Source organism: Saccopteryx bilineata, chromosome 6, assembly GCF_036850765.1.
Source record: "Saccopteryx bilineata isolate mSacBil1 chromosome 6, mSacBil1_pri_phased_curated, whole genome shotgun sequence".
NCBI lineage: Eukaryota > Metazoa > Chordata > Mammalia > Chiroptera > Emballonuridae > Saccopteryx > Saccopteryx bilineata.
Window position 1 is genome coordinate 47,794,301 of NC_089495.1, and position 420,924 is coordinate 48,215,224.

The following is a 420,924-nucleotide window of genomic DNA, read 5'->3' on the forward strand; positions in this document are numbered from 1 at the left end:
GAGAAGGGAAAGAGATTAGTGAAATTATATATACATAACACAGTGTTATAGAGAGCAGGACAGCAAATCCTGGAGGGAAGGGGGAAGGCATTGTGGGTAAGGGGCGAGGGGGATGTCGAGGGGATCTCAGGGGTGGGGGAGATATATTCAGTGGGACACTTGAATCTATGTAAACACAATAAATTAAAATCAATAAAAATTATAAAAAGAAAGAGGACCCAAATAGATAAAATTAGAAATGAAAGTGAAGAAGTAACAACTGACATCACAGAAATACAAAGGAGGGTAAGACCTATGAAGACCTATATGCCAAAAAGTTGGATAACCTGGTGAAATAAATAAATTTGTAGAAACATACAATCTTCTAAAACCGAATCTGGAAGAACCAGAAAACCTAAGCAGACTGATTACAACAAATGAAATTGAAAGTTATCAAAAACTCTCAGCAAACAAAAGTCCTGGACCATATGACACCACATGCAAATTTTACTGACCATTGAAAGAAGAACTAACATGTATCTTTCTCAAGCTATTCCAACAAATTCAAAAGGAAGGAAGACTTCCAAGCTTATTTTATGAGACAAGCATTGTCCTCATTCCAAAACCAGGTAAAGACACCACAAAGAAAAAAAAAACTATAGGCCACTATCCCTGATGAACTTAGATGCTAAAATTCTCAACAAAATATTAGCAAACTGGTTACAGGAATACATTAAAAAGATCATACATCATGAACAAGTAAGATTTATTCCAGGAGGCAAGGCTGGTATAACATTTACAAATCAACAATTATTTATCACATAAACAAAATGAAAAAAAAATCACATGATCATAATAATAGATGCAGAAAAAGCATTTGTTAAAATCCAGCACCCATTTATGATCAAAACACTGAGCAAAGTGGGAACACAGGGAACATTCCTCAACATAGTAAAGGCTATACATGACAAATTAACAGCCAACATTATACTGAACTGGCAAAAATTCAAAGCAATCCTTTTAAGATCAGGAACAAGACAGAGGTGCCCCCCTTTCACCACTCTTATTCAACATAGTTCTGGAAGTCCTAGCCACAACAATCAGACAAGAAGAAGAAACAAAAGGCATCCAGATTGGAAAAGAAGACGTAAAACTGTCATTGTTTGCAGATGACATAATATTGTACATAGAAAACCCTAGAGTCTCAGCCAAAAACCTACTAATTTGATAAATGAATTCGGCAAGGTGGTAGGAAATAAAAGAACTAGTCAGAAATTGGTGGCATTTTTATACACCAACAATAAACTGTCAGAAAGAGAAATTAAGGAAACAATCCCCTTCACTATTGCAACAAAAAACAAAGTACCTAAGAACAAATTTAACCACAGATGTAAAAAACTTGTACTCAGAAAACTATGAGACATTTAAAAAAGAAATTGAGGAAGATATGAACAAGTGGAAGCATATACCATGTTCATGGATAGGACAAATTAAATCATTAAAATGTTTGCACTACTCAAAGCAATCTATAGATTCAATGCAATTCCTATTAAAATACCAACGGCATACTTCACAGATCTAGAACAAATATTCCAAAAATTTATACGGAATGAAGAAAGAAGCTGGATAGCCTCAGCAATCTTGAAAATGAAGAACAAAGTGTGAGGTATCACATTTCCTGATATCAAGTTATATCACAATGTTATTGTTATCAAAACAGCTTGATACTGGCATAAGAACAGGCACACAGGTCAATGAAACAGAATAGAGAACCCAGAAATAAACTCATGCATTTAAGGTCAATTAATATTTGACAAAGGAGGCAAGAGTATATAATGAAGTAAAGTATATACAATGGTGTATACAGTGGTGTTGGGAAAACTGGACAGGTACATGCAAAGAAATGAAATTGGACTACCAAATTACATCATTCACAGAAACAAACTCAAAATTAATAAAAGGCTTAGATGTAAATCATAAAACCATAAAAATCTTGGAAGAAAACATAGGCAGTAAACTCTCCAATATCTTTTGTAGCAATATTTTTGCTGCTATATCTTCACAGGCAAGTGAAATAAAGGAAAAAATATACAAATGGACTATATCAAACTAAAAAGCTTTTTGCACAGCAAAAGACACTATTAACAAAATAAAAAGATAACCCACACAATGGGAGAACATGTTCACCAATATGTCTGATAAGGGGTTAATAACCAAAATTTGTAAAGAACTTATAAAACTCAACATCAGGAAGGTAAACAATCTAATTTAAAAATGGAGGCTTGACCTGTGGTGGCGCAGTGGATAAAGCGTCGACCTGGAAATGCTGAGGTCGCCAGTTCGAAACCCTGGGCTTGCCTGGTCAAGGCACATATGGGAGTTGATGCTTCCAGCTCCTCCCCCCCTTCTCTCTCTCTGTCTCTCCTTCTGTCTCTCCCTCTCCTCCCTAAAATGAATTTAAAAAATCAGGACTATGGTTTAAATGGGCAAAAGAACTGAATAGACACTTCTCCAAAGAGAACATACAGGTGGCCAATAAGCATATGAAAAAATGTTCAGCCTGACCAGGCAGTGGTGCAATGGATAGAGTGTTGAGCTGTGATGTAGAGGACCCAGGTTTGAAACCCTGAGGTCATGGGCTTATCTGGTTTGAGCAAAGCTCACCAGCTTGAAACCAAGGTCACTGGCTTGAGCAAGAGGTTACTTGGTCTGCTGTAGCCCCCTGGTCAAGGCACATATAAGAAAGCAATCAATGAACAACTAAAGTGCCACAACAAAGAACTGATGCTTTCATCTTTACCCTTTCCTGTGTGTCTGTCCCTATCTGTCCCTCTCTCTGTCTCAATCTATGTCTCTGTCACTTACACACACACACACACACACACACACACACACACAAATATTCAACATCACTAATCATCAGAGAAATGCAAATTAAAACCACTAGGAGATATCACCTCACATCTGTCATAATGGGGGTCATTAACAAATCAACACACAAGTGCTGGTGAGGGTGTGGAGAAAAAGGAACCCTCCTACACTGATGCTAGGAATGCAGACTTATCAGCCTTTGTAAAATCAGTATGGCATTTCCTCAAAAAGTTAAAAATGGAACTGTCTTTTGACCCAGCTATCCCACTTTTAGGAATATATCCTAAGAATCCCAAAACACTAATTCAAAAGAAGATATGCACCTGCATATTTACTGCAGCATTGTTTACAATAGCCAAGATCTGGACATAGCCCAAATGTTCAATGGTGGACGAGTTGATAAAAACAGTGTAGTACATATACACAATGGAATACTACTCAGCCGTGAAAAAGAAGGAAATCTTATTTTTTGCAATTGCTTGGATGGACCTGGAGAATATTATGGTCAGTGAAATAATCCAGGCAGAAAAAGACAAATATCGTATGATCTCACTTATATGTGGAATGTAATGAACACGGTAAACTGAGGAACAGAATAAAGGCAGAGGCAGGGTAAGAGGGAGCAGAGGAACAGTTGTAAGAGGGAAGGGAGATGAGGGAATGGGACCAGAGAAGGTGAAGGAATTATCCAAATTATATATATATATATAACACATAGATATAGATAACAGGACAGCAGGTCCCAGAGCAAAGGAGGGGGAGCAGTGAGGAAATGGGAAGACAAAGGGGGTATAATGGGGGGCACGTTGTGTGAAGTTGAGGGTGTTATATTTAGTGGGACGTTTGAATCCATATTAATACAATAAATTTAAAAAATTAATAAAAATATTTAAAAAAATTTAAATTATAAAAACTCTTAATCGGGTGATAAAATAGCTCTAATACAGGCCTGAAGTGGATAGATTGCCAAAAGGATTTGTTAAAATGGTAACTTAATTGAATATACATAAACAGAAATCATATCTTAAACTTGTGTGTGGGACTTGACTTCCATATCTGGGGCTATGTCATTTTGTGATAGCGAACTATTCTTTCTTCAGGAGTTCAGTTTTTTCTTTCGAAAGGAACTTCATTCACTTTTATCTCTCTCACTCTATTAATGTGCCTGTGTGTGTATGCTGTCTAAATCACTGTCAATGGTTTCTTGATTGGTTTAATCTGTCTACAAGGGAAGACGTCAACCCCAGAGTAAACTTTCCAGGTGGTGCAAATAAGAGGAAAATGTCCCCTGGGCCTGGGCATGGTGGGTGCTCAAGATTCCAAGATTTCCCTAAATCTGTCCTGCTAGGAGCCAGGAAACATCCAATACAGCTTCCTGTTTGGCTACATTTACAGTGAATGCATGGAGGTTAACATCAAGTTTTGAATGGAAATGCACATAACAAAATATTTTAATATTAAGGGAAAATGTTAACATGGTGTGTCACTAATGCACTCCTTATGTACCAATTTCATATCAAGGGTGAAACAGTCGGCATCCTCTGATACTGTGCCCAGTAAGACAAGACTCCACACACGCGCAAAACGCACGCACCCAGGCCTTGCTCCATCTCTATGCATTTGCCTTGCGTGTGCCCCGAATGTGTCCGTCTGAGTGCACACGGCCGTGCTCCGTGAGCACGACAGAGCCCACGAGAGGAGCTGGCACCGGAGAGCCCAGCTGTTGCTGTGAGACTGCCAGCGGCAGCCAGAGAGGAGAAACCTGCTAGCACAGACCCTCCTCCCCACCAACTGCTGCGCAGCCTCCTCCGCGGGTTTCTCCTTTCATCCCAAGGCAGCCCCTGCGGCAAAGTCAACTCTGATTTAAAAAAAAAAAAGAAAAAAAAAGAGAGAGAGAGAGAGAGAGAACAGAAAAAGAAAAAAGAAAAATAAATAAATAAAAGGAAAAGCCCTAGCCTCCGACCTCGGTCGCTCGCAGGCCCCACCGCCACCCGGGCGGCAGCAGCGCGCGGCAGCACGCCCAGCGCCGAGCCCGGCACCGGCGGGGTGGCGCGCGCCGACGGAGCCGCGGGAGGTGAGGGGCCGTGTCTCCGAGCGGTGGGCGCCGCGCCCTGCCTGCTGCCGCGCCGCCACTGCCGCACCCGCGGCACCATGACCGCTCTGAGCACTAGGGTTACAGGTTGGTCACGGCCTCCCAAAGCCCGGGCGCGCGTCGGTCACCCTCTCCCGGCTGGGCCCAGGCGGGCGGGGGACGGGGATGGGGAGGGCCCGGCACCGGGGGCGGTATGGGCATCCCTACCCTCGGCGGGGAAGGGGCGCGGGCGGCCGAGATGCGCCTCCCTGCCCCCGCAACAGGATGCGCCTTCCTCGGCCTCGGCGGCGCGCGGGTGGGCGCTGGAAGCCCAGGGCCGCCAGACCTCGGCCTGCCCCTCGGGGTGTTAGTGGGCAGGTGGCTGGGGTTGAGGAGGATTGGTGGGTTCCTCCGCACCTGAAGCCTAACGCGCCGTGTGGGGGTCGACCTGCTCTAGCAGGTTTCAGAAAGGGTCGGGGGTCTGCCCCACCCCACCTCCAAGCTTCTGCGTATTGCTCTAGGCTTCATATCAGTCTTTTTTCTTAATTGTCCTGGCTGAGCAGCTATATCTAGGGTGGCCGCACAGCAAGCAAAGCCGTCACTTATCATTGGGCCCTTACGACACTCTAGATCTCCAGGCTCAAATCTCAAGGCGGGCCCAGAACCTTGAGCAACTGGGGGGTTATCCCTCTGACTCGAATTTTCCTCTTTCAGAATGGTTGAAAACTCTGAACTGAGATCCTGATAAATTCTTGATATAGCATAGGATAACTTCCAGTTTTAGGTATAATTTTTCAGGGAATATATATTATTAAGGATCTGCATTTATATACACACAGGTTTGGACCTCTGGGTCATAGTCTTAATCTTGTGTTTGTGTGATCACCAGTAGGCCCGGATTTCCTTGGTGGTGAAATGGGAGGTAGGTACCAGTGACTGTTGTGTATAACAAGGCCAAGATTGGAGGAGACATTTAATAGGGATCGAAAATTAACAGGTGGCTATTTTTTTTTAATTTGCGATTCATATTTTCATAGCTACAATTGTGATTTGATTTGAAATTAAGTAGAAGGGGAGGAGAGAGTAGATTATGGCCATTACCCTTGAGGCAGACATACAACAGGAGTGGCTTTTTACATTCAGAGGTTAAATTTCATCCATTTTAAATAAAAATATGGCTTCTCAAATTTCTTTTTTTTTTTTTAAATTTTGTAGTGTATTTAATTTATTCCAACATACAGAAAGCATTATTTCAAAAGATCACCAATATAATCTTATTACTGATATATTTTACCTTCATATTTTGTACCAAGTCTTTGAAATTTAGAGGGCATTTTACCCTTTCAACACATTTCAGTTTGGACTAATACCTTTCTTTTTTTTTTTTTTTTTTTTTAAATAATTTTATTTTTTTAATGGGGTGACATCAATAAATCAGGATACATATATTCAAAGATAACAAGACCAGGGTATCTTGTTGTTCAATTATGATGCATACCCGTCACCCAAAGTCAGATTGTCCTCTGTCACCTTCTATCTTGTTTTCTTTGTGCCCCTCCCCCTCCCCCTTTCCCTCTCCCATTCCCCCCTCCCCCCGTAACCACCACACTCTTATCAATGTCTCTTAGTTACACTTTTATGTCCCACCTACGTATGGAATAATGCAGTTCCTAGTTTTTTCTGATTTACTTATTTCGCTTCGTATCATGTTATCTAGATCCCACCATGTTGCTGTAAATGTTCCGATGTCATCATTTCTTATGGCTGAGTAGTATTCCATAGTGTATATGTGCCACATCTTCTTTATCCAGTCATCTATTGACGGTCTTTTTGGTTGTTTCCATGTCCTGGCCACTGTGAACAATGCTGCAATAAACATGGGGCTGCATGTGTCTTTACGTATCAATGTTTCTGAGTTTTGGGGGTATATACCCAGTAGAGGGATTGCTGGGTCATAAGGTAGTTCTATTTTCAGTTTTTTGAGGAACCACCATACTTTCTTCCATAATGGTTGTACTACTTTACATTCCCACCAACAGTGTATGAGGGTTCCTTTTTCTCCACAGCCTCTCCAACATTTGCTATTACCTGTCTTGCTAATAATAGCTAATCGAACAGGTGTGAGGTGGTATCTCATTGCTGTTTTGATTTGCATTTCTCTAATAGCTAAAGAAGATGAGCATCTTTTCATATATCTGTTGGCCATTTGTATTTCTTCCTGGGAGAAGTGTCTGTTCATATCCTCTTCCCATTTTTTTATGGGATTGTTTGTTTGTTTGTTGTTGAGTTTTATGAGTTCTTTGTATATTTTGGATATTAGGCCCTTATCTGAGCTGTTGTTTGAAAATATCATTTCCCATTTAGTTGGCTTTCTGTTTATTTTGTTATCAGTTTCTCTTGCTGAGCAAAAACTTCTTAGTCTGATGTAGTCCCATTCATTAATTTTTGCCTTCACTTCTCTTGCCATTGGAGTCAAATTCATAAAATGCTCTTTAAAACCCAGGTCCATGAGTTGAGTACCTATGTCTTCTTCTATGTACTTAATTGTTTCAGGTCTTATGTTTAGATCTTTGATCCATTTTGAGTTAATTTTAGTACAGGGGGACAAACTGTAGTCCAGTTTCATTCTTTTGCATGTGGCTTTCCAGTTTTCCCAGCACCATTTATTGAAGAGGCTTTCTTTTCTCCATTGTGTGTTGTTGGCCCCTTTATCAAAAATTATTTGACTATATATATGTGGGTTTATTTCTGGAATTTCTATTCTGTTCCATTGGTCTGAGTGTCTATTTTTCTGCCAATACCATGCTGTTTTGATTGTCGTGGCCCTATAATAGAGTTTGAAGTCAGGTATTGTAATGCCCCCAGCTTCATTCTTTTTCTTTAGGATTGCTTTGGCTATTCGGGGTTTTTTATAGTTCCATATAAATCTGATGATTTTTTGCTCTATTTCTTTAAAAAACGTCATTGGAAGTTTGATGGGAATTGCATTGAATTTGTATATTGCTTTGGGTAATATAGCCATCTTGATTATATTTATTCTTCCTAGCCAAGAACAAGGTATATTCTTCCATCTCATTATATCTTTTTCAATTTCCCTTAACAATGGTTTATAGTTTTCATTATATAAGTCCTTTACATTCTTTGTTATGTTTATTCCTAAGTATTTTATTTTTTTTGTTGCAATCGTGAAGGGGATTATTCTTTTGAGTTCCTTCTCAGTTGTTTCATTGTTGGCATATAGAAAGGCTATTGACTTCTGAATGTTAATTTTGTATCCTGCGACCTTACTGTATTGGCTTATTGTTTCTAGTAGTCTTTTTGTGGATTCTTTGGGGTTTTCGATGTATAGGATCATATCATCTGCAAAAAGTGATACCTTTACTTCTTCTTTTCCGATATGGATGCCTTTTATTTCTTTGTCTTGTCTGATTGCTGTGGCGAGAACCTCTAGTACCACATTAAATAAGAGTGGAGAGAGTGGACAACCCTGTCTTGTTCCTGATTTAAGGGGGAAAGCCTTCAGTTTAGTGCCATTTAATATGATGTTAGCTGATGGTTTATCATATATGGCCTTTATCATGTTGAGATATTTTCCTTCTATACCCATTTTGTTGAGAGTCTTAAACATAAAATTGTGTTGTATTTTATCGAAAGCCTTTTCTGCATCTATTGATAAGATCATGTGGTTTTTGTTCTTTGCTTTGTTGATATGGTGTATTACGTTAACCGTTTTACGTATGTTGAACCATCCTTGAGATTCTGGGATGAATCCCACTTGATCATGATGTATTATTTTTTTAATATGTTGTTGTATTCGATTTGCTAGTATTTTGTTTAGTATTTTAGCATCTGAATTCATTAGAGATATTGGTCTGTAGTTTTCTTTTTTTTGTGCCATCCTTGCCTGGTTTTGGTATGAGGGTTATGTTGGCCTCATAAAATGTGTTTGGAAGTATTGCTTCTTCTTCAATTTTTTGGAAGACTTTGAGTAGAATAGGAACCAAGTCTTCCTTGAATGTTTGATAAAATTCGCTGGTATAGCCGTCAGGGCCTGGACTTTTATTTTTGGGGAGGTTTTTAATGGTTTTTTCTATTTCTTCTCTACTGATAGGTCTGTTTAGGCTTTCTGCTTCTTCTTGACTCAGTCTAGGAAGGTTGTATTGTTCTAGGAATTTATCCATTTCTTCTAGGTTGTTGAATTTAGTGGCATAAAGTTTTTCATAGTATTCTACAATAATTCTTTGTATATCTACGGTGTCCGTGGTGATTTCTCCTCTTTCATTTTGGATTTTGTTTATATGAGTTATTTCTCTTTTTTCCTTGGTAAGTCTTGCCAAGGGTTTGTCAATTTTATTGATCTTTTCAAAGAACCAGCTCCGTGTTCTATTAATTTTTTCTATAGTTTTTCTGTTCTCTAATTCATTTATTTCTGCTCTGATTTTTATTATCTCCTTTCTTCGGCTGCTTTTGGGTTGTCTTTGTTCTTCTTTTTCTAGTTCCTTAAGGTGGGAAGTTAAGTGGTTCACTTGGGCTCTCTCTTGTTTGTTCATATATGCCTGAAGTGATATGAACTTCCCTCTTATCACTGCTTTTGCTGCATCCCATAGATTCTGATATGTCGTATTGTCATTTTCATTAGTCTGTATAAATCTTTTGATCTCTGCACTTATTTCTTCTTTGACCCATTCATTTTTTAAAAGTATGTTGTTTAGTTTCCACATTTTTGTGGGATTTTTTTTCCTCTTTTTTGCAGTTGAATTCTAGTTACAAGGCTTTATGATCAGAAAATATGCTTGGTACAACTTCAATTTTTCTGAATTTGCTGATGTTGTTTTTGTGGCCCAACATATGGTCAATTCTTGAGAATGATCCATGTACACTGGAGAAAAATGTATACTCAGTCACTTTGGGATGAAATGTCCTGTAGATGTCTATCATATCCAGGTGCTCTAGTGTTTTGTTTAAGGTCACTATGTCTTTGTTGATTCTCTGTTTGGATGACCGATCTAGAGCCGTCAGCGGTGTATTGAGGTCTCCAAGTATGATTGTATTTTTGTCAGTTTTTGTTTTAAGGTCAATAAGTAGCTGTCTTATATATTTTGGTGCTCCTTGGTTTGGTGCATATATATTAAGAATTGTTATGTCTTCTTGATTCAGTGTCCCCTTAGCCATTATGAAATGGCCATTTTTATCTCTGAGTACTTTTCCTGTCTTGTAGTCAGCATTATCCGATATGAGTATTGCTACACCTGCTTTTTTTTGGATGTTATTTGCTTGGAGTATTGTTTTCCAGCCTTTCACTTTGAATTTGTTTTTATCCTTGTTACTTAGATGAGTTTCCTGTAGGCAGCATATAGTTGGATTTTCTTTTTTAATCCATTCTGCTACTCTGTGCCTTTTTATTGGTGAGTTTAATCAGTTTACATTTAGTGTAATTATTGATACTTGTGAGTTCCCTATTGCCATTTTATATCTTGCTTTATGTTAGTTTTGTGTCTTGTTTGATCCTTCTCTTTCATTTTTCTATCTTTTGTTTTTATTTGGTTGTATTCCATACATCTTTCCTCTGTTGCTATCTTTTTTATCTCATGTGCTTCTCTGGTGGTTTTTTCAATGGTGGTTACCTTTGAGTAATGAAAAGGGTCCCTACCCTGTTCATTGTAGCAAACTATTTTGTGAGTACTTTTCCACTCCATCGTCCTTTGCTACTGTTAATCTCCATCTTCTCCCCCTCTTTCTTTTTGTTGTTGTCACAGTTTAAATTTGGTTGTATTGTGTTCTTCTTGGAGCTTTTACTTGTGGCTCTGTTTTTTTTTTTTGTTCTTTGTATCTGATTGGAGAACCCCCTTTAGTAATTCCTGGAGTGGGGGTTTTCTGATGATAAATTCCCTCATCTTTTCTGTATCTGTGAATGTTTTTATTTCTCCTTCATATTTGAAGGATAGCTTTGATGGGTATAGTATTCGTGGCTGAAAGTTTCTTTCAGGACTTTAAATATTGGGGTCCACTCTCTTCTAGCTTGTAGAGTTTCTGCTGAGAAATCTGATGATAATCTAATGGGCCTTCCTTTATATGTTGTATTCTTCTTTTCCCTGGCTGCCTTGAGAATTTTTTCTGTGCTGTTGGTTTGTGTCAATTTCATTATGATATGCCTTGGAGTAGGTTTGTTGGGGTTAAGAAAACTCGGAGTTCTGTTTGCTTCTTGAACTTGAGGCTTTAGTTCTTTCCACAGGCTTGGGAAGTTCTCATCTATTATTTGTTTGAGTATGTTCTCCATTCCATTTTCTCTCTCTTCTCCCTCTGATATACCTATTATTCTTATGTTATTCTTTTTGATGGAGTCAGATAATTCTTGTAGGGCTATCTCATTTTTTTAAATTTTTGAGTCTCTTTCTTCTTCTCTCTGTTGTGCCTCAAGTTGCTTGTCTTCTATTTCACTAATCCTCTCTTCTATCTGACCTGTTCTATTAGCTAAGCTTGTTACTTCCTTTTTCAGCTCGTGAATTGAGTTTTTCATCTCTGTTTGATTTGTTTTTATAGTTTCAATTTCTTTGGACATATATTCTTTGTGTTCATTGAGTTGTTTTCTGAGCTCCCTAAATTGCCTTTCTGTGTTTTCTTGTATATCTCGGAGGATTTTTAGGATTTCTATCTTGAATTCTCTGTCATTTAGCTCCAAGGTTTCCAATATATTAAATTTTTTCTCCATAGATTTTTCCTCATCTAGCTGTGTTACCTCTCTTTCTTTTGTATCCATGATATTCGATTTTCTCTTCCTTAATGGCATCTGAGGGTGGTTTTGTTGATAGTATTAATGAGATTTAATAAAGAATAAAAAGTTAAAAAAAATAAAAAATCAAAAAGAGTTGTTTTTTTAAAAAAAAATTAATAATGAAATAAAGAAAAATAAAATAATATATTTTTAAAAAAGGAAATTATTCCCCCCTCCTTTTTTCCTCTCCTCTCCCCTTTTTCTTGAGAAAATCTTGTGGTGAACTGTGAATTATAACAAACAATGCCTGTGATGGAGGTCCTGAATTGGGGAAAAGTAATAAAGGGGCAAAAAGAAAAAAAGAAAAAAAAAGGAAAAAAAAAAAAGGGGGGCGGTATGGACCCACAAAAAGCAAATAAGGAAAAAATTTGGGTCAAGAATAAAATGATTTGCTTTTAGGTGTTGGTGTTGTCTAAGAGTTATGATGAGAGAAATAAGAGAACAGAAAAATGGGGGGACAAATTAAAAAAATACTATTGTATTTAGTGGAACAAGAACTAGATAAAATGGAGAGCCAGGGATGGGAGCACTGCTAGTGAGTTAAAAAGGTGAAGTAAAAACCCCCCAAAATGCCACAAACATAAGTTTGAGTCCCAGATAAGATAATTTGTTTGTTATTGAGGTTTGAATGAGAGGAGATGTAAAGGAGAAAGGAAGAAACTAATATAGAGGGAGAAAAGAAAGAGAGAGAGAGAAAAAAAGAGGGAACCAGTAAAAGAAGAAAAACGAAAGGAGAGAGAGAGAGTTAAGGGTTTTGGAGTGCAACCCTCATAGAGAGAAAGGAAGAGGAGAAAAAAGATAATGGGAGATGTAACACTTATGGGTAGTGTAGTTCAAGGAGAGGAGAGAGTAAGACCGGCAGAGAGTTAATCGGCCAAATTGGAGGAGGAAAAAAAGTATCAAGAATGAAGATAAGAGAAACAAACGAACAAATATAATAAAATGGGATAGGTTATAAAGTCTGCAGATTATTCTTGATTTTGAGAGGTTATCTTCTTGCTTTTTCTTTTCTCTCCCTCTTCCTGGTCGGTGACTCTTTACCCCAGGTTCTGCCCCTTTGGCACGCTCAGGTAGAGGTTTGCAGTTGATAAGTCTCTATGGCAATGTCATGTATTGTGCTTTAGTCTCGTTGGGAGTCAAGGCTCATTAGCTTTCATAGGCTCCTACAGTGAGAGAGTCCGTGTTCCTGGAGCCTTTCTCCTAGTCTTTCCTTCCTCAATTAGTAGCCTGATAATCCAGCTATGGGATTGTTGCTGCCTCTGCCTGGATAGTAAGATGTTCAAAGAGCTGGCAACTCCCCACTCTATTTCCACTCAGCACAGGGCTCTGGGTAAGGCTCAGTCAGTCAGAGCTGCTAGCATAATCAGGCGGGCTTTCCGCCCACTCAAAGACCTCTGGCTCTGCCACTCTGTCCGGTAACACAGGCGGGCACCCACTTCCGGGTTGCTTGGAGGAAACTCTCATTCACTATCTGCGCGCGCAGACCAGGATATGCGGCCAGTAGTCTCACGCTCTGAGTGAAACCCCCAACCGCATGGAAATTTGCAGCGCTGGAATTCGCTCTCGCTCAGTCCCCGTGCGCGGCTTTTGCAAGGCGCTGGGGTGGCCCGAGATTCCGCTTTTGCCCACACAAAGGCCCCTGACTCTGCCCCTCTGTGCAATAACACGGGCGCGCCCTGCCGAGGCACTCGGAGGAATCGCTCACTACCTATCTGCGCGCGCACACCAGGATATGAGGCCGGCCGCGTTTCCCTGAGTGAAACCCTCACCAGCACGGAAAATTTCCACCGTTGGAATTAGTTCTCGCTCCCTCCCGTGCGTGGCTTTCCCAGGGCGCTGGGGCTGCCCAGAGATTCTGCTTTCGGCCCACAGAAAGGCCTCTGACCCTGCCTCTCTGTGGGGCAACACGGACACCCACCTCCGGGGCTTAGGAAGAGATCTCTCGCCCACTAACTGCGCACCAACCAGGAGAACGGGTAAAATGGCTGCCCCGCTTGTCTTTCTTTGTTTGGGTTTGGCGCGAGTGTTAGCTTGTATTGCCCGGCTTGCCACAGGAACAGTTTTTCCTCCGCTAGGATCTCCATGCCACAGCCTGGTTCGGCCTTTTGTGCGGGCCTGGATGTATTCACCCCCTTTGCCCACCTCAGTTTCTATATTCACAGTTACCAGAGAAAGCCGCCCTGTTTAGGTTAGTGAGGAAGGCAGAGCATTTCTTACTCCCTATTTCCTTCAGGATTTGGTTATATATTTAGCCAATTTTTCACTCGACTATACCTTCGGGTGTATTGTGAAGCATCTGGAGGCTCCAAGTATAGGTTTTTCTGTTTCTGGTTGAAGATCTTGTTGAGTTTTGGGGGAGATTTATCGGTATCGCTTCCTACTCCGCCATTACTCTGACGTCATCCCGGCTTCTCAAATTTCTACAACAGCAAAGTCATTTCCTCACTGGTTGGCTTTCATTCTATGGACCTTTCTGTGTTGGATTTTTTTGTTTTTCTGTTGTGTATTTTGAGCCCAACACTGCTAAAACCAAGCAGAGTGAAGGAAAAATCAGGCCTGGGAGAAAAATTTTTGAATGAATGTACTCATAGGACCCTCTTCTATGGTAGTGGAAGACTTGACATCTTGCAGAATAGATGTGCTGACACTGATAGGGACTAGTCTAGAAGCTCTATAGAAGCTGAAGGTAAGTTATGCCTTGGGGGATGGTGGTAATATACTTATGATATTGGATATGATTCGAAAAAGGAAAATGTTTTTAAAGAAAAAGACTTAATCAAAATAATATCATTTGCTTGCAGTTTAGAGCACTGAAGGGTTGAGGAGTATTTTCTTCTTTGGGTGTGGAATTTCTTTGAAATGGTTTCCATTTGCTTCTCGTTTCTTCATATATTATGAGTGTGTATGTGTATACGTGGGCATACGTGTAGGTATTTGTTTTATCGTTTACCCTTGATGCTGAGATAATTTCAGCGTCTTAATGGCTGTGTAAATTTATCCCAAGAGAAGAGTCACATGTAGATTTAGAGTTTGTGAAGAAAAAAAATCACATCTACCCACAGCACTGTATCCTAATTGCAAGCAAGCTAGGCATCAGGAGCTGGGGATTCAATGGGGAAAGAGATAAACCCCCACCCTAAGAATCTGTCAGGAAAGACAAATCTGTAATTAAGTAGATAGACAATGAGATATCCTATTTTTTAGTTTTGGTTAGGAAATTATGACATTCAATCTAAAGAAATTATGAATTGCCCCTCAAAAATGGAATCAACATTTTAGAGTTTGACTGTCATGTTATATGAGTCTTACCTGTCTTAAGGACTTATACACAAAGCTTTTCACCTCAAAACTCTTATGTGCACACATTTAATATTTAATTTATCTTTTGAATTTTAAAGTAACTGGACATGATAAAAATGACAAGAGATGGTAGCAAGAAGAGAATAAACATCCGTCCTCCTAACAACCTAATCAAATGGTTGTAATATTTGTGCATTTACTGTAATTTTTGTAATACTATGTATTTTGTGTAGTTGTAGTGATGGTATTGTATGTTTCTTAATATTTGTTATAAGCATTTTTTCATTTTTTATACAGTGTTATTACTTAGAAAGTTGTAAGTGGCTCTGTAAGAAGACTCTAATAGCCTCACTTAAGTAGCCATACTTCTATCATTGGATAGTTGTTTCTGTTTTTCATCATTATAAATAATGTCTTAATAGCTATAGTATAGGGTTTTTAATTCTAGTGAATATTTTTTCATGATAAATTAAAAAAAATGATATTTCTGGAAAATTGATTATTTAAATTAGTATGGATATATGTTATGTATATACCATATGCATTATGTATTATGGATCTATACATATCTGCAAGTTGCTTTCCTAAGGATTATCATTATGAATAAGATGCTATATATGCTTTCTGAGATAGATTGGCTTTCTTTTGAGTATTTGTGGATCACTTTTCTTCTTTTTCAGGAATAAAAAAAAGATAAAATAATAGCTTAGACGTATGACCTTTGCACTATATAAAGACTTGACCTTTAACAAATTCATCTGAAAACCAGATGATAAAATACACCTCTTAGAGTAAAACCTAAGTAGGAGTGCTATAAAAGTGGTAAGCTGAAAAAAAAAAAAGGAAATGCAAGTTCTTTCAGTAAAAAGGGTTTTTGAGCCCCAGGGTATAATTATGCTTTTTGCTTTTCTACTCACACTTCAAATAGATGATCAAAGCAATTTATACAGTGAGAAACTTGCACCCCACAGGTACAGGGAAAAGAATTCTGTTACCTCTTAGGCCATAGACTCCAAGGTATTTCTCATAGATACTGTTCAGGTGGAACTGGACTAATGGAACTAAAGGGCAAAATTAAGGTTCAGGTCACAAGTCTCTAAGAGAGTGTGCAAAAAATAAGGAACATAGTTCCTGGCAGACCCACTTACTTTAAAGTGGCGAAGGCTTAAATTGGGAGCATTCTGCAGCTAAGACAGAATTGCTTGACTTCTGAAGCAATTTCTCTGTAAGAACCCAAGGCAGGCGGAGCCACACCAAATGGAATATGATCAGATGACAGGGACTGACTCCACAAGTCCAGAGATAGGGCAGGAACAGAGTTCTGTAGAGGGAGCCCAGGAAAATTGGAAAATGAAAGATCAGAACACTGCAGCCAAGGGAATCTCTTATGTGGAGATCAAGAGTAAGACTTATCTCCAATTATGCAAAGGAAAGAGATGAAAAGAGGGCTTTGTTTGGAGCAAGGATAATGTGTGTGGGAGATAGCCAACAGAGACACATGAATAAATGGTCCTACTGACAGGGAGATCAGAGCAGATGAAATACAAGCCATGTCCTAAGTGAAATACAGTAATTTATTTTAGATGAAAAAAAAAATCCAAATATGCAGGTGAAGCCTGACCAGGCGGTGGCGCAGTGGATAGAGCGTCAGACTGGGATGCGGAGGACCCAGGTTCAAGACCCCAAGGTCACCAGCTTGAGCGCAGGCTCATCTGGTTGAAGCAGAGCTCACCAGCTTGATCCCAAGGTTGCTGGCTTGAGCAAGGGGTCACTCACTCTGCCCCCTGGTCAAGGCACATATGAGAAAGCAATCAATGAACAACTAAGGTGTCGTAATGAAAAACTGATGATTGATGCTTCTCATCTCTCTCCATTCCTGTCTGTCTGTCCCTTCCTCTCCCTCTCTCTCTCTCTGATTCTCTCTCTCTGTCCCTGCAAAAACAAACAAACAAATAAACAAAAAACAAATATGCAGGTGAAGATGAGTTATTAAAGAGCAGGAAAAATTAATAAAAAGTAGCCAACATCTAGGTATAACCTGGTGAATGCTTTGGATTTGAAAGAAAAGATTTAAAGGAAAATATCCCAGCAGTATTTTGAGCAAATAAAAAAAAGAATTGTCTATTTTCTAAAGGGAAAATTTAAACTGGCTTGATATACCCTCTCTAAAATAAAGTATCAGCAAGCAGTAAAATAATATTCTGAAGATATACAATTCTAAAATATACAGAAGACAATTCTTTGATGATACTAATATTGATCAAAATAGGAAAATAAAAAAGATGAAAAAATACATAGTAAGCAAATGCTACCAAAAAAAGGTGAGTTAGAAGTATGCAAGTATCAGAACAATAGTTCAAAAGTAATTAAATGAGAAAAATTAAAATAATAAAAGTTACTATCTTTAAGAAAATTGTTATAAGCCTCCAATGTATACTAATTATCATAGCATTATAATATGTATAGCTGAGAGTATTCTTATGTGTATTTATTGAAAGACATGGCTCATAGGTGTAGCATTTCCTCAGAGGGTTCTATGACCTAAGAAGGAATTAATAAAAAAGCAGCATTTCAATTTAGGAAGTAAACAACAAAATAGAACTAAAGAGGTAAAGAAAGAAAATAATGTGTAAAAACATGAATAGATTCATTAAATTTAGGAAAGCTTAAGATCTGGTAGAAGAAACTATGAGCCACAGTGTTATAAACTTTAGGCATGTTAATCTATAGTTATCTATAGGATGTATTAACGTGCCAAGAAATAGAATAAGCCTGACCAGGTGGTGGTGCAGTGGATAGAGCATTGGACTGGGATGTGGAGGACCCAGGTTCAAAACCCAGAGGTTGCTTTAGCATGGGGTCACTGGCTTGAGTGTGGGATTATAGACATGATGCAATGGTCGCTGGCTTGAGCCCAAGGTCGCTGGTTTGAGCAAGGGGTCACTTGCTTTGCTGTAGTCCCCCTCCCTCCTATCAAGGCACATATGAGAAAACAATCAATGAACAACTAAGATGCCGCAACAAAGAATTGATGCTTCTCATCTCTTTCCCTTCCTGTCTGTCTGTCCCTATCTGTCCCTCTCTCTGTCTCTGTCAAAAAAAAAATAGAATGAAGTCAAGAATAGGACAAAAATAAGAATGGGAGTCAGCAAAGGGAGGTGTTGGAGAAATTGGGGATAAAATTCTTAGGTAGAGTGACTGGAATCACGACTACAGTAATGGAAGTAGAGAGGTGGACAACAGAGATTTACCAATAGAACAAGTGCTGTCAGACCTTAGTCACCATATCAAGGATTGAGCTGGAAGGATGGGTAAAGAATAAATCCAAGTCTTCAAGCTTGGGTGATTGTGGGTATTTTAGTTCTTACTTTGTTATGCCTAGATAAAACAATTAGTTACTACTTTATCATTTAGTTAGCTGTAGATCTTTTGCTTCATTATTTAAAATAATCTATTCCCCTTTATTATTTTAATGAAATTCATAAGAAATTTTATATATTACTCCTGGAACAGAGGAAAGTTTTAAAAAAGTACTTCTTATTGCTGAAAACTATAAATTATGGGAGCCTGTATTAGACAAGATACACATTTGTATCAGATGAGATACAACAAGTCAGTGATGATTGAAAATACTATTGAATATATTACAAAATTTGCCTGAGGTTAAAATAAATGATAAATAATTTAAAACAAATAAGAATTTTTTTAAGCCTGGACACTTGCTTAACTATTACTCCCAAGAGCTAAAGCACAGAGATTATGATAAATATTGTAAAAAAGGGATTTAATATTTCAGATTTAGAGCTTGCTGGATTTGGAAACACCTCTCCTTAAATTATTCTTTTCTTACCCCTCAATTGAATATATGTCAATATTTTATGGAATAAAAAGACTTAAACCCTGGAGAGCCTAAAAACAACTTTTAACTTCTTATTAAATAAAAAATTAAAGTGTTTTAAAACCAACTCGGTTGAACTAGGTAATTTATTTTTGCTTTCCTTCTTTCAAGAAATGAATAGTTATTTCAAATGTATATTCTAGACCAGAAAATTATAGTAGAAAACCCAGGAAAAAAATATAATAAATATATAAAATGTATTCCATATAATTTGTTTTAGAAAATTCTGAAGTTCTCTGAGGAAAAGTAAAAACAATATATTTATTTTATAAATAAAAATTTTTGTCTCTGATTTCTATTTTTTGTGTGTGTTGCTTATAATTAGTCTAGTTTTTTCCCCCAACCAGTCTTATTATGAACAGGAAATTCTAGAGGTGTTAAAATACTCTTCTAAGCATCTGACCAGTGATCTCATCACTGGTTGGAACCACTGCTGAGTGAGTGTGTAAGAATCACCTGGGGATATATATATATAATTTTGTGTATGTGTGTGTGTGTGAGTAGAGAGAGAGAGGGGAGGAGAATGGGGTAGAGGAGCAGCAATCATCAACTCCCATATGTGCCTTGACTGGACAAGCCTGATGTTTCAAACAGGTGACCTCAGCATTCTAGGTTGATGCTTTATCTACTGTTCCACCACAGGTCAGGCTAAAGATACCTTTTCTCACACTCCACCCTGGAAGGTTCTGACTTAGTATGTTTGAGTTCAAGAATGAGTAGTGCTGAGAATGTTTAAAAACACTTGGATGATTCAAATGTTAAGCAGCCGTTGGAAACTACTATTTCTTTTTATATTGTAAACTCTGTTCTACACATTCTTTATTTTTCAATTACAGTTGATAGTCAATATTATTTTAGTTTCCAGTGTAAAGTGTAGTGGTTAGACATTTATGTGACTTATAAAGTGATTTCCCACTATAATTATAGTACGCATTTGGTAGCGTATACAATTATTACAATATTACTGATTAGATTTCGAACTCTACTGAACTTGACATCTCAGTTACCATTTGTAACTGCCAGTTTGTACTTCTTATTCCCTTCGTCACCCAGTTCCCTAACTCCCCTTCCACCTACCAACCATTGGCTTGTTCTCTGTGAATCTGTTTTGTATTTTGTTTATCTTATTTTTAGATTCCACATAAGTGAAATCTTATAGTATTAAAGTCTTTCTCTCTCTAAATTATTTCACTTAGCATAATAACATCTAGGTCCATGGAAACTACTATTTTAAACAATTTACCTTTTTGTCCAAACTTTGTGAATTTATATTACAAAATTAAACAACGCGTACATACTAATACTAAATAAATCTGTTCAATTTTCCATATGATTTAAGTCCAGTATGGAAGTTTTGAAAACCATTATTTTCCATACACCTGCTACAACCTTTGTAGATCTATTACAAGACTAAGCAACCACAATAAAAATAGGTAATCTCCTTTTCTGATTTTTTATAATCCTGAAACAATAGTGATCATTTAGCAAAATAAAATGCCTTTCACTTAACTATTGGATGATGGAAATCATCAAAGGCTCTGCCACTACCTGGAGGCTGAAAGAGTCTTTTAGGAACTACTCTGAGATTAGAAAAGTTGACCATCTTACAGTCACATGATTAACCTATGGTCGTTTTTAACACTGACATTTTTCTTTTAAAATTTTCTTATACCTACACTGTACCCAGAATAACTCACAAAGTTATGAATTCATAATATCCTTTTTTTTTTTTGTATTTTTCTTAAGTGAGAAGTGAGAAGGCAGAGAGACAGACTCGTGCATGCACCTGATCAGGATCCACCCGGCATGCCCACTAGGGGGCAATGCTCTGCCCATCTGGGGCCATTGCTCCAGAGCCATTCTAGCATCTGAGACGAGGCCATGGTACCATCCTCAGTGCCTGGGCCAACTTGCTCCAGTGGAGCCTTGGCTATGGGAGGGGAAGAGAGAGAGAGAGACAAGAGTGAGGGGGAAGTGTGGAGAAGCAGATGGTAGCTTCTCCTGTGTGCCCTGACCGAGAGTTGAACCTGGGACATCCACACACCAAGCTGATGCTCTGCCACTAAGCCAAGCAGCTCAAGGCCATGATATCCTTTTTAAACATGTAGTGACTGAATTTTCCGAGTAAAGGCTAAGATGAGGATACTCAGCCTCCATGTGCAACTAATTGCCTCAATTTGTAATCAATAGGGCAGTGACTGAGGTGACACAAATACAACTTCCTTTCCTGTCCTGCTTGGCTACTTTTGCTTGGCACACAGGGTGCAACAACAAACAGGTGTTGGGCCATGATGGTCTATCCTGAAATCCTTTACCAAATCCAGTGATTTTTAAAAGTAAATAAAATTCAGTATCACAGTTTAAAAAAATGAAACAACAGAATCCTTGGTGAAATAATGACACTGTTTTGAGGTATTTGTAGGAAGAACCAGAAAATAATATGATCCTTTTTTTGAAATTTAGTAAGTAAACTTAGTATAAAAAATAGAGAACTGTTTTATGTTTTAAGCGGTGTGTCGAGAAAAGGAAAAGGAAAAAGAAAAGCCTGTGGAGATGGGTTTTGAAATGTTTGACATTTTTTGTTCAGTAGCTCATCTTGGGTGGTCCTTAAAGATCTGAGACTGGACCATGTGTGTAGCACTGCTTCTGCGGGGCTGCCCCCTGCTTTAGTAAGGGCCATGGACCATGCGTGTAGCACCGCTTCTGCGGGGCTGCCCCCTGCTTTAGTAAGGGCCATGGACCGTGCGTGTAGCACTGCTTCTGTGAGACTGCCTCCTGCTTTTTAGTAAGGGCCATGGACCGTGCGTGTAGCACCGCTTCTGCGGGGCTGCCCCCTGCTTTAGTAAGGGCCATGGACCGTGCGTGTAGCACCGCTTCTGCGGGGCTGCCCCCTGCTTTAGTAAGGGCCATGGACCGTGCGTGTAGCACCGCTTCTGCGGGGCTGCCCCCTGCTTTAGTAAGGGCCATGGATCGTGCGTGTAGCACTGTTCTGCAGGACTGCCTCCTGTTTTAGTAAGGGCCAAGACATAGAAGAAACACCCAGGTGAAAGTGCATGTGAAGAGAGAGAGGGGCAGAGTGAGGCCAGGCAGATGGTTGCTGGTACCCCAGGAGTCAAAATTTCAGTGCTGTCTTAGTTCTGCTGCTAAAGTGATCCGCTCTGCTGCCACTGGCGGCACCTATGGAACTTGGGCTGTGTTAAGACAGAAAGCAACTCATATGCCTGTCTTTCCTCCAAGCTGAAGGCTGATTAGAAGAAAAGATGTGTCTTAGCTCCTGAAAGCTCATGAGCTAAAGGGACTGAAGAGAGGCTTGCTTGAGAGTGGCTTGGAAGGACTGCCGTTGTGGTTCTAGGGGCAGCTATGCTCTAATTTAATTTCACTGGTTAGAGGTGGAAGAGGCAAGAATTAGGAAATTTTCTGCGTCTGATCACTGGGAAATGTCATGGAAAGATCAGATCAAAAGATGTGGACAGCTGAATATCATGGGGGTAAAGGTCAGAAAGTGACCTCAGGCAGGGCACCTACCTTCTCTAAACATCAGTTTTTATCTGAGAAATAGAACACTTGTCTCCCTGGGGCATGGCAACAAGGTAGATCAGATGACCCAATCAAGCTCTTAGTCTCATGCATCATGTGAATCATATAGATATGACTTGTTTAAGCTTAAATGTTACATATGATTTGTTTAAGCTTAAATTTATTTTTATATTTTATTTGTTTTAAAGAATTGCAATGCAATTTATCATTGTTGCAAAACATAATTTTACTAAACTTCTCCAGGCTCAAAAGTAAGAATCAAATTCTCTGCCTGCTCTCTCCCTCCCTCCCCCATCTCTGTTCTCACAACCAAACAGACTCCCTGGGTTCTCCACTCCACTTGCTGCCAGCTCATGTGACGCTGGGCAAGTTTGCCTCAGATTTATAATCTATACAAGGGGGATAATACTAAAAACTTCAAGGGGTATTAAGGCCTTGCATATAGCTTTTAGTAAATGTTATCATCTTTCAAGTGGGAAAATATATATATATATTCTCCCCCCCCTCTATATATACAGTAGTTGATGGACCATTGCCCTCCCTATTGCCCTCCCTAAGAATTGATAAATTGTATAAAATTAGGAGCAGCTTTAAGAGTATGATAAATTTATCATCACAAGTCATCTGGGATGTAATCTATTGCCAGTTACCAGACAGTCCAGAAGTCCTATATGCAAACTGCACAGTATGTAGTCATTCTTTCTCAGGATGTCCAGAAAGGAGCCCACCATCTCTCTGGATAGCCCAACACGTTATTGGAAACATTTAGATAAAATAGTTCTTTTTGTTGCATAAATACCTACCGCTTGCTAATGTTCATTGCTAACTTCCATTTAGTCTGGATTTTCCTTGGTGGGAGAACAAACACTACAAAACAAAATCACCCCCTTGACTCTGTTCTGAACTTTAGATTTTGAAGACTTCTCTCAATAAATCCCTTCTTTCTGTTCTAGTACATTCTCTGCAGAAAACATACAATCTTTTACCCATGTATGATAAGTAAGATCTATTATCACATTTTCAGCATGTTCAGTCAAGAATTTGTGAGACTGGGCCTGGCTGGTTGGCTCAGCAGTAGAATGTTCACCCAGTGTGTGGAAGTCTTGGGTTCGATTCCTAGGCAGGGCACACAGAAGAAGCGACCATCTGCTTGGCCTGGGTGCTGAGGATGGCTCCATAGAGTTCATCTCAGGCCTCAGGTGCTGAAGTAGCTTGGTTGCTGAGCAACAGAGCAGTAGCCCCAGATGGGCAGAGCATCACCTGTAGGAGGCTTGCTGAGTGGGTCCTGGTCAGGGTGCATGTGGGAGTCTGTCTTTGCCTACCTGCCTCCCACCTCTCACCTAATTAAAAAAAAAAAAGAATTTATGAGACTAAAGCTAACTCTAGGGAAGTAAGATATTAAGATACCATTCTTTTTACTACATAATATGAGATTATCAGATTGGAAATGAATGCTCTTTTTCTCATGTTTTTCAAAATTCAGAGAAAAGATAAAAGCATAATGGAATATTTATAAGATTCACCCTCAAGAAAAAAAGCTGGTTTAATGAATAATGACTTAAAAAGCCTGAAACATTTAATAGATTTTATGAGAAGTTTGATAGTTTCTTGCCAGAAAAATATAATTTTATAAATTTGTGGCTGAAAAAAACTACAGAAGGAATCATATAGTAAAAATGGATTCAGTTTTAAGAGATGAGGAATGTGTGTACTATTTTCACAAACAATAATTGGTGCCAAGAGAGTTTATAGTCACCAGGTTGAATTATAAGAATACAGTGAAAAAGTTTTCTTTTCATCATCTATCTACTTTATAATATAATGAAATTTGAATTTAGTAGTTCTGTAAACCACTTTTCTTGGTTTATATCCTGTCTCATCTCTGTGCCTGTTTCCTCATCTATGAAATAGTTTGAGTAAGAATTGAATGACATGATATACAACATGCTAAGAACAGGCCTGGCACACAACAAACCCTCAGTAAATATTTTTGTTGGACCAATTGTTTTTTTTTAAAATTTATTTATTAAATTTAATGCAGTGACATTGATAAATCAGGGTACATATGTTGAGAGAAAACATCTCTAGATTATTTTGACATTTGATTGTGCTGTATATCCCTCCCCCAAAGTTAAATTGTCTTCTGTCACCTTCTATCTGGTTTTCTTTGTGCCCCTCCCCTCCCCCAACCCCTCTCTCCTTCTTCACCCCATCCTCCCTCCCCCCACCCCTGTTGCCATCACATTCTTGTTCATGTCTCTGAGTTTCATTTTCATGTCCCTTCTATGTATGGATTCATGTAGTTCATAGTTTTTTTTTCTGATTTACTTATTTCACTCCGTATAATATGACCAATTGGTTTTTACATGGCAATCAACAGAATGTGGGGAGAATATCAATTGATGAGCTGTTTTTCCATGGGAACCTCCTAATCTTCCAAAGCATTTCATCACCTTTTTGTGGGATTTTGGTTTTCTCTCCCCTCCCTCTGTGTTTGAGGATTGTTTTCCTTCTTATAAGGTAGTTGGATTAGTGAATGTTCAGTTTCACATCATATTCTATCTTTAACACTTGCCATTGAATGGAAGCCATGCTTTTTGAATTCAGTATGGTGCTTTATAAAAGACACTTCTGTAAGCGGAAAAAAATAATTGGGTTATAAAATACATAATGGTGATAAGGCTAAGGTACACAGAAGCAATTTCCTATCAAAATAATAAGCTTACCTAGGATACTTAAATATTCCTGCTGTTCTTTATCAGGGGAATAACAGGTTTTGATTGTTAAGATGAAAGGTAATTATAGAGCACCAACTGAACGGGGGTCGCTGGGGTCCATCCTGGGCTGTACATGCTGTAAAAGGTGAGCTCATGGAGGGGCACAGAGAACAGGGGACATGGTCCTCAGCGCCTTTCGCAGGGAACAAAGGTGACCGGGGCTTGAATATGAGGGAGTTCCAGCCTTTGAAATACAGTAAGAGTTTTTATTTTCTTCAGATAAAGGCCTGAAAGTGGAGTAACTGGGCCATATGATAGTTCTTTGTTTAATTTTTTGCGGTGCTCCAATACTGCTTTTCATATTGGCCATGCCCTTTTACTCATAAAGGCCCCAGACTCGGTGCACATAAGTGACCAGAAGGACAGTGGTTGAGTTCGTTATGCTCCCAATTGTAGTGACTCCTAAGGATTAAAATTAAATCAGTGATTTATGTTTTCTTTGGGGGCTTTTTAGAATCAAGTAGATATTGTGAGTCTACTACAGATACTGGGAGTCTACTGGAGCAGTGTGTTTCTCTTGTTTATGCTTTTACTCCAAACACAGAGACAAAAAACTCTTCATGAGTTAAGCTAAGGGCCAAGAAGGGCTGATGTGGGTTGGCAGCAAACAATGAGGACACAGCAGGACACAACTGGAATGATGGGGTTGGAGTAGTTGAGAAAGGGTGGAAGATGGTGTTAATGGTCTGTTTAGGCAATTCAAGTGGAGTGTGCGGTATTACCTATGAAAGGAAGTGCAGGTAAACTCAGTGGGACTGTGTTCTTAAAACAAAAGGTTAAATAAAGCAGGCAGTTTGTAAGCTCCATGATGTTCCATGCTGTATACCCAGCACGTATCACAGTGCCTGATACCATAGTGGATGCAAATGTTTTCTGTGCAAATGAATGAATGAATGAGGAATAAGAGGATAAACTGAGGTTTTCTGGAAAGACCGTATCACTGTGTTGGAAAGTTGATTGCTGATCTAAAGGACAGGATGTTTATAAGGTTGATATTTATGGCAGTCCAGATCTGAGGTCCCATGGCTTAGCTTGGGCTCTAGCAGTGAGAATAAAGTGAAAGGAGCCTTGTACATCGATGGACTAAGTTATGGCCGAAGAAATCACCAGTGATGATCTGTGAAAAGAGAATGTGTGCAGTCCTTCTGCCTATGTGGGGCCAGACATGTGGGTCCTGAAAAGATCCAGGCAGTAGGATCTGGGAATTGAGCCTGATATCAAGTTGTCTTGTTGATTTTTAAGGGATGATGGTACTGGTATGGCCTATATCTAAGAAGCAGCATAGATACATGCTTCAGTAATAGTATCTGGACACCAGCAGATGATGATGGAAACTGTAGGAACAGATGCTCACTTAAGAGGTTGAATATAGAGAACAGACACGTGGGACATAAAGAAAAGGATATGCTGTAAACCATAATTTAGAAGACAGAAGTTTCAAAACAGTTTCATGCAACCCAAGAGAATTACAAGGAGAAGAAATGACCTATAGTGTTGCAACACCTCACAGCTAAACAACACTGAGTTTATTAACTTAATTTGGTCAGGAGAGAGCTGGAATGACCTTAGGGAAACATGTATCAATAGAAATAAATTATAACTATCAAAGAATATAAAACTAGATTTTAACTACTTAGAAGAGAGCAAATAAACCAAAGTACCCTTTCTGCCTGAGTTGCCATTAGCTGTTTCTGAGTAAAAGATTTATCAATGAACATATTGTGACTGTGCAGCGTCCTCCTACTATTGAACTACTAAAATACCAACTACTTTTAATAAGTGTGAGAAAGCTACTGGAAGCCATGCTTTTTGAATTCAGTATGGTCCTTTATAAAAGACACTTCTGTAAGCAGAAAAAAACATTGGGTTATAAAATACATAATGGTGATAAGGCTAAGGTACACAGAAGCAATTTCCTATCAAAATAATAAGCTTACCTAGGATACTTAAATATTCCTGCTGTTCTTTATCAGGGGAATAACAGGTTTGCTGCACTCAGTTATATTGATTCAACACAAATGAATGTGTTAAAACTGTATTTCTGTATGTAAAAGAAAACTATTACAATCACTTGCTTCAAATTAATTTTGGACTCTATATGTTTGTAACTTGAATTTATTTTGCTACTTACATGCTTTACATAATATATAATATAATTAAATTAGTCAAAATTTCAATGATTCAGGAGCTACTTGTTGAATTTTAATACATGTATGGATTAAACAGGTTCCAGCAGAGTTTGGACAGATCGTTTTCTTGGGCAGTTTGATTTCATGGCACTTTGGCAGTAGGTAAAATTGAGGGTGAAAGTGATGACAACTAATGTCATTCACTATAGTGGCACTTTTTGGTGGGCCAGCTGATAGTCAACATCGAGGTGTTTAAAAAAATTCTGGAGGTCTACTTCTAGATAAACAAATCCATAATCACTGGTTTTGCTTCAGGTGGGACATTTATAATAAAATGTGCATGATATTCATACGCAAAGGTGTCACATTTATGCATCAAACATTTTTCAGATCGTAATTTAGGACCAGGTCATAAGAACAATAAATGGCCACTCATAGGTCTCCACTGGCTCAGTGGAACAGGTATTAAGGCTAGTGGCTAGGTCTATAACATTTTCTTGTATCATTTTTGAACAACATTGTGGAGCCACTTTTTATTTCCTCCTTTCAGTTGTATAATCTTGAAAGATTTCTAAAAGATTCTGTATTCAGTTTAGGGTATAAAAGAGACTGTCATTCAAGAACCATCCCAAATTGAGGCCACCAGATGTTTCCCTCCCCACAGTAAATCAGAGAACAAGCATAATTTGAATATTATAGATACATTTACATATCGATGTCAAGAGTCCCTAACTCCAATTATGTAAAATAAAATTAATTAGTGCCGCCTGCTGCAAAGCTCATATTCAAATCTAATAAGGCAAGACAACCTGGAAACACCTAGCACATCTTAAGGCAAATTAGTTTGATTTCTTCTGGGAATGGGAGGGTTAGGCAGACATACCTACCTAGGTGCATCAAGGAGAACGTACATGTAGAGGTAGGGCCTCAAACACAGGGAGTCACGTTCAAAGCCCATTTGCCCTGAGCTTCTGAGATCTCATATGAACTCAGTGAAAATTGCAGTTGCACATCATTTTCATCATCTGCCCCCTCCAGGATGGAGTGGTGCTCATTGTCCTTAGTTAGAGCTCTTTCTCTGGCTCCAAGGAGCCGCAGATAAGAGAGCCAGTGCATCTTCCTGGTGGGAAATCTATTGCGTTTTCTTGACTTGTGATCTCCACGGCTGTGTGCTTCCTGGAGGACCTAACCCTTCCTCGCTTGCCTTTTTCTCCTAATCAGTCCTCAACATCAGCATAGTCAATTAAAAACACATTAGGTTTTGTAATGAAACAGAGCTGCTTTTAAATTTCAAGTTTGCTGAGGTGACCTTGGTCAAATTATTAGCTGCTCCAAGGCTGGAGTTTCTGGTGCTTTCATGAAAAGACAAGATGTTTCCTTTCTTCTGCTGGTTGTAGAGAATAAATAAAGTATCATTGCAGAGTGCCCAAAACATTGTATATATCAAAAAAACATTCACTCCTCTTTTTCCTCTAAGACTCAATCCAGGTGTTAATCAGATAGGAAATCTCTCTGTAGATACGCAGGGCCATCAGGTGCCACCTGGCTTTACAACATCTCTTGTACTTACTTGCTTTTCATGTCCTGAAAGCCAGATGGACCTACAGTAGGCCTCCCTTCAATGGCTGCTGGATTGTGGAGGGTGGTAGCAATGGCAAAAGGAAGGTGACATATAGCAAGACGTAGATGACTCAGACTTCCAGGAATATAAACACAAACAGGCCTCTCATCTCCGTCTTCAATGGAATTTGGGTTTACTTCAGAGTAGCTGGAAAAATCGATGTGATCACAGAATTTATGAAAGAAAACACAACTCCATTGACAGTAGGTTCTCCCCTTGCCCTCTGGCCCACATCCTTTCTGGAGAAGGACAAAATTAGGAAATCGACTTGGGACTATCATGGGAAATAGATGTCTGTGTGTATCACGTTAAGTTAACTGGGGGGAAAATCTGGGAAACCTCTGAGTATCTCATCTGGAATGTGCTCTGGAGTGAAGGCAGCTCTAGGTGTATGAACACAGACCTCAGAAAATGTCTTGCTGCTGTGTGTCCCCTTAGACACGAAGCCACTTGACCCAGCTAGTATCCACCAGTGGGCTTTAAACTGGCATGCAGATTGTTTATGAAGTGCACAAGATGACCTATTGGGTTGAGAGAAAAATAATTTCAAGCTTTTATTGCTATTATTTTTTTTATCTCATTCTTTAAAAATTTCTATTTGCATATGTTGATTATATACAGTATAATGGAATGTGTACAATTAACATGAATAGGCCTACATTGGCACTTGAATCTTTTGGTGGTCAGGGTAAAGATGGTTTAGGTCACTAGCACAACTCTCTCTTCCTGTTCCCAGACTGCCATTTTGTACTTACTCACCGCAGTTAACTTCAGCATGCTCAAAAGGAAACAGAGCTCCAGGGTGGAGGCCCAGCCAGTTACTGACTTCGGTCCTGACGAGTCTCTGTCAGACAACGCCGACATACTCTGGATTAACAAGCCAGTAAGTTTCTTCTTTGAAGAATGGAGAAGCACATACTGATATAAAGAAAATTTGATTCATATATTCAAAACTGATGGACCTTTGGCTTTGAAATGTGTGTTTGAGCTGTAGTAGAATATGGATGAGTCCAGTAGTCTGGAAGTTAAGAACAATGGAGATGAAATAATGAGGTTCCGCTCTGAGTTACTCATATAAGAAGGTATGAGTCCACTAGGCAGTCTCTCCTCCCCTCCTCTGTGCATGCTATCCTCACAGTCACCCTGAGCAATAGCAGAAGTCCCACACAAGCGACGTCTTCTTTTTTTTTTTTTTTTTTAGCGAGAGAGAGGGGGAGAGAGAGAGAGAGAGAGAGAGAGAGAGAGAGGGACAGACAGGAAGGGAGAGAGATGAGAAGCATCAACTTGTTGTTTTGACAATTTATTTATTCATTGATTGCTTTCTCATATGTACCTTGGCTGGGGTACTTCAGCTGAGTCAGTGACCCCTTGCTCAAGCCAGCGACCTTGGGCTCAAGCCAGAGACCATGGGTTTTAAGCCAGTGACCATGGGGTCATGTCTAATATCCCACCCTCCAGCCACTGATCCCATGCCCAAACCAAATTAGCCCATGCTCAAGCTGGTGACCTTGGGGTTTTGAACCTGGGTCCTCACCATCTCAGGCCAATGCTCTACTCACTGCACCATTGCCTGGTCAAGCACCAGCAACCTCTTCTTTACTTACAGTTCTTTACATGCATGAATTGGTGAGGAGATCATCAACTGTGTTGGAATTCAAGGTTTCCTTCGGAGTTGCAAGTTTTGAGTAAAAGTAAAAGTTAATGAGATAGTAGATAGTGTCTAATTAAGCTGATGGGATCTTGAGGGGAAGATCCCTTATATCAAGTATCACTGTATATTAGACAAGCTAGCAGCCAGAGCTAAGGCAATATGGCATATTCATGGGTCTTAGAAACTCAGCTCTACGAGCCAGAATAGGATCAACTTCATTTTGTGTCAGAAATTATGCTGGGCTCAGAGGACACAAAAATGGAAACAACACGGTTCTGACTCATCACTACTTTGCAGCCTGATATATAGAACATATATTTTATTTATATACAATACACATTTATAGTTATATACAAATATAAAATAGGCTAAGTGAAAGCTGAAGTGAGGAAGTGAACTGTTACCCTCACAGTGCTTGTTTTTCCCTTGACCATGATCTAGATCATCTGCCCTGGTTTCCCTGACCTCTCCAGTATTCCATCATGACACCTACCCTCCAGACTACTTCTCCAGCCTGCTCACATTTCTTTCCATGTTTTTATTTATGTTCACATTAGCCTTCTGCTTTATAATCATTGAAACAGTCCTGTTACCCACATTACAAACTGAAATGCTTTAGTGTTATATTCTGGCTCCAACTTGTCCAGCAACTTCTCCTTCCTGTGTCTGTCCACTGTCCACTGGAGCCACATGGGTAACTTCCTGCTCCTCCAGGAGCAGGCCAGTCCATATTGTTTCTCTTGCCCAGAGGCTCTTCCCTTGCAGCTCTACGTCAGGATCCCCTCATTCACGAAAGCTGTCTTAGATGTCACCCCTGGCCCCATCCACTCTGAAAGGTTCCTCATTTGACCCTCTCTATCACAGACAGAATGGACCTCTTACTTTTCCACATGTTTTATATTTGTATACAAGTATAAATGTACATTGTATATAAATAAGATATATGTTGTGCATCCATTTTTGTGTCCTCTGTATGATTTCTGACACATAGTAGGTCCTCTATTCATGTTTAAAGAACTGAGCAGAATAGAGGATAAAATACTCACTACTTTTTCTTAGTGTCCACTGCATACAGAGCTTTCTGGGAACTTCTAACCAAGGGAGTATCATAGACGTAGCCTCAGAAGCATAAACTAAAATAATTAATGTTTAACAGGAATTTGTACTTTAAATATTTTATTTATTGACTTAGAGAAAGAGAAAGAGAAAGAAAGAGAAACAACGATTTGTTGTTCCACTGATTCATGCCATTACTGGTTGATTCTTGTGTGTGCCCTGACCAAAGATCAAACCCACAACCTTGGTGTGTTGGGACGATGCTCTAACCAGCTGAGCCACCCAACCAGAGCTAGAATTCATGTTTAAAATTTGAAACAGATTTTTGTAATTAGATTTTTTGTGTTGGAGGTCTAGATGGGGCTGAATTCACACACCGATGTTTATTGAAGACTTCCAAATTGCATGCAAAATATATCAAGCCTTAAAATAAATTTAATCATCAGTGATTTCTATTGTATGAAATTAGTGGCATTATTACATCTTCATGCAAATATTATAACTGTCAGATTAATATTAAACCCACTCACCAGCCTACAAGTATCTGTACTTCCTCAAAGTTCTGACAGCCTTTTCTGTTTTTAATCTTGGGTGCTTGCTGGCTTGTAGTTGCAGAATCCATCTACTACAAAATTAAAACAGATTTTTTTTTCAGGGGGAGTATAATATTAAAGGATCAATATGACTGTATATTTATCCAGGATTGTCAATAAATAATGTTTAAATTATATTTAAGAGTTGTCTACTGATTATTTTAACTAGTAATATTAAGTGTGCAGGTTTAACATGAACGTGTAAACTATATTCTTTTATCCTAGTTATTAGTTTTCATAATAAAATAGTGTATGTGAATAATTGTATGTACTACACTTATACACATGTATGTACAAACACATGCCTCTTTATTTAAGTGAGAGAGAGACAGAGAGACAGAGACAGACAGGAAGGGAGAGATATGAGAAGCATCAACTCGTAGTTGTAGCACTTTAGTTGTTCATTGATTGCTTTCTCATACATGCCCAGACTGGGGTCTCCAGCTGAGTCAGTGACCCCTTGCTCAAGCCAATGAGCAAGAAATTGAACTTCCAGCCAGTGACCTTTGGGCTCAAGCCAGCAACCTCAGGGTTTCAAATCTGGGTCCTCAGCATCCCAGGTCAAAGCTCTATCCTGGTCAGGCTATGTTTATCTTTTTAATTTTTACCTCTTTATGTTGGGGTTAAGGAAAATTTTTATACAGCACATGCACTGTTTGAATGAATGATATAGAAACTTATTTTGGGGCTAAAAGATATTTGGGCTAAATTTCTATAAAACATGTTCTTCAAAGTAAAGAGGAAAATCCATTTATATCTTTTGAAAAAGTAAGATGAGATCAGACTTTTAAAAATATTTTTATGCAAGGATGTTACATCTAAGATACATATGGGAAGAAAACCCTGCACCTGGGAGTGTTACATATCAATTCATTTTTAAAAGCATTTGTGATTTGCAAGGATAGACCATTGCGCTAGATACTGGTGCATATAATGTGTTCTCTATTCTAGGTGTTCATAGTACATTAAAAAGTGCACAAGTAAGTGTACATCAAGTTTCGATATGAAAAAGTTACAAATGTATTTTAATTGAATCAGAAGTGCCGGTATTGTAGTCTGATGCCCTGAACAGTATCAAAACAGTTGGGGTAGCCTAAGCAGGTTCTAATCTAGGCTTTGTCTCTTATTAATGCATGGCCACAGAAACATTTCATAACCTTTCTCAGTTTCAGTGTGGTCATGTGGAAATTAGGCTGATTTGAGAATTAAATGATGTAAAATACGTGAAATAATTTCTATGTACGTAACAGATATTCATCTCCTTCTTCATATTGGTGAAATATTTTATTCTCAGTGTTATGTTTTTCCAATGTGTGGTTCATAATACAAGCTTGAGATATCATTGTATGGTGTCAAAGGATGACTGCGGACTGTCTTTGCAGTGGGTGCACTCCTTGCTGCGCATCTGTGCCATCATCAGCGTCATTTCTGTCTGTATGAACACGCCCATGACGTTCGAGCACTACCCTCCTCTTCAGTATGTGACCTTCACTCTGGATACTTTATTGATGTTTCTCTACACAGCAGAGATGATAGCAAAAATGCACATCCGGGGCATTGTCAAGGTGAGCCTTTCCATGTTATTGAAGCTAAAAACCAAAACTCATTGAAAATCTAAATCAGTATAATATGAATTTCTGTAAAGCAAAACATCTACTTTATTTACATTGAAGTCTTTTTTAAGTAGGTTTTTACTCCAAATATTGGTAAAAAATATGATGCATAAGAATATTTTATTTATTTGTTTGTTTGTTTAATTTTATTTTTAATGAGAGAAGCAGGGAGAGAAACAGGAACATCAAGCTGTTTCTGTATGTGCCCTGTATGATCCCTATCCAACCTGGAAACTTCTGAACTTTGAGACGATGCTCCAACCAACCGAGCTATCCAGCCGGGGCTCTGCATAAATTATTGAAAAAGTGAAATAACTCGTGCAAGGCATAAAGTCTTAAAATATCTGGGAAGTAGCTATGTGGCCAGACCATCAGCTTCGTGAAGGAAGAGCAGGGTCTATAATGCCACCTATGAGTGTGCTGGCCCCAAATGAGGCACCTGTTGATTTCTGGAATGCTGACTGATGTTATGTGGTAAATGTTATAGACTGATAATATTCAGCATGTTGCCATTAACCTTAAGCATTTTGAAGATAAAAAGGGGTAAAAAGAAAGGACTTGATATAAAAAGGAATGCCAGGCCTTATAGAAAAAAATATGTGTAGCATGAAATTGCCACCAATGGGAAATCAAAAATAAGTAAATAAAAAAGAAAGAAAAGGAAGGAAATTTCTTTTGTGGAATGTCTCTTCCTCCTGCAATGCTAACCTTCACAGAAGTTAAGTAAGTATATGACACTGTCTCATAAGGATTTTACATTGTACAACTGGATGCACGTGATAGAAGAGATGAAGGACAGGAGTGAGGTTGGAAGCTCATCTATAGATACGTTTATTAATCACCCCAGTGGAGCTCTCAAAGAGTTTGATACTTTCTGACTTTCCTCCTTTGCCTTTATGGTCATAGTGGGCTTTAAAGAAATAAATGCAAAAGAGCCCTAAGTACTTCTGACTTTGTATCAGTTTCCTAGTTTTGCAAAAACAAATGACCACAACCCTAGTGACTTAAAGCAATAGAAATAAATGTATTGTCTCACAGTTCTGGAGGCCACAAGTTCAAAACAAGGTGTCAGTAGTTCATGATCTTACTGAAGGTTTTAGGAAAACGCCCTTCCTTGCCTCTTTCTAACTTTTGGTGGCTCCTGGAAGTTCTTGGGACTCCTTAGCTTATCAATGCATCACTCCAGTTCCTGCTCCTGTGCTCACATGGCCTCTTCTCTTTGTGAATCCCTACGTGTTTTCTCCTCTTCTTTTAAGGACAACAGTCATTGGATTTAGGGCCCACCCTAATCTTTGTGACTTTCTCTCCACTAATTACATCTTCCAAAGACCTTATTTCCAAATAAGGATATATATTGAGTTTCTGAATGGACAGAGGGTTTGAGAGGACACTATTCACCTCACTACACAATCAGTTTTAGTTAGCCATTTGATTAGCCAGCTGCTTGTAATTTTAAGTTGCTTTGAAAATGGTTTTCTGAAGTTTATTGGGTGATTCCAGAAAGTTAGTGTAATAATACAAAAGAAGAAATTAAATTCAGTATAGGAATTTAACTTGAAAGGAACCATCAAAGTCACCACGATCCTGGTACAATTACCAAGAAACCAATAAACTCAGAGATTTCCCAAGAGGCAGTCATGAGTGCAGTAAGCGTGGGCCCCAGGTGGTGCAGTGTGGCCATGAGATGTGATACCTAACCCGCTGCGAAAAGTGTTGATTCCTGGGAACAGTGGACACCCACACGCCTCAACCAATGGGTTGCAGCATGATTCTAAAATTGTCCGTGTCTTCCACAAGTGGTAGGCCAGTTTTTCTAAGCCTTAGGTTTAGTTACATCTAGGTTTCAAAAATTGGTAGCTAAACCAGGTCACCTGCGGGAGGGGGGCAGGTTGGTCTTGTGAGAGTGTTAGAGGTCTTTCTTAAGCAATGATAACTTTATTCTCCAGCATAACCTACCTTCATGTTGAATTCTTTGATTCCCCAGAGGACCTCGGATGGCCCTGGCACTTGTGTATGTTGGTCATTCAGTCAGTGGCAATCTCCGAAAGCTCTGAGTGGAGCTCTTTGGGATGGAAAATACCATGTGTTGACTTTTATGAGATTCCAACTTGAATGAACAAAAGCATGATATTTTCCTGGAATAAAAGTTTTGTTTCTTAAGTTATTTAATAAATTAAGGCTTGGATTTCATATTATGAAAATGACAGTAGGCACAGATCTAATTGTCATAGTGATAAAAAGAGCAGAGGCGGACTTGATACATAAATTATATATTCATTCTAAATGAACAGAACACTGAATGAGCAGTGGTTTTAATTGTTCAAATATCAGAAGTCAAAGCAATCACTAAAAAAGAAAAAAACTTGATTTATGACCAGTTATTTTCAAAATGCTGTGGATGAGCCATGTTCAGGATTTTCTGACTTTCGTCAACATTTGGATGAGTTATTTACTAAAGTTAAATTTTGTTTTATTTTTAATCTGTAAGAATTGAAAATTGAAAATTAGCGTTAGATATGATTTTTCTGTTTTTTATTCTAGCATGATTGGATTAAATGTAAACAGTGCCGACTTTAACAGGATGGCATTGCTATCATCTGCATAGTAATCAGATACAGCTTTATATCTCATTAAAACTGGTATTCAATGGTTAAATGAGATTTTGGTTTAATAGGGTTAAGTATGAGGTCCTGAACCAGCTTATAATGTATCATGTCACCGAATTTTCATCATGGTGGCCTTCCAAAATATGTCACTACTTTATTGATATCATTGTTATACCATGAACTTCTGTTAACATGCCTGTTAGCGCAGATGAAAGAGTACATTTGACTTGAGATTACATGCTTACATTTAAAAGTTAAATCAGTGTTTTCAATTGCCAGTCTGTGCAGTGGCGTAGCGAACATAAGTGGCACTCAGGGCACAGCACTTTATTGGCGCCTTCCTCCCCTTCTACTACACTTTTCTTGTTTGTCTTGAAGACCATTTGGTGCCCCTCTACGAGGGGCGCCCAGAGCATGATAGATCCCCTTCCCCCCACCCCTCGCTACGGCACTGAGTCTGTGGACCGGTGCCAATCCAGCAGAAATTTCGTGCAGACCGTCAATGGTCCACCAGCGGTTGAAAACCATTTCCCAGAAATGCGACTGCTGGATCATAGTTCTATTTTTAATTTTTAGGAAGCTCCATACTGTTTTCCACAGTGGCTGTACCAAATTACATTCCCACCAGCAATGCCCAAGGGTTCCCTTTTCTCCACATCCTTACCATCCTTTATTATCTTTTGTTTAACAGGTGTGAGGTGCCACCTCATTTTGTTTTTTATTTTACTTGCCTGATGATTAGTGAAGTTGAGCATATACTTTTCATATACTTGTTGGCCATTTGTGTGTCTTTTTTTTTTTTGAGAAATATATTCAAGTCTTTTAAAAATTGAGAAATTGATTGATTATTTTAATATTGAGTTATATATGTATATCAAATTATCAAGTTGTGTACCTTAAGTATATATAATTTTAGTTGTCAATTATACAATGAAACTGAGGAAAAAACTTAAACTTTTAGTCAGACTTAGTTTTAGCAAAAGCAAACTATCTATCATAGCCAATTTAAATGTTATTGGCTTTGTATCTTTGTATTTGTAAGTTGATTTTGCTTTTACAATTGTATTAGAAATATGTACATGTGTAGCTATTTCAGTTACAATGGAATAAAATACATATCCCACATAAAGGCTGTTTGATCATTTTTTAGTGCACTTCATGTTACTCAGATTGAGTTTCTATGCTTTTTCAATTAACCTTAGTCTAAAATGTTTTAAACCTTTACTTAACACCTGCCTGCTAAAAAACATTTTTGAGACATTTCGGTGCTTTTCTACCTTCATACATTTGCCAGCAGCACTGAAGTTTTCACCTCTCACTCAATTTTTTAAACTCTTTATTCAAAATAATTTTCAAATAAGTGCTGTGTATTTTTACTTAGACAACTTATGATTTTTTCACACATAAAGAAGAATTATGCATATATAGGTGTACCTTATTCTATTTTAAGCATCGGGTTTTTCTTAATGTGATTCACATTGTTTGAAACAGAACTGTGTATTTTATCTGTTCAGTTAGTAAATGTTTAATATACAGAGGTAGGCAAAAACAAGTTTACAGTTGTTCATATGGAAAAAAATAATAAATAATACAGAATAAACTTTGGTTTATGTATTCACAACTGTAAACCTACTTTTGCCCACACCTGTACACTGATTTACAATTTTTTTAAAAAACTTCTGTGAGAGGAGGGAAGGCAGAGAGACAGACTCCCACATGTGCCCCTACCGAGATCCACTTGGCAAGCCCACTAGGGGCCAGTGCTCTGCCCATCTGGCACGTTGCTCTGTTGCTCCACAACCGAGCCATTTTTTTTTTAGTGCCTGAGGTGGAGGCTATGGAGCCATCCTCAGCACCCGAGGCCAACTCGCTCCAATCAAGCCATAGCTCCAGAGGGCGGGGGGTGTGGAGAAGCAGATGGTTGCTTCTCCTGTGTGCCCAGTATATCCACACGCCAGGCTGACACTCTACCACTGAACCAACATCCAGGGCCACAATTAAGTATTTCTAAGGAACAGTCAGATTTAGTTCTTAATAACTAACTTGGGTTATGGCATTTGTCTTCTGTGTGGAAAAGTATGTGTGAGTCGATGTACACATATGTCAGAGATTTTTTTTTGGAAGAATGTTTTTTCCCATGCATAAAGTTGTAATAAATATTTATAGAAGCAAACCAGTGTATTGTTGCCCAACCAGCATGCACAATTCTTCAAAATTATAACTAGCTCGGTTTAGCAATGTTATGCATGTAAAATTTATACTCAATGTTTAAGGTAATGTGCCCTAATAATATCTAGTTTATAAAATTATCTGCAACAGACCAAACCCACAAACTTTATTTTTCAAAACAAAAGTACTGAAGTTATAATTTTCTAGTATTGCCCACTAATTTTATTGACCTAGTTGTTTGCCATATATATTAAACTATAAATTTGAATTTTAGACAGTAAAAATGTAATATATTTAGGATATAAATATAATAATATAAGAGAGAGTTATATTCTAAAACCCAACTACAATTTCCAATCATTCAATAAACACTGCTCGAGCACTTAGATGATCTCGTAACTGCCTGCCCCAGGGGAAGAGACAAAACAAAGCCGAGCCCCTGTCCTCAGAGAGTGCGTGGTCCACTCTGTGGAACTGGCTTGCCAAGCGCATATGGGCACTTCTATTTTCTACATCCAACCTATTCCTGAAAGTATGTTGGATAGTATATTTTCAGAAAACAGGAACCTGTATTCCATTATTTTAAATGGGAAAATGAATGTATTACAGAAACCCAACCAGTATCTCCAAATATCACTAAATCCCTCACTAACATAGATAGATGCCTCTCCACCTGCATAGCGCTGTATAATAAGCAGCACTTAAACACTCATGGCTCAGTTATTTGTATTTATTGAATTCAGTGATAGATATTTTGTATACACTCTCCCCAAACAGCTACATATGCTCTTATATAAATAAGAGAAGTAAGTACTGTCTACCATATTTTATTGAATCTACGAGGTTGTTAATTGTAAGATGAGGCATCACTTTACAGGTCCTCAAGAAAGAAAAAAATGCTGTTAATTACACTTTGATTGTAGGATGTAAGATTGTAACTGATGCATCTATTATAATATTCATTTTAAAATTTAGAAATGTTACATTGTGTTTGGGAGAGGGGAGAGTATGTCTTAAAATTGATGAAATATGAGCAAACTGACTGGGATGGATAGATTTAAATCTTGGGTCTCATGAAAGGTTATATATCAAGGGGAAAGTAGGGAAGAGGAGAGTAATGATGCACTTAACACCTGTGCACTGTTAAGTAGACAAACAATGCCAGCCCAGAATAGCAGCAGAGCTTTACCTACATTTTGCACACTATACCTTCTTCCAGAATTTGTGAACAACTTCGTTGTTTCCACTGGCGCATGTGCAGATTCATTATAGTGGGTCTAGCCATGTAGTGGTTTGAGGGAAAATATTTTTGCAAATAGAAATAGTGATTATCTGTATAATGAGAAGTCAGATAATGAGAGATAAACCTTTATTGTTTTGTGAAAATGCTATAATGGTGGGGAAAAGGGATGTGGGGAGGAAGCATAAAAAATGAAAAACCCTGTTTGGGGATGTTATACAAGTCTTGAAAGAGGAATATGAATGTCTCGAAGGAGTAGTAGCTGGTCTATGACACAGGCAATGTGGCATGAAAGTAAAGGATCTCACAGTGAGAGAAAAGGCGCGGAACAGCAGACCTCTAAGTAATCAGGGATGGCAGATGGGAGGTACACGTGGAGGAGGAGAGGGTTCTGTGAAGGCAGGCCCGGCTGCACCACGGACAGACTTGCATGCCCTGCAAAGAGCCTAGATTCTGTGGTTGGTAAACATGCATGGGGGATTCAAATCCAAGAGTGAGAAGATCTGATTTGTATTTGAAAAGTTCACTGTAAAGGCAACATGTTGGATGCACTACAGCAGTGGTTCTCAACCTGTGGGTCGCGACCCCCGGTCGTTCGACCTCCACCGGGGTTGCGACCCACAGGTTGAGAACCGCTGCACTACAGGGAAGAAAAGTTGAAACAGAGAGCTCTTCTGTCAAAAGAATATCTTTAAAAATTTTTGTTAGAGGCCCTGGCCGGTTGGCTCAGCGGTAGAGCATCGGCCTGGTGTGCGGGGGACCCGGGTTCGATTCCCGGCCAGGGCACACAGGAGAAGCGCCCATTTGCTTCTCCACCCCACCCCCCTCCTTCCTCTCTGTCTCTCTCTTCCCCTCCCACAGTGAGGCTCCATTGGAGCAAAGATGGCCCCGGCGCTGGGGATGGCTCCTTGGCCTCTGCCCCAGGCGCTAGAGTGGCTCTGGTCGCGGCAGAGAGACGCCCCGGAGGGGCAGAGCATCGCCCCCTGGTGGGCAGAGCGTCGCCCCTGGTGGGAGTGCCGGGTGGATCCCGGTCGGGCGCATGCGAGAGTCTGTCTGACTGTCTCTCCCCGTTTCCAGCTTCGGAAAAATAAAAAATAAAAAATAAATAAATAAATAAATTTTTGTTAGAGGAATGTATTTATTTTAAAGATTTCACATGTTTTATAATGTTTTCCAAGTTTGAAGCTCCCTTCCAGTTAATTCTCACTCTCAAATAATTTGTTTCTAATTGACTCCCCCACTAATTCCTGCTCTGAGAACCATTCTAGCTCCCCAGATCTCTTAGAAAGGCAAAGATAAACCAATAAGGAGATATATGTTTGTGATGTTGCAGAGCATCCAGTGTATTTCAGACTTTGAATTCTTCAGACAATTCTCAGTTGTTTATTTTCCATCTGGCAAGAGACCTTGGTAAAAGCAACATACATCTTCATAGCACTGCTGAAGTAATAAATAATAATGCTTAGACACAGTGGCAGATGGGCCCTGGGAACTCAGAACCATAAATCATGTGCTCATGAAACTATAGCAGTGTATATTATTTTGTAGATTGTAAACTATATCCCTATAAATGTCGTCAGGTAAACGTCTTTGTTTCTCTGCTTGTTAAATACTTGCATGGCAATATAAGTTGCTTTCTGACATGTATAATTGGCAGCTTCTCAGTGTTTGCCTTTATAAAAATTAACAGGCAGCTCTTGAATAACTCAATTCCCCAGCCACGAACATGGTAATTTTTTCCCCATAGCTCAAGCACTCTCTGCCCTCTACTTCCTGTTGATACAATAAACAAATTAAAACCTTTCTTTCATATTTGAAGTGTTAAAATTTTTTGAATATCACTGGGCATTCATATGTGTTACTCTGCGTATTTTGTAAGCAGGTCAAAGAGACAGTTTATTATTTGAAAATCTTATAACTCAAGTATTAACACCGTAGGATTTAAAAGGATCTGGACATAATTATAAATTGAAGAATAGCAACCTTTAACCAGTTACGTTTAAGAGTGCTTAACCATGCAAGTTGAAAAAGAGGCAATTCTATGCATTCTAACGGCAGAGTAGATTCACTATTAAAAAACGAAAATATTATGTCTTACCTTTTTTTTTTTACATGCATAGTCCCCATTAAAGACAAAGTAAATATATGTTTCTTTGAAAATGAGGACAAATTGCTTCTTCCTCATTTTTCATTTAGCTTCAAGTAAACTTCTGGTTAATTTCCCACTAATGATAGTTGATCCCGCAGGTCTCAAGGCCTCCGCAAAGACCATTGTGTACTAGTGGTTCTTTAGAGAGATGGTGGAGGACCAAGCTTCCTATTGAGTAGAATGGCCTTTGTTTCCTTAAGTCGTAGCATTTGTATGGCTAGGAGAAGAAGTAGTGATGTTTTCCCTATGCATACATTTAAAATTTTATATGCAAACTTCTATAGTTACTGGTATTTTATAAATTATTTTCCTCATCTATACAGCCGTTTAAAATACCAAAGGTATTCTTTTTGAAAATCTGTTTAATTATAACATAAAAATTGTGGGTAGCTTTTATTAAATTAACACATGACTATTCCCTCCACAGATTTTAAAAAAAACTTATTCCTTTGCCTGATAACACCATGTGAAATTTATTTTTAGGGTGATAGTTCCTACGTGAAAGATCGCTGGTGTGTTTTTGATGGATTTATGGTCTTTTGCCTTTGGGTTTCATTGGTGTTGCAGGTAATTAAAAAATTTTAAATTATAAGTGGTTATTTCCCAAAATTATTAGATCTAACTATTGAAGATATAACTAGATATATTAAAGAATATATGTCAAATGTCATTGTGAACTTCTCTACAACATTGTTATTTTAGATGTTTATTAGTAAAAAAGCCTAACATTTTAATCATGGTCAACCACATTTGTGAATAATTTCTTGATCAGAAATGAAACTTAGTACTATGGAAAATTGTTTTTTATTGAACAAATATAACAAATCAAGTCTTTGAAACAAAGGAAAGAATATGGGGTGAGATACCAGTATTTGTGAAATAAAAACATTGAATTTAAAAATTAAAATTTTAGTCTTTAATGTGACTGAATCTTCACAAAAACAGTTAAAAATAGAGATACTTTGGGGTGCATATTGATCTACATAAAATACTATATTGCACATGGGAAATGCCTTACTGTGAGAAATGGGGATCATATATTAAAAAGGTCTAAAGGAGGAATTTTGTTGGAAAGTGATAGAATTCAAAGTTAAGGGGGAATGCTGTCTATATATGCCAAAACTAAACTTGTTTATTCGTCTTTAAATCCACAGGTATTTGAAATTGCTGATATTGTTGATCAGATGTCACCTTGGGGCATGTTGCGGATCCCAAGGCCTCTGATTATGATCAGGGCATTTCGAATTTATTTCCGATTTGAACTACCCAGGACCAGAATTACAAATATTTTAAAGTAAGCACTGCTTTTACATAAGTTGAAGGGGGAAAGTTTATGCCTTTTTTTTTTCAGTTTTACCTATTTTACTTATTTTTTTTTCTCCCTAGGCGATCAGGAGAACAAATATGGAGTGTTTCAATTTTCCTACTTTTCTTTCTGCTTCTTTATGGAATTTTAGGAGTTCAGATGTTTGGAACATTTACCTATCACTGTGTAGTGAATGACACAAAGCCAGGGTAAGTTTAATGACTAACTGCATTTTAAAAATATGTTTAATTGAATTGGAGTGACACTGGTTAAGTAAGTGATTAACAAGGACGTTTTTGCAATTCTTGTGTGAAAAAATCTCTGTATCTAATTTTTTTTAAAGTTTTTGTGTACTCTCTGTTCTATATTCTCTGCTTCCTCAGAATTGTTTTGTCCAGTTTCTTAAGATAAGTATTTAAGACAATCCAGACTGAAAAATATCACCCCTTGGGAAAGTAGATTCAGCGAATTAAAGTGTACGTTTAGAAATTTTCCTCAGTGTGGCGTAAGGAAGAGTGCGTTAACATAATCCCGTCAGAGTAAAATAAGATGGGAATGGAAAATGGTGTAACTGTTTTTGAAAGACAATTGGACAGTTTCTTGAAAGCTCAACAGACACCTACCATATATCCCATACATTCCATTCCAGGCATTAAATAAAGAGAAATTAAAACATATACCTATACAAAGATTTACACATAGCAACTTTATGTGTAGTAGCCCCAAACTGATGACAACCCAAAGTTTCATCATCCGGTATAGGAATAAACAAGTTTTGGTACATCCATATAATGAGTACTGTTTAGCACTAAGTAGTATGAAATATTGTTACAAACATCTTGGATGAACCTCTACATAATTATGCTGAGTGAATGAAGCCAGATGGAAAAGATGACATATTCTGTGATTCATTTATATAAAATTTTAGAAAATTCAAGATTGTCTATAATTATAGGAAGGAAATTAGTGGTTGCCTGGGGATAAGGGTTGGGATAGGAAAATGGATTACCAAGGAGCACAAGAACACCTTTGGCATTGATCAGTATGTTCATTATCTTGATGGTTCTGTACATATGTCAAAATTTATCAAACTATACATTTTAATACAGGGTGGGAGAAAAGTAGGTTTAAGTTGTTCCTATGAAAAATGATCCAATAATTAATAAATAATAATATAAGAATAACTCATGTATTCACAACTGTAAACCTACTTTTGTATATGCTGTATGTACAGTTCATTGTATGTTAAGTATACCTTAGGATAGCTCACTAAAACTGTCTGAAAATGTTTTAGTGTGAAGTAGAAATGGGATTTTCTCCATATGGTTAAGTCAGTTGTCCTAGCTCTGTTTATTGTGCGCTATTACCTGCTGAATTTGATGCTGCCTTTCTCATTTATGAATTCCCTGTTCATATTTGGGTCTGTACCTATAGTTGCTATTTTGCTTGACTGATCTATCTCTTCACTAATATCACTCTCTGAATTCATCTAAATTACAACCTGGCTTAATGCATGGTGTCACATTTCCAGTTCCCAGCCTTACATAGGCTCAGAGTCCTGTCTTCTGCCTCATGTGCCATTAAAACCCGAGCTCCCGGACACTGGGTAATTAGCTCTCATTCATGATTATACCATTTAGCCAACTAATGTACTTCCCTCCCTCCAGTTTTTAGTTCCCTCTCATGTTTTGACATTTTGCAATGTGTTTTTATTTCCTGTGAGCCTAGAAAAATTTAAATGTTAGCATTTATTCAGCAACTCTAGTTCTCTGTAGTGGAAAGAGTAGAATTTAATGTAGCCCATCTTGCCAGACTAGCATGCTGACACCCATAGCAATTCTTCCCCCTATTTTCCTCACTACACTGTAGGTCCTGAGGACACATAACGGCAGAATGGAGAATATTCATTTTCTTATTGCCAGTACTTAGTATCCTAACACAGAGTAAGTACTTGGTAGCTATTTACTGAAGGCATGGTTGATGATATATTACATTTAGACAAATGATACTATGACACATTGATAAAGAAAAGGAAAATTTATAGAATAGAGAAAGAAAAGCAACTCACTAAAGGGACAAAGGAGAAATAGTTAAAATTAGAGAAAAGCAATAGATTGGTACAAACACAGGGTAGGAAAGTTGAAGGAGGTGGTAAGGGAGTTGACTGTGTGGCTGACAGAAGAGACAAATGCATGAACAAAACCTGTAGGCAGGTTTTGTTTTGTTTTTTAAGTATATGTAGGCTGTAGAATATGTCTAGATTGTTCCACGAATGACTATGAGGATGGAAGAAGATGTTGTGTGGGCAGGAGACAATAGCCATAGAGGTGAAGAACAGAAAGAACCTCTGGATGAGGAAGCAACTGTTCTATAGCAGCAGTGAGTGCAGGAGGCCGATTTAAAGTTTCCGTTTCATTGAAAACCATGTCAGAATGGGAGAATTTTAAAACATACTGACACAGAAGATCTGGTATCCTGCTGGCAGGCTCCACTTTGACACATAAAATATAACACAAACTGGGAAGACACACATGAGTACCTTCTGAACTCACAGAACTCAAACCACTTCAGTTAAGCACTCTTCACCAGCTCCAGGCTATACTATACTCAGTATGTACAGAGAAATAAATGTCTTTGAAAAAAAATATTAAAAGACCTTCTGTATTCTGAATATTAGTTCCAGTTCATTACTTTATCCTAAAAATGGAGTTCACTTTGAAAAATTTCATAAGTGTGGCAGAATTTTCAGTTACTGGAAACATAGCAGTTATGAGGAAATATCTGAATTTTCTTTCTTCCTCTTATTTGTAAAATAAGCCCAATAGCATATTTTACATGCTGTATAATATATATATATATATATATATATATATATATATATATCCTTCTCCTTATGTGATTCTTAATTTACTGTTTAAGGAGAATAGGCTTAATTATCCACGTTAACAATGTTGCTCATAAAAAAATTTTTCATAAATTTGATGATTTATTTCAAGGATCAATCATTTATACCATTTTTCTTTTAATTTTCAGTTCAGTAGTAACCGAGTTTTGAAGCCCCACTCATAACCAGAAGCACTGTTGATATACTTCTACCATTATTTCCAGTTCAGACATTCATTTACCTTTTTTAAAAAGACTCAAAAAACATATAAAGTCAAGATGAAACGCATAAAACTCCAAATTAAAATTGCTTTCAACTTTTTTGTTTCCTTTTGTTGCTTCTTAACTAGAAATTTCTCATAAACGTGTCTGAGTCAAATGTTAAGCTACAGTATGATGGCTCTGCGTCCAGCAATCAGTGGTGCCTGTGGTGAAATGACCTCGTTTCTTTTAATTGTTGTCCTTCAACAAGTTTTCCAATTTCTGCTTAATTGAGTTGCATGCACTATACTCAAATATTGGGAGAGTTTTCAGACAGAGAGGTGTCTGTTCAGAAACCTGTATATCCTGGAATTGATTATGTGTAATCTGTGAGGCAAACAGGATGACTAAAGATACAACTGAATACACGCAGTTGTGCTTTTTATCTGGAACTGATTTCTTTTAAAATGGATAAAAGGCAACCTTAGCTATGTCCTCAGCAGCATTACTAGGACAGCTTTAAATTCCTCTCCAATATGAATGGTGACCTAAGGCAATTATGAAACAAGTAACGATATTTGACTAAGCAAAGCAGTTCATAAGCTAAAGAAAGTAGGGAAGAGCAATGACCTGTGGCAGAAACAGGTGTGCAAAAGGCCAAATGTGATGGCAGAAATCTCCCTCAAGCTCCAAGAGGAAAGTATAAAAGTGAGCTGGTAGGTGAAACAGAAAAGATGAAGACTTACCTGACACCTTGTTATTACCCCTTAGAAAGAAGAGTAATTTATTTGTAGCGGTTTAACAAATAATGAAATCTTATTCCCTAGAATGAGACAATGAGGAAAACTTTAAGGTAAATAAACGTTCCCTATATAAAAATATATATAGTATACTTTAATACTTCCCTTGTAGAATAGTATATATAAAATTTTACTATACAGAGAGCAGGATTCAACCCGAAGTTCAGGTACATATTTGTGATGAATGGATCATTAGCTTTAAGACCCAGAGGTATGGGACCATACATCACAGATGTCCAGACAATCCTGGTGTATCTCTGTTGTCTCAGAGTAATTACTGATAGTTTTCTTTTTCATCTCCGGGCAGTCTCAGTGCAGACTAAACATCCTATATGATCAACTTGCTCAGGGGTGGCTTAAATGGCTTATTGTTATTTTATAAAATCATTAAGACTAAGACTAGAGACAATGTAAAGTTGGATTTGGGGCAGATTTTTGTTGTTGTTGTTGTTTTTTATTTATTTCTGGTCCAAATAAAATTTTTTTATTATTTAGGATAATTAGAAAAAATAATGAGGTTCATTTTTAATAGAAAGGTCAGAAGAATTAAAAATAGAAGCAGTGGAACTTAGAATATTAAATTTTAATTAATGGACATTATTAAGAAAGCATTTTTTAGACTATGTAAAGTCGCAAGGGACTCAAATCCACACAGAGGTATGTGAAATCTTGATTTATATTTAAACTTCTTTTGAAAGGATGAAGAGCAGCTGCTGCATTTAACGTCCAGGATTCATGCAGATATGTCTGCCAAGTTGGAGACAGGAGAACAAGTTTGGATAAATGCATAATGAAAACATTTTCTTTAAAATATTTAAGTAAGAAATGAAAATAATAGTACCTGTAGAGTTCTAACTAAATTAGTAGCAACATTTGTGGAGAACCTATTAAATATCAGATATTTTGCTTACATAACTGATTTTTAGAACCATCTGAAAGGAATTATTTCCCCTATTTTTCATATGAGGACACAATCCCAAAGAAGTTAAATAATACTGCATGTCCATGTGATAAGTGAGAGAGCCAGGATTTGAACTCCAGTCTAATTTCTGAATCCATGTTTGTTCCTCCATCTTAACAATTTCTGCCATATTTTAATTCCAAATTTATAAACCTATAGACATATAAAGATCAACATACATATATATAATTTTTTATAATATGTGTCATAGAGAAAATTAATGTCCACATTACATCCGATTTCTACCCTGTGTAGATGTGATATTCAAATCTCATCTGAATCTATAAAATAGTGAAATGTAATAATATTTATATTATTCCGATATCTTTTTTAAAGTTATTGTGCACATCCATTTCAAAAATGTGGATTACCTGAGTCACCGGTTAAATCACACTTTTAATATGATAATTTTAAAAAATTAAACATAAGAAAATATTTCAGAATAATCTAAATTCTCATATGAAAATTAACACCAGCATGATTTCCATCAAAATGACGAAATCATTTTCTAATCTTCAGTATGATAAAAGTAAACCCTACAGTTTGAAAGAGTCTGATCATGATTTTTTGATTAATTACAAATAGCATTTCTTTTGATCTTATGTTTACATCTGCCAAAGAAAGATAACATAATAAAATAGATTTTAAGTCATTTATTTATTATTATAAGTGGTAAATACCTTTATTGAACAATTGATATAGGTTATTTTATTATTTAATATTCATAAAAACCTAATAAGTTATGTTCTTTTTTTACACTCTGGTCTTACAGCCAAGATAATTGAAGCTCATCAGATTAAACTAGATGTCCGAGATTAAACAGTTTATAGGTGACAGAAGCAGACTCTAAGCTCAGTTCTTTATGATACCAGTTTCTAGGCTTTTAAATATTAATTGTAATTTGGTCAAAATATATAAAATTATCTTCAACACAGGTAACCAAAATATTTGAATAAAATCTTTGGTTACAAGGAGTACATGCTTAGGAGACAAGCTCTAATTGGGGAGTATGAGTAAGTGGTTAAGGTTGCTTATTTTAGGACTGAATTCTGAAATGATGTATTGGAACTTCTGAACATACTATGTGAATGTGAGGCGGGGCCAATTCAGCCCCGCTCAGTAGTGTTCACTGCAGTTGTCCCTGTAGAAATATGAAGTAGCATTTTGATATTTCAGGTTCAATCAGACCAGCCTGCTCCCCCATTGCCCTGGCCCCTTCGTAGAAGCCACAGTGACATTCAGTGACTATAGTAGCGCTAGAGGCACATTTTGGAAATTCACTCCTAGGATCAGATTTCTCTGATAGAGAAACTCACCTGGGTAACTTGGTAAATATGTGGCCACTAAGCCCCATCTGTGGATTCCTATTTCTAGGGCTGAGTTTGTCAGAGTCTGAACTGGTTAGTAATCAGTGATTTAAAACCTTAGTTTACATTAAAATTCCCAAATATAGGCCATATAGTAGGACACAAAATTTGCATGGCTTTTAAAAAGATAAGTATTGGAGTTTCAAAAAATATGTATTAACCTTTTAGTTAGCTGTGGCAGCTCTACCTGGGGGTGACTTGAGTTTCCTCTTCCCTTCAGGCTATTTCCCTGGAAATGTCTAAGAAGCATCAGAGGTAATTAGAGACTCTTGTCTTTCTCTCAAAAAAGCAGGTTGTCCCTATGTTCTGGGAACTGCAGGGCAATCATTCCAGTTTTATTCATTCAGTGACTCATGTTTTTTTAGGTCTAGTGATTGACAAGTGCACTTTGTGGTTGAGGACATCTGGAGACATGGGACTTCGGTGCTTTCTAAATTCTTCCTGGCCTTCATTTTTTTTAATTCTATTTTTCAATTCCAGTTTACATTCAGTATCATTTTGTATTAGTTTCTGGAATACAGCATAAATAAACAAACAAAATTGAAACAGACTCATAGACACAGAGAACAGACTGATGGTCGCCAGAGGGGACGAGGGCTTGGGGGACTGGGTGAAAGGTGAGGGGATTAAGAAGTACAGATTGGTAGCTACAAAATAGTCACAGGGATGTAAAATACAGCATAGGGATTATAGTTAATAATATTTGTAATTATTATGTATGATGCCAGAGGTACTGGAAATATCGGGGGCCTTCACTTTTAATGCGAATACACGGTCTTAGTATTGGGGAGCCTGTGGCTTCATTTGACTGTCCAAAAAAAATGGAAGCCTTTGAGGTGGAAAAAGTGCTGCCCTTCAGCCATACACTCAGCCAGAACATATCCAAAAAGCACAAATATATTTTGAGCTCTTAATATGTATGAAGCACTTTATATTCATCATTGCTGATTTATAAAGTGATCTCATACATGGGGTATTCTGACCCTCATGAGACAGGAGAGGTAATAGCTCCTTGCCCCACACCAATTAATTGGAAAAATCACCAACTAAATGTCCTGTATGCTTGGCCTCATATTCTGGTGGCTATTTTCCATTAGGCCAACTCCCTCCTTATAGATAACGCCCCACCCTGGATCTTCTAGTTCCTGAAGCAAAAAGGGAAGATTTATTGCTTGAGAGGCTCTTGGCCTAGATTTGAAATGTCAAGGGTAGTAGATTTGTATTAAAACCCCAAAACAGTTTTTACATTTTTAATTTGAAGCTGATCAGTGTTTCTTCTGTGTCCTGATAGTTTACTTTTCTAGTATTCTTTTTGAGTACATTCTTTGTCTCATCCTGCCTCAGATGCCAGTCTTATGGCCCCTGTCATGTGGGTTGTCCCTTATCCATGTTGGCAAAGTAGTGAATGATATAGTTAAGGATGTAAACTTGGGGTAAATATATAATTTCATATATATGTGTGTATATATATAATACAAATATATATAAATTATACAGATATAAAGAAGTAAATGACTACTTAAAATACTTTTAAAAAGTAAATAGCTTATTCTCATTCAAATATTCATTCATGATGAATTCAGTTCTTTATGGCTTTGCTTATCTAGCCATTCAAGGAAGAATGAGAAAAAGGAAGAGTCATAATAAAATATTCTTTAACAGTAAAGGAAAATTTATTTTCTAATTTCTTAGAAAATGTGCCAGATTTACTTGTTTATGAAAAAGAGGTGTGATGTCAATATTATTTTCTGCTTTGGACTGTTTATCTTGTCCGTAGTCCTTCTAAAGGTCCGGGCAGAGTAATTAAAAGTTTTCAAAAATCAATAAATGGTTTCATCTCTGCGAATTCAAGGGTGGGATTAGTTTTCCAAAGCACCCAGCTTTAGAATTAGCCAGGCCGAGTCATAGGAGTTTTTAATTAATCCTGAAAGAGGAGGCCAAATAGGAATGGAAATGGAGCCAGGTGATTCTCTAAGTAAACCTGAAGGTGGGTGACAGCCAGAGCAAGTTCACTGCCGGCATGTGCAAGGAGGGGCGCATTCATGCCCACTAGCAGTAAGGCAGTCCACGACCGAGGCTATGTTCATTATTTTCCCAGGTGTGAAGATTGTGTGTGTGTCCTTGTCTTTTCCCCCAATATACACATCTCTGTGTAGTTTAAAAATTGTTTGGGAGGGTAACAACTGCTTGTTTGCAGCCCCTGAGAAAAACCTGTGAATAGCTTACACCCACCAATGAAAGAGTAAAAATGGTGCTCTCTTTCGCTTCCTGCCTCACCTCTTTCTCTCTCTCCTGTGCACACACAGACTTTGACATTTCCACTTTTCCAAATGCGTTGTATATCCTGCCCTAGAACTAGTGTCTGCTGATCCTTTAATAGCCACTCCAAGCGTCACCCATACTGGAAGGTTTTCCCAGAACTACTCACCATTCACCACCAGCAGGCATATGCAATGTTCTACTTTGTGCTTTTGTAATTCCATGATCATGAGATAGATTCCAAAGCATTCATCATGCTCTTCTGTGAGCATTGTTTTTTTGTTCTCTCTCACACTAAGCAGTAAAGTCTCTGAGTGTGAAAATACTTCTTAGTCATCTACCTTCCTAGCATGCTGGGTGACATAGAATAGACCTGTGAAAAATAATTAGTTTGAGTGAATGACCAGGCAAATGAAATAAAGTTAGCCCATTAAGAATATGGGAAAAATAATTTTTGTAAAGGTCTGAATAATAAGTGTAGTGATATTCATAAAGACGGTAATTACAAAAGGCCAACACAAAATGCACTGCAATAGCAGTGACAGCAGTTTGATATTGGTAGAGAAAGATGATGTGGATAATGAAAAGAAGAATCTGAACACAACATCTTGAGCTATTGCATTTGGCATTGGTGAGTCTTATGGATAGATGCAAACAGAACACAGTGGGGCATGTGGTTTCACTTTAATCATTTACCTTTTATTTTTCTTTCTTTTTTGAGAGAGAGACAAAGATAGACAAACAGGAAGGGACACGAGAAGCATCAATTCTTTGTTGTAGCACCTTAGTTGTTCATTAATTGCTTTCTCATAAATGCCTTGGCCAGGGGGCTTTAGCTAAGCCAGTGACCTTTAGCTCAAGCCAGTGACCTTGGGCTTCAAGCCAGTGACGTCTGTGCTCAGGCCAGCAACCATGAGGTCATGTCTGTGATCCCACACTCACACCAGAAACCCTGCGCTCAAGATGGTGAGCCCAGGCTCAAGCTGGCAATATTGGGGTTTCAAATTGGGGTCCTCAGCATCCCAGGCCAATGCTGTATCCACTGTGCCGCTGCCTGGTTAGGCCTTTTCTTTTATATGAATCTGTTGTGAGGTCATTCTAGGAATTGTTTTTCAAATGGCTATTTTACAGATGAGGAAACAGAGGCTCAACTGGTTAAATGAATGCCCAAGGTAATTAAGCTGGTTAATCACTAAAGTGAGATGATACTCCTTATGTTCCAATATACTGGTCAATGCTCTGTACCATCAGGAATAATAATTAACTTAAAACCATACAACTCTAAAGTACTGAGAAATTATTTGGAACTGTTATTAAATAATTTTAGCAATTAGCTAAAAATATATTTTTCTTAGATTTCAAACTTTTTATAAAAGTTATTTGTAACTAGATGTTTGGTTAAGAAATACCAAAAAAAAAATATGCCAGACAGATAATTAAAACCTTTTGAAAAACAATTAACTGCTTTGAGGGATTCCAGTACTTGTTTTGAAACACAGCAGCTACTAAAGCCAGAAATTAGAAAAATGAAAAAGCATGTCAATTTTTAGATATCACACATACATAAAAAAAAATGTGTAAAAAACACCAGGATCCAGTTGTTAAAGAGTTTCTCCTATAGTTACTTTATAAGCAAACAAACAAACAAATAAATTCACCATAAATTTAAATAATGGTGAAAAGAAAGATACATTCATTTACTTGGAAAATAATTATTAAGCATTTTATTAACCATTTCGTATGCATTAGTCAGGGTTCTTCAGAGAAACAGAATCAATAAGGAGTATATATAGAACAAAAGGGAATTCAGGAATTGGCTGATGAGATGGTGGGGCTGGAAAGAGCAAACAGCAGGCCAGCAAGCTGAGAATTCCAGCAGGAGTTAATATTGCAGCCTTGAGTCCAGAGCTGTCTGGAGGTAGAATTCCTTCCTCTTTGGAGGACTTCAATCTTTTTTCTCATTAGGATTTTGACTAATAGGATGAGGCTTCCCCACATTATGAAAGATAATCAGCTTTACTCAAAGTCTACTGATTTAAATGTTAATCACATCTTAAAAAAAACCTAGCTTCACAGCAGCCTCTAGACTGGTGTTTGACCAGAGACTTGGGCATCACAGTCTAGGTAAGTTCATATGTAAATTTAACCATCACAGACTATCTGTCAGAGACTTTAGGGAATTTGAGTCTGGGGAACAGTCAAGTTTGGGAGACATCCAATGTATAAGTGATCACACAACCTTGAGTTACACATATCCCAGGTGCCAGAAATAAAACATGAGCATAGCTTAAGAAGTTATAGTAGGAGAATATAACCTAGTCTGAGGGACTTAGGGTGACATTCTACTGAGAAAGTGACATTCAGGCAGGGTCTAAAGACTAGAACATGGTAACCAAGAGAAGATGGGAGGAGAGAATTTCAAACAGAGGAAAAGGCCCTGAAGTAGAAGGAGCACACCAAAAGCTGGGAGAAGTCCAACACGTTTGGACACTAAGACACTTAGGGGAAGGAAAAGAACTAAATCCTTCAGTGTCTTGTAGTTTGTATTAAAGATTTGCTACCAACAGACATAATGTAAGACAGTGATGATGAAAAGTCTCCCTGTTGTGCTCTGTGGTGAAGGGATCAGAAAAGTTGAGTGGATACCAGATGACCAGATAGGAGGCTAGATAGTGTACATGTGAGAGATGAAGAGAGGTGAATCAACTCAAAAGATGTTCTGGAGGATATTTAGGGGAACATAATGATTAATATGAAAGTTGATGGAGAAGTAAGTATCAGGGTGATTCTGGTATTTCAGACTTTCTCCACACTGGACGATGGTGCTGTGGTGCAGATTGGTGTGTAAGGAAGTGGTGGCAAAAGTAAAAGTCAGCTTGACCAGGGGTTGGCACAGGGGATAGAGCGTCGGACTGGGATGCGGAGGACCCAGGTACAAGACCTCAAGGTTGCCAGCTTGAGTGTGGGCTCATCTGGTTTGAGCAAAGCTCACCAGCTTGGACCCAAGGTCGCTGGCTTAAGCAAGGGGTTACTCAGTCTGCTGAAGCCCCACAGTCAAGGCACATATGAGAAAGCAATCAATGAATAACAAAGGTGTCACAACGAAAAACTAACTAATGATTGATGCTCATCATCTCTCTCCGTTCCTGTCTGTCTGTCCCTATCTATCCCTCTCCCTGACACTCTCTCTGTCTCTGTAAAAAAAAAAAAGTAAGAGTCAGAGTTCAGGTAGGGTAGAGTTATTGGTGCTGGAACCAAATGGAAAGATCTAGTAGGCAGTTGGACATGTAGCTCTGAGAATCTATAATGACGTCTAGGACAAAAGAGAATTGAAACAATGGACATGGATCTGACTGTATAGTGAGAAAACATCATGAAAAAGAGAGGAAAGCCAAGGACCAATGTTAGAGCAACTCAGTATTTAAAGGTCCATTATAGGACGAGGAGACAGAAAAGGAGAATGATCTGAGAAGTATGGACAAAACTAGTATCTCCAAAGCCGGCATCTCAATGCATCTCTCCAAGTCTTCCTCCCATAGCCACATCTCTCTCTATCCACAACTAGAAAAGGTTTTCTAGTTTTAAGGGCTCATGTGATCAGGTTGGACCCACCTAGACAATCCAGGATAATTATCCAACCTTAAGATTTTTAGCCCTGTTCACATTTGTAACCTTAATCCCCTTTTGTCATGTAACATAAAATACTCACAGGAGATTCGACTGCAGATACCTTTAGGAGTCATTATTTGGCCTACTACCAGAACAACTATGTGGACTACTATTGAGAAGTCACAGAAGATAACAACTAAAAATTGTCTAATTGGATGTAACATGTGGAAATAAACGAGCAGTTCTGTGGATTTGAGATCACTGAAAAATTAAATTAGGGAGATTCAAGTAGGTAGTTTTTTTCAAGAATGCTGACTGTGAGCAAGAAATGCAGGTTTTGAAACCACTTAAGGATGACTGAGTATTTGTTATGACTGAGAAAATCATTGTCTATATTAAGATTTGGCTTATTGGAACAATAATTCTACACACACACACACCCCCCCCCCCGATTTCAGAGAACTTATTGTTCTATCGTGAATATCTGAGAGAAAATGAACAACAGAATAATTAACATCAAATAAAAATAAAATCTGGAAGATTTCTTGTTAACTGAGCAAATAAAACTAAGATAAATAATACATATTCTGAAACTCTTGACATTTATTTTCATTTTTAAAAAGAGTTATTATCATGTGGTTTTAAATACATGTATTCCAGAGCAATTAATCATCCAATAAATGTGCCTCTAAGAAGCATTTGCTAATAGCTTGATGTTGGCAAAAATAATGTGTTGCCAACATCTGCTGCCTCTGGAGCCCAAAGATTTCAAAATAATATCTGTGCTGGAGACACTTGTGCTTAAAATGAGAATTGGTGTTAATATGAAGGAAAAAAATGGAGTCAAAAGGAAAATATACTGTCATATTTATAAGTTAGTGAAATCATAATCACGATAGCTGACAATTATCAAGTGACTAACTTATTCCCAGCAATATTCTGAGAATTGTGCATAAGCTCATTTTACATCAGCTCATTTGATCATTAAAACTCCTACAAAGGAGGTGCGATTGTGGAAAATGAGGCAGTACACACAAAAGATGACATTTTAATCTATGCAGTTAACCAGTATCAACTATCATTTTAAGTACTTTACAGATGTAAATCATTACATTTTCATCACAGTCTTATGAGGTAGGCATTTTCCTGCCATCTTACAGATGAGGAAACTGAGACACACTTAAGTGAAGTCAGACATGTAACAAAATTACTTAACTAGAAGTCACATCCAGCAGACTGACTCTCGAGTCCAATTTCCTATCCAAATGGCTGAGAGATTTTTTTCTTAATTTTTCATGTAGACAGTGCTTTCTGACGTTGTTATCGTCTTTTTAAAGTGTTGGCAATGTAAAAAAATTACTAATTTTGATTAATAATCAAAGTTAAAATTTTCCCTCTCTGAACTTCACATTATCTTCTTCAAATTTAAATAAAGTATTGGACCTGACCAGGTGGTGGTGCAGTGGATAGATAGAGCATCAGACTGGAACGCAGAGGACCCAGGTTTGAAGCCCCGAGGTTGCTGGCTTGAGCACAGGCTCATCCAGCTTGAGCGTGAGGTTGCTGGCTTAAGCATGGGATCATAGACATGACTCCCATGGTCGCTGGCTTGAGCCCAAAGGTCACTGGATTAAGCAAAGGGTCACTTGCTCTGCTGTAGCCCTCTGTAAAGGCACATATGGGAAAGCAATCAATAAACAACTAAGGTGCCGCAATGAAGAATTGATTCTTCTCATCTCCTTTCCTGTCTGTTTGTCCCTATCTGTCCCTCTCTCTCTCTTTTTCTCCCTGTCTCTGTCACAAAAAATAAAAATAAATAAAGTACTGGGTGATCTATAAAGTTTCTTTCAGTTGTATAATTCTGTTAACAAAATGCTTTCAGTATCACATGCCAAAATTCCTTCTTTACCTTTGACAAGTATTTATTGTTGTATTTTTACCTACTAGTATTTATGCTACATTTTATTTTTGTAATGATTAATAGTTATGTATAATAAGCATTTATTGAGTACTAGCAACATATCCGGTGCTGTGCTGAGTGCATTACTTACTGTATTTTTTTTTTTAGTCCTCACACAATCTTCCCTTTTAATTATGATTGCGCTTCCTATTTTACTGGTAAGGAAACTGAGCTTCACACATAGGTTGGATATTAATAGACGTAGACAAAAGTGAAGTGGTTCCCAGAGGGAGGGGTTGGGGAAGGGGAGAGTAAGATGGGACAAATATACAGTGACGGAGAATGATTTGACGTTGGGTGACGGGCACACAATGCAAACAACAGTTCAGATGCTATAGAGATGTTTACCTGAAACTTATGTATTCTTATTAAACCTATTAAATTTAATTTCTAAATAAATTTTTAAAATTTTACAAGGAAATAGAAACCAAAAAAAATGTGCAGAATTTTAATTAAGTCACATAACCAGTAAATGGTAAAGCTTGGGATCAAACCCAGACAGCCTTACTCCAAAACTCTGAAGCTTTGTTCTCATGTGTGATGTGTGGGCACCACCTCGGAAACACAGAGTCAGGTTAGACTTCAGTGACCACGGGTCATTTGGCCTACGGTAAAAGTGTAAAATGAGAGAAATAAGTGATGTGTCTGCCCAAAGTTATGTCTTTCTGAGAAACCAAAGTGGTAATTTCCACAATTAAAGCCTTTCCCTTGGGGTTTGCATGTAGAGTCCAAAGGAGCAGCTTAAAATGTGAGTAGAGGGGACAGTTATTTAAATACCTATTTCTTGAAATAATAGCCATATTTTCTCTCTGGTAACTAACAGGATCCTGAAGGAATGAGCACTGGTGTCTGAGATGTGGGCAAGGCTTTTAGAGCTTGTTAATGACTGACACAGAACTGGACAAGGTCTCACCAGTCATCAAGGAGCGCGAGTGCGTGCGTGCGTGTGTGTGTGTGTGTGTGTGTGTGTAATACTGAATATGTGTATGTGTGGTGGCCTCAAGCAGCTAAGGAATTGCACAGAGTTATGTGTCAGACACTAGAGAAAGTCTATCCCAGCAGCCAATTGAACATAGTTATTAAAGAACAAAAATGTGATCCAACAAGTCTGCCTCAATTTGGCCATAAGTGAAGGGAACTGAGACTATTCTAAGGTTGGTCTCTTTTAGGAAATGCTGAGAAACACTGATGTAGTGGGAAATAATTTCTAATAAAATCATGGGTTTAGAGGGCTTATGAAATCATCTAGCCTAAACTTTGACTTCTACACAGTCCGTGAGAATTGCCTCAGATAGCAGCCATTTGGGGCTCATTGTTAAGGTCAGTTCAGAATGAGATTCCACAGTCACCATTCCAGTGATTATCTGTACTTACTACAAAGAAAGCCGTTACACACCTAAACTCTTCTACATCCACTTAATCTTCTGCTTGCCCTCCAGAAAGATAAAAGTTATTATCACCATCCATCTTAAAAAGCCTTAATATTCCTAGAGCTATCACTAAATCACCCCATAGTCTTTCTTTTTCCAAGGTGATACCTTTAGTTCCTTATTTGTGCAGTTTTCTTTCCAAACTGCACATTTGCCAACACAGCAGAAGGCCAAGTGTCATTTATGAGCCTCATAGTGTTTGTGCCAAATGGCAAATGACTGTCATCACATTTAAAATTGCTTAGAAGTAGAGAAGTAAAGCTTATGCTCACAGTAAGATAAGGATTTTGTAACTAACAAGGGATCCACAGATAAGTTAACATTTCTTGAATATATAAAAAAAAACTTTTGCTTATCTGGATCTTGAATTTAAAGACAAAAAAATGGTAATAATTTTATCAAGACCTATTGTGGGAATGAATCAAATACTTTTGAGAATGTGCCGATATGTTATTCATGTAGTGAATACTGTTCATGAATCACAAATCTTAAATCTGTGTCCAAATACAGCAGGTATTAATGAAGAGTGATTACTTATTCACTTTAATCATCATTTGCCATTGTTCAAGTTGTCTAACCCTTTCATGTGTTGTTCACAGAAATGTGACCTGGAATAGTTTAGCTATCCCAGATACACACTGCTCGCCAGAGCTAGAAGAAGGCTACCAGTGCCCACCAGGATTTAAATGCATGGACCTCGAAGATCTGGGACTTAGCAGGCAAGAGCTGGGCTACAGTGGCTTTAATGAGATAGGTCTGTCTTACTGGTAAAACACATTTTCAGTTTCTATTTTACAATGTTTATGAAATGGAGAGAATAGTTATATATAATTAATATTTCATGTTTAGACTGGCTGTATTTAAGGAGCACAACTGCAAGTGTTAATTATTTGCCTAAATTGTAATATATCCTACCTTACAATCTGTGTTTATGTATATTCAGCAATGGCTGTGGAGAGTTGAATAGCTCTCCTTTTAGACTATTTTTATTCTTAATTATAGCATTTAAAAGTATTTCTTTGTTGAGCCAGGTGTAGGGGTTATTGCTTCAAAGATAATGGTTTCTTTTCACATTTTAACTATACCCAAGTGATCAAGGTAAGTCTTAAGTAACTGAAATACTAGACACTGATGTATGCACAGGGGCTGCGAAGGAATCCTGGAACAGAAGACAGCTAATCAAATACTTAATGAATATGCATCAGCTACATAATGGATGTATGAGAAATGCTTGTATGTGACTGTAATGTGCTTAACTGTATAGATTTATTTGTGGCTTGTCTTATTAAGTCCTGAAATGCATCATTTATATACTAATGAAAGAACTTAGTGGCTACCATTTAATTGATATAATTGCTTTTATTACAATTTCATGCAAATTGCACATATTTCTTTAGTGAAAGAAAAAACCATGGAACCCTAAACAATTATTTTATACTTTGAGTATTTGTCTGCATCTGCTTAGGCGGCCATAACGAAATACCAATAGACTGGGTGGCATAAACAACAAATTTATTTCTGTCCAGTCTCCAAGCTGGAAATCTGAGATCAGGTTGCTAGCTCGGTTGTTCTGGGGAGGCATCTCCTCTCCCTAGCTTGTGGATGGCTGTTTTTTTGCTGTGTTTTTACATGGATGTGATAGGAGTGCGAATAGATTGAAAACTCTCGGGTCTCTTTTTATAAGGGCACTAATCCCGTCATGAGAACCACACCCTTATGTCCTCATCTAAACAAAATCACTTCCCAAAGACCCCATCTCCTGGTATGATTACATTGGAGATTAAGGCTTCAATATGTGACTTGGTAGGGAGGCACAAACATTTAATCCATAACAGAATCATTATCAGAACGATTTGAGAATAAAACAGTTTTTCCTTAACCTTTCAAGGCCCACATACATTTAAGGGAGTTCTAGACACTTTTTACCCAGGGCCTAAAAGAAAAACTTTTCAATGTATACTGCTCACAAAAATTAGGGGATATTTCAAAATAAATATGAAGTGATTTTAAAAAGAAGCATTTGATATTTTTTAATTAAACAAGAACATCAGAAAAGCAAATGACAAGTCAAAGAAAGTTGTTTAATTATCAAATGAGATACAAAACCAACTTTTATTTCATTGATGAAAATGCTCTATACAAACGGCTGCAAGTACTGGAGCATCTGCACGTTCCCTGATCCCCTAATTTTGGTGAGCAGTGTATATTAGGACCATGGTTGTGCTCCATGGGAAGACAAATGAATTTTCTAACTTTTGATATGGTTCCACATCTCAATGGGCCTGCTGGACGATGGGGGGTTTCATTTATATTCAAGGAAGAGAGCCTTAATCCTTGTCAACTCTGGATGGCAACTGCTACAAACCAGCTAATCCATCTTCACACATCAGAAAAAAAAAAAAAGTGGCTGATAAATCCTATTCCCACCCTGGCTTTTAGCCATAGTAGCTTCTGGATGGTGTTATACAGGATGGCTTGATGAACTCCGGGCTAAGTATTGGAATTTGGGAAAGAATATGTGAAGGTCTTGCATTGATTAAGGAGTGCTTTCTTCATATATTAATTAAACCACAAGACCAAAGCGTCTGGACAGAATATAATACTGAGCTTGAGCTGAAAAACGAAAATAGTTGGTATTTTTTAAAAGTGAATTTTGTAAATAACACCCCTATAAATGTTTATTCTTATATTTTAATATGCCCTCAGAGTAGAGTTCTATCATCATAGTTAGATCTCTTTTGGCCAATGATACAGTTTCCTATTTCATCAAAATTTAGAAACCAGAAGCATTTCAGTATGCTCTTAAAGTTATTGGCTTGAGAACCAATCTTATATCCTTCCCCCTCTCAAAAGTGCAGAGGCTTCTTATGGATTGTACTCATGCCTTTAGGTGATGAGAAGGAAACCACAGGAGTGGTATGGGATGTGAGATATATAGTAGATGTGGTAAACTGTGTGGAACAGGTGCCAGGAGTCCTAACAGCTGGGACACGACTCAAATAAATGGCTTGTCAGAGCCTGCAGCTCTCTCTTTTAGGGGCTAGCCAAATGTGTATCTCTCTCTCTCTCTCTCTCTCTCTCTCTCTCTCTCTCTCTCTCTCATTTTAAATGAGAGGAGGGGAGATAGTGAGACAGACTCCTACATGCTCCTTGACCAAGATCCAATTGGCAGCCCCGTCTGGAGCCGATGCTCGCACCAATTGAGCCACTGGCTGTGGAAGAGGAAAAGACAGAGAAGGGGGAGAGGGAGGCGAAGAGAAACAGATGGTTTCTTCTCATGTGTGCGCTGACCAGGGATCCAACCTGGGGCATCCGTATGCTGGGCCAGTGCTCTATCTACTGAGCCAATGGGCCAAGTGTGCCCACCTCTTGCATGAAGAGTAGCCAGCGTTTGGTTGTTAGGCAGCCCTTGTATAATAAACATCCAATCCTTAAAAATCACATCACATTTTTACCATTTAGAAGGCACCTAAACTCAAAATGCTGCATTATATTTAAGTTGATCTATCTTTCTTCACAGTGACTTATAATGGCTTCAATAAATGCAGGCTACAATCTCTCTTTAAGAAAGGAAGTCTCCTTCCAAAGTGCATGGGCTTGAGTATCCCAGTTCTGGGAGGGAATTGCCTGGGGGCTATAGGCCCCCACTAAGGCAGTAATCTTACTGTAGCTGTGCTGTTTACTTGCACATTTCTTTTTCAAGAATTTTAGCTCCTTGAACACAGGAAGCCTGTCTTTTCATCTTCATGTCTCCAGGGCCAAGCGCAATGTTTGGCTCATAGGGAAACCCCTATAAATATTATATTTACTGATGGACTGAATAATGTGTATATCCTTTTAAATTTGTTGATGACCAATCATGTTTTGTGTTAGGAAGCCATACAAGGGAATTAAATTGTTTTCTTGTTCTTCTCTCTGAATTTGTATATTTTTGTTGGCCGTATTCATTATTCCTCATAACTTCCTTTAGTGTGCAAGCTTAATTTGGTTTGTTTGCTTCTTTTTCTCAAATGATGGTTGAATTCAAGATCATTGTATGACTAATGGTTAAATAATGAAATGTTGACTTTGTAATGTCATCAAAAGATTTTTAAGTAGTCACTAAAGTTTAGACTGAAATTGATAATTACTTCCTGATATTCTGTATCTATGTAGATACGCAATGTAGTATTTTAAGAGATTTTGAAAGTTCTTATAGGAACAAAGGATGATGTTTTCCCCAAAATGAGGAAAAGAAAGTATTTTATTAGATACATGTGATCATCTCTTTCTGCATGCAGTTGAATTTAAACCATAATCAGTTGCCTAATTGTGCATAGAAATTTGGTCAGCATACTTTATGTGTAAGTAATCATGATTAAAGAGGAGCAGCCTGGCTGGTTGACTCAGTGGTAGAGTGTTGGCCCAGCAAGTGGATGTCCCAGGTTGATTCTCAGTCAGAGCACACAAGAGAAGCGATCATCTGCTTCTCCACCCCTCCCCCTGCCCCTTCTTTGTCACTTTTTCTCTTTCTCTCTCTCTCTCCTCTCCTCTCACAGCCATGGCTTGTTTGGTTCAAGCACATTGGGCACAGGCACTGAGAATGGCTCCGTGCAGCCTCCGCCTCAGGCACTAATAAAAGCTCGGTTGCAAGCGTGGCAGCAAATGGGCAGAGCAGCAGCCCCAAATGGAGTTGCCAGGTGGATCCCAGTCTGGGTTTATGCAGGAGTCTATCTCTGTCTCCCCACCTTTCACTTGGAAAAATAAGAAAGAAAAAAAAGAGGAGCACATTTCTTTATTAATCATTCAATACATTGAATATCAACTCATAAAACTTTGTAAGTAGCCTTATGTCTCACTGAAATTATATACTCACCCTGGCCAGGTAGCTCAGTTGGTTAGAGCATCACCCTGACATGTGCGTTTGATCCCTGGTCAAAGCACATACAAGAATCATCCAATGATGGCATGAATAAGTGGAACAACAAATTGATCTCTCTTTCTTCTTTCTCTCTCAGTCTCCTTCTCTCTCTAAAAACTAATAAATAAATATTTTTTAAAAAGAAAAGTAATTTAAACTCAGTTTTTAAAATATATTAAAAGCAGAATCATGAAGTGGAAAAAAATGAGAAAGAGCCTCTATTATAAGATTGCAGAGTAAAGATACCTTTGCATCTCTAAAATCATCCAAACATCAAGGAAACTGAGAAACAGAAATGCATTGTCTATATTTAAGGACTCTGAAAAACTTGTAACTGTACACCACTCGGAGGCCTTGGTGACTAACAAAAAACTTCCTGAAAGGACATTGGCTTCTGAGGATCTCAGACAGACCACGCAGAATGTTGATGTTCTAAAAATAACAGATATTCCCAGAGGAACAGGACAGTGCTCTCTCTGAGTCAGGGAAAGTCAGTGTGTAGCTGACTCTGGGAGATTTCTGGGACTCCATGTGCCTCACAAAGTAGAGGCCCTTCTTTCTGCAAGCAGTTGGCACAGAGATGAGTAGAGGACACTTGCTGGGAGGGACCAGTGCTGCTCTGTGTTGACTAGATCAAGGGAAAGAATCAAGGGAAGTTTGCAAATCTGGCTGTATTTTAGGATAAGCTGGGAGCCTTTTAATACTCCCCAATTCCCAACCACCATTCCCAGGACAACTAAATCAAAATTTTAGAGTGATCCAAAGAAGAGATGGCTTTATAAAGTTCCCCAGGAGATTCTTATGTGCATGCAGAGTTGTGAACCGCTGGATTGAAGCAACACTGATATGCACACATATTCATCTATCTTTATAAAAAAAACTTTTTCATTGATTTGATATAGAAAAAGAAAGAGGAAAGGGGAGAGAGAAAGAGAGAGAGAGAGAGAGAGAGAGAGAGAGGCATTAGCTCATTGTTCCACTCAGTTGTGCACTCATTGATGGCTTCTTGTATGTACCCAGACCAGGGATTGAACCCTGAGCTACCTGGCCAGGGTCCATACCTACCTCTCTTACAGAAAGCTTCATTTCTATCCTCTCACATTACCTCACCCCTCCTCTGCATGATACAGTGACAAATACCCAGTCCTATAAAAATTGATGTCAAGGTTATGAGTAATAATAATAATAATAATAATATCAGAATCATATCTATAAAAATGTACCTTTAGGAGCATTTAAAAGTGAAAAAATAATATTCAGGATATACAGCTGAAAAAAATGTAGAAAAAGAATACCTGAATGTACACATAAAAAGGGTACAACTTGTCTCGTAAATGAACATAATAATGCTGGGGTTTATATTAATTAGTAAAGATGCTGAATTCAAAGCTAAAGGAAGCATCCAGAAAAATACAAACAAACAAAAAAACCCAAGTCATTTCTCACAGGGGCCATCAGAAAGGCCTGAAACTTTATATTCTAGGATATAGTGACACAGTGCTCAGAAAGTCCTGAGGGAAAGAATGTGTTGAACTCTTTCTTATTATAAGAGTCAAAAACTCAGAGACTTTATATGAAATCTTGAAGTCATTCAGCTAATCAGGAATGGCTGGTTATGAGCTTAGTCTCTAGAATCTATTCACTGTTACAACTGCAAAATTTACAGAGTATCATGCAAATTTCACAAGTTATGATTGTGTTGACGAGAAGATAAATGGGGAGGTAGTTTAATGATGCCGATGCTCTCAGTATTTATATTTAGCAGCAAAAACAAACATTTTATACATTATGTGGATCATATAATGGAGATATATAATGGAGGAACATTTGCCATGAAAATGCATTACAGAGTCAAAAATTACTTTAGAAAAATTCAAAACTCAAAATAATGGCTCTGGGGGTTTTGATCACAGCTGTAGTCTATACTAGTGTGGTGACCTTAGGAAAGTCACGACCACATCTTGCCTCATTTTTGTCAGTGAAATAGGTAAGTTAAAGACCTACATTAAAGAGTTAATGTAAGAAGTGACTGAGAAACTACACTTATAATAGTGTCCATCCAGCACAGAGCGAACACATAGTGAGCTAGAAATCAGTAACACAGCAGCAAAATATAAAAGTATCTCTGTGTTATTTGAGGAATAATGACAACTTTAACATTAGAGAACAGGATCTAAATGCTTTCAGACTAACACCCTGGTGTCCGATATTAATGTTTTGATTGCAATAGTTTGCTACTGAGATTGTTCAGGATCTTCCAGAAAGGGGGAAGAATAGAAGGAATGGGGACATAGTGTTCTTAATCTTGCATTGTACCCCTATTAACTAATACCCCAAATTTTATTGCATTCTAATTAATGTATAGAATTCTAGAGGGCTAGTATTTGCTGGTATTTGGTTTTCATTAATCAAATACGTCTCCCTTGCCACTCAGAACTATCTTCCCGCTTGTGCTGTATCTGCCTCTTTAGAATCTTCAGAATAATATCTCTATTCCCATGCCCCTGAGTTTTCTATTGTTTCCTTAAGCCTCACACATATAATTTTACATACCCCTATACATTTGAATTTGTGCTCCATCTCCTAGATACAAGCCACTCCTGTCTTTAGCATCCTTCAACCAGCGCTCCTCCCAAAAAACTAAGGAAAGCACTCTTTGAAGCACTGAACTGAAGCCCCAGCTGTGCTGTCTCCTGCACGGTCTCTCACTCAGTGGTTTATTTCCTCTTCTCCCCTAAATCTCTGTGTCAAATCAGGACTGAATTTCTGGTTACTTCTCTGTCTCTCTTCCATTTGAATACCTTTCCATGTTTATTTTAGAGTGCCTTTTCTACAGCTCATTCTTAAGGACCCTCAACTAAGACATCCCCTTTGATATGTTAGCCTATGCAAAGGATTTCACACAATCCCCATGTTCCAGATCCACTGAGAATGTATATTATCAGAAGGACATAGTTGAAGATCGCAAAAATCGGTTTAGCAGACATTCACATTCCGTGATTGGAGTGAGCGTGTGGCGAGGAGGGTAGTAAATACAAAATGAAAAAGTTTGGGGACAGACAACACCCAAAAAATCTACACTCTAGAAGTGAAACCCAAAAAACTGTATCAACTTACCCTACTTTCCTTTTCTTAGCACTTGCCCCACTTTTAGCGCTTCTTCTTCTGTGTAACCACATGCTCATTAACCTGTACGGCATTCAATGTAATACATAAAATGGGAGACATTGCAAAACTCTGTAATAGCCCTGAGCCAGAAATTAGAAGTTTTGAGCTGGGAAAGATACTGAAGTCATGTGGTTTAACTAGACAGTTTTACAGATGAGCATCAGAGTGAAGGAGGTCAGGGTCCCAGAGAACCCCATGCAGAAGCAGGGCTAAACTCGTTTCTCATGATTCGCAGCCTCCGCCAGTCTCTCCCAAACCTTTTTAAATGTCAGATCAATGCTTAATTAAGACAATAATTCAAAAGGTAGTTCTCAAAGTTTAGTTGTATTCTTCATTTTGTAGTAGAAGGTTTGCATCGCTCACCCATGGTGAGATGCTGGTGGAAAAGCCATCCATCCAAACAGATGTGATATGCTAGGTAGGAAAATAACAAGAGTTTTATATCACGCATGGGAAGGAAATCACAGCAAACTCCATTAAACTGGCAATCTGCTTGTCATGGTATTTCTAAAGAAGGTAAAATAATTGGGTACAGGAGATGAGTACAAAACTATTCAGATGGTAGATTGAACTCTCCATTCATTGCAGAGTCAGGCAAAAAACAAAACATGTTCCATTTTGATGAGCAACCCAGTGAATGTCTTTTAATGAATAAATCTACCCTCAGCACTTAGGAACTAAAAAATATCAGGCATTTTATTGTTGTTGTTGTTGGTCTTCTGAATTATAAAAACAAAAAACAAAAGCCCAATTTTAAAAAACACATAATAAGCTAAACCTGATTGAGACAATTTATATCAGATAAATGAAGTAGCAAGACTAGCCAACAAATAGGACACTCTGAAAATAACTACTAGAAAAGACATTTAAATTATATGTGATTTTGCTGCAGCATAGACTATATAGATTGCACTATTTTTCCTATTCTTTTTATTCAATAATCAAAGATAAAGCCAGGAAATAACAAACACTATGTTCTGATGCTGACAAATTGTCCAACAGACAGTCTTTATTATTGTAATTACTATCATTACTTATGAGAACTACTCCTGCCATTTTTCAATTGCTTATTATGTATCTGGCACCAGGCAAAAGGTTTTTCATCCATTGTGTTTTTCATCCTCAAAATAAACCCATAAGGTGTCATTATTCCCAATTGATAAGTGAAGCGAGTGAGAGGAGAAAGAATTGACTTGCTCAGAGCTCCACACTGGCCACAGTTGGAACCAAGGCTCGTTGCCCATGTGCTGATATCAAAGCCTGTGTTCTCAGCCCTGTCTATGAAGTCAGTCAGCCACAGGTAACTGCCATTCCTTGTGACTTGTCAGAATAACGGGTGCATTATAGAGTCTCATTAGGATAGAGAAGGAGACTTGTCTTCCAGCATAGTAATCTACCAGATGTCTTGCCTTCTCCTTTCATCCCCAAGTCTCTAGGACGGAAGGATGAGTGCAAAGAAGAGTGATGTCTGCTGCAAACTGAGGGCCACTTAGGCCTTTGAGCTGAACCCTCCTCCTCCCAGGAGATTTGGTGCATGATGTATGTTAGTTGTGTGTAAGAATCTCAATTTAAAAAATTACCTGGGAGGCAATGCAGTTTTACATGATAATTTATCAAGCTGTGGACGTTTGGCCCAGGATTAGAGGCAATGGCAGAAAAATGATAAGTATGCTTAAATACTTATAAAATGAGGTCTGTAGGCAGGCACAGACTAGAGATATGGAAGAAAATGTTGAAAGCAAGAAAAAAATATGTTATTTGTTATATTGTAGTCAGGTTCACACTTATTTAAATTAAATGAAAAATCCCCTGATTATACATGTGTTCACTCTATATAATTTATAACTATATGCATTAATTTCTTCTTTGTATTATAATTTTCTTTCTCTGTTCCTTTGAGATTTGAATACTTAAGTTTGCTTTCCAAATACTACAAATTAACTAACAATTTTATATCAGGTGATTTTTAAAATGCATATTAACTTATTTTTATTAGAGGTAGCACATAAAGAGCATTTAATTTTATCAGTTCTCTTTATTAAAAAAATTGTACTTGAATCCATGTTAACACAATAAAACTTAATTTTTTTAAAAAAGAAAAAGACACAATATGGAGAAAAGAGATAAAAAATGCAAAGCTTTTTTTATATACCTGCCTTAAAATATTAGGTAGATAAACTACAGATCAGCAGCAGCACTGAGGTTAAAAATGTAGATTTTGGGTGCGAGTTTTTGTAAATTTTTCTGGCACCTATAAATTAATTGAGTTTTTCAATAAAGGTAAAAAATTAACCTATAGCCTGCCAGATTTCCATATATTCCTAAGTCACTTCTGAAGAAGGCTATTATGGGTATTGAAATTGGGGACTGACATTTCTCTCCAAGGGGACATATCTTTTAGCTATTTACTTTTGTGGTATTTTCCTTCTTTGATTTTGGGTAGTGTTGATTACAGGCTACAGACTGTGTGAGTCGTAAATCAGTTTTATTTAATATTGATGAGAAATAACATCGGTGGTTATTTTCATCACTGGTAGTGTTTGGTGCTTGCAGCTACCCCATATTTTGCTGAAATAGGATTGATAATCCATCTACACAGTCTGTTTCAGTTACACTACAGGCTTTGCTTTAATTTAAAATTTCTCCCTATTTTTTCCTATTGGCATTCTATTATTTTTGTAATTTGTCTCCTATTACATCTGATGTTAAATATGAACATAAAATGTGATCAAAGAAAATTGCTTTTATCCAGATCATAATAGAATGAAAATTGAACTTTGTTGATGGTACTACTAAAAATTGATTCATCAGGTCTAAGTGACATTAAACCGTATTTCATGCTGTTGTATATAATATCAGATGAAAACTTTACAAATGAATAGAAAATAGAAAATTATTATCTACCTATAGCTATGATTTATTGCAGAAGGTACATTTTTATTGCAGTTGCAAAAAAGCCACAGTAAAGACTAATTTGTAAAATTCGTAATTGAGATTTATAGTCCTTTGTGAAAAGCACTGAAGGGTTGTTTTCCCTGCATTAATCTTTATGTTTAGCCTTGCTACTGGAATTACTTATTGATTTTTAGGAAAACACATATAGAAGAGAAAAGTAGGGCAATAGATTTCAACCAAAAGTGCTTACTTTAATCTGTGATAATTCTATTCTTGCTTTCGGAGGGAATTCCTTTAGCATGGAACAAGGAAAACCTGACATATTTTTGTTAATAAAGGAGGAGATCATGAAACTTCAACAAGAGGAATAATTGTGAGAGTTAAATGTAGGAGTCTTATCTCTGGGACCAGGCATCAGTAAATGGCCTTAGGTTGTGTGCAAACATGTGTGCTTCAGAATTTCTAAAAGAACTAAGTCTTAGGGTTTCATTAGATTCTCAAACAAGGTCACAAACTTCTTTAAACTGAAATGAGATATGCAGATCTTCAGAATATTAAGAAGAAAGGGGGTTTAAAGATAGAAATTGCAGGTGTGGTTTTTAAAAAGGATCTCACTGCCTACTGTCTAGCGGGTGTTCAGAGTTCTTGTTGAATGGATTGGAAAAGGCAGCCGCCAGAGACGTTTCATCAGACAATGAAAAAGGGAATTTTAAAAACGGATTTCTGATGGCATAAAGTGATTAATTTTTCATGTTATACATAGAAGATAATACTCACTGGAACTATCCAGGATTTCCAAGGAATTAGCATGTTTTCTGTTGCATTTTAAATATTTTTTGATTATGAAAATAATACTTCAAATAACATGAGATTTAATGAAAGAAAGCAATGAATTCTGCCATATATATTTTCTTCCTTTTTCTCCCCTTCTTTCTTCCATCTTCATCAGTTTCATGACATTTAATAAAATGCTTTTGATTATTTCTCTACCAGTAGACATTTAAGTGATTTACAGTGTTTTACTACAATAAATAATACTGTGTATCCAATAAGTAATACTTACACACACATACACACAAAATATATATACACACACACATGCGTATATGTGTTTAAAATAGATTTCTAGAACAATTTCTGGGTCTAAGGGCATGCTAATTTTTAACTCAAAAAAGATAAGAATGTAACCCTGCCCTTAAAGAGTGTATATGCATAAATATTGAAGTAAAAAACTAATATAGGCCGTACTGTATTTACGATTCTTCTGAACAGCAGTCCATTCTCTTCTCCTCATATTCTTTCATCCTGTTCCTTCTGGAATGCAGTGCCTTCCCCTTACTCATCTTGTCAATAGGTGACTCGGATTCCTGAGCCTGCTTTCAAGTAGCTTTCCCCCACTACCCCTGCAGCACTTGTCTTCCTTCTGTCTGAGCTGAGATGCCGTGGTCTGTGCATGAAAGTTAACACTTCATTTTGTTTGCTTCCCACTCTCAGCTGTGTGTGCGTGCATATATGTGTGTGCGCGTATTTGTTTTACTCTTGTCTTCCCAACTCGCTCATTTGAGCTTAAAGCCTGAGTAGAAGCCAACCTTCCTGTGCCCCCTGTGATGTCCTCGCTGACTCAGTGAGCCCAGTGTATACTTGAGGATTGGTTGATCACGTTTAGGAATTTTATATTAGACCTGTTGCCTTTTGACATCATCATTCCGTGAAAATTTTGTGGTTTAAAATTCAAATAAAATGCAAATCCAACTCTGTCTAGCCTTTAAATATATTGTTCATTTGAAGCAAAGTGCATTCCACGTTACTTCAGATAAGTTCAACAAATGTGATCAAACTAGCCGAGAACTAAGTCCCGTATTGACAATAAGGAAACTTTTCCTGCTGGTAAAGGCAGTCCGTGGAACATAACTGCCTTGAGACCTTTTTTTTTTTCTTTTCTGAAGCTGGAAACGGGGAGAGACAGTCAGACAGACTTCCGCATGTGCCCGACCGGGATCCACCCGGCACGCCCACCAGGGGCGACTCTCTGCCCACCAGGGGGCGATGCTCTGCCCCTCCGGGGCGTCGCTCTGCCACAACCAGAGCCACTCTAGCGCCTGGGGCAGAGGCCAAGGAGCCATCCCCAGCGCCCGGGCCATCTTTGCTCCAATGGAGCCTTGGCTGCGGGAGGGGAAGAGAGAGACAGAGAGGAAGGAGGGGGGTGGGGAGTGGAGAAGCAAATGGGCGCTTCTCCTGTGTGCCCTGGCCGGGAATCGAACCCCGGTCCCCCGCACGCCAGGACGATGCTCTACCGCTGAGCCAACCGGCCAGGGCAACTGCCTTGAGACTTTATGAGATTAAATTAATTTCACCACTTAACCATTTGGAGCAAAAAAAGAATAATGTCCATTAGCAAAGCCCTGACACAGCTCTTCCCTCAAGGCCAAGGAGGCCAGAGGAAGGCCGACTCCAACTCCCTGGGCTGCGTGTTCTTTGACGTGAGCCCTGCTTAGACAAACTGTGCAGAGAAGGTGCAGGGCCTCCTCCTCTGGGGAGCAAGTTCTCTGGCCCATGACATCGGGTTATAACCAGAACCACACAGGGTTGTGAGAGAGAAGATGGCATCCACCTTGAATGGACGCTAGACTTTGGAAACAAGGAGGTTATTTTTTTTTCTCTCTCTCTCTCCCTTTATTCTCTTCTGTTCCTTAGCACCCACACCCTTAAGCTTGGGATTCAGGGATTAAAAGAGCAAAATATATTAAAGAAACTAAAACATACTAAATACGCTAAGATACATATACTAAGTAAAATTGAAATAAATGTATTAATGTACATCATAAATGCCTAATATTAACTGCCAGTATTAAAAATAAAAGCAAATACCACAATTTCTATTATAAAGATTATAATTGGTCAGATTTATTTCTAAATAATGAGGAAAAATGAGATTGCCATTTTTATGAGAATATGAGGATTTTTAGAATAAAAAAGATGCATTGTCATAAGTAGAAAATGAAATGTATTCATAAATAATGTATTCAACAAACGTTTATGTACTTACTTGCCTTGTGCAAGACATATAGCTACTGAAATATAATGATGCAAGTAAAGTAACCAAGTTTCTGCCCCAAACAGAAATGCTAAGAAAAACTAAGACAGTAAAGAAAAATAAAGTTAAAGAAAGGATTGATCTCTAACTTGTGGCAGATCTTGCCACTATGAACCAGGTGCAAGGGTGCACACCCTAGTCTGTGTGTGTGTGTGTGTGTGTGTGTGTGCATGCCTACACATTACTATAAAACTTTTAGTGTAGTGATGACGTTAAAGTGAAGCATGAATGCTCTAATTTGCTACAAGTCTCATTTCCTCCATTTGCCTTATATCCAGCATTTCTCGCATTTATGTAATCTACCTAACATCTGAGAGAAATTTTGTGAGTTCTGATAATGGACAATACCAGTTTGAGAATTTATTTTTACTTTAGCTTTTATTAATGACATAGATTTTTTAAAATTTTTTATTCATTTTAGAAAAGGGGGGAGAGAGAGAGAGAGAGAGAGAGAGAGAGAGAAGGGGAGAGGAGCAGGAAGCATCAACTCCCGTATGTGCCTTGACCAGGCAAGCCAGGGTTTTTTTTGTTTTTTTTTTTGTTGTTTTTGTTTTTTTCTGAAGCTGGAAACGGGGAGAGACAGACTCCCGCATGCGCGCGACCGGGATCCACCCAGCACGCCCACCAGGGGCGATGCCCTGCCCCTCCGGGGCATCGCTCTGCAGAGACCAGAGCCACTCTAGCGCCTGGGGCAAAGGCCAAGGAGCCATCCCCAGTGCCCGGGCCATCCCCGCTCCAATGGAGCCTTGGCTGTGGGAGGGGAAGAGAGAGACAGAGAGGAAGGAGGGGGGGTGGAGAAGCAAATGGGCGCTTCTCCTATGTGCCCTGGCCGGGAATCGAACCCGGGTCCCCCACACGCCAGGCTGACGCTCCACCGCTGAGCGAACCGGCCAGGGCCTAAACCAGGGTTTTTAACGGGCAACCTCAGCTTTCCAGGCTGATGCTTAATCCACTGCGCCACCATAGGTCAGGCATGACATAGATTATGTGTGCCACCTTTGTTTTGTTTTGTTCCTGGTCAAATATCTCTACTTCTTATGCACTTTTCTTAAAATGTCTTTATCTTATTTTTGATTAGTAGCTGGACTGAGTATAGAATTTTTAGTAGATATATATTTCCCCAAAAAATCTTTTTTTGAAATAATTCTGTTGTATTGCTGATGACAGCCCTCCCGTGAGTATTACTGTAGTGTTTTTATTTGTTTATTTATTTTTGTTGTCCAACATATCCAAGTTTCTTTTTTTCTGGTAGTTTTTAAGATTAACCCTTTGTCTTTGCTGTTTTATGATTTTACTATATTATGTCCTGACATGGATCTTTATTTTTTTTTCTTTAATCTTCTAGTGATTTATTTTTTTGCATATGAGGCTCCTTTTTTTTCCAGAAGACTTTTAGATATTATCTTTTTATACCATATTTCTTCTCCATTCTTTCTATTCTTGGTTTTCTGGAATATTTGTTGAACGTTTTTATTCTGCCCTCCATCTCCTGGATTTGTGTTGACTGCAATTCCAGAGGTATCATCAGTTCCAGTTAATCCTTGTGTTAACTTGTGGGGAGGAGAGGTCCTTGAACTCTACATACTGTAGGGAACAGTGTAAATTGGCCTGTACACTTTGGTTCACTCTGATTCTAGTTTCTCTTAAGAGTCTCTGATGCCCTTATGGGTTGGACAGCAGTCCAGCAACTTTCTGCTTTCCTGGGCTGAAGGACGGCTCTTCGGTTTCCATTTAAGACGCAGCAGCCTTTGAGAAGCTCTCCACTTTGCAGACACACCTAACTTCGGGTCTGCCTGTTGCCCTGGGTGAGGGAACACCCCAACTCTTTCCTCTTCCTGAGCAGCCGAGGCCCGGATTCCAGCCCTTAAGGTTTCTATTAACTCTGAGTATACTTGGCAGCCATCTTGACTTCTGCTTCTGCTCAGAGCTCTCAATCTGTGTTCTCTCATACTTTCTGATCACTGAATATTTCACCCAGTTTTGGACTAAATATTCCAAATTATTCTCTTTTATTTATCCATTTTCTTTTGTTGGCTGGACAAGGGGTGAAAAGGATAAAGAGAGGAAGTATCTAACTAAGCAAAGCCCAACAAATTGACCTAAAACCTTATATTTTTAAACATATTTTTAGAATTCATAAGTGCAGTTTCCCTTTCTTTGAGACACAATTATCATTTTATATTAAAAATATATACTTTTGCATTTTCAGAATTAATCTTAAAATTTAGTAACTAATACAGTGTGTCCGTAAAGTCATGGTGCACTTTTGACCGGTCACAGGAAAGCAACAAAAGAAGATAGAAATGTGAAATCGGCACCAAATAAAAGGAAAACTCTCCCAGTTTCATACCTATTCAGTGCAGTTTGATGTGGGCTCACGCACAGACTTTTTAGGGCTCCTTACATAGCTATCCCGTTTGGCCTCTACAGACTTGTCACTGACTGATGGCCTACCAGAACGGGGTTTCTCCACCAAACTGCCAGTTTCCTTCAACTGCTTATCCCACCGAGTAATGTTATTCCATTGTGGTGGCGCTTCGTTATAAACGCGCCGATATTCACGTTGCACTTTGGTCACGGATTTGAATTTAGTAAGCCACAGAACACACTGAACTTTCCTCTGTACCGTCAACATCTCGACTGGCATGGCCGTTGGCTGCTCTGCTGTATACACAGTGTTACATCATCATCTGCACATGCACACATGCTGCCACATCATCCTACAGAAACTGGGAGGGTTTTCCTTTTATTTGGTGCAGATTTCACATTTCTGTCATCTTTTGTTGCTTTCCTGTGACCTGTATTTACCGGGATTTTTATTTTTACAAAGATTTTATTCCAGGAATATTATTATTTTTATTACTTTTTTGCTGCTGCATTACACTAGCCTCTGTGTAGGCAGATGAGTGATTATATTGTGTAAAGACAGGTCGAGAGTAGACTGCAAATGAGCAATGACAGTTATTGAGCCTTGAGAATAATGCTGATGGATTAGGACTTTAGGAGCTCAATCTTCTTAATATTAATTCTAGCAAATATTCAAATGCTTTCATTCTCCGTTTAAGTGCTTTGGCAAATAAGTAAAAAAATAAAAATAAATTAAAAACCCTAATCAGGAATTGCCTAAACATAAAGCAAATTAATGTTCTTAGGCAAAACTTTCTTTCATGCATCCAATAAAAAATGTTCCATGTTTGCACATGGAAATATTTTATTTAAAAACTAGTGGTGACTGCAGACCTTAACACCAAGTTGAAATTGAACTGAAGGAGACTTTTGAGCAACAACTACTTGGGAGCCAGCCATTTTATGTAAGGAGTGTCACCTCATCATCACATCAAGCCCAGGGGTGCCATGTCATTAACTCCATCTCACTGTACAAATGCTGAGATGCAGGGAAGGGAAGCAGCTCCTGGGAGCAGGAACAGGTCCTAATGATTGTATCCTCCGTGTCTCCCATGTAGAACTGCAGCAGTGAGGATTCTGTGAGTGCTCAAGTTTGCCAAAGAGAAGGACTTAGTTGGAGAATGCAGCTTGTATCTCATTAGTGGGTGACAGATGACAAGTTTCTTAACCTCTCTGTGTCTATAAAACCAGGATAAGAATTGTACATATCTTACAGTGTAGTAAGAAGGTTAAATTAGATTATTTGCACTCCTATGCCTTGTGAGTCCTCAATAAAATTTAACTGTGATTATGATTTGTTAAATTTATTGATTGATTTTAGCAAGAGAGAGGAAGGCGCAGAGAGAGAGAGAGAGAGAGAGAGAGAGAGAGAGAGACAGGAACATTTGTCTCTTCCTGCATGTGCCCTGACTGGGGATCAAACTGGCAGCCTCTGAGCTTCAGGATGGTGCTCCCACCAACCAAGCAATGCAGCCAGGGTTGTCCTTATGATTTTTTATTAGATATATAATTACCAAGTAAATAAATGAAAAAAATTACATATAAAACTGTATACTCAAAGGTCATACACTTAGAAAGTTGGAGAAACAGGTGCCAGATTCATTCAAAATCTATATTCTTTCCATGGCATAAGCTTACCTCCTTGTACTCTTGGCAAGACACTTATAGTCATATAACATAAATGAACAATGGACTCACGTTTTCCTGTGTCAGTATATGCTACATTCACTGGTGCTTTCTTTCCTCTATGTACACTTTCAGTAGAAATAAAATGTTTAAAAATATTTTCCTATTTCCTGCTTTGAGATGTGGCCAGCAAAGGCATTTCTAAGCTGAGATGCTTTGCTCCTGAAAGGTTCCTAAAGAGTTAAAGCTACACTGAAGTCGCATGTTTATAATTGAGTAGAGCAGGGATCAGCAAACCATGGCTAGTGTGCCAAATCCTGCTTACTGCCTGTTTTAGTAAGTAAAGTTTTATTGCAAGTTCATGCCCATTTGTTTATTTATGGTCCATGGCTGCTTTCTGAGGCTACAGAAGCCCTATGGCCCATACAACCTCAAATATTTATCTAGTTCTTTACATAAAAATTTTGCCAACTCCTATGCTAGAGTAAAGGTAGGAAAAACTACTCAGCCCATGTTTCTTTTCGTTATATCTTCCCACAGCTGCCTGGAATCCTTGGCAGTCCTTTCATTCACCTCTAACGCCCTTGGATGGAGAAAGCTCGGAGGCCACAAAACATCTCTAATTTTGTCTATGTTTCTGATACTCCAACTCTGGCTCCCCTTCCCTGAGTCAAAGCTCCTTAAACTCTAAAAATGAAATTTGAAAAAAAAAAGTTATCCTGGATATACACACCTGTGAGAGTCACCTCCTTTCTATGTCTCTGAGAAATGCAGAGACTGTTTCTTGAATCTGTCAAATATCTTAAGTAAGGAATTTTTGAAGAATGGGTTGTAGGATAGAAATAGAATTCAATGAATCTTGATTAAATTTAATCAAATGGTTATTCTTTATTTTGGGGGATTATAGAAGTCTCAACAGTTAAAGAAACTGCTTTAAAAAATCAGAATCAAAATATTAAACATTATTCTCAGTACCTTGTTTTAGCCAGAAGACTTTATTGAAAGTAAATGAAAGAAGAGAGATTGTCATATTTATAAAAACTAATAAAAAAATAAAATATCATATAGACCCATTAAAACCTTATACTATTTAATATTCAATTGATCACTGATTTGTTTGACTAGTATATTATTTGCAAGGATGGAGCAAAAATTCTTCTTTCCCTGAACATAGACATCATTTTTCCTGTGACTTTGCCATATCTCCTGCCATTAGGTGGAGTCTTTCTTCTCCCATGAATCTGTTTTCTCTAAATTTCTTTGGCCAAGAGTGTGTGGAGACATGACATTGTATAAGTTTTGGAGACAAAGCCTGCAATCATCCTAAAGCTTCTTGCCTTGTCCTTTAGAGTGATGCCTTATGATGACAAGAATAAGTAGCCTAGAGAAGGACAAGAGGCCACACAGAGGAGCACTGAAGTCCCTACTTGACTGTCAGCCCCAACCCAACATGTAGGTGAAGCCCTCTTAGATTCTATGGCCCCAGGTGTTATGCTACACCATAGCCATGTGAGTGATATCAGAACCACCTACCTGACCCTAGTCCACTGCCTCCCACGGAATCATGAACCAATAAGTGGTGGTTTTTTCAATCCACTGCATTTTGTGGTGATTTATTATGCAGCAACATATAGCTGAAAAACCTTCACTTAACCAGAAGAGAATCTGAGAGTTGTAATATTAAGGATCATACCTCATAAGGCCATGTAGCGTATGTCACATCAGAGAATCCCATTCAAGTCAATCCAACTAAAAATTCATACTCTAAACCACTCTCTTCTACTACATTCAGTATTTTTCCAATGCTAAAAGATTATCTAATCAGCATTTCTCAAGACAGAGGTAGTCTGGGAGATGTAATTTGCTTACAGTTTTGTTGCACTTATTGGGTCTTTGAAACCATCAATGTTCCAAAAGATCTGAGATGACGGTCACCATTTCAGAGCAGTGATTCAAGTGAGAATTGTAGGTAATCTTCTAATCTTTATTCACTCAGTCGTTTATTCATTCAGCAAATATTTACTGAGAAACTTCTATATGTTAAGCAATATGTTCAGCACTGGACAGCACTAGGAAAGTGCTAATACAGAATCAAGATAAATGGTGTTGGAGATGACGTCAGAGTAATGGCGGGGTAGGAAGCGATACCAATAAATCTCCCCCAAAACTCAACAAGATCTTCAACCAGAAACAGAAAAACCTATACTTGGAGCTTCCAGATGCTTCGCAATACACCCAAAGGTATGATTGAGTGAAAAATTGGCTAAATATATAACCAAACCCCGAAGGAAATAGGGAGTAAGAAATGCTCCGCCTTCCTCACTAACCTAAACAGGGCGGCTTTCTCTGGTAACTGTGAATATAGAAACTGAGGCGGGCAAAGGGGGTGAATAGATCCAGGCCGCCGCGGCACAAACGGCCGAACCAGGCTGTGGCACGGTGATCCAAGCCGAGGAAAATCTGATCCTGTGGAAACCCGGGCAATACAAGCTAACACTCGCGCCAAACCCAAACAAAGAAAGACAAGCGGAGCGGCCATTTTACCTGGTCTCCTGGTCGGTGCGCAGTTAGTAGGCGAGAATTTCTTCCTAGGCCCCGAGAGTGGGTGCCCGTGTTGCCCTACGGAGAGGCAGGGTCAGAGGCCTTTCTGTGGGCCGAGGGCAGAGTCTCTGGGCAGCCCCAGTGCCCTGGGAAAGCCACGCAAGGGAGGGAGTGAGAACTAATTCCAACGGTGGAGATTTTCCGTGCTGGAGGGTGTTTCACTCAGAGGGAAACGCGGCCGGCCTCATATCCTGGTTTGCGCAGGCAGATAAAAAGTGAGCAATTCCTCCGAGTGCCTTGGCAGTGCGCGCCCGTGTTATCGCACAGAGGGGCAGAGTCAGGGGCCTTTGTGTGGGCCAAAGCGGAATCTCGAGCTACCCCAGCGCCTTGCAAAAGCCGCACACGGGGACAGAGCGAGACTCAATTTCAACGCTGCAACTTTTCCCTGCGGTTGGGGGTTTCACTCAGAGCGTGAGACTGCTGGCCGGATATCCTGGTCGCAGACAGTGAGTGAGAGTTTCCTCCAAGCACCCTGGAAGTGGGCGCCCGCTTGTGTTACCGGACAGAGTGGCAGAGCCAGAGGTCTTTGAGTGGGCGGAAAGCCCGCCTGATTATGCTAGCAGCTCTGACTGACTGAGCCTTACACAGAGCCCTGTGCTGAGTGGAAATAGAGTGGGGAGTAGCCAGCTCTTTGAGCCTCTTACTATCCAGGCAGAGGCAGCAGCAACCCCATAGCTGGATTATCAGGCTACTAATTGAGGAAGGAAAGACTAGGAGAAAGGCTCCAGGAACACGGACTCTCTCACTGTCGGAGCCTATAAATGCTAATGAGCTTCAACTGCCAACGAGACTAAAGCAAGATACATGACATTGCCATAGATTTATCAACTGCAAACCTCTACCTGAGCGTGCCAAAGGGGCAGAACCCGGGGTACAGAGTCACCGACCAGAAAGAGGGAGAGAAAAGAAAAAGCAAGAAGATAACCTCTCAAAATCAAGAATAATCTGCAGACTTTATAACCTATCCCATTTTATTATATTTGTTCATTTGTTTCTCTTATCTTCATTCTTGATACTTTTTTTTTCCTCCTCCAATTTGGCCGATTAACTCTCTGCCGGTCTTACTCTCTCCTCTCCTTGAACTACACTACCCATAAGTGTTACATCTCCCATTATCTTTTCTCTTCTCTTCCTTTCTCTCTATGAGGGTTGCACTCCAAAACCCTTAACTCTCTCTCTCTCTCTCCTTTCTTTTTTCTTCTTTTAGTGGTTCCCTCTTTTTTTCTCTCTCTCTCTTTCTTTTCTCCCTCTATATTAGTTTCTTCCTTTCTCCTTTACATCTCCTGTCATTCAAACCTCAATAACAAACAAATTATCTTATCTGGGACTCAAACCTATGTTTGTGGCATTTTGGGGGGTTTTTACTTCACCTTTTTAACTCGATAGCAGTGCTCCCATCCCTGGCTCTCCATATTATCTAGTTCTTGTTCCACTAAATACAATAGTAATTTTTTAATTTGTCCCCCATTTTTCCATTTTCCTCTTATTCCTATCATCATAACTTTTAGACAACCAACACTTAAAAGCAAATCATTTTATTCTTGACCCAAATTTTTTCCTTATTTGCTTTTTGTGGGTCCATACGCTCTTTTTTTTTCTTTTTTCCTTTTTTTTTTCTTTTTTCTTTTTTTGCCCCTTTATTACTTTTCCCCAATTCAGGCCCTCCATCACAGGCATTGTTTGTTATAATTCACAGTCCACCACAAGATTTTCTCAAGAAAGAGGGGAGAGGAGAGGAGAGGAAAAAAGGAGGGGGGAATAATTTCCTTTTTTTTATTTTAATTTTATTTTTCTTTATTTCATTATTAATTTTTTTAAAAAAACAACTCTTCGATTTTTTATTTTTTTTAACTTTTTATTCTTTATTAAATCTCATTAATACTATCAACAAAACCACCCTCAGATGCCATTAAGGAAGAGAAAATTGAATATCATGGATACAAAAGAAAGAGAGGTAACACAGCTAGATGAGGAAAAATCTATGGAGAAAAAATTTAATATATTGGAAACCTTGGAGCTAAATGACAGAGAATTCAAGATAGAAATCCTAAAAATCCTCCGAGATATACAAGAAAACACAGAAAGGCAATTTATGGAGCTCAGAAAACAACTCAATGAACACAAAGAAAATATGGCCAAGGAAATTGAAACTATAAAAACAAATCAAACAGAGATGAAAAACTCAATTCAGGAGTTGAAAAACGAAGTAACAAGCTTAGCTAATAGAATAGGTCAGATAGAAGAGAGGATTAGTGAAATAGAAGACAAGCAACTTGAGGCACAACAGAGAGAAGAAGAAAGAGACTCAAAAATTAAAAAAAATGAGATAGCCCTACAAGAATTATCTGACTCCATCAAAAAGAATAACATAAGAATAATAGGTATATCAGAGGGAGAAGAGAGAGAAAATGGAATGGAGAACATACTCAAACAAATAATAGATGAGAACTTCCCAAGCCTGTGGAAAGAACTAAATCCTCAAGTTCAAGAAGTAAACAGAACTCCAAGTTTTCTTAACTCCAACAAACCTACTCCAAGGCATATCATAATGAAATTGACACAAACCAACAGCAAAGAAAAAATTCTCAAGGCAGCCAGGGAAAAGAAGAATACAACATATAAAGGAAGGCCCATTAGATTATCATCAGATTTCTCAGCAGAAACTCTACAAGCTAGAAGAGAGTGGACCCCAATATTTAAAGTCCTGAAAGAGAGGAACTTTCAGCCACGAATACTATACCCATCAAAGCTATCCTTCAAATATGAAGGAGAAATAAAAACATTCACAGATACAGAAAAGATGAGGGAATTTATCATCAGAAAACCCCCACTCCAGGAATTACTAAAGGGGGTTCTCCAATCAGATACAAAGAACAAAAAAAAAACAGAGCCACAAGTAAAAGCTCCTAGAAGAACACAATAAAACCAAATTTAAACTGTGACAACAACAAAAAGAAAGAGGAGGAGAAGATGGAGATTAACAGTAGCAAAGGATGATGGAGTGCAAAAGTGCTCACAAAATAGTTCGCTACAATGAACAGGGTAGGGACCCTTTTCATTACTCAAAGGTAACCACCATTGAAAAAACAACCACAGAAGCACATGAGATAAAAAAGATAGCAACAGAGGAAAGATGTATGGAATACAACCAAATAAAAACAAAAGATAGAAAAACGAAAGAGAAGGATCAAACAAGACACAAAACTAACAGAAAGCAAGATATAAAATGGCAATAGGGAACTCACAAGTATCAATAATTACACTAAATGTAAACGGATTAAACTCACCAATAAAAAGGCACAGAGTAGCAGAATGGATTAAAAAAGAAAATCCAACTGTATGCTGCCTACAGGAAACTCATCTAAGTAACAAGGATAAAAACAAATTCAAAGTGAAAGGCTGGAAAACAATACTCCAAGCAAATAACATCCAAAAAAATGCAGGTGTAGCAATACTCATATCGGATAATGCTGACTACAAGACAGGAAAAGTACTCAGAGACAAAAATGACCATTTCATAATAGCTAAGGGGACACTGAATCAAGAAGACATAACAATTCTTAATATATATGCACCAAACCAAGGAGCACCAAAATATATAAGACAGCTACTTATTGATCTTAAAACAAAAACTGACAAAAATACAATCATACTTGGAGACCTCAATACACCGCTGACGGCTCTAGATCGGTCATCCAAACAGAGAATCAACAAAGACATAGTGGCCTTAAACAAAACACTAGAGCACCTGGATATGATAGACATCTACAGGACATTTCATCCCAAAGTAGTCACTTTTTCATCCCAAAGTAGTATACATTTTTCTCCAGTGTACATGGATCATTCTCAAGAATTGACCATATGTTGGGCCACAAAAACAACATCAGCATATTCAGAAAAATTGAAGTTGTACCAAGCATATTTTCTGATCATAAAGCCTTGAAACTAGAATTCAACTGCAAAAAAGAGGAAAAAAATCCCACAAAAATGTGGAAACTAAACAACATACTTTTAAAAAATGAATGGGTCAAAGAAGAAATAAGTGCAGAGATCAAAAGATATATACAGACTAATGAAAATGACAATACGACATATCAGAATCTATGGGATGCAGCAAAAGCAGTGATAAGAGGGAAGTTCATATCGCTTCAGGCATATATGAACAAACAAGAGAGAGCCCAAGTGAACCACTTAACTTCCCACCTTAAGGAACTAGAAAAAGAAGAACAAAGACAACCCAAAACAAGCCGAAGAAAGGAGATAATAAAAATCAGAGCAGAAATAAATGAATTAGAGAACAGAAATACTATAGAAAAAATTAATAGAACAAGGAGCTGGTTCTTTGAAAAGATCAACAAAATTGACAAACCCTTGGCAAGACTTACCAAGGAAAAAAGAGAAAGAACTCATATAAACAAAATCCAAAATAAAAGAGGAGAAATCACCACGGACACCGTAGATATACAAAGAATTATTGTAGAATACTATGAAAAACTTTATGCCACTAAATTCAACAACCTAGAAGAAATGGATAAATTCCTAGAAAAATACAACCTTCCTAGACTGAGTCAAGAAGAAGCAGAAAGCCTAAACAGACCTATCAGTAGAGAAGAAATAGAAAAAACCATTAAAAACCTCCCCAAAAATAAAAGTCCAGGCCCTGACGGCTATACCAGCAAATTTTATCAAACATTCAAAGAAGACTTGGTTCCTATTCTACTCAAAGTCTTCCAAAAAATTGAAGAAGAAGCAATACTTCCAAACACATTTTATGAGGCCAACATAACCCTCATACCAAAACCAGGCAAGGATGGCACAAAAAAAGAAAACTACAGACCAATATCTCTAATGAATACAGATGCTAAAATACTAAACAAAATACTAGCAAATCGAATACAACAACATATTAAAAAAATAATACATCATGATCAAGTGGGATTCATCCCAGAATCTCAAGGATGGTTCAACATACGTAAAACGGTTAACGTAATACACCATATCAACAAAACAAAGAACAAAAACCACATGATCTTATCAATAGACGCAGAAAAGGCTTTCGATAAAATACAACACAATTTTATGTTTAAGACTCTCAACAAAATGGGTATAGAAGGAAAATATCTCAACATGATAAAGGCCATATATGATAAACCATCAGCTAACATCATATTAAATGGCACTAAACTGAAGGCTTTCCCCCTTAAATCAGGAACAAGACAGGGTTGTCCACTCTCTCCACTCTTATTTAATGTGGTACTAGAGGTTCTCGCCACAGCAATCAGACAAGACAAAGAAATAAAAGGCATCCATATCGGAAAAGAAGAAGTAAAGGTATCACTTTTTGCAGATGATATGATCCTATACATCGAAAACCCCAAAGAATCCACAAAAAGACTACTAGAAACAATAAGCCAATACAGTAAGGTCGCAGGATACAAAATTAACATACAGAAGTCAGTAGCCTTTCTATATGCCAACAATGAAACAACTGAGAAGGAACTCAAAAGAATAATCCCCTTCACGATTGCAACAAAAAAAATAAAATACTTAGGAATAAACATAACAAAGAATGTAAAGGACTTATATAATGAAAACTATAAACCATTGTTAAGGGAAATTGAAAAAGATATAATGAGATGGAAGAATATTCCTTGTTCTTGGCTAGGAAGAATAAATATAATCAAGATGGCTATATTACCCAAAGCAATATACAAATTTAATGCAATTCCCATCAAAATTCCAATGACATTTTTTAAAGAAATAGAGCAAAAAATCATCAGATTTATATGGAACTATAAAAAACCCCGAATAGCCAAAGCAATCTTAAAGAAAAAGAATGAAGCTGGGGGCATAACAATACCTGACTTCAAACTCTATTATAGGGCCACGACAATCAAAACAGCATTGTATTGGCAGAAAAATAGACACTCAGACCAATGGAACAGAATAGAAAGTCCAGAAATAAAACCACATATATATAGTCAAATAATTTTTGATAAAGGGGCCAACAACACACAATGGAGAAAAGAAAGCCTCTTCAATAAATGGTGCTGGGAAAACTGGAAAGCCACATGCAAAAGAATGAAACTGGACTACAGTCTGTCCCCCTGTACAAAAATTAACTCAAAATGGATCAAAGATCTAAACATAAGACCTGAAACAATTAAGTACATAGAAGAAGACATAGGTACTCAACTCATGGACCTGGGTTTTAAAGAGCATTTTATGAATTTGACTCCAATGGCAAGAGAAGTGAAGGCAAAAATTAATGAATGGGACTACATCAGACTAAGAAGTTTTTGCTCAGCAAGAGAAACTGATAACAAAATAAACAGAAAGCCAACTAAATGGGAAATGATATTTTCAAACAACAGCTCAGATAAGGGCCTAATATCCAAAATATACAAAGAACTCATAAAACTCAACAACAAACAAACAAACAATCCAATAAAAAAAATGGGAAGAGGATATGAATAGACACTTCTCCCAGGAAGAAATACAAATGGCCAACAGATATATGAAAAGATGCTCATCTTCTTTAGCTATTAGAGAAATGCAAATCAAAACGGCAATGAGATACCACCTCACACCTGTTCGATTAGCTGTTATTAGCAAGTCAGGTAATAGCAAATGTTGGAGAGGCTGTGGAGAAAAAGGAACCCTCATACACTGTTGGTGGGAATGTAAAGTAGTACAACCATTATGGAAGAAAGTATGGTGCTTCCTCAAAAAACTGAAAATAGAACTACCTTATGACCCAGCAATCCCTCTACTGGGTATATATCCCCAAAACTCAGAAACATTGATACGTAAAGACACATGCAGCCCCATGTTTATTGCAGCATTGTTCACAGTGGCCAGGACATGGAAACAACCAAAAAGCCCATCAATAGATGACTGGATAAAGAAGATGTGGCACATATACACTATGGAATACTACTCAGCCATAAGAAATGATGACATCGGAACATTTACAGCAAAATGGTGGGATCTTGATAACATGATACGAAGCGAAATAAGTAAATCAGAAAAAAACAGCAACTGTATTATTCCATACGTAGGTGGGACATAATAGTGAAACTAAGAGACATTGATAAGAGTGTGGTGGTTACGGGGGGAGGGGGGAATGGCAGAGGGATAGGGGGTGGGGAGGGGCACAAAGAAAACAAGATAGAAGGTGACAGAGGACAATCTGACTTTGGGTGGTGGGTATGCAACATAATTGAACGACAAGATAACCTGGACTTGTTATCTTTGAATATATGTATCCTGATGTATTGATGTCACCCCATTAAAAAAATAAAATTAAAAAAAAAGAAAAAAAGATAAATGGTGTTATGTTTTTATTTTATTAAGAATTCACTTTTGCTTATAAGTTTATTTCCTTGTTAAAGGCTGACTTGTTTCAAGCTTTGGAACTTTAATTATGTACTGTACTTACTTTTTTTTTTTTTTTTGGCAAGCTGTAATGCTGGGGACCACAGCCAGGCAGGTGCACATTGGATTCAGGCAGACAGTAGAGAAACTGTGGAGTCAGAAAGCGTTGGGCCATTCCTGTTTAATAGATTCTCACAACAGCAGAGGAGCTAAAGGGCCAGGGAAAACCACTTCTCAGGCAAACAAACAGCAAAATGGCCCCTCGCAGTGGGGGTCAGGCAATCTGCAATCTGCCCTGAGGGCAAGCACCCATAGCTTAACATACACAATACACACATGGCACTGCCACATGCTCACACACTAACCAGGCAAAGTACAAGCGAGCAAGCCTAACTCAGCTGTCTTCCCAACACAAGCCTAAGCATAATGCTAACTTTCAAGAAGTAAATTTCCAGATAGGATTTTCCATTGATTTTTTTCAGAAAGGAAATATATACATAAAAATACAATCTACACTGAAAATTAATAAGAAAAGATCATTTAGGCATCAACAGAGACTGATCAAAGTCTCAAGTCTAAAGCAAGTTTCTAAAACAAAACGATTTTGTTCTCTTCCTCAATTTAAAAGAAATATGCTCATTTCTGCTGGTGATAGGGAACTGAATTTTATAAAGCTCTGTAAAATGAGATCAGAATGAACAGAAATTGAGTCAAAATAATGGATGGCACATCTTAAATATTCTTACCACCTTGTGTCCTGAACATGCCACAGTTTAACCTATGGGAAGACACCTGGAGAAGCTCATTAGCTTGCAGCTGTCCGAGATTAGTCTGCAAAGGCCAAAAAGGAGTATCAGCTGCAAGAAAACAGCTAGCAGTAGCCTGGAAGATGAACAAAGGGAAGGAGTGGCTGGTGGGGAAAAGCACATTTGGCTGAAGCCTTTGCAGAGGGGTCGAGAAGGCTGTGGGCTACCAGAAATGGAACCTGGAAGGAAAGTCTTGATGGCAGACAGCTTAGAGTCAAGGGACAGCAGCTGGCTCTTTTGTGTGGGGAGGCAAAATTCAAGAGGACTTATGAGTTGCTGGGTTGTACAGTGACCATGAACCACATTAGTGAGGAAAAGAAATTAGCATTTATTTAGTGCCTTCATTATGCCCTGCACCACAAGGGAGAGGCACTCTCACTGGTCACCTATCCTAACATGCAAAGCAACACCAGTGTCTTAACGCCTACTGGCCAAGTGCAGCGTGACAAGTATGAGCACCTTCGGTCATCTCTGTTTATACTTTTATTTGAGATATTTCCTAATATCTACCTGTTTGTTTATTTCTTATTTGTAGTCTGTATTGTTTTGTATGGAAGACGCATGCGTTTTGATGGTGTTTTAAATCATGAACCACATTCAGCCATCATAAAGCTGTAGGCAGACTGATGAGGTGTCAGTGTTGCCAGGGACCAGCTTGTACAGAAGTTCAGTCCTTTGAGGAAAAAGACAGCAAGCACAATGGCAATTGGCCAAAACAAACAAACAAAACTGCTGAAGAACAAATATATTTAAAATGTATTTAATACAAAACCTGATAAAATATTTAAAATTTGAAAATTTGGGGTGTAACTAAGTTTTACTTATTCTTTTTTTGTTTTTAAAGGGAGCCCATTAAAATGTTATTCATTATTTTATTTACTTTCATCAGAGTTCAATCTTTGTTACAGGGTACTATGAGTTCTCTATTATTTACTCTATAAGCCTATAAGCTGGTGGTGTGTTAGGCATACTCAAATTGAATTGATGTTGACCAGAATTTACAGAATTAGAAAGTATGAAGAAGCCATTTTATTTCCAATAGTAAAATTTTTACCTTCCGGGTTGCATAATTAAATACAATTATATTAACAGTGCATATTTCTGAAATGTTTCTACCATTGAAATTATTAATAAGATGAGTTTTACTTCCCTTGGTTTGCTGGGCGATGAAACATTTTTAATAACTCAACATCGCAATGTTTGTAGTGCAATCATGTTGCCTCTATACATAGAGGAGCCTATCTCCTCAACTTCTTTACCATCTACAGCAAAATGAAAGAACACAAAGTTAAGGGTATGGGAAAATACCACTTTACCAAGCACAATCTTCAGACAGTATGTAGAAACACCATCCACAAAGCGATCTTCTCAGGAAAAGGATCACATGAGGATAAATGGTTACATTATTTGCATAGAGTACACATGAGTATTCTCCTCTTTTATGCCCCCTGAAATGGAAAGCTAAGAGACCTGTTTTTCCTTCCCTGCTAGATGCTATTATAAAAATACTGCTTTTACTGGTTATGAATGCTAGCCAATAATTAAATTGACTCTGTTGAGTTGATAGGTAGAGAGAGTAAGATTTACATGTGAAACTTCATGTTCTACTCTTTCAACTAAGCTAATATTTTTAGGTGCTTCTTTTTATTTTTTAATTTTAAAGTTATTTTTCCAACTTTGGTGAGATAAAATTGACTGACTTATAACACTGTGTAAGTTTTAAGTGTACAAAGTGATGATATGATACACCTACCTATATGTTGCAAAGTGATTACCACATCAGGTTAGTTAGAGGCATTAAAAACACGTTCATTTTAAAACAATCATCATGAAATAAGGAAATATAATGTTAAAACTAAATTTTGAAAAAAGACAGACTGATAACCGAAGGGGCGCTCTTGGAATGGAATCCAAGAACACTGTACATTTGCTGAGTTAGTCAAGCTGATTCCCATTGTTCACATCGAGAATTGTGGGGTACATATTGATTAGTAATGTCAACAGATATTGCCAATAATGAAGCCATGAGTTCCAACCTTCAGCTAATGCACATTAAACTTGAAACAAAGACACATTGAACATTAAACAGATGATTTCCTTGGTAGTCTATTTAAAGATAATGAGTTAATCAACTGAAAACATTTTCAAAATTACCATTCCTTGGGCATCGGTATAAAACTATAAGGACTCTTACACTGACGCTGATTTTTAATATTATTTAGTCTAGCACCATACTTTAAAATTTATGTTAAACATTGTCAAGTAATTTTTATATTATCATTGGTACATTTTTATTATTTACATCATTTACTTCTTAGAAATCCATTTCTGGGCCCTGGCCGGTTGGCTCAGCGGTAGAGCGTCGGCCTGGCGTGCGGGGGGACCCGGGTTCGATTCCCGGCCAGGGCACATAGGAGAAGCGCCCATTTGCTTCTCCACCCCCCCTCCTTCCTCTCTGTCTCTCTCTTCCACTCCTGCAGCCGAGACTCCATTGGAGCAAAGATGGCCCAGGCGCTGGGGATGGTTCCTTGGCCTCTGCCCCAGGCGCTAGAGTGACTCTGGTCGCGGCAGAGCGACGCCCCAGAGGGGCAGAGCATCGCCCCCTGGTGGGCAGAGCGTCGCCCCCGGTGGGCGTGCCGGGTGGATCCCGGTCGGGCGCATGCGGGAGTCTGTCTGACTGTCTCTCCCCGTTTCCAGCTTCTAACAAATAAAGAAAAAAAAAACAAAAAAAACACTGAAATCCATTTCTGTAGCCCTGGCCGGTTGGCTCAGTGGTAGAGCGTCGGCCTGGCATGCAGAAGTCCCGAGTTTGATTCCCGGCCAGGGCACACAGGAGAAGCGCCCATCTGCTTCTCCACCCCTCCCCCTCTCCTTCCTCTCTGTCTCTCTCTTCCCCTCCCGCAGCAGAGGCTCCATTGGAGCAAAGATGGCCCGGGCGCTGGGGATGGCTCCTTGGCCTCTGCCCCAGGCGCTAGAGTGGCTCTGGTCACACCAGAGCGACGCCCCAGAGGGGCAGAGCATCGCCCCCTGGTGGGCGTGCCGGGTGGATCCCGGTCGGGCGCATGCGGGAGTCTGTCTGACTGTCTCTCCCCGTTTCCAGCTTTGGAAAAATACAAAAAAAAAAAAAATCCATTTCTGTGCTGGATCCCCTATATTACATATGCAAGCATGCACTCACATACATAAACAGACTTACTCCATAAAACTAGGTCCAGTTAATAGATACAAAGAAAATGTATTCTAAAAGATAAATTCATTGGGAAAAAAAATACTATATAAACACATAGTTTGCCCTGATAGTGAATTATAATCTATGAATAATTTTTTTATATGTGTTTGATTTATAAAGTGAAGAATTTCTATAAATCTTTAGTGATAAAGAATGTCTGCCTCCCGTGATCATGCGGTGGCACAGTGGCTAAAGCATCAGACTGGGATGCGGAGGACCAAGGTTCGAAACCCCGAGGTCGCCAGCTTGATACAGGCTCATTTAGTTTGAGCAAGGCTCACCAGCCTGAGCCAAAGGTCATGGGCTTGAGCAAGGGGTCACTCACTCTGCTGTAGCCCCTGATCAAGGCACATATAAGAAAGCAATTAATGAACAACTGAAGTGCCACAACAAAAAGAATTGCTGCTTCTCATTTTCCTCCCTTCCTATCTGTCTGTTCCTATCTGTCCCTCTCTCTGTCTCTGTCTCTGTCACAAACCAAAAACAAAAACAAAACAAAAAGAATGTCTGCCTTACAACCCATATGTTTCATGAATTAAAAAATATTCACAGCCAAGTGAGGGAAAAAAGAATATTCAATTACATAAGAAATAATTCTATTCTCCTTGTAAAAAAAATGTTAAAGCATCAGAGGTTTTTTTTTAAATAACTAAGTTCAGTTTAGTCCTTTCTTCAGTATTTCCAAGATAACATTATTTTGAATTTGATCTGTCTTCTCAGATATATGGGTATTCATATGTACTTTTATAGCATATATGTAGTGTTGTTTACATATTATGCACATGAATAAATATGCATCTGCTTCATTTAGTTTGTCATCTATATAATCTATTACTCTATAACATATTTTATTTGGTCACTTTCTAATCAATGGACATCATTTTGTTTTTATGTGTGATAACTAACATTAGAGTTTTAAATATTCTTGCATGAGTCTCCTTGTGTAGTGTGACTGGTCTCTATATTAGATATATGGAAATAGAAGGGCTTCATATGCACATTTTAATTTTTAATAGACTTTCAAATTGCTCTTGTATACTCCTGCTAGCATATTGAATGTGTCTGTTTTTGTTTCAGCATATCAATATTTGATATTATATTTTTAAATTTAAGCCAATCAAATAGGGGGGAAAGGCATTTCTATACCTTCTTAAAACCAGCATGGGTTTTAATCTATGCATCTTTCTCATCTGTTTACTTACCAATCAGAATTTTTTCTTCTGTAAATTGCCAGTTCATATCTGTTGGCCATTTTTCTCTTGGATTATTTGTTCTATTTATATATATGTTTGGAATATATAACTTTTGTCCTTATTTTTTCTCAAGCTATAGTATTTTAGAGTCAATGAAAGTTTAGAATGTTAGAAGCCTCAAACTCAGAAATGAATATCAGATTCTAAACAGAAGCCATGTTCTAAATAAGGAATTGACTTTGGGAAAGAAAAACCAAAAGAGAGTGGGAAATATCATGAACAAAGGACTGAGACCACATAGGCAATGCAGAATCAGGAATGACTCTCAGAGCATGGACACCATGGAATGATATTGTCAACTATATCAGGATCGAGAAATTAACAGTACTTTCTGTACACTGGGAAATCTCATTACCCTTTCTTCCAGCCCTGGGAAAGTATTATCAGAGTGGAAAAAACATATGTGACAACGGATGGTGTTAAGAGGGTGTTAGAGTCAAATAAAATGAGTGATAGACTTAACAAGAGAAGCAGATTTGATAGCTGTCTTCATTCCAAAATAAGAAACACAGATAATAACAGGAAAGTTCATCTTGGGCACCTGCAAGGAATCACGATGGAGCTCTGGAAGCTGACTGTAAAAGTCACAAAAAGCCTTTGAGACAGATTCCAAGAACCTGAGAGACTGGTAATGGGCCATGCGTTATAATCAGTGTCTTAAAAGGCAGCTAAACCATCTCATGGAATACAAAAATAGAACCATTTTTCTTCACCACCCTAATATTTCTCCTAAAATAAAACAAAAACAAAAAAACTATATATAGTAGTATAGTCCTGGAAATAGTAGCACACCGCAAGACTAGTCTTTGTGTCATTATTGAGCATCTCAAGTGTCTAAAAGGTACAAAGCTAAAACCCAAATTACTTCAGCATGGAAAAATGTCCCAGATTTTGTTATTTTACTTTTAAAACAGAAATGGGGGGGGACTAACCTTAATTTAAAATCAAACCTAAAATGACAACCTCAGGCTTTCTCCTGTCTATTTTATTTATGTTGAGAACTCGTAATTTCCTCAGCTTTCATTAATTTGAATGAGTTGTAATATGAGGAAACTGGAAAAGTCTTGTAAAATTCTTCAGAGCTGAGAAGTCACATACACACGTAAGAGTGGCTTTGTTGTTACTGCCATAAGTTGAATACCTGAAGGTAGGTATATTATACTGAATAACTTAGTGTACACACAGCACTAACAAGCAGAAAAATATGGAAAACATCTTATTGGTATGCCAAGAAATGTTCTCATCACACAGGAGTGAGAAATGAGATGGGCAGAAAGAAACAGGAGCCAGTGACCATCATGAAAAACAGAAAGAATTTGATTTTGGGGATTATGTGCTAGAGATCAATTTCAAAAGAAAAGTATCTGATACGAATCCACAAATGCGTAGGGAGTATAATAACATTTTATGAAATTTTATATTGATAAATTTTCAAAGCAGAGGACTATCCACTTAATATAAAAGTAAAATTATAAATAAATATATTTCCTGTTATTAGCAGAGTCAACATTTTAAAAGGCATCTAAATTCAGCTTTCTTTGCTATATACACAAGAAATTATTTTTCTACACAAAAAAATGGTATTTTCTAACTAAATGAGTGCTAGCGTATTGAAAGTATATATGGCTACATGACTTAAAATGTTTTGTCTCATTACAAAGGTAATACACATGCATTCTAGGAATGTTTGAAAGTAAAAATGTAACAAAAAAAATCACTTTGAAAGCATGGTTTATATACAGGGTGTAGGGCAAAAGTAGGTTTACAGTTGTGAGTATGCGAAACAGTTTATTTTATTATTATTTATTAATTGTGTTATTTTTTATAAGAACAGCTTTAAACTTATTTTTGCCCTACCCTATATTTTTCAAAAATGAAATATAATAAAATATATATATTTCAGGGCAATATTTTAAATATCATTACATCTCTTTGATTCATAGGCTAAAATATTTTCTGAGCATTGTCATTTGCTTAAAGCAGAATGCTTCAATTCCAGAAGAGTGACTGTATTTGGATGATGCTTGAGTTCAATCAGCCCTAATACCACTGTTGGTCTGGCACAGGATGAAGCAAGGGTCAGACTAGAGGGTCCAGGAATGACAGGTAGGAGAGGCTGGAGGAACTGAGAGATTTTCATGATAAGGTTCACTGAGCAGAGCAGGTAAGGACTGAAAAAGCCCAATTGCAAACAGGGAATAGAGGGAGCCTTTTTCAGGAGGAGAAAACTGAACGATAGATAATCGTTTTCTATTGTTGATGCCAACATAATCTCATATTGGTCTTTGTGTACTAAGTTATCTGGGGATACAATCTTTCATCTCTTACATTTATCAGACATAGACTGAGCAGTGTGTGCAAGGTTCTATTCTAGGGTGGGAAGAGGGGAAGAGAAGCAGGTTAAGGAGTTTACATCTAGTTTGGTGGATAGATCTGTAAATATCATACTTCTAAATACTACAGAAGCACCAAGAAAATTATACTTTTTTTTTTTGTATTTTTCTGAAGCTGGAAACGGGGAGAGACAGACAGACTCCCACATGCGCCCAACTGGGATCCACCCGGCACGCCCACCAGGGGGCGACGCTCTGTCCCTCCAGGGCGTCGCTCTGTTGCAACCAGAGCCACTCCAGCGCCTGGGGCAGAGGCCAAGGAGCCATCTCCAGCGCCCCGGCCATCTTTGCTCCAATAGAGCCTCGCTGCAGGAGGGAAAGAGAGAGACAGAGAGGAAGGAGAGGGGGAGGGGTGGAGAAGCAAATGGGCATTTCTCCTGTGTGCCCTGGCCTGGAATCGAACCCGGGACTTCTGCACGCCAGGCCGACGGTCTACCACTGAGCCAACCGGCCAGGGCCAAAATTATACTTTTTTCCTCCCAGCAATCATGGTATCATCCCAGAAGAATTGACATTTTAGTAAGTATCAGTAAAGGGAGTACAAACTTTCCCAGTTTTTTAAAAAAAGAATAAACATACAAAAAGAATAAACATATGCAACATTTATGTACATTGTGTAAACCTACCAGTGAAAAAAGCATTTATTAGCTAACCAACCAATTAAAATACAACTTTCCAAAGACCCTGAGGTTCCCAGGGTGGTCCCTGGCCCCTCTAAATGTAGCCTTTGCAGGAAAAGGCTAAAGAAAGAAATGGAAGAAGGCAAATTCCATGTTTCAGAGATTACATAACCGCAGAAGTTAAACTGCAGAACTTTTTTTTTTTTTTACAGAGACAGAGAGAGAGAGAGTCAGAGAGAGGGATAGACAGGGACAGACAGACAGGAAACGGAGAGATGAGAAGCATCAATCATTAGTTTTTCTTTGCAAGTTGCAACACCTTAATTGTTCATTGATTGCTTTCTCATACATGCCTTGACTGTGGGCCTTCAGCAGACTGAGTAAGCTCTTGCTCCAACCCCTTGCTTGGACCTTGGGTCCAAGCTGGTGAGCTTTTGCTCAAACCAGATGAGCCCTCACTCAAGCTGGCAACTTCGGGGTCTCGAACCTGGGTCTTTCGCATCCCAATCCAACGCTCTATCCACTGCGCCACTGCCCGGTCAGGCATACTGCAGAACTTTTTAAGTGATCAATTTGATCAATTGAATTATAGGGAATCTTGAGCGATACAGGAGTATGTATTGTACTACACAAGCTGAGGCAGGTCATGAAAAGTCAGGCTGAGGAGAAAATAGTAAGTGAATCTGGGGGCAGTTGTTCGTTATCATAGCCAACTAGATAACACATGGGCATGTCTGGATTTATCACATGGGTTTAAATCAATGGTGCTCATGTGGGAGAAGTCAGGTATTGGGGACAGTCGCACTGGTGCTGATGTGTCACAAGTAAATTGGTGAGCCAGTTCCTAACAAAGGTGAAGCAGGTAAAAATTCTTAATTTTATTTATTTTCTAGCATCTCCAGAGGGTATCTATTTCTGATTAAAATTTCTTGCCATGATCATCTCATAAAATTATTCTTAGTGCATCTTATAAGCAATTTCCATATCAAACATTATTATATCAATAATTACATTTTCTTTAAAAAAAAAAGACTTAAAATAAGTGGAAACAAATTTAAAACACCAGAACAGTCTTATAAAATAGTTGACTAAACAGTTTCAGGAGTTAATAGAAAGCTCTTTAAGTTCCTCCAACTATATATATTTGACCAGTTAATTTATAGAAAGCCCTAAAGTGAAGCTAAAATGAGGAAATGCATTGAATATTTTGCATTTCAATTAAGTGTTTAAGAATGACTGAAACATTTAGGTAAATTATGCTAGGTAGTTATAATAGTTTATTTCAAAAATGAAAAGGCATTAAACAATCTAAAATTATATCAATTATTTTTATATTTAGCCTCATAAAATAAAATATTTGTATCAGTGAAATAATTTTATGTATTTTATGTATTTATTTACATAATATATTCTTCTATAGCTATTCTATGGTAATCTACAGATTGACATAATTTTAAAATTAGTAATGACTATAGTCACCTAGTCCCAGACTTTGAGAACTTTAGAAAGGGAACATATAAACTGAATGTTGTTTCTTCTCTTGCAATATATGCAAAAAATTAAAACAAGAATTTTCCAGGGTACAGGTATAAAAGGGCATATTCTTTACAAAAAAGCATAGCGTTGGCAGATGGCTAAAATTGCCTTCCAAGGAAAATTGAGTGTTTGAACTTAAGAAAATGGAAACTTTCTTTGCTGGACCTCACATAATATTTTCAATTGCTTATTGAAAGTCAAGAAAGATGAATGTGGAAATAAGATGTTCTTGAAAACATGGCTATTTGTGGTACCTATTTATGGTAACTTTGAGAAATCACCAAGGTATACCTGTCCAATTAAATATGATAGGCAGTGCCAGTCTGTGTAGATGGAGAATAAACCTAGAATCCTTAGAAGTCACTCTAATCAAAATGTCTCTCTCACTGATTCACATGAAATGGCTGGGTGCTTCCTTAAGAGCTCATGAGTCAATCTATGCAGTTCAATTAGATTAAGGTTCATTTGAATTTAGAGGGAGAATATATGATGTTAATTGAGTATATTTGTTAATTGGTATGATGAATTATACCATTGTTAACTATTGCCGTGTAGGAGAGGAAAATGATGGGACATGTAAGTTCTGATAAGAAGAAAATGAAACTAAGTTTAATTCAGTAATTCATGTCAAAGCCATAGCTGTAACTTGAGTATTGGGTGCTTGGGTAATCTTCCAATTCAACACATTGCATGACATGGAAAGAAGACAAGGAAGAAGGTAGTAAAACCTGTTTCACCCATCATTTATTTCAAGAGAGATGCTAGGACTTAGGATAGACCAGTAGAATGTTAGATAAGAAGAAAAAACAGTATAGGCAGCTTTAAAAGGAGGGCTCAACTCTTACCAACTCTGAGTACTCAGCACTGCAGTTATTGTTAATTTTTTCCCTCTTAGAGTCTGTGTGTGGAATTTCTAAATACATGTTTTCTTAGTCTCTGTGTTTATTACACATAAGAAACATCATTAGATTAATTAATATTAATAACTGTAATATTAGTTTTATCATTAGACTAATTGATTAGTGATTACATGACATTAATCATTACTATTGGTTACCATCACAACTATCAGTTTAAAATAGTTAATTTTATTTTTTTAATATTTTTACTTATTCATTTTAGAGAGGAGAGAGAGGGAGGGAGAGAGAGAGAGAGAGAAGGGGGGAAGAGCAGGAAGCATCAACTCCCATATGTGCCTTGACCAGCCAGGTCCAGGGTTTCGAACTGGTGACCTCAGTGTTTCTAGGTCAACACTTTATCCACTGCACCACAACAGGTCAGGCTAAAATAGTTAATTTTCTTAATGGCTCTTTTGGAGAGATAATATTTACAGGATGATATGCAAATTCTTATTAAGACAGTTTTTCTCTGTTATATCTTAAGTATAAAACTTCTCCTTTAATATCTACCTAGAAACCTACTATGGCCCTGGCCAGTTGGCTCAGTGGTAGAGCATCAGCCTGGCATGTGGATGTCCCAGGTTTAATTACCAGTCAAGGCACACAGGAGAAGCACCCATCTTCTTCTCCATCCCTCTCCCTCTTATCTCTCTCTCTCTCTCTCTCTCTCTCTCTCTCTCTCTCTCATTTCCCCTCCTGCAGTCATGGCTCTATTGGAGCAAATTGGCTCTGGATGCTGAGGATGGCTCCATGACCATGATAGTAGATCTGTGACTTATGAAATTCACTTTGTTCAGTATAATTTCTAATTTGTATTAAATTGAAAAATCCTTCTGTGCATTTGTTCAAATAGAGAGAATAGAGAACTGAATGAAGCCTGGGCATATGTGGGTGATGAAGGAATAAGACATCTCTAGTGTATCTACTTTCTGGATATGGTTGTAGTTTACTAGAAGCTAGAGGGCTCATAGTAATGAAGCTATGGAGGCTGTAAAGTATAGACACATCTATACTTTATATTTGCCATAGAAAGAACACATTAGAAAAGTCAGAGTCCTACGTTACTCTGACCCATGCCTCAAAATTGCATATGTACTCCTGTTTTTGTTTGTTTGTTTGTTATGCTATTTCTGATTAATGCAGCAAGTTAATTACAATGAGATTTGTACACATTCCATACATGAGTATCCTATTATCTGATTCAGTTTTGATTTTAATTCTTTTCCAGTGTATGTGTTTGTGTTTCTTTGCTATTTTTAAATGAATTTCTTTTCTGGCCAGTCAATTGTTTGAGAAAAATATTTTTATTCATACAACATTCAACATTTATTTTTTAAGGATCCACTACAATATAGTGAACAAAACAACAAAACAATATTTGCTCTTGTGGAGCTTACAGATTCTGTAAGAGCAGACAGGACATCATCGAGATAGGTGAAAGAAACATTCTGTTCCATGGTAAAAAGAGTTAAAGAGAAAAGGCAAGCAGACAATGGGGAAAGGGATGCTGTGAGCAGGGATTGTGATTGTAGAGAGGGTAGCCATGAAGGCATCCTTTAAAAGAGAATGTGATAGGTGTGAGGGAGCGAGCCACGTGGCTCTCTCTGCAGGAAGAACATGCAAAGCCGAGGGAACATCCAGTGCAAAGACCCTGAAAAGGGGGTGTACTGGATACTTGCCCCTGAAACGACAAGGTGCGTGTTTGGAGAGTAAAAGGGGTTATGGTCAATAAGGCAACAAAGGGCAGATCACGAAAAGCATTAAAAGTCACTGTAATGACTTTGGCTTTTATTCTGAAGTGAGATGGGAAGCCACAGGGGCATTTTGAGCAGAGGAGCAACAAGACTGATCAGGAAAATCCTGCTTGCTGTGTTGAGAACAAACGGAAGGAAATCAACAACAAAGGAGGGGGACCAGTAAAGAGACTGATCTAATAATCTACATGAGAGATGGTCATGGCTTGTACTAAGGTGGTAGCAATGATGGTGGGAGGGACATTCTAGGTATATTGTGAATGCTAAGTTACTGGGATTTACTGATAGATTGTCTAAGTGTTAAAAGAGAAAGGTCACTCCAACTTTTGCCCTGAGTGATTAGATAGAGCTGCTATTAACTTCCTGTAAAGTGTATTTGGGGGGAATATGAGGATCTCAGCTTCATTACATGTTAAGTTTAAGGAATGTGGTTAGGTTGAAAATACTGCAGCTGGTGGATTTTCTTTTTCTTTTTTTTAATTTTTATTGAATTTATTGGGGTGACAGTGGTTAATAAAGTACACAGGTTTCAGGTGTACAATTCTACAGTACATCAGCTAGTAGAATTTCTTCACCTATCTTTTATTTTAAAACAGAAAACTTAGGCCCTGGCTACGTGGTAGAGTGTCGACGCAGAGTGTTGAAGTCCCAGGTTTGATTCCCGGCCAAGGCACACAGGAGAGGCACCCATGCTCTCCATGCCTTTCCACCCTTCGCCCTCTCTTTTATCTCTGTCTCTCTCTTCCCCTCCCACAGCCAAGGCTCCATTGGAGCAAGGTTGGCCTGGACACTGAGGATGGCTCCATGGCTTCCACCTCAGGTGCTAGAATGGTTCTGGTTGGAATGGAGCAATGGAGCAATGCCTCAGATGGGCAGAGCATCACCCCCTGGTGAGCATGCTGGGTGGATCCCCGATCAGGCACATGCAGGAATCTGTCTCTCTGCCTCCCTGCTTCTCACTTCAGAAAAATACAAATAATAATAATAATAATAAATAAATAAACTTGATTGAAAAGTATACAAGATTAAATTTAGAAAACTTAAATTCTTTGACTCAACAATGGGGCAGTGAGGCTTGTTTAATTTTGGTAAAAAATACAAAGTCAACAATGGTTGAGATAAGATTATTTCCTATAAAATAAAATAGATTTGGCAATGTGAATTTCACTTAAAGCATGCAATATTATTCTAGAGTCTTGCTAAAAATCATCAAACATACTGGACATATTTTCCAAGTGTGGCCAGAGCTCTAATTCTAGGTGAAAGGGAAAGGAAGAATGTGGCTAGGGGAGGGTTTTTGTGTATGGCTTGGAAGCCGCCCACATGAGGGAGAACTTTGTCACCATATGACTAGATTAAATGAACAGAAATGGTTGATGTGCTGAAGTAGCCAATGAGTGTGGTTTGATTGATAGTTAAGGAAGTGTACCCCTACATTTCATCAAACTATGTAGTGTCACATTTCTGTTGCATTAAAGATTTTTCAGGCCTGACCTGTGGTGGTGCAGTGGATAAAGCATCAACCTGGAATGCTGAGGTTGCCGGTTCAAAACCCTGGGCTTGCCTGGTCAAGGCACATATGGGAGTTGATGCTTCCTGCTCCTCCCTCCCCTCCCCCTCATTCTCTCTCCTCTCTAAAAATTAATAAAAGTAAAAATAAAAAAAAAGATTTTTCATATTTCTTTGCCTGGAATAACAAGGCTCAGACTGGTCGTCCTTTCAAGTATGTGAATCCCTATAAGTGTGTCTGACAGAAATGTTGGATTGTATTGGTGGGTGGTGGTGTGTGTGTGTGTGTGTTCATCTTTCTTAGGGTTTTGCTATATCTTGCCATTTTTCAGTAAGAAATTACAGAGATAAATTAAAGAGTAATTCTTATTTTTGAGAAATAATTTGCTTTACAATAGTGAATCATACCATTAGTCATGAAACCCAAACCCTATATTTAAAAACTAACAATCTTATGTTTCAAGTATATTCTTTGAACATTTCAAAGACTCTTAAGCAAGTCTTTGTGACATTAAGTTGTTAATTTTACCTTGTTATTTTAGATCTATGGTTGGAATTCATTCTTTGGGCTAAGAGTATGTATAGAGTATGAATTCCTACGGTTCAGCATGCCAGTAATTTAACGCAAGGTTAATAAGAGTGGTTTTTGTGAGAGAGAGAGAGAAAAAAAAGCTGTTTTATGGAAAGCCTTTTAAAACTTTGCCTTGCTTTATTTCCCTGAACTATCACATATGCTTCAGCTATTTTTAGGAGGTCCTAAATGTCTATATGTTAATTTTTAGATAGTATATTTTTCCAGACTGACACTGCCCTGGACACCATCCATTCCTGAGAGCAGTATTCATAAAGCATAAGCTACTTTGAACTTTAGTCTATATAGCAGCAGGGGCAAAGTAAACTTGTAAGATCGAACAAAAAAAGTTTTAGAAAGCAAGATACAAATTGATTTCTTTCTGAAGCCATGGTCCTGGGTGGCTGAGCAGGTGAGCAGGAGGACTGCTCCATGAAGTCCTCCTGAAGGACAGACGTGTGACAGCTCTGCCATCCTCAGTTCATATTTCCCAAGTGTGGCCAGAGCTCCTCTAATTCTAGGTGAAAGGGAAAGGCAGAATGTGGCTAGGGAAGGGTTTTTGTGTATGGCTTGGAAGCCGCCCACACAAGGGAGAACTTTGTCACAAGGCCTCACCCGCTTGCAGGAAATTCCAAGAAATGTATTCTCCAGCTGAGAAACCATATGCCCAGAAAGAACCAAGAATGAGCCTGGGGGGATGGCTAGCAGTGTCTGCCACGGGCTTACATAAGCACAGGACAGTGCCCACAGTCACTGCTATATTCTAAAAACCAGTCGTTTTACTGAAGTCGAAACAAATCTATCTTATATATTTTTTTCTATTTTATGTTTTATTTATCTAAAGTTTATACTTGTATCATGGAATAGTCAGTACTATTGAATGACCAGAAGTCACCCACAACTAAACAGAAAATGAGTCCCCTCACCTTTGAACCTTAGCTTGTTCTGATTTACCTATTTGCTTCTTCCCGTAAGAGTAAGTAATGAAAGTTCTGCTGTCTTTAAAATTTTTAACCTGGAGTTAAAACTGCCTTCATCTACTCTTGTTAGACAATCACCAGAGGACTTTAAAGGTCGTGAAGGGAAGGCAGATAAAAGTTTCTACCCAGCCCAAACAGAAATACAAAAGAACCATTGATAATCCAGAGACACAGGAATTTCACCTCCCCTCCCTTTCCTTGGGCTAGTCTGTTAAATTTTAAAAGCAGAATCTTGCTTTTACAAAATATACCAGACAGGAATTTGTTCAAATTCCTCAAAACCAAGCCAAGAAGAGTTTCAGAAAGTTCAGACATGCGTGGCAGAGTGGAAAGAACATGCTTTTTGGAGGCGAGCGCAGCGCCTGGTGACAGTGTTTGAGACACTCCGTTCTGAGGGACCCTGGGCAAGTTTCTCAGCCTCCTGGAGCCAGTCTTCTCATTTATAAAGTGGGAGTGATCATGACAAACTTGGCAGTGTGTTGATATAAAATTAAACCATGTAAAGGGCCTAGCATAAGTAGGATGGGCCACTCCATCTGTTTAATCTGAGGAAGTTCCAGGGAGTTCAAAGTTATTGTTCTCTGGCTTTGTCACCAGGAGTGGGCCAGTTTCGTGGATGGCAGCTGTTGAAAGCAGCCCAGGCTACCATCGCTCCGTCCGGAACCTAACTGTGCTGAGGCATGTTTTTTTCCCCACGAGACAAAGGGGAGCTAATAACCCAGGGGTCTCCGTAATAATGGCAAGAAAATAGAGCTGAGATTCTGCTCTGGCTGAGAAGTCATGGCAGTGATGGCCAAGACAAAGTGCTCGGTCTGCTGATTGCCACCCATGTTTACCAGGCAGCGTGGGCTCCAAACCTGCCCCATATTTGACTCGTCCAGCAACTGGAAATATCTCTTCAAAAGCCTACCTTTTACCTTAGAAATGCCTGTGTGTGTGTATAGGGGGGAGGTGCAGAGGAGCCTGGGTTCTCACAGGCCAAGAAAATGCACCTGAAAATGGCACCAGAAATTCTTCTTTCCAGGGAAGTCTGATAGGAACAGGGGGTAAAAGCATGAGTGGAAGGCAGAGCCCAACCCATGGTGACCTCCACTTCTATAGGAACAAAACTGTACCCTGTTGAGAAGTGCACATTCCATGGGGCCTTCCGTTTCTCTTTCCTGAGCTGAAATAACCCTCAGGGACAGGAGATGAGCTGTCTGTGTCCCCTCAGTGTGAGGGCAACATAGGCTCACAAGGAGACAGCAGCGGCCAGAGAGAAGGTATCTCTTCAGGCATTGGAATTGTGACCAGCACAGCCAGAAGCTCCCAGCACCATGGCAGCCAGGAGAAGCAATTTTTCCTGGGGGCCTGCTGGACAAGAAACTAGTGGCAGCAAGTTCACTTGGGTACATCGAGGTAGTAGCAAGACAGCACAGTGGTGAGAAGGATGTTCAAAGGAGTGGGTGTTCAAAGTTTGCCTCTGCTACTTTCTAGCCATGCAGCCTTGACCATATGACTTAACTTGCCTCTGCCTCAGTTTCTTCATCTATAAATGGAGTCAGTAGTACTTGGGCAGCTGTGAGGATTAAATGAGCTGAAGCCTGATCTGCACCAGCTCATTTCACGTCTCAAACACTTCAGTGAACAGAGTGATGGTGTGATGGGGGATGCTGGCATTCTGCCACCCAAGGACATCGTGCAGACACTGAAGCTGCACGAGCAATGGCTCCAGAGACAAAGGCAGCCTGAGGACCAGCCTGAGGAAGTCACCATGGTACAGCATAGGGGCTGGAGCCAAGCTGTGAGCACCAGCGCTACTGGAGCTTGAGGATTTAGTAACATGGGGAGTAAAACAACAGATCTGTCCACCTCATTGATAACTCATATGGAGTCACATAAAGCAACAGAATGAGGGCCTGTTGAGGAAAAGGAAATAGAGCCACCAAGCTAGAATGATGATCTGGGGACTGGGCAACACCTGTGGTGAAGACATGTCTGTGACTGCCAGTGTGAGGGCCATGGGCATCTTTAGGCAGATAAAGCAGGTCTGCTGTCCCAGCATCAGGAGCCCTGGCAGCTGGTATGGGTCACCAGTTGGCCCCAAGCACTATCTCTTCATAGGAGTGAATGTGAATTGTCCCCTCCCAGATGGCAGATGAGCAGGCTACCATCTTGCAATCTGCCGACCTCTGTAATTGCTGCTCTTCACATTGTGCAACAGGAGCCTGTTTCCTCTCTATTTCTATCAGCCCCTCTCCCTGACCTACTCTCCGCTTTGTTACTTTCAGTTGCTCATTTAACCTATATGTGTCTGTTTTGCCAGACTAGCCTATGTTTCTGTTATAAACTGAGTAGCGACCCCTAGGCATGTGATGGTGAGCAAGACAAGGTCACTGCTCTTAATGACGCATGCAGTATGCATGGGGAAAGAAAATAAACTGTTGTGGGTGAAGCACAGAGCACATTCTTAGCAGCTGTGGCTGATGCAATGCTGTGAGAATACTCCAGCTCCCAGAACCCTCCTGGGCATACCCAGGAAGGGAGCTCACCCGCTACAAGGAAGTGACTCAGCGCCAACCACACAGCTCCCTGATCTTTTCAGCCATTGTCTATGAAGGACACTCTGTAACACCCTATAGCCTAAACCCATGTATATAAGCTAGCTTATTTCCTGAATAAAGTGGATCTGTGTCACTGAACCTGGTCTCCAGAGTCAGGTCTTTGCGTCTCCGTCGTCCTCACCCCTGGCAGGACTTGTCCACAAACTGTAAACTTGTAAAATACTACATTCTACACATAAACTAAGATAAATAATGGTATGCCCTAACATTGCAGGGAATTGGTGCATCCTTTAGGTTCAAAGCTTTTGGAAAAAAAGAAGGCAGGAGGTATTTTTGGGTACAAATCTGTCATGCAAAGAAGATTAAACTTTGAAGATCAGTCTTTTGACTGTTGTCTCCTTTTAAACTAAGATATATTCAAATCCTTTTAAACTAAGAGATATTTAAAAATTCTAGATCAAAATATGGGGATTAAAAGGCTGGAAAAGGTAAATGGGGAAGTGAAAGGGTCTTCTCACTAAAACAACCCCATGGATGGTAAAAGTCCTTGTGACTCTTGAAATGTCAGTAATTTGTGCAGAAATTGTGATACAAGTCATAAAGGCAATAGCAAATTTATTCAAGTATAAAAGGATTACAGAACACAACTAACATAGTAGGTACTTATTTCTAAGCTCTTAGAAAGCATCATTAATGAGAAACTGAAGAGTGATGATGATAATCAGAGAAGACATTGGGGTAAAGTATTCAACTTCATTTCTCCCCTGCCCTGTCCTCTCATTTTGTAATTTGCAGGGTCACTGAATGAATCTATAATAGAGGTTCATGAAAACCTTCTGTTAACCAAATAATTCTGAGTTAATAAATAATAATTCTGTAAAAAATTAGATGTTTTAGATACTTCCTTATATATTTAAACTGAGGTTATTAAAGCACAAACAGCTACCTTAAAAGTGATTTGTAAGACATATGTGTACACACACACATACACATTACAAAAGTACTTATGAGTACCCTGTATTGATTGATAAAGAAAAACAATGAGTATGATCATATACCTTCTGAATAATTAATAAATTAAAGTTAATTAAAGATTTAAATAATTACTCCATATTTCAGACCTATTTCTCTGTGTGTATGGTAGTGTTAGGTGGTGTTTCCTGGGATGATTTTTCTGGTCTCCCTATTTATGTGAAATTTATGTGAAAGGCAAAAGTCCTAGAATAGTCACCATTATGTTGAAGAGGAACAAAGTTGGAAGACTGACATTATCCCTATAGACCAGGGATAAAAAGTTAATATCACACCATTAGGCACAGTGTATAGTAGAATAATCCATCGCATAACCCTGTATGGGAACACAGCTAACAAGAAAAGAATGTTTTGCCAAGAGAATTGTTTTGTGATTCAAAGGCGAGTCACTGGAACAAGTCTATGTGACCGAAGGCGGTTGCTAGACTCTCTTCTCAGTAAAACTCTCTCATAAGATTTTACTGCTCCCTTCAAGACTATTCCTTGAGATAAAAAAGGAATGTTGTGGGAACCATAGAAGCAATAGCAGTTAATGCCTTTTGATATTGTATTATTATTAAGCTATCATGCAGATATATTCCATGTATCTTTAAGTAAAGGTTATGTTTGATGCTATGCCAATTTCTAAGTAAACAAGCTTTTTGAAATCTTGTGAATAAAAATAGGACACAGCAGAAACTCGGCAACATTTGCCTGAGCAAGCTGTGGTCCTTTACTAGTTCAATGACATTTTATTTGCTGATCTCTCTCTGTACCCCTGACTCACAACAACAACAGTACAAATGTCTGATTTCTCTCGTAATGTCATGAGGCTAGTTCCTTGCTAGAAAGGGCTGATTGATGATCAAATGAGCTATGGTTTGGTGCAGCTGTCTTGCCCATGTATCTAATGAAAAGTGGGAGAGACATTTTGTTCCAAGCATAAGCAGGCCACATTACATCTGCCCAAAGGTTTCTGGTTTTGGTTAAATTTACTGTACTATCATATATATATATATATATATATATATATATATATATACACACACACACACACACACACACACACACACACACACACACACACACACTTGAATTGTGGTAGGCAGTTAGACAGTCATGAACAGACCAAGGATGATAGATCAGGTACAGAAGGTCACCAAAGCAAGGAAGATAGGCCAGGCCTCAGTTGTGTTTCAGCTTCCAGCACAGAAAAGCAGAAAAACCAGGCAAACCGCTAGGTTAACCTCAGGACCAACTGCATTGATAAAGAAACCTTGCCCTGGCACCATCCAATCATTGGAGACCACCACCCTGGAAGGACACACCTGGAAAGCAGATGAATATCTTATTGAGATCCTTTCCTGGGACCTCCCCTAAAGTCTCCATCCTTAAAAGCCCTTAGGATGCAGCCCCCAGCATGCTCTCCCACCAGGAGCATGCCACCATCTCCCCCCACCCCCTCCTCTCTTTCCCCTAATGTGTTTCTCTCTTTCCCTTTAGACCCCATTCTTTGCTTCTGTAACTTGTTTTCTAAAGCTGATTTCTTCTACCCCTGTGACTTTATCTAAATAAACTTTCTCTTATAGTTTGAGTCTTCGTTCTGAATTTTTTCCTAGTTAGAACTCAAGTACCAAGGTTACTGAACCAAGGTCAGGTTTGACCACACCCCACCGGTCTAACACCTGGTGCCATTTTCATTCTAACCACTGCCAATAGAACTATATCCTGTAAATGACTAGTCTTTTCTTTTTCTTTCTCCACTGTTTTATTATCAATATATTGTCTATGTCTAATGTTGCCTGAGAGTTTGTTGTAAAAATCAAAAAATCAAAAAGGCAGATATTAAGGTGTAAAGAGAAAAGTTATTAGTGGGTAGAAATGAAATAGGTGTATTAAGATTCTGACACAGTGGCTTAGAGCCAGCCACAAAGGCTTTACTATTGCAATTTAGTCTTACTCTGTGCTAATGATAGTCTTTTTATCACTGTGTTGTTATTAGTGCATAAGCCAAACTGTGACCAAGCAAACTAGACTACTGAGCAGAAATCATTTTGTGCACACAATAATTTAAAACCCTCACTTTAATTAAATGTGCTCATCTATCTGTGCCATTTCTAATCCATATGTTGAATTAGAAAGAAGTTATTTTGACTTCTTGTTTCTGCTCCAGCATGTAAAGAGCTTGAAACACATGCTTTCAAACAGTGAGAGCACAAATGAGTAGAAAAACAAATCAATGTTTCTCTCTCTGTCTCTCTCCCTTCCTCTCACTCCAAAAAGGAAAAAGAAGAAAGGAATTCTTCAGTTTTAGGGGCTTCCATGCTTTTATCAGTTTTACCTCCAGGAGCCCTACAAGGTCCTTCTGATGAATATCAGAAAAAAATTCCCTCATGCTTCCTATTATACTCTATTATAAGGTACTTACACTCTCTATTAGGTGGAACAGTGTTATTTGAAAGTGGCCCTAGATTAGTTGTCAATGTATATTGCAAACTAAGGCAACCGCAGTTTTGTTTTTTTTAAAGCTTATATGTTTTCATTTTTTTGATTACCAATTCATTTTTGTTATTACATTTATTGGGGTGACCTTGGTCAATAAAATTATAGAGCTTTCAAGTGTACAATTCTGTAATAAATTATCTGTAAGTATAACTAAGATGCTAAGTATGAGTAAAAATGAAATCTTATAAAATGCTCAATTAAAACTAAAGATAAAAAACCCACAAAGAACTAGTGCAATGAAAACAGTTCTAAATATAGAACATATTAATTCATATATAACAATAATAAGTTTAAATGTGAATAATATAACTCTACCAATGAAAAAATAGAAGTTAAAAGTGGATAAAACAAAAGAGGCGTTTGTGGGTAATTGAGGGTAAAGGAGTTCAAAATATATGGTGACAGGAAAAGATTTAACTTTGGGTGGTACAAATACAATGCAATATCTACAAAGACAGGATGCTTAAAAGTAACGACATACTATGATAACACTAATGAAAAGAAAACTAGAGTAGCTATATTAAGTTTAGAGATAAAGAAAAATTTATCTCTAAAGATATCTCTTATTCTGAAGAATAAGAAAAATTATCATGGAGAAAGATGAGCATTACATAATTATATAGGAGTTAATTCTCCTAGAAAACATAAACCTTAACAAGTGTGTACCTAACAACAGAGCATCAAAGATAGTAGTTCTTTCCCATTTGAGGTATAGATCCAACACAGTCCCAAACAAACTCTCATCAAGTTGTTTTGTAGATATCAACAAACTGAATTTAAAATGTATGTGAAAGACAAAAGTCCTAGAATAGTCACCATTATGTTGAAGAGGAACAAAGTTGGAAGACTGACACTACTCAAATTCAAGATGTAAAGTTACAGTATTAAGACAGTGTTATTGGTCAAAACAGAAAATAGATCAGTAGAACAGAATGGACAACCCAAAACAATCCCACAAATAAAGTCAACTGGTCTTTCACAAAGGAACAAGTACAATTCAATGGAAAAAAGATGGTTTTTCAGTAAATGATGCTGAAGTACTGGAATCCATATGCAAAATAATAATCGTAATAGTCTAGAAATATCTAATAAAACTTTCACAAACATCAACTCAAAATGGATTATAAACCTAAATGTAAAATATGAAATTATAGAACTCTAGAAGATAATTTAGGAGAAAAATCTAGGTGACCTTGGTTTTGGCAATGGTTTTGGTTTTGGCAACACCAAATCATGATACATGAAAAAGAAAATTGCTAAGCTGGACTTCATTAAAATTAATAACTTCTGCTGTGCAAAAGGCACTCTTAACAGGATACATATACAAGCCACATACTAAAGAAAATATTTGAATAACACATATCTGATCAAAGACTTGTATTCAAAATATATATATATAAAGAACTAAAACTCAACAATAAGGAAACACACAACCCAATTAAAACATGAGAAAAACATCTGGACAGATATCTCACCAAAGAAGGTATAAGAACTGCAAATAAGCATATGAAAATAAATGCAACATCTCATGTAATCAGAGAATTGCAAAGTCAAACAAAAAGATTACATACCTACCAGAATGGCCAAAATCCAAGACAATGACAACACTAAATGCTAACAAGAATGTGCAGCAACAGAAATTTTCATTCATTGCTGATGGGATTACAAGAATGGTACCCGGACTTTAAAAGACATTTTGTCAAGTTTTTTTTACAAAGCTAATAATTACTATATGATAAATTTTGCTTGATCTGTGAGAAAATAAAATTTATTTAGTGCTTTAGTGTTGACCAGCAAATATCATCATTACCCTGTCCATGAAAAGCTGAGGCCCAGGATAGTTACCCAGCTGACCCAATGCTGTGTGGCTAAGAAGTAGTGGAAAGATAACTGAAAGCTAGTTGTGGCTAATTGTAGTTTGTTTATTTATTTGTTTGTTTGTTTGTTTAAATCAACTAACAAAATAAATTTCCAAGAAACTCTTTTGATCTGAAATCAGGCTCCTCAAAGAAAGAAGGGTAACAGTTATTTGTATGACCTCTTCTTTGCTATTTTTATTCCCAGCCTACATGCAAATTGCCCAGCTGGGGTCAGGGAGTATTTTAAGTGGCATGTGAGCTCAGTGCCCTTGTAGCTGTTCTCCTTTAATCCATAAACTTTCCTGCCAACAGCAGCATCCAGCCTCGTCAACACTCTTTTTCCTATTTGTGAACACTATAGTTAAATCCTTCACCTCTCCTTTTCTAGAAGTATTTTATATTTAGATCTTTGAAGTTTAGAAATGTTTTACATCTGAAGAAGTAAATTTCAACTAAGAATCTTTATTCTTATAAAAAATTAATATGAAAATATAAACATATATATGCTTTTTTTATATAGTCTTTGATTTTACATTACAACTTTAGTGCTATGACAATGAGGTTTAAGGTAACAGATAAAGTGATTTCACTAGTGAGGTAAGGTTCAGCTCTAAAACAGAAGGTTTATAAATACATTTTAAAGTGCTCAGAAACAAAGAAGTCCTTTTTCTGCTTCATGTTCTAGAATAGCAAAATATATATATGTGTATATATATGGTCTACCGGAAAGTTCTGTCCGTTTTTGGAATAAAACAAAATACAAATTATTCTTACCTCAATAAACTTTATTAAATAATATAATTGCCATTATTATTAATGATTTCTTGCCAGCGTGAGGGCAATTTGTATATCCCATTTTTGAAAAATGTTTTATCTTTTGATGCGAAAAATTGAACCAGTGCTTGTTTGATATCTTCTTCATTTTTGAATTTTTTGCCCTTCAAAAAATTTTGTAAGGACAAAAACATGTGATAGTTGGAGGGTGCTAAGTCCAGGGAATATGATGGATGCGACAGACATGCTTCTGTAGCATTTCTTCCTTGTTGAAATTCGTAAAAATTACAGTGGCGTAAATGAACTTTATCAATAGCCATGGGTACACTATCACTTCACACATAAGACTAACATGAATCAACTTTGTCTTAGTTAATTTGCTATGTCAGTATGTATACAGTAAGTGATAAAAATAGGCACACATGCACCAAATAAACATGTGCTTACGTGTGGAAACTTGTTCTGATAGAAACGGACAGAACTTTCCGGTAGACCTTATATATATACACATAGTTTTATTTCAAAGGCCATAAAGCAATTCTTAGGCTGAATATATGTGGACCTTTTGTTGAGCGTGTGAATGAACTCTTGTGTAGATTATTATAATTATTAGGTTACCTTACAGCTATCAGGGGAAATATTTGAATTAATTATCTTGGAAATATATTTTATTTTATTGCATAGAAAACATTGTTCATAAAAGTTTTAGTCTTTAGCATTGGACATTATCCCAGGAAATTTAAATCTGGCTGGTTTATTGTTCAACAAACCTCTATAATTCAGGATGGGCCTATTTTGCTAATGCTGGTCTACCGGCCTTATTCACATTTCATGCATGTAGATCCATTCTGCCTTAGTGACAAAGGTTTATTATGTTGAATCCAGATGTCCACCTTAAAAATACATGTCTCTCATTGGCGTTTGTTTTTATTGTCTAATGACAAACAGATGAACTTTATAATACCTACTCTTTTGTAAAATTTATCACCACTGATCCAACTATCAGGATTTGAAAGTGCAGTACACATGAAGAGTTCATGATGAAGTGGTATGGGGCAGTTTGTGGGAGAAAAACATTATAGAAAGTCACAATGACTCTCACAACTGACCATTGGCTCAAATATTTTAAGTATGTGGTTAAAATTTGTATTAGAGATTTTATACCCGAGAATGGGCAAATTACCAGAAGGCAAAAGAAACTGAGAGTTCACCAGAACAAAAAGGGTTTCAATATAGATTTTGTCTTCAAAAGGTGACCTCACACTAAAAGTTATAGGTAAATTTGAGGAGCCGCTGTGCTGTTTGAAATGTGGGTCTTGCTGTGTAGATTTTATTGTTAAGACTACACCTAACAGGTATCATGAACCCTTGGACAGATTTCTGCTGAACGCTCTGCTTCATGGTCCCAACAGAACCAGTCACTAACGTGGAATACAGATGAATTCACTTTCTTTTGTGTTTGTTCATGAATATATTGGCTGTTTCTTCTAGATTCAGACACAAAATTTTAAAAACTTGCTAAATGTGTGTGTTTGTGGTTTGTTTTGGAATAATTTAGAAAGTACCACTATAATTTTTCATGAGAAAGGTTTTGTACCATTTATTCAAAATATGTGATTAAAAAAAAAACTTTGTTAATATACTTGTAATAACTCATTCTGCAAATTGAGATTTCCCCACTGGGACACATGTGTGTGCAGTCATCTTATAAGATTTCAAGAAGTGAAAATGAGGTTTTTCTTCCAATGTGTACTGGTTGAAACAAAAACTAATACATATTAATAGAATGGCACTATTGAGCAATGTGGCAAATACTTCTTGTTAACAAATGGGGTCTTAGAATCTAGGCTTTTAGACTTCAGGAATAGTTAAGCATGAACAAAATGTCAAATTCAAATGTAAATTATTGTAAATATAGTCCAAAAATGCATATTTGGCCCAAAATTGTTTAATCTCCCAATAGTTTATAATAAGCCAAAGGAGAAATTTTGTTAACTCTCACAACTGTTCCATTTTCCCCTGTGTTAAGTGAGGAAATTCAATTCAGTTTAAAATAGTTAATACGAATCATATGCAAAGCACTGAGCTAGCACTGTAGGGCAAAAGCTAAAAAATCAGAAAGACTATCAAGTTAGAGAAGTGGTTCTAACTAAGGGCACTTTTGCCCAGTGGGGATACTGGGCCATACCTACAAACAGTTTTGGTTGTCACTATTGCGTGATGCTGTTGGAATCTCATGGGTAGAGGTCAGGGAAGCTGCAATGCACAGGATAGGTTCCCACGAAAAGGCATTATCCAGCTCCAAATGGACACTGGTGTCTAACTTAAGGAACTCTTGGTTAAAATGTCAACTAAGTCAGTGGTGTCTCTTTGATGGGTAAATTTATTTCCATTGATACTTCAGGATTTAAATAAAGTGAATTCTGTCTAAAATCAGACTGACAGTACAATTTACCTTTGAGTGACTTCAACAAACTTCCCTTCAAACTATATGCCACCCTCTTTATTTCTATTCATTCTGTGGTTTAACAAGAATATTGCTCTATGACGCAGTTCTAGAATTAAAAAATAAAATTTAAATGGAGAACAGGTATATGTGTGCAAACATAGCCTAATCATGAAAAACAAGGAAGCATGCCCACCCCATATTGAGCAGATTGTATTTCTAATAGTAGAAATGTGCAAAGACCAAGTTCTTTATGTGTTCTCTTAAATGGTTGTCTTTCAGGATTGATTATTCAGTCACTGCAACTGTTTCAGAGAAAATAACCATCTATTTGGAGTTTAGGATGGGGATTATATCTTTCCACAGTTAAATCTATTGGTTAATCTCATTGTGGCACCAGTAGATCACTGACATTCATGTGTAGTGGTTTAGAAACATATAAGTTTCTTTTCTTACTAACTAAGGGGGATACTCCAACTGGAATGTCATAGGGATAAAGTCAATCAGCTGATCTTTGAAAAAAGTGAGGTTGAATCAGAGTCAGCTGGAGGAACAGAAAGAACAATTTAGAAGTTTGAGGGAAACTGTTGTTCTTAAATCACAAGAATGTTGTCATTGTGCACTCCACAAATGAGATTCTATTCCCAGTTAAGAAATAAAGCCAGACAATCAATTCAATTTCATAAAAAGTACATCAGATTGGAAACGTTAAAGGAGCAGATAAGAAGACAAGTATCTGTAGCAGGAAGACCTAGGTAGACTGAAGGGTGACTCACTCAAAGGTGCAGTAGGGACTTCTGCACTCCTGTAGCTTATAGTGCTTTGCAAAACCAAGGGTATATTCCAAAGAAACTGAGTGATGGCCAGCATCCAATATAGGCTCTTGCTTGACCTGAGATTGGGCTGCCTTAGAAGGTGGTGTGTTCTATATCACAAATGGTTAAAATTCAGGAATGTAGCCCTGAGGATCCAAACATTGAGAGAGAGGAATGAATGGATGGTCCTAAAAGGAACCCTCTTGGTTCTACTAGGAATTCTGAGTGTGGGATGAAGCTTATTGTCCAGGCTGGGGCCTGGTGTACTTACTCATTCTTATTCAACTATCTCAGAGCTACACCATCAACTCTAACTTTACCAATTCTTTTGCAGTAGATGAGGCATCACCATAATTAGAATAGCACTGCAGATATTGTGTTTAGAAAGGAGTTTAATGGTGGAACCTCAGGTTAATAAGTTATTATTATCACCACAATTTTGTGGCCCTGTTATAGGGAATTTGAATGATTCAGTGGTGTTATGTAGCCTTTGACCAGGAGTAACAATGGGAAATATTGCCATAACACAGTCAGATTTTCACAAAAAAAAAGAGTCAGAACACAGCCAAGCAGTGAATATAATCCTAAAGCTAGACAAAAAAGGTAGAAATATAATTTTGTTCAGAAGTATAAAAAAAGTCCTCTATTTATTATTTCTGTTGAAAGTTCCAAGGTATGTATGTATATGTATGTATGTATGTATGTATGTATGTATGTATTTATATTTTAGTGAGAGGAGGGGAGGCAGAGACAAACTCCCGCATGCGCCCCGACCAGGATCCACCCTGCAAGCCCACTAGGGGGCGACGCTCTGCCTATCTGGGGCTGTTGCTCTGTTGCAACCAGAGCCATTTTTTAGCACTTGAGATGAAGTCCATGGAGCCATCCTCAGCATCCGAGGCCAACTCACTTGAGCCAGTTGAGCCATGGCTGCAGGAGGAGAGAGAGGGAGAGAAGTGGGGGTGGACAAGCAGATGGTCACTTCTCCTGTGTGTGCTGACCAGAGTTCAAACCCAGGATATCCACACACTGGGCCAAACTGCCAGGGCTGAGTATTTTTTTTAAATATAGGCTTGTGGGTCTTTTTTATTTTTATTTTTTTAGCAAGAGAAAGAGGGGCAGACAGGGAAAGAAAGACAGGAAGGGAGAGAGATGAGAAGCATCAACTTGTCAATGTGGCACTTTAGTGGTTCATTGATTGCTTTCTCATATGTGCCTTGACTGGGGGGCCCCAGCTGAGCCAGTGACCTCCTTGATCAAGCCAGCAACCTTAGGCTTTAAGCCAGCAATCTTTGGACTTAAGCCAACAACCTTGGGGTCATGTCTATGATCCCATGCTCAAGCTGGTGACCCCACGCTCAAGCCAGAAGAGCCTGCACTCAAGCCAGTGATCTTGGGGTTTCGAACCTGGGTCCTCAGGGTCTATCCATTGCCCCACTGCCTGGTCAGGTCAGTTTGTGGGTCTTCTTATGCAAGTAATTCAAATAATCAGTGGAAGACATCAGGAAGAATGAAATTAGTGTCACTGTTGCCTTATTTCTTACACAACTTGAATTTTTGTTTTGATAGTTTAGGGATCTAAAAAAATATTACTATCCCAGAAGATTCATAAATATATATTTCCGAGCAAGCTTTATTCTCTACTGAGAGAATGCATTCTATTCTTAGGCACAATTTTGTAGAATCATTACTCATTTAACAAAAATGTGGTCTTTTTCGCTAGTAATTTTAGTTCCGTAATTAAGATGGACTAGAAGTGTTCTGTAGTGTACCTAGAAAAATATTTTGTAATGTAGTATTTTTTAGAAATTTCTCATGATGGTTCAAACAATAGAAGATGACTTTTATGTTTATATGTAGCATGGGCTTCTAAACTTATATATGTAAATGTGTTTTAACTGAATTTTGAAAATCAGCAAAACATAGTTATAAAATAATTCTTTCTTTCCAAATATCTAATTGTGCAATATTCATAGTAAGGGAAAAATTTATAAAAAAGCATGTATTTCAAAAATATTTGTCTTAATAGTATGATAATTGTTTAATTTGTCAACAATTCTTGTGCTTCTCAATGCCAGTCTAGAAGTGAAAGATAGAGTTTTAACTTAGAGTGCTCATACCTGGTGAGGGAGGGAGACATGTTAACAAGTCTATGTGAGAAGTGACATGATCCAGGTGATACCAGGGTTCTCCAGGAGGACTGAGGACAGGCACCTAGGGTGGATTGGGCAGAGCAGGTGAACTGGGCCGAACAGCCACAGAATAGTCAGCTAAGAGGACCAGAGCGAAGCCCTGGGCTGCGGATCGGGGGTTGGGGGAGGCAGTCAGGGAAAGTGGGATGTGCAAAATACATTTGAGCAGCTAAAGGTTCTTCCTCAGGTTGTCCACTCCCAAAGAAAAGAGGCCTATCATAAATCTGATTTTTGTCAGTTTAAATATTGCTCAACAATTGGAAAGTCTTTTCAAAATTGATTTTCTTGTCATACACTTTGCAAAGTCAGGAGTAGAAAAATGATGAGGAAAGACTGTCTTACTCAATTGCCTTTGCTGCAACTCAGTAAAATCTTCTAAGCCTTTGACCCAGGGTAGTTCATATATATGGGAAACACTTTCTTCAACAGTCAGCATTTTCCTGGGGAGTATTTTTGGTTTCTTTTTCATAAAAATCTTACCTCTTTGTAGCAACAAACCCTGCTCTTTGAGCCATACTGTGCGTTCCTACTTCTTCTCCTTTTTCTGTGTCAAACTAGGAAAAATGGAGTAAAAGCTTCAAGATTAGAACATACTATTTGTTACTTATTTCCAAATAGCATTTTTCTTGTAGACATAATGAATAAAGAGCTGAGCAAGTACAGGAAGGGTAATTTTCAGTATTCCTCTCTAATTTAATCTTGTATTGGCAAGCCCCTTATTTTACCTGTAAATGTTCAATTGATAAATCCTACTAAACTTTAATGGGAATTCATAATGGATTTCTGTGGTCATATTTCTATTTTAGTTCAAATAACTAGAAGAAAATAAGAGACATAAATTACTTGTTCTATGTTAAAATTGCCTTTCATATTTAGTCCATAAAAGCAAAAATGTTGCACATTTTTATACATATGAATCATAACAAAAAGAGTCACTTCTCTTGTCTGTTGACATTTCATTTTTCTACATGTTGTTCTCTGAATCCTTCTCTTAAAAGTCATCTTGCATGAGTCCTCAATATACTATCAATTTAGCCACCATAATTCCTCAGGGGAAAAAAAGAGACCTTTATTCATATTAAAGCTAATAAAAGAAAATATGCTTGTTATGAAGTCCCAGTCTCAAACTGGAGAAAGTATAGGTAACATAGTAAAGAAAGAGTTTAAGACCTGGATTTGTTGACTTACCTCCCTGACTAATGAGACAGGTTTCTTTAACATTGACTTATGTAAAAGAGCCTTGAAACCGTTTTACAGATGCTAGTTGTCCTGGCAAAGACAGTTGATGTATAAAATATGATTCCTAAAGTGAGAGGTAATACACATATAAAATTATATTTTATACTAAGTCACTTAGCACAGATTAGTACATAATAGGCATTTACCAAATAGGATTATACTTTCTTTCTCTCAGCTCTTCTTTCAACTCTGTTTATTTCCCGTTTGTTCCCATATACTGCTAGACTTTTCGCTGTTCTTCATGCTTTGATATTCACTGATTATTTCCACATTGTACAGGTGAGAAAACAAAGCCATATCAGGAGGCAGGATATCATTGCAATTAAATGGATACACTCTTTTTACAGAAAGACTGGGTTAATTCTAATTCACCTATTATTATCTGTACATCCTTAGACAAATTATATTTACCCTTCTTGTACTTTAGTTTTCCCATCTGTAAAATGGGGAAATGATAACACATATCTCACAACATTGTGAGAATTAAACACTGTCTTTCCTTTGGATGGCATTTTAGGTTCTCTAAACCATACGTTCAAAAATCTGTCCATATGTCTTTTGTTCATTTTCTTTCTCTCCATTATCAGTAGTATTTCCAATGAGAATTCTCTCAGAAAACACAAAGTGCTATTTGATGATTTAGTCATTTTCTTTTTGGTGTGTAATAACCACCATGGAATCCAAAGACAGGCTCCAACATTTAAATTTGGAGCCTATGATACATTAGTCTCCCAGTGAGAAAGCTATTTCAAATGACACTCAGTTCCCAGATTTATTTAATTTTGATTAAAACTACAAATGTTTTTCTGCACAGCCCCAAGTGGCAAGCTCACGTGGTATACATTTCTTTGTATTATATTGTTACTTGGTTTGAGTGTTTATTTCCTCTTCCACATTGTTAAAGGCATTTAACAGCTAAAGATTATATAACATAAAGTTATTTCTAGAGCTATTAAAATTGTTCTAGCTTGAAGTCAGAAAGCAATTTTCCTAATATTTTAAGAATAATAAAATAATGAATGTGATGTTAGTTCTTTTAGAAAAGCCTTTACCCTTGAGAAAATGAGCACGGATGAATATTGATTGCTTTTCTGAAAAATGACTTTTGCTATCAAAGTCCACGGTAATTCAGTCTGCTCTCCCCTCTCGTGACAGGCACCAGCATCTTCACCGTCTATGAGGCCGCGTCCCAGGAAGGCTGGGTGTTCCTCATGTACAGAGCCATCGACAGCTTTCCGCGCTGGCGTTCCTACTTCTATTTCATCACCCTCATCTTCTTCCTGGCCTGGCTGGTGAAGGTACGGTTAAAACACATCCTAATCAAATCTCGTTTTTCTGATGGTTTCTGCAGATCTTTTGGTTATTTTCGATTGCTTTCTCTCATTCCCAGTCTTTGGTAAATTTGGTTTCTCATTTTCTTTCAGAATGTGTTTATTGCTGTCATCATTGAAACATTTGCAGAAATCAGGGTCCAGTTTCAACAAATGTGGGGATCAAGAAGCAGTACGACTTCCACAGCCACCACTCAGGTACAGTATCAGGAGACGATGTTACAACCCACTTGAACATGGACGTTTCCATCTTCACCATCAGTGGGATTTGTTGGAACTTGAGGGAGCCCAGTTATAATGGCTTTCTGTAATCAGATTCACTGAGGGAGTAATTAAAAAAAATAGAAGTGTAAGGGTCCAATCTTCGAACACCAGATTGAGCTTTCTGGGTGATTGGGGCAAGGGCATCTATATTTTTATAGATGGGTTTGATACCAAAGGAGGATTGTCACCACACTTATTATGTATCTTTGATTTGATACTGCTATCACAAGTTCTTAAAGAGCCTGCAGATAAAATAGAGAAACTGTAATTTCTCATTTTATATATATTTATTCATGGAATTGAAACTCAAAACAAGGACACTTATGTATAGAATTAGAATTTTTGAAAGGAAAAATATATTTCATTCAGAATGAACCGATCATAGTATAGTAAATTATGAGGAAGACTACGCAACACAGATGCATACCTGTGATTTTTGAGGAGCCACTGCATATTTGGAAGGGTTCTCCTATGCTCCCAAGAAGTTGGACGTGCCTTAGATTTGACTAAAGTAGCAGGGCAGTTATTACATAAGAGGGCAATTCAGATTTAATGACTTTTTATTTTGGGTTTTTTTTTATTTGGGGTTGGGTTGGGGTTCTTTTTGGTGTTTAGAAAGAAAAATGACAGGTCTATGTCTTCTTCTAGTATGAATCTTTATAAAAGGAGATAAAAATTCATAAACTGAGAATAAAATAATTCTAATACCTTGTAACTACTATTTTATAAGTTTGGAAATACTTACACAGGTCTGTGGTACAGAGATATTTGTGAAAGTTCCAAGGTACAAATTTTATTTTGAAAATATTCAAACTGGGCTTTTAATAATTATATGCTAAAATGCTATTAAACATGCTAATATGTGGGAAAGCCCTTATGTAGCATCTTTATGTTGCTATGAAATTATGAGTTGAATATCCAATTCATTATAAATGAAAAAACATTAATATTCCTTCAATTTTGACAAACAACTATTCAGATTTCCATGAAAGCCTTTTTAAATATTATCTAGATTATTTCACAGATGCCATGGAGGAAAACCTTTAAAGCATCAACCACATCTAGTTCCTATTTCTTTTCTCATATCTTTTAGTGAACTATGAGAAATAATAAAGTTCCAAGTTCATACTGACATGTCTTTTATGTAGGCAGTCAACCTCTCAAAGGTATGTTTTCTGCTGTGTTTATATATATATATATAAAGTTTATATAGATATATAAAACTTAATGGAACATAGAACTATGAACTCAACACAATTTACATCAGTGTTCCTGAGAGAAGACCCAAAATGTCTTTAAAGCCACATTGTGCTTATTAAGTAAATCTTATTTATAAAACCACAGCTGGAAAAGTAGTGTTTGGAAGTGCCACCAAATCAGCCAGAAGTCTTTAACAGAAAGTGAAATAGGAAGAGGCTGCTGGCAGAGTTGTACAAAGTTGTTTTGATGCACAATTGTGCAGAATCCGGAGGAAATAAGTTGGTAATTCAGAGGTAATGCGTCTAGGCATTCAGCAAAGGTAATCACACAGAGAATTGTGAAAAACCTTCATTAAGAAAAACGCTGTGGCCGAGAACCTGGTTGCTAAGCGACTAAAGCTCCTGCTGCAGCGCTTGGTAAAACACCACTGGGGCTGCCTGGAAACAGGCCCAGGCCCCGCCCAGCCCCTCCCATCGGGGGCGAGTGGCCCAGATGCGGGTGTGTGTGTGTGTGTGTGTGTGTATGTGTGTAAGGGAAAGACATCATTTGCCATGATTCTGTTACATTTGTAAAATCTGTCAGACCTCTGTGCACAAGAAACTCTCGTTCAATGGTTTAAAACACTAAATCACCAGTTTCTAGTTCTAATAGAACAGATAAGCTTTAAGGAAATAAAGACAGCTGGATTGTGAAGCACACAGCTGTTCAGAAATGAAGTCAGTTCTTGCCTTTCTCTAGTTTATGGAACATTTGCTGTTTTTCTATGTAAATTATTCTCATAGAAGGACTAAAAAGGGTCCTTGACTGATGTACCTAAGACATCTAAGTGTACTGATTTTCCGGGGAAGGGGGAGGGTGTGTAGACAGAAAATTACACACATTGACACAATAGGGAAGGTGCTTTCCGACATCTTAGGCACTTCAGTAGGGATGGGCTCTGATATGGGCTGTTCTGAAGCAAAAGAGAATCCGTGATGAGAACTGTTTTCAAGTAGGAGGGAGAAGGCAACCTGCAGAGAAACAGCATGGAAACAAACTACAGAAAAATTAATGCCGGAGGTCTTATGGAGGACATGTACAAAATGTAACAGGAAAATGATGTGGAAATTTTCAGATGAATAACCATTAATTTGCCTGGACTCTACAAAAAAAAAAAAAAAGAACTAATAACTGTATTTAGATTGTCAAAGACAAGGTTATATATTTTTTTAATCAGTTGTCTTTTTTATGTACTAGTAGCAAAATTGAAATATCATTTGTAAAAAAATCAAAGACATAAAACACTTAGAAATAATTTTATAGGAACTGTACAAGATCTCTGTACTGCAAACTTCTGAGAAATTAAAGATCTAATTTTACAGAAAAGCATATGTTGTATAGATATGTCTAGAAAACATTAAGAGGTCAATTCTCCTTAAATGTAATGATAGATTGAATGCAATTTTAATCAGTTAAATCTCAGCAGGCTTCTTTGACTAAAATTGACGAGCTGATTGTAAAATGTATATAGAACTCCCAAACCAAAATTTATATGGAATAGCTAAAGCAGTTTTTTAAAAAAGTAAAGAGTTGGAAAATTTAACACTCTTGAATTTCAAGGCTTATTCACAAGCTATAAAATAAGAAAGTATGGTACCGTTGAAAGGATAGCTAATAGGATCAGTGAAATAAAAATAGACCTACACACATTTATTATAATGAAAACATCATTATATTTTCAACAAGAGTATCACACAATTCAATGTGGAAATTAAATTATTTCCAATGAATACTGTTGGAACAGAAAGTTATCCATACAGGAAAACATGAACATTAATCCTTATCTCATAATTTATACACATACAAAAAAAAAAAAAAACCCAAACAACCCTCTACATGGATCCTAGACCTAAATGCAAAAGCCCAAATCATAAAACTGCTAGAAGAAAACATAAGGAAACATTTCTGCAATCTCAGGGTTGGCAAAGTTTCTTGTAGAACACAAAGTTTGAAGAATTAATAAAATTGAGTTTCATCAAAATTTAAAACTTTTGCTCTTTGTAAAACAGTAATAAGGAAATGAAAAGACAAGACAGAACAGGCGAGAATAATTGGAATATAAAGATTTTTAGAACTCAACAAGACAGGTGTTTTAAAAATGGGCAAAAACTTTGAACAAATGCTTGACAAAAGAACATATATTAATAGCCAACAAACACATGAAAAAATCTTCAATATCTTTAGGTATCAGGGAAGCACAAATTCAAATTATAGTGAGATAGCCCTTTATACTCAGCAGAAGGGCTAAAATTGAAGACTGATGGTATCAAGTGTTGGCAAGGATGTAGATCAACTAGAACTCTAATATATTTCTCAGAGGAATGTGAAAGTTTGCAATTACTTTGGAAAACTCTTTTATCATTATAATTGAGTGAAGAACATTTATTCCCTAGGGTATGGATTCAAAATTGTATACAGTTGGATATAAATTATGTGTTGTTAATGCATAAACATTCTGGAAGAACATACCTTAAGACATTAAATGTATTTTTTTTTCCTTTAAAAAAGAGGAAAAGATTTTTCTTTTTTGTGGCCTAGTGGTCCTGTAAAATTTTATTACTTTGAAAGACAAGAAAAAGAGATATGGAGGGACAACTGGCAGCCCCCGCCTCTGTCACCTAAGACACCTAAGAACTTGAATTGCTAGGGATTCCTGGCATCAGTATCCCTTCGTCTATGTCGCATAGCTACTATTACAGTAACCAATCTAAGTGTTGTTGCATAACTCAGAGGACTCAAGAGAAATGGAACATGTTTGTATTTCCTTCACTTTATTTCACACAAAGAAGTGAGCCTGAGAGAACACTTTTACAAAAGTTAAATAAATAGATTCATCTTCTTGAAAAAATAACAGAGAAAACTGGTCTGCTACTGATCAAAGCAAATACATGCTCCAGGGATACTTTGTGCCATGACAAGAGAGCATGGGATGCTTCTACAGAGGGTTTTTAGCTAGTGACTGACAGGATTGCTTTTGTCCTCTTTTTTTGTCTCTTTCTCCTTAAAAGGAGATTCCGGAATTTTGACAGGAGCTTTAAAAGGCACTTTAACAGGTTGGCATTTCAGCCACCATATGTGTTCTCAGAATGAGCCTATTCATGAAGGATGTGCTGGATTTTACCCACTAAGAATATTTTTAAAAATTAATTCTTAAGGGAATCAGAATCCTGTAAAAGGACACCTGAAAAAACAATTGTAATTGGCATCTTTGATCAGTAGTAACTTTTTGTGTAAATGCGCATCTTTGTTTTGTCATTTTAAAAATATGTATGTGGTCTATAAATTTTGGCTCTTGTCCCTCTTCCCTCTCACTTATTTTATTGAGGCAAGTATTTGTTCTGCAAATAACCCACTACCTCTGCTACCGGGAGTTTGAAATTATGATTATAAATCCCAGATGATGGGATTTTTTGTCATCTCATATTTCCATCAACAATTCCCCTTTTGAACAGAGTCAGACTAACAAAAAGACATAAGTATGAAAAAGATGTTTACTTATATGTATGAAACAGCAGCCTCAGTCAGGAACAAAACAGTGAGTGCTTGTAGTGAAATTCAGGATAGGGTACTATAGCATAGGATACTAAAACCTGACATACCTTGAATTGGATATTTAGGTTGTTGGATGCCCAGACATTTCTTATAAAAATAAAAATCCTTAATTTTACATTATTCCAATATATAAAAATACACCACTAAAGAAATGGAAAGAAGATACATTTATAAGAAATGTCTTCCAGCTGGGTGTAATATTGACAGATGACTAACCATTGAGATAGTTGAATATGCAGTAAGAAATAACCTCGGCATCCAACAACCTAAATATCCAATTCACTGGGTGTCAGGTTTTAGCAGCCTCTGCTATAGTACCCTATCCTGAATTTCATCACTTATGTATTTTTTTTAAGAATTTTTTAAAATTTTTTATTTATTTATTTTAGAGAGAGAGAGGGAGAGAAGAGAGAGACAGAGAGAGAGAGAAGGGGGAGGAGCAGGAAGCATCAACTCCCATATGTGCCTTGACCAGGCAAACCCAGGGTTTCGAACCGGCGACCTCAGCATTTCCAGGTCGACGCTTTATCCACTGCGCCACCACAGGTCAGGCCAGTGTATTTTAAGCCCCCCCCCCATTTTTCCCTTGATTAATACGTACATAAATTTTATGCTGAGCGGATTAATTTGGCCTAGTTAAAATAATTTTAGAGCCTCTTAAGCGATACATCAGTTTTCTGTCATTAAAATAACACCAGCCTCTATCTCTGTGGCACATATACAAGTCTTACAGTATTTAGCCTAAGAATATTTTCCTGTTGGCTCAGTGAGAAATGTCACTAAAGATAAAAATTCACCATTTCTAGTGAAAACAGATCAGACACAATGCTTTAGAATTTTATTTTTTACTGTCCTCCAGACGTAATATGTAATAATAAATTTCATGGGGATAAAATGCCTACTTTAAAGTCTTGTGCAGAAGAATGTTCGGGCAAGTATATGCAAAACATATTTAAGGCAGAAATGACCTGACACATAGGAAGTGCTCAATGAATGCAACTATTACTATTTTTCTTGTTAATAGTATTCATTTTTCAGTTAAAATGAACATAATTGAAATGACTCAGGTTTTAAATATAAACCCATAAGAAAATCTTTGAGAGCATGAAAAATATAAAAAGCTGGAGACATAAAGTTACAGTTCTCAGTGTTCCTTATTAAGTGTCTCTGACTCATCTCCCTCTTTGTCTTGAAGATGTTTCATGAAGACGCTGCTGGTGGATGGCAGTTGGTAGCAGTGGATGTCAACAAGCCTCAGGGACGTGCCCCAGCCTGCCTCCAGGTGCAGTACAATGACATTATTTTAAAACTCATTAAGCAAAGGTGTTTTACTTTTATACAAGGAAATCCACACCTCTCAAAGCTCTAGATCTGTCCAAATGTGCAGGTCTGGAGTTAGACACAGTATTTTATTCTGTCCTGTATTCCCAGGATCTAACATGTTTTAGATATACAGTAAGGATTTAGTTACTGTTGGATAAATGCACACAGCAAAAAATTTTTGTTATTATGTTAAATCTTATAAAACTATTAGTCTACAAAGACCTGGAATATTTGGGAGCAGGCAGTCAGGATCATAGTTCACACAGTTGAGTACCTCACCGAGTACTGGGAAGGAGTATCTTTAACAGGCAGTGTGTTGTTTTGCATCTGCAAGCTCTCTGAATGACGAGATATAATAAAAGTGTTTCCATAACACAGTGTACCTGCAGCAAATACAAGATGAAAGAATTACAGGTGGGCTCTCAGAGTCCTGGAAAGTGATCAGGGTTGGGCCTTTGGGCCACCAGATCTGGCTTAAGGACTTTCTGGACTTATCATCTGCTCTGAGCTCCTCATAAAGCCCAATAAACTCCCTTTTCTTTAGTCAACCACACTGGCATCTTCTCTTTCTTTGTTTCCCATTCCTACCACCAGATATCAGTAATTCTTATTCAAAGCCATGTCACATACCTAAAAGTAGCACTCTACTATTCCATGGCATTTTCACTATGTCCATTAACCACTTCTTTAAGGGTGAAAAGTCAAGGAGCTCCAACATGGGAACAGAGAACGGATTCTTCCTCCTGGAGAATTTTCCTTTCTTCGCTTCCTTTTGTTTGTAGTTATAAATTTTCTTTTCACAGGGGTTGCTTCATATAGTTATTCATATCCCTTCCCATAATAAGGGGAAAGGTTTTTCATCTATTTCAGGAAGAGAACACATCTTCTGTCCTTCTTATAGACCTTTCTCCAGGTAGAGACTTGTGCATTTCAAGGATTGGTACCTAACATGCAAAATGTTGTACTCTGAATCAGTGCTGTGGCCTACAGATATATGGCCATTTATTTATATAGATTTTTTTTCCTCTCCAGGAAAGGATGGAGGGAAAAAGACAGGAAGAGTTTTCAATGAATATTTGTCATGTTTAATATTTTGTGCCTCTTCTGTTATATATTTGATGGTGACAATGCTGCTAATAAGTCTACTATTACAACTACCTCTGCTACTTTAATTCTACTAATAGTAACAACAATAACAACAATTATAGTTGCAGTGGTAGCTTCTTATTTAAAAAACATTTTTGGCCCTGGCCGGTTGGCTCAGCAGTAGACCGTCGGCCTGGTGTGCAGGAGTCCCAGGTTCAATTCCTGGCCAGGGCACACAGGAGAGGCGCCCATCTGCTTCTCCACCCCTCCCCCTCTCCTTCCTCTCTGTCTCTCTCTTTCCCTCCTGCAGCCGAGGTTACATTGGAGCAAAGATGGCCCGGGCGCTGGGGATGGCTCTGTGGCCTCTGCCTCAGGTGCTAGAATGGCTCTGGATGCAACAGAGCGACGCCCCAGAGGGGCAGAACATCGCCCCCTGGTGGGCGTGCCAGGTGGATCCCAGTCGGGCGCATGCGGGAGTCTGTCTGATTGCCTCCCCGTTTCCAGCTTCGGAAAAAATGAAGAAAAAAAACCAACATTTTTATTCTTGTTATTCAGTAATTCACCAACAAATATTTATTGATATTAAGATTCTGGACAAGACAAGCATAGCCCCTACCCTCATGGAGCTTGCAAGGAACTCAGGGTAGGGAGAGGAAAACCAGCACTGAATTAGCAGTTATAAGAATAATGGGGATTTTAGAGAAGTCACGCAACATACGGTGGGAACCATATATATAAAGTCTTTTGTGTGGTGGATGGCAGTTGGTAGTGGTGGATGTCAACAAGCCCCAGGGACGTGCTAGGACTTTATACATATTAAAGTCTTTTTTCCTATCTGAGAGGTCAGAGAGAAGGTATTTAAACCAGGACCAAGAGAAAGAGGAATGGAATGACTAAGGATGAGACTCAGTACAGCCCTGTAAAGTAGAAAGACCAGCATGCTCTACCTGCCTTTATAGATGAGGAAGTGGAGATCCAGAGGACCTGGGTGAGTCTCCTCAGGAAGTTACAATTATATCTCAACCAAATGGCAAGGCCAGGACTTGTACCTGGACCCTCTGGTTCCTAGTTCCATGTTTTTCCTAGCTGAAAAAAAAAATGTGCCAAGGAAACAATTTTATAATAGAAATAAATCATCAGGCCTGCTGTGCATACCAAATCAGAGTTCTACAGAACCCTGAATATACTGCTTAAAACTCTATTAAATCCTTGTTAATACATGCCCCAAAGTTGCAACATGGTATTAGGAAACAAGTTAGTCTTCTCAAAGATTTGAAATGACAAGAGATAAATAGCAAGTATGGTGTGATGGAGGGGACAGCACTGAGCAGGGATATAGGAAAATAAAGATTGGAAAGGTTAGAAGTTGTGTAAATGGAACATTTGAGAGACCTCCATGTTTGACATGTGCTATGAAGATGGCAACATGCTTGGTAAGTTTTATGAATGATGATGCACATGGTTTGAAATGAGAGGAGAAGTAAGTCAGACAGTTCAATATGAAGGAAGTTACATTCAACTCAGCTTCACATGCTTTCCAGAAGAGTACAGATGAAAAGGGAGATAGCCAAGAGATCCTCTGTCTGTAGTAGGCATGTATATATGTACCTATATATCTAAAAGATGTATAAACATATGTAGCCATGGCCATCTGGCTCAATGGTAGACCATTAGGCTGGCATGTGGATGTCCCAGGTTTGATTTCCAGTGTAGGCATACAGGAGAAGCAACCATCTGCTTCTCCACCCCCCCTTCCAATCTCTCTCTCTTTCTCTTTTCTCTCCCTCTTACTCTCCCGCAGCCATGGCTCGACTGGCTCTAGTGAGTGGGCCTCGGCAGCTGAGGATGGCTCAGTGGGGTCGCCACCTCAGGAGCTAAAAATAAATAAACAAACAAATAAATAAATGGCTCAGTTGCTAAGCAGTGGAGCAAAGGCCCCAGATAGGCAGAGCATCCTCCTGGGATCCTTGTCTGGGAACATGTGGGAATTTATCTCTCTGCCTCCACTCCTACACTGAAAAAAAAAAAAAGGAAGTTATATGTATTTTTCTAATATGAAAAAAAATATATGTGTATATACATGCATAATTATGTATATGTGTAGATATGTACACACACTTATTTTTTAACTAGAAATAAATCTATTAAGATTTTATAAATTCTAGTGTTTAGGACCTGAGCAGTAGCAACAATTTTTCATTATTTCTCTATGTTCCTACATACACACACAAGTTTTACCTCGTTTCAAATGCTGCAATCATTGCAGTGTTTCTGCTCCTTCTTTATATGTATTGATTATAGAGATACCAAATTAATTAGAACACTTAGAGATCTTACTCTTCTACAGGATATTAGGCTCTGTGGAGCCATTTGTAAAGGAAAAAATAGGTATCTAGGGTCTGCATTTTGAGAGTCTACAAACTACATTCTGTGTTCTGAAACACAAATTTTAAGTATAATCATAGCTTTAATTATAACCATAATGGGAATCATATGCAGGCATGCAGGGAAAGGGTTCCATTTGATGCCCTTAGGATGGTCTTTTCTGTTTATAAAATAAGTGAAAATAGATATACTCTAAAACTTAATTGCAAAACTAGAAGTTCAGCACAGGATTACAGGTGGAAGTGGATTGTCAACCTGATAGGTTATGTCTAGTGAGCTCTCTGATGCCATTTGTTGAAATTTTAATTAACTTAATGAAGTTAATTTTGCTAGCACATTTTTCATGTTTCTATAGTTATTAGTGAAATTCATACCATGTTTAATAAGGAACTTAGCCATGGTAAGTCTGTGTAATTTATAATAAATTCATTCCTAAGTTAAGGACAAATGTGCAAATAAATGTCTTATAGCCCCTGAAATACCCCCTCCCGCCTTCAATCCTACCTGGAACATCTTTCTGCTTCTTTCTCTACTTCCCTGTGCACGCTGATCATCCGGGGTCCCACCCCTTCCTGATTTGGTCCTTAAAACAGGAAAAATATGGCTGGAAATAACAAGGAAAAGCCTAAGACTATGATAAGGCAAGTCTCAGACTGGTTTCTTTTTCTTTTTGTGCTTCAACTGCCTTCAGCATATGTCTCCTAACAGGTCTGCTTGCCTCTCACACCTGCCTCCCCAGCTACAGACATTTTTGCTTCATTCTATGAAGTAGTACCCAGTGCACCATCTTTCCTGAGGGAGACTAAATCACCCTATTGCAGACTCTTAGAAAATAGGCTCTGGAGACAGACACATTTCAGCTATGACACTTACTAGAATAGTCTTGGGCATATTTTTGTAAAATGGAGATAATAACTCCATTCTCTACTGTGGGAATTGAGTATTTATTTCCTAGTCCAGAATTATTTGGTTGAAAGGAGCAAACGTTATGCTCACAGAGAGCATTTGTTGCTGATACAATCATGGCTGCCAGGGGACTGTACTTTCCTTGACCTCCTCTCACTCTCTGTTTGGGCCTCCTGAGTTTTCATCCTTCTTTCTGTGCATCTGCTTCTATTTTTTTTTCTTCTTAAACACTAGCTTTATCCTTTGTCTTGAATATAGACCAAATATGGCAAATTGTAACTGAGTTTGGTGGCCTCCCACTCAAGAGGATCATCCAGAAACATCCAAAGATGAGTGTAAAGCTGGGAGAAACCAGTAGGCCACCCAAAAGGAGGGGTTGGCCAGAGGCAGTGTGTCATAGAAACTGAATGGATATCAGGTCTAGTTAATCCAAGTATTAGTTTTGCCTGAAGCATAAACCCCAAAGAAAATTTTTTTATTTGTATTTTTCTGAAGTGAGAAGTGGGGAGGCAGAGAGACAGACTTCTGCATGCACCCAACCAGGATCCACTGGGCATGCCCACTAGGGGGCGATGCTCTACCCACCGGGGCGTTGCTCCATTGTAACCAGAGCCATTCTAGCACCTGAGGTGGAGGCCATGGAGCCATCCTCAGCCCCTGGGCCAACTTTGTTCCAATGGAGCCTTGGCTGCAGGAGGGGAAGAGAGAGACAGAGAGAGAGGAAAGGGGGAAGGGTAAAGAAGCAGATAGGTGCTTCTCCTGTGTGCCTTGGCCAGAAATCAAACCCAGGACTTCCACATGCTGGGCTGACGCTCTACTGCTGAATTTTTTCTCATTAATTTTCTCTGAAAACCTTGCCTCAGTCTCTGTCTTCAGGAACCAATACTCAAGCCCTTCATGAGCTTCCTGGAACAGGTGAAGAACGGATGTGACTCTGATCTCATGAGTAGTGGGATTTGACCTCAGGAATTATTACTCAGGGACAGTTTTCCCTATTAGATTTTTTATGTTTTACAAGACTTGAGAAGTCTATTAGGACTAAATAAGTTATTATAGTCTGACCTAAAAGTCAAATCACCTTGCATAAAATAGTTTTTTTGCAGAAACACAACATAGTTTCCATGTAGTTGCAAATGAATACTTTATAAATTAGATCCATTTCACAGTCTAATATTCAATCATTTCCTTACATTAGAAATATTATGAAATAATGTAGAAACACAGGTAGGAAGAAGACCTATGTGTCCATCATTAGAAATAGCAACAGCTAACATTTATTGACCATTCACTGGGTGTTAGGCTCACAACATCATTACTATTGGTGCTGTTTTAACCACTGTTTAACAAATAAAAGATTGAGGTACAGAGAGTTTAAGTTATTTGGTGAAGGTCACATAGCTAGCTACTGACTGGGAATTTCATCATAAGCAGTCTACCTTAAAGTTTTAACCACTTAATTTTCTCACTGTATATTATCCTACTATAAATATATAGTACAATTTGTTCATTTATTCTATTGATAGATATTGAGGTTGTTTTTTTATTGTTTTGCCATTGAAAACATTCTAGCATCTTCTTGTCCATGCTTTTTGTACACATGTGTGAGAATTATCTGAGCATATATAGTTAGAAAAGCAATCACTAAATTAAAGCATATGAATGCCTTAGGCTTATAAGATACTTTCTAATGGCTACCCAGGTTACAGTGCTGCCTTTCACTCTTAACAGCAACTTATAAAAGTTCTCATTGTTTCTCATTCTAGTCCACACTTGATGTTGTCAGACTTCATGCCCAATGGTGTGAAACAATATGTCATAGTGTTAATTTGGATCTCCCTGATTACAGTCTACGGGGGTTGAGTATGTTTTTATATACTCATAGGCCACATAGATTGTCTGTAGATTGATTATTCACATCTGTTGCCCATTCATCTGTTGATTTTTCCAAATGATTTTCAGAAATTCTATGTGCTTCTAAAGGGCATATCACTTTGGTCTGAGAAGACATTAAAACAGTAGAAAAAAGCAAAAATAGAAAATATTAATGCTTGACATATGGACACACATTTTACATCTCTTTCATCTTCAGGCAATAATGCAATTCTTTTATGTAGTATTACCAAAACCATTTAGAGAGTTTCTTCACTCTGTACTTAAGTTTGAGGCTCAGAAAAGTGAAAAGTTATAATTGACCCTTTTAGCATCAACTAGTCACTTAGCTATTTAAACTCTATTTTAGAATAAGCAGCAGCTGCATGAAGAGGTCACCCTAATGCATGATAAATAGATTTCTATTGAATTGGAACCTCATTCCTCAGCTGCTGCTGTGACAAGCCATTTTTCCACTGCCTCTCAGATAGGAGTTTTTATCTCTTGACAATTTGACAGATGTGGCTGCACAGCTTTGAGTCATCTTCTAAAACACGCCTAGTGATCTATTATTGTGAAGAAAGTCACTGACAAGAAAATGAATGTATGCATGAGACCTGGCATTCTCAAGTTCAGTTTTTATCTGGTAACATCCCACCACGTACCTCCTTCTATAAAGAACAGAGATAAAAGGCTTTTTACTATAAGTAGGTCAAATTGTGGCAAAATTATTACTATAGTGTTTTAATGCTTTCTGAGAAAATGTTCATTGAAGGTGAAGATTAGGGGGATGTGTGTGATATGTGCATCTCAAGAGATGAAGTAACATCCGAGGCACTTCTTAAACATCTCTCTTCTTAATGAACCTTCCCACGAACTGGCTGATAATTTCAAAAATTGATTAAGCCCATGAGAATTTAGGTTCCATCCACAAGCCAACCTCTTTTATACTTTGAGACCAATGTGAGAAGACAGTGAGGTACAGACAGCGGGCCAGCTGTTGAAAAACACTGAGTGGCCCAAAAGAACCCGGGTGATTTGCTAAATTGCCCAGAGCCTCAGTTTACTGACTTGAAAAATGAGGATAATAACATCTCTTGGGGGTTTGTAAGAATTAGAAGTGATGCACCTAAAATACCTAGCACAGTATGTGGGATGCAGGGGGTCACTTGGTCTATAAAAATAATTATCGTTATCATTAGCACACTCTTCTCACTGTTCACTCTCAGATTATTCTGTTCACTTCCAGAAAGTCAGCTCATACACACCTATAGTCCAATGATTTCACAGCTTTTAGTTCTAGCCCTTCTATCTAAATCTTAGAAGTGTATTTCTTAAGTGTCAAGTAACCATGTTCCAGGCATTCTCATAGACACATCACCTTTATCATATCACAAACCAAATGCACTTCTCCCCCACCCATTCCCACATAGAAACAGCCTTTTTCCACATCTCCAGAAACCTATATACCAGAGGTTGGGAACCTATGGCTCACGAGCCAGATGTGGCTCTTTTGATGGCTGCATCTAGCTCGCAGACAAATCTTTAATAAAATAAAAATAAATAATAACGTTAAAAATATAAAACATTCTCATGTATTACAATCCATTCATTTCCTACCGCTCATGTTTATGGTTGCAGTTGTCTGGAGCCAATCACAGCTGTCCTCCGGGACAACACCAAATTTTTATTGGATAATGTGTAACATACATGGGTCATTTTATGGCTCTCACTGAATTACATTTTAAAATATGTGGCATTCATGGCTCTCTCAGCCAAAAAGGTTCCCGACCCCTGCTATATACCAACCAACAGTGCACCCCTCCTTCTTCTTCCCAAATATGATGTCTTTAATTCTGTTGTAAACACAGCCTTTTGAATTTCTTTGAATAAGCTCCTTCAATCCATCCTAATGTCTCTACCTTCAAAGTCAGGTCAAACAAAGCTTCCTTAACACAGTAATCTCTGAGTCCTTGATTATATTTGGTCACTTTCTTCTCTACTTTCAGTTTCTTTCATTATAACTTTCATGTGAGAAGTACTTAACACATAATTGGAGGATTATATTTGAATGTACACAAATATATGCTTTTCTATATAGGACTGCACAATCTCACACAGAGCCACACACCAATTACATATTACTCTTCTTTTATGTAGGTGCCAAGGTTCCTCCCACAAATAGTTGTGTGTGCACACGTTCATCTGCAGTTTCTAACAGCAAAACCTAAAATCAGCTTGGGAGAAAAGTTTTGTCAGAAAAAAGGAATAAAAAATTATTCTATAATAACCTAGAATGAGAATTAAGAGCAGGAAGAATAAAATAGCTAAAGGCAAATAAGCACAAACGAAGTGTAAGATGGTAACTAAAAGATTAATTTAAAAAGATTTATTGTGATCTTGAAACCAGTTATGGACAAATCAACTAGCCAAGACTCAATTGTGTAAATCCTTAGTTCAAAATATTCTATGTATCTATTTAAATAGATATTTCATATATATTCAATTTTAATATATTTCAAATAATAATTATATTCAGAGTAGATACCAGAAGACTAAACATAAGAAAAAATAAGATAAAATTATTAGTACTATTGTATTTATTTATCTACCTTATTGTTGATTAAATGGTTTTGCATCTTTAATTTTTGTACCTCTTTGGAAGAAAGAAGTATTTAGAACATCTTACAACTTTTTTTCACTCCAGGTTATCTCAAACTAAATTCCTACATCATTATATATTGACATCTTTCAGTTTTAATAAGTCCTATAACTCTTAGGTGTTTACATTCATATTAATTGGGAGATACTTACTGACTTATGCCATGCATTCATATGACAGTCACATTGTCACCTTTGGAAAAAAGAAAGATAAGTTGTTCTCCAAGCCAGTCTTGATTTCTGGGATTAAATATATAACCCTCTTTATAAACTACAACTAGGGTTTAAAATTGTCACTTATTTTCTTAGTGTTCAGTACAGTTCTTGCAGTGGGAACCTCCGACAGAGCAGCGTGGCTCCTCCACTGCCCTAAGGCTGGCAGAAGGTCTGGACTTGGTCAAGCACTTCCGTCATTTTGTATTTGATATATTTCTCATAGATTTTTAAAATACTTTAAATTTTTTCTTCCATCTTTCCTAAATACTTTAAATATCTCAAAATGAGCCTTCCACGTCAAGATTCTCTATAGCTCATAATCTTTACTTATTTCTGCATTCAAGTGTAACAGCCTAAGTCCTTCATTGAATCAGATGCACAGTCTGTTGAAAAGGAAAGCTATTTAATTTTATTATTGAATCTGTGTCTTGAATTTAAAATGAGTTTTATATTCACCTGCCCACCATTTAATACTAAAAATAAATATAAATATGTAAAAGTAAATTTCAGATGACTCTTTGTATATATATTTTTTATTTTTTTTTATTTTTTTATAATTTTATTTTTTTAATGGGGTGACATCAATAAATCAGGATACATATATTCAAAGATAACAAGTCCAGGTTATCTTGTCGTTCAATTATGTTGCATACCCACCACCCAAAGTCAGATTGTCCTCCGTCACCCTCTATCTAGTTCTCTGTGCCCCTCCCCCTCCCCCTTTGCCTCTCCCATTCCCCCTCCCCCCCTGTAACCACCACACTCTTATCAATGTCTCTTAGTTTCACTATTATGTCCCACCTACGTATGGAATAATACAGTTCCTGGTTTTTTCTGATTTACTTATTTCGCTTCGTATCATGTTATCAAGATCCCACCATTTTGCTGTAAATGTTCCGATGTCATCATTTCTTATGGCTGAGTAGTATTCCATAGTGTATATGTGCCACATCTTCTTTATTCAGTCATCTATTGATGGGCTTTTTGGTTGTTTCCATGTCCTGGCCACTGTGAACAATGCTGCAATAAACATGGGGCTGCATGTGTCTTTACGTATCAATGTTTCTGAGTTTTGGGGATATATACCCAGTAGAGGAATTGCTGGGTCATAAGGTAGATCTATTTTCAGTTTTTTGAGGAACCACCATACTTTCTTCCATAATGGTTGTACTACTTTACATTCCCACCAACAGTGTATGAGGGTTCCTTTTTCTCCACAGCCTCTCCAACATTTGCTATTACCTGACTTGCTAATAACAGCTAATCGAACAGGTGTGAGGTGGTATCTCATTGCCGTTTTGATTTGCATTTCTCTAATAGCTAAAGAAGATGAGCATCTTTTCATATATCTGTTGGCCATTTGTATTTCTTCCTGGGAGAAGTGTCTATTCATATCTTCTTCCCATTTTTTTATTGGATTGTTTGTTTGTTTGTTGTTGAGTTTTATGAGTTCTTTGTATATTTTGGATATTAAGCCCTTATCTGAGCTGTTGTTTGAAATATCATTTCCCATTTAGTTGGCTTTCTGTTTATTTTGTTATCAGTTTCTCTTGCTGAGCAAAAACTTCTTAGTCTGATGTAGTCCCATTCATTAATTTTTGCCTTAACTTCTCTTGCCATTGGAGTCAAATTCATAAAATGCTCTTTAAAACCCAGGTCCATGAGTTGAGTACCTATGTCTTCTTCTATGTACTTAATTGTTTCAGGTCTTATGTTTAGATCTTTGATCCATTTTGAGTTAATTTTTGTACAGGGGGACAGACTGTAGTCCAGTTTCATTCTTTTGCATGTGGCTTTCCAGTTTTCCCAGCACCATTTATTGAAGAGGCTTTCTTTTCTCCATTGTGTGTTGTTGGCCCCTTTATCAAAAATTATTTGACTATATATATGTGGTTTTATTTCTGGACTTTCTATTCTGTTCCATTGGTCTGAGTGTCTATTTTTCTGCCAATACCATGCTGTTTTGATTGTCGTGGCCCTATAATAGAGTTTGAAGTCAGGTATTGTTATGCCCCCGCTTCATTCTTTTTCTTTAGGATTGCTTTGGCTATTCGGGGTTTTTTATAGTTCCATATAAATCTGATGATTTTTTGCTCTATTTCTTTAAAAAATGTCATTGGAATTTTGATGGGAATTGCATTAAATTTGTATATTGCTTTGAGTAATATAGCCATCTTGGTTATATTTATTCTTCCTAGCCAAGAACAAGGTATATTCTTCCATCTCATTATATCTTTTTCGATTTCCCTTAACAATGGTTTATAGTTTTCATTATATAAGTCCTTTACATTCTTTGTTTATTCCTAAGTATTTTATTTTTGTTGTTGCAATCGTGAAGGGGATTATTCTTTTGAGTTCCTTCTCAGTTGTTTCATTGTTGGCATATAGAAAGGCTATTGACTTCTGTATGTTAATTTTGTATCCTGCAACCTTACTGTATTGGCTTATTGTTTCTAGTAGTCTTTTTGTGGATTCTTTGGGGTTTTCGATGTATAGGATCATATCGTCTGCCAAAAGTGATACCTTTACTTCTTCTTTTCCGATATGGATGCCTTTTATTTCTTTGTCTTGTCTGATTGCTCTGGCTAGAACCTCTAGTACCACATTAAATAAGAGTGGAGAGAGTGGACAACCCTGTCTTGTTCCTGATTTAAGGGGGAAAGCCTTCAGTTTAGTGCCATTTAATATGATGTTAGCTGATGGTTTATCATATATGGCCTTTATCATGTTGAGATATTTTCCTTCTATACCCATTTTGTTGAGAGTCTTAAACATAAAATTGTGTTGTATTTTATCGAAAGCCTTTTCTGCGTCTATTGATAAGATCATGTGGTTTTTGTTCTTTGTTTTGTTGATATGGTGTATTACATTAACCGTTTTACGTATGTTGAACCATCCTTGAGATTCTGGGATGAATCCCACTTGATCATGATGTATTATTTTTTTAATATGTTGTTGTATTCGATTTGCTAGTATTTTGTTTAGTATTTTAGCATCTGTATTCATTAGAGATATTGGTCTGTAGTTTTCTTTTTTTGTGCCATCCTTGCCTGGTTTTGGTATGAGGGTTATGTTGGCCTCATAAAATGTGTTTGGAAGTATGGCTTCTTCTTCAATTTTTTGGAAGACTTTGAGTAGAATAGGAACCAAGTCTTCTTTGAATGTTTGATAAAACTCGCTGGTATAGCCGTCAGGGCCTGGACTTTTATTTTTGGGGAGGTTTCTAATGGTTTTTTCTATTTCTTCTCTACTGATAGGTCTGTTTAGGCTTTCTGCTTCTTCTTGACTCAGTCTAGGAAGGTTGTATTTTTCTAGGAATTTATCCATTTCTTCTAGGTTGTTGAATTTAGTGGCATAAAGTTTTTCATAGTATTCTACAATAATTCTTTGTATATCTACGGTGTCCGTGGTGATTTCTCCTCTTTCATTTTGGATTTTGTTTATATGAGTTCTTTCTCTTTTTTTCCTTGGTAAGTCTTGCCAAGGGTTTGTCAATTTTGTTGATCTTTTCAAAGAACCAGTTCCTTGTTCTATTAATTTTTTCTATAGTTTTTCTGTTCTCTAAATCATTTATTTCTGCTCTGATTTTTATTATCTCCTTTCTTCAGCTGGTTTTGGGTTTTCTTTGTTCTTCTTTTTCTAGTTCCTTAAGGTGAGAAGTTAAGTGGTTCACTTGGGCTCTCTCTTGTTTGTTCATATATGCCTGAAGCAATATGAACTTCCCTCTTATCACTGCTTTTGCTGCATCCCATAGATTCTGATATGTCGTATTGTCATTTTCATTAGTCTGTATATATCTTTTGATCTCAGCACTTATTTCTTCTTTGACCCATTCATTTTTTAAAAGTATGTTGTTTAGTTTCCACATTTTTGTGGGATTTTTTTTCCTCTTTTTTGCAGTTGAATTCTAGTTTCAAGGCTTTATGATCAGAAAATCTGCTTGGTACAACTTCAATTTTTCTGAATTTGCTGACTGTTGTGTCTTGTGGCCCCAAACATATGGTCAATTCTTGAGAATGATCCATGTACACTGGAGAAAAATGTATACCTCAGTCACTTTGGGATGAAATGTCCTGTAGATGTCTATCATATCCAGGTGCTCTAGTGTTTTGTTTAGGCCACTATGTCTTTTGTTGATTCTCTGTTTGGATGACCGATCTAGAGCCGTCAGCGGTGTATGAGGTCTCCAAGTATGATTGTATTTTTGTCAGTTTTTTGTTTTAAGATCAATAAGTAGCTGTCTTATAATATTTTGGTGCTCCTTGGTTTGGTGCATATATATTAAGAATTGTTATGTCTTCTTGATTCAGTGTCCCCTTAGCCATTATGAAATGGCCATTTTTGTCTCTGAGTACTTTTCCTGTCTTGTAGTCAGCATTATCCGATATGAGTATTACTACACTCTGCTTTTTTTTGGATGTTATTTGCTTGGAGTATTGTTTTCCAGCCTTTCACTTTGAATTTGTTTTTATCCTTGTTACTTAGATGAGTTTCTCGTAGGCAGCATACAGTTGGATTTTCTTTTTTAATCCATTCTGCTACTCTGTTGCCTTTTTATTGGTGAGTTTAATCCGTTTACATTTAGTGTAATTATTGATACTTGTGAGTTCCCTATTGCCATTTTATATCTTGCTTTCTGTTAGTTTTGTGTCTTGTTTGATCCTTCTCTTTCGTTTTTCTATCTTTTGTTTTTATTTGGTTGTATTCCATACATCTTTCCTCTGTTGCTATCTTTTTATCTCATGTGCTTCTGTGGTGGTTTTTTCAATGGTGGTTACCTTTGAGTAATGAAAAGGGTCCCTACCCTGTTCATTGTAGCGAACTATTTTGTGAGTACTTTCTGCACTCCATCGTCCTTTGCTACTGTTAATCTCCATCTTCTCCCCCTCTTTCTTTTTGTTGTTGTCACAGTTTAAATTTGGTTTTATTGTGTTCTTCTTGGAGCTTTTACTTGTGGCTCTGTTTTTTTTTTTTGTTCTTTGTATCTGATTGGAGAACCCCCTTTATTAATTCCTGGAGTGGGGGTTTTCTCAGGATAAATTCCCTCATCTTTTCTGTATCTGTGAATGTTTTTATTTCTCCTTCGTATTTGAAGGATAGCTTTGATGGGTATAGTATTCGTGGCTGAAAGTTTCTCTCTTTCAGGACTTTAAATATTGGGGTCCACTCTCTTCTAGCTTGTAGAGTTTCTGCTGAGAAATCTGATGATAATCTAATGGGCCTTCCTTTATATGTTGTATTCTTCTTTTCCCTGGCTGCCTTGAGAATTTTTCTTTGCTGTTGGTTTGTGTCAATTTCATTATGATATGCCTTGGAGTAGGTTTGTTGGGGTTAAGAAAACTCCCAGTTCTGTTTACTTCTTGAACTTGAGGCTTTAGTTCTTTCCACAGGCTTGGGAAATTCTCATCTATTATTTGTTTCAGTATGTTCTCCATTCCATTTTCTCTCTCTTCTCCCTCTGATATACCTATTATTCTTATGTTATTCTTTTTGATGGAGTCAGATAATTCTTGTAGGGTTATCTCATTTTTTTTAATTTTTGAGTCTCTTTCTTCTTCTCTCTGTTGTGCCTCAAGTTGCTTGTCTTCTATTTCACTAATCCTCTCTTCTATCTGACCTGTTCTATTAGCTAAACTTGTTATTTCGTTTTTCAGCTCATGAATTGAGTTTTTCATCTCTGTTTGATTTGTTTTTATAGTTTCAATTTCCTTGGACATATATTCTTTGTGTTCATTGAGTTGTTTTCTGAGCTCCCTAAATTGCCTTTCCGTGTTTTCTTGTATATCTCGGAGGATTTTAGGATTTCTATCTTGAATTCTCTGTCATTTAGCTCCAAGGTTTCCAATATATTAAATTTTTTCTCCATAGATTTTTCCTCATCTAGCTGTGTTACCTCTCTTTCTTTTGTATCCATGATATTCGATTTTCTCTTCCTTAATGGCATCTGAGGGTGGTTTTGTTGATAGTATTAATGAGATTTAATAAAGAATAAAAAGTTAAAAAAAATAAAAATAAAATAAATAAAAAATCGAAAAGAGTTGTTTTTTTTAAAAAAATTAATAATGAAATAAAGAAAAATAAAATAAAAATTAAAAAAAAAAAAGGAAATTATTCCCCCCCTCCTTTTTTCCTCTCCTCTTCTCTCCCCTCTTTTTTGAGAAAATCTTGTGGTGGACTGTGAATTATAACAAACAATGCCTGTGATGGAGGGGCCTGAATTGGGGAAAAGTAATAAAGGGGCAAAAAAAAAAAAAAAGATAAAAAAAAAAAAGGAAAGAAAAAGAAAAAAAAGAGCGTATGGACCCACAAAAGCAAATAAGGAAAAAATTGGGGTCAAGAATGAAATGATTTGCTTTTAGGTGTTGGTTGTCTAAGAGTTATGATGAGAGGAATAAGAGGAAAATGGAAAAAATGGGGGGGACAAATTAAAAATTACTATTGTATTTAGTGGAACAAGAACTAGATAATATGGAGAGCCAGGGATGAGAGCACTGCTAGTGAGTTAAAAAGGGTGAAGTAAAAACCCCCCAAAATGCCACAAACATAGGTTTGAGTCCAGATAAGATAATTTGTTTGTTATTGAGGTTTGAATGAGAGGAGATGTAAAGGAGAAAGGAAGAAACTAATATAGAGGGAGAAAGAAAGAGAGTGAGAGAACAAAAGAGGTAACCACTAAAGAAGAAAAAGAAAGGAGAGAGAGAGAGAGAGTTAAGGGTTTTGGAGTGCAACCCTCATAGAGAGAAAGGAAGAGAAGAGAAAAGATAATGGGAGATGTAACACTTATGGGTAGTGTAGTTCAAGGAGAGGAGAGAGTAAGACCGGTAGAGAGTTAATCGGCCAAATTGGAGGAGGAAAAAAAGTATCAAGAATGAAGATAAGAGAACAAACGAACAAATATAATAAAATGGATAGGTTATAAAGTCTGCAGATTATTCTTGATTTTGAGAGGTTATCTTCTTGCTTTTTCTTTTTCTCTCCCTCTTCCTGGTCGGTGACTCTGTACCCCGGGTTCTGCCCCTTTGGCACGCTCAGGTAGAGGTTTGCAGTTGATAAGTCTCTATGGCAATGTCATGTATTGTGCTTTAGTCTCGTTGGCAGTCGAAGCTCAATAGCATTTATAGGCTCCGACAGTGAGAGAGTCCGTGTAACACAAGTGGGCGCCCACTTCCGGGGCACTTGGAGGAAACTCTCACTCACTGTCTGCGACCAGGATATCCAGCCAGCAGTCTCATGCTCTGAGTGAAACCCCCAACCGCAGGGAAAAGTTGTAGCGTTGGAATTGAGTCTCACTCCGTCCCTGTGCGCGGCTTTTGCAAGGCGCTGGGGCAGCTCGAGATTCCGCTTTGGCCCACACAAAGGCCCCTGACTCTGCCCCTCTGTGCGATAACACGGGTGTGCACTGCCGAGGCACTCGGAGGAATTGCTCACTCCTTATCTGCGTGCGCAAACCAGGATATGAGGCTGGCCGCGGTTCCCTCTGAGTGAAACACCCTCCAGCACGGAAAATCTCCACTGTTGGAATTGAGTCTCGCTCCGTCCCCGTGCGCGGCTTTTGCAAGGTGCTGGGGCGGCTCGAGATTCTGCTTTGGCCCACACAAAGGCCCCTGACTCTGCCCCTCTGTGCGATAACACGGGCGCGCACTGCCGAGGCACTCGGAGGAATTGCTCACTCCTTATCTGCGTGCGCAAACCAGGATATAAGGCCGGCTGCGTTTCCCTGAGTGAAACCCTCACCAGCACGGAAAATTTCCACCGTTGGAATTAGTTCTCACTCCCTCCCGTGCGTGGCTTTCCCAGGAAGAAATTCTCGCCCACTAACTGCGCACCGACCAGGAGACCGGGTAAAATGGCCGCTCTGCTTTTCTTTCTTTGTTTGGGTTTGGCTCAAGTGTTAGCTTGTATTGCCCAGGTTGCCACAGGATCAGTTTTTCCTCAGCTTGGATCCCCGTGCCACAGCCTGGTTCAGCCGTTTGTGCCGTGGCCTGGATCTATTCACCCCCTTTGCCCACCTCAGTTTCTATATTCACAGTTACCAGAGAAAGCCGCCCTGTTTAGGTTAGTGAGGAAGGAGGAGCATTTCTTACTCCCTATTTCCTTCGGGGTTTGGTTATATATTTAGCCAATTTTTCACTCAATCATACCTTTGGGTGTATTGCGAAGCATCTGGAAGCTCCAAGTATAGGTTTTTCTGTTTCTGGTTGAAGATCTTGTTGAGTTTTGGGGGAGATTTATCGGTATCGCTTCCTACCCCGCCATTACTCTGATGTCATCTCCCGTATATATACTTTTTATGAAGTATGGGACTGTCAATTAAAGTGTCTTCAAAGATCTTAAAACCACCATGGTTTAAGTGTCCCTTATCTAACAGCCCTGTCATAGACCTTACCATCTTCTCACCAAAGTACTCATGAAGACAAAGGATAAAGAAAACAACAATACTGATAACTAAGACTAGGAAAACACTTTTCGTCAAAATCTGGCAAGACAGTATGGTTGTAACTATATGGTTGGTAGAGCTCTAGCAAGAAAAATATGAGATGTGAGTGCCTGCACTCTTACATTTCACTTATACTTGCCTGTAAGTCAGAATCAGAGGATCATGAGGAAGAGATAGCCCAGGTGACTATCACTGACAGAGGCTTGTTACTGGAGCATGTGCAATGGCCTCCCCGGCCAATCACCACTCTGGACCCTATTTTGTTCCAGGCTGAATAGGGATATTCCTGGAATATACAAATGGGAGATTATACACTTATACACTGCTCATAACAATTAGGGGATCAGGGAATGGGCAGATACTTCAGTAGGTTCAGCCTTTTGTAGAGTGCATTTTCACCAAGGAAATAAAAGTTGGTTTTGCATCTCATTTGTATACCAAACAACATTCTTTGACTTGTCATTTGCTTTTCTGATGTTCTTGTTTAATTTTTTTAAAAAAGCAAATGCTTTTTTTTATGGCTTCATGTTCATTTTGAAATATCCCCTAATTTTTGTGAGCGGTATATTACTTGAAACAATAAGATTACGTTACCTAAACTTAGGTGTCCTAATATATTTTACTCACCTTACATTTCTACATCTGAAAAATAGGGTTGAGAGTGAGAGGGTCTTGAGGCCAACATCCAATTCAGAGCATCCCTCTTATCAGAGACCTTGCCAGGCCGCTTGAGGGAAGCTGCCCTTATGGAGCTTGGCCTGTGGCCCAAACAGCTGTATCCAGAGTACCAATGTAGTTTCGTTTAATCCAGAAGATAGATGTATAAAAGAGATCCCTTTGAGCCTATTTTTCTTAAAAAGAAGCAAAAAATGCTTTCTGACCAATTCAGTAGATGGGGGGAAATTAAGTTATGCCAACCACTATTGTTGGACCTGCTGTGTGTCCATCATTGTAGGAACTCAGGATTGAAGTCTATAGGAACACAAGGCTACAAATAACACTAGTGTGCCTTAATTTCCCTCTGTTGCTACTCTTCTTCTAGACATGAAGGAACATGAGAGAAAATTATTATGAATGAACTAATACTTTGATTTTTTATTATTATTCATGTCTAGCAAACTAAGCAAGGTCAACACTCCATTGTTGAAAAGCAAAGATTATAGCATTTTCATTCCTGATTTTTTTTCAAGTGTCAAAAATGGAAGTCATGTAGGGGAATTGACTTCTTAATCCTTAAATTATAGTTTAGGTAATTGAAAGGTCTTTGTACATGTCTTCATTTACTTTTCCTTTCTCCCACTAATCCATAAATGTCTGGCCACAAAGTGTGAGGAAACAAGGGGATATTAAGTAGTGTTCTGTAAGATATTTCAAATTGTGAATATGCATTACAGCATTGTGCCTGTTGTCCTTAATTGATACTTTCACAAACAAAGTACACTGTGGTTTAAATCAATTCAAGACAAAAAAATTATATTAGACAAGTAAAAGAAAAAGCTCCATTTTTATTGTTCCTTCAATTGATCTATCTAGATTCTTGTAGTCTTAAAGACAGTCTTCCAATGTTCACAAGGTTTTCTGCATGCTTTATAAAGTGTTTAGTAGGCATCATATCTATGCAGGTGAGTGTCCAGTAGGGGTCTTGAGGACTCTAAGTATCCCAGTGGGGTAAAGGGATGAGCTATATCTATATCTATATATTTGTATATATATCCATATCCACATACATATCTATATCAATATTTATATTTATATTCATATTCATACCTTCATCTCTATCTATGAATAGAGTAACAAGAGCAAACACTTTGACAAAGCCCATTAAATGATTTGCCCTCCCCACAGGTGATTACAGCATGATTTTTCTAATAACCCACAGCAGGTTACTGCTTCAAGGAAATGCTAGAGAGCCAGGACAGCTGGGTGAAAGGCAATGGTATGCTTGCAAATGTGTAAAAAGTTTAGCAACTATTTTAAAACTGGGGAGTCCTGATTGATAGAAATTGCTAATTTTCATGGTGTAAATGCTCCTGCCATGGCCAGTTTCAGGTTAACAACATGAAACTGGGGAAAACTGCACACAGTTACAGCGCTAGCACACCACAGGTGGGGCCAGCTATACCCCACTGCCTTCAGTCAGAGATGACATGTACACATGTACATGTATATACACCCATTGTAAAAATGTCCTTGCTAAAATAGTTATCCTTTGATACCCCATCTGAAGCACATAGTTTCAAAGCCACTTTAGAGGGAAAGGGAGAGAGCAAGAGCAAGAGCGAGTTTGGAGAAGACACAGGTCCTTTCTTAACTGCCTTTTCCAGAGTGACACATCACTTCCATTTCCATCCCAGTGATGAGAATTCCTGATATTAATTCACTTCTATGCTAATAGACTGAGTAATCTAATTTACCTATGTGCCCGGGATGAGGAAATAGGCTCAGTGGGTATATCAGTTACCTTTTTCTAAATGACAAGCCACCCTAAACTTACAGCTTATAAAACAGACTCTAATTTTTGGTCATGAATTTGTAGATCAGCTGAATAACCCTGCTAGCCTGAGCCAGTCTCAGCTGACTAGAGACCGGGCTCACTTTTGCATCCCCAGGCAGCTAGCATTATGAGCTAGCTTATCAGACTGTGTCTGTGCTTCTGGTACATGGCTGGTTGTTGTGGTCAAGGGGTTGACAGGGTCTGTGGTCATACTACAACAGGCCAGGATAGAGTGTTAATGTGATGGCTTAGGGTTCCAAACGTTACAAGAGTAAGTTGCAACTCAAGTTTTTTCCACGTCTTTGCTTACATTGCCTTTTGTTATTGTCTCACTGACCAAAACAAGTCACATGGCTAAGTCCAGAGTTGGAGCGGGAGGCTATGGCCAAGGCTGTGGATACAGGCAATTTTGGGCTCTGCCACACATGTTAAAAGTAATTTGAAAACCATTAACTTAGTATAATAGTTCTTCCTAGCTGTATTTCTTTCCACCCAGCATGTATTTCTTGTCCTTAAAATCTAGTTTGTGCTGTAGAATCAGGAGTTGGTGACTGAAAAATATTAATAACAGTAATATGTATTAGTGTGACAATTTATGATTTAACGTCTAGTCTTATTCTTACAGAGTAGAGTCAAAAATATATTCACACTGGCCAAGAGATGGAAGTATCTTACTAAATCCCTCTTCCTTCTTCCTACAATTCGACTTATACATGTTTGGGATTCTCTTAGCCAGCTTGCTGTCCAGGAGTGAGAGCACACCATTCAGGACTTCACAGTGAGCAGGGTTTTAATGAGTATCATGGATTCTCTCAGAAGCCAGTTTCAAACATTGATTGAATTGGATTAAGTTGATGTGGTCCATGTCCCTTGCTCTAACTTTAAAGCTTGACTTACTGGTTTGTTTGTTTCTTTTTATTCAGTGAGCGGAGGGGAGGCAGAGAGACAGGACAACCTCATGCACCCCAACCAGGATCCACCTAGCAAGCTCACTAGGGCAGGCATGGCCAACAGTTTTTGCCCCAGGCCAGATTAGAAAGAAACTTTTTTCACGGGCTGGATGAGATATTAAAATTAAAAAATATTAAATACAAAAATGATTTGTTTAAGTAAACAAAATTTTATTATGTAATTTGTTTATGAATAAATGTAAGTAATTTAGTACAATAAATTAACAAAAAAACTAATGTGACGGGTTGAGGCGCTCTGCATCGCCTATTACTTTTTTTAATATCTGGCTCTATACTTGTAGTAGCTATTCTGAACACAGCCTTCAAATGTAAATCATTCAATCTTGATCTTGTACTTTTATTTAGATTCATTAAAGAAAAAGTTTGTTCACAAATATAAGTTGAGCTGAAGATTCCTGAAGATATCATAGTTTATGTATAATGATTTAAAAGTACCACTTATTTCATTTCCACAGTGTGTCACACGGACAATATTAAAAATTTAATCACGGGCCACATAAACTCATTACGCGGGCTAGATCTGGCTCACGGGCCATATGTTGGCCATGCCTGCACTAGGGGATGATGCTCTGTCAACTGGGGTGTTGCTCTATTGCTCAGTAACCAAGCTCTTGTTAGCACCTGAGGTAGAGGCCATGGAGCCATCCTCAGTGCCTGGCGCCAACTTGCTGTAATGAACCATGCCTTTGGGGGCAGGGGGAGAAGTGTGGCAGGGAGGGGTGAATAAGCCGATGGGTGCTTCTCCTGTGTGCCCTGACTGGGAATTGAACCCAAGACATACACATGCTGGGCCCCTACTCTACCACTGAGCCAACCAGCCAGGGCTGAGTTACTGGTTTTAATAATTAAATTTAGCTACTGCATGTACTCATCACCTTAATTCTTATTTAATACTTGAAAGTCATTACTTTGGAGAAAGCTAAGCTATGGTGATTATAACGTATCAAAATCCATTGTAAGTGATTATTTTAATGACTCTATACCAACAGGGACAAGTAGACATTCAGACAAAAAACAACCTAATTATAATGACAGCACCAAAGTGAAGCAGTGACAGTTACAAAACCAATTTTAAAGTTTTTTGACAGCCATGCCTAAAAGCTTTGTTTGGACCTTTCGGTAATAACAGTTTACTTAAGACGTAAATCTATAGCTAAGGAAAACAGAAAGTTGTAGCTTTTCTGTCTTGCAGATAAAGTGGAAATCAGTTGAAATATCTTTAATAGAACATTATGTTGAAAGGAGTATAAAAAAAGGAGTAATAGCTATGGAATGTGACTCTCACAATGCAAGAAAGACTAAATAACAATGAAAATTCTAATGAGAATAGAAACTTGCCAACTGATTTGCTTATCTATGTTATGAAGGTCAGTAGTTCCTGCAAGTAAATTGATGTGCATTTAAATATGCTGATGGACAGTTCTGGAATTTGACTTTGTATTACCTCTAAAATAAAATGAAAGGCAACTGGATGTAGGAATGCATCAATAGTCATGGTGGCACAAGCCTTTACTAAATATCTGCTTTTTTAAAGGCTCTGTCACATCTCGAAATATTAGACTTTAATACTTTTATTTATCTCACTTGGTTGTGGACTCCATCAAATATACAACATAATTAAATCTCTGACCTTGGGCAATTAGTTTCTTATTTCTGAACAGAAAAAATACCTGATAGGTATAGAATACTTATACTATTCAAGGACTATTTGAAGCACTTGACAAATACTTGTTTAAAATTGATAACCAACTTTGGAGTAGCCACTATTATCTCCACTTTACCAATGAGAAAACTGAGGCACAAAGAGGTTTAAGTGGCTTTCCCAGGGCAACAGAGTTTGCAAATGGTGGAATTTCAGCTCCACACAACTTGTCTGTAGCCTATGCGTTAATGATAACGACCACTGCAGGGCAATGCAGGGCACGTGAAACCATGAATGTATGCACAGACAGCGCGCACACTCAGCCCCTTTCTTTTCTTTTCCCATTCTGAGGTCCTGCTTTAGTTAGCTTCTTGTAGTTTGAAAGACCAAAGAATTCTCAGGTCAAATCAAAGGATAAGGAAATGTGTCCCTCAGTACCAAGAAGAAACAAAGGACCAGGGGGGCGTTTCATGGCGGTGCTGGGCCGGGGGCAGTGGACACGAAGGGATGTGATGCAGGGGTTTGTCGTGTGCTCACTCCTTCTCAGAGAGCAGCTTCTCTCCTGCTGCTGCCCAGGCCCTTCAGCCACTGCTCTCTCCTTGTGCACTCCACACCACAGCAGGCTGTTTGTCTCACTATGCACTTAAAAAAATAAAATAAAATAAATAAATATATATATGTATGTTTTTATTGACTTTGGCTTTTCTCCACATTGTATCTCTTTTATATATTCATTAATTATACTAAAGATACCATTAAAATAATACTCATCTTTAAGGTATTTTTAGATCACAAAGCATAATTCAACCAGAAAAAGGTGTGCGTTTTCTACCTTTTTAAGTTATTTTTTTAATTACAGTTGGCATTCAGTATTGTGCTGTAGCAGTTTCAGATGTACAGCATAGTGTTAGACAGTCATGTACTATACAGAGCAGTCCCCCCTGATCTTTCAAGTACTCACCTGTAATAGAGTTACTGCAATATTATTGACTGTGTTTTCTATGCTCTAATGGACTTCAAACAGACAGGTGCAGAGTCCGTCACTGCTGTGTATTTCTGTGCGATCTCAAATAAATGACTAATCTCTTTAAACTCAATGGAAAAAGTGAGTAATATATCCCACTAGGTAAGGGCTATGGTAGAGATAAAATAACTAACATAATTATAGTATGGCCTGGAACTTAGTGCGCATTCAGTACGTATTAGCCATTATAATAATAGTCATTATTTTTGAATGCTTAATTATATCCTTCAATATAAGCAGTAGACTTGGACCAGACTTCAGTGCAAATTATGATTCCACCTTCAATACTTGTGTGACAGTGAGAAAGCTACAGATTTAACTTCTCTGAGACTCAGTTTTCCCCTCTAAAATCACAGTAACTTCCTGGTGCTATTATGACATTAAATGAGTTAACTTTTATGATTCTCACCTACAACAGCTCTAAGCACATAATAAGTATAAATATAGACATTGGTTATTATTAGTTGTAGTATAATTTTCAATAAATTATTTATATAAAGGATACAAAGTTTCAGTTTTTGAGATAAGTAAGTGCTATATAGCATAGTATCTACAGCTAACAATAGTGTATTGTATACTTAGAATTTGCTACGAGGATAGATCTTATGTTAAGGTTTTTACTGATGATGATGATGATGATGATAATAAAGGAGGTGGGAGGAAACTTTAGGGGGTGATGTATATGTTTATGGCCTTGATGGTGGTAGTTTCATGGGTGTATACTTATCCTCAAGCTCACTGAGTTATATACATTCAGTATGTATCCATTTTTTAATGTCACTCATACCTCAATAAAGCAGCTTAAAAAATAAATCATTAAAAATAATAATTTAAATAAATAATTTATGGAAGTAATAAAATAAAGACCTTAGGTTTCCCCCACTTTTCCAATTTTATAATTATATCTAAAATGTTTTCATCTTCAGTAGCTTTTTCTCCTAACAGAATAAAGCAATAGTTATTTTGAGGTCTCAGCTTTTCAAAAATTATTTCTCTACGCATTCAGTATTATGGATTAAAACTACCTACTTCACCAATGAAAATTAAGATAAATGAAATATAACTTCCACTTTTAACTAAAAGTCTCTAAAACTACTTCCAAACTCATTTTTGAGCTCCCTGAAGACAAAGATTCCTCTATTCAGCAGAAAACTGACATTCATCAAGTTCTCTTCGAAGCACTGTTCTGCACAGCAGTGTGTCACAATGATGTGCATGCCCAGGTCTAAGCACACAATTATGTTTAACTGTAAGGTTTATTTCTTTGTTAAGAGTTCATCTGTTTTGCCTCCTCAGCAAATGATGCGGTCATCAGTTTTCCACATGTTCATCCTGAGCATGGTGACGGTGGATGTGATAGTAGCTGCTAGCAACTATCACAAAGAAGAAAGCTTCCGAAGACAGTATGATGAGTTTTACCTCGCAGAGGTAAGCTGCTCATTGGGGGAAGGTGCCTTTTATAAATGTGAAAAATTAATTACGTGAATTCAACCAAAGCTGTTGCTGAAGTGTTTCCCTTGGTCACTATCTTGCCTGATTTATTTCCTGTCACCATGGACCTAGGTATCTTCCTGACAGCGTGTTGCATTCTCAAGTTAACCCTTTGCCCTTGGTGTTTCTCTTGCCATCTTGCTAGTTTCCCACCCACCTCTGAGACTTTTTCCCTTTTGCATGTTGCATTAGCCTGTTTCCTACTAAGTGTAAACAAGCACAGATTCAGAAGATTATAAACAAGCAAGACAGCTCAACAGTATCAACAATGACAAGGCTGGAGGGAAATTGAATAGATAGTACAATAACTTCTGTACTAGAGACTGAGCTGCACTAATGATGTCAAGCCAGCAGCAGACAAATTTAGTGAGTAACTAAGCATCTTCTAGCACCCTGTGTACCAGCTAGAGTTTTAGAATTGCACTTCTTACTGATTCAATAACTTTGTTAATATTTGATTCTCACATATTTTAATGATTTCCAAAAACCACTGTTTTGTCATTATGAAATACTGTTTCTAAAATATATCTCAGAAATCAGTGATTACATATTCACAGATAAATTGACAGACATATAACTCTTTAGAAACCCAATCATCATATAAGTGAGGTATGCATATACTAAATCCAATATATGATCATTTAAACATAAAAAGCAGAAAAATTGTATTTTATTTTTATTACAAAAGAATTTTCCTCATAAAAAATTAATTTGCCCTAAAGTTGAGTTCTCTTAGATATCGAGAATTCACCCAGTGCATTTAAAAATTTATTTGGTCAATAAAAATTCGATCCATCCACACATAAACATCTCAGAAAAAGAACTGATGGCATACACCTATTAAATATAAACATGTGAGTATCAAAAAATCTTCAGAAGTCACTTAGTAATTCTCCTCTTCATGGAGGCTTGTTTCCTGTAACAAAGTATCATTAGCACTAAACTTCCCCTAGCACAGACTTTTTGTGATGCAATGCTGCCTATTACTGTATTGTATATGGATCTCACAGTTTAGCAAGATATATAGACAGTAAATCAGTTTTTATGATGTGGAGAACTATTGAGAGGACTCATGAAGAATTTATATGATTGGATAAAGAAGATGTGGTACATTTATACAATGAAATACTAATCAGCCATAAGAAATGATGTCATCTTGCCATTTGTGACAACATACATAGACCTTAAGAATATATACTAAACAAAATAAGTCAGATGGAAAATGTCAACAGCCATATGATGGCATTCATATGTGGGTTATATGACTGAAAGCAACGATCGAACAAACAAGACAAACACTCATAGACACAGACAACAATCTAGGGGTTATCAGATTTGTCTGCGAGCCAGATGCAGCCATCAAAAGAGCTACATCTGGCTCGCGAGCCATAAGTTCCCGGCCCCTGAGCTAAGGTATTGGCTGAATCTTCACAATGATATTGAAATCATTCAGCATGAGGCCAGTTTTTAGGGAAAGGAGTACAGGCAAAGGCATGTGGCAGTTACAGAGAGATTAATAGAGGGTAGCCACCAGGAGTGTTGTAAGAGAATGGTTTAACCTGGTGGAATACATGTCAAAGGGGCCTTGAGGAGTAATGTAGGAAGCAGTGTCTTCCTCATTCGCATATTCTACATGGGCCATATGTGGCATTGGAGCATGGGCATCCTTTTCTCGAAAGAACTCTGGGGGAAGTTGTGCATTTGGGACAGAACCAGTTGAAGTGAGTGGATTTTGAGAACATAGAACACATGGAACAAGGTACCCAATAGTTAATTAAAGGCTCTGGGTAGAATGAAGTGGGAAGATAGGTGAGGTGAAAGAATTATAATAGTATTAGAACCAGAAGTTAGAAGCAGGCTAATGACAAAAACACCTGGAAATAAAGAACAGAAATGGCTACTCATGATTGAGATTATGCCAGTCTCTCTAGAAGAACTCCTGAGGGAGTTCTAGATATTAGAGATTATAGTAACATTTCTTTTGTAACCCAATCCAGGGTGGGTGTCCAGTCATACTAAATCAATCCTACAGAATAAATACTTATGCCATCCACTGGGAACAGAATCCTCCAGTAAAACTTAACTAATTTTTTTACATATCCCATACAAAATTGTTTTTTAATGTGATTTTATGTGTGTTAGCTGGTTTATGATCAGCTGTAAAAAAAATTCACCAAAATTTCAAACAGTTTAATATTGTAGAGTTCACTGATACTATTTAAGTGCATTGGTAGATTCCAGTGGTAGTTGATAAATACATGTCATGTTCTTTTTTATATATACTAGAATTTTTTATAATTAAAAAACAGAGATATAAGATTGTGTAGCAGAATTTAGTAAAATGAATTTGATTTTAATAAACTAGGTGGTGGAGATTTAGTTCACGTATTATTGAGAGGTCTCTGTATTCTTAAACTACTAAAACATTCAGAATATGTTCCACTTAGGTTGATTGATGTTGGGTTTCTGAGTTTTCCAAAGCATATTTGTTTATTCAAATTACATCATCATTTCTCTTTGTATTAGAAACCTGTGCTTGAGTAAAAGTGGTATGTTTCAAATGAGTGTGGATAAGTCATTTTAATCAAACTTATTTTTTTATAAAATACTCTTTTTTAAAAAAAATAGCTTATAAAGGTGGTTTGCATTGAAGCTAGAGGTCAACAAACTTTTCTTGAAAAGCCAGATAGTGAACATTTTAGTTTTTTCAGGCCACATGCTCTTTGTTTCAACAACTCTACCACTGCCGTGCAAAAGTGAGTGTGGCCTCAGAAACTCCTGTTCCAGTAAAACCTTATTTACAAAAACAAGCAGTCATCTCAATCTTGGTTGAAGCTACAGAAACACAGAGCAGTCAACTGACATGTTTGATTTTAACATGTGTTAAAATCAAATATAGTAATGCTAATAACAATAATAGCTTTCAATTTTTTAGAGTTTCTATAATGTTGCCAAGTGCTTTAAAGGAATTTAATATCTTACTTAATCCTCAAAATGGCTATAATAAAAGAAGTTCAAATTTATGGACTATAATAATACAGTATTTAAGGCACTAGCTTTATGCCATATTTAGGAAAGTTTATTTTTTTAAAATAGATCACAAAAGGCCTTGAGCTTTTAAAGAAATAATTTCTTGAGTTCCCACATAAATTATTTTGAAAATCCAAAATAAACCACTCAACCCATTAACAGTCAACTTGCAGTCTAAAAAGCATCTTTTAAGCATAAATTAAGCTGTTTAGCTTCAGCTGTGAAGCTGAGGACTTTTGTTACTTCGGATTAATTAACCATCAGTTAAGAAACAGGAAAAACTTATTGAATACTTTTGTTTTCTAGGCTATGCATAAATGTAAAAAGGCAAAGATTTACTTTCTTTTGTGAGAGTTTCCATGTTGATGTAAGATACATAAAATCCCATTTTAAAAGGATCCTAATTATATTTTAAAATGTATATTATCATTTTAATAAATAAGAAAACTTGAGCCATATTTTCCTGTTATATAAAAATGCAGAGATGTATCTGTAGACTAGCCTGTACATTTAACAGAAAGTTATCAGCACAGTGTTATGCAGGGAAGATTAACAATTTTAACTAAATTCCTCTTTTAAGAAACGCACAAATTGATGGGAGAGGTAGATCAATGAAGCAAGCAGTTCAACAGTGTGTGTCTGCCACATTTCTGTCAAGAGAGAGGTTTACCTTGCTCAGGACTCCACGGTGTCTCTTCGGTTTCCTGTATCTCTACAACTACTATGTGTCTGAAGCAGAAAAAAATTTCAGAAAGTATGAACTCATTTTATGCCGTCTTGCAGGAAGTCATCTTTTCTTGAAAAGTAATTTCTGTGTTTCTCTGGAGACATTTGGTTTTATGATATTTGTTAAAATGAAATTAAATAGAGCCATATATTTTAGTTCACACAAAATCTGATACCCACATTTCAGCTCATAAATCACAAAAAAGAAAAAAATGACAAAATTAAGAAAGTAGTTCACCTTGCCATAGCAGAGTCTTTTTATATTATTATTAACTTAAATTCTTCATTTTCTGGGAAACTTTAAATAGGTTTCTTTGTCTGACAGTAACTGTTTTGTGTGTTTTAAAGGATTTGACCAGTGTTTTGTTATGTGGAAAATAATATATACAATAATGAGATTTTTGACTATTCAATGAGCCATCTTAAAAGTTTTCTCTTTATACAGAATACTGAAGGTACACTATAGACTAGAGTAGGTGATTTAAAGATGCCTCTGGAATGATGCAGGTGATCATTTGTTTTGGTGTTATTTACTATGGCTTTTCCTTAAGCGAACAGGGTTACTTGAATTGAGTTTCTTGTGAGTTTTGTCCCATGATCTTATTTGTGATAAATAAGATTTTCTCATGAATATCCATTAGTTTATTTGAAATGATGAAATAGAGATGACAACACAAATCTTGAGTATTTTTCAAATATCTTTCCACATATGGACAGTGTCTCCCATTTTGTCTTCTCAGATCTGCATGGCACAGCTCACTGATAATTTGTCACCTTTAAATGTTCATACACTATTCATTGAATTAAAATGGCAGAAAAATTTCCTTTGTTTCATTTATATTAAGCATGTCATTTTCCATTTGGTTATTTTTCTCCTTAGCATCAGAAATTTGGCAATCATCTTGTTGTTTTACCTGCTAGCCTCACAAATTCAATTACAAGTTCTCTTGGAAAACAAGCATTTTAAACTAATTTCTTACACTTTTCAGTTATGTGCTGGTTTGAGAATATACCATAATAATTTTTCTTAGAACAGTAACCTTTCATTTTAAAGTCTGCATATCATTATTGATCATTTTTTTGACAAGGAGTTGGTTACAGTATATATCAAATAGCATATGCGTTATTATAAAATGAAAATTTGGAAAAGAAATAATAAAATGTGGTGTTTAAAAAACTCATAAGAGTCCATTCCTGAAACTATTACTTAAATTCCGCTATGGTGCCATCAATCCTGATAATATCTGTGCAGTATGTATGCATTCTCCACAGGGGGTGAAAACACCTCGACTGGGGTAGAACTTGGTTCTTGGAGACAAAAAAAAGTCTTACCCTTTTGGTATATAAGCAAAGATAGATGTGTGGAGTGCACAAACAGATATATCATATACCTGTGGTATTAAAATGCCATATGGCATGGTCATTAGGAAGAAAATATCTAAAAGTACTCCTTGGGGGGAGATGATTTTTAAAAAGTTGAAAGAACACTGACTTAGTAAGAAAGATTTGCTTTTTCATGTGTTGTTTTCAAGTTTTTTTCAAATAATGTGACAAAAATATTTATGAAAGTTTATTATACTCTTACAAATCTTCACTCTTAAAAAGATGAGTTACAACTCAAATGCACTCACAGCTGTCTGGTGTATTGAAAGGGTACACAAGAGCAGAAAGGTCTCAGGGAGACCCACTTGATGTTGGCCGCAGAGTAAGAGGCTTAAGGAAGTGGCACCCTTCCAGGCTAGGAGCTACAAGTGGGATCCAGCCTCCCACATGTTGCTCTGCTGACTGCTTGGGACTGACAGGAAGCCCTGGGGCTGGACACATGCTCAGGTGATGCTTAGGAGGCGTCCTTCCAGATAATTAGGCTCTACAAACAGCCCAGTAGCCTTCTCCTTTTTATACATCCAGCAGCATGACCCTGGCACATTTCACCTTGTCCAGCTACTGTCAAAGTTTAGTTCGCTGACATGTGCTGGAGCATTGAGAAGGGGTTTCTATAACTGAACCTCAATGCTTTTGTTCTAATTCTTCTGAACTTTTATATTCCTCTGAATTGAAACTCTATGCTAAACCCTCTAATCTACACTAAAATAGACGATGATCATTTAAGCTAATTTATTTTACCCAAATATTTCCATTAATTTCTGACATAGTTTTCACCTCTAAGAGGATAACCCATAGTTAAAAGTTAGACATACTTTTATGTATAATACAGGGGTGAACAAAAGTAGGTTTATAGTTTTAATACAAATAAATACTATAATAATTAATAAATAATAATATAAGAATAAACTTTCATGTGCTCATAACTGTAAACCTACTTTTGCTCTCTCTTGTATTTTTTCATAAAATTTAATCTCTTTGAGATTAACATTGTTTCTCAGAAAACTAAAGTGTTAGCTTTTAACAATTAACAAATTATGTTAAAAATGAAGTATTTGATCCCAGAATTAGAATAAGAAATTCTAGAAGGACAATGAGTAGGAATATGGGTAACTGTATTTATAAATTAATCACATAATAGTTTGCTAAATCATTTTTAGTGCCTTTTAATCTCTTTGAAAGCATATAGTTTTCCCACCAAGCAAATAATAATGCAAATGGATCCAGCTGCATAGTTAATTATGAATTATGATCATTTAAACACCTTATTTCATCTGTCTTGATAGCAAATACAAAATTTAGAGTAATTCATTGTATTTATATTTAATTGGATAATCTATTCAGATATAGTCCAAGCATTTATTAGTGCAGTTGACCCTTGAACAATATGGGTTTGAACTGTGTGATCCCACTTATATACAGATTTTTTTCAATAAATACCTGTACTCTTTCTGATCCGTGGTTGGGAGTCTGCAGATGTGGAGAGCTGACTGTATGAATTGTTCTTTAGATAAGGAAATTGACTATTTGTGTATTTTGATATTTATGGAATCTTGGAACCAATCTTACATGGATAGTGAGGGAGGACTTAAGTTTTGGGGGAGAGAAAAGTTATGTGCAGTTTTTCAGTTGTGTGAGGGGTCGGTACCTCTGACCCCCATGTTGTTCATTCATCAATTATAGTTCCTTACTGGTGTGAAGATGGCTGTGTCAGGCCTGCCCGTTTGCACTTTGCATAACTAGTGAATGAACACATGGCAGAGCCACATGTGTACAGTCTATGTAAGGCTACGGCTGCTTGCCCACAGGGCAGATTGCGGATTGCCTGCCTGACTCAGTGAGGGGCCATTTTACTGTTTGTTTACCTGCTGCTGTGAGAAGGTCTTTCCTGCCTGTCTGCTCATCGCCCTTGCGAGAATCTTAAACAGGTATGGCCCAGCACTTGCGGCTCCGCAGTTCCTCTACCGGCTGCCCAAATCCAGTGTGAACCTGCCTGCCCTCAGCCACCAGCATTACATCTACTTTAAAAAAAAAAAAAAAGGCAGGCCCTTTGATATGAATTCATTCCTCCCTTTGGAATGAAAGTCAGAAAATATAGGTGAAGGGAGAGGTAGAGGAATGGGTGCCCATCACTTCTTTCTCTACTAATGTGACAGCCAGGTGAGGCAGCAGGAGCACTTCAGGATGGATACATCTCAGTTTCAGTTCCTCTAGAGATTCCCCCAAATGGCTAGAGGGCTTCCTCATATTGTTGCAGGGTTTGGACTAAGAAACCAGGGCGACAGAAGAACTGACTTTTGTTAGGACTTGTGGCGAAGATTTGGGTCCTCCGGTGCAGAAAGCTTCTAATCCCCTGCAAATGAGTTGCATCTGCCCACTGGTTGCTTGTAGTCCAGGAAGGCATCCTCCCTGGAAGCCGAAGGACTCCCAGGTGAATGGTTGGGAATGGGTTCCACCAGCCAGTGAGGAGTCCTGACATGGAGCAGCTTCCTCTTGATGCCCAGCAAAGGGGCCGTGGGTTTTTAGAACATTTACCACAAATATTACAGTTCTCTCTGCTATCTTTTATTTGCTCAAGTACATAGAGGACAAACAAACATATGTAGTCATGATCAAGTAAAGAAAAATTACTTTTCTATAAAGAGACTCAGAAACTGAGATTGAGACAGCGAAGTCCAAGATGAACATCTAGTACACATTTCCCAATCAAGTAGAATTGATGAAGGAGATAGCAGGGGTTTTTTAATGTCTCTAAGGCAGATCATTAAGGCACAGAACAAACTTCCTGAAACTTTGGCTAAAATTATCAAAATGTGATTTTTAAAAAGGATATGGTTATTGAGAACTAATTATTAATATGGGACATCAAGTGAAGAAAGAACTCAAAGAAAGAGTAGAAATGAGGAGTGGCTAGCCACCTAGATGTGAATATTAGGAGCCCCTGAAGGAAAAAGGGAATAGAAGAAAAATAGTAATAAACAAGAGAAGAACTTTTTCCTAAATTGAGGAAAACCACCAATCTGTAGATTAAAAGGACCCACTCAATCTTAGGGACATTAAATGAACAAAGATGCGTTTCTAGGCATATCCAGGCAAATTTCCTTGGTTGTAAGCATAAAGAAAATACCTTTTGAAGCTTCTGAACAGGCATACGTAACCTGCAAAGCCAAGATAGATAAATATATATATTGCTCACTGATCCCTCACATCAGGGGTCCCCAAACTGCGGCCCCCTGAAGCCATTTATCTGGCCCCCGCCGCACTTCCAGAAGGGGCACCTCTTTCATTGGTGGTCAGTGAGAGGAGCACAGGATGCATCTGGATCCTGTGCTCCTGGAGTACTGTATGTGGTGGCGCCGCAAAGGCTGCATCGCTCACGTACAGTACTACTTCCGGTGATGCAGGACGCATGCATCATGGCTCCGGAAGCGCGTCATATTGTATTTGTTCCTGTTTTGTTTTTTGACTTTAAAATAAGATATGTGCAGTGTGCATAGCGATATGTTCATAGGTTTTTTTATAGTCCAGCCCTCCGACGGTCTGAGGGACAGTGAACTGGCCCCTATGTGAAAAATTTGGGGACCCCTGCCTCACATAAAGGAGAGTGTAAGGCAATGAATATATATATATATATATATATATATATATATATATATATATATATATATATATATATATATTTACCATTGCAAGAAAAGAACAGCAACTCATGACTCTGTATGCAGCCAAAATATTCCTGTTAAGTGTTAAAAATGTATTTTAGATAGGAAAGGATTAAGAGTATACAAGCTTTAATGTTTCTTTAAGGAAACTACTCCAAAGTATGCTAATCATAAGATAAGTTTATCACAATCCACAAGACTAGATAAGAGAAGATGAAAGAAAAATGGTGGGTATTGGGTTTAAATGGAAGATGATAAAAATGTCAAATAAAGATCTTTAAAAAAAATTTAGAAAATCAAGAAACTTGAATTAAATTTGTGTATGATCCCAGAAAAAGCAGAATTTAGGAAGGGGTATGATATCAATGGAGATGGGTGATAGAATTACGGTATTATGAAATTGTAGGCTGGCAGGAGTGTGAGGGTGGGTGAACAAGCAAATTTGTGTGGGAGAGGAGTTTACAATGATTCAAATTTTATTCAATAATAAAAAGTATAGATTGATTTATGAGCATAGGGTTAAAGTAGATGGTTTAAAAATCAGAATAGAATGTCCAAATTTACAGGAAGGAAGAGACATCAACAACTTTAGTAAGCCAGAAAAGACAAGAAAAGATGTAAAGAATGAAATAGGAATGATATGCATACAATAAACAGGAACGAGATTAAGTATAACTTTGGTACCTTAAATATGGGCAGGTTGAATTTTCTTATCAAAAGACATAGAAGTCTGATCTGTGGTGGCTCAGTGGATAAAGCATTGATCTGGAATGCTGAGGTCGCCAGTTTAAAACGCTGGGCTTGCCTGGTCAAGGCACATATAGGAGTTGAAGCTTCCTGCTCCCCCCCCTTCTCTCTCTCTCTTTCTCTAAAAATGAATAAATAAAAAAGAAGATCCTCGAATCCTTTAAAAAAAGGATGTAGAAAATTGGATTGTTTAAACACAAAATCAGATAGTATATTGTTCATCAGAAACACATACAAGGTGGTCCCAAAAAGTAACTGAAATCATCTCTCTGTGAAACAACTGAAAAAAAAAACTAAATATTAAAACATTTGAGAGCCTGACCTATGGTGGCGCAGTGGATAAAGCATTGACCTGGAATGCTGAGGTCGCCAGTTCAAAGCCCTGGGCTTACCTGGTCAAGGCACAAATGGGAGTTGATGCTTCCTGCTCCTCCTTACCTTCTTTCTTTCTCTCTCTCTCTCTCTCTCTCTCTCTCTCTCTCTCTCTCTGTCTCTCTCTCACCCTTCTCTAAAATGAATAAAATCTTTAAAAATAAATAAATAAACATTTAAATACTTAGCAGAATGTGCTAAAAATTAAGTAATATTCTCAAGACCAAAAATTAAGTTTGATGTGAGTGTAAAATGCCCAATGGCCTCGAAAGCCAGTGGCTGCCCTAGGGCATTTACATATCCTTGTCACTTAGACCTTGCAATTTCAAGACTGAAGAAGAAGCTGTGTATGGTGAAACGTCAGAACACATGAGGGTCTATACCTCAATGAAAGGAGATAGTGATAAGGAATTTCTGTTCTGATGTTGACTCTAGATAGAAAGAAAGTAAGCTTTACTGAAAATGTGTACACACACTCCTCCCCTCACATGGTATTGGAGGTCCTGGTCACATTATTATCAAAGTGTGAAAAGTAGCCACAAAATTGATCAAAAGAGGTACCAAATTTGTAAGCTAACCCATGCACCTCGACAGAACCAGTCTTTTCTGAAAAAAAAAAATGTACTCTAAACACAAGTCTTAAAAATCTAGAGGAAACTGGTGATTTCCTGGCAAACTACTTTCCCAGCAAAGTATAAACTACCAAATTGATGGACAAGGTATGAAACCTGACCAGAAGAAAATTGGAAAGCTTTAATCCACCATTACAGAAAACAATGGGCCCACTGGTTTTTCCTACTAGATTTTACCTGCTTTCAAAGATGAGATAGTTCTTACTATATTTAAGCAATTGCAAATCATACAGTGGAAACATCTATAAATTTACTAAAATAAGCTTAGCAAAAACTTGATATGATAATGTAAGTAAAATTATAGACCAATTTCATATATGACAGTAGCTATAAAAGTTATAAAGAAGCCTGACCTGCAGTGGCACAGTGGATAAAGTGTCAACCTGGAATGCTGAGGTCGCCAGTTCAAAACCCTGGGATTGCCTGGTCAAGGCACGTGTGGGAGTTGAAGCTTCCTGCTCCTCCCCCCATTCTCTCTCTCCTCTCTCTCTCTCTCCCCTCTAAAATGAATAAATAAATAAAAATAATTAAAAAAAAAGTTATAAAGAAGAAAAAAAAAGTTATAAAGAAAATATTATACAATAAAAGAGCAGGTTAGCATTATCATTTAGGGTCTATTCCAAGAATATACAGATGGTCAACATCAAAGGCTCTTGTGATATATTTCATTACCTCAACAAATTGAAAGCTAAAATTCTCCAAGTGCAATTGAAAGAGTAAAAATGCCCTTACACATAGTAGAAATTAATTATCAAAACCCACTGCGGCCATTATGTATGAATGCTGAAGCAACTTACACTGAAAATAAGCAGCACAGGTTCCTCTTATCCCCACTTCATTATTTAGTGTATTACTATACAGTGCACCGTTACAGCAATTAATCTAATTATCTCTTAAATCAATTTTGAAAAAAAATCTTATCTTCATTTGCAAATGAAATGTACATAGTTTTTATAAAACCCAAGAGACCTTATGTGAGGCCAGTAGTCGCTGCCATTACAGCCGCTGCCAGGCAGGTGCAGGTTCTCATTGAATTCTGGCAGACAGTAATAAAACAGCAGAGCCAAGAAATGGTGGGTTATAGCTTTTATTCTAGCTCCCACTGGCAGATGAGTAAATACAAACACGGGGCACCAAAACCCACTCACATGTTCTTTGGTTCCACAATCAGGAGAATCTTTCTGGTTTTTCCTAGAATCAAAGGACCCCACCAGTTTTCAGCGGAGCTCACCAAACCCCTCACTTCTGTTTCCTTTCAGCACCCCGCAATCTTGGCTGCCTGCCTTCTCTGCAACAACATGGTCTCTGCCAAAATGGCCTCCTAGCTCCTCCTTCTTAAAACTTTTTGGCGGGACAACCCCTCTCCCAGCACACATTAGCATAACCAAGCCCCTTCCCAAATAGGAAGGTAATTAACAGTATCTCCTGGGCAATGCAATCTGTGGTCAGCAGCCATTTTTAACAATAAAAGTGAGCAGACCCCCAAAATACAAATTTTACAAAGTTATTTGCCCAACATCTTATTAAAAATATTAGAATTAATAGAAGAATCTAATGAGGTTGTTAAAGAAAATTAATATAGATAAATCAATAGCTTTTCTCTTTATTGGATTTAACTAGGTAGAATGGTAAAAAAATAAAATATTAAAAGTAATAAAAATGCATTTATATTAGTTACTGGAATAATATTAAATTCATAGAAATAAATTTCACAAGAAACAATAACATCTTTATTGGGAAAAATTTATTACAAAATATAGTCAAAATAAATAGAAAAACATAATGTGATCCTGGATATGAAGGCTTGATATTAATCTTTCTAAAGACCGATTTTGTATGTAAAAGGTAAAGAAAAAAATATTAAACATAGAAATAGGTGACCAGATAAAATTTAAAGTACTTATAGAAAAAAATGCTACCAAGGTTAAAAATCAACCTATTGACTAAGAAAAAAATATTTTCAATTTATATTGCAAAGGTTACTGTTTTTAATATCAACACCCCCAAGAACTGATTTTTAAAAATGACAAAACACCACCATAAAAACTTGGCAAGGTTATGAATCGAAAAATTGTTTTAAAAAATAAATCTAAATGATCAATACATATATGAACAGATAAGCAAAAGCTTGGTTCTTTGATTACACCTGGTGGTGACACTTTCCTACCTTTCTGGAAGGTAAATAATGTACTTTAACATTTTGAATGTAATTTATTAATTCTTTTTAAAATTTAAAGCTTCACAAATCTATCTTTTGCCCCAGCAATGCTGAATTTGAGACTCAATTTATAGATATCAAATCCCAATAAATACCAGATATTGTGTAAGGATGGTTAATGTAGTATTGTTTTGGAAACAGCAAAATGCTTAACCATTTTTCCTGATGATTCCTTATCAAGGGAGTCCCATTCTTCAGTGTGTCATTAGGGAAATGTTGAATTAAATAAACATTGAATACTATGGGAAATTATGCAGCTGATGAAAAGAATAATTAGGACCTATATCTCTTATCCCAGGGGGATGTCTCTGATTGTTAGTGAATGAGAAAAGCAAATTGCAGAGTGAGGTATAAAATGCAAGCCCGTTTACATGATTGTACAGTATATACTTGGATGAGGTAGGAGATGTTTGAGGAGATGTTCACATCAATCACCTGAGAAAGGTGGGCTAGGGCTCGTGTTAATATTCTGCATTTAGGATTACGTCACAGTTGAAATGAATTACTGTTTTACATTTTAAAAGGGACATGCCAATTTAATTTAAAAAATAACTTGAGTCTACAGAAGTACTAGATTGTAAAATAATATTAATTTCTTCCTCACATCTAAATTAACCATCTGTATTCCTTTTAGTGTTTTAGTGCCTGAAATACTATTATTAAAGCTCCCATTTTTCAAATGTGAATGAAAGAAAATCCCTTCTGATATTTTGTTGATTTAGAAAAAGATAAGCAAGCTTTCTTTATTCATTTCTTCCAATAAATCATCTGGTATCTCTTTAGAGGGATGTATTAGGACTAATTCCAACACTCAGACTTGTGCTCTTTAATGAGGAGTTAATCTGGTATTGTACATTTTAATGCCTATTGCAAACTTCTTTATTGTTATTATTATTAAGTTAGAGGGGGAGGCAAAGAGACAGACTCCAGCATGCACCCTAACTAAGATCTACCCAGCAAGCGTGCTATGGGGTGATGCTCTGCCCATCTGGGTCCAGGCTTTGGTGTCTTTCTCAGTACCCAGGGCCAACTTGCTTGAATGAGCAAGTTGACTGTGGGAGGGGGCAAAGAAAGAGAGAGGGAGAAGGTGTGAAGAAGCCTATGGTTGCTTCTCCTGTGTGCAATGACCAAGAATCTAACCTGGGACTTCTACACGAGGAGCTGAGATTCTACTGCTGAGCCAACTAGCCAGGGCCACAAACCTCCTGTTAAAATGAGTTTTTTCACCCATAGGACAATTAAAGAATAATACATGCTATATTTACATGTGTATTTTATAATGGTTTTTGTAATAACAAATTCATAGACTTAATGTAATAGATTAAGACATTGAGATAATTATTATAGTAACATTGATTGTTAATTTCATTAATTAATAATGAACGTATATTGTATTAATGTTAATTTATGTGTACATATACACATCAGTTTCTTGGTATAAAATGTGTATTTGTTTATGAGTCCCAAAGCATAAATAATATTTAAACATTTGTATTTTAGTTTAATTATGTTTACTAACGTGTAAGCTATTTTATAATGTACTAGGTACATTATAAAAATTTTACTTTTAGTTGGCCTCGGCACTAAGGATGGCTCCATGGCCTCTGCCTCAGGCACTAGAATGACTCCGGTAGCAACAGAGCAACACCCAAGATGAGCAAAGCATCGCCCCCTAGTGGGCATGCCAGGTGGATTCCTGTTGGGCACATGCGGAAGTCTGTCTCTCTGCCTCCCTGCTTCTCATTTCAGAAAAATACAAAACAAAAATTACTTTTAGAATAAATAAATTAATAAAAAAACACCCTTTTTGTGTCTATAGTAATTCTATCTATGGCAGTGACTTTTAAATATTATCAAATAGTAGATAATGAAGAAATAATGCTATTCACAAACATTTAACATTTTAACATGTTTTCTGATTGCTAACAATATATTTGGTCTCCTATGTTCCAGTTGGTTTGTTTCAAACTATTTTTTTCTAAAATGTCATTCTAGATTTCTGTGGTGTTCTCATTTTATATAATAGTGGCTGAAATTCATGCACTGACAAATATATAAATTATTTGGAAATAAATTATACTTTTAGATTTCAATTCCATGGTCTCTTTGTTCCCCTAGGTGGCTTTTACCGTACTTTTTGATTTGGAAGCACTTCTAAAGATATGGTGTCTGGGATTTACTGGATATATTAGCTCATCCCTCCACAAATTTGAGCTACTACTTGTGATTGGAACTACTCTTCATGTATACCCAGATCTTTATCATTCTCAATTCACATACTTTCAGGTAATATAAATAATGCCTATTTGTCTTTAGAATTTTTTTTTATTCCAGAGAAAGTACTAGTCATTATTAACAAACATATATATATTTATATATAATAGTTATGCATAATTATTAAATGCAAATTTAAGATAGGTCTGATGTCTTAAATATCCAAAATAGTGTATTCATGAATTGTGACATTGTTTTTAAAACTCCTAAAAATTTGCAGTAATAGGAATGTTTTTTTGTTTGTTTGTTTGTTTTTTGTTTGTTTTTTTTTTTTATTTTTCTGAAGCTGGAAACGGGGAGAGACAGTCAGACAGACTCCCGCATGCGCCTGACCGGGATCCACCTGGCACGCCCACCAGGGGCGATGCTCTGCCCACCAGGGGGTGGTGCTTTGCCCCTCTGGGGGGTCGCTCTGCCGCGACCAGAGCCACTCTAGCGCCTGGGGCAGAGGCCAAGGAGCCATCCCCAGCGCCCGGGCCATCTTTGCTCCAATGGAGCCTTGGCTGTGGGAGGGGAAGAGAGAGACAGAGAGGAAGGTTGGGGGTGGGGGTGGAGAAGCAAATGGGCGCTTCTCCTTATGTGCCCTGGCCGGGAATTGAACCCGGGTCCCCCGCACGCCAGGCCGACGCTCTACCGCTGAGCCAACCGGCCAGGGCCAGGAATGTTTTAAATACAGTTCATAAGTTAGCACAATGTGAAGATAAATGTGTTTTATATACACATTGGTATTACATATCTTTGTATATATCAAATTTTAAGCTACATAAGATGTTGGCACACTTTAAAGCAGGGGTAGTCAACCTTTTTTATACCTACTGCCCACTTTTGTATTTCTGTTAGTAGTAAAATTTTCTAACCACCCACCGGTTCCACAGTAATGGTGATTTATAAAGTAGGGAAGTTACTTTACTTTATAAAATTTATAAAGCAGAGTTACAGCAAGTTAAAGCATATAATAATAATTACTTTATGTCAGATTTTTGCCGTTTGGCAGAATAAATCTTTATAAAACAACTTACTATAGTTAAATCTATCTTTTTATTTATACTTTGGTTGCTCTGCTACCACCCACCATGAAAGCTGGAACGCCCTCTAGTGCGTAGTAGGGACCAGGTTGACTACCACTGCTTTAAAGAGTAATAAGAAATAAGAATTTAATTTCAAGTATAGATCTCTCTTTTCAATAAGCCTACATATGTTTACTCAATAATGACTTACAATTATAATAGGTAAAACTTACCTTAAAAGATTGTAAATAGCTGCACTTTATTATTTATAAATGCCTATTATTTTCTTTATGATGACTAAATAGTAATACCTTTATTTATTTATCATAACTGAATATTTATTTTTAAATGTGATATCTTGAAATACTTCCTTTATAAGTATCACTAAACAAAAGTAATTATTTGTAAAGCCAGTAGCCACAGCCATCATCACAGCTGCCTGGCCCATGCAGGTTTAGGTTCACATGTAATTCAGATCGATTGTAGAGGAACTACAGGGCCAAGAACTGGTAGGCCATTTTCCTTTATTCCTACTTGCAACCAGCGGGCAAGAAAATACACACAGCGGGGAAACACTTCCCTTTTCATTCAGGGCTTCCAAAGCCACTGACTTTCTCTGTTTTTTTCCTAGAATCAAAGGCCCCCACCAGTGTTATCCCCTCTGGTTCCCCATCTCCCTTCTCTTCTCTGCACAAACTGGCTTCTCCTTCAGCACTCAGCCATCTTTTTTTTATTATTATTATTTTTATTTATTCATTTTAGAGAGGAGAGAGAGAGGGAGAGAGAGACAGAGACGGGGGGAGGAGCTGGAAGCATCAACTCCCGTATGTGCCTTGACCAGGCAAGCCCAGGGTTTCGAACCGGCGACCTTAGCATTTCCAGGTCGACGCTTTATCCACTGCGCCACCACAGGTCAGGCAGCACTCAGCCATCTTGACTGCCTCTCCAACCACCGCGTGGCCTCACTCTGCCCTGCTACAACATGGTCTCCTCCCCTCTCTGCAAAAACATGGTCTCTCCCTATAATGGCCTCTTAGCTCCTCCTTTTAAAACTTTTTTAGACAAAAGCCCCTCCTCTAGCACACATTAGAATAACCAAACCCCTTCCCAAGCATGAAAGGCAATTAGCTGTATCATGTGAGAACATCACCATGTGAGCAGTGGCCATCTTTAACAAGAAGAGTGAGCATAAGAATCACATTAAACTTATTTGCCCAACATTATTCTATAATTGTGTCTTTTGTAATTGTTGAATAATAGCAATGTACTCATTATTCTTTTGCTTTGGTCAATATGATAAAATATGTATATGTGATATCCTAATTTTTTTATCAAGTGAGAGGCAGGGAGGCAGAGAGACAGATTCCCACATGCGCCCTGACCATCCACTCGGCAACCCCCATCTGAGGCTGATGTTCTGCCCATCTGGGGCCGCTGTTCTGTTGCTCAGCAAGGGAGCTAATTTAGCACCTGATGTGAGCCCACGGAGTCCTCCTCAGCACATGGGACCAACTTGCTCATTTGAGCCATGGGTGAAAGAGGAGAAGAGAGAGAAAAATAGAGAGAGAGAGAGAGAGAGAAGGGAGAGGGGTGGAAAAGCAGATGGGTACTTCTCCTGGGTTCCCTGACTAGCAGTTGAACCTGGAATTTCCACACTCCAAGTCAATTCTCTATCACTGAGCTAACTGACCAGGAATGTGATATGTTAATTTTTAAAATCTCAAATGTAGTCATTTTTCTGACTAAAAATTGGTCATTTTAATAATTTACCATGAAAATATATGCATTATTTTCTTAATACATATTTAGAAATTGTTGAAGAACAAAGTTGCAGTAGAATTTTAAAGAAGTAATTCAGATGAACAGATTTTTAACTCCTTAGAATGCATTCCAGTTTCATTGATTTTACTTATTGGTAATGCCAAAGAAATCATTTTGGGGATAGCATTAATGTAAAATGTCAGATCACAATGTGAAATTCAATATTTCAGCTACCTGGAGAAAATGATATAAAAAAAATCCTGCAATACAGAAAGCTTAGCTTCTAGTAATAACAGCCAAGCATATTGAAATCATAGAGGGTGATCATGGCTTAAGCTTTTAGTCCTGTGAACATCTTTGAACATAAATCCCTTGTTCTTTGTTGGGTTGTGTCCTTGGGCTTGGTTATCCTAAGTGAAATGGCTAGGGCAAGAGATATACATGTTTAAAACTCTTTGATACAAAACATGCTTTCCAAATAATTGTGCATTATCAGCCAATAATGGTTCTGGTTGGATACTGCTCTCTAGATTCACAAAATCGACTTGAGCATTTAATGCCTACATTAGAGAATCATTGTAGATAATTATAGAAAACACACCTGGTAGTCAATACTACAAGATACTTTAATATAAATCTATCAAATCATCCATATTTAAAAAAATATTGATGCCTATTTTATCAAGGATATAGTATAAAATATATTCATCATTTAAAAATTCTTGTTTCTCACAGATAATTTTTTAGTGAAAAGTTAGAAACCTGTCAAAATTGGAATTATTTAGGATAGAAAAAATGAGAACCATTTAAATGGTAAACATTTGAAGAATAGCTTAGCAAATCATATGCAAATTTGACCATAAAATTAATAAGCATAATGAATTTACAATAATTTAGAGATATGATTGTTTTATTTAAATACAAAAAAATACAAAAGTATAAAATTATATAACATCTAAAAATGACTAGAAAGGAATAAACCAAAGTATTACAAATTATTAATAGTCATTATCTCTAATATTTTTTTCCCAGTCTGTTTTTACAAAATATCTAGAATTTTTACTCATGCTCCTAATAACTTTATATAGATATAAATATAAATTTAAACACATAATATGCATTCAGTGAAATTTGTAATTTTACTTGTGTCTTTAATTCTGAATTATAATTTGTAATAGTTGATATTAATAGTTAACTGATTTTCATGTGTGTCTGTCCACATGTGGTAATGGGTATATTTTTCTGGTGGAATAATTAAAAACCACCTCAGTTATTTTGTGACTCAAAGAATAAATCTCTCAAGAAGCTTAGGTGTCACAGGATCTTTGCCAATTCACATATGGAGAACTCATTGTACTGAACAGACTGGCTCCTTGTAGGTTCCACTTTCATCTTCCTTGTTGGTCCTCACACTTATCATTTCAATGGATTTTTCTTTGTTGTGTTGGCAGCTAAGTCTTTCCTCAGTGAGTTTCCCATTTTTCATTTTTAAATGAAGTCAACACTTTTGTACAAAATGGCTCCCTTTAAAGTATCAGTTCTCTGTGACTAATTATTGTTATTCATCTATTTATTTAAATGACATTAACTGAGCACCTAGTGTGTGCCAGGAACTGTTGCAAACTGAGGGTAGAAAGGTGGCAAGGCAGTGAAATTCCCCACCTTAGTAAGCTTACATTCTGGAGGATAAACTATATACAGACAAGTACACAAAAGAATGTAGAGTACTGTACAAATAACCAGAAATTATATAAAGAAGAAACAAGCAGGGTAAAAATGATACAGGCTGTGGGATGGGGTGTTATTTTAGATCGTTTTCATGGAAGCCTGCTCTGAAGAGGTGACATTTCAGCAGAAACTGAAAGGAGTGAGGCTCTGAGAGGCGTGGGGGGGGACAGGGAGCATTCCAGGTAGAGAGAACCACATGGCAACTGCCCTGAGGTGCAAAATGTTTGCTTTGTTCAAGAACTAGCTAGCACAGAGGTCAGTGTGGCTGGGTGGGATGAACATAGGGCAGCATTGTCCTATGGGAATTAACAGTCTTTAAAAAATGCTGCGCTTCTGACATACTGAAAAAATCATGAAAACATTGGCTGGTATTTAATGTGCATCTACTATATGCCACTCACTATGCGAGTGCATTGTTTCTGTTTCTCATAACAGTTCTGTGAGCTAGCCAATGTATGTGTAAACTGAGGTCCCAAAGGATTTAATTATTTGCCCAAGACCATGTAACCAGCCAAAGGTAGAAAAACCTCACAAGTTTAATTTCATAGCTCATATTCTTAATGACACAATTTCTACAGTATCTTACTACTAATCAACTGAATGATCTCTAAAAAAGACTTAGACATATAACCAGGAAGATGTGATTTGGAAAGAATCACAAAATGTTCTACAGAGGTAAATTTAGTCTAAAAGTTGTAATGATAACTTCGAGAGTATAGTTTACTTTATTTCATATCAGTAGAAACACAAAATCAAAACATTGGATAGACAGAGTAAAAATTATACTTCTCATCATATAAATGAAAAGGCATAATAATGAAGATTTTGGTTTTCCTGGAATGCTAGGTTAACACTTTGAAATTGCTAATCACATTACCAATGTGGGAGTTGTGTTAAGCTCTGTTTTTTCCAGATAATGAAATGTTAATTTATAAAAAAATTGCACAGATATGTGTAGGCTGATAAAATTTGGGATAGGACCCAAAATTATATAGAAAATCTTTTAAATATGATTTTAACACAAGTTAGAGAAAACACACAGTACTAAATTGGAGCTATAAACCAGTTAGTGGTTCTGTAAACTTGCCTATTATATATATTTAGATGTTAACAATTAAATACTAATCATTTATGTCTGAGAATAAACATATATGATAAAAATGTGGGATCTTTTCAAGTTGCTATTCTGGGCATTAAGGTGAACATTGATATTTTAGTAGTCGTTTATGATAAAGCTGTCTGCTTATTATTTGGAAAGATGATTTGAGTGTAACAAGTTCTGGTTTGGGAGGGTAGATTAAATATTACAGGAGAAACTGGTAACCATACATGTGATATAATGCTTAATTTGAACAAAATGACTTATAACTTTTCTGCTTTAAGTAATATGTTATGGATTTTAATTTAGCATGAAGGAAATACATACTTTCTCAAATTCTTTTTTTTTTAATAATTTTATTTTTTTAATGGGGTGACATCAATAAATCAGGATACATATATTCAAAGATAACAAGTCCAGGTTATCTTGTCGTTCAATTATGTTGCATACCCACCACCCAAAGTCAGATTGTCCTCTGTCACCTTCTATCTAGTTTTCTTTGTGCCCCTCCCCCTCCCCCTTTCCCTCTCCCTTTCCCTCCTCCCCCCCCCCCCGTAACCACCACACTCTTATCAATGTCTCTTAGTTTCACTTTTATGTCCCACCTACGTATGGAATAATGCAGTTCCTGGTTTTTTCTGATTTACTTATTTCGCTTCGTATCATATTATCAAGATCCCACCATTTTGCTGTAAATGATCCGATGTCATCATTTCTTATGGCTGAGTAGTATTCCATAGTGTATTGTGCGACATCTTCTTTATCCAGTCATCTATTGATGGGCTTTTTGGTTGTTTCCATGTCCTGGCCACTGTGAACAATGCAGCAATAAACATGGGGCTGCATGTGTCTTTACGTATCAATGTTTCTGAGTTTTTGGGGTATATACCCAGTAGAGGGATTGCTGGGTCATAAGGTAGTTCTATTTTCAGTTTTTTGAGGAACCACCATACTTTCTTCCATAATGGTTGTACTACTTTACATTCCCACCAACAGTGGATGAGGGTTCCTTTTTCTCCACAGCCTCTCCAACATTTGCTATTGCCTGTCTTGCTAATAATAGCTAATCGAACAGGTGTGTGGTGGTATCTCATTGCAGTTTTGATTTGCATTTCTCTAATAGCTAACGAAGATGAGCATCTTTTCATATATCTGTTGGCCATTTGTATTTCTTCCTGGGAGAAGTGTCTGTTCATATCCTCTTCCCATTTTTTTATTGGATTGTTTGTTTGTTTGTTGTTGAGTTTTATGAGTTCTTTGTATATTTTGGATATTAGGCCCTTATCTGAGCTGTTGTTTGAAAATATCATTTCCCATTTAGTTGGCTTTCTGTTTATTTTGTTATCAGTTTCTCTTGCTGAGCAAAAACTTCTTAGTCTGATGTAGTCCCATTCATTAATTTTTGCCTTCACTTCTCTTGACTTTGGAGTCAAATTCATAAAATGCTCTTTAAAACCCAGGTCCATGAGTTGAGTACCTATGTCTTCTTCTATGTACTTAATTGTTTCAGGTCTTATGTTTAGATCTTTGATCCATTTTGAGTTAATTTTTGTACAGGGGGACAGACTGTAGTCCAGTTTCATTCTTTTGCATGTGGCTTTCCAGTTTTCCCAGCACCATTTATTGAAGAGGCTTTCTTTTCTCCATTGTGTGTTGTTGGCCCCTTTATCAAAAATTATTTGACTATATATATGTGGTTTTATTTCTGGACTTTCTATTCTGTTCCATTGGTCTGAGTGTCTATTTTTCTGCCAATACCATGCTGTTTTGATTGTCGTGGCCCTATAATATAGTTTGAAGTCAGGTATTGTAATGCCCCCAGCTTCATTCTTTTTCTTTAGGATTGCTTTGGCTATTCGGGGTTTTTTATAGTTCCATATAAATCTGATGATTTTTTGCTCTATTTCTTTTAAAAATGTCATTGGAAGTTTGATGGGAATTGCATTAAATTTGTATATTGCTTTGGGTAATATAGCCATCTTGATTATATTTATTCTTCCTAGCCAAGAACAAGGTATATTCTTCCATCTCATTATATCTTTTTCGATTTCCCTTAACAATGGTTTATAGTTTTCATTATATAAGTCCTTTACATTCTTTGTTATGTTTATTCCTAAGTATTTTATTTTTTTTGTTGCAATCGTGAAGGGGATTATTCTTTTGAGTTCGTTCTCAATTGTTTCATTGTTGGCATATAGAAAGGCTATTGACTTCTGTATGTTAATTTTGTATCCTGCGACCTTACTGTATTGGCTTATTGTTTCTAGTAGTCTTTTTGTGGATTCTTTGGGGTTTTCGATGTATAGGATCATATCATCTGCAAAAAGTGATACCTTTACTTCTTCTTTTCCGATATGGATGCCTTTTATTTCTTTGTCTTGTCTGATTGCTGTGGCGAGAACCTCTAGTACCACATTAAATAAGAGTGGAGAGAGTGGACAACCCTGTCTTGTTCCTGATTTAAGGGGGAAAGCCTTCAGTTTAGTGCCATTTAATATGATGTTAGCTGATGGTTTATCATATATGGCCTTTATCATGTTGAGATATTTTCCTTCTATACCCATTTTGTTGAGAGTCTTAAACATAAAATTGTGTTGTATTTTATCGAAAGCCTTTTCTGCGTCTATTGATAATATCATGTGGTTTTTGTTCTTTGTTTTGTTGATATGGTGTATTACGTTAACCGTTTTACGTATGTTGAACCATCCTTGAGATTCTGGGATGAATCCCACTTGATCATGATGTATTATTTTTTTAATATGTTGTTGTATTCGATTTGCTAGTATTTTGTTTAGTATTTTAGCATCTGTATTCATTAGAGATATTGGTCTGTAGTTTTCTTTTTTTGTGCCATCCTTGCCTGGTTTTGGTATGAGGGTTATGTTGGCCTCATAAATGTGTTTGGAAGTACTGCTTCTTCTTCAATTTTTTGGAAGACTTTGAGTAGAATAGGAACCAAATCTTCTTTGAATGTTTGGTAAAATTCGCTGGTATAGCCGTCAGGGCCTGGACTTTTATTTTTGGGGAGGTTTTTAATGGTTTTTTCTATTTCTTCTCTACTGATAGGTCTGTATAAGCTTTCTGCTTCTTCTTGACTCAGTCTAGGAAGGTTGTATTTTTCTAGGAATTTATCCATTTCTTCTAGGTTGTTGAATTTAGTGGCATATAGTTTTTCATAGTATTCTACAATAATTCTTTGTATATCTACGGTGTCCGTGGTGATTTCTCCTCTTACATTTTGGATTTTGTTTATATGAGTTCTTTCTCTTTTTTCCTTGGTAAGTCTTGCCAAGGGTTTGTCAATTTTGTTGATCTTTTCAAAGAACCAGCTCCTTGTTCTATTAATTTTTTCTATAGTTTTTCTGTTCTCTAATTCATTTATTTCTGCTCTGATTTTTATTATCTCCTTTCTTCGGCTGGTTTTGGGTTGTCTTTGTTCTTCTTTTTCTAGTTCCTTAAGGTGGGAAGTTAAGTGGTTCACCTGGAATCTCTCTTGTTTGTTCATATATGCCTGAAGTGATATGAACTTCCCTCTTATCACTGCTTTTGCTGCATCCCATAGATTCTGATATGTCGTATTGTCACTTTCATTAGTCTGTATATATCTTTTAATCTCTGCACTTATTTCTTCTTTGACCCATTCATTTTTTAAAAGTATGTTGTTTAGTTTCCACATTTTTGTGGGATTTTTTTCCTCTTTTTTGCAGTTGAATTCTAGTTTCAAGGCTTTATGATCAGAAAATATGCTTGGTACAACTTCAATTTTTCTGAATTTGCTGATGTTGTTTTTGTGGCCCAACATATGGTCAATTCTTGAGAATGATCCATGTACACTGGAGAAAAATGTATACTCAGTCACTTTGGGATGAAATGTCCTGTAGATGTCTATCATATCCAGGTGCTCTAGTGTTTTGTTTAAGGCCACTATGTCTTTGTTGATTCTCTGTTTGGATGACCGATCTAGAGCCGTCAGCGGTGTATTGAGGTCTCCAAGTATGATTATATTTTTGTCAGTTTTTGTTTTAAGATCAAAAAGTAGCTGTCTTATATACTTTGGTGCTTCTTGGTTTGGTGCATATATATTAAGAATTGTTATGTCTTCTTGATTCAGTGTCCCCTTAGCCATTATGAAATGGCCATTTTTGTCTCTGAGTACTTTTCTTGTCTTGTAGTCAGCATTATCCGATATGAGTATTGCTACACCTGCTTTTTTTTGGATGTTATTTGCTTGGAGTATTGTTTTCCAGCCTTTCACTTTGAATTTGTTTTTATCCTTGTTACTTAGATGAGTTTCCTGTAGGCAGCATACAGTTGGATTTTCTTTTTTAATCCATTCTGCTACTCTGTGCCTTTTTATTGGTGAGTTTAATCCGTTTACATTTAGTGTAATTATTGATACTTGTGAGTTCCCTATTGCCATTTTATATCTTGCTTTCTGTTAGTTTTGTGTCTTGTTTGATCCTTCTCTTTCGTTTTTCTATCTTTTGTTTTTATTTGGTTGTGTTCCATACATCTTTCCTCTGTTGCTATCTTTTTTATCTCATGTGCTTCTGTGGTGGTTTTTTCAATGGTGGTTACCTTTGAGTAATGAAAAGGGTCCCTACTCTGTTCATTGTAGCGAACTATTTTGTGAGTACTTTTGCACTCCATCGTCCTTTGCTACTGTTAATCTCCATCTTCTCCCCCTCTTTCTTTTTGTTGTAGTCACAGTTTAAATTTGGTTTTATTGTGTTCTTCTTGGAGCTTTTACTTGTGGCTCTGTTTTTTTTTTTTTGTTCTTTGTATCTGATTGGAGAACCCCCTTTAGTAATTCCTGGAGTGGGGGTTTTCTGATGATAAATTCCCTCATCTTTTCTGTATCTGTGAATGTTTTTATTTCTCCTTCATATTTGAAGGATAGCTTTGATGGGTATAGTATTCGTGGCTGAAAGTTCCTCTCTTTCAGGACTTTAAATATTGGGGTCCACTCTCTTCTAGCTTGTAGAGTTTCTGCTGAGAAATCTGATGATAATCTAATGGGCCTTCCTTTATATGTTGTATTCTTCTTTTCCCTGGCTGCCTTGAGAATTTTTTCTTTGCTGTTGGTTTGTGTCAATTTCATTATGATATGCCTTGGAGTAGGTTTGTTGGGGTTAAGAAAACTTGGAGTTCTGTTTGCTTCTTGAACTTGAGGCTTTAGTTCTTTCCACAGGCTTGGGAAGTTCTCATCTATTATTTGTTTGAGTATGTTCTCCATTCCATTTTCTCTCTCTTCTCCCTCTGATATACCTATTATTCTTATGTTATTCTTTTTGATGGAGTCAGATAATTCTTGTAGGGCTATCTCATTTTTTTAAATTTTTGAGTCTCTTTCTTCTTCTCTCTGTTGTGCCTCAAGTTGCTTGTCTTCTATTTCACTAATCCTCTCTTCTATCTGACCTGTTCTATTAGCTAAGCTTGTTACTTCATTTTTCAGCTCGTGAGTTGAGTTTTTCATCTCTGTTTGATTTGTTTTTATAGTTTCAATTTCCTTGGACATATATTCTTTGTGTTCATTGAGTTGTTTTCTGAGCTCCCTAAATTGCCTTTCTGTGTTTTCTTGTATATCTCGGAGGATTTTTAGGATTTCTATCTTGAATTCTCTGTCATTTAGCTCCAAGGTTTCCAATATATTAAATTTTTTCTCCATAGATTTTTCCTCATCTAGCTGTGTTATCTCTCTTTCTTTTGTATCCATGATATTCGATTTTCTCTTCCTTAATGGAATCTGAGGGTATTTTTGTTGATAGTATTAATGAGATTTAATAAAGAATAAAAAGTTAAAAAAATAGAAAAGATAATAAAAAATAAAAAATAAAGAGTTGTTTTTTTAAAAAATTAATAATGAAATAAAGAAAAATAAAATAAAATAAAAATTAAAGAAAAGGAAATTATTCCCCTCCTCCTTTTTTCCTCTCCTCTCCTCTCCCCTCTTTCTTGAGAAAATCTTGTGGTGAACTGTGAATTATAACAAACAATGCCTGTGATGGAGGGCCTGAATTGGGGAAAAGTAATAAAGGGGCAAAAAAAAAAAAAAGAAAAAAATGAAAAAAGAAAAAAAGAGGGTATGGACCCACAAAAAGCAAATAAGGAAAAAATTTGGGTCAAGAATAAAATGATTTGCTTTTAGGTGTTGGTTGTCTAAGAGTTATGATGAGAGGAATAAGAGGAAAACAGAAAAATGGGGGGACAAATTAAAAAATTACTATTGTATTTAGTGGAACAAGAACTAGATAAAGTGGAGAGCCAGGGATGGGAGCACTGCTAGTGAGTTAAAAAGGTGAAGTAAAAACCCCCAAAATGCCACAAACATAAGTTTGAGTCCCAGATAAGATACTTTGTTTGTTATTGAGGTTTGAATGAGAGGAGATGTAAAGGAGAAAGGAAGAAACTAATATAGAGGGAGAAAAGAAAGAGAGAGAGAGAAAAAAAGAGGGAATCACTAAAAGAAGAAAAAAGAAAGGAGAGAGAGAGAGAGAGAGTTAAGGGTTTTGGAGTGCAATCCTCATAGAGAGAAAGGAAGAGGAGAGAAAAGATAATGGGAGATGTAACACTTATGGGTAGTGTAGTTCAAGGAGAGGAGAGAGTAAGACCGGCAGAGAGTTAATCGGCCAAATTGGAGGAGGAAAAAAAGTATCAAGAATGAAGATAAGAGAAACAAACGAACAAATATAATAAAATGGGATAGGTTATAAAGTCTGCAGATTATTCTTGATTTTGAGAGGTTATCTTCTTGCTTTTTCTTTTCTCTCCCTCTTCCTGGTCGGTGACTCTGTACCCCGGGTTCTGCCCCTTTGGCACGCTCAGGTAGAGGTTTGCAGTTGATAAGTCTCTATGGCAATGTCATGTATTGTGCTTTAGTCTCGTTGGCAGTCGAGGCTCATTAGCATTTATAGGCTTCGACAGTGAGAGTCCGTGTTCCTGGAGCCTTTCTCCTAGTCTTTCCTTCCTCTATTAGTAGCCTGATAATCCAGCTATAGGGTTGCTGCTGCCTCTGCCTGGATAGTAAGAGGCTCAAAGAGCTGGCAACTCCCCACTCTATTTCCACTCAGCACAGGGCTCTGGGTAAGGCTCAGTCAGTCAGAGCTGCTAGCATAATCAGGCGGGCTTTCCGCCCACTCAAAGACCTCTGGCTCTGCCACTCTGTCTGGTAACACAGGCGGGTGCCCACTTCTGGGGCACTTGGAGGAAACGCTCATTCACTATCTGCGTGCGCAAACCAGGATATCCGGCCAGCAGTCTCACGCTCTGAGTGAAACCCCCAACCGCATGGAAAAGTTGCAGCGTTGGAATTGAGTCTCGCTCCGTCCCTGTGCGCAGCTTTTGCAAGGCGCTGGGGCAGCCCGAGATTCCGCTTTGGCCCACACAAAGGCCCCTGACTCTGCCCCTCTGTGCGATAACACGGGCGCGCACTGCCGAGGCACTCGGAGGAATCTCTCATTCACTGTCTGCGCGCGCAGACCAGGATATGAGGCCGGCCGCGTTTCCCTCTGAGTGAAAGCCCCACCAGCACGGAAAATTTCCACCGTTAGAATTAGTTCTCGCTCCCTCCCGTGCGCGGCTTTCCCAGGGCGCTGGGGTTGCCCAGAGATTCTGCTTTCAGCCCACAGAAAGGCCTCTGACTCTGCCTCTCTGTGGGGTAACACGGGCACCCACTTCCGGGGCTTAGGAAGAAATCTCTCTCCCACTTAACTGCGCACCGACCAGGAGACCGGGTAAAATGGCTGCCCCGCTTGTCTTTCTTTGTTTGGGTTTGGTGCGAGTGTTAGCTTGTATTGCCTGGGTTGCCACAGGATCAGTTTTTCCTCGGCTTGGATCGCCGTGCCACAGCCTGGTTCGGCCGTTTGTGCCACAGCCTGGATCTATTCACCCCCTTTGCCCGCCTCAGTTTCTATATTCACAGTTACCAGAGAAAGCCGCCCTGTTTAGGTTAGTGAGGAAGGCGGAGCATTTCTTACTCCCTATTTCCTTTGGGGTTTGGTTATATATTTAGCCAATTTTTCACTCCACCATACCCTTGAGTGTATTGCGAAGCATCTGGAGGCTCCAAGTATAGGTTTTTCTGTTTCTGGTTGAAGATCTTGTTGAGTTTTGGGGGAGATTTATCGGTATCACTTCCTACCCCACCATTACTCTGACATCCGGGCTCAACTTCTTTAAATATTTATCTATTTGTTTACTAGCCATGCAGCTAGAAACCATACCATTTGTGTTCTGCAGACAATTGAAATGATACGGTTACCACCAGTATTTCCTGTTAATTCAAATGTTAGGCACTAACTGTGGCTTTGAATGTGGCAAAATTCAGAGGCTTAAATGCTATTATTGAGACTCAATTTGTTTCTTTATTCACTTTTCTTGTGTTGGTATCTTTCTTAAGCTGACTTTTTCCATATGGTAGCAAAGATGGCTCCCAGAAGCTTGATGCTTATGTGGTTCATAAAATAATGACAACTGGGAATAAAAAAGAACACTTCTTATAGGGCCAACAAACATTCTGATGACTCTAGTCATTGTGAATGTTCTGGCCAGGCCTGGATCATGGGGATATGGAAGTCCCCTCTGCACCTCATGAACTAAGAGTGGAATAATGATTTGTCAAAGGAAAATCAGGAGAGTAGGACTCTAGGGATACTGGAAAGTTCAAACATTTTATTTTGCATGTATAAAAAATAAAATCTAGTTTTTAAAGCATTTTCTGTTTTTTACTGTATTTTAAATAAACTTTATCTTTCTTCTCTTAAAAAGCCTTCATAGACAACTTAAGTTCTTATTGATATTGAATCATCTTAGACTGCCATCCTACTTACCATATTTTATTTATGCCAAAACAAGAATTTTCTTATTTTAACATCTCTACATTTGGGATCTGTCTTATAAACATTGATGTGTTATACTTTGATTGGCAACGTTTTTTATTTCTGAGAGGTACATAAAAAAACTGACAGACTAGATAAAAAATGCTATTTTTCATACTTTATACTTTAACTTTTAATTATATTCTAATTTACATTTTTAATTTTATTGATATGCCCTTAAGAGCTATGTCTTTGTTGTATACTCCTTTGTAATAGTAACCATTGAATATATTTGTTTAATGCACTGTCTGGCACATAACAGAGAATTAGTATATGTTGAATGAATAAGAAAATTAAATTAATTAGTTATGAGTGGGAATTTTTGCATAATATATATATATAAACACACATGCAAAACAGCTAACATGTATGTGTTTAGGTATCAAACTAAGCAGATACAATGAAGTTCTAAAGTACAAGGTTTAGATAAGAAAGAAGTTTGTTTCTTTAGTAGTTGGTGGGTGTCCAGAGCAAGAAGGTGGCTCTGCTCCATATGGTCATCCAGGAAGTCAGTCTTTTGTGTCCGACTGAGTCATCTTCTATTCAGGGTTTCTATTTTGGTCCAAAGGGGATACTCCAGTTGTCTCCATTTCCCAGCCCCCAAAAAAGTATAAAAAGAGTGTCCAAGACAAGTTTATTTAATTTAATGTGCTAAAAGTTGCAAAAATCATTTTCTTTCACATTCCAGAGGTCCTAACTTTGTCCACTGGCCACACCTAGCTACAAGTGAGGCTGGAAAATGTAGTCTGTAGCCCTTGCTAGGATAAAATACAGAAAGTTCTCTTATTTAAAGGACAGAGAGAATGAACATTAGATCGTAGTCTCAGCCTTGGTAAAGGCTCTATAACCAAGGGTTTTAAAAAAAAAATTTATGAATGCACACTAACACCTAGAAAGTTTTATTTTATGAGACAATAAATATTGCTACTATTGAACTAAATGTTTTCTTTGATATTTAAACATTAGAAAAATATCAGTTTTATTTCAACAGCATGGATTAGTTCATACCACTTTGAATGATATGTTAAAACACTTGTCATTGTTTCCCTTCATTCACTCATTTGAGATTTACTTAGTTCTTCCTATAGGACAGGCAGTGAGATAGACTGGTATCTTAGTTGTTATATTGTAAATTTTCTTCCCAAGATGCTGAAATGGAAAAGTACAATTTTATAAAGTGTTATGAAAAATGAGGTTTTAGTATGGACTTATTTAAGTTTCAGTATAAATTACTGATCAAATATGTAACTTTTTCTCTCCCACAACAGGTTCTTCGGGTGGTTCGGCTTATTAAGATTTCACCTGCGCTAGAGGACTTTGTGTACAAGATATTTGGTCCTGGAAAAAAGCTTGGGAGTTTGGTTGTATTTACTGCCAGCCTCTTGATTGTTATGTCAGCAATTAGTTTGCAGATGTTCTGCTTTGTCGAAGAACTGGACAGATTTACAACATTTCCAAGGGTAAGAACAACAACAACAAAAAATGCAGTTTAATTTATTATTTTTATTTTAGTAAAAATGGTTAACATCAAAGTAATTTCACTTTAGCAGTAGTTCAAAAATATTTTCAGGTTTTTAATAACTTGAAGTAACTCAGTTTTAATGCTTAGAATGGTCTCCTCCTCAGGGCACAAGTGTTTGAGCATATTTTGAGATTATGCATTAATTCTAAAATTCTGGAAATAACCTAATAGAATGAGATGCTGTAACCAATAAAGATTGAATGTATAGTTCTTAGCACCTAAAAATGAAAATATATTAGAATTTTAAAATAAAGTTTGCTTTTTTGTGTTTGTGAGAACTAACATTTTACAATCTGTTTTACAGTTTATATATTTTTATATGAGATATAATCTAGAAGGATGCTTTTGATTTTGAAGTTCATAAACTACTCTAAAGATATGAAGTATGATATCTTTTAATCACTTGGTACATGCCTCAGCATTGTCATTAGATTTTGCTTAAACTAAAAAGGATGTTAAATATCAGTCAATCCACAAGCAGAAATCTTGTAAAAGATTTAGTCCCTACCCAGAGGGATCCTGAAATTTAACAACATGTGCTTTTGGAAACATTAAATTTTAATGACTAAGATAAAAATGTATATATCTTTATCATAAACTGACATAGTAAGGCCTATAATATAGGAAAAATAATCTTGAGATAAGAATTACACATATTTTTTAAAAAGTAAGCTTTGATGGCAAGGATATCTGTATTCATAACAGATAGACTAATTCCCCTGGGTAATTACTTTTTAACCTTATACTAAATTTGTTGCTCATAGCCAAGCATTTGTTGAGTGCCTGTAAAGAGTCAGGTGATTTTGGTGATCCTGGAATATAAATACAACCAAGTCCTCAATCCTCAGGAAATTCTTGGTTGAGAAGGGTGACCAGTAAGTCAACATAAAGCCTTGAAAAAGGCAAACACAAGGCACTGTGGAAACCCAGAGGTAAGATCTATAACCGGGAATGGAAAAATCCAAGAATCTTCTTGGACCAGGAGATTCCTGAAGACCAGTTAGATTTAGTAAGATGAAGTATAAGAGTGTAGTGTTCCAGATTGTGGGGATAGCATGTGCTAAAGGTCTGGGTGGGCCATTTCTTGTTTCAGAACTTAAAGGCGAAAGAATGTTTAACAGCAAGAGAAGGACATAAGGCCAATGAACTTTTAAATGGGATGAAAGTGTGACCATGTTATACTGATAGTAGAGAATAAGTAGAAGTCAGTGTCAGTGATATATAGGATAAAGAGGACAATAGTAAAAGGTTCCTGAAGGTGGCATGCAGAACGCTGGTACTGAGATTGGTGTTAGGTGCTGAGTCATCAGGTGTTGAGGTGGTTGTGTAGATCAAGCCAACCAAAAGTTACAATGAGCTTTTGTTCACTTGCTGCCACAGTGCAAGCAATGGGAAGAAAAAGGCACTGGCTCCTCAGCATTCCATTCTCCCCTGAACAGCATTGAGTGAGGGTCAGGTGGATCAGCACAGACATGATGAGGAAGGAAAGATCTTTACACTGCAAAGCCTTGTCATTGCTTATGGTCAGGCCACATAGGATGCCTGGAGCCAACAGCAGGGTCAGCTCTTTCTCCAGAGATGAAGGATGCCATCAAAGATGACAATGATATCATTAAGCCCACCTTCTCTCAGTCTGCCCCCAAACTGGGCAAAAACAAATTGTAGACCACCATCATTCACAGTTAACACTGAGACTGATTATTATGGTCTGTCTCCTAGGCCAGTTTAATTCAACAAACACTGTCAAAGGCCCACTTCAACAAGGCCAGCCATCATTGGCATGGGAGATACTATAAGGAAAACAACTTTCAGTTCTCTTTTTTATTTACACAATCTTATCTTAACTTTATATCTTAATCTTTTACCATTTCTTCTAATCTCAACTGACTGCTTTTATACACGTGTCCCTTACCCTAAATCTCTTTGAGCCAGATGGTGTTTGGAGTTTAGAATATTCTACATATTGTAAGGGTGCTATCACCCTCTTAAGCATTCTGAATCAGCACCCTATAATCAACATATTAATATTTCTGTAGCAAAACACCAACCTTCAGACAAAAAAAGGATAAAGACAATAAGTAAGTTTTAAGTTAGATCAGATATTTGCCACTGAATGAGCTACCAAAATAAGAAAGAAAAGAAAACACACACACACACACACATTTGGGTGTTTTCAAAAACATTTAAATCCTGAAGTTGTGAATAAGGCTGTGGACTAGTATAAAGAAGGCATTGCAGACAAGACTCTGGAATCCTTGTTCTACAAGTCTGATTCCACATCCTCATTTCATCACTTTTGAAGCTTATTTACATCTAAAAGAAAAAAAGTAAAAGTAGTATTTTTGTCCTAGCATTGTGTGTGGAGTAAAAACACCTACAGAAACAGCACAACTTTTGGCTTAGAAAACATTAAAGAAGTTAAAACCCCTATAATTTATTTGAAGTTGGTATATTAGCCTCTGTATGAAAGACAAAGCTGCTTTAGATCTATCCCTGAATTAGCCCCTTGGGATTTGCTGTATTTTCCAGCCACAGTAGTAATCAAGTAGCATTACATTTTCATGTCTTCCGTTACTCAGTGGTGCCTTTCTGCCTGATTACTTTGACCATTTAATGAAAGCAGCCAGCGACCGGTGGGCCCCCTAATCAGTTACTCGGCAGCTGACAGTGCTGACAGGCTGAACATGTGCAGTGACAAGGAGTAGGTTTCTTCCTGTACATGAACATAATTAAAAGATAAATACCTGAAAAATAGTCTTATAAAAATGTTAAAAAAATATTACGATTACAAAAACTAGTCATTATCATTCCCATTCTAATAAAGCAGGTTAGCGGTACTCGCCTGAAAGAAAATCATCAGGAAAGATGTTTGAAAACAGTGTCCAGTCAGGGCTAGCTTGCTATACAGACACTCACTAGTCCCTCACCTCCCTTCACCTGCAATATCCCCTTCGTTATCTATGCTTGGGTACTGAGGAAGGCTGGCTAATTATAGTACGCATCAAAGCACAGCACATTAGGAGAAGCAATTTCCTATAAGAAAAATCACACTTTAAAAATCAGCAATTATTTATGTTATTTTCACTTGGGTCCAGGCCATCTGGAGACTACTATCACCAGCGTACGTAGAACTACGGGGTGCAGGAGAGACAGCTGTGGGACTACTTGAGAGATTCTGAGAGAGGACGAGCTGTGAAAAAAGGAAGAATCCACAGAGGCAGGATGAGCCTGGCTTAGCTGAGGGAGCTTGGTGTTTGTGCCAGGGAAGTAAAGTCAAGCTTGATCTTGACCCAGCCAACCAGGTGGCATATTTCTCTCTAGGGAACAGACTACATGTCAAATTAAACACTGGTTTGAATGGACCTTATTGTATCTTGGGCCCCGGTAACCTGCCATCGAATCCTTCTAAGAGGACCTGACATGGACCTGTAGAAGTGGTTTCCCCATCTAAATTCCAAAGAGAGAATCCTGGATGGGGCAGGAGGCCAGCAGAGAATACAGCAGCCCAGGCACACCAAGTGACTGTCCAGGGCATTGACCCTCTGGTGAAGTTCAGCCCACATTGAAATACCCTAAGTGCTTCCCAAAATACGGGGTGGAGGGGATCCTAAAGGGAGCTCTCACGTGCATTCTGCAGGTTAGTTAATGGGTCTGCCCCCCCCCAGGTGCTTCAATCTATTTTCCATTTGCAGTAACAATGATCCTTCTAAGGTGTAAATTGTCTCATCATACTCTCCTATTTAAAGTGCTTCAAGGTTCTCTTTTCCCTCAAGATAACAAACCTTTCCATATGGTTTTCAATATCTTTTTATCTCTGACCCTATCTACCACTTTAGACTCCTATTTCAGGATTTCCCCGACCACACCTTCCAAAGGCAAAGGCAGTGTCTATCTTGCTCATTAAACTCTCCCTGCTTAGCACAATACTTGCCACAGGGCAGCTATGAATAGGATTTTGAATGAAGCATGAAGGGCACTGCAGGACCAGCACAAACGTGGACGTCCTGTTCTCAGTGGATCAGGCCGACGAGCCAGGCTCTTTCTTCCACTGCTGTCCACTTGTTCAGGGCCCTCATCAGCTTCCTCACTTCCCACTCCTTTATCCCATCTGAGGTGTCTGTATAAGTCTGTCAGAATACATCAGCAGAAAAGCTTGACCCCCACTGACTTAAACAACTAAGAAATTTATCTCACAAATTTCAAGAAATTAGGTAGACTTCAGGGTCTTCCCCTGAAATTCTCAGGCGTTGTTATGGGGTGAATTATGTGCCCCAAGAGATATGTTGAAGGCCTAACCCCCAGGACCCAAAAATGGGACCTTATTTGGAACTAGAGTTTATCAAATTAAAGTGAAGCCATGAGTCTCTGTGGGCATCTCATAGGGCAGCCATGCCAGAGTAAAATGCAGCCTCGAGCCACTGCCCAGCCTCCTTACCTGTAGGCAGTGAGCACTGAAGGGGGTTGTACAGTGTGAAGAAAAAAGAAAAACTTTTTTAATGCAGTCAAGAGGGTGGACCCTAATCCGATATGACTGATATTCTAAATAAAGGAGACATTTGGACACAGACACAGACATACACAGAGGGAAGATCATGTGCAACACACACACAGAACATGGCTATGTCATTGGAGTGGCATCTACAAACCAGGGACCTCCAAGGGTTGCTGGGTGACACTCAGAGCTGGAAGAGTCTAGGAGGATCCTTCAGAGGGAGTAGGGTCCTGCCAACACCTCGATTTCAGACTGTCAGCCCCCAGAACTGTGAAGGAATAAATTGGCATTGTGTTAAGTCACCAGTTTGGGGTACTTAGTTACAGCAGCTCAAGCAAACGAATGCAGTTGCCTTCTCCATATATTGTATTCACTTTAACAAAATGAATTCTACATTTCCAGGCTCCATGATAAAATCTAGAGGAAGGAGGTCATCTCTACCTGGTTCTCCTTAAAGCAAAGACACCTCTCCCAGGTCCATTCCCTTTTCCCCCAGCAGAGTTGCTCTCAGCTCTTATTGACAAGATTGGGTAACTTGGTTATTTCTAAATGAATCATTGGCAACATGGCTGGAACTAAAATGCCAAACTTAACAACCACAAAAACCACCATGATGGTCAGACCCAAAACCTGAATAAGAATTCTCTCTTTGCTCTTACATGCTGTCAAGAGAAGAAATTTCCAAACCTGTAAGAATTTTTTTATGATTTTGTTTGAGCCAAACTGTCGACAATTGCCAGGAAGAAAAGTCTCAATAGATTGAGAAAGCTCCTGAAAATGGTGATTTTTACCACTTATTTTATAGAAAGACATAAGGGGGTTGCATGAAATGGATTGAGCTGGTGCTAGATTAGGGAGGTGAGAGAAAGCAAGATGGGGAAATCTCTGGGATTGGGCAAAAAGTACTGAAAATTCTTTTACATAAGCAAGAATAAGATAGCTCATAGTTAATTAACATGATAGCAATAACAATGAGGGGACCTGTGGGTTTCTGCGCTAGTGGGACATTTGCTCTGATTGGGGGCTAGGGGAGGGGAGAAAAAGAAGATTACCTCCATGTTGTCAGGTACAATATTGTAGATGCAAAAGACAACAGACAGGCTGGATTAAGGTAAGCATTGACCTTTGTTAGAGAAAAATACCTCCTAGGACATGACTAACTGCCATGAACTGCTTTTCATTAGAAAGTTTTGGTTTTGGGGGTTTTTTTGGGTGTTTTTTTTTTCATTTTTCCGAAGCTGGAAACAGGGAGGCAGTCAGACAGACTCCGCATGCGCCCGACCGGGATCCACCTGGCATGCCCACTTGGGGGCGATGCTCTGCCCCTCCGGGGCATTGCTCTGTCGCAACCAGAGCCATTCTAGTGCCTGAGGCAGAGGCCACAAAGCCATCCCCAGCGCCCGGGCCATCTTTGCTCCAATGGAGCCTCGCCTGTGGGAGGGGAAGAGAGAGACAGAGAGGAAGGAGAAGGGGAGGGGTGGAGAAGCAGATGGGCGCTTCTCCTGTGTGCCCTGGCTGGGAATCGAACCCTGGACTCCTACACGCCAGGCTGACGCTCTACCGCTGAGCCAACCGGCCAGGGCTCATTAGAAAGTTTTAAATTCAGACTGTCCTGTGTGGTTACTTTAGGTCCCTGAGTCTGCAAGGCCATCATGCAGGCCTCCCCTGAGCTTGTCAAGTTCCAGGTGGCCCCTTTTCATCCACACTTCCCAGAGCAAACAGGATGCACATAGACATGTGGTAGGAAGAATAAGTGATATGTACTTGCTTTCACCAGAAGCATCTGGCTTCAGCTCCTTCCCAAGATGCCCAGACAGTACCTGCCAAGCAGCCAGCATAGGGCCTGGCACATAGTAGATTTCTGCTTCCCCTCTTTTTTATGGCAATTGTCCCCTTCTGCCATGCAATGTTGACATTTATGCACAGGTCTTATCACCTCTACTAGACAACAGATACCTTGAGGTTGGCAGCACTGCACTCTCCTCTCCTGATGCTGCCCAAAGCACTCAGCACTGTGCCGTGGGCCTATAGCATTGAGAAGGACAACAGGGTGGGAACAGCCAGGGAGCCCCAGCATCCAGTTCCATGAGGTGGAGAAAGGGTGCTTGAAATTCTTCAATGAAAAAAACAAAGGACCTATTGATAAAATATAATAGAGCAACTTTGTCATCTCAAACCAATAGCTTTCTCTTCTAATTTGGACCAAACTGATGCACTGCTAAGTCGAGTTAACAAGGAAGTGCAGTCTTGCTGAGAGGCAATGCCTTGCAGTTCCTGTTTTGTTTTGTTATTTAGAACAGTAAATTTATCAGGGTGACATTGATCAACAAGAGTACTTAGCCATGGAAGCAACCAAAGTGTCCCTCAATAGAGGATTCAGTAAAGAAGATGTGGTACAATCTATAGAATGGAATACTACTCAGCCATAAGAAACGATGACATAGTATCATTTACAGCAGTTCCTGTTTTGTTGTGACTAACAGGTTGTTTAAAAGGAGAACAATTCAGGTTAACTTTTCCTGATGGAACAGCATGTACAGGCTGCAAATCTGGTCAGAATAGGCAAGAGCCACCGAAGACAGAAACTGCGTGTTTCCCATGGTTGCCTGACAAGAGGGCATCCACGTAGTTATTCTCCCGCTGACCGTGTAAAGCAGCTGACATCTGCGTTACTGAAACACACACACAGTAAAACCCACTGGACATCTTTAACCAGCTCAGTATCTCTTTTTTTTCTTTATTTCTGTGACAAAGATAGAGAGAGGGACAGATAGGGACAGACAGGCAGGAAGGGAGAGAGATGAGAAGCATCCATTCTTGTGTTCTTGTGGCTCCCTAGTCTCCTTAGTTGTTCATTGATTGCTTTCTCTTATATGCCTTGATGGGGGGTGGGGGGCTACAGCAGAGCGAGTAGCGTCCTTGGGCTTCAGGCCAGTGACCATGGGGTCATGTCTATGAGCCTGTGCTCAAGCTGGCGACTTCGAGGCTTCAAACCTGGGTCCTCCGCGTCCCAGTCCAATGCTCCATCCACTGCACCAACGCCTGGTCAGGCCAGCTCAGTATCTTTATTTCTTTCAATTTTTCGCTAAAGTAATAATGATCAGGCCTCATTTGTTTTGCAGTTCAACAAATAAGGACATTTTTATTCATAAATAATACACTGACCTCTATAACATGAGGTACTTGACTTTTAATATTACTGATTGAGTATGTTCTTTTCATTTGCATTCTCTAAATGCTAATTACTTGCTCTATTGAATTTTTACTTATAAAATCATGCCCAAAGCAGTAAAGTAAGTAAATGCTATAAAATACTTAATTACAAATTAATTTTCCTTATTTCTCTCCCCACCAAAATGGCTAATCCTGCTATTAGTTATGCTGAAAGAATTCCTGAGATATTTGTAGAAACAGTGCTTAATTTTTTTCATCATTTTTCAGGTGTTGTTAGAGTTTGACTACATTTTTCATAAATTCAAGGTTTATTTGATCCTCAAAAAGTATAATTATTTCAATTAATATTGCTGAAATCATTATTAATTTTTGTTTTATTCTTCTGTTTTTTATATACTTTCAATTTCTTTCATGAAATAATTTAGGCATGCAGAGATGGCAAGAGTAATAAAATGTATTCTTCAGCTTAACAAGCCCACTGGCTGTGGATCTTGTCCCTTAGTGCCCTCCTCTAAGGGCACTAAGTCTCCTCCCTTTCCCATAAAGAACCACTTTTCTGTATTTGATATTTATGTCTCAGTACATTCCTTTAAGTTTTTAAATTTTATTTTATTTATTCATTTTTAGAGAAGACAGAGAGAGGGAGAGAGAGAGACAGAGAGAGAGAGAAGGGGGGAGGAGCTGGAAGCATCAACTCCCATATGTGCCTTGACCAGGCAAGCCCAGGGTTTCGAACCGGCGACCTCAGCATTTCCAGGTCAACACCTTTATCCACAGTGCCACTACAGGTCAGGCACATTTAAGTTTTTAGTGCATATTTGGCATCAACTGAAAATCACAGTTCTTTTTGCAAAATTTAAACCTACTTTGTATGGTTTCATACCGTACTGTTTCTTCTAATTATTATTATTATTTATATATAATCTAAATATTATTTTTTTTTGCTCAACACAATGCTTGTGAGATTTGCCAATATGATACATGTAGCTATATTTTATTTATTTATTTATTTTTGTATGATATGCAACTATATATTGCACAATATAGGATGATAGGATGCGTTATTTATATAAAACCCACACAACTGTTTTCCCATTCCCCTGTGGGGAATCCTAAGACTGGCCTTCAAGATATCTGACTCACTGCATAATCCCTTCCCCTTGATTTGGGAAGGACGAGTGAATATGACTGGATTTAACACTCCTCTAGATAGGTTGCCAATCCCTTAATCTGGAGTCAGTCATTAAGGACATAATTTTGAGTTGGCCTGACCGGAAGTCAGGCCCTTCCCGAAGAGAGAGATTCAAAACAAGACAGTCTCCTGTTGGCTGAAGAACTAAGCTGTCATTTTGAAGGACCATGCAGTTAGTACCTAAAGGGGACCTTTAGGGGTGGTAAGCAGCCCCCAGGCAACTACAGTCAAGAGAGCAAGACCCTCAGTCCTACAACTGCAGGAACTGAATTCTGATAACAACCTAAATGAGGGTAGAAGGAAACCTCAAATTCCTCATGACACCACAGCCTACTTCTTGATTTCAACCTATAGACCGGGAGAAGAGAATCTACCAATACCATACCCACACCTCTGTCCTGTAGAAACTGAGATAATAGATTAGTGTTGTTCAGAGCTGCTAAACTTGTGATACAAACATAGAAAACTAATGCCTGCAGGTTTTGAATGTTTGTTTTTAATATTTTTACTTCAAGTAGTGCTGCTCTGAACATTGCACATGAACTTGTGCACATGTAAAATTCTTTAAGGTATATAGCTAGGAACATAATTGCTGAAACTTAGAGTAAGGATATCTTCAACTTTAATAGATATTAGTGAACTTACCTTCCAAAGTACTTTTAGCAATTTATCTGCTATCAGCAATCTATGAGAATGTTTGTGCCTCACAACTAAGTAACACTTGGTCTTGTCAAGCTGTGTCTTACTTTAAACATTTAGTTCTTCATTTATCCCAAACTGATTTTTGTGGCTGCTGTGATTGGAATAAATCTTAGTTTATTTCTGTTTGGATAACCCATCACCACAGTGCCATTACTGACTGGTCTGTCCGTCTCCTACCATTTTGCAGGGCCTGCCATAATATGATTCCATATGTGTGTGTTCAGGTCAGAACACACAAGTTCCCTTCTCATCTCCTTTTGCTGTTGAATTTTTTTTTTTCTGATCAACCTCCAGGAAAGCCCAATAAGTATCCAACTTTGTTTAAGTATCTCAGTTAGCCATTTCCACCTTTCAAGGGCCCATGACTTTGCCCCTCTGTAACTGACACAGCATTTTTAACCCTTTGGGTAGTGAGTTTGTTTCATGATTGCTGACCCCCAGGAATAAGTCTTTTTTCAAAAAATGAAATTAGTTCCAGTTCCAGTTTTATTAACTTCAAATCATGTTTGTTTGATAACCAATTTATGGAAACAAGAATATATATTTACCCTTTTTTAATGTTACCTCACACGTTTTTAAAATAAGTTGGTCGTACTCTGGATGGTCAAGAGGCACGAGAACATACATGAACATCCGTACTACTCAAAGGGTTAAAAACCAAAGTCTAACAGAGATCATAAATCTCCTAGGATTGCCTTTCCTTGACACAAATTACTTAATTTTTGGTCCTGGAGTTTTCATTTCCTTGGAATCTTAACTAGGCCTTTAAAAACTATTTGTTGCATTTGATCCAAAATTTCCTGGGGTCTGTAATTTTTTTTTTCATATATAATGAGTCACTGAATTTCTCTAAGAAATTTTTGAAAAGGGGGAGTAAACATTCTGATGGCTATCTTTCGGGTAGATAGATTTTTGTTTAGTAGGTACAACCTAAGGCCAGGTCAGCCCATTTGCCCCTACCACCTATAGCCTCATGTTCTTTGCATGTTTGCTTTGTGGGTATTGTCTCTTCTTGATTCTCACATCCTTATGTTTACACTCTCCTAATCTGCTACACCATTGAAATTCTTTTTTTTTTTTTTACAAAATATCTGATACATCTATTCACAATGAAGACTAAATAAAGCATATACAGGTACCTCTGTTATTGTTGTTCGTAATTCAGTCCACCTTCTCTATGTGATGAAGCCATGAGGTGTATACACATAAACATATATACTACTGCCTTCTTTAACTCATAATGTAGTTGAGACTATAAGGAAGAAGTCAGTGTATCCCAGAGTAGACATAAAAAAGAACTCAAATAAGCCAGAAGGTGAAATACAGTATCAAATATATCTTGGAGAGTATTTAAAAATTCTGAGGGCCTGGCCTGTGGTGGCGCAATGGATAAAGTGTTAACTTGGAGCGCTGAGGCCACCAATTCAAAACCCTGGGCTTGCCTGGTCAAGGCACACATGGGAGTTGATGTTTTCTTCTCATCCCCTCCTTTTCTTTCCCTTCTCTCTCTCTCTCTCCCTCCTCTCTAAAATGAATAAATAAAATCCTTATAAAAAATAAAAATTCAAGCCCTGGCCGGTTGGCTCAGTGGTAGAGCGTCGGCCTGGCGTGCAGAAGTCCTGGGTTCGATTCCTGGCCAGGGCACACAGGAGAAGCGCCCATCTGCTTCTCCACCCCTCCCCCTATCCTTCCTCTCTGTCTCTCTCTTCCCCTCCCGCAGCCAAGGCTCCATTGGAGCAAAGATGGCCCGGGCACTGGGGATGGCTCTGTGGCCTCTGCCCCAGGCGCTAGAGTGGCTCTGGTCGCAACATGGCGACGCCCAGGATGGGCAGAGCATCGCCCCCTGTTGGGCAGAGCGTCGCCCCTGGTGGGCGTGCCGGGTGGATCCCGGTCGGGCGCATGCGGGAGTCTGTCTGACTGTCTCTCCCCATTTCCAGCTTCAGAAAAATACAAAAAAAAAAAAAGATAATAATAATAAAAATAAAAATTCTGAGAGCCTCTATGTGCTAAGCAATGTGTTTTCAAATATCATCTCATTTTAATAATAAGAGAATGCTTCCAGGGAAGGGGATCTGCAAAGCTTTAGTAGGAGCTGTCTTCAACGGTGCATATAATTTCAATAGGATGTAGGTAGGGCATTAGATGAGAGTATTTCATATAAGGAACACAGAAGAAGTAAACCCAGAGACATGGAGAATCACAAGGCATGGAGGGACATATGACAAAGGAACTGCAGTGTCTCTCTGCAGGCAGATGATAGAATGTCTCCAGACATTGGGATTGTGACACAGGGGAGCCATTGAAGATTTTTACTTTTTCTTATTTTTTTTTTTCTGGAGAATATCAGAACTATTTTGAGAAAGGTTACACTGGAAGAAATGTTATTTCTCTGAAGAGGTATTTTCATTGAACAAAATTTATTTTTGTTGACCAAAGACAAAACTTCATGATCATTTGGGGAATTTGGGGCATCTGTAGGGCAAGTGGAGAGGTAATATTTTTCTGTGTGGCCATTATGTGTCAAATCTTCCAGTCTCTTAAGTCAGTTCCATCTTAGGCTTTGGGCCAAATTGTCATCCTTGCCTAGCTATAGTTCTGCAATAAAGACTATCAATTTGCTTTAAATTTTCAAGTAATGTAGCTTGATATAATTATCTCCCCTAAAAGAGTTGTATAATAAACTTTGTCCCCTTTCTGCTGTATTCAGAAGTCTTTTGGGGGTGTTTTTTTTTTGTTTTGTTTTTTGCTTGTATTTAAATTTATTTTCATGGTGATTCATCAGTGCCATGGTGATAAAATATTATACTATGCACTTGTCTTTTAAAAGATATTTTAATGCAGTGGGAATTACATGGAGATGGCCATTTTCCCCTGTTATTGTATGTTGATCTCGTTGGTACACTGAAATACAATTATCGCAATTATTACATTCTTTAAATAATGCATCTTTTTATTCCAGTCCCAGACATGCACTTTTTGGGAAAGAACCTTTTCTGCATCTCACTGTATTTTGGTAGTTTTCTTCCAATAATTTTATTTGCCGTTTTTCAACTATTAATAACCATATTCATTAATATGATTTGAATAATCCATCTACTCCATTATACCAACTTCAAAAGTAAATGAGAGTAATTAATGAGTAATATTTGTCTTAGATAGTTAAGATGAACTTCTGTAAGCCTGTTTTTACTGATGGAAAGGTGCCTATATTGTTAAATGTCCCCTTGAGTCTTGCCTACAAAAAAATACTATCTATAGCCAGACATTTCAAGTATTCTCTCATAGTTCTGTACAATTCTCCATCAATAAAAACAGAATAATAGCACATATTTTAGAGAATCATTAGGAGGGTTAAAGATTATAAAATATACAAGTTAACACAATGCCTTCCATGTGACAGGCAATCAACAAATAGTAGCAGCTAGTATTGTTCTTAAATGGCATTAGAAATACAACTTAGCTTGACACTCTAATTCCTAACAATTATCAGAAAGCCCAACAGGCAAGGGTCCTTCAGTAAATTAGTGGAGTATTAAGTCAACAGTCAGTACTCAGTTTTCTGTATTGCATGGGAAGTTTAAAAATAGGCCCCAATTCCAGTTTAGAATACTGTATTCATTTTAGTCAGTCCTTTGAAACTTTCCACAAAAATATAAAGAAAACATTATATTACAGAGAAAAATGAGTAACTGCCAAATTACAGCCAGAATCTAAAATAGTTTACCATTAATTATCCTATATATGGGACTGACACAGGACCATTTAATGAATGAGGTATAGATTTATTCTTTCCTCACTGCCTACCCCTTCGGCATAACACTCAGAGTGAACCATGATTGAACTGCCTACCTCTGCAGAAAGGTCTCACTGGCTTCTTGGACATCTTCTCTATAAATCAGTTTTAAAACCTGAATTTTCAGTAAACATACTGGGATAAAGTACATGCATGCACATGAGTGAGCATGCAGGGAGCTCAGTGCATGAATGTGCAGACTAGTGGGAAAGGTACCAGAGGTGGTGACATAGGCAAGTGGAAGTGAATAGGTGCATGCTATCAGCTTGAATTGTGCAACACAAAAGGGGAAAACAGTATAGGCAGGGACTAGGTTATAGAAATAACCCCAGTAGTTAATTCAGAACTTAGGTCTGTACATTGCTTCTATTTCATATGCCATTAATTCAATTTAGAGCCCCAGGAGAAAGACAACAGGCAAAGAACAAAAATGTACTGGATACATTTCTTTAAGAAAGACTAGAGCCTGACCAGGTGTTGGTGCAGTGGATAGAGCATCGGACTGGGATGCGGAGGACCCAGGTTCGAGACCCCGAGGTTGCCAGCTTGAGAGCGGGGTCATCTGCTTTGAGCAAAGCTCACCAGCTTGGACCCAAGGTCACTGGCTTGAGGAAAGGGTTACTTGATCTGCTGAAGGCCCGTGGTCAAGACACATATGAGAAAGCAATCAATGAATAACTAAGGTGTCGCAATGAAAAACTGATGATTGATGCTTCTCATCTCTCTCCGTTCCTGTCTGTCTGTCCCTATCTATCCCTCTCTCTGACTCTCTCTCTGTCTCTGTAAAAAAAAAAAAAAAGACTAGAATTTTGACAATAAGTACACATATTAATATGAATGACCAAAAGAGAATGTCACTAACAGTACAGACAAACATCACATTTCTTATATTTTGGATAAGACACTTGGTTTCAAGTTGAGTGAAAAGAGAAAGTAAAACCAATAGGGGGGTTATGAAAAGGTACAGCAAAATAGAAGAAAGGGGACACTACCTTGGAGCGTGAGGAAGAATATAGTACTGCATTATTTAACTAAAAATCATTAAAGCCTTAATTGCTGTCAATTCAGTAATACGTGAAAAGAAATGTTTATTATATTTTGCATTATTCCAAAAGAATATAATGTTTCCAAAAAGGGATATAGTCAGCTGAAATATATTTAAGGAAAATTTTAAAAAATTAATCCAAAGGGAAAAGAAAATCAAAATTATGACAGAAGCAAACATGAGAGCCAAAGCAGAAGTGCACCATAAGGAAGACAGCCATGTTTTCTGGAGGTCGTGCCCAAGTGTGACTGATCTTTTCTCACAAATATACACTGACATAGATAGACAAACATTGATGATTAGGTGAAAACAAGCTAGTTCCTAGAGAAGCATAAGCATTATTATTCCTGATTAAATCCAGAAAGACATTTTCCCAGAGGCCATTATCTTTACAGTAACAATTACTGTATATGAGCACTTTTCACATGTGAGGCCCTTATAACAAGAAGTTTCCATAGATAGGTATATATCGAGAGAAAGAGGTGTTGCTATATAAACATAGATATCCATATATATCTAATGTAATCTCCAAAACAACTCCAAAAAGTATTTCCTCCACATTATAGATATTATTAAAAAAGAAACAGTGAAGATTATTATCAAAAACTGGTCGGACCCAATAAGAAAATGTATATGGGTACAATAATTAAAAGAGGATGATTTAGGGTTAAGATACAGAAGAATGAGCAAATCTATATGTTTATTTTAAAAAATTAGAAAATATCATGATAAATGATTAAAAGACTATTAATGAACAAATGGTGTTGGGAATACCAGAGCCCCCATACTATGCACCAAAATACATTTCTACTGAATTAAAGCAAGAAGACAATAACATTTTTCATCTTGGATAATCATGGACTTTCTAGACCTAAAAGGATAAATCTGAATTTTGAAACCAGCAAAAAATAACTGCTATAAATTATTTTTAAAAACAGAAGATGAAGATACAACCTGAATTTATAATGTGTGACGATGAGAAAAAAGACAAGGTTTGTTCATTATTTGTGGGGGAGGGGGGCATTAATGATGCACACTGCTGGCAGGAGAGCCTTTCGTATATTGTCCACAGCAGTGAACCTTTGTTTAACTTTTCTGGAAATCAACTTGCCATTACATATCAAGACACTAAAAGCATTTTTACTCTTTGATCTAGTAATTACATTTATAATCAGCTACCCTCCAAAAATATCCATAAATATACTAAAAAATAGATCTTCATAAACTCTTTGTAGCATTGCTCTTTGTAGCATTATTTGCCAACTTGAAAATTTTGAAACAACTTTCATGTCCAAACATAATGGAATGTTTCAGTAATTTTTAAATATGATGACATATTATACAGTTATCAGAAAAAATTGAACAAAAAAGCATAATACAGCAGCTCTATTATTTGCAGCTGAACTCAATTTTGTTTCAAGTACATATATATGCTTAGAAAAAAACTGGTAGAATTTTCATAACATTTTTAAAAAACCTATTGTTTGAATTTTAAGATAACTTATTTTATTCTTATCCGATCTGATATTTTCAAATTTTGTACAATTAATGACTTCTTGGTTTAAAAAATGGAAATAAGTAGGTAGATAAGTGATTACATAAATAGATATAAATCCTTAATTTATAATTACACATCACTAAGAAAAAATAATTATCTCATATTTTTAAAATGGCAATAACATGAACAAATAAAAATTTTAAAGGAAAGTAGATATAGAGCTGTATAGACATTATATGTTATTAAATAAGTAGTTTTATATATCTATATACCTACATAGATATATACACTCTTAACAGATACACAAGTTGTATAGTAAGACTAATTTTAGCTATGACTTGTAAACTCAACTTTATTAATGTTAAATCATTTCAAATACTTATTTACTTGGAAATAACTGTCAAATGTATTTCCTGGGTATTAGAGTACTAAATAAACACTATCAAAATCAAAGTAAGACTTTGGAATTTGTAATAGAAAAGAGCAGGCAATATAATTTGCAATAAAAATCTTTGTGAACTTAGTGAAATAAGAAATCAAAGCTAATTAAAAGAGAACATACAATAAACTATTTCTAAAGTATAGTATTTTTAAAATGTAAATATAAGTATTTCTTAGCTAAAGCTACTTTCTATTTGAAGTCAAATAGAAAAACCTTGTTCTTGAGCATATTTATACAAATAGATAATAAGAGAACATGAATTTACTATGTAGATTCTGTAGGATTTTAGTAACAGAAGTTTTCTTAATAAATCTTTAGTTTATTTAACAGTAGGACATATTGTACATCTGTGTTTTTAGGAATTCTATCTATTGTGTGTATGTTACTAAGTCTTTACTGCACCAAAAGTAAAATAACAAGTTCATCTGAAATTTTAAAGCACATATTTGCCAATGAAATGCATCATTTACATTATGAAAATGTAATATGACTGACATTAGCAAAATCTCTAATTAAGAAATAGGGCATAAATACTTCAAGATACTTGACAGTCTGTTCTATGAAGAAAATTAATTCAGAAGTCTCCTATTTGCATAAATCTCCAGGTCTCATTTTCACAGCTGTTTGTTCTGTCAGCTAGATGGTTGCATTTCAATATTATTTTAACATAATCGGTGGGAACTATACCATTCAACTAAAAATATTATGCTCTGCAAGAAAGATTGTTAGGAGAAAAATATAAGTTCGTTCAGTTCATCTTGATATTTTTTTTCTTAAAATTAATGTTTCTAATATAGGAACTTTAACATTTCAGTCTTTATTAAAATATTTTATTATTAAAATACATTATTTAATTTTAGACTCATGAAAATGAAAAGGTTATGTCCTTTTCATATGGGAAATGTTAATGAGTGGAGCTTATTTTAGCAAAGAATGAAGAATGTTGACAATATTTTTCATTAATCAGTCAAGCATAATATGAAGTTTCAGATGTATACTCAGTACTGTGCTAGACAAAGGAGGTAAAAAATTCTAAATATTACTTACACTGGCCATGCATATGGTTTGTTTTGGTAATTTAGATAGTGAAAGAAAATCAGCAATTATTATATCTCCAGATGTCTTACCTGTAAAGTCCAAAAGGATAGTAAGAATATGAAGTCAACAGATTCAGCCTAGAAACCTGGCAACAGCATTTGCTACCTGCAAGCCTAGGTTAATCATTTAAGGCTTTTGCACTTCAGGTTCCCATCTATAATAACAGCTACAGTATGTTCAGTAACTGATTCATAGAATTATTGCTAATATTATTGTAAATAATGGACAATTAATTGCTTAGCGTAAAGCACCATATAAATACTAATCATGGCTCAGTGTCTCTTTATCATTATTACTTTACCCTGAAAGAAATCCTAGGATACTATACAAATGCGTGACTTTGTCTGCATTGTTAAATATTATGTTATATGTAAAAATTAACCAAAGAATGACTAACATTTAAAAGAAGAGAGACCATCAAATACACCTACACACACTTTTATAACTAGGAAAAGATTCACTCATTTTTGCAAATGAGCTTCCACCATCTTTCCTTTTACTCTTGAAATTATATTTAAGTGTAGACACTTTTTAAAGTAATTTGCTGGGGGAATAGGCATAATGTTTTAATGTCTGCCCTTCTTCTAATTATGTTCAAGCTCATTTTGACATTTAAGGCCAATTATATTAGTCTAGATTCAAGACTTTTCCATAAATTTCACCAATAAACAGGCTTCCCCCCTCCTTTTATTCATTTAAATGGAATGCTTAGCAACAAGCATATTTTAGGAATTATGAAAACAAATAATGTGGGTTCATTTTAGAAAAAATAGCAAAGAACAGTTTGGCCTTTCTTGCCAACATAAAAGGCATTCACAGAATTAATTAAAACCACCAGTTTCAACTTGATTTCTTTCTAAACCACAAAGAATAAGGCATAGAATAATCACTTGACAGAGATAAATATTTTAAATATTTATTAACTACAGAAGTAATTGATATTAAAGATTTTAAGTTCCAAAGCATTCACATACAGAAACATACATAGCACCAAAAAAGTTTCCATTTAAAAGTCACTAAAGCCCTGGCCAGATAGCTTGGTTTGTTGGAGCGTTTTCCCAGAGCCTGGAGGTTACTAGTTCGATTACCCAGTCAGGGCACATACAGGAGCAGCTCAATGTTCCTGTCTCTCTCTCTCTGCCAATCAATCAACCAATCAATCAATCAATAACACTAATAACTAAACTCTTCAGAATAGGGCCCTACAACAAAATTTAGTGTTCCATTGGGTTCTTTCTCTCTCTCTCTTTCTTTCTTTTTCTCTCTCTCTCCCTCCTTCCCTCCCTCCACCCTCCTTCCTTCCCTCCCTCCTCCTTCCCTCCCTCCTTCCCTCCTTCCCTCCCTTCCTTCCTTCCTTCCTTCCTTCCTTCCTTCCTTCCTTCCTTCCTTCCTTCCTTCCTTCCTTCCTTCCTTCCTTCCTTCTTTCCTTCCATTCTCTTTTTCTCTCTCTCTCATTCTATTTATTGATTTTAGAGAGAAAAAGGGAGGGAGGAGCAGGAAGCGTCAACTTGTAATAGTTGCTTTTCATATATCCTCTGACCAGGCAAGCCCAGGTTTTTTAGCTGGCAACCTCAGCATTCCGGGTTGATGCTTTATCCACTGCACCACCACAGGTTAGGTGCCACTGACTTTTAAGACTGATGAATATATAATGACTTAGGACAGAGCACGCCACCTAATTTCCTTCGCTCCCTATTTTTAGACTACTTGCTAACATCACAAATTTGGCTACTATGGTGAATTGACAGCACCAAAATACACTATAAAGGCAATTCATAGTATCTATTAGCAACAAAACATTCACTGTAGCCCTTTTCTATAATTTTTATAGGTAAATATAATTTGGAAAAATAGACTAGAAAGTACATCACATAAAACTAAGTTGTTCAGTTGGCTGCCAGTACTGATGACTAACTAGATCACAGAGTAGTAGACACTTACAGCTTGAAGATATCTCAGGAGTCATTTTAGTTTAAAGATGAAATAAAATGATGCCATCAAAAACACTGTCACACTTTCAAAAGTATGTATCTGAAGGAAATATCTTCTTAATATGAAGTGGTTTATTCTATATAATTTTGTACTTTGTAAAAATAGAATCACATTGTGTCTGACATAAGAAGTTTTGTCTTAAAATATATAGTAATTCTAAACATTTTAACTAGTACAATAAAAGTTGTTTTAGCTTAAGATAATTTCTTTAAGACAGATTTTTAAATAATTGAATATGTTATCTCCATGATGTTTTAATATTTACAAAGTACTCAGACATGCTTTATTTGATTCTCAAAACAGTTTTCAGACAGTGATGATGTGATCACACCTTTGAGAAAGATTGATGTCACCATCAAAAAATAGGTGTTTTCCCAGAACCCATAAACCAATCAGTGATTTATTCCCAAACTCAGCTTTGTAACTATAGTACTGAAGGCTTGGTTCTTTCCTCTCTGCCCTCTGACTCACAGAGTGTCATAGTCTTTATTCTCAGCCCATTCAACCTCTGTCTTAAACTGCAGTCCTTCAGCTATTCCTTCTGGAACATCACCTCTTGAGAATGAGGGCAAAGATGAGGTAGCCAAAGTTAGATCAGATGGAGAAGGTTTGAAAAGCTTGTGGCTGGTAGTGCATTCACCAAAGACAACCAAGAGACTTGCCTGGCAGTGCTGTGAAGCTCCCATAGAGGCTGTGATGGAAAGGGGCCTGTACCCAGTGCTGTAACTTTCTCCACAGTGCAGCTGGATGGGTAGGTGTAGCCACGGAGAACTTGATTCACCTAGGAGTTGGCATTGTTCCTGAGAATTTGGCAAGCACAGAGAAATGGAATTTGGAGAACTGAAAGGAGTGTGATTGAATTGATGGACCACAGAATTTCATCTAAGCCAGAAAAAGAGGAATTGCAAGTCAGAAAATGGTTATTCCTGATGGCTTTAGCTTTATACTTCTATGTTTTTACTCCAAATTTCAAATCCACAGAATTTTTATTGCTAGAAACTTAGTTTGACCACAGTAAGCAGTGGCTTTTCGAGCTTTCAGTCATTGTAGGTCTTTAAATACATTGAGTGCCATTTGTATTGGTTTTTCCCAACCCCTAATTCTCTATAAGACCTTGATCCTGTCAGTCATGATTTTGCTAACCAATGTACTTTCTAGAAATCTAATTCCAACTTTAGGTAGGTTGAACATTTATTATATATTAAAGTCATGTTTAATATTGGAAAAGCTTTGAATACTTGAGTAAGTTTTAAATAAAAGAAACTATACAGGAAATATTAGAGGATTATGAGGTTAGTGAATTTTTCAGAAGATATTAATGTTCCTACATATTATTGCTATTTGAACGGGGAAGAAGAACCAAGGAGGTTGAGAAGGTGAATAATTAAGGCAATTAAAACCAAAAAGGTTGTCCCTTTTACACTCATTGCATACCATCAAGGCAAGTCTTCTGTTTTAGGGCTGACTGGTAGAAGACACAGCAGGGAAACTCAGTAAAAAGGTTGAGCTACTATATAAACTGTCAAGTAGACTTCATTTTGAAAGTAAATCTTTTACAGAGGGAGTGTTTCTGAAACTAGCTAAAGATAAAATAGATGCAGATGATTGTAAGATGAAATTTGTATGATGATATCGGTTATATTCTTCACATTTAATTTCTAATGTATATATTGTAAAGTGAAAGAAATGTATGTTTTACATGTATTTTAATACAAAGAATAAGATACACATTTAGTAAAAAGTCATTTGCAAAAACATATGTCCACACAAAATCCTGTATATGAATATTCATAGCAGCATTATTCATAATAGCCAAAAAACAAACATCAACTGATGAATAGCTAACATGTGGAATATTCATATAACAGAATGGTTTTTGGGGCCAATAAAAGGGAATGAAGGACTGATACATACTACAACATGTATGAACCCTGATCACATATTGTAAGATTTCATTTATAGAAAATGTCTGGAGTCTACGGCCATACCACCCTGAACGCGCCCGATCTCGTCTGATCTTGGAAGCTAAGCAGGGTCAGGCCTGGTTAGTATTTGGATGGGAGAAAATGTCTGGAATAGGAAATCCATAGAGACAGAAGTGGAGGAGAGAGAAATGGAGAGTGACTGCTAATGGGCAAAAAGTTTTTTGGGGGGGATGGTGAAAATGTTCTTAAATTAGTTAGTGATAATAGTTGCAAAACTCTGAATAAACTAAAAATCATTTAACTGTATACTTTAAAAGGTGAATTTTATAATATATAAAAAATATATATTTATTGAATTTATTGGAGTGACATTAGTTAATAAAATTACACAAGTTTCAGGTATACAATTCTATAACACATCATCTGTATATTGTGCTGTATGTTCACCGCCCCAAGTCAACTTTTCCTCCATCACCATCTGTTCCGCCTCTACCCTCCTCCACTTCCCGACACCCCCTTTCCCTCCTGCAGTCCCCACACTGTTGTCTGTATATGTGATTTTTTTTTTGCTTAATTCGTTCACCTTTTTTACCCAGTTATCCTCTTGATAAGTTTTAACTTGAAAAGTTCAATAAAGGAGTTTTCACCCCTTCCCTAGTTTCTCAGTCTTTCTTATTTTATTGTCCCAAGTTTATTGTATAGACTTTCAAGCATTTTTATACACACAAAAATATATCTAGATGTGTAAGTACAGATAAAATCATACTATATATGTTCCTTACTATATATTGACCAAAACTTAAGGTGTTTAACCATCCCACTTTTAAAGTATATTTAATTGTTTTTAACCTAAATTGATATCCACACATACTAGAAATCCAAAACATGCATTCAGGTCATTGGTTTATCAAAGGTCATTCATAATGTAATTTTTAAAGGGTCAAGAACTACTTTGCAAGGTCTGGATAAACACTTTCAGCCTGTTTATTTCAACATAGCAAAATACCTTGCTTTATCTTCACCTAACTCTAAGAAGGTTTATCAGAAATAGATTTGTGGTCAAAAATGGATACTTGAGGCCTTGAGAGGAAAAAGGATGTTCTGTCACTGATGAAGCTGCTTCTACCTCCAATAGGATGTCAAGGTCCTTCGCGGCCTGATGGAAGTATGGTCTAGGTCAGATGTTGTTCATCCCACCTGTGATTGATGTCTAAGGGTAACAAGTTTGAACAAAAGAGAATTCATGCATACTTGTTCATTCCCCTTTCTTCCTTCTTTGGTGATCTTTTTATTTTTTTTTTAATTTTTATTTTATTGATACTAATTTATTGTGTTTACATAGATTCAAATATCCCACTGAATGTATCCCCCCACCCCCATGTTCCCCTCAATATATCCCTTGCCCCCCCAATGCCCTCCCCCCTCCCCTCCAGGATTTGCTTTCCTGCTCTCTATAACGCTGTGTTATGCATATATAATTTCACCAATCTCTTTGGTGATCTTATTTAATTCAAGTATTCCCATCTTGATTTTTGGCTAGAAAGTACAGCACCAAAATGTAAGGCTACGTAGGGAGAAAGTATTTGCTGTGTTACTAGTAATATCAAGAAATATTGAGAATAAATGTAGAACTGAGACCAAGAATCAGGGTTGGATTTAGCAGAATTTCCTGATGGATTGGATGTGAAGGAATGAGAAGGTTCAGAGATGTCTATGAAGCTTTTTGCCTCAGTAACTTGAAAAATTTTATTTTTCATTTTCTAGGAAGAGAAGGAGTACAGGAAGAACAAGTATGAAGAGTTTAACAGGGACATGTCATATGAAGCTAGATGTACAAATGTGGACATCACCAGTATATAGATGGTATTTAAACCCACTAGAAAAGACGACATGAATTAGTTAGTGAATGTTGAGAGATAAGAAAGAGATCTGAAGATTGGACCCAGAAGCTCTGCAACACTGAGAGATTAGGAAATTGAAGAGAAACCAGCAAAGGAAGCTGAGAAGGGTTGGCAGTGATGCTTGCATCTATAGAGCAGTGCTCAGACCCATTCAGTGACCCAAAGACCCTTGTTCTCTGATCTTAGCTGTGTTTTTTCCTGTGTCATTCCTGAAACAGCTCACTGCCTCACACTTTTATCTTGTGGCTTTCACTCTCTACTCTGGTTCTCTCCCTATGTGTGCTGCCATATACCTAAAGAATATGATACTCACCAAGCTTATAATTTTCAAAACCTTCCCTCTCCATTAGCTGAACATCATTGCAGTCTCTTTATTCAGTATATTTACTTTTCTGTGTAACTTCTGTTCATTGAGAGATTTTTCTTTCTTGGAATATCAATATGTTTGTAAGTGACTTTGCAATGAGTTTTCTATTGCTCCTACTCAACTACACAGTCAATCTCCATTCATTATTCATTAATAATGTGATTTCTTTCTCTTTTTTTGTAGTTTTCTTAAGTGAAAAGTCAAGAGGCAGAGAAACAGACTCCCACATGCACCCAACTGGGATCCACCTGGCAAGCGCACTAGGGACTGATGCTCTGCCCATCTTGGGCATTGCTCTGTGCAATCAGAGCCATTCTAGTGCCTGAGGTGGAGGCCATGCAGCTATCCTCAGCGCCCAGGCCAAGTTGCTCCAGTGGAGCCTTGGCTGTGGGAAGGGAAGAGAGAGACAGAGAGAGAGAAAGGAGAGGGGGAATGGTGAAGAAGCATATGGGCGCTTCTCCTGTGTGCTCTGACCTGGTATTGAACCTGGGACATCCACACATCCAGCCTATGCTCTACCACTGAGGCCAACCCGCCAGGGCCCAATGTGATTTCTTTTTATTGCAACTTCCATTTGAAATTCATTAGAGATGGTTTTGGTTGGTTTAATTCTTCCTCGGTAGGGCAGAGCTGCTTGTTCCAGATCACCTCAGATGCAATTTACCCATTTTTAGATTAACTGTTCATCCCTGATTCAAATACCTGCGGCCAGGCACCTGAATATAAACAGGGCCTGACCTGGATAGTATGTTTAAGATGTGATAATGTCATTAGTAACAAAAAAGATAAAGCATTTGTAAATAAGTTGTTTACTCTTATTTATATCTGTAAGTTTGGATCTAAGAGGTAAAATAGAGTGAAATTACAGAAGAAACACAGAAAAACAGTAAAATTTGTCCCTAAAATCTAAGAGAATAAGTAGAATAATTAACTTTGAATCTGAAAAAGTTACACCAGCAATAACCACACAAGGAAGGGCTACAATTTTATATGATTATCTTTGAATAGCAGTTATTAGAAAAGGGAGGGAGAGTAAACAATCTAGACTCATGTCTTAAGCCTGTCTTCCTGAGCAGCTGAAAACAAATTAACTTGGAAAAGCAAATCATAGAGCATGGAGTCACATTCCTCAATCTGAGAAGACTCGGGTTGCGGGGATATGCAGAGTCTTGGAAAAAGATAACAGCAACCCCTCAAGTGTAGAAGAAACTGCTTCCAGCATATTTTATTAAAAGCAAGATGAACTGCTTTTTCTCAGCATTTTTATTTTTCCAGCTGAAAAGAAAACTTGAGACTGAAAGCAAGATAATCATAATTTATAAAAGCTAATTCCATCCTATAATAAACAAAAATTTAGCATAATTAAGGTATGAAGAAGAAAGAGGGAAAGAGAAGCCATGAGGGGACTGGAGGCCTGGGGGAAGAGAGATATTGAGAGCCCAAGTTGTCCTCTCTTACAACACAGAGGACCAAGACCAACAGAACCAACCTGTCTTGGCCGTCAGTGGAGTTAGAAAATCATGGCTAGAGAGAAGCCAGTGAATTGAAAGAAGGGACACATGGAACTGAAGGGCTCTGGCAGCTGTAAAGATTTCCAGAATTTACCTGAATTGGAAAAATATCTGAAGCCTGATATTTCCAATATATCTGCTCATAGCCTCAGCTATACTTGTCCCCTTGCAAATCCCTCTCTTCATAATGTAATAACAGGACTCTAATAACTGGGGATGAGATTCTGGAATCATTTCTCTGACACTGCATGAGAGAGAATGCCAAACCTAGATAAGAAAGTTAAAAATGAAGATTCTGACAACTGTGAAACAGGTAAAGAAAGTAATTAGTCTAAATTAAAAGAAGTAGTAAAGAAGATTACAAAAAAAAATCTATGAAAGCAAGAATCAAATGGTTTCTGGGCAAATGGAAGTTCCAAGAAGAATATGTGTAGGAGAGTAAGAGTGGAATTTATTCCAAATAATAGGTAAAATTAGAATCTGGAAGCTTTTAAAGGTAGAAGGAGGAAAGCGTATATTTCTTCTCCCAATGGAACATGAGGAAAACAATCAGAAAATATCAGCAGAAACAAAACTAAACTAAAAATTGTATAGGAAAGGATGTTTCAAATAAAGTATATAAAATTGAGCCAGATTTCCAGCAGTTAGTTGCAAGTAAGAAGTTGGAACTTCATTTAATCTTGAAGTTTTACTTTCTAGTGCCATGCATGTCATAATACTTGTACCCTAGAGGAGAAGATGTTGTCTTAGAACATTCCGAGGCTAAACAATGAGAAATATTTTCATAGTCAACATGTAGACTATCAATGATATTGATTATCAATATACAAAGGTGGAAAACTCAATTATGACTGAAAAATAAAATGTAAATTTTGTTGAACTTGAGGATGTAAGTGAAGGCATAACCAAAGATGGAAATGAGAGAAAGGGAAAGTAGTGGGACAAGCAATAGTGCTGAGGCCTTCATATTATACAGTGTGTGGTAAGTCATTCTGTCAAGTTTGATGGAATAAAAATAGTGATTAGTGTACAAGATGGGGGAGTGGTCAAGCAAAGTGGGGAGTGATGTGCTGGAACCAGATCTGTACATATCATAGCAGAAGTCTATGTCTAAAGTGGGTAAATCAAGAAATACTGAAGCCCTGGCCAGGTAGCTCAGTTGGTTAGAGTATCATCCTAATACACCAAAGTTGTAGATTCAATCCCTGGTCAAGGCACATGCAAGATCAACCAATGAATGCATAAATAAGTGGAACAACTAATTGATAGTCCTCTCTCTCTCTCTCTCTTCTTTCCTCTTTCTCTCTAAAATTAATTAGTAAATAAAAATTAAAAAAAAAACCTGAATAGAGGTATGGATAACGCCACCAGAAGTGAAAAGACAAATGCTCAAAAATGGTGGCTTCTGGAAAGTGGGGTTGAAATACTTAGACATGCTACTTTTTTTCATTAGGTGAGAGGCGGGGAGACAGAGAGACAGACTCCCACATGCTCCCTGACCAGGATCCACCTGACAAGCCTCCTAGGGGGTGAAGCTCTGTCCATCTGGAGCCATTGCTCCATTGCTCAGCAGCCAAGCTATTTTAGCACTTGAGATGAGGCCATGGAGCCATCCTTAGCACCCAGGGCCAACTTTGCTAGAGCCAAGCCATGGCTTCAGGAGGGGAAGAAAGAGAGAGAAAGGGAGAGAAGGAGAAGGGAAGGGCTGGAGAAGCAGATGTTCACTTCTCTTATGTGCCCTGACTGGGAATCAAACCCGGGACTTCCACATGCTGGGCCAACACTCTACCACTGAGCCAACTGGCCAGTGAATGCATGCTGTTATTTGTTATTCATTGTTTATTATTCATTAAGAAACCTATAATCAGGTTTCTTGACTGTAATATTTTAATAATGTGTTATCACCATAATTAAAATATTGAAAAAAGCTAAACAAATTGAGAAACTATATAAGAAGAAATCTTTGTTCAGATGTATGAGTAAAGACAATAAATGGAAAGATAAGCCTTTCTTTAAGATTGGAGGATAAACTGAGAACAACATGAATTTTTCTTGAATTAGTGTGATCTCAATGAATAAAGCAAGAAGATATTTTGTAAAATTTAACATAAAAATAAATAAAAGAATTCTGAGAATAGAGTTATGAGGAGGAGCTAGAAACCTAGCCAGTTATTAAAATGTATACTTTTAGGCAATTTGGAGGTGAAATAGATTGATGGAAAAGAATAGAAAGTTTTGAAATAGAGATGAAAGCATAAGAATATTCAATATATTATATATCGAATTAATAAAAGTTGTTTTGTTCATTAGATTCCACATATAAGAGAACAAACCATGTCTTCTTCTTCTCAATCCCCACACAGCAAACCTTCAGTAACCACTAATAACCCTGTTTAAATAAATAAACTAAGCAGGTTCTTCGAGGATCACAGATCTTGCCGATAATATAAGTCAGTAGGTATACTTGATTCACAATCTCAAACTATCATTTGGATTTAAATTTCTGAATAAAATCTGAGCAAAACTGACAAGGTACCCTTCCTACAGAACACAATTAATTTTCACCCTACAATAAAAGTATTTCATGGCACTCCATTTCATTGGTTTATTCATGTAAGCAACACGAATTGCATTGTACGAAAAGCACTTGATCTCAAATATAATTCACAGCATCTCACAATATGAACTTTCAGGTGGCTGAGCTGTGCAGAAATTAGATGTTTTTTCTTCTGAGACTTTGGAAAGAGTAGAAGATAACCCGAGTGTTCTTGCCACCATTGCTTATCTCACAGCAACAGGTTACATTCCCAGAGCTCTATGTTCCCACCAAGCACTTACTGAATGCTTAATAGTTGAATGCTCATGAAAACTAATGCAGCAGATAAAAACAAATTAAATTGGCTTGTACCCACAGCAGCTGAAAGGTACCCCTGGATTTTTGGTCTGGGTGCCAAAAATAAATCTATTGGGCTTCATCCTAAACTTTTCTGTGACTTTTGGAGAAAGAATTATATATACAGTAAATTTCCTTTTGTCCTGGTAAGTGTTTTGACTCTTTCCCTATTGCTATTGAGTCTTTAGGATGAACACACACTATCACACTGGTGACATCTCCATTGAAGAAAACATACCAATCTGATTGATTGATTGACTGATTTTAATTAAGTGAGAGGTGGAGAAGCAGAGAGACAGCCTCCCACCTCCCAAATGCACCCTGACCAGGATGCACCTGGCAAACTCCCTACTGGACAATGCTCTGCCCATCTGGGGCCATTGCTTGGTAACCTAGCTATTTTAGCACCTAGAGCAAGGTCATGGTGCCATCCTCACTGTCAAGGGCTAACTTGTTCTAATGAGCCATGGCTGTGGGAGGGGGGTGGAGAAAGAAAATGAGAGAAAGGGAGAGGGAAGGGTGGAGAACCAGATGCCCGCTTCTCCTGTGTGCCTTAACTAGGAATCACATCTAGGACTTCCACACGCAAAGCCGACACTCTACTGCTGAGCAAACCGGCCAGGGCCACAATCTGATGTTTTTATGTGCATCATCTTTGGAACATGTATTTCTTGCTTTTGGAGGAAATAAATATTCAACAGAAAAAAAATACAGGGAAAAATATAATTGTCCTCAATAATAAGTCCTGGCACAATTATGAGGTTAAATGATGTGTTGAAAAGTCTCTGAAGCACTTTTAGGATGAGTTAAAACTACCAGTCTCTTAGACACCACAAGGAAAAAACTATTTTGTTTTTGGTGAACCTGAGTTTAAATATCAATAGCAACATATTTCATCCTATTATGTGCAAAAAAGTTTTGTAGAGTAATGAGATGGTAAAAAAATTAACTCAAGGAAAAGTTAAGTGTTTTACACATCAACAAAAGGTGAGTGAAAAAAACATATCTCCTACTTCAGGATTCATGTAACAATTAGTTTCTCCTTTGTTCATATATGTCTATTATATGTTGAGCATTAAATGTCTTATTTCTAAAAAAGTTAATTATCTCTAGTAAAGGAAACAGTGCTGAGAGATCTTACTGTGCAAATAGGCTAGAAAAGTAGTAGATTCAAGACTTCACTGAATACAAGAAGCAGTACTTAGAAAAGTCCTTGCTTTGGAGTCAGAACACCTAAGTCAGGGGTCCCCAAACTACGGCCCGCAGGCCGCATGCGGCCCCCTGAGGCCATTTATCCGGCCCCCGCTGCACTTCCGGAAGGGGCACCTCTTTCATTGGTGGTCAGTGAGAGGAGCATAGTTCCCATTGAAATACTGGTCAGTTTGTTGATTTAAATTTACTTGTTCTTTATTTTAAATATTGTATTTGTTCCTGTTTTGCTTTTTTTACTTTAAAATAAGATATGTGCAGTGTGCATAGGGATTTGTTCATAGTTTTTTTTATAGTCCGACCCTCCAATGGTCTGAGGGACAGTGAACTGGCCCCCTGTGTAAAAAGTTTGGGGACCCCTGACCTAAGTGATACTTCTTTTAGTGCCGCAAATTAATAGAGTGACTTTAGACTAAATCACCTATCATCCTTAAGCCACATTTTCCTTATCTTCAAAAATAAAGAGTCAGATTATCTTTAAGGTCCTTTTTGGCTCTAAGATCTTAATTGGTAAAGAGAGCTTTTATCTTGGGATCAATTTATCTTTGTGTGATGCTAGACTTTCGTTCCGGGAGTCTCAGTACTTGAGAATTCAACTAAGTCTTCATTATACTGTGGCTCATAAAGATATAAATATTTTTAAAGAGTCACAGATTCCAATTGTCAGCTTTCCCAGAAATCATAAATTCTTATCAAGAAGTATTTATTAACCACTAACATGTACAGAACACGAGTTAGAGATGTATATGTAATCATATAATTAATAAGAAAAACACATAGAATACAACTAACCATAGGTCTTTGTAGAGAGAGTATGAGTCCTTTAGCATGGCTGTTTTTTGTTGGAATGTTTATGTGTTTTAGTCTTGGCTTCATCCATGGTCTTGACTCTGGGCTTTGAAAATTTTTTTAAAATTATAGAAAATGTATTTGTCTTTATTGAGTTGCTCAGCATGGCAGTATTAGAAACATTTTTTTAAAGATTATCATGTTTTTAATATAGCAAATAATTTGATAGATGGGTACTATAAAAGTAAAATAAGGTTATTTTGTGGGCCTTTAGATAAGGAAATGTAATTTATTATAAAAACAACTGTGCTTAGCAGCAAAACGATAGCATTCAGTAACTTGTTGAAAATGTTAACTTGTTAGCCTACGTAGAGAGGAAAAAATAAAGGCAAATAAATTAAGGTCTTGATTTTTTTTTCTGATTTTTCTCAACAATATTTATCACCACTCTTGTTCTAAATTAGGACAAAGTTGATTTTAATTTAGGACCATCATTTTAGTTTATCCACACTGAATAGTTTTAAAACCTTTAGTTCTCAGCCCATTTCCATCTGTTGAATTAAGGCTGCTCTTTTACTGAGCAATAAGATAAAAATCAGTAATATTGAGATCAAAGTCCTTAAACACCATATACAAATTTTAAATTGCATGCAAGCCTAGAGCTGCTGTTTAATACCTCCATTCTTTTTCTCTGTAGGCATTTATGTCCATGTTCCAGATCCTTACCCAGGAAGGATGGGTAGACGTAATGGACCAAACTCTAAATGCTGTGGGACACATGTGGGCGCCTGTGGTTGCCATCTATTTCATTCTTTATCATCTTTTTGCCACTCTGGTGAGTTTAGCACTTTTTTTTTCAATTATATCTTAGAATAATGGGATGAGCATCAACAGAAAGATTTTTGAACTACTTTCAATTTCAGAATGTGAGCCAGAGAATGAAGGTAGGGTGGTTTGATTGGATGAGGTCTCTTCCATTCAGAACTTCTGGGAATCAACAAACTCCTTGAGGAATTAGATTTTAGATTTAAGTAAGTTGTCTTCATCGGTACAAATGTTTGTATGAGGGAAAACAAGACAAAACACAGTTGAAATCTCACATTTGCATACTGCTTTAAACATCTCTAATCTTTCATACCCTAGGTGGTCTTAGGATCAAACCATAATAACATTATTATTGTTAGTCTTAATTTTGTAGAGGCACTGTCTTCAATTTCACTTTGTCTTCTTCACAGCTGTAATTAAACTGAAGATAGAAGCTGGAGACCTCAGGGTGCAGTCAGTTAATTAGAAATCAGTTCAGTGTTTTAGTGTTATGTGAGACAGAAAGAAGCAGATGAGGAAAAAATAAAACACATAGCTACAAATATTTTAGAGGCACAGTAAAAACTGAATACCTGATCCAAGAAAAAATTGACTTTTGTTACATGGAGTATGATCTTCAATGTATATATTTTTATTAAAAACAAAAAGTATGAAATATGGTTTATGACATACTAAAGAATATAATTATTAGGTCTTTCTAATGTGAAATGTACATCTCTATATAATAAATTGGAATAAACTGGTACATATTTAAGAAGCAAACTTAAACTCTACTCTTATGTTAAAAGTTCCAAATTAAGGACCCAAAATGTTACCCTTTATAGGAACACATGAAATAAAAACAACTGCTACTACTTATTGTTTGGTAAAATGTTTCAAAATCTTATTCCAAATATTTGAAACAACCTAGTTAGATAATATTCCCACTTTATCGATGATGAAGCTGAGGCTCAGGGGAGTTAAGTCATTTCCCTAATGTCACATAGAATATAACGTGAGAGCCAGATGTTCCCAGTTCTGCCTGGTCTCAAAGTTTATTGTCTTGCAATTACTTACTGCTGGTTTCCTAAATTATGACACTTAACTATTATCACCAAAAATGTCTGCATCAAATCAAACCTCTGCCCGAGTCACTAAAATAAAGCAAATTACATATGAACTCTAAGGTCCCTTCCAGTTCTAAATATGCATCAAACAAGTGCTTGAGAAAGTAGTTGTTATATTAGAGGTGCATTTGCTATATAGGGAATGGCTTTCAAAACTAAGACATGTGCATATTTGAATTCCATAATTATTAATAAGGGAGCACTTCATATAGCGATTGGCCATCTTCTTTGTGACTCTTTCTAATCATATGCTTTACCGATTTTTCTAAAACCTACTTTGTCTTTTTAAAATTTATTTGTTGTTGGCTGGCCCTGGCCAGTTGCCTTTGTGGATAGAGCATTGGCCTGGTGTGTGGACATCCCAGATTTGATTGACTCAGTATCAGCCCCAGTTGGGGATTGCCAGGTGGATACCGGTTGGGGAGAATGCTGGATTCTGTCTATCTCCCCTCCTTTCACTTAGAAAAAGTAAAATTAAATTTTAAAAACTTCATTAGTGGAAGTAGTACATGTATTCTGGATATTAATCCCTTGACAAGTATATAAATGTCCTTTCTTAAGCAATATTTTGTTATTCTAATTTGTAACATTTTTTTACATTATATTTTAATATGGTCAAACTATCAGATTTTTTTACTTATGGTCAATATTTATTTTGCACTCACACTTAAGATCCCCCCCTGACCCCGGGAGGTAATAAAAATATTCTCCTATATCTTCTAATTGTTTGAAATTTTTTCCTTTTACTTTTAGATCTTTAATGCATCTCTACTTACTCTTTATATGTAGTATAAGTTAGGTAAAATAGACTGTTTAAATAAAACTTAAATTGACTTTTCTCAAATACATGTATGTTAAATTATTTTTTAAATTTTTTTCCTATTTTTCTGAAGTGAGAAGCAAGGAGGCAGAGAGACAGACCCCTGCATGTGCCCAACTGGGATCCACCAGGCATGCCCACCAGGGAATGATGCTCAGCCCATCTGGTGCGTTGCTTTGTTGCAACTGGAGCCATTCTAGCACCTGAGGCAGAGGCCATGGAGCTGTCCTCAGCACCTGGGCCAACCTTGCTCCAATGGAGCATTGGCTGAGGGAAGGGAAGAGAGAGATAGAGAAAGAGGAGGGGGGAAGGGTGGAGAAGCAGATGGGTGCTTCTCCTGTGTGCCCTAGCTTAGAATTGAATCCAGGACTTCCACATTCCAGGCCAATGCTCTACCACTGAGCCAACCGGCCAGGGTCTCATTTATGCTAAATTCTTAAAGATTTGAGATACAGAGTTCATTTCCCTGATTATGCAGTTAATGCAAACAGGATCAGCTATTCAGTTATTTAAATTTGTAAGTGATGTTTAAAAATAAGAACTAATGAATTCAGTTAAAAATAACATTCTATAACTAAACTAAAACTAAGAGAGTTACTTCTATTCTACCCAAGAAAGTCTAGTGACTGGAGTCGCTTCCCCTATTCACTGGAGATTTTATTTAAAGTACGACCGGCAATTGTTTTTCTTTTTCTGTTTATCTTCAAACTGACATCAGTGTAATGGGCTCTATTAAGTATTTGATTCAGCACAGTTTTACTAAATCTTAAATACTATATGTAAGTACTAATACGTTCTAGCCAAAGTGGGAAAGAACTTGATCCCTGTACTGTGCAGGCCTACAACTAGTACAGAAATAAGACTAGTAAGCACAACAAAACAAGCAGATAAACTCTGTGGTTCAAAGCCTAATAATACAAGTAATACCTCAGCCTGAGCGCACATTTGCCATGTTGGTGCTTGCCATGCGGTCGGTGCCCATATATGTTATAAATGTGTTTCCCCGTCACTCCAGCTCTACCTAACTTGAAATAGTGTTTAAAATACTGGCAGTAAAGTAGCCAGACATTGTTTGTGGACCAACATGTAAATCTGTGCATGGAGGTGAGAGACCTATGATAACATAGATGACATTCTCTTAACAACCAAACATTTAATAAGTTAAAAAATCTTTATTCCATAAGCCTGTCTTTAAGTTTGAACTTTCTCTAAAATGAACATTTTTGTTAAATTGTATGTTTCTTTTGGAAAAATACTACAAAACATTGCAACCTCCCCCCACTCAAAGAAAAGAAGTCCACATAAATATGTATACAACCTCTTGTGTTTTATCCACTCTGGCTAGTGGAGTCACACAACCCGGTGAGTTCCTGATTTAGTCTTCCCAGGGACAGGCATGTACTAAACTGTAAAAAAAAGAAACAAATATTTCTCTGCAGTGTATTCTGGAATAAAAAACCCAAACAAACAAACAAACAAAAACAGCAGATTATTCCATTGTCTCCTGGAGGCATCAGTTTTTCAGCTCACAATGAAAATCAAGCTTAAGTGTTTAGCCAATTCATATTTATAACCAGTACCTATTGTCCCTTTAAAATGTCTCTCATCCTCCAGGTACGTGCTCTGTATTTCTATCCTGACTGCAGTTTGCAAAATGCTTGTGAAATTCATCTTTTCTTTTACTTTTGCTAATGATTTGGGGATTAAGGACTGTAGAAGATTTAACCAATAGAAAGACTTTATTTTTCCTCAGTGTTTCCCCCTTTATTATTGTTCCAAAGGAAAGCTCTATGATGTGAATACTGAAAGAGAGAAAATGTAATTAAGCATCTATTGTGGGTAGTCTTTCTGTTACTTTTGAAGTGCACAAATCAACACAGCAATCCTGAGAATTGTCATATTTTGCTGTCAAAAATGGGCACTCCAAAGTGTGAATTAAATAGTTTGATTTTATAAAATTCATTTAACTGTGCTTCTTCTGTGTTGATCATTTCCCATTTTACATTGCTCTGATTACATTTGACTTTTTGTTCACCTATATAAAAGAAAATTGTTTCCAGCCTGCAAGATGGCTGAAGAGAGTGTGATTATAAATGGTAAGAAGGAAAAGAAAAATACAAGATTATGGGGTGTTGGCCAGATACCTGCTGTGTTTCTATTGCATATTTGAAAATAGTTTTTTAAAAAATAGAAATTATTAATAGAGTTTATAATAGAGAAGGAAATAAGATTAAAGGTGACATTTCAGCTAAACAGCTATCTATAAGCTATGTAAAAAGGAGAAGAAAATAGTAAAAATAAACTTTAGAAAAGAAATGAAATGAAAAGGTGTAACTATATGCAGAGCAAAGGGAATGTAAAATAGAGTATGCAACTACAGAGACAGTAATTCTCAACCAGGAAAACCCATTCTAACATGGGGAGGCCACCCTATTGTAAAAATAAACCATAACTTTCAGCAGTCTGAGTCATGATAATCCAAAAGTGAGTCTTAGATAAGTATGGTGTGCAGAATGGTAATGTCCTAACAAAATTGGAGGAAATGATGATACTAGGAATATAACTTCTGAAGTGTATTGAATTTTGCTGGAATGTTCTGTGTATAAATGCAAGAAAACAAGTTTGTCGGTGATTATATGTATAAAGCCTAACCATGGTGAATAGTTAGCAAATCCTTAGTTCAAGTGTGTCTGGCTTTTTCAGACTCATGTAAGGCCTGAGGGGAGCAGTTAGAAAAAGGGAAGTGAGATCATCAGGATTTATTACAGCTGAACACCTATTAAGTCTCTGGACCAAAAGCCACATTGAACTTGGAAAAGTATGCTTTGAAATCCACTAAACTACAAGGTCAACACCCCACCAATATGTTGTTATGTCATTCATAATAGTTCTAAGGAGGACCTGACCTGAGATGGCACAGTAGACAAAGTGTCAACCTGGAACACTAAGGTCTCAGGTTTGAAACCCTGAGCTTGCCTGGTCAAGGCACAAATGGGACATGATGCTTCCAGCTTCTTCCGCCTTCTCTTTCTCTCTCTCCTCTTTAAAATAAATTAAAAAAAATTAAAACATAAGAAAAGAGAAAAAATTCTAAGAAGGATGCTTGCCAGGCTACCAGAGACTTGATATGTGGCAGTTTTCACGCTGAATGCATTGACAATGCTAAAAATATTGTGAGAATGGGCATTATAATCTTAGGAAAATGAAGAATTAGATACCTGGAAAATTTTAATAATTATTCTCCACTTTTTCATTGACATTGGTGATTCATATTTCAATAGTGATCATAAAATAAGGATGTGACTGTATTACATTAGTTGTATATTATAAGGTAGAACAAATACTTGTGTCAGGTGTTCATATAGTAGAATGCTAGAGACCTGTTACAAGTGACAAGTAGGCCCTGATGCGTGGCTCAGTGGTTGGAGTGTCGACCTAATGTATAGATATCTGGAGTTCAGTCCCCAGTCAGGGCACACATGAGAAGCAACCATATGCTTCACTCTCCCTTCTCTCCCTCTTTCTCTCTTACAGCCAGTAGCTGTTGGGTCTGGCATTGGCCTCAGGTGCTGAGGATAGCTCAGTTGGTCAAGCATGTCATGCTCAGATGCTAAAAATAGCTCAATTAATTCAAGCATCGGCCCTAGATGAGGATTGCCTGGTGGATCCCAGTCAGTTGCTTGTGGGTGTCTGCCTCACTGTCTCTCCTCCTCTCACTGAAAAAAAAGTGGCAAGTAGCCAGTGCATGAATATATATATATATATATGCATATATGAATTTTTTTTCAAAGCCTTGCACAAATGAAATACTGCTGTATTGAAAGTATATGCAACTGTGCTTTAAAAAAGCTGAAGAGGAAATGAAGAGCTATATCATTAATCTTTATTCCCCAGAAATTACATTATTTAAAAAAAAAACTGTGAGCCTGACCAGGTGGTGGCACAGTAGAACATTGGACTGGGATGCCAAGGACCCAGATGTGAAATACTGAGGTTGGAGATTCCAAGATGGCAGCGGAGTAGGCAGAAGCACAGACTCCCAGCTCACACCACCAAACTGAATTACGAATTAATTTAGGAGCAATCATCATGAAAATCCAACTTTAGACTAAAAGAACAGGTGTGAAAAACCAAGGAGCAAAGAAAAATCCACACCAATCCTGGTAGGGAGTGCAGGGGTGCTGTGGGGCCCCCTCCTGCTTCCAAAAGCAAGGGGAGGCTGAGGCTGAGAGTCTAGAAGGGCTCTTAATACAAGGAGAGAGACCCTGAGAGATGGGGGCCCTCAGTCTCAGAACCGTAGACCCAGCCTAGAAATCCAGAAATTAGAGGAGACAGATGGAACGCATTGATAGGGGAAAATAGCAAAGATCTGTGTGTGAGAAGTGGCAGGAGTGCCTTAAAGGGACAGAGCAGAAAATATTGCTCACAGCCACTTGTTTGGGGCCCCAGGGGTTAGGAGGGCTGAGAGGACTGGCTTGTCTTCCATGAGGAAAGTGAGGAGAGCGAGACAGACGGTGATGGGAAGAGGAATACCTGGGATGACCTGAGAAGCTGACTCATTTAGTGCACAGTAGCCATACTGGGGGAGGGACTGATCCTTCCATACAGCACAAGCCTAAAGTAGTTCCGGGTGACCCACCTCCAAAGTAGCTCTCTAGCAACAATCAGTGTGAAAGACACAGCCAAAAGCAGGAAGTGGGACAGAGGGGCAATAACTCAGGTCTCCATGGAGGTCTGAGATACACTTCCTCCTACTGAAGCTGAGAATGCAACCCACCCCAGAGTGAAGCTGGCAGAACTGACCTTCAGATCCTTCAGATTCTCAGAGGTCACACCACTGTATTCCTGGATACGGTTTCAAATAAGGTCCCTGCTGACATCAGTAAACAATCCCACTGCTGAGTTAAGTAAACTGAAAACAAACAAAACAAGACTTCAAAGTGGCTCTACTAGGTAAGGAGACCACAACTGAAACAAGCTTGCAAGCCACACACCCAAAAACAATGGGAATACAGAGAAATTTAAATCATATGAATCAACAAGACAAATCCCTAGAAAAAGATCTGGATGAAATGGAAGTAATCAAATTACCAGATGCAAAGTATAAAATAATGATTGTTAGGATGCTTAAGGATCTCAAAGCTACAATGGATGGGCTTAATGAACACCTCAATAAAGAAATTGTAGGCCCTGGCCGGTTGGCTCAGCGGTAGAGCGTCGGCCTAGCGTGCGGAGGACCCGGGTTCGATTCCCGGCCAGGGCACATAGGAGAAGCGCCCATTTGCTTCTCCACCCCTCCGCCGCGCTTTCCTCTCTGTCTCTCTCTTCCCCTCCCGCAGCCAAGGCTCCATTGGAGCAAAGATGGCCCGGGCGCTGGGCATGGCTCTGTGACCTCTGCCTCAGGCGCTAGAGTGGCTCTGGTCGCAATATGGCGACGCCCAGGATGGGCAGAGCATCGCCCCCTGGGGGGCAGAGCACCGCCCCTGGTGGGTGTGCCGGGTGGATCCCAGTCGGGCGCATGCGGGAGTCTGTCTGACTGTCTCTCCCTGTTTCCAGCTTCAGAAAAATGGAAAAAAAAAAAAAAAGAAATTGTAAGCATCAAAAAGGACATGGAAATCATAAAGAAGAATGAGACAGAAATGAAAAACACAGTATCAGAAATGAAGACTACACTAGAAGGAATTAAGAGCAGGCTGGATGAAGCAGAGGATCAAACCAGCGACTTAAAGGACATGATAAGCAAAAGTACGGAAGCAGAACAGCAAAAAGAAAAGAGGACCAAAAAGTCTGAGGAAACTCTAAGAGAGGTCTGTGACAACATGAAGAGAAACAATATCCACATAACAGGGAGAAAAGAAAGAACAAGGAATAGAGAACCTAATTGAAGAAATTATAGCTGAAAATTTCCCTAAATTGATGCAGAAAAGAGTCACACAGGTTCAAGAATCAGAGAGAACCCCATTGAAAAAGAACCCAAAGACACCCACACCAGAACACATCATAATCAAAATACCAAAGCTAAGAGATAAAGAAAGAATACTAAAAGCTGCAAGAGAATAACACTCAATCACCTACAAAGGAACCCCATAAGGATGACACCCGACTTTTCAACAGAAACACTTGAAGCCAGAAGGGAATGGCAAGAAATATTCAAAGTAATGCAAAACAAGAACCTACAACCAAGACTTCTTTATCCAGCAAGGCTATCATTTAAAATTGAAGGAGAAATAGAAAGCTTCCCAGACAAAAAATAAAAATAAAAAAACTCAAAGAATTCATCACAACCAAACCAATGCTACAAGAAATGTTAAGGGGCTTCCTGTAGACAGAACAAAGCAGAAAAAAATATCTAGTAAAAAAGGAATGTAGATTTAAAGAAAATAATGGCAATAAACAACTACATATCAATAACAACATTAAATGTAAATGGATTAAATGCTCCAATCAAAAGACACAGGATAGCTGAATGGATAAGAAAACAGAACCCATACATATGCTGTCTTCAAGAGACCCACCTCAAAACAAAAGATACACATAGACTGAAAGTAAAAGGATGAAAAAAATATTTCATGCAAACAGAAATGAAAAAAAAGCTGGGGTAGCAATACTTATATCTGACAAAATAGACTTTAAAACAAGGACTATAGTAAGGGATAAAGAAGGTCACTACATAATGATAAAGGGAGCAATTCAACAGGAAGATATAACCATTATAAATATCTACGCATCTAATATAGGAGCACCTAAATATTTAAAGCAGACTTTGATGCATATAAAGGGTAAGATCAACAGCAATACTATAATAGTAGGGGATTTCACTACCCCACTAACATTAGTAGATAGATCCTCAAAAAAGTAAATTAACAAAGAAACAGCAAATTTAAGGGATACACTAGATCAACTGGATTTAATAAATATCTGCAGAACCTTTCACCCTCAAGCAGCAGAATATACATTCTTTTCAAGTGTGCATGGTACATTCTCTAGGATAGACAACATATTAGGGCATAAAACGAGTCTCAACAAATTTAAGAAGATTGAAATCATATCGAGCACTTTCTCTGATCACAATGCCATGAAACTAGAAATCAGCTACAATAGAAAAACTGAAAAACACTCAGGCACTTGGAAACTAAATAGCATGTTATTAAAAAATGAATGGGTCAACAATGAGATCAAGGAAGAAATAAAAAATTTTCCTTGAAACAAATGAAAATGAGCATACAACAACTCAAAATCTGTGGGACACAGAAAAAGTAGTCCTGAGAAGGAAGTTTATAGCATTACAGGCATTCCTTAAGAAGCTAGAAAAAGCTCAAATAAACAACTTAACCCTACAACTAAAAGAACTAGAAAAAGAACAGCAAGTAAAGCCCACACAAAGTAGAAGGAAGAAAGTAATAAAGATCAGAGTGGTAATAAATGACATAGAGATTAAAAAAACAATACAGAGCATCAATGAAAACAGGAGCTGGTTCTTAGAAAAGGTAAACAAGATTGATTAACCCTTAGCCACAATCACCAAGAAAAAAAAGAGAGAGGACTCAAATAAATAAAATTAGAAATGAGAGTGGAGAAGTAAAAACGAACACAGCAGAAATACAAAGGATTGTAAGAAAATACTATGAAGAACTGTATGCCAAAAAATTAGACAACCTTAGTGAAATGGAAAAATTTCTTGAAAAATATAATCTTTCAAAAATCAATCTGGAAGAATCAGAAAACCTAAATAAACCAATTATAACAAATGAGATTGAAACAGTTATCAAAAAACTCCCAACGAACAAAAGCCCTGGGCCAGATGGCTTCACAGATGAATTCTACCAAACATTTAAAGAAGAACTAACTCCTATCCTTCTCAAGCTATTTCAAAAATTCAAGAGGAGGGAAAACTTTCAAGCTCCTTTTATGAAGCGAGCATAATTCTGATTCCAAAACCAGGCAAAGACAACACAAAGAAAACTATAGACCAATATACCTGATGAATTTAGTTGCTAAAATTCTCAACAAAACATTAGCAAGCTGGATCCAGCAATACATGAAAAAAATCATACATCATGATCAAGTGGGATTTATTCTGGGGAGACAAAGCTGGTACAATATTTGCAAATCAATCAATGTGATTCATCACATAAACAAAAGGAAGAAGAAAAACCACATGATAATATCAATAAATGCAGAAAAAGCATTTGATAAAATCCAGCAGCCATTCATGATCAAAACTCTCGGCAAAGTGAGAATATAGGTAACATACCTCAACATGATAAAGGCCATCAATGACAAATCCACAGCCAACATCATACTAAATGGGCAAAAATTAAAAGCAATCCCCTTAAGATCAGGAACAAAGCAGGGATGCCCCCTTTCACCACTCTTATTCAACATAGTTCTGGAACTCCTAGCCACAGTAATCAGATAAGAAGAAGAATTAAAAGGCATCCAAATTGGAAAAGAAGAAGTAAAACTATCATTATTTTTTCATGATATGATACTGTACATGGAAAACCCTAAAGTCACAGTCAAAAAACTACTGGACCAGATAAATGAATTCAGCAAGGTGGCAGGATATAAAATTAATACCCAGAAATCAGAGGCATTTTTATACAACAACAACGATCTGTCTGAAAAAGAAATTAAGAAAACAATTCCCTTCACTATTGCAACAACAAAAATAAAGTGCCTAGGAGTAAATTTAACCAAGGAGATTAAAGACTTGTACTATAAATTATAAAACATTGATAAAAGAAATCAAGGAAGGTACAAACAAGTGGAAGCACATACCATGTTCATGTATAGGAAGAATAAACATCATTAAAATGTCCATATTACCCAAAGCAATTTATAAATTTAATGCAGTTCCTATTAAAATGCCAATGTCATGCTTCAAAGATATAGAACAACTTTTCCAAAAATTCATATGGAACAAAAAAGAACACGAGTAGCCTCAGCAATCTTGGGGGGGAAAAAAGAGAATAAAGTGGGAGGTATCACACTTCCTGATATCAAGTTATACTATAAGGCCATTGTACTCGAAACAGCCTGGTACTATCATAAGAACAGGCATATAGATCAATGGAACTGAACAGAGAACCCAGAAATAAACCCGCACCTTTATAGACAACTGATATTTGACAAATGAGGTTAAGAGCATACAATGGAGTAAAGACAGGCTCTTTAACAAATGGTGTTAGGAAAATTGAACATCTTCCTGCAGAAAAAATGAAACTAGACTACCAACTTACACCATTCACAAAAATAAACTCAAAGTGGATAAAAGACTTAAATGTAAGTCGTGAAACCATAAGCATCCTAGAGGAAAACATAGGCAATATGCTCTCTGACATCTCTTGCAGCAATATATTTGCTGATTTATCTCCACAGGCAAGTGAAATAAAAGACAGGATAAACAAATGGGTTATATCAAACTAAAAAGCTTTTGCACAGCTAAAGACAATATGAACAAAATAAAAATGCAAACCACACAATTGGAGAACATATTTGACAATACATCTAATAAGGGGTTAATAACCAAAATTTATAAAGAACTTGTAAAACTCAACACCAGGAAGATAAAAAATCCAATCAAAAAATGGGCAAAAGAAATGAATAGACATTTCTCAAAGGAGGACATACAGATAGCCAATAGGCAGATGAAAAAATTCTCAACATCACTAATTATTAGAGAAATGCAAATTAAAACCACAAGGAAATATCACCTCACACCACTCAGAATGGCGTTCATCAACAAACCAACACATAAGTGCTGACAAGGATATGGAGAAAAGGGAACCTTCCTGCATTGCTGTTGGGAATGCAGACTGGTGCAGCCACTGTGGAAAACAATATGGAGATTCCTCAAAAAATTAAACATTGAACTGCTTTTTGATTCAGCCATTCCACTTTTAGGAATATATCCCAAGAACACCACATCAATGATTTAAAAGGAGAAATGCACCCCCATGTTTAATGGCAGCATTGTTTACAATAGCCGAGATTTGGAAATAGCCCAAGTGTTCGTCAATGAACGAGTGGATTAAAAAGCAGTGGTACATATACACAATGCAATACTATGGTGGCATGAAAAAGAAGGAAATATTACTTTTTGCAACAACATGGATGGACCTGGAAACTATTATGTTAAGTGAAATAAGCCAGGCAGAGAAAGAAAGATATCATATCACCTCACTCATTTGAGGAATCTGACAAATATGAACTGAGGAGCAGAATAGAGACAGAGGCAGGACCAAAGGATCCAGAGGGAAAGTAGACAGAGGGAAAAGGGATGATAGGATGGGTTGAAAGCAGAAAAGCAAATCCTGGAGGGAAGAGGGGAGGGTGTTACAATTAGGAAGACAAGGGGGATGTTGAGGGGAACACTGGGAAGGGGAGGATTCTATTCAGGGGGACACTAGAATCTATGTAAACACAATAAATTAAAATAAAATTTTAAAAAAAGAAAAAAAAGGGAAGGAGGAGAGAGGGAGGGAGGGAAGGAGGGAGGGAGGGAGGGAGGGAGGAAGGAAGGAAGGAAGGAAGGAAGGAAGGAAGGAAGGAAGGAAGGAAGGAAGGAAGGAAGGAAGGAAGGAAGGAATACTGAGGTCCCCAGCCTGAGCGTGGGCTCATTCGGCTTGAGCATGGGGTTGCTGGCTTAAGCCCAAAGGTCACTGGCTTGAAGCCCAAGGTCGCTGGCTTGAGCAAGGGGTCACTCGCTCTGCTGTACCCCTCTCCCTGGTCAAGCCACATATGAGAAAGCAATCACTGAACAACTAAAGAGCTGCAATGAAGAACTGATGCTTCTCCACTCTCTCCCTTCCTGTCTGTCCCTATCTGTCCCTCTTTCTGACTCTCTGTCTCTTTCAAAAAATAAGTAAATACTGTGATATAGTATTTGGTGCCACATTACAAATTTAAATATTATATACATCTAAAGAGTAAAAAATAAAGTAGAGTAGGTTTAAATTTAAAATTGGCAAAGTGTAAAGGTGTTTCATACAAATGATGAAGCTCTTTGATTCAATATGGCAAGTCCCTATAAAATTTCTTTATTATCTTAATACCATTTTAATATAAACCTGTGAATCACATTCAGTGACTATGGGAGAGCTTTTGGCACAGTCCATGTGGCACTTGTAAGTAGGTAAACGCTGAGTGAAAATAAGATTCCGACATCAGAGTAATGGGTTCAGATTATTAATGAGCATTACCTCAGCTTTCTTTCTATAAAAACATAACAAATGAAAACACACACACACACACACAGAGGAACTGAAGAGTGGTTCTTGCTTTCAGAAAAAGGATTTATCCCCCACTCCCATGACGTTCAAACCTTGAATTGGGAAGTGGCCGACACCCACTTTGGCCAATGCCCTCAATCCAATTCCACACAGCACTGGGTTTGTAGGAAAACAATATGTCTCACTGATGGTGTAAATTAAAAGTGGTAGAAACCAAGCTGCCCCCTCCCTTCACTTCTGTTTATCACAGTGGTTATTGCCACCTTATTAGAGTCTGAGAAAAGAACTACAAAGTAATTCTCGCCTCCCCACAATCAGCCTCAGACTAACCCCACCTCTCCTGCCTCATCTGTTTCCATTCCAAAGAGACAGTCAAAGCCAGACTTTGGTCAGCTCTCATCCTGAGTACCAAGGCATCACCTAATGACAGTGCCCTATACTTCAGGAACATGGTGACAAGGATCAAGCAGAAAGTCCTGTGTGCATATTGTTTGGGGGAAGAAACTTAAGCTCCACGTATATTTTTCAATAGTTTCTGGTTTTGCCACCACATGTTGTGTTAATTAAGCAGTGATGCCCAAACATTCAAGGGTGTTTGTTGAATGAACTTGGTGTAATGATAGTTTAAAGCCAACTATAAATTTACTCATATAATTCTTAAAATTGTTGCCAAATCCCTGCCCAACAGCTTGTCTCAATTCTGTAAGCCCAGGACTTTCAACTTGCAAAGCCAACCCCTTCAGCCTTCTCTAACAAAGCCAAAGCTTTTCCTTTTTGAGTCGTGCCTTCTCTCTACCATGAAAATCAAACTCTTATCTGCATGACAAGGAGAAAGTGCAGCTAGCATCCCACATCTGTCTCTCTGTCCCTCTGCTATGAGGGCAGCTTTGTTCTTTTTTCCCCAAGAAGAAGGTATAAAATGTACTTTTAAAATAAATCCATAAAATGTTATATATTTAATAACTTTTTTGTTAGACTCACTTTACACACTGTCCAGTTACCATGTTAATGATCGAGTTTAAAATAACTACATGACATGCATTAAAAGGAAAATAACATCTGAACGAAGAAAATGTAATGGAAAGAAAGAACTAATGTCATCACTTTGAGATCATTACAACCTCCCTATCCTATCTCCCCTGCCTCTGCCAGCCTCCTCTCTGGCTGCTTGTAGCTGCTCACCAGGCTTCTAATTAGCCACATGCTCCCAAAAACCTGCCTTTGCTCATGCCACCTAGAAAGCCGTTCTCATAATTACCGTTCTTCTGAAATCCCCTGTCTCTTTGGTATCTTGATATCTTAGTAGCACAGGGTTAGACTCAGTGCCTCAAAATCTTAAACCAGTAGCATTCAGAGGATGCATCAGACCCTCACCCAGAGCAGATCTCAGAAATCTAAATGCTCAGATGGCTCAGAACTAAATGTGCAATCCTCTGCTTGGCTTTAGTTTCTGTCAGACATCGCACTTGTGTAGCTCCCCTTTGAGTCCCCACTCCTGTCTTCCTTCACATTTCTGCTTCCTGAAAGGAAAGAAGGTTTTCTGGGATGGAATCATGAAGGCAGCAGAAAGCTCTGGAAAGAGGCAGGGAGGCAAAGTATGTTCTGGTGATAGGCCAGCATGCATCGCTCCGGGTCAACCACAGCACTGATACCGATCAAGGTGTGCTTTGACATTCAAGATTTGTCTTGTACCCACTTCTTGTCTGAACATAGGGGTACATAGCTTTGCTGGGGGCCCCCACATGGACAAAGGGAAGCCTTGACAGAGAGGTCTAGGTAGAGAGAGGACCTAAGAACAAATCTACCATACTTTCTGCCTGGAATGGTAGAACTTCCAACATTTCCTGGGAGTTGAGAGTCAGGATGACAAACAACACCACTGTAGGAACAATTGCCAAACCCAGAGGCCAGATAGAAGGGGTTGAGTGAGGACCCCCTCCAAAAAAAATATGTTCATGTCCTAACTCCAAAACTTTTGATTGTGACCTTATTTTTAAAAAAAGCGTCTTTGTGGCTGTTAGTTAAATTAAGGACCTTTAGATGAGATCATCCTGGATTATCCAGGTGGACCCTAAATCCAAGGACAAGTGTCCTTATAAGAGATAAATGAGGACAAGAGACAGGGAGCAAAGAAGGCCATGTGAAGACAGAGACAGATTTGGAGTGATGCAGCCACAAGCCAAGGATACCTGGGGCCACCAGAAACTGGAAGAAGCAAGGAAGGATCCTCCCCTAGAGCCTTCAGAGGAAGCACGCACAACTAACAACTCAATTTGGGGTATCTTGTCTCCAGAACAGTCGTAGAATACATTTATGTTGTTTTAGGCCACCAGGCTTGTGCATTTGTCACAGCAGCCTGGGGAAGCTAATACAGAGTGTCCCCGAAAATGAGAGATCTTAGCAGGAGCTGTAAGAGCAGAGACGGTGACTTAATTCAAGAGGCAGAAAGCTCAGAGTCCCCAAAACAAGCACCATGAATGCCCTTGCAGGGTGGCAGAAGAGAGGCTACATGGCCCCAGTGGACCGGATGTTGATGACAATCATATCCTTGACTTTAAACCAGATCTAGAAATAAAATGAACATTTATTTAAACGTAAATGAGTTTTAAAAGACGAAATTGGATTGATTTAAGATTTAGTTTTCAACCATCAATGCTAATGTAGAGCTAAAGGACTAAATGAAGTTCATTTATAGATATAACAAGGACATTATTTTAGTTTCCCATACCTAAGTTTATGTTTGTGTATTTTCATATAGGCTATTCCATGTATCAGTGTTGTTGGGGGAGGGTTAAATGAAAATATGGGAAAAAAATACATGATAAGAAAGAAGAAAGAAAATACGGTGGCTGCAATTTGTTGAGCTACTATTATTATTGCTGTAATATTTTACAAATGAGGACATTGATACTTACGGTGAACTAGTGGTTGCTACATAGCTCGTGACTAGTAGAGCTTGCTAACTGAGGACTCCAACCAAAATGCTCTTTTTTACGAGGCTGCCAGGCTACTTAATTAGTTTGTGACTTCATCATGGTGAGTGCAATATTGTGTTTATGTGGCTGACCAGGCAGTCTGACACATCAATGGAGTTCAATCAACTGCTTGTAGAATTTAATCGAATAACCTAACCTCACTGTCCTTAAGTAGCCTGCCATCTGTCTGGTGTTGGGGAAATAATTAAAAGTAAAATCTCCTGCTATCCCAGAAAACCTCTCCACCAAGGCAGATGAAAGAAAACAGTTTTATTACTGGATCAGCACCATTACTGCAATGGACATCACAGGCAGTCCGCTAAGAGATTGCAAAGACAGAAAGCAACTCACCCTTTTATACGTATCCCCACACTACGTTCATGTCTCAGGATGAAAACAATTAGTCCTCAAGTAAAAGACTCGACAGCACCATTTGTTAAATAGTTTCCCATAAATTCACCTGGTAATTGGGGCGACCATCTGTGGTAGCTAATTACCTTTATCTAAAGGAAAAATAGAACTCATATCTCCATGACAGGTAGTTTTGCAAGGGGTGGGGCCAGGTGGCTAAGCTATTCCCCCACCCTCCCATGGAGAAGGGGAGAGAGGGAGCTATTTCTGGTTATAAAGCAGAGGAGGCTTATTCAGAGCTTTTAAAGAAATTTATATACATCTCAAAGGGACAGAGGAAGAATTTACAAGGACAAAGTTTTCTGAAGAAATGCTCTAAGGAAAGGGAGAACAGTTGCTTTCCCTTTTTTTTATTAAGGATTTTTATATCTTAGACTTTTATTTGCCCTTTTGCTGGAAAGATAGAAAAATTGGTTAAATTAGGACACAGCAGTGCCTGCTCAAGTGCCAATGAATGATGGAAGCAGTGTGGGACAGCTCAGATGCACAGACCTTCCAGGGGACAGCACTGAGTCTGGGGTGAGGATGCCAGGAAGGGTAGACTCTTCCTCTGGTGTTGCTTTGATGATAACCTCAGGGTAAATATCAAGGTCATGGGAAAGGAGCTAACCTTGGAGTGAACTATATGTCTTATTTAGAGAATACGGGCTGGTTTCGAGTAAACCTGACTATATCTGTGCCCAGCTGCCCGTAATGTGGCAGACGTGGTGACATCCATAAAAATCTAGGTTTACCCTAACCTGTGGTGGCGCAGTGGATAAAGCGTCGACCTGGAAATGCTGAGGTCGCCGGTTCAAAACCCTGGGCTTGCCTGGTCAAGGCACATATGGGAGTTGATGCTTCCAGCTCCTCCCCCCTTCTCTCTCTCTCTCTGTCTCTCTCTCCTCTCTCTCCCTCTCTGTCTCTCTCTCCTCTCTAAAAATGAATAAAAAAAAATCTATGTTTAGACCATTTTGTATCTTCTTTAATTCTGCTTAAATCCCAAAGGACATGGCTATAAAAAAGAAAGGGTACTGGCACTTGTCCCAAGCCGAGCATATTTTGTCAAGATTTAATAATATTTGGAGGTTTTTTTCCTTGTTATATTGTCATTAAACTTGGAAAGGAGCTAGCCTGCCATTAGCTTACACATAACTCTCTGGTACTTAAAAAGTCATAATGACTAAATTGCCTCAACTTTCTTCCCTTCATGTTTAACTGTCTAATATTAACAAATGGAAATAATTTGTTAAGAGGGAAATTGAAGGAAGAATATAAATTAGGAATGAAAAAAGATTATCAAATGCAATGGAACTTGTGAGAATTCAAAGTTGAAAAGGGACCAGCTCTGGCTGGTTGGCTCAGTGGTAGAGCATCGACCCAGCATGTGGAAGTCCTGGGTTCGATTCCAGGTCAGGGCACACAGAAATGACCATCTGCTTCTTCTCCCCTCCTACTCCCCTTTCTTTCTCTCTCTCTCTCTCTTCCCCTCCTGCAGCCATGGCTTGACTTATTCAAGTGCTCCATGAAGCCTCCACCTCAGGTGCTAAAAATAACTCACTTGCAAGTATCAGCCCCACATGAGCATTGCCAGGTTGATCCCAGTCCGGGTGCATGCAGGAGTCTGTCTCACTATCTCCCTTCCTCTCATTTAAGAAAGAAAGAAAGAAAGAAAGAAAGAAAGAAAGAAAGAAAGAAAGAAAGAAAGAAAGAAAGAAAGAAAGAAAGAAAGAAATAGAGGGTAGGAGGGAGGGAGGGAGGGAGGGATAGGAAGGAAGGAAGGAAGGAAGGAAGGAAGGAAGGAAGGAAGGAAGGAAGGAAGGAAGGAAGGAAAAAAGGAAGGAAAAAAGGAAGGAAGGAAGGAAGGAAGGAAGGAAGGAAGGAAGGAAGGAAGGAAGGAAGGAAGGAAGGAAGGGAGGGAAAGAAGGAAGGAAGGGAGGGAAAGAAGGAAGGAAGGGAGGGAAAGAAGGAAGGGAGGAAGGAAGGGAAAGAAGGAAGGAAGGAAGGGAAAGAAGGAAGGGAGGGAGGGAGGAAGGAAAGAAGGAAGGAAGGAAGGAAGGAAGGAAGGAAGGAAGGAAGGGAGGGAGGGAAAGAAGGAAGGGAGGAAGGAAGGGAAAGAAGGAAGGAAGGAAGGGAAAGAAGGAAGGAAGGAAGGGAGGAAGGAAGGAAGGAAGGAAGGAAGGAAGGAAGGAAGGAAGGAAGGAAGGAAGGGAAGGAGGAAGGAAGGGAAAGAAGGAAGGAAGGAAGGGAAGAAGGAAGGAAGGAAGGAAGGAAGGGAGGAAGGAAGGAAGGAAGGAAGGAACTAGAAATTAAAATATTTTAAAATTTTGTTGTTGTTTTTCTTTTACCTTGTTTACCCATTCCAAAAGTAATGTATGCCTTCTTTTTTCTAATTTGGAAAATATGTTGAAATACAAAGAAAAGGAGAAAAATCCATTTTTCACAAAGACAGGTACCATTAACATTTCTCAGAAACCTCCTTCTAGCCTTTTCTTTATTATTCTTCTTTTTGTACATGGTTGCACTTCTACCATATATATACTCTTATCCAGGGGTCCCCAAAATACGGCCCGCGGGCCACATGCGGCCCCCTGAGGCCATTTATCTGGCCCCCACCGCACTTCCAGAAGGGGCACCTCTTTCACTGGTGGTCAGTGAGAGGAGCATAGTTCCCATTGAAATACTGGTCAGTTTGTTGATTTAAATTTACTTGTTCTTTATTTTAAATGTTATATTTGTTCCCGTTTTGTTTTTGTTTTTTTTACTTTAAAATAAGATATGTGCAGTGTGCATAGGGATTTGTTCATAGTTTTTTTTATAGTCCGGCCCACCAATGGTCTGAGGGACAGTGAACTGGCCCCCTGTGTAAAAAGTTTGGGGACCCCTGCTCTTATCTAACATTGTAATGTAAGCATTTTTTAATACTAATTAAACTTTATGTATGCATTGCTTATCTATTGCTATATAACAAATATAACAACACATATTTATTATCTTATGCAGTTTCTGCAGGTCAGGAATCCGGGACAGGTTTAGTTGGTGTTTCTAATTCAGAATATCTGATGAATTTCTAGTCAAGATATTGTCTGGGGCTTCAGGCTTTACTGGGGCTGGAGTGCACTTCTAAGATGGGTGACTAGTATGGCTGATGGGAGGAGGCCTCAGCTAATCATCACATGGGACTCTCCATAGGGCCCCTTGAGTGTCTTCATAATACCTAGCTTCCACCAGAGTGAGTGACCCAAGAGAGTGCAAGATAAAAGCAACAATGTCTCTTAACACTTAACCTCAAAAGCCACACAGGATCATTTCCGTAACCTGTTGCTTACAAAGACCAATCATATTCATTATGGTGGGGACTCATGAGAGTGTGAACACCAGAGGGACTTCTGCAAGACTAGTTACCACAATGAGAATTTTTAATGGCTGCCTGAATTTTATAATAGAGATCTCTATTAACTGTATTAACTATTTATATAAGGTTAGATATTATTTCCAGTATTTTATTATTATAAATAATTCTATCAAGCACCTTTGTATATAAAAATTTCACCAGTACTTCATATTATTTTCATTGGAGTAGGTCTCAGAAGTAAGATTATTGAGTTATAAAAAATATTTTTCTTAATTTTCATTATAAATTGGCTTCAGAAGCAAATTAACATTTATGTTATTTATTTCAGTTAATATATGCATTTCTTGGAACAAAAAATCATTAGATTTATATGGAACTATAAAAAACCCCGAATAGCCAAAACAATCCTAAGGAAAAAGAATGAAGCTGGGGGCATTACAATACCTGACTTTAAACTATATTATAGGGCCACGATAATCAAAACAGCATGGTATTGGCAGAAAAATAGACACTCAGACCAATGGAACAGAATAGAAAGTCCAGAAATAAAACCACATATATATGGTCAAATAATCTTTGATAAAGGGGCCAACAACACACAATGGAGAAAAGAAAGCCTCTTCAACAAATGGTGTTGGGAAAACTGGAAAGCCACATGCAAAAGAATGAAACTCGACTACAGCCTGTCCCCGTGTACTAAAATTAATTCAAAATGGATCAAAGACCTAAATATAAGACCTGAAACAATAAAGTACATAGAAGAAGACATAGGTACTAAACTCATGGACCTGGGTTTTAAAGAGCATTTTATGAACTTGACTCCAATGGCAAGAGAAGTGAAGGCAAAGATAAATGAATGGGACTACATCAGAATAAAAAGTTTTTGCTCAGCAAGAGAAACTGATATCAAAATAAACAGACAGCCAACTAAATGGGAAATGATATTTTCAAACAACAGCTCAGATAAGGGCCTAATATCCAAAATTTACAAAGAACTCCTAAAACTCAACAACAAACAAACAAACAATCCAATAAAAAAATGGGAAGAGGACATGAACAGACACTTCTCCCAGGAAGAGATACAAATGGCCAACAGATATATGAAAAGATGCTCAGCTTCATTAGTTATTAGAGAAATGCAAATCAAAACTACAATGAGATACCACCTCACCCCTGTTAGATTAGCTATTATCAACAAGAAGGGTAATAGCAAATGTTGGAGAGGCTGTGGAGAAAAAGGAATCCTCATCCACTGTTGGTGGGAATGTAAAGTAGTACAACCATTATGGAAGAAAGTATGGTGGTTCCTCAAAAAACTGCAAATAGAACTACCTTATGACCCAGCAATCCCTCTACTGGGTATATACCCCAAAACCTCAGAAACACTGATACGTAAAGACACATGTAGCCCCATGTTCATTGCAGCACTGTTCACAGTGGCCAAGACATGGAAACAACCAAAAAGCCCTTCAATAGAAGACTGGATAAAGACGATGTGGCACATATACACTATGGAATACTACTCAGCCATAAGAAATGATGACATCGGATCATTTACAGCAAAATGGTGGGATCTTGATAACATTATACGGAGTGAAATAAGTAAATCAGAAAAAAACAAGAACTACATGATTCCATACATTGGTGGAACATAAAAACGAGACTAAGAGACATGGACAAGAGTGTGGTGGTTACCAGGGGTGGGGGGGGAGGGAGGACATGGGAGGGAGGGAGGGAGGGAGGGAGAGAGTTAGGGGGAGGGGGAGGGGCACAGAGAACTAGATAGAGGGTGGCGGAGGACAATCTGACTTTGGGCGAGGGGTATGCAACATAATTTAATGACAAAATAACCTAGACATGTTTTCTTTGAATATATGTACCCTGATTTATTAATGTCATCCCATTACCATTAATAAAAATTTATTTAAAAATATATGCATTTCTTTCCATTTCTTTAAGATATTTGTGAAAAATATTTTTAAGGTATTTGTGAAAATACCTTAAAATACCTATGCAGTGATTCATAATTACATGTTTATTTTCCAGTTAATGCATTCTATATGATATATATATTTAGGTAGATATTTTATATAATTTATATATGATATTTTGATACTTATGGAATGTGGGTTTTTCCATTCTTTTTTAACCATTTTATAGATCCTCCTGAGTTTGTTTGTTGCTGTTATTTTGGACAACTTAGAACTTGATGAAGACCTAAAGAAGCTAAAACAAGTAAGTAATGTATGGAAAATTATTTTGAACATGTGCTTATAGGTAATATTAAAGCAGTTGGAGCTTCAAAGTTAAAAAAATATATTTTAATAAATAAAGGCAGTCTAAATTGGCAAAATATTTTTAACTCATTTATTATCAGCAAAGGAAGTTTTCTATTACTCTGTAATTATCCTAGGAATATTTTCACATTGCTCTTATGAGTAAGAGTAAGATTGATATAGTATTATAAGTTGAACTTGGAGACTATTCTCCTTCTGCCATTAAATGAAGACTGTCTTAAAATGAAATGCCTCAGAGCCAAATTGCCATTTTGCATAATTATATGTAATGCTCTTGATCATCATCATAAAAATACTAAGCATCAACTTGTCTGACCTATAGACACCAAAAAGAAACTTAGTCTGGGTGCTCATGGTGATTATGAGAAGTGGCATAGAATAAATGATTAACTGTGCCCAATTGTATATCAAAACAGATAGGATGTTATCACAATAAAAATTGTATCCAAAAAATAGGAATGAAAATATGTGAAGGTTGTTATTAATGGCAGAAAGATTATAGTTATAATCAACCATTCTCATAGTTTCTGTTACATGGAGCATACTTGGCTTGAATATTTGGTTCTATCAAAGAGTATAGACCCTATATAAAAAAAAGAGTATAGACCCTATCAGAAAGAGAGTTTATGGGAGAGAAGGACATTGGATAAGATATTCTTGCATCATCCTCCCCCATACTGCAAGAATAATAAGAATGTTACAAAAGAGAAACAAGGCTCTAAAACAAATCTTATCTGGGTTCTTGGAGGCCCTATACCTTCAGAATTTTCAAATTGCATCTGACTTGTCTATTTTTAGCAAAGCAAAGATATGAACTATTTAAATTGTTTTACCATTTACATATCTGAAAGTTACTTTACGCATTTCATCTTATTATTCTTGTTTATTTCTAAAGCCTGTTATAACTAAGGTGTTGTCAATGAAGGAAAAAAATTGCTATAGAGATGCCCAGTTAAGTAAACTTTATGATGCTTGCTTTGAGTATAAATCATTAGTTATAAAATGTCTTTTATTTCATCACTTGCTAGATATTAGTGATGCTTTGATTTTCTGAAAATTCTGTACATCAAAGCTGATTATCCAATTGTGCTAGCCTACAATTTGGAGTATCTTCTTTGACTATTTACAGATATCTGAGCACTGAAAATTCCAATCATAAATAAAACAGAAAATCTATTTTATTAATATTTTTCACATTGTTTTTAGCCATGATAGGATTAAAACTACACTTCTATTAAATTCATCTATTAGCTTTATACCTGACACTCATTAAATTGCTTTGGACCAAATATTATTCTAGTAAACTAAGATATTCCTGGTTCACTTTTTCCCATTTTTATATAAGAGTACTTTGTGTTTTCACTAATTTTTAACCATTATGTCATTTTTTTATATCTGTGATTTTTCTTATTTCCTTTGATCTTGGCCTTTGAGGTAAGGCTCATTTACATAATTTCAAGACTACATTCACACACATATATACACATGCATCCACTTTAGTGCACACATGAACTTAATAATAATGTGTGAATACTTTAAAATTTATACTGTCTTTTATGGCTTCTTTTAAACCTCCACTAAAAATGTTACCTGAAATATTTGTTTAGTTTTTCCTGTGCAGGTCTAGCCCTTAAAGATTTAAATGTATTTATTCTAATTTTAATATTCTCAGATAAAGGATAGAATGGGGGAATTGTGATAAAAAAAAGTACTTGATTTTCTTAATTTTTGAAATTCCAAAAAGCACTATAGATTACAAAGTCTGTTTATTCATTTCAAACTATTTTTTCCCCTTTTGCTCTTTTCACCAACTAGTCTATAGTTTCTTACAACTATAGTAACATTTGTTGAGCAGTCATTGCTAATCAGTAGCCAAGTTAAGATTTGAGCCCAGCAATCTGGACCGAAAGGCCAGCTTCTTAATCTCCACACTATATTGAATTGAGCTAAAGCTGTATAGATGCCAAACAGGAGTCATGCCTTATGTGGAGGCTCACTCCCAGGACTGTTAATTACCTATTTATAAATAATGATATTTTAGATGACAGACACGTCATTATATTCATGAAATAACTGTTGATGTAACGGTCAGTCTTCTGAGCAATGGAGGTGAATTAAGCAGCCTAGTGATTAAAACTATCCAAAATAGGCCTCTGTTTTTCCCTTGAAAAGTAGATGATATAATCAGAGCCCCTGGAGTTAGGACTTCTACAGACAGTAAAAGCTAAAATGCTTACTATTCACTCCATATAATGGCAGATGCTGCCCAACTCACCTCTCCTCCCAACGACCTTCCAGAGCAAGGATCCTTCTTAGGCATAGACATCATATGTCTGCAGCAGAACAACACTTTAGCCAGGCCTCCAGAGGTTTTTAATCAATTTTACATAGTCATGGTAAAAATAATTGTGTAAAATTATAAATGTTGGTTCATAGACATTTTTGATGAGTAATAGAAACCAATACTTTTAACATAGAGACATTAAGTATAATGCTGGTGGCCAAGGCCAGGCAGGTTCCCTTTGGATTCAGACAGACAGTAAAGGAACTGTGGGGCCGGAAAATGGTGGGTCATTCTGTTTATTAGAGTCTCTCAATGGCAGACAAGCAAGCAGGCAGGGAAAACCGTTTCTCTCAAGGCTGACAAGCAAACAGCAATCTACAATCTGCCACCCTGAGAGCAAGTGGCTGCAGCCTTACATAGACTTTATACATGTGGTGCTGCCCCATGCAGCAAGCAAGCCTAACACACTTGTTTGTCCAACATTAAATATGAAACATTAAACAGAGCTATCAGAAATAAAAAGTCAGTTCTTATACTTGGTGGAGGAAATATAACCCTGAACATGGGTCAAATGAGAGAGACTGTGATAGAAAGCTAAAAGGTAAAGTGAAGGAATTAGAATAAAAGAGAAGAAATAAGTGAAGAAGTAAACTAGGAAAACTTTCAGATATGAAATTAAGGAAAAAGCATGAATTCTGACTATAGCACAGAGATAAACTGGGAGGAATGTGACCAGATCCAGGGTCAGGCAAGGAGTGAAGTCAGGTAGCCAAATGTCAAAGGACAGGGGACCTTTCAGGGAGAAGTTCCCCAACAGAAAGTACAGTCTTCATGATCAATTGTTGGGGGAACTGTGGAATCATATTCTTCTTAAGTATAAATGTTGTGCTCTACATATTTTTCCCATTCTTTTCAGACATCAGTCACATTCTTGCCCTTTAAGACAGTGGTTTCCAAGCAGAGACTGCTGACCTCCAGGGCTTCTTAAGAGAAACTATAGAGCCAGAAGCTTTTTTACCACTATAGAAAGCTAGAAGGGGATTGTGCATTTATCCAGTGTAAGACCAGATGTGCTAACTAAGATGCCAGGTTTAATACTGTGAGCTGGAAACCTGCTAATGCTTGGTGGCAGCTCTGCTTTCCTGATGCTGAAGCTCTGACATCTTCTCCTCTGTGCCGTCCTTTTAGGGAAAAGAAGGAGCACTGAATGACTTATTATTAATAAAGGCATTTTGATACAGAGAAAAAAATTTTTAAGATGGATTTAAAAGGAAAATAAAAGAGCTCCTTGCGGACAAATTTTGAAAAGTTCTGACATAGTACTTATTCTCAGCATCCCCTCTCCAACATATCACCAAGATCATGTCTTAATGGTCACTGGGATAGCTTTTCCTTTGTCATTCTTCAAAATAAATAATGTAAATAATATCCCTGTAAAATCAATCTGTTGATTTTTCTGTGTGTTGCATAGAAGATGCTATTGATTCCTAGTAGCAATGTCCAGCAGTAACAGTCATTTCCTAGAGACCAGAATTTACGTGACCTCCTAGCTAATTAAGTAGAGACCATGCTTCCGTTTCCGCAATCCTAAAACCCATTACTGGACCTGGAGATAATAGACAGAGAGATCATGGTTTTCTACACAAAATCAGAACATTGGCTAAAAACAAGATTGATGGTAAATGTGGACTTTGGCTGTGGAGAAGCCATATCAGTTTGTACAGAGGCTAAAAAACACCCTGGACCTGATCCTATCCTCTGAGCAGCAGGAGGACATACTGACCTTGATGTTCGGTGGTGTAGCAATAACACTGGGGAATGTAAGTGGAGTTTTGCAAACTTTGAAAATGAAGAGAAGTCTTGCAGCTTTAATGATTTTTGTAAACTCAGTGCAACACAGATATACAGGGTTTTCTTTTAAGCAGTATAAAATTTATTAAACTATAAGAGAGGAAATAAAACCCACAGAAAAGCCACAGGAAAAGAATCAGTGAAAAGCAAATATATATATAGTCTGTTTAGATTAAATTCAAAGCTCTGAAATTAAAACTGTTTCCCCAGCTCTTTATCAAGTCTCATTTGATTCTTGGGTCATATTTCACAGAGTTTGGCCTTTGGTGATACCCGCTGTACACTGGTGGAATGGGAGGGCATGCCAAGAAACTTCTCTCTTATTTACTGATTTTTTAAAACAAAAACATAAAAATCTTACATTCCTTCTTAAAATGCAAGCTGCAGATTAATGTTTCTCTTTAACCTTCTCTGGGAGCTCACATTTTCATCTCTGTCTTGCGTCCTATTGTAAAGTCATTCCAGATGTAGGCCGACAGCAAGGGACAGGGTGTTGCCAGGGAACACCATCCAGCTAAGCACAGGTTGCTGTCAGCTGATCTGAGTCAGACATTCATTATCTCAGTATTCTATCCATTGCTCATAAGTGAACTCAATTAATGTAACATAAAAGACAGTGATAACAACTGCTACAACTGCTTATGCAAGGCACTTCATATTAAATTATTGAATTTAATCCTGAATATTAAATTTAGGGAAATAAAAGTTGCCCAAATTCACATGACTTTTAAGTGCCTAAGTTGGGATAACATGGGCTCTCAATCTCTAAACCAGGGTCCTCACCAAAAGATGCCACACTACCTGATCAGAAAACCAGTTCACTCATTCATTATGGAAGGCAAGTCTAGAAAGTAGAGTGGATGAGATGCTTACATTTGTGAAGTAACATGTCCCCCCTCTGTGGGTGTGTAGACTGGAAGCCAGATTCTAATCAGAGTATAGCTTTGTGAGCTAGGAATCAGTGTGGGGTGGTGGAGAGTAGGGTTGCATGATTCAAATATACACTGCTCACAAAAATTAGGGAATATTTCAAAATGAATATGAAGCGATAAAATATCCCCTAATTTTTGTGAGCACTATATAATGGCATGAGGCAGAGATTGTCTCATGTATCCCCTTTTATAGTTGGTCTATTACCACCCATTCTATAATCCTGAGTATTCATGTACTGTGCTTCATATATTGTCAAGAGACATAATGATGACCAACACATTATTCATTCCTTCAAATAGCCTTGGAGCTGGTGGGAGAAAGTGACAAGTAAGAAGATACTACAAGAGATTTTCGGAGCGCATAGGAAACACATCTAATATAGACTATGAAACTGGAGATGATTTCTCACAAGTATGGCATAGACTAAAATCTGAATGTTGAGTAATGCTTTCCAGGTGAAGGGGGTTGGACAAGGTGGTATGAGGAAGGGTACTTAAGATGAAGGGAACAACAAGCTTTTTCCTTAGGCAAGACAAAGCAAAGTGATTTTTGTTTAGAGGCCACCAGAAGTTCACTGAGTTCATTGTGGATTAAGTATAGAGCAAGGGAGAAAACTTTGAGCTGGAAAAATGAGCAAGGGGCAGCAGATGAAAGAATGTGAGCAGCACTGAGCATTCAGATATTATGCTGAGGATATTTAAGCCAAAGAGTGACATAGTCTTCCCTACATGCTAGTAGCTTCGCGGTGTAAAATGAACTGAAGGGCATCTGTGCTGAAGATCGGAGGACCAGTTTCTGAGGCAGATAGTGATCACCGCCTCAACAAAAGAAATACAGATGAAGGAGCCACTGAAGGCTTTTAAGACGGGAGACAGTAGGGAATTAAAGAGCTATTTAAGAAGTAAAATCAGCAGACACTTAGAGATAATTTGGATTTAAGTTAAGGACATAAGGGAAGGAATCTCAAGAATGACTCTTGGCTTCAGGTTTGTCTCCTTGGATGGATAACAATGACATTCACATAACCAGGAAACATTAACATGGAACTGTATTTGACGGGAAAGATCATCAACTCAGCCATGGGCATGCTGAGTTTGAAACTCTGAGTACAGATGCTTAATATTAGGTTGCATGTATAAGTCTAGAGTTCAAAGATAAGAGCTGGCTGGCTGGCTAGAGATAGGAATATGATTACTCAATGTAATTCTTAATTATTTATCCAGTGCCTACTATGTACAGGTACTAGTCTAGGCTTGTGGGATGAATCAGTGAAAAACCACACAAGTCCCTGTACTCTTTGAGTCTTCATACTGGTGAAGTTCTCTGTATTTGCATAACAGGGGAAATTGTAAATCTGGATGAAATTGTATTAGGTGAGAAGAAAAGAGATACTGATGCCTTAAAGAAAAACAACCTTTAATACCATCTGGTGCTTTGCTCTTAGAGTAACACAGATACTGTCTCTGTTTTCTCCATGTAAATTGTGATTTTTAGTGCTGTTACAAATAATCAACACCCTTTCTGTCTCAAGATCTGTCTCCTAACAGCAGAAGATCTAATTGGCCCAGCTCATCACTATCACTCCTTTGAGGCCAGAATTTCATATTTCTGACCGCCTCCCACAGCCAGTCAGCCTTACCGAAAGCTACTAGCTTTGAACAGGTCTAGATTCAGGCTAAACCACAAATAGAGGCACCCTGTAATTTGTCTGGTTTCCTAAGACAGTTCCTTCTCCTTACTCTCAGCCCTGGCCTCTACTCTGGAGGATCTAGACAAAAAGAAGGAAATATTTGGCCACCACATAATTTTATGAAAGAAAAATAAAGTGAATTCAGCCTATTTTAAAAAAGGGGGGAAAGAAGGAGATGTGGATCAATGAAAGAACAGACCATGTCCCCTCCCTAGTTCTTGGCCATATTTCACCCTTTGTAGCTCAGTGGGTGCAGTTCAGAGGAGGTTTAAATCAGACATGCAACTGGATTGGGCTAGACTGATTTTTAATAATGAAAGGTGGTGAGAAAGTTATAGAATTGATCTAACAACAGCAACGAGATTTTTTTCTTTATTTATTGCTGTTTCCCTGTCCTGGAGGGTCAGTGATGTCATTATTGACTTCTCCTTGTGCTCTGCTTCCTGCACTTGCTCAGTAGAAGGCATACTGGGGAGGGGGGCTTGTCTGGCATTCTCATACCATGTGACCGTTGGTTATTATTTACTTTGGTGGTAACAAAAGAATGACTTAGATTATTTCTAGCAAACAGTCTATCTATATGCATGTTATTTTTTTAATGTTAGCCCTATTTCCATGTTGTTTTGCATAAAATGTTGATTAATATGAATTTTCATAGTTCATCTAATAAGCTCTTTTTATCAAAGTAGGCAAAGTTGAACAACTCTACAGTCTACCCCCAGCATATTCAGGCATGGTACTTGGAAAATGAATGATTGTTGATTGAAAAGGAATTACTTAAATGGACAGCGCAAAGCTGTCCTCTAAAGTTCAAGGCCTGAATGTGGAGACTTCAGTAGACAATTTGTGCCTTTCATACCTCTAATTTAAAGTGTGGTATTTATTTTAAGGTAAATACCATTCTGATATGCAGTTACCTATATACTAAGGTGGAACATATAAGGAAATTTACAGTAGATAATCAGAGCCATATTTCACACAGTCAGAGAAAGAAGCCACAAAGAAGCAGAAGGGAGATGCCAAAATAAACCCTGTGGCACTAGATTGAAGTAAGAGTATCAGTATAAACTCAATTTATTTTTATTGTATTTTAAGATAGATAGATACATACATACATACATGTATAGACAATACCTAGATACAGATAGATAGATACATGGGTGCATGGATGGATACATACTCATATTCATATATGTAGAGAGATTCATGGATGATTCTATGGTTATAAGATACATACATACATAGATAAGTACTAAATACAGATATATGTGTCACATGAGTTTCTATACATACATGTACTTCTCGGCTGTTACCTCTGAGTGAGCCTAAAAAACAGTTTAGGTACCATACCAGTAACAAAAAGCAAAGCCAGTGCCCAAGGTTTTTATTTTTACATACTATTTCCCAATAAAACAAATCAACACTCTTTGGAGAAATGGCTGATTATCTAGAGCTCAGCCAGGGAAGACACAAGATGAGACTTGAGTGTTCTGTGGAGCTAGAAAGTAAGGAAAGCTTTAAAAGAAAAAAGATAAGTAATGAATTCCTTGAGGGTTTTTTTTTCTGGGAAACTTTTTATTTCTCCTTCAATTTTAAATGATAGCCTTGCTGGATAAAGTAGTCTTGGTTGTAGGTTCTTGTTCTGCATTACTTTGAATATTTCTTGCCATTCCCTTCTGGCCTCAAGTGTTTCTGTTTAGAAGTCTGATGTCATCCTTATGGGGGCTCTTTTGTAGGTGATAGCCTTTTTTTCTCTAGCAGCTTTTAATATTTTCTCTTTATCACTTAGCTTTGATATTTTAATTATGATGTGTCTTGGTGTAGGTTTCTTTGGGTTTCTCTTTAGTGGAGTTCTCTGTGCTTCTTGAACTTGTGAGAGTTTCTCCACTGTGGAAAACAGTATGGATATTCCTCAAAAAATTGAAAATTGAACTGCCTTTTGACCCAGCTGTCCCTCTTTTAGGAATATACCCCAAGAACACCATAGAACGGTTCCAGAAGGAGAAATGCACCCCCATGTTTATAGCAGGATTGTTCACAATAGCGAAGATCTGGAAACAGCCCAAGTGTCCATCAGAGGACAAGTGGAATAAAAAGCTTTGGTAAATATATACTGTGGAATACTACTCAGCCATAAGAAATGATGACATCAGATCATTTACAATAACATGGATGGACCTTGATAACATTATACAGAGTGAAATAAGTCAATCAGAAAAAAACTAAGAACTATATGAACCCCTGCATAGATGGGACATAAAAATGAGACTCAGAGACATGGACAAGAGTGTGATGGTAACAGGGGGGTGGGGTGTAGGGGTGGGGAGGGGGTGAGGAAGGAGAGGAAGGGGGTAGGGGGAGGGTAGGGGCACAAAGAAAACCAGATAGAAGGTGACAGAAGACAGTTTGACTTTGGGTGAGGGGTATGCAGCATAATCAAAAGTCAAAATAATCGCCTGACCAGGTGGTGGCACAGTGGATAGAGCATCGGACTGGGATGCGGAAGGACCCAGGTTCGAGACCCCGAGGTCGCCAGCTTGAGCGCGGGCTCATCTGGCTTGAGCAAAGAGCTCACCAGCTTGGACCCAAGGTCGCTGGCTCTAGCAGGGGTTACTCGGTCTGCTGAAGGCCCACGGTCAAGGCACATGTGAGAAAGCAATCAATGAACAACTAGGAAGTCGCAACGCGCAACGAGAAACTGATGATTGATGCTTCTCATCTCTCTCCATTCTTGTCTGTCTGTCCCTGTCTATCTCTGCCTCTGTAAAAAAAAAAAAAGACTGTGAGAAATAAATTATTTTAAAAAAAAAGTCAAAATAATCTGGAGATGTTTTCTCGGAACATATGTACCCTGATTCATCAATGTCACTGCATCAAAATTAATAAAAATAAGATAAAAAATAAAAAGAAAAGGAAAAAGATAAGAACATATGGAAAGTGTAGAGGACCTAACTGAAGGAGCCCCCAATGGCCAAGGCAAGAGCAGTTGACCAATAAAATGAACAGCAACCGAGGCTAGAGTCATGCTTGGGTATCAACTATTGCCTTAGTGTGCTAGAGTCCTCGAAGAGTGAACTGCTGACCTTATTCACTGACTGTGGCCCCCCTATGGCATAGTCAGTCACCGGGTTAGTGACATGCATCAGCTAAAAAAAAAAAAAATGAACAGCAGTATTGGGTTATAACCCAAAGAGTAAGATAAAGAGCCCCCAAACCCATACTTATATATAAATAAATAATTGCATTAAAAATGTAGGAGAAGGAAGAACTTTTTCTCACTGAATGATTTTAAATCATCAATATAGAGAAATAAAAATAATAGAATAATAAATGAGGGAAATAGAAAATCACCATTAGAGCTATCAAGGTAAAAAAATGCCCAGACTTACAGAAAATTTTTAGAAGAGTTTATTTGAGCCAAACTGACAACATATGCCAGGGAGCAAGATTTCAAATGCTCCAGAGAATAACAGCTGTGCAACCTCTTTTATGCATCTGAAATTAAGGAGGCGATGTAAAGAGAATTGGAAAAGCAAGTGGGGATTGGATTACAGGATAGTTAACAAGATTATGTGCTCTCATGAGGGTAAATACAAGCTTCCTCTTCAAAGAGTGTTACTTCTGGTATTTGAAAGGTTGTTAACCTACATGCACAAGAACAATGGACCAGGCTGACTTAAAACCTTTTACTAAAGAAGTTATAGACCCAAGGCATGAGTGCCCACCATAATCTGCTCAGTTAGATTTGTGATCAGAACACTCTGTGCAGTTACTTTTCATAGAACCCCTCTTTTTTAAATTTATTATTTTATTTAGACAATTAATTTTAATGGGGTGACATTGATTAATTAGGGTACATAGATTCAGAGAAAACATCTCTAGGTCATTTTGACATTTGATTATGTTGTATACCCATCACCCAAAGTCAAATTGTCTTCCATCACTTTCTATTTAGTTTTCTTTGTGCCCCTCCCCCCTTCCTCTCTTCTTTTCCCCTCTCCCTGGTAACCACCACACTCTTGTCCATGTCCCTGAGTCTCATTTTTGTGTCCTACCTATGTATGGAATCATATAGTTCTTAGTTTTTTTCTGATTTACTTATTTCACTCAGTATAATGTTATCAAGGTCCATCCATGTAGTTGTAAATGATCCGATGTCGTCATTTCTTATGGCTGAGTAGTATTCCATAGTATATATGTACCACATCTTCTTTATCCAGTCATCTATTGAAGGGCTTTTAGGTTGTTTCCATGTCTTGGCTACTGTGAACAATGCTTCAGTGAACATGGGGCTGCATGTGTCTTTACGTAACAGTGTTTTTGAGTTTTGGAGGTATATACCCAGTAGAGCGATTGCTGGGTCATATGGTAGTTCTATTCTTAATTTTTTGAGGAATCACCATACTCTCTTCCATAATGGTTGTACTACTTTACATTCTCACACACAGTGAATGAAGGTTCCTTTTTCTCCACAGCCTCTCCAACACTTGTTATTACCTGTCTTTTTGATAATAGCTAATCTAACAGGTGTGAGGAGGTATCTCATCGTAGTTTTGATTTGCATTTCTCTAATAGTTAATGAAGATGAGCATCTTTTCATATATCTGTTGGCATTTCTTCCTGGGAGAAGTATCTGTTCATGTCCTCTTCCCATTTTTTTATTGGATTGTTTGCTTGTTTGTTGTTGAGTTTTGTGAGTTTTTTATATATTTTGGATATTAGGCCCTTATCTGTGCTGTTGTTTGAAAATATCATCTTCCATTTAGTTGGCTGTCTGTTTGTTTTGTTGTCAGTTTCTCTTTTTTTTTTTTTTTGTATTTTTTCTGAAGCTGGAAACGGGGAGAGACAGTCAGACAGACTCCGCATGTGCCCGACCGGGATCCACCCAGCATGTCCACCAGGGGGCAATGCTCTGCCCCTCCGGGGCGTCGCTCTGCCGCGACCAGAGCCACTCTAGCGCCTGGGGCAGAGGCCAAGGAGCCATCCCCAGGGCCCGGGCCATCTTTGCTCCAATGGAGCCTTGGCTGCAGGAGGGGAAGAGAGAGACAGAGAGGAAGGAGGGGGTGGGGGGGTGAAGAAGCAAATGGGCGCTTCTCCTATGTGCCCTGGCCGGGAATTGAACCCGGGTCCCCCACACGCCAGGCCGACGCTCTACCGCTGAGCCAACCGGCCAGGGCTGTTGTCAGTTTCTCTTGCTGTGCAAAGCTTCTTAGTCTGATGTGGTCCTATTCATTTATCTTTGCTTTCACTTCCCTTACCTTTGGAGTCAAATTCATAAAGTGCTCTTTATGGCCAAGGTCCATGAGTTTAGTACCTATGTTTTCTTCTATGTAATTTATTGTTTCAGTTCTTTTATTTACGTCTTTGATCCATTTTGAATTAATTTTAGTACAAGGGGACAAAGTGCAGTCGAGTTTCATTCTTTTGCATGTGGCTTTCCAGTTTTCCCAGCACCATTTATTGAAGAGGCTTCTTTTCTCCATTGTGTGTCATTGGCCCCTTTATCAAAGATTATTTGACCATATATATGTGGTTTTATTTCTGGGCTTTCTATTCTGTTCCATTGGTCTGAGTGTCTATTTTTCTGCCGCCAATACCATGCTGTTTTGATTGTTGTGGCTGTATAATATAATTTGAATTCAGGTATTGTAATACCCCCAGCTTTGTTCTTTTTTCTTAGAATTACTTTGGCTATTCAGGGTTTTTTATAGTTCCATATAAACCTGATGATTTGTTGTTCCATTTCTTTAAAAAACGATATTGGAATTTTGATGGGAATTGCATTAAATTTGTATATCACTTTAGGTAATATGGTCATTTTGACTATATTTATTCTTCCTATCCAAGAACAAGGAATATTTTTCCATTTCATTGTATCTTTTTTATTTCCCGTAACAATGCTTTATAGTTTTCATTATATAGATTCTTTACATTCTTTGTTATGTTTATTCCTAGGTATTTTATTTTTTTTGTTGCAACCATGAAGGGGATTATTTTTTTGAGTTCGTATATACAAAGGCAATAGACTTCTGTATATTAACTTTGTATCCTGCGACCTTACTGTATTGGTTTATTGTTTCTAATAGTGTTTTTTGTAAAGTCTTTGGGGTTTTCAATGTTTAGGATCATATCATCTGCAAAAAGTGAAACCTTTACTTCTTCTTTCCCAATATGAATGCCTTTAATTTCTTTCTCTTATCCAACTTCTCTGGCTAGGACTTCCAGCACTAAGTTGAATAAGAGTGGACAGAGTGGACAACCTTGTCTTGTTCCTGATTTCAGAGGAAAAGTCCTCAGTTTTATGCCATTTAATATGATGTTAGCTGATGATTTGTCATAAATGGCCTTTATTATGTTGAGATATTTTTCTTCTATATCCATTTTGTTGAGTGTTTTAAACATAAAATTGTGCTGTATTTTATCGAATGCTTTTTCTGCATCTATTAATAGGATGATATGGTTTTTGTTCTTTGTTTTGTTGATATGGTGTATTACGTTAAGTGTTTTACGTATGTTGAACCATCCTTGTGATTCTGGGATGAATCCCACTTCATCATGATGAATTATTTTTTTAAAGTATTGTATTCGATTTGCTAGTATTTTGTTTAATATTTTAGCATCTGTATTTATTAGAGATACTGGTCTGTAGTTTTCTTTCTTTGTGTTGTCCTTGACAGGTTTTGGTATAAGGGTTATGGGGTTATGTTGACCTCATAAAATGTGTTTGGAAGTATTGCTTCTTCTTCAATTTTTTGGAAGACTGAGTAGAACAGGAACCAAGTCTTCTTTGAATGTTTGATAGCATTCACTAATATAGCTGTCTGGCCCTGGACTTTTATTTTTGGGGAGGTTTTTGATAGTTGTTTCTATTTCCTCCCTGCTTATGGGTCTGTTTAGGCTTTCTACTTCTTCATGACTCAGTCTAGGAAAATTGTATTCTAGGAATTCATTCATTTCTTCTAGATTGTTAAATTTGGTGGCATATAGTTTTTCATAGTATTCTCCAATAATTCTTTGTATATCTATGATATCTGAGGTGGTTTCTCCTCTTTCATTTTGGATTTTGTTTATATGAGTCCTTTCTCTTTTTTCCTTAGTAAGTCTTGCCAAGGGTTTGTCAATTTTATTGATCTTTTCAAAGAACCAGCTCCTTGTTTTATTGATTTTTTCTGTAGTTTTTCTGTTCTCTATTTCATTTGTTTATGCTCTGATTATTATTTCCTTTTTTCTGCTGATTTTGGGTTACCTTTGTTATTTTTCTAGTTCCTTATGATGTGAGGTTAAGTTGCTTACTTGTTCTCTCTCTTGTTTGTTCATATATGCTTATAGTGATATGAATTTCCCTCTTATTACTGCTTTTGCTGCATCCCAGAGATTCTGATATGTAATATTGTCATTTTTGTTTGTCTTTATGTATCTTTTGATCTCTGCTTTTATTCTTCTTTGACCCACTTATTTTTTAGAAGTATGTTGTTTAATTTCCACATTTTTGTGGGTTTGTTTACTTCTTTTTTGCAGTTGAATTCTAGTTTCAAAGCTTTATGGTCAGAGAATATGCTTGGTATAATTTTAATCTTTCTGAATTTGTTGATGTTATTTTTGTGGCCCAACATATGGTCAATTCTTGAGAAGGTTCCATGTATACTGGAGGAAAATGTATACTCTGGCACTTTGGGATGAAATGTCCTGTAGATGTCTATCATATCCAATTGTTCCAGTGTTTCATTTAATGCCAAATGTTTAATGTTTTGTTTAATTCTTTATGGATTTTCTGTTTGGATGAATGATCTAGAGCCGTCAGTAGTGTATTGAGGTCTCCAAGTATGAATGTATATTTGTTGGTTTTTATTTTTATGTCAGTTAGTAGATGTGTTATATATTTTGGTGCTCCTTGGTTTGGTGCATGTATATTAAGAAGTGTTATGTATTCTTGATTCAGTGTCCCCTTTATCATTATAAAATGACCATTTTGTCTCTGATTACCTTTGCTGTCTTGTAGTCAGCATTGTTAGATATGAGTATGGCTACACCTGCTTTTTTTTGGATGTTATTTGCTTGGAGAATCGTTTTCCAACCTCACTTTGAATTTGGTTTTATTCTTGTAGCTTAGATGTGTTTTTTGAAGGCAGCATACAGTTGGATTTTCATTTTTAATCCATTCTGCTACTCTGTGTCTTTTTATTAGTGAGTTCAATCCATTCATATTTAGTGTAATTATTGACACTTGAGAATATTCTATTGCCATTTTATATATTAGTTTCTGATAGCTTTGTATCTTGTTTGGTTTTTCTTTTTTGTTTTTCTATCATTTGTTTTTGTTTGGTTATATCTCATACTCCTTTCCTCTGTTTCTTCTCTTTTTAAGCCATGTGTTTCTGTGGTGATTTTTTTCAGGGGTGGTTACCATTAAATAATAGAAAGGATACATATCATGTTCATTGTAATACATTATCTCATGAGTGTTTCTGCACTCCATTGTCCTTTGCTACTGTTAATCTTTGTCCTCTCCCCATTTTTGTTTTTGTTGTCACAGATTAATCTTGGTTTTATTGTGATCTTGATGGAGCTTTTACTTGTAGTTTTGTTTTAGTTTGTTCTCTGTATCTGGCCAGATAACCCCCTTTAGTATTTCCTGAAACAGGGGTTTTCTGGTGATAAATTTCTCATCTTTTCTATACCAGTGAATGTTTTTATTTCCCCTTTGTATTTGAAGGATAGCTTTGATAGATATAGTGTTCTTGGCTGGAAGTTCCTCTCTTTCAGAACTTTAAATATTGGGGAACACTCTCTTCTGGCTTGTAGAGTTTCTGCTGAGAAATCTGATGATAATCTAATGGGCCTTCCTTTATATGTTGTATTCTTTTCCCTGGCTGCCTTGAGAATTTTTTCTTTGTCATTGGTTTGTGATCATTTCATTATGATGTGCCTTGGAGCAGGTTTGTTAGGATTAAAATAACTCGGTGTTCTGTTTGCTTCTTGAATTCGAGGCTCTAATTCTTTCCACAGGTTTGGGAAGTTTTTGTCTTATTACTTGTTTGAATATATTCATTCCATTTTCTCTTTCTTCTCCTTCTGATATACCCATTATTCTTATGTTTCTCTTCCTGATGGAGTCAGACAGTTTTTGTAAGGCTTTTTCAATTTATTTAATTTGTGAGTCTCTCTCCTCTTTTTTCTGTGTTGTCTCTAGTTGCCTGTCTTTTATGTCACTAATTTTCTCCTCTATCTGGTCTGTTCTATTTGCTAAGCTTGTTATCTTGTTTTTCTTTTCATGAATTGAGTTTTCCTCTTCGTTTTATTCATTTTCATAGCTTCAATTTTCTTGGTGAAGTATTCTTTTTGTTCATTGAATTGTTTTTTGAGCTCTCTAAATTGCCTTTCCATTCTTTCTTGTACTTCCCTAAGTATTTTTAGGACTTCAGTTTTTAATTCTCTGTCATTTAACTCCAAAATTTCCAAGCAATTGAAATTTTTTTCTATAAATTCTTCCTCATCTATTTGAGTTACATCTCTGTCTTTTGTATCCATGATATTTGATTTCTTTTTCCTTAATGGCATTTGAGAGTGCCATTGTTAATAACACTAATAAAAGATGATTTAAAAAAAGAAAAGAAAAAAATTGAAAAAATACAGTGAAAAAATGAAAAGTCTATTGTCTTAAGTGGAACAAAAACTACATAGAATGGAGAGCCAGAGTTGGGGGGAAGTGACAAAGAGATAAAAAATGAAGTAAAAAACAGACAAAATGCCACAAAGGAAATATTTGAATCCAGAATAAAATAATTTGTTTGTGAATGACAATTGAATGAGAAAGAAAGTGAAAGAGAAAAGAAGAAAAAAAAAAGAAGTTATGGTTTTTAGAATGTAATCCTCATAAAAATAAAAATAAAACAAGAATGGAAAATGTAACACCATGGGTTATGAAGTTCAAAATGAAAAGGAAAGAATAAGATGGAAAGAGGATAAAATGACCAAAGTGGGAAAAAAAGAGATGAAAAATATCAGAAAGAAATGGAAAAAAAAGTTATAAAAATGTGAATTTTTCTTGGTTTTGAGAGATTATCTTCTTTTTTATTTTTTGCAGTGGCGCTGTACTACAGGTTTTGCTCCTTGGCACTCTTTATTGGAGATTTGCAGTTGATGTGTTGCTATGGTGATGATATAAGCTAGGCCTCAGTCCCATTGGTAGGCAGGTCTTTTTAGGGTTTGCAGACTCCATCAATGGGAGAGTCAGTTTTCCCAGAGCCTCTCCCCACATCTCTCCTTCCTGAGCCAGCAGCCTGGGGACCCAGCTGTAAAGTTGCCCCAGCCACTGCTTGCAGAGCAAGAGGCTCTAAGAGTTGCCAAGTCTCCCCTCCAGCCCTGCTCAAAGCACAGTTCTGGATAAGGCTTTGCCAATGAGAGCTGCCAACATAAGCAGGCAGGGCAGGGAGTTGATTGCCTTTCAGGTGCCTTTCTAAGATCCTCTGAGCATGTCTAGCATGCCTCAGTGCTCTGTGGGTCTACTCTCCCCAGGCTTTTTTCCCTTGTGCCCTGTTTGGAAGCCTGCAACCCAGCCCGCACATCTTCCACAGTGCTCTCTGAGGTCTGCTCCGTGGGAATGCACTTTGTAACCTGTATCGGCTGGCAGGAAGTTGCCCAGCCTCTGCCTGCAGAACAAGAGGTCCTAAGAGCTGCCAAGTTCCTCCTCCAGGTCCACTCAAAGCACAATTCTGGGTAAGGCTTTGTCAACCAGAGCCGCCAGCATAAGCAGTCAGGGCAGTGAGCTCACTGCTGGTCAGGCTCCTTTCTTAGGGTCTCAAGGTATGTCTAATTTGCCTCAGCACTCTGTGGGCCTGCTCTCCACGGGTTTCTCCCTTGTGCTCTGTTTGGAAGCCTGCAGCCCAGCCCCCACCACTTCTGCAATGCTCTCTGAGGTCTGCTCCGTGGGAATGTGCTTTGTAATCTGTAGCAGCTGGCAGGAAGTTGCCCCAGCCTTTGCCTGCAGAGCAAGAGGCCCTAAGAGCTACCAAGTCCGTCCTCCAGGTCTGCTCAAAGCACAGTTCTGGGTAAGGCTTTGTCAACCAGAGCCGCCAGCATAAGCTGGCAGGGCTGTGAGTTGACTGCTGGTCAGGCTTCTTTCTAAAGGTATCCAGGTATGTCTAGTTTTCCTCAGCACTCTGCGGGTCCGATATCCTCAGGCTTCTCCTTTGTGCCCTGTTTGGTAGCCCACGGCAAGCGGCTTGTGTGCCCAGCGCCCAACTTCCACCACTTCTGCAATGCTCTCTGAGGTCTGCTCGGTGGGAATGTGCTTTGTAGCCTGTATCGGCTGGCAGAGGCGCCTGCCTTGACAGGTCCAGGCCTAGGGATCCCAGCCCTTATGCACTTCCCATACTGTTTGTTGGTTGGGGAGCCAGGACCACACAGAAACTCTGGCTACAGCCCACACAGAAGTCCACTGCTGACAGTCTTCAGCATAGCCCCTCCATCCGTGAGCGTGCATGCCCACGCCAGAGGCGCCAGGTGGAGCCACTCGCACCCTGCCCATGATCGCAGACCTGGAGTGAACAAAGCCCAAAGCTGCTCTGGTGCCGGCTTCTGCAGGCAACCTCTGCCAGAGTCTGCTGCTCACACTAGCTGTGCGTCTGCGATCTCAGGCTGAGCCGCCAGCGTACTCTCTCTTCAGCTTGACTGTCTGCCCTAGCCCAGCTTCTTCCCTCTCCCCTAGCCCTCCTTTCCTCTCAGTTCCAAGCGAAAACAGAATACTCCATTCTCCGTCTTATTTCCTTCAAAGTGGATTATATATTCAGCCACCTTTGCACCCAATTGTACCTTTTTTTGGTGTATGTGTATTTCAGATGCTCCTGAGATTATCTGTCTCTAGTTGTTGAATTTGTTGAAAGTGCAGGGGGAGATATCAGGAGCATATGGTGCTATTTCTCTGACGTCACTTAGAACCCCCTTTTTTTGGTCCACAGGACAATGCAGTTATAATTAGTACAGCCAAGATCTACAGATGAATGCTAAAATTAGTATGTGAAACTTTAAGGGAAAATGGGGGTATTTATATGGCCTGAAAGTATCTCCCCCAAAATCATTTTTTTAATTGTTATGATGGTTTTAATATGTGTCTACAAATTCTTTGATACTCAGAACTTCTTCCTAGGAGTAATTCTTCATTCCTGGAGTGTCAGGCACCTAGTGACTTGCTTCTAACTTATAGTGTAAGGAAAGGGAAACATTGTAATTTTATAGTGAAGAAAATTAGCAGACACACCTTTCTCAAGAGATTATGGCTAACATCACCACTATTAAGGCATATTGATGCCATGTACCCCTTATATCATAAGATAAGCATCTCAGCTTTATGGTAGTTGTTTAAAAAAATCCATAACCTCAGTTTAATCATGAGAAAACATCAGACAATCTCTAATTGAGGGGTACTTTACAAATTATCTGCCCAGTACTCTTTAAAACATTCAAGGTCATTCAAAACAAGAGAAGTTTGAGAAACTGTTACAGCCAAGAAGAGTCTAAGAAGACATAACAATGAAATATAATATGGTATTCTGGATAGGATTCTGAAACATGAAAAGGCATTCATGCAAAAACCTGGGAATTCCAAGTAACTTCTGCACTTCAGTTAGTGCAGAAGCATTGACCAAGTTTATTTTCTTAGTTTTTTATAAATGTTCTATGATTATGTAAGATGCTAACATAGGAGAAAGATGGGTCTAGGGCAGTGGTCCCCAAACCCCGGGCCACGGACCGGTACCAGTCCATGGGCCATTTGGTACTGGTCCACAGAGAAAGAATAAATAACTTACATTATTTCCATTTTATTTATATTTAAGTGTGAATGATGCTTTATTTTTAAAAAATAACCAGATTCCCTCTGTTACATCTGTCTAAGACTCACTCTTGACGCTTGTCTCGGTCACGTGATACATTTATCTGTCCCACCCTAAAGGCTGGTCCATGAAAATATTTTCTGACATTAAACCAGTCCATGGCCCAAAAAAGGTTGGGGACCACTGGTCTAGGGTATCTTGAAACTCTGGACTATCTTTGCAGCTCTTATGTGAGTTTCAAATTATTTCAAAATAAATTTTTTTTAATGGAGTAAGAATTTTCTATGATGGTAAACTCTAATAACACAACAGATAAACATATGCATTGGCTGTTGTGTTGCTTTGTTTTAAAGAGTAAATACCTTGAACCTTTATACCGTGAATATGTTGCATGAAATTTATAGTTAATTATGCTTTTTGATCTTGAAAAGTTGGGGCTGGCCCTGGCTGGTTGTTTCAGTAGTAGAGCACCAGCCCTGGGTATGGATGTCCTGGGTTTGAATCCTGGTGAAGGCACACAGGAGAAGTTACCATCTGCTTTTCCACCACTCCCCCTCTTGCTTTGTTTTCTCTCTCTCTTTCCCTCCTAAAGCCATGGCTCGATTGGAACAAGTTGGTCCTGGGCACTGAGGATGGCTCCATGGCCTCCACCTCAGGTGCTAAGAAGAGCTCAGTTGCTGAGCAATGGAGCAACAGCCCAGATGGGCAGAGCATCGCCCCCTAGTGGGCTTGCCTGGTGGATCCCAATCAGGGTGCATGCAGGAGTCTGTCTCTCTGCCTCCTCTCCTCTGACTTAATAAAAAGAAAGGAAAAAGAAACGTTGAGGCATATATTTTCAGGATCCAAATCAAAAACATTTTTAGATTTTGTTTCTAATAGAAAAACATGAAATGACGTATCATTTCTTCTCTTCATCTTTACCAGTAATATAACTCATCTATATTTGGACAGATTTGTTGTGCTGGTTAATATGGTTGATTCAATATTGCAAAGAACTTAGAAAAGAACAATAGAATAATGAGAAATATCACAAATGAGCCACTTCACCCTGTTAATGGGACACCATTGATGTTGCCTCTTTTGTTCTTCATCTTATCACCATCATATTATCATTGTCTTATGTGTATAAATGCACAGTGTGAGGCCATGGGGCTACAAAGAGTCCAACCCTTAGTTAAAAATTTGTCCTCTTACTAAGGGAAAGGTAGAAGAAACACAGGAGGAAATGTGACTAACTCAGGTGGGAGTCAGGTTAGCAAGATGTGTCCAAAAATGATGAATAAAATTTTGTTAGCAAAGTGGAAGAAAACATCCCATATAAAAGAAACAGCATGTACAAGACTGAAGAAGTAAAAGCCCATCTATTGTTTGAAAATGTTTTGATGAGTGTTTAGAAACTCAGGCTCTGGCATCAGAATGATTGTGGTCAAATCTCAGTGCTAACATTCCTAGCTGCATGACCTCAGGCAGCTGACGTAAGCTCCTTGGACCTTAGTTTCTTTATCTATAACATGCTAGAATATGGAGCTAATTATGTTACTTACACCAGGGGACTATTTTGAGGGTCAAATAATATTAGCAATGCAAAGTGTTCAGCACAGTATGTAGCATGCATGTTCACTACTCCAACTACCAGTTGTTGTTTTTTTAAATAAATTTTTATTTTAATGGGATGACATCAATAAATCAGGGTACATACATTCAAAGAAAACATTTCCAGGTTATCTTGTCATTTAGTTCTGTTGCATACCCATCACCCGAAGAGAGATCGTCCTCCGCCACCCTCCATCCAGTTCTCTCTGTACCCTTCCCCCTCCCCCTCTCCCTCCTTCCCTCCCCCCACCCCCCGTAACCACCACACTCCCGTCCATGCCTCTTAGTCTTGCTTCTATGTCCCACCATTGTATGGAATCCTGCAGTTCCTGTTTTTTTCTGATTCGCCCATTTCACCCCACACAATGCTACCAAGACTCCACCATTCCTCTGCAAGTGATCCGATGTCATCATTTCTCCTAGCTGAAAAGTATACCATGGTGTATATGTGCCCCATCTTCTTCATCCAGCCCTCTATTTTTTTTACAGTGATTAAAAGCCTTTAAGCAAACTCTTGGCCAATACAGCAAGAATCCCTAAAAGAGTAGTGTCCTTAACATGTTCACCAAGTCCAAGTTCGCCCCATCACCATGGCAAATCCCTGAAAAATGCAACCCAACCATAGTTCAGTCTGTTAGGAGCTGTCACAGGGAGCAGGAGTCCAGGAAAGTTCCCCACAGGGAAAGTCCTCATGGCACTGGAATTGTTGTCACCATTCTATACTTTGCAGCTCATGTCCAAGTCCCAATGACCACTGCTTCTAGCTGGTAATGATTCAGGTAGACTGGAAAAAGCCATTTGCAGCATGCGTGGATATGGATCTTCTGTTCTCCTCTGCCTGGAGAGTTGAGACCAGGTTGCTTTTCCCTGGAGCTCTGTGACTGTGGCCTGGTAAAGAGAACCTTGGGATACACTAAGCTGGGTGGCAAAGGTAAATTCATAATACAAGTTGGCAAAAGGAGGAAAGAGAGCTCTAAATTAGGAGTAGGTCCCAGCCTGAAATATGAGTGGGGCATTGAGGTAGGAGGGATAAAGGAAACACTATATATTAAGCAAAGCAGCAGAAAATAGGACTTTCAACACCCACAACAGAGATCTTTGAGGGAAGAATAAAAAACCTGACTATTCAGGCAAAACATAGTTAAGTGGCCCTTGTGCAAATGAGATCAGTTTACCTGCTTCTTGGAAGAAATACCCTACGCTCGTCCACAGTGTCGTAGATGGGGCCGACGGCCCTGGGCACCTTCAGCCTTCAGTGGCAAACCCCAGCTTTCTGGGCAAGGTTAGGTCATAGGTGGCTGGAGCAGGGCTGGATGAGACTGAACCCTCCCTTAGAGGAGCGAGGGGGAAGCCCACCTTCCAGTGTCCCTGTTTCCTCACAGCAAAGGCGTGTGAGCCTGGCAGGCTTTAGCTCAACTACCAGTTGTTTTTATTCTGAGAAATCTTCCTAGAGGAGATGAATTTTGAAGAATGTATAAGAGTTAATCAAGGGTAGAAGAAAAGTGTATTGCAGGCAGGGGAACAGGGTATTCAAAGGCACAAACGTGAAATAAGATTGTGTGGGAAGGATGCATAGACCAGTATTGTTAAAGTCTAAAGGGCAAGGCACTAAAGGTTACTGGATATCATGCTGAGAAGATGATCATTTTCTATACACAGTTGATTATCCTTGCATAACTTTAAGGACTGGGAACATGATGATGTTTCTTTTAATGGTATCCTGAAAGATGAATTTAAAGAGACAAGATTAAAATGGAAATGCAGTTAGGAGGGTTTAGGAGTGGCAGTAAGATAAAACCTGGATGACCAAGTGACTGTTGGATTCAGCAACATGGGAAGAAATGTTGGTGACTGGCAAGAGCCGACCCACTGAGGTGGTGGGGAGAGACCTGGGACCAGAGAAGGTGGAAGATGCGTGGGACATTAGTGTAGATAAACAGTGTTGATGGTGAGCACTGGTGACTCCTTTAAGAAGCAAGGTTGAAAAGGAAAGGCTATTAAAGAAGGACATGCAATCAAGAGAAATGTTTGTCTCTCTCTACTTAAATTATTTATTTATTTTTTTATTTTTTGTATTTTTTGGAAGCTGGAAACGGGGAGAGACAGTCAGACAGACTCCCGCATGCGCCAGACCAGGATCCACCCGGCACGCCCACCAGGGGGTGATGTTCTGCCCCCCCGGGGCATTGCTCTGTTGCAACCAGAGCCACACTAGCTCCTGGGGCAGAGGCCAAGAAGACATCCCCAGCACCCGGGCCATCTTTGCTCCAATGGAGCCTTGGCTGCGGGAGGGGAAGGGAGAGACAGAGAGGAAGGAGAGGGGGAGCGGTGGAGAAGCAGATGGGCGCTTCTCCTGTGTGCCCTGGCCGGGAATCAAACCCGGGACTTCTGCACGCCAAGCCGACGCTCTACCACTGAGCCAACCGGCCAGGGCCTCTACTTAAATTTTTTAAATCAAGAGACTCAAGACAATAAATCAATGAACACAGTGAAGAGGGGAAAATAGGAAAGGCTGGGAAAGGATGAGGTGGTCCTGAACTAGATGGAGGCGAGGGGGCAGTGGCACATATATGACATATGCACTGTCCTCTTCATTTCTCTCTGTTCACTAAGATGAGATCATTGTCACAGAGAGCCACCCGTTCCTGTGGCATAGGGATAACTTTGGTTTTTATAGCACATTTCCCTTGAGTAATTCAAATTATAGGCAATATGCTATTTCACTTATGTATCTGACATTTATATAAAAGAGTGAAGATCCTCATTTTTCATTTGAGAACATTGAAATTCTAGAGTGACTAAGAGATTATAAAACTGACCAAAATTTGAATTCACATCTTCTTACTCTTTTACTGTTTTTAGTCTTAAAGTGTGCTGTCATCTACGTTTTCTAAATCAAAACAGAGAGGACAGTTGTGTGAGAGCACTATATATATTCTGAATCCCCTTTGGTATGGGTTTTGTTCCTATTGCTTACTAAACATTCATCTCATAACAAGAACCAAGCATCTAGTTTATGTGGAACTCTAATTTCATCTGAAATGAAGCAAAAAAATGTGCATTTTTATCATAATGAACATGTTTCTATGACTCAGTTAATTCCCTAATGGAAACAACTGTGTTTCAGTTGAGTAACACAGGAAGGATATAATATAAAATAGAGGATTTTGAACCTAGAAGAAAAAAACATACAAAAACAAAACTGTATTTATTACTGCTGTCTCTAAGAAACCATTAATGGGGTTTTTAAGGGACAATAACATGAGGAAAACTTATACCTTCAACATAATTTCATATTCTAGTTTTTCAGCAGTTTTCTTTTCACCTTTTACTAACTTGTTAGCATTTTCTGCTAGGCTAGCCTTATTGCAATGATTGTTTACTTTGCTGTACAGAGTATCCCTCTGAAGGAATTTTAAAGCCTGTAAGACCTTAGGTTTTAACAAGATCACACAAGAGCATGAAAAGGAACATTTTTGTGTCCATCTTAGGGATGTCAGAAGCTGGTGTAAATGCACTAGCCCATAAGTGCTAAACCAGGAAGCACAGAGCAGCCACTCAATTCCCCAGAGTATTAGGTCCTCCAAAAACATCCCTCTGCTTCCCATTTCTTTCATGGGCATGTTGTAAAAATGAATGAGTAACAGCTCTTGAATCCGTTGAGAGATGTAGAAAAGGAAATGCCACATGCCATCAATCAGCTGAAGTTATTAAATTACTTTGAACATTTCGGGGTGCCAGATGTCATACAAAAATACAGCTTTTATGGTCCACATGCAAACTGAGAAATGAACCCTGTTTACATTCATAAAACCACGATTTGACTTTGGAACCACTGGGTTTATTAAAAATTATTGTAAGTCCTGGACAGTTCGCTCAGTGGTAGAGTGGCATCCCAGCATGTTGGTCTGATTCCTAGTCAAGGCACACAGGAGAAATACTCGTCTGCTTCTTTCCCCTCGCCTTGCTCTCCCTCTTTCTCTCCTGCAGCCAGTGGCTCTTGATTGGCCCCAGGCACTGAGGCGCATTGGCCTCAGGCACTAAAAATAGCTTGGTACTTGAGCATCATCCCAAGACAGAGTTGCCAGGTGGATCCCAGCCAGGGCACATACAGGAGTTTGTGTCACTATCTCTACTCCTCTCACTTAAAAAAAAGAAAAAGAACACACAAAAAATACATTTCGGTCGCTTTCACCCCCTGATCTCTGCCCATTTCTCAAACAAGCATGGACTAGACTTCAAAAGAGAACTCTTTTCAAAGTCCAGATGCTTTTTAAGCTATTTTCTTTTAGAAGAATCACACCAAAAATGACCAAAAAAATTTTATTTAGTGTAATCCTTCAATTCAGTTATTTGCTGCAGCATTCAGAAAGGAGCTGAAACTGAATAATGTTTGAATATTTTAACAGAAGAAAGCACAGGCTGAAATATGGAAGATTTAAGCGATGAGGCAGAACAGGGTAGGTGTCATGCAGAGCAATTACACCCAACTCTCTGGAGAAGCACAAGTAAAGCAAAAGGCTTTCAGCCACCCAATGGGTAATGATATCTCAGCCAGACAGATGCTGAGCCAGAGAATAGCACTGAGCTTAGATGATTTATATTTTTTAAAGCTCAAGGTTTGAAATTTTTTTTCTTTGATTCCAATTTCTTTTTTGAAAATGTGTGTGTGTGTGTGTGTTTGTATTTTAACCATGAGAGTCTTTTCCGAAGCTATCACCTGATCTATCTGTCGCAGCCAGACTTCAAGCTCAGTCGAAGCTGTTTTAAACTCCTTCCTTTGTACTTGTTCTTTATACTAGCTTTTTCAGTATAAAGAATAAAATCTTGGGGTTCTCTGCATTATGTTTCTTCTATTCAGGAATCACAACCTTTGAAATAATTCCACGTGGACATTTACAATTAAAATTGCTCTATGTAAGGCCGGCTTTTGTGATATAGAGAGCTTAAATGATGATCCATTTCTTATAGTCCATATTTCACTCATTGCCATCCAAGTAGATTCAATCTTGGAGAACCTCTGCCTACAGGGTGTCATGGGGAGCAGAGGGATGGCTGGTGGAGGGAAGGTGGAGGAGGGGATGGGATCAGAGAAGGTGGAGGGATTAGTGAAATTATATATACATAACAGAGATACAGATAACAGGACAGCAAATCCCAAAGGGAAGGGGGGAGGGGTGGGCAATGGGGGACAAGGGGGTTGGGGTGAGGGAACTATATTGAGTGGAACACTTGAATTCATGTGAACACAATAAATTAAAATTAATTAAAAACAAACAAAAAGAAAAGAAAACAAACAAAAAAACTCTGCTTCAAGCAAGAAGGGGAAAGAATTTGGATTAAAGGTGGAATACCATTTTATCAGATATTAAGGAAGCTTTATAGTGGCTATACAGTATCTTTTAGGCTCTTTTTATATCTTAAGCATAATCATGGAATGGGGAGGAGGAGTGGTCAAGGTTATGGTGATTAATGGCGGCAAAGAATGGATTAAATGATTCTGCTCACCTGCATCATCTACCCTTTTTAAAAAAAAAACCCAACTTTTTACTCTACTATAAGAAACATATATCAATAGAAAGAGACATTTTGCTGCATTTTTACAAACAGAATACACCAGCACAAAGATAAAAAATATATATATTGAAGCCTCTTAGGAGCCCCTTCTCTGTACACCCTTCCAGTTATTACGCTTCACACACACACCCCGCCCCCCTCCCAGGTAACTGCTCTCCTGAGACCAAGCAGCATAGATAGTGTTGCCTGTGTTTTAACTTTATACAAATGTAAACATTCAGTATGTACTCTTTTGTTTTGTCTGGTTTCCACTGTTTAACATTATATTGTGAAATTCACAACTGCTGTGTGGAAAGAGGCCCCTTCCTACTAGTAGAAGATTCTATTTAGTGACTTAGTAGAGAGATCTGGTATATGTACCATTTGAACAGCCTCACATCTTTTACAATGTCAACTGGCCCTTCTGCACACCTATGTAGTCGCAATGCCTCATAGTCAGGGAGAGGGTTTCCAGGACCTGAGGAACATTTGAGTCATTGAAAAGTGCTTCTTATTTGCTCTTTGTACTTTTACCATGTGATGATCAACTCATACTGCATTCTAACTTATTCAGAAACAGTTCTTGTGTTTTTACTCTCTAGAAGGTGCTATAAAAGTAAATAAAAAGTGGAATGTGGCCCCTAAGGGGCTTACAAGCTTTGGGAAGTATAAGTAGCTCTAATACAAAATAGAATATTTTATTTAAAAAAACATATAGGTAAGGTGATTATTTTTTAATGCTGGTAACTGCATATGTTAAACATTGTATTGTGGGATATTTGATAAATATTATAAAATTTTATACATAAATTTATTCTAAGCATTCATCAGTAAGTTAATCAATGGCAGACATAAGTTCAGATAAAATTCCAGAGTCAAATTTTATTCTCTTCTGTGAATCTAGGAAAATCTATGCTCCACACAAACATATTTATTTAATCAGTAAATAGATATTTTCTGCTTATCTCTCCACCCTTCAGGGTATACCTAAAATCCTTTCTTTTGTTTCTGTTATCTGCTGAAGAGTTTAGAGCTGACACCTGATCAGTATAATTATTTATTCAATAAATATTTGTTTAGCTTACTTTATGTCAAATATTGTGACAGGCCCTTGGTGTGAAACAGTGAAAAGCCCCACATGTTCCTTGGCCTCCTACAGTCTTCAGTTTCAGCTTCAAGTGGGCGCATGCTGTAATTTCAAATAATGTTATACATCGTGGATGTAACAGTGGACCCAGTGGTGGCATTCAGCCAGTTTGTGCCAGGGCGGCAGAACCAATACCTAATTTTTTGTTGAGTTTGGTGAACCAGTTGTTAAAATGGCTCTTGTAATCAGGGATCTCGCTAAGGTGGGCGCCTGGGCAGCTGCCCAATGTGGAAATCACAAATTTACCTTTCTTACTTTTTTTTAACGTTCATCTGCGCAACAGCATATTCTAAGCTTCCATAGTAATGTTCATTCCGTCCATAGGTGAAAAAAATTGCAAGTGAGGATGCCAATCAAGAAGCAATATGGAAATATCCTAAATACAGTTTTATTGTTTTTGTCAGGTATTATTAAATATTTTTTCATTAATATTTTAAAATTCTTTTTTATAATCTAGTTTTGTGTATTTCTTTTATTGTTCTTGTTTAAGTATTAAATGCATGAAATAATAAACTACCTTCCAGTATAATGTTCTTTTCATACTTAAGATGGTCATAAGAGCAGAGAAAACAGTTGTTAAATTATCTGAATCTCACCACTGAGTATACCCCAAAATTTATGCCCACCCAGAACCTCAAAATGGGATCTTATTGGAAATCATATTTTTGCAGAAGTAATCAATTAAGATCACACTGGTTTAAGGTGGGCCCTAATATCAATAATTAGTGTTTTTGTAAGAGAAAAGAAAGAAATTCAGATAGAAACACACAGGCAAAAAGGCATTGTGATGACAGAGGCAAATATTTAAATGATGCAGCCACAAGCCAAGAAACACCAGAAATTGCTAAGAAACTTGAAAAAGTCAAGGAAGGATTCTTCCCTAGAGCCTTCAGAGAGAGTACGACCTTTCTAGTACTTTGATTTAGGAACTCCAGCCTCCAGAACACTGAAAGAATAAATTCTTGTTAGTTTAAGATATCAATCTCGTAGTAATTTATTGTATTATAGCAGTTCTAGGAACCAAATACAATATATATTAGATTGAACCATAAGAAATTGTCTATTTTTTACTGCTTTGACCTACACAAATAACAATGTGGTCCAACCCAATATGCTATGAGAAAGCATATTGTGGTCAGAGAAAGCTTCTCTGAAGAAGTGCTAGTGGAGTGGAAATCAGAAGACCAAGTAGAGGTTAGTGAAGAGTAAGACAGAAAGGAAAGGAGAGGAGTTCCCAACCGAGCCACCAGCAGGTACAAAACTTATGAGGAAGATGGTCCAGACAATTTTGAGGAACTGGAAGAAAATGACATGACCAAAATATAGTGTAAACATAGGGCCAGATGAGGCTGGACAAGTAGGAGTAGCCAAATCAGGATTGATTGAGACTTTTGTTTTAAGAGCAATGGAACACCACTGAAGGGTTTAAGCCAGAAGGTAAAAACTATTACTATGACCACAGGATGGAGAAAAGATTCCAAGGAGCTGAACCAAATGGGGAGACCATGGAAGAGAAAACAGGAGACCAGGTGGTGTCTTCAACTAAGGAATATTGGTAGAGCTCAAGAGAATGGACAAGCAGAGAGATTTTTAGAAAAGAACCTCATTTTTTTTTGTTTTGATGATATATCCTGATTAATATACCATTTGTGTCTTTTGAAGACATTTAATTCTCATAAAGTATACATAACAGTCTTCGTGCATCTAGAACCCCAATGTTGACTGACATAGTCATGTGTGGCCATTCTGCTGCCCAAGGAGTCTCTGAAAGTAGAAGTAGCACCTCTATTTTTTTATTTCTCTCTTTTCTCCTCACCTTGTGCTCCCAGCACTTTGTTTATATCATGGCTAGAGTAACTATTATATTTTATTGTCATCTGTTTATATAACTATTTGTTGTAATATGGGCTCTGTGAGGGAAAATGCTGTGTCTTAGTTATTTTTCTATCCCTAGAATTTAGCAATGAACCTATGGCCTATGAGATTTGATTTACAAGAGCCCACACCAACGTTTAAATAAATCTGTCAGCAAATGCATGAATTAAATACCTTATTTCTGCTCTGTCTTCTCAGCCCGTCTTTAGCCTTATATAATTGTCTTTCTTTCAAATCTGATTTAACTTATTAACTGCATTTTCTTTTTCTGTATACTCTACTTACCCTGAGAAATATTTTTCTCCTTGTGTCAATAAACTTTTGGAAAAAAAGTCTCTTCTTCATGAATATCTTTATTTATATATAGAACCATTTTTCTAATTGCCTGCATCTCATGGAGTTACTAACCATTTATGCTTTGTGCCTTTGGGAGCTAATGTTTTATCACTGTCATCACCATAACCATCAAATTATTGAGAACGTGCTGTGCTCAGTGTTCCACTTAGGGAGGGAGGGAGACAATGAGCAGCAGTAGCCTCTTCCCTAAATGAGATTACCACTTAAGACAGGAAACCAAAGACAAGCCACAGAATTAAATAAGACATACAAATGGCTAAGGTAAAATGTTTATATTATGTAAATCAAAAATGTTAGAACAGATTATGTAGTACAATGAGGAAGAAAGCACATTCCTCTGAACTAGAAATGAGATAAATAATCTCACTATGAGCTCAAAACCAATTGGACTACTGAGCTATATATTGTATTAATCATTGCAGCCTGGCCTGACCGGTGGTGGTACAATGCATAGAGTGTCAACATGGGATACTAAGGTGTCAGGTTCCAAACCCCAAGGTTACCAGCTTGAACACAGGCTCACCACCTTGAGTGTGAGTCTTTGGCTTAAGCATGGGATCTTTGAAATGATCCCATGGTCACTGGCTTGAGCCCAAAGGTCGGTGGGTTGAAGCCCCAAGATCACTGGTTTGAACAAAGGATCACTGGATCTCCTTGAACCCCCCCCCCATCAAGGCATGTATGAGAAGCAATCAATGAACAACTAAAGTGCCACAGCTATGAATTGATGCTTCTCATCTCTCTCCCTTCCTGTCTCTCCCTCCTCTCTCTCTCTCTCTTAAAAAAATGCAGCCCTGTGTTTCCTCTAAATAGTTGAGATATCCCCCATATGGGTACAAGCTAAGACTTGCCACCTATCTTTCTGTTATAAGAACTCTCATTCTAATCCTTCCACAAATATAAAGCAAATTGTAATTATAAAGGAAAAGCATACTTAACAAGGAACAGGAAGCTGATGACTTTGGAAACATGCTTTACTAACCCCATTAAAAAGGCTGCCTGGATTAGATGTATTCTTCAAACAGGATTCATGTTCAAAGATGCAGTTTTTGGGGTCAGGACAGGATATGGGGTGGACATGGAAAGGTAAAATCCGGTCTGCACAGAGGCTGGGAAGGAGGGAAATTGTCAGTAGAAAGTAACAAAGAGCCTCAAGAGAAGCCGGCCCTGGAAGGGAGGGTGAGAAAGTATAGATACTAGTACCTCATATTTTAAGTCAGAATTCTGCCAGCCAAGTCCATCTTTGTAATGTCTACTCAGCTCAGCCTTGGCTCTGGTTTGTGATGTTAAGACTTGTGTTTCCTGAAATCTCACTTATAGAAATATAGAAACCATCTTATATAAAAAAAAATATGTGCATACATACATGCATACTTATCATTTGCTTATCATTTCTTTCAAAGATGCTTGATGATATATAATGTAACAATTCCCAAGCATCTTTAGAATTAAATAGAAATTCTTCCTTTAGGTGCCAAATGTGTTTTTTCCATTTTGAGCTTTTCTTTTTAAATCTGCTACAATAAATTACATATTTTCTTGACATTTTTCCTTCTTTTCAATTATTACCACTTAGGATTTTCATTTATTATTATTTTTTATTCTTTTGGTTTCTAAATCTAGCATATATTTCTAAAACAAATTTGACTGTTAACTATGTTGTAATAAATAAGTCAAGAATAAAAAATGGTATGAAAAGGGACTTCATTTAAATATATTGTATAAATATTTTCTTCAAATTTTTTTTCTGGTTCAGTTTTTTGTTTAGTTTTTATTTTTGTTTTCCTGATGCTCGATTGAGTACTCGAAGAGCAAATAGATGGCAGGGGACATAGTAGACTTGGTGGTTCTTTGCTGCCATCTACTGCTCCTCCCTGTAACAACTCATTGTTTCTTTCAAAAAATGAATAATGTATGACTTACAGTACTATAGTTTCCCTTTTTCTCCTTATTTTTTTTCTTTAGTTAAAGCAAAGTGAAGCAAATGCAGACACCAAAGAAAAACTCCCTTTGCGCCTTCGAATCTTTGAGAAATTTCCGAACAGACCTCAAATGGTGAAAATCTCAAAACTTCCTTCAGATTTTACAGTTCCCAAAATCAGGTATGAAACTTATGTCTTTGTTTATCTCAAGTACATTGTAAAAGTCTCATCTTAAATCAGATTCATCCCTTCTTTCAAATTCATATAGGTGTGGGGTTTTTTATTTTTTTATTTTTAAAGTTATTCTCTTTATTTCTACTCTCCTTGCCTATTTTAAAGGCTGTTGACCCCTGTGAGCAGTGTTTTTAGAGCAGTGGCATTTGACAAGTGTATTAACCTAGGCAAGGAGGTTGCTTTCTTCTTCTACTTGAGCTGTTCCTCAGGGATTTGGCTTCCCAGATAACTGGCGAAGGTGCTCGAGGTAACAGAGTTGGCAGATGGACAGCAGCCTTGGGCCCTCAGCCACATAAGGATAAAATAGACTTTGAAGCCCTTTTGTTTTCAAGTCAATAGAGAAACGCCACTGTCCAGGTTTTCAAAGCACCATAACAGCATTTGTTCAGAACGCCGTATCTGATTACAATAGAATTTGTCTTCTACTTTTTGAAAGGAAAATCATGGCATCATCCACTCATACCAATTTGATTTTCTACCACTTTGCCCTCCAGGTAAGCAGTCGAATAGAAGATGCTTTAAAACACTTAATTTTAAAAATTAAGGGAAATTCTTCCAGGTAAAGCAGAAAAATAACAAACAGAACCAGAATAATATGAAACATGACATTTTTATGTAATTAGTATTAAAAATAATTCTATGGGGCAGTTATGAAAGTATGAGACTAGATACGGTACAGTAATATTTAAAATTCAAATAAAATATATTTGTACTTCTGATTTTTTTTAAAAATTTAAACCTGAAAATATGAAGTATAAAAACTATAAAACTAGATTTAAGATTAAGATAACATGATACGAAGCGAAATAAGTAAATCAGAAAAAAACAGGAACTGTATTATTCCATACGTAGGTGGGACATAATAGTGAAACTAAGAGACATTGATAAGAGTGTGGTGGTTACGGGGGGGAGGGGGGAATGGGAGAGGGATAGGGGGTGGGGAGGGGCACAAAGAAAACAAGATAGAAGGTGACAGAGGACAATCTGACTTTGGGTGGTGGGTATGCAACATAATTGCACGACAAGATAACCTGGACTTGTTATCTTTGAATATATGTATCCTGATTTATTGATGTCACCCCATTAAAAAAATAAAATTATTTAAAAAAAAAAGAAATAAAAAAAAAAGATTAGTGGTTATTTGAAATTATTTGAATTCTCACCATGCTTTAGAGATAAGATGACGTAAGTTTCTTTTGAGTTATTTTGAGTCTTTAAATGCAAAATTACCCCTCAGAGATTCTTAAGATGAATGGAAGTTCAGAGAAATGAATCAATTCTTTCAAGTCTTAGAGGGGAAAAAGTATCTTATTACCACAATAGGATTAAAGACGATTATAAATTACTGAATAATATTACTTAAAAGTTATTTCAGGAAAATTACTTTTTTCAAGCAAGAATGACTAAGCTTTAGGAAACTTTTTCTAAATGTGTCACTTTGGTAATTAATCTACACTCACCACTCTTGGCATGACATGTCTTGTTTTCTGTGACCTTTGTCAGTGCTTTATTGTAGCTTAAGCAATCACATCATTGCAAAGTGCCATTGTTTATTCCATTTCATTAATAACGCTTGATGTATGTATACTTCATTTGCAAAGGGAAAGTTTTATGAAGCAGTTTATTGATCGCCAGCAACAGGACACTTGCTGCCTCCTAAGAAGCCTGCCGTCAGCCTCTTCCTCGTCATGTGATCACTCCAAACGGTCTGCAATTGAGGACAACAAATACATTGACCAAAAAGTAAGAACCACTTTCTCAGATGACCAAATTTTTTCTTGAGCGTACATGTTAGAGAACAAAACTATATAAAACTGTGTAAGGTTCTGAAATGTAATGTCTCCGAAAAAATATTGAAGAAAATTTTATTTCTAGAAGAAGTCATTATACTTAACATTTTTAAGTTGATGAATTTATTGTAAATCATGTCAAGTGAGCTGTTGAGCAATGCTATGGAGCAGACATGTGACTTCAAATAGGTTGAGACACTCCTCAAACCTGCATTTTCTCACATGGGAAAGGAAGGCTTTGATCTCTAAGATTGAGCTCACATTTAACAGTTGCCTGTGTGTTGCATTTTGCTTATTTCAGTTGTTATCCACGAGGAAGAATGAACAGAGCAAGCTTCTTTAAAAATCTGTCAAAATAACTACAATTTATGGAGTACATAGTATGTGGCAAGAATTTTCTTTAGACATATTATCTTACTCATGCTCTGATTGACCTAAGTCTTTGCCATTTAAAAAGTGGATAAGGAATTTTTTTCTCATATTCCACTGTTAGAAAATTGAAGATCAATAACAGAGTTTGTAAAGAAGATTTAAGATTAGAGTTTGCAAAGGCATCTAATTTATTTACAAGTATTTCTCTTCAATTTCTTAATGTATTTTTTATTCCTTTAAATTATTACTGCTCTTTTTCTTTTTTATTTTTTTTTAAGTGAGAAGTGGGGAGGCAGAGAGACAGACTCCCACATGCGCCCCAACCGGAATCCACCCAGCAAGACCTCTATGGGGCAATGCTCCGCCCATCTGGAGCTGTTCATTGCTCCTTTGCTCAGCAACTGAGCTATTTTAGCATTTGAGGAGAGGCCATGGAGCCATCCTCAATGCCCAGAGCCAAACTTGCTCCAACTTGCTCCAACCAAGCCATGCTGCAGGAGGGAAAGAGAAAGATAGAAGAGAGAAGGCAGAGGGGGAAGAGTGGAGAAGTGGATGGTCGCTTCTCCTGCATACCCTGACCAGAAATTAAAGCCAGAATAACCACACACCAGGCTGGTGTTCTACCACTGACCTAACCAGCCAGAGCTAGCCATTCTTTTTTTATTGCTTATTGTCAAATGCACATTTCTCTTTCATCATGTGAAAATAAAATACGAACTCTTTCATTTTCTAACATTCTCTACTTCTCCCCCAATATCCTCCTATCCCATAAGGATTATACTTTCAGAATACTTTTGCTTTTCTCCTTTACTTCTTTTCCACCATCCCCACTGCAAACCTGAACTCTTCCCTTTATTACCCCTCTACCAATTCCTCTGTTCTCTGCTGTAGTTCAGTGATTTGTACTCAATAATTATGATCATTGTTTTCTTTGCACTATGTATGTTCTTGTTCAAGTATTTTTATTTTCTTTCAGTCATCAATGGATATTCTTCCTCTATGTTATATATTTCAAGATTATAGAAGACAAATCTGATGCCAATATCTTTTTTTTTCCACTTGAAAGTAATTACTTTTTTTTCTAATCTGTTTTTGGTTGGTTGGTTGGTTGGTGTTCTGGGCTTTTTTGGAAAGCTTGTAAAACCTTCTGTATTCTCCTTAGAGTTCAGAATCTTTACTGGGGATATAACTTTGTGTGTCTTTTATCATTTTAACTGTCTAAACTAGGAAATCTTTTTAGTTTTTAGACCAAAATATTTGTCAGGGAATTTTTCATTTATTATTTGTTCATTTATTATTTTTATGTCTACTCTTTTTTCTTCTTTCTTTTCCTTTATGATTGGCATCTCTCTATTTTTCTTTTGTGCTTTGAAAAATTTGTTCAGCTTGATCTTCTAGGCCATTGATTTGGTCTCAGCTAAGATCATCCTTTGCTTTTAAATTTTGAGTGAAAAGTTATGAAATGTGTGTGTGTCCACACATACAGATGCAATTGTCTTAACTCACCTTAAAGTCTTAAACTCTTTTATTGTTATGATTATTTATTATGTCACCTTTATTCTCCACAGTTATATTTCGCTCAGTACTTTATACAGGGCGTGTTCTCAAAGTTCCTATGTCAGTTGATAATCAGATAAGAGGATAATTATGGTCTGGTTCTGTCCAATCAGTCTGAGATTGCATTTTACATACTAGGAACACACACTGTTTATTTTCTAAAATAACAAAATAACAAAAAAAGTCAAAAGACTTTAAACCAGAGGTGTGCAATAATCCCACAGTCTGAGCTGTGGTGGGATCAGCTGTCTCCAGGAAGAGTGTAGAGAGCTGATTTATGCCCAAACTAGCAAATCCAGAACATGCTTTTTTAAATCACTAGTAAAATTATTCCACTGGCAACACAAAATTAAAAACAGCCCATGAAAATGTATTTTCTCTCTAAAAGGAAATATGGTATTCCTCACACTTTTTTAAATTAGTGAGAAAAAAATATTAACCAAGTCCTGGCAGGTGTGGAGGGTTTGGGGTGGAGTCTAGGGCGAGTTTGATGTGCTCTTTTGTGTGTCAGCATAATCGCGCCCCAGGAGATCTCTGTGTTGGATTACATCAAGAGACCTTCGACTGTCTTTTCTGATTTCTTTAAGGTCCTTCTATTTTTGTGGCTTTTAAAAATCTTTTCACTTAACAGTTATCTGTTTTTGAAGACATCTGGAAGTCCCCAATCTGTAAGGTCAGTTTACTGAAATGCACAATACTTGATCTTATACAAGGAAAAGTAACAAGGATGGTTAGGTTGCTCTTCATCCCATGTAACCTTAGTTGGCCCATGTGTAGATTTAACTACAGTTGGAATAATATCGTTTATCTTTCTCTAGCCTTCGTGATCTGGGTGAATGGTCCAATGCAGTAAGGGGAAACTCTACTACCTTAGAGAGAAGCACTTTTCTCTTGCCAGGGAAAACACTGAGTTCCCAGGAACCTGAAGACCACAAATGAAGGAGGGAAAATAACCTGACAATAAAAGCTGAGGGGAGGAGGGTGATTAAACAATGCAGGAAACACAAAAGCATGTGTTAGGCAAGATTTTCTCAGAGTAATTACCATGGTTTTGAACAGTTGTAGGTAATTCTCACACCAACTTCACTCTGAAGAGGCAATGCTTTTGAAAATAGCTGTGTTTGATTACGTTTATCACATAGTTTAAAATACTGTCTTTCTCCCTGTAAACAGTAAGCAAACAAAAATGTAAAATCTGTAAGCCATTGTCGTGACCAGCCCAGATCCTAAAGGAGAAAGACAGGAAACAGGTATTTTCCTTCATTATCCTTGGAAAGGACAGCTGCCCTTTCAGACTCCAAAGAAATGGTGTTCCCAAGAGCTAAGTCCCACATTTCTTTCTCCTCCCACTTTCCCACATCTGGAGCATCTAGCAAAGGTTTGTTTTATTCCTTATTAAAGGATAATCCTGCATATCTTGAGAGGAGTTTTTCTAGATTCCAGGCAGAAGGAAATCAGTCAATGGTTTTCTACCTATTTTTGAAACTGGAAAAATTGTCATTCTTGCTGCCAATAAGTAGAGAAAGGGATTGAATATTTTAGGGTGCTTAATTCAGGTGCCTGAGATCTGAGAAGACAGCAGGTTATGTAGTACCCTAAAAATTGTTCTAACATCTGATCTCACGTCAACCTTTTTTATTAGGGGAAGTGAGGAGTAGGGAAGAGTTTTGGAATTTAGAGAAAAGTTCATTAGATAAAAGTTGCAGTCCAGAGACTGTAAAAGCATTTCTTCATTTACTGACCAGTAATTCTTTACCTGCATCCTTGTCAACAGATGTTTCTTCCCTGGAGCACCAAGCCTTACATACCATCTTGGTTGCTTGCAGGACTCCTGGGCCTGGGACACAAAGGGTGGATTGCTTACAGCCCTTGTGAAGTCACGTAGGCCCATTCATGTATCCCAGCTCCTGGAACAAAACTTTTTTACTTGCAATAATCATTAAGCCTCTTGATTATAACTAAAAGCTACCATTACTAAAGCTAACATTTTAACTCTTTGAGTTGCCCCTATCATTTTTTCCCCGTATTATTGAGATTACACCCTAGGTTTCTAGGGTAGAGTCCTTGTTATAAACTGAGACATGAACTAGCTTTCCAATAATTCTAGTTAATAAAAGGACCCCACTCAGTTCTCACAACAAATCATCTCATCAAAGTCAAGCTTTCTACCATTGTTGGATGTGGGCACTCATGCTGTTCTTTAGCTGAGCTATGTGATCTTTCTGTCCTGCTGTCCTGGATGGTATGCCATTTCTGGGATCAGAACCTGCAATGGTCTGAAGAACATTTAACCTCACAGAGTTATATGAGCCTGAGACAGATGGAGGAAAGAGGGTTGTCCAAGTCAACTCCCATACAGTATCGGAACCCATATGTTAAAGAACAGTGAATATTTCTCAAATAAGGCAATGTCTTCTCTCTCTCTCTCTCTCTCTCTCTCTCTCTCTCTCTTTCTCTCTCTCTCTCATGATTAGAGGACATTTGGTCCTGTTTAAACATCCATTAAGACATTTAGTCTGTGCCAAAAGGTCCATGAAATTTGATCCATTCTAAAATCTCCATAGGGACATTTGATTCACACAGTTAATATAAATCTCTTCACTCTTCTGCAACATTTGAACCCTGACCCATCTACCTAATCCCTGTGCTGTTATCAGCTAGGCTAACAAGGCAAAAAAAAGTTATTATTGATAATACAACCACAACACAATTATTAGACCAATAAAACATGATAGTATTTTTATGGATTAATCCTGTAAACCAAAAGTATAAATACACCTTATATTTGAACCTAGTGATATTTTTCTAAGTGTTGACATTTTGGAGATTATGACAGAATCAAATATTAAGGACCATTTGATGTGGACCAAATGTCTCCACGGACATTTTGAACAGGACCAAATATCCTGTAGTGCTCTTCCCTGCCTCCTTTCTGAAAAGCATGTAGCAAGTTCCAGGTTAAGTCTTCACAGTTAATATTTATGCCTGTAAAAAATAAGGAGAAAAATGATAAAAGTATTATTATGTTTTGTTTACCCTTTTCATTTGCATTGGCCTTCAACATTCATTCAGTCTTTCAACAAACATTGAGGGAAGTGCCTGTCATTCCACTCTCCTGGGCTGTGCGAATGGATCAGTGCCTTCGAGAAGTTTCTAGTCTAATGGGGAGAAACACATGTCAGTGGATGAAAGTAAAAAGTGTAACAGGAACACGAGACAGGACCTAAGTCCTTCTTACAAGAGAAAGAAGGTTGAGTGATTCAGGAGGAAGGCACTGCAGGCAGAGAGGGAGGCATGTGAAAAGACGGGGGAAATATGATATGCTTGACGTAACTTATTGTGAAAAGCAGAGTAGAATAGTGATGAAGTAATGTAGCATCCAATCCTCATTATAAAAGAGACAATTCTTATTTCTAAGGTTTTTCATGAGAATTAAATAATACATATATGTTAAATGCCTAACATCGCACCTGGCATAGCATGTTATGTGCCTATAATACCGAATAAGAAGGGTTACTTGTATCAAATCATAACATAAAGTCAGAAACAGCAAATAGACTTATATTAATCAATCAAGACAAATTACTTAAATTCGCCTTCAGTCTAGTTGAGCAATATTAAGTCCGGATTTGTTTTTCTTATTGTCTATGAGGCTAATATATTTTTTTTAATCTGCTTTTTAATAATACTTTAGTTACTACCCTCACTGCCTGTCTAGTGTCTTAGACTCTCAAAAAGTAAATTAAATTGTTCTGGAAAGATTTACTCTTCACAAAGCCTTGTTGATTGCCATTCAGCACTTTGTAATTTTCTATGTGATTATAGAGTATTTGATGATTTGTTCCAGTAACTCCACACATAGCAAGTTATTCAGCCTGCTCTGTAATTTTCAGAACGTTTATACTCACTTAAAAAAAAGAGAACATCCTGTTTTCATCTTAGGGTTTTTGCTCTTCTGAAAGAATTTTCTAAAAGAATAGCTTAGCATCTCTGTAGTGCCATTCATGACATTTCTCTAAGAGAAAAGTGGGAGATTATGTAATGCTGCACCTAACCAGAGCCTGTTTTGCAAAGATCCGATAAAGTGTGCTTTTGGGGACAGGAGAAGTGGTGTTCATCAGAGCAAATATGAAAACCCTATGTATATACACTTCTCTCTGTGGCATAAAAATGGTTTAGTATTTAATTGATTGCCCATTTATTAATAATGATGGAGAGAAAACAAACAAAAAACCATAATATAAGTGAAAACAATTTTTACAGTTTAATTGATCTTTGCAATATGTTTTTGAGCTCCAATTAAAATACAGTTGCACTTGAATATACATTCTTTCATTCAACGGTCATTTATTGAGGACCTTTTAATGCAAACAGTGTACTGGGAACACTGGTGACACATTTTGCTGCTTTTAACTAACATGGGAGTAGAAATTTCCTGTCAATGATATTATTTTTTTGTGGAATACTTAATTATGTAATCATGTTTAGTTTGGGGTTATATGTAATTTGTTTGTGTTCTTTGAGGGTCAAGAGTTAATCTGTCTAGGATTTCACATTTTATAGATAATATTGAAGGCTTTTAAGTCAAGAGTTTTGGGTACTATCTTCACAACAGGTGTCAGAGAGCTATTTGTTTCTACTTCTGAATATAGTTTTACTTATAAGTTCTATTTTCCATTAAGTGATGACCCAGCCTCAATGTGTTGCAGTTTCTGATGCAACTGATGTTATTCTTGTTTGGACCTGAAGTTCACATACAACTGTGAACTATTGGAGACCTGCTCCTTTGCATTAGGCTGCCATGGATTTTAAATTTGCAAATAGTTATATGGTTAAGAGCATCTAATATTTTCCCACAGAATCATAAATTCCTTCATTTAAAAAAAATCACTACAGATTCTCAATCTTAGTCTTTCTGTTTATGTAAGCTATAACCATAGAGCTGTAACCAGAAAGTCATTTTATTTTTTACTTCTATAATTTAAATTTACCTACCATACAGTTTCTTACCAGTAAACACTGTATATTAAATACATCTAATTTTTTTTAATAATTGAAGATATTGCCATTTCCTATATTTTGCATCATTATTATCATTATTCTAGTCTAGCTGATTTAAGATGTTAAAGATTTGGCCAAATCTACAATGACAGACTACTGCTTTAGTGACTAAAGCATTGTCATAAAATTCAAAGCAATCAAACCAATTAAGTTGACAATCATTTAGTTTCTAGTTGTGCAATATTTTTCTATATATCAAGTAAATTGATACATTTTAAAATAAGTAGTACTACTTTGTAATTCTTATATGATTTGCATTTATTTTGATTATTCATTTTGTAAGAAAAAATGTAGAATAGAAAAGACAGTCATATTTTAATATTAAGGAATTTATTCATTCTTGAAATAGATTTCAAAAACGAACTATGCATAGTGCTAAACAATGAAGGAAAAGATAATGGGCAAGAAATAGACCATCCTTGTCATGTGAATGTATGATCTAGTGAAATTCACAGAAAAATGAAAAGATGGGTCATATTCAGAGCAAGGATCAATGTGTGCGGTGTTCCTTGGAGCTCAAAGAAAGAGTGAAAATGTGTTTCTGTGTGTATTTGTGTGTGTGTATGTACACACATATGTATTTATATTTATATATCTCAACTTTTACCCTTGGTGTTTTTAGAGGGGCAGTATTTATAATGTTGAAATAATTTAAGATCAGAAATCTTGAGCTATCATCTAAAATGCCCTTTTTAATTTTTTACAAAATTAACATTTCAAGACACCTTTCAGAGCTTTATAACATGTGTTATAATCGTATTCACTTGTATTCACATTGTAATACGGCTTTTTCTCTTGCTGCCATCTACAACAATGAAATTTGTAAGTTTTTTTTTCTAAGCATAATGTCACTTTTATAATAAAAAGTTTACTTTATAGAAAGATCTTGCATACACATGTTCTGTCATATGTACCTCGATAGTAATTTTCAGTTCATGATGCATAAAAAATTTAAATACAGACAAATGAGGTACCACAATCAACCTATGTAATTTTAAGTAATTGCTTACCTTTAATTACTATATTTTATGTAGGAGACTTATTCAATAAAATGGCTCATTACAATAATTACACTACACCTTTCCAGAAAAAATAACATTCATCAAGCTTTGCTCATTGGATCATGATTTTGTACTTTATGTTCATATTTTTATAAACATTTCCCCATTATTATCAATCTGTTATACCTTCAAAGTGAGAAATGGAAAATAAGACCTCTTAAAAATTTTCCCAGTTAGAAACAGAAATGTATTGTTAACAACTCCAAATCAAATATTAACCAAAAACTTAAAATATTTGTTGCTGTTTTTTCCTCAAATAATATTTAATGTCTTTATTTTAAAGCGAAGCCACTGTTCTTTATATCTAAACACTGCACTACCCCAAATAAATCTAATATTCCCTGATAGGTCAGTGGTTACTCCCGGGTGTTTGAATAAATTAAATTAATATTTTGGCTAATTGAAAGTTACAATAAAGCCCTGATTTTAAGGAATCAGTAAATGTATAATGTAAAAATTTATAACCATAGTGGCTTTAATGGGTTAAAAATGTTCATGGATATTTTTTGGTGTTTTGGGGTTGTTATTCTGAGAATTAGTTATGCATATGTAGAATAAAAAAAATTTTAGTGTAGCTTTTGCAACAGGATATAGGATAAATAAGACCATATATATATATATATATATATATATATATATATATGTAACAAAACTTTCAAGTCAAGCAGACAATGTTTTATTATACTATAATATGGAATATTTTTCTTAATATTGTTAAACCTATTGTTAAATATAGTGACATTTTACATAGGCAACATGATGTAGTAGAAAGATTTGAACACTGAAGCTGTAAAATTCAGAGTTCTAATCATAATTCTGCAATTTATTATCTTGATAACCTTAGACAATCTAACTTCTATGAACCTCTAATTTCTCATCTGTAAAAAAGATAATAATACCTACCTATGAGAATTGCTTTTAAGATTAAGTTTAAAATATTGATATATGCTACCTCAACACATGATCAAAGAGCCACGGAAATTAATAAAGATTCATAGGATATAAATCCACAGTTTACCAGTTCTATGAAATGGTCATTTATACAATTCTTAATTCAGTCACCAGAGGTTACACATTCTGATTTAAGAAAACATGGATGATTTACAAAACATGACCACTATACTATGCCACAGAGGAATTCTAAATATAAACCAAAGTAATATCATAGAGAAAAAATTACTTTGACCAAAATGTAATCAAATTAGAAAACAAATAACCACAAAAAAATACCCACATATTTGGAAATTATGAAACCACATCTAAATAACTGAAAGAGTATAGAATTAACCACAGTGGAAATAAAAACTATCTAGAACTGAAAAATAATGAATGTAATATGTATTAAAATTGTGAGAATTAACTAACAGCATTTTTAGAAGGAAAATTATAGCTTTGAATAAATATTTAGTAAAGGTAGAAAGGCTGACAATCTTCCAAGTATTGTACTCAAGTATTTAAAGTAATATCAACCATGAAAACAGCAGAAGGAAGCCCTACCCAGTTGGCTCAGTGGTAGAGCGTTGGCCCAGCACGTGGAAGTCCCAGGTTCAATTTCCAGTCAGGGCACACAGAAGAAGCGACCATCTGCTTCTTCACCCCTCCTCTTCTCCCTCCTTTCTATCTCTGTTTTCCACTCTCACAGCCATGGCTCGGTTGGAGCAAGTAGGCCCTGTGCACTGAGGATGTCTCCATGGCCTCCGCCTCCAGTAGTAAAACAGCTCTGTTGCCGAGCAATGAAGCAATAGCCCCCAAATGGGTAGAGCATCACCCCCTAGTGGGCATGTCAGGTGGATCCCGGGTAGGATACATGCGGGTGTCTGTCTCTCTGCCTCCTCACTTCTCACTTAAAAAAAAAAAAAAGCAAAACAGCAGAAGGAAAGCAATAATAAAGAGAAGAGCAGATATTAGTTAAATGAGGAAAAAAACAATAACTATATCAATAAAATCAAAATTTTGTTCTTTGGAAGGACAAATACAAGTGGTAAGTATGCAACATCTTCAATAAGAAAAAAATTAAGGAGCCTTCTGGGAGGAGGACAGAGTTATTGACATAGTTTGTTTTTTTTTATCATGAATTCCCACATGAAAATAAACAGAATACCAAGATAACAAAACCAAAAATTCATAGATAATATTTACAACAGAGCTAGGCAATCCTCAAACCTTAAATAAAAGCAGGTACAGACAGACCAATAGCCATGATATGCATGATGCCTTAGACTGTTTGGGCTGCTATACCAAAATATCATAGTTTAAATAAACATTTATTTCTCACATATCTGGAGGCTGGGAAGTCCAAGATCGGAGTGCCAGCAGATTCAGTTTCTGGTTCCCCACAGATGGCTGCCTTCTTGCTGTGTCCTCACACAGCAGAAAGGTGTCTTCCTGTTCTTATGAGAACACTAATCCCATCATGGTGGCTCTATCCTCATGATCTCATTTAAACTAAAGTCCCCTCCAAAGTCTCCATCTCCTAATACCAATATATCTATATTAGGGATTAGAGCTTCACATATGAGTTTGAGGGGAACACAAACATTTAGTCATTAATACAGGAAATCAGTGCCTGTGGGAAAGAAGCCAAGGTTAGTCACATGGCATCCAGTTTGGGAACAGGGGAATACCCTGTTTGCTCCACGCTGAAGAAAAATGCCCAGAAGTAATATCAAACTTAAACAGGCCAATGAAAAGAATGATAGAAGAAAAATCAGATCTAGATGAAGTGGGTGGTGTCAGTAGGTAGTAGGGAACAAAGCCAGGAAATCCCAGAGAGGAAGCTGCCATATTTGAGAACTGTATTGAAACATCAAAAGGAGAATCTCTAAGATTAGAAGAGAGATATTGAACTACACAAGAAAACATTTTGCATAAAAATGAGCAATAGAAACTTATCAAAGTTTCCTACAAATGTTATAGGAAAAAAAATAAGTCTGTCCACATAGACAGTGAATACATGCCATGAAAGCATGCCTACAAACAGTTCAAACTGTGACATACTCTAGCAAAATAAGTCAGAAGACATTAAAAATTATGTCATTTTAGAATAGCAACAGAAATAAGAATTAGAAAAATTCATATGTAAGGTGCTAAAACTCAGGCAGAATTATAAGTAAAAGCAAGGAAGACTGAAGTAAAAAAAACATAAACTGATTTTATAATCAGATGCCTTAAGAGAAACAGAAACCCTGGCCAGTTAGATCAGTGGTAGAATGTCAACCCAGAGTGTGAAAGTCCTGGGTTTAATTCCCAGTCAGGGCACACAGAAGAGGTGACCATCTGCTTCTCCCCCTCTCCTCTCTCTCTCTCTCTCTCTCTCTCTCTCTCTCTCTCTTTCTCTCTTTCTCTCTCTCTCTTCCCCTCCATCAGCCATGGCTCAATTGATTTGAGGGTGTTGGCCCTGGGGCACTGAGGATGGCTCTGTGGAACCCCCACCTCAGGTGTTAAAAATAGCTTAATTATGAGCACTAGCCCCAGATGGGCAGGATGGGGTTGCTGGGTGCATCCCAGTCAGAGCACATGCAGAAGTCTATCTCTGTATCTCCTCTCTTCTCACAAAAAATAAAGAAAGAAAAGAAAGAAAGAAAGAAAGAAAGAAAGAAAGAAAGAAAGAAAGAAAGAAAAGAAAAGAAAAGAGGGAGGGAGGGAGAAAGAAAGAAAGAAAAGAAAGAAAGAAAGAAAGAAAGAAAGAAAGAAAGAAAGAAAGAAGAAAGAAAGAAAGAAAGAAAGAAAGAAAGAAAGAAAGAAAGAAAGAAAGAAAAGAGGGAGGGAGGGAGGGAGGGAAAGAGAAAGAAAGAAAAGAAAGAAAGAAAGAAAGAAAGAAAGAAAGAAAGAAAGAAAGAAAGAAAGAGAAAGAAAGAAAAGAAAGAGAGAAAGTGAAAAAGAGAAAATTTTAAGAAATTAAAAAGAGATTACTTGAAAGTAAATGGCGAATTGGTCCTGGCCAGTGGCTCAGAGCATCAACCCAATGTATGAATTCCTAGGTTAGACTCCCCTTAAGGGCATACAGAAATGACTGTCTGCCCCCCCCCCTTCTTCTTCTCTCCCTCTTTCCCTTCTGGAGCCAGTTGCTCAATTGGTTGCAGAGTGGCCCCGGTGCTAAGGATAACTCATTTGGAGCATATCAGCCTCAGGTACTGAAAAAAACTCAGTACTTGAGCATTAGCCCCAGATGGGGTTGCCAGGTGGATCCTGGTTGGGGCATACGTGGGAGTCTGCTTCACTATCTCCCCTCCTCTCACAAAAGAAGAGAGGGAGAGAGGAAGGAAGGAAGGAGGGAGGGAGGGAGGGAGAGAGAGAGAGAGAGAGAGAGAGAGAGAGAGAGAGAGAAAGAAAGAGAAAGAAAAGAGAGAAAGAGAAAGAAAAAAAAGAAGAAAGAAAATTAAAGCAGAACAATATGCTAAATTAAATATAATATAAAAAGAAATATAAAAAGATTTGACACTACTGTACAAATTGAAAGCATACACCATGTACCAGAAAATATCAACCATGAATGATCAAAAATAAGACATACTCCAAACAAGTTACATGACTTTAATTTTTTTAATGATATCTAGCTCAAAATGGGCAAATGAAAACATGAGATTACCATCATATTTTTCAGCAGTAATGCTATATGTGCCAGAACAGATAAGATAATGTACCAGAAGAAGAGAATCTGTGAACCACACTTTTATACTCAGAAAAAGTAGCTTTCAAGTCTAAAGTAACAGTGAAAAAATTGTTATCAAAATGTAAGAATGTAGGTAATGTAAGATCACTGGTGAGATTCAGCCAGTTCGCACCACTTCGGCAGAACCGATACCTAATTTTTTGTTGAGTTTGGCGAACCGGTTGTTAAAATGGCACTTGTAATCATGGTTCTGTCTAAGATGGGCACCTGGGCAGCCGCCAAATGTAGAAATCTCACATTTATATCCCTTACTCTTTTTTAACATCCATCTGTGCAACAGCATATTCTAAGCACCCTTAATAATGTTTATTCCATCCGTGGTGAAAAAATTTGATGGAATATATTTATTCATTTTGTAAAACTCATTATACCTTTGATGAAATACTACATTTTAATTCCCTCGCACTTGTTACTATAGTAGGAAGTGAGGACACCAATCAAGGAGCAATATGGAAAGGTCTTAAATAACAATTTTATTGTTTTTTGTCAGGTATTATTGAATATTTTTTATTAATATTTTAAAACTCTTATAATCTAGTTTTGTGTACCTCTTTTATTGTTCTTATTTAAGTATTAAATGCATAAAATAATAAAATACCTTTTGACATATAGTGTTTTATACATAAAACAGTGATTAGAACAGAGAACCAGTTGTTAAATTATTTGAGTCCTACCACTGTGTAAGATTTAAGTAATACTATTTTCACAAGCCTTTTCTGAAGAAACTACTAAAAAATCATGCTTTGGACAACCAAAATGATCTCCAAAAATGACCCTAACACATTGACATAAGAACTGGTAATAAGCATTCAAGATATAATTGAATATAAAACTATGACTACATAAGGATTAAAATGAAGAAAAAATATTTATATGTAACAGCTACTTGTCCTGCTAATGAGTGCAGTGCTAGTATGCAAATGAGAGTGGAGAATGGGAAGAATATATGCGAATGCTTTTAAAATATTATTAATATTTTAAATTTTTAAATAATCTTTATTTTAGAATAAATATTGTAATTCTGAGACTACTGTCTTTGAAGTGTGAAATAAAACTAATGGGTAATTATAAAATAATCTAATTCTGTCATTCTCTGAGTCCTTGATAATTAAGAGTTGTAATGGGGTGGGTGAGAGATACAGATGTCATATAGAAGAGATTAGGTTACAACTTTGTGTCTTAAATTTAAATTGAAAATATCAGAATAAACTCAAAGTCATCAAAAATAATGACTAACTCAGCAGTATTGGGTATCATTAGAGTCTAGATTATGATCTTGAAACAACATTTCACAATAAACAACACAGGGCTTTTTAGAGAAAATTGTTGATTTGTAATAGGAAGTATATAAAATGAGCTTGGAACAACTTGTCACATCTGAGAACAAGGAGGCTTTGTCAAAGACTATTAGAGTCATGTCAAAAGAACCTGTGGGACAAATTTTAAAAAGCTCCCAATGAGCACAGTTGGAATCATTTGACCTACCATAGGATATATTTTAACGGATTGAAACCAATGAAATATGATTAAATCCTTGAGTTCAAAAAGACTTTTTTTTTTCTAGAGAGATGGAGAGGAACAGATAGACAGGAGAGTGAGAGATGAGAAGCATCAACTCATAATTGTGGTACTTTAGTCGTTCATTGATTGCTTTCTCATATGTGCTTTGACCGGGGGCTCCAGCTGAGCCAGTGACCCCTTGCTCAAATCAGTGACCTTGGGCTTCAAGCTCGTGACCCTTGGGCTCAAGCCAGTGACCATGAGATAATTTGGATGATTGCTCATTCAGGCCAGTGACCCTGCACCGAAGCTGGTGAGCCTGCACTCAAGCCCAGCAACCTTGGGGTTTTAAACCTGGGTCCTCAGTATCCCTAGGCTGACACTTTATCTACTGTACCACCATCTGGTCAGGCCAAAATGGCATTTTTATAGTGATAGTTGGTCACCTTAAGAGGTTAATAGAAAATTAATTACATAAAAACTAAGTAAAGGCAAAAAATTAGCATTTATCTTGCCTTCTCCATGTGAATTGAATATTGAATAACCAAATAATACATGAGGGGAAGTACCTCATTGTAAAAGTAGTCAACTAATAAATAAAAAAATAATAATTTTACAAACTGCATGAATCAATGATCTAAGCAATGAACATCTGTATGACTAACATCACAAGAAGAGAGACAACTAGATATTATGTGTCTGCTGATGAAAAGCTATGACACCCCCTACGTCCTTGTCAAAGGGGTCAAATCTGAATCTGATGAAGCTCTGAATACAGCTTAAAGGAAGTAGAGAAGTTAGAGGAACATGTGAACTGTACTGTGAATGTGAATGTACACCTACTCCCAGAAGCCATAGGTTAAATGCCCCAGGGTCTTCAACTGTAAAGAAAAAAAATGGAGAATCTGGATTTAATAACTTAAAAGACATTGAAACAACAACAAAACAACAACTGGATCTATTCATTGCTGTGTCCTTCAGCTCCAAATTATTTCACCACTAACTATACAGATTGATTTGAACTTCCAGGCTCTTGAGTAGCATGTTGAAGTGCACAATTCTGACAATATCTTTTAAATTAAAATTTTAAGACCAAAAAAGTTACTTCTGTATGTTTGAACATTTAAATTTAATTTATTGGCCTGACCTGTGGTGGCGCAGTGGATAAAGCGTCGACCTGGAAATGCTGAGGTCGCCAGTTCAAAACCCTGGGCTTGCCTGGTCAAGGCACATATGGGAGTTGATGCTTCCTGCTCCTCCCCCCTTCTCTCTCTCTCTCCTCTCTCTCCTTTCTAAAATGAATAAAAAATAAAATAAATTTAATTTATTTTTGATAATTTAGCCAAATAATGGTCATCTTGTGGAATTGAGTATATTAGGTTTACAAAATATAAACCACCAAAAAGAGAGGCTTTTTCTACTTTTTCTAATCATTTTTGTCAATGCAAACTCTATGTAAACATGTCACCTGTGTCACCTATACCCTTCCTTTAAAATCCTACATCTCTGATATTTTTATAAGTAGAACGAATAACTACTGACACCTTTTATAGCTGTAAATTTACAATTTCGGATCTAAGATTACTATAACCATCATGAAATAGACTTCTGTATGTATACCCTAAGTGTTTTGAGTATTTCAGGTGCTTGTCAGGATCTTCTGGAACCAGGAGAGGGCACTGCAGAGCAGTGTAGCTCTAAGTACTGGTGACTGTAAGTCAGAAAATGTCCTTTGCTAAAAAAAAATGTGCAAAGCTATATACTACAGAAATAAGAAAAACTGAAGGAATAACTAGATAGTCACTATAGGTATTCTTTACTATAAAAAAGAGCAGTCTAAATATTTATCTAAATACATATCTAGGCTGTCAAATATATATAGTTATTCAAAGATGATAATTGCTGGGTAGAAAGATGAGTAGAGAGATATAGATTTGATATAGATAATTCTTCTGCTATTAGTTTTAAAACCAATTTTCAAGTACTACCTTGTACCATAGTAGGAACTGTCAGCTGAGTCTTCTGTTTCCAAAGTGTCAGCAGTCCTTAGGGGTATGTTGTCTACATGAGGCAGTTGAATCAATACCAGAAGTCACATCTCCCGAAGCAGGGAGATTTAAGAAAGTTTCATGATACATCATGGTAAATAGCCTTTTGCGTGCTACCTTGAAAATGTAATTTTTAAAAAAATGGCATTCAGTCTTGTCTTTTTGTCTACACATTAATTTATTCTCCTGAGTGTTCTCAGAAATAATGGAACCAATTCAGTTTTTTATTATTGAAAATAATGAGTATGCCACCTTTCCTCATGCAAAGGAAATTGCCAATGTGTTTAATGGCCCTTCCCTTTATTAGAGTTCTGCTATGAAATATCAAAATTATATTGCTACTTATGATATTATCTAGGTTGTCAATGTAGCTGAAAAGCCCAGTTTATGATTACCAGTTCTTCTCCAGCTATGGCCATATGAATATACTGGTTGACATTACAGTATTTATTCATAGGCTTGTTTTCAGATTGAAGCTCTGTGACTTTGCATCTCAAGTTACCTTACTTTTATTTAAAAGAATCTGGATGGTCTATGTCCACTGAATTAGAATTGTTCTGTCTCCTGCCCCCCCCCTTCCTTCAACACTGTTTGAAACACAGTATGCTTTATAGTATTCCTTCCACCTGCCTTGCTTAGAGAGTCACCTAACTCAGCCCTTACAGTTTGCACTGAATTAATTTGCCCTATGCATGAATTTCCAACTTCGGTCTTTTACCCACTGCCTCCTTGGCCTTTAAAAATCTTAACTGTCCTTGCCTGACCTGTGGTGGCGCAGTGGATAAAGCGTCAACCTGGAAATGCTGAGGCTGCCGGTTTGAAACCCTGGGCTTGCCTGGTCAAGGCACATATGGGAGTTGATGCTTCCAGCTCCTCCCCCCCCTTCTCTCTCTGTCTCTCTCTCCAATCTCTCTCCCTGTCTGTCTCTCTCTCTCCCTTTCTCTCTCCTCTCTAAAATGAATAAATAAAATTTTTTAAAAAATCTTAACTATCCTTCAAGGCCCGCTAAAACTTCCACTTCTTCAATTAAGTCTGTGCTTGCTATTTCAGACACACCTATTTCTTCCCCACCCAAAGTCCTCCAGCCCCTCTCATCTTTTATACTGGACATATTGCCTAGTGCTTTACCATCTACTGTGTTGTACTTTTTACTGATAATCTCATGTATCATAGCCTTGTCTTTGTATCTAAGCTTTTTGATTCTAGCAAGCTAGAACGTTGATTCCTAGTTACCCTATATTTCCAGTGGTCACTAATCTCATAGTAAGTGAGTGCTCAGGAAATCTAATCTAATCTATTGGTCAAAATGAACAGGTCATTGTCCAAGTATTATCTTGGTCTACCTACAGGAGCTACACTTTCTAGTTATTTGTTATGATGAATCTTCCAAGAACAGTGTGCTTCCCTGTTCTTTCTCTGCCCTTCCCCTGCCCACTTTGGCTCTCTAGACACCCGTCACCATCTCTGACTTCTACAGCTATCAAGTAGGCCAGACCTAAATTTGGGAAATATATCTTCTGGGTTTTAGTCAGCCTCCAGGATTTTTTGTCTTTCTTTCTTTCTTTTTTTTTTAGTCCTTCTCCCTAGAATAATTTCATCATCATCAACTAGGAAGAACCCTTGGAAACTATTCTTATTTCTTTCCATCTTGATCATTCAGATGAGTATTGGGTACATGCCAAAATCCTGACACAGATGCAACATGGATTAGAGAACATTTTACTGAGCAATGGCAATAAGGAGTCCATTGAATAGCCCATCGAGATGTAAGGTGACATTATGACTAGTGAGCATAGTCAGTGAATCTCCCCCAAACCTATGACAAGTTTGTTCACATTTCTGCCTAGATAAAAGTAAAAATAGAAAGTTAAATTAAATTCTAGAATCAACCGTAGGATGATGCTTTTGTGAAAAAAGTCGTATTTAATGTTTTAGTAGTTATCTATTTAATGTATGTAATATATCTAATATATCTAACAAAACTAAAGAAATATTCATAATTTTACAGCTTCGCAAGTCTGTTTTCAGCATCAGGGCAAGGAATCTTCTAGAAAAGGAGACTGCAGTCACTAAAATTTTAAGGTAACAACATTAAACATTAATACATATTTAAACAGTGTAATTATATTAAGCAAAAAGCTTTTTTAATGAACTAATTTTCTGTATCAGTGTATACTTTCTGCTAGAAAGTAGGTTTGGTTAACTATTACTTATAAATAATGTCAAATCCATCATTAATATTTTTCCTGAAAGAGTAATATTTTATTAGCTCAATTGGCCATTTTCTTTATGTTCATGTACTTAAAATTAATTATAATTACAAAAAAATGAAAAAACTTTTATTCTTACAAGTTTTATGTCTTTTGTGGTAGCTGAAAAACCAATCACAATCTAAGGGGAAAATGGTAAAAGGATAAGCTTTTTGAAAGTAATTGTGATTTCTTAATTTATTAAGAATAAGTATATTTAAATCCTATAAAAATCAAAAGCATATCTACTTTAGAATGCTTCTAAAAACATATAATTTTTATGCTGATTTCTAAACAAAATATTAGAAAGTAAAACTGAACTAGCTACTTAAGAATATCTTATAAGACATAATATTGAGTAATATGATCATTATAAAATTGCATAAGCATTTGGAATATAATTTGTTGGTGCATATATTACATAGATATGTGTAAATGGCACAGTTAAATATTGGGAGCTGGAGGTAGAATGACTAACAAGGTAAAGGGATAAATTTATACCAGGAAGCCTTCTTCAAACTTGTGTGAAGAGAAAGGAGGTAGGGTCTCTTCTACTCTACTTCTTTAATAGGCACATTTCAAGTATTTTCCCCAGGTATATCACAACAACTTGGATAACTATAACGAAGAAATAAGGTTTATGTATTATTTCAGAAACTATTTCAATTTTTTAACAGTATCTGAAATTTATAGGCCAAAAATAATTCTAACTAATCCAGACAATATTCTATGTATTTATTCTTTATATTAACTAACGATTCATGCATAGAGTTGAATATGTGTTGTAGTACCTTTTAGGAAAAGAGAATAAATATTTCTGGAGCTTCAATATTATTATCACAGAATGTAATGAGATGAACTCAAAAGGTCTTATTGCAATACAGAAAGGAAAGTTTCTAAGCAAAATTTTAACAAACTGTGTCCCAACTTTCATTTGCTTCCAACTGGCATCACCATCAATAACATCATGAGGTTGGCCTTGAACACTATGTGGTCCTACAGGGTCTTTTTCAAGCTGTAACTAGAGAGGTTCGTGGCAGGGCCAATCCCTTGAGTCTTGAAGACTCTTTCCTGATCATACAAAACAGATCATATGCTGGGCCATCCTTGCAGGATTGTCAATGCGCTGATGGGAAAGAGAATTCTGCCTCAATCAGGCACAGCCCACAGGGGATTGTAATACTCTGAGTTTGTATTCAGAGTCTCCTGCAAATAAGGAACTGAAATGACTTATTCACTTGTCCAGAATAACTGCCTTTCCACTGATGTGAACTTGCCCTGGTGGTTCCCATACACTTTCAGAGCATGGGCAGACAGGGGTACTTGAATAAAAGCCATTTCCAGAGCCTCACTTTCCTATAAACTCTTTTTTAAATTTGATCTTTCACTTTTTCTTTTCCACCACCCTTTCCTTATTACCTCTTTTCCAATTTATGAAAGAAAGAAGAAACTCTCACTCTTCCATCCAAAAGAAAGGTGTAACTTTGTATAGTATATTAATCTGGAATGTGGAGTCCTCTGGGTTGCCAAACCCAGGGCCTATTCCCATATGGCTTCCTCTAGAAGGAGGGGCCAATCAGGTAGCACCTTATTGTCTACACAGGTGACAAATTTCTGGAAAACCCTCTTCTAAGAATTTATCTACCTTAGAGTTAAGTCTTAAAAGTAACAGGTTGTCACAAAGACATGTGTTAATTTGTTATTTGAATTGAAAAACAAAGTCAGACTTTTCCTGAAGGATGTAGCTGATTGGTTTGGCAACAAAAACTGACTTCTTAGATATCCAATGATATAAAATTTAATGGATGGAATGGATGAAAATGTCCAATAAAAGGAAACTGTAGTTGTTGAATTGAAAATGTACATAAGTGGTTTTAAAAAGAGAAAACTTATGGGGACCCTGAGCAAAAATTTTAAGATTATCAGGGAATAAGGACACCCTCAGGCCTGCCCAATGATTGTGCAGTTTGAGGGACACCCAGAGGCAAAAGCATTTTACTACAGCCTAGAGCACACTACAAAATGAGAGGGAGCTCCTTGGGGCTGCGGAAGCTCTGTCATCCAGTGAATCTCAGGACAGAAGAGGCTACAATTAGAAAAAAGATTAAGATTTCTTTTAAGAATACAAGCACAATTTTTAGCCATTTAGCTTTTCTGTAAAAATGTTTTCCTTGTCTCTGTTGCACTAGACTGTGCAAGAATTAAGGACAAGTATAAGATGTCAAACAGATAGTTTCTTTGGGTGTCCTTATTTTTTTTTACTACTAATAATAGTGGCAATAATAATAATAATGTCATAACTGCATCATAATGTAACCCATAAGTTAAAATGTGAAGAGTAGACTGAGTCCATGCCTATGGGTTCATGGACATTTTTCTTTGCTGTTTTTAAAGAAACAACTAAAAAGGAAAAGAAAGAAGAGAGGATAAGAGAAATTAAAAAGAAAGAAAAGAAGAACATTTACAGTCTCCTCAGGGCAAATGATTCAAACAGCCCTACACAAAATGGGGAAGAAGGGAAAGTCTCTACCGCGCTCTCAGAATCTGCTCACTTCCTCAGAGCCTCTCCTGCCCTTAAAGATTGGAGGAGGTGCTGTTAGAACAACCCCCTAACCCCCAGTTCCAATGCAGGATACTGACCTTGGTGATAGAAGGCCTGCACTGGTGTCTGGTTCTGCTTCTCTATACCCTTGAGCAACTCACATATCTGAACCTTAATTTTCTCATCTGCCTTTGCCATGTAAACTGCCTAGAAATGTCATCTGAATAATCTGTTGATCAAGCAAACTGAAATTTAACAGTCATTACAGTGAAGGAGACCAATACTGCATCAACCTGAATACTGTCTCACAGGGATAGTTGGGGTGGATCTTTTCACCTTTTTTGGTTTTAGTGACTTTGGGCTGGGAGATGTGATTGAGATTGGGAAAAGAAGTTTTGATAGAAGAGTTATTTTACTATATATATACATATCAAACCATTATGTTGTACACCTGAAACTAATATAATGTTCTATCTCAATTACATCTCAATAAAGAAAAAAGAGTGGAGGAACCTCCAGGATGCATAATAGACCACGAGTACCTGCTATAGACAGGCAGCTGTTACTGCTCTGGGGAGGGCAGCACTGTGGGTGGGGGAGGGGGGAGTGGTTACATAACTATCCCTCTTCACTGCCTTCCATGTTCTTTCTACCCATTCTCACTCCACATTTCCGTTCTTCATTATCAGATGGAGTTTACACTTTCGGTTTTCACTTTTATTCTTGATTTGAGGTGGTTTCTGAGGACAGGGAAATAAATGGTGGCTGTGTGTTTCCATCTTCACTCCAGTAATCTGAATTTTTAACTATATACATGTATTACCATTAAAAAAAATAAACACAACTAATTTTTATAAACAGTATTTTTTAAAAATATTTAAGATTGATGGTCCTAGTTGGACAGGATCTTGGCCTGAGTCTTGGTAAGTGCAGTTATTTATAGGTAACTGGCTAACCAGTTCAGTAACCTATTGTCTAGAGCAAGAAGCTGGTTCATAAGTCTGTAGTTCAGATGAAGGGATTTTTAGAAAATTTCTAAAGCTAAGAATGAAATTGCTTATTGGTTAATGGCCTTAAATTTCTGGACAGGCTTTTCCTGGAATGAGTAGGAAAGTCATACTGATGTAGAGAGCTTAGTTCTTGGTACTGATAATTAAGCTGCAGGGTTGCAGTTGCTCTCAGTTCTCACAGGACCCACATTTCCAAATAGTCATCTGCCATTTGAAATAGGATCCACATGATTCCAGTGTGTGGAATTTCCTATACATAGGAAATTCAAGCTCACAAATGAAAAAGTCTTTTAGAGAAAAAAGGCCCTGGGGTTTGAGGTATTTGAATCATTGGTGAAGTCACCCTTTTCCATATGTAATCCTTTTTCATTTGCATTCTTCTATTTATTTTTATAATTAATTGATGCCTTGAGAAATATCAATGAATTTCTAATATATTTGAGAACTCTTCGATGAGAAATGAAGGTGGGCCATGTTTATAGAACTTGAAAATACTGTTGCATGCTTAACTGCAGGTGCTTCCTGGCACAAACGGGCATCTTAACATGTTTTGTTTGTTTGTTTGTTTACAGAGACAGAGAGAGAGAGAGTCAGAGAGAGGGATAGACAGGGACAGAGGATGAGAAGCATCAATTATTAGTTTTTCGTTGCTTATTGAGACACCTTAGTTGTTCACTGATTGCTTTCTCATATGTGCCTTGACCGCGGGCCTTCAGCAGACCGAGTAACCCCTTGCTCGAGCCAGCGACCTTGGGTCCAAGCTGGTGAGCTTGGCTCAAGCCAAATGAACCCGAGCTCAAGCTGGCGACCTCGGGGTTTCGAACCTGGGTCCTCAGCATCCCAGTCCGATGGTCTATCCACTGTGCCACTGCCTGGTCAGGCTTAACGTTTTTTTCTAGACTTATCTGGAAAGTATTGTGAGACAGAATGTCCCACCACCTAAATGATAAAATCCAAGGTTGCTATTAAATTCACTTTTATGTTTTCACTCATATGTGGAATCTAATGAACAAAATAAGCTAACAAACAAGATAAAAACAGACTCATAGATACAGAGAACAGACTGACAGCTGTCAGAGGGAAGATGATATGGGGCTGGATGAAAAAGCTGAAGGGGTTAGGTAGAGAACAGAAAAACCTCACAGACACAGACAATGGCATGGTGACTACCAGAGGGGAAGGGGAGTGGAGGGAGGTAGAAGAGGGTAAAGGGGAATAAATGGTGATGGAAGGAGACTTGACTTGGGATGGTGAACACACAATACAACATACAGATGATGTATTATAAAACTGTACACCTGAAACCAATGTCACCCCAATAAATTTAATAAGTTTTTTTTAACTCGCTGTTGTTTTGATTTTGCACCATTCAGCTCCACTAAAAAAGCTTCCTTCAAAAGGCAGTGAGTGACCTTTTTACTATATTAAATGAAATCAAAACAAATAACAGTGTGCTTTAAAACACATTACTGGTACTACTACTGAAATTTCTCTAATTCAAGCCTTGAAATTGAGCAAACATGCGTTATTATTCTTGTCAGGCTGAATGCATAGAGAAATGTTAGAATAAAATAATTAAACTTTTTGCATTGTTTTTCAAAGTTTCATTCTTTTGTAGTTTGCCATCAATATCTCCTTAATTAAGATAATATCTTCACAATTTTTTTGAGTTTTCAGTCTGATATATTTGTATTTTGATAGTTGAATCTGTGACAAAATTTTTCTGTCTGTGCACTTATATTAATAATTTATGAAATCTAAGGAATAGCCTTTAGTTGAATGCCACTTACTACAAAAAATTAAATTATATTTAATGGCATATGTAGGGTTGGTCTTTCTTTTATCATTTTAAGAGACTCGTTTTTATTGACTACAAATGCAATTTATATACCACATAAATATAAATAAAATTACTAAACATTTATTAAGCTATAGGTTTTAAAATGACATTAACTGGAATTTCTTCCTGAAATAAAGTATCCCTAAGACATTTATTCTAGAATATTTCTGTAGTATCTTCTAAATGCCAGGCACTTTTCCAGACACTGGACACATAGATTATTCCCTCAAAGAGTTCACAATGTTTGCTCTAAGAAAATAATCACTACAATATTTACAATATTTAGACGTAGGAACCTGTAGCCCTAGCTGGTTGACTCAGTGATAGAGCATTGGCCCAGCATGTAGATATCCCGGGTTTGATTCTGGTTAGGGCACATAAGAGAGGCAACCATCTACTTTTCCACCCCTCTCCCTCCCCCTTCTCACTCTCTGTCTTCCTGTCCCTCAGCCATGGCTCAATTGGTTTAAGTGCATCAGCCCCGAGTACTGAGGATGGCTCCATGGAACCTCCACCTCAGACTCTAAAAATAGCTTGGTTGTGAGCATGGCCCCAGATGGGAACACCATCAGCCCCAAATCTGGGTTGCAATAGATCCTGGTCAGGGTGCATGCAGGAGTCTGTCTCCTTATCTCCTCTCTTCTCACTTGGAAAAGAAAAAAAAAGTAATATCTTTGCTTTTCTGAAAATAATTGTGGCAAGAAAATTTATACATGACGTAGTCAAGTTTCTCTTATTAAGTGACATCAACAATTCAAATCACTTATCTAAAATGTATCATAAAGTAAAATAAACAACAATCCCAGTATTGCTGTTTTGTACCTTAAGTTATATTTCATTATGCCATGGAAATGCCATTTCAACATGAAGATAGAAGGAAGAGGGAAAGGGAGACAAGAAAAGAACAAATAATTAACATTTATTGAGACCCATATAGGGTGCTAAGCTCTTGTGTGTGTATTATCTCATGTAATCTGCACAACATGTCTATACAGGAAAATGCTATTATGACCCCATGTTATAGACAAAACTGAGTTAGAGAGGGTAAGTAATTTTTCTCAAGATTACATACCACGGAAACAATTTTGAGAAACACGTCAATCAACTATTACATGATTTCCCAAATAAGCAGCCATATTTATGAATCCCTGAGATCTTAAGCAACTAAGTTCTCTGATTTATTGGCAAGTGACCACATGCCGAACACTGTGCTCTTTCACAGGCTCTCTCCTACTAGGTCCTCATAGACGCCCTGAAAATGCAGATTATTTGCTGTTTTGAGATGAAGAAATTAAGGCTCAGGAAGGTTAGGTGACTTACCTGAGATCACTCTCTCTAGTGAGTTGGAAAGTCAGTGGGTCAGGAATCAAGCCTTAGTCCGTATGATTCCAAAATCCATCCATTAGCTACCTCTCTATGCTCTTAAATTATAGAAGATTGCCTCCTTCTCATACTCTGTATTGATTAACTCTAAATCCCTTGATTTTCCTACACTGTGGCTGCTTCTCAGAGTCCACATACAGGTTCTGCATAATACAAAGGCACCAGATCAAGGGGACAATTAGAAGCTGAAATTCAGCCCCCATCCCTACCTGCTTACCTGCTCAAGCATGCGACCAAGCAGCATCTCCTAGCATGGGACTATATCCCTCAAAGAGAAGGAGCAGTCTTTTGCAATTTATACAAAGATGCGGTGTGGGCTGCAAGCATCCTTGCTCTTTGGGGCAGGTTAAAGCCCTAGAACCATATTCTCTTCAGTCTCTGCCTTCTATCTCCACACCCTCTATAAAACTTTACACAGTGGCTATGTGTTATCTTGAGGTAATAGATAGAAGTGTCTTCATGGGAGATCTTCTGCTAAAATATTGGTTTCAGCTTATATCCCAGACCCTGATGGACAAGTCAGCTCAAACTCATTTCTGGACTGAAATTGTGTGGCCTTCTTGACACCAGTTACAAAGGTAGCTCCATTCCTGTTCAGATCCATGCAGTCATAGAGAATATATTCTGTCAGCAGAGAAAGGGGACAGGCTTTGCCATCAACCACCCTTGTCTGCAAATCCTCTGAGCAGTGCTGAGTCCTTGGGAAGTCTCAGTTTCTTTATCTGTCAAGTAGGGATATAAACAACCTCATAGAGTAAATGAATAGTGTGCTGTCAGGGTATTCACTCGGTAGCTCAGGAGCCAAACTTAGAATCCTGGCTGCATCACTTCATAGATACTTGACTTAAGGCAAGTTACTTGATCTCTCTCCACCTCAGTTTTCTCATCTATTAAATGAGACCTATAAATTAATAGACCCTGAGAGTGAAACAAGTCAGTATCTGTAAAACACTCTGTAGGTAATTTTCCATTATTAGCAGTATGTCCAAGAGAGACCCACAGTTGCCCCCAAATTGCAGGCAGTTCACAGTCACCTTCAAAGCACATCCTTAAGGGCTTGCTTCAGACATCTCCACTGTTGCCCAACACAGACTGGATCTGCGGGGCATAAAATACTTTTGATAAGTCAGTGTATCCTTTTCTAGGTTAATCCCAAATTTCTTACTCACACTCTGGAAATAGTCTATCAGCTGCAGTTTTATACTCAGTTAAGCCTCTGCTAAGCTTGCTAACATCTTCAAGGTATCATCAGATTATTTTTTCAAATGATTTGTTGGATATTTATTTGGTGGATATACTTTGGAACTAACAACATAGATTCATGGACCTGTTGCTCTCTGGAAGTTGTGGGCGTGGGCAGCCATGATCTGTCATGCTTGAAGCGTAGCTATGGCATTCTCCTCTCCACTTGGACAGGCCAGGAAAAACAGTCCTATATCAGAAGTAGGAGACTTACTTAGGCTTTGGTAGGAGACCTAGTCAAACAAGTAAAGACCAGCATCTTTCAGGGACAACTGACAAATAAGAGGCCAGGGCATGATCAAAGTGTTGGTAAAGTTAGGCCTGATTGACTTGGCAGGTGAATGAGTGATTGTAGGATGTAAATCAAGATAATTGGATAAGAGAGGCTGGTGATCAGGGCATGAGGAACAGAACCTGTAACTACCATCAGAGACACTGCTAGCAGGACAATGACTGTTATCACTGAGACAAACATGACATTGTCTTCTGCATGGGTTGTGATTGCCTACCTGGAACCATCAGAGTGCACTTCACACTGGATCTCTGTGACTTCTGAGCAGATGAGGACATAGCTAAGGTGGTCTTTCATGGGATATAGACTGAATGAGAGGTTTTGGGGTTTTTTGGTTTCTGGTCTCTTCAACAACCCTGTTCTCCCAGCTGTCTTTCCCCAGGATCCAGGACACCTAGGTTCCTCTCTAGAATATGAGCTTCTAGGTCATATTTCTCTGGAAGAAATGACAAGCCTGATATTGCAGAAGATCATGGAGTTTTCTAGAGAGAGGAAAAATCAAATTAAATTCCAGCGATTCTTCCAAAGGGTCACCTGTTCTTGTACACATCATGAGTTACATGACAAGGGAAATCTGAGGGGGGGAGAAAAGAACCTCTTCATTCTTATTCTACTCTCTTCTGTCTAGTCCCAGACATGCGAATTCCCCAAAGCTGGCCCAACTAATTGGGAGGTCTAAGAGAGCCTAATAATCCAAACATTAGTATCATACCCCATTTGTTTTTTCCCATTTGGCCACTTCTCCTTTTCAAATTATAGTTTCATTGGTTAGCCCAGGAATTCAGAGATCACGTGAGTTCTCTGCAGCTTCACATTCTGGGCATGACAAATGAGGCACCCTCAGCAGCCCTGAGAAGGCCTGAGCACCTGCAGCACCCGCAGACCTGGGCTAGACTTGCTAACTGCTCAGTGGAGTACAAGGAGAGGAAGGCGCTGGGTGCCCCTGCAGATGAGAGGGAGGCAGACAGATACCCCTGAAGCTGAGTTTAGGTCAGCCTCCTGCTAAAGCAGCAATTTTTTATAACCAACGTTTGGCTAGAATTACTTGGGGTTTTAAGAAAGCATAGTATTGAACATTAATATACCGATATTAATTAAATATTAAATTATTAACACCCCATATTAAATATATTTATTTTAATATATTGTAAATATTAAGTACTAATTGTTAATGTTGGGTATATTACTGTTAAGATATTGCATATTAATTAAATAGTTCATCTAAATATTAGATATTAACATAAATATTTACCTGTAACACTATGAAGGCTACCGAGTGGTTGGTTTTCCTCATTGAGATTTTCATAACACTTAAAAACTCTTGTAGAGCAGTTGAACGACCATTTTGAGATAGAGAGACTAAGCGGATAGATGAAAATAAAGCATATTCAGAGAAAAATAAACTAAGGAGATAAAATCTGTGGGTATATGCATTTGCACATAGTGAAAAATTTCAGTGACAAAATATAACTTAACTAAAGCAAAATTTCTCTCTCTCTTTCTCTCTCTCTCTATATATATATTGTTTTTTAAACAAACTTTCAACCTTTTAAAATATTTCTATCGAGAAATAGTTGATATATAATATTATATTAGCTTTAGGTATACAAGATGATGATTTGAGGAGACATATATTATGAAATGATCACCACAATAAGTCTAGATAGCATATATCACCATATATAGTAAATAATATATTCTAAGATGTTTTCCTAGATAGTATCTGATTTGTGGTAATCAAAATACATTATATTTTACTGAGCTAGTATCTGCTCTGTAGGTTAATATTAGATAAGTTCCAAAGTGATTATAACATTGCTCTGGATCGGGAGAACTACTATTTAGTTTTACCTAACAATTGTGGGAAGATATTTTAACAAGGTTTTTCTTTTACTATTTTATCACTGGAGGGTAAAATGATAAGTAACATAGAAAACTATGTATCTTTGAAAAAATTAGCTCATGTGGCTTATGCAACATTTACAAAATTTTACTTTTATTATAATAAAAAGTTTAGTCTTTCTGTTGTAACTTACATTTTTCAGAGTCAGTAGTTGGGTTACTAAAATTGAACTCCAGTGAATGGTGTGGTGTTTCAGACTTTTTATTTGCTGAATTTTAATAGATGCACTAAAGGCATAGCTTTTTCGTGAGTTAATTTTCTTTTCTTTTCTTTTTTTTTTTTTTTATTCAGTGAGAGGAAGGGAGGCAGAGAGACAGACTCTCGCCTGTGCCCCACCGGGACCCACTCAGCAAGCCCACTACAGGGCAATGCTCTGTCCATCTGGGCTGCTGCTCTGTTGCTCAGCAACCAAGCTCTTATTAGAGGCTAAGGCAGAGGCCATGGAGCCATCTTCAGTGCCTGGGGCCAACTCTCTCCAATAAAGCCGTAGCTGCAGGAAGGGAAGATAGAGAGACAAAAACGAGAGGGAAAGGGATGGAGAAGCAGATGGGCACTTCTCTTGTGTGCCCTGACTGGGATTTGAACCCGGGTCATCCACATGCTAGGCTGACACTCTACCACTGAGAAAACTGGCCAGGGCCTAATTTTCTTCTTATTAAAGTACTTATATATGATAAAACATTAAAGGTGTCTTTTCTTTTTCATTCTACAGTGAGATTCTAGTTGCCCCAAACATGTATTTACATGTCTGTTCATAATACAGTACTAGAAAAAACTAATATGCTGTTGCTATTCAAGAGCCACATTCATTTACTCAGGACTGAGCTGATTCACAGGAGTGGGGTATTCACTACAATAAAAATGCAGCTTTTTCCTCATCTCAGCAAGAGCCCACTCCAGAAGAACTCACCTGTTAGTATCTGCTGCTGTCTCTACTTTGGACAATCACTTTGTCATTTCAGTGGAGTCAGGTAAGAGCCCATTCCAGGAAATACTCATTATTACCTTCTTATACAGCTCTACCATAGTTTTACATAATTATCATGGAAGTACTATTTTCCTGTTGTCTGTTGATGTGATTACATTATATTAACTAACATCGAATAATATTTTATAATGTGTTACCCTGTGGAGCTCAAGATTTGAGTAAAATCCCTCAAATTTAATGCTCTGCAAAGTTACATTGTAGTTCCTTTAGGTGGTAATTAAATTTAATACCAGATGGCATAATATAATCTAACTTTTCTATAATGAATGCAAATAATTTGAAGAATCATAGATCTCTCTTTTTTATTACAGAATACACATGCTTTTTCAACACCTTTGTTCTGGAACATTAAGAAAGAAGACAAGGAGAAAGAGAATAAAGAAACTGAGGACCCCCTGCTACCGTATCTGTAAACAACCAGTGGTGTTTAAAGGCTAATAGAGCTCCAAAGATCTCTCGTATAACCATAATCTTTGCGCCAATTTAAAAATATTTTAGATGGATAAGTGTCAAGAAAAATACAGACAATTTCTTAAGACATGATTCTCTTCCCTCAGCCTCCATAAAAGATTATATATCTATATATATGGCTGTCATGTAAGGGGTGATTGAAATTCCACAGCACAAAGGCAATGCAGAGAAGGAAAAAAAAATCAATCTTTCATATGTTTTTTTCAAAGGCTTGGCAAGAAACCAGGGGTAATATTTTTGCAACTGGGAATGTGTGTTTGCTGAAGAATATTCCCACATTTGAATCATCATCAGGGGTCCTAGTCTTGTTTTACTTTCAAAGGTAGAGAGGGCATAACATTAACCCCAACTGGGAAAAGGAAAATGCCTCACTGTAATTCTCCTCCAGGGGGCAGGAATAAAGGGATTACATATGCCTGCATAATGGAGAATTTCCTCACTCAGACAAGACAAAAGACTTCATTATTTTTCACCAGACACTTGAAACCTTGTGCCTCCCAGTTCCAGAAGCCAAGCAAGCAGACCAAAAAAAAAAAAAAAAAAAATTATTAAGCCACTAGATGGAGTTTCTAGGAAACTGGCCGTCTAGGACGTGTCACGATGAAGAGATAGAGATGTTGAAGACCTTAATACCACGACTCTGTTGGTCTCTCTCCTATGAAAAGCAAGACTTTCCCTGAAGATCAGTGTGCTTTTCTTTTCAATACTGTTACCTTTGCTTTTCCTCTAGGCAGAAAATAAATGAAATTTTCTTCCTGAAAACATATTTCTTTTATCTTTATGTGAGACCAAAGGCATCTAAATTCAACTTAAAAATATTAAGTGCAAATTAATAATTCAACATTCAAGTACTTTTGAGTAGGTCTACTTTTACTAAAATATTGGTAAAATATTCCTTAATGGTTAATTATTTTAAAAATCTCAAATTCCTTCATTATTTACTATTTCAGCTTGACAGTAGATAGCTGTAAGACATGACTCAGGGAGACCATGTTCCCAGTGACAGATCAGATCTCCCATTTATTATATGACATTGAAATTTTAGATTACAGCTCAGCCCCATGTTGGTTTACAAAGCTTCCTTAACAACCTTCATCTGGAATACAGATAAAGGTTTATACATTTTTTTTACTTGCAAGAAACAAGGTCTGCTTTTTTTTTTATTACGATCTAAGGATTTCATCTATTATAAGTGAGAATAAATTAAGATTATTTAACCCCCCCCAAGAAGTATATTTCAAACACATGCTGTTTTGTTTATGATTATTTTCATGCTTCATAAGCATGAAGTGATCAAAGAAGAAATGAAAACATTTGCTCTTCACAGAATTACAAGGCTCATTCATTTCACAAATATTATTGAGCATTGTTGGTCAAATAAGTTTGTAAGATATGATTTTTATGTTTGCTTCCTTATAGTTTGCATTGGGGGCTGGGCAGTGCCAGGTATATGTGGTCGGTGAAATTGCAAATTACCTTTCTGCTTGGGTAGGGCCATTGTATTGCTAATGTTTGCTGGAGGAGAGGTTTTTGTGCCAGAAAGTTTTGAAAGGAGAAAGAAGAAAAGGCAGAAAGAAGCCATGTTTGCAGAGTGAGAGCAGAGAGAATGCAAGGTGCTGAGGAAGAAGCAGTGAGGAAAAGGTGTGTAAATGGGGAACCAGAGCTGAGGGGCTTTGAGAGCCCTACTGAAGCTTGTGGGGGCCTTTGATTCTAGACGGGAGAAGATTTTCCTGGTTGTAGAACCAGAGAATGTGTCAGGGCTTTGAGAGCCACTGAAAGAGAGGGAAGAGGTTTTCCCTGCCTGTTTTCTCATCAGCTGGTGTGGGACTTTAATAAAGGAATGGCCTACCATTTTTTAGCTCCACTGTTTCTTTACCATCTATCCAAATCCAATGAGAACCTGCATGTGCATGGCAGCGACTACAGGCCTTACAAGCATCTACTGAGTTTTTTCGGTCAGAAGCCATAGAAGACACTCCAAAGAGAGAGGGAAGTGTCAGAGCATTTGATTCAAGAAGAGAGAGAACAAGAGCATGGCTAAATGTAGACAGAGACTGCTTGCTTTTACATTGGCACCAGATTCAGAGGTGGAGTGCTGGGATGTGTGGGGCTGGCCCAGGGGACCACGTTGAGCCTTAGGCACCAAAGATAACATCTTTGCACCAAGTCAAGATGACCCCATCTGCCTGACTTTACTTTGCTCAGATCACGTGGGTCCTTTTGGAGCCCAGAAAATGAAAGGGGGGGGGGGAGCAGGCTCTGTTCAGAGAAAATAAAGATCCTAGCAGGGTCCTCTCAGTGAGGAAATGGAAGTCACTCAAGTTTATGCTTGGTTCCACTAGAACAGTGGTCCCCAACCCCCAGGCCGCGGACCGGTACCAGTCCGTGGGCCATTTGGTATTGGTCCACAGAGAAAGAATAAATAACTTACATTATTTCCATTTTATTTATATTTAAATCTGAATGATGTTTTATTTTTTAAATGACCAGATTCCCTCTGTTACACCCATCTAAGACTCACTCTTGATGCTTGTCTTGGTCACATGATACATTTGTTCGTCCCACCCTAAAGGCCGGTTTGTGAAAATATTTTCTGACATTAAACCAGTCTGTGGCCCAAAAAAGGTTGGGAACCACTGTACTAGAACTCTGAAGTCACCAGCTACACAGTTTAATGGGCTCAGAATTACTGAGCACTTTATCTTTTCCCACTATTATCTAGTTTAAATTGTACTAGCAACCAGACCTGTGGTGGCACAGTGGATAAAGCATTGGCCTGGAATGATGAGGTCACCCGTTTGAAACCCTGGGCTTGCCCTGTCAAGGCACATCCGAGAAACAACTACTATGAGTTGATACTTTCCAATTCTCCCCCCCCATCTAAAAATTAATTTTAAAATATTTAAATTATACTAGCAAACAGTGGTATAAACAGAAGAAAGTGGTAGAGAAAAAAAATTAAAGCAAATTGTTTTTACATATACACATTTAAGTGGCTCTCTCAACCTGGTTTAGCATAGGTTTTCTGATTGCAGGGTAGAGCTAAAAACTAGCCCCCAAAATTAACTGAATCATACAAAGAACAAAGATTCACATATATAGCCGAAACTCTAGCCCATTTTAGTACTGTTTTCTGAATGCTCTAGACCCAGTGGGAAAGAGTGGAGTGACCTTGAGCTAAAGAAGAAAACGGACTTGTTTCTCACCATCGTTTTAGCCATGCTGTTGGTGGACGAGATGGAAGAAGAGATGTCACAGGGTGGGGAGAGTCTTTCCAATAACCTGGCGGGGTCTCCACAAAGACCTGCTTGTCTGATAGTCAGAGAAAGGGGTCTCAGCGGGATCTGTAGACACCACTGAAGAGGTGTGGGTGTGTTAGGATGACCCAAGTGTGGGGACATCCTTTAGGCCCTGGAGTCAGTAGTTGCAGTGCTAACTCTTCCCCAGAAAGAATGCCCAGGCAGCCTCAGACTGGGTGGCTGGGCAAACACCGTAACCATACAGAAAGTTCATTTTCTTAGTATGACCTTTTCTCCTTTTTGATTCAAACTGGCCTCATCCAGCACCCTGAGTCACCTGCCTTCTTACCCTTTGCAGGATCACTCCCTTAATCATTGACCCCTTGGGACAATGAGGTTCTGGTTGGCATCAGATAATCATAGGAGCAAAAACTCAGGCCTGTTGACCACAGAGACAGAGTTTCAGTCAAACTTGAGATAACATCTAGGCTTCAGTTGTGTTTCAGGTCTAGGCCCAAAAAAGCAACAAAACCAGATGAATTAATACTATGGCTGACATCAGGACCAGCTGCACGGATCAGCTACCCCCTACCCTAGCACCAACCAATCAGTAGAGACCACGACCCTGACCATGACCCTACTCCCTCAGTCACCATGATTAATGACTTTCCCCCTATATAACCCATGCCCTAGAAGCCATCAGTGAGCCAGGTCTTTGAGCATTATTAGCTCACTGTATCTCCAGGTTTGGGCCACTTCCTAAAAATAAACCCTTACTTTCTCTGCGGCAAGCTCCTGTTTGCATTTCAATGGGCTTTGATGCAGACAGGCACACAGACCCCTTTAGCCCAGTAACCAGCAGTCCTTCATCACAGGCAGCTTATAGCCAGTTACATTCTTCAAACCTAGCAGGACACCCAACTCAAATGGCTATGTTATAATCCAGTTGTATGTGTTTTGTATGTAAGGCATGTGGGTCTCAACTACTTTGGGGAAAATCTTGTGACAAACAAATAAAAGTTACTAAGACCGTGGCTGCAGGTTGTCTTGAAAGTGTATACAAGTGGCAGGGGTCTCTATATCTATGTCAGAATAACATCCTTGTCCAAATAGATCTTCTCAGGATAGCTTCATAATTTTCAGTTCATTGTTGGATAAACAGTCCTTACCATATCATAAGATCATGCTACACCTTTGTCGACTCAGCCTAACTTACAAATGTATCTTCCTATGCAACATCGTTGTAGTCCTGGAAATCAGCAAGATCTCTATATTTCATTATCATAAAGCCTTGTTGTTCAATAAAATTTTGACTTGAATTTTATCTCAAAATGGTTCATACTGTTTATTAAACTAAGAGCAGTGATTATTCAAGCTTTCTTTTCTGTAATGTATTTGCATTCATTGACTTTGTATGATTTCTCATAGGTATTTACCATCATCTTTATCGGCATCAAAGGCATTTTTAAGTACTTAAATATACACATGGTATCATAAAAGCCACTGTTTTAAGTATACTAAGCAGACACAGATCTTTTCTCAATGATCTAAACTCTGAGATAGTAATATAATTCAAAACCAGTCTAGGTCACATGTCAGGAAATATAAACATGAAACTGTTATGTAAAGGCACCAAAGACAAGTACATGTGTTCAGGTGTTGAACAAATATGGTGTCATAAGATTTTCATATTATAAAATCATAGTATTTTAAACCTATGAATTTTCTTTGAGATTGAGACCTTCTCCTTATGTTACCCGTAAGGGAACTGAGCTAAAAGGTTACTCAACTAACTGGTAACAATGTCGCCTCTGGTTCTCTTAGCCCCTATTATTTTCTTTCCACTTGACTACTACATTAAGGGAATTTCTGTCATTTCGAGTTGGAGAGAGCTTTCTGGAGAAGAAATTTGTTCTCTTCAAATCATTCACACCGCCTAACCAGGCGGTGGTGCAATGGATAGAGCGTCAGACTGGGATGCCGAGGACCCAGGTTCAAGACCCCGAGGTCACCAGCTCATCTGGCTTGAGCAAAGCTGACCAGCTTGGACCCAAGGTTGCTGGCTCGAGCAAGGGGTTACTCGGTCTGCTGAAGGCCCACGGTCAAGGCACATATGAGAGGGCAATCAATGAACAACTAAGGTGTCGCAACGAAAAACTGATAATTGATGCTTCTCATCTCTCCGTTCCTGTCTGTCTGTCCCTGTCTATCCCTCTCTCTGACCCTCTCTCTGTCTCTGTTAAAAAAAAAAAAAAAGATCATTCACACCATAGGTGCTGAGTCACCCAATTATGAGAATGAGAACACGTTTTTAAAAGTCACAAACTTTAGACTGAGGTTTATTTAGGTATTAATTTCAGCTTTAGTTACTTCTCTTTACTGCTAATTTGTGCATTATCTAACTTTATGCTTTCTGATTTTCTTAAGAGTTCTTCAAAATCTTTTTGGAACTTATATTCCTTCATCCCCGGAATCTGGGTGGATAAATCCTTCTTAAGCTTTGATTGGAAACCTCCTTGTCTAAATTCAAAACCGACATCCTGATTAACTGTGGTCAGGCTAGCCCTAATACTTACAGAGTCCCGATAGAATCTCTCCTATTAGGGTGACAGGAAGGGAAAACACAAGTGGGTGAGGGCAAGAGCTTTCTGGGGTATTTTTCCAACCCCTCTTTATAGCTATGACAGTTCTGCTTTATAAGTGTTCTTGACACAAAGCCTAAAAGCTCCGTTTTCCTTTATGACTGTATGTCATGTGCTACATTTTGCCTTATTATTGGTATTTCCTTAAAAATAATAAGAGTAATGAGCAGTTATGTATTATTCATCCCAAGTATACAGATCACACATTTATCTTGGGTTCCCTTTTTCTTCCCCTAGAGCTTGCACTCGACAGCGCATGCTGAGTGGATCCTTTGAGGGGCAGCCGGCAAAGGAAAGGTCAATTCTCAGTGTGCAGCATCATATCCGCCAAGAGCGCAGGTAAATACGCCCTGGAGAGATGAGGCTGCAAAGAAACTAAGGAAAAGAGTTTTAGGGGAAGTATTCACCCTACGCAGCTCTGGTTAGCAGATAGTCATGGGTTCTCTTCATTAATGGCAACAATAATGAAATTCATAGTCAGAGCCAAAGATTCAAAAGAGCTTTCAAAAGTCTTTTCCTTGGTGATGGCCAAATTCTCACTTTTAAGATCAGAAGGAACAATTTTGAATTTTGTTAGATGGGATCAAAGGCATTTGGGTAGTTTAAAGCTTTTGCTATGAAAAGAAATGTTTATTTTATTTAAGAAACATTGTTTTATTTATTTATTTTAAATAATGAGTATTGCTTAAGTCGGGATTTGGTCCTGAGATGCACTGACTAGTTGGTTGTGGTTGTTTTAGATCACTGAGACACGGATCAAATAGCCAGAGGATCAGCAGGGGGAAATCTCTTGAAACTCTGACTCAAGACGTAAGTGCTAAGCAACGCTTTGGATTTTGGAAAAATGATTATGGAAATATATTTAAATGACTGTTCAGACAATTCCAGTGTCTGGGTCATTCTGTCACGTGGTCACATCGCGTTAAGACTTTCTGCCAGAGGAAATTGAGAGACTGGGGAAGCAAATTAATTGGCCAGATATAGAAAAGTGAGTTGACTACAGAAAGTTCCAGACGTCCACAAAGCACATGCCTTCGTTGAGACAGGAACACAGAAGTGACATAGCAATTTCATTTGACTGAAATTAAAGACATTCAAAGCATTTTATAAGAATGATTCACATTTTTAACTTTGAATATTTACTAAATTCCAAATATTTGAGAATCTAGATCCAATGCACATTATTACAGGGCTTTCCAACCTACAAAATAAAATTTTATTTCTACAAGAATTTTTATGTCAAAGGCTGCATAGGATTTTCCAATAATTTCTTTGCTCTAGATCACTCATTTATTTATTTACTGACCCAAATATCTATCAACTGTTCATTATATACCAGACTCTATTCCGACTGATGAGGACTAGTGAGGAAATAGGACATCATCTCTGCCCTGCAGGCACTTACAGTTTAGTAATAGAGATGATGAGCAAGTAAACAAATACATAATAATTTGGGGGTAATTTCATTTTTTCTTTCATTGCTGTGACAGGCTGACTCTATACTATAAAGAAAAATAGGCTCCGCCCCTCCCCCTCTCCTTCCTCTCTGTCTCTCTCTTCCCCTCCCGCAGCCAAGGCTCCATTGGAGTGGAGATGGCCCGGGCGCTGGGGATGGCTCCTTGGCCTCTGCCCCAGGCGCTAGAGTGGCTCTGGTCGCGGCAGAGCGACGCCCCAGAGGGGCAGAGCATCACCCCCTGGTGGGCGTGCCGGGTGGATCCCGGTAGGGTGCATGCGGGAGTCTGTCTCACTGCCTCCCGGTTTCCAGCTTCAGAAAAATACAAAAAGAAAGAAAGAAAGAAAGAAAGAAAGAAAGAAAGAAAGAAAGAAAGAGAGAGAGAGAGAGAGAGAGAGAGAGAGAGAGAGAAAGAAAGAAAGAAAGAAAGAAAGAAAGAAAGAAAGAAAGAAAGAAAGAAAGAAAGAAAGAAAGAAAGAAAGAAAGAAAGATAAAATAGTGTGAAGGAAAGGAAGGTGGAGATTTTGGAGCAAGGAATGTTAGAGAATGGACAGTGCACACTCCTCTGTGTGAGCCTAGAGTCCCTGATGCAGTGGAGGAGGGGACCACAGGAAAATCCAGGGACACCCGAGGAGGCATCGTCTAACTTCTGGGTTAGACTCACCAGCAACTAACTCTGCCATGCTGAGAAAGATTATCGTCAGAAATGGAAAACACATACCATACTTCCCTATGTGTAAGACGCACCCTTTTTTGAAAAATTTGGGGTCTAAAAACTGGTTGCGTCTTATACAATGGTTGTGGCATTTCAAATGCTATAGATGGAACTGAGGACGAGGCAATATATTTATATAAAGACAGTGATTTGTCATCAGACACAGATGAGGACAAATTAGTGGATGGGAGTTTTGACAGTGATGAGGAGTAGTATGAATTTTATGATGAATTAAACTTGAGTTCAATAACTTTATATAATACATTTTTTTTTCAAATTTCAGGTCCCCAAATTAAGGTGCATCTTATACATGGGAGCATCTTATACATGGGGAAATACGGTATTTAGTAATCATCATTAGTGAAGCCTGGATTAAACAATCAGTGTTGAGTCTGGATAACTTGGCTGAGAAAACAGTCTCGAATGTTCAAAGCTAAGGATGTCATTTGAGAAAAGAGGTCTAGCAAGAGAAAGTTAGCAAAGCCTTACAGTTTTTTGTTTTTGTTTTTTCTACCACTCACCTCTTATTTCTTAAGAGTTTTTGGAACTTTTCATCATACTTTATCTGCCTTCAAGAAACTGTTATCTTAGAGTAAACTCTCGTTACTAAGTGTTGCAGGTAAAATTGAGAATAGAAGAAGCTGGTGATGAGAACCTGGCATTGCCATTACCCAAGGTACACGGTTCTAATTAGCACAAACATGTGTTACCTCTGTGATTTTTTAAGTAGGGGCGCTGTCTGATATGATCCACCATATTATCAGCATGGAGTTGTGATCTGATCCAACACATGGCTTGTGTACTTACTGTAATTTGTAATCAGCCATAGTGCATGGAGAAAATTTCTAGGTAAAAATTCAGAGGCCACACTAGTTCAAAGAACTTGCCTTTAATGTAATTCAATTAAAATGCACAGTACAAAAGTTAAATAGAACGTGGCTTTAAATGTGTACTTAAATATAAACAGAAGATTCTGTTTGAATTATCTCAATTGCAGAGGTTTATTTCGTCTTCAAAGATATTTTGTTATATTGTCTACATCAATGTATAATAAAAACCATCTCCTGTCTTCTCCATAGCAGAAGTTCATAGGGATCTGCTAATTTTATAAGAAGTCTTTCTTAATGTTTTTTCTTCCATAAAAGAAGCAAGTTAAAATAGAGAGTTTCATCTTTTTCACTTATTCCAAATGACAGAAGAGACAGACAATTCAATCTAGGGACTACTTTCTATAAAATGTATCAAGTTATTTGAACAATGGCTCTGCATTGTTCAGTGGCTCCCACAGAGTGAAAGTCCTGCATGATCTGCACCACACCCTCCGTACACACAGCCCTCCTGCCTCGCCTCCTGCTCTGGTGCTTGCTCTCCCACACTGGCATCCTTGCTGTTCCATGTGCAGACCCACTCACTCCTCTGGACGAACATAGTTCTACAAAACTCCAGCGGCCCACATCCTTCTAGTCATGCTCTTACTGAGGCCTGCTCTGACCTGTCTAAACCTGGAGGCCTCTAGCACTCTTTATTCCCCTTCGTTTTGTGTGTGTGTGTGTGTGTGTGTGTGTGTGTGTGTGTGTGTGTTTTACCAGAGTGCTAAATCTTTTCTAACATTCTTACTTATTTTGATTTAATTTTGGTCTTTCCTCCCTGACTAGAGCATTAGTCCCACAAGATCAGGGATCATGTCCTGTTTATTTTGTCCCTTTTGCTGTATCCCCAGCACTAGAACAGTACCTGACACATAATTTGCTCTCAATAAATGTTTTTATTGGAAAAAAAAATGTCTTTGGAGTAAAACACACACACACACACACACACACCCTTGCTAGGATGACCATAGCTATTAAAATATATATAAAATAAAGATATTTATTTCCATTTTTTTCAATGATCATTTGGGAAGGTTGTTCAAAAACACTATCCATTTTGATATGCCTCTTTTGTTTCTAGCATTCCAATACCGTGAGATACAGAAATGCACAAAGAGAAGACAGTGAAATAAAGATGATCCAAGAAAAAAAGGAGCAAGCAGAAATGAAAAGGTACAGGGTGCTACAACGTTTTCTCATTTTGGAATGGCACGCCCTCCCTTAACCTCATTCTCCCATAAATGTCCCCTTCAAGGAAAGTGCAAGAAGAAGAACTTCGAGAGAACCATCCGTACTTCGACAAGCCGCTGTTCATAGTGGGACGGGAGCACAGGTTCAGAAACTTCTGCCGGGTGGTGGTCAGGGCACGCTTCAATGCGTAAGTACACTCAGTTTCAGCCAGGTGTTTGGCTGGAGCCGCACAAACAGCAGGGGGTCTGTCACACCAGGAAGAAGGAACATGTAATCCTAATGGGGTCACAAAATAAACTGTGGGCTAATTAATCATGCTGCTCCTATTTGCTGAGCGGCCAAGCAGGTGGAAAACAAAGGTTGCCAGTAGTTTACATTTATATAAAACTCACATTTAGAAAGCACTTAGCAGCCATTTTAATTTGTTCATTGTAACTGTCGCCCAATACGTTTGCATCAGCGTTATTAAATCCTTGTTTATTTTGGAAATACGGAAGCAAAGGGGGATTGATTGACAAGGTGAATGAAGGTCATTGCACACACCTTCTTTTCAACTTGTCATTTCTTTGTGATGAAAATACCCCAATTGGTTTTTTTTTCCAGAATAATGTAAAGTAGAAACAAAGTTGACTAGTGTTTCCATTACCAACTGTTCTGAGAGGAAAACCCACTGGCCAGTGTTTCCATTCCCACCCACAGAAATGTGCAAGAAGCTGTCAGTGTGGTCAACCAGGAGAACGCTGCATCTGTGATGACTCGCGCCAATTTTAACAGGCAGCCAGTGGAGGAAATGGAATTTTTGCAATGCACAATTTTAAGTCAATATCCGGAAAACGTTAAGAGTCCTGAAGGAAGTACAAATACTTTCCCATCTGTAGATGGGCCTTCCCTGATGTTATCATTTAAGTAAATTAATAATCAGTAGTATACGATATTCACTATCTGTTATGAGCTGAATTGTATCCCCCCCCCACAAAAAAATATATGTTGAAGTGCTAACCCCCACTACCTCAGAATGTAACAGAGGTAGGTACTCTAAAGAAGTAATTAAATTAAAATGAGGTCATTAGAGTGGGCTCTAAGTCAATATGACTGGTGTCCTTATAAGAAGAGGAAATTTGGACACAGATATGTGAAAACACAGGGAGAGGATGGCCTTCCACAAGCTAAGGAGAGAGGCCTGAGACAGATCTTTCTCTCAGCCCTCAGAAGGAACCAACCCTGCTTACACCTTCATCTTGAACTTGTAGCCTCCAGATCTGTATAAAGATAAGTTTCCGTTGTATCAGCCACCCAGACGGTGGTACTGTAGTATGGCAGCTATATGAAATTAACACACTATTATAACAGCTCAGCACTGGAGGAGACCTCAGCAACCATGTAGTGTCATTCGTATCCCTCCTCCTCCAACAGAGGAGGGCATTTCGGTCAGAGGCTAAGAGCTTTCAAGGACACTGGCTAGTGCATAGCTCTCTCTGACTGCCAGTCCATTGTTCTTCCTGCTGTTTTAGAAAGACCTTTCCAGTTTCCAGCACCTGAGTAATAATCATTAAAAACTTCACTAAGTTTTCACTAAGTAAATTCCACAAAGTTGGCAATTTAGAATTGATTTGATCAGTTCCAAAGTGCGTTTTTTATCTGGAATTATCCTGTTGGCTTCCTTCATGTTAACATCTAATTATTAATTCTCCACTCCATTTAGTGTGGTGTAATTCCCCTTGTTAGAAAAGCAGCTGAATGGATCGATGGTAACTGTTGTAATCGGAAGCACACATGCAAACACATCGGGAGCATCCCTGAAGACTTGTTCCCTGAAAGAAAAAGTTAGACACACCCTCCCCCAGAAATTCTATATACTACATTACTCCACAAGATCACAGTAAAATACAGGGTGAAGGGCTCTACTGACCTGGTAGATATTTAATTACATAATTCTGAAGAACATCCTCAAATCCTCTGCTAAGGCAAAGATTTTAACTGAGTGTTTTTAAAGGGAAGTCAAAATTTAATTTTGTAATATCCATGTCAGAAATTGTGGAATGGAATCACCAATTCTAAAATTAAATATTTTGAGAAATATAAAACTTGACTTTCATAAATATCAACTGCAAGCTCTTTTGAACTTTCTTTTATCTAATGTTCTCTGCCTTCCAAAGTCACATACGGTTAACATATATTATAAAGGATGTTTTATAAAGGATGAAAAAGAGATTTTAGGTAGAAGAGATGTTTATAAATAATGTGCTGCTAAGTTATGACCCCCTTGGTCTGTTGCAGAAGTTTATATGTTTATTCTCTCTTCCAGATCTAAAACAGATCCTGTCACAGGAGCTGTGAAAAATACCAAGTATCATCAGCTTTAGTAAGCTATACCAACTTTGTTTTTCATGTGCATGTGAAGTTTCTGTGTCCTAGTTTATGTTGCATAAAAATATTAAAATTTCTTTATTTTCTCGCTATCTTGTGCCATAGAATAGACAATTGGTGATTCACAAAAAAAAAAAAATTTAACGCCTGTTAGTTATTAGAATCACAGAAGCCTCTTTGACTTTTAGCCGTCTTTACTGGAGCGTTTGTGTTTCTCAGTTCTGCTGTGTCTTTGGCAGTGATTTGTTGGGATTGGTGACTTACCTGGACTGGGTCATGATCATCGTAACCATCTGCTCCTGCATTTCCATGATGTTTGAATCCCCCTTTCGAAGAGTCATGCATGCACCTACCTTGCAGGTATTGCTGCTAAATCTCAGCTCGCATCTCCCAGGAAAAACACTGACCTGCAATTTTTCTGTTCATTATGATCTAACTGCTGTTTGCTCATTTCAGATTGCTGAGTATGTGTTTGTGATATTCATGAGCATTGAGCTTAATCTGAAGATTATGGCAGATGGCTTATTTTTCACTCCAACTGCTGTCATCAGGGACTTTGGTGGAGTAATGGACATATTTATATATCTTGTAAGTCTTTGATTATTGCCTAAATGTAAAATGTAATGAATTTGTAAAATCTCCTGCTTTTCTTGGTACAAGAGTAAGATATATGTGTCATGAAGGTTTAAATGCCAAAACTGAGTTCTTAAATAAAGTCAGTCTTTTATAGCCAAATAAGAGGCATGCATAAAAAAATCTAAATTAAATGTATTAAAATATTCATGGGTATCATTAAAATATATCATCCACTTTCAAGTGTACACTAGATATATATTAATAAGGTCTAAAATAGCAAATCTAGCTTGCCCCCACCCCAATTCTTGTGGCTGCTATACTAAAAATACAAGAAAAAAGAAAAAAATCTACATTATATGATTGATTGATGAGCCCCTTACTGCTAAAAGCGAACTAAAGTGCTAGGGTTGGACCTTTCTCCCAATTCTAAGACACAAAATGTCTGGCTAGGAAAGACCATTCAACTGTTTGGTTAAACTAATTTGGGAAACCACAGGAAGCAACTCAAAGAAATTTCATTTTTTTCCTCTATGTCCAAGCAGGCAGAAAATTCAATGCTTTTTTTCAACACAGCAAAGAGAACTGTGAAGATTAACTGTAACATGTTTATATTGTTAATAAAATTGTGAGTATCGGGTCAAGCATGAGGTTTAGTATCTTTGATCAAAGGAATTTCAATCATGCTGACACCCGTGGAGCCTCCAGGGGGCTGGGAAAACGGGCAGAGTGCACTGGTGGACACACAGGATGTGCGCCCTGTTTTATTCCTGCGTATACCTGATGACTTTCCCATGGGGCTGCTTGAATCTTGATTGGGTTTAGAGTTTAGAGTTCAGAGACTGCACAGTCACCTGGCGAATGTTTGTCCCACGTAATACGTGGTCTCTGCAAAGGGAAAGGTGTGGTCAATGGACTCTCAGAAAATGTAGCTAGAATAAAATTGTATAAATTTCAGTAACAATGCTTCCCCCCCTAGGTGAGCCTGATATTTCTTTGTTGGATGCCTCAAAATGTGCCTGCTGAATCGGGAGCTCAGCTCCTCATGGTCCTGCGGTGCCTGAGACCTCTGCGGATATTCAAACTGGTGCCGCAGATGAGGAAAGTTGTTCGAGAGCTTTTCAGTGGCTTCAAGGAAATCTTTTTGGTATGTTACAGGTACCTTGGCTTCCAGTGCATGCAGTCCAACTCTGTACTATAGCTAATGAGAGGAGACAGTAAGTCTCGCTTGTCAAGGTTAAGTCTACAATTTTCATTTTTGGCCAGAGGATTATAAAGGCACTAACAAAGCACAACACATATTCAAAAGCTTTACCCCTGATTGCTTCTGACTTATTCTATGTGTAATTCAGCAAACACTTTTTAAAGCTAAATAGAAGCACTCTGGAAATGATGATGCAAGAAGAATGCAAAGACAGAGTATTTGCTGACACTTCCATTCTTTACTCTTGATCCTAATATCAACTCTGGGTTTTAGCTCCAGTTCCATCTGGAAATTCAGGATAAGAATATTCAGCACCATTAAGTTCATACATGTTATTAGGAATTAACACATTTGGGTTCATAATTGTCCCTTAAAGCATATAACAATACAATTTGTCTCTGATCTTTAGAATGTTAACATAAAACAAACTAAAAGAAAAAGAAAAAAGAACATACAACTAGTCCCTAATTTAAGCACTCCAAATGTCCAATAATGAATACTTCCAAACTTTCTTTTTGGTTGAGCAAACATTGATTTAGGGTCTTCTAAGAACAGAGCTGCAGATAAAATGACAAGTAAGAGGCTCATTGGCTCACAATCTGTTACAGAAGGATCTTTGCCTTACAAAGGGGTGATCAAAGGGTTTTTTTCATTACTCTTGAGTTCAACTTGTGCATGGAAAATGTGAATTAATTTACATAAGCCTGTTTTATATCTCACTTTCCAGAAACACACCTATGGTGAGGGAACAGCTATAGTTGCAATTGATTGTAAGGTAGTTTAAAGACAGGTTAAAATGTTACTATAGGCATAGAGTTGCTAACACTTTTTTAAAGATGTGCTTAAAGTTCCATATTTTCCTTGCAATAAAGCCGTGAAATGGTGGCTTTTGCACGGGTAGAATGGAAGGAAAACAGAATATCATCTGATGGCTAATGTATACATATCTTTAACCCGTGATAGGTTTTCGAAGAGAATCTTCTTGTGCCTTGCTTCTGAGGAAGATTCTGTGTAATTTTAGTATATTTCAGGTATATTTTAAGGTATCCAGCCAGTGCAGATCAATAATGTGTTCAGTATTTTACCCTTTGCCACTTTTCTCTGTGGAGACCAAAGTAGTCATCCAGCAGAGGGAGCATGAGGCAATTAACACTTTGGCTTCTTTTAAAACTGAGTTCCGTCAAATCATCTGTGAGTCGCACATTCATACGCCCTCATCATGTTCATAAGAAAATGAAGCCACTTCCCTCTAATTTATGCCCTGCAAGTAGAGATATGAATCCACTTGGAGAAAATGGGGAGAATATAATTATTTAAACATTTTTCTTTGGTTTCATTCAATAAACTTAGGTCAAAGTGTTTACTTTAAAATCAGAAAAGGACTTTAGCCCATTTTCTTACATGAAAGTCATGCTTTTATTCTAAAAATTCAAAACCCATTGTTAATTTTTTTTTTCTTTTAACATTCCAGTTAGGCTAATTGAATGACCTATGGTGGAGAAGTTAAAAGATATCATCAAAAGATCATGAATTTCACACAGTAGTATCAGAAAAGTCCTGTTCATATCACTGGGTAAACCAAACCTACTGCTTAATATTTTACCAAGAGATTTGATATCTCACTCATTTCTTTCAGGTCTCCATTCTTTTGCTGACATTAATGCTTGTTTTTGCAAGCTTTGGAGTTCAGCTTTTTGCTGGAAAACTAGCAAAGTGCAACGATCCCAACATTATTAGAAGGGTAAGATACTCATTTCTATCTTTTGGGATAAAAATTAAGGTAGTTTACCATCCGTCGTGCTAAAGTGACTTTGAGAAATCCTTCGCAAAACTTAAGAATTCTCTTCCCATGAACTCCTTCTGCTTAAAGCATGTGCTATTTCTGCTGACTAACGAAGCTTTATAAAATTAAAAGCACACCTCAGGGACTTCTACTTTTCCCTCCTATTCCAGTGTCAATCTACTGTGTGACATCTTCTGCATACTCACCCAAGGTTCCAGCTTTCGAACCTCAGAAACTTACTCTTTGGATCTTCCTAAACTTAATCCTGCCTCTATTGTCATATGAGATTCATGTCAACAAATAGCCCCCCCCAAAAAAAAAAATAGAAAAGGAAACATTTGACTTTCATGCCCTTTTATAATCCTTTTCCACTCCAGCATTGCCCCCATTAGGAAGTCAAGGCTTTGCATTAGCACTTAGCTGCCCAGAAGCTTCCCCATTGAGACAGCTAGCAAAGCCTCAAGCTTGAGTACTTCTGCTACTGCTTCTTCTTTTAGTCAGTGTCAGTAAGAGAAGGCTAACTTCTGGGACAATCCCAAAATTTTAGTAGTTGAACATAATGAAATACATATTGCATCTTGGGTAAGGTGAACAGCTTTGCTTCAAATGACCTCTGAGAGGCAGATTAAGGTTGGTTGAGGCACCAGGCGCAGAAGAAAATATTGGGCCCCTTACAAAAAAGAGAGAGACAGGGAAAATAAAAATACATGTTAACCATATTTTTAAATAAATAAAAAGTATTATGTACTATTAATGTTAAAATTGCACATATGAAACCAAACTTGGTGTCATTAGAAAAAAGTATAAAGTTGGGGGTTTGCAAGGCCCTTCAGAAGTTGGGGCCCAGGGCGCTGACCAGCGTGCCCACTGTTAAATTCGCCTCTGGACCTCTCAGGCACTCTGAGTTCCTTCTGGTTTGTGTTCCCACCCTTTGCTGTTGTCAGATTCTTCTCTGTTTAGCTGGCTCATAAGCACAGAGAGCCACCTCTATCTGAGAAGGCTGTGGGCCAAACTTAGAAGCGACATACCTCACTTTAACCCACATTCCACTGGAAGGAACACGGCCTTACAAGACTGGAAGGGAGGCTGAAATATCTAGTTTAGTGTTGTATTCTGTGAGGGAAAAGGGACAGAGATTGGCTAATAATTGCCAGTCTCCGCTACTCTATCCAAGTGTGTCATTCTTTTAGAATTCTGCCCTATATTCTGAATAGATTAATGAAATAAACCAGGTACTGCTGATGTATAAACTAGCAAAAGTGTTTTTTCATTTATACAGGTAAAATAATGCCCTGAGTTCATTAAAATGCATGTTTCCAAAAGAATTAGTAGAGCTGAACTACCATACATATTTCCATATTTCCAGCAACTATGGTTATCTAGTATAGATTTTATATCAATTTTAAAATTACTACATTCAGGCTTCCAAATATGAAAATTATTAGCTCTCTAAATACAGATGACATTTTTGTGTAGTCAGTATGCACTATTTGTTAAATCAGTAATGAGGATTTCAGGAAGTGGGGAACAGAAGAGACGTATGTACTTAAGCTGGGCAGACCTTATGTTGTTTCGTAAGGGACATCTACGTCACTGGTTCCTTTAACTTCCCTCCCCAGAGGAGCATTGATAAACCTGAGAAGATATAACAAAGAATATGATTTAGAGGTCATGGTGTACCAAATTAGCAAACGAAGGAAATCATAAGAAACTGATTCATCAGTCCACAAGCTTGCATAAGGAAAGAAGGGTTATTTTAGATCCACACTGAATAGACACCAGAAAGATAATAGCAACCTTTCAGGATGAAGCTTAATGGGAATCTTGATGACTCAGTATATTAATAATAGTCTAAGAACATCGTGATTTTGTGTTATCTATTCATCCCAGTCCAAGCTAAAGAAAAGACTGATGACTTGGATTGGAGACAGAGAGCACACAGTGAATGGGCAAACCCACAGACATCAAGATGCATTTATCCTTTCCCAGAGAAATGTGGACCCAGCAGTAGGCTCATGAGGAAAGCCCAAGAAAACTCAGCCATAATAGAAAGCATCAACATCAGGCAGAGTAATTGAAAGGAAATTGGTATAGTAAGATATGGTCTGTGTCTTTACATCAGAACAAGGTTTTTTCTAGTCCTGATATAGGAAGCCAAGGCCAAAAAAACCATGTGGATGAAGGGAACATCGGATCTACCTCAAAATTTCACTTGGTCTTTCTCTTTTTTTTCCTTTTTTTAATTAATTCTTAATATTTTATTTTATTTTTTAAATTAATTTCAATGGGGTGACATTAATCAATCAGGGTACATAGGTTCAGAGAAAACATCTCCAGGATATTTTGACATTTGATTATGTTGCATACCCATCACCCAAAGTCATATAGTCTTCCGTCACCTTCTTTCTAAAAGAAGAGACAGAGAGGAAAAGGGGAAATTGATAACCCTACATTTGAATAACACAGCTGATGTTTAAAGATAACAAAACTTGAGCTGTTTGGTGCCATGTTTTCCAGTTGGGAGAACATGTTATTTTCTTGGTCTGTCTGAGCGTTTCCACCCTCAACTACTTTTCTTAAAACCGGACAGCAGAAATCTTGACATCACTTTAGATAGAGATTGGAGCCCCGCACTTAGTGACCAAAGCCCTATAAACAATCTCTGAGGATACTATTTGAAAGGTTAGTTATTATATATCAGTTATGTACGAAGCACCATAATCAATGAAATGAGGACTGGAAAAATGTGTAAGTCACTGTTCCTGCTTTGCAACATTTTCTGTTCAATCAGAACGTGTGTTTCATCTTTAAGCAACTATAACATGAAGTCAGAATTTGAAAGGGCACGTGAGAAGTGAAAATAATGTGCAGTCTTTCAAGTATGGGAAATAGCGCTTCCACCTGGGGGAGCTGTGCTGAGAAGGCTTTAAGGAGGGAGACTTAGCGGGAAAGCCCCTTCCAAACAGAAGAAACAGAATGAAGATAGTAGGTATGGTGACTTGTTCTGATCACTGAATCCCTCTGAACCTGTTTCCTCCTTTATAATGCTTCTCACACAGTGATATTATAAAGATTAAACTAGTTTACTTACATAAAGAGCCTAACCCCACCCCCAATAAAGTGTTACTTCACTTCACTTCTATGTCAAAATGAACTAAAAACAAGACCAGAAGTGTAGTTTAGGAAGAGATCCTCAGGGACCTGGAATGCCAGTCTAAGGGGGTTGGAATTTCTTTGATGACAAATGAGAAATCATCAAAGGTTTATAGGAAAAGGAATCAGGCCCTTGTCAGTGCTCACAAAGTACAGGTATTAGGTATTGTCCCAAGAACTACCATTGTTACCCACATTCTTCTGAAGAAAAAAACAGAAGTACAGAGTTTCAATGACTTGCCCAAGGTCATTCCACAATAAGTAAAGAAGCTGAGATCCATGTCCAGGCAGCTTGACACCATAGTCCATGCTTCAAACCAGGACACCAGGCTGCCTCACCCAATCAAAGGTGGGCTCTGGAGGGCTCAGAAAAACAAATTTTATGGGTCAATAAGGCCACACCTATTATAGACATATGATATACCACAGCACAGCCATTTAAAATAACTTTGTAGATGAATATGTAGCAAAGATAATTGGAATATATTTTAACTGAAAAAGTAAGCAATGAAAGACTAAAATCTGTACAACTCATATGCATTAGGAAAACAGACTGAAAGGTTATATACCAAAATGTTATTATGTTTGCCTTTGCCTAGTTATAGGTAAGTTTATCTATGCTTTATAAATTTAACGTGTATTATTTGTATAAGGTTTTGATTTTAAAGAACTTTTTGGTAATCTAAACAGATGTGATAATTGGTATTAAACAAGTTGAAATAAGAATGGAGGCACAGACCATGTGAACAGGGAAAAGCCACAAACAACTCTGAGATCTTGATGTTGGGGTGTTGGCAGGATGCTAATCCACAGACAGAAATAAGGAAGTCAGGAGGATACATATGTTAAAGTTGAAGGTGATTTTAACAGGTTAAAATTTGAAGTTCTGTTGAACTATTCAAGTGTATGCACTTTGAACCCAGAAAATAGATTTAGGTTCAAATATGACAATCATAATCAAAGAAGCAAAGATAACAAAGTGAAGAATAGACAGAAAATGAGTCAAAAACTTCTCACTAATGTTTTCTTTTTAGAATCCATTTTAAGTAGTTTTATTGAGCATAATTCACATACGACACAATTCATCCCCTTTGAGTGTACAATTTTATGGGTTTTAGCCAATTCAGAGTTGTACAACTATCACCCAGTGAACTTTTGAACATTTTTATTACTATTATAAACACTGTGACTTTTAACTATCACCCCTTAAAACCTTATCTCCCTGACACTTTTGTCCCTAAAAAGCACTAACTACTTTATGTATCTATAAAGTTCCTTGTTTTGCACTATTATTTGAATGGAATTATGTATATATAGTCTCTGATGGCTAGCTCTTTAAAGTTAGCATAATATTTTCAAGGTTCATTCATGTTGTAACATATTCAGTATTTCACTCCTATCTATGGCTGAAAAATATTCAATTGTGTGAATATACCACATTTTTTAATGTGTCTATTGATGGACATGTGGATTTTTCATCCTTTTGACTATTATAAATAATGCTATTTATAATAATAGTGATATAAACATTTGATTTGTGTATAAGTTTCTCTGTTTTTGTTTTTTCTTGAGTAGATAGATACTTAGGAGTAAAATTTCTAGGTCTTGTGGTAACTCTTTGTTAGTTCATTTGAGAAACTGCCACACTATTTTCCAAAGGGGCTGCACTGTTTTCCTTTCCTACCAGCAGTATAGAAAGGTTCTAGTATGAGCATTTCAATTCTGCAAATCCTCATCAAAGCTTGTTAATTTTTTTTATTATAGCCTTCTTAGAGGTGTTAGTGGTATCCCATTGTGGTTTTGATTTTCACTTCCCTGATGACTAATGATGCTGAGCATCTTTTCAGGTGCTCATTGGCCATTTATATATCTTCCTTGGAGGAATGTTTATTCAAATCTTTGCCCACTTACTAATATTTTCAGCATCAGATTTCATCACTCATCTCTGCAGTCTTTGTTACTATTTACTGGTAAGCTGCCCACATCACTGTTGTCCAATAAAGACCTTTGTCATTCTCTGTAAAATGTGTTTCTTATCTTTTGTCTTTTCTGAGTTTATTTTCTGACCAGACTCCCTCCCTCATCTCTTTTTTTCTATTTTAGGAAGATTGCAATGGCATATTCAGAATTAATGTGAGTGTGTCCAAGAACCTAAATTTAAAATTAAGACCTGGAGAGAAAAAACCTGGATTTTGGGTGCCCCGTGTTTGGTAAGATATTAGAAAAAATCCCTGAGAATACTCTATACTCTGTCAGTACGTATAAGTTTTTAAATCACTATACTGTGGCATGAAACTAAGAGTAACTCTGATAAAGATTTAATAAAATTTGAAGGCAAAACACTGAATTACAAAAGGATGCAAAACTAAAGTAAATATGAGAGCAAGGGTTATACTGAGTCCATGTTCCACTGAACTAATGAAATATCACTGTAGCATAATCTAATATTTTTAAAGTTTGTATCTGGATTCACGTGGCTTTAAAATTAATGAGATGTAAAAAAAATTTTCCAATTATATTTTAAACAAATTTTAATTTAATTTTTTAAAATTAATTTGAAGTTTTTAATATTTTAGTCAAATTAAAATTAAACTGATCCTGAGTTTGTATCATTAAGGAAGGATCTGATGCCCTCGTAACAGTTGAGGAGAAGCCTACCAAAATCATAAAGCTATTTTAACTTTAAAACCCATTGACATTGAAGGATTTTCCTTATTGAAACACTAGGAAAGAATGATCAGTAACACAATTGATTGTATCTAACTGTCTCTTTAAAATTTATCTTTCTTGAAAATGAGTTTTCAAAGCATTGACATCAAAGCTGGAAGTACCTTGTACCTTCTTTCTCATCCATTTTACTAATGACCTTGAAAGGAATGTCCCAGTCTGCAGCCTGCTTCGTTAATGAACAGAATGTTCTGTCAAATGCATTTGTCCTTTTAAATCATTGCCTGTTTTCCTTTTATTTCATTTACCTCTTAGAATGATGAATGAACCACAGCAACCACTCTGCTTTTGTCACAATTGATATTCTCCACTAAATGTCAAACTCTTTAAACAGAATAACATTTCACCCATTTGTACCCTTAGGACTCATTGTTACTGCTTTGGCATTTCTCTAAAATAAAATTCACTTTTATAAACAATTCAATACAATTTATATTGTTTTTAGCTTTTAGACACCAAGGAGTTATGAAAAAAATTAATTTTGTATGTGTGGCTTCTTAAAGCATGTAGAAGTATATATATAACACATAGGACTATCTTCATCTCATTGCTAAGTAGGAAATTACATTAAAATAAAAAATTAAAGAAACATAAACCATTTCTTTTTTGTGAGGTGAAAACTCATTATTATACCACAAATAATGTATTTAAACCAGTACATCAAATGAGATTTTTTTCCTACTCTTTTAGAATTTTGGCTAAAACCTCAAAGCTAAGGTTCATAGGAGATAAAGCATTATTATATCTTTAAAAGAGCCACTAGGCAATCCCAGCAGAAGTTACTCAAAACTTATCCAAAAGAAAACACTACTCTCAAAGATAACTTTATGAAGTAAATGAACTCAACAGAATGCTGTGGCATTTCTCTTCCCATTTCATGGAAAAAGGTGCTTCCTATGCCAGCCAAGTAAGGTCCCCCAAGAGGAGTAGTTGATATCAGAGGTTGGCAAGGCAAGAAGAGAAACTCTTGTAGGTAAGCAGCTCTTCACTATCTGGCAGATAGGGTTATCTGAAGTTCTCAGAGGGCCAAGTCATTACTGCTTAAGGCCACCTGATCTGAGCTATCTTCATGGAACCCTATTGCAAAGAGCTATATGCTGGGGAGCTACTGAAAGAGGCTGTGGTTGTGTTTCTGAGAGTGAAAGCTGAGAATCACCTAGATAGACTAGTAATGGCACAATGGGGCATCCTCATACTGGAGAGTGTTTTAAAATATAGTGTGTTAATGGAAAAGTTGAAATACAGTAATGTCACAGATCAAGAGACAATTACCATGAAAAGATAGCTTGTTGAGGCCCTGGCAGGTACTCAGTGGTTAGAGCGTTGGCCTGGTGCATAGACATCTCAGGTTCAATTCACCGTTAGGGCACACAAGAGCAGCAACCATCTCCTCTCTCCCTTCCTCTCCCCCTTCTTTCCCTCTTCCCCTCCACTACCAGTGGCTACATTGGTTGGAGCATTGGCCCTGGGCACTGAGAATGGTTGGAACCACCAGTCAGGCTGAGCTGCTGGGGATGAGATCTTTGTATAAAGTTATGACAGCTGAGGTTGGCTGTAAAATGGGGTGAACTTTTTAGAATGAGACTGAGCTAAAAGGCTTTAGGATCTCCCCAAGTGGTCAGGAAGTAAGCCAGGACATACTAGAAGGCAGTGTTGGGAGAAAAGTAAAGCTTTTTTCCAGTTGTACCCTATGGTATTCAACCTGTTTCATAAAACCAGCTACCTATGATTTTTAAAATCAGAGTTAATTGAAATTTAATGTCTTATGTAATTTATTAGGGGTTTCAAGTTTAAAGACACTGTAAAAGCTTAAGTGGATAAAGAGGCATCTATTGAACATCATCACTATAGCTCTTGTTCATTTGTTCAGAAAATTGTGACTCGGATGAGAAAACAATCAATGAACAACTAAGGTGCCACAATGAAGAATTTATGCTTCTCATCTCTCTCCTTTCCTGTCTTCTGTTCCTGTCAGTCCCTCTCTCTGCCCCTCTCTCTGTCTCTGTCTTACACTAAAAAAAGAAAAAAGAAAAAATTGTGACTTGGATTAATTTAGTGAAATATATGTCTTCCATCAAATAAATGTCAGCTGTAACCATGATAATTTTTACATTTTCCTTCCTTAGAAAGCATGTCAAGAGCTAGCAGCTGAAAAATTTGTAATTTTATATTGGCTAATTTATGATTAAGAAAATAACTTATATCTGGGAATTGGCCTGGAGTAATGCTTTGATAATTATAATTAGAACATAAATATGCACCATCTAATTCAGGAGACAGTCTGGTTTATGTATTTTCTCTTCAGATGAATACATTCATTTTCTTTGGAATCTCTCAGACCTGATGAGATAAAAATTACCTTGGTAAAAAGGATTAAATGTGTCATATATTATAAATAGTGTGTTTTATTTTTAGCAGGAGTCTTTGATATAGGAAAATGTAATTTATGAGAGAAAAACCAACGAAGTACTCAGTTTTATAAGTGTGTTTACGGAGTGCTTATTACTCACCAGGAATTGTGTGGTCACTGAGGACAAGCAATGACCCCTGACCCCTTGGAGCTTGAAATCTACTGGAGAACAGAAAATAAAATCACAATAATTTAATATAATATGCTTTGATGTAACACAAATAAGCCCATAAACTCACTTGAAGCTCGCCTAAATGCATACCTTTAGGTAATTTTAAGTTACACTGTGATATATAGTCTAGGCAAAAGATCAAATTTTGTAGAATTCATATGGCTCAAACAATTTGCATACACTTTTTTTTTTTTTATCCATATTGGTCTGACATTTATTCAGAATGGTCAGGCATGAGTGTTACAACATAGGTAAATATTTCAGAATAACATTTCAGTGTTAGATTACCAACTTCATGGAACACTTTTAAAAAAATGTATATACCTCCTTTCATATAAAAATTTAATATGCAGAATATAGGCTTAATATTTATTAATGATTCGAGGTTGTCATCGTGAACAAGATACCTTTAATCCACGTAATGGTTTATAGAGCATCTTCAGATATACACCTTCTTTTTTTTTTTTTAATAATTTTATTTTTTTAATGGGGTGACATCAATAAATCAGGATACATATATTCAAAGATAACAAGTCCAGGTTATCTTGTTGTTCAATTATGTTGCATACCCACCACCCAAAGTCAGATTGTCCTCTGTCACCTTCTATCTTGTTTTCTTTGTGCCCCTCCCCACCCCCTATCCCTCTCCCATTCCCCCCTCCCCCCCGTAACCACCACACTCTTATCAATGTCTCTTAGTTTCACTATTATGTCCCACCTACGTATGGAATAATACAGTTCCTGTTTTTTTCTGATTTACTTATTTCGCTTCGTATCATGTTATCAAGATCCCACCATTTTGCTGTAAATGTTCCGATGTCATCATTTCTTATGGCTGAGTAGTATTCCATAGTGTATATGTGCCACATCTTCTTTATCCAGTCATCTATTGATGGGCTTTTTGGTTGTTTCCATGTCCTGGCCACTGTGAACAATGCTGCAATAAACATGGGGCTGCATGTGTCTTTACGTATCAATGTTTCTGAGTTTTGGGGATATATACCCAGTAGAGGGATTGCTGGGTCATAAGGTAGTTCTATTTTCAGTTTTTTGAGGAACCACCATACTTTCTTCCATAAAGGTTGTACTACTTTACATTCCCAACAACAGTGTATGAGGGTTCCTTTTTCTCCACAGCCTCTCCAACATTTGCTATTACCTGACTTGCTAATAACAGCTAATCGAACAGGTGTGAGGTGGTATCTCATTGCCGTTTTGATTTGCATTTCTCTAATAGCTAGTGAAGATGAGCATCTTTTCATATATCTGTTGGCCATTTGTATTTCTTCCTGGGAGAAGTGTCTATTCATATCCTCTTCCCATTTTTTTATTGGATTGTTTGTTTGTTTGTTGTTGAGTTTTATGAGTTCTTTGTATATTTTGGATATTAGGCCCTTATCTGAGCTGTTGTTTGAGAAAATCATTTCCCATTTAGTTGGCTTTCTGTTTATTTTGTTATCAGTTTCTCTTGCTGAGCAAAAACTTCTTAGTCTGATGTAGTCCCATTCATTAATTTTTGCCTTCACTTCTCTTGCCATTGGAGTCAAATTCATAAAATGCTCTTTAAAACCCAGGTCCATGAGTTGAGTACCTATGTCTTCTTCTATGTACTTAATTGTTTCAGGTCTTATGTTTAGATCTTTGATCCATTTTGAGTTAATTTTTGTACAGGGGGAGAGACTGTAGTCCAGTTTCATTCTTTTGCATGTGGCTTTCCAGTTTTCCCAGCACCATTTATTGAAGAGGCTTTCTTTTCTCCATTGTGTGTTGTTGGCCCCTTTATCAAAAATTATTTGACTATATATATGTGGTTTTATTTCTGGACTTTCTATTCTGTTCCATTGGTCTGAGTGTCTATTTTTCTGCCAATACCATGCTGTTTTGATTGTCGTGGCCCTATAATAGAGTTTGAAGTCAGGTATTGTAATGCCCGCAGCTTCATTCTTTTTCTTTAGGATTGCTTTGGGTATTCGGGGTTTTTTATAGTTCCATATAAATCTGATGATTTTTTGCTCTATTTCTTTAAAAAATGTCATTGGAAGTTTGATGGGAATTGCATTAAATTTGTATATTGCTTTGGGTAATATAGCCATCTTGATTATATTTATTCTTCCTAGCCAAGAACAAGGTATATTCTTCCATCTCATTATATCTTTTTCGATTTCCCTTAACAATGGTTTATAGTTTTCATTATATAAGTCCTTTACATTCTTTGTTATGTTTATTCCTAAGTATTTTATTTTTTTTGTTGCAATCGTGAAGGGGATTATTCTTTTGAGTTCCTTCTCAGTTGTTTCATTGTTGGCATATAGAAAGGCTATTGACTTCTGTATGTTAAATCCTGCAACCTTACTGTATTGGCTTATTGTTTCTAGTAGTCTTTTTGTGGATTCTTTGGGGTTTTCGATGTATAGGATCATATCATCTGCAAAAAGTGATACCTTGATTTCTTCTTTTCCGATATGGATGCCTTTTATTTCTTTGTCTTGTCTGATTGCTGTGGCGAGAACCTCTAGTACCACATTAAATAAGAGTGGAGAGAGTGGACAACCCTGTCTTGTTCCTGATTTAAGGGGGAAAGCCTTCAGTTTAGTGCCATTAATATGATGTTAGCTGATGGTTTATCATATATGGCCTTTATCATGTTGAGATATTTTCCTTCTATACCCATTTTGTTGAGAGTCTTAAACATAAAATTGTGTTGTATTTTATCGAAAGCCTTTTCTGCGTCTATTGATAAGATCATGTGGTTTTTGTTCTTTGTTTTGTTGATATGATGTATTACATTAACCGTTTAACGTATGTTGAACCATCCTTGAGATTCTGGGATGAATCCCACTTGATCATGATGTATTATTTTTTTAATATGTTGTTGTATTTGATTTGCTAGTATTTTGTTTAGTATTTTAGCATCTGTATTCATTAGAGATATTGGTCTGTAGTTTTCTTTTTTTGTGCCATCCTTGCCTGGTTTTGGTATGAAGGTTATGTTGGCCTCATAAAATGTGTTTGGAAGTATTGCTTCTTCTTCAATTTTTTGGAAGACTTTGAGTAGAATAGGAACCAAGTCTTCTTTGAATGTTTGATAAAATTCGCTGGTATAGCCGTCAGGGCCTAGACTTTTATTTTTGGGGAGGTTTTTAATGTTTTTTTCTATTTCTTCTCTACTGATAGGTCTGTTTAGGCTTTCTGCTTCTTCTTGACTCAGTCTAGGAAGGTTGTATTTTTCTAGGAATTTATCCATTTCTTCTAGGTTGTTGAATTTAGTGGCATAAAGTTTTTCATAGTATTCTACAATAATTCTTTGTATATCTATGGTGTCCGTGGTGATTTCTCCTCTTTCATTTTGGATTTTGTTTAAATGAGTTCTTTCTCTTTTTTCCTTGGTAAGTCTTGCCAAGGGTTTGTCAATTTTATTGATCTTTTCAAAGAACCAGCTCCTTGTTCTATTAATTTTTTCTATAGTTTTTCTGTTCTCTAATTCATTTATTTCTGCTCTGATTTTTATTATCTCCTTTCTTCGGCTGCTTTTGGGTTGTCTTTGTTCTTCTTTTTCTAGTTCCTTAAGGTGGGAAGTTAAGTGGTTCACTTGGGCTCTCTCTTGTTTGTTCATATATGCCTGAAGCGATATGAACTTCCCTCTTATCACTGCTTTTGCTGCATCCCATAGATTCTGATATGTCGTATTGTCATTTTCATTAGTCTGTATATATCTTTTGATCTCTGCACTTATTTCTTCTTTGACCCATTCATTTTTTAAAAGTATGTTGTTTAGTTTCCACATTTTTGTGGGATTTTTTTCCTCTTTTTTGCAGTTGAATTCTAGTTTCAAGGCTTTGTGATCAGAAAATATACTTGGTACAACTTCGATTTTTCTGAATTTGCTGATGTTGTTTTTGTGGCCCAACATATGGTCAATTCTTGAGAATGATCCATGTACACTGGAGAAAAATGTATACTCAGTCACTTTGGGATGAAATGTCCTGTAGATGTCTATCATATACAGGTGCTCTAGTGTTTTGTTTAAGGCCACTATGTCTTTGTTGATTCTTGTTTGGATGACCGATCTAGAGCCGTCAGCGGTGTATTGAGGTCTCCAAGTATGATTGTATTTTTGTCAGTTTTTGTTTTAAGATCAATAAGTAGCTGTCTTATATATTTTGGTGCTCCTTGGTTTGGTGCATATATATTAAGAATTGTTATGTCTTCTTGATTCAGTGTCCCCTTAGCCATTATGAAATGGCCATTTTTGTCTCTGAGTACTTTTCTTGTCTTGTAGTCAGCATTATCCAATATGAGTATTGCTACACCTGCTTTTTTTTGGATGTTATTTGCTTGGAGTATTGTTTCCCAGCCTTTCACTTTGAATTTGTTTTTATCCTTGTTACTTAGATGAGTTTCCTGTAGGCAGCATACAGTTGGATTTTCTTTTTTAATCCATTCTGCTACTCTGTGCCTTTTTATTGGTGAGTTTAATCCGTTTACATTTAGTGTAATTATTGATACTTGTGAGTTCCCTATTGCCATTTTATATCTTGCTTTCTGTTAGTTTTGTGTCTTGTTTGATCCTTCTCTTTCGTTTTTCTATCTTTTGTTTTTATTTGGTTGTATTCCATACATCTTTCCTCTGTTGCTATCTTTTTTATCTCATGTGCTTCTGTGGTGGTTTTTTCAATGGTGGTTACCTTTGAGTAATGAAAAGGGTCCCTACCCTGTTCATTGTAGCGAACTATTTTGTGAGTACTTTTGCACTCCATCATCCTTTGCTACTGTTAATCTCCATCTTCTCCCCCTCTTTCTTTTTGTTGTTGTCACAGTTTAAATTTGGTTTTATTGTGTTCTTCTTGGAGCTTTTACTTGTGGCTCTGGTTTTTTTTTTTTTTGTTCTTTGTATCTGATTGGAGAACCCCCTTTAGTAATTCCTGGAGTGGGGGTTTTCTGATGATAAATTCCCTCATCTTTTCTGTATCTGTGAATGTTTTTATTTCTCCTTCGTATATGACGGATAGCTTTGATGGGTATAGTATTCATGGCTGAAAGTTCCTCTCTTTCAGGACTTTAAATATTGGGGTCCACTCTCTTCTAGCTTGTAGAGTTTCTGCTGAGAAATCTGATGATAATCTAATGGGCCTTCCTTTATATGTTGTATTCTTCTTTTCCCTGGCTGCCTTGAGAATTTTTTCTTTGCTGTTGGTTTGTGTCAATTTCATTATGATATGCCTTGGAGTAGGTTTGTTGGGGTTAAGAAAACTTGGAGTTCTGTTTGCTTCTTGAACTTGAGGCTTTAGTTCTTTCCACAGGCTTGGGAAGTTCTCATCTATTATTTGTTTGAGTATGTTCTCCATTCCATTTTCTCTCTCTTCTCCCTCTGATATACCTATTATTCTTATGTTATTCTTTTTGATGGAGTCAGATAATTCTTGTAGGGCTATCTCATTTTTTTTAAATTTTTGAGTCTCTTTCTTCTTCTCTCTGTTGTGCCTCAAGTTGCTTATCTTCTATTTCAGTAATCCTCTCTTCTATCTGACCTGTTCTATTAGCTAAGCTTGTTACTTCATTTTTCAGCTCGTGAATTGAGTTTTTCATCTCTGTTTGATTTGTTTTTATAGTTTCAATTTCCTTGGACATATATTCTTTGTGTTCATTGAGTTGTTTTCTGAGCTCCCTAAATTGCCTTTCTGTGTTTTCTTGTATATCTCGGAGGATTTTTAGGATTTCTATCTTGAATTCTCTGTCATTTAGCTCCAAGGTTTCCAATATATTAAATTTTTTCTCCATAGATTTTTCCTCATCTAGCTGTGTTACCTCTCTTTCTTTTGTATCCATGATATTTGATTTTCCCTTCCTTAATGGCATCTGAGGGTGGTTTTGTTGATAGTATTAATGAGATTTAATAAAGAATAAAAAGTTAAAAAAATAATAAAAACAAATAAAAAATCGAAGAGTTGTTTTTTTTAAAAAAAAATTAATAATGAAATAAAGAAAAATAAAATAAAATAAAAATTTAAAAAAAAGGAAATTATTCCCCCCCTCCTTTTTTCCTCTCCTCTCCTCTCCCCTCTTTCTTGAGAAAATCTTGTGGTGGACTGTGAATTATAACAAACAATGCCTGTGATGGAGGGCCTGAAATGGGGAAAAGTAATAAAGGGGCAAAAAAAAAGAAAAAAAAAGAGCGTATGGACCCACAAAAAGCAAATAAGGAAAAAATTTGGGTCAAGAATAAAATGATTTGCTTTTAGGTGTTGGTTGTCTAAGAGTTGTGATGAGAGGAATAAGAGGAAAATGGAAAAATGGGGGGACAAATTAAAAAATTACTATTGTATTTAGTGGAACAAGAACTAGATAATATGGAGAGCCAGGGATGGGAGCACTGCTAGTGAGTTAAAAAGGTGAAGTAAAAACCCCCCAAAATGCCACAAACATAAGTTTGAGTCCCAGATAAGATAATTTGTTTGTTATTGAGGTTTGAATGAGAGGAGATGTAAAGGAGAAAGGAAGAAACTAATGTAGAGGGAGAAAAGAAAGAGAGAGAGAGAAAAAAAGAGGGAACCACTAAAAGAAGAAAAAATAAAAGAGAGAGAGAGAGAGTTAAGGGTTTTGGAGTGCAACCCTCATAGAGAGAAAGGAAGAGAAGAGAAAAGATAATGGGAGATGTAACACTTATGGGTAGTGTAGTTCAAGGAGAGGAGAGAGTAAGACCAGTAGAGAGTTAATCGGCCAAATTGGAGGAGGAAAAAAAAGTATCAAGAATGAAGATAAGAGAAACAAACGAACAAATATAATAAAATGGGATAGGTTATAAAGTCTGCAGATTATTCTTGATTTTGAGAGGTTATCTTCTTGCTTTTTCTTTTCTCTCCCTCTTCCTGGTCGGTGACTCTGTACCCCGGGTTCTGCCCCTTTGGCACGCTCAGGTAGAGGTTTGCAGTTGATAAGTCTCTATGGCAATGTCATGTATTGTGCTTTAGTCTCGTTGGCATTGGAAGCTCATTAGCATTTATAGGCTCCGACAGTGAGAGAGTTCATGTTCCTGGAGCCTTTCTCCTAGTCTTTCCTTCCTCAATTAGTAGCCTGATAATCCAGCTATGGTGTTGCTGCTGCCTCTGCCTGGATAGTAAGAGGCTCAAATTGCTGGCTACTCCCCACTCTATTTCCATTCAGCACAGGGCTCTGGGTAAGGCTCAGTCAGTCAGAGCTGCTAGCATAATCAGGTGGGCTTTCCGCCCACTCAAAGACCTCTGGCTCTGCCACTCTGTCCGGTAACACAAGCGGGCGCCCACTTCTGGGGCGCTTGGAGGAAACTCTCACTCACTGTCTGTGACCAGGATATCCGGCCAGCAGCCTCACACTCTGAGCGAAACCCCCAACCGCAGGGAAAAGTTGCAGCGTTGGAATTGAGTCTCGCTCCGTCCCCGTGCGCGACTTTTGGAAGGCGCTGGGGCGGCCCAAGATTCCCCTTTGGCTCACACAAAGGCCCCTGACTCTGCCCCTCTGTGCGATAACACGGGCGCGCACTGCCGAGGCACTCGGAGGAATTGCTCACTCCTTATCTGCGCGCGCAAACCAGGATATGAGGCCGGCCGCGGTTCCCTCTGCGTGAAACACCCTCCAGCACGGGAAATCTCCACCATTGGAATTAGTTCTCACTCCCTCCCGTGCGTGGCTTTCCCAGGGCGCTGGGGCTGCCCAGAGACTCTGCCCTCGGCCCACAGAAAGGCCTCTAACCCTGCCTCTCCGTGGGGCAACACGGGCACCCACTCTCGGGGCCTAGGAAGAAATTCTCGCCCACTAACTGCGCACCAACCAGGAGACCGGGTAAAATGGCCGCTCCGCTTGTCTTTCTTTGTTTGGGTTTGGCGCGAGTGTTAGCTTGTATTGCCCGGGTTGCCACAGAATCAGATTTTCCTCGGCTTGGATCTCCGTGCCACAGCCTGGTTCGGCCGTTCGTGTCGCAGTCTGGATCTATTCACCCCCTTTGCCCGCCTCAGTTTCTATATTCACAGTTACCAGAGAAAGCCACCCTGTTTAGGTTAGTGAGGAAGGCGGAGCATTTCTTACTCCCTATTTCCTTCGGGGTTTGGTTATATATTTAGCCAATTTTTTACTCAATCATACCTTTGGGTGTATTGCGAAGCATCTGGAAGCTCCAAGTATAGGTTTTTCTGTTTCTGGTTGAAGATCTTGTTGAGTTTTGGGGGAGATTTATCGGTATCGCTTCCTACCCCGCCATTACTCTGACATCAGATATACCTGCATACACTTTTTAAGAAAATGAATATAAAACTACCTTTCCCTTATAAGTTTAATAAAAACATAGGACCATGTGAGCACACTGTTGGGACCTTTCCAGAATCTTGGAAGTTACTATCTAGGGAAGGGCCTCAGGTGTAAGTGTCTGTAGCTTCCTGATATGTCAGCTTGGGTAGGGTACAGCAGGCAAAGGGAGCAGTGGCAGCCACAGGAGAGGCACCTAACCCAACCATGACAGGACCAGGGCGAAGCACCCAGGGGAAAAGACAGTGAACTTCTGAAGGATGACTAAGACCTAGGCAGCTGAAAGGAGGAAGTGAGTGGGCAGATAAGTGGGAAGGACTCAGAAGAGGGAAGGTGTTGTAAAGTGAGAGAACTCAAATCGTGACTGCCAACGTGCAAGGCAAAAAAAATAGCGGTGCATTCTAGGAAGTACAAAAGGGTTCACATTTCTTTAGACTGGACTGTGGAGATGGAACATACATGGTGCTGTTTTGGATAATGTTATTTGCCATATTTTCACATCCCAGGGTACAAGCTAGGTTTCTTTCCTCCATGTGCTCATCTTCCCAGACAAGGAGCCACTCTCCTTATCATGATCTCGGGGACGTTGGAGCACTTTTCACTGGGAGGTAAAAGACTGACCAAATTGTGAGGTCAGAACCAATGTCTTAGTTTTCTGAATTAGATAGATGAGATTATAGTATTTTAAAAGTTGACCAGAGCCTGACCTGTGGTGGCGCAGTGGATAAGGTGGAGACCTGGAATGGTGAGGTCTCTGATTCAAAACCTTAGGCTTGCCCAGTCAGGCACATACGAGAAGCAACTACTGTGGGTTAATGCGTCCTGCTCCTCGCCCACCCTCTCTCTCTCTCTCTCTCTCTTTCTCAAATCAATAAATAGAATCTTTAAAATAATTTAAAATTTTTTTTAAAAGGTTAACCAAGATAGATGATATTTAAACAATCTACAAATCCAGGAAGAGCTATAGGTAGAATGACAGTAATAGATTATGTCTGGGATTTGTTGAAGTCCTTTGTAGTTGTAAGTAAAGTTTAAACTTTCCAATTTTAAGTGCATGTCAAAGCATAAACAAACATTTTCTATGAATAAAGCTGAGAAATATATATTTATTTTTAAAATGTGATATACTCTTTCAACTATTTTAAGTACACAAGCCTCTATTTTATTTTTCTTAATTTAGCCTTGAAGTGTATTTTTAACGTATTCTAACTTCTAAAGGATGTGGAACATAAAAGTAGTTTGGGTTGCTGCAAATTCAGCTAAAAAAAGCACTTTTGCATAAATAAAATAGATTGGGAAGAAAGTTCAACATCAGATCTGAGAGCTTGTTTAGTTGGTTTAAAAAGAATCCTTATTTGAGAAAACAGTGGCATATATAGAATCCTTATCGTTTCTGTCTGCTATCCAATATATTAAACTTAATTGAAATTCCCAAAGGAAAAGTTCTTGGAAAAATCCAAGACAATATGCTTGTAATTTCATGCTTAATAAATATAAATCAGAATCCCAAAATATGAATTTCTGAGTAGAGCTTTTATACTACATAGAAAACATTTCTACCAAATAGCCTTAAATCTTAAGGAACAAGTCAGTTTCAGTTTTATGTTTTTTTTATTAGATCCCCAATTATTTTTTATTAAAAAAATAAAACATAAAGATATATTCCTGATTGGTCTTTGGTCTTAAAAATGTAAAATGTGGTAGAAAAATACTAAACCAGTTGCCCCCCCAGTGAGTTACCTTTTATGAAGGTTAAATTTTGCTAAATGAGCTAGCAGGGAATATAATATCAAAAATATAATTTAGATAAGCTTCAGGAGGCCTGCTTCCTTCAATAATCCTGAGCTCAATTCTCCATCAAATTCAGGAAATGTAATGATAGTCATAATTTTCCAGTGTGAGATTGTCTAACTCGTTTAATTATTTAAAATAGCCTTTAATAAGAGAAAAAGAGAAAAAACACAAATCTTCTATGAGCAACGAAAATGGTAGCTAAGATCGGAAATGACTAAGAGAAATGACGTATGGTAGAACGGATCACTTTTGTAACTGTGAAGAAAAAAAAGTGTGAACATGTCAGAAAAACAAGAAATGAGACAATTCCTCCCCCTGAGAAGCGTAGTGAGGCCACAGTGTTTTAGAAATTAGGAATCTGCTGTGGGTATAAACAGCATACTGGGCACTGAGGTCCACAGGGAGGTATCCATTGAGAATACTCAGTGTTTATGAGAGAAAAAAAATCCAATGGAGAGAGAGCCATCTGGAAACAAAAGCTATGAGCAAACTTGTCCTGCTTGTCATCTCAAGTAATCTAGTGAATCTCTCCTTTACCGTAGTGTTCACATGAGCACACAGAATGAAATGAAGGGACCAAATTCTATTTTTTTGCATTTTTTTGTACTAACCCAGGAAATTGTAATTTATGCCTTTAGAAAAAATTTCAATTAAAAAACGTTTTCAAAATTCAAATCCAACCTCCCATGCCCCTTTTGAGAATCTCCTACACAATTTTTAACTAAAAAGTGTATTTCCAGTGCTCAATATAATCAGGATAATCCAGATATGTTTGCAGGTCCTCTGGAGCTAGAAGTAGAGTTGTGTACTATTTTTTTATCTTCAATTGAGGGCATACCTTTATTACCTAATAATTAATTATCATATAATATATTGATATATAATATATAATTAATAATGTATAGCACAATAAAACATCATTATGAGTGAACAAACGAATCCCATATAGTCCACCTTCCAAGTTCTAAATATGCTGCTCACAAAAATTAGGGGATATTTTATTGCTTCATATTCATTTTGAAACATCCCTTAATTCTGGTGAGCAGTATAAAACCCTGCACCCCAGTTAGGAAAGAGCTACAGAAACTTGCCTTAGGGTGCTTCTCATTGGAATTTCACAGAACATTCCTCATTCTGACTTTCAGGGCAAATCCTCGGAACTTTAATTTCGACAATGTGGGAAATGCTATGCTGGCATTGTTTGAAGTTCTCTCCTTGAAAGGCTGGGTGGAAGTGAGGGATGTTATCATTCATCGTGTGGGGCCGGTAAGCAAGCACATGGAATCCTTTGAACACAATCCTTTCAATAGCTGCTTTCACTTGCTTTGATGAATAACTGTATTTTTCATTTATACAGATGCATGGAATCTATATTCATGTTTTTGTATTCCTGGGTTGTATGATTGGACTGACCCTTTTTGTTGGAGTAGTTATTGCTAATTTCAATGAAAACAAGGTAAGAATTCTTGGTTTGAGTTCCACAGAGTTTATTCTTTTCCAGGCACTGACTTTGAGCTCTCTTTTGCATGCACGGCATGTCACATTAAACTGTACTGTGACTGGTGTAAGTAATCTCTATAACGATTTCACAAACTACCTCAAGGCTGCCTCTCAGGCGCATTATTTAACAGCACAATTCTCTTGCTAAATATCCTCCTTTGGTGATGGTGTTACTCATTCATGGCCACTGAAAGGCACACTTCCTATTGTTTGAATTGAAAGGATGTGCAACAAGTTATTACAGTGCAATAGCTGGAGCTGATACAGTGATAGCAGGCAGTGTTACTCTCACAAAATGTATACTAGATGCTTCTTTATAACTCAGTACGTGAGCTCAGCATTTTGATGGGGTGGAGAAGAGGGTATGGTAGATATTTTAAAATCCTAATTCATAGGATAAAAAGAAGATTTTCTAATTTCATGTTAAAACTTTGCATGCTTTATGAACTCAGGAAGCAGCTGAGCTCGTAGCAGCTTGAATGCTCGGTGCAAGAGCTCACCAGTAAGAAAAGAGCAAGTGGATTTCCTGCCAGAAACACATGAGTTGGAGGGGGCGTATCCTATGTTGTTCTCTTGACAGGGCTGACATGCCCTTGCTGTGTAAGGGTCAGTCTTCTGAAATTATGCTAGACCCATACAGTTTCTGAGCACTTCCTATTCACTAGGGTCTTACTGTGCTACTCTCGATTTCCACAACTCTGAAATGTTCAGTTGAAAAGATGGCGTACAAAGGTAAAATAAGGAGTAGAAAATGGGCCCAGAATTCGGAAGTGGTGCCTATGACTGCAAGAGTCTGCAGCTCTTCCAATTCAAAAATATGAAAATGTCGACTGTCACTCTGCACTGAATTAAAGCTAGATGTCGCTGCACAGCTTCGCACCTCACCCTGTTATTCACAGCCAGGGCTGACTCGCACGCATTCACATCAGACTGTATCATCATTCAGGGCCCCCCAGGCTCCACGTGTGTGATGCCAGTTACTCGGTCAGTTGGCGCCTTTGATGTATGTCGAATGAGGATGTCATTTTGTTCAGACGTTCAAAGAATGCGACTTTAAAAATCTCCCCCTTTGGGCCCCAACACTACTCTAAGCCACAGAATCATGGGAATTAAGAGTAAGAAAGAAGAATAGAGATCACTCGCCCAGCCCCGCTATTTAACACATTCATAAATGAGTTTCTGTAAGCCCTACAGTGTATTCAATTTAGTAGCAAGCAGAAAGAGGAAGATGGGTCTAAAAGATGCCTTTGAGCCTTGTAGCGGTGCAGACACCGGGCATTCCGGAATAGGAGCAGCAGCTAATCAGTCAATTAACAGGTAGTTTAGGCGTGCTTGCTCAGAACGCCATAGCAGGCCCTCTGAGCAGACTCCTCATTTCAGAAGAATCAGGTCCTATGGCAGCTCACAATTCAGCAGCCTAAGTGAAACAACATGAAAAGTTGAGTACCTGGAGACAATGTAGTTAGTTCTTGAACTCAGAGAATGGCTGAAGCAAGCAGACTAACAGGAGGTCTGGCTGGTTGTATTTCTGTTCTGAAGAAGGAAAGGAACGTCTTTGCCTGAGAAAGGGAGCATGCATGGATGCTTAAATGGGTGCCCAGAGAAAGAGGGAAAGGGGAAGAAACCATCTTACCAAACATTATAAATTTGATTAGCTAATAGAAGATATAAACTTCTAAATTACAGATTTCTAAATCATGTGAACTTTTTAGAAAAGGTTTTTTTCTGCAAGTTTTTCATGGTAACCCTTAAGCTCCTATGTAACAGCATTTATTCATTTATTATTCAATCATTCAACAGATTTCTTTGAGCACTTACTAGGTGCCAGGAACTGCTCTTGACCCTGAGAGCATAATAAGCTAAACACGTACAGATTTCTGTCCTCATGGAGCCCACACTCTAATAGTCATCCCTGAAAGTATGTAAATAGATTTCCAAATGTATAAGCAATAGAGAGATATAAAGATATGGGAAATAAGGTAAGCTTTGGGGGCAAAGTTTTCACAATTCAGAATCATGCAATATTATGTCTTCCCTAGAAAATACAATGCTGTGTAAAAAGTTCAAGGTCTATACTAGTAATATTTTTAATTTCCCTACTATAAGACAATATGCTTGATTAATACACTTAATTTAATAATAATAAACTTTTGGAGGTTTTCATATATTAATGATCAGATGATATCACCATGTTTATTATTCTTTGGTTCATTTCAGAGTTCAGCTTTCCAAAACATTTGCTTTGTCTGATACAGAAACAATATGCATGTGCATAGCATCCAGAGAACAAGTATTTATTTGCAGCTAATGAGAAAAGTGGTTTAGCAATATTAATATCAAAAACATAATTTGAAACAAATTTTATTAGGAATAAATAGTGTAATTAAATAATTGCAAAAGAAGCTAACTTCCAGAAAAATACAAAACTCATGAACCTGAAAATGTATGAAACATAAATTAATCAAATTATTTTTAAAAGCTGGAAAATCCAAAATTATAGCAAAATATATTAACATATTTCTGTAATTAAATTTATAAATCAGACAGGAAAAAAAAAGATGAATATATGAAATTTGACACAATAAAGACATTTGACCCACTGGACATATATAGAACCATAACACCCATGATTTCCACTTACAAAAATGTATCCTCTACAAAGTCATAAAATAATAATTGTAAAAAGATTGATAATGTATAGAACAGGTTCTCTACCATAATAAAAAAGATACCAAGAAATCCCTCAGAATTCAGAAGTATTAAGACAACATTCTAACTAATTTATGAGTTACAAAAGAAATCAGAATAGAAAATATATAGATAAATCATTTATTAAAAATCCTATATAAAAACTGACAAAATACAGAAAAATAAGTAGAGGGAAATTTGTAGCTTAAAGTATATATGTTAGAATAAAGTCAAAGATAAACTAGCAATATGTTAAATATCAAAATTAATGAATTATAATAAAAATAACAGTAAATTGAAGACAGGAGGATGAAGGGAGTATTAAAAAAAACTAAACTATAGAAAGGCTCAAGAGTGACAAAAATAGGTTCATTAAAAAAATTAAATTGATAAACCCATTTCAAGGTTGTGCATCAACAAAAATGTGGACAAGGAAACAAGCTATAGTAAGTAAAACCGTGGCGGTGTTATTACAGGGAAAGAAAGGTAGGCTTACAGAACAGAACAGAAAGTCCCAGGAGGTACCCAGGTCTATATAAAGCAGAATTAGTAAACAAATCAGTGGAGTTGAGACCATCAATAAGTGAAGCTGGGATAATTGTCTAAATTTAAGAACATAAACTGTTATCTCTATCTCAAAACCTACTCAAAAATGAATTCCAGATGAAGGAATGATCTAATTATGGATAGCAACCATGTAGAATTTATTTTTGAACCTAGAATAGTTGTGGATTTCTTGACATCAGCCACAGAGTGAAATCCATAAAGAAAAAATGTATAACCTAGCTTATATTAAAATGAAAAGTGACTGAATGATAAATGACACATTTTATCTGAATGATCAAAGTAAAACTAAAAAAAAAAGACTATGAGTAAATATTTACAATTCAAATAACTGACAAAAGATTAGTATCCAGAATATATTGAGAATGTCTACAAAACATCAAAAAGTAAATATTCAGATACAAAAATGAGCAAAGAATACGAACAGGCAATTCACAAAGGATGATACAGAGATTACCACTTATACATATAAAAAATACTTCATTTTACTAATATTAAAAATAAATTAGATACATTTCACACATATCAAATGGCCAAATTAAAATGTCTGATAATGTCAAGCATTAACAAGAATATAAGGAAATAGGAACACTTGGAGATTGCTAGTGGCAAATTTTCTTGCTTATTCTTTTTTGGACAGCAACTTGGCAATATCTGATAAATGTCAAGATGCAGAAGTTCCTAGACCCCAGCAGTTCCTCTCTTAGAGATTTACCATGGAGAAAGGTCATAGGTGTTTATCATGAGACAGTACATGTGTTTCTATTGCAGCATTGTTTTTAGTCTATAATCCTAAAAGGAGTAACTTCTGATATAATTGTACAGTGGCATACTCACTGAGCAGTCAAAATAAACCAGTTTGACCTAGTATCTAGCTGTATGAAAAACCATGTTCAGTGAAGATTAAAAACAAACTGCACAGATAAGTGCATATTGGATACCATTTAAATAATTTTTTAAAATTCAAAACAAATACATTTTTATGTATTGAGACCTACTTGGTGAGGAGGATGTACTCCTGAAGGATGGTCTTGAGCTCTGGTGGAAGAAAGAAAGAATGGGTGGGATTTTTCCCCTAGTTTCTTAAATTATACTTCTGCTCTTATAATATACTGTAATAAAATATATTTGTGTGCATTTTAATGAAGTAAATACTCTATTGTATAGTGAAAAATATCAAATCTCATTTAGTCAGTTGTGACAGCACAAATTTCTTAAAGATCCAAATTTTACAGCTTTATACCAGTTAAAAAGTAGTTTTGCAATTGCACATATCAGAATGATCTGGAAAAACATGTTAAAAACAAAATATGCTTACCCAGAAGCAGCAGTATTAACTATAATTTTGCTGCAGCCCATTTTGCTATAAAATAAAAGGAAACTAATCACTATTAGAGTGAGGATCGCTTTTTGAAAATTTTAATCATGTAGAAAACCTTCAGATTTCCAAAAACCTGGGAAACGTTCAAAGATGCCAGTGGAAGGCTGTGCGAAGCCCAGTGGCTGTTCTTTTTTGAATGTCCTCTCAAGACCAAGTTTGAGAATTCTGACCCTGTTTAACAAACCACCATAGTATTTGAATATCTTTATCTTAAGCCCCAAATTAGTCCCGTTTGTATCACCACCCCATGTGCAATGCCCTTGGCGTGGAGTACCTGACAAAAGGCCTTTTTCTGCTTCCCTTTGTTTATTAAGGGGACGGCTCTGCTGACTGTAGATCAGAGAAGATGGGAAGATCTGAAGAGCCGACTGAAGATAGCACAGCCTCTTCATCTCCCACCTCGCCCGGGTATCAAAGATGCTCTGATTTTATTCATGTTGGGCACTCGTGCTCATGATTCCCCAGGAGTCTAAGATTTCAATTAAAATAATAATCGTGAGGCCACTAGGCGGTTGTGCATAAGTTAATGTAGAAGCAGGCTCCCAAAGCACAGATCTCTCCATGGGCTATTAAAACCAGCCACCCAAAGGCTGTGCTTCAGTGGTCTCAGGGATAAGCCTTAATGAAAAATTGAATTTTTAAATAAAATATTTGTGCTTGCCTTTTCAACATATGAGTGAAATGTATTAAACTGACAGAAATTGAATGATGCGGTTCCCCTTCCAATCCAGACGGCGTCATGCACCATCATTTTAAATATTCAGGGCCAGCCATTCCTGCAAAACTACACAATAGATGAAGCTGTGGGGAGAGGGGAAATGTAATGGGTTTTATGATGAACATTAAGGAAAATTAAAGACAAGAAAGTAAATGTGACCTAGATCTAAAATGCCTTTGCCTGAACCTTTCTTTTCCCAGATAATGATGGTTTTAGAGCCAAGATGTATGACATAACCCAGCATCCGTTTTTTAAGAGGACAATTGCATTACTTGTGCTGGCCCAGTCAGTGCTGCTCTCTGTCAAGGTACTTTGTGTCACCCTAAGACTCCGGGAATGCATTTCTTATCCATGGGTTCATTCAAGAATATCATTAAGTGGTCATATCTCTATGATCTGTGTTCTTTAGTTTAAATTATTTTAATTCACAATTATGTTCAAATGGGAGAAAGAGGGGGTGGAGTTGTATTGTGCCCGATGGATGTGGGCAAAGACTTGTGCTGTTTCCTTTTCAGTGGGATGTCGAGGACCCAGTGACTGTTCCTTTGGCAACAATGTCAGTTGTTTTCACCTTCATCTTTGTTCTAGAGGTACCATAATAAGTCAGTGGGCTTGGGGGGTGGAGGGTGCGAACAGTGCATGTTTTAAAATAAAATAGCGCCCCCTTTGATAGCACTTATTTCAGTTCTGTGCTTTTTGAAGTCATTTATTATTATTTTTTGGAGGGGGGTAGTGTGCTCTCAGGATATTTCCTTTTGAAGGCTATTGTGCTTACCTTGAGCAAAGACTTCACTTTATGTTTTGAATTTTTCTAACCACAAGAATTGCAAACTGTAGTTAGTTGCAGTACCAGAATGATGGCCTGTTTAGTCATCTGAGTTCAAATAGTTAGAGCAAACTGCACAAACCACTATAATTCAGGACTTCAAATTGCAATATGGTGGCAAAGGGAGTTGGTCAAACAAAATTATTTTCATATATGGCCCATGCCTTACTACTTTCCAAGGATATTCTTTTTCTGGCAATCTCTTTGAAATACAAGCAGATTCTTATTTCACCCTATGCTAGTTGATCTTTCCCAAAATCTATGGTCTTTAGCTTGAGGAAGAAATATGTCCTGCTATCAAACTAGTCATAAAACAAGTAGTAAAGAGTGTGGAGAATATAAATGAGTTACTTACTCAGCATTTTTATATGTGTGATAAATTCTTCTCTTTGGTTTCTGCATCCTTTAAAACAATAATAACTCAAGTGAATACATTTAAATATGTACTAAACACTCAGTCTTGATTTTCTCTCTGACATTTCCCCCCAGGTTACAATGAAGATCATAGCAATGTCGCCTGCTGGCTTCTGGCAAAGCAGGAGAAATCGATATGATCTGCTGGTGACGTCACTAGGTGTTGTCTGGGTGGTACTTCATTTTGCCCTTCTGGTATGTGCATGATTGTTTATTTTAGTTGATCATTTCAGTTCAGGTAACCCTGTTTTCCGTCTCATTTCACTCCATGTCAGCAAACTCTCAAGTATTAGATCAATCTCCTTCAAATCCATCCTTGACTGAGATGGGTCCTAGGACATACTGGTACATATGCACACACGTGTACAGGTAAACACACTGTGGCCACAGATATAATTTTAAATTTTCTCGGAGCCACGTTTAAAATATAAAAAAGAAACAAGTAACAGTAATTTAATTATATATATATATATATATATTTTAAACCTGCCATATTCAAAATTGTGTTATTTCAACATGTCAGCAATATAAAATTTATAAAGGAGAAATGTTGCATGCTCTTTTTTGTACTAAATCTTTGAATGTGTATCTTATAGTTACAGCATATCTTAATACAGACCCGTTACAATTCAAGTGCTTAATAATAGCATGTGCTTAGTGGTTACCATGTTGGATGCCGCTAAGTCCTAGTCGAGGGTCCACCATTTTTCAGTCTTGATCAAGTTATTTGTCTTCAATGATCCTTTGTTTTCTGCTCTGAACTGGGTATATAATTTCATAATCTATATGTTCCATATGAGCATTATGAAAATGAAGAATGAGAAGCTTTTCTAACTGTAAAAATTATATTATAATTATATATATAAATTATTATATTTATGTAATTAAAATTATATTATAATTATTATAAATACTTTTTTATTGTTAGTTTTTCGAATTCCCACCATTCTATTCATTCTCTCTCATCCTCTGGAAAAGATCCATAGACACGGAACCCATTTACACATCACAGAGGCCTTGCTTTAGTATGAAATAGCTATACTTAGGAAGATATTGAGTGTCATTTTTATAACAGCTGTCACCTTCAATATCAGGGACTGTGCCAAACCCAGGTGGGTTCTCAGTCACCTGGACTCATTTTCTCAAACACTAAATGATGTTGAGCACTACAGGTGTACAAGCCACAGTAGTAAGAACTGAGAAGAATGTAATGAGTAAAACAGAGACAGCTGCTGCTTTCATGAACTGCACAGCCTGGAAAGTTGGGTCAGCATTCACTGAAGGCTCCCAAGTCAATGAGAATTACAGCTATGGGGAGGGAGCTGGAGGAGAGATGTTGATGTGATGACACATAATAGTACAAGATGGCTTCCTCAGGGAGGTCCTGGAAGAGATCCTGAGGGAGTGATCATTGGGTTCAGTCTGCAGAGTGAGGAGAGAACATTTCAGGCAGTTGTCCCTAGGATGGAAGTGTGCAGTAATGGCAGTAGGAGCAAGGGAGACAAGGTGCAAGAGTGGGATGAGTAAGAAGGTATCAGGACCCTATAGCCCAGGTGAAAGGTCTCGGTCATCATCCTAGAAGCTGTTGGGTGTTATCACTTTCAGAATGTAAAGCAAGGAGGTATCTACAGCAGGTTTGGAGCTAACATGGAGAGAAGGAGCATCAAAGCCCATTTTTCTATTTCTCCAAATTGCACCTAAAAGTTCAAGCAGAAGGGTAGAGTAAGCTTCCTAATTTTAGATGTTCCCAGAGAAGAGACCTAACACCAAAGGATCAACTTGCCTATTCTGCCTTCTTCCTTTTGTACTCCAAGAACCTCTGGCCCTGGAAGCCTGCTCATGCTCCACTCTGCTTTGCTGTGGACTACTGTGAAGGAAGACGCAGCCTTTGTTCTCATCCAAAGATGATTCTGTGCAGACACATTTACTTCCTCGCACCTCTCCAAAGATCTTACTGGACACCCTCCTCAGGTGCCATCTGTGGCTGTTGTCATTTGCCTAGGCAAGGGTCCTCGAGGAAAATCACATTTTGGCATCAGCTTAATGCCACAGTTATTTTTGCAGTTATAGTCAGTGGGATTTTTGTTTCTCGGATTAAGCTTTCTTAGTCATAAAGCACACCAAGTCATCTCTTGCTATGATCACATACTCAAGGTGTTTCTGAGCAGGAAGGACATCTCTGAAATCATCTTAGACTAAAAAACATGTGGCCAGCTGGTCTCCAGGGGTCTTCAGAAGCTTTCAGAGAGAAGGAATCTGATCTCCAGCAATCTTTTCCAACACCAGACCCCCTCCCTTATGTTGCATTGTTATCCTAGGTTGTTCTTACTCCTCAGAGAAGCTGGTCGCTTTTTATATAAAAATAAGAGTTTTGTTTTGTTTTTGAGAGGAGGGGAGATAGAAAGACAGATTCCCACATGTACCCTGACTGGGATCCACCCAGCAACCCCCATCTGGGGCCGATGCTCAGACCAACTGAGCTATTCCCAGCACTCAGGGTTGATGCTCAAATCAATGGCACCACTGGCTATGAGAGGAGAAAAGAGAAAGGGGAGGGAGAGAAGGGAAAAGAGAAGCTGCTAGTCGCTTCTCATGTGTGCCCTGACCTGGAATCAATCCTGTGACATCCACACGCCAGGCCGATGCTCTATCCACTGAGCCAAATGGCCAGGGCCAAAAAGAAGTTTTAAAATACAGAACTCAGCTGAGCAAAACAGAGTCCAAACTTTCATCTGAGATTTAATTTATAGTTAATATTTATTCATGAGTTTTGTCAGTGACCTTTTCAGCACCTTTTTAAGATAAATTTCTTAAAGGATTTTTCACATTTTATTAAACTAATTATTCAGTAGACTTCACAGAAGACTCAAAATGAAAAATGGAACAGTAACAAGATCTTCTGTGCAGATTATGAGAAACTCTCTTCTGTTTAAATTCCAGAATGCATATACCTACATGATGGGCGCATGTGTGATTGTCTTTAGGTTTTTCTCCATCTGTGGAAAGCATGTAAGTATGTTGTGAAGAGTAGCATCAAAGTTTGTATATACAGTGAAGAAAGGAGCAATGATTAGTTTCATTTGACCTTCTGGTCTTTATTGCTGTAGTTAACAAATTGCTAGACAATTGTTGTAAGTCCAAACAAGTAAATTTTAAATATTAAAATGAATCAGTAGCTTTGTTATAATGTTTCCTGACATTGTTGTTTTATAAATAAAAATGGTGTTTTATTTATTATTCATATTTTCCAAGTAAACTCAATCATCAAGCAAGATAGCCTATCAGGCATGAAAATAAAAACCAATGGTCTTTTTTAATTATTATTATTGATTACACAGGGAGAGAGACAGAAAGGGAAAGACAGAGGGAGGAGAGTGTGAGAAGCATTAATTTGTAGTTGCATCACTTTAGTTGTTCATTGATTGCTTTTCACATGTGCCTTGGCTCAAGCCAAGCCAGTGACCCCTTGCTCAAGCCAGAGACCATGAGCTCAAGCTTGAGACCATATTGATGATCCTGAACTGATCATCCTGCACTCAAGCCAGCAACTCCATGCTCAAGCTTCAAGCCCATGTTCAAACCAACAAGCCTGGCCTCAAGCCAGCGACCTCGGGATTTCAAACCTTGGACTTCAGTGTTCTGGGTTGATGCTCTATCCACTGCACCACCATGGTTCAGGCCCAGTGGTCTTTCTTAATACTTCTTTATTTTTAGTTTTTATATTTATAAAATTATTTTACTGCAAAGAAAAATAATCCTTACTGAGCATTCATAATTCTATGATTCCATATTTCTTTATATTCTTTATTAATGTTCATACATACATTCAAAATATATTTTTCCTTTCTAAAGCACTGTTTTCTTTTTTGATACTAACAGTATGTCATATGCATCCCATGTATCCACATACTCAGCACATTATTTGATGGTATTTAGGTTTGCATAAACATCTATTTGTGGAAAAATCCTGAGTCTAGTTGCAGCCCCAAAATTTATAGCCATATCACGGAGAATTAGAGAGCAAGAGAGGAGAAAACAGAAGGCCAAACATCTAAAGGTGGAACTTTTATTAATTTGAATGTGAAGGCAGAACAGTTTGAAATAAAAGTAGAATTTCTCTCTAAGGGTCTTTGAACAATATTCAGATTTAATAGTTAATAAGAAGCAATTTTCAAATGATATTCTGAGGGTCACTCTTGTGCCAGCCAGCTTAAATGTTGCTTACTTGCCATGGTCTCCAGCTTTAATGACCTGAATACTCATGCGGTCCCTCTGTCTCAGTCCATCTCTACCTCTGTCTGCACACAGGTCACTCTGAAGATGCTGCTCCTGACGGTGGTCGTCAGCATGTACAAGAGCTTCTTCATCATCGTGGGGATGTTCCTGTTGCTGCTGTGTTATGCTTTCGCCGGAGTTGTTTTATTTGGGACTGTGAAATATGGAGAGAACATTAACAGGTTGGTGTGTGTTTTTCTTTCCTTTTACTTATCAAGCAAACTTTTTTTAGTAATGAAATCATGAATAAGCACCTGAATGATGTTCTGTCTGTTAAATGTGGTGAGGGAGAAGTGATCAGTTGGAAATTAACACAAAATTAAAAAAACAAAATTTTAAATATTTTTCTAATTGAAAACAGTAGACCTTAGAAAAGTCCAGAATAAAAGAATACAAAAAGAATCTGTAATTCCACCGCCATGCAGGATTAACCACTTCTGATAGCCTGGTGAATTCCAGCACTCTTTCTGTCCACGCCCTGCCAAAAAATGATGTATTGTTTTTAATTAAATAATTTTGAGATAACATTTTTTATTGTTTTTTTTTCCTTTCTTTTAACAAAAGATGGGAAATTAGAATTCACCCCCCCATGGTAATTATATAAGGAAAGCATTTTTCAAAGATTATCTAAAATTTTTTGGAAGCATCTCATAGTTTAAAAAAGAAAAGTCTTTATAATACAATAAATTACAGACTGATGTCTAGTTGCACAGGTGACTTATTTGACACATGGCAGCTCCACCTTTTATGCTGTCATCCATGTGAGGGAAGGAATCACTTTACGTTGTCAAAGCTTGTCCCCTCAGTCTTCCAAGATAAATGGCAAGGAATCAGTGGCACCATGCTAGGGTTATTAAAACAGTTATACTTGGGGACAAGTATAAATAAAAAAAAAACAAATAAATGGTTGCATGGCAACCAAATTTGCTCCAAAATTCATCTATTTTGATGGTGGCAAACCTTGCTACTTCATGACAGCTATATTATTCACATTCTGATTTTTTTTTCTTAAATTAGGCATGCAAACTTCTCTTCAGCTGGCAAAGCTATTACTGTGCTGTTCCGAATTGTCACAGGTGAAGACTGGAACAAGATTATGCATGACTGTATGGTAAATATCTCTTCATCATTAACAGTGCTTCAGCTTAGAATCAGTTAAACTCTTGAGCCATGCAACACTGGCAGTATCCTCCTGGTTAGCATCAAGACTTTGGATACAAAATGCATCATTGTGGCATTTTAGTCTATAAAATTGCAAATTTTTTTGCATTACAAAATATGGACATACAGGAAGGTTTGTTCTGAGCCATACGCTGTGGGCCAGGTCTTCAGTAATTCCAAGTCATTCCCAAGGAGCTTAGGCCAAGGACTCTGAGCTATACTCTGTCTTCTCTAGTCTAATTCTTCATCCTTCAGGTTTTACTTTAAACTTCAGGAATCCTGCCTTATGCTAAGCCCACTGGTTGTATGTTTTCACAGCATGCTAAATTTTTCTTTTATAAGTGTATCACAACTATAATGAGTTATTGGCTTGATTTGTTTATTTCATCTCTTTCTCACCCTCTGGACCAATATTACTCAAAAGAAATTTCTGGCTATCTGCATTGATAGCTATCTGCACTGCCCAGTTCAGTAGCCACTACTCACAAGTAGTTATTGAGCATTTGAAATGTACCAGTTAAAACTATACTTTCAGGGATCATTTCTATAGTTCAAAATGTGACCAGTTAAAATAAGGAACTGCATTTTAAATTGTATTTAATGTTAGTGAACATATATTTAAATTTCAACAGCCACATGTATTTAGTGGCCACCATGTTGGACTGCACAGCTCTAGACTGTCAGCAACATACAGGAGGGACTAGGTCTTGGTCCTTGCTTACCAGTCTGCCCCAATACTGTACGAAAACCTAGCACATAGTAAGAATTCAGGAACTTCATGCATGAATTAATGGGAACAAATCTGATATAAATTTAGGCTGAATTAAATAAATAAATTAAAAAAAATAAAGAACCAGCAGAATGCCATGTAAACATAGAAGAATTAGTCTCTCAAATGAAAGAAATCAGGAGGTTTCTCAGAGTTGTTGGCATTCGGGAATGTCATAACAGCCCATAATGGTGCTCCAGAGGTGACGATTGCTGGCTTTTCCTTGCCCAGTTTGAACATGAAATTGCTGTGTATAACAAATCCTCCTAAAATTTTATCCCATTACTTAAGTCAGAGAAAAACTTTTAAATGCCCCTTTGCTTTGTGGTCTGCTGTTTGCATCACAGTGACAAATTATCACTTGAGGCCAGTGCGGTGGCAGACAAAGCATCTCTTAGAGGATTTTCATTATGCTTCTAAAATGGCAATGAACTTGGGATTCTAAAAGACTAAAAGCATAACATGAATGAAATGTTCTTTTTGATTTTTGCCCCAGATGATGTCTCCAATGTATATAGTGTTTGAGAGTTTACTTTGAAGTTAATAATATTTTACATGGGTTAGGAATATATTCATTAACCACAGTCAGTTAACAAAGGTGTGTATTCTTCTCTGCTGTCACTCTCTCCTCTCCCTCCCTCCCACTCCCCACAGGTCCAGCCACCCTTTTGTACTCCAGATGAATTTACATACTGGGCGACAGACTGTGGAAATTATGCCGGGGCCCTTATGTATTTCTGTTCATTTTATGTCATCATTGCCTACATCATGCTAAATCTCCTCGTAGGTTAGTGATGTTCAGTGCATATTTTTTTAATCTCTTTAAACTCAGGTACTTAGATAATTATGTATAATTTTTAAGTAATTATCCTGGATTGCTTGGGGTGGGTGTTTCATGGCATTAATTATAAATTGTTGCCTCTCCATCCAGAAGCAGAAAAGACTTTTAAAAGGCATGTAAATGACAGCTGATTGCAATTTCAAGAGTTGTTCTATTTATTATGATTATTAATCTCAAACGAGTTTTTCTCGTGGATTGAGTTGAACAAATATTGGGGGATGGGCTACCTTTATAGCCTCAAAATGTCACATTTATGGTTGTGAAAGATACATGTTGTTCGCCCAGCTGTGGGGCCACCCAGAACTCAATTTGACCTTTAAAAACAGCCCTGGAACACTCAACTGCAAGAAAAAGCCAGCTGGCGTGAATATCCGCACACACAGAATGTGTGTTTATGCTTATGACCCTCATGTTTTGGAAAGCCAGGAGCTAGAGAAATAGCTTAGTCCAAGCCAACTTGGAAACCACACTAAAAGCACTTAAAAGTTTTGGCTTATCATGTAGCTGATAAAATTCATTATTTATAAAAGATGTTTTACATTTTCAAAAAAAATTGATAGATTCACATAATTGTCTAACTTCATCGTATTTTTTTTCTTTCACTTTTAGCCATAATTGTGGAAAATTTCTCCTTGTTTTATTCCACTGAGGAGGACCAGCTTTTAAGTTACAATGATCTTCGCCACTTTCAAATCATATGGAATATGGTGGATGATAAACGAGAGGTAAGTGATTGGGTTCTCGTTCCATGCTCCACCCAAAAGAGACTTATTGCCAGATCTCAAATATGATTTTGTGGTTGGACCTTGACATACATTGAATTTTGATGGCCATTGGTGGATTGCAGAAAGCTGTCATTGACGATCCAGAAGAATGTGCTAGAAGGGGAGAGGGACAGAATAACACCCCCTAAAGTCCTTTCAACCAAAAATGTCCTCTTCTTCAGGCGTTCAGAAGATTGGCAAGAAAGGAAACCACGTTACCTCTGAAGAAACCAGCCCTGGGCTTGGGGCTGGAAAAGGGATGAAATTCAAATTACTAAAGGGAAAGGATAGTACAGATTTAGGACCCCCTGAGCCTCTAAGAGCAATCCCAGTTAGACGTGCATATGAGTTATTTAAGTGACTTTAAACTTATTTTAATTACTTTAGACTTAGTATTTAACCGTTTTCATCACAAAGCTTACCCAGGATTTACTAGAATTAGCCAAAGCAGCAGCCTCCTCTTCCTCCTCCTCCTCTTCCCATTCTTCACTCTAGCAAACACTCAGGCATAGTTGTAGGCACTGGAGATATATCAATGAGCAAGATGGAAAAGTCAGGAAATAAAATTAAAGAGAAATAATCATTATTATTATTTTGAAAAGCTGTAAACACTGAAGGTAACATGGTAGTGAGTGGTTGGAATCAGGGGCAGACAACTTTAGCAGGTGTCATGAAGACCCATCTGGGGAGGTGCTCTTTGACCCAGTATCTGAGAAATGAGTTAGGTTTAGCCATGGGGAGATCTGGGAAACAATCTGAAAATAGTTTCAAGAAGAATTGACTGAGGGCACAAAGACCAATGGGCCAGACAGGCTGAGTAAATGGTATTCTGGCCTAGAGCTGGGGCATGGCTTTCTCCACCCCTTTTACTTGCTCTTCCCTTGGTAGCTGTATGGCCAGTATTCGTGGCCACTATCAAAGCCGCCTGGCCAACGCAGGTTCAGGTTTGATTCAAATAGATCGTAAAGAAACAATTGAGCCAAAAGCTGATGGGCCATTTTCCTTTAATCCTAGCTCGCACTGGGCAAGTGAGTAAATACAAACACATTGGGCTCCAAACCCATTCATGAAGCACTCACAAAGCTACTGACTCATCTGAGTTTTCCTAGAATCAAAGGCTTCTACCTCACCAGTCTTATTCACCTCTGTTCCCCATCTCCTTCTCCTGTGCAAACTGGCTTTTCCTTTACCATTCCGCCATTTTGGCTGCCTCCTCCACGTGGCCTCCCTGCCCTGCCTCCATGGGCTCTTCCTCTCTACAAGAAGGTGGCCACTTTCCCCCAACATATTAGCATAACCACGCCCATAACAAGCAAGAAGGGCAACTAGCTGTATCACCTGACGGCAGCAGCCATCTTTACCAATAAGGGTGAGAAAAAAATAACTTTATCTGCCCAACAGCGCCCCCACTTCATTTAAGCACCAGTTTCAGGAGGTTTTCTTCCAAGGCAGTGACCTGCAAGTTAAACACCTGTCTGACCGAGCTCTCGTCTTAGCTGGACCCACTTCCTCTCCATGATGGCCGCCTGCAGGGACCTGCTTTTCTCTGACATACACATGGAAGATGGCTCCACCACTCTTGTGTTAGATGTCAGTGACTGACAGGAATTCATGGCTCACCAATGCCTCTGTCTCTTGCACAATACCTAATTTAAAGACACGGCTAGGCTGGCATGGTAGGATTGCCTAGAAAGGAGTGACATGTGGAAGATTTTTCAGAACCTGGAGCTGCTCTGACCGGAAAGAGGGCAGAGCTGAGAGCCCAATTCTCTTGTTTGTGATTGTTCTAATAACAGAGAAGAACGGGAAAGGACTGATTGATCCGTAGGAGAACAACTTAAGTGAGAAGAGAATCATGCACAATGTGTGTTTCACTTTTTGTATTAATGCATTACCAACCCACTCCACATGTGTGCTAGGCAAACATATGAGCAGAGGCTGAGTCAGCAGAATATGCTAGAAGAGAAAAGCCTGATCCAGCACGTGTGGAGCCCAGGACAAGCAGAGGGAGAGCTTCCCACCCTCCTTGGCTCCCAACACTGCACGATTGTAAAATCCCACAGACCCAGAGGCACACCATGTGTTCAGCTTTTCTGTTATATTTTTTAATTATTTTTTAATTACAGCAGACATAACATATGATATTATACTGCTCACAAAATTTAGAGGATCAGTGAACGTGCAGATGCTCCAGTACTTTCAGCCTTTTGTAGAGTGCATTTTCACCAATGAAATAAAAGTTGGTTTTGCATCTCTTTTGCATAATCAAACAACTTTCTTTGACTTGTGATTTGCTTTTCTGATGTTCTTATTTAATAAAAAAAAATCAAATGCTTCTTTTTTTTTTATCACTTCATATTCATTTCGAAATATCCCCTAATTTTCATGAGCCGGACAGTTTCAGGTGTATATCGCAGTGATTGGACTTTACGGCACCTGCCCCTCCCAGCGCACACCCTCCTGTCCACCCTCCAGGGAGACCAGGGACTTCCTTGCCACCGGGTGCCCTATTTTGCATATTTTGTGAAATTACTTCAGGTATTTTGGTGTGAAAACAGACCCCAGTGAACCGTTGTGGCCTCTGGTGATTTATGAGTTACTGTGCTCTGCCACCAGGGGGTGATTCCGACCTTCCGCGTGAAGTTCCTGCTGCGGCTGCTGCGGGGGCGGCTGGAGGTGGACCTGGACAAAGACAAGCTTCTGTTCAAGCACATGTGCTATGAAATGGAGAGGCTGCACAATGGCGGCGATGTCACTTTCCATGACGTACTAAGGTAGAGGGGGGTGTTTCACAGCGGTGTGTTACAGAGTCTGGAGACCGGAAGCTGTGATCCTGAAGAGCCCTGTGATACACAGTCAACACGTAGGTCCATAACCTAAAATGCCACATCCGCTTTGGTGATGAGACAAGGCCATCCATCTCAGGCTGGCAGTGGCCTTTCTCGCTGAGATTTAATGATGAAGTTGTGGCCTGATACCCCTAGATGTGCCCCTTCCTGAACAGGGGAGCTCTTGAAGGGGAGAAGTTGAGGGACCTCAGAGAGCTCAGGCCTACCCTCCATTTTTCAAGGAAGAACTGGTCCAGGAGAATTGAGTGACTTGCTCACAGGTACCTTGCCTCTGCTGCCAAACTGGAGCTGAAATTCAGATCTCTCTGTGGTTCTAACAAGAATTTGCCTGGACCACTCTGCAATGGGTGCTGTCAGATGGTTGACAAACCACGTTTTCCGAGCATTTGATGAGTACTGAGACAGGACAGAGGGGCAAACTGAGGGCTGAGAGGCTTCAGTGTTAGTTTGCTGTGACTGCTATAACAGAATACCATACATTGAATGGTTTAAACAACAAATCGATTGGCCCACTGTTCTGGAAGCTGAAAGTCTGAGATTAAGGTGCTGGCAGGGTTTGTTCCTTCTGAGGAAATAGAGAAATCTGTCCCACTCTTTCCTTTAGCTTCTGGGGTGTTGCCAGCCATCCCTGGCATTTCTTGACTTATTAAAACATCACCCCAATCTTAACTTTCATCTTCACATGGTGCTCTCTCTGTGCATATGTGTCTTTGTCCACATTTTCACTTCTATAAGGAATCTGGTTACATTGAATTAGGGATCCACCTCATTCTAGTATGATCTCATCTGAACTAATCCATCTGCAATGGCCTATCACATTGAGAGGTACTGAGGATTAGAACACCAAAATATTGGGAGGGGGACCAATTAAACCAGAATGGCTTCTTCAATAGGAGCCCATGGATAATACTAAGAGGGTCATTGATTTGGAAAGTAAAGCAATTACAACTTTATTTTCACTAATTTCTCACGGGATTGCAACATTTTTTTCAGTGATGAGTGCAGGCAACAAACCATAGCAGTATCAACAATACCCATGTCTTTGTCACCAGTAAAAATCATAGATATTTTCAGGTCACATTTCTCCTGTGGCTGATATTCTCAAAATACCCTTAATGAATATCAGTACATCTAAGTGATAGTAGTCATTTGACCTCAGCTAAATGATATTATTTAATGCGATAATAAAGAAGCACTTATGTTATTATAGTACTCATTTTCAAAAAAAATAATTTGAGAACTCTTATTTTGATATAATCGGTTTCCTTTGAAATAATACATATTTTATTTTATACATCTAAAACCTTATTCTAAAAAATGTCCCACAGCTTCCACTGCCAAAGGGGTTCATGCCACAGAAAAGGTAGCCTGAAATAGCACTAGCTGTTTTCATCATGTTGCAAATAACTAACAAATCAAATGGTGGGTATTGTGTCACAGATTTCAGGAACATTCAGCTATAGAGAAATATGCTTCAACTAGAATTTTAAAAAATACCAGGGCAGGAAGGAAGGATCTGGAGGAATTCTCTCAAGGTCTCAATCTTACCTCCCTCTATTCAGTTCTTCTGGGAACAAGCTAAAAGACAGGGGAAGACAGGGCAGAAAACACCCGTGAATAACACAGGATGACAACTCTCTCAGAATGACACCTAGTCTTTTCTTCTAGTGACAAATATTTTTAGGTTGAAAATGAGGCACAGAGACATACAGTTGTCATTCATAATTAAAATTCAACCTCTTTAGAACACAGTGATGCATCTGATAAAATGAACCCAGGCAAAGTCAAGGGTGGCATTGCTGACCCTATCCCTCTAGCCCAGTGTATGATGAAAACAGTTCAGCACTAATGAGATTCTTGATTAGGTAGAGAAGAAAGAGCAAATGCCCTTTTTCCTCCATGGTGGGAAAAGCCTTCTCTCTACAAAGAAGAGATCACTGTACCAGTACTGAGTGGGTCAGGGCTTCTCTAGTGTTGCCATGCTGTGATTTGGGCTAGGGAGATGAAATTAAGGTCCCACCAGGGCCAAGCAGAGACGGAGCAATGACTGGGATTCTGCAGCTGTACCAGGGTGCACAAAGAAGGGGCTGCAGCCCCCTTTGGCCATGGACCCCTCAGCCTGAACTCAAGTCACCTTATTGCTCAGGAGATGCCCCGCAATGCACTAGCTGTGTTGGTTTGATTTGCCACTGTCTGGGTCTGTTGTGCCAAGGGCTGAACGGGAGTGCAGGTTTCAGCCTGGCTTTGCATCCCTCAAAACTAGTGAGGAAGACCCAGGGGGACAGTGAGGTAAATTGAGAGGGTAATATGGGGCGGAGGAGGCATGACCTGCAGCCAAGCATATTAACTATCGCCAGTGGGAGCTGAATGTGGGGAGAATAAAGAGAGTTTTCCTTCTACAGGGAAAGTTCCAGAGCCTTAAGCAGCTGATTTTCAGGGCATAGCCTGGATCTTTTGTTTCACAAATTATATGGCACTTTACCATTAATAAGCACCTCACAAATATCAACATCCTTAATTATTTAATAAAGTAAATACCATGACTATCCCCAGCTTACAGATGAGAGGAGAGAGACAGTGAGGAGACATAACCAGCCCCAGCCCTCCGGTTAGTCAGGGTGGCTTCAGAATGCTACCCTGGCTGGATTGGGTGATGGCCTCTCTGGATCTGGAGATCTCTAGGAGTCTAAATCCCAGGGTAATCAGAGCGGCAATTGCTGTTGTACTTTCCCCACCAGCATGCTCTCCTACCGGTCGGTTGACATCCGGAAGAGTTTGCAGTTGGAGGAGCTGCTTGCAAGGGAGCAGCTGGAGTACACCATCGAGGAGGAAGTGGCCAAGCAGACCATCCGCATGTGGCTGAAAAAGTGCTTAAAGCGCATCAGAGCCGTGAGTGAACCGGAAGCATCCAGGATTTTATTTCCTCCCCAAGAGCTTCGTGAACAAAGGGATTAATAAAATCCTTCAGTGATTAGCCTTCCGTTCCTTCAACTATGTCAACTTCATCCACTTATGGTGGTTAGATAATGATTCAAACCTTGACTTGGGTCCAAATTCAGCTGTACCCTCTTTTTTTTTTAAGACTTTATTTATTCAACTTTCAGAGAGGAGAGAGAGTGAGAGGAGAAAGAGGGAAAGAGAGAGAAGGGGGAGGAACAGGGAGCATCAACTCCCATATGTGCCTTGACCAAGCAAGCCCAGGGTTTCGAACCAGCAACCTCAGTGTTCCAGGTCGATGCTTTATCCCACTGCGCCACCACAGGTCAGGCTCAGCTGTGCCCTCTTAAGCAAAGTCCATAAGACATATCCACTAAATCACATTTTTATAATACAGTGTGAATGTTTAAGGAGCAGCTTAATGGTACTAAAATATTTATGCTGTCCATTTATTAAACTGAGCTGTTTAAACTGCTAGAAATCTATATATTGATTGGCAAATGAATTTACAAAACTACTTTTAAATTGTTCCTAAAATTCTACCGTAATGTTGATAATTTTGTGTGGTCTTTTATCAAAGACCATCTTTTCTGGGAGTTTAACGATCTATTTGCTACTTCCTGAACTATAAGCTTGTAAGATTCTGTAACTCATAAGTCAATGAGTATTTACTGTATTTGTGTACATTGTGTTTACAATGGCATTTCTATTGGGTAATTAATTTTATGAATGCTTCTAACCTATGCTTTACACATGGGGCAAAAATTCAAATCAATCACTAAACATTTATACGTAAAATATTTTTAAAATCCAGTTTCTCAAAACAACATTAACTACAGAAACATATTGGATAAAAAAAGGCCCCAAAGAAACAAAACAGCCCAATCTCCTGTGGCCGGGCAGCTGTCACAACCGGTCCACTGGAGCTTTGCTAGTTCCAGGAATGAAATCTGCCCTCCAGAGGCCCTGAGAAAGCTCAGAGAGCTGACCCACGACCGGACTGCCCGGGCCCCTGTGTGTTCCAACACAGACCAGCCTGCTGGGCTGGCCTGCTCCAGTCTAGAACCCAGACAGGAATGAGGGTTTCACTCTCCCACCCAAGGCTCTCTGCCTCTTTCGACATAAAGGAAAGGGGTGGTTCACATTGGTTTAGCGAACATAGAATAAGACGAGAAGGAGAAAAATAACAGACCACCAGCATTAATGATTTTAAAAAGTTTATTTTAAATAAAACACAAGCTAGTATCAATGAACACTACTTCAACTGTTATGCTACTGAAAATGGAAGGAGTAAGCAATCCCTAAGTCTCTAAGCCTTTCTTCATAGCAGTCTGATAATTATCAGGAAAATTAGTTAAAGAATAAGGAATTGAAAATCCCTAAGAGGTCATCAAGCCTACAGGGTTTTTGGAGGAGAGAGAAGGAAATAACGGTATAATTTGACTAATAGAGGCAGGGGATGTTGGACTGACTTTTCCATTTCTAAAATAACAATCGTATTTCCATAGAAACAGCAGCAGTCGTGCAGCATCATCCACAGCCTGAGGGAGAGCCAACAACAGGAGCTGAGCCGCTTTCTGAACCCCCCCAGCATCGAGACCACTCAGCCCAGTGAAGACATGCACGCTAACAGTCAGGATAACAATATGCAAACTGAGGTATGGGTATGAGGTGTCCTTTATTCAAGGACATTCTGTGTATTTTTTAAAAGTAAAAGATAAATGAATGCTGTTCACATAGCCATTTCAAACAAAGTGGTAATAGATCTCATAGGCAGTTGTTGTTGTTGTTGTTTTGTTTTGTTTCTTTTAGGTAGGAGGAGGGGAGATAGTGAGACAGATTCACTCATGCACCCTGACTGCGATCCACCTGGCAACCCCAATGCTCTAGTACCGATCTATTTTTAGCATCTAAGGCTGATGTGTTCTGACCAGCCGAGCTATCCTTAGTGCTCAGGGCCACTCTAGAACCAATCAAGCCACTGGCTGTGGGAGGGGAAGAAGGAGAAAAGGGGGCGGGGGGAAACAGATGGTCGCTTCTCTTGTGTACCCTGACCAGGAATCGTACCCAGGACATCCATATGCTGGGCCAACTTTCTATCCACTGAGTCACCAGCCAGGGCCTCATAAGCAGTTTTTAAGTTAAACAACAATAGTTGGAATATGATGATCCAGATTATGTTTGTGTCTTCGCCGTCCTGGAGTTGGTTGAAGTTATTTCAAAAGACTCTGATTTGTATAGTTGCTAAAATAATGTTAATGCCCTGGATTTAATAATTCTGTTGATATTTTCCACTTTAAAGTGATAGCATCACCTCTTTAAGGGCTTGATTTGAGCCTGGCTCTGTTACAAGACTTAGAAGAACATGGTTTGTCTGAAGTTCTGCCTTAACCGTTTTCTCCTACTAAGTCATAGAAACTTGCAGAAAATCAGTGAAAATGTTTGAAACTGGCCTTCAACCTTTTCAAATAGCCAGATTCAATGAGGATTTGTTTTTCCTCGTTTGGGCACAAGAAGAGCATATGGGATTTGGGGACGATTAACTTGAGGGCCTTCTATTTATTAGGGCACAGCATATCTTCATTTCCAAACTCAATTTGCATGCCCATAAAAAAACCACAGGGAGTCCCCAGGGTCCTGGAGAGCCCTGTGCTGTGAGAAACAGCTGGCAGAGAGGCGGAGGGGAGGGGGAGAGGGGCCCTTTGTGAGGATACAGTTATGGGTTGGGTTGAGTTGATCCAGCATTCTGAAAGAAGTCCCCTGGCAGCATCATGCTTCAGATTGTATAGGGACACAGTCAGGGGCCAGTGATAACTACTGAAGCCTGAGGCTTCCTGGTCCAGTGGGATGCTCAAAGGAGCCTTCTTGTTTATAGCCCAAATTTGAGTGGATTTCATGTTGTTGGCTCCCCAGCTTATAGGAGTCATCTGCCACCGATTACAGGGACTTATTCAGGGAAGGTCAACAAAGGGGGAGTGGGAGACTTCTACAATGGCCCTGGCACCTACATGCCCTGAGGATGGCCGGCAGTGCCTCCTGTGTGGGCTGAGATACAATCAGAATAGTCAGATGAGGCTGAGTCAGGGAAAGCGATGATGGCAGAGCTCTCTGGCTTTTAGGTTAAAAAAAATAAATAAAATCCAAGAGGTACTGAAAACTCCAAGAGGGGATATTCAAGTAGTGGGAAGGCTCAGGTGCTGATAAGAAAGGGGAAGGTGATGATGAACCAGAGAGAGGGAATGTGTGTGGAGGGTCTGAGCATTTGTCTTTGACTTTAGTCTTAATTGGTATAAGCTTTGATCTCCTCCAGGGCCCATCACAGCTTTGTCTGCAGAGAATTTTCTTCCTGAAGCTCTAGGCATTGACCTCCAGGTTGGCAAGAGTATGCTTCCCCCAAATAGCCAGTCCCCACCGCCCCGAAATGTCACCTTACTGAAATGTCACCATCCTTGCTCTAGTGAATGGCTACCAGGTGTGGAGGGAATGTGGCCAGGGTGGTGGTGCATTCCTGCAGGGGTGTCAGAGAAAAGACGCTACCTGGAGAGTGGGGCCTCCTTTCTTCAGGGTGTGCAGTGGTGACTCTTCCACTTCCTGACTCTTTTACCCATTTTCTCTTTCCTGTCCCCATTGTGGACACTATAGCTCCGTATTGTTTTTCCCACTTGTTTCCTGCCATGTTTTCTTTCTTTCTATTTTTCTGAATTAATTTCGATGGACCGCATAGTGGTTAGACAGTCACGTACCTTGCAGTACAGTGACATTCCCAGTCCCCACCGGGTCCCCCACATAGTTATTACCATGTCACTGACTGTGTTCCCTGTGCTGCACTTGACATCCCGTAACTATTTTGTAACTCCCAGTTTGTATTTCCTAATTCTTTTCACCTTTTTCACCCATTCTCCCCATTTCCCTTGGAAAATATCAGTCTGTTCCCTTCATTCCCTTTGGAAAACATCAGTCTGTTCTCTGTATCTATGAGTTTGTTACTATTTTGTTTGTTTCCTTCTTTAGATTCCACATATAAATGAAATTATATGGTGTTTGTCTGCCTCTGTCTGACTGATTTCATGTAGCATAATATCCTCTCGTCTCTCCGTACTGTTGCAAAAGATAAGATTTCATTCTTTTTTATGCCAGGTAGTATTTAATTGTGAGTATGAACCACAACTCTTTTACCCATTCCTCTAATGACAAGCATGTTTTCTTCCTTTCTTCAAATAAAATGAGGGCCCAGGGCAGTGCAGAAAGGAGAAGAGCACAGCATTACACAAATAACTGCTTCCTCCTTCCCCCATGCAGACAAGCAGCCAGCAGCAGCTTCTGAGTCCCACCCTGTCAGACAGAGGAGGGAGCCGGCAGGACGCAGCAGATGCCGGGAAACCCCAGAGGAAGTTCGGGCAGTGGCGTCTGCCCTCGGGTATGTACATCAAGGCCTTTCTTCATTGACTGGAGCATATTAAAGGTATCTACACATTCTGTGTTTGGGATCTTAGATTTCGAAATACGGGTCTGCATCTAAAGTTATTTATAGATATGAAAATCATATCTCCTTATTAAAACTGTATTACACAGAATAACTTCTCTAAATAGAACTGCATTGGCCCTCATTTACAGCTATCATGGGTAAGAAGGCAGCACTTGTTAACAAAGTGAGATATCATAGCCAAGCTCCAAAAGAGAGAGAGAGAGATTACCAAGGGCTTCCTGTGTGCATTCAAAGCATTCTCAAAGACAGGCCAACATTTATTTAATCTAAGAGGAAGTGAGCAAATACAATCATTTTTAGAGAATGTCACAGCTCTCGAAGAAACAACAACAGAACTTATATAGTGCTACATGATACGACATGGCAGATAATATGATATATGATATATTAGTGCTATACTGCTTCCTGTACGCCAGTCAATATTACAGGTGCACTGTGTGTGTTGCCTCACTTAATCCTCAGAATCCTATTCTTCTCTACATTCAGTGAGAGAAGTTTCTTCTAGGGGAACAGGGGGTTTGGGAAAGCCAGGGCAATCCCATTAAGGGGACTCAGGAGTGGAGGGGGCGCAGTGCCCTGCACAGCCCCTTGTCCTTCCCTTGGGGTCTTCCTCTGTCACTAACTGGGTCCCCAGGAAAGTAAGGGTTTCCTAGCGCTCTTTCATTGTGCCCCTTCTTCAGCCCACTCCAAGTGAGAGGTTGGCTGATGTTGCAAACTCTTCTGCAGTGGTTGTCCTTCAAAGTGGAAGTCAGTATAACTTAGATTTTTGAGGCTAAAAGCTGTCCAGTAGATCTTCACACTAGAAAGGAAACTATTTTCATATCCAGGAGTTTATTATTTAGGGATCAGAGAGAACCCAGCTTCCACCTGGCAAAGCAAATCTGGGAGTGATGGGAAACAAGATTGAGTATGTAGTGGGTCAGGCCATGAAAGCCGACCCATTTCACTCCACCCTGCAGGCTCTTAAGAACCAATAAAGTTTTCTGAGCTACACCTGACATTTGGAATGAGTGCTCTAGGAAGAGTGACTTGGCAGCAGAAGAGAGAGTACATGTTCTGCTGAGCCTGAGGCAGGATTAGAGGCCAGAGGATGATATAGTTGGGCATGCGCTGATGACGTGGCCAAAGGTGGTGGCAGTGGTCCAGACGCGGAGGGACAAGTAGGAGAGAGGACCCAGGGGAAATGCATGGTCCTTGGTGTTCACTTAAATGGATAAAAGAAAGGATGTTGTCAAGAGTACATCCTGTGGCCTAAGCTTAGAGGTGGCCACAATGTCAGAAATAGACGTGCGGAAATAGAATTGAAGACATGCTGAGTTTGAAGAGGCAAAGGGCAAAATAAAAAAAAAAGCATTTTAAGGGGCACCAACAATGTACCAGGTGCTTTGCTATGCATTTTTTTCTTTTTACTTTTTTTCTCTTTCTCCCTATTATTTTACTTTTTATTTAAAAATGACATTTTAAAGTGTACCATGTGATGTTTTTATTAACATATCCAGTGTGGAAAGATGACTGCAGGCAGCAAGTACCCTTCAGTTCGCACAGTTACCATTTGTGTGTGTGTGGTGGGAACACATAGGAGCTGCTCTCAGCAAATGTCCAGTATACAGTACGGTATTGTTCACTAGGATCCCGGGAGATTTCCAGAACTCATTCATTTTGTATAACTGCAACTCTGTACACTGTGACCACCTCCCCATCTCCCCTGTGGCCCCGCCCTGCTAACTATCATTGGACTTTCTCTGCTCTCTCTGCTTATGTGAATTTTGACTTTTTTGGATCCCACATATAAGTGAGATCATATAGTATTTTTCTTTCTGTTTCTGACTTATTTTACTTAGCATAATGTCCTTTATATTCTTATGTGTTGTTGCAACCATTCATCCACTGAAGGATACTTAGGCTATTTCCACATCTTAACTATTGTGAACAACCCTGCAATAAACACGGGAGTGCTGATATCTCTGCAACATACTTATTGTATTTCCTCAAATATATATACCCAGGAATAGGAATAATGGATCATAAGGTAGTTCTGCTGTGCATTTTCTTAGGTCATTTCATTGAATCTATTTTAATTCTCATGATAGTCCAATGTGGAGATCTGCGTTCTCTTCATTTTAACAATTGAGGAAATGGGTTTTGAGACACAAATTTGCCATTGGGTACCGCTGCAGGTCACCGAAATGGGATCCAAAACCATGATGGTGGAGTCCCAAAGCCATGAGTATGACAACAAAGTCTTCACATGCACTGCTTCAGTCAAATTCCTGGATTGGAAAGATGAGTGCCCTGGGAAAATTTTAAACATGTCCCCAAATTGTTCCTTTGTCACTGCTGCTATACTTCAATTTATTTTTACACACACACACACACACACACACACACACACACACAAATATTTCCCCACATCATTCTTTCCATATGTCCTGCATTCCTTCTTCTCTCCTCACTATTGGTTATAATGTCCTGCTTTTTCCTTTGTTTTTTTTTTTCTTTGTATGTATAAAACTAATAACTGACTCACACATATTTCTATGACACATATTTGCCCAAACTGGAACTTTTAGTGATTTTTTCTTTTAGTCTTTGTAATTATCTCAGAGTGCAAGAAGCAAGCAGCATTCTTTTTGAAATGGTATTACTAGTTGTCCCTGAACATAATTTTAAAGTCTATTATGAATATAAAGAATCAAATGCTGAAAAGGTTTCCTATTCTGTGGCTAAGATTTGTTCACCAAAAACATTAAATGGGGATATCATGGTTTTTCAAGAGTGACTTGCAATAGAGTAAAACACCACATTGCTCATAGGACTTTTGTTAATTCCACAGCACCAAAACCAATAAGCCACTCGGTGTCATCAGTGAACTTGCGGTTCGGAGGGAGGACAACAATGAAATCTGTAGTGTGCAAAATGAACCCCATGACTGACACAGCTTCCTGTGGTTCTGAAGTTAAGAAGTGGTGGACCCGCCAGCTGACTGTGGAGAGTGACGAAAGCGGAGATGACCTTCTAGATATTTAGGTGGAAATCAGTTCAGATGGCACTCTAAAGGTGGAAACTGCTTCCTTACATTTTCCTCCATTGTCCAGTCAGCGATCAATACATAATTGATACATAATTGAATTCCAATTTTTTGTGCATAAGAAGGCATAAAAACTGGTCTGTCAAAGCTGTATATGTGATGAGCTATTACCATGTGTTTGAGAAATTTTGCATAATGGCAGTATTAGCAATATTAGAAACTATACCAACAGCAGACATAGATCATTCAAAAATTCCATATATTCTGTCTTTATAAACTAAGGTATATATTATATGTGTATTATTACTATCTCTTAAAGAGTGCTAAGCCCAAAGTGGCTAATATTTATGGTACAGGAGCTATAGCTTTGGTTCACGTTTTCATTCTTCCACTAGAAATATTTCTCTTGGGAGAATTTATTATTTACAATTGATCTGAAAAGGTCAGCACTGAACTCATGCTAAAATGTTAGTAGTTTTACAAACTACAGATTCTGAATTTTAAAAAGTATATTATTTTCTCATGTTATTTTTTAAAATAGACAAGATATTTAGAGATCAGAACAAGTCACTCTAATGACATTATTGCCTGCTTCAAAGTGAATTGTGTGTACAGGTACCAGACAAAGAAATTGATCCAAGGAGCTTAATGATATAAAACAAACCTTACAGAAATTATTTGAGAGACATAGCTGTGTAAAGAAGTTAAATTTCCTTAAAAGTATTTTAATTGAGTTTAACAAAAAATGTAAAACAATTCAGCTCATAAAAAAAATCTTGGCCCTGGTTGGTGGCTCAGTGGATAGAATGTCAGCCAGCATATGGATGTTCTGGGTTCAATTCCTGGTCAGGGCACACAGGAGAAGTGACCATCTGCTTCTTCACCTCTTCCCTCTCCCCCTTCTCTCACTCTTCCCCTCCAGCAGCCAGTGGCTGGATTGATTCAAGCATGGCCCCAGGGTGCTGAGGATATCTCCATTGGAGCGCATCAGCCTCAGGCACTAAAAATAGCTCAGTACTCAAGCATCAGGCCCTAGATGGGGTTGCCAGATGGATCCTGGTTAGGGCGCACGCAAGAGTCTGACTCACTATCTCCCCTCCTCTCACCTAAAAAAAGAGAAAAAAAAATCTTTACATTTGTGATGCTATCATCAGCTTGATGCTATCGTTGTCCATTTTTTCATAAATCAGCAAAGGCATAGTTAGTTGATCTCATCACACTGTTGCTGTCTTTAATTCCAAATGACTCCCCTGCTACCAGAATCTCCTATGGAAATAATGGTACTCTGCAAAACTTGCTCTGAACTCACAGTTTAGGGATCCCACAACCAAATTGTGTTTGTGTTCTTTGGGGAAATTAAAATGCAAAGTGATTACAAATTATTCTTGGTCCACTTATGTTGAGTCAACCAAGCAGAAGTGTATTTGGGCCTTTTACTACATTATTCTTTTATTATTATTATTATTATTATTATTATTATTATTATTATTTTGTATTTTTCTGAAGTGAGAAGCGGGGAGGCAGAGACAGACTCCCGCATGCTCCCAGCCAGGATCCACCTGGCAAGCCCACTAGGGGCGATGCTCTGCTCATCTGGGTCATTGCTCTGTTGCAACCAAAGCCATTCTAGCTCCTGAGATGGAGGTATGGAGTCATCCTCAGTGCCCAGGCCAACTTTGCTCCAATAGAGACTTGGCTGCAGGAGGGGAAGAAAGAGATAGAAAGAAGAGGGTAAAGGGTAGAGAAGCAGATGGCCTGTGTGCCCTGGCCATGAATTGAACCTGGGACTTCCACATGTTGGGCCCATGCTGTACCACTGAGCTAACCAGCCAGGGCCTAACTCCATTATTCTTGATTGAAGATTTGCTGTTTAGATTATTTCTTGTAATGGAGTGATTATTTCAGTATCCTTTGAACATTCACTCTACCCCAGCTGCTTTATGATTTATTTTTCTCTGTATAACATTCTTAAAATAACCAAATATCACATTCTTTCTGTATAACAATTGTAACATTGTGGTGACAATCTATTGTTTATATGATTAATTGTGATTATAAGATAATAAGAAATTAAAGTCAGTGCAGCTGAAAGGATTTTATTTAGTTTTATGTTCATTTGGAGTTTACTTTTTGTACATAATAAAAATAAATAGTGAATTTGTAAAAGAATTAACTCTGAGTTGACCATTTTAAATCTTTTTCTCATGTGTGGCGAGGAGGGAGACGTGGGTAAAGCCACTAGATTGCTAGCACTTTGCAAACTCTGTATTTGAATATTTCATCTATAATTAGTTGGCCAAAGCTGTTTCCCTGATACTCGTTTCATCTCAGCTCCTTAGCCAGAATGTTCCTTTCACGTTTGTGCCCATAAGGCTGAGAGAATACCCTGTACCTTCAAAGCCCATAATAAAGCAGAAAGAGATCTTATATAGCCAGGGCATGGGTCTTTTCTGGTGCATGGAAACGAGATTTTTTTTTTTTTTTGGCTCATTACACTTGAGTAATACACCTCCATTCTCACAAAACCTCTGAGCCCTTCCTAAAACATCTGTAACTGATGTTCAGCAGAATATCACTGTTGTTCATTCTGCAGTGAAGCCACGGGCAGAATAACAATGCACTTAAAGCCATAGCACCCTACATTTTCAGTTAAGAGAAACAGCCTGACAATTCCTGTGGGACTCATCTCCACTATTTTCCTGAAGCCAGTAGAGCAGACAGCGTGCTGAGAAAAATTAAAAACTGCCCCCTCTCTTATTTTACAGAAGCATATAAACAGTTTGGTTAATGCAGATGGGAAAACTATAGCCATAATGTTCCCTGGTCCTTAGGGGGGCCAGACACTGATACTAAACTAAACTTATCATCATGCTACCCACTGCCTTTAATTACAGGACGCTGTTGTTTCCAAGGGTACGAGAAAGCATAAGGGATAGAAGACTTGACACAGAACCCCCAAGGTGAACAGACCACACCTGCATTGCACATATGGCAATTCAAGGGGACTCAAAGAGAACAAGGATGGAGAGAATGGCCAGAGCAATGCTATTCACTATCTTCTCAGTGATGGCTCAAGAGCACCACCCATCAGCAGTGACTGGCCACTGATGCCCTACCCATGAGGAATAGGACAAGGCATGTAAAAGAAAACCTGGATTTACAAAGCCTGAAGCAAAAGCTATTTCTATAGCCAGATGAATGATGTGTTTGCCTGTTTCTTTGTAAGAAGTGGCATATGGTATATAGGTGGTTTCCAATACATTGTTTAGCAGTGGCACTCTTTTCAAGCAAAGTCTTTCAACAGATTCCAAAATATTAGCCAGGCAAGCCTGACCAGGCCATAGTGCAGTAGATAGAACTTTGGCCCGGGACACTGAAGACCCAGGTTCAAAACCCTGAAATTGCCAGCTTGAGCGCATGTTCATCTGGCTTGAGTATAGGATCATAGACATGACTCTATGGCAGTGGTTCTCAAACTTTTTGAAGTCGGGGCGCATTTAAAATTCTACAAATAATTATAGGCACACTACATACAAATTTCTGAGAAATATGTTATAATAATTAAGTCAAATATTAAAATATATATATAAAGTCCAAGCGTGCTTTTTATGGTAATTAAATGAAATAAATATGACAAAATTAAATTTATTCTGACATTAAAAACATTTTTATATTTTTTGAGTTATGCTCTTTAGAATTTGTAAAAAAGAGGGATTAAAAAATTTAAAAAACGCCAAAAAAGTTATCTTTTTATATACATAGATACATTCTTAGTAAGATTTAGTAAATTCTACAGGTCCTGGCATGAATGTGTTAAGTTTTTTTATTCTTGTGTTTATGAGAAACATGAGCCTGATGTGTCCTAGCAATTTCTTCAATGTTTGGGCATATATTTGAAAGGCAAACTCTCATTTCCTCGTCAATACATTGAAGAATTCTTCTCTTTTTACTCTTGTGTTGAGTGCAGAAAACCCCCACCATACATATCATCTTAACTTTACACCAAACAAAGGATAAAAGAAAGTTGCCTCCAGTCTTTCTGGGAAGCATGGGGGGGGGGGGGCTGTAGTGTAAACCAGCACCACAGCTTAACAGCTTTTGCAATCTAATTAGGCAAGTGAGGTGGGGGGTTGGGCAGACTGTCAGCTTACAGCCAATTCCCCACACCTCTGTTCCCCAAAAATATAAACTCCAAAATCTCTTGGTTTTTTGGTCCCCAACAGGCACATATTTCTCTGAAATACCATAAGGCACACCTGGAAATCTTCAAGGGCGCACCAGTGTACCCTGGCGCACACTTTGAGAACCACTGTGTTACAGTGTTGAGTCCAAAGTCTGCAAGCTAGAAACTTAGGCAAGATTCCTAAATTTGAGGCAGAATTTCCTCATTTTCTGTAAACCTGTTTTTACTCTGAAGACCTACAACTCAATAAATAAGTCCCGCTCATATTATGGAGATTAATTGGCTTTACTCAAAGCCTCTTGATGCAACTGTTAATCACATCTAAAAAAATACCTTCACAACAACATCTAAACTTGTGTTTGAAGAAACAGCTGGGCACCATAGCCTGGTGAAGTCAACATGTATAAATATAACCATCCCAGTGGGTATCATTTTATTATCTGTAATTGGTTAGTGCAACCTGAATTATGGCCTTTTATCTGCCTGCAGAATCTAACCAGTTGTCCTTTTCCCCCAAAATAACAAACAAAAAAAAATGGATTTTATTTTTCAGCCTCTGGCATGATAAGGAAGAAAAGCAGATTGAGAAAGAGAGCAGAAACTTAGTTTTTCATATGTTTATTGCCAAAGTACTAGTCCTACTTCTCAAGCTGTGTCAACAGACTTGAGAGATACAGCACCTCCCACAGGTACAGTCTTGACCTCCTCTGTCTTACTTGGAGCATTAGGACAGTTGTCTTAGGAGATATCACTCCAGGTATAGCCCTCTCTCTCAGAGTCTGCATTTCACATTAGAAACATCACATAGGACCATACTGGGTGAAACACTGGAAGCTCAACCATAAAACTCTCAACTGGGGAACATCAGGCTGGCTACAGGTAGATAATATCACAGGGAAAGCTTTCTCAATGAACTCAATTCCTTCCTCTCCTGCCAGAGGACATTCAGTGGTGGGCTCTCACAGGTACAGAAGAGAGAAAAGCCTCTTTCTCTTCCTCTTTAAGCCATGAGACAGGAAAGAGTCAGTGCTCTCTTGACACCCTTGGTGGGACTCACAATTAACTGAAATATCCCTCAGTGATTCATTGCAAGGAGCATGTTGGCCTTTTCTCGCCAATTGTCTCTTTCAGACCGTTGGGCAGGGCACCAAACTATCCTGTTCCAGAAACCTGCCTTTGCCCCGTGCTTGCTGTCTTTCCTGTGGCCTCACTGGCTGCAAAGAATGACTCATTTCTGTTCTACCAACTGATCTTCAGAGCCAAACCCATGTGGAATCTCAAATTGGGTATTCTTTCTGATCCAGGACTCCTTTCTCAGGGCAATGAAAATGGGCCTCGCTTTAGACCAGGTCAACAAATGATAGGGAAATCTGTGAAGCCTTAATGAGCACAGCCTGAGGGTCCTGGCTGTGTTCTCACTTGTGACAGCTGCCTCGCATTGATATATCACACCGCCAGCCCTGATTCTCTGATCCAGGGGTCCTCCAGCCCGGGCAGGGTCCCCACTCTTTATCAGCAATTGCCTCGCACCCTGATCTAGCTGTTAATTAGATGCTTTGTTTCTTGGTATGTGTATAAGCTTGAGCCATTTGCTTATTGATCACTTCCTTCAGAATACATTGGGTTTTATGGGATCCAGCCACAAAAGCAGGGAATATTGCACTTAGTCCACTGACAAGTTTTCTCCAGAGCAAAATGGAGAGTATCTATTCAGTGGAGACCTGTGGTCACACATATGAACCAAAAAGCTGCAGAAATATTGGCTTTAAAAGTCTTAGATTATCAACATTATAAAGCATTGTAATGATAAAATTTCTAATTTCTTCCTGAAATCTTTCCACTATAGTTGGTATTGTGGAAAAGAAAACTGTCTGAAGGAGCCAACAAGCTATACCACTACTGAGACCACCACCCAACTACCAAAGGGCTGATCGCCCAGTTTAGAGGGAATCCGGAGGCTTGTTTCTCCAGTCCAGTCCTAGTGTCTGAATTCTCCATGAGACCATAAAATCTTTAAGGGCAAGCCTGGCTTTGTCCACCCGTCTCTCCAGCGTCTCTGAACTGTATATCATCAGCATGTGTGCGGTTCTCAGCACTGCTCTTCAAGCTGAATAGAATCAAATTGCTTTGGATTATTTTAACTAACCTCTATATAAGAATGTCTGATACCCCAAATAAAACGTCAGCACTGAAAAGATTTCTTATTTTTTGCAGCTGGCTTTTCAGTTCCTTCTCTCCTTTTGCGGGACAAAGGTGACATGTTCCGGGTTAAGATAAAATACAGCGTAAACCAAGCAACAGAAATCTTCCCTGGAGTACCCGATGTCATTTGGGACTGCTCTTCAGTTCTTGTGAATGGGCTTCGTTCCAGAGGCCCCAACAGTTTGCAATGTTGCAAGAACACAGAGATCAAGCCAGGGGAAGCAAGACTGGAGTAAGCAGGGCCTGAGGTCAGGGCTGCAACTCAACCACTCACCTCAGCAGGTGTGATACTCAGACCATGTGGGTGACTTAAGCTGGTGACAGACCACTTTTGTTTTGCTTTTTTGTTTGTTTTGTGACAGAGAGAGAGAGACAGAGAGGGGGACAGATAGGGACAGACAGGAAGAAAAAGAGGAGCAATTCTTTGTTGCAGCACCTTAGTTGTTTATTGACTTCTTTCTCACATGTGTCTTGACAAGGGGGCTATAGCAGAGCGCATGATGCCTTGATCAAGCCAGCGACCTTTAGGCTTGAGCCAATGACCATGGGGTCATTTCTATGATCTCACACTCAAGCCAATGACCCCGTGCTCAAGCTGGATGAGCCCGCACTCAAGTTGGTGACCTCAGGGTTTCAGACCTGGATCCTCTGCATCCCAGTCTGATGCTCTATCCACTGACCACCACTTGGTCAGGTACAGGAGACTACTTTTTATCTTTAGCCTGTGATCTGTCAGATAAAAACCAAACCCTGACTTAAGTAAGAAAGGAGTTTATTCAAAAAGACTATGGCTGATAAATAGGAAGAAAAATTTGACTGCAAGATTATCTCAAACTTGGTGGCTGGGTGGTTGGGTGGATGGCACAGTAGTACAGTTGAAGTGAAAATGCCTGTCCCTGAGGTTAGCCAATTCTTTGGAAGGGACTTAAAGAGCAATTCCACATTTTGATGCTGGCTTAGGCTTTGGGTCGGTCAAAGTTCAGAGGGCTGGGCAAAGGAGATCAGTCGGAGTAACATTTGACTAGATTAAGTTATCAGGTATTTTGTATCAATTGGTCAAACAATTCAGCTGATCAGTCACTCCTGAGGCAAAGAATAGGAACTAGAAGGTCCATATCTGGCCCGGACACAGAGAAAGGATGAGGTCATTGGTGAGTCATATCTAAGTCATGGACAAGGGTGCTTCATTGTAGTAAGCCATTTACCACAACACAAGAGGGTGGGGGAATTTCTTGACCACCACTATTTTCCAGGAGCACAGGGCCGATCTCCTCCAGATCATTTTACCTGTCAGGGCTTATCTGTTCTCTTCTGTAAAATGAGATGAGAATGATACCTGCTTTACCTGCCTTTCATGGAGACTGTGAGAATCAGCCAAGAATTGTTTGTGAGAATATTTTACAGCCCAGAAAGCACACGTGAATAATGTCTGCTATTATTATCTCTGATAATGGCTATCCAGATCTACGTTCACAAAGGGTTATTAGAGATCACTCTTGCTGTCATTACATTTATAAAGTTTCCATTCTTCACAGCCAGAGCTAGTGAGGTGGCTGAATGGGAGGCAGTGGTGGGACATCCTGAGGGCCTCCAATACACCTCAAGATGGGGTGCCATTCCTTCTGTGAGCCCATCCCAGTCTGCAGAGAATTACAAAGATGCAGAATCTCACAAAAGATACCATCTAATCCAAGGTGATAAAGCAAACACCTGCGAGAGCCTTTATATTCTCAGAGATGAGAGTTCTTAAATCACTTTCCTTCAAAGGTTTCCCATAGCTCCTGACAGAAATTCAGACCACTCTCTGGAGCTCCTATCTAGCAGCAGGTGTCATATCTGCGTTGCTGCAGGGAAGTGTGAATAATGCTTCCTTCTAGCCAGAAAAAGATGCCTGGGGAGCAAAGCTTTCTCAGAAACCCAAGGAAGAAAATCAATGCCCCGGGAAGAGAGAGAAGGGGAAAATCTATAAGAAAGGGAAATGAGTGATATGTAATGCAATTTGAAGATTTCCCCCTGCCCCCCTCCAAGCAATTGACTCAATAGAGAGTGAAATCTAAAAACATCTGGTTGAAAAGGTGAAGACCGGATGAGGAAGCACCAGCTGGTTCTCATATTGACTGGTCACTGGTTCATGGGTCACTGCAAGTATTCAGGAGCGTTTTTTTGTTTGCTTTTGTTTTTTGTTTTGTCATTGCTTTTTTTTCTGATTTATAACAGTATAACAGGCATAGATTCTCCAAAACGGAAAATCGAGTTTAGATTTGCACCCATTGCTATGTCAGTTTATTAATTATTCTCTCTGCTATAAATATTAATAAAACCCACATAAATATGACCATTTATGCATGGGACTTCATGAATGAATGCTGGAAACTGTATTTCAACAGGGTCTTAAGCACCAATTTACAACCTTCAGAAGCAATTTCATGAAATAAGCCAGTCAGAGAAAGACAAATACCATATGCTCTCACTTATATGTTGAATCTAATGAATACAATAAACTAATGAACAAAATAGAAATAGAGGCAGGGTCACAGGAAACAGACTGACAGCTATCAGAGGGGAGAGGTATTGGGAGACTGGATGAAAGAAGGTGAAGAAATTAGTCAAAACACATATATACATAACTCACAGACACAGTCAGTAATGTGGTGATAACCAGAGAGAAAGGGGGGTGGGGGGCTGGTGGATATAAGCAAAGACGGGGGAAATAAGGACAGAAAGAGACATTGCTAGAGGCAGAGGGTGCATGATGGTGGATTGTTGAGTTGTACACTTGAAACCTGTATGGTTTTGCAAACCAATGTCATCCAATAAATTCAATTTAAAAATATTCTAGAGAGAATATCTATTTGACATATTATTTAAATAACTATGGTAAAAATACATATGGCTTTCCCTAAATGAGCAAGTCTAGAATATTAATTCTAGAATATTAACCCAGTGGTACTATATTATTGATGGAGGGAATTGTGTCTTAATTACCTTTGCCCACTACTAAGCATGGACACCCTAATTTTCAGATCATGATATCAGCAGTGTCATTTGTCACATTGACTAATCACCATTCTGGCCTACCTTCTATTCCTTGTCAACATCCATATATTGTACTTATTATAACCAATTCCCCCTCAAATATATGGTTGAAAAAGACTAGTGCTCTCAGATCAATATGAAAAAAAAAAAATTGCTTAGTCCTTCAGCTTCTTCTTACATTCACCATGTTTTTCTGCCTCTGAGACCATAGTCAAATATGGAAATAATGGACAGACAGTGCTTTCTGTCAATTATGCTAGAAATATTTTCTTAGGGAAAATTGTATTGGAAATGGCAAATTCTATGCTGACTGTTGTTACCAACATTTAAGATTAAAATAACCTACCTCATGAAAAATAAAGAAAAAAAGCTGTTGGCTCCATGGTGGTAATGAAAGTTTCATGTCTGTAACCTGTTTGTGTTCATCATTTTACATTCCTTCAAATCAACTGACTATAGCAACATCAGAAGTCATTCAAGGGAATAATGTGATTTCCTGTTGATGTGTTTATTCACCAACTAGGAACCCTGGGGGTTAACCTTTCTCTTACATTCATTAATTCTCCAAGATCTGAAACCTTTTAATGAAATTAACCTGACCAAGTCCTAATTCTTTTTGTTTAAATCATAGACTGACTGCATCTCAGATTGTAACAGATCTTGCACTTATAAATAATGACAAGGAAACAAGCCCAAGATATATTGAATCGGTAGCTTTTTAAAATTTGAACAAAGGATTGACCATTCTTTAAATGTAAAATAATTTCTGCACTGGCAGCATAAGGATAGTTCCTCACTAGATACAACTTTTGCCCCAAGAATAGAGAGAAAAAAGATTAATTACTTGGGGTCTCAGGTGAGAGATATTCTACATGCCAGCATCCCAGTTGGCCATCCTGGAAAAACCCTAACCAGTGGCCATTATTCTGACCTCTAAAAGAATTTTAACTTTTTAACTGTAGGTACATTCTTTCATGCCACATTGATTGCTTTGCATTAAAAACAAGGGAATGCTTGGAACGATATTCATTGGCAGCAGGAAGTTTCTATGATCACTCTTTAAGTTTTTCTGTGGATGGTTAATTCCATAATCACAAAGGTGAGATATATTCACACCATTTGCCAAAATCATGTCATTTCTCAAAAATAATTACTTGATTGACTTGCAATTTATATAAAAAGTTTTCACTTCATGAATTGGTTGTTTTTCAAATTGTGTTTAAAAATTTACTATCTTCATTAAGAGCAATAATTTTTAAGACTTCAATGGAGTATTTCTCTGCATTTGGGCAAAATTCACCTCTAAATTAACATAACAGATGGGCCCACTTTTCTGCACAGGGTCCACTGTAGCACTTAAACATTTGCATTCACTCTGTGGTTACTCTGCTAGTTTTTTTTTTTTCTATCCCAGTAAATCTGCTCCCCAATTAGATAATCAATTATTTAAATAAAAAATTAGGGAATCATGGTGATGTAAAGAAAAGAGTATACAATCTGGAATCAGTAGAGCTATTCTTCAGTCCTTAATTTGCTGTTTTCTGCCTATAGCAACTTGAACAAGTAAACATTTTTAACCCCCAGTCTCATCATCCATAGAAATGAATAACGATACCCTGTAAAGGGTTTCTTATAAAGCCAAACAATAAAATAAATGGAAAATATTGTTGATAACTATAAAGTTCTCTATACCACATTTGTTTTCACCACTGAGAGACAAATTAGAAAATAGTATATTATGAACTTTGGAGTCAGACAAACCTGGATTCAAAATCTGATTCTAAGACTTACTTGTAAGTTGTGTGGTATGGGCATATGTTTGGGCAGAATTCTTAAATGGCACAAAGATCTTCAGCTCTAATTCCTAGGACTATAACTGTGATAGGCTATCATATACACAGCAAGAGGGATTTTGGAGATGTTGTTAAGGTTACCAATCAGTTGAGTTGGTAAATAGGAAGATTCTGCAGGTAACCTTAATCTAACCTTATGAGCTCTTTAACAGCACAGAGTTTTCCCGAGCTGGTAGCATAGGTAAGAGCCTTAATAATGTGAAGCTATTGCTTACAGAGAACTATCACCAACAATAGGGTCCTTAACTGCTGTCTGACTTGAATAATCCAGCTCTTCCCAGATTGACTTTCTTAGCCTCAGTTTCCCCAGAGCTGACTGCAAGAACTTTACAGGGAGGGAGAGCCAAGGAACCAGGGGGGAACAAGCAAAGTAAAGAAGGGTGAATCAACATAAAGATGTGTTTATAGAGTTGGCGGTGGCCACCAATCTATTGCTCAGTTCTGCAGGACTTCTGTTCAAGGAGAAGAAAAGAGAAATCATTTAGCATTGACTGAAGCCCCCTTCTAATCACTGGATGCCCCATGGAGGTGAAGGTGAAGATCACTCCTGTACAGTGAACAGCTGAGCCAACGCTGAGCGGGTCCTCCCAACTCCTCCATGTGCCCAGGACAATGGAGAAGTCCAAGACACAAAACAAGAGCCATGTGCAGGGGCCTGCGGTGAGTGCTGTCAGGCTGCACCTGCTGGGAAGCGGCTGGAACTGGTGAGTAACAGATTGCCCCACAATAGCCAAAATAAAAGAGTAGGCCTGCAGGAGCCAAAGTGGCACTCAAGTGATGACCAAGGTCTTTTCCAACTCTATCGTTCCCCACCAGCCAACTACTAGATGAAAGCAAGTAAAGAAAGCTTCTTCCCCAGGTGGGACACCTAAGGAGTCCTTGGGAATGAGTCCAGAGGGAGTTAGAGAAAGCCAATACTCCTCACCTGGTCCTCGCTACTCGGGAATCATGCACTTCTCAGCAGCCCTGCCCACTGCTGGCTCCCTCCTCGAGGCTGTCGCTGTTCTCTGGACCACCCAGCGCTCTTCTCATTCTTGAGTTTCCTCTCCCTTCTCTGGCTTCTACTGCACTGTTGTTCAGCTCCTTTTCTGAGCCTGACATGTTGATATTCCACACACATATTTCCTAGGTTCTTTTTACTTCTCATGCCAAATGTTTTCCCAGGGGAAACTTATATGTGTGTTCATGCCTTAACTACCAACCTATGAATGAACAATGCTGAACCGTATGTCCCCATTTGTCAGCTAGACCATCAAGTGCCTGCTAATTACCTCCATTTCTATATCAGCAGTGTAGGGAAGCCATAACAGTATGGATGTGCAAGCATTAGCCTGAAATGTCATCAAAAAGACCTCCCAGCCAGTAACTGTTGTCCCCTCATTAAAATAGCCCCAGAAGAAGGAAGAACAGAAGTGTCTTATATTGAATAGTCACTTGGCACTTTCAGCAAATTGTAACCAGGCCATCTCTATCACTGATGTAAGCCACAGCCTTCCCCCCCCCCCCCCGCCTTGAGTCTCTGCACCGTGAAATGTCATAAGGGTAATAGCAAAAGAGATCTTTGCTTTATGCAGGCATGAGCTAATAGAGTTGTGTCGGCCTCCTATCATCTCAGCCTGTTGAGAAATGGGCAGAAAGGTCTGTGTGAAAGAAGAATGCATTTGTGCTTTTAATAACTAGAAAAAGTTTTGAAGATGAGAAAAACCGTGTTGGGGGAGAGGTCAAAGAAATTGGGAAGGAAAGAGAGATCAAACAATTTGAATTGCTATCTAATCTGACACAGGAAATAAAGAGATAGTAAACAAAAAATGAATAAGAGGGAAAGCCTCTATAACTTTATTTTGGAAAAGAAGATACATGTGTTTTATGGATGAATTGTGTCCCCAAAAGTCATATTTTGAGGCCCAGCCCCAAGTACCTCAGAAAGTGACTATATTTAGAGACAGATTCTTTAAAGAGGTCATCAAAGTCAAAGGAGGTCAAGAAGGTGGATCCTAATTCATTGTGACTGGTATTATTATAAAAAGAGATTAGGACACAAACATGCACACAGGGAAAATCATGGGAAGACACAGAGAAGAGACAGTCATCTACAAGCCAAGGAGAGAGAGGGAGAGGCCTCAGAAAAAAACAGCCTTGCTAACACATTGATTTTGGACTTTCAGCCTCCAGAACTGTGAGAAAACAAATTTCTGTTGTTTAAACCACCCAGTCAGTGGTACATTGTTATAGTAGCCCAAGCAAACTAGTATTATACTTTATCTTAGGGCTCTTCAAAATCAGAGATGACCTTATTTGAGAAGACATTTCTTTTCCAATTTGTTCATAACAGAAAGGATTTATTTCTCTGTTGAAGTGTTGGCTGAATAAAGTCCCCAGAAAATCTAATACTGAAAATTTTCAAGTAAGACTTTTCATCTTAGCCTATTACTCCACAACTTCAGGCGAGCTGTTGGGAACTCCTGTCTCCTATGCAGCCCTGGGAGCGAGACCTTCTTCCCCAGTAACAGCGGGGCAAGCTGAGAGTCTGCTGCCCTCCTGGGAACTTCCCTGGGTACAGCTGGGACTTATTATGTCCTTTACTTAAATAGCATTTATTGCCATCTACTTCAATAATCTGAAAGCCTAACTCTCAGTGGAATAGATTAGAAAGGCAATGTGGAAAATGTAAAAACCAATTATACTGCAAGAAACACTCCCCCTTCTTTTCCCCTTTTGACTTATCTCATTAAATTGGGCAGTTTATACACAGAATCTTCCAATTTTTGAAGTTAATTATAAGTGCCTGAAGGTATTGGAGCACTGGACATTTACAAGACTGCACAACCAGATAAAACCAGAAGAACTATTGACCTCCCAACATGGCAACTTAATGTCCCAATTATCTTCCTTAGGCAAGCTCTGGATCTAAATATTACATCTTGTAATCTTTGCCATTTTTCCACACAGCTAATGCAATCAATGCCTTGATCTTTTGTTCTCTCTCTACTGCTCATGAAAACAAGGGTGAGTGGGGGTGATCTAGATCAGTCTTCCCTAACCCCCGGGGCCGCGGACCGGTACTGGTCCATGGGCCATTTGGTACCAGTCCGCAGAGAAAGAATAAATAACTTACATTATTTCCATTTTATTTATATTTAAGTCTGAACAATGTTTTATTTTTAAAAAAGGACTAGATTCCCTCTGTTACATCTGTCTAAAACTCTTGTCTCGGTCACGTGATACATTTATCCGTCCCCACCCTAAAGGCCGGTCCATGAAAATATTTTCTGACATTAAACCGGTCCGTGGCCTAAAAAAGGTTGGGGACCACTGATCTAGATGCTTGTTAAATGAGACATTACTCAGTTAGAAGGGAAACTTGCAAGACATTACCCAGCTAGCAGCAGTGAAGGGAAATAGGAAGATTTGAGTGCTCCATGCCCCAGACACTGGGAAGGAATTAATTAACAGTTCTGAATTTAGACCCTTCAGGCAGCATCTCTGAGTGGAGTGACTATGGCTGACTCACAGGAAGTCCAGTGTGTTATTTCAGGGTGACATTGATTGATAGACAATGGGCTCTAATAAAACATAATGTAATGGCAGCTGATGAGAGCCCAGGGAGCAAGTCAGACAGACCCGCACCCTGTTGGGGTGAGAGTAGGATCCAGCTACAACCAAGTGTGGCTGACTTCTAATTCTGTGCTCTTTGGAGGAACTCCCATCTCAGCTCACACCCTCTGACCTTCAAAAGGTTCTTAGAAATCTTCAACTGAAGTCGTGAAAGTACCTTTCTGTTAACATAATCCTGAGCTGTCTAGTCTGGTTCCTCAGTTCTTCTATGTTCAAATAGTTCTTGACCGCCTACAATCAAGGAAAATATTTAAGGTCTGTCAAACCGCTCTATGTGGCACTCTAGCTCCTGGCTACTCACCCAGGCCCATCATCTACTTTCTTCCCACCTTTCCTGGTGATGCATTTTGGTTTTGAACTTATTTTGCCAATATGGTTTAAATTTACATCCTAATCTTTTGTCTCATAGTATAGACTGAATTTTGCACCTCCCTCCCTGAATTCATATGTTGAAGTCCTAATACCTAGTACCTCAAAATGTGACTTTATTTCAAAATGTCATCATTAAAGAGATAATTAAATGAGGTTATTGAGGTGGGCCCTAATCCAGCAAGATTTGTATTCTTATAAAAAGAGCAGATTAAGACAAAGATACATTCAGAAGGAAGACCATATAAAGACACAGGGAGAGGCCCTGGCAGGTTGGCTCAGTGGTAGAGCATCGGCCTGGCGTGCAGAAGTCCCGGGTTCGATTCCCGGCCAGGGCACACAGGAGAGGCGCCCATCTACTTCTCCACCCCTCCCCCTCTCCTTCCTCTCTGTCTCTCTCTTCCCCTCTGGCAGCTAAGGCTCCATTGGAGCAAAGATGGCCCGGGCGCTGGGGATGGCTCTGTGGCCTCTGCCTCAGGTGCTAGAGTGGCTCTGGTCGCAGCAGAGCAACGCCCCGGAGGGGCAGAACATCGCCCCCTGGTGGGCGTGCCGGGTGGATCCCGGTCGGGCGCATGCGGGAGTCTGTCTGACTGTCTCTCCCCGTTTCCAGCTTCAGAAAAATACAAAAAAAAAAAAAAAAAAAAAAAAAAGACACAGGGAGAAGGCAGTCATCTATAAGCCAAAGAGAGAGGCCCTGGCTGGTTTGCTCAGTGGTAGAGCGTCAACCCAGTGTGTGGTGTTCCAGGTTTGATTCCCAGTCAAGGCACACAGGAGAAGACCCATCTGATTCTCTACCCCTCCCCTTTTGTTTCTCTCTCTCTCTTTCTTCCCCTCCTGTGACCATGGCTTGACTGGAGCAAGTTGTCCCCAGGCACTGAGGATGGCTCCATGGCCTCTGCCTCAGGTGCTAAGAAGAGTTCTGTTGCTGGTGGATCCTGGTTAGGGCACATGCAGGAGTCTGTCTCTCTGCTTTCCCTTTCTCTCACTGAATGAGAAAAAACAAAACAAAACAAAACAACCCCCCCCCCCCAAAAAAAAACCCTTCTGACATCTTGATTTTGAAGTTCTAGCCTCCAGGACTGTGAGAAAGTAAAATTCTGTTGTTTAAGTGCCTAGCCTTTGTTACAGCAACCTCAGCAAGCTAATATACCTTGATACCTTTCAAATACATAATTTGTCATCTCTGGGACCAGGGTTGATATTCAAAATATTTAAAGCTCTACAGCAGGGCATATGGAAGCATGACAAAAACATAGAGTAAGTAAAGGCCTAATTGGGGGGGGGGGGGTATTTGAAATGGATTTTAAAGGATACCCAGGAGTTCTCAGGTAGATGGAGCGTCAGAAGAGCCATTAGATACAAACAAAATGCTATCAGAGTTGAGAAAAGAGAGAAAATATTTCTAGCTCAAGGGCTCAGAGGGGAAAAAAGAATCTTCACAGAGAAAAAAATCTTCAGGAGTAGAAAAAAGGTACAGGGGAAGAAAAGGCTAAGAAATGAGAAAAAAAAAAGTACATTCAGGGAATTGCTCAATTGCTTATCAAGAACTGGCACCTTTGAATCAAGCAAGCGACTCTCCCTCTTTCCCTTCCAGAACTATTTGCACTCACCGGTGTGCTTTGCTGAGAAGGTGTGCCCAGTTCTTGTGGTTTGATCAAACCTCTATTATGAGGTCCCCAGTTACCTTAATTGATGGCTCTTTTTCCGGGCCTATGCACCACACAATGGGTCTAGGTTGTCTGGCGAGACAGATCGCAAGGCACACCGACACCTCCAGGAGCTGTGGTCTGAGGCAGAGGATGCCTCCACACTGGGATTCCCGGCCTCTCCCACTCCAAGACCAGGTACCACATACCCACAGCCACCGACCATCCCCTCTTCCTGAATACATACCCTCCATAAGTAGTAAAAAATTCTCACTGAAGTTCTATGTAAGCTTCCTCTCGTCCCTTGGCATATAGAAGCCATGAAGATAACCATCTTTAATGTTTTTGAAACATGTATTTACATTTATTATCCTTAATAAAAAGCAACAATTTATCAATTGTCTTGTTCTCTGATATGATCTACTAGCCTAAGTATTTTAAATGCTCGGAGACAAACAGCATCCCATCAAATCCCACTATAGTAAACAAATGAAATGCATGACCATCGTTTTACATAATATTCATATGTGAAAAGATAGCTACATCTCTTAGAAATGCATAATTTAATTCACTGTTCTAATAACACAATGGGGAATTTAAATGTACACAATAGTAATTCTAAATTCAATAATAATAATAAAACCTGAATACATTCTCTTGACCTAATAAGCAAAATTGAATTTAAAATGTTTTTGAGCCTGACCAGGCAGTGGCGCAGTGGATGAAGCGTTGGACTGGGATGCAGAGGACGCAGGTTCGAGACCCCAAGGTCGCTAGCTTGAGCACTGGCTCATCTGGTTTGAGCAGAGTTCACCAGCTTGGACCCAAGGTCACTGGCTCGAGCAAGGAGTTACTCGGTCTGCTGTAGCCCCACAATCAAGGCACATATGAGAAAGCAATCAATGAACAACTAAGGTGTCACAATGAAAAACTAGTGATTGATGTGTCTCATCTCTCTTCGTTCCTGTCTGTCTGTCCCTATCTATCCCTCTCTCTGACTCTATCTCTGTCTCTGTAAATTAAAAAAAAAATTCATTATAAATTTAAAAAAATGTTTTTGCCTTTTTCTACTAGTTTGTTTTCCTTCACTTCCTACAATAGGGTATAAAGAATGATACATTTTTTGATTCTGCATGAAGCTTGGAAATAGAGTATTAATCTTAGATTAATGTAAAAGATAGCATATAATATAAAGGAGCATATTACAGGAAAGGAATGAGACTCTATATGGTTAAGAATGCTGACTATCTGTGGAATGGCATGCTTTCAGAAACACTATGATAAACTGAATAGTCAGGTTATTTTTCAAGAGAAAAGTTCTATGTCCTTTCCCAGCCACAAGGGGAATAATGCAAATATTCCCCCAAATAGCCTCCACTTATAACCAACCAAGTAGTCTTAGCTATGCATTAGATTTTATTTTAGTTTTGTCTGTTTTTATTGTGATAAGGGTTCTTGAGTATCATCCTACAAATTCTCAACTCACATTTTCACAGTTGTGATCAATCCACTGTTATTAGGCAAGCAAGCTATGCTAAGTACTGGGTCAACTGGATAGTCATGTGGCAGAAGACATTAATATTGATAACCACATCACACCATAAGCAAAAATCAATTCCTATTAAATTGTAGATCCAAATGTGAAAGGTAAAATTTTGAAGTTCTAGAAGATATCATAAAAGAATATATTTTTGATGGTGGGGTTGCCAAGGTTTCTTGAATAGGTACTTCCACCACTAACCTTGAAGAAAAATAATGATAACTTTGACTGCATTAAAATTAGGAACTTCTATATATTAAATATCAACATTAAGTAAATAAAAAGACAAGATACAAGTGTGAGAATGTATTTGCAATACATGTTACTGCCAAAACACTTAAGTCCTTACTATTTAAAGTATTCTTACAAAGAAAGATAAATAATAGAAAATTGCACAAAAGACTTAAATAGACACTTCACAAAAGAGGATATAGAAATTAGCAATAAATAGGGAAAGATTCTCAACCTCTTTAGTCATCAAAACAATGAATATTAAAAGAACAGTGAGGTAATACTACACTCTTTTTAGAATGAATAAATATTTTAAAAGACTAAGAATAGCAAATCGCAAGAATATAGAGTAATTGGAACATCCATTTTGTTCTGGTGAGGTCTATGAAACCTCAGGGAAAAGTTGAAGGTATATATACTCTAGGACCCAGCATTCCACATATTTCTCTTGTGTGTACCCAACAGAAATGTGTCTATATGTGCAACAAAAGACTCAGTTATCAATATTAGCATAAAATTTTAAATTGTAGTGTGTTCATACATTATACACAGCAATGAGAGCATGCTGCATTTAACTACCTTGATGATATCCAAAACAAAAGTAGATGTATACACAAAATTACATAATATATTATTTCATTTGTATCAAGTGCAAAAACAAGCAAAATTATCTTTAGTGTTAGATATCAGGATAATGGTTACCTTTGGGAAAAATAATAACTAAAAAGGAGCATGAGGAAGGCTTCTGGTTGCTAGTTCTCTACCTCTTTACGTAAGTTGTGGACACAGACGTGTTCATTTTATGAAAAGTCACCAAACTGTGCTCCTATAGCATGGGTACTTTTCTATAGCTATGCTATACTTCGATTAAAAAATTATTTTAAAAAATGCTTGCAACTGTGTTTTCATATGCAAAACAAAAAAAGTTGATTCTAGCAACTGCAGACTAATGATATTCTAATTAATCAAAGAGAAGTGGAAATCACTTCTATATTATAAATGGCTTTAATCAAATTTATTTTCTGATAGACCCTGTATATTTTCCTGTAGCCCAGTGACTTTCAACTAGTGTGCTACAAGAAATTTTAAAACATGCAATACCTGACAATTTAGTCAGGGACACTGACATCCTTTCCCTTAGATTGTCAAATAAAATAACAACAGCCAACACAGCAATAGTTGTTCAGAGTAAATGCCTTGTCTTGAACCATAAATATATAGGTCATGCAATAGAGTTGCAGCTTATTGGTCACGTCACATAATAAGGTTGTGTTTGATTGGTTAATTCTTGGTCTCAGAGATACTTATATATAAGTATAGGCATCCGATTTTTCAAAAAGTCACTTTGAAGCAAAAAGGGTAAGTAATTTCTTTTATTTTTTTTTTATTTTTTTATTTTTGGTAAATCAATCAAAGTTGTACCTATTTTGGAGAGTGGGTCAGATCATCAAAAAATATTTTTTAGTGTACCACAGAATTTTAGTAATTAGCTTATGTGTGCCATGAAATGAAAAACATTAGCCTGACCTGTGGTGGCCTAGTAGATAGACATTGGCCTGGAATGCAGAGGTTGCTTGTTCAAAACCCTGGGCTTGCCTGGTCAAGGTACATACAGGAAGCAACTACTATGGATTGATGATCCTGCTTCTCCCTCTCTTTTCATCTCTTTCTCTCTCTCTCCTCTAAAAAAATCATTTAAAAAAGAGAAAAACATTAAAAATTGCTGCCGTGGACAACTCTATTTTGAGCAGTATTACAAAACTGAAAACTTGTCTGTTTTAAGAAAACCAACTAAATTATTATAGTTTAATTTATACAAATGGTAAAATTCACTCTCAACTCCTATAATATCTTACTTAACTCTACAGAAGTTAACACTAGGAGTAACTCAGACCTCCTGAGGTGTCTGCAGAGCAGAGAAAGTGAAGGTACAACCTGCTTTTTTGCCTGTCACATCTGTTTCATTGCAAACTGAAGTCTGACATAGTTACTTTGAATATCTGCTATATTTTTCTCTACATGTCTTTCTTCCTATTATTTGCAGGATAAAGATTGGTTGTCTTAGGCTGGAGATAAGAGGGAAACATAATCTCACTCTTCTCTTTCTTACAAAGGAAAATACAAATAACTAATAGAAAATTAGACTAAAGACTTACATAGACTTCAGAAAAGACAAGGGGCATAATGGCTGGAGTGTTTAGCTATTTCTAGGAGGTGAGCATGAGAAAAAGAGGTGCACTCAGGAAGAGTGGGCCCCAGCAAGAGGTTAGGCCAAGACGTATGAAAGAAATGGCACGTAGAAATATGGTGGATGGATTTCAGAATCAGTGACATACAATGTTGAGTATTGAGTATTGTTTTTTATTCTCCTTTTCCATTTTAATTTCTTTACATTATCCTTAAGTCTCCGCTAAGAATGTAGTGCTGAGAAAGCTGCTGTGCTTAGAGAGAACCAGGAGCAGCAGTGACAGGAGTCGAACTAGTTGGATGATGGTTGCTAGTAGAATGCAAGCTCATCCTTAGGACCCTCAGAGCAGCATAGTAAGGGCAGGGACCTCCCAATCATGTGAGACAGAAGCTCATATTTGACTGCCACATAGTAAATGGAAGAGGTTGGAAACACTAGATCTTCATATATAAAGAATCTTGCACATAGCAGATACCAAAAACAGCTAGCTATTATTCTGGTCATCTGGTTCATGACAAGAATGTCATGAAAGCCTACACAATGCTGTTCAAACTAGAATGGTCTACAGAATCGTATGCAAACCCTATCTGAAAACAGCTTGAACTAAAGACAACTTGCAATATAGAAGTTGTGATATCATAACCAAGAAAAGTCACAGATTAACAAATAAGACATTTGTGCAAAAATAATAACTTTTCAGAAAAGTATGGAAGATTTTGTCAACAAGGAAAATGTGAGTGGTTAGGATTTACCTCCAAAATGTCCGGGTTGTGGAAAATTGCATGCCACCATAGAGATGCACTTCGACTTTCTCTTTCTTGCTAATTAGTCCTCCTTTAATTGGGAGGTACAGGTGTCAAATGACACATCTGATACCTTTTGCAATGTATAACTTGAGAATTAGACTTTATGACATGATATTTTGACATATACTTGAAAATTAAAGAAAATTATTTCAATCTTCATAAAACTTGTCCGAATATATCTCATGAGAGACTCCCTACAATCAGATTATTTCTATAATAAGAATAATTTTTCTTCCAACACCCTAAGAATCATTCATGCTATCAGCTCATAAATGTTTAGAAACCAAGTTTTACTTGCTTGCAATCATATAACCTTTGCCTTGGCTGACAACAAACTTTTGACTACATATACTTACAAGAAAAGAAGAAAGATGGCCTCATTTTTTCTAAAACTTTATTATGGTGCTAACCTTTTAACAAGAAATGCCACATGCATTTTAACTCTTGTCCCTGTTACTAATGGCAAAGATTGTGAGAAAAAGAGCACCTTTAACCATGCAATAACTTCAGTCCTTTAGGATCATGATAACTCTACTTTTTACTCAAACCAATGTCATTTTGTCAGTTCATTCCAAGAAATTCTCCTTTCTATCACTATCAGAGAATTGGAGAGTCTTGAAAGACTTTAAGTTATAAAGTCTTATAAGGATCTCACCTCCAGTATCTTCCTGTGTATCTTTTCCTAAACTTTCCCTTATTGGATTGATCAACAAGAATTGCATTATCACCTGACCTATGGTGGCGCAGTGGATAAAGCGTCGACCTGGAAAGCGGAGGTCACTGGTTCGAGGCCCTGGGCTTGCCTAGTCAAGGCACATACCACAAGCAACCAATGAACAGCTAAGAGTGAAGCAATAACTTTGTATTCCTCCACAGCTCCTCTCTATGTAAAATCAATAAATAAAATATTTTTTAAAAAGGAATTACATTATCAACTTCTGAGCCTGGATTCACATACCAGGGAAAAAAAGAATAAAGGGGTTTTGCCTGACTGGTGGTAGTGCTGTGGATAAAATGTCGACCTGAACGCTGAGGTCCCAGGTTTGAAACGCTGAGGTTGCCAGCTTGAACATGGGCTCACTGGCTTGAGCACAGGATCACCAACATGATCCCAAAGTCACTGGCTTGAGCCTGAAGTTCACTGTCTTGAGCCCAAAGTCACTGGTTTGAGCAAGAGGTCACTGGCTCAGCTTGAGACCCCAGTGAAGGCACATGTGAGAAGCAATCAATGTACAACTAAATGGATGAAACTACTAGATGATGCTTCTCATCTTTCTCCTGCCTTTCTCTCTGTCTCAAAAAAATAAAAGAATAAAGAGGTTTTCCCTGGCCAGATACCTCAGTTGGTTGAAACATCATCCTGATATGCAAAGGTGCAGGTTTGATCCCTGATCAGGGAAAATACAGGAACAAATTGATGTTTCTGTCTCGCTCTCTCTTTCCCTTTTTATCACTCTAAAATCAATAAATAAATTTATATATATATATATATGTATGTATGTATACGCATATGTATATATGGGGTTTTTCACTCCTCATCCACAAATATTGCTTCAAAACATTTTCAGAAATTCTGAAGAGTCTGACCAGGTTGTGGCACAGTGGATAGAACTTCAGACAGAGATGCAGAAGACTCAGGTTTGGTTTGAGACCCCAAGGTCACCGGCTTGAACACAGGCTCATCCAGCTTGAGTGCGAACTCACCAGTTTGAGTGTGGAGTTGCTGACTTAAGCGTAGGATCCTATACATGACCCCATGGTCGCTGTCTTGAGCCCAAGGTCGCTGGTTTGAGCAAGGGGTAACTCACTCTGCTGTAGCCCCCCAGGTCAAGGCACATATGAGGAAGCAATCAATGAACAACTAAGGAGACTAAGGAGCCACAACAAAGAATTGATGCTTCTCATCTCTCTCCCTTCTTGTCTGTCTGTCCCTATCTGTCCCTCTCTCTGTCTCTTGTCACACACACTAAAAAAGAAGTTCTGAAGAGAGAAGAACATCTTCTATATTCTAGTCTAAAGAATAATCTGTAGGCAAGATAACTCATCTTGCTGGATCATTTAGTTTAGGAAGGCTATAATTATGGTAACAAATAAGTGAAAAGCCTCTTGCTGAATCATGCATATTAGCCAAATCAACTCTGATCATTAACTGGATGACAGTTGAAATTTTTCATGAGGTCAACATTTGAAACTACCAAGGGTTCAAGTTTAAGGTCCTCATTTTAATAAACAAATGCATTCAGTTTTTTCTACCTCATCAGATACCAATTGAGACATACATGCTTGTGTCAAACTCCACTGTAGGTATTAGAAACAGCAGTGACCAAGAAACTAAGTCCTTGCCTCGGTGGTGTTACCATTCCTGGTGGGGCATAGAGAGAAATAGAGTTAGGGGGCTTCGGGGTACTTAGTGGTAGGGGATGTTGCTATTTTATATGTGGTGATATCTTCTTTGATAAAAATGACTGTCTCAGCCCATTTGGGATACTTGTTTCACAGCTCATCAGAGGGCCAGAGTAAATGATTATATTCCAATGATTTATTACCTTTGTCATGCTTTATTCTCATAGATTTTGTTTCTAGGCATTCATATCCCAGTAAATATACCAGGGTCATGCCACCTAATGTCTCTCCTTTCTAGAAAGTATATATCATAGTTTTAGGCCATTAACTCTAGTGTTCTGTTCATATGCAGATAATGCTGATAGGCAGAACAACTCTGACTTCTCTCTAGTCATGCACAGAGTGAAGACAAGGCTAAATGTTCCCCACCCCACCTTTGTAGGGTTATTCAGTGTCTTCAAGGGTTTCCTAAAGGAGCTACTTCCATGGAACTTGCACACACACACACACAAAGAAAGAATTATCTCTAATCTCAATTTTCAATCTATTTCAAAGAAACCTGTTAAAGTTAAGAAATCAAAGTAGGAAAGAATGGCAAACTACCGCAGTAAGCATTTTAGTTCCTACTTTTGAAAAATTAGTCATAACAAGCTGTCCACATCAAGAATCATTCTGCACATCCTAGCTAATGTTGCATTTGTACTTTAAATATGCTCACATATTTGGAAACTTGTTGGGCAATAATAAAATCACTTGTCAAATTTCTGAATGCTTGCTCATCAAATTTTTAGAGCTCACTGATGTGTCTTTATATAACATGAATTATCACTGGAAAACTGAGAAGTAGTATTTTGCATAGTCAGGCTTTAAGAGATCTATGCTATTATAAAAAGTATGCATTTGGACATTGCCTCTGAATAACATCAGAGAGGGAAGAGCAAGAATTCAACTCTGGCACACTCTATTTGCCTTTATAAGATCCATCCTTTCTCTTCTTTCTTACTAACAGAATCCCAAATTTAATCAGGTTTGCATGTGTGCCCAGCTAAAATAAGTTGACACAATTATGCTGTGTCATAAGGGGTTCTTTTGATGATCTGATTCAGGCAACACTCCTTCTTCCTTCACACTCCTCTTTCTTTTTGCCTGGAATGAAGACACAATAACTGGAATCACAGCAGTTATGATGTGTCCATGCAGACCAAACCAGACACCAAGAATGTGAGTATAGGAAGGTTGAAGGATACTAATATGAAGGTCAGTAAACCTGACACACTGACTGTGTTTATACAACCTACAAGAAAAGTGATTTTTACATTTTTAAGTGGTTGGAAGGAAATAAAAAGAAGAATATTTTATAACACATAAAACTACATGCAAATTTAAATTTCACTGCCCAGAAATAAACTTTTATTGGTCGACAGCTATGCTCATTTGTTTACATTGTCTATAGCTGCTATTTGTTTTTTCATTTTTTATTTGCCTATTTTTCATGGCTGCTTATGCATTACAAAGATAAATCCTTTATTATACAATCCACTTTTTTTTTCCAGATATTATGTCACTTGCAGCCAAAAGAAATCTAATTGGTACACAGCTAAATCAGACTTGATGAACCAGAAGAACCAAGGGTGGGTAATGAGGACAAGTGGCTGAAGGACATTCTACAAACGTCAGGGCTCTTAGTCTGTTTTTCTATAATTTCCCAAGATTTAAACCTATTTCCTTGAAATAGGTTATGGCCATTAGACTAGAAAGGCAGGAAGAGATAAAATTTAAAAAAAAAAGATAAATCCCTATAGGACTTGGCAGCCAAGTGAATATACAGGGTCAAAGAGAAGGGGATTCAAACACAGAGTCAAGTGCAGTGAAATAATAATACCTCGATATTTTAGCTGTCTCTTGCTGCAGAAACAACATTTATTATCTCACATTTTCTGTAGTTCGGGTCTCTGGGCAGGGTTTAGCTGGCCGTTTCCTTTAGGACTTGCCCAGGCTGAAATCAAGGGGACAGGAACTACAGTTATCTGAAGGCTTGTCAGTAAGGATCCACTCCCAAGCTCACTTGCACAGTTATTGCCAGAAATCAGTTCAGTTCTTCGCAGGCTGTGGGACTAAAAGCCCCAGCTCCTTGCTGGCTGTTTGCCAGAGGCCACCTTGCTGTGTGAGCCCCTCCACAGAGCAGCTCACAACATGACAGCTGGCTTCATCAAGAGAGGAGTGGGAACAGGAGGGAAGTCACAGTCTTTTATAACCCTATCCAGAAGTGGCATCCCAGGACTTGTGCTGTATTCTATTTTCATTAGAATTGAGTCACTAAATGCAGCCCACATTCAAGGTGAGGGGATTAAGCACAGGTGCGAACACCAGGAGGCAGGTCATTGGAAGCCCTGTCAGAAGCTGTTCACCATAGTCAACAAAGTTAGTATTCAGAACATTGCAGGGATTATTTTCACTTGCATCACCTTTGCTCTTGGTCTTGTGAAAAGCCAAGAAGCGGACCCAGTACCACTATGGAACACATTCAGAGGGCACTCCCTGTGTACACGCCCTCAGCATGAGTCGGTGCCTGCTCCCATCTCCTCCACCACAAATGGAACCCACCTCTACCCACCACGTCCCCTGCTTTAGAGTTCCTGGTCTTAGCCAAACAAATGAGAGAAAAATTGTAACCCTATAACATAGATAATTTTGGAAGGGTTTCTCCCTGTGAGTAGTAGACCCTTTCCCTTTTGTTTAAAAAACATTTGCTGGGTGTATGGCCAGCGGTCATTACAGTTGTGGCCATTCACATGCAGATTCTCATTGAATTTGGACAGATGGTAAAGAACAGTAGAGACAAAAAATAGTGGGCCATTCCTTTATTAAAGTCTTGCACTGGCCACAAGCAAACAGGCAAGGAAAACACATCCTTTTCACTCAGGCTCCCAGAGCCACTGACATATTCTCTGGTTCCACAACCAGGAGAATCTTCTCTGGTTCCTCCTAACTCAAAGACCTCACCAGTCTTAGCAGAGCTCACAAAGCCCGTCAGCTCTGGTTCCCCATCTGCACACCTTCTGTTTCCCTACCAACATGGTTTCTTCTTCAGCACTCTGCATTCTCTCTGCTCTCACTCTGCACACATGGCTTCTTTTCTCTGCCTCTTCTCAGTCTCTCTCTCTTCTTAAAACTTTCTGGTGCAAAAATCTCTCCTCCAGCAAACATTAGCAAAACAATGACCTCTCCCAAGCAGGAAGGTAATTTGCAATTTCACAGACCACATATACCTGGCACTGCCCAGCCCCCAATGCAAACTATAAGCATGCAAACATAAAAGTCATATCTTACAAACTTATTTGACCCACACTGGGTTTTCCCATGATTTGAATTCAGAAATGCAGACTGGCCTTCTCCTGAATACCTACTGCCAATAAGAGCAAACCAAGCGTCCTAGCTACACCTTCTGCTCTGGTCTTGGCTGTGCTCTTTCCCACTCTCCCTCACTTTCCTCCTCAGTGTTGCTCCTTCTCCCAAAGAGGGCTCTCTCCTCCCGGTGGGAGGCACTGCTGAAACAAAGAAGTCTTTGCCCAACCCTGAGACTGCTCACTGCTGACCAAACAGGCTTCAAGTTGGTGCTACAACTAGCACGGGTCTGCGATTTAGACTTTTTTTTTTTTTAATTTTTTTTTTTTTAGATTTTATTTATTCATTATAGAGAGGAGAGAGAGAGAGAGAGAGAAGGGGGGAGGAGCAGGAAGCATCAACTCCCATATGCGCCTTGACCAGGCTAGCCCAGGGTTTCGAACTGGCAACCTCAGTGTTTCCAGGTTGACACTTTATCCACTGTGCCACCACAGGTCAGGCGATTTAGACTTTTTAAAATGTGCAACGCTGCTTTGATCTTGGCAGACAAGAGCCCTCATTTGAATGCCCCCGTCACCTCTTCTAAGCAGACACTTCAGCTTCTCTTTGCTGTAACAAACCAAAGAGTTCATCAAACCCCTGAAATGAGCCCCAGGGAGTTGGAAACATGGAATCATGCCCTGCCTGCCTATTTTGCAAATTTAAAGACACTGGGCTTCCAATGAGCTGATACTTGAGGGTCTTTTAAGTCTCTGGAATATTAAATGAATTGGGGGTTTTCTTTCATTAGCTGAAAGAGAAACATGAGAAGGAAATGTAAAATATTTTGGTTTCTTCTTTTGGCCAGATTCATTTCTAATATAAAAGCAGAATAGGTTCAAAAAGAAAAATATGCTCAAATTTATACATACCCAATAGTCACACTCAGTTGTTCACAGGGCTTTATCTTAATTTACTTTTTTCTTTCTTTCTTTCTTTCTTTCTTTCTTTCTTTCTTTCTTTCTTTCTTTCAAATGTAACATAATCTTTCTGAACATACAGAAGTGGTTCAAAAGGGACAGCCACAAATAGACTACCTTACGTGAGGATGCTATGGCCCCCAGGAAAAACAGCAATAAGACAAAGATTTTGAGAACTGATATGACTAATAATACTTTTATAAGGACAAAACCATAGAGACAAGTTTTACTACAAAATCTTATGCGAAAGCTGCCCCAGGAGGGCAAAGGGACTTGCTGTCATGGAGGAAGGATACTGGGGCAGGGATGGAATGAGGGGTACCCATCCTCAAGGACAGGTTTATGATCACTGGACAGGGACGGGAAAGGGCACCACCACCTTCAAGGACAGGTTTATGATCACTGGGGCAGGCGAGTATTTATCCTCAAGGACAGGTTTTACAAATGTAAGGTATTTTTCCCCACCGAGAAGGAAGAAAGGGGCCGCAGCCACCAAGTGTGGAAATAACAAAAGGCTTTATTGAATACAGCGCATCCCGCCCAACGAGGTTCCCTGGCCCTGAAGTAAGATGGAGGCCAAGGAAGTCGCAAGGATTAAATGCGTGGGAGATATTTAAAGGGGTCCTCTAGGGAAGTTGGGCTAACATGACGTGGTGAAATCTCACTGGCTGGCAGACGGTCGCTTTTTTCCAAAGGGTTCCTGTGAAGCCTCTTTTGGCGTGCTTGGTTGTGGGTAGTCCAAGCCAAAGTTCGTGGGTCTGGGTTCCCCACGTGACCATCCCCCATTATCCACCGACCTTACATTCTGACCTTTTGTGTTAAATAGAAAAGGGGTGCCGTTTATTCATCTGGCTACTTCCTGCTGATTAGGGGCGTCATGGGGAGAGGGAGATCAGAAAGTGGTGGCTTTGAGGGGTGTCAGGAGGAACATCTGTGTGGCCATGAGTTGAGAAATTTCACAGATGCGGTCCTGTAAGGATTAAAAAAAAAAGAGGAGTAATAGGGGGATTTGTAGGATCCAGACTTTTGGTGAACTGGAGATGGGTGGAGGCCAGTGGTTCTGACTGTTAGTGGTCCTGTAAGGAGGCAAGCTTGAGGCAAAACTGCATGTCAGGAGTGGCGTAAAAAGGGGAAAGGAAGGGGTCCCATCCATTCTCATAACCGAGACCTGTGAGGGAACTAGAGGTCCAGAGTGTGATGGCAAAACAGAGAAGGCAGCCCCCGTGTCCACAAGAAATGAGATGGACTTACCCACTCGTTGCAGCATACCCTGGGTTCTCCAAGTCCAGGCCGTGTCCTGGGAGTTTGAGCGATGCACCCATCTGACTGGCTTGGCTTTCCCATTTGGGCGGCTTGTCCTCCATGTAGAGGTGCTGAGAAAAAACCTGTTGCCCAAAGGGGCAATCACTCCGCCAGTGACTGGGCTGTTTGGAGTCAGGACAGGGCTCAGTGGGCAGCTGGGACCAGTAGTCCTGCCAGGACCAGTGGTCCTGATTGCCACACTTAAAGCAAGCTGCTGGTGGGGTTTCTCTTTGTGGCTTGGATTTGGGTTGGGCACTTTCTGTGCCTTGCCTCTGTTGTTCTACTGGCCTCAGGGTTGCCACAAGAGCCAGGGTTTGGAACGTTACCTTTTGCTGCATGCAGGCCTGGCAAACAGCCTTGGCCTGTTTCTACTAGTTGGGACCATTAAAAACTTTAAATGCTGTGTTCACAGGTCCTGGATAGAGGTTTTGGGGGGGGTTGGGAATAAGAGGAGGGGGGCTCATGTGGAGCCCGGCACCCAGATCCCACAGGAAACGCTGGAGCCAAAGGCAGGACAGGGCCAGAACTTCCTGCAAGAAAATTGGGGTTGGGCATCCTGAAAACCGGTGTAAGAGCCAATGCTAGGCTGAGAAAGGCCTGACGGAGGAGGGACTTAAGAACACAGTGGAGAAGGAAGGGGCCCCTGGCCAGCAGGGGAGGAGAAAAAGAGTTGTAGTGGTGAATAAGAAACATGTTTTTGCAAAGGGAGGGGAGGGGGCTCTCAGAGGGAAGAGACTCGAGCACAAAAGAGGTCCGCAGAGGGACCAGAGAAAAGTCCCAGGAGAGGGGCGCCCCCGGGGGTCAGACAGGAGGGAGAGAGAGTTGGGAGTCTACGGAGAAGGAAAGATCAGGAGTGGAGGTTTTAGGTGAGGGTTCTCTGGCCAGAAAAAGGCCTGCGTGGTGGAACAGGTGGCTCAGAGATTAAGGAGAGGCACGCGAATAACTAGAAGCCGTGTATGTAAGAGATCTCCAATCAGTTCCCAACTTTTTTGGTGATAGTTAAATTGGTGAGGGTGTTAACACCGAAAGTCCCTTCAGGAGGCTAATTCAGTAGGTTCTGTGGCCTGGTCACAGCGGAGAAGAAGAACAGTTTCTTCTTCTTTAAGGAGGAAGATTCCTGTGGCCCCACAGCCACCCTCGGTCCTCAGAGTGGTCAGATTTGAGTGTTAGCATCCTAAAACACAAGGTCTGGTCACAGATGGAAAAGATAAAGTGGATATGCTCCGGATGTCTCCGAAGCACATGCACTTGGAACAGAAAAGACTTCCCTGACATAGCTACGGTTTCAGACAGGGAGTCTCGGAGGAAAGAACTCAAGGGTGGCTGGAGGCAGGGGACTTACCGCACCATGCACCAAAGTGGGTGGAAGGTCGGAGATCCTGGTTCTTTCTCAGAGGGGAAGGAGAAAGGAGTGGTCCTTGCAGACTTCAAACTCCTCCCGGGTTTTCGGCACCAAAATGTAAGGTATTTTTCCCTGCCGAGAAGGAAGAAAGGGGCCGCAGCCACCAAGTGTGGAAATAACAAAAGGTTTTATTGAGTACAGCGCATCCCGCGCAGTGAGGTTCCCTGGCCCCGAAGTAAGATGGAGGCCAAGGAAGTCACAAGGATTAAATCACGTGGGAGATATTTAAAGGGTCCCTTTAGGGAAGTCAGGCTAATATGACGTAGTGAAATCTCACTGGTTGACAGACGGTCACTTTTTTCCAAAGGGTTCCTGCAAAGTCTCTTTTGGCGTGCTTGATTGTGGGCGGTCCTAGCCAAAGTTCGCGGATCTGGGTTCCCCACGTGACCATCCCCCATTATCCACCGACTTTACAATAATCATTAGGGAAAGAGGCTTTTTAATATGACTGTAGAAGAGGCTAGTTTTCTGTCTTCTTCCTCAAGGAAGGAATCTGTTTAGAAAATGTACTTATAAAATAACGCATAAACAAAAAGAACCCAAATATACAAATGGACAGTAACCAGACCGTTTATACAAGTAAAAGGTTGACCCACAACCTTCAGTCACCAGCCCAGGAAACCACTACCTTGTCTACGATAAACAGTCTGGGAGGCCAGCCTGCTATGCTACTTGTAGGTAGCCAGACAGCTGTAGCTAGTGCCAATCCGGGAAGCTGAACAATAACTTTCTTGCAATAGGCCCCAAATGGCCAGACTTAACTAATAACTGACAGCTCCCTGATTTTTTACCTCATTTCCAAGCACAGAAGCCAAATATGCACACTAACCAATACCATAGGACACCCCAGTTCTGTGCCACCTCCATTTTCCCCAGGCCCACAGCCTTCATCCAGGCGAACCGGGAGCCTTCCTTTGTTTCCTCTATGAGGCTCCCCTCCTGCCCCTGCCCCACCCCCGCCTTTGAATCTCTGCCAAAATGCAAGTAACAGTGGCTGGCTCTCTTGCCATAACAAGCTCTGAAAAAAATTGCCTTTGTTTTTCTCATATGGTTAGTCTTTGTTATTTTCATACAAACATCCATGAAAGGACTAAAGTACACCCGGGGAGCCTAAGATAAAGATCTCTGGCAAGAGTGCACAAGAACCTCTTGGGTGGGACCTTGGGTGAAAAATGCTGTCTGTCACTCACTGAATTGTAACTCATGTCTCTGTCTGGGTCCCCAGGTCTGACGCAGCCTCAGAAAGAAACCAAAATTAACTCAGCTTCATGAGTGCAAGCACTGCTTCACCTTGATTTAGCCCCTGGCTCTCAGTGTGTCTTTGGGTAGTCTCAAAATGTCACAAAAAACAGGTCTGGCTGCTTGCCACAACACCAGAAGTCAATATTGATGATACCGGTGCTGTGCAAAGAAAAGGGTTTTTTTACTCAAGTGCTGGTCACCTGAAAGAATGGGTGGACTCCTGTGCTCAAAAAACCATCTTAACAGTTCACAGGTCTTGGTCAGATTACATAGGGGAGTGGAGAACTAATGAACAGCTTCTCTCGAGAAAGGGGCTTTTTCTTATTCTCATGGCTGGCTGAACTCCCACAATCCTCTTGTCCTTATAACTTGAACTGAAGTTACCAGGAAACTTATAAACCAGATTCATCGTTTTCTGGTGTTTTTAAGTTGCTGTGGTCAGGCTGTTCAGAGAGGAGTGGCTGAGGGTTCATTCTCCTCCCTCTGATGTTAACTCTGTGGTTGAACATCAGCATTCTAGTTCTTTATTCCGGGAAGGGAACAGGCCTTTGAGAACTGAGCCAGAGGTGAAAGCATAGGATTGATTATACACTTTTGATTTGTTATAGAATATTTAACTCTGTATACTAGATTGGTAATATTAAATCATAGTTATAGAGTAACAAGCAAGCTAGGTTCAATATTTACTAAGGTTAACATGAATAGATTTATAGATATTCTTTTATAAGCTTATTTTATTAGTATATTCTTATTTTAATTTTCTTTCACTACTCAGACTAATATCAGTAATATACCATATGTTTTCCCCATTACAAAAACTCCCCAGCACTCTTATAACATTTTTGAGTTCTTATCATTAACTTACACAGTGTGTATACTTAATTTATTTATCTCTGTTTTTGTGTGTTCCTTTGTTATTGTATTCTTATACATTTATGTTTCCATCCTTAATGAAAGACCTCATTAATTTCAGTCTACAACCACAATCCTTACCCAATACTTTTGAAAGTAATTCACACAGACTTTCTTATCACTAATATTAACTGACATTTTGGGAAAACTTGTCTTAACAAGGATTTTGAATTGATGACTCTTGCAAATATGTATATAGAACTTTGTTTTAATGAAAGTGAGTCTAAATAACTTGCCATGGTGAGTCAAAATAATGTCAATATGCATTACTTTGGAATATGCTGTTTTAGAGTTTTAGTTAAGGAAGAACTAATTCAAGATGTAACAAATACAACTGTAAACCTTAGTGGCTTAAGAGAATAGATGTTTATTTTGCTCACATAAAGCTTATTTCCAACCAGTGGGGAGATCGCCGCTAAGCAGTAATTCAGGGACCCAGGCTCTTTTTATCTAGGTCTCCATCATCTTCAGTACCAGGTTCCCCAAGTTACCATGTCTGCCTGCATCAAACCAGAAAGGAAAGACCCTGGAGCCAGGCCTAGAAGTATGAACATGACTTCTAACACATTCTGTCAGTCAGATCTCAATCACGTGGCCACACCCAACTACAAGCAGGGCTGAAAAATGTGATTTAACTCTGGGCTCAGAGAGAAAAATAAAGTAGGTTTGTTAAGAGCTAACCAATGTCTGCAAACCTTTATCATGGCAAAAAAAATCTCTGCTATCTATATAAAGACCTCCTTGCAAATACCACTCCCCTTTCTTTTTTTTTGTATTTTTCTGAAGCTGGAAACGGGGAGAGACAGTCAGACAGACTCCCGCATGCGCCCGACCAGGATCCACCCGGCACACCCACCAGGGGCTACGCTCTGCCCACCAGGGGGCGATGCTCTGCCCCTCTGGGGTGTCGCTCTGTCGCCTGGGGTAGAGGCCAAGGAGCCATCCCCAGCACCCGGGCCATCTTCGCTCCAATGGAGCCTCGCTGCGGGAGGGGAAGAAAGAGACAGAGAGGAATGAGAGGGGGAGGGTGGAGAAGCAGATGGGCGCTTCTCCTGTGTGCCCTGGCCTGGAATTGAACCTGGGACCTCTGCACGCCAGGCCGATGCTCTACCACTGAGTCAACTGGTCAGGGCCCCACTCCCCTTTCTTAAATGCCTGGCTTAGTCTCTCGAAAATGCACAAGCTAAGCTCTAAATTGGATTCTTCATACATCAAAGCATACAGTAAAGCTCCTGATACTTCAGGGTTCTCAAACATGAAGGACGGGTAACAGTGACAACAGCGACAAAGTCCTGCCAATTCTCCCTGCATTAAAAAAAAAAAGACTGCGTTAATTTTGTTGCTTCCAGAAGCATCACAGCTTTCATGAACCAGTGAACTAGTTAATTGGCTACAGTAATAACTGAGTCATAGAAGATGGCACTTAATCAAACAAATATTAAGAAACTATGACTCTGAAATATGAGTTTTCAAAGGTGAAGGGTGTGTCATGGGTCAACATGAAACTGTGACAGTTAAGGACGAGGGAGGAAAAAACATTTAACAAAAGGAAAAATTGGGAACACTGAGATTTGTCTTACATTAGGAAGCTTTAAAACCACAGGTCTTCCATAGCTGACCTTTTAGCTACAGTTAAAATATATAAAAAGCGATAGTTTCTTTGCTCAACATTCTGCATTTGCCCTTTTGTCCCACTTATACGTGCAGCTCAAGCAAATCCAATGAAAAAAAGTTATCAACATTTTGGTTCTAATGCAGATCTTGATTTATTTTGACTTATTTGCAGAGTTTAGCAAAATGACCCATGCCTTTTTCTAGAAATGAGACGTCAAGGTGCAAAGAATGCTGCGTCTATCCACAGGCAAAGACAGCGTCTTCCTGCAAAGACAGTCAAGATCAGTTCCATGTTATCAGAATGACCTGTGCCAAGCCTCATGGCCAATTCTACAGGACTACATACAAATTTTCCCCTGGAGTTCACTAAAAAATTATGTCCATTTTCAGGGGAATCATAGAAAAATAAGTTACCAGATAAAAGTAGTACAGCAATTTTTTTAAATGAGAAAATGAATGTGACCTACAAGCCTGGCTCAAATATACCAGCCTGTCTTCCACTGTGGTCAAGCACAAATCAGCTCTCAATTTTCTGCTTTGCTCTCTCTGCCTCCACCAATGTCCAACTGTATTCCAGCCCTGGGCAACCTTGCTTCACCACCTTCCCCATACCAGGCCTCAGCCTGCTCCAGTTGAACTGCAAAAGTTATTAGGGCAGATATTTATAATATTTAAAATATCTCAAAAGCACGTATGCATATGTTGTCTTCCTTTCACAGTGATCTCATTACTCACTACCTTCGTGCTCAGTGCTTCTTTGCCCTTCCATTAGTAATTGGTAAATTGCATTTGATTCTAGTTCAGTTCCTTTTCTAGTGGGTTAAGTGCAGTAAAATGAGCAGAAAAATAGCAAACAAGGCCTTGGGGTGATAGCAACAGCCTATAATGGCTAATTTTTACCTCTGATGGTTTTACAGACAATTCTGCCTGAAATTTTCCAATTTGGGGTAATGATGCTAAAAGTGTATAATATAAAAAATTGGGGTAGAAGCAACAGATGATGATGATGGTGACAGAAAGGTTTTGTGTGACTAAAATCCTAGTTCTGTATGAAAGACTGGTCAGGGGGCTAATAACTCAAGTGTTAAAATAAGTGTTGATTCATGGTTCCATTAGTAAAGAAGAGTATGTTTTTAAGTTTACCTTTAAAAAATAAAAAGAATATATCTGACAATATATTTAGCAATGAGGGATCTGGCATCTGGGATAAGAAACCCATTCTAGCTGCAGCTCTCCAATGGCACAGGGATCTTCCAGTTGGAGTCACCAATCATTTTAGGACTCCTTTTTTTTTCTTTTTAGAATATTAGACCAAATGTCATGGGACTTTTGAGCTGATGGGATCACCAAGTGTGAGTTCATATTTATATAACCATGAGCACCACTGCTATAGAACATGAAGAACTCATCTTTTTATTTAAAAAAAAATACCCCAAATTTTCAGTTTTATAAGTAGCCTTAGGTAGAGAAATTATGGCCACAATAAATTACTCCCTCTGGGGTGAGGGGAGTGAGAGTGTTGAAATTTAAGAAGAACCTGAAATCTGAACCAGGGGTCACAGAAAGTTTGGCCTGACAGCTCTCCCATTCCCTGAATGGACTGAACATGCTCCCGGCTAACAACAACCCCTAGTCCCTTGGATCTTCTCTATTCCTCAGTTTTTACATATCTCATGCTACTTCAACTAATTCCTGCCAAATAACTCTGGAGAGTGCGCAGAGATAATTTATAAAGGTCCTTCACAACCCCCCGGAACTGCTCCTCTTTTAGATACTCGCCATCCCCAACATTGTCTATAAAAGCCTTCAGACCACTTTCTCTCCCTTTCACCTTGCATTCCAAAACACTGCACCGTAAAACCATGGTAGCATGCCATGCGGGCTGTTGGGCAAATAAGTTTGTAAAATTTGTGTTATTTGTTTTTGCTCACTTTTATTGTTAAAAATGGTCACTGGCCATGTGATTGAGTTGCCCAGGTGATACTGTTAATTACCTTCATGCTTGGGAAGGGGCTTTGTTATGCTAACATGTGCTGGAGGAGGGGTCTGTGTGGGCCCAGGTAGTTTTTAAGAAAGAAGAAGGTGGAGCTAGGAGGCCATTTTGGCAGAGACCACATTGTTGCAGAGGAGGCAGGTAGCCAAGATGGTGGGGTGCTGAAAGGAAACAGAGGAGAAGGCCTTTGATTCTAGGAAAAACCAGAAAGATTCTACTGGTTGTGGAACTGGAGAACATCTGAGTGGTTTTTGGTGCCCTATGTGTTTGTTTTCACTGGCCAGCCAGATGCAAGCTAGAATAAAAGATTTGGCCCACCATTTCTTGGTTTCGTTGTTTCTCTACCATCTATCCAAATCTAATGGGAACCTGCACACACCAGGCAGCTGTGACTGCCGCTATTACTGGACTTACATGGGCCTCTACAGATTCAAGCAAAACTTTTATACTCTCTAGTCTCACATGTATGTTCCCCGTTGACGTTATTGCTCACTTTTTACTCTTTTCAAGACCCATCTCACCCTGGCTGGTTGCCTCAGTGGTATAGCATCAGCCCAGCTTATGGAAGTCCTAGGTTCAATTCCTAGTCAGGACACACAGAAGAAGTGCCCATCTGCTTCTCTACTCCAACCTCCTCTCAATTCTCTCTTTTTCTCTCTCTCTCTCTTTCTTTCTCTATCTCTCTCTTCCTTGTCTGAAGCCATGGCTCAATTGAAGCAAGTTGGCTTTGGGCACTGAGGATGGCTCCATGGCCTTTGTCTCAGGCACTAAGAGCTTGCTTGCTGAGCAACAGAGCAACAGCCCTGATGGGCAGAGCATTGCCCTCTAATGGGCTTGTCAGGTGGATCCTGGTCAGGGTGCATGTGGGAGTTTGTCTCTGCCTCCCTTTCTTTCTCTAAAAAATTTTTAAAAGGCCTTGCTCCATACCCACCTCCCACATTTTAACCTTCTAGAATAGACATAAAAACCTACGAGTGCCTCAATTCCTTTCTCCCTGAACCTCCTATTTCTAAGGAAAAGTACTTGATCCTCTTTTGCAGCCCTATGCTTTCTACCTTTGTCCCTAATCCCATCCTCACCATCTCTGAGACTTGGTTTTACCATTCCTCCTCAACCATTCTTCATATTTCTCTCTCCTGCATACTGTAGGAGACCAGAATATATTACCCCAAATATGCTTTTTTGGCATAAGGATTATGTTGCAAAAATGGCAGATGTAAGAAAAGCTCTGCAAGCAGCATGAGTCCCTTTGTAAGAGAAATTTATAATGGAAATCTCCATTTGCAAGTGTCTCCCTCTCTGTACCAGGAAGAAAAAGATGACTTTAAATCACAAGAGAATCCCATCAGTGGAGAAGGCTGTGATTTAAATCTTCATAACCAATCTTAATCTTGTTTACTGTACTTTTCCTGGCCACCTTCCCTTAACTGGCTTCCCCCACCCTACTTTCTTTGATTTGACTAAAGTTGGTTAGCTAAGCTTGAATTGTAAGCCATCTTTGTATTATGTGTCATTGAGTCTTCACTGACTCCTGGCAACCTTATGAATGAGTGATATGTACAGTGTTCTGACCTCAATAGCCCAGCCCGATTCATATAGACCAGTGGTAGTCAACCTGGTCCCTACCGCCCACTAGTGGGTGTTCCAGCTTTCATGGTGGGTGATAGTAGAACAACCAAAGTATAAATAAAAGGATTAATTTAACTATAGTAGGTTGTTTTATAAAGATTTATTCTGCCAAACTTAGCAAAAATTTGACATAAAGTACTTGGTAAGTAATTATTATTACATGCTTTATCTTGCTGTAACTCTGCTTTATAAATTTTATAAAGTAAAGTTACTTCCCTACTTTATAAATCACCATTACTGTGGAACCGGTGGGAGGTTAGAAAATTTTACTACTAACAGAGATACAAAAATGGGTGGTAGGTATAAATAGGTTGACTACCCCTGGTATAGACTCACACCAATGGCTTCTACATTTTTTTAAAATTTTAATTATTGGTTTTAGAGAGAGAAGACAGTGGTGGAGAGAAACAGACAGACAGAGAAACATTGAAAACATTGACCTATTTCTGTATATGCCCTGATGGCTGATTGAACCTGCAACCTCTGTGTATCAAGATGACACTCTAACCAACCAAGCTATCTAGCCAGGGCCTTATGGCCTTTTTTATGACGTCAATCCAGCTCACATTTGGTCTTCCCCTTTTCCTATTGCTTTTTTTTTTTTTTAGCATTATTGTCCTTTTCAAAGAACCCTGACTTCTCATGATATGTCATCTCTTTGAGCCATACTTATTTTCATTTTTCTGAGTATCTCCCATATTTATATGAGATATACATGATAATAAATTCCCATTTGTTTTTCCTCTTCTTAATCTTTTGTTATGGGGCCCCAGATAAGTTACAGGGTAGACAGAAATTATTTTTTTTATCTCCTATAATACCATTCTTCTCTTGAGTTACTCCCTTTCTTAAATCAAAAGAAAGTAAGTGAGAAGAAGTAAAATCCCTTTCTCTGACCCAGCTACACTTAAGTTTCTCTTTTTTACTTCTTCCATTGACAAATATCTTGAGCTAGACAAAAAACCCTCATATCTCTTTCTTCATCCTGCCCTTTTGTAAGAGAAAAACTCAGTTTCATCTCTATAGAATTGCTTTCTCAAACACACACACATTTCCTCTCAGCTAAAATCATCAGAATATTATGTCATTTAATTACTTACTGAATTTTTATTGCTTTTCAAAGTACGGAAGAATATACATACAGAAAAGTAGGTTATCATAAGTGAAAAATTCAATGAGTGTGTACAAACTGAACACACCCAGACCAACAAACAGGCACTATCAGAATACTGGACATGCTAGTTATGTTCTCTATCACCTACTGCCCCCTCCCCCAACAATTTAACTGCTATTCTGATATTTGAAATCATACATTAGTACAGCCATAAAATGACCCGTGTATGTTACACATTATCCAATAAAAATGTGGTGTTGTCCCGGAGGACAGCTGTGATTGGCTCCATCCTCCCGCAACCATGAACATGAGCGGTAGGAAATGAATGGATTGTAATACACGAGAATGTTTTATATTTTTAACATTATTTTTTTTATAAAGATTGTCTGTAAGCCAGATGCAGCCATCAGAAGACCCATATCTGTCTCACGAGCCACAGGTTCCCGACACCTGCATTACTGTTACTGATTCTTAAGCTTTCTGTGAATAAAAACATAAAGTATGTATTCTTTTTTCCTGTGTCTTTTTTCATCCAACATTGTGATTATATGTATTGCCATGTTTTTTGTGTTTAGTTTTAGTATATTCATTCTCCTTCTTACAAGTTTCTATTCTGTAAATACACTACAGTGTGTTAGCTGTTCCACTTTTGATAGGCATTTAAGCAGCTTCTAGTCTGGGAGATTTTATAAACAGTGCTGCTATGACCATTCTAGTACGTATATTGCTCTTTTTCTTTCTCTCTCTAAGGTGGTCTACCACATGACTAGTGACATGCCAGAGGAAGAAAGGTCAGGGAAAGTCTAAACTGCATGACCATGACTGGTGATATGAAAGGTTAGGGGGTCTAAACAACACGACCAGTCATATGCTAAGCGAGAAAAGGTCACCCTAGAGGTGAGGTTCTGGTTTTCCCAGTTTTGCTCATTGCTAGTGTAAAGCCAGTAGCCATGGCCACCATCACAGCTACCTGGCCCATGCAGGTTCAGGTTTGATTCGAACAGATGCTAATGAAACAATGAAGCCAAGAACTGGTGGGCCATTAGCTTTAATCCTAGCTTGCACCTGGTGGGAAAGAAATACACACAGTGGGAAAACACTTCCCTTTCCATTCAAGGCTCCCAAAGCCACTGACTTATCTGAGTTTCTAGAATTAAAGATTTCTACCTCAGAGCCTTATTCACCTCTGTTCCCCATCTCCTTCTCTCTGCACAAACTCTGCACAAACTGGCTTCTCCTTCAGCACTCCGCCATCTTGATTGCTTGTCCTCTCCTCCATGTGGCCTTTCTCTGCTCTCCCCTCTAATGCTAATCTCAGGAACTGAGAGAGAGCAATCTCCCGGTCTGCCCCATTTTATAGTGTAAAAATAAAAACTTTTAATCCAATATACAAACAAGGAAGTTTCTGATACAAAGTTACTTATCTGAGGCATAATGAGACTCCTCATAAGAGTACACCACCCCCTATCATGCAACAGTCAAGGGTGTGGGGAAAAGCTTAGTCTTAAAACTAACCCTTAGGTCAGGGGTCCCCAAACTTTTTACACAGGGGGCCAGTTCACTGTCCCTCAGACTGTTGGAGGGCCAGACTATAAAAAAACGATGAACAAATCCCTGTGCACATTGCACATATCTTATTTTAAAGTAAAAAAACAAAACGGGAACAAATACAATATTTAAAATAAAGAACGAATAAATTTAAATCAACAAACTGACCAGTATTTCAATGGGAACTATGCTCCTCTCACTGACCACCAATGAAAGAGGTGCCCCTTCTGGAAGTCCGGTGGGGGCCGGATAAATGGCCTCAGGGGGCCGCATGCGGCCCACGGGCTGTAGTTTGGGGACCCTTGCCTTAGGTTATAAGAACCCTGCCTGCTTACAGCCTGTCCCCCACACCCAGTGCAAACTATAAGTGATCAAACATATATATCATATTTACAAACTTATCTGACCAACAGCTAGGTACCCAGGGCTTTTCATGCTGATGACCTCATCTATTGTTCCTATTCCGCTCACATCTTTCTAACTACTTATGACATCTCCTCCCAAGGACTTTTGGGCTCTGTAGTCTTTAAGGAAAAGGGACGTAGGGTCTCTTCTGTAGCTGCTTCCAGCTAAAGAAGAGCGAAGCTTTTCTTCAGTGCGAAGTGATTCTTACTTTCTGTCAGAAGGACGGTAAAGCCTGGGCATGGAAGGAGGTCATAATGATGTCTAGAGTAGGTAAAGGGTGGTATTCCCAAAGTATGAGTAGGGATTGCACCCTGGTGGAAACAAATTGTGTTACAAATCTCAAAATTCCAAGTCAAGAAGTGAGAGAAACACAAAGCATTGATTTGGAAGGTTGTAGCCAAATATTTTTTTTAAAACTATAAAAATTCAAGATTCAGTTCAGTTTATAGGTGAAAAATAAAGCATTGAAGGCACTTGCCGAGGAAATAAGTTTATAAAATGTGTTTTTACACTGGCCATACATCTGGCATAGTTGGCAGGATTCCGATCAGATCAGTATGAAGCTGGAGCCACCCATGAGGAGTAGAGTACAGGACTGGTTGTTGTTATGGTGCCTGTATGGCCAATAACCACGGCCACCATCACAGCTGCCTGGCCTGTGCAGGTTCGCATTGGATTAGGACAGATGGTAATGAAACAACGAAGCCAAGAGCTAGTGTGCCATTACATTTAATCCTAGCTCGCAGTGGGAAAACACTTCTCTTTCCATTCAGGGCTCCCAAAGCCAATGACCCATCTGAGTATTCCTAGAATCAAAGGTTTCTACCTCATCAGCCTTATTCACCTGTGTTTCCCATCTCCTTCTCTCTGCACAAACTCTGCACAAACTGGCTTCTCCTTCAGCACTTCGCCATCTTGGCTGCTTCTCCTCTCCTCCATGTGGCCTTTCCCTGCTCTCCTCCAGCATGGGCTCCTCTGCCCCATTTTATAGTGTAGAAATCAATACCTTTAATCTAATATACAAACAAGGAAGGCTCTGATACAAAGTCACTTATCTGAGGCATAATGGGATTCCTCATGAGAGTGTATCACCCCACATCATGCAACAGTCAAGGGTGTGGGGAAAAGTTTCATTTTTAAAAGATCTTAGTATTAAAAGGGTGGGAAAGGCTTAGTCTTAAAACTAAGCTTTAGGCTATAACGACCCTGCCTTTTTACAGCCTGTCCTCCACACCAATGGAAACTATAAGCAAGCAAATATATATATCATATTTACAAACTTATTTAACCAACAAGTACCTACTAAGCCCCTGGTAGGTTTGCTGTGATTGTGGGACATAGGGTAGATGGCATCACGCTCCCTGGAGCAGAGGTGGAGAAGTTGTCCACTGTTGCCACAAGCTCCTCTTTAGGGCAGTGTCTTCAGAGCTGCCACAATGGCAAGGATGAAGGGGGGAGGCTTAGGCCCTATGTGAACCTAGTTGCCTGTAATGGACCTTTACCTTGGTAATTTGCACAGACACATGGGCTGTCTACTGTGAACTGAGATCAGAGGGGGCACTGGCTCCCTTGTTGGATGGACATGCCACTTTTGGACAGTATGAGGACCCTGACTGGGGGGAGGCAGCTCTGGTGGAGGACCTCCTGCACAGGAATGCAGGAAGCACACTTGCAAGGTTTCCATGGACACAGCCTTGAAGCACTCCCACCTACCATGGAGTAGGAGGCTAGAGATGGGCCTCCTGTTTGCACTTTGGCCAAAGTGCTCAGAGAGACATTGTGAAGGGGACCTTTGTAATTGTTGAAATTGTATAATATTGACTGTTACTTTAGTTTGTTTATGTAATTGTAAGGCCAGAAGCCACGGCCACCAACACAGCAGCCTGGCCCATGCAGGTTCACATTGGATTCGGACAGTCAGTAAAGAAACAATGGAGCCAAAAACTGATAGGCCATTTTCTTTCATTCTAGCTTGCACCCAGAGGGCAAGTAAAAACACACACTGGGCTCCAAAACCCACTCACATTCAGTGCTCTCAAAGCCACTGACGTATCCGAGTTTCCTAGAATCAAAGGTTTCTAGCTCACCAGCCTTATTCACCTCTGTTCCCCATCTCCTTCCTTATCCCAGATACAAACACTACACAAACTGGCATCTCACTCAGCACTCCGCCATCTTGGCTGCTTCTCCTAGCCACATGGCCTCTTTCTGCTCTCTGCTCTGCTCCCTCTGCTCTCTCATGCTAATCATCCCAGGAACCAAGAGAGCAAACTCTCATTCTGCCCCCATTTTATATTGTAGCTTCACAACCTCTAATCCAATATACAAAATAGGGAAGTCTCTAATACAAAGTCACTTCTCTGAGGCATGATTGGATTGTACCACCCCACATCAAAAAGGGTGGGAAAGGCTTAATCCTAAAACCAAGCCCCAGGCTACAAGGATTCTCAATACACATTAATACACCTGGGCAATGGCCTCACATGGGCAGCGCCATTTTTAACAAAGTGAACATAATATATTTTATCTGCCCAACAGTAATGTACCTCATTCTTTGCACAGGAATACCTGTGATGTAGATTGAAAAATGAGCAAAAGGGATGGAAAGTTGGGCAAATAAGTTTGTAAAATGTATTTTTTAGTTTTGCTTGCTTATATTTGCATTGGTCTGGTCAGTGCCATGTGTATGTAGTCTGTGAAAGGCTGTGGTGCTTGCCCTCAGGGAAGATGGCAAATTGCAGATTACCTTCTTGTTTGGGAGGAGCCATTGTATTGCTAATGTTTGCTGGAAAAAAAGGATTTTTTTACCCAGCCTGGGTTATGCAGGAAGAGAAGGAGGAATACAGATGTGGAACTGGAACTGAGTAACTTTAGGAGCTCTGCTGAGGCTGGTGGGGTTCTTTGATTCCAGAAAGAACTAGAGATTTTCCAGATTGTTGAACCAAAAAATGTATCAGGGCTTTGGGAGCTCTGAATAAGAGAGAAGTGATCTTCCCTGCCTGTTTGCTCGTACTCAGGTACAAGACTTTATTAAACAGGATGGCTCACCATGTTTTGGCTCCACTGTTTCTTTACCATCTGCCCGAATCCAATAAGAACCTGCATGGCCATTGTTGGTCAAATAAGTTTGTAAATATGATATATAGGTTTGCTTGCTTATAGTTTGCATTGGGTGTGGGGGACAGGCTGTAAGCAGGCAGGGTCATTGTAAAGCCAGTAGCCACGGGCACCACCACAGCTGCCTGGCCCATGCAGGTTCTCATTAGATTCGGACAGACAGTAATAAAAAACGGAGCCGAGAACTGGTGAGCCATTAGCTTTAATCCTAGCTTGCACTTGGCGGGCAAGTAAACACAAACACTGGGCTCTAAAACCCACTCATTCAGCTCTCACAAAGCTACTGACTTATCCATGTTTCCTAGAATGAAGGTTTCTAGCTCACCAGCTTTATTCACCTCTGTTTCCCATCTCCTTCTCTTTACACAAACTCTGCACAAACTGGCTTCTCCCTCTGAACTCCACCATCTTGGCTGCTTCTCCTGGCCTCCTCCACGTGGCCTTTCTCTGCTCTCCTCTCTAATATTAATCTCAGGAACCAAGAGAGAGCAAACTTCCAGTCTGCCCCACTTTATAGTGTAGAAACCAAAGCATTTAATCCAATATACAAACAAGGAAGTCTCTGATACAAAGTCACTTATCTGAGGCATAATGGGATTCCTCATGAGAGTGCAAAGGCCTAGTCCCAAAACCAAGCCCCAGGCTACAAGGATCTTGCCTGCCCACAACACAACCCCAACACAGATTAATATAATCACGCCCATCCCAAGCAAAAAGCACAACCAATACCATCACCTGGGTGACGGGCATCCATGCGGGCAGCACCATCTTTAACAAAGTGAGTATAATATAGTTTATCTGCCCAACAGTCGTTATACCCTAAGGCTTAGTTTTAAGACTAAGCTTTTCCCACCCTAAGTGACTTTATATCAAAGACTTCCTTGTTCATATTTTGGATTAAAGGTTTTGATTTCTACACTATAAAATGGGGCAGACCAGAAGCTTGCTCTCTCTTGGTTCCTGAGATTAGCATTAGAGAGGAGAGCAGAGAAAGGCCACGTGGAAAAGAGGAGAAGCAGCCAAGATGGCAGAGTGCTGAAGAAAAAGCCAGTTTGTGCAGAGTTTGTGTAGAGAGAAGGAGATGGGGAACAAAGGTGAGTAAGGCTGGTGAGGTAGAAACCTTTGATTCTCAGAAACTTGGATAAGTCATGGCTTTGGGAGCCCTGAATGGGAAGGAAAGTGTTTTCCCACTGTGTGTATTTCTTGCCAGCCGGGTGCGAGCTAGGATTAAATGTAATGGCCCACCAGTTCTTGGCTCCGTTGTTTCATTACCGTCTGTCCGAATCCAGTGCAAACCTGTATGGCCCAGGCAGCTGTGATGGTGGCCTCAGCTACTGGCTTTACAGTGATGAATGCGGCAGCCACTAGCCATACAGCAATTAACTGAACTAAAGTCCAAAATCCACAACTGTGTATTATAGATCCTAGTGAAACACAATATATTTCCTGGGGTAATCATTCTTATTTTTATTAAAGAACTAAATTAAAACTAATTTATTCATTGCATTAAGTCCAATTTCAATTTGGCCTGATTATTTGCATAAACACAACAACAATAGCAATTTATCATATAGATTTTTTTAAAAATATGCCTTGGTGGAATCTCAAGGAATCTCGGGATTGAACTTTAATTAGCTCCTCAGGGCAAAGAAGCCAACCCCCACAGTTGTCATCGGGCTTCACGTGCAGTACTTACAGATTTGGAGGAGCACCTCAATTTCTCAAGGTCTCCATAAATGTCTTGAGGATCTTTCTTGGCCTTCTTTCAGGAAAATCACTTTTGTTCCTGTTAGGTCGCCAAAGGAGGGATGCACAAGGCCTGAGGAGTTTTATAAGAAATTCATTTTTGCATCTGCAAACAGGCTGAGACTCTAGTGGCATCAGCAGTGGATGCAAAACCTTATCTTAAATAAGGCTGAGTTTGGATGCAGCGGGAAAACTTCTGTTATCTGTGATGGTTAAACAATGTGGGGGGCGGGGCAGTGAGGGTGGTGCTGAATGTTCAGATAAGTGATGGGGGGTGACTAACTTTCAGGATGCCCCAGCATCAGGTAGAGGTAAGCTATTGATCAGGATTGCTCAGGTGAAGAGTCATGGGAACTGCCCTGGTGCTGAGTCACCCAAAGTTCAACCTGGCTAGCTGAGGCTTTCGGTAGGAACCCTGGACACGAACCTAACAGTTCCTTACCTGGAAAAACTGTTCCGTGAACCGTGTATATAAGCAAGGCACCAAGGGTTTTTATTGGCTTCCAAAGTCAGTAAACTAAAGCTTAATTCTTTAAAGCTTTCTGGTGAAATCTATTAATGTAAGAAGCATCCAAAACTCTAAGTATTTTCATGAGTTTATTTTGAGCCAAACTGATGACTATTACCAGGAAGCAAAATCTAAAGAGATTGAGAAAATGCTCCATAAAATGGCAGTTTTATTTATTTTATACATCAGAATCAAAGGAGGAGATTAAGGTGTTACATAAAATCCATTGGTAATAGATTAGGGAGGTAGAAAAAGAAGAGAAAAATCTCTGGGATTGGATAAAAGGTCAAATGAATAGACATTTCTTTCACATAGGCAAGTACTGGATAGTTAAAAACTAATAATTAACATAATAATAATAACAATGAACCTGATCGGGTGGTAGTGCAGTAGATAGTGTTGGCCTGGGACACAGAGGACCCAGATTCAAAACCAAAGGTCACCAGTTTGAGCGCAGGCTTACCAACTTGAGCCATGGGAGTGCAGGCTTGAACGTGGGATCATGGACATGACCCCATGGTTGCTGGCTTGAAGCTCAAGGTCACTGGTTTGGGCAAGATATCACTGGCTCAGCTGGAGCCTCCCAGTCAAGTCACATATGAGAAAGCAATCAATGAACAACTAAAGTGCCATAACTACAATTTGATGCTTCTTGTTTCTCTCCCTTCCTGTCTGTCTCTATCTGTCCCTCTCTGAATCTATCTCTTCCTGTCTCTCACAGTAAAAAGGTAAAATAGAATAATAACAATAACAATGAGGGGATTTGTGATGTGGAAAAGGTATAAATATATAGCCAGTATTTGCAGCTGCCATCAAAGCCACCTGGCCAACGCAGGTTCAGGTTCGATTCAAATAGATAGTAAAGAAGCAACAAAGCCGAAAACTGGTGATCCATTTTCCTTTATTCTAGCTTGCACCTGGCAAGTGAGTAAAAACACACACTGGGTTCCAAAAGCCACTCTTTCATTGCTCACAAAGCTACTGACTCATCTGAGTTTTCCTAGAATCAAAGGCTTCTACCTCACCAATCTTATTCACTTCTGTTCCCCATCTCCTTCTCCTTCTCCATTCCGCCATTTTGGCTGCCTCCTTTACATGGCCTTCCCACCCTGCTTCCATGGGTTCTTCCTAGAACGTGATCACTCTTCCCCAGAACAATGTGATCTCTCCCCAAATGGCCTCCTAGCTACTCCTTTTAAAATCTTTTGGTGTGAGAGCCCTCCCCCAACACACATTAGCATAGCCATGCCCCTTCCAAGCAAGGAGGGCAATCAATGTTATCACCTAGGCAACAGCAATCCACGTGGACAGTGCCATCTTTAACAATAAGGGTGAGAAAAAATAACTTTATCTGCCCAACAGAAGGTTACTCTTTCATTTTAAAGTCATGTTACTCTTACTGAGAGAGAAGAAACCAGAAGAATGCAGGAGAGGGGGGCCTGCAATGTCTGTGATCTTCTACTCAAGCCAGTGACCTCAGTGTTTCAGACTGAGGGAGCAAGGGTAGACTGGGAAAAGCTTGAAAAATAACAAACCTCAGTTGTGGTCCTTGCTTGTTATCAGTTCCTTGAAATAAACTTGCAGTACTGCAAGAAGAATGAGTTATAGTCAAGGACAGACCCTCTGGACTCCTCCTGTCTTACCCCTCCCCTCCCAGAAACACAAAAGTCACATAGGTCTGTGTAGAGCCAGAAGCCATGGGCACTATCACAGAAGCCCGGCCCATGCAGGTTCGCATTGGACTCGGACAGTCGGTAAAGAAACAACGGAGCCAAAAACTGATGGGCTATCATCTTTAATTCTAGCTTGCACCTGGCGGGCAAGTAAAAATACACACTAGGCTCCAAAACCCACTCACATTCAGTGCTCACAAAGCTACTGACTTATCCGAGTTTCCTAGAATCAAAGGTTTCTAGCTCACCAGCCTTATTCTCCTCAGTTCCCCATCTCCTTCCTTATCCCAGATACAAACTCTACACAAACTGGCATCTCACTCAGCACTCCGCCATCTTGGCTGCTTCTCCTGGCCTACTGCACGTGGCCTTTCTCTGCTCTCTGCTCTTCTCTCTCCTCTAATGATAATCTCAGGAACCAAGAGCAAACTCTCATTCTGCCCCCATTTTATATTGTAGCTTCACAACCTCTAATCCAATATACAAAATAGGGAAGTCTCTAATACAAAGTCACTTCTCTGAGGCATGATTGGATTGTACCACCCCACATCAAAAAGGGTGGGAAAGGCTTAATCCCAAAACCAAGCCCCAGGCTACAAGGATTCTCAACACACATTAGTATCACCTGGGCAATGGCCTCACATGGGCAGCGCCATTTTTAACAAAGTGAGCATAATACATTTTATCTGCCCAACAGTCTGCAAACAAAAAGTCAAAGAAATCAGGCACTTGTCACATGAAAGATGAAGCTGTAAAGGTATATAAGATGTAAGAAATCTAACTTTGGGATGCTCATGCTTACTTGCTTCTAATCCCATGGGCTCCACCAGCTACCAATAAATCTTTCTTTCTTCATCAAGTTGTCTCAGTGTTTTATCCTCCCTTTATGGCCAATTCCTGCTACATTACATTTTAAATATGTTATCAGGTATGTTATTGTAGATTCAAAAAGCAACAGAGAGGCTCAGTTAAGGTAAACATTGATGTTTGAGTAAAAATACCAGCCTAGAATGTCACTACTCACCACAAACTGCTTTTAAAAAGTTTTCGTTTCAGACCATCCTGTGTGGTTACTTTAGGTCTCTGAGTTTGCAAGGCTATCCTGTAGGGCTCCCCTGAGCTTGCCAAGTTTGGTATGTGGCCCCTTTTTTTGTCCACATCTCCAGGGTCTAGGCATGTCCCAGAAACTTGCATTTTAAAAGATGACTCAGAAAAGAGTTCTTGAAGAAGACCATGTATTTACATCTCAAAGGTACAGGGAAAGAAATCCATGCTCTTCCTAGGAGGACTTTGGTTTCACAAAGTCAATTATTTATAAGTATTTTGAGATAAAGAGGGAATGTTTGGGGATAATAAATGGGTTTGATGGGCTTAGAATTGTTTCTGGAGCCACACTCTGGCTTTGTAAAGACTTCATTTGTAAAAAAAAGACAGTTGTTTCTAATACCTCCAGAATTGGATTGCTATTCAAATGTCAACAAAGGACTGACAAATCCATTTACCCCCTTCTTGGGAATGTTTCTCCACCCCTTGCAGCAGAAAGAAAGAAAATGGCACCAAGTATTACACTGGTGGAGTCAGGCCAGACCTTTTGTTTAGAAACCTCAGTACTGGGAATCCTCGGGTTAGGGCAGTCTCAACATGTCATGTTTCAAGTTTATAATGCTTACTCCCATTAAAATCTTTAAAAAAATGAGACATGAGTGTTTTGGCTGATGCCATTAGTGTCATACTTATGGACTACATGGGAGAACTAGTTTGGTTGTGGGCATTGGAAGAATATGCATGTTGGGCAGATAAAATATTTTATGCTCACTTTGTTAAAGATGGTGCTGCCCACATGGAAGCTCATCACCCAGGTGATTGCTTGAGATGGGTGTGATTATATTAATGTGTGTTGGGGGCGTGCTGTGGACAGGCAGGATCCTTATAGGCTGGGGTTTGGTTTTAGGACTAAGCCTTTCCCACCCTTTTTGATGTAGGGTGCTGCACTCTCATGAGGACTCCTGTTATGCCTAAGATAAGTGACTTTGTATCAGAGACTTCCTTGTTTGTATGTTGTATATTGGATTAAAGGTTTTGATTTCTATACTACTGTTAAGCCAGTAGCCAGGGCCACCATCACAGCAGCCTGGTCCATGTAGGTTCTCATTGGATTCGGACAGTCGGTAAAGAAACAACAGAGCCAAAAGCTGATGGGCCATTGTCTTTAATCCTAGCTGCACCCGGCGGGCAAGTAAAAACACACAATGGGCTCCAAAACCCATGCATTCAGCTCTCACAAAGCTACTGACTTATTTGAGTTTCCTAGAATCAAAGTTTTCTAGCTCACTAGCCTCATTCTCCTTTGTTCCCCATCTCCTTCTTTCTACACAAACTCTACACTAACTGGCTTCTCTTGCAGCACTACACCATCCTGGCTGCCTCTCCTCTCCTCCATGTGGCCTTACTCTGCTCTGCAACCTGCTTTCTGCTCTAATGCTAATCTCAGGAACCAAGAGAGAGCAAGCTCCCGGTCTGCCCCACTTTATAGTGCAGAAATCAAAACCTTTAATCCAATATTCAAACAAGGAAGTCTCTGATACAAAGTCACTTATCTGAGGCATAATGGGATTCCTCATGATTGTGTACCACCCCACATCAAAAAGGGTGAGAAAGGTTTAGTCCTAAAACCAAGCCTCAGGCTACAAGGATCCTACCTGCCCACAGCCCATCCCCAACACACATTAATATAATCATGCCCATCCCAAGAAGAAGGGCAACTAATATCACCTGGGCAATGGGCTTCCACATGGGCAGTGCCATCTTTAGCAAAGTGAGCATAATATATTTTATCTGCCCAATAACTATAAAGTGGGGAAGACCGGGAGCTTGATTGCTCTCAGTTCCTGAGATTAGTATTAGAGGAAAGAGCAGAGAAAAGCCATGTGGAGGAGAGGAGAGCAGGAAAAGGCCACGTGGAAGAGGCCAGGAGAAGCAGCCAGGATGGTAGAGTGTTGAGTGAGAAGCCAGTTTATGCAGAGTTTGTGCAGGGAGAAGGAAGGAGATGGGAAACAGAGGTGAATAATTCTGATGAGCTAGAAACCTTTGATTCTAGGAAACTTGGATAAGTCAGTAGCTTTGTGAGTACTGAATGAGTGGTTTTGGAGCCCAGTGTGTGTTTTTACTTGCCCGCCGGGTCCAACCAGAGATTAAAGATGATGGCGCACCAGTTCTTGGCTCCAAATCTAATGCAAACCTGCATGAGCCAGGCAGCTGTGATGGTGGCTGTGGCTACTGGCTTTACAATGCAGTAATATAGGCTATGAGTGAGGGAGTTGGCATTCCCTGTTATAAAGTACTGCAGCCCAGATTCTGAAAGGCACTGTACCTCACTTCATTGAGTCCACTTAGAAACACTCAGTCCAGATAAATTTTGAAGAGTTTTATTAAAGAAAGAAATTTTAATATACCGGCCGCATATGGCTGACACTGGGCATCTGCAAGCCCAAATTGTGCAGCCCCAAAAATAGTTCAGGGGCTGCTTATATACCCTTGATCACACACAGGCAGGGGAGAGCATGACATTATGGCACAATTATTAACAAGATTATAACATTTGTCTAGGGGATACACAGAAACATTAAGATTTTCAAGGTAACACAATCAAAGATATTTTTAAATCTTTCAGAGTTCCTCTTCCCTCACTAACCTAGAGGTATTTTACTCTCAAGATTCCAGGAAAGGGAAGAACTACAATCAATGTAAGGTGGTACGTAAATTCTGCCTCCTATTGAAAGAAGTTGTTTCTCAGTTAACCTTAATCCTTTCAGAGAACTTAAAACCAAATGACCCTAGTCATCCTTGTAAGTCATGAGAGTTCTACATTCTTTTTCCTCCATTTTCCAAGGAAAAGACAGGAAAGCCTGACCTTTTCTTCCTAGAATATCAATATTAATTTGCAGCTTTTTAGTACCTTACAACATCCCCAGTATGCTTACCTATGCCATTTTGGACTGTTAAAAGCATAATTGATCCATTTGTGTTGCTTTATTTGGCAACTTTTTGGCCCTTATCATGGCTCCTAAATGAAAGTAAGTCTTCAGATGGTAGTGCTTCAAAGAATAGGAAAGCCATCACGGTGGATGTCACAGAGCTACTGGCATGGAGAGGAGTTGTCTGCTGAGGACCTCATTCAGCTGGAGAAGCAGCTAATTGAAGAGAAAGAGATAGAAACCCAAGAACCCAAGAGATTTACTGCCAAGGGTTTGGCAAAAAGTTTTACTATGGTTGAGGATGGGTTGGCAAAATTTCAGGCTGAGGACCCCAGTGATGAGAGATTCAGTAAGGTCTACAGAGCTGTTATGGATGCCTTGCAATGCTATAGGCAGATTTTGGAAAAGAAGAAGTTATCAACCTTCCAGATTAACCTGGAAAAATTCTTGAAAAAGGTAGAGATGCCTGAAACAGATCCTCTACCATCTACATCAGGTGCATCTTGAGATGAAATACTTGTAGTACAGGTAGAATCATCTCCAGCATTTCCTACATGTTCCTTAGGCAATCCTGATTCACCTGACCCACTATCTCCAGCACCTTCTGCAGGTTCTCCTGTCTCTCTAGCTCCCTCTTCCCAATAGGTCACTCTCTCCCACCTTGCAATGTCGCTTCCAGTGTGCAAGCCAAGCACAGGAATAAAGGTAAGGATTTTTTTTACACTTATTCTTTGTCATTTTTTCTGTTGCTATAGTACCATGTACAGTACAATATATTTATATCCTTTTTCTTTTTCTGTGGCTTCATTGTGTTTTTATGTTCTAAATTATGATTCTACAACTGTGTTAGGATAGTGTAAAGCTAGTAGCCACGGCCAACATCACAGCCGCCTGGCCCATGCAGGTTCGCATTAGATTCAGACAGACGGTAATGAAACAACAGAGCCAAGAACTGGTGGGCCATCACCTTTAATCCTAGCTTGCAACCAGTGGGTAAGTAAAAACACACACTGGGCCCCAGAACCCACTCATTCAGCGCTCACAAAGCTACTGATTTATCCGAGTTTCCTAGAATCAAAGGTTTCTAGCTCACTAACCTTATTCACCTCTGTTTCCCATCTCCTTCTTTTTGCACAAACTGGCTTCTCCTTCAACATTCTGCCATCTTGGCTGCTTCTCCTGGCTTCCTCCATGTGGCCTTTCTTTGCTCTCCTCTCTAATACTAAGTAATCTCAGGAACCAAGAGAGAGCAAGCTCCTGGTCTGCCCCACTTTATAGTGTAGATTCAAAACCTTTAATCCAATATACAAACAAGGAAGTCTCTGATACAAAGTCACTTATCTGAGGCATAATGGGATTCCTCATGAAAGTGCACCACCCCACATCAAAAAGGGTGAGAAAAGCTTAGTCCTAAAACCAAGCCCCAGGCTACAAGGATCCTGCCTGCCCACAGCCCGCCCCCAACACACATTAATATAATCACACCCATTTCAAGCAATCACCTGAACAACGGACTTCCATGTGGGTAGTGCCATCTTTAACAAAATGAGCATAATATTATTTTATCTGCCCAATAGATAGGTAAGTGACTTAGGCTAGGGTGTCTTTTGACTTATACCCAAATTCAGGTTGCATCACTATCGTAGGAACAGAACTTTGTTATAACCAAAGGCCCCTTGTACTTCAATTCTGGCTAGGAAATTCAGAGCCAAGACTCAAACTAGAAAGTGTATGGGAAAATAGTAAAAAATCTTAGCAATAATAAATAGGCTTTCTCATCAACAATATAATCTTTGCTTCATGTCCTTCCAAACAATGTAGGGAGTTGTTCTGCAGGTGGATTCCCAAGGACTCAAGATACCAGCACACAGGAGACTGTGGACAAATAAGGTGCCACCTGCTGAACCTGAAAATCTCAGGGGAAGTCTATTTGGTGGCCTTGCAAACTCAGAGACCTAGAGTAACCACACAGGATGGTCTAAAATTAAAACTTTCTAACTAAAAGCAGTTCCTGGTAGGTAGTCATGTCCTAGGGAGGTATTTTTCTCTAACAAAGGTCAATGCTTACCTTAATGAAGCCTGTCTGATGTTTTCGCATCTACAATAATGGTACCTGATAATATGCCTTTGAAATGTAAGAGTAATCTTTTCCTGCCCCCCTTCCCAGGGCAGGCATCCCACCAGAGGGGGCACCAATAAACCCCCTCATTGTTATTGTTATCATGTTCATTGTTAAATGTTAACTGTCTTATTCCCACTTGTGTGAAAGAAGTTTCAGTGTATGTATTTTTACTTTTTATCCAATGGCAGGGATTCCCCCCTCCCTTTGCTTTCTCCTGTCTCCCTAATCTATCACCAATCAATTTTATATAACCCACTTAAAGTCTTCCCTTTTGATTCTAATGTGTGAAAGAAGTGTTAAAACTACCATTTTCCAGAGTATTTTCTCAATAGACTTTGCTTCCTGGCAATTATCAACTGTTTGGCTCAAATAAATTCATAAAAGTTCTTACAGGTTTGGAAGTTCCTGTTAAAAAAACAAAGTTAAAGAACATTTATTTATAAAGCTATTACTGATATCAAGCAAGCATCCTGGAGGACATTCCTACATGCCAGAATCTGACCACCTGCACTCTGCTATGTAACTAACTGCATGCGCAGTAAAAAATCACTTACTTCCCCAAAGGTATATAAACTTGCCAATCAGCCAAGATGGTTAATGCAGTTCTTTTGGATATGTGTCCCCTACCTTACCAGGTTGCTGGAAAACTGAATAAAAGACAGTTTTTATACCACTCAGACCCTGGTTCCATGACTCAGCTTCAATGGGCAACTTGAATCCCAGCTTGTTCCAGTAACAATAGTTTATTTAGAAAGTCGCAGAGGTGGAAGAAACTGGCTTTGGGAAACAAGTTACAGAGGCAAAAGAAGGGGAGTTTAAGAGAAGGAGAGAGACACAGCTGGGGGAGGAATGGAGGAGGAGAGGGCATCAGCGTGCTCCTGGGAGATCATGTTTGGTCCTTCATCCCAAAGGCTTTTAAGGGTGGAAATTTTCGGGGAGGTCCTAAGGGAGGATCTCAATAGAATACTTATCAGCTCTTGAAGTGTGCCTTTTGAAGGTTGTAGTCTCCACTGATTGGTCAGTTTCAGTGGGTGGGGGTCCTTAATCAATACAGCTGGTACTGAGGTCAGCCTAGGAATCATTTGTCTGGTTTTTCTGCTTTTCTGGGCCTGTAGCTGAAACACAGCTGCAGCTTGGCCTGTCATCCTTGCTTTGGTGACCTTCTGCACCTGGCTCATTGTCCTTGCTCTGCTCATGTCTACTGCCTACCCCATCTGGTACATTTTTCTAGTTTACAGGTAATTCATAGCTTAAGGTTATCTCAGAGAGTCATATTTTTTTTTTCCTTGTGCCAGAGACAGAGAGAGTCAGAGAGAGGGACAGATAGGGACAGGCAGACAGGAAGGGAGAGAGATGAGAAGCATCAATTCTTTGTTGCACACCTTAGTTGTTCATTGATTGCTTTTTCATATGTGCCTTAACTGGGGGGCTACAACAGAATGAGTGACCCCTTGCTCAAGCCAGCGACCATGGGGTCATGTCTATGATCCCACACTAAAGCCATGACCCTGTGCTCAAGCTGGTGAACCCATGCTCAAGCTGGCAACCTCGAGATTTCGAACCTGGGTCTTCCATATCCCAGTCTGATGCTCTATCCTCTGCGCCACCACCTGGTCAGGCTGTGCATCAATAATTTTTAATGTACTAAATCTAATTGGCTCATCTTCCTTCAATATTTAACATCATTGATTCCCTTTCTTACCTCACAAACTCACTTATTTCAGATTCAGTATATACTGATCTTCATCATCTTCTGTGCCATGTCCCAGCTCTCTTTTATCTCTCTCAATTTGCAACATTTAGCCTGACCTGTGGTGGCGCAGTGGATAATGCGTCGACCTGGAAATGCTGAGGTCGCCGGTTCAAAACCCTGGGCTTGTCTGGTCAAGGCACATATGGAAGTTGATGCTTCCAGCTCCTCCCGCCTTCTCTCTCTCTCTCCCTCTCTCTCTCCTCTTTAAAAATGAATAAAGAAAAAAAAAATCCTTAAAATCAATTTGCAACATTTTTCTTTTCTCTACTCTCTCTTTTTTTTCATATCCTTTACAACTTCAATTGTCAACCCCGTAAATATCTTAAGTCCTTATTCCTTCAAACTTTGAGAATTAGAGCGATGTTCTCTCATTTTATTCATTTATTCATCTATTTGATACTTGGTTCTTTAATAATGGGATTTTTTAATACGATGTTCATTGTTGTTGTTTTCTTTGGTTTTGTTTTTTTTTATATATTTTTCTGAAGTTGGAAACGGGGAGGCAGTCAGACAGACTCCCAAGTGTGCCCGACTGGGATCCACCCAGCATGCCCACCAGGGGGCGATGCTCTGCTCATCTGGGGTGTCGCTCTTTTGCAACCAGGGCCATTCTAGTGCCTGAGGCAGAGGCCACAGAGCCATCCCCAGCGCCCAGGCTAACTTTGCTCCAATGGAGCCTTGGCTGCAGGAGGGAAAGAGAGAGACAGAGAGGAAGGAGAGGGGGAGGGGTGAAGAAGAAGATGGGCACTTCTCTTGTGTGCCCTGGCTGGGAATCGAACCCGGGACTCCTGCATGCCAGGCAGACGCTCTACCACTGAGCCAACCGGCCAGGGCCTCCTTTGTTCATTGTGTGCTGGGTACCAAGTACTTTGATAGGAGGTAGGAATGTAAATTCTAAAAAGAAATAGTCCTAGCCCTCTATTATGGACTGAAATGTGCCCCCAATTCCCCAATTAATATTTTAAAGCTCCAATCCTTAATATAACTGTATTTCAAGATAGGACCTATAAATAGGTGATTAAGGTTAAATGAGGTCATAAGGGTGGTGGGCTAATCCCACATGACTGGTGTCCCTATAAGAATAGAGTCACTAGGGATAATTTTGCAAATAAAGCAAAGGCCATGTGAAACAGCACAGAGGCCAGCATCTAGAAACCAAGGTGAGAGGCCTCAGAAAAAATCAATTCTGCCAGAACCTCTTTCTTGGCCTTCTTACCTCCAGAACTGTGTGAAAATAAATTTCTGTTTTTCAAGACACCCAGGGGTTTTTTGTTATGGCAACCCTTAAGAAGCTGAGTACTCTCTTGGGAAGACAACACAAAGTAAATCACATTTATAGTACTGTGTGCAATACACTGTGATCAAGTTTTACAGGAATAACTTGGAGGCACAGAGAAAGTACCAGGATAAAATAAGAATAAGAACTGATATAAAATATATTCCCTTAGGAGATGATGCCTAAACAAAGTCTACAGGAAATAGCACAGGTTATCTGTGCAGAGTGTGGGGAAGGGTATTACATAGGGAGGAGTTTATACATGCAGAAGCATGGAGAGCATAGCATACACAGCAAAACTGAGTAGTTTAGAATGGAGTGAGGACAGGCTGGGAGGGAGAGCAGAAACAAAAGATGAAACCGTGAATGTACATTGAAGAGATGCTGTATCTTGCTAGGAAGTAACTGAATCAACAAACTAAGAAATCCATGAATGTGCTTGTAAGGCTGGTGGCCATGGCCATGCAAGTTCTCACTGGATTGGGCAGATGGTACA

The 420,924-nt window shown here is 38.3% G+C and overlaps 1 protein-coding gene, 1 non-coding gene and 1 pseudogene across 4 annotated transcripts; all 3 read left to right on the top strand.

The window, feature by feature from the left end:
- The first annotated feature begins 4,686 nt into the window (after window positions 1-4,686).
- Window positions 4,687-365,737, top strand: NALCN (sodium leak channel, non-selective). 3 transcript variants are annotated; one of them, XM_066235655.1, is made up of 45 exons: window positions 4,687-5,029; window positions 29,692-29,838; window positions 33,638-33,820; window positions 42,516-42,599; window positions 43,187-43,326; window positions 43,419-43,547; window positions 59,408-59,562; window positions 118,965-119,107; window positions 119,234-119,338; window positions 125,391-125,477; window positions 150,506-150,637; window positions 165,589-165,756; window positions 181,484-181,675; window positions 212,458-212,595; window positions 234,626-234,700; window positions 266,844-266,980; window positions 268,636-268,777; window positions 287,104-287,177; window positions 305,134-305,235; window positions 305,637-305,706; window positions 309,015-309,106; window positions 309,189-309,311; window positions 311,430-311,486; window positions 311,731-311,851; window positions 311,948-312,079; window positions 313,044-313,211; window positions 314,905-315,009; window positions 320,308-320,414; window positions 334,727-334,847; window positions 334,939-335,037; window positions 340,029-340,122; window positions 340,633-340,739; window positions 340,948-341,022; window positions 341,748-341,867; window positions 344,613-344,681; window positions 345,981-346,129; window positions 346,965-347,058; window positions 348,532-348,664; window positions 349,328-349,443; window positions 352,099-352,256; window positions 355,070-355,220; window positions 356,777-356,926; window positions 359,568-359,685; window positions 362,588-362,811; window positions 365,677-365,737. In XM_066235655.1, exons 2-44 carry the CDS (start codon window positions 29,731-29,733, stop codon window positions 362,779-362,781), a joined length of 5,217 nt encoding a protein of 1,738 aa, XP_066091752.1. In that variant the 5' UTR covers window positions 4,687-5,029; window positions 29,692-29,730; the 3' UTR covers window positions 362,782-362,811; window positions 365,677-365,737. The 3 variants fall into 3 exon arrangements, with proteins under 3 accessions (XP_066091752.1, XP_066091753.1, XP_066091751.1); XM_066235656.1 differs by lacking the exon at window positions 365,677-365,737 and adding an exon at window positions 298,375-298,527 and having other exon boundaries at window positions 362,588-364,885; XM_066235654.1 differs by lacking the exon at window positions 365,677-365,737 and having other exon boundaries at window positions 362,588-364,885.
- Window positions 186,109-186,208, top strand: LOC136309826 (small nucleolar RNA SNORA42/SNORA80 family; annotated as a pseudogene).
- LOC136309805 (small nucleolar RNA SNORA3/SNORA45 family) lies at window positions 244,529-244,661 on the top strand. Its single transcript, XR_010726446.1, has one exon. It is a non-coding gene; the product is annotated as a small nucleolar RNA SNORA3/SNORA45 family (small nucleolar RNA).
- Window positions 365,738-420,924: the final 55,187 nt, after the last annotated feature.

Excerpts from the sequence above, each read along its gene's own strand:
- NALCN (XM_066235656.1), top strand. The coding sequence starts at position 29,731 with ATGCTCAAAAGGAAACAGAGCTCCAGGGTGGAGGCCCAGCCAGTTACT. Across the intron at positions 125,478-150,505 it reads GTGCCCCAGCCTGCCTCCAG|CAAATGATGCGGTCATCAGT; the intron begins GTGCAGTACAAT and ends TTGCCTCCTCAG. Across the intron at positions 356,927-359,567 it reads ATAACAATATGCAAACTGAG|ACAAGCAGCCAGCAGCAGCT; the intron begins GTATGGGTATGA and ends TCCCCCATGCAG.